Source organism: Tachysurus fulvidraco, chromosome 13 (genome assembly GCF_022655615.1).
Source record: "Tachysurus fulvidraco isolate hzauxx_2018 chromosome 13, HZAU_PFXX_2.0, whole genome shotgun sequence".
Classification (NCBI taxonomy): Eukaryota; Metazoa; Chordata; class Actinopteri; order Siluriformes; family Bagridae; genus Tachysurus; species Tachysurus fulvidraco.
Genome location: NC_062530.1, coordinates 12,391,351 through 12,968,066, shown reverse-complemented (window position 1 = coordinate 12,968,066; position 576,716 = coordinate 12,391,351). Strand labels below are relative to the sequence as shown.

The window sequence follows — 576,716 nt, the reverse complement described above, 5'->3', positions numbered from 1 at the left end:
ATTAACTGTCAATGAAAGTCTGTTTTAGCAATCAAATCAAATCTCTTTATCTCTATGTAGAGCTACACATGCTACTCCCAAGCACCCAGTGTTCTGAGTTCCCAGTGTGGCCGTTTATTCAATCTGATGCCCTACCTCTGGTTGGAGTCTTGAAACTTGTTAGTGCATAGTGCTGATGTTGCAGTGGTTAGTTTTGCCCTCATCAGTGAACATTTGAGGACTTCACACTATAAAGTCTATAATGAACACAGAAATATTGATGATATAAGGTGCTCAGGAGCTCTTGGTTGCACAATTCTACTTGATTATAATCAGTTGTAGAAAGTACATTATTTATACTCTTATTCTACAGTGTCATCCAAATGAGGATGGGTTCTCTTTTGGCTATGGTACCTCTCAAGATTTCTTACTCATTTCATCTCAGGGAATTTTTCCTTGCAACTGTTGCCTCAGGCTTACTTTCTGGGGATAAATTTTGATCTTTCTCAATTTTGTTCTGTATTTCTATAATTCTACAAAGCTGCTTTGAGACAATGTGCATTGTTAAAATCTTTATTCAAACAAAACATAAAATGAATTTTAATTGTATGGTCTACACTGCTGTGTTTTAACTGCACATGAATAATGAACCATTTCAATCTAGAATCTTAATAATACTAATACTAATAATTAATAATAATAAAATCGATCGAATCGTCCGCGGTGAGTGACGTATCCAAGATGTCTCCAGCTTTCACCCACGAGAGCTCTTCCAAACTGAATCCCTCCCAGTCAGCTAGGTACTCCAAACGGCCCCCTCGGCGCCTGGAGTCGAGTAGTTCGCGAACTTGATATATTTCCTCGCCGTCAACAAGCAGTGGTGGGGGGTGGGGGGTGATGAAGGTGTCAGGATCCTCTCTCGGTTCCTCTGTGGGTTTCAGAAGAGAAACATGGAAAGTGGGTGAGATGCGGTAGGTGGCTGGCAGGGCGAGACGGTAGGAGACGGGGCTGACCTGCCTGATGATTCAGAATGGGGCCACGTACCTAGGCCTCTGGCCGGGTTGGTACTCGGGGTGTTCCTTGCGGTGTCAATCAGCTTGAGTTTTCTGTGTCCTGACGGCACTCCGTAGCTGTCAGTGCGCTGCGTCCCACATTTCCTTGCTCCGGCGAAACAACTCATCGATGGCCGGCAGGTCGGTGGGTGTGTCGGACCAGGGGAATAAGGGAGGCTGGTAGCCCAGGACACACTGAAAGGGCGTCAGGCCGCTGGCAGGTTTAATTATGGAATTCTGGGCATATTCAGCCCACATCAGGTACTTGCTCCATTCGTCCTGCTTGTGCTGACAGTACGTACGAAGGAAACGGATGATTTCTTGGTTGAGGCGTTCTGTCTGGCCGTTGGATTGTGGGTGGTACCCTGAAGTGAGTTGACATTCGTTGACATTCAACCGCTCAAATAAGGCTTTCCTAACCCACGAGGTGAACTGGGGACCTCAGTCTGAGATGATGTCTTCGGGCAGACAATAGTAGCGAAAGAAATGGGTACAAAGCATTTATGCTGTCTCGAAGGCGGTAGGGAGCTTGGGTAGTGGAATCAGCCAGCAGGCTTTAGAGAACCGGTCGATGACAGTCAGAATGGTAGTGTAATTGTTGGAACGAGGCAGATCAGTGACAAAGTCCAGGGCGATGTGAGACCATGTGATCAGTGACAAAGTCCAGTGTGATGTGGTGGCACTGGGAGTGGTAGTAACAGGCCTGCTGGTCATTGGTGCGAGGCTTTGGAGGTTAGGCATGCCGTGCAGCTTCGGACGTATTCGTTGGTGTCTGTGACCAGAGTTGGCTACCAGAACTTATTTTGGACCAGGTGGGTCGTGGCTGTAATCCCAGGGTACGAAGTACGCAGGTGTTCAGGCACGTACGTTTTGCTGATCGGGCACTCGTCTGGTGGCGGCATTAGAACGTTGGCTTGGGCGGTCTTGGTCTTGATATCCCACTGAATGGATGCAATGATCCGCCTCTCGGGGATGATGGGCTTGGTGGGCGTGTGTTGGTCCGACTCCCGATACACCGGGCTTGGCGTGGGTTCATGTGTCGGGCCTTGCGCAGGTACTCCAGGTTGCGGTGGTCTGTGAGAACAGTGAAGGGATGCCGCGCTCCTTCTAACCAGTGCCGCCACTCCTCGGACGCTGCTTTCAAGGCCAGCAGCTCGCGGTCTCCCATGTTGTAGTTTCGCTTCGTCTGAGACAGTTTGTGGGAAAAGTAGGTGCACAGGAACATCTCATCGGCAGGTCCCTGTTGTTGGGACAGTATGGCTCCTACTCCTGTGTTTGGATACATCCACTTCGACTATGAAGGGTCGGTCCGGATCAGGGTGGTGGAGAATAGGTGCTGAGGTGAAGCTCTCCTTGAGCTGGCTGAAAGCAGAGTGTGCCTCTGGTGACCAGATGAGGTGGGTTGGTGCATTTCTCATCATTGAGGTGAAGCCACGAATAAAGCGGCGGTAGAAATTAGCAAAGCCTAAGAAGCATTGTAGCTCTTTGAGGGTCTGTGGTTTGGGCCACTGTAACACTGCCTGCACCTTGGTGTCATCCATGGCTACCCCCTCAGCTGAAATAACGTACTCCAGAAAGGCTGTTACAGTCTGATGAAACTCACATTTCTCCGCTTTGGCACCTGATGCCGGATGAGGTGTTGTACCTCTGAAGACACAGAGGGGCGGATGAACCATGGAAGTCCGAGAATGAGGGCGTGTTGTGGAGAGTGAATGGGGTGGAAGGAGAGACACTACTGATGCTGGTCCCCCACCTGCAGGCTGAGATCTCTGGTGAGGTGTGTGATGCGTCCCTCTGTTAGTGGCCTTCTGTCTATTGCCTCCACTGCTATAGGAGACACACATGGTATTACTGGAACATCATGAGTTCGAATGAAGCTCCACAACATGAAATTTCCAGCTGCGCCCGGGTCAATAATTACATAGAGGGTTGGGTCGCCCTCGCGGTAGTCTGGTCGGGCAGGTCGGTAGACGGTGTCCAGCTATACCGCAGTAGAGGCAGAGACGAAGGCGGAAGTGGCGCTCTCGTTCCTCCGGTGTGAGGTGCGTATAGTCGATTTGCATCAGCTCACCACAGTGAACATCTTATCGGCACGTGTGGGTATCTTTATCTCTAATCTTAGAATTCGTTCAGTTTTCACAGGCTTTTGCATACAGAATTGAAGACTATCAATGTATTTAGAATCCACTCGCTTCCAAAAATATTGGCACCCTGTCTGTTCAAATGCCTCATATAGTATTAGCACTTGATCTATCCAGTTACAATCAAAAGTTTTGGCCCACTTTCTGATAACTGTCCTCCAAAAGTGCTGGCACCACTTTTGACCACTCGCCTCCAAAAATATTCACACCCTTTTTGACCACACGACTTCAAAGATATTGGTGCCCTTTCTGACCGCTCACCTCCAAAAGTATTGCCACCAATTTGACCAATTATCTTCAAAATATTTGCCACCCTTTCTAACCACTCACCTCTAAAAGTACTGGTAACCCTTTTTGACGACTTGCCTCCAGAAGTATTGGCACTCTTTTTGACTAAAAAAAAATTGCACTGTTTCTGACCACTGGTCTCCAAAATTATTGCCACCCACTTTGAGCACTCGCATCCAAAATTATTGCCACCCTTTCTGCCACACTTTACTATTCACCTTCAAAAGTATTGGCCCCCACATTGTGTCCACTCAGGGACAAGTTTTGCACATGGCAATCACCATACATGTCTAGTTATTATTATTATTATTATGTTGGCTTTGTAGAAGCCAACATTCTGATTTCCGTTATAAGCTTATTATTATTATTATTATTATTATTATTATTATTATTAGACAAAAATTTATTTAAAAAATGCGGCCCAGGGCATTCGAGCCACATGCACCAAATTCGGATATGTCATAGACCCTGGTCTGAAGTTTATTGCTTCTATTTTTCTAAGCGATCGGAATTCCGGCATTCCCGGTACGGAAGCTCAAAGTGGCCTTTTTTCCCATAGACTTCCATTGTAAACTTTTGAGGTTTATAACTCGGCAAGTTTTCGAGCGATTTACACCGAACTCGGACAGGTTCTTTAGGACCTTACTCCGGACGAAGTTTTTATTCCGGAGTTCCAACGGACTTTGATGGGGAATTCCGAAAATTCCTCTAAGCTCTCACACACAGCATGCACAGAGCTCAGGCACGGCTTCTCTCTCTGTGATCCACGCAGTATAATAATAGAATCCCATAATGACTGCAGTACTGACATGAAATGTCCAAACCCTCAGTAGCCACTTTTTTCCAAAAGTATTGGCACCCCACGGGTAGTATGGTCTCGTCACGTGACGTTACGTGATGTCACATGTAGCCCCGCCCCAAAAACAAGCAAAATTAAAAATTTGCACAACATGGACATGTGACATATCAAAACACTCAGCACAATGAGGGGAACTGCCCCACGGGTATTCTGGTCACGTCAGGTGACGTCACGTGAGGTCACATGTAGCCCCGCCCCCAAAACAAACGAAATCAAAAATTTGCACAACATGGACATGTGACATATCAAAACACTCAGCACATTGAGGGTAACTGCCCCGCGGGTATTCTGGTCACGTCACGTGACGTCACGTGTAGCCCCGCCCCCAAAACAAGCGAAATCAAAAATTTGCCCAACATGAACATGTGACATATCAAAACACTCAGCACATTGAGGGGAACTGCCCCACGGTTATTCTGGTCACGTCACGTGACGTCACGTGTCACCCCGCCCCCAAAACAAGCTAAATTAAAAATTTGCACAACATGGACATGTGACATATCAAAACACTCAGCACAATGAAGGGAACTGCCCCACGGGTATTCGGATAACGTCACATGCACATTGCCGATCACCTCCAAAAGTATTGGCACCCTAGCGGTTCAGTAGCTTTCACAATCTTTCTGTCCACTCGCCTCCAAAATGCACCGGCCTTTGCGAATACTTGCAGCGTCAAAGCCAACATCAAAGTTTGTCGCGACGAACTTTACAAACCTAGATATTATTATTATTATTATTATTATTATTATTATTATTATGTTGGCTTTGTAGAAGCCAACATTCTGATTTCCGTTATAAGCTTCTTCTTATTATTATTATTATTATTATTATTATTATTATTATTATTATTATTATTATTATGTTGGCTTTGTAGAAGCCAACATTCTGATTTCTGTTTTAAGTTTATGTTTTTCCACATGCACCAAATTCGGATATGTCGTAGACCCTGGTCTGAAGTTTGTTGCTTCTATTTTTCTAAGCGATCGGAATTCCGGCATTCCCGGTACGGAAGCTCAAAATGGCCTTTTTTCCCATAGACTTCCATTATAAACTTTTGAGGTTCATAACTCGGCAAGTTTTCGAGCGATTTACACCGAACTTCTACAGGTTCTTTAGGACTTTACTCCGGACGAAGTTTTTATTTCGGAGTTCCGACGGAATTTTCGGTTTTCCCGTAGTCGACGATCGAACATCCCATAGACTTGAATAGGGAATTCCGAAAAGTCCTCTATGCTCTCACACACACAATACATCTAACATTAAGAATTGCATGTATTGTTCTATGTAGTATAATAAGTAGAATCCCATAATGACTGCAGTATTGACATGAAATGTCCAAACCCTCAGTAGCCAATTTTTGCCAAAAGTATTGGCACCCCACCGGGTATTCTTGTGACGTCACTCGACGTCACGTGACGTCACGTGTAGCCCCGCCCCCAAAACAAGCGAAATCAAAAATTTGCACAACATGGACATGTGACATATCAAAACACTTAGCACAATGAGGGGAACTGCCCCACGGGTATTCTGGTCACGTTACGTGACGTCACGTGAGGTCACGTGAGGTCACATGAGATCAAGTGAAAATTAAAAATTTGCACAACATGGACATGTGACATATCAAAACACTCAGCACAATGAGGCGGAACTGCCCCACGGGTATTCTGGTCACGTCACGTGACGTCACGTGTAGCCCCGCCCCCAAAACAAGCGAAATCAAAAATTTGCACAACATGAACATGTGACATATCAAAACACTCAGCACATTGAGGGGAACTGCCCCACGGTTATTCTGGTCATGTCACGTGACGTCACGTGTCACCCCGCCCCCAAAACAAGCTAAATTAAAAATTTGCACAACATGGACATGTGACATATCAAAACACTCAGCACAATGAAGGGAACTGCCCCACGGGTATTCGGATAACGTCACATGCTCATTGACAATCACCTCCAAAAGTATTGGCACCCTAGCGGTCCAGTAGCTTTCACAATCTTTCTGTCCACTCGCCTCCAAAACGCACCGGCCTTTGCGAATACTTGCAGCGTCAAAGCCAACATCAAAGTTTGTCGCGACGAACTTTACAAATCTAGATATTATTATTATTATTATTATTATTATTATTATTATTATTATTATTATTATTATTATTATGTTGGCTTTGTAGAAGCCAACATTCTGATTTCCGTTATAAGCTTATTATTATTATTATTATTATTATTATTATTATTATTATTATTATTATTATTATTATTATTATTATGTTGGCTTTGTAGAAGCCAACATTCTGATTTCCGTTATAAGCTTATTATTATTATTATTATTATTATTATTATTATTATTATTATTATTATTATTATTATTATTATTATGTTGGCTTTGTAGAGGCGGATATGTCGTAGACCCTGGTCTGAAGTTTGTTGCTTCTATTTTTCTAAGCGATCGGAATTCCGGCATTCCCGGTATGGAAGCTCAAAGTTGCCTTTTTTCCCATAGACTTCCATTATAAACTTTTGAGGTTTATAACTCGGCAAGTTTTCGAGTGATTTTTCCCCGAACTCGGACAGGTTCTTTAGGACCTTACTCCAGACTAAGTGGTTTTCCCATAGTCGACGGTCAAACATCCCATAGACTTGAATAGGGAATTCCGAAAAGTCCTCTAATGCCCCTTTTCCACCGAGGCAGTTGGAGTGCTGGTTCGGCACCAGAGGCTAATTTAGAGCCAGTTCTTTCTTTTTCGACCGCCAAAGCACCGGTTCTGAACCAGGAAAAGTGGTTCTTAAAAAGCACCAAAACGTTGCTGGTCTAGACTTAAGAACCGCTTGCGTCAAGAGCTGTGGGCGGGGCTACTGTTAGCGCATTTGATAATGTACCTTAAGTATACTAATGTTTAATACATTTTTACTTTACCGCGATATGATACATAATCGGCACACATGATAGTAGGTAGCTACATGCTAAGGCAAATTTTTTTCTGTTCTAACGATAAAATAATGTTATGTACTTTATCAATTCCAACCTCTGTTTATACAGATTACATGGAGCTGCACATACACGTTTTATTCGCCGCGTTTGTATACCAATGTAGGTTCTCAAAGCCATGAGCATTAACAGTAAAGCAACATCCGCCATTGTTGTTGTGTTTGTGTTTGCCGCTGCTGCGCTAACATTGCTGGGACACGTGACACGTATACAGTGACGTCACACTCGGCGCTGTGATGGCTCTCTAGCCGGTGGAAAGGCAAACCAGTTTTTAGTAGGTTCACCACTTTGAACCAGCATTAGCGCTAGCTCTGAACCAGCAGCCGGTTCTTTCCGGTTGAAAAGAGGCATAAGCTCTCACACACACAATACATCCAACATTAAGAATTGTATGTACTGTTCTATGCAGTATAATAAGTAGAATCCCAGAATGACTGCAGTATTGACATGAAATTAAAAATTTGCACAACATGGACATGTGACATATCAAAACACTCAGCAGAATGAGGGGAACTGCCCCATGGGCATTATGGTCATGTCACTAGATGTCACGTGATGTCACGTGAAAATTAAAAAATTGCACAACATGGATATGTGACATATCAAAACATTCAGCACAATGAGGGGAACTGCCCCACGGGTATTCGGATCACGTCACATGCTCGTGTCCACTCACCTCCAAAAGTATTGGCACCCTAGCGGTCCAGTAGCTTTCACAATCTTTCTGTCCACTCGCCTCCAAAATGCACCGGCCTTTGCGAATACTGGCACCTTCAAAGCCAACATGAAAGTTTGTCGCTATGAACTTTACAAATCTAGTTATTATTATTATCATTATTATCCATCCATCCATCCATTATTATTATTATTATTATTATTATTATTATTATTATTATTATTATTATTATTATTATTCCTTCCATGTAGAATTTTTTAGAGACCTAGCGTTCAGAGCAGGGGCCAGGGCAACCCTAAGAACAGCAAGGGCCAAACTGTCCCGATCCATTAGAGAAGCAAAGTACACACATGCCCAGACAATCCACAGCCACTTCCAGGACACCGGAGACACTGGGCCAAAGTGTCAGGGCATATAGGCAATCACAAACTACAAGACAGCTTCACCAGCCTGTGATAGTGATGACTCCATTTCAGATGCGCTGAATGGCCTCTACGTTCGGTTTCAGGTGCAGAATAACATAGTGGCAAGGAAGACCATCCCTCCCCAATGACCAGGTACTCTGTTTATCCACTACTGACATGAGGAGAAATCTATGTAGAGTTAACCCACGGAAGGCTGCTGGACCAGACAACATTCCTGTCAGTGTATTCAGAGAATGTGCAGAACAGCTAGCGTATGTCTTTAACGACATCTTCAACATTTTCCTGAGCAGCGCTGTTGTTCCCATATGCCTAACGACAACCACCATCATCGCCATGCCAAAGAAGTCTACAGTGTCATGCCTTAATAATTATCATCCCATTGCACTTATACCCATTGTAATGAAGTGCTTTGAGAAGCTCGCCATGACAGCACATCAAGAACCAATTTCCACCCTCACTGGACCCCCTGAAGTTCGTGAATCCAAACCGTGTCCAAACCGCTCCACAGACTTTGCCACAGACTTTCATTTAGCCCTTACCCACCTGGACAATAAAGACACTTATGTATGAATGCTGTTCATAGACTTTAGTTCAGCATTTCACACAATCATCCCTCAGTGCCTGTTTGAGAAACTGAGGCTCCTGGGACTGAACACCTCGCTACCGAAGCATTCGGGCCCTCACAACCAGACTGAGTAACAGTTTCTCTCCACAAGCCATTAGACTCCGCAATAACTGAACTAAACTTTACCGAGCACAATACACACACACACACTCAATTGTATATACTGCACTGACCCACATCAAATACACACTTTTCTAATATACATCCATGTATGCATCACCATCCATATCAAATTGCTGTTACAAAACTGCCCATGCTATCTTGCACATTTGTCAATTGCTGTTTTCCAAAATACATTCTAATATCTCATATAACTGCTGCTACTATACTAAGTGTTTATTCCAATATTTCTGCATGTACTATTGAATATATATTAATTACACTTTCCGGCGCTGCATCTGTGTATTGTCTTTTAGTGCAATGTTTTGTATTGTTTGTTTGCACTGTCTTTTATCTTGCACCAGGTTTTGCCCAGATGTGGCTAGGACTACCTTACTTAAGTCCTTAGCTCTGCCATTTTCTATGTAGCACAAAGGTCCTGAAGAAACATCTCATTTTATTGTGTACTGCATCAGCTATATATGGGTGAAATAAAATAAAATTCAATAAAAGCTTCTTGAATTGACTCATGATTTGACTAGATCAACTCACATCCAAAAGTACAGCTTAGATCCAAAAGTATTGGGACCCATTATAAACCACATATCTACTTGCATCTAAAAGTATTGGCAGCTTTATTGACCACTCACATCCAAAAGTATTGGCACCCTTTCTGACCAATCATGCCCAAAATTATTGGCACCCTTTCTGACTACTTGCCTCCAAAAGAATTTGCACCATTTATATCCACAAGCATCCAAAAGTATTTGAACCATTATATCGACCCAGATCCAAAAGTATTGGCACCCTTTCCTATCACTCACTTCAAAAAGTATTTGCACACTTTTGACCATTTAGATCCAAAGGTTTTGGCACCACCCAGCCAACATGTATACAGTATGTTGACCCCACATTGGTAAGGCAGCTGGTAAACCTGGTGAAATGCTTTGGTACACGACTGGTCCCACTGATTGCCAAATGGCTCTGATTCTTTGTAATACACGATGTGCTTTTTTTTTTGTTAGTCCTCTTTGCTTATTGCATGGGGGCATAGCCCTTCTTAAGCTTTGTCAATGGACAGATAATGGATGCATAGTTTGTAATGAATTGACGATAGTAACTGCAGAATCCAAGGGAAACCAATACATGGCCTATTCCTCTCAACTTAACTGAAATGGGCCCTGGGGGTGTGTAATCATGATCTATCCTTTTAAAATTCATCTACAGATGCTATCTGCTCCCTCATGCCAGAAACCTTTGGTATGAAATAAACACCACAACAGATTTGAGTTTACAGGAATTGTGCCCAATTTAATTGAAATAAATATGAAAACAAAATAATTTTATTTGTAAACAAATATATATAATTGGATGTCTATGACCCTTAAACACTTTTACAAACAGAGTTCACTATTTTCAGTTGATGAGCACGTTGTTTTTAATTGTTCCGCTAGTTCATTTAGCTTACATGGAACACACGTGCGCTCTCGGTTTTGCTCACCTTTTAAATGAATTCTGAAACTAGAATGATGCAGAATCTTCAAAGCCTCACAGTCACTTTTACAATTCTTTGTTAGCTCTCTTGTCGACAACTTACAAATATTTGAGTTACTGTACACTGAGATGAGGCTGACTCTATGACATCTACAGATATACCAGTGCCAGTTGGACTCTGATACCAAGAGGAGATCTGAAATCCATGTGATCTTTACACCAATTTAACACTTGTTTGACTATATATTTGTAATCACACCCCCAGTGTCACCCACATGAGGATGGGTTCCCCTTTGAGTCTGGTTCCTCTCAAGGTTTCTTCCTTACCAATTTAAGGGAGTTTTTCCTTGCCACTGCTGCCTGAGTCACCTCAGACCTGCTCATTGGGGATAAATAAATAAATACATACATACATACATACATACATACATACATACATACATACATACATACACACTGTGAACTATACATATATCTTAATTTTTTACTATATTAATTCTTCTTTCTCCTTATGTTTAACTTCTGTTCTATGTTTATGTTCTGTAAAGCTGCTTTGAGACGAAGCCCATTGTAAAAAGCGCTATACAAATAAACTTGAATTGAATTGAATTATTTTTTTAATTACCTAAATCAAAGACTGTCAAAATTCTACCACCATTCCTTTCTTCTCCCACATACTCCCCACCCCCTCTCCATCTCTTTCACCAATCATGACCTTTCACACCAGGTCATGTGTTAAATTAACACTTCACATGCATTAAATTATTTTTTAACATTTTTATATACAACTATATGCATACACCATAACCTAAAATAAAAGTAAAATGAAATTACATGAAATAAAACAAAATCTGAAGGAATATGTTCAAATTCCGGACTATATAAACACACACACGCACACACAGGTTACATGAAATAATATAAAGTCATCATAATTCACCAACTCCACAGAATGCAGACAGTGACTGAAGACTGCTAAGTTAGTCAAGCATAAAAGTGTCCCTTTCCTCACTAAGGTTGAGCATTGGGTAGACATGGGCAATCAGAACCCTCTACAAAATATTGATATGATTATAAACGGTTTGAATTAAATATAAGGAATGAGCAGGTGGACTCACCTTGGCAGACTCAATTTTGTTAATGAAGTGAAGTCTATTTGGAGAGTGCAATATAAGTTATTCATTAATTACAGTTTATGAATTTGTGTCCATTTTAACTCTAATCCATAAATGTTCATTTTGCACATTAAGAGAAACTTAATAGAGTTTTGTACAGATTAACTTTGTCAATCATAAAAAAATAAAAAATGTTACATTTTTTTTAGTAATTTTTGCTACTATAAAATGTTTTTTAAATATATAAAATTCAAAGATCAAGAAAATCTTTCTCAGACACACACAAATACACACACTTTCTTTCTTTTCTTTCGCTTGAACAAAGAATCAAATACAGAAACAAACTGACTGTCTGATTAGGTGAATGTGAGAGAGAGAGAGAGAGAGAGAGAGAGAGAGAGAGAGAGAGAGAGAGAGAGAGAGAGAGAGAGAGAGAGAGAGAGAGAGAGAGAGAACCTTGCTTGATATGTCTGTCCAAAGTGTGTTTCTGTGGGGATCTGTAACCAGAGCCATTTTATGTTTGGAAAATGAAGCAACAGGACTAGAGCAGTGGCCAAGTATGTTGACTCTAGAAGAGAGCTGAGGGTAGTGAGTGGCAGTATCATCTGAAAGGGGCTGCCCTAATTAAGGTTGAATGCTGCTTTTAGGCAGGTCACTGTCCACTGACCTGATCCCCTCCACTATCCCTGTATAAACTGTAACTTATGTATTTGTCTAGAAGGAACTATCATGACTGGTTCATCCCTTTGGTCATCTGGATGATATTTGTCCCAGTCTTAGGAAAAGGTTTTGCCACTGATCAATGTCTGTGTATGACACTGATTATAACTCTCCTTTTGAGTGTCCTAGCAAGTGGCTTTGGAACAGTGCCTAGATTCATAAAATGTGATGTGCTCAAGCACCTATTTTTAGGCCTGCTATAAATAGGGCTCTTCTGGCACCACATGCTCAGCCATGATTGACAATTGCAGAGCTTTGGTCCAGCGAAAGCTGCCTCTAAACAACTAGAAAAACACCCGAATGGTAAGAATTTGAAAATGTTAGAATGTATTCTTTTACAGCAAAGTTAATTTAAAGTGGATGTTTACCTATTCAAACATCTATAACTGCACACAACATTAAAAGTAGCTTACAGATTCTATTAATAACTTTTTTTTTAAATAAAGTACTCTGTCTGAATAAACTAGGTTGTTCAGATTTTCTTATTCAGTTTTATGAATCATCTGATTAATTCATCTGATTAAGTTAATTTTATCAACATTATTATTATTGTTTAAAGAAGTCTAAAATTCCATAAACTTTGTTTATGTTTTTTATTTCCTTTCAGCAGCCCCAGACTCAGTAGAGTGGAGTATTTTTTGGAGTAGATTTTTGGATAGCAGAGACTGTTTATTTCCAAACAACAGAACTATTCTACAGCAAGACACTGTATTCATTTGGATTATATAAACCACAGTATTTTTTGACAATGACATCACGGAGGCCAATGGCCAATTCATATTCAGGCAATGGGAGATATGGCAGTCAAAATGGGGATGATGGCCTTTCACCACGTTTAGATAGCCGGAGCTACCTCTCCAATGTCCGGCCTGAAAACAGGTAAGAAAGACTGCCTTGTCCAGTGTGGCACAGCATAAACTGAATTTCTTGATGTTTAGGAGTCAAATATCATCTGATAAACATGTGATCAGATTGGGTGGTCACTCATCACAAGTGTGTACCATAATGTAATGTACAAGTATGTTATGATACAGTAACATACTTGTAACAATTATTATGCAAATGTATTCCTCTGCACTACACATTAAAACATAAATTCATATCTAGAATTTAAACTATGGTCTGGTTTAATCATTGCCCTGTTCCTATTTAATTATTATTTTAATACTAAAAAAGCATAATAAATATGTTTAATTATGTTTAAAAAAATATGATACTGCTGCTACTTTACAGATACAATACTAATACAATGCTGAAAAAGATTTATATGGACTGTGCTTTAAGAAAATGTCTCTAAGGTACATCAGGAGCAACATTTAAAATGAACACAGGCTGATGATGTTGCAAAATAATAACTATAGATATTTGGAGATACCTATGTTTTATTAATTCTTTTGTATGCCATTTACTAAATAGGTACTCAATTCACGGGTATTCAAACTACAAACCAATGAGGTAAACTATGCTTTAAAACAGATTTTTTTTTACTAATGGCATCTAACAAAATATAACTATTCCAGTATTAAGACCCTTCTATTTCATTAAACAAAAAACAGACAATTTAATTTGAGATTCATATATTGTACACATGGTTGTTATATTTTACTTACAAAAAAAAATAATGTTTCTCATTTCTTACATACAATGAAAGTATTTAATAATGCAACTTCAGTTACTGAATTCACTTCTCTCTTCCCGAAGTCATAGCAATGTAAAATCACTGACAACTCCTCATATCCCATCCCCTTATCCTTTAATTTTTAAACTGTATATTTAGTCATGATTGGTTGTCGCAAAAATAAATGTACACTGAAATCACTGATACCTTGTGAATTAAAGATGAATTTACTAGATATAGATGTTCTTTCATGTTCAGGAGTACATTTTGTACTGTCATGTCTCAACTGACAGAAGAAACTCAGCCATGTTTTGAGACTACCATTAAGTCCAAGGCAGTATCAGAGGCCTGCAATGTGAAATTCACCTGTGTGGTAACAGGTAGGCAATTCTGTTATACTACTAAATGTGAATATAAACTTTGAAAAAAAATTTTTATTTTTAATATTGAAAAACTGTAACTTTTGTTCAGATAATTTGAAATGCAAACCAAAATGATTTATATTTGTAAATAAGGAGAATACATATTGTATTTTTAACATTTGTCATGAAAAAAAACGGATTACTGAGATTTTGCAGTCTTTCATATTCTCTCTAACTTTTAAATGTGTAAATAGGAAATCAAAATCAAAGAAGAACTGTTATCATAAATCACTGTGGTTAAGATGTTGTTCAAATTTTAAGGCTCTGAGTTGCTACTCAAATGTTCAAATTATACTATACTTTGAGACCCTCTCTATGAATATGGGCATCTTGCTAGGATACAGTATTTCTAGAAAGTATTCCTAGTGATTATTTCTTTGTGTTGCAGCATCAAATTTAAGTACATTAAAATTAATATTCTTATCCTCTTTATTATTATTATTATTATTATTATTATTATTATTATTATTAGTAGTAGTAGTAGTAGTAGTAGTAGTATCATTATTGTTATTATTATTATTATTGATTATTTTTGTTCCTTTAAGATTGACTGTCTATACAAAATGTCTCAAAATTATTTTAAAAGCTAAACACAGGTTAAATTCCATTTTCTATTTAGCACTGGCATGACGTATGGAGCCAGCCAAAAATAAAAATAATCGCAATTCCCTTTGCATTTGCATTTCCAACGTCTGCACGTAAACCTGTCAATCACTGTTGGGGGGTGAGATTATATTATGGAATATGTTTGCATCTGGAAGTGACGTCATTCACAATTGACCGTCGGCACGATCAGAATATGTGCAATCGCACCGGTTTTTATTTACTCTTTAACACAGTGTAATGGCAACCTATTCTGAATTTCTGTCTAAATATAGTATTCCAGCTTCTCCTAAAGACTATGAAAAAAAAACTGCTGAGAGAGGCTAGTGCAGATCTGGAAGAGATGTCTCAGAATACAGGCAGAAAACCTTTCATTCACTTCACTGATTTTGGCGAAAACAACCGATTTAATGTTGCTTCAGAACAGCGTAACAGAGATTGCGTCATCGGGCAGGCGTGGCCTAATTGATAATCTAACCCTAACCCTAACCGTATTTTTTGCTTGATTATTTGTTTAAAATAGCATAACTGTAAGATAATAAAGCATAATAGATATAAAATATAAAATGATCATATATAGGTAGGTATAGTAGGTATGCTCTTCTTATTTTTTTTGAAAGAGGGCGTTTTTCCAAAACCTCCAGAAACACGCCCACTTTACGTCGTGGTAACGACAACCCCTGGAACTTAGTGAATGCCGTTCAAAAAAAAAAAAAAAAAAAAACAGACAGCGAGGCGCTCAACACGGCGGTCGACTATGAATGACGTCACATCCAGATACAAACACGCCCAATAATATAATCACCCCCAACAATGATTGACAGGGAACGCAAATGCAAAGGGAATTGAGATTTGGCAGGCTCCGTACGTGATGCCAAAGGAAGTGAAATAGCAAATGGGGAATTGCTATTGAGATTCAAATATGGCAGGGTCGTAATTCAGGGAATTCAATTGCAGATGGACTTTGAAATTTGCCATACATTGTTCATACGCATAAAAGGAAATGCAAACGGTTTTATTTTTAAATTACGAGCACCACTGATTTTTTTTTTTCTTCATATAGTCTCTAGCACTTTGCCTCAAGTTCATCTCTAAGCTTCATGGGCACTAATTTAGTCCTCATGAGAGTAGGACTATTCCGTATGCAAATACTAACAAAGGTGCATTTGAAATCAACACAGTTGTACCTTGTTTATCATATCTAGTTTGCGCACCCAATTAAATAATACTATATATATATATATATATATATATATATATATATATATATATATATATATATATATATATATATTATTAAATTTTTTTTAAAGATGTTTTTTTTTCTTTTTATTTAAAATAAATCTGAGCACCTTATTTTATTTCCTTTTTTATTAATTAAATTAAAAGGAGCAGAACAATTTTTTTCATTAAAAAAAATCCATTCTAATATCCTTGCATTTAATGTCATGATTCATTTTCAAGTTACTGTATGTGAAGAAAGGAAATTCATTGTACTGTACATCTATAACTTTAATGGCAGTAAATATTTTCTTACACATTTGTGATACACTGTAGCAAGTAATGTTTTAATTATCATTCTGAGGTTTATTAATTTCAAAATCATTAATATAAATATGCTTTACATTTGGTTGCAATTTTGTATTTACTGTATTCTACTGCTGTACTTTAGGATAATAAACAGAATGATAATGACTGAAGCTTAAGAAACTGCAATGTTAAAAAACACTGAATAACCACCTTTATCTATTACCTTTCATGCTGCAAAATTAACAGACATTAAAACTAACTAACAAACAAACATTTTATTGAAAAAGTTTCCTTTTTATTAGTTCACACTGTTTTGGTTTTAAATTGTTCAAGAGTTTACTACACTCTATTACATAAATATTAATGACACTGTAAAAAACAAAACCAAGAACAGCATTTGCATTTTACATTTAAGTCTTCATGAAACAATTTATTTGATTGTTTTTCTATTCATAGGATACCCAGTTCCTGAACTGACTTGGTATAAAGATGATATGGAATTAGACAGATATTGTGGTCTTCCCAAATATGAAATTTTTTGCAATGGCAAAATCCATACGCTTCATATATACAAGTATGTTGAGCAGAACTGACTTTCTCTAATTTTCTGGTAGATGGGAATACTTACATAGCTTATTGAATATCTTATTTCAAAAATGATTAATCAAATACCTTTTCATTGTTTGATCTTAATATTTATACAAGCTCATTAATTTAACTGGATTTTGTTCAGTGGTTTCAAATAATTCCATGGTAGATAAATGTTACTTAATGTATATATAAATAAATAGTAATTGTCAATTTCTTTTTAGCTGCACAGTGGATGATGCAGCCATCTATCAGGTCTCAGCCAGGAACAGCAAGGGTATTGTCTCTTGTTCTGGGGTATTAGAAGTGGGTACCATGAGTGAATACAAAATCCACCAGAGGTTCTTTGCCAAACTCAAGCAGAAGGCTGAGCTAAAACGAAGAGAGTTAGAGCACAGTTACTGCCAAGAGAAAGACAACATTCACCAAGAACACCTGAGCAGAAGCCAGAATAATGTCAGGTGGTTTGATCATCTAGTATATCAATCTGTCCAGGTTGGAGAGGATAATGAAGCAACAGGCGAGGAAATAACTGAGGAGCAGCCAGAAGCTTCTAATGAGGAGTTGAATAAAATGTCAGTGAAAGTTAACAGATATCCAATGAGATCTGATAGAAGTCAAGAAAATGACAGGCAGCATATGAGCTCAGATGGTGGCCAAAAGAATGGCAATCAACAGCTTATCTATGGTTCTGAGAAGACAGACACTGGTGGTACCACTACTTTCACCAAAGAGAAAGAAATCAGAAATAATATCACATTATCTAATGGATTTGATGAGGCTTTTACCACTCAGTCTAACCAAGTTATAGTTGGAGGGAAGGATACACATGAAGGAATGAGCCTGGCAAAAATTTTGCTAGAGTCCTTGCAAATAAAACTGTGTGAAGAACATCAAAAGAGTACGCTTCAGTCACAGGAGCTTACAAGTAATAAAGCCAGCACCATTCATGAAAGGGACAGAGAGAAGAAGGTGGATCAAGATTGGGAAAATAACTGGAAAGGAGAACAAGCAGGGTCATTGGAAAAAGATCTAGATTTTAAACAACTTGAGCCTGAACCTAGACCTGCAGATGTTTCTGAAGCAAAGATGACTGTATACAAAGAACCAGAGTATCAGCATAAGTCAGCACTGAGCTCAGTGTTTCATTCCCTAAAGGATATATTCTTTGGCAAAAATAAAAAATCACCTGAGAACACAGACTACTCTATGAAAGTAAATGACCTAAATATTGAAAAAGATATTTTGGCTGTTAATACAGAAGCATATTGCCATCTCCCACAAACACTGCCACAACAATATAACACATCAGGTGTCTGTGGTACCATGCCTGATCAGCTTGCACCTGTGTCAGGAGATCAGCAAAATCCTTCATTACATACAAAAAACAAAATGGAAAGTCTAAATTTGGATAATCACATTCATGGGTTTACTACAAATTATATCAAAGATATTTCCCAAGTTTCAAAGATTCATCATGAGAGTGTAGAAAAGGAAAAGGAATCTGGTCCAGAAGCACTTCAGAGGAACACCTTGTTGACAGCTCATGAGGTGAGTTTATTCCAACTCAAAGTAAACAGAGCTAGTAAAATGTGGTAATAAAAAATGGTAATTTCCTGTATTAATACATTTTAAAGTTTTAGTATCCCAAAATGTTAAGCACTGTGCACCAATGACTACTAACTTAAATAAAAGGACAGGCATGTATAAAAATAGATCATGGTTTTGAAATGTTTAATTTTATTATACTGAACTATTTAGTATGTAAACTATACAATTAACTATGATTTAACTGTTTTTTTCTACCCATCATATATATTTCCTTGTTACCTTGTTTACACACTGTTTGATGACAAAAATTTTGGTCTTGTGATGTCTCTTATACTGGGTCATATTACTGCAATAATTCTGTCAATCAGTACCAAGCTGAAACATTTGCACTGAGATAGAAAAAGCTCAAAGTTAATATGCAGATAGATAATTTATTACTTAAATGATGACATGCGGGTTTTGTTGACATCACTATTTTGAAATGCTTGTAATTATACAAAATTATACCATATTAACATCTGACAAAAAGATCTAACACTGAAGTAGCAGATTGTAAATATTGTTATTTGTGTCATTTTGAAAACTTTTGGCCATGGCTGTACATACTTATATTGTTTTCCCCTTTGTTTTGTCCATGTATTTGATCCCATGTGTGTCATTTCTTTGGCCTGTAGTATCTATGTTGAATCTTCACAATTACCTGTACTGAGCCCTGTTTCCTAGTTCACAGACGCTCATTTATCCATAGCCATTGCCTATTTGACTGTTCATGTTCATGACCTCTGAATTTGTTCCTTGATTTCTGTGTTTTGGTCTGTTTATTTCATTCACTAGTAAATTCAGTTCATTTGAATAGCACTTTCCACAATTGGTATTGTCTCAAAGCAGCTTTACAGAGCATAGAAACAGAATAAAAATGTTAATATTTATCACCAACATATATCTCTAATGAGATAGCCTGAGGTGACTGGCAAAAAAACACTTGCTGAGATGATATGAGGAGGAAACCTTGAGAGGAGCCAAGGCTCAGAGGGGAACTCATACTCAATTGCGTGACAGTTGACAGTTAATAAGGTAAAGGTAAATAATGTCCTTTTTACAACAGTTTATAGTCGAGTGGAATTGTGCAACCAAGAGCTCCTGAGAAATTAATAGGTCAGGGTAAATTCTGAATTCATTATAACACTAATTTGTTCCTGCTGATGTCTTCAAATGTTCACAGATGAAGCCCTAAGCTCAAAGTTGACCAATGCAATGTCAGCTCAAAGACAGTATGACAGTCTCCAAGTTGGGCTGTCCATATAAATCTATCCCCAGCAGAGAGCACCACCAAGGGCCAAGACACTAACCAGGTGTAGGGTGTTATGATGGATTTGGTACTGTAGGTCCGGAAAGAAGAACAAGTCAGAAAAGTGAGTCTGACTGTAGCTGATAGATCTCTAGATGCCTAAGGATTCGCTGAGTCAGCCTCATCTCAGTGGAGGTCCAAAATCTTCATAGCACGGAAGACGATTGGAGCTGGTACAGTTTCTGGATGCCACAGGATGGGTAGAACGAGAGAAGCAGTGGAGAGTGATTAACATATCTGCTGTTCATAATATTTGCAAGTCTGATATAATAGTGCACAGTATTATGGGATGTATTATGTGTATGCCTGACTTTAGAGATGAGTTTTTAATCTACATTTGGGACTGGGAAAGTGTGTCTGAGTCAGGAAGGCTATCCGGAAGACTATTCCAAAGTTTGGGAGCTAAATATGAAAACATTCTACCACATTTAGTAGACTTTGATATTCTTGGAACTACCAGAAGTCCTGAGTTTTGTGATCGCAGAGAGCATGAAGGATTGTAACGTGTTAAAAGACTAGTTAGATACTGGGAGCTAAACCATTAAGAGCCTTATACGTGAGTAGCAGCAGTTTGTAATCAATTCTAAACTTAACAGGTAGCCAGTGTAGAGATGATAAAATTGGGGTTATATGATCATATTTTCTTTTCCTAGTGAGAACTCTGGCAGCTGCATTTTGAACTAACTGTAGCCTATTTATTAAAGATGCAGGACAACCACCTAGTAATGCATTACAGTAGTCCAATCTAGAGGTCATGAATGCATGAATTAGCTTCTCAGCATCAGATACACACAGGATGTTTTTCAGCTTGGCAATATTTCTAAGGTGGAAGAAGGCTGTTTTTGTAGTATGGGCAATATGATTTTCTAGTCATGTTTCTGCCCCTGCCTTTTCAAAAAGTTGCAAGATAAGAAATATGATGTAACTACATGATGCAGAAACTCCATCCACCCATCCATCTTCTACCACTTATCCAGGTCCGGGTCGCGAGGGCAGCAGTCTAAGCAGGGACACCAAGACTTCCCTCTCCCCAGACACTTCCTCCAGCTGTTCCGGGGGAATACCGAGGCATTCCAAGGCCAGCTGAGAGACATAGTCACTCCAGGCAATTATGATTTTCAAAAGACAAGTTGCTGTCTAATATAACACCCAGGTCTTTCACTGTCGAGCTACTAGTAACAGTACATCCCTCTAAATTGAAGTTGAATTGTGAGAGTTTCTGTGTACTGGTAAATGTGGGTCTCTGAGAGAAAAAGCTCTTCCCCCTGCTGTAGTCAGTTCAGTGCTGTAATGTAGTTCACATTCAGTGCTTCATAGGCAAGTAATAGTATTTTATAATTCAATTTGATGACTCAAAGCAGTGTGGATAAGAGTGATATCTTCTGGATCTAGTAAGAACTCTAGCTCCTGTATTCTTAACTTACTAGAGTTTGTTTAGTCTCCTACTGGAACATCCAAACAGTGAAACATTATAATAGTCTAACCTTGCTTTAACAAAAGCATGAACTAGAGTTTCTGCATGACTGGGGTGGTGGTCCCTCTGTTTAAGCTGTATTCCAACTACAAGGGGATCACACTCCTCAGCCTCCCCGGAAAAGTCTATGCCAGGGTACTGGAGAGGAGAATTCGGCCGATAGTCGAACCTCAGATTCAGGAGGAACAATGCAGGTTTCGTCCCGGTCGTGGAACACTGGACCATCGCTATACCCTTGCCAGATTGCTGGAGGGTTCATGGGAGTTTGCCCAACAATTTCACATGTGGTTTGTGGATCTGGAGAAGGCATTCGACTGTGTCCCTCGTGGTATCCTGTGGGGGGTGCTCTGGGAGTATGGGGTCCGAGGCCCGCTGTTAAGGGCTGTCCGGGCCCTATATGACCGGAGCAGGAGTTTGGTTCACATTTCCGTCAGTAAGTCAGACTTGTTCCCAGTGCATGTTGGACTCTGGCAGGGTTGCCCTTTGTCACCGGTCCTGTTCATTATTTATATGGACAGGATTTCTAGACACAGTCTGGGGCCAGAGGGAGTCCAGTTTGGGGAGCACAGGATTTTGTCTCTGCTTTTTGCAGATGATGTTGTCCTGTTGGCTTCCACAAATCAGGACCTTCAGCATACATTAGGACGGTTTGCAGCCGAGTGTGAAGTGGCGGTGATGAGAATCAGCACCTCCAAGTCCGAGGCCATGGTTCTCAGCCGGAAAAGGGTGGCTTGCCCCCATCAAGTTGGTGGAGAGCTCCTGCCTCAAGTGGAGGAGTTTAAGTACTGATCGGAAGGTCATGGGTTCAAACCCCAGGTCCACCATGCTGCCACTGCTGGGCCCCTGAGCAAGGCCCTTAACCCTCAGTTGCTCAGTTGTAAGTCACTCTGGATAAGGGTGTCTGCTAAATGCCGTAAATGTAAATTTAATGTAAATGTCTCGTTCACGAGTGAGGGAAGGATGGAGTGGGAGATCGACAGGCGGATCAGTGTATCTTCTGCAGTGATGCGGTCGATATACCGGTCTGTTGTGCTGAAGAAAGTGCTGAGCCGCAAGGCGAAGCTCTCTATTTACCAGTCGATCTACAATCTACAGAGCTTTGGGTCATGACCGAAAGGACAAGATCCCGTATACAGGCGGCTGAAATGAGTTTCCTCCGCAGGGTGGCTGGGTGCTCCCTTAGAGATAGGGTGAGGAGCTCGGTCACTTGGGAGGAGCTCAGAGTAGAGCCGCTGCTCCTCCACATCGAGAGGAGTCAGCTGAGGTGGCTCAGGCATCTGTTCTGGATGCCTCCTGGACACCTCCCTGGGGTGGTGTTCCGGGCATGTCCAACCGGGAGGAGGCACCGGGGAAGACCTAGGACATGCTGGAGGGACTATGTCTCTCGGCTGGCCTTGGAACGCCTCGGTATTCCCCCGGAACAGCTGGAGGAAGTGTCTGGGGAGAGGGAAGTCTGGGTGTCCCTGCTTAGACTGCTGCCCTCGTGACCCGGACCTGGATAAGCGGCAGAAGATGGATGGGTGGATGGAGTTTCTGCATCATGTAGTTACATCATATTTCTTATCTTTGCAACTTTTTGAAAAGGCAGGGGCAGATACATGACTAGAATCAAAATATAATGCACATGGAATGTGAAAAAAAAACTAACAAAAAATAAATAAATCACAGAGTTAGTTTAGTTAGTCTCAAAGAGATTTGTGGTAGTTTCGTACCAAGGTTGCTGTGGTGTGGGTAGCTGCATGACTTTACCCTATTGTCACTGTACATGTAGTGCCAAGACAAGATAAATCTATGGATGTTGGTTATTATGTAAGGCCACCATTACTTACCTTCAAAAGGTGACTTGTTCTTTGTGTTCCATGATGCTTTGTACCTGAATTTTTGTGTGCCCTTGTGATGAGCTTGCTTCTAAAGATGGAGTGACATAAAGTTTTTATCTGGTGGGCAAGAAGAGAGTTGCATGCAGCCGATTATATGGTATGAAGCAGTGATTGATGTAACAATTGGTGATTCTAAAGGCCTGTAGGTTTCCTGGTGGAATTGGTTGTAGTAGTGGACCAGTTTTTCATGAGAAGGTCACTGTGTGTGTGATTGAGTACAAGTGTACATCATTAAAACTTATGTGAGTGTGAATGTGTCTTTGGAATGTGTTGTGCATGGTCATTGTGAGCCAATGGGTTGTTTGTCATTTAACAAGAGCACATGCTTCTTGTTTTGTATTGGTGCAAACTTTCCATGAAATATTTCAGTCATTACTTGTTATTTTGTTATTTTGTTTTGTTCACCTGGGCAATTAGAATTTCCATATATAGCAAAAACTGGCATATTTACTAGGCAGTGTGACACTTTTCACAGAGAGAATCAGTGTTTGTGTAGGGTATCAAAATGGTGCACAGCAAAGTGCACATGAAAAAAAGATAAAAAAAAAAAAAAAAGCTGTAGATTTAAAAAACAGTGAGAGTTTTTTTCATTTACTTATTAATTTGTATAGCTGTTTTGTATTTGCTTCATTATGTATGCATATGTATATGGCTGCACACGGTCCCAGTACATTATAATAATTTGTTTTCCGGTTTAAATTTATATTATATTAATTTTATACTTAATAGCAGATGTTGAAGCAGTGAAATACACATACCTACTGTAAAAGTTTTCCAAGCAATTCTATTACCTTTCCAAACATGTAAAAGACTCTGAATGTAGCTAAGAGATGCTTGTGTCAATATATTTAATTGTTTTGATAATAAAGTAAATTAATTTGTAATAAAGGGGAGTACGGCGGCTTAGTGGATAGCATGTTCGCCTCACACCTCCAGGGTTGGGGGTTCGATTCCTGCCTCCGCCTTGTGTGTGTGGAGTTTGTATTTTCTCCCCGTGCCTCGGGGGTTTCCTCCGCTCCAGGTACTCCGGTTTCCTACGCTGGTCCAAAAACATGCATGGTAGGTTGATTGGCATCTCTGGAATATTGCCCGTAGTGTGTGAGTGTGTGAGTGAATGAGAGTGTGTGTGTGCCCTGCGATGGGTTGGCACTCCGTCCAGGGTGTATCCTGCCTTGATGCCCAATGACGCCTGAGATAATACTTCCCGTGACCCGAGAAGTTAGGCGGTAGAAAATGAATGAATGAATGAATGAATTTGTAATAATATATTTCCACATTTTAATAAGTGGATCTACTTAGTACCACCTATCAAGATTCAGAACATTTTATCTTAAACGTATTATAAAATGCTGATCATGTCTTCTAACAGATAACATGCTGTAAACTAAGCATGTTTTCAAAAATATATATTTTAATCATTTTCATCAATTTACAAAATGCATATTAATATTACAAAATATTTATGCTGTACTGGGTAGACCAAGCACTGGAAAATCTGGGGCACATTATGTTTGATTATCTTTTTAAATATGTTCTTATCTAACTAAGAATAATTAAAGGATTAGCTCAGTTAGGGTTTTGGTCCACAACAAGATGCCTCTCCCCTCCTGCTTTCAATACTAGATATAAAGGAGAGTTTATTTTTATAATATTTTTTTTTATTTAAATCCTAAAGATGGGAAAAGTATTTGAAAAGTAGTTACTGCAACTGCATATATGCAATTGTTTGCCTAAAGTGCACAATACTGTTAGCATATAGAGTACTATTTGTTGAGAACAGTGTGTTAGGCCATATTTGATGAATTTACTTGTAAACACTATTTCTACTACTTTATACAATTTATTAATAATTATGTATTTTAATGTAAAAGATGATATTATAATATTTCACACTATTTTTCATGATAAAGATGTGGAAAATGTTCCTGAAAAGTGCTTCATACACCTGCACATATGCATTAGAAAGACAGCTTTCCCTAAGCTTCAAGTGCACTGAAACTCTTTTAAAGAGTGTTAGCAAATACAAGTCTTTAAAGAACACAATGTGTTAGGGCATATTTGATGAAAAAAATACTTTGGAAACAACTCTAGCTGTTCTCCAAAAATGATAAAGAATGATGGAAACTGCAAGTGCTTCACAAGGCTTCTCATCCTTGATATTTCGAGAATGTAGCTGAAAGTAAAATAAGTGATATTTATATTTTCATTTTGGAAATAATTTTTGGTCTGGGTAAGTAAACATTCTGTGGTACATTTATTCTTGGTTTTGGTCCAATACTAAAATTTATTATATATCATTAACAATAATTAAATGTATAGAACAAGAATATTGTACATCGCATATTCCTAATATGCCATCCTAATGACTACAGTTTCTTTTTGTAAATTTACAAATTTACAAAAGAATTTCTTGAAGTAAATGAAAACTAATTGTACAGCTTATGAATGGTGGCACCAGTTGTCAATTTAAGATTGCATTTAAAGATTTTACATTAAAGATGCAGAGTATCAACTTAAAGTTATACTAATTTTTTTTAACTTATTATTGACTTCTTCCTTTTGTTCCCCAGCAAGCAATGTTTCAGCAACTTCTCACATAGGTTTTTATAGAAATTTTGCTAAACCTATTATTTAGGACCATCAATTTGCATACTTTCTGTAAAATAATGATCCAGCATTCTGGTTAACCTTTTATATTTAATTTTATCTAATTGTTCTCGGTACAAAATTTTGAAGTTTAGTTAATTCACAGATTTATTTTGATTAATGCCATAGTCTCTAAACACATTTGAAAGAAATGCCTTCTAAATTTTCATTTAGAACTTTGGTTGGCTGTATTACATTTATTGGGCCACCAAGAGCCAAAATTGAAAACCTCTGGTTTAGAGTGCATTTGAGGGTTTGAAGTTGCTATGACCAACTCTGTCTTTATTCCTCAAGGCTTCAGATGACCATACAGTTCCCAATAATGATGTGCCTAACATGGATCAAGAAATGCAAGCTGTAAAGCAAGAAGATTATGCAGTATTCAGTCTGATGTCAACAGCCTCTATGCCACAGCCAAACAGGTCAAACCAAGTCAGCCGAGCAACTCTCTTGGTGCCCAAAAATTGTGTGCAAAAGGATGGTATTAGTGAGGATGAGAAAAAAGCAGAATGTCACTACATCACAGAAACTAACAAGATTGATGTGGCAATAGCAGAATCAGCAGATTTCAGAAATAAGTCTGAGGCAGACACTGCTGACGAGAGGGACAAATGCAGTGCCATTTCTCAAGATAAATCAACCATAGTACTTGACACAAATCATGGAGAATCAGATATGATGGAGACCATGATTACAAAAAATAGAAGTTCTATTCTGTTTCTTAATAGTTTTATGGAACATGTTCAAGAGTTTACATCAAAAAATGTTAGACATGATAATCTTAAGTTAGAATCAGTAAGCAGCATTGCACAGAACGATAATAACACTGAAGCAATAAAGGTTGATAGTATTGAAAGACTGAAGAAGAAGAAGCAAGATCAAAGTAAAGAAAAAATGATGGGTAATGAAAACATGCAGAGAGTTGATAGCAAAGGTGAAAGCACAGATTTTATCTCTGAGCAAGGTACAGGAATTTCTCATTTTCAAAAGCAACCAGAATTGGAGGGTTTAGAGATTCATTTAAATTTAAAAGTAGAAAAAACAAAGATAGATTCAAAAGTAATACCAGATAAGCACACAGTTGAGTCTAGGGACCAATTTGTTGTTTCTCCTATTGTAATTCTTCCTGACACACGAGAAACAGTCATCAAAAATATGGCAAAGATGAGAGCTGTGCCATTTACACCAGAAATCAAGGTTACGGTCCCAGAAAAAATCAAACAAGAGGAGCCATTCAGTGTTCCTAGAATAGATGTTCTGTTATCAGAACATGAGAGAGTTAGCCATCCAGTAGTTCATGACATTACACTTATGCATAGAGATAATGAACCTTTTTATGAGGAGACAATGGGTACTGCCTTAGGAGCGCCAAAGAAAAAAAACAGAGATGACAGAGTGGAATTATTTGCAGAACCTGTAGATGTTATGCCTCCTCAGCATGAAAAGAATGCTGACTGGTTTCAATCAGATCAGAGAACCACAGAGGTTAAAACAGAATATGTAGAGACTCAAATTGGGGATTGTGAAAAACCATCTAAAGTCATAAATGAGTTAAGCAGAGGAAATGACAGCAATAGTATCCCTATAATCAGCATAGCATGTGCCGATGATTTTAAACCCATTCAAGAGCAGGAGAATAAATATGGAAAACTTGTCTTTCAAGATACAGTTCATCAAGACATTGCAGTCCCTAACATTCAAACCCATCCATCCTCATTTATCCCCAAAACACATGTAGAAAACAGTACAGAAAACATTATAAAAAAGGAAATAGTAGCAGAGTCTTTGACTATCATTAGAGAGGTGGTGGGTGATTTTGAAAGTGGATCTAGTTATAACAAAAATCAAGAAGTTGAGAAAGCTGCATTGCAAAAACAAGCAACAGAGAGAAGAAACTTGTTGGAGACTCAACTGAGCTCTGATGTTTCCTCAGCATTACCACCAATTCAAAATACCACTGCTTCTACCACTGATGTATGTCCAGAAAAAGAAGCAAAAGTAGAAGTAGATACTGATAGGTGTCAAAGAGATAAACCTGCTATGGAAAAACTTGGCCTGACAACCCCTGTTGGACCAACACTTCCCCCACTTAGCCCAGCTAGTTTGCGTAAGCTTATGGCAAAGAATAACCCAAACTTGGAAAGTCAGGGTTCTACTGTGACCCCAATAGTTGATGGAAGTGAGAAAAATGGCGATGATAGTGGAGGCAGCACACCTACATCCACTCTATCCTGTGAGAGCAGCCCCAAGATGAAACGACGAGACAGTCTTACTCTTATCCCCTCTGCTACCCCAGAGGAACTGGCATCTGGGGCTCGCAGAAAAATTTACTTAGCCAAAACAAAATCTGAAGACGATGGCTCAGACATCCTAAACAAGAGAGACAGCCCATACATGTCACCCAGCCAGGCACGCAGGGCTGCTTTTTTGCAACTTCAGAGTGGACAACAAGCACAGCACATGGAAAAACGTTCACCTATGTTAGGTCGCCGAAAAACCATGGTGGAGGTGCAAAAACCAAAGGAGGAGCATTCAGAGGAGACTAACTTGTCAAACACAGAGAGCAAACCAACACAAAAGGCAATGCTAGACCCCTACAAAGGTAATAATTTAACTTTTTAACAAACATAAAACATTACAAATTTTTGGGGGGTAAGGATTGCAATATAGTAAAAATAAGTTCTTACCAAAAATATCTTGTATTTCAGCTATATAATCAGAATTTAGTTTTAGTGGCTAGCTTCCCCCAGAGTTCCCCTAGAGTATCCTTGTTCTTGATCAGGCATTTGTCATTATCCTTGGGTCAAATTTACATTTCACAATTTGTTTTACTTTCATACAACTGTAAAATATCTGTTATATAGAGAATGGCCTGTGGTATCAAGGAACAAAGAATGCTGGCTAGGAAATTAATATTTGTTTAATGGAATACAACAATGTAACCAAATCCAGGGATTTTATAAAATTTAAATAATAATATTTAATATATTGTTATATTAATTTATATCACAGTGCTCAGAGTCAACAGTAACGGGGCTGCCTTCAGAGTGAGCCGTTGAAATTCTTGGTGGCAAGTCAACTGTGATGGGGCTACCTGCAGAGGTAGCCATTGAATATTGAGCAGTGTATGCAATCAAAATTCACTTCCTCATTTATGTACATTTAAGCTCACTTATTGTGAGTAATGCATAGTATTTTCAGTACTTTGCGTACCAAGCCTTAACGTTGTCTGTTGTAGTTAGATATTTTGACCCTATTCTCCCAGTTTCTTGTATTACATTTACGGTTTCTGTTCTGGATTTGTTTGCATCACTAAATGCCTTATTGTGATTTGACCTCTGCCAGTTTTTGTGTGTTGTTTCTTGTTTCTCATCCTGGATTGTTTTCTGGTTCTAAATAAACTATGAATATGGATTCTAATCTGCCTACAACTGCAAAATCATTGCAGAATACTTTGCCTAAAACTAATCTAGCGTGGATTATGCAGCTACAGGCTATCATTATGCATCAAGGTGAAATGTTCAAGATCTATTATGAACAACTTACAATGCTGCACACTCTCGTACAGTTTATCTAAGGCCTCCCAACATTTTTCATGTTTCAGCTTTTGTAAATTCCTGAGCCACTGTCAATGTCATTCACCAGCTGGACCAAGACTTCTATCTGCCCAATGTCCCCTACTCACCAGCAATAATAATTATATCAGCAGACAACCAACTCATAGGTGATGACTTGACTCAGGCCATGGACACATAAGAGGCAGTGACCTCAGGGTTCATCCATCCTATCACCTCTTCAGCCATGGCATGCTTCTTCTTTGTTAATAAGAAGTATGGGGGTCATATCATTTTGTATTGACTACAAAGAGCCTGAATTTTTACCAAGTATGACCTGAGAAAGTGCCTAGTGTCTAATTCAAAATAGGGATGAGGATGAATAGAAACTGCCTTCATCAGTCGAGAAACTTTAGAGATTTCCTGGACGTTGTCAGTTTTTGTCGTCGGTACATCCATGACTACAGCGCCAAAGTGTTGTCTCTGACCTTACTGTTAAAGGTCCCAAAAGGATTTGCTGGAATGGGATAGCTCAAGCAGCCTTTGACTGAAAAACAGATTTACCACACTTCCCATTCTGAAACACCCTGAACCTGACTCGCCATTCATTGTAGAAGTTTACAGCAATTCTCCAGACCCTGAGCCTATACTGCCTCCCTGAAGGATCCTTGCTTAATGGAGGAAATTCAAAGAGTCACCATTAGCCAAATGTCTGTTGACAAGCAATTGGTAACACAATCCCACTAACAAAGAACTGTGCAGTGGGTGCATAACTCCTTGGGCATCCAGGGATTCAGCAGACCATAGCTTTTTTGCAGAATGCCTTTTGGATTCCACCCTTAGCTGAGATTTAAGGGAATTTGTAAATTCATGTCAGGTCTGTGCACAATATAAGATGCCTGGGCAAGTATCTCTCAATAAATACAATAATACAGGTCTGGATCACTAGGTTACAGACTTAGGATACATCAACTTAAATCTGTGTTCCGTTTTTTTTGTTTGTTTGTTTGTTTAAGAAAAAGTAGGTCTTCACCTGTCATTTGAACAAAAAAACATTAACTGTTTGAACATCTGGGGACATCATGGACATCCTTGAAACCTCGCTAATGGCAGAGTTCCACTATTTCTTGTTTCTCGTCCGTTATTATTTGCTTGAAAATAAACTACAGCATTTGGATTCTCATGTGCCTCCAACTGTGGAATCATTACAACAAACTACACTTTTTGTCAGGACTCTCTACCTGAATATTGGGGGGCATTCTGGCAGTGTTTTGGATGCACATGTGTTGTTCATCTTTACTCAACTGTTCCTAATCATCTTAATTACCATGCATATTTTTTCCCTCTGCATTGCAAATAGTTTCACAGAGTCCTCATCTTTTCATTCTTGTTGTTGCTTTATGCACTCTGTTTCTTTGTTGGTATTTTCAGTGTTTGGCCGTATAATGTTCCTAGTTCTTGTGTTTTTTCCCCTGTCAATGTCTCACCCCTTTTTAATAGACGGTGTTTATTTGGTTATCCTGCATCTGGTTTTATCCTTGCTGTGGCCACTGCCATGCTTGACAGAAAAACTCCACCATTTGCAGCCCCAGCGGGATAACGGCAATCTGAGGACGTTGCTAGGTGCTACTGCTTGGCTGTGGATGATGCTCGGCTCTCAGCTCGGTGGTTGACGTTGCTCGGGACACTTTGCCCTTGCCGTTGTATTCCTCACTCCCCAAAATGTTTTTTTTTTAAATCGAAGAAACAACTTTACATATTAAAGAACAATAAAAATAAATAAAATTTAAACAGGTGGAAATTTTAACGTGATATTATTAGCATTATAAACTAGGTGGAAAATATGTCATATTCTGGCTACTTATAAAACAAAAAAGAACCATTTATTAATTTGTTTGCTGACTTTTACAGATTATAAAATAAAAACATTTTTATTTCAGTTTATTTCAGTAGCAGTCCATGACTTGAGTCTAATGTGAGTTACTTCAATCAAAACATACTTAAGTAAAAGTAAAATTACAAATTTTAAACAATATTTTACAAAATAGAAGTACACAAAAAATTACTCAATTACAGTAACGTGACTAAATTTAATTTGTTACGTTCCACCTCTGTTAATTACCATGCTTAATTATTTCCTCAGTGTTGCATGTGGCTTTTAAGAAAAGAGTCTTTTCTTTGTCAGTGTTGTTTTATGAAATCTTTAGTTGCTATTTTCAGTGTTTGTTTGCTATATTATGTTCCTAGTTCTCGTGATTTTTCCTTGTGTATGATTCACGTTTTTGTTTATAACCGTGTTTGTTTTGTTATCTCTGCTTTTGGGTATGGTTTTATCCTCGCCGTGGAAACTGACACTCCTGAAAATCTTATTCATTTCAAACAAGACAGGCTATGAGGGAAAGGCATTTCATAGCAGTTGTAAGTTAGGTCATAGCAGGACTTTTATTAATAATGTCTTACATCAGTTCACGTAACTGTAAACAGTTAAAAAGCCCAATGAAATATTTATAAATAATTTAAAAAAGTAACCCTAGGTAAATTGTTTCTCATTGGGTCATATCATACTACCCTGGCATTCTTTATTTTCTTTGTATAACTGCAAAATTAGTTGTGTGTTAATCCTTACTTATATATCTCATGACTACTAATGCTGACTAGATTGTCAGCTGACTGATATTGCATATTCCGTCCTGTTTAGAATGGAGTGAAAATCTTTAAAATGAGAAAATGTTTATCTTCAACCAATTTTTTCTCCCTTCAGCTCCTCAGGTAATCCGCAAGATCAGGGGAGAACCCTTTTTAGATGCCTTGCACCACTTAAAGTTGTGGTGTCAATTCTTTAATATACTCAGTGACTCCACAATCAAGTGGTTCAAAGATGATATAGAGATTGCAGAAATTAAAAGAAGGTAACTTTGTTTCATTACATTATGTAATCACATCCTGTCTCCAATTGAGACTGTAGATTGCATATAAAAGAATAATATTAATTTTAGATTAAAGATATAAAATACCATTGAAATGCAATGTATGCTCATGAATACCATGTGGGCTGTAAATTTGTCCCTTAATTGTTTTATATGACATGAAATTTTACCTGTCTTAGTGCTGGAGATGAAAGTCAAGTGGCACTAGCCATTGTTCAAGCATCAAACAGAGACTGTGGAGTATATGGCTGCACAATCAAGAATGACTATGGCACTGACACAACTGACTACGTACTCAGCTCAGACAGTAATTAGCATTTTACATTTAATTAATCAGTGAAAATATCTGATGTAATAATGAAAAGTATTTAGAATTTGAGCAAGTCCTCAATCTGTACTTATTCTTTGGCAGTACTGGCTGAGTTCTTCATACAAGATGGTTCAGAAGGTATGGGTATTTTTAAGAAGACATTTTACAATTTGGCATACGACAATTGATTGTTTTAGGAGTATATATCCTCTACATGTCTTGATATGCATTCTCTTCAGTGGGAGAGGAGATTGAGATGACACCCTTGCTGTTCAACAAAGGCCTGGTGGACCCCGGCTATTGGGGTAATAAGCTATTTGGTCGCATTATGATGGAAGAACTGCAAATTGGGCAAGGAATTGCACACAAAATCAGCAGAGCCAAGGTCATCTACGGTCTGGATCCTATCTTTGATTCAGGAACCACCTGCATTGTCAAAGTCAGAAACCAAATTGTGTATGGGACCAAAGAAGAAAACTGCTTAGCTGAGATCAATTTAGAGATCACCAAAAAGGTGAGTGATTTCATAGATTTCACTGAATGCATAACCAAGAGTAAATAGCAGTTATATGACAATTATGGGAAGTACTATTCTTATTCATTAAAATGAATTATTAATTTTATATTGTTTATAAATGAATGCAGTTATAAACCATTTTTCACCTCATATTTTATGAACCATTTTATTTTGCACACTCTGTCTGTATTATTTATTCAATACAAAAACATTTTAGATTTCCTAATAGTACATTTCAGACAAAATTGTACTTTTCAAGACAGTAAAATATTTCAAAATACATGTTTCAAAAACATTAAGCACACACACACAGTTAGGATTTTTCATTCCTAATTCATTAAAATTATTTATTCATTTTACATTGTTTAAAAATTAATGCAATTATAAGCCATATTTTGTTTTTTCTTTCACTGTTATCATATTTGGAGTACTGAAGAAAGGTTTAGAAGTATATTTTGTCCATTTCTTTTTCCATAGGAATGTAAAATCCAAAACATTGTCCGGGAATACTGCAAAATCTTTGCTGCTGAAACAAGAGTGATTGATAAATTTGGTTTCGCACTAGAGTAAGTCTCTCTCTCTCTCTCTCTCTCTCTCTCTCTCTCTCACACACACACACACACACACACACACACACACACACACACTGTTTCTTTCTCTTTCTGTATTATTGAATTGAATTGAATTTATTTGTATAGCGAATTTATCAATGTCCCATTGTCTCAAAGTGAATCAGTGCAAAAACATTTTAGATTTTCAAATATTACTTTTCACACAAAGATGAAATTTTACAAAAAATTGATATCAAGAAATGTTTTTAAAAAGATTTTAAAAATCATGAAGCACACACACATATACACACGCAGCCACACACACAAACAATATCTGAAAATATGCTTAAGAATTAAGATTATGTTGCACATGATATCATTTTGCACATGATATGATATAATATGATATTGTACATGGTATGAAATTAATGTACATATTGTATTGTGTGTGCATATTAATACAGTGATGAGGTCAGTGTTAATTGTGTAATCTCAGCTCTTTACTAAAAGTGTAGGAGTTATAGAGATTGATGGCCAATGGTAAGAATGACAGTTATAATATAATAATAAATAATTTTAAGTCAGGCAAGCCTTAAAAGAAGAAACACATTACAAAAAGGGTTATAAGAATGAGAACCTTAGAGTACCTTATCTTGGGTTTTATTAGTAAAAGGAATGTCTCATTGTGGTGTGTGTGTGTGTGTGTGTGTGTGTGTGTGTGTGTGTGTGTGTGTGTGTGTGTGTGTGTGTGTGTGTGCGTGTGTGTGTGTGTGTGTGCGTGTGTGTGTGTGTGTGTGTGAGTTCTGTTTTCGGGCCCCAATGAGCCGCATGGGGTTATCTGGTCTTTGTGGAGACTCCAGACATTCTGGAGCCAGGTGTGGGTGTAAAACTGGGTTGCTCATCGGTTAATTGAGGAGTAGATTTTTTTTTTCTAATTGTTGAAATTTAGGGTGCCTGGGACATGAAATCTAAAATGACTGGTACAAGACGCTACAGTTTATTTGTTTATTTCTTTTAACAATTCACATTGTCTCAAAGCAGCTTTACAGAAGTATAGAAACAGAAAAAAAATACATTCACACATATATTATATAAAAATATAATAAATAAATTAATTTAAAGTTTATCATTCATTTACTATATATCTAGCTAACATATATCCCAACTGAGCAAGCTGGAGACAACTGGTGGGTAAAAACTCCCTGAGATGATATAAGAAAGAAACTCTCAAAGGGAAACCCATCCTCTCCGGGTGGCCCCATCCATGAGTCACTGGCTGTCTATGCAGAGCAATCCCCAGCAGAGTGCACAATGGGCGACAAGACTCCAACCAGGGGTATGGCATCAGGATGTAGTAGGTCCGGCAGTAGGTCCGGAAGAAGAGGTAATGAACTGATTATGATCAGTCAAATAAGTGTTGAGCCAGGAAAGGGCTGTCCGTTTAACATTAACAACATGTTCTAGCCTATCACGTAATATAACATGGTCAGTGGTTTCAAAAGCTGCACTAAGATCAAGTGACACCAGCAAAAAAAACACAACCCTGATAAGAGACTAGTCACAGGTCTTTTAATCAGTGCTGTCTCTGTGAAATAATGAGGCCTAAATCCTGACTGATACATTTCATGAATATTATTCCTATACACATGGACAAAATTGTTGGTACCCTTCGGTCAATGAAAGAAAAACTCACAATGGTCACAGAAAAAACTTTAATCTGACAAAAGTAATAAATAAAAATTCTATGAATATTAAGCAATGAAAGTCAGACATTGCTATTCAACCATAAAGGAATTCTTTAAAAAATAAACTCATGGAACAGGCCTAGACAAAAATTATGGTACCCCTAACTTAATATTTTGTAGCACAACTTTTTGAGGCAATCACTGCAATCAGACAATTCCTGTAACTGGCAAGGAGACTTCTGCACCTCTCAGCAGGTATTTTGGCCCACTCCTCATGAGCAAAGTGCTCCAGTTGTTACCGGTTTGTAGGGTGTCTTTTCCAGACGGCATGTTTCAGCTCCTTCCAAAGATGCTCAATAGGATTGTGGTCAGGGCTCATAGAAGGCCACTTTAGAATAGTCCAATGTTTTCCTTTTAGCCATTCTTGGGTGTTTTTAGCTGCGTGTTTTGGGTCATTGTCCTGTTGAAAGACCCATGACCTGCGACTGAGACCACACATTGACACTGGCCAGCACATTTCTCTCAGAATCCTTTGACAATCTTCAGATTTCATTGTACCCTGCACAGTTCAATACACCCTGTGCCAGATGCAGCAAAGCAGCCCCAGAACACAACAGAGCCTTCTCCATGTTTCACAGTAGGGACAGTGTTCTTTTCTTGATATGCTTCATTTTTCCATCTGTGAACATAGCAAAAAGTTCCATTTTCGTCTCATCTGTCCGTAGGACATTCTCCCAGAATTTTTGTGGCTTGTCAACATGTAGTTTGGCATATTCCAGTCTAGCTTTTTTATGATTTGTTTTCAACAATGGTGTCCTCCTTCGTCGTCTCCCATGTAGTCCACTTTGGCTCAAACAACGATGGATGGTGCGATCTGACACTGATGTTCCTTGAACATGAAGTTCACCTTGGATCTCTTTAGAAGTCTTTCTGGGCTCTTTTGTTACCATTCGGATTATCCGTCTCTTTGGTTTTGTCATCAAATTGTCTTATAGCCTTTACCTTTATCATGCTTGTCTATAATTTTCTTTCTAATCTCCTCAGACAACTTTTTCCTTCGCTTCCTCTGGTCCATGTTGAGTCAGGAGTCATTGGGGACAGATAATGAACTGGGGGAGGGATTGCAGGGGAGGTGTTTTTAGGTATATGGTGGTATAATTGAGGGGGAGAAGGGTAGTGTTGCATGGAGGAAGAGGGGGGTTGTCGTGGTGGGATGGATGTGAGTCACAAGAGAAGCTAAGGTTTGGTTGGGCAGGAACAACATGATCAAAACTGTTTTTCTATAGCCAGTGTTGGTTTAATACCATACTAAAGGCAGACTTCTTGTTTAATGGTGCCTTGATGTCCTTGGTCACCCACGGTTTGCTGTTTGGAAAGAAATGTATAGTGTCAATGTCTTGGGAGGCTTACAGCAGGTAAAAGATGTTTTGAACACCACCATTTTTCTCAGTAAATATATTTCTAAAGGGCCTCCTGAAATGAACTTTTACCAGATGTCAATAACAACCCAAGTAATACATACATACAAAAAATATAAACTAAATCATTTCAGAAATGAAGTTAAGTGTAATAAAATAGTTACTGACATGGGGTAAAAGTTTCATGTCAACAGCAATTCTAGAACTTTATTTAAGAAAAATGATGACATGTTTGATACTCACTTTACCTGCTGTACATTGTGTATGCAGAATTTCTGTCTACATTCTGTGTTCACGTATCTGCCCCGCTCTTGTCTACGCCCCGCCTCTGCACACCTGTTCCTTATGTGTACATTGTTTTTTTGGACTTTTCTTTCTGGCCTGTTTTAACCTGGACTTTTGTTTTATTTTTCTTTTGTTATTTGTGTGACATCTGTGGACATTGCTCGGCCCTCTCTGGCTGCGCCTCCATATGCCTTGCTCCCCCCTGCCTCGCGATGTGCCTTGCTCCCCCGACCTGCCTCACTGTGGATGCCTCACTCCTCCCTCCTGTATCTCGCCGGGATCATGGTTCCCTTGGATATGTTGACTGAAACAGGATTGGTGCATCGGGAGCCACACCCTGGGGGTTTGGGGGGGTACTATGAGGATTTAGCCCGGACTTTGGCAATGTGCTTTTTTGTTTACTTTCTGTGTTCACGTGTCTGCCCCGCCTTTGTCTATTCCTCCCTGCCTCTGCACACCTGTTCCTTGTTAATTGTCTTGAGTATTTAGCCATACCGCATTGCCTAGTTTCAGAGTTGATGATGTTAGCATCCCGGAACACATCGGCTGTAGGAGGAATGTAATCAGTGATTATTATGGTATGGGAAAACTCTTTTGGCAAATAATATGGACAAAGATTTTCTGCTAACAATTAAATGTCAGGGCTGCACACAATTTCCTTCACTGTATATGTCCAAGATTGCATCATATGTTCTCAATCAAATCGAGAACTCCCTCTCCCTTCTTCTTGGTGCTCACTGTTCAATTCCTCTCTGCCTGCACTAACTGAAAGCCAGCTAAACCACAATAGATTCTGGTATGTTATCAGACAGCCATGTTTCAATAAAGCACATAACAAATGCTTGGTAAAACATGCCTTTGCTCTTTTAAAATGATGTTGTTATCCACTGTGTTAGCCAGTGATCTTATGTTTCCCATAATGATAGAAGGAAGGGAGGGTTTGTTTCTCCTCTTGCTTTGTTCTCTTCTTTTGCCTGCTCTTCAGCTCTGGTATTTCATCTGTAGATCCTTTGGGGATTTCAGGTCTTTGTCTAAGCATGCTTTTTTTTGAAGGCTCATTGGCTGATCCCTGGTGTAAACAATGGAGCACAAGCATTTCTCCACCAGGACAGGAATCCAGCATGATAAGTAGAATCATCTGTCTGTAAATAATATAATTCAATTAATTTCATTTCCTTTTAATCTGTATAACAATTTGTACAGCAGATTTATTAAATTATAAAAATAAAAGGCTTTACAATTTGAAGATGTCCCTGCATCCATGCTATTTGATGTACTACCAATTTAGTTTGTTTGAAGTGGTGCCAGTATGACACTATACCTGGGTACTTACAGTATAGTGGTGTGAACGTGTTTGCCCCCTTCTGGATTTTTTCTCTTTTTTTTGCACATTTGTCACACTTTAATGTTTTAGATAATCAAACAAATTTAAATATTAGTCAAAGATAACACAAGTGAAAACAACATTCTGATAGCCCAGGACACATTGAAAAGGCAAGGTTAGAGAGTTTTGGGCATATTCGGCCCAGGTGAGGAACTGTTGCTCATGGATACAGCAAGTTCTGAGATACAGTGCCTTGCGAAAGTATTCGGCCCCCTTGAACTTTGTGACCTTTTGCCACATTTCAGGCTTCAAACATAATGATATGAAACTAATTTTTTGTGAAGAATCAACAACAAGTGGGACATAATCATGAAGTGGAACGAAATTTATTGGATATTTCAAACTTTTTTAACAAATCAAAAACTGAAAAATTGGGTGTGCAAAATTATTCGGTCCCCTTAAGTTAATACTTTGTAGCACCACCTTTTGCTGCGATTACAGCTGTAAGTCGCTTGGGGTATGTCTCTATCAGTTTTGCACATCGAGAGACTGAAATTTTTGCCCATTCCTCCTTGCAGAACAGCTCAAGCTCGTGAGGTTGGATGGAGAGCGTTTGTGAACAGCAGTTTTCAGTTCTTTCCACAGATTCTTGATTGGGTTTAGGTCTGGACTTTGACTTGGCCATTCTAACACCTGGATATGTTTATTTTTGAACCATTCCATTGTAGATTTTGCTTTATGTTTTGGATCATTGTCTTGTTGGAAGACAAATCTCCATCCCAGTCTCAGGTCTTTTGCAGACTCCATCAGGGTTTCTTCCAGAATGGTCCTGTATTTGGCTCCATCCATCTTCCCATCAATTTTAACAATCTTCCCTGTCCCTGCTGAAGAAAAGCAGGCCCAAACCATGATGCTGCCACCACCATGTTTAACAGTGGGGATTGTGTGTTCAGGGTGATGAGCTGTGTTGCTTTTACACCAAACATAACGTTTTGCATTGTTGCCAAAAAGTTCAATTTTGGTTTCATCTGACCAGAGCACATGTTTGGTGTGTCTCCCAGATGGCTTGTGGCAAACTTTAAACGACACTTTTTATGGATATCTTTAAGAAATGGCTTTCTTCTTGCCACTCTTCCATAAAGGCCAGATTTGTGCAGTATTCGACTGATTGTTGTCCTATGGACAGAGTCTCCCACCTCAGCTATAGATCTCTGCAGTTCATCCAGAGTGATCATGGGCCTCTTGGCTGCATCTCTGATCAGTCTTCTCCTTGTATGAGCTGAAAGTTTAGAGGGACGGCCAGGTCTTGGTAGATTTGCAGGGGTCTGATACTCCTTCCATTTCAATATTATCGCTTGCACAGTGCTCCTTGGGATGTTTAAAGCTTGGGAAATCTTTTTGTATCCAAATCCGGCTTTAAACTTCTCCACAACAGTATCTCGGACCTGCCTGGTGTGTTCCTTGTTCTTCATGATGCTCTCTGCGCTTTAAACGGACCTCTGAGACTATCACAGTGCAGGTGCATTTATACGGAGACTGGATTACACACAGGTGCATTCTATTTATCATCATTAGTCATTTAGGTCAACATTGGATCATTCAGAGATCCTCACTGATCTTTTTCAGTGCAGAGTTTGCTGCACTGAAAGTAAAGGGGCCGAATAATTTTGCACGCCCAATTTTTCAGTTTTTGATTTGTTAAAAAAGTTTGAAATATCCAATAAATTTCGTTCCACTTCATGATTGTGTCCCACTTGTTGTTGATTATTCACAAAAAAATACAGTTTCATATCATTATGTTTGAAGCCTGAAATGTGGCAAAAGGTCGCAAAGTTAAAGGGGGCCGAATACTTTCGCAAGGCACTGCATCTGCTTAGTTCCTGATAGAGGCACTTGACCATTGCTTGCCATGACAAATGTGGTTGCTGTAGAAAATCTCTGTTTTAATTGATTAATGGCCTATTGAGCAGAGTGGTCCTTAGTAGTTTTCAGGGTATTTCACATAGAAGAGCTGTGAGGGGAGCCACTAGGATCTTCAACTCCTCTCCTTACTCTCCAACTCTCATATACAAATGAGGATGTATGCACCCCTGAGTTCCAATTCGGTAAGAATGCAAGCTACCTGAAGTTGCTCTAGGGTTGGCGGAACCATTGGTAGTTCATATAAATATGACAGTGATGGCAGTTTGAGGCAAGGCAATTTGCTAAAAATCATCGGCAGGTCATGGTATTCTTTAGAAATGTGGACCTCTTGGTCTGAGTCTAGACTATCAATGGATGTAGTCATGGATGTGTCATGGTTATCAAGACAATGTGGTGACCATTGGGTAATTTCCGTGATCTGCTATGACAACTGTGGATCATGTTTGCTTAGCCAGTGCAGTGGGAACCATCTGGTGAGTAATATAGCCAGGCCCAATAGGTTGATTGTCCACAACTGAGATCCTTGGGGTGCAGCATAAGGCTCAGTAAGTAGATAAAGTTCCTCAACCAGTTGTCAGAGAATGTGAGTTGCCTGATGAACTGGTGATGAACTGGGACAGTGCAAAGTTCTCAGCTTTGCAGACCATCTATGTCTGGAGCATGGGGTTAAGTCCCTCTGCAAAATATGGAAATACAAAAAACAGAGAAGCAAAATAGGGAAAACAATTAAATGGCTCGGTATCTAGAAAAATCGCTGCCAATACTTTGCATTGTAATGCGGCATGAGTGCAGTTTAAATGTCCGCAAACCCTGGAAGTGGCCGGAAAGTACTCAGTATTCAGGTGAGGTTCCCTCTGGTGGTTTGGAGGAGGAATTGCAGTTAAGACTGTAACAGATATTCAATAAAACTGTACAGTAGGTGATGTAATTATATGTTTAATACTGTTGCAAAGTGCATATATTATAATTAATATATACATTACATTTAGAAGAAACAAATGAAATTTGTTATTATATTTTTGTATTTAATTCAAAATAAATATTATATGGCCTAATAATACTGTATTTGCCTACAGAAACAACCAGTCCAGGGAGTCTGTAAATACTAATTAGTGTTAATGAATGAGTAGATTTATACTTTAATTTTTAATTATTTATGCCATGTTTTGATAAAGAACTACAAATTAGTTACTTTCATGTTCATATTTTTGTTTAACATCTAGAATATCATTACAAATACCTGCAATCCCTCCTTTATTACTAGTTTAAAGAAGCTGCTACATCCAGGAAGATAGTATCATTTTAGTACTACATTAAGAATAATTCATATTTCTTGTAATTGCAATACATTAAATTCCTGACCAGTTATGGTTTCATTTTAAAAAGTGATTTGTAAGAGATCTAACATTTAGCAGTCTTAGCTTCAAATAAAAAGTATTGTCTGTGCAACAATTTTGATATAATTTTATGTTCATTAGTGTAGTAAACAATTTTTTGCTAGTAAGAAAAAAATTGTTTGCTTGAGGAACAGACACATATCAGTATGGTGAATCCTAAGTAATGACTCAAGTCAGCAATTGGCTTGCCTTACTGGTCAGCTACCTGACCTCACCTCTGGATCATCACCAAATAAGTAGGCCAAATAAATAGGCATGGTCTTTTTCCAATCTGCCTGCAGAGCTGCTCACTGGATGTAATGTTTTTTCATACCTTTCTGTGAATACTTTAGAGATTGTTGTTTATGAAAATCTCAGCATATCAGCAGTTTCTGAAAAAAACAAAAAACCATATTTTTTCCATCAACCTTGACACACACACAAAAAATTTTTTACTCCTATTGTGTTCTCTGATATGAAAATTTCCTAAAGCTCTTGACTTGTAACTTAAGGATTTTTTGCACTACACTGTTGCCACACAACTGACAAATTTGCCAACTGTGTGAATATACTGTGGTACATATGTTCCTATCTCAGTGACCAGTATGCTATATACGTCTGAGTTCAAATCAGTAAATGCACTGATTTTATGTTTTTGTCCTAAAAAAAAAAAACAGAGTGATTCCATTATATTTGATCTACCGGCCTGCCAACAACATCCCATATGCAACAATAGAGGCTGAATTAAAGGGGGTGTACCTGACATACTGCACAGTGGATAAGACTGGAAGACTGGTCACTCAATATACATCTGAAGTGGAGCAGAAATGCTGTACATTTCAGCACTGGATCTACCAGTGGACAAATGGCAATCTGCTGGTCACCCAGCTAAAAGGTTAGATATCTCCTACAATTCAACCTATCATAAACATGGAGATCTACTTTCCAGCAGACTATAGTTCCAAACAAATACTTTGCCCTAATATTCATATGAATAATCTTATTGGTTGCATGTGGTATGCAAGGGCTATGTGGGACTCCAAATTTTGCTGGAGCACAGACAAATAATCCACACATGTCTAGAAATAGATTGTTGGATCACTGTTTTAAAACTGCTAAAATAAAACATTATTTGTTTTATTTCAGGTGTAGACACAAAGATCACAAATGTTAAGATTGTCACCAGGTCCAAAGGGTTTGTCTATATGTTCTACTGTACTATATTTTCATATTTTACAATACGTTGTGGATGTATTATGTTAATTCATATTTTATCATGTGTGTACTAAAGGTATCAGTGTCTCACAGATGATGGTTCCCCAAAGATATTGGAAGAATTTGTCATCCAACATCAGTGCAATTACTACTGTGGGCTGCTAGGATTGAGGGTCCTGACAACTATGGATTCTTTGCAGCAGTCAAAGATAAAAACATCTAGGAGTCCTATGCTGGCTCGTAGGGTGGGTCTTGCTGATTCATCCAGCCCGCAGTTTCAGAGGAAAGTCTCAAGCAACCCTCAACTGGCCAAGAGTCCCAAGGTAGCCAAAAAGACTGATAAAGATGGGGAGAACAACCCTGCTCCCAAACATAAAACAATGGAACCAAATCTGTAAAAATGAGGTAAAAACAATTTTTTTTGTTAAAAATAAAGAAGTCATCAGAGCATTTTCTTTTAAATTTTCACTTTAAGTCATTTTTCTCAGTTACCTTGTGATCTAAATTAGAATTTGGATGGCTAAAAATGTACACTTTGTTTATATGAAGCCTGCTAGCTTAAAATAATGGCCCTTGTTCATCAATGTTGGTCAAACCTGATTGTAAAGTAAGCATACATAAATAAATGAATAGAGTTTCCTAACCATCAATTTTGTCTTTGATGTGTCCATACAATCAATCTCTTGTGTGGTCAGTGTGTGGAGATTTCCTAGTAACCAAAACTTAATGCTTAATTTCCAGTTTGGGGTTTTTTGGGTAATGTTCGCATCAAAACCTCAAAATGGGGAAAAATGTCGCAGGTGGACAGGCTTTCCTAGTTCCCAAATCTTATGTGGTCCAGCTTAGTGATTCAAAGTTTTTTTTTAATTCTAGGGATTGACATTTTGGTTAATTTGAAAGAAATGTATTTCGAATGAACTATATTAGAATAAAAAAAAACGATATTAGTAAATGGCAGTATTTGACAAGACTATTTTCACTAATTTCATTACTGATGTACGTACACTTCTAGAACAAACAAACCAAAATCTATACCCAGATGTATTCAAATACTAACATGATTTAAATACTAGTCCAATGGTGGGTAAAATGGGTATCGAACACCTCAATTTTTCTCAGTAAATATATTTCTAAAGGTGCTGTTTACATGACTTTCAACAGATGTTGGTAACAACCCAAGTATTGAACACATGAAGAAAAGGAGGTGGAAAATGGTATGGAATGCCAAGACACTACCTGAAATCTATCAGTAATTAGAAGCCAATCCTGCCCCTTATCAGTGGAAATTAATATCAGCTTGTTCAGTCCCAACTGATGGCCTATTAAAAGGTGTCTCATTACCAAGGTGTCACACAAGAAACACTTCATGATGGGTAAAAGCAAAGAGCTCTCTGAAAACCTGCACAACCATACAGTACATGTTTGTGTACGTGTGTGTGTACACTCTTAACCCGAATTAGTTGACATTACCAGAAATTTTTGAGGAAACCTGTTGCACTAAACCATTTTAGTTTTTACACAGGATAAAACTAAACAAGTTAAGTTGTTTGAACATAGAATCTCAAGTCATGCTATAGATAAATCACGTTTACATTAGTAGTCTTTACTGAAATTCATTAGTTCACATTACTAATGTGTTTGAGCATATGTTTTATAAAATAAGTTAAACAAATGATTTTAGGTAGAAATAAATGTTATATTTAAGCAATGTCTTATAATTTAAATTATATTCCTTAAATGAGATTTTTATAAGTTTTATAAATTTAATAAGAAATTAAACCATAACACCATTTAATTTTTCTTATTGTTGACAAAAAACAGATAACACTACAATGTACTCAAGTTCACAATGTTAACAATACGGTGTTTAGAGACAGGAAAATACATTATTCAACAATAAAGCATTAAACTGGATAAAAATAAAGGGAAAAGGGCACATACACACACTCCTGCATGCACTGGTGACAACTTTTGAGTTGATAGCTGTTAACTCATATCAAAAGAGCAACAATATGCTAACCCTATGCATTATAGAGCAACAATATGCTAACCATAACCTATAACGTTTTAATAGGTAACCTCGTTTGTCACATATAAATTCACAAAACTTCCACTTCCACTGCTTCTTCAAAAGAGCCTGTGAAAGAGCATAAGAAAACATTTATTAGCAATATGCTAACCGTAACCTATAATGTTATTAGGTAATCTCGTTTTTCACATAAATTCACAAAACTTCCACTTCCACTGCATCTTCAAAAGAACCTGTGAAAACGGAGCAAAGTTTTACATCACTTTCACTGTAAAACGTTAATGAACATCTGCTAATGACTACATCTTTTAAAAAGTTTAAGTTGCTAGAAACACGTTTTTGAACGGTTATTTTAATACACCAGAGACATATGCGTGTAACGTACATGCATAATTTACACAGGTTATATGAACCGACAAAAAATACACCTAAGCTACCATTAGCGACAAGCACATGTACATGCATACACACTTACAGTACATGAACCAAGGTTACCAGCCTTTATGACTGATAATGCAAAATAATTTATTATTTTTGGATAGTGGTCATGTGAAATCAATAACTATCAAAAAATAAAACAATGATAACTGAAATCACCTAAACAACCCTGATCAAAGGTTTACATATCCTTGAATGTTTGGCCACATTATAAACACACAGGTTGACACATAGGTTTAAATGGCTAATAAAAGGAAGTTTTCACACCTGTGACTCATTGTACAGTAATTGTAATTAGTGTCTGTGCATAAATAATCAGTGAGTTTCTCAACTCATGAGGTGATGCACTGACTTGGCTGGATACTGCATCATAGAGAAAAGAACTGATAATGGACCTGCAAAATATGGTAGTTGAACTTTATAAAGCAGGAAAAGATTTCAGCACTTGAAAATGCCAGCCAGTACTGTTCAAACTCTGACAAGGAGGGGGAAAATTAAAGGTTGTGTTGATACTAAACCATGGCCAGGTAGACCAAGAAAGACTTCATCCATTACTGCCAAAATAACTGGATGCAAAGAAAAACCTACAATAATTTTGAGAGTAATACAGACTTTTCTGGAAAAATGTGGTGGTGGTGTTTCATGGAGTGTAATAAGGAGGTACTTACAGCTTCTGGAGCCAGAGTCATTTGGAGTGATAAGACCTATATATAGTTAGGAAGTTTGCCTCTACAAAAAAACTCTCTAATATCTCTGATACACAATAGATAAATGAAACTTGAAACAGTTAATGGAATACCCACCCTCACCTGGTTTAAATCACTAGATTCAATTGTCACTAAATTCTATTGGAAAAATAAGACCACAAGAATTAAATTGACTACACTACAGAAACCACAAGGAGGACTGGAAGCACCTCATTTCTACCACTACTTTTTGGCCAATCAGCTCCAAAACATATATAAATGGATTCATCCTAACCCATCAGAAAGCACATGGCTAGATGTTGAACAGTCAATTTGTAAAGAGATTAACATTTCAGAATTACCTTTCTATAGTCAGACAATCAAAAAGCATCACTATTTTAAATCACCAACAATAGCCACAGCTCTGACAGCCTGGTGTAAATTATCAAATCACAAACACCTCTCTTGCATCATCTAAATACACCCCGTTCTGGAATAACCCAGATTTTATAGTAAATAAGAAGCCACTCAACCTACGCACATGGGTAGATAAGGGAATCACACAACTTCAACACATCCTCCTTAATAACAACTTGGTACCATTTTCCCACTTTTTGGAATATTTACAAATAAAATCATCTATTCAATCAAAAATCGACACTCAGACAATTAATCTAGACCTTTCGCCTCCAATTTCAGAACTAATTAATATAACCTCCCCAAAAAAACTACTCTTCAAAATCTATAAAATAATATCCAAATCAGACAATACATTAAGCCTACCCAATGCTAAATGGGAATCAGACTTATCCATTGCTCCCAATGCCGCTTTCTGGAAACAAATCTGCAAAAATATCTATATTCATGTTCATGTCAAAAAACGCCAACTTACAACTTATACAGTATAAAGTACTTTATAGATTCCACCTAACTGGACAAAAATGATTTAAATTGGGTTTTACTGTACTTCAGAAACATGCTCACATTGCACACAAAACACCCCAGACACCTATTTACACGCATTGCACATTGGCATTGCACCTCAGCTAAAAAAATCCTGGGAAAAACGTTACTGACTCACTATCCAACCTTATGGGTTGTCACATCCCACTGTCTCCCTCCCTCTGTATATTACGTGACATATCCATAATCAATTTAAACAGTACAAACAGTCAATTACTTCTAGTGGCTCTAACTATCGCCAAGAAAACTATCCTCATGAACTGGTAATCAAGGAACACCATACACATTACAACTTGGAAAAATTTACTAATAGAGTACATCTCCATGGAAGACTTGTCTACCTCCACTCAAAATAATACATCAGAATTACACCATTCTTGGTCATCTCTCTTTAACTTCAAACAGTCATGAATCCACTGACCTTCTTTTTCTGAAGCCATCCTCAATGATACACTATCAATAATCACACATGATTGGGAGGAGGGGGGGTCAGGAACAGGCAGCAACACAGACGAATATCAAATAAAAATAAAATACTTAAGATTATTTTTAAATCTTTCTCTCTCTTTCCCTTTTTCGCTGCTTCTGGACCCTGGTTGGATGTGGCATACTAGTCCCTGCCATGTGCAGTTCCGATTAGTTGTGGGTGGGTGTGATGTGGGGCCGGGGGCATTGGGCTTTCTCCCTCCAGCTTGTATTTTGGCCCAGCACTTGTCTCGCTGTTTTAAATGCATCACATTAGATGAGGTGCACACATTCATTTGGAGCATAATAAATAAATAAATAAATAAATAAATAAATAAATAAATATCATGCACGTGAAACAGGTTAGATCCAAATGCTGGTTTATTAGGCGATATCCAAACCAGGCAAGGTTCAAACATCAGGCAAACATCAAAGGACATCCAAAAACAGTAGTCAATAATCCAGGCGTAGGTCAGGTAGCAAACATTCATAAACACGAACAGCATGCAAGGTCAAAACAAGGCAATAGATGGAACCAATAATACCCTCAGAATGCAGACAAGCTAACAATACTTCACGCCATTAGAGAGTTCCGAGTGAGCTTAAATAGACCAGGTGACTACAAACAGGAAACAGGTGTGCTGAGTTGGTGGTGCAATGAATTGTGGGAAATGGAGTCCTGATGATAAAGTGCAGCAAATCCAAAAGACCAGCAGAGGGAGCCCTCATGGCTCTCATAACAATATATACACATTATATATATATATATATATATATATATATATATATATATATATATATATATATATATATATATATACACATTATATATATATATATATATATATATATATATATATATATATATATATATATATATATATATATATATATAAAAGCACACACATAGGGTAAGTGTGGCGTGGGCGTGGCGGCCTGGGCTTTGCACTGGGCTGGTTCCATGCTACACGCCATGCTTTTGTAATGCATTATACACTAGTTGACATAAACATCATATCATGAGTATAACAATGAAAGCAGCCATATTTATTCAAAAAAATAAAAAGCTCACACACAAAAATACAGGGTAAGCATGGCATGTGTGGGACGGCTGGGTATGGGTATGGATTTTGGGACCCTGGACTCTGCAGCACCTCACCTTGATAGCCTGTTGTAATATGACGCTGGCAGGAGTCTATCCTATGCCATAGCCATGAGGGGTATCAGAGGCAGCTTTATAATACCTTATCATTAATGGCTGTATCAATATTACCATTATTATTATTATTATTATTATTATTATTATTATTATTATTATTATTATTATTGCTATTATAACTACTACTATTATCATTACTATTAATGGCTGTATCAGTATTATTATTGCTATTACTACTACTATTTCTGTTTGCCCTCTTCCTGATCCTTTAACCTCCCCTTCATTCCGGATAGAATTAGTATATTTGTAAATATGTTTATCATTACTACTACTGCTAATACTATTATTATCATTTGTCATTTTGTAATGAGTCTGTCTGTGATTTGCCCTGTTTCTGTCTGCTGGTTTGCCCTGCTGTTAATTGATTGCCCCGCCCACTTGTTTGTTGCTATAGACACTCATTGAACTCATTCTTTTCGTCTTGTGTGTTGTCATAGTTACTGATTGTCTCTGCTTTGTGATTGGTTCCTGTATGTTATATCTACACTGTTTGTTCACTTCCCTGGTGCTAGTCGTTGTTTAAAGTTTCCCGTTAGCTCTGTGTTCTGCGTAGTTTTGCCTGCCTGTCTGTTTACCTGTTTCTTGTTTTTGATTAATAAATATTAAAACTGCAATTGGATCCTCACTCGCCTTGCCGCATCGTGGCAGAACGACTAGCCAACCATGGATCCAGGAGAAATCTTTTGTTTACGTCAAGAGGATTCCCCAATCGAGGAATATGCTGTTGTTAAACTCTGATAAGACAGAAATACTACTTATAGGTCCAAAAACCAGTACACGGAAACTCTCACAATTTAACTTCCATTTAGAGGCATGTACTGTTACTAGTAGCTCAACAGTGAAAGACCTGGGTGTTATATTAGACAGCAACTTGTCTTTTGAAAATCATATCGCCCATACCACAAAAACAGTCTTCTTCCACCTTAGAAACATTGCCAAGCTGAGAAACATCCTGTCTGTATCTGATGCTGAGAAGCTAGTTCATGCATTCATGACCTCTAGACTGGCCTATTCTAATGCGTTACTAGGTGGTTATCCTGCATCTAATAAATAGGTTACAGTTAGTCCAAAATGCAGCTGCCAGAGTTCTCACTAGGACAAGAAAGTATGATCGTATAACCCCAATTTTATCATCTCTACACTGGCTACTGCACATGTACTGGTTAATTTTAGAATTGATTACAAACTGCTGCTACTTACGTACAAGGCTCTTAATGGTTTAGCTCCCATGTATCTAACTAGTCTTCTAACACGTAACAATCCTTCACGCTCTCTGAGATCACAAAACTCAGGACTTCTGGTAGTTCCCAGAATATCTAAGTCTATTAAAGGTGGTAGAGTGTTTTCTTATTTAGCTCCCAAACTTTGGAATAGTCTTCCTGATAGTGTTCGGGGCTCAGACTCACTTTTCCAGTTTAAATGTAGATTAAAAACTCATCTCTTTAGTCAGGCATACACACACATACACACACATAATACATCCCATAAAATTATGCACCATTACATCAGACTTGCACATTTTCATGAACAGCAGATATGTTAATCCCTCTACACTGCTTTTCTCTTTCACACCCATCCCGAGGCATCCAGACATTGTACCAGCTCCGATCATCTTCCGTGCGATGAAGATTTTGGACCTCCACTGAGATGAGGCTGACATTCTCAGATCCTGAGACATCTACAGATCTACAAGCGCCAGTTGGACTCTATGATACCAAGAGGAGATCTGAACTCCATGTGACCTTTACACCAATTCAACATTTGTTTGACTGTATATTTGTAATCACACCATCTAGTGTCACCCATATGAGGATGGGTTCCCCTTTGAGTCTGGTTCCTCTCAAGGTTTCTTCCTTAACAATTTAAGGGAGTTTTTCCTTGCCACTGCTGCCTGAGTCACCTCAGACTTGCTCATTGGGGATAAATACATATACATACATACATACATACATACATACATACATACACGCTGAACTATATACTGTATATCTTGAATTTTTACTATATTAATTCTCTATATTTCTATATATGTATATGTTTACCTTCTGTTCTATGTTTATGTTCTGTAAAGCTGCTTTGACACAAAGCCCATTTTAAGAAGCGCTATACAAATAAACTTGAATTGAATTGAATTGAATTCATGTGTTTGTGGACCTGTGTAACCAGGTGGACTTCGGGGAAAAGGTACTTAAGGACATGTTTAGGTATGGATTAGAGGACAATGTACGCTATTTGATGCCTTTTGGCCGAAACATGGGGTCTTTCACAGACTTTCGTTGTTCTTGGGTGGGTCCTCTCTAACCGTGAGCAGGGTAGAGATGGATGCCGGTCTTAAATATTTTTTGGGGGGGCAGTAGGCATCGGGGTACGTGGGATACGGAGCCAAATCAGCCACGGACGCCCGAATGCACTACATTAACTCTGTCCAGTCCTTTGTACGCCTGTTACTGAGCCTGTTTACAAGATGGCTGCCGCCAGTCCCGAGTGAATTCACAAGATGGCGGCTATACCGGTAAGCCCAGTTGAGGCCTGTGTGAACCGGTTAGTCTCAAGCCTGGCGGATACCCCGATGGTGTCAGTTCGGGCGGCCGGCATTTCTAAACCATCTGCTTCACCAGCCGGTCCAATCGGGTCAATGGAGCCAGCCGTACCGATCGGTCAACGGAGCCAGTTGGAGCAACCGGGTCTTTGGAGCCTCCCGGATCGATCGCGTCGGCCGGGTCAACCGGAATGACGGAGTCAGCCGGTTTGACCAATTTCCTAAATTCAATGAGTTTAATGAGTCAACCAAGTCAAGTGATTCAAAAAAGTTCAGAGAGTCAACCGAGTCAAGTGAGTCACCTGGTTTGTCCGACTCACACGATTCTTCTGAATTACCTGAGCCACCTGCACTTTCCATCATGGCTGAGAAGTTTTCATTTGAGTCCCCTGAGCTTTTTGTTTTGACCAAGTTAGCTGAACCTGAACTTTTTGAATCTGTTATCCTGGATCTTAAGCCTGTTTTTGAATTCCCGGAATTTCCTGTGTCATGTATTTCAGCTAATATGGTTATGCCCAAGCTCCATAGACTCCCTGCACTTGCCAAGATGGCTTTGCCTGACTCTCATAACCTTACTGCCCTGCCTGAAAAGGTTAATCCGGAACTCTCTGCCCTGTTTAAGATGGATGACACTGAACTCTTTTCCTTGTCAAAGATGGATAACTATGAACTCTATGCCTGGTCGAAAATGATTATATTTGATCTACCCAGCCTATCTGCTCTGTCTGTCTTTAGTTTGGTCTCCCTGGCTTGGTCATCCTCTCTCTCTCCTGTCCCTATTAACAGGCCCAGAGGGGGGGTGTTCCGTAATGTGTCTGTCTGTGTTTTGCCCTGTTTCTGTCTATCGTTAATTGATTGCCGGACCCACTTGTTGTTTGCTGTGGACACTCATTGAACTCATTCTTTCCCTTTTGTGTGTTGTCATAGTTACTGATTGTCTCTGCTTTGTGATTGGTTCCTGTCTGTTATATCTACACTGTTTGTTCACTTCCCTGGTGCTAGTCATTGTTTAATGTTTCCTGTTAGCTCTGTGTTCTGCCTAGTTTTGCTTTTCGCCCTTGCCGAATCGTGACACATTTTTATTAATTGGATTTTTCATTATTATTATTATTAATGTGCTTGCAAAGCACATTCTTATTCTCTTGCATAGTTATTAATGTGCTTGCAAAGCACATTCTTATTCTCTTGCATACTTATTATTATTATTATTATTATTATTATTAATGTGCTTGCTAAAGCACATTCTTATTCTCTTGCATACTTCTTCTTCTTCTTCTTCTTCTGGACACTTTTTGGCGTGTACCTTGACCTGCAGCTTTTGTCCTAGACCCATAAATGAGGTGTCAAATCGACCGGCTCATTGAGGAGAGGTGTGCTATCTATTTTGTAAGCAATCAGAATTCCAGAATTCCCAGTATGGCAGTTCAAAGGGGTGTTTTTTCCCCATAGACTTGAATGGGGAATCTCTCTGTAGATGTGCTAACATCCAAAAGAGGGCAGCAGACACCAGTGAATCTGTCAGATCACACGACGTTGGAAGTACAGAACTAGGACGGAAGTACATTTTTCGGTCAGAAACGCGTTTTGGATTAAAGCGTTTTGGTGTGCGTGTGTGCATGTGTGTATCGTTCGGTGCTGAACTGTTGAATATGCTGTGTGCTGTGTTAGTTATGTCTGTTAATTAGTCTGATGGCCTGAGGGAAAAAGCTATCCCTCAGTCGACTAGTGCGGGATCGGATGCTGCGGAGACATCTTCCTGAGGGGAGCAGAGAGAGTAGTCTGTGGGATGGGTGGCTGGAGTCAATAATGATCCTCCGAGCTTTCCTTATGCACCGCCTGTTGTAGATGTCCTGGAGGGAGGGAAGCTCACCTCCAACAATGTGGCTGGCAGTACGCACGACCCTTTCCAGAGGCTTACGGTTGCCAACGGTGCTGTTTCCAAACCAAGCGGTGATGCAGCCCGTCGGGATGCTCTCTATAGTGCAGGTGTAGAATGTTCTGATGATGCTGGGGCTCATTCCAAACTTCCTCAGCCGTCTCAGGAAGAAGAGGCATTGGTGTGCCTTCTTCAGCACTGTGTCGGTGTGTGTGAACCAGGTGAGATCCTCACTGATGTTAACACCCAGAAACTTAAAGCTGCTCACACGCTCCACAGGTGTCTTGTCGATGGAGATGGGTCTGTGTTCTCTGCTCTGTCTCCTGAAATCAACCACCAGCTCCTTGGTCTTGTCGATGTTTAGTGAGAGGTGGTTCTTCTGACACCATTTGGTCAGGGTGCTCACCTCTTCTCTGTAGGCCGTCTCATCGTTGTCGGTGATCAGGCCTATCACCGTTGTATCATCAGCAAATTTGACGATGACGTTGGAGCTGTGTGTAGCTGTACAGTCGTGTGTATACAGGGAATACAGGAGTGGGCTGAGGACACAGCCCTGAGGAGCACCGGTGTTGAGGATCAGCGGGGATGAAGTATTGCTGCCCATTCTCACCACCTGACTTCTGCCTGTCAGGAAGTCCAGAATCCAGTTGCACAGAGATCTGTTTAGTCCCAGAGTCTGGAGCTTCGCTACAAGTGTGGCAGGCACTATTGTGTTAAATGCTGAGCTGTAGTCCACAAAGAGCATTCTCACATAGGTGTTCCTATTTTCCAGGTGGGAGAGAGCAGTGTGTAGGGTGAAAGCAATAGCATCGTCTGTGGAACGGTTGCTGCGGTATGCAAACTGTAGCGGATCAAGTGAGGCAGGCAGCACAGAGCAGATGTATTCTCTGATGAGTCTCTCAAAGCACTTACTGAAGATGGGTGTGAGAGCAACTGGCCTCCAGTCATTTAGGCATGTGATTTAATTTTTCTTTGGTATGGGTACAATGGTGGATTTTTTGAAACATGATGGAACCACAGACAGACACAGGGAGAGGTTGAAAATGTCTGTGAACACACCGGCCAGTTGGGATACGCATGCTTGGAGCACACGGCCTGGGATGCCCTCAGGACCCGCAGCCTTGCGGATGTTTACTTGTCGGAAGGATCGGGTTACATCCGCTACAGAGAACTCACATCTTCTGCAGCAGCCGCGGGAGTGCTCTCTGTGTGGGCGGGGTTGTGAGCCTCGAAACGAGCATAAAAGTTCAACACCAACAACGCAAGAAGCATGTGGCAGGGCATCAACAACATCACGGACTAACACAGATTAACAATGTGTTAACATTACTTAATATACTGTGAACTAACATGAACAAATAATAAACTTTATTTTAACAATAATTACTAAATACAATAATTTATTGCTCATGGTTAGTAAATGTTAGTTAATACATTAGATTTGAACTAATGATCCTTATTGTAATGTGATTATATTTTTTCCCAGTAGTTAATATACTGTGAACTAACATGAACAAAGAATAAACTTTATTTTAACAAAGATTACTAAAACAATAATTTATTGCTCATGGTTAGTAAATGTTAGTTAATACATTACATTTGAACTAATGATCCTTATTGTAACGTGATTATATTTTTTCCCAGTAAAATCACTGATTGATGCTTTAGTTCAAGATCTTCATGGCGCTTGTTTCAGGAAAAGATAAATGGATTTTCAGGTGTGCTCTTTTGTTGCAGGTGAGAAACTAGTCTGCAAATATAACCATAGTAACTGTGCAGCCATACCCTAGCAACCATGTAGTGCACCTTACGAACCATATTGCAATATAAAGAAGCCATATCTCAGTTACACAACATAAAACACTCAGCACGATGAGGGGAACTGACGTCACGTGTAGCCCCGTCCCCAAAATAAGCAAAATCAAAAATTTAGCACAACATGGACATGTCATATATCAAAACACTCAGCACGATGAAGGGAACTGATGTCACGTGCAAGCACATTCACATTTTCTTTAGGAAATGTCCCATTCTAGTTATTATTCTTCTTCTTCCGGACACTTTTTAGGCACGTAACTTGTCCCGCAGCTTTTTTCCTAGACTCATAAATGAGGTGTCAAATCGACCGGCTCATTGAGGAGAGGTGTGCTATCTATTTTGTAAGCGATCAGAATTCCAGAATTCCCAGTATGGAAGTTCAAAGGGGTGTTTTTTCCCCATAGACTTGAATGGGGAATCTCTCTGTAGATGTGCTAACATCCAAAAGAGGGCAGCAGACACCAGTGAATCTGTCAGATCACACAACGTTGGAAGAAAAAGATCAAGGACGGAAGTACATTTTTTGGTCAGAAACGCCCCAGATAGCAATTACAGTGAGAAACACGAACTTGTGGTAAACCTTTGGCTTATATGTGGAAAAACACAGGAATCCTGAAATCAAGTGCGGCAGACATCCTCCGTCCCACACCTCATGTTGCTATGCATCTTCCCTCCTATTGGTGGAGTGAGACTATGGTGGGAATGTGACTGCAGTGGGCAGTGGGCTGCATTTCTGCTTTCCTCACGACTGTGTAAGCTACGTTCAGGTAAGTGATTAGCACTTTACAGTCATATAATTGAAATATGCAGCATTATGTGTCAATATTGCATGTTATTAAGCCTTTAGTTATTAGTTTAATTGAGGAAGGGGTCAAATTAGCTAATATTTTTCTCAGTTTAACAATACAGTTTAATGTACGCTAGGGCTCCGCTGGTTTGGCGTTTTAAATTCCGATGTTTTTGACTATAAATCAACAGTACTTAAGTAAAGTTGGCCGCATATTCACATATTGGAGTTTCCCAAGTCAATAACTCCTGAGCTAAATGTTGTTACTACACAAATAACACCTCTTTTCTATCGTAGTAATGTAGAGAGGCAGCTACAACCCAGTTTTCCTCAAAATCAGCTTTCCTCCGTGGTGGACAAAATACATGTCTCTATGTGCGAACCAAGGGACCGTCTGCAAAGTGCAGACGGTCCCTTGTTTTTTTTGGTTTTATATGTTTTTTTATGTATATGAAAATATTTTTTTTTTATGTTGTTTTTTTTATATGAAAATATTTCCTCCACGTAAGTGTTGTAGTATAACTATCGGGACATCAGTGATGTTTGAGCTGAATTTGGTGACAGTACAGTGTTCGCTTTTTGGGATTTGCACTTTGCAGACGGTCCCTTGGAATCTCTCTTATGCACTGAAAGTCATGCATGTCTTTTTTATAGCAGAATACATCCAGTGTAAATTTTAACCAGTTGGTGAAAAAGTATTCTAAAAATATATTCTAAAAACAAAATCTAAATAATTTGTCATAAGAAATTATGGTATTATTATGGCCAACATATTGAAAAATACAATTTGCAATTCCTTTCGAAAATATACTGGGAAAAAAGTTTTTTGGTCAATCAGAGGTGGTTAATTTTGTAAGCGATCAGAATTCCAGAATTCCCACTATGGAAGTTCAAAGGGGTGTTTTTTCCCCATAGACTTGAATGGGGAATCTCTCTGTAGATGTGCTAACATCCAAAAGAGGGCAGCAGACACCAGTGATTCTGTCAGATCACACAACATTGGAAGAAAAAGATCAAGGACGGAAGTACATTTTTCGGTCAGAGACGCCCCAGATAGCAATAACATTTGGGCCACATGTGGGTATTATCTGGCACATATGGCCTAGATGTGGCTTGGCTATACAGATATGGGCCAAATTGTGGCCATATTTGTTTTGCCATAACGTTAAAATCGGCGGGAAATGCTCTCTTGGTATTTGTCTCATGTTTGGTGGAGTTATGGCTCTGCTTTGGTTCAGTTTTGGCAAAGGAGATGTGGGCCATATCTGGGCCGACAAACACAAACTTATCTGGGCCACAGCTCAGCTGTTTATCTGGCCCAAATCTGGGCCAAAGGAAATTTGCTGACTGGGGAGGTGTGCCATATTTGGGCCACATAAAAGTACATTTGGCTCATGTTTAGTGGACTTGTGGCACTGCTTTGGTTCAGTTTTGGCAAAGAAGAGGTGTGCCATATTTGGGCCACATAAATTACATTTGGCTCATGCTTGGTAAACTTATGGCACTGCTTTGGTTCAGTTTTGGCAAAGAAGAGGTGTGCCATATTTGGGCCACATAAATTACATTTGGCTCATGCTTGGTAAACTTATGGCACTGCTTTGGTTCAGTTTTGTCAAAAAAGAGGTGTGCCATATTTGGGCCACATAAATTACATTTGGCTCATGCTTGGTAAACTTATGGCTCTGCTTTGGTTCAGTTTTGGCAAAGGAGATGTGGGCCATATCTGGGCCGACAAACACAAACTAATCTGGGCCACAGCTCAGCTGTTTATCTGGCCCATATCTGGGCCAAAGGAAATTTGCTGACTGGGGAGGTGTGCCATATTTGGGCCACATAAAAGTACATTTGGCTCATGTTTAGTGGACTTGTGGCACTGCTTTGGTTCAGTTTTGGCAAAGAAGAGGTGTGCCATATTTGGGCCACATAAATTACATTTGGCTCATGCTTGGTAAACTTATGGCACTGCTTTGGTTCAGTTTTGGCAAAGAAGAGGTGTGCCATATTTGGGCCACATAAATTACATTTGGCTCATGCTTGGTAAACTTATGGCACTGCTTTGGTTCAGTTTTGGCAAAGAAGAGGTGTGCCATATTTGGGCCACATAAATTACATTTGGCTCATGCTTGGTAAACTTATGGCTCTGCTTTGGTTCAGTTTTGGCAAAGGAGATGTGGGCCATATCTGGGCCGACAAACACAAACTAATCTGGGCCACAGCTCAGCTGTTTATCTGGCCCAAATCTGGGCCAAAGGAAATTTGCTGACTGGGGCGTTTTGGATTAAAGCGTTTTGGATTAAAAGGCTTACATATTCCAGTTCCTTAGACTCTTGGATATTTTTTGCAAGCATTTGTTTTGGAAAATAAAGTGAGAGCCGAAAACAAAGGACGGAAGTGGATTGTTTTTTACACATTTCGGTCAAAAACGCGTTTTGGATTAAAGCGTTTTGGATTAAAAGGCTTACATATTCCAGTTCCTTAGACTCTTGGAGATTTTTTACAAGCATTTGTTTTGGAAAATATTACCCCAGTGACGAAAGGTAAGCGCCGCCTATTTCCGATGACTATCAACTTGGATTAAATTAGTGTGATGGCTATAAATCATATTATGCTTTGTGTGTGGGCTTAATAAAATCCCGGGAATCTAAGCTTTCAAACAATATAACATTTAACCGTGTATTTAATGCTTAAACCTAGTGGTTCGCGTTGTTCATGTTAATTTCAACATTTACTAATACATTAGCACCGTGTTAACATTACTTAATATACTGTGAACTAACATGAACAAAGAATAAACTTTATTTTAACAAAGGTTACTAAATACAATAATTTATTGCTCACGGTTAGTAAATGTTAGTTAATACATTACATTTGAACTAATGATCCTTATTGTAACGTGATTATATTTTTTCCCAGTAAAATCACTGATTAGTTCAAGATCTTCATGACGCTTGTTTCAGGAAAAGATAAATGGATTTTCAGGTGTGCTCTTTTGTTGCAGGTGAGAAACTAGTCTGCAAATATAACCATAGTAACTGTGCAGCCATACCCTAGCAACCATGTAGTGCACCTTACGAACCATATTGCAATATAAAGAAGCCATATCTCAGTTACACAACATAAAACACTCAGCACGATGAGGGGAACTGATGTCACGTGTAGCCTCGCCCCCAAAATAAGCGAAATCAAAAATTTAGCACAACATGGACATGTCATATGTCAAAACACTCAGCATGATGAGGTGAACTGACATTACGTGCAAGCACTTTCACATTTTCTTTAGGAAATGTACCGTTCTAGTTGTTAATAAAATACTGTAGCTCTCTAGGGCCATCAGAAAGAAGATTGTCGATGCTTATGAATCTGGTAAGGGATATAAAAAAAATTAAGAATTCAGCCATTCCACTGTTTGAGCATCAATTACAAGTGCAGACCATTTTGAAACAACTGCCAACATTGCCAGGTCAGGCCATCTAAGCAATTTCACCCCAAGAACAGACTGAAAGATGCTTAACTCAAAGTGCATGAATCCACAATCACTTTAACTGAAACCTTTCTGTCTATGAAAATCATGAGGGCAAGACTGAAGCTTGCGAAAAAACAAGGAAACAAGTGTCTAGACTTCTGGAATAATGTGCTTTGGATGGATGAGTCTAAAATTTAAAATTTGGAGACCATAAAAGAGGGCATGTTTGGCATAAATCAAATACAGCATTTCTGCACAAGAACCAAATCCAGCATAAACCAGCATGAATTCCATGCTAGTCTAGGCTGGTTTTTACTGGTTCATGCTGGTATAGTGCTGGTATAATGCTGGTCAGTGATGGTATAGTGCTGGTATAATGCTGTTATAGATAGGTGGCCAGCATAGTCATGGTGTTATCAAGCAAAACGGGGCTGGTGTAGCTGGTTAACCAGTATGATCTCGCTGGAATGAGCTTTATGGGAACAACCTTTATTTTTGCTTGTGTATGTTTCTATGTAACACATTAATATAAGATTAAAACACAATATATTGGAATATATTTCATTATAAGTGTGTTTTTTTTTGCTCCCTCTTTTGAATTAAGAACTGAAATAACAAAGCTCAAAAAAGCTTTGAATAACAAAGAATAAAAACATCGTTTTTAAAAATCGTTCGTTATCGATTAAAGTGTCTCCACAAATTAAATATAGTAATACCAACAAATGTTGACTTCCCGGGCTCCATGAGGGAAGCAGCATATAAATCATAGAGAATGATGGCTTTTGAAATATATATATATATTATCCATTTGTCTCAATTAAGAAGTAGTTAAGTTGTTTGTCTGTTTTTTTAGTAAAGCGTGAAGAGATTACCCAGCATCAGCGTTGCTATGCAACCTTTAAAGCAACTATGTTCACAAAGGTAAATGTAGTTCCTGCACTTTTCAAAAATAAATCTCGCAATGTTTTCGAGTACATTATATACCTTACAGTGTTTATCGAAATTAGTGTTAGTGCATGTGTTCCAGATCATCATGTTTTTGCCACCGTAATTAGGATTTTGTTTTGGGGTAAATAAAAAGCTTCCGCTTCTTCACGACGGATCAGCTGATCACTGCGAATCAGAATGTTTGCATACGTATGGTACCTGGATAACGGCTGCACGGCAGTTGTGTTAACTAGCGAAATTAAGGATTTTTAACTATGACATGTTTGACCAAACTCAGGTTTATTGGGTACGATGGAAGCAAGACTTCTTCAGGGCACAAATACTAATGCTTAAAGGTATGTAACTTAAGCAGTAGCTGTTTTATCGTAACTCGTTCACTGCACAATATAAACAAATGAGTGAGATATATTTTTTTCTTATTTTGTTTCTATAATTTTTCAGAGAATAAAGAAGACATATAGAGCAGAAGTCATCTAAAGGCAAACGACTCCGGGTAGCACCTCTTAAAAAAAACATGGTCATCGCCATCACATACTACTTGCTACTCGATAAAAGAGAGAGCGGAAGCTAACACCAAAAATGTGTGTTGTAAAGATTACATTGTGTAATGTTATTTGTGCACGTGTGTATATTACAGTGTGATGGCAAATGGCATTGTCCAATAAATATTTTAAACAAACTTATACATATATAATGTGTGTGTATATATATATATATATATATATATATATATATATATATATATATATATATATATATGTCACGATGTGACACGGTGAAACAAAAGGCAAGAGAGGATCCAAATGCAGATAGGACTTTACTGGACAAAAGCAAGAAACAAACATACAGGCAGGCAAAACAGATCAGGACACGGGTTCGTGTAGTGGTGGCCCGGGCGGAGCCGGCAGAGCAGGAGGCCAGGGCGGAGCCGGCAGAGCAGGAGGCCAGGGCGGAGCCGGCAGAGCAGGGGGCCAGGGCGGAGCCGGCAGAGCAGGGGGCCAGGGCAGAGCCGGCAGAGCAGGGGGCCAGGGCGGAGCCGGGAACCAGGGTGGTGCTGGAGGCGGAGCCAGAGACCAGAGCAGGACCGGAGACCAGGGTGGTGCTGGAGGCGGAGCCAGAGACCAGAGCAGGACCGGGGACCAGGGTGGTGCTGGAGGCGGAGCCAGAGACCAGAGCAGGACCGGAGACCAGGGTGGTGCTGGAGGCGGAGCCAGAGACCAGAGCAGGACCGGGGACCAGGGTGGTGCTGGAGGCGGAGCCAGAGACCAGAGCAGGACCGGAGACCAGGGTGGTGCTTTGGGCCTATGAACAGGGACAGGAGGTAGAAGGGCTGGCAAGTCCAGCGAAGCAAAACACAGGAAAACAGAAACATGCATAGGTTCAGGCCAGGCAGAGAGTTCAGGTAGTTTGGGTGTCATGATGTCGACCGCGTTCTCTGACTCAGTCATTTCGGTCGACCCGGCTGAGTCGGCTGGTCCCGTCAGCTCGGCCGGTTCCTTCGACCCGGTCGGTTCCGTCGACCCGGTCGGTTCGGCAGGTTCCTTCGACCCGGTCGGTTCGGCAGGTTCCGTCGACCCGGTCGGTTCCCCAGGTTCCATCGACCCGGTCGGTTCCCCAGGTTCCATTGACCTGGTCGGTTCCGTCGACCCGGTCGGTTCGGCGGGTTCCATCGACCCGGTCGGTTCGGCAGGTTCCATCGACCCGGTCGGTTCCCCAGGTTGCATCGACCTGGTCGGTTCCGTCGACCCGGTCGGTTCGGCAGGTTCCATCGACCCGGTCGGTTCGGCAGGTTCCATCGACCCGGTCGGTTCCGTCGACCCGGTCGGTTCGGCAGGTTCCGTCGACCCAGTCGGTTCCGTCGACCCGGTCGGTTCGGCAGGTTCCGTCGACCCGGTCGGCTCGGCAGTTTCCGTCGACCCGGTCGGCTCGGCAGGTTCCGTCGACCTGGTCGGCTCGGCAGGTTCCGTCGACCCGGTCGGTTCCGGTGACCCGGCTGGTTCCGGCGACCCGGCTGGTCCAGCTGGCGGCTTATGGATGCCGGCCGCCCGAGCCGACCTCATCGGGGTATCCGCCAGTTTGGAGACCAGCCGGTTAGCACGGACCTCAGCCGAGCTCGCCGGTACGGTAGCCATGGGAACTGGCTCAATCACGGGTGTGCACAGGACTGGTCTGGGCGGAGGCAATGTGGAGCATTCGGGCGTCTGTGGCTGATTCCACTCTGTGGCCCACGGATCCCGATGCTTGCTGCCCCCCCCCAAAAAATACTTACGGCCGGCTTCCGTCTCTACAGTGCTCACGCTCAGCGTGGACCCGTCCAGGAGCAACGCCAAGTTGACGAACTCTGAGAATGTTTTTATCTCTCGAGTAGACGGCATCAGATACCGCAGGATGTCCCTTAGTCCGTACTTAAAGATATCCTTGAGCGCCTTCTCGCCAAAATTGACCTCGTTGCACAGGTCCAAGAATACCTCCGTGTATTCCTCAACTGGGGCGTCCTCCTGACGTAGACAGAACAGGATTTCTGCTGGATCCATGTGGTTGGTCGTTCTGTCACGATGTGACACGGTGAAACAAAAGGCAAGAGAGGATCCAAATGCAGATAGGACTTTACTGGACAAAAGCAAGAAACAAACATACAGGCAGGCAAAACAGATCAGGACACGGAACAGGAACAGAGAGCAACATGAACCAAACACCTACAACGACCAACACCAGGGAAGTGAACAGACAGAGTAGATATAGTGGACAGGAGCCAATAACAAAGCAGAGACGATTAGAGACAAAGACAAGACACCTGGGGAAGAGATGGAATGTGATTAGTGTCCATGGTGAGCAATGAGTGGGCGGAGCAAAACAATTAACATCAGGGAGAGATGGCAGACAGAAACAAGGGGAAAACACAGACAGACACATTACTATATATATATATATATATATATATATATATATATATATATATATATATATGATGCCATGTACATGATAGGAATATCCATAATGTTTTTCTTTATTAAAAACTGATTTGCAATTCTCTAGAAAATTGTCTTGGTCTTTATTTAACTATGAATATGCACTAAGAAATGTGATATGTAACAAATGGGTTTTGTTGTGGTCTTGCTGCGATTATACTAGCATCATAGACAGCATACGTTGACCAGCACACCAGCATCCCAGGCTGGTCGGCCAGCACACCAGCAACCAGCACCTAATGCTGGACCAGCATACCACCATCCCAAGCTGGTCCGAGCATGCAAAACATACCTTATGCTGGACCAACAATGCTGTTTTTTTTAGCAAGGTTATACCAACTGTGAAACATGGAGGTGGAATTGTTACCTTTTGGGGATGCTTTGCTGCAACATTGACATGTTGGCATTTCTTAATAAAAAACTTACTATTTAATGTGTTGTCCTAATTTCTTCATGACAATGTATATTTAAATATTTATTTATAAAATGGCTACCACTGAGCTGATCATTTTATGTATGACAAATCTTGGAATTTGGCAGCTGTTTGTGCTTTATTGTTGTTGGATGGAATCTAGGATGGAAAGTCTAAAATCTGCACTTCTATGAAAAAGATAAAACACAGGTCAGCATACATCACTAGGAATTTCACTCATACTCACTTGTATGTGATTGCTATGTCCTTTTAGTGCCACCCTCATCCCCCCTGGTTTTTGCAGGAGGGTTAAAAGTGTGCTTCTGCTGCTTCTTTGACCATTACTCTTTGCTATGCTATGGGTTCTTGTACTACTGGGTTACATCCTATTATTTATCTCTGGCTCTGGGCAGAATTTCACTGCAGTCTGAATGTAGCCTGAATGCTGGAAGGCCAATGGCTGAGGGAAATCCTGGAGGGACTTCATCAGAGCCAGTCACTCGATTTAAGTGCCTTCATAAAATGTAAGAGTTCTACCTACAGTATGTGTTATTTTTATATAGACTTTTTTTTGTGATTTTCCATTTATATTACTTTAGGTTGGGTTTTTCCATTAGTCCCAACAGATTCATATGGTAATATCTGTCTATTGGAGCCTCCAGAACCCAACAGAACCACAGACAGTTGTAAGTAGCCTACTCAATACACCATAAATTATATAATGGTATTATAAAGTGTAATTTATGGAATGCTCATCTTTACAGGATGATGGGGGATGATGAAGAAACAATTTTTGCTGCCACAGAGAGGCCTACAGAGGTAATGTTAAAATTATGTGTCTACACATCAAACAATCTACACATTCACATTTCTTTACATTTTTATGTAGAGTAGCCTATATAATCTAAGTTTATATCTATAAATGGTCATTCTTTCTTTCCAGAGTGTGGAGGAACAGCAGGAGTTAGGTCCCTCAACTTCAGGTGCACAGATGAACACAGTTCAGTGATTTACAGTAAATGCCACAGTTTAATTCTGTAGAATTTTAGAACTACATTATGTAACTCTAATCTACTGTATTTTCAGTTGCCAGTTATTAAAAAGATAGAAAAAAACAGCAAAGAACTAGACCAGCTCCCGACCAGGTTAGGTTCACAGAGTAAGTTACTATGGTAACTGATTTGGAGTATAAGTTACCTCTCTTTCAGAAACAGGCTTAACTTAATGTTTCATATATTACCTTTATTTAAGGAGAGCAGGCAAAACAAACTTTAATTTTTATACTGAATAGTGGAATAAATGTTTATGGTGGTGGCAAACTGAACCTACTATGTTGGAATGTGTGTGGGCTTAACAGTCCTATCAAAAGAGGGAAGGTCTATACACGTCTTAAGAAACTGGGAGCAGAGGTAATATTCCTTCAGGAAACGCATATCAAAAATACAGTGAAGTTCAGCATCAAAACTCCTTGGATGTCTCAAGTCAATCAATCAAACTTCTCTTGTAAAGCTAGAGGAGTAGCAATAATTATTAAAAAATCTGTCCCCTTTATACATAATCAATCAAGGATAAAAATGGTAGATACTTAGTTGTGTGTGGAGAGATAAATGCAGTATCCATCACTTTAATAAATGTTTATGGTCCTTACTTTGATGATCCTATATTGTTTGAGAATATTTTTAAAAATGGTCATCATTGCAGGCGACTACAATTGTGTTTTAAATGCAAAGTTAGACACACACCCCTGTCGGACCACAAAAAGCAAATCAACAAGTGTGCTAACCAACTATACGCAAAAATTAAACAATAGATAGCTGGAGAGCCTTGCACCCCACAGATAAAGATTATTCACTTTACTCTTCAGTTCATAAAGCATACTCAAGAATTGGCTTCTTTCTAATAGATTCAAGACTACTGCAACATGTTGTTTCAACACAGTATCATAATAGATTGTTATCCGACCATGCCACAACCTCTCTTAATTTAAAAATAAATCCTCGCAGAGGAAATTATGTCTGGAAATTAGATAAAATGCTGCTAAACTATGTCAAATTCTGTGAATATCTCTACAATAAGTTTGCATGGTTTTTAGAAAACAATGATAAAGGAGATGTTTCTGACACTGAAGTCAGAGTTATGAGAGGCGATATTATTGCATACCAAACAGCTAAAAATAAAGAAAATGAAGCCAAATTAAATGAAATTGACAAACAGCTAACAGATTTAGAGACAAACTACAGATCTACCAACAGCGAGACCATACTTAAGAAAATAGTAGCGATGCAAAGTGAATACAATTTGACTCTTTCTAAGAAAGTATCAAGACAACATATGCAAATCAGGCAAAAGCAATTTGAAATAGGCGATAAGCCCCAAAAATTACTTGCACGCCAATTGAAACAGGCTCCAGCATCGCTTTTTGCTGATTTCTACACAGATGTCTATGAATCAAAGTGCGATATGACTTCAGAGTCAATAGAGAATTTATTTTCTGTTTGAATCTTCCTACTCTCAGTACCAAAGGAAAACAATTCCAAGATAAAGATGGCCTTAGTGCTGAATTTGACAAAAAATTTAGACACAACCTTGTACCTATGATTCAAAGATTGATTAAAGGTGTAATAACACATAATAAATATCCACCAACTATGTATCAAGCGAATATAATGCTAATTCTGAAACCGGGACGTGATAGGCAGCAAATGTCTTCATACCATCCAATCTCAATCTCATTTCCATTGAATCCAAGATTATAAACAAAATTCTTGCAAATGTCTTCATACCATCCAATCTCTCTCATTTCCATTGAATCCAAGATTATAAACAAAATTCTTGCAAACTGTCACAGCCAGAGGAGGAAGGAGACAGACCCGTATGCAGGATAGCTTCAAATGAAAGGGGTTTAATAAATAATGAAGACAAAGACCTAAAAGACGATAACTGACACAATACAAATGACGACACTTAACAACGACTAGACATGACGAAGGGGTAAACATAACTAACTTGGCAACGCGGCTCACTTAAATACAAAAGACACGATGACACAATAAGGATCAGGTGTGGAGACAGGGAGGGGCAGACCAAGGCGGGGCAGACACGTGACGAGGAAAATAAACAAGAGGCACGTGGGCAAAAGTCCGGGCTGAGTCCTGACAGTATCCCCCCTCGAGGCGCGGCTCCCGAAGCGCCAAACCCCGACAAGGTCCGGGGGGGGGAGCACACAGCGAAGGCAGATGGGGAGAGCAAGGAACACGGCGAAGGCAGATGGGGGAGCAAGGAACACGGCAAAGGCAGATGGCGGGAGCGAGGAACACGGCGAAGGCAGATGGGGGAGCAAGGTCCACGGCGAGGCCGGTGGGGGGAGCAAGGCACACAGCGAGGCTGGTGGGGGGAGCAAGGCACACGGCGATGTAGGTGGGGGGAGTAAGGCACACAGCGGCACAGCCAACGAGGACCGAGCGACATCCACAGCCGAGCAGAGGGGCCAAACGACATCCACAGCCGAGCAGAAGGGCCAAGCGACGTCCACAGTCGAGCAGAAGAGCCACGCGACTTCCATAGCTGAGCTGAAGGGCCGAGCGACATCCACAGCCGAGCTGAAGGGCCGAGCGACGTCTACAGCCGAGCTGAAGGGCCGAGCGACATCCACAGCCGAGCTGAATGGCCGCACATAACCCCCAACGCACCGCTACCAGATCCACGTCCTGATGACCAGAATAGAAGGGTGGGAGGGTGGGAAAGATCCTTCGCCCTGGGCCTGCAGCACCCCCCGCGGAAGAAGTGAAGCGACGTCCTCCTCGGAACGGAACCGGAAGTGGAGCTACGTCCTTCACCAAAAAAAATGCGGGGCGATGCAGGGCACCAAAAAAAAAAAAAGGGGCAAAAATGGTATGGTGACATCCTCCGCGAAGGAAGTGAGGCGACGACCGCTTCGGACGAAACCGAAAGTGGAGCGGCCCTCACCAGAAAAGATGCGGAGCGATGTCACCGAAAAAAGAAAAAACGGTCAGAAGGACTGCAGGAACAGTCCAGGGGAAGATGAAAAAAAGGCCGGTCCGAGCTGGAAACTATCCTGCTGGGTCTCAGTTCTTAGGCGAAATCATTCTGTCGCAGCCAGAGGAGGAAGGAAACAGACCCGTATGTAGGATAGCTTCAAATGAAAGGGGTTTAATAAATAATGAAGACAAAGACCTAAAAGACGATAACTGAAACAATACAAATGACGACAGTTAACAACGACTAGACATGACAAAGGGGTAAACGTAACTAATGATTCCGCGCTGCACTCGGCAACGCGGCTCACTTAAATACAAAAGACACGATGACACAATAAGGATCAGGTGTGGAGACAGGGAGGGGCAGACGAAGGGGGGGCAGACACGTGACGAGGAAAATAAACAAAAGGCACGTGGCCAAAAGTCCGGGCTGAGTCCTGACACAAACAGATTGAAAACATATATTTGTTCAATAATTCATCAAGACCAAACTGGGTTCATGCCCAACAGACATATTTACTTTAACTTGAGATGCCTGTTTAATATAATCTATCATAAGAACGAGCTTTTGACCAATTAGAATGGAAATATATGATTGCGGCTCTAAAGAAATTTGGTTTTGGTACAGAATTTATTAAATGGATTGAAATAATGTATGCACATCCAGTCGCGTCTGTTATTACCAATCAAGACAACTCAATGTCATTTAAAATTTCACGTGGCACACGACAGGGGTGTCCCCTGCCTCCCATTTTATTTGCCATATCGATGGAACTGTTGGCAGCTAGTATTAGACAACATCTCAGTATAGAGCCTATAACAATAATGGGCAGACCCCAATATCTGTCATTATATGCAGAGGATATTCTCTTGTATATTTCTAATCCTGCAAAATCCCTTCCAACACTACTCAAGCTTATTGAAGAATTCGGCAGTTTCTCTGGATTCACAATTAATTGGAAAAAAGTAAACTAATGTCAATCTCTGATGACCTTGATCAAGAACTCCTAGCCAAATTTAAAATTGCAAATCAGCATTTCAAATATTTAGGTATAATAATTACTAAAAAGTCCAACATGCTTTTAAAAACAAACTGGAAAAAGCAAAGTGATCAATTGATCACTTAAAGACAAAGTAACCTTTTGGAAAAAACTCTCCATTTCCATGGTAGGCAAAATAAACGCTATAAAAATGGTTGTATTTCCAAGATTTCTATATATATTTCAAGTTATCCCTTTTTCTATTCCCCTTTATCTCTTTAAACAGCTAGAATCGATTATAACAAACTTTATTTGTGCCAATAAGACAGCAAAGATTAATAAAAAACATCTTAACAAATGATCAAGGAGGGTTTGGGCTTTTTTATTATTATTGGGCAGCTAACCTAAACACTTTAGTGTGGTGGAGAAAGATCATTTTAATGGAGCCAGACAAACCAGAATGGTTAGGAGTAGAGGAAGCTTCTTGTAATAAGACTTCATTAATTATGCTGCTTAACAGTCCCATTAAAATAGACTTAAAGTGTTATAATGGAAATGCAGTTATTTCTAATTCAATTAAAGTATGGAAACAAATCAAGAAATATTTGGAAATTCCAGATATATATCGGGATACTCTGATTTGCCATAATCATGCTTCCCCCAGGACTATACGATAAGTTCCTTTGTCAAAGGAAACAAATAGGTATAACCACAATTAAAGACCTATACAATGAAGGCAAATTTAGCTCCTTTTACCAGCTAAAGCAGCACCATGCCCTTGCCTCTGCAAGTTTTTTCCGCTATTTGCAGGTTAGAGATTTCGTCAGAAAGAACATTCCAGATTTTGAAGTCTTGAAGTTAAATCCCAATTTAGAGAACATCATAAAGGTACATCCTGGTATAAGCGGTGGTGTGTCTCGTTTCTACAATTTACTGCTAGAAAAAGTTAACACCAACACAGAGAAAATAAATCTTGACTGGGAGGAGGAAATGGGTTTTAACATCCATGAAGATTTGTGGGAGGAATGCTTGAGAAACATACATACATGCCCTGTGAATGATAGACATAGTTTGATTCAATTCAAGGTAATTCATAGGCTCCATTATTCAAAATCAAAACTTAATAAAATATATCCTACAGTACCTCCACTCTGCAATAAATGTAAAACTGTAGATGGCACGTTTTCCATTCTTTATGGTCATGCTCCAAACTCCAGCTATTTTGGAAATATATATTTAAATTTCTTTCTGAAGCACATTCTATCAATCTGTAGCCTGAACCCAGTATTGGCATTCTAGGAGCAAATAGTGCTTTTTGCAATAGATATCAGACACAATCCATTATGTTCTGTATGATGTTAGCAAAAAAAACTATTCTACAGATGTGGAAAGCAGATACTATCCCAACCATTGAACTGGGTAATATGTTGCATTTGGAAGAATTGAGATACTAAACGAGAAACTATCCACTTTTAAGAAGATTTGGTATCCAATCAAATTATTCTTACAGGAGGACTTAAATGGCTTTTATATTTCTGCGTTATTTTCTATTCCATGCTGTCCAGTTTCACTTTATTTTATTTTTGCTATTGCTGTCCACCAATTTTTAATTGTATTTGTTTATTTACTTATTTGTTTAGGCTGCTACTCAAATATAGTCTGCTTTGGTTTATAGAACATTTAAAAGAAACCTTATAAAATTGATCTAATAGTGAAGGGTTGGGGTGGGGGTATTTTGTTATAGAAATGTTGTAAAATCAGTCAAGCATGTGTATAATGGTTCTATTAGAAAATTCCTGTTCTGTAAATTTTCTGTGTTTGTAACCATTGTGTAGATATTTGTCTTCAATAAATAAATAAATAATTAAAAAAAAAAGAAACAGAAGCAATGAACCAGGAAATGGAAACAAAAAAGAAAACACAAAACGAAGCAGAAAAAAAGGAAGGCAGAAAGAGAGCAGAAAGAAGTCAGAAAAAAGGAGGCAACACCATCATCCAGCCAACAAATACTGCCTAGCCCATGTGCAGCTTCCAAGCGCAAGGCAAGAGAATTTGACTCAGAGAACAACAAACCAGAGAGACGCCACGTGCATCAGCGCAGAGCAATTAAGCTTGCATGTTTTTATTCGCACAGAAATGATACACTTTAGCCTCAACACCTGGACCAATTCAATGAGTCAAGTGATATTGCACCACTAACACAGCCTAACTCCCCCGGAAGGGATGTAAAATGGTAGGAATTCTCTTTTTCTGGCTAACCATAGCTGCTGTAACATACCATATGCTACCATGTACATCGGTGTACCCACCTACTTAGCTAATTGCTTTATTAGAAACACAAGGTGGAGAAATAAAACAGTCACCTGCTACATTCTACCCCCCACGTTAGCATCGTTGCCCCAACGAGATATCACCACCAGTGCATTACCACAACCTATCGCCAAGGTCGAAAGATTGAAGATTCAAAGGATTTATTGTCATATACCCAGTGAGGAAAGCAGGATTCCCTGAGCAATGAAATTCTTACTTTGAAATCCACAAAGAATGCCAGGACTGTACATACATACACAAATTGTACACTATATAATGCAATATAATATTTGCAAGTGAGTGCAAATATACTATAACAATAGCAGGAATAATAAAGGTATTTAAAGCAGCAATAACTGCTTTAAATAAAAATTTGCAAAATTGAGATGGAGTGCAAATATTAATATAATATTGCAAGGAAGTGCAAAGAATATAACAGTGGCAGCAATAACATTAACAGATGTGCAAAAATAAGATGGGGCTACATTAATAATATTAGCAGTAAATAATGGTGGTGGTAAAAGCAGCAATATAATCTAGAACGGTACATTTCCTAAAGAAAATGTGAATGTGCTTGCACGTGACGTCCTCATCGTGCACGAGTTCCCTTCATCGTGCTGAGTGTTTTGATATATGACATGTCCATGTTGTGCTAAATTTTTGATTTCGCTTATTTTGGGGGCGGGGCTACACGTGACGTCAGTTCCCCTCATCGTGCTGAGTGTTTTATGTTGTGTAACTGAGATATGGCTTCTTTATATTGCAATATGGTTCGTAAGGTACACTACATGGTTGCTAGGGTATGGCTGCACAGTTACTATGGTTATATTTGCAGACTAGTTTCTCACCTGCAACAAAACAAAAATTTTACTGGGAAAAAATATAATCACGTTACAATAAGGATCATTAGTTCAAATGTAATATATTAACTAACATTTACTAACCATGAGCAATACATTATTGTATGTAGTAATCTTTGTTAAAATAAAGTTTATTCTTTGTTCATGTTAGTTCACAGTATATTAAGTAATGTTAGCACGGTGTTAATAATGTATTAGTAAATGTTGAAATTAACATGAACAAAATGAATAAATGCTGTAGAAGTGCAGTTCATTATTAGTTCATGTTAAGTAATGTGGTAACTAATGTCAACTAATGAACCTTTATTATAAAGTTTTAGAAAAAAAAAAACTGTCCAAGGGTGGATTCGAACCCCGAATCTCTGCAGGCTAAACGGATTCGCTATCCACTAGGTCATCCAGGAACACAAGAAAGACTTTGCGGTTTTATGTATTAATTCACTAATGTGAAGAATGGCACGTCTAACAATACCCAAGCTTTATTATATTAAAGTCATTCTCATCATACTTTGTGATATACGTGTCATATATTTAAAAAATAATTATGTAATGTGAGGAGACAAAGAAAAAATGCGCTTAATTTTAATTAATGGGTGGCTCTTAAAAGAGCCGTTGCTGTTCTTAAAAGAACATTAGTTTAAAGTGAAAAAAAAAAATTATAAAAACTACACTGATAGTTGAAATCAACAAAACGTTATACAAATGGCAGAAACAACAACATATGTGACCGCCGTGCTGTCCAAGGCACGCCACCACTAGTTTTAAGCATTAAATACACGGTTAAATGTTATATTGTTTGAAAGCTTAGACTCCCGGGATTTTATTAAGCCCACACACAAAGCATAATATGATTTATAGCCATCATACTAATTTAATCCAAGTTGATAGTCACCGGAAATAGGCGGCGCTTACCTTTCGTCACTGGGGTAATATTTTCCAAAACAAATGCTTGTAAAAAAATCCCCAAGAGTCTAAGGAACTGGAATATGTAAGCCTTTTAATCCAAAACGCTTTAATCCAAAACTCGTTTCTGACGGAAATGTGTAAACAACAATCCACTTCCGTCCTTTGTTTTCGGCTCTCACTTTATTTTCCAAAACAAATGCTTGTAAAAAATCCCCAAGAGTCTAAGGAACTGGAATATGTAAGCCTTTTAATCCAAAACGCTTTAATCCAAAATGTGTTTCTGACCGAAACACACAGCACTTCCGTCCTTTGTTTTCGGCTCTCACTTGTCCTAGGAGGCTTAAAAAAATACACTGAGCCATCAGATTTGTAGTCCAGGGCCTAATGAATCAAACGAAAATCATGAAAATAGGGGGCGATCCCACAGTATATATATATATGAAATGAAACTGAAGCTCACTGTGAAATATAGCAACAAGCTTTTACAAAGATTCACTGGTGTCTGCTGCCCTCTTTTGGATGTTAGCACATCTACAGAGAGATTCCCCATTCAAGTCTATGGGGAAAAAACACCCCTTTGAGCTTCCATACTGGGAATTCTGGAATTCTAATCGCTTATAAAATCCATAGCACACCTCTCCTCAATGAGCCGGTCGATGTGACACCTCATTTATGGGTCTAGGACAAAAGCTGCAGGACAAGTTACGTGCCGAAAAAGTGTCCGGAAGAAACAGAAGAAGAAGCAGAATAATAATAAGTATGCAAAAGAATAAGAATGTGCTTTGCAAGCACATTAATAATTATAACTATAATGGTACATTTCCTAAAGAACATGTGAATGTGCTTGCACGTGACGTCAGTTCCCTTCATCGTGCTGAGTGTTTTGATATATGACATGTCCATGTTGTGCTAAATTTTTGATTTCGTTTATTTTGGGGGCGGGGCTACACATGACGTCAGTTCCCCTCATCGTGCTGAGTGTTTTATGTTGTGTAATTGAGATATGGCTTCTTTATATTGCAATATGGTTCCTAAGGTACACTACATGGTTGCTAGGGTATGGCTGCACAGTTACTATGGTTATATTTGCAGACTAGTTTCTCACCTGCAACAAAAGAGCACACCTGAAAATCCATTTATCTTTTCCTGAAACAAGCGCCATGAAGATCTTGAACTAAAGCATCAATCAGTGATTTTACTGGGAAAAAATATAATCACGTTACAATAAGGATCATAAGTTCAAATGTAATGTATTAACTAACATTTACTAACCATGAGCAATAAATTATTGTATTTAGTAATCTTTGTTAAAATAAAGTTTATTCTTTGTTCATGTTAGTTCACAGTATATTAAGTAATGTTAACACAGTGTTAATAATGTATTAGTAAATGTTGAAATTAACATGAACAAAATGAATAAATGCTGTAGAAGTGCAGTTCATTATTAGTTCATGTTAAGTAATGTGGTAACTAATGTCAACTAATGAACCTTTATTAGAAAGTTTTATTTAAAAAAAAAACTTTCCAAGGGTGGATTCGAACCCCGAATCTCTGCATGCTAAACGGATTCGCTATCCACAAGTTACGCGCCGAAAAAGTGTCCGGAAGAAGAAGTATAATAATAATCAGAATAATAAGTATGCAAGAGAATAGGAATGTGCTTTGCAAGCACATTAATAAGTATGCAAGAGAATAGGAATGTGCTTTGCAAGCACATTAATAAGTATGCAAGAGAATAAGAATGTGCTTTGCAAGCACATTAATAAGTATGCAAGAGAATAGGAATGTGCTTTGCAAGCACATTAATAAGTATGCAAGAGAATAAGAATGTGCTTTGCAAGCACATTAATTACAATGTTCAAATGAGGTGAAAAGTTGGACTGACTATTCACTGAGATGGGTGGCTGTTTAAGAGTCTAATAGCTGAGGGGAAGAAGCAGTTCTTTAGTGTGGTTGTCCTACACTTTACACTCCTGTACATCAGTCCTGAGGGTAGGAGTGTGAACAGTCCGTGTTGTGGGTGGGTGGGAACTTTAACAATGGATGCAGCTCTTCTTTGGACACTGGGATGGTAAATGGTCTGCAGAGAGGGCAGTGGAGTCTTGAAGAGAGAGGGAAATATGAAGGGCAGCAGCAATGGCATCTGAGGTGGACCTGTTGGTCCGGTACGCATAATGGATTAGGTCCAATATGGCCGGCACACTGCTCTAAATATGGACCAACTCTTTCGAAGCACTTCATTATGATTGGAGTGAGTGCTACTGGCCTGTACTCTTTCAGACACGATGGTGGGCTCTTCTTGGGCAGGGGGGTGATGGTTGTGGTCTTAAAGCAGGTGGGGATGATGAAAATGAAGAAGGTTGAAGATGGAAGGGCCTGACTCTGAGGTGGACCTGTTGGTCCGGTACGCATAATGGATTAGGTCCAATATGGCCGGCACACTGCTCTAAATATGGACCAACTCTCTCGAAGCACTTCATTATGATTGGAGTGAGTGCTACTGGCCTGTACTCTTTCAGACACGATGGTGGGCTCTTCTTGGGCAGGGGGGTGATGGTTGTGGTCTTAAAGCAGGTGGGGATGATGAAAATGAAGAAGGTTGAAGATGGAAGGGCCTGCCCAGGGATGTTGCCTGGTCCTGCTGTTTTGTGGGGGTTGATTTTCCTCAATGCTTTGTGTACCTCAGCTGATAAGAAAGTAGGAGGTGGGGAGGGGGGTTGGGTTTTCTGAGTGTGTGTGTGCCCCTCCTCTCTGTGTCAGTGCTATAGGTTTCGAAGTGGGCGTAAAAGGTAGGCTGTCTGAGGAGTTGAAATTAGTGTTCGCGGTGGTCCTGTAGTCTGTGATGTGCTGCATGTCTTGCCACATGTGCCCGGCATCAGCATTAGCATAGAAACTGTCCAGTTTCATTCTGTACTGTCTCTTGGCCCCTGTAATGGCTTTTCTCAGTCCATACTTACCAGTTTTACCAGTACTCTGTCTCATTGCCTGATGTAAATGCCAGTGATCGAGCATGTAGCATGTGGCGTACCTGACTGTTTATCCAGGGCTTCCCATTGGGGATCTTCCTGATTTGTATGGTGGGAACAGTGTTATCAACACACAGATGCACTGTGAACACTGTAGCGCATGCCCTGCAGCACCTTCTTAATGCACAGGATGATTGTATGGGTGACTCTGATCATGATTGCCTTACTGAAATAGTCAATGCCACTAGCATTCGCCCTGACCTCTCCTCCATTCCCCTACAGACAGGTGATGTCCTCTTTGTAGATGGCTCTTGCTCCAAAACTAGTGATGGTGTTTATCTTTGTGGCTATGCTGTTTGTCGGTTACCTAACACTGTCCTTGAATCTTTTTCTCTCCCTTTCTCCTCTGCGCAGGCAGCTGAACTCTTCGCTCTCATTCGTGCCTGTGGTCTCGCTGAGGACACTGATGTCACTATTTACACTGACTCTCATTATGCCTTCGGAGTAGCTCATGATTTTGGCCGCATCTGGCAATCTTGTGGGTTCACTACAGCTGACGGCAAGCCTATCTCCCATGCCTCGTTAGTGCAGGATTTAATCACTGCCTGTCATCTGCCTCGTTCTGTGGCCATTGTTAAAACTAGGGCGCATTCCTCTGGTGACACCGATGAAGTGAGAGGGAACAGTTTCGCTGACCGAATGGCTAAACAGGCTGTGGCTTCACACCCACTTCCCCCAAATCTATCTCCAGCCATGGTCTCTGTTAACACCATGATCAGTGCTGTTCTACATGACATGGATCTCCCTTCGCTGCAGGCTTCAGCTTCGCCTGCTGACCGTGAATTTTGGACTAGTCAGGGTGCGACTGATTCCTATGTTATTCTAGATGACAAGGGCCGTGTCTGTCTACCACGACATTGTACTCCTTTTCTCGTCCGCGAGTTTCATGGCCCCACTCATCGCGGACGAAGAGGGGTGTTACAGGACTTATCTGAGGTTTTTTGTATTTTCCGCTTACACTCAGACGTGAATAGAATATTAGATGGATGTTTAATATGCGCACAGAACAACATCAAAATCAGGTGCCACACATCAACACCTTCCCATGCCTGACACTCCCTTTCAAGAATGGCAGATCGATTTCACACACATGCCTAGGCAGGGTCCTTTCAGATACCTTTTGGTAATGGTTGATAAGTTCTCCAGATGGGTAGAAGCCTTCCCATGTAGTAAGGAAAATGCTAGAGTGGTGGTACAGAAGCTAACTACTGAAATAATTCCTAGATATGGCATCCCTGTAGGAATTGATTCTGACAAGGGAACTCCATTTATATCTAAAGTCACTCAGCTTCTGTGTAAAGAGTTAAAGATCAATTGGCATTTCCACATTCCTTACCATCCACAGTCATCAGGTATGGTGGAGCGAGCCAATCGCACAATAAAAGACAAAATTCGTAAAGCAATGCACACGTCCGTTTCCAAAAATTGGCTACACGCACTGCCACTCGTCTTAGCAGATATGAGAATGACGGCACAAGTGGCTTTGGATCACCTGTCTCCCTATGAGCTTGTGATGGGGCCTGCAGACAAACTTACTAACATACTTTCCAGCAGGATGTTACACACACACAGATGTGCACAAAGGAATGCAGCTCTCAGAAGTGTGAGACAAGATGATCCTCTTTCCAACACACTCAGGGAACATGATCTTTTTACTTTCCGGTAAAAATGGACATGACAAAAATCTCCATGTGTAGACAAGAGGACGATGAAACCAGATATCTTGCACTATTGACAGTAGTACATGATGCACAAGGTGGCCTTGAATGCCCTGGTAACATGGCTGAAGCTGCTGACCTCACTTTGTATGAGGCACATCTGAGGAACAGTTCCATAAATGTATTAGAGAGGACGTTGCAAGAAACATCAAGTAAACTTGCATCACCTGGGACACTGAAAAACTGTCTATGATTGAACAGCATTTCATCCATGCAGAAAAGCTGCTAAAGGCCGAGAGACAAAAAAGAAAAAGACGAAAGTTTAAAAATGAAACACCATCTCAACATGGTTCAGTTGTATTAGGTCCGAGGAGATTCCATCAGAGGAAGAGGACAGAACAGATGTGGATTTCAGAATGGATGTTTTATATGTGGAAGTGCAGATCACTGGGTGTGGTATTGTCCTAAGAAATGTCGAGGGGAAATCAAGAGGCCTGAGGTTTGAACAGGTCTGGGATGGGTGAGCACCCAGTGATGGGTAAGTCTGACACTTTTATGTAATGCGAGGAAAAAAGCTTAAGCTAACTGTCCTTTTCCACCTGTTACTAATTCAATGTCTAGCAAAGAATCAGTTTTTTTTTTATTATATCTGCGAATGAAAGTTATGCTAAATATAAATAGCCCAGTTTTAAATCTTTGGCTCTCAACGAAGGCGGTCGCATTTTCTCTCCCTCTCCTCCCCTTACTTTCCCTGCTTTGCTTCTTTCGTCTCGTCTACTGTCTTATACTTTGAGAGACTCTCTCCGCACTACTCTCCAAACTAAAATATCATGGATTTGATAAACTGGCCTCTCAACGCAATTGACACCATCTTCTCGACGAGAAGCTTGGGTTCGGGGGAACCTGACTGCCCTCCCGGAACGTTCGCAGCTGGCTATATGATGGACGCGTGGGAGAGGTGGCGGGTCGTGTGTCTGGCGCCTCTTTCCGTGGAGGACATTGAAGATATCTACCTATTCGGAACCATGATAACAGGAGTTCTGCTGATTGGATTAGGCATTGCCCTGGATTATCGACGAAATCAGAAAACGGTAACAGCTTTTCAAAATCTCCCAAGGCTGCCTGTCATGATTGATGCAGTGGGCAGAGCGGTCAGCACTGAGGCTGGGACTAATAACCGCAATATGGATAACATCACGGTAAAGCTCACTGCTTTGGATACTGCTTTGTTAGACATCAGAGAGAAACTCACTGCTTTGGAAAGAAAAATGGAGACCAGAATGGATTAAGAGAGTAGTCGTGTAAATTGGAATGCGTCTACTCGCCCCAAGACCAAACAATCCCAATCTTATCTGCTTTCGGCTCCCCTCAACCAGCACTGGCCTTGGCCAAGGCTGCTGTTGGAACAACAACTCCCCCGGCAGAGCACTGCAGCGGCACTCTCTTGCGTTCCTTCCCCCACTTCCACAGACACCTGCTGATTGTTGACTCTCTCTAGGACCTAATCAAGGTTGTGTCCATGGCAATTTGCTGTGTATCGCTATGACAATCTTGCGGACTGAGGCACCAAGATTGGATGCTGGGAGCGACGACTCTCCAGGCCTACACTTACACACACACACACACACACACACACACACATATAAAGATATGCACTCACCCCCCCCCCCCCCACGCCCACCCCACACCTTCGCCGCTTCGTACCGCCAGTCTGACAAGCGGGTCTGTGACCAGCACCGTAGATAAAGGCTGCAGGACCTGATGGCTGCTTGCCTGTGCTGGATGACCTCCACCCCCCACTCCCCTCCCCTGTTGCAAGTCGTGTGTTTATGGCGTACTGTTTATGTGCTTATGTTGCTGAGGTGTTTTTCCTGTTCCCACACTGTACTTCCTCTGGAGTATAGTCTGGGGGTTGGTTTTTTCTCCGCCTTTCCCTCATGTTATGCTGTATTTCTTTTCAAATTCCCTGTCTTCCTGTCCTGGCCCCCCCTTGTCATATTGTATGTATTGTATGTTGGACAGGTTGATGGCTAATTGCACGGTACTTGTGACCAGTGACAACAAAGGCTACTACTACTAAAGAAATGCATGTGATTACTTTACTAGTCAAACAAATACCGATACAGTTTTTAGTTGACTCAGGAGCAGAGTATTCTGTGATATGATTGTGTGAACTTTCTGTTTCACTTAAAATGAGCAATCACTCCCTGTTTACTGCGTGAGCATCATGAATGTCAGTCAATGAGACATTCTCAGTGCCCTTAAGGTGCGAAACCGTAATGACACAGAAACAATTTGGATTTTTCTTTTTGGTTTCTGAGTATTGCCCAATAAATCTGTTGAGTCGAGATTTGATGTGCAAATTAAGTTTATATCTAATCAGCACATCATTAGACCTTAAGATAGAATGCGGAGATGACTCCTGCTTTGTAAAACAGTATTCCAGATCTCTGCTCTATGATACAAATGGAAACTGTGTGATTTTTCTTTTACTGATGACACACACACACTTGTGGAAAGGAAAAAAAATCTCACCTCTTCTTCTCACACAGACTACATAATAAACTTTACATTGCACTGCACACATACACAGATGTGAATCGGATGAGAGCTTTTAGAAAGAGTGGTATAGGAAATTAGATAAGACAGATGTACTGATGTTGAAACTTTGATATGGAGTGAGCACATCTGCCAATGATGAGTGGAAAAGCTTGGGAATATGGATGTTACAGGTTGCTCAGACTCATTAGTGGAAGCAAACCGAGCAGCCAGCTGTCTTTTACAGCTCAAAATTGAATTTACATAGTACACCACTAAATTGGATGGTTGCGGCAGAAAGAGATGTAAAGATCCGTCCTGATGACTGATCAGATCTTAACCCTCTCTCTCACTCACTCACTCTCACTCATTTTCTACCGCTTATCCGAACTACTTTATTCTTTACACTCTTTATTAAGTCTTTATTATTCAATTTACTCATTGTTATTGTTGTGTTTTGGTTCTGTTATTTCATTGCCAATTTAAAAGTGACTGAATTCAAAGAGTAACCAATCAGAACATTAAACCATATTCTTTTCATTATTGGCTATTTTTTATCTATATTTTAGTTTATTCCGTGATTTATTGATTACTGACGATTTCTAGATTACACTATTATATGTATTACTTACCTTTGCTCCAGTGAGATGATCTTCATCTTCTGATTCTGGTCCAAAAGCATCCTCAGTGATTTCACAAGTGTGTTATACAGTGATCTAGAATTTTTTTAGATAGAATTTATAGAGTTTTACACAATAGTAGGACCCTGTTACATACGCCTGACTAATGAGATGAGTTTTTAATCTACATTTAAACTGGGAACAGGTGTCTGAGCACCAAACACTATCAGGAAGATTATTCCAAAGTTTGGGAGCTAAATATGAAAACGCTTTAGTGCCTTTAGTAGACTAAGATATTCTGGGAACTACCAGAAGTCCTGAGTTTTGTGATCTCAGAGAGCGTGAAGGATTGTACATACTAGAAGACTAGTTAGATACATGGGAGCTAAACAATTAAGGGCCTTGTAGGTACAGTAAGTAGCAGCAGTTTATAATTCTAAACTTAACAGGTAGCCAGTGTAGAGATTATAAATTTGGGGATATATGATCATACTTTCTTGTCCTGGTGAGAATTCTGGCAGCTGCATTCAGGACTAACTGTAGCCTATTAATTAAAGATGCAGGACAACCATATAGTAATGCATTACAATAGTCTAGTCTTGAGGTCATGAATGCATGAACTAGCTTCTCCACATCAGATTCAGACAGGATGCTTCTTGGTAATATTTCTAAGGTGGAAGAAGGCTGTTTTTGTAGTATGGGCGATTGATTTTCAAAAGACAAGTTGCCATGTAGTATAAAACCCAGGTCTTTCACTGTCGAGCTACTAGTAACAGTACATCCCTCTAAATGTAAGTTGAATTTTGAGAGCTTCTGTGTACTGGTTTTTGGACTGATAAGTAGTATTTCTGTCGGAGTTTAACAACAGAAAATTACAGCTCATCCAGTCTTTTATCTCTCTAAGGCACTGAGTTAATTTGGACAATTTAGCTATTTCATCTGGTTTTAATGAGAGATATAACTATGTATCGTCAGCATAACAGTGGAAATTACTCCAATGTCTTGTAATAATGTTCCCTAATGGAAGCATGTATATCGAGAAAAGCAGGGGTCCAAGTACTGATCCTTTAGGGACCCCATAATTAACTGGCGATAAACTGGAGGATTCATTGGACAGGTAGGATCTAAACCAACTTAAAGCCTGTCCATGAATACCTGTGTAATTTTGTAAGCGATCTAGAAGAATGTTGTGATCATAGGGTCATACAGTCTTGGTCCGAAGCTAGGAACAAGTCGTTTGTAACTTTGACAAGTGTAAGTGTAACTTTGACTTTGACTGTGCTATGATGGGCCTGAAACGTGACTGAAACTCTTCAAAGATATTGTTCTCCTGTAAGAAGGAGCTCAGTTGAACAGACACAACCTTTTCTAATATTTTAGACATAAACAAAAGATGTGAAATAGGTCTATAATTTGATAGTTCATTAAGTATCTAGATTAGGTTTTTTAATAAGTGGCTTAATAACTGACAACTTGAAAGATTTAGGGACATAACCCAAAGATAGTGAGGAGTTAATAATATTTAGAAGAGGCTCACCAGCTTTATGTATCACTTCTTTCAGTATTTTAGTTGGAATGGGGTCTATTGAACAAGTTGATTGTTGATTTAGCTGTAGTAATAAGCTTATCTAACTCTTCCTGTCCTGTACTTGTAAAGCACTGTAGTTGTGAGTGTAGAGCTTTAGGTGAGACTGGATCACAAGGTGCTCTCACATGTTGAACATTACCTATTTTGTTCCTGATGCTTTTAATTTTATCAGTTAAGAATCTCATAAAATCCTCACTACAGAACTGTGACGAAAGTGTGTTCAGATTTCTGTTTTTTTTTTTTTTGGTAATCTAGACACTGTGCTGATTAAAAACCTGGGATAGTTCTGGTTATTTTCTATGAGTGTCAGGACTCAGCCTGGACTGTTGGCCATGTGCCTTTGTTTACATTCCTCGCCATGTGTCTGCCCCGCCTTTGTCTACCCCTCCCTGTCTCTACACCTGTTCCTAATCGTGTCTCATTGTCTTTTGTATTTAACTGTGCCGCGTTGCCTTGTGCAGCACGGAATCAACTGTTGCCTTTGTCTGGTCTAGTCTGTGTTATGGTTCATGTTTTTCGTTATTAAACCCTGTTATATTTGCCATCCTGCATTTGGGTCCGCTTTTATCCTGCGTTCATGACAATGAGTTGCTCAGGTGCTCAGCCCTAGCAGCTTTTAGAGCTTGTCTATAGCTGGACATACTGTCCTTATACGCAATTCTCAAAACCTCTAATTTAGTTTTTCTCCACTTTTGCACAAGGTTACGGGTTTCTCTCTCGAGGGTGTGAATATGACTATTATACCATTGTGCAGGTGTTTTGTCTCTTTACTCGGATGGGGCAACAGTGTCTAATGTGCGAGTGAATATAGCGCCTATGCTGTTAGTCATTACATCTAGATCATTTGTTTTTAAGGGTACAGTAAGAAGAACAGACAGATCAGGCATGTTATTTATGAATCTTTCTTTAGTGCTCGGAATTATAGTTCTACCGAATCGATAACATGGTGAGACACAGTCTAGAGTAGGTCTGTGATGTCATCACTTTTAAGTATGATATCTATATCAGTGACATCTATTCTGTGTGATATTATTAAATCTAGTGTATGATTAAGATGATGAGTTGCTCTAGTGATGTTTTGTTTGAGCCCAAATGAGTTTAGTAGGTCCATAAATGTGAGTCCTAAAGCATCATTTGTATCGTCAACATGAATGTTAAAGTCTCCTACAATTAACGCTTTATCAGAGTTAACCAATAGGTCCGGAAGAAAATCTGCAAAGTCTCTAAGAAAATCAGTGTAAGGCCCCGGGGGGTCTATACACAGTTACTATAGCAAAAGACATCAGGGATTTTTTTGTGTGTGCATGTGCAAGAATGTAACGAAGAACTCTGAGTACCAGTAAGGAAATCACTAAAGATAGTGGCAACACCACCATCCACAACCAGTCTGACAAGGCTCATGCTTATAGATGTATCCTGATGGTGTAGACTCATTTAGACCAATGTATTCATTTGGTTTAATCCAAGTTTCAGTAAGGCAGAGTGCAGTAAGTCTATTGTCTGAGATGATCATTTGCAATAAGTGCTTTGGGTGCAAGTAATGTTCAGAAGCCCAAACTTTCGGAACTTCTGGCATTTTTCTGGTCTAATTACAGTAAGATTATTTCGAGAACTTCTCATGCATTTACTTTTTGATCTCACTACTCGGGGAATAGAGACAGTTTATATAGGATGAGCTATGTGTGCATATGTGATGAGGTGATGGATGGCTATAAAAATTTAAATTTAAATCGTAGTTTACTGGTCAGAAGGTGTGCAGCGTTCTGGAGATGTGGTCCGAGAGGATCTCCGCTCCTACTCTGCTGAGGTGCAGGCCATCAGCTCGGAACAGCCTAGGAATCTCCCAGAAAACATTCCAGTTATCAATAGAGTAAATTCTGAGCCTGACACCATGATTGTAACCATTCATTTAAAGCAAAAAGTCTACTGAACCTTTTGATTCCTCGCTGGTACGGGGGAAGAGGTCCAGACACGATGATACTCACATAATTTACATTTGATAGAATTAACTAACTTATCCGACATATTTAACTTAATCTTGCCAAATTTTTTGTGACTTTGACACTTACCTCAATGTGTTTGCAAGTTAGATGAGGAGTTGTGAAATGCGGATATTTCCACATTCTTTGGAAGACTGAGCTTGCAGCTCATCATGATGCTTTGCCCCTTTCTGCTTTGGTAGCTGAATATTCGAGAAATATGAGGCTAGGGATGCTCATCACCGCCATCATCATCATCACCACCACCACGACGGGAGCTGTCGGCCTCATCTGCAGCCATAGCCATTTCGCTGTATTTTCACTGAATCCAAGCAAAGTGACACCAGATCGCTCGTTTATTTTGAAAAAATTCACCTTGTCATTGGCTAGCACATTTATTGGCTCATGAATCTTACAGCACGTTAGTTTTGAAACATACACGGATGATTTTTTTTTTACTTTGTACTTTCGGGGGAAAATGAATGTAGCAAAATTTAATACATCCTTTTTAAATGACTCAAGTAAAAGTAAAAATAAAAAAGTACAAGTACTATAATGAAAGTATTTGTAACTAGTTACTTTAGTTTACTTTTTGGGTGTCATATACTATAGACTTTTGATTTTTGGCAAAAATAACAGGGTTTAATAACGAAAAACATGAACCATAACACAGAGGTCCCATCCTAGGAGCCATAGAATAGTAGTGGAAATCTGAGATACTAAGTCAAAAAAGACCAAGGAGACTAAGAATAAATAAAAACAGCAAGTAACTTTATTCTCTGCAGAGAGGTATCTTTCACACACACAAGCGGGCATGTGAAAGAGGTACTTCCTCCTCTTACAGCCTTATTATATGCTGAAATTTTGAGACATCTGCATGGCCACACCTGAACTGAAGTTTCTGTTCTTGAGAAAAAAAAATCTTTTTCTGGTGATACCTTCGAGGGCTGACCTTTCTGTGGTTAGGGAGTGTGTGTCTGTTAGAAATAAGAAGCATTTTCAGTCACATACACATTGTTAGTTACACAGGTCATATAATGTTACAGGTTCAAAATTTTCCACTACACCTTACAAATGGACTCTTCTTTTTTCTTGGCAGTTCTAATATCTTTTGTACTGATCTTTGGTGTGCTGTTATGCATTGAGATCCCTTTCGAGGGAACTCGATGCTGCATCAGGGCTGATGCTATGGGAACACTTCTGTGAGGAAGTTGTGTCTGAAGCTCTGTGTGCAAACACACAATTTAATGGCTCAGGAAGGACACATGACGAAGTGATTATGCGCCAATAAGTCCATATAAAGGCATCTACGTCACATTACTCCAGCTAAGAGATGCATGCATCTGTGCCCCCCGCTTTATCACAGAGGACGACACGCACTCTCTTTGCATTGTTTGTTTGGGAGAGGAGCATGCCCGGTCGGCATTGTGAGGGATTCCCTCTGCGTACTCTCCGATCCCGCCTGGCGATATTTTCAGCTTTGGCTGCGCCTCGTAGTTCGGGTCCCACGTCCACTGAGGCGGCATGGCGGCTTCCATCATGGGGTTCGCAGGTTGAGTTAGTGGAAGCGGCGAAAGAGACGGGTATTTCCCTCTCTCTTGCCATCTCCCCTGACTCCGTTTGCTTGGTTACCGTTTCCGGAGCTCGTGCTCGCAGGAAAGCGGCATGCTCTCTTCCGGGTTGGGAGAAATTGCATTTCTCCCAACCCGGAAGAGAGCATGCCGCTTTCCGCTTCGGACTCTGAGGAGCTCGATGCGGGTGGCGAGGGGCTTTCCCCCTTTGAACAGCCAAAACAATCAGTGGCGTATGAGGAGCTCCTCAAGGCAGTGACATGCGCTGTGTCTATGTTAAAATTAAATTGGCCTGAAGAGGGCATTAATGTTGTCCATTCTAAGCTAGATGACCCCTTTCTAACTTCAGGCCACTGCATTCCATCCAAGCCTTTTAGGACTACTTCAGCCCTTGTGGGTACACTGCAAAAAATGCACCTCTTGAAACAAGCAAGATATGCTTAAATCTAGTTAATGTGTACTAGAATCAAGTAAAAAAATCTGCCAATGGGGTAAGCAAAATTGACTTGATAAGAATTCTTGAAAATAGCATAAATATCTAGTCACTAATAAATGTAATTAGATCTTAAAACTAGACAAAAATGCTTAAAGCTGTGCAGTTTTTTCTTTTTATAAGAATTGAATAATACATACATTTATTGCAAATTGCATAAGAATATTTTATCTAAAATCTAGTCACTACAAATACTGTTAGGTCTTGAAACTAGACAATCATGCTTATAATTATGCAATTTTCACTTTTTATAAGCTCTGAATAATAAGTAATTTTAGTGCAGAATGCATTAAAACTAGAATATTTAACCTTGTTTTTTTCAAGATGAAGAATAACCTGAAAATAGATAATTTCTTTAAACACCCCAATAATGGAACATAATAATGTACTAAATGAGTAAACAAACAACTTAAGTTTTGCTGAACATTTATTGAACCACCTCCTCTTAAACAAATTCAGCATGATGAACTGATTCCAAGGCTAACTTCACTCACACATACATGCACACACACATACATTTTATATACAATGTGTAAAATATACAATTTACAATAATGTAACCTTCAACAAAATATTACATTCAATAACAAAATAAATATGGTTCAGAATTTTTTTAAACAAATAATTTTCTCTCTTAAACTCAACAGTATGATCACAACATGAGGTGAAAATGCACAAGTCCATTAATTGATTCAATTGAACAAAGTACATGGAACAAAGGACTCAGTTAGCCAAAGTTCGTGAATCAAATGAATCAGTTTAAAGAGTTGTTGAACTCTTTCGATCAGTTCAAGTTCAAAAATAATCTCTCCTTTTTGGTAGCAAAAAAATATAGAATGAGTTTGACGAACAAGTGTCTTTTTGTGTCCAAAAACAAGAAAAATTGGAATCCTCTTACCATGATGATTTCTTATTACAGTGTAACGAACGATGAATCAGATTTGTGCACATTTAATCACATATGATACCAGACGATTCCTCTCCAGAAGAGTTAAATATGGCACATATATCCCAACAAGCTCATTTCAATATTCCAATTCTCCGTTGGATTGCATCAGCTTCTCTTTCAAATAATCACTTATCATTTTCTCTCTCCGATGACAATTTCATATCACTGTAATCCTTCAAGAAATGTGATTTTTTTTGCATTCAATCATTCTCTTCTCATGTGGAAATGTTCTTGAATACCACTTTGTATAGCAGCTTCGTTTGAATTTCCCCCCTCTTACTCCGCCTCTCACACTGAGTGTTAGCTGTGCCATCTTGTCTCTCCTCCTCCTTCTCTCTCTTTTAGTCCTTTAAAGATCCATTTGCTGCAGGTTCAACATCATATAAACAGGACAGTGTCATAAAAGAAAAATTCAATTTTGTGGAAGCAGAAGAGGTTTCGGTCGGATTAGCAGTGTGTTGTCAGAAAAGAGAAAAACGAAGAGACCTTGTATAATGTTTCCATTATATACCCCCGATAAAGAGTTTAGAACAATTATTGTCTCATCCAAAAATCTTTGCCATGATAAATGTTGGATCTCAAAAATGCAGCAGTGGATATTTTTATGACATCATATATGTCATAAAACTTTAATTTTAAACTTTAATACTCATGTTAAGTGCTGTCTGTTTTGACAGCCCCAGGAATAAATAAATATGTTACTGTTGTTGATGATGAGACATATAATAAATCAGAATAAAACCACTTTTTGACCAAGTGTTTATATTCACACAAGCAATTTATATTATGATTTTTCAGATACATGAACAGACACAAACAAAAATCACAAACAAACACCATTGCAGTTTTGCAGGCCTACCAGGCTGACCTGCTGACAGAGCTTGACAGTGGCCAGGGGTTGGGACCTCAGGTGGTATCTGAGCTCCACCGAGCCACTGATATTGTGCTCCGTGCCACAAAACAGACGGCCCGCTCCATAGGCCGTGCAATGGCTGTCCTGGTTGCCACAGAGAGGCACCTTTGGCACAATTATCTGATATTACAGTAAAGATAAGGATAGGTCCTCTCTCCTGGATACCCCGGTGTCACCTCAGGGCTTGTTTGGCGACACAGTGAGTACCGTCATCGACAGGCACGAGGAGGTAAAATGCCAGTCAGTGGCATTCAAGTGGTTTCCCCATCGTCGCGGCGAGCAGCCTGGGTCATCTTCCTGACCCAGTTGAAGGCTATGGCGGGCAGTCATGTGTTCTTGCCCATATATGAGGTCTTTTGGCCTCAGGTTGAACACAGAAAAGTGTGTGCTTTCTCCTTCTCAGCGAACCACCTTTCTGGGGGGTAGTTTGGGACTCCACCACAGATGCGAGCACATCTGTCTCCTGCTCAGGTGGCTTCCTGGCTTTGGGTCCCACTCTAGGGGCGTGTCACCATCGCAGGACTCTTTCGACGGATGCCTCACTTTCGGGCTGGGGAGTGGCCTTGGATTGCCGTCCTGCCCAGGGTCTATGGGAAGGCCCCTATCTCTCATGGCACATAAACTGCCTGGAGATGAGGGCTGTGTTTCTAGCATTGAAACACTTTCTTCCACACCTCAGGTACTGCCATGTCTTATGTAAGAAAAAAAGTGTGTAGTGTAAAAATAAGACGATGTTGAAGATCTTAATAAAGAACAAGAAGTTTATTCCAGCATAGCAGTGACAAAATACATGGCGTACTTTGGGCTCGTCGGAGTCTGAAAGAACACTAACCCAGAGCAAATTCTGCTCAAACCTTATATACAGTTTTCCCTTTTGGTAATTTAAATGAAGTTTCGCTTTGAATGTGTATTGAGGGTAAGAATGGAATGTCTCCCAAATGGCTGGGCTACACCTTGTTGACTAGCTGATGTCTTTAAATGTTAATCATGTTCATGTACACCTTGTCTTGGTATTGTTACAATTGCTAGCACCCAAGTGGTCACTTTAAATGGTAATTGTGGTCACGTAGACCCTTTGTTCGTAGTGATCCCTAATGTCCTGCCGCCGTCCCCATATTTATAATTGAATCACATTTATACGTTTAGAGTCCTAAACGTATTACCTTATGATACTTCTTAGGAATGAGCTCTTTTTAGATGTGTACCTTGGAGTGGAATTTGGGTGCAATTTCTGTAATTTCTTACACTTAGTACAGACAAACAGCACTGCGGTGGTTCCCTATATTAATCATCAAGGCGGTCTGCGTTTGCACCCCCTTTTCAGGTTGGCACAGAAGATTCTGCTCTAGGCAGAGACCAGGTTCCTTTAACTGAGAGAGATTTTCATTCCAGGGCATGTAAATTGGGAGGCAGACTTCCTGGCAGGTGCTGAGGCCCGGCGAGTGATGTCTCCACCCCCACGTGGTGGAGCCAATTTGGCAGATTCAGTCAGGCAAAAGTCGATCTGTTTGCCTCCAAGGAGTCGACCCACTGTCGCCGTGGCTTTCCCTCTCTCATCCGGCCCCTTTGGGTCTGTATGCCTTGGTATGGAGATGCTGCATTGCTGGCCACGCCCCAGGCATCCTCTCGCTCTTCCTTCAGGCAAGTACAAGTTGGAGTAGATGTAGAATGTGACGTAGATACCCTTATATGGACTTGCTGGCACATAATCACTTCCTTCCCGAGCCATTAAATTGGCGTGTTTGCACTGTAGCGTCTGGTATGGGTCATTTAGGTTTCATGTCCCAGGCACCCTAAACTTCGGCAGCTAATCTTCAATCAACCAATGAGCAACCCAGTTTTACACACACAACTGGCTCTAGAATGACTGGAGCCTACACAAAGAGCAGATAACCCCATGCCACTTCTCTGATTGAACTCATAGGGGCCCTCAACCAGAACACACACACACAGACACACACACTACACAATGAGACATTCCTTTTACTAATAAAACAAGTAGATAAGATACTCTAAGATTCTTATAACCCTGTTGTAATGTGTTTCTTCTGTTAAGGCTTGCCTGACTTAAAATTGTTTGCTCCTTACTTTCCTGACAGGGGCGTATTTTATTCATGTGTCAGAACACAACACTATATTAACATCAGTTACTCTTTGATTACTGATCTGTGTATGTAATGTACTGCTGCCTTTATACCGTCATTCCCTTTCATGTTTAGTATCCAAATGACCACAAAATTATCGGTTACTCATTTTTCAAACAATGGTGTATTTTATTTGAGCACAAAAGGCACCATACCGTCTTAATACACCTTGGATAAAACTTTAAAGTCATCTAAAAGTTTTATAGCTAAACCACGCCCACAGACACCTGAAACAAAGGGAGTTTTTCCCTCCGAAATCTCAGGCCGTAGTATTGGCCATCACCCCAAAGATGGTTGGAGTTCGCAACCTTTAAATTGTCACAAACACCACCGATCCGTGGTCAGACTTTTGGAACAGCTTGGAGACGACTCCATCTTCCTTCAAAGAAGTTCCAGCAAGCTTCACTTCCAAGAACAACAACTGCTCTGATCTTCAGGAGAACTTGGAAGAACGTCTGACCCCACCCTAACTGACTCTTCAGAGATTTCTCTGTTGCATCCGGACTCTTGTGCAGTAAGCCAATGCAAGTAACCGTCTCCTTTACCAACCAATTTAGATGCGTATTTTAAGTATGAACCTTGTATTGTGTCTTAAGGTGAATTTAAGTTTCCGGTGATGATATCCCAGTTAGGGTGTGATTAATTTGAAGTTTAAGCTTGCCATTTCTTTCCTTCTTTTCTCTAATTTCTTCTTTCCAGTCTCTTCCTCCCTTTCCCCGATTTTAATTTCTTTTGTGTTATTTTATTTTCATCATTGTTTTCCCTATTTCTTTTGTTTGTTTGTGTAGTTAGTTTTATGTTGTGTTTGTCTCATTCATTAAATGCCATATTTTTGTGCCACAAGTGATTGTCTCTGAGTATTGCTCACAAACTTAAGGTACCTGCAACATCTGGTCTGAACTACATGCTCTATTAAGTTAATTTAATTTAAATTACGGTATAAAGTAAAAGGGAAGTGAATCTTTCTTGGCCGGGAAGATACCTCCTTCATAGAATTAATAAAGATCACACGGTCTGTTCAGTGGACGAATTCCATTACCATCCATTTCAGCTTAGGTTAAAATATTTAGGAGTCACTATAACATGTTATAATTACTTATAAATATTTACCTTGCTTTGCAAGCCAAAATCACTACAGCACACACAGCTTCAGACACAACTTCCTCACAGAAGCGTTCCCATAGCATCAGCCCTGACACAGCATCTCATTCCCTTCTCAGGGAACCAGTAACCTGGTGTAGTTTTCATTACTTGAATTTACCTGGGGGACTGCCACCAATGGCAAATCATTGTTTCTGCAAGCTTTTTCACCTTGTAATATGGCAGACATTATATTGGAAGCGATTGTCTAAGAGTATTTGCTGATGCAGTTCTGAAGTTTAACAGGACATCGTGATAGTGTCAGCATCTATATTTATCTTATTGGGCAGGTTATTGATGGTACAATGGAAGCTCAGCCATTCAGATGTGTCCAACAGCATTTTATTCGGCTCTGCTCAAAACATAAGTAACAGGGTTTTTGTCCATGAATAAAGTGAATATTGTCCATGAATATTTTTTTCGGTTTCTTAACTTCTGTAAAAGCTTGTAAATTATAATATACATTAAGTACTAGGTCAGAATGAGAGAAGATGGAACACAACAAAAAAAATCCACCTGACAGTTTTACAATTTAGAGAGTAATCTTTTTTGGATTCATGCAGTTATGACCTAAAACTTCAAGCCATGTTTGATCAATAAAGTTATTATTTAGATCACTCCCAGCATGTTGAGCTGTAGCCATGATTCCAAATTTGTTTCAAATCTGTGCAGAGCACTATGAAATCTCAAGTAAAACACACTTTGGGCATTCCCTGTCATCACAAGCATTCAACTTCCCTCATTATTTCTTGGTTACAAATAGAAACATATTTATAGTTACAATCTAACCCCCTGCATGCCAGGGATAATTTCTAGGCAGGCAGTGGCAACTGACAGGGCCTGATAATGTTCATCACACTTTAAAAAGCCTCCAGCTTAAAGCCTCGCAGAGCCTCAGCCAAGTCTGTACCAGGAAAAATACCATAGTGGACAGTGTGTTGACTCCTTGGAGGCAAACAGATCCACTTATGCCCTGCCAAAAAAACTGCTAAATGCACTCCTCCACCTAGGGGTGTAGATGCCACTCCCTGGGTCTTAGTACCTGCTGCAACAGGCAGCCTGCATCCTGATTTACATGCCCATTACAGGATGAAAATATTTCATAGCAAAAGAAATCTGCTGTGCTTCTGGAGGGTAAATGCCTCAGCGACGCTTCTGACGAGTCTGAGACTGAGTTTTTCCATCCTGGCTTGCACTCAGTCCCAGCAGAGCTAACCTTGGTGCTGAAGTTTGGGGAGCTGCTTTCAACGCCACTGGCCATGGTGCTGCACCGCTGCTATCTTCTCCTAAGAGCCGGCTTTTCAAAGACAAGGGGTCGCACCATGGATGCATGAGACCGCGATTTCACTGAAGGGGGAAGGATGGCCAGCCGTGCCAGCGTGATCCTGCTCCCAGAAATGAAGAGTGCAGGCACGTGTTGGTAATTCAACTCCACTGTGAGTCGTGATAAAAACGTTTGTGATTGGCTGTCTGATTTGCTGCTATTTGTCAGCCTGGGCAATTTTAATACCATTTTGATTGATCCCCAACCTTATTTATTATTATTATTATTATTATTATTATTATTATTATTATTATTGTTGTTGTTGTTGTTGTTGTTGCTACTACTACTACTACTACTAATAATAATAATAATAATAGTAATAATAATAATAATAAACAAAAATGCTTCATATTATAATCGTCAAGTTATAACAATAAAAATGAAATGACAAATAAATGAATTAGACATCCAGGAGAGACATGTTGATAAAATGTGGGAGCTTTATTAATACTGTACAGCATAGAAAAAAACACCAGCAAGTTAGTTTCAAAGGCTTAGTAGACCCATTCCAGGTGTGAGATAGCAAAGACAGCCCTACCTCAGCTACATTTATCAACCAGGTTCTATGGTTTTGGATGGGGCATACTGTAACATTTTGTTTGTTTTTTGTTTTTTTGGTTCCTTTTTCTCTCATTATATGACCAGTTTAATTTGTGGAAGCAATTTTGGGATTGTGCAGCTGCCTCTTCCTATTTAACTCCTTGGGTAGCTGTTAGACTCACATTGAGTCAGTCATTCTTCCAGAGATTATCTCTTGTTGACTGAATTCCTGGGAAATGTTGACAGCGAACTCCTTTAACTTTAAGCTTCTCCACTAGAACATGGTATGTCTTCTGCAGATGTCCTGATGACTTACTTGTTTGGTGACACCAAACAAGAACAAATACCTGAAAAGAAAACAAAAGCAGCTAAAACAATGACACAGTAAGACTTGATTATTGCAGTACCTGAACTAAAAGAGCTCCACAGTCATGGAGGAGATGAACCTGAGACCTTACATGGTGAGGACAGAGGTTTGTCAAATCCTAAGGAGGAATCTGAGGAGTTTGTTGAAATCTCAGGAGGCAGCACTAGTGGATACTTCTACAGAGGATACAGACTGTGCAGTATCACCAAAAATATCTGAAATGCCTACAGTACTGGATGACATGGAATCAGCTAAAGAAATGCATTCATCTGTATTGAGAAGATCAAAAAGTTCAGAAAAGCCCCCTGATAGACTTAACCTGTAAATAGTGCTTAAGTATAATGTAAGCATTTCAGTTCAAAAATAATAAGAGGAGAAGTAATCTGTTAATTATTACTGTGCAATGTTAATATATCTTGACACTGTTTAACACTTTAAGTATGTATAATGTGCACAGTGATTGATGATTGGTTATTCAGTTTATAAGTTACAGCAAATGCAAGTTACATTTTTTTTGGAATAAATTGTTGTTTAAATCTAAATGGATATTGGATGAAGTGATAGAATGTATCTATGTGTGCAAGTACTAGAACTTCCCACTAGGTGTCAGTAATGTGCCAGACTTTCCAATTAAGTATGCAGTTCACGAAGTAGTAGAAAAGCGTGTTGCTGTTGCATGTGTGGTCCTAAAAGGAATAAATATAAGTACAAATATACGTTTGTTATAAACATGTTTCTTTGCTGAATTTAAGAAACATTACTTAAACTTTTGGCAATGATGACTTTACAGATGTAGCGGCTCAAAATTGTTCTTTTTCTTCACCTGACAGGCGTTAGTCAGGCATTCATCACACGTTTAACACACAGTTATCAGGCGGCTGTCATGAGCCCCCCTCTACAGGCAATCAAGGACGTGTGAATATTCTAATGTAGCCACCCCCATTTTTAGCTGTTGTAATGCAATTCCAGGGAACAACCAGAAGATGGGGCTTTGCTCACAAACACTTTCTGACACTGACTATACAACATTTTTTTAAGAGTATAGAAGCAGTTTTCTCTTTCACCTTTTACCTGTCCAGCAGGAAGATAGTAGGAAGGACCTGAAACGTTAATGTCATCAACACACACTGGAGAGAGACGGAGAGACGGATGGATGTTGTATTTGGTCACACTGTGGGTTTTGAACTTGTGCAAATTAAAGTCAGATTTTATTATACATATATATATATATATATATATATATATATATATATATATATATATATATACGTATATATATATATATATATATACGTATATATATATATATATATATATATATATATATATATATATATATATATATATATATAGTGAATATATGATTGTGAAACACATTGAGAGAGATGTCAATGGACTCACTCACTCACTCAGATGTCAATGGACTCACTCACTCACTCACTCAGAGATGTGAGCCTGGACTTTTGGCCATGTGCTTTTGTTTTTGTTCTTTGTAATGTGTCTGCCCCGCCCTTGTTTACTCCTCCCCGTCTCTGCACACCTGTTCCTCATGTGTTCATTGTCTATTTAACTGTGCCACGGTGCCTTGAGCAGTGCGGAATCCTCTGGTGTCTTCTGTTGTTGTCGTCTCATGTCCGATCTGGTTGTCTGTATCCCTGTTTCATGTTTTTATTTCATTAAAACCTGTTTATTTCTGCGCAATCCTGCATTTGGGTCTGATTTTACCCCCGTGCTCCTGACAGAAGGATTCCGCCAGGCCACGACCCAGCAGGATAGCTGCAGCTAGGACCGGCTGATTGGGAGGTTTTTTTGTTTTATTTTGACAGATTGTTTTTCCCACTAGACTTTGCGGTTTTGGTGACATCGGTCCACATTTTTCCGGTGAGGGACGCTGCTCGACTTCTGGTTTCTCAATATATGCAATTTTAGTATGGTTGAGTTCTGTTAAAATTTATTGGCCCATATGTGCCACACATGCAGCTGACAGTATGTAAAAGTCTTATTAACTTAAAGGCAAATGAAACACTCAACAACAAATGTACTCAAAACAATTTACTTCAAAACAAGTGTTTAAATAATTACAGCTTTAAGAGTAAACATAAGAATACATTTAAGAATGTATTCAACTCAGAGTAATAAAAATCACAGAAAAAAATACAAAAAATCAGATTAACTTGTACAGAGAACTTAAATTGAGAAATTGAGTTTTGATGTGCCTAATGAGGGTCGGCAGTGTTTTGTTGGGCCTCGCTCCCTCCTACCCCCTCTCGGTCTCTGCAATAAAGATGAATTTAAATAATGCTAGCAGCAATACAATATGGAAGTTAGAGCTGGAGGATAATGGGGGAAAAATCATTTAATATAAATTTCCTCCTTTAATATTTTAATTGCAATAATTAACCCCCTCTGATTGACCAAAAAAATGTCCAGTATATTTTCGAAAGGAATTGCAAATATATTTTTTCATATGTGGGCCATAATAATACCATAATTTCTTATGACAAATTATTTAGATTTTGTTTTTAGAATACTTTTTCACCAACTGGTTAAAATTTACACTGGATATTTTCTACTTTAAAAAAAGACATGCATGACTTTCAGTGCATGAGAGAGGTTCCAAGGGACCTTCTGCAAAGTGCACTGATGTCCTGATAGTTATACTACAACACTTACTTGGGGGAAATGTGTTTTACTTTTGTGGGAAATATTTTCATATAAAAAAAAAAACATAAAAATTATACAAAAAGACATTTCTCCCAAGTCTGTTTTTAGTATTCGCTTTTCGGGTTTTGTACTTTGCAGACGGTCCCTTGGTTTGCACATAGAGACATGTATTTTGTCCACCGCGGAGGAAAGCTGATTTTGAGGAAAATTGGGTTATAGCTGCCTCTCTACATTACTACGATAGAAAAGAGGTGTTATTTGTGTAGTAACAGCATTTAGCTCAGGAGTTATTGACTTGGGAAACTCCAATCTATGAATATGCGACCAACTTTACTTAAGTACTGTTGATTTATAGCCAAAAACATCGGAATTTAAAACGCCAAACCAGCGGAGCCCTAGCGTACATTAAACTGTATTGTTAAATTGAGGAAAATATTAGCTAATTTGACCCCTTCCTAAATTAAATTAATAAATAAATGCTTAATAACATGCAATATCGACACATAATGCTGCATATTTCAATTATATGACTATAAAGTGGCAATCACTTACCTGAGCTTACACAGTCGTGAGGAAAGCAGAAATGCCACCCACTGCCCGAGTCTCAGTCACATTCGCGCCGTAGTCTCACTCCAACAATAGGAGGGAAGATGCATAGCAACCTGAGGTGTGGGGCAGAGGATGTCTGCCGCACTTGATTTCAGGATTTCTGTGTTTTTCCACGTATAAGCCAAAAGTTTACCACAAGTCCATGTTTCTCACTGTGTGCCATAGCTCAACCACATATGGTTCTCATGTGTTCGTTGTTATCTGGGCCATATACCTCAAAATGTGTTGTGAACCAAGAGAGCATTTCCCGCCGATTTTAAAGTTATGGAAAAACAAATATGGCCACAATTTGGCCCATATCTCTATAGCCACGCCACATCTAGGCCATAAGTGCCAAATAATACCCACATGTGGCCCAAACGTAATTGCTATCTGGGGAAAAGCGTATCATCAGGGCTTCATGGCCGAAGAGAGTCGACCATTAACAGCCTTTGTGACACTGTCAGGCTTGTATGAGTGTTCTCGCATTTCCTGACTTCTCACAGCTGTTCGTACTTCATACTGACGCATCAAATCAGGGACTTGGAGCAGTTTTGTATCAAAAACAAGACGGAAAGCTTAGTCATCGTACACGGGTCCCGAACATTGACAGCTGCGAAAAAAAAGTACCAACTCCACTCAGGCAAACTGGAGTTTCTGGCCCTAAAGTGGGCTGTCACCAAAAAATTTGAAGGTTATTGTACTATGCAATTCACTGTGTTTAGTGATAATAATCCGCTCACCTATGTTTTGACGAGTGCAAAGTTAAATGCAACGGGATGTAGATGGGTGGCAAAACTAGCGGATTTTTATTTTAACATCGAATACAGGCCAGGCAAAGAAAACGTGGATGCAGACAGCCTATCCAGAATGCCCCTAAACATTGAGACAATAATGAAAATGTGTACAGAGGAATTACCACCTGACTGTGTTGAAGTGACCATTCAAGCAGTAGAGGCGCCGCATTCCAACCTCTTCTGGACTGCCATGTTTTCTTTTGATGACAGCCAGACATCGGATAAGACAAGCACTGCGAAATGATGACCACATTGGACCCGTTTTACAGTTTAAGTTGTCTGACAAAAAGCCAACGTGTCAGCGCACTCATCCGAAGCTCACCTTCGCGGCGCACTCTTGTGACGTCATTCCCTGTCGCATGACTTTTATACTCGGCAGCGCTATTTAAGCATGCCGTTCATGCTAGATTCTCACCAGATGATCTCTCGTCACTACGTCGCTTTGTGAGTCACTCCTGCCAGCCTCCGGTCCGAGTGTTATCTGTGCCTCGCGTTTTTTATTCCATGTGGATTTTCCCGTCTCGGATTACCTTTTTCCCCGTGATTCCTCACGTGAGTTTTTTCTTTCTCTTTCATTCTCTGCTGCCAGTTGTTTTGTTTCCATTTTTTGCGCTCCGGTTATTGACTATTCGGATTACCCTTTTCCTGTGTGGATTACTTCTTTTTTTCTGATTGGATTATTTTTTGCTCGTGCTTGGATTACTTCCTTTTTTTCCCCTGTGTGGATTACTTTTTTTTTTCTCGTCGAATCGAACTTCCGGTTTCTAGACTGTTACGCCCGTGGCGTCAGACTAATCCCTCAGCCACTGCGTTCTGTAGGGGGTTCAGCCCAAGACTTTGCCTCGTTACATCATCTGTGCATTTATGCATTTATATATAGACATTTATTACTATCCTTTACTTTAATAAATTCTCTTTTTTTGGACCCTGGCCTGCATTTGGGTTCTCCTTCCCAGCACCCTCATCTGTTTCGCTGATAGTATCATCTGGCCAATGATGAACCCAGCAGGATCTCAGGAGATGCAGTCCCAGCTCGACTCCTTGTCCAAATACCATGCTGCTGAATACCATGATCTGGGACAAGTGTTCAGTAGAGCTCGTGCCAATTCCCTACCACCGCACAGACCTTATGACTGTGCTATCAACCTCCTGCCAGGCACCTGTACCACCTATCCAAGCCTGAAAGGGAGCCATGACCCAGTATATACAGGAGTCCTTGGAGTCAGGCATTATTCGCCCATCTTCATCCCCAGCCTCCGCTTTTGAGCTCCTCCAGGGGGCCACCATTTTCTCCAAGCTGGACCTTCGGAATGCCTATCACCTAGTCCGCATCCGTGAGGGCGACGAATGGAAGACCGCATTCAACACTACCACTGGCCATTACGAGTACCAGGTGATGCCGTTTGGCCTCACCAATGCCCCAGCAGTATTCCAAGCACTGGTTAACGACGTTTTACGGGACATGTTAAACCTATTTGTGTTTGTTTACTTGGACGACATCCTCATTTTCTCCCGCACACCTGAGGAACACACCCGTCACGTCCGTGCAGTGCTCCAGAGGCTTTTGCAGAACCAGTTATATGTGAAGGCTGAGAAATGTGATTTCCATGTCACGAAAACCACCTTCTTGGGCTTCATTCTGGCAGCAGGGAGTGTTCGGATGGATCCTGACAGAATCAAGGCTGTTAGGGACTGGCCCTGTCCTGGAACACGTAAGCAGCTCCAGCAGTTCTTGGGATTCGCTAATTTCTATCGGCGATTCATCCGGGGCTACAGCTCGGTTGCTGCACCCTTGCACCAGCTCACTTCTCCTCTTCAACCTTATTCTTGGGGGCCTCAATCCGAGCAAGCCTTCAAAAACCTGAAGCAGCTTTTTACCTCTGCCCCCATCCTCTCCTTGCCGGATTCCACGCGACAATTTGTGGTTGAGGTTGATACATCTGATACCGGAGTTGGGGCCGTTTTGTCTCAAAGGGACGTCAAGGACAATAAACTTCACCCGTGTGCTTTCTTTTCACGCCGTCTCTCCTCGTCTGAACGTAACTACACTATCGGCGAACGTGAGCTACTGGCACTCAAACTCGCCCTGGAGGAATGGCGGCACTGGCTGGAGGGTGCGGAACTACCGTTTCTGGTCTGGACTGACCATAAGAATCTTGAATATCTCCGGACTGCCAAGAGACTGAAACCCTGACAGGCTCGTTGGGCACTCTTTTTCGGCAGGTTTAACTTTGTGCTGTCTTATCGGCCGGGAATGAAGAATGGGAAGCCAGATGCTCTCTCTCGTCAGTTCTCCCCCGATCCCGTCGAGGTCGTTGCTGAACACATTCTTCCCCCCTCTGTCACTGTTCGGGCGCTTCGACTCGGGATAGAGAGAAGGGTTCAGCAAGCCGTGTCTAACCTGCCGGACCCTACCGACTGCCCTGAAGGCAAACTTTATGTCCCTGGCCAGCTCCATTCCCAAGTTCTTCAGTGGTGTCACAACTCTCGGCTTTTCTGTCACCCCGGTTTCCCTCGGACCCTATCAGTTCTCCAGCGTCGTTTCTGGTGGCCTTCGCTCAGACGTGACGCACGGGAATTTGTCACAGCCTGCCCAGTATGTGCGCAACACAAGAGCTCCCAATCTCGCCCAGCCGGCCTCCTGCGGCCCCTGCCGATCCCTTACAGACCTTGGTCTCACATCTCACTTGATTTCGTCACCGGCCTCCCTCTTTCTGATGGCTACTCCGCTATCCTCTCTGTGGTCGATCGCTTTTCTAAGCTCATCCATTTTGTCCCCCTGACCAAACTCCCTTCAGCCAAGGAATCGGCGTTGCTCCTCCTCCAACACGTTTTCCGGCTCCACGGCATTCCCCGGAACATAGTCTCGGACAGAGGACCCCAGTTCACCTCCAATTTTTGGAAGAAATTCTGCCAGCTCTTAGGCGTCTCCATTAGCCTCTCATCTGGGTTTCACCCCCAGTCCAATGGGCAGACGGAATGGCTCAACCAGGAGCTGGAGACGGGGCTCCGCCTCCTCTGTGCCGAGGATCATTCGTCCTGGGCCTCCAACCTTGTTTGGGTCGAGTATGCCCATAACTCTCTGCCAACTGCTGCCATGGGTCTTTCCCCTTTTCAGGCTGCCTATGGCTATCAACCCCCATTATTATCCACACAGGAGCTAGAAGCCTCGGTTCCCTCAGCCTTGGCCCTCGTGAGGCGCTGTCGTCGAGTCTGGAGAAGAGCCCGCCTCGCCTTGCTGAGATCTTCCCAGAGCTATGCTCGCTGGGCCAACCGCAGACGCCGGCCCGCTCCCCCTTACCGTGTCGGGCAATGGGTGTGGCTTTCCACCAAAGACCTCCTGTTGAAGATAACATGCAGGAAGCTGGCTCCCCGTTTCGTTGGACCGTTCCCTATATCTAAGGTTATCAATCCAGCTGTGGTCCGGCTCAAGCTGCCCAGAGTGTTGCGCATCCACCCCACCTTTCACGTTTCCAGGCTGAAACCTGTCCAGGCCTGTGCACTGGTTAATAAATACTTTTACTTTATACTTACTTCAATACTTCACTTTACTTTAATAAATTCTCTTTTTTTGGACCCTGGCCTGCGTTTGGGTTCTCCTTCCCAGCACCCTCATCTGTTTCGCTGATACAACGGGACATCTATTTAAGACCTTGAGGGCACATAGTAAATGTTTACTGCGCAGCTCGGACAAACTTTTCTTGGGAGACGATGCCCGAACACAACTGATTTTACCTGCGAAGTATAAGCAACATTTGCTGAGAGAATTACATGACAACATGGGTCATCAAGGCCTAGATTGGACAAAGTCATTAATCAGAGATAGGTTCTATTGGCCACGAATGAACTATGATTCTGATCATTATGTGACCAAAAGTTGTGCTTGCCTGAAACAAAAGAAACCATGCAAAGAGACCAGAGCACCTGTCCAAAATATTGTCACTACTCAATTAATTTCAATTAATTTAAATGGGGAAAATTGCTTTGAGATGCAAAAAATTTGAGATATGAGCAAGGTCACAAAACAAATAACTTGTAAGTTAATTTATAAATATAACGTGTTTTTCTTTTGATAATTAATACAACAGTTATAAGTTGTAATTGACTGGGGTTTAAAAGATGTCACAAAGATTCACAAAATGAGTAATGTGTTTGTACTGACAAAAAAGTGTTAGATACATCAAAAGTTTATCAGGCGATGAGGGTATTACACTGGCACTTCACCTCCTGGTGCCTGTCAATGACAGAACTCACTGCATCATAGAAGAGACCCTTAGGTGAAATTGGGGCATCCAGGAGAAAGAACCTATCTTATTCTTTGATCACTGTTAAGAGTGCCCCTCCATGGCATATAGAAAAGCCATTGAATAGCTGTCTGTTTTGTGGCACGGAGCACAGTGGTGCTCATATATCCCCTCACAACAGTCGTGTTTTTTTAAGCAGGTCATCCTGGTAGCCCTGCAAGAGCCTTAAACACAAGGGCTGCGTTGGCTCTACATGGCTTTGAATGAAGCAAAGGCTTTCTCCATGTGGGCAACGTAGGGGGGAGATAGCATGCAAGTTTCTGCTCAACCCTAGGCATAGCTGCTTGAATTTCAAAAATTAGAAGTTTTTTGGGAAAAGGAACGGGCCAAATTGCAATTACAATAGCGACCCTATAGCCATTGCAGTACACAGTTAAATGAGACAACATTACTCCAGGACCATGGTGCTACATAAAACAAAGATAGAGCTAAGGATTTAGTAAGTAGTTATAGCCACATAAAGTGCATCTGTGCAATCTGGTGCAAACAGTGCAAAACAAGCAACAAAAAAGTCAGTGTAGGACAAAAGACAATACACAAATCAGCACCGACCAGTGTAAATACTGTATGTTCAATATTGCATGTGCAGAAATACTCGAATGAACACATCATATTTTATATAATATAGCAGCAGTTTCATGATCTATTGTAAAGTATTGTGCAAAACAGCAATAGACATGTTTACATGCTGTCTTGCACACTGTTTTTGCTCTTTGCACATGCTGTCTCAAATTTCAGTTTGATATGATGGTGTTGTATACATGGATGTAAATTTGAAGAGTGTGTATTTGGTGTGGGTCATTGCAGTCCATACAGTTGATTGTGCATTTGTGTGTATTGAGCTCTATACAGTTCAGTTCAGTTATTGAAGAGTCTGATGGCTTGTGGATAGAAACTGTTATGCAGTTTCTGAATATAGGAACTCTGAATATCCACAGTTTCTATACACATTGTTCTTGCTGATAAGACCCACCATCGTCATGTCATCGGCGGACTTGATTATGCATTGCTGCACAGTTGTGAGTCAGCAAAGTGAACAGCAGTGGGCTGTTGACCTGATGTTCTCCAGTATTCAGTGCGGTGGTGCTGATGATGATGTTCTCGATCCGGACTGACTGAGCTTCATGACGAGCTTCTCGAAGCACTTCATTACAATGGGCGTGAGTGCGACGTGACGATAATCATTGAGGCAGGAAACTGTAGACTTCTTTGGGATGGGGATGATGGTGGTTGTCTTGAGGCACTTAGGAACAACAGCGCTGCTCAGGAAAATGTTGAAGATGTCAGTGAAGACATCCGCTAGCTGTTCTGAGCATTCCCTGAGCAGCCTGCCATGATTGTTGTCTAGCTGCAGCCTGAAGATGTTCCAGTCAGTGCACTCAAAGCAGTCCTGAAGAGCAAAGGTGGCTCCTGCGGGCCAGGATTTCATCTGCTTCAGAACACACAGCTGCCTTTGGTGTCCATATACCAGCAATAGTCAGGCTAAAAGACGTAACTGCCATGCCACCATCTTGGATCAATAAAGCGTCCCAACACTCCAGAGTCTGCAAACCTGAGCGACATGTGAGTGTGGTAAGCTGTCAGCATTCAGACATCTTAATTGCCCATGTATGTACACTGTATGCCCATGAACCCTCTGTATGCCCATGAACCCTCCTGTATGCCCATGAAACACTGTATGCCCATGAACCCTCCAGATATGCTCCTTTACCTATGAAAAGCTATTCATAAATAAGCTAGACTAAACAAATGTGATTTTTAGACTGGATTAAAACACTGAGACTGTTTCTGAGTCTGGAACACTCTGTAAGAAAAATCTAGCCATAGGGGTCACAGTCCAGTGACTTCTGTGCCGGTCCCAAACCCAGATAAATAGAGAGGGCTGCGTCAGGATGGGCATCCGGCGTAAAACACTGCCAAATTTAACCATGCGAATCGTCAGTACGAATTTCATACCGGATCAGTCAAGGCCCGGGTTAACAATGACTGCCATCGGTGCCGTTGAACTACAGGGCACCTGGAAATTGGGCTACTGTTGGTCAAAGGAGTAGAGGAGGGAGGAGAGTGCACAGACAGAGAGAGAAGAGAAAAGGTAAGTGTAGGGCTGAGAATAGGAAGTCTGAATGTTAGTACTATGGCATTGAAAGGTAGAGAGCTGGCTGATATGATGGAGAGAAGGAAGGTGTAAATACTGTGTGTACAGGAGAGCAAGTGGAAGGGTACCAAGGCTCGTAGTATAGGAACAGGATTTAAGCTGTTTTATTATGGTGTGGATAGTAAGAGAAATGGGGTAGGTGTGGTCCTGAAGGAGGAGTTTGTGAGGAATGTTCTGGATGTGAAGAGAGTGTCAGAAAGGGTGATGAGTCTGAAGTTAGAGATTGAAGGGGTGATGTTGAATGTTGTTAGTCATTATGCCCCACAGGTAGGTTGTGAGTTAGAGGAGAAAGAGAGATTCTGGAGTGAATTAGATGAGGTGATGGAGAGTATTCCCACAGGTGAGAGAGTGGTGATAGGAGCAGATTTTAATGGACATTTTGGTGAGGGGAACACAGGTGATGAGGATGTGATGGGCAAGTTTGGAGTTAAGGAAAGGAACCTTGAAGGACAGATGATAGTGGACTTTGCTAAGAGGATGGACATGGCTGTGGTTAACACTTATTTTCAGAAGAGGGGGGAACATAGAGTGACTTACAAGAGTGGAGGTAGGAGAACACAGGTAAACTACATCCTATGTAGAAGAGGCAGTCTGAAAGAGATTAGTGACTGTAAAGTGGTAGTGGGAGAGAGTGTAGCCAGACAGCATAGGATGGTGGTCTGTAAGATGAAGAGGTCAAAGATAGAGAAAAACCAAGTGGTGGAAGCTGAAAAAGGAGGAATGTTGTGAGGAATTTAGACAGAAGTTGAGGCAGGCTCTGGGTGGTCAGGTATTGCTGCCAGATGACTGGGAAACTACAGCAGAAGTGATCAGGGAGACAGGGAGAAAGAAGATAAGGAGACTTGGTGGTGGAATGAGAAAGTTCAGGATAGTATCCAGAGGAAGAGATTAGCCAAGAAGAAGTGGGACATGGACAGGACTGAAGAGAATAGACAGGATTACAAGGAGTTACACTAGGTTAGACACTAGAGAAGGAGAGAAGGACTTGTACTTGTTAGCTAAGCAGAGGGATTGAGATGGGAGGGATGTGGAGCAAGTGAGAACTATTAAGGATAGAGATGAAGGGGTGTTCACAAGTGAGGAGAGTGTACAGAGGAGATGAAAGGAATATTTTGAGGAGATGATGAATGAGGAAAATGAAAGGGAAAAAAGAGTAGAAGGGGTGAATTCTGTGGAACATAAAGTAGATAAGATTAGAAAAGATGAAGACAGGAAGGCTTTGAAGAGGATGAAAAGTGGAAAGGCAGTTGGCCCTCCCGGTAGAGGTCTGGGAGTGTCTAGAAGAGGCAGCAGTGGAGTTTTTAACTAGTTTGTTCAACAGGGTTTTAGAGAGTGAGAGGATGCCTGAGGAATGGAAAAGAAGTGTGTTAGTACCAATCTTTAAGAATAAGGGTGATGTGCAATGTTGCAGCAACTATAGGGGGATAAAGTTGATAAGCCATACAATGAAGCTGTGGGAAAGAGTAGTGGAAGCTAGGTTAAGGAAGGTAGTGGAAATTTGTGAGCAGCAGTATGGCTTCATTCATTCATCACTGAAGAAGAGACAGGAGTCAGAGCTAGAGGTAGCCGAGCTGAAGATGTTGAGGTTCTCTTTGAGTGACAAGGTTGGACAGGATTAGGAATGAGTACATTAGAGGGACAGCTCATGTTGGATGTTTGGGGGACAAAGTTAGGGAGGCCAGATTAAGATGGTTTGGACATGTTCAGAGGACAAAGAGTGAGTATATTGGTATGAGAATGTTGGACATGGAGCTGCCAGGCAGGAGGCAAAGAGGAAGGCCAAAGAGGAACTACATGCATGTAATTAATGAGGATATTAAGCTAGTGGGTGCAAGTGTTGAGGATGCAGAAGATAGGGATAGGTGGAGAGAGATGATTCCCTGTGGCAACCCCTGAAGGGAAAAGCCGAAAGAAGAACACTCTGTAAGAAAAAGCTCTGCCCCCTTCTGTAGCCTTTTGTACTTGAGGTACTACCAATTAGCCTGAAACTTTTGATTGAATTAAGTGTGACAGATCATATTCAATTAAAATTTATTTGTATAGCACTTTTAACAATTTCCCATTGTCTCAAAGCAGCTTTACAGAAGTAAGGAAACAGAAGAGAGAGTAAAATAAAAAAAATATATTATAACAATAAAAATAAATAAGTGAATATATACAATTAAACTTTAAAATGAATTTAAAAAAGATGAACTTAACTTAAAATACTATATATCTATCCCTATCATAAAAAAAAAAAAAAAACAATAGATCACTCAGGGCTCTAGCTGCTGCATTCTGGACTAACTGGAGCTTGTTTATGCTCCTACTGAAGCATAAAAACAGTGAAGCATTACAATAATCCAACCTAGAGGTGACAAATGCATGAACTAGTGTTTCTGATATTTAATGACATCATATTTTTTATCTTGGCAATATTTCAGAGATAAAAGAAGGCTACCCATGTGATAATATTTATGTGAACTTCAAATGAGATACTGGTATCAATAATCACACCAGTGTCTTTTACTGCTGCATGCTGATGATGAAATAAACATCCAGAGTCACTCTGTAATCAGAACGCTTACTTCAGTTTGCCTGTGGTCCTAGTAAAAGCATGTCTGTCTTGTCAGAGTTAAGCAAAAGGGAATTAGTCAGCATCCACAGATTGATGTCCTTTACATAATCTTCAAACTTACTAAGCTGGTGACTCACATCTGTTTTAGCTCAAACATATAACTGCATGTCATGAGCATAACAATGGAAGCTAATACCATGTTTACGAATAATTGAACCAAGGGGCAGCATATATAGGGAGAAAAGCAACGGGCCTAAAACAGAACCTTGTGGAACACAGAACAGAGTAGTCACCATTTAGATCTATGAACTGATAGCGATCAGTCAAATCAGACCTGAGCCAGGAGAGGGCTGTCCTTTTGACATCAACAACATGTTCTATCTAACATTTTATCAAGTTAAATAGCATGGTCAATGGTATCAAAAGCTGAACTAAGAACAAGCAACACCAGCAAAGAAACACAACCCTGATCAGAGGCCATTACTCAATTTCAGTGTGGCATGGAAGCTGCAGTTCATCTGTGGCATGGCCTTACCATCACTCCAGGACTTTTACAACACCAGGGTCATCAGGAGGGCTCATAATATCATCAGGGACTATTCACACTCACAAGCACTTCACCCTTCTGCCATCTGGGAGTCACTATAGGAGTCAAGAACAAAAGGCCTCACAAACAACTTCTGTTCAAGACTAACACCACCTTAACCACCCAAGGCAAGATTAGCGCAAAGTCCCTGAGGTCTGCTGTCAGGACATTGAGGATGAAGTCAGCCAAATGTTCAGAGATGGAGCCATAAAAGTGTCTGCCACCCCTTGGTCCAGTGTCATTGTCATTGATACCATGCCTAAGACTAAGAGAAGTCCACGGCTGTCAGGACTAAGCCCGGGCTTTGGCCACGTGCTTTTGTTTGTTTGGTGTCACATGTCTGCCCTGCCCTTGTCTTTTCCTCCCCGCCTCTGCAAACCTGTTCCTTATGTGTCTGATTGTTATTAGTATTTAGTTGAGCCGCGTTGCCTTGAGCAGCGTGGAATCCGCTGTTGTTTGTCATTCTGTCAGCGGCGCAGGGATAAACACAGACCCAAATGCAGGATAGCTAAAATAAACAGGTTTAATGACTAAAAAACCCAAAACAGGGACAGACTAGACATAGGACAACAAGGATTCCGCACTGCTATAGGCAACACCACATGGCTAAATAGACATGACAATTAACACATGAGGAACAGGTGTGCAGAGGCAGGGGGAAGAGACAAGGGCGGGGCAGACACGTGACCTAGAACAAAAACAAAAGCACGTGGCCAAAGTCAAGGCTGGATCCTGACACCTTTGTCTTTTCCTTTTTGTCTTTCGGTCTTTTGCAATTGATGGCATGCTGTTCAATCAACGATAATTTTCTAGTGTCCCAGGTAATGCATATTCACTTGCAATGTCCTCTCTCAATTAATTTATGAAACTGTTTGAGATGTGCCTCGTATGGTGTGAGGTTAGCTATTGCTGTCATGTACTTCTGTCACTAGTGCAAGATAACTGGTTTCATTGTCTTAATGCCTACATATGGAGTATTTCCTTCTGGCCAGTCAAAGCACAGCTTTGAGTATTTGTCAATGCTGAGTTTTCTCATCATGAACTGTTACAGTTTATGAGCCATGGGTCTGAATTCTATGTAAAATTGCAAAATACCTTGAGCATTGGCATTTGTGTGACGCAGGGTAAATGTTCTTTTGGTAGACTCAGAGTTCTTTACCGCCTGGGTAAAGTAGTGAGATGTGCCCAAAATCTGGATCAGTTTCATCATTGTGTTCACCAAGTGGGCTGGAAAGAGGATCATCTGGTCTCACCCCTTTTGAGAGCTGCATTCTTTTGTGTGTACCTGCATGTATATTATCCCCCTAGGGAGTAAACTTTCTGTTTGGTGGGTGCAGAAGCCGCAGCAGTGTTACCAGGTGGTGGTTGGCTATTATTCAGCTGTGGGGTGCCTGAGCTGGCGGTCTGGGCCATTACAAGAGATATAAAATAGTAGAGGATTATTATATAGTTTCTATGTTTGTTTTGCATGCTCTGGTTTGTACCTCAGTTTCTCACATATTATATGCAACCCAATTTACTGCCAGTCTCTTTTTCCATTGAAGCCTCATGCTCTGCAACTTTTCTAACTGCCTTTTTCTAAAACTACCTTTTTTTCTGGAAATCCACAGTCCATAACCCACAAACGATATACCGATACAGAACCAGGTCCAAAATTAGCTATCATAAATTGAACATTAGGATGTTTACGTGCCCTTGAACAATCGTTACCCTTATATTTGCTTCCTCTACCACCCATGTCTGTAACTGTTTCTTTGTCCTCTCGACAATTGATCAACAGACAAACCGCTTTTAGTTTGATTTTGTGCAGGGTTTCCTGTGCAGCTGTGCTCATCAGCATGCAGTGGTGGCTTTCCTCAAAGCTCGCTGAAAGTAGTTACATGATTAAAGCCTACATGTTGCAATACAGTCTATTCATGCAAATTTACCAGTTCCTGGAACCATTGGCCAGATTCCAAACTTAAATTTTGCCATTCAGATTGTCTGAAGATGGAAATATTGAAAATTACCTTGGGATCCCGTCGTTGGGACAGCCCTGTGATCTCTCCCCATTAGTAGTCAATTGTATGGTCTGTCTTCGGGTTAGTCCAGATTAGACCGGTCAGGGATAAACCCCAAGACTGGCACACAGAAGAGGGATCTCTTCTGTGTAACCTCCAAAAATGTGGTGGCAGTTTTGACCTAGATGTATAAAATACATTCACACTCAGAGGTGGTATTAAAAGCAAAGAAGTAAAGAAAGAATTTTATTTTGCTGCAGCAAATGGCTTTTTCCATACTGTGCAATGTCTACACAGTGAAGATACCCATTCTGGAGTTTCAGCTCTCCCTTTTGTACCCTTTGTGTGTGTGTGTTCACACATTCTCCCTGGTTACTGAATATGTTTTATTTTGAGTTATCACCACAGCAGCGCCACATTACATTTTCAGTTCTTATCGAGCACATGCACACATACTCCCATAAATTTCCCATCATTCTAGCAGCTACAAAGGAGCTACAACTGGAACAAAGGCCTCTTGTACTTTCTCCCTAGTCTAACACACAATTTACAGTAAGAGCAAATGACAATTAAATAAAAACACTCATTATAATTTAAAATTTTCTCTACACAATGACACTAGCTGTATCACATTCCTTTGAAGACTGACACACATATATAATTTGTGTGTCTCAGATGTTATCTCCAATAATATTGACCACAAAAACAATCCCTACATGATCTAATCCATATCATTTTATTAACTATTAAATATTGTATGCAATACATTTATTCTCCCTTTTTAACTTTCGGCCATTATCTTCTCTGCTAAAGAAACTCTTAAGCTTCTTAAAATTCCTCCTCACTACTCCTAACACCTTTTGACCTTAAGAGATCTTTAAGTGGTTAAGATACTTGAATTAATAACTTATTATTATTACTAGTACCTTCTATTTAATTTTAAGGGGAAATGCCTACATTTCTAAGAATTCTCTTAGAATTACATCACTAGGAGCAACACTTTGCACTAAAAACCTTTAGAAATAGGGGTCCCGGTCTTTAAGAAGGTAAGCCAGATAGGCCTGCATTACTACTATAGTGTGTAGAGCTGCAGCATCCTGGCCTGCTGCCATGTACGCTTTGTTTAAAGATGTTGATGTAGCCCTGGGTAGCACAGCATACCCATGCTCACTGAGGGATACTGTATGATGGCTGAATAATTAAAGGAGACCGGGGTAACAAGCAAGAAGAATATAGTTTTTTCCTCAGTGTGGAGGTCAGGAAAGAATGGGTGTTTTCAGATAGCTCATGTCAGATAGCAATTGTCAAGTTTAGAGCAGACGACAGTAGCCTGCTCATCAGGCCAATCTAAACTAAGTTACCTATAACATATATAATGTTTGTGTAGGATTTCTCCTCTGTTGACTCCAGTGCACCCAAAGTGTTTCATATTTTGTCACTGCTACGCTGTAATAAACTTTTTCTTCATTAAGATCTTTAACACCCTCAACATTTTATTTTCCTATACCTTAGTGGTTAAAGTATTTTGAGCACTATTCAGATAAAGATATAAGTAATAGTATTGTGTTACACCCCTACAACATAACATACTTAAAATGGAATACTATTTAAAAGATTTACAAATACTTCAAATTAATATGTTTATGGCACAGCGTGACCTCCATAAATTTGTACATTAGTAGCACGTAACTAGCTACCTGCCACTGGCTAACTATTTTTCTTAACTACCTCTCAACCTATAAATCAAAACAAAATTAGCTTTCTTGAACATAATCTATATATATATATATATATATATATATATATATATATATATATATATATATATATATAATAGCAGTGTCTGAATATGAATGTGTATGGGGAAGGTATCTTAACCAACCCATGCAGGTTAAGTTTTTGAATGACATTCATTTGTGTCCCCTCACCCCCAACTCTTACTCTTACCCAAAAAGGTAGTAAGAGTCAGGCATTTTTATGTTACTAATTGGCATGTGCAAGCCATAACAGCTGATATACACCCTGAGGCATCAACTCCCTTTTCTCTCCAGACCCCCACACCCCATATTTTACTTTGATATGTGCTGTCAAATGTATAGCCTCCTTGTTCAAATTAGAGCCCAGTGAATGACGAGGTGACACACATAGCCCCTCCTCCCTATCCCTGTCTCCTCTTCCCTGGAATCTCTTAACCCTTTTGTGTCTTTTCTGCCTGGTTTGGCATGCAGCCTTGTTAAAAAAAGATGGGCAGTAGTTATGTTGGTGGAATTAGAGGGGGAGGGGACTTAGAGGAAAATTTGATCAGCATTTTATATTTTTTATAAATGGATTACTGCACTCCTACATTGGTTGTCTCACTCAGTTTTACTTGTTTTAAAGTTTACCCCTCAAATTGTGTTCATATTTAAAAGCTTTTGTGTCTTTGTTTTGTGTTTACACTCCTTTCTATACCAAGCTGTTTTTGTTTTGTGTAACATTTCTCTGGTTATTGATCTTGTTGTATGCTGATCTCCTTATCTGTTTCCTGTTCATGGTTTGATTGATAATAAATATTTTAAACTGCAACTGCATCCAGCAAGAGGGGTACAACACCAGAGTGACCATGGTCCTACTGGTTCAACCTGGTCCATTTTTTAGTGGACTTGTTGATATCGCTTAGAACTCATATAAACCATCCAGAGAATGATGAAATGGCCTCCCAAGCCCTGCCCCATGATAAAGCCAACATTGTGGGCTCCCATGCCCTTCTCCCTGGTGTCATGATTCTCTCCCTTGCACTGCTTGCTGTGAGACAAGATTCTCTGTGTGTTTGTTTTATTTACATCAGCACATGTGTTTTGTTTTGGTTCACATCACCACCCTTGTATTTTAACCCTGACTGAGAAAGGGTTTCATTTCATAGAAAGAATTTCTCATTTCCAAACATCGGGATTTCTAGTTTTCTTCCTCTTGTCAGCTCAAGGCTTGCTCATCAGATATAAAGTTAAATAAAATTTTATTTTCAGATTTCTGCTTGGCAACAATGTACAAATTTAAAAGCACCTGTTCTTGCAAAAACTTTGAAGGTTAACTATATAATCATGATTCTATTAATGTTGGATAACCACCAGTTTTCACAAGCACTTAAAACAAAAACTAATCTTGTATGAACTATCTACAAGTAGGGAAGTATGTAATCTGTGGTTTCATTCGTAGAATTGTTACAATTATGTAAGTTTCATGCAAACAGTGTCACTATAATGCAAAGCAAGTGAGGCATAACTATTTTAAAGCTAAATGGATAGTGTTCCTAAATTTTAATTCATTTTTATGTGTATTTTTAATTATAAACTATATCTTGATATAGTTTTTACTACTATGATTGTATTTACTACATTAAATGATGTAAATGATAAAGTACTAAATATGCCATCAAATTAATAGTCAGGACATGAACAGAAGGAGAGGTTTGGAGAGATCAGATGGAAAACAGAACAGAATCAAATAAAGAGCAGGAGAGGAGGAAGGGGAAATCATGCATACAGGCATAAAGATGCATGAGAAATGTGTCTGAAAGAAAGAGGGAAGGAAAAGAGTCCTGTCAGACTGTTGGGAGGAGGGGAAGACAAAATGGAAGAATGGAGGGAGGTGCAATTCTGGGTAGGAATATGGACAAAGCCAGATGGGGGTTACAGAAGTAGAAAGAAAAATACATAAAACGATTTCTTGTAGAGGGTTGAAAAATGTAAACAACATTCAGATAACAGAAGGGGACAAAAATTTGTCTAAAAAGAATGTCTCTGAGAGTGTGCAGCACGTGCTTGGCTGTTGCTGAAAAAGGAGGGAGGGATATAAAGCGAGGGAGGGAGAATGGGTGGGAGGAAAGAAAAAGTGAGGGAGGGGTTGGTATTTAAGTGCTTGAGCAGGACAGCACAGGCATGCTCTGAACTCCCTGAGAGTGAAGGGATGAGAGAGAAGAAAATGTAAAAAAAATAATAATAATAATAATAATAATTAAAAAAGGAACAGGGCAATTTAACCAGCTATACAAACACTCACCAGCACACATGAATACACATGGTTGACACTGCCAGACTGCTTGACCTCTGGACTGTATCCTTCTTAGAGGACTGAGCATCCCTTTGCATACATCCCTCTCCCTCTCTTTCTTACACGCACTTGTTCTCTCCCTAACTTCTACTAAACAAAGTGGTTATGGGGCAGGCCTCATTCAGAGGTGCCTTGAGCTGTGCCCTTCTAGCCTTTATGTTGGGGGGAAGTGTAGATCTGGGGGCTTTGCCAGTCGGATTTTATCCCCGCTTCACACCTTTTTTCTTCCTGTGCACCCATCGTGGAGAAGTGGAGCAAACCGGGCTAGCTGAGGGTGGGGGAGAGATGCTGCTTACCTTACAGATTTCCAACAACCCAACAGCCTACATCCCGGGACAAGAGTATCAAGGTGAGTGTACACCATTGGTGTGTGTGTGTGTGTGTGTGTGTGTGTGTGTGTGTGTGTGTGTGTGTGTGTGTGTGTGTGTGTGTGTGTTTTGCTTCGAGAACCGCAATGCAAAGGTTAAGACTTTGCACAAAACATATTTAGATGTCGATATATGTCATCTATGTAAAATTAATGTTCAAGTTAAAATATAAGCAAATTTGTTACATTTTAAGCAAAATTAATGTTAGAAACATATTAGTATATGTTTCATATAATTTGGTAACAACAACACTGTATTTGAGAAAGTAACATTTATTTACTAATAATCAGACAAAATAAATGATAAATTTTCAAACTCTCTTTGTATGTAATTGTAACTGTAATCAATTTATTAATTATTATTATTCAGTGCTCAGTATATATTATAGCCACTTCTATTAACGATTTAGTAAAGATAACTGACAAGTCAAGGTTTATAATTAAAGGAAGGTGGGAACTGTCCAAACTCACTGACATGGTCTATAGAGAATAAGGGGTTTAAAAAAATGTTAATACAGTAAACAATTCTGTCAAAACTCTGTGAGTTTTTTTTTCACTATTAATATATCAGCATGCTGCTATGTGTGCATTCATATATGTGTAGATCTTGTGTTTTGAAAGTGAAATGTTTTAGTATTTTGTGTTTTATGTGTGCCTTTATGTAACTGTATAAGCACTGGTGCAAAGTGGAACTGGCTGCTTTTAGTTCTTTACTGTGTGATCCCGCTGCTCTATGTGTAGGTGGTTTATCCTGAGGACAAAACCGACAGATGTCTGTTACTCCTTCTTTCTCTTAGATTCACACACACACACACAACACACACACACACACACACACACACACACACACACACACACACACACACACACACACACACACACAGTACCTGATGTTAGAAAACTGTCTGAACTGCTAGTTGCAGATAGATAGATAGATAGATAGATAGATAGATAGATAGACAGACAGACAGACAGACAGACAGACAGACATACAGACAGATGGTGGTCAGAAGGCCCACATTATGATGCAGGTTTGTTTCCCACCATAATCGTCAGAAGCTAAGAAGAACCATTTTGAACAACATATTAGAGACACAGTGATATGCAGGGCACTCACCCAGAGTATGGATTAAGTGAATGAGTAAGTGAGAGTGAGGGAGTGGGTGGAAGGGAGGGTAAGAGGGAGCAAGATGGACAAACAAAAGCAGAATAGGGACTGAATGGCTGTGAGATTACTTTTATTATACCTACAGAGCTTATTTGGATTACTGGGCTAACTGTAAACAAGTGTTCTTAATGCAATCATGAAAATAACTTAAAAAAGCATATAAGTGATACATATTGTATACCTTGCATTGTTACTATTTTTTTTTTACCTCTTTTTCAGCCTATTCCTCACTAATGAAAGGTTTTTTCAGCCCATTACAAACACAAGGCCACATGCTCTTAGAAGGTTTAGGGTACTGGCATGGAAAGGCCAGTGTGGTACTGGCCTTTATTATGCATTAGAGAAAAGAGGGCCAGCTGGCCCTGCCTGAGTAGTCATAGCTTAGAGGAGGTGGTCTATGCTCTCCTGCTGTGTTCCCACTCTGTGCTATGCTATGCTATGCTTCTACATCCCTTCAACCTTCTGTTTGATATTTCTCCAACTGCTGTGTTATTTTTTTTTGTTTTTGTTTTTTTTTACAAGCATTTAATATTTAAAGTCAAAATTTCAGCCTTTCACTTGCTATTTTCTTTGCCTGTGTATTTTGCATTATAGGTATGGTATCAGTGGACTTATTTGGCTCTAGCCACCTAGTTGTTATCCACTATACAACAGAGCAAGTGTGAGTGCAATGAATGGATGATATAAAACAAATCTTATTTCAAATGTGTAGATATAAGTATGAACGTAATTTACTTTGAAATCCCAAAGATTACGGGTGTTAAGCCATTATCATCCCCATGTATTTCAACACAGTTAAAAGGTCGCACAAATCCAAAACTAGACATTCAAAACAGTTTTATTTAATTTTTCATTATGCCTATTTGTGTTAGGTTATAAAGAAAAATATATCCCACAAGATTCATAAAATTTTAGACAATTTTAGACCTACAAACGTGAATCAACTCCCCCTTAACCAACCACAATCCCCACCCCCACCCAAAACATTCACTCCCTCTCCCTCTCTCTCTCGCTCTCTCTCTCAAACGCACATACACATTATATTCACCACTACAACCTATTGGGCCCTGCTTTTTGAGAGCCTGATATTTATGATTAACACAGAGAAGCCTCAAATATGAAACCCAATGCCTTGATTTTTTTTATCAGCTTAATTCTCACTTCTGTTTCTTATAGATACATTAAGTAGATTAAAAAATTATATTAATTATATCATTACATTTACATTTACGGCATATTGGCAAACACCCTTACTTAGAGGAGCTTACGTTTATCTTATTTATACAACTGAGCATTTGAGGGTTAGGGCCTTAGGGTCAACTTGGCTGTGGTGGGATTTAACTCATTACCTTTCATTCAGTTGTCTTACTTATTAATTAAATAGTAATAATTATGAACAAATTCTTCTATTAAACATATTTAATTAAAACAATGCTAAAATTGCTAAAAAAAAATCTAAAAATGTAGTTCATGTGTATAGAGCAAAACCTAGCTAACACAATTAAATAGACCTTAGAAAAGGAGAATTTACAGACTTGATTAATTTAGTAATTTATTATAAGGGCATTTTTACCTTAAAACAGATTAAAAACTATCCTGTAAGGGATGCACTTATTTCCAGGGGTTTCAGAACAGTGTAACAGATAGGGAAGGCATGGACTATTTGATAATCTAACCCTAACCGTAGTTTTTGGTTGTTTATTTGTTTTTGAAAATAGCTTAACTGTAACATAATAAAGCATAATAGATATAAAATCTACCTATATGACTGTTTTGTCCTTCATTATCCATCGTAGGTATGCTCTTTTTTTTTTTTTTGAAAGAGGGCATTTTTCCAAGACCTCCAGAAATATGCCCACTTTATGTTGTGGTAACAAAACCCCTGGAATTTAGTGGATGCCTATCCTGTAATATACAGTGTATAGTTTGACTTTGACAACAATTGTAAACTTTAGATACAGTTGGGCTGATGGGTCTTCGCCCATTATTATTAATGGTATCCTCTTGACTAGTGGCATTCTTGCAATAACCTGGCAGCTTACTGGCAGTAGGCTAATGTCTATAGCACTCAAAAAGGTACTTTTTACTTTCATCACCAGGAATTATATTTGTAGTCCAAATGCCTTGATTTTGTGCCAACAGCAATGCAGCTCTGTGCGGTGAGGCTCGTGGTTGTGGGATGTGTGTTTACATCAACATGGAATGGTGTGAGAATTCTGTGCTTGTTTCTAGGTACTGATCATCCTTAGTGGAGTTTGTAATTGTTAGATGCAGGCCATTTTATTTACTTACTATGGAAATTAAATATGGTTTTCATTGTATTAATGGTATTCAACGTTAATGAAGCACATGCATGTGCACGCAACCTATCAACCTAATCATGACATCATGATTCAGGTCTACCAACCAAAATTAAGTAATTTTAAAAGGTACAGTACCCATTCTGTTATCAGGAAATGCATGAACAATCAATCAACATTTTTACAATTTTGGAAAAATAGCATTTTACATGAATTGTCTTCAACATATCACACTCTCCTCTACAGGATGTCTTCTCGACATCCAACAATGTCTCTATAAACTTCTCTTGTTTTCTTTTAGGAAACCCTTTTTGCACATTTGCATATTCAGTCACACACTCTATAACATTAGTTCTGTCAGGACCACTTTGTCACAAGGGAATTAGATGATATGCATACAGTTAGTGTTGGCGGTATGGTTCTGTTCTGGGCAAGAATCCACGTGGGAGAGCAGTGACTAGGAAATAGAATAGACTCCCCCCTATTGATAAGCTCACTTACACGATTTTGGAAAGTAATAAATGAATGTGGGGGGACACGGTGGCTCAGTGGTTAGCACGTTCGCCTCACACCTCCAGGGTTGGGGGTTTGATTCCAGCCCCTGCCTTGTGTGTGTGGAGTTTGCATGTTCTCCCCGTGCCTCGGGGGTTTCCTCCGGGTACTCCGGTTTCCTCCCCCAGTCCAAAGACATGCATGGTAGGTTGATTGCCATCTCTGGAAAATTGTCCGTAGTGTGTGAGGGTGTGTGTGAATGAGAGTGTGTGTGTGCCCTGTGATGGGTTGGCACTCCGTCCAGGGTGTATCCTGCCTCGACGCCCAATGACGCCTGAGATAGGCACAGGCTCCCCGTGACCCGAGAAGTTCGGATGAGCGGTAGAAAATGAATGAATAAATGAATGGATAGATAGATAATCAAATAATTAGAGAAAGAGAGAGAGAGAGAGAGAGAAAAAATATGTGGAGATTTAAGACTGGTACAGCGAACACGGGTTCCGGCGTGGTGGAGTCGGGGTTGGAGGAGGGAGTTTAGATCGCGGCACCAGCGAAGCGCTGAACGGCCCTATGAATGGGAATTTAAATGGTCGGGTAATACGGATGTCGTAACCGGATTGGTGCACGTCATGATGCATGCTTGACGACGTGGCCTGCCAGAACTAACGCGATGCTTTTTTTTTACACAGTCCCGGTCAAATTGGTAACAGTCTTTCCACTAGATTATGCCCATCTTAATAAAAACAAACAAAAAAAAGATTTTAATTCCAGAGTCCATATTCTTTGCCCAAAACAACAGAAACTATGAAAACAGTCACTTTCAGTGTACAAAACACTTTTAAGTCTCAGGCCACTGCCATGTAGAAAAACTGTGAAAAGCATGAATCAGTCTCTGCAAAAAGTCAAACTTTGGCCAATAAATAGTGCTATACATGTGGAATGTAAAAAGTTCAGTTTTACACCAGGTTCTTTTACAGTCTTTAGAAATAATATGTACATATGTTATTGCACTTTTAGTTCCTGTTCATTGTTTCATAACAAACAGAGTGTGGTCTCGGGTAGGTGAACACCGTTGGCACCCGAGTTGTTACAGCAGGTAGGTGCACCTAGACTATCATATGTGAATTTTCTTGGTGGTCGTCATTGCCTCACTGAATAGCGAGTAATGTATCTCCCCAGGCCGGTCACATGACACCACCGTTTTGACTGGTTTCTCAGCAGGTACATTGGTAGCTATTGGAAGATCTTGTTCTGCCTCTGCTGAAGGTAACTGTTCTGGTTCAAACTCTAGTGATGTAGAATTATCTAATGCATTTTGATGAACAATCATCTCAGAGGGGACATGTTGTATTTCTACTTCCTCTTGTCTCCCCTTGTCTGGCCTGGCTGAACTGGTACATAAAACTCAGAACCACTACCATTTTCCAACACATCCATTCCATTTACAGGTATGCTGAATTTCTCCTGTGTCCTTTTGTTTTTGGACATTGGTTTAGATCGACTGCAAAAGGCAAGTGATCACATGGCATCAGAAGATTTCGGTGTACTACATGTGACCTCCCTCTCCCTTGTTCAGACTTGATCTCATAGATCAGTGCATCCTCTGCAACTTTACGTATAACAACATGGATTCGCTCTTCCCAATAGTTCCAAAGTTTACCTGGTAATCCTCTTGGGGCCAGATTCCTCACAAGGACTTTCCTGCCTGAGTCAATATTGGTGTACCTAACTTTCTGGTCAGAATTCTTTTTTTGTTCACTTGCTTTTTTTCCCCCACATTCCTCTTGTGCTTCTTGCATCCCTCTTTTCCATGCTTCTAGGTACTCGCTTTCGCTCATAAATAGGCTGCCTTTGTTAAGCCCGAAGAGGGCTTAACAAAGGCATGGGAAGTTTCAATGGGAAGTTTTGGAGAGCGACCAAATAAGAGATGAAATAGAGAGAATCCAGTCACTTCCCTTTTTCTACAGTTTGTTCAATGAGGCTTTCCAATTTGATTTCTGCATTTCAGTAAGAGTTTACTACATTTGCAACAGTGTTCAATTGAACCTCTCAACTTGTCCATTTCCAGCGATTCCACTGTACTTCTGCAGTTGTGCCTACAGCTAGTTTTCAAACTCTCCCCCCTGATCATGGTGTAATTTCAGTGGAAATCCAAACTTTAGGGCAATGTCATTAAAGATTTTGTCTGCCACAGTCTTGCAGGACTTTGATGTTGTTGCATATGCATGCGCAAATCTCATAAAGTGGTCAACTATGACAAGGATATACTCATATCCTCCTCTAATTTTTTTGGGATGTACCAGCTGAGTTCTTTGTGCAGTCTTTCTTTGCAAGACACCGTTCTCATCCAACATCAACTTGTTCCAGCCCCTGACAAGTCCTGGGAGGGTGGGGCCTGCTGACCTCCACTGATTTGCAGGAGGTTTTATCCCAGACTGTGATCCCAGATTTATCCCACCATGGTCCTGAAGAAACGTTGCCTCATTTCACTGCATACTGCAACAGCTATATACAGCTGAAATGACAATAAAAGCTTCTTGACTTGACCTAACAGTTTCTACTGACACCGATGTCAACCTGGACAATGCATCAGCGTCAATGTTTTTCTTTCCTGGGCGATAGCAAATGGTGAAATGGAAATTTGTGAGCTCTGCTACTCTTCTGCTTCCTGTTAAGTTCAATTTGGCAGAGGTCAGAACAGGATTGTTGCTGTATACAGTAAAATTCAGGGCATAGTAAAGGTAGTCCCTGAATTATTCTGTGATAGCTCATTTGAGAGCTAGGAATTCAAATTTTCTGCTGTGTAAACGATAATTTTGCTCTGCTGCTGTCAATGTCCTCAACCCATATGCAATCACTCTGTTTTCCATCATGGTGCTGATATAGGACAGCTCTCAGTGCTGCATGAATGCTTTGGTAAAGTCCAGGAACCCCAGGACAGGTGGCTTGACTAAACAGTTAACCAGTTTCTCAGTTGTTTTTGGTGTTGCTCTGCCCACTCTATCAAATGACTTGATGGAACCACGTGACTCTTGAGGTAAGTCCCTCTTTTCCCTCTATCTTTTGTTTGTGCTTTGTGATTGTCATGTTTCAGCAGGGCAAGCAATCCTCTAGAAGTCCTTGATGTAAGAGCGGTAGTAGCTCAACAAACCTAATACCTTCTTAAACTCTTCTATTGTGGTCGGCCTCTTGTCTTTCAGTGCAGTCATGGCTATGGTGTCTGCAGGGTCAATTTGGCTACCTTCTTTAAAAACTATCCTCCCCAAATAGAGAACCTACTCCTTGAACAACTCACATTTCTTGGGCTCTATTTCACTCCATAGGACTGCAGCCGCTGCAAGAATTTCTTCAACATGCTCATTAAAGGATTTAGTGAACACCAAGATATTATCCAGGTAAGGTACACAAATGTTGTCTTGCAGTCCTTCCAAGCATCCTTCCATAAATCACTGAAATGCAGCAGGTGCATTCATGAGCCCAAAAGGGATACAGACTTTAAAGGCTGTCAATGGTCTACTTTCTGGTGCCATAAACCCTTGATGGTATGGCTTCCCTTGGTTTAGCAAAGAAAGCCATCTACTGTATTTCCTCCCAAGCAATACAGTATGTACTGTATTCTTGGAATCGGTTGGCAGTCTGCCACAGTCTTCCAATTGAGGTCCCTGTAATCAATACACAACCTCAGGCTTCTGTCTTTTTTCCTGACGCACACAATTGGGGATGCATAAGGTGAATGAGATTTTTCAATTCACTCCTGGGCGAACAAATTTTGAAGGTAGTCTTTAATTTTTTGGTACAACGATTTTGGGATAGATGTACATTTGCACAACAGGTGTCTGGTCTGTAAAATTGATGTTTAACTGTATTTTTTCAAAACTTGTTGGTTTTGCACTTTTATTAACTCAGGTTGTCACTACACAAGATGATGCTGTTGCTGGTAACACTGATTTTATAGTTCCCAGCTCAGTCTTTCCCACCAGGAGGATGTCATGGTCAGTTACATTCTGGACACCAATTTGAATCACAGGTCAGCCCCCTTTTTTAAAAATCAAGAGTGTTTCGAGGAGTTCCAGTCTGTCAGGAAACTGTATATTGACAGACGGTTCAAACAACACAGTGTTATCCTATTTCACATGTATTGAACCATGTTTCAGCACATTAACATGGTCTTTTGCCATCTTAATTAAATACTCATACTTAATTGAACTCATCACCAGGTTAATGAATTTTTTGGACTTTACTGCTCCTCAGACTTGGAAAGGCATATCTAACAGTCTTGTTCAAGAGCTCTTTGCTTTCATCACCCCACCCACTCACTTCACTTTGTTTCATCACCTGCTCAATCACATTGTAACCAATGGTTGGTCTGGACAATTGCTGAACTTTTTGAATGAGCACAGGAATGACTATTTCTTTTAGTTTATGTGCAGGATGAGCCAAACTGAATGTGATTTCTACCCCCCCCCCCCTTCATAGAGCATGTTGGAACCGCTGGCTGTGACAAGATTCAAGTTGTCTGAGGCTTCTGCTGCCTCTGAAACATCCCTTATCTTTACTCTAAGTATGTACTGATCCTTCCACTGTTGGTCTACAATGCACACTTGGATCCTGTGTCCCACAATGACTCTGTTCTGTGTCAGTTCAAGTAACAAGTCACTAAACATTGTTTACTGACCAGGGCAGTCACAGGCAAATGGTTGTTGATTTGACACTCTGAAATTAAATTGCACTCAAAGGGAATGATTTCTAGTGCAGCAAATTCACCATGCTGATTTGGAAGGGACAGTTTCACTTGCTGGGTCACTCCCTCTCCCATGGTAGCAACCTTCCTCTGTTTAACTGAACCCTAATCTGGGATCAGACACCTCTCTTTTTAAAACCCACTAGGAAGTGTTCTTTGCACAAATCCATCATTCCCACTTGTTGAAAAGGAAAGCACTGTCTTGCCCTTGAGGGACGCAGTTGTCGGTGTGGCTTAAAATGTGGTGACTGTGGTGTTGTGGCATAGAACTGTGGCTTTTTGTGAAACTGTTGTGGATTGAGGCCCTACACTGCATATGGTTGGCTGAAAATACTGTGCTGACACCATTGGCCAGTCCAAGCTAAAGACATCCTGCTGGGTCTCGGAAATAAACAAGGTTTAATAACAAAAGAACACTAACCATGTTATACGGTTATATAAACAGGGTATTGACAATGGGAAACAGGTGTGTGGAAATGGAAGGAGCAGACAAGGGCGGGGCAGACACGTGACAAAGAACATAAACACATGCATGTGGCCAAAGTACGGGCTGAGTCCTGACAGCACCACTCTCCTGCCACATGTTTTCCAGAGCCTGTTACAATGTGTATGTTCAAGTCTGTCTTTAAAGCACTGGTAAAATTCTTCAAAAGTGTGTACAGACAGATTGTGGCTCTAACTTGATATAATTACTCTTCTCATAGGTACTTAAAGAGTTGCAAATTAGCTATCAGGAATTGATCCATCTTGAGCCAAAGTGGCCATCAAACATTTAAGAACATGACGCCCATGTATTGTATGGAAACTGGGACTGACAGTGTTTTTTTGTCTGCAGAGGGTACTGCACCTCCTTCTTAATACTTCCCAGAGATAGATGGTCTACATCTTGTGTATCTTGTTTTCATCTAACTAACTCTGAAGTGCTGCAAAGAAATTAGCAATTCTGTCTGTGTCACTTCAGGAAGACATAAAAGCACTGATTACAAAGTTCCTTGGTCTGTTTGCATATCTCACACAACACTAATAGAGCATGGCATCGGCATTTGTGTTCATGCGTCTACAGTGAGTATCTGTATAAAGCAGGAACTGTTAAGCAATTATAAAGCAAGAGACAGAGTACCTACCTAAAAATGTAGTAGCTTTCCATAGTGTCTGAATTTTGTACTCTCAAAAAGTGAATGCTGTCACAAAACCTGACTCCTTTCCTCCTCCTAGAATGGAAGATTGCATAGATTGTGTTGGCATAGACAGATTTACTAGCAAGCTGGACCTTTTAAAAGTGCAATCCCCCCAAAAAATCAGCTTTTGCTACCCAAGACATCTTTCTCCAGTTTATGATTGTGGCTTTTAGCTGCTGTGACTCACTACTGGGTAACAAAATTCAAATTCATTGTTCAAAATCAGAAGGAAGGGACAAAAGTGCACCTTTTATTGCTATATTTTAGCTTTTATAGAGTGTTAGAGGTAAATTATATGCATTTGAAAATAACATGTCCCTGTAGAATTTTTAAATATTCTGTTGATATTTTCTCTTATTGTTTGCATATACTTATAGTTTACTTTAAATACTTGTTTCTTTGCACCTTGGTAATGTTTGTCTTGTAAATACCTTTCTCTGAGCTCAAGTTCCTCAGTTAATTTACTTAAAAATGTATTTACTTGGTCTTGTTGTTTGTGCCCCTTTCTTTTGCACTTTTGTATTAATAATAATAATAATAATAATAATAATAATAATAATAATAATAATAAATTAATTTAATCCGTCTTAAACAAGATGTAGGGGAAGTTCAAACTGTTGAGTTTTAAGTGATCATGGAGTCCAAGACATACCTGATATAAAATCAGTAATCTATCATGACTTCTGAACTTTGCAACATCAGCTTTATAGCTCCATTGCTTTAATCCTCTGAAGACAACCCATCAGGTGTTCTACAGTGAGAATCAATAAATATTAATCTACCGGTATAACAGAATGCAAGCATAACCAATAAATAGCATTGCATTTGTTACAACATCCAATGTCTCTATCCAATTTCTTCTAAACCAGGATGTGGGAGCTTTCTCAAGAAACCAAATTTTGGGTTGTGTTGCAGTACTCTAACAATTTGAGTTGATTTGATAAGTTAAATGTTGATTTGTTTGTTGCTCTGTTGCTTACCTTTTCTGCCTTATGCTATTTTGTTGATTGGTACCTTGTTCCTTTCTTTGGCATGGTACAATGTAAAAATGTTTAAGATGAATGATATAAGTAAGACGGAATTTTTTATTTTTTTGGGGGGGGGGGCAGTAAGCATCGGGGTCCATGGGCTATGGAGCCAAACCAGCTACGGACACCCGAATGCCCTACAGTGACTCCATCCAGCCCAGTCCTGTGCACACCTGTGACCGAGCCGGTTCACATGGCTACCATACCGGCAAGCTCTGCTGAGGCCCGTGCAAACCGGCTGATCTCCAACCTGGTGGATACTCCGATGATGTCGGTTCGGCGGCCGGCATCCCTAAGCCGTCGGCCGAACCGACCAGGTCGTCGGAACCAGATGGGCCGACCGAGTCCTGGCCCCATGCTCTGCTGGCTCCGCCCTGGCCCCATGCTCTGCCGGCTCCGCCCTGGCCACCTGCTTGGCTGGCTCCACCCTGGCCACCTGCTCGGCCGGCTCCGCCCTGGCCACCTGCTCTGCCGGCGCCGCCTTGGCCTCCTGCTCGTCTGGCGCCGCCATTACACGAACTTGACCCGCCCTCCCACCCTGGTTGCACCTTCACTACACCCTCCTGGACTGGTTTCTGCAGCCTTGGGAGCGTCTGGAAGCCGCTCGTGGGGGGGGTGTTCTGTAATGAGTCTGTCTGTGTTTTGCTTTGTTTCTGTCTGCTGTCATTCCCTGCTGTAAATTGTTGGCCCCGCCCACTCATTTGTTACCATGGACACTAATTGCAATCAATCTCTTCCCCCGGTGTTTTGCCTTTGTCTCTGATTGTCTCCGCTTTGTGATTGGTTCCTGTTTACTATATCTACTCTGTTTGTTCACTTCCCGGGTGTTAGTCATTGTTGGTATGTTGTGTGTTTATGTCTCTGTTCCTGGTCCCTGACTGAGTCGATGGAACCGGCCAGACCGATCGGGTCGATGGAACCGACCGGGTCGACGGAACCAGTTGAGCCGACCGGGTCATCGGAACCAGATGGGCCGTTCGGGTCGACGGAACCAGCCAGACCGTTCGGGTCGACGGAACCAGCCAGACCGTTCGGGTCGACGGATCCAGCCGGGTCGACAGAACCAGCCAGACCGATCGGGTCGACGGAACCAACCGGGTCGACGGAACCAGCCGGGTCGACGGAACCAGCTGGACAGGCTGGGTTGACGGAACCAGCTGGGTCGACGGAACCAGCCGAACCGACCGGGTCGGATAACACAGTTGACATGGTTACACCCACGCTCCCTGAACTCTCTGCCTGGCCTGAACCAAACAATTTTCCTGTGTTATCTGTCCTGTGTTTTGTTTCACTGGATTTGCCAGCCCCTCTACCTCCTGTCCTTGTTTACAGGCTCAGAGCACCCCCAGCACCCCCATGGGTTGCAATCACAGCCAGCTTACTGAGCGCATCGGCAGCCCTGCCCTGGTCTCCGGCCCTGCTCTGGTCTCTGGCTCTGCCTGCGGCACCACCCTGGCCGTTAACTCTGCTGTGGTTTCTGGCCTCACCCACAGCTCCGCCCTGGCCTCCTGCTCTGCCGGCTCCGCCCTGGTCTCCTGCTCAGCTGGCGCCGGCACTACACAAACTCGACCCGCCCTCCCACTCTGGTTGCACCTTCGCTCCACCCTCCTGGACTGGTTTCTGCGGCCTTGGGAGCGTTTGGGGGGGGGGGGGTGTTCTGTAATGAGTCTGTCTGTGTTTTGCTTTGTTTTGTCTGCTGTCATTCCCTGCTGTTGATTGTTGGCCCCGCCCACTCATGTATTACCATGGACACTAATTGCACTCAATCTCTTCCCCAGGTGTTGTGTCTTTGTCTCTGAATGTCTCCGCTTTGTGATTGGTTCCTGTTTACTATATCTACTCTGTTTGTTCACTTCCCGGGTGTTAGTTGTTGTTGGTATGTTGTGTGTTTATGTCTCTGTTCTTGGTCCCTGTTTTGCTTAGTGTTCTGCCCTGTTTTGCCTGCTTATCTGTGTGATTGTTTCTTGTCTTTTATCAATAAAAGTTGGAACTGCATTTGGATCCTCACTCGCCTTTGTCTCATCAAGACAATAACACTGTAAATATTCAGGAATGTTAAGCAAATCCATACTCTGACAGGGTAAAATATTGCTGCACAAACAAATATAACTATGATTAACTTAACTAACAAACATAAAATACAGAACTATGCAAATATTCTTTATCTAAAATGGTTGTAGATTGTAACCAAACTGCAAAACATTAATCAATAATAATGAATCATTTTGAAAACACAGTATAAAATATATAGTCTCCAGATCACTGGCAGACTTAAGAAGAAAATTTACTAAGAAAGAAACATTGGGAAACATTTAAATTATTCTGTGAGGTTTTGCATTTAAAATATGTATATATAATAATATATACAGTTTTTCTATGTTAAATTTAAGTATGAATTCATTCAATTCTTTATATAAGCTTTTGCTTTGTAGTTTTGTATTAGTTTCAGTTTCAAATATTGTTGTTTGTAAAGAGTTTTTGTAAAAGGGGCATAATGTTTAGCAGTTTTGATTAGAGAAAAATGAAAAATGAATAGAAAGTGACAGGACAGTTCAATAAGAGAATGCAAAACAAAGAGAGAATACTTGTTTCAATGCCTGAAGAAAAATATTAATTAAAAATATCAATTAAAGAGTAGTATTGATTCAGAATTTTTACAAAAAGTGTTTGTGTTATTACTCTTGCTCTTCTATAAGCATTAATACTAACAAGAAAAAGCAGGTAAATAATGTATAATTAATTTTATATAGTGCATTTTCTATAACTCCATAGGACATTTTTTGTGTCATAGGGTTTTTGTCAAAAACTTTATGTAGAGATGAAGTTGCAGTATGCAAGTGCAGTAAAAGTTGATTTAAAGGCACACTAACAATTTCAAAAAGTGGGTCAATATTCAATATTTGAAAATGAGAAACAGCAGGGGCCTGTTTCAGAAAGGGGGTTAAGTGAATACTCTGAGTATGTCAACCCTGAAATGAGGGAAATTCTGGGTTTTCCATTTCATAAAGGAAGGTATGTTAAACCTGAGAAAGCAGGTTAAGTTAAGCCCATTTCTGAAACATAGGTAACTTATCCTCAGAGTCAGTTACCATAGTACCTGTGTGTACATGTGAACCTAACCTGGATGGGAGCAGGTTTTCTTCTGTAAACCCAGAGTTTCTTTCAGTCTCCTCCCCTTTTTTTAAAGAGGAAGCGATGTTTGAACACCTCATTCATTGCACACATTTCAGTTACACAGAGAGCATCAAGGGGAATAAAATGTCCTTTCATGGACGATCCTGTCGAAGAAGAGTCTGTGTAGCGGCCCCTTGGATTTATTAATCAAGAAGAAGCAGAGAGTTCCAAATAGGTGTCGGTTTATTTCTTCCTCTCAATGAGCACCATGCACCATAAGCACCATGAACACCGTGAAAACTACAGCCGAAAAGAGCAAAAATACAAAATGCTTCTATGTAGTTTCACAAATAATTAGCACATAAATCATGTTCACACCAAATGCAAATCATTTTAACATTTTAACTAATAATCAATATAGAATGAACAATGTTTTTAAACTGTTATGACAGAAAAATATCCCATGCTTCTTGAAATATAATACAATACAATGAAATACAATATATTACAATTGTTCAAAGAAAGAATATATTGCTTTTAAACAAATCTCTTCTGATAATAATACACACTCCACATTTTTGAGATTCATACCTCATTCTACTCTCCAAGGGCGCTAATTAAAGAGTTTCCGCTATCAGCTAACATTCTCTCTAGCTCGACACACCCTCACAGTTCAAGGCTCTTAGAAATAACAGGTACGAACTATACAAAAATAATAAAGTAAATCACAATGTAAACTCTTTCCTTACAGGATTCAAATGGATGAACATGATAAACAACTAATGTGTTTAAGTTTTTTACCATACTTCCGATGATGCGTGAGCACCACGTTGTGAAGCGAGTGTAACCAGAAGTTTAGCACCACAAAAACAACAGAAGAAGAAAATGGCGCTTTTCAAAATAAAAGCAGAACAGACAACTAGGTGGCACTGTAGAACTACAATGTCTTTCATTCATTCATTCATTCAATCATCTTCTACTGCTTATCCGAACTTCTCGGGTCACGGGGAGCCTCGGTCATCGGGCATCGAGGCAGGATAGACCCTGGACGGAGTGCCAACCCATCACAGGGCACACACACACTCTCATTCACTCACACACTCACACTACGGACAATTTTCCAGAGATACTACAATGTCTTATTAACACATAAATATAATACTGTGTAGGAGAATATTAATGCAATTTATCGGACATTTACAGTCTGTATTAATTTGTAGGGAGTTACATTTACATATGGAGAGGACTTTGAGACCCAGAGTGGATGTTTTGTCATATCCCTATGCATTTTTATTTGAGGGGTACCGTTTTTCTTTACAATCAGAAAGATACATCCATAATCTCATCCATCCTTACATCAGAAACATCAGCCATCGCGGCTGTACTCTTACATCTGAGCTGATGCTTTGCCTTACATTTCTTTGCAAATTGTAGTTTTGTGTATAACATTGGGGATGCAGAACATATTAGTAAGGCTACTGTTTTTAGAGCGGGCAGGAAAGTGCGACTCAGTCTTAAGCGCTTTCTGACAAATTTTGTGTTGTTTCCTGATAAAATACAATACTGTTCTTCCGGTTTCACCTCTGATATTATAACAGTTGGGAATTTACTCTAAAATAGTTCTTAATTACTAACTGCACTTCTGATGCTTTCAAATAAACAATATACAATTGCATGAATTATCCTTTAATTGAACAAAGTGTGTAACTAGAGGGAGAAGTTTACATTAAAAAATATACCTTTTAAAGGTATATAGAGTTTAAGTTTTTATAAAGTTTTTTTTTTTTTTTTTTAAATACGTGTTCAAATTCTCCATATGCTTGCATAAGCACTTCCAGTTTTGCTGGTGAGAAATATGCAAACTCATTTCAGCCGTTCTGTAACGGAAAACTCAGCGTTTCCCATCTCAGGGTTTGTCAATTAAGAGATCAAGTTTAAACTCAGAGTTGTTTGAACCTCCTTTCTGAAACAGGCCCCAGGTGAGGTGATGCATACATCAGTAGCAAAGATAATCACAGGATTGACATAACAAAGAAGATACCAGAATAGCGAAACAGAGCAAAATGCCTTGGTGATCAGGTGGTAAAGCACTAAAAAGTACTTTGCCCTGACCTCAGAAACAAAAGGAATTAAATACACAGTCTAATCAAAGGACAAATTGAAAACATAAAACAAACAGTTTTGGCAGCACTGAAAAAGTGATGTTTGAAGTATAGATGTATATTAAATATGAGTGTGTGTGTGTGTGTGTGTGTGTGTGTGTGTGTGTGTGTGTGTGTGTGTGTGTGTGTGTGTGTGTGTGTGTGTCTGTGTGTGTCTGTGTGTGTGTTCACATCAGTCTAGTTATGGCTACTGAGCAGTCTGATGGCTTGAGGAAAGAAATGGTTTCTGTCAGAGACCAGACCCAAATGCAGGATAAAGCAACAGGGGGAATAATTAACAAAGACAACAGACAAACAAAATAAAGTAAAAACTAGATGTGAAATTAAATGACAGAAAATATATCCAACCGGTCAACAACCTTCACTTTTGTTTTTTCAATGTTCAGAGACAAGTTGTTGGCTCTACAGCTGGATGCAACTGGGCCAACTAGGCCCATTTTTTTACCCTGTTTAATGTTACAGTTATGTATTGCCCTGGCCCCAAGAACTGTAAAGCTGGCACCCTTTCATACTGGCATGACCCCACACAGAATCCTCTTATTGCTGAATCTATCCTCTCACACACCATCATTGTTACACTGGTAATGCAATACTATAGAAGAGATTCAGAGTGAACAGCAATCTAAAGCTCAAACCCATCAGTGCCCTCTCACCAAACAAAAGGTACCAACCAGGATACAACAGAAAACCATACAATGGGTCGGACCTCACCTATCCCTGGCCCTCCCAGTATCCAAACAGTAACATTAATCTAGTCCAAAATGTTGGTTTGATATGTTCATATTATGTCAAGCCCTGTTCTGTATGTACCCAATCCAAGACACCAAATATCTGTACTTTTTACTTCTTACATTTTCAAAACGGACTTGTTACTTTTAGTATTATTTCTTCTCATTGAGCGCTGTTTCCAGCCTATCATCCTATCATTGTGTGGCTTTTTCACCATGTGACTGGTGTACTGTATTATTTACCGGCTATCAGACATAGACTAAGGATAGCGGAGCTAACAATGAGCAGCACGCCTACAAAAGGAATGGCTAATGTTAATTCAGAGGGAGTCACTGATGTAAAAATAACTAACAACGAGGACATTCCTGAACACACATGGCCATATATGAGGGAGATGTTTGTAATAATCGGCATCAAAAAGGATTCCTGGCCAATGCGTTGCGAATTGTGTCAACCAGGGGCGGTTCTAGCCCTTTTTTAACAAGAAGAATGTGATTTCTCTCACTTACAGAACCACTTTTATAGGGTAATTTAGGATTCAACCACAAAGCAGGCACAACTGCCTTCTGAATGTATGAATTTAATCCTCACTGCTATGAACAGCATCAGGCTAGGTCAAGACTTATCTGTCCTCCAGCTTAGAGGTTATATTAGTTCTCATGATAGCAGCAGTCAATGTTATCCCTCTGGGTCTCCTGCACATTCAATACAGTTGCAAAAGTAAGGGCTGGGCAGCCATTGAAACATCATATTAAAGAGGTCCAGCTGTAAATTTTTTCAGGAGTTATCCTGTCTTGTAAACCCTCACACCTCCAGCTCCTCTTGGAACAGATGCCATGGTGCAGAAGTGGCCAAGGCCTCGTCCCAAAGGTTAATAGCTCTGTGCTGGCACATCCATATTGAGTTCTTAGACCTAATGTCTCTCTTTGATGGCACTCTTTCGGAGATTCCTGTCCGGCGGGGCCTCCTGTCTCAGCCTCATTTATACCCGGACAAAAATTTGGAACCCTTGTTTGTGGCCTGAGAGTACTAGCACATAGATTCAGGCCTCTTGAACGAGGTTGTGGAGAACATATTGAATTCTTGGGCTCCCTCATTTAAGAAACTGTATGCCCTTAAATAGAGGCTCATCCTATCATGATGCAAACAGCACCACTTCAAAATCTGTACATTGCTAGAGTTCCTCCACACCTTAAGTGTATTGTGCAATCCTCTGTTAAATTACGGTGCAGCTGGCAGCTAATTCTGAGTTACTAGTATTCCTAGATGTTGCAAACATGCTTTTAATTCTCTGTGGCCAACAATTCTCAATTCAATTCAAGTTTATTTGTATAGTGCTTTTGACAATTGACATTGTCTCAAAGCAGCTTTACAGAACATAAACATAGAACACAATGTTAATATAAAGAACAATATAATAGAATGCAAAAATTCAAGATTAATATTAGATAGATTTACTTCACAATGTGTATGGATTTATCCCCCAATGAGCAAGTCTGAGGTGACTCAGGCAGCAGTGGCAAGGAAAAACTCCCTTAGAGGGTAAAGTAAGAAACATTGAGAGGAACCAGACTCAAAGGGAAACCCATCATCATATGGGTGACACTGGAGGGTGTGATTATAAAAATACACTCAAACAAATATTGTGTAGATTCAAAAGATCACATGGAGTTCATATCTCCTCTTTAGTATCGCAGAGTCTGACTGGAGCTGGTAAATCTCTAGATGCCTCAGGATTCTCAGAGTCAGCCTCATCTCAGTGGAGGTCCAAAATCTTCATCGCACGGAAGACGATCGGAGCTGGTACAGTGTCTGGATGCCTCGGGATGGGTAGAAAGAGAAAAGCAGTGGAGAGGGATTAACATTTCTGCTGTTCATAAAATGTGCAAGTCTTTTATAATAGTGCACAATATTATGGGATGTATTATGTGTACACCTGACTAAAGAGATGAGTTTTTAATCTACATTTAAACTGGGAAAGTGTGTCTGAGCCCCGAGCACTATCAGGAAGTTTATTCCAAAGTTTGGGAGCTAAATATGAAAACGCTCTACCACCTTTAGTAGCCTCTTAGATGCTTAATTCAATAAAACTATAACACAATTGTAGTTTCATTTCCCTGGTGATGCAATGAAAAAGGTGTCCTTCTTGTTAGGTAGATGTAATGTTAGACATGTGTAAATGGCAATGACTCAAGCACTGAGGCAGGAATCTCAGAAAGTAGAACTAAAATGGAATAGTGACAAACTGCAAAAGTCTTTCATTCATCAAATAGTGTTTCCTTTTGACTCTCCTGTTAATGGAGACTCTCCTTTTAATAGAGTTTGTGACTGTTAAATATAGGCCATTTTACCATGGGAATTCACCACAGTTTTCATTGTCAGAGTTTACGTTCCCCCCAGCACTGATGCTAAAGAGGCGCTAAGTGAGTTATAAGGGGTTCTTAGCAATCTGCAGAATGTTCACCCCGACAGACTGTTTATCATCGCCGGAGATTTCAATCATGCAAATCTTGTCAGTGCCCCCTAAATTCCACCAGTATGTTGACTTTGTTTGTTAACTGTTTGAGTTCTAACATTTTCCGTCACTCTATAAACTGAGTGGAGCTGGTCGCAAACATCGCATTCTCACTGGCGAACAGCGGATGGTTTTCGTACATTGCAGATTATGCTAACAAAGCTTAACTACACGAGCTAATTACACGAGCTTGCGCATTGCGCTGAACACGGATTGTGAGCCACATTTGGTGAGCTGGAGTTTCACGGCTAAAGGATACTACGAGACATCGCTTCGGCCGTGATGCACATTTTGTGAAGCAGAGGATCGGAAAGTAGTGAGTGAGAAGCTAAATAATAGCTATTGAACTCTTCAACTTGGTGAGTTGTGTAACGTGCACCAACGTCCCCAACAACAAGCACTTTGAGTACTATTAAGTTTGTTGTTTTATTGATATCCAAAAGCATTGTTTTACACGTTCTTTTATTTTATATGAAGGCCTTACAGATGATAAGTTTGATGTTCAGGTGTTATATTTCAGAATCAGAATCAGAATCAGCTTTATTGCCAGGCATGTTTTCACATGCGAGGAATTTGTTTTAGTGACATAATCTCCACAGTGTAACAGAATGACATATGTAGTATAGATTAAATTGTATGTACACATATACAGGTGTGAAATGTGCAGTTAAAATAAGCATATGAGATATATATATGCAAATAAGTATACAATATATACAATTTGTATGTACACGTGCAAATGTGAAATGTGCAGTTGAAGTAAAACATTCAGACAATATGTATGCATGTATGTACAGAGTGCAAGTATGTAATGTGCAAATTGAGGTATACATAGTGCAAATATGTGTTGTGTGTTCCATGGTGTTAATTGTTCATCAGGTGGATTGCTTGAGGGAAGAAACTGTTCTATGTCTGGTCGTTTTGGAGCTCAGGGCTCTGTAGCGCCGACCAGATGGCAACAGTTCAAAGAGGGAGTGTGCTGGATGTGAGGTGTCCAGGGTGATTTTCTTTGCTCTTTTGCACACTCTGGAGGAGTACAGGTCTTGAAGAGTGGGGAGAGTTGTGCCAATGATTCGCTCAGCAGTCCGGACTACCCTCTGTAGTCTTCTGAGTTCGAATTTGGTGGCTGAGCCGAACCAAACAGTTACCGAGGTGCAGAGGATGGATTCAATGATGGCAGTGTAAAACTGTTTCAGCAAATCCTGTGGCAGGTTGAACTTCTTCAGCTGGCGAAGGAAGTACAACCTCTGCTGAGCCTTTTTCACAATGGAGTCAATGTGAATGTCCCACTTCAGGTCCTGAGAGATTGTGGTTCCCAGGAATCTGAATGACTCCACTGCTGTGACAATGCTGTCCATGATGGTTAGTGGGGGAAGAGCAGGGGGGTTTCTCCTGAAGTCCACTATCAACTCCACTGTCTTGAGCGTGTTCAGCTCCAGGTTGTTAAGGCTGCACCAGACAGCCAGCCGCTCAACCTCCAGTCTGTAAGCAGACTCGTCACCGTCCTGGATGAGGCTGATCAGTGTGGTGTCGTCTGCAAACTTCAGGAGCTTGACAGATGGGTCATTAGAGGTGCAGTCATTCGTGTACAGGGAGAAGAGTAGTGGGGAGAGAACACAGCCCTGGGGGGGCGCCAGTGCTGATGGTGCGGGTGCTTGATTTGAGTTTCCCCAGTTGCACTAGCTGCTGCCTGTCTGTCAGAAAGCTGGTGATCCACTGACAGACAGAGGAGGGTACGGAGAGCTGGGTTCATTTGGGCTGCAGGAGTGATGGGATGATGGTGTTGAAAGCAGAGCTGAAGTCCACAAACAGGATCCTCACTTAAGTCCCTGGTCTGTCCAGATGCTGCAGAACATAATGCAGTCCCATATTGACTGCATCATTCACAGACCTGTTTGCTCTGTAGGCAAAATGCAGGGGGTCCAGTAAGGGTCCAAAACCAGTCTTTCAAATGATTTCATGACCACAGATGTTAGAGCCACAGGTCTGTAGTCATTAAGTCCGGTGATTTTGGGTTTCTTTGGAACGGGGATGATGGTGGAGCTTTTGAAGCATGAGGGTACTTCACACAGCTCCAGTGACGTGTTGAATATCCGTGTGAAGATGGGGGCCAGCTGATCAGCACAGGCTTTCAGACAGGCTGGTAATTCTGGAAATTTGCCTTGAATCTGCAGTCTATTTCCTATTGCAGGAAATAATTAATACATTCTTATTTTGTTTCTATGTTGTTATAACTGGGTATAGTGGCAACTCATTCACACACACCCACACCCACACACACATACACACACCAAGTTTAGGACATTGTACTTGTGGCAAAGGGGGGAGGGGAGAGCCATGCAGGTTATCACACACAAACCCAAGTTTATCTAATTGTAGAAAATTCGACTACGCCACCTGGGAGGGTTACACCCAGGTAATAGAAATAAACTCCAGAGTTTGTTATTAGATCACACAAGTTCGATTCTTTTATAAAGAAGTGTAGGCAGGAAACGTGGGGATAATATAAAAATAAAAAGTTTATACAAAACTTGAATGCAAGAAAGAAAATCTCTTAAAATAGGCTCAATACTATGGTGCCATTCATAGCAGCTCTCGCTCCAGTGACAGTGCAACACAATTTACTCAAATCAAAATTACAAAAGCAAACTTAACAAAAAGAAAACGTCCTCACTGGTAAAAAGCTGCAGTTACAGACAATTACACAAACACAAATAACAAATAACCAATCAGATGAAAGAAATGTTAAATAACAAAATAAACAAAACAAAATATTATAATTAATTACAGGGCTGGGGTTACCCACAGGAGTGATCACCAGCAATAGTTATCCAAAAGCACACTTCCACACACACCTCATCCTGAACTCAGTTCACACACTGAGTGTTGCACGGCAAACGTTGAAGTAGCACCACCACCAAAGATCTTTCACTCGTGGGACCCCAGCTCCTGAAAGAAATCAAAAACAAAATAAATATCTAAAACCGAAATGAATGAAAAGCAAATTGAAGTCACAATTCCACCGTAACACGATGGCCAGCCCCAAAAATTGCACGATCCTCCACCCACAAGTAGCCCAGAAAACGTCAGTTAAAACTATCACAGAAACCAAACAGCAGCAGCAGAAGTCCCTTTAAATAGTTGTAAGCCGATATTGTTCGCTCGGCACGCAGCGGGGGGGAAATAAGTAATAAAGTATGAGTAACTGCAGTAATAAAAGAGAATCCTATAACAAATATAAAGGATGCAAACACAAACAGGATTACTATTACTATTACTATTAATTTCATGTGCCGAAATTCCCCCAAACAAACTTACCAAATGCGGATTGATGAGTTCATGAGAATCAGTTCACCGCTCAGGATACGAAGCCTTCAAATAACCCGCTGTAAAACTGAAGTACAAGGACTGCACATTACTCACGCCACCTGACCCGCATTGAAGCTAAACATTGTTTGCAATACAACTTCCTCATACCTGGTGCCTGTTTCAGAAGAGGTTAAGTGAAAACTCTGAGTATGTTAACCCTGAAAGGGAGGTATGTTAAACCCAAGAAAGCAGGTTAAGTAAAGCCCGTTTCTGAAAGGGAGGTAACTTATACTCAGAGTGAAAAACCATACTGACTTACTCTGTGTACCTAACCTGGTTGAGAGCAGGTTCCCTTTCGAGGGAACTCGACGCTGCGTCAGTGCTGACGCTATGGGAATGCTTCTTTGAGGAAGTTGTGTCTGAAGCTCTGTGTGCACACACGCCATTTAATGGCTCGGAAAGGACACGTGACGGAGTTAATTACTCGCCAGTAAGTCCATATAAGGGCATCTACGTCACGCTGCTCCAGCTTTCTTTGTCTTCAGGAAGCGCTCTGTGTATGTGTGTCGTTTGTCTGTCCGTCAAGTGCAGGGAAAGAAAAAAAAATAGGGAAAGACTAGGCAAAATGTTGCAGTCTAAGCACTTTAAGAGATGCGTGCATCCTTGCCCCCGCTTTATCACGGCGGACGACGCGCATTCTCTTTGTGTGGTGTGTTTGGGAGAGGAGCATGCCCGGTCGGCTCTCGAGGGAGCCGGCTGCGTGCATTGTGAGGGATTCCCTTTCCGCACGCTCCGATCCCGCCTGGCTGTGTTTTCAGCTTCGGCTGCGCCTCGTGGTTCGGGTCCTGCGTCTGCCGAGGCAGCGCGGCGGCTTCAATCATGGGGTTCCCAGGTTGAGATAGCGGAGGCGGAGCAAGAGACGGGTGTTCCCCTTTCTCTTGCCCTCTCCCCTGACTCCGATCGCTCGGTTTCGCGTTCGGGAGCTCGCGCTGCGATTTCTCCCAACCCGGAAGAGAGCATGCTGCTTTCCGCATCCGGCTCTGAGGAGCTCGATGTCGAAGGGGAGGGGCTTTCCACCTCAGAACGGCCGACGCAATCAGTCGCGTTCGAGGAGCTCCTCGAGGTAATAACTCGGGCTGTTGAGAAGCTGAATTTAGATTGGCCTGAGGAGGTAGTTGGTGTCGCCCATTCTAAGCTGGACGACCGCTTTCTCACTTCAGGCCGTCAGCCACCTGCACGCAGGTGTCTGCCATTTCTTCCAGACCTCCATACTGAGGTATCGAGGTCTTGGAAAAATCCCTTTTCGGCGCGTGTATTTTCTCCAGCCATGTCAGACTATTCAGCCATTAATGGGCTTGAAGACCATGGGTATAGGACGATGCCGAGGGTTGAAGAGACGCTAGCCAGTTATCTCTCCCCTGCATCGCCCGCATGGAGAAAACCTGCCCTTCCATCCAAGCCATGTAGGACCACTTCGGCCATTGTGGGTAAGGCCTATGAGGCAGCGGGTCAAGCGGGTGCAGCGCTGCACACCATGGCGGTCTTGCAGGCCTACCAGGCTGATCTGCTAGCAGAGCTGGATGGCGGTGAAGGGCTGGGACCTCAGGCGGTGTCCGAGCTCCGCCGCGCCACTGATCTCGCGCTCCGTGCCACGAAGCAGACGGCCCGCTCTATAGGCCGTACTATGGCTGCGCTGGTTGCCGCGGAGAGGCACTTGTGGCTTAATTTGACAGGCATAAGGGAGAAGGATAAGTCCTTTCTCCTGGACGCCCCAGTTTCACCTCAGGGCTTGTTCGGCGACGCAGTTAGTACTGTCGTCGACAGGCATCAGGAGGTGAAACGCCAGTCAGCGGCGTTCAAGGAGTTTCTCCCTCGCCGCGGGGAGCAGCCTGGGCCATCATCTAGCCGCCCCCCCCCCTTCTAGCTCACTCAGGGCAGTGAGAAGAGCTAGTGTGGCGGCCCGAGCCCCCCCGTCTAAAACTAGGGAGGCCGGTTCACATGCCCGGACCCGGACCCGTCCGGTGAGAGAGGACCTTAGGTCTGTCCTCTCAGCCAAGCGGGCCATGAAGGAGTCCTGATGCCCGAGGGCAGGGGCTCCTGGGAGCACCCTATTCAGAGACGCTCCCCCTACTGCCAGCCCCGCCGCCTTTGTCGTTTCGGGGGGCAGTGGGGCCTGTGTCGGCTCCCCTTTCTTGTGCAGATCTTCCCGGGTTCGCGCCTGCCGGTGCGCTGTTTCAGGGCGCCCGGGAGGTCTGCACAAGTTTGACGCCACTGTCAGGCAGCCTGGCAGCGTGGAAACTTCTGCCAGGGGTGTCTCAGTGGGTCCTGAATACTGTGGAAAGAGGGTACAGGATCCAGTTTTCCTCACGTCCTCCGTGTTTCCAGGGTGTGTTGCCCACAAATGTGGGCGGGCACCAGGCGGCGTTCCTCCGGGAGGAACTCCTCTCACTTCTGGAGAAAGGGGCCATAGAGCATGTTCCCCTCCCAGAGCGGGACTCCGGCTTTTACAGCCGATATTTTGTTGTTCCCAAGAAGGACGGGGGGCTGCGTCTGATTCTGGACCTGCGGGCTCTGAACTGTACTCTGAAGACTTACAAGTTCAAGATGCTCACGCTCAAGATGATCGTGTCCCAGATCAGATCCGAGGACTGGTTTGTCACGATCGACCTCAAGGATGCTTATTTCCACATAAGCATTCTGCCGGAGCACAGGAAGTTCCTCAGGTTCGCTTTCGGGGGCGAAGCGTACCAGTATCGTGTCCTTCCTTTTGGCCTAGCCCTTTCACCACGCACGTTCACGAAGTGCATAGATGCTGCCCTGGCACCATTGCGTCTCCAGGGCATCCGTGTACTGAACTACCTGGACGACTGGCTCATTCTTGCCCAGTCGGAGGCTATGGCAGCCAGGCATCGAGATGCTGTGCTTGCCCACATGAGGTCCTTAGGACTCAGGCTGAACCCAGGAAAGTGTGTGCTTTCTCCTTCTCAGAGAACCACCTTTCTGGGGGTGGTTTGGGACTCCACCACGATGCGGGCACATCTGTCTCCCACCCGGGTGGCCTCCATCTTGTCGGCGGTGAAAGCTATTCGGCTAGGCCGCAGCCTCTCTGTTGCCGAGGCACAGAGGGTGCTCGGACTCATGTCAGCAGCAGCCAACGTTATTCCTTTGGGTCTGCTTCACATGAGGCCATTCCAGCTCTGGCTCAAGGGGGCGGGCTTTCATCCTCGCAGGCATCCCCTCAGGGTTATACGGGTTACGCGCCGTGGGCTTCGTACCCTCCTTATGTGGAAAAGACCCCGGTTCTTGGCCTTGGGTCCCATTCTAGGGGCGTGTCACCGTCGCAGGACTCTTTCGACGGACGCCTCGCTTTCGGGCTGGGGCGCAGCCTTAGATGGCCGCCCGGCCCAGGGTCTATGGGAGAGCCCCTGTCTCTCATGGCACATAAATTGCCTGGAGATGAGGGCTGTGTTCCTAGCGTTGCAACACTTTCTCCCGCACCTGGAGGGCTGTCATGTCCTAGTGCGAACAGACAGCACCGCGGTGGTGTCCTATATCAACCATCAGGGCGGTCTGCGTTCACGCCCCCTGTTCAGGTTGGCGTGGCAGATTCTGCTCTGGGCAGAGACCAGGTTTCTTTCGCTAAGAGCGGTTTTTATCCCAGGGCGTGTAAATCGGGAGGCAGACTTCCTGTCGAGGCAGGTGCTAAGGCCCGGGGAGTGGCGTCTTCACCCTCACGTGGTGAAGCAAATCTGGCAGATTTTCGGCCGGGCGGAAGTGGATTTGTTCGCCTCAGAGGAGTCGACCCACTGTCCGCTGTGGTTCTCCCTCTCTCACCCGGCCCCGTTGGGCCTGGATGCCCTGGTATGGACGTGGCCGAGGCTCCGTCTGTACGCCTTTCCCCCGGTAGCTCTGCTCCCGCAAGTCCTAGCCAGAGTGCGCCACGACCGGGTCAACCTTCTCCTAGTTGCCCCCCGTTGGCCCTCTCGGGTTTGGTTCACGGACCTAGTCTCCCTCCTTTACGGCACTCCATGGGAGGTTCCCGTCAGGAGGGATCTCCTCTCTCAGGCGCAGGGGGCAATTCATCACCCCCGCCCCGAGATGTGGAAGCTTTGGGTCTGGCCCCTGAGGGGGACCAGCTCCTAGACGCAGGCCTCTCAACTGAGGTGACAGAGACTCTGCTGAATGCTAGGGCTCCCTCCACTAGGAAATTGTATGCTCTAAAGTGGAGGCTTTTCCGCCTCTGGTGTGACGAGCACTCTCAGGATCCAGTTCACTGCCCGGTTGGTACAGTGCTGGAGTTCCTGCAGTCTTGCTTTTCTCAGGGCCTGTCCCCTTCTACTCTAAAGGTGTACGTGGCCGCAGTTGCCGCGAACCACGAACCTGTCCTTGGGGCCTCCTTGGGTAGGCACCCTTTGGTCTCTCGCTTTCTGCGTGGTGTCAGGCGGCTGAGGCCTTCCTCTAGGCCACGCCTTCCTTCCTGGGACCTCTCCGTGGTCCTGGAGGGGCTGTTGGAAGCCCCCTTTGAGCCCTTGGAGTCAGCCTCTGAGAAGTTTCTGACCCTGAAGTCTGCCCTGCTTCTTGCCTTGGCCTCTCTCAGGAGAGTCGGGGATTTGCAGGCTTTGTCGATCGCCCCCGCCTGCCTAGAGTTTGCCCCCGGTATGTCCAAGGCTATCCTGCACCCCAGGCCAGGATATGTCCCTAAGGTGCCCAGGATGGCGGGATGTCCAATCATCCTGCAAGCCTACTGTCCCCCGCCCCATGAGTCAGCGGGGCAGGAGAGGCTGCACTTGCTTTGCCCGGTAAGGGCCCTGAGGACTTACGTCCACCGCTCTAGCTCGTGGCGTAACTCCTCTGCCCTTTTTGTCTGTTTTGGGGGCCGGAATAGGGGTAATCCAGTTTCCAAACAGCGCCTGGCACACTGGGTGGTGGAGGCCATTACTCAGGCCTATGAGGTGCGCGGTCATGCCTCACCTCTTGGCATCAGGGCCCACTCCACTAGGGGTATCGCCTCATCCAGTGCCTTGGCCAGGGGTGTCCCCATTGAAGATATTTGTGCTGCGGCAGGATGGTCCTCTCCGCACACCTTTATCAGATTCTATGACCTGGACTTGGACCCCACTCCAGGGTCCCAGGTACTGCGGGGCCTATGATGTGCTGTTCCCAGTCTGCTCGTGCTCTCTCACGGCCTCTGGCGCAGTCATCGACTGGTGCGTGGCGGCGTGGGTATTGGCATTCCCATAGCGTCAGCACTGACGCAGCGTCGAGTTCCCTCGAAAGGGAACTACACCAGGTTACGTATGTAACCCGGTTCCCTGAGAGGGGAACGAGACGCTGCGTTGCTGGCCACGCCCCAGGCATCCGTTCGCGCTTCCTTCAGACAAAGAGAGCTGGAGCAGCGTGACGTAGATGCCCTTATATGGACTTACTGGCGAGTAATTAACTCCGTCACGTGTCCTTTCCGAGCCATTAAATGGCGTGTGTGCACACAGAGCTTCAGACACAACTTCCTCAAAGAAGCATTCCCATAGCGTCAACACTGACGCAGCGTCTCGTTCCCCTCTCAGGGAACCGGGTTACATACGTAACCTGGTGTAGTTTTCTTCCGTAAACCCAGAGTTTCTGTCGGTCTCCCCTTTTTAAAGAGAAAGCGACGTTTTAAACACCTCATTCATTCCACATATTTCAGTTACGCGGAGAGCAGCAAAGGGATTGTGGGATGTGGTAGCTCAGGGGTTAAGGTGTTGGACTACTGATCAGAATGTCATGGGTTCAAATCCCATGTCCACCAAGCTTTTGTTGAAACAAAATATAAGTCACTCAGTAAGGGGTAAGGGGGTCTGCTAAATGCTGTAAATGTAAAATGAATTAAATGGCGTGTCCTTTTATGGATGATCCTGTTGATGAAGAGTCTGTATTAATTAATTTGAGCCCAGAGTGGATTTTTGTCACATCCCTATGCATTTTTATTTGAGCGGTAGCGTTTTTCTTTACAGTCAATAAGATCCATCGCGGCCGTGCTCTTACATCCGAGCAGATGCTTTGCGTTGCCTTATGTTTCCATGCAAATTGTAGTTTTGCGTATAACATCAGGGATGCAGAACATATTAGTAAAGCTACTGTTTGCAGAGCGGTCAGGAAATTGTACCTCGCTCTTAATCACTTTCTGACAATTTTTGTGTTGTTTGCTAATAAAATAAAATACTGTTCTTCCGGTTTCACTTCTGATATTATAACAGTTGGGAATTTACTCTAAAATAGTTCTTAATTACTAACTACAAATTACATCTTCAACAAGTCTAATTAGATTAATGTAATAATTACTATCTCTAGAGAGTATTGGTCTACTTTCTAATTTGGTCTACTTACTTATTATTTGCTTTCTAAATCCCAAATCAACCTCAACCACCTGAACATTAAGGAGAGACAAGAAACTGCACTTCTAATGCTTTCAAATAAACAAAATACAATTGAATGAATGAAAATTAATTATCCTTGAATTGAACAAAGTGTGTAACTGTAGGGAAAAGTTTACATTAAATATTATTATTTTTATATATATATATTTTTGTTTTTAAATACACCTTTTAAAATTTGATGTTAAATCCACTATTTTGTTTTTTTTTTATACAGCAGTGTTGCTTTTTTTTTTTTTTTTTTTTTTAAATACATGTTCAAATTCTCCATATGCTTCCATAAGCACTTCCAGTTCTGCTGGTGAGAAATATGCAGACATTTCTTTTGTCTGATGCTGTTGTCATGGAGACTCATATCTGTGCTCCATTGATAATGGCTTTTTTTAGTTGTGGTGCACACGCTTAAGACTTAGTCAATTAAGAGTTGATAAAACTAACTAATTTTAGCTGTTCTATAACCGAAAACTCAGAGTTTCCCATCTCAGGGTTTGTCAACTCAGATTTCAAGTTTAAACTCAGAGTTGGGTGAACCACCTTTCTGAAACAGGCCCCTGAAAGGAGGGCAGTAAACAGATCCAAAACAGCATCCGACAGGAACACACACACTAATGAAAAGACAGGTTACTGAATATTGCTCAAGTTTTTTTGTTAGCCATCTCACATACTATTTCCAGGTTGTATTGAAATTCTACTTAAGTACAGGGAGATCAGCCAGTTCACCATTCCACCGCTGAGAATCCAGGATCCTGCTGCGCCATTGTGATACATATTGTAGTTTAACCCTAAATTACTAGCTAGTCAGGTGGTATTAGCTGCGGGCCATTGTTGTCTGTTTTAGGTGACGCTCACGGGTGAAAAAGGGGTTACATTTTGGAGGCACCACTGGGATTTTTTTTCCATAGTACTTAAAACAAGTAGGCAATTCACCTGTGATTAGTGTTATTTGTGTTTTGGCTATTTCCATCTGCATAGAGACCTCAATTAATATGGACCTCAATCAGGCTGTTGAGTGGAGTCGGGAGGAGAATGTGGTCTTGTCACACAGTGTTATACTTAGCAAGGTACCACTGGATGTTACTAATGACACGGTGAGTCACGTACTTGATTCAGTTAAAGTTCCGGGTCTAACTTGGATACGTGGTCGGTGACAAGCCAACTTGTGGTGACAAGATGGGTAAGCACTTATTCATACTAGTGGAGACTGGTGTAGAGCTTGACCCTAGTTCTGTACCCCCAGAGGTAGGCATCGTAGGTGAAGTAGGGCCCTGGCCTGTTCATCTGGTGAGCCACCTGCTGACTGCAAGTCCTGCCCCTGAAGGGGAGGGTTTTGATGGCATTGTTACAGCAAGAGGGGAAGTCTATGGAAGATGTGAGGGATGTTGCTATGGGTGCACAGCCTCCTCAATTAGATGTTCATTTAGAATTAGTTAATGCTTTAGGTAAGCTGGTGGATCGCTGCACCCAGCCGATTGTTGATGTGCCCAGCTACAGGAAGCTGAGGGTGTTCTCGGGCATAAACCCTGTCCCTCCAGGTGAAGAGGAGTATGAGGTTTGGATGGAGCAGGCTACACAACTGATTATGTAGTGGCAGTGCAATGATGCTGCTAAGAGGCAGCGCATTGTAGAAAGTCTGCAGGGGCCTGCTGCAGATATTATTAGGTTCTTAAAGGTTAGTAATTTCAGTGATATGGCTACTGATTACTTAGCTGCCCTTGACACTACTTATGATTCTACTTAGAGTGGTGCTGATCTTATGGCCTCATTTTGTCATACCTTCCAGCAGGAGGGGGAAAGCTGTCTGTTTTTCTTTATCGCTTGGATAAACTTCTCCACCATGCTCTTCTGAGAGGGGGAGTGGATGCCACTGGTTTGGATCAGGCTCGCCTGGAGCAGCTGTTCAAGGGCACACTCACCAATAACCTTTGTTCTGTGGCTTTGCGTGTACAAATGATGTACACTTTGAGAGATCCCCCGTCCTTTTCTCAACTCATGTGGGAGGTGAGAGAGGAAGAGCACTGGGTGAGTGTTAGAGAGAGTGCAAAAGCCTCTGTTGCTACTGCAGCTGTTTCACAGGTGCCTGTGACTGCTGCTGTTGGGGGTTCCCAGGCAGCAGTGACTCCGGTAACATCTGAGGTATACAGTTTAAGGCAAAAGGTTAAGGAGTTGACAACTCTAGTGTTGAAATTTCGAGCACTGCTATGGGGACTCCTGCGGCAGTCACACAGAATGCTGTGGGCCCCATTATAGAAAACCCTGCTACAGCTGTCTTTTCAGAGGCTATTACCCTTGACAGGGCTAGGTCTTCTGTTCATTCTTTGGTATCTGTCATTTTATTTTATTTATTTTTATTTTAGTTATTTTATATTGTAGCTTTTACAATACTTAATTGAAGTATTGCACTTACCTTTACAGAAAATGGACAGTCTTGAAATATGGGGTTTGATCTCCCTCAAATACCCCTACAATGGATATCTTTCACTAAGACTTGAACTGCAGCCCTCATGGGTATTCCCAAAGTTGTAGACACTTTAGCTCTCGGGTGTCCTGACCTTCTGACAAAAGAGGGGATTGCCATTTTGGTTGGCAGTAACACTCATTTAGTAAGGAAACTGTTCCAGTCTTGTTAAGAGCAGGCAGGAGATGCATTTCTTAGCACTCTAACCATATATCCTGTAATGTCTTTGAATCCATTAAACACACTGCTGTCTCGCAAGACGAGGTGAATAAGCATTGTTCTGTATGGTTTGTTGATCGTAAGCCTGTTGTTCTGCAGCCTGGGCAGGTATTACGCTTGCCCGGGTTGGTAAAGTTTCCGGGCAAACTGGATGAATCTTTGGCACTTGGGGACCAGGCTGTTAATACGATAAATGGTTTCACTACATCGGCACTTGAGATCAGACCTGAAGTTCATCGAATGTCTGATGTGACTTCTAATCGTTTCAGGGTGACAGTGAGAAACATCTCTTCTAGGGAAGTGCAGGTAAAGAGAGGTGGTTCCCTAGCTCACATATTTCCTGTAGAGGCAATACCACCGATAATGTCTCTGGAAGGGCTGGGGAATAATGTGTTTTCTCCCTCCTCTTTTGAGGAGGGAGAGGCAAAGAGGCAAAACAACGTTTATGTTAGAAAATGATACAGCGGAGAGAGGTTTTTTCTTGTCATGAGTGGGAGGTTGGCTGTGCAAAAAGCTACGCATGAGATTCGACTAATGGACTCGCGGCCTTTCCGAGAAAGATCTTGCCATTTAGCCCCAGCTGATATAGAAGATGTGTGTAAACATCTGTGGGAACTTCATAAAACTGGCATTATCTCTGATTCTAGGAGCCCATATGCATCACCCATTGTGGTAAGAAAAAATCTGGTAAGGTGAGAATGTGCGTTGACTACCGAACACTTAACCAGTCCCCGACCAGTATTCCGTTCCTTGGATTATAGACGCTCTCCATTGTCCTGCCTGTTAGCAAATGGTTCTCTGTGTTAGACTTGAGGAGTGGTTACTATCAAATTCACATGAGGGAGACTGATAAAGAGAAAACTGCATTCATGTGTTTTATCAGTTTGAACTGATGCCTCAGGGGATCTTTTCTGCCCCTGCCACCTTTCAGAGAGTCATGGATCAGATTGTCAGGGACATAAATCTGCTGGAGGTACTAGTGTATTTGGATGACTTGATTATTTTTGGTCGCACGCTTGAAGAGCATGAGGAATGGCTCCTAAAGGTTTTTGATCGCTTGAGAGAGGAAGGTCTCAAAGTGTCACTGGATAAGTGTCAGTTTGGTAGGGTGTCTGTAAACTATGTTGGTCACATTGTTTCACAGGATGGTATAGCCATGGACCCATCTAAAATTGAGGCGGTTGTTTCTTGGCCATGACCACAAATGGTGACAGAGTTGAGGTCCTTTCTGGGTTTTTGTGGCTATTATCGTCGTTTTGTGAAGGGGTTTTCAACACTGTGTGGACCTCGGAATGAACTGTTGAAAGGTTGTCTGCTGGTTAAGAAGCATACCTCGCAGTTACGGGTGAACCCAAGACATGTTTTCTGCCCATCAGAGCCTTTGGCCCCAGATGGAGTGACCAGTGTGAGTGTGCTTTCCAGGAACTGAAGTTGAGGCTCACTCAGGCTCCAGTATTGGTTTTTGTAGACCCCCAAAAGCCATACGTGTTGCATGTGTATGAAAGCATGGATGGTCTTGGTGTTTTGTATTAAGAGCACCCAGATAGGTTGCGCCCTGTAGTATTCATCAGTTTCAGTCTTTCCCCATCAGATAGAAATTATCCAGCCCACAAACGTGAGTTTTTAGCTTTGAAGTAGGCTATTGTGGATAAGCTGCACAATTACTTTTATGAGGTTGATTTTGAGATCAGAACTGGCAACAATCCCCTGAATTATATAACTAAGTCTGCAAAGCTGGATGCTACGGGTCATTGTTGGTTGTCAGCATTGTCCACCTACAACTTCAACTTGAAGTACAGGCCGGGGCAAAGGAACCTGGATGCTGATGCACTGTCACAGCACCCTCACACAAGCCTGACACTTGATGATGTGTGGCAGTAGATTCCAGCTCATAGTGTTCGAGCTATGTGTCAGATTTTGTCCGCAAAGAGAGCAGCCCGATTCTTCCCTTTGTGCCTTGTTGATCAGATGGGAAGTCACATATCTGCTATTCCAAAGGCATATTGTCAGGCTACAGGAGTGGCTCCTGACCCTCTGCCCTCTGTCAGTCTACTGCCCCTTTTCCACCAAGGCAGCTTGAGTGTTGGTTCGGAGCCAGAGCCTAATTTAGAACCAGTTCTTTCTGTTTCGACAGCCAAAGCACCGGCTCTGAACCAGGAAAAGTGGTTCTTAAGTAGCACCAAAATGTTGCTGGGCTAGACTTAAAAACCGCTTGTGTTAGGGGCTACATTTGATAATGTACCTAAAGTTTACTAATGTTTAATATACTTTTACTTTACCGCAATATAATCACTTATCAGCACACATGATAGAAGGTAGCTACATGCTAAGGCTAACTTTTTTCTGTGTTAATGATGAAATAATGTTATGTACTTTCTCGATTACAACCTCTGTTTATACAAATTACACGGGGCTGCACGTACACGTTGGGTTCACTGCGTTTGGATGCCAATGTAGGTTCACAAAGCCATGAGCATTAACAATAAAGCAACATCCGCCATTGTTGTTGTTGAGTTTGTGTTTGCTGCGGCTGCGCTAAAATTGCTGCGCTGGGAAACGTGAGACATATACAGTGACGTCAGACTCGGCTCTTTTTGGTGGAAAAGGGGCATAAGTGAACTTCAAGAAGCCCAGAAGAGTGATACATTTATAGGAGAAGTATGGCAGGCTATTAGCCTTAACCCTTCTGCAGACCTGGGGTCTATTTGACCCATCTGGAAAGTTTAATGTGTCATAACTTGGTTTTCCTTCACATATTTGCCTGAAATTTACCAGGATTGTTCCAAATTATGAACTTTGCAAGTAAAATTAATTATGTCTACTTTGTGTAACTATGTGTTCGTAAAATAAATACTTTCGTCCTCAATCATCCCGAGTCAATTTGACTCGGCCACATTTAGTGGGGCAATAGGTCACACTTTTGCCCTTTTCAGCGCAATGAACATACATACATACAATTGGGCATTGCATTTCATTAGGCCTTCAGAAAAAAAAGCCACACATTTGTAAATATTTCACACTGTTGATATGCCTTTGCCTAGCAGAGGGCAGAAAATGATCTACAGAAACGATGCTACACACACGCACACACACACACACACACACACACACACACACAGTCAAACACTATAGCATTGGGCATTGCATTTCAGTTGGCCTCCAGACAAAAAGAGAGCTACACATTTGTAAACATTTGTACACACAGACTGATTAGATTTTGTATTAGACTGATGTAAAACAATTTGTACACACACAAATTGGGCATTGCATTTCATTACTTTTTTTTCGAAGTACCTTTGATCTTTCTTAAATCTTCTCTCAATACATTTCAGGCGGTGTATTGCACATGTTTTGTTATTAGGAAGTTTGGGGTTTTCCCTTTTGAATGGTAATGGCATTTCATAATGACCATTGCTCTTTAGTGAGATGTTTTCTCTTAAAATTGTCAAGAACTTGAGATCCTCTTGAGATACAGGATCGCCCATTCTGGTTCTTTCTGAGAAGTCTGATTCAAGGACCTGACCTTATCTCTGAAGGACTCATTTCTTTAACTTTAATTCGGCTTACATAGTGTACCCACGTTTTGTTAACAGAAGATTCCATAATTGGTGTCACTTGCCTTACTACAATACGATGACTGGTTCCGATAGAGTCTCCATAGTCTACATAAGGATTCCCATGACCAATAATACTCCATCCAAGGTCTTTACGCTGTGCATAAGGCTGATGTTCTTGGCTAGAAACTATTTCTCTTGGAAGTAGGGCTTGTGAGCAGTTGTACCCAATTAGCAAACCTACTTCACAATTCTGTAAAGGTGCTATTTCATCTTGAAGATGCTCCAGATGCAACCAAGCCTTTGCCGTTTCATTAATTGGTATGTGAGTTCTATTGGCTGGAATAAACTCCCGAGTGTAGACTGGTGGTAAAGAAATCCTTTTACCAGAATTAAAGCCTCTGACTTGTAGGTCCTTTACTCTTTCAGAGTTTACCACAGTGGTTCTTGAATTCATGGTAGAGAGCTTGAGCTTAACTTGTTGTTTAGCTACTTCACACAAAAAGTTGTATCACTCTGAGAATCTAAGAGGGCACAGCTTCTTAGCTTGAACAAATTCGGTTTGGAATTGATTTTTCCATGAGTTTCCTGCATTTGTGCAAAGCATGGCCAGTCTTTAGGCAGAAAATGCATGTTATGATGGACCTCTCACTGGAATTTATGGCCAGTGTTTTTGCTCCGAAGCTTTGGCGTTTTGGCTTTTCAGCTTCACCTAGTTTAAGTGCCTGCAATGATGTGACAGGGTTACAAGCAATTTTGAACTCCCTTGTCAGAAATTTAACAAACTGGCAGAAGGAGGGAAACTGATTGCTCTCCTCTTCGACTTCAATAACCTTCCGGTTCCATCTCACCGCAAGCCAATCTGGTAACTTTGAAAGAATCTTTCGATTTTCATTACAGTCATTCAAGATTTCCAATGCTTTGATATGAACCATAGCAGTCTCACAACTCCACAGAAAGTCAACAAACTCTCTAAGCTCGAAGCTGTCTCTAGAGCCCATCTCCTGGAGCTTGTCTCTGTATGATTTTGCAATTGTAAATGGGTTTCCGTATCTCTCTTCTAAAATCTCCCATGCAGCAGCATTGGCAGATTCAGTTCGAAGTAGGAAATATCCTTCAAGTGCTTTCTTCGCTTGTCCACTTACATACCTACGGAGGTAGTATATTTTTTCCTTATCTTGAATGTTCTTTTGGTCGATCAATGTTTCAAAAGAGAGTCTCCAGTCATTTTACTTCAGTGGATCCCCAATAAATACTGAAGATTCAGGAACAGGAATTCTGTTTACATTTAAAACATCTACCAGCACCTTTACAAGTTCTGCTGTACTTTCATTTGAAGAAGCAATTACAGCTTGTGGCACAGTAGATATTTCTGAGAAGTCCTTATGATCTTTATGACCTTCTTGTCATTGTACACCTTCTATTTTGCTTGTGCTGCATTTAAAACTTTCATTGCTTCCAAATGTTGTATCTTTCTCCGTTTTTCTTCAAGAGCATTTTGTAGAGCTACATGTTCTTCTTCCAACTGAGCATTAATTTTAGCTTCCTCTTCCTTTCTTTTTATTCTTCTTCTCAACTCTTCTGCTTCTTGCTCAAAATGACACTTTGCAGCTGCTGCCTCTTGATCAGCTAACTTCCTTTTAACTTGTGCTTCCAGCAGCTGTATTTCCAGTTTTTCTTTATTTCGTTCTTGTAACACTTCAAGAACAGCTTCACTTGCAGCAGCTTCAGCCGCCGCTTCTTGTCGTTTTACAGAAGACCTACTTGAATGTTCTGAAGCTCCATTCAAGATAGAGGAGAATGAACCTGATTTACAAGTACTTGAATTGAAGAGGGAGCCTGCTTCAGGCCAGTCTTGCTCTTCTCCTTCTGGAATATTTCCCTTCAGTCGACTTGAGGCTCTGGATACAACAGACTTAGAAATCTCTACACACAAATTCACTCTTCGATGTATGTCTTTATCTGGAGTTACGATTTTGCGTAGGTCATCATAAACACACTGGATATCTGAGGAAAGACCTCTGACATCACCAATGACATCATTCAGTAAATCATCTGATAAAGCCTCTGCTGATTGTGATAATGTCCGCTTAGAAGATTTAACATGCGTTTTCCATTTGTCATAGATATAGTTAAACCTCTGTTGAAGTGACTTAATTTTTTTAGCTTGCATCTCTCTACCTTTCTCTGTTAGAGTTCTAGTTCTTTTACTACTTCATAACTGCTGTGCCTTTTTTCTTGTGCATCAGCACCGTCCACTTGACGTTCTTCAGATTGGTCTTGTGAATTATCACTGTCCCTTACCTGAACTGTATTCTTACTAGACATTTTGAATCATTGCCTTAAGTTGACACAATTTGTTAGTAGAAAATATGGACAGATAACAACTAACCCTCTAAATAAACCTTAAACACTTCAAATGTAATGTAAATGTAAATATTGTACCCTTAAACAAAGCAAAAGTTGGTTTTCAGTAGCAATACTTTACAGGAAATTAAATTGTGCAAACAGCTTATTTCACTTTGAGAATTACCTTTCAAAATCTATAACACTTCAAAACAACTGGTTAACTCTGATATGAATTGTTATAAAAGCTTTCCTTAATATTTACAAAGTATTTTAAATCAAAATGAAATGGGTCAATCAACAGTAAACTTCAGTTAAAGTCAGAACATTCACAACAAACACAATAACTTATTTGATTTACAGCAAAAACCTTTAGGAAAACTGAAAAAGTTCTTTATGACTTAATCTGTCACTTCTTATAACTGTATGTTGCTTCTTATGTGTGTGTAATGCTCATCTGTTAATCCTTCGGTTATCTTTCACATGCTGCGAACATGCTGCGACAAGCCTGCTGCTCCTAGAAACTTGCTGTATCATGCGGTTCTCCAAAAACTGATTTATTTGAAGACTGGTCTCCAAATCCACCATGAAAACTAAACAATATTAACAACAAAATAAAGTAATCACATTCACTTGACAAAAAGTGAAATCAAATGCAAAGTAACATCTTACAAACATATAATACAGAAAATAAAGCAAATACCTTGTTGGCTGCATGCTATGAGAAAGAGAAAGCGTCTTTAATTCTTCCTCATGACCATTCAAGTCCTTTTTGACTGGAACAAACTTTTCATCAGAGCATACAAAATGTCCATCTTCTTCTTCTTCTTTTTCGAGTTTAATGGCGGTTGGCAACTCAATTTAAAGGTGCATTACCGCCACCTACTAGACTGGAGTGTGGGCAATAGAATGACTTCAAAGGATGGGGGGGGGGGGGGTTTAAAAAAAAAAACACCTTATATTCTTATTCTTTCACATAACCCAGTCTTTTTCAGAAACAAAATTACTAGCTTGTGTATTCTCGTAGCCATTTTACCTAATAGATGCTCAAGCGTCATGCTTTGTCCATCGATGCGTGCCTTTAACTCTGCCCTATCTTCTTTATATTTCCCACAGTCTAACAGTATGTGCTGTACCGTCTCTTGTACATTACAATCAGTGCATAATCCAGTGGGATGTTTTCCTATTCTGCACAGTGTTGCATTTAAACCAGTGTGACCCATTCTAAGCTGTGAGATTAGCATCTCTTCCCTTGGGCTTCGACCCTTCCTCATGCTTGTGGCTACTTGATTTTGTGTACCGTATAAGTGACGTCCTGTTTCCGCTGTGTTCCAATATTCCTGCCATATTTTAAGTGAGTGTTGTTTTATGATAGTCTTGACCTCTGTTCTACTTATTGGTATGTGCACATCAACTGTTTCCTGCTTTGTAGAGTTTTTCACTAGTGTATCAATTTCATTTCCTTCCACCCCTACATAGGCAGGGCAAAATGCCCGTCCTTGCCGCTAGCCCTTAATGACTAGAAGTCTCGCATCAATTAAGCGTTTGATCACACTCTTGAAACGAGGTGTCAAAATAGAAGTCCCACAACATACAATAAATTAAATAATACATAAAAGTCTAAACAAACACAGCTTATATTCACAGTGAAATTGTTATCAAAAGGTAAACAAATAAAATTACATTATAGCAGCAGTTACACATCCAGAAAAAAAAGCTAAACATTTGATATACCTTTGCCTAGCAGAGGGCAAAATATGATCTACCGAAATATGATCTACCGAAGCACACACACAAGCATTGGGCATTGCAATTCAATGGGCCTACAAAAAAAGCAAAAACGAACATTTGTAAATATTTCACACTTGTTATATGCATTTGTCCAGCTGAGGACAATATCTTCTCTTCTTCTTCTACCAACAAGCTTTACACACACACAAAGAGACACCCGTTGTGTTTTCATATTCAAATCATATTTGTTTTATCTCTCTTTTTTATGAATTTAGTTGCATCAGTCAGCTTTGACCTGGGGATATTTGACACACCAGCCAGTGGTTATCCAAAATAATATTTAATAATTTCTGCTTATTTTACCAATTTAACTTTAATACGTTTTTGGGTGATCAGATGGCATCTGGTAGTGTAAAATGTTCCCAAATGTAAGCTGATCACACAGAATGATGATAATTGTATAATGTTTGATTTATAAGCATTCAAGTCAATTTGACCTTGAAAAATATTTACTGACATTAAAAATGGTCAAAATGGTTTCAAAACAATCTCCTGGCTTTGAAATATACCAGCCTGTAATTGTGCATTAACTTTTGTGCCTCTATAGTGAAAATAATTTAAAAATTCTGGGGGTTTTTTTTACCAGAAAATGAGGCATATTTGTATATTAATGAGGTTTATTATACCAAATATTACAATTTTTGTAAAATATGTTAATATGTTGTAAACAAGTTAGACAAAAAAGGTGAAAAAAAGGCTTTCATATATACTTCATTTTTTATAAGCAGTCAAAACAAACAAGGACAACTTGACTCCTAATTTGCATAGGAATGCAGACGAGGTGTGCAGAAGGGTTAAGAAGCCTGTTGGTAACGTTCAGACCAAACACCCAGATATTTAAGCCTTTAAAAAGGTTTGGAAAAAGGCTGTCAGTTGGCAACAGACTGCTGAATAGGACTTTTGAGTAGGGCGACCGCTGTGTTAAGCAGTTAGTGCTACCTAAACAGTTCCACAGCCTTGTGTTCAAATTGTTGCATGATGACATCGGACACTTGGCGCTTGATAAATCTTACAGATTGGTGCATGATAGGTTTTACTGGCTGCGTATGAGGATTGATGCCGAGAAATACTGCAGAAGTTGTGAATGTTGCATCAAGAGGAAAACCGTGCTTCAGTGGGCTGCTCCTCTTTTCCACATACATAGTCTGGGTCCTATGGATCTGGTGTGCATTGACTTTCTGTTGATTAAGCCTGATTCTCAAAATGTCTGTAATGTGTTGGTTGTCACTGACCATTTTACTGGTAATGCACAAGCCTTTCCCACTAGGGACCAGACAGCAGTCACGGTTGCCAAGACTCTATGGGAGAAAAATTTCATCCTTATGGCTTGCCAAATCATATCCACTCAGACAAGGGCAGGGATTTTGAGAGTAGGTTGGTGGCTGTAGGTTGGTGGCTGAGACGTTGGCCATGTTAGGGATGAAAAGGTCCAGGACGTCTCCTTAACACCCACAGGGTGACCCTCAACCTGAGGGGTTCAATAGGAGCTTGTTAGACATGTTGTATATATGTATGTATATATATACATGTATGTGTAATATATATATATATTACTGTATATTACTGTATATACAATCTAGGACTCTAGAAGTTTGTTCTAGTGATTGCTTTCTGGCAATTGCTAAAATCAGTAATATGATGAACAGTTCTGTGAACTGTTCACAGAAAAATAAACAGTTTGTTTTACTTAAAAAAATAAAAGGAAGAAAGAGGGAAAGAACATGACATTGAAAGCCCAATACTCCTGTGTTTTACCATTTTTTAATCCTGTTACCTACCTGTTGAACTAGATTGGTTGCCTCCAAGTTATCCAGTAAACCAACTTCAATTCAATATTAAAATTAAAACAAGTCATGATTTTATATAATGGCATATATGGCTGTGTTAACTAGCTTTCCCTTTTCATTACACAGTAATAGCTAATCCTGTCAGAATCCATACCTACACAAAATTAATACATCCTCTATAATGACTCTAAGAAATGATTTAACAACCAGTTGTCTTTTCCTTTACCTGGCAATCACTTGTTGCTACCTTGCCATGAAAATGCTATGGATTGTTCCAACTGAACAGGTTAAAACTTCCACCCTATGCCCCATCTATCCCCAGTTCTCACTTATTGTTTCGTTATATAATTTACCTTGGATACTATTGATTTAAACAAAAAACCTATAGAGAATTTAATGGATAAATGTTTTACATTTTAGTATATATTTGTATAAGAGTAATGACCATAATTGTACCTAGTGTCATCTAGCAGGAATGGGTTCCTTGTCTGAGTCTTGTTCCTCTCAAAGTTTCTTCCTCATGTCAATCCAGAAAATTAAACACTGTCATAGAAAAACTCACTGAGATGACACTGAAGAAATTTTGAAAGAAACCAGACACAAATAGGAAACCATTCTCTTCTGGCTGACAACAGATTCATTCTCATCCATAGCTGTAGACTATTGAACAAATAGTATGGAGTGTGTTGACTAAATGTTCAGTCATATGTTTATCATAAAGTATGAAGTATCCAAGGAAAGTTATTCACTGGAAAAAATGAATGAGACTTGAACATATACTATTCTGCCCTTGCTACATGTATCATATATGCAAACTCAAAAGATTAAGAGCTTAATAGAAATAACCATGAAAGTCAGGATGGGTTAAGTACCAGTAGGGTATCACCAAGGTGAGCAATTCAGTTGTAGCAAATGGATAAGACCCTTAATATTCCAACATTATTTAACCCAGGTAAATTGATAAATATTAGTTTTAAGTGCATTTATTGATAAGTAGTTAATTGATTACATGTTAATAAAAATAGTAAAAATTACAATTTAATGTGCAGCAAATGGAATTGGAAGCAGAACAGGTGAGCTGTCATTGTCATTGTAGGACCTGTGCTTTGATAAGTATCATGCATCCAGTTAGGGGTTCAACCTGGACACTCAGTGTACCATTAGTTTCAGTGTGTTTTCAACCAACTTCATCTTAAAAGGTACTGTTTTTCATTTTTGTTGCTGATGGAAAAAAAAACTCACTCCAATGGCCTGGCCATTGGATTTTGAAGGATAGCTTGATGTTAGAGTGATGTTTATTCTCAAAGTTTTACAAAATGCTCTACAGACACTGGACATAAATTGGACTCCCTGATTGGATACAATGTTCTTGGGAAGGCCATAGCTGCAAAAGGCTTGGTCGAAGAGGGGTTTTTCAGTTTCCATGGCCGTGGTTAGGCCTTTAAAGGGCATGAGTTTACAGGCTTTTGAGAAGTGATTAATAGCCACATGAAAAGTTGGGTAACCATGTGAGCAAGGTAGGACCATAATAAAGTTGATTGCAACGTGTGAACAGGGTTGCTGGGGCACTGGAAGGAGCTCCAGAAGGCCTGAAGGTAGTTGCCATGGCATTATGGATTGCATGCAAATGCAAAAAGCTGCAACGTTTGCCTTGACATTGTCAGTCAAAGATGGCCACCAAAAGTCTTTTTGGACCAGTCTTGAAGTTCATCGAACAACTGAGTGTCCAGAGCTGAGTGCACAGTGGACCCACTGAATGGTGCGCTGACAAAGACTAGCAGGACTAAACGGATATGTGAGAGGGCACTCAGGAAGTTGAGTCTCTTTAAGTGTGGCCTTTTGAATGTCTTCCATAAGGTCCCACTGGATGGTTGCATTGATTAGGGCTGGAGGGAGAATGGACACTGCATCTAAGTTACGGTACACGGGATTATGGTGGTGGGAGAGTGCATCTGCTTTACCATTCTTGGTGTGAAGTGAACTTGAACCTGGTGAAGAACAATGCCTATCTAGCTTGATAAGTATTGAAATTTTAACAGTTTTGATGTATTCTAAATTTTTGTGATTTGGCACCTTCCTGTGTGGGATTAGTATCGTCCCTTCCTAACTGGCCATTATTGCTTTCAAAACATTTAAAGCTCTGATTTCAGAGCACCACTTGGACATCTAGCATTTGATTGACTTGCTGTAAGATACATTGCCACACCATATTGGGGCTGGGCCATAGCATACTACTACATTGAACATTTGTTAAGTTACACACCTCCACAATCTCAGTAACCTCTGATTAATGAAAGCGTATATCATTAGCTCCTATGTGTATTACTAAACATCTTTTGAAATCAAATGCTTGAATTAGACACTAAAATTTCTTGCTATGCTATGTATGAGCTTGCTAGCTCCTGGTATACACCATAAAGGACTAGCTAATTTTATGTGCCCTACTGTGCAGTCTCCTATAACCACAGCTTTTTCAAGTCTCTCAGCATCTGCTTACTGAAATTAGACACATGAAGCAGGTGCTCCCATTGGTGAGCTTTAGTGCTACCTGGGTTCTGGGATTTACAGGGCTGATGGTGCTCCCAGCATGTTCATGCCCTTTTACGGATTCCGGGGGCAGACATCTCCCAGTGTGTGGTGGCATTGGTCTTATACCTTATTTTATTTATTTTATTACTTATTACTTATTTTATTTATTTTATTATTCAAATAATATTTTCTTTTATTTCATTTACTTTCTTTTACAGTATATTTTAAATATTTTTAACAATAATTTATGTGTTATGAATGAAGCACCTGCCTCGCCACCAGACCGCCACCAGAGGGAACCTTCGCCGGAGTTCTAGCGACTTCCGAACTACATCTCCCACAAACGGAAAACCCCTGCAAATGGATCCTCTGTCTCACGACCTGTCATTACAGAAGACTTCGCCACCAAATGATCGAGCCGCTGCCTCACAGCTCTTCTACCAGGTTCAGCCAGTCAGCGGTTACTCCCGTCAGACCACACAACGACGGAGTACGTTAGTGAGTGTGGCCAGTTTCAGAACTCAGACTAGTGCCCAATTTGCCATGCGCCTGAACATACCAGGCAGAAGTATTGAATTGGAAGCTCTCATTGATTCCGGCGCTGCTGGAAATTTCATCTCAGAGGAGTGTGTCAAAGCCAACGCTATCCCAGTAACAGAGTGTGAGGTCCCTGAACCCGTTGAAGCAATAGACGGTCGACCCGTCGGAGAGGGATGGATAAGATTAGTCACCGACGAGATCGAGCTACTACCTCTCCTGTCATTCTCTGATCCTGGGGTTATCCTGGCTAAAGCTCTACAATCCGGTCATTTCCTGGAGAGAACCATGGATTATAGCCTGGGATAAAACCTGCACTCCACATAACCAAACCTCCGAGGCTCTACTTCCGCTATACTCCGCAACCACTGCACCGACCATTCCCGTCAACCCCGATCTCCCTGCTGAATATCACGACCTAGTAGAGGCATTTAGCAAGGTCAAGGCCACCAAGCTACCTCCTCATCATTGCGGCGATTGCAGCATCGAGCTCCTACCCAACGCCACGCCCCCAAAAGGCAGAATTTTCCCGCTGTCACAGCCGGAGACCGAGGCTATGAATGCATATATCGAGGAGGAATTAAAAAAGGGGTTTATTCGGCATTCTGTGTCGCCAGCATCATCCGGCTTCTTTTTTGTAAAGACTATCAAGCTCTGAACGTAAAATTTTGCTACCCTCTCCCCCTGGTCCCCTCAGCCCTGGAACAGCTGCGCAAAGCCATGTTCTTATCCAAATTGGATTTACGCAGTGCTTATAACCTGATCCGCATCAGAGAGGGGGACGAATGGAAGACCGCCTTCTCCACACAGTCCGGCCATTATTAATAGTTTGTCATGCTGTTCGGCCTAGCTAACAGTCCTTCAGTGTTCCAGTCATTCATCAATGACGTGTTCCGAGACATGCTGGATCGATGGGTAATCGTCTACATTGACGACAAATTAATATATTCTGAAACCATGGAGGCTCACGTCCAGCACGTACATGTACTGCTGAAAAGACTGATACAACATCAGCTCAATGCTAAAGCCGAAAAATGTGAATTCCACACAATCTCTACGTCATTCCTGGGTTATGTCATTTCCGCCGGTGGGATCGCCATGTACGAGTCCAAGGTAAAGGCAGTGTTAAAGTGGCCCCAGCCCCAGACTGTCAAAGAATTACAACGCTTTCTCGGCTTCACAAATTTCTTTCGCCGCTTCATTCGTGGGTTCAGCACGGTTGCGGCACCACTCACTTCACTGGCGAAGAAAACACTCGTCCCGTCTATCGTGGTCACCTGAATCTATCCATGCTTTTCACCTGCTGACGGAGCGCTTCACAACAGCTCTCATTCTGCACCACCCTGATCCAGTGGACGCCTCCAGTACCGGCATCAGAGTGGTTCTTTCCCAACGACAAGGTCCGGCTAACAAGTTGTTTCCGTGTGCTTACTACTCAAAGAAACTATCTGCTGCTGAACGTAATTACGATGTGGGGGACCGTGAGCTACTGGCCATGAAGGCAGCCTTCGAGGAGTGGCGACACTGGCTAGAGGGCACTCAGCAGCCGTTCACGGTTATCACAGACCATACAAACCTCGAGTACCTATGCTCTGCCAAGCGGATGAATCCCCGTCAAGCATGATAGGCCATGTTTTTCACACGATTCCACTTCACAGTAACCTACCGACCCGGTTCAAAGAATATCAAAGCCGACACACTTTCCTGTCTGAGCAATGAACCTGACCAGCCCTCTGACAGAGCCCATCATTCCCGAGGCTCAAGTTATCACTCCCATCCAATGGGACATCGTGACCCAGATTTCCCAGGCCAATGCGCACACTCCACGTCCAAATGACTGTCCCGCTACCAAGACCTACATGCCCGAGAACTTACGTTCTCCCCTGCTACAACTGCTGCATGCTTCATCCAGCTCTGGTCATCCCGGCATCTCGGCCACGATCCGTCTGGCACAGAACACTTTCTGGTGGCCCTCTCTGTCCCAGGACACCCAAGAGTTCATGAAGAAGTGTGCCGTTTGCAACACATCCAAATCTTCACATCAGCTCCCGGCAGGCTTGCTGCAACCACTACCTATCCCTCAGCACCCCTGGTCCCACATCGAAATCGATTTCATTACTGATCTGCCCAAGTCCGATAACTGCACCGACATCCTCACAGTCGTGGACCGGTTCTCCAAAGCGTGCCACCTGATAGCCCTACCCAAGCTACCCACGGCATTGGAGACAGCAGAAACCTTGGGCCGTTATGTGTTCTGTTTCTATGGCATCCCTGAGGACATCGTCTCAGACAGGGGCCGCAGTTCACCTCCCGAGTGTGGGCAGCTTTCTTCAAATACTAAATATCAACGTCAGCCTTACCTCGGGATACCACCCACAATCTAATGGTCTAACCGAGCGTCTCAACCAAGAACTCACTTGTTTTCTCCATTCCTACTGCCAAGATAACCAGACCGACTGGAGCAAGTATCTAATGTGGGTGGAGTATGCACAGAACTCGCTCATCAAACCAGCCACCGGTATCACGCCCTTTCAATGTGTCCTCGGATACCAACCACCCCTGTTCCCGTGGTCCGGTGAACCCTCTGATCTGCCTGCAGTGGATGACTGGTTCCACAAGAGCGGGGAGACCTGGAGTGTGGTGCACCGCCAACTACAGAGAGCCATCCACCACCAGAAATTCCAAGCCGACAGGCGTCATAGACCGCACCCAAACTATCAGCCGGGACATGGGTATGGCTCTCCAGCCGCGACATGCGACTCCATCTCCCCTGCAAGAAACTCATCCCCAGGTTCGTGGGTCCATTCAAGGTTCTCAGACAAGTGAATCCTGTGTCATACCGCTTGGCGCTACCAACATGTAGTACTTCTTACACTTCTGCTTAGATTATGATTTTGTTCCCCATTATTTGTTTGTGTATATGGTCACATGTTTTTATTTTGATTCATGTCCTGTCATTTCCGGTTTCCTCGTGTCTCATATATAAGTTCACCCATGGGAAGGATAACAGGTTATCTTTCAGCATTGGGCTATCCACAGAAGCCAATAAGGTGGGTGTAGTAAATGTGATGCTATAGACAAAGTTGTCCAGTAGAGAGTGTGTTTCTGGGAGTCAGTCTGATGACACTGAGCAAGGTGTGGAGATGCAGGTTGACCGCTCTGCACATATAAATAAAGGTTCTTGTTAATCTACCTCCATGTGTCATATATATATATATATATATATATATATATATATATATATATATATATATATATGGTGACGAGGATAAAAAGACATTAAGGTACCAGGCTGAAAGAAGTACAGACCACGTGCAGAGAAGAGCAGACTGTTGAAAAACACGATGGCAGCATTGGTAGGAATGGTGAGCCCTTTTGACTGGGAGACACAATTGTGGGAGGAATACATTGAAGTGTTAGAATTTTTCTTTCAAGCAAACGAGATTGCCAATGGGGGCAAGAAGAAAGCTGTGCTATTAAGTGGGGTAGGGATAATTCACGCACACGGAAGAATGGAGAGACTGTTGCTGACTATGTGGTTGAGTTAAAAAAGTTAGCACAACATTGTGAATATGGGGTGACGCTTTCACAAATGCTGCGAGACAGACTGAAAGATGACAGGCTGCAGAGATGGCTATTGTCGGAAGTGGACTTAAACTTCGAGAAAGCACTTAATATCTGTCAAGCAATGGAGTTGGCAAACATAAATGTAAAATATTTGCAAGGAATGTTAACAGATGAGACAGCGTCAGCAACAAGGATGCCGAAAGGACTAACATCGGTGCATAGAATGTACTCAGTGGAAAAGAAAGGCAGGAAAAAAGACTTTGTGTGTTCCAGATGCAAAGGAAATCATGCTCCCGAGGAATGCAGATTTTTGAATGAACTCTGTTATAAATGTGGGAAGCGGGGACACACAAAAAGAGCATTTAAGGAAAAGCAAGTTGGGGCCATTTCACAGACAGCACTGTTTAAAGAACAAAGAGTGGAGAGAAAGGAAAAAGAGCAAGGTAGGAGGTCACATTTAGTCAAAGAGGAGGAAGTGAGTGCAGGGATGCAAGCAACATCAATACGATTTACAGTGTATCACAAAACCTACTTAGAGTGGCTCCTATCACACAAAAGTTAAAGGTGAATGGCATGAAAGTGGAGTTTAAGTGTACACAGGTTGTGGTGTTAAAATCATCAGCAAGGATCAATACTCCCAGCTATGGAAAAGAACTTACATGCCAGAGTGGAGATCATGCAATCTGAACTTGAAGACATATACATGTGCCTGGCTAAGAGACTTAGGGCTGCTGCCACAGCTAGTAAATAAAGTAACAACAACTCCAGCTCTAAAATTGTCAGATGTGTTAGAAAAGCACATTGAAGTGTTCAAGAAAGAGCTGAGACAGCTTAAAGGCACCACAGAGGTTCATGTTAACCCCGAAGCCCAGCCATGATTCTATAAGCCTCGACGTTTACCCTTCACAGTAAAACCCCTGGTGGAGGCAGAGCTTCAAAGTCTGGTGGAAGAGAAAATTATAGAACCAGTATAGTTTTCAGAATAGGCAGCACCTATTGTACCTGTGAAGAAGAACCTGTGTAAACTCAGTCAACAGAGCATCCATTCTGCAACAATATCCTATTCCTAAAGTGGACGATTTGTTTGCACACACTGTTTGCACAGCTGGAGGGCAGAAATTCTCGATGCTGGACATGAGCCATATCAGCATATCAGCAGAGCATGCTTGGTGAAAGTGCAAAGAGATATGTCACTATCAATACACACAATGACTGTACACTTACTGTAAACTACCATTTGAGTAGCCTGCCTAGTCTATCCACCTTGTTAGCACCATCACATGCACTGTTGAGGAAGGAGACAAAATGAACATGGGGCTCTGAACAAAAAGAAGCCTTTGAGAAGTCAAAAATTCTTCTGCAGTTGTCAGCACTACTTGTGCATTATGACATAAAGAAAACAACCATTCTGGCTTGTGATGCTTCCTCATACGGGGACGGAGCCATGTTGTCACACAGGATGGAGGACAGCATAAAGCGGCCGATCAGATTTGTGTCACAAACAATAAATGCAGCTGAGAAAAATGACACTCAATTAGAGAAGGGAGGTCTAGCTGTCATTTTTTTGTGTAAAGAAATCCCACACATACTTGTATGGGAGGCTGTTCACCATTGTAACAGATCACAAACCGTTGATTTCATTATTTAATGAACTGAGAGAAGTACAGAGATGGGCTATGACCTTGTGTGGATATAAATACACCATTGTTTCCAAAGCTGGAAAGGAACATCAAAATGCTGATGGACTAAGCAGACTGCCCTTAACAGAGAAAGGAGTACAGACTCAAGCAGAGGAAGAAAGAGTACTCCTACTTTAAGAAAATGATGTGCCCCTGGTCAAGAGTATGTGCTCAGGGGATGGCCAAAGACAGAGGACAAATCCGTTTTTGTGGCTTTAAGTTTTAGCCAACACAGGATACCTGAAATCGTAGTATCGGACATTGGCAGTAGTTTCACAAGTGCAGAGTTCCAAGAGTTCATGACCTGAAACGACATCAAAAACATCACCAGAGCACCGTGTCATGCAGCTCCTAATGGACTGGCTGAATGGGCGGTGCAAATGTTAAAAGGTCTAAAAAGAGACAGGTGACTGAAGATGACCCAGTGTACACTAAGAACTTTGGTTCAGGGCCTATCTGGATTCCTGTGACAGTGCAGAAACAGATGGGACCAATATCTTGTACTGTTGAACTTGGAAATGGCCAAATAGTGCGCCGGAACATAGATCAAGTGAGGAACAGGCATGTTGTGCATTCAGAGGAAACTCTGGAGTTGGAGAAAACATCCAGGTAAGAGGGAAGAGGGAGGTATAACATCAATTGCGGGTGCCACAGTCTCTAAAGACACTAATACGAAGCAGACAGAGGAAGCGACTAAGGAGGTGTTAAGGTCAGAAACTCCCTTGGTGAAAAACAATTTAGAGCTAAGGAGATCAACGAAACAGAGGAAGACTTTGAGTTACGGGACTATGATTAGTTAGAAGTGAGTTCCCCATCCACAGGGCAAGGATGCGTCTTGGAACTCACTCTGGCAGAGGTAGTCCACCCGAAGTCCCTAGTTAATGTTGTAAAGGCACAGATGTTATAGTTTTGTGTTGTTTTCTTACATATATTTTATGTCAAATTTCCAAATTTGTTATGACAACATGTGATATATGGGTAGATATCATAAGCTGTAAATTCCCATGAAAATGTTTTGCTACTACAGCAAGTAAAAAAAAAAAATGTTGTGAAGGGTAATGTAGATAACTATGTGAAGCTAGTGTTATCAGGAGGAAGGGGATGTAGTAAATGTGATGCTATAGACAAGGTTGTCTAGTAGAGAGTGTGTTTCCGGGAATCAGTCTGTTGTCACTGAGCTAGGTGTGGAGTTCATGTTAATCTATCTCCATATATATATATATATATATATATATATATATATATATATATATATATATATATATATATATATATATATATATATACAGGACAACTTAATAAACCTTTGCTCTCATTTATTCTTGTTGACAATAAAGCTGGATGCACAGTACACGGTTTCAAAGGATAAACGGAATGCTTAGAATACACATGATGGTAAAGATGGTTTTCTGGTCTCTACAAACAATACAACAACAAAGAAATCAGGCTCACAAATAATAATAAAGGTAAAAATCATACAACATCAAACAAAATGTCTATAAACCTACTAATGAAAAGTATACAACCCATCAAATTCAAGAAAACACTACAACAGAAAACTTACATATAGTAACTCATCTTATGGAAAAGATTCAAACACACATGGTTGAGTGCCCATCTTCAGGCCCACACCTCACCAATACAAAGGACTGACTGGGTAGAAGATGTACTACCCTGCCAACAGGCCATGATGCTCGTGGAAGTAGAGGATCGATAACTAAGACGGCAACAGAGTAATTTACAGTACATTTACAGCATTCGGCAGACGCCCTTATCCAGAGCGACATACATAGGTGCTTAAATCTCTAGCATTGAATACATTAATGCTGGCTCACTAGGTTACATATGCGACAAAGTGGTATAATGGAAGGAAAACACAATATGCAAACCCTAAATTTGAAAACTAACAGACTACGCCACCCTAGGACTTTCACCCAGGGAAATATGAATCACCTCACAATACTATAAGGATCACAAGTTCGTTCTACACATTAATGAATGAGCAGGAGACGTGGGTATGAAAATAAAATTTCATGTATTAACACAGCCAATAATATAAAATTTCAGAATGAGCAAAAAGAGAAATCAAGACTCGTGCAGGGCTGCAGCTGATCGGCACAAGACAGGCAGAAGTAGATTTAAGTATCCACACCATGCATGTGCTCAATCACACACACTCACTCAGTGCTCGGTGAAATTACTGTCGGTGGTCACACAGCACACGGTGCACAGAAATACACTTGAAAAGAGAAGGAAAGTCAGGCCTCTCGGCCTTTGGGCCTACAGTACAGAGAGTACACAAAACAAAAAGCAACAATATATGTTAAAATTGACCATGCTTAAACCGAGAAAACCAAATAAACAAGAAAAAAAAAGAATAAAGAATTACGAAATTCAGGAGAAAAGTATGAATCAATCTAAGAAAATATATAAATTAGATTTCAAGGTAGAACGATTAAAGGAAATAACAAAAGAATAACTAGTTTCCACACTCTGACATCAGCAAAAGGCTTCCAACCTCGAGGTAGGCCTTAAAGCAACAGTATCAGAGAGAAAGGGTAACAATGTTGATAAATAAAGAAACCACATGAAACCAAAAATAAACAATTACAAGACAAAGCAATTTAGCCAGGAGCAAAGCAATTTAACACGGAACAAAACAGTTTAGCACAGAACAAAACAGCAGCATTGTCCCAGGAACAGTGTGCAGCCTCAACTGCACATACAGCAGTAATCCCCTGGAACAGAAAATGTCACGCACAGTAAATAAGTGCAATTTAAAAGATATAAAACCACCCAAAAAAAACCTTAGATAAAATGCTATTGCATACCAGAGAAATACAGCCGTCCGCCACACAAAATCACAGATACAGTACTGGTTCGATAATAAACCGGATACAGATGGACATCGGGTAATGAAAGAACACTGACAGGGGGGATACAAAAAAAAATTAACACTACACCGCCTGGCATTTAATCTAGCGTCCCACATAAGATGGACAAACTCACATACCTGAGGATAGACAGTCTGTCGCAACAAAGGTTGTTTTGACCCTTTTTGTCCCTTTGCACTACAATAAAGCATACATGTGGCATTAACCTATTGTATGCCCACAACAAAAAATGCTTAGCCATGCTGCTAACAGCCTTTTACCTCCCAGGTAACTGAAGGTAACTGGAAACAAAGTTAGCCGCACCAATAACACCCAGCGGCCTCTGTTGAACATGGAACCGGAAACCGGAAGAGCACCTCAAAATGAGGCATGTTCAATGACCATGAACCTGACACAATCCCTTATATGCACCGGTGCTCTCCGATAGGCTATTACTACCTGATGTCACAACAAGCTCTATCCTGCCACACATACTTAAGATACCATGAGTTTAAAACATTTGTTCAAAGTTACAATGAAAAAGTGTCAAAGTTTTTTTTTTTTTTTTAATGCAAAAGATAGGGAAAGAAGTGCTAGTTGAAGTGTTTCCTGAATAAGTAGGTCTTCAACCGCCACTTGAAAATAGCCAGTGACTCAGCTGTCTGAAACTCTTGGGGAAGTTCATTCCACCACCTTGGTGTCAGAACAGAGAAAAGTCTTGTAGTATACTTGCCTCTTACCCTGAGAGATGGTGGAACCAGTCGAGCAGTGCTGGTAGATCAGAGGGTGCAGGGTGCAGTGCGAGGAGTGATGAGGGCTTTTAGGTAAGAGGGAGCTGGTCAGTTTTTGGCTTTGTAGGTCAGCATCAGTGTTTTGAATCTGATGCGTGCAGCTACCAGATCGCAGCAGTGGGGTGGTATGCGAGAACTTTGGCAGCCGGGCAGCTGCATTTTGGATCATTTGCAGAGGCCGGATTGCATTCATAGGTAGACCTGCCAGTAGTGCAGTAGTCCAGTCTAGAAATGACAAAAGACTGAACAAGTACCTGAGCAGTCTGTGTGGACAAAAATGGCTGAATCCTTCTAATCTTTTAGACAAGAAACCAACATGAGTGAGTCACATTAGCAGAATGAGAGGAAAAGGACAGTTGATTGTCCATGGTTACCCCAAGGTTGGGAGCTGTGGCTGAAGGGGAGATCAGATCATTGTGCAAGGATATAGCAAGGTCATGACCTGGGGTGACCTGGCATGAACAGCAGTTCAGTTTTGCTAAGATTGATCTTTAACTGATGAGCAGTCATCCATGATGAAACTTCCGCCAGACATGCTGAGATCTGATCAGAAGCTGTGGTATCTGAGGGTGGGAAAGAGAAGATAAGTTGTGTATCATCAGCATAGCAGTGGTAAGAGAACCCATGTGAGGAAATAACTTCAAGAGAGTGATTATATGGGGAGAAAAGAAGAGGACCACGTACTGAGCCCTGTGGGATGCCAGTGGAGAGTCTACTTAGAGCAGATGTCATTCCCCTACATGTAACCTGATATGAGCATCCTTCCAGGTAGGAAGCAAACCATTCTCAAGCTGATCCACAAATCCCAAAACTCCTGAGGGTGGATAAGAGAGTCTTGTGGTTGACCATATCAAACGCTGCTGAAAGGTCAAGGAGGATAAGGACGGATGAAAGTTTGGCTGATCTAGCAGCATGTAGTTTCTCAGAGACATCCAAAAGGGCTGTCTCTGTGGAATGAGCTGCTTTAAAGCCAGACTGGTTGGGATCTTGGAGGTTTTTCTGTGAGAGATAGACAGTTGATTATAGCCAATGCATTCAAGAATTTTTGAAAGAAACGAGAGAAGTTATACCGGTCTGAAGTTACTGATGTCTGATGGATCCAGAGCAGGTTTCTTTAGGATGAGAATAACCCTTGTTCTCTTGAAAGTAGTTGGTACTTGACCAGATGCTATGGATCTATTGATGATAGTGGTAATGAAGGGCAAAAGGTCTTGCGAGATGGTCTGGAGCATAGTGGAAAGGAGTGGATCCAATGGGCAGGTGGTAGGGTTGAAAGACTGGATGAGTTGTAAAATCTCTTCTGCTGCTACAGTTGAGAAATGTGACAACGAAGGTGTAGGGGAATCCATACTCTGAGATGTAAGTGCAGTTGGGGTTGAAGTGAAGGTCCGGCAGATTTCTTCAATCTTCAACTGGTAGAAAGAAGCAAAGTCTTCTGCAGTCAGGGAGGATGAAGGAGGAGGAGCCAGGGGGTTGAGCAGAGAAGAGATGATGTTGTGGAATTTCCGAGGGTCATGTGAGGAAGCTTCAAGCTTTTCCTTGTAGAAGGAAGTCTTGGCAGAGTCACATCTGAGGAGAACTTGGCAAGGAGTGTTCGGTAAGAATTAAGATCTGCATCAAGTTGTGATTTCTTCCACTTTCTCTCGGATGAGTCATTTAAATTAGGCTGTTCCCTATTCCATTTTTGACGAAGTTGGCAAATAATAGTGAATAAAGGATGTCCAAAACTGGTCAGCAAGAACTTGGCTGTGATGCCAAGATCTACGGCCTAGGAACTCTGTGTTGGCATGTTGGCTCACCTGTGGTAGAGAAGAGTCACGCCACCCCATGAGAATTAGATTTGGGGTGATGGGATCAAAATCTTAAATGTTAGATGAGTCGTAACCAAGTGGTTTTGAATTTAAAACCCCTTCAATTTCCTTCAGGACTGTTCGTAAGACTTCCTCTGATTTGGCTTGACTGCCAAGTACCACTCGCAGAGCGGTTTTAAATTGAATTTTAATTGATCTCTCTCTCCCAAGTTGTAATTTAGTTTTAAGGTTCTGAAAAACTTCCTTCAATTTTCTTGGAGGTTTAAATGGAGGTTTACACAATTGCAGCTTAGAGGAGGGGAGATCTGACATTTGAGGAATAGATGGTTTAGGTCTCCACTTCTTGCTGGTATGCAAGACCACTGATGTTTCTTTACAGCTTGTCTCCTTTAATTAAGTGTTTAGGGTCAAGAACAACTGGGTGAACAATTCGTGGTTCAATATTCTTTACTCGTCTTAGCCTGCCACTCAATACAATAAGTCCTGTTTCTTCATTCAGTTCTGGAGAAAGGGCAAGAAGGCGACTTTGAGATTCAACAGGTTTACCTTGCTTCAAGCACTTGTACTCTGAGGGAAAACTTTGTTGTTGTGCTTGTTTTAGAAGTAAGGTTTCAACAGAGGAAGTGTCAAAGGAGTCTAGATTGTGCTGTCAAAGGAGCTCAGTTGTTGCGGACTTCAATTCTGACCATGACTTAAAAAGACCTGGGTCTGAGAGCACAAGATCTTCTGACTGTATTAACCCACAAAAGAGTGGTTTGCGGAGCTCAGGATCAGGACTAACAGAACTGGATACTAGATTTGTTGGCCACTCACGCAATAGATGTTTCAGGAACATTGGACCTTGTTGCCATCTATGGTCAGGCTTGGCTAGCTCAACAAGTGTACTACCTCTAGTAATGTTGTCCGCTGGATTCTGCCAAGATGGAATATATCTCCAAGAGGAAAGATCTGGGAGTTCCAGAATTTCCGTAACTCTATTGGCTACAAAAACTTTCTATCAACAGGAGGAAGAATGCAGCCAGGACAAAACAATTGTCAAATATGACCATAAAACAGTACATGTCAAAGGGAGAGTCAGTTCGGTTTGCAGGAGTTTTGAAAGTTGGGCACCTGTTAGAGCAGCACAAAGTTCTAGGTGTTCTTTGCCTTTATGGGACAACTCGAGGTATTGCCATGATAAAGGAAGTTTGTACCACACCATCCGCAAATAGGCCACTGAGCCATATGCATTCTCTGAGGCATCAGAAAAAACATGTAACTCCCTGGACATGATTTGTTCTGAAGATAATATTGAATAACAATGGGGAAGTTGGATCAAAGACAAATCAGAAAGCTCTGTTTCCCAAGCCTTTCAGGCCTTTTGAATAGAGTCTGGCATAAGAGGTTGTCCCAGTCTCTGGGTTTCATCCAAAGTTGTTGTATAATGACTTTAGCTGTCATTGTGAAAGGAATTATGTAACCAAATGGATCATATTGACTTGAAAGAGCTTTGTAAACATTGCACATAATTATTGATTTGCATTCTACAGTTCTAGATCTATATCCTAATGAATCACAAGGGCAATGCCAACTCAGAGCAAAGGCTCCTTCTTTTGGGTTCAAACGATCATGATTGATCCATAGTTCAGCACTCTCAGCTCTAGCTTCAGATGGGAGGTGTCGGATCACATCAGGCTGGTTTACTTCTACAGTTAAATACTATTCATGGTTTTCCATTGTGCTACACAATATTATGGGGTAGATACCAGGATTCAGATGAGTCATGAGAAGATTCCACTTTTGAGATGTACCCAGACTTTTCCAACTTAGTATTTTCTTGATCATACATGAAGGCAGCTTTAGGGTTTCTTTCAAGATGCCTCTTCATTCATCGGAGAGAAGAAATAACTGCATTTGTTGAAGCTTGTAGCGTTACAGGAGAGGCAGCATGTAATAAAGGAGTGGCATATCTTTGCACACCATACACATCTTTTTAGATACACCATAGACTCTTTTTGTCTTAGAGGCCAACAAATCCATAGCTGCTTGGACTTGTTTAGATCTAGTAATGACTCTCACATTTTTAAAAGGGAGGATACCCACTTGCCATAATTTCTCCACATCATGGTGGAGTTCATCTAGAGGGTTAGTCATGGTAAAGAGACACTTCGTCTCATCCAATTTAGGAATCTATATTGGACCTTGATGTACCCAACCTAACCTAGTCTGAATCCCGGCTGGAGATTTAGGAAGTCCCAAATACTCCTTGTCAATTGGATTTATCAGACGCGGGTAATCTGCCCCAATAAGGATAAGTGGTTGAACATTGACAAATTCTGGAAGAGGCAAATCTCAAAGATCCCTGAATCATCTCTCTAAAGTGTCTACAGAGTATGACTCTTTAGAAAGACCTAATCTGCTGGCAGAAAAGGCATTGGAAATGGTATACCTCTTGTTTGGGTTGTCAACAGAGAATATTTCGAAGGTTGCAGAAAAGCCTTCAAGTGCGATAGTGTTTTGACGTACAGTTGTAATGACTAAGGATTCAGTTACCCCATCAAGGCCTAAGGCTTCAAATGCTTCAGACAATAACATAGTATGTTTGGACCCGTCATCTAGGATAGCATAAGTTTGTAAGGATCTACCTTTATAGTGGAGAAGCACTTCAACAACTTTTAGTAGTACCTTGCCAGGACCTCCAAGACAACTAAGATAGAATGTAACTTTATCCTGTTCATGACAGTTAACTCCATGAAGTATACTAAGATGTTTTCCATTACATTGTGGACAAGGTTTTTACATATCACAGTCAGCAGCTAGATGGTTAAGTCCACATCCCCAACATATTTTGTTTTCTCTTATCCATGCACTCTTGCCACTGACTTCCAAGGTTTTAATGGTAGGACATAGGCCAATGAAATGCTCATGGCTGGAACAATATGCACATAGATACTTGAAATTCTGTTCCCTCACTCTTAAATTCTGAAATTGCTCATAATGGATCTTCGTACAACTAGATTGCTGTTAGCTCCATACAAGACTGTTAGAGTGTTAATGTGGGTCTTTGGTTGAAGTTTCATTTGAGGTGGTTTTGGAAAAATACTGACTTGATAAGCCATTGATTGACATTCAGCCTCTTCTTGGAGCCAGGCAGAAAAGTTTTGGCTTGGTCTTGACCCAGAGATTGAAGCATGCCAACAAAAACTTGAACCTTTAGTGAAAAACTACTAAATGCTCTAGAGTTGTCTTGTTTCACCCTGGGAAGAACTAGAATGTCTTTCTAGAACTAGAATTTTTCTCAAAACTAATTGGTGAGGTTGTCCATATTTCTTCTGTAGTGCCCAGAGTGCCATACTATATGGTCGAAGGTCATTAGCATAAGCTAAAGCTAAATCACGAGCAGGGGAGAATTTTATGTGGTCTAGCAAAATATGGTACTTGTAATGTTCTGAATCATGAGGTGACAACAGATTTGTCAAAGCCAACTGCAGCATTGCAAATTCTTGTGGGTCATCATTAACCAAAAAGGTGAAGGAAGGCCCTTGAACACAAGAAGTAGGATAAGGAAGAACTGGATAAGGTGTATAATATGGCTGGGGATATGGAAAAGGGTAAGGTAATAAGGTAAGGTTTCCTCCTTTACCAATTTAAGGGAGTTTTTCCTTGCCACTGCTGCCTGAGTCACCTCAGACTTGCTCATAGGGGGATAAATACATACACATTGTGAACTATATATATATCTAATAATAATCTAGAATTTTATTCTGTTAATTCTTTTACTTTTATTATTTGTTATTTCCTTTATCATTAATTATGTTTACCTTCTGCTCTATGTTTATGTTCTGTAAAGCTGCTTTGAGACAATGTCTATTGTAAAAAGCGCTATACAAATAAACTTGAATTGAATAATAAAGCTGCATTTGATTTAGCAGTAAAGGCATTTGGTGGAATATAAGGAACAGTTTTCTGTACAGTGAAATTCCCTGATGGACTGACTGACTGAGGTTGAATATGAGAACTTATATTAACTGAGGATGGATTAGGGATTGGCAAAGTAGGGAATAATGGTCCTATTGGCTGTGAATACTGAGAAGCAGCATACTGAATTGGAGTAGGTAACTGTGCTGTTACTTGGGGAATTGAATGAGTATGAACTAACGACTGGGAGAAAGAGCTGCCTGGTACATGAGAAGTTTATTGTGGTGAACCACCATGATGTACCAGAGGAGTCTGCACTTGAGGGGATGGACAGTTAGAGATTTGGAACTATTATAGGCTGTATCATGCTACCTGATTCTGGTTGAGATGTTTTTCCAGCTGTGCTAAAAACACGCTCAGACTGGAAACTTGTCGGTGGACAACTGAGATGCTGCAGTGCAAAGTGTGCAAGATCGGGCCAGCACTGAAGCTTGCCTGACCAGTATTTCACTGGGTCATCGGTAAGGCTGATGTCCCCATCTGTCAGGTAGGCCTCCATATCACCTGATGGTAAATGTGTCCTCATTGGCATAGCCGATTTCTTTTTCTGCAGGAAAGACAAGACTGAATTGCTGCTGGTGGCAGGTGTCTCTTCTGTGTTTTTTGCAGGTGTAGCCACAGGGTCACAGAGCTCCATCCTGAGAAGTAATGTCCTCTTCAGTGCCTCCACATCAACATTGTTTTGAAAACAGCTGACCTTATATCTGGGGTCAAGAGATAGTGGAGTTTGCAAAAATTGGTTTGAAAGGCCATTCTAATTCTTTGCTCAGACTGGCTGCCAGTTTCCTTGCTGCTGTGCCTAACATTTCCCTGGACTCAGCTGCAACATCTTGGCCCAGCCCCACTGTGGCATCCTGATCATCATCACCAGCCATGAACTGATCAGATTCATCCTCAGATTCCTCACCAGCTGCAAGACCTCCCACATGCAGTGACCTGATGATGAAGCGGAGGCGATGCAGGAGGGGGATGACCTCAGAGATGGAGGCGCTGTGTTTTGAGACTAAAAGGACTAAGAACAGTGAGCATGTCTGATGCTAAACCCCACTCATTTGGATAGATGATTGTTGGAGCTCTACCCATGTTAGACTCCTGTGTCATAATCTGCACAGCTCTGCGTTGCTTCCCCAGCCACTGGAGCATGTAGAACGTATAGTTAGTGAACGTATATGTAGTCTGTTGCTGGCTTTGCTTGAGCGATGAACATGGCCAGATATACTCCTGGCTTTGGAGAGAAGGGATGTCACAACCCTGTTCTTCTCCAGTGCTTTGATCACCACCAAGTGAAGTGTATGGGACACGCAACAAATGTGCCCATATTCAGTTAAAGCTTTCACCATGTTGGCTGCATTATCTGAAACAACAAACCATATTGTGACAGACTGACCAACAGACTCTTCCCACTCTCTCATCTTTTCCTTAAGGCAGCACAGATTGTTGTTTGATGTGTGCTCAATGTACAGCACACCAACATTTACTGTAGCAGCCCTACTTCCCTCTGTACTGAAGCTTCCCCTACACGTTCACACCAGTCAGAGACATGCACATGCATTGTGATTACTGGTCCAGAGATCTGTAGTGAGGTTGATGACACGTCCTTCAGCTGCCTTAAGTGACTGGACCAACTCCCCTCTCATTGCCTCATACAGCTCAGGCACTACAGTTCGACTGAAATAGTGCCTCGATGGGATCTTTTACTTGGGCTCTAAAAAGCCAACAAGTTGCTTGAAGCCTCTCTTCTCCACCACAGAGAAAGGTTCAAGATCAGTGCAGATCATTTTACCAATCATCTCTGTAATTTGTTTTGACTGGGGATGGTTTGCTGAGAATGGCTGCTTTGCTGTAAATGCAGTGAGTATTGGTGAAGAGGAAGATGAATGTGGGCCCTTAGCAGCACCCAGCTGAACACCAGTGACCCGAGAAGGAAGAGGAGAGGAGGTGGCTGTTACAGTGGGCTTTCTCATGTGATGGACATATAGCAGATGGTTATGTTGAGATGTTGTGTTTGTTGTGTTGATGTTTTGCATCTCTGCCTCTGCTTAGCTTGGACTTGCAAAGCATACAAATGGCTTTGGAGGGATCATTTTCAGAAACAGTCAAAAACAGCTACTGCCACTGTTTTCATTGTCACTGATTTGACCCTCACTGTCCTGCAAGGTTAAGCAAACTCTGACAGGTGGTTCAGAGAGAGAGAAAGTGTGTTTGTTTGTGTGTGTAGCTTAATTTGTAATATTTTATATACCACTACTACCTTTATATTTTATGAAATACAGCAAAAAGTGTCAGACACTCAGTGTGTAAAGTAAAAAATAAACTGGTTAGAGCCAGCTGATGGTTAAAAAGAAAAAACTTAGATGACTGGCAGAGAGAGGAAGAGAGAGAGTGTGTGTAGCTTAATTAATTTGTAATATTTATAACACTAACTTTAACTTACTACCTTTATTTTTTTATGAAATACAGAAAAAAGTGTCAGACACTCAGTGCGGGAAGTAAAAAAAACTGGTTAGAGCCAGCTGACTTAAAAAAAAAACTCTGAAGACCAGCAGAGAGAGAGAGTGTGTGTATGTGTGTGTAGTTTAATAATTAATTTGTAATATTTATAACACTAGCTTACTACCTTTATGTTTTTATGAAAAACAGCAAAAACTCAGTGTCTGGTTACTGATTAGAGACAGCTGAAGGTTTAAAAAAGAAAAAAATCTCCGATAGGCAGAGACGCAATGCGAGTCACATTCTACCAAGCAAGCACCACGTCTGAATGAACCCACGTTTACCAGAACTCTACTGGTTAGTAAGTACGTATTATTAACATTACAACCCGAAGTAAAAAGCTGAAGAAATCCTAAACATTAATGGAAAAGACCCGCAAACCCGAATGACTGAGGGAGAGACAGAGAGCTGTTCTGTGTGTGACTGTGAGTGAGCAGAGCGAGACACAGCAACACAATACATCTGTATGTGTGTAGGGGAGGGGCGCTGTGACTAGCCTATCACAGAATGCTGACACAATCAGCTACCCAATGATGATTTTCATTCAATCCATGCACAGAGGCTCATCTCTAATGACAACTTCCAATACACAGAATATCTTAATCCCTTTGCTCTCATTTATTCTTGTTGATAATAAAGCTGGATGCACAGTACACTGGTTCCCTTTCAAGGGACACCGGTTGGCTCTTGAGGGAGCTGGCTGCGTGCATTGTGAGGGCTTCCCTCTGCGTACTCTCCGATCGCACCTGACTGTATTTTAAGCTTCAGCTGCTCCTCGTGGTTCAGGTCCTGTGTCCGCTCAGGCGGTGCGGCGGCTTCAATCATGGGGTTTGCAGGTTGACTTAGCAGAAACAGGGAAAGAGACAGGTATTTCCATTTCTCTTGCCTTCTCCCCTGACTCTGTTCGCACGGTTTCAGTTTCGGGAGCTTGCCCTGCGATTTCTCCCGACATGGAAGAGAGCATACAGCTTTCTGCGTCAGGCTCTGAGGAGCTTGATGTGGGTGGAGAGGGGCTTCCCCCCTTTGAACAGCTGACACAATCAGTGGCATTCAAGGAGCTCCTCGAGGCGATGCCATGCACTGTGTCTAGGTTAAAATTAGATTGGCCTGAAGAGGAAGTTAGTGTTGTCCGTTCTAAGCTAGACGACAGCTTTCTGACTTCAGGCCGCAGGCCACCTTAATGCAGGCAGCTGCCATTTCTCCCAGACCTCCATGCCGAGGTGTCAAGGTCATGAAAAAATCAATGTTCAGGGCGTATTTTTTCACTTGCCATGTTGCCATGTCTAATATTTGGCCATTATAGGGCTTGAAAGCCATGGGTATGGGGCGATGCCTGGGATTGAAGAGACGCTTGGTGTATCTCTCACCTACATTGACCACATGGAGGAAGCCAACCTTCCATCCAAGCCTTTTAAAAGTACCTCAGCCCTTGTGGGTAAGGCCTACACGGCAGAAGGCCAAGCAGGTGTGGCCTTGCACAACATGGTGGTTTTGCAGGCCTACCAGGCTGACCTGCTTACTGTACACAGCTCGATGGTGGTGAGGGGTTGGGACCTCCGGTTGGTATCTGAGCTCTGCCGAGCCACTAACTTTGCGCTCCGTGCCACATAGCAGACGCCCAATCCATAGGCTGTTCTATGGCTGTGCTGGTTGCCATGGAGAGGCATCTGTGGCTCACTTTAACTGATATTAAAGATAAGGATAAGTCCTTTCTTCTGGACACCCCAGTTTCACCTCAGGACTTGTTTGGCTACGCAGTGATTACTGTCGTCGACAGGCACCAGGAGGTAAAATGCCAGTGGGTAGCGTTCAGAGAGTTTCTCTCTCGCTGTGGCGAGCAGCCTGGGCCATCTTGCAGCCACTCCTAGTTCACTCAGGGCAGTGAAAAGGGTTAGTGTGGCTGCCCATGCCTCCCCCCGTCTAAGACTAGGGAGGCCGGTCGGCATACCCGGGCCCAGACCCGTCAGGTGAGAGGGGACCTTAGGTCCGTCATCTCACCCAGGTGGGCTACAAAGGAGTCCTGATGCCCGAGGGCTGGAGTTCCTAGGAGTGTCCTATTCAGGAAGGCTGGCCATGCCCCGGGCGTCCTCTCGCGCTTCCGTCAGACAAATAGAAGCTGGAGCAATGGGGGCCTTGATGGTTATTTTGTATTTGGAATTATGAGTCATGAAGTGCACTGAAAAAATGGTGATTCAGTCTGCATTGGATTGTAGGAAATGTAGTATAAAGGAAAAACAAGTCTAATTCACACACACACACACACACACACACACACACACACACACACACACACACATATTATATATATGTATATATCTGCACCTAAGGATTTACAGAACACTTCTTGTCAAGTTCTCCTCAGATGTGACTTCTGCCAAGACTTCCTTCTACAAGGAAAAAGCTTGAAGCTTCCTCACATGACCCTCGGAAATTCCACAACATCATCTCTTCTCTGCTCAACCCCCCGGCTCCACCTTCTTCATCCTCCCTGACTGCAGAAGACTTTGCTTCTTTCTACCAGGAGAAGATTGAGGAAATCTGCCGGACCTTCACTTCAGCCCCGACTGCACTTACATCTCAGAGTATGGATTCCCCTACACCTTCGTTGTCACATTTTTCAACTGTGTCAGCAGAAGAGATTTTACAACTCATCCAGTCCTGCAATCCTACCACCTGCCCACTGGATCCACTCCCTACCACTATGCTCCAGACCATCTCACAAGACCTCTTGCCCTTCATTTCCACTATCGTCAATAGATCCATAGCATCTGGTCAAGTACCAACTACTTTCAAGAGAGCAAGGGTTATTCCCATCCTAAAGAAACCTGCTCTGGATCCATCAGACATCAGTAACTACAGACCGGTATCACTTCTCTCATTTCTTTCAAAAATTCTTGAACGCATTGTCTATAATCAACTGTCTGTCTATCTCTCACAGAACAACCTCCAAGATCCCAAACAGTCTGGCTTTAAAGCAGCTCACTCTACAGAGACAGCCCTTTTGGATGTCTCTGAGAAGCTACATACTGCTAGATCAGCCAAACTATCATCCGTCCTTATCCTCCTTGACCTTTCAGCAGCGTTTGATACGGTCAACCACAAGACTCTCTTATCCTCCCTCAAGAGTCTTGGGATTTGCGGATCAGCTTGGGAATGGTTTGCCTCCTACCTGGAAGGACGCTCATATCAAGTAACATGGAGGGGAGTGACATCTGCTCCACGCAGACTCTCCACTGGCGTCCCACAGGGCTCAGTACTTGGTCCTCTTCTTTTCTCCTTGTATACTCACTCTCTTGGTGAAGTTATTTCATCACATGGGTTCTCTTACCACTGCTATGCTGATGATACACAACTTATCTTCTCTTTCCCACCCTCAGATGCCACAGCTTCTGACCGGATCTCAGCATGTCTGGCAGAAATTTCATCATGGATGACTGCTCATCAGTTAAAGCTCAATCCGAGCAAAACTGAACTGCTGTTCATCCCAGGTGATTCATCCCCAGGTCCCGATCTTGCTATATCCTTGCACAACGATCTGATCTCCCCTTCAGCCACAGCTCGCAACCTTGGGGTAACCATGGACAATCAACTGTCCTTTTCCTCTCATGTTGCAAATGTGACTCGCTCATGTCGGTTTCTTCTCTACAACATTAGAAGGATTCGGCCATTTTTGTCCACACAGACTGCCCAGGTACTTGTTCAGTCTCTTGTCATTTCTAGACTGGATTACTGCAATGCACTGCTGGCAGGTCTACCTATGAACGCAATCCGTCCTCTGCAAATGATCCAAAATGCAGCTGCCCGGCTTGTTTTCAACCTGCCAAAGTTCTCGCATACCACCCCGCTGCTGCGATCCCTCCACTGGCTTCCGGTAGCTGCACGCATCCGGTTCAAAACACTGATGCTGGCCTACAAAGCCAAAAATGGACCAGCCCCCTCTTAGCTCAAAGCCCTCATCATTCCTCGCACTGCACCCCGTAACCTCCGATCTACCAGCACTGCTCGACTGGTTCCACCATCTCTCAGGGTAAGAGGCAAGTATACTACAAGACTCTTCTCTGTACTGGCACCAAGGTGGTGGAATGAACTTCCCATAGAGGTCCGGACAGCCGAGTCACTGGCTATTTTCAAGCGGCGGTTGAAGACCTACTTATTCAGGAAGCACTTCAACTAGCACTTCTTTCCTTATCTTTTGCATTTAAAAAAAAAAAAAAAAAAAAAACACTTTCATTGTAACTTTGAACAAATGTTTTAAACTCATGGTATCTTAAGTATGTAACCTAGTGAACCAGCATTAATGTATTCAGTGTTAGAGATTTAAGCACTTATGTACGTCGCTCTGGATAAGGGCGTCTGCCAAATGCTGTAAATGTAAATGTAAATGTAAGGATATTACAGCGGTCTACCGAACAGAAGTCTTTCCAGAGGCCTGAGGGGTGGCCCACAATTAGAGCAAAGGCCTGCATTCAGCCTGGAGACATGGACTGTAGGGTTCATCTTCATGGACTGGGGGAGCTGCCGGTGATAATTCATGGGATTAATCTGTAAATTAATAATTGTAAAATTTTGAAAATTTACCTTAAAATTACAGGGCCTTGAAGGTTATTTTGTTTGAGCTATCTGTTGGATTAGTGGAAAATTTTTGGGGTGCAAATTCATCTTTGAAGATGTGTATATATAAATATGTATACATAGACACACAGACACGCACACAGACACACACATATATAAGTATAAAACATATATACAAAGGTCACATCTCTCAGCTAGCTCATGCAGATTTCTGATTTTGTCACGGTTGGTGCAAATGCCTCGCCTCCCAAACGTCAACATAGAGAAGCGTCTCCAGAATACTAGTCACTTACGGACTACACCTCCCATCATCCATCATGGAGACTGATTGCTCCACCACCTGTTACCTATCAGCTATTTTCTATATATACGAACTTGACTCCAGTGTGAATTCTCGATGTGCCATACCGATCATTCTGAGCATTTCTTATATGTTTCTAGTTTCAGTTTCTGATCTAGTTTCTGTATTCTGGTTTTCTGATTGTTTGCTGCCTGCCCTAACCTTCTGCCTGTCTTTCCGTTTTTGATTCCTGCCTGCCTTAGCCTGTCTGTTTGTTTGCGAGTTTGTTATTAAAAGCTGCAAATGGATCATCAGCCTTACAACTCCTCATTACAGAAGACTTCACCACCGAGCGATCCAGCAGCTGTCTACCAGCTCACGACACAACTCTCCGCCCAAGCGCAGCAGCTCGCTGGTCACCATCAGCAGCTGACGCGAGTTACCTCGCTCACTGAAGAAATCACTACGACGTTACAGAATTTGCGAGGAGTTACCACGGTGCCGAGCCCCCCACCACCTGCAGTGTCTCTTCCAGCCACCTCATATGCCGCTCCCGCGGTTGCTAGCCCTCGTCTCGCCTTCCCAGGGAAATTCAATGGAAATCCCGGAAAGTGCAAGGGCTTTTTAATGTAGTGCTCGCTCTTCGTAGCGCAGCAACCTGCTCTGTACCTGACCGAAGCCAGCCGCTTAGCCTTTGTGTGCATGCTCCTCACTGGCAACGCACTGGAATAGGCCACCGTGGTATGGAGAGAAGATGGCACCGCCTTCCCCACCTTTGAGCACTTCCTCGTGCAGTTCTGCACGTCTTTGACCACTCCGCTACAGTAGAGAGCATGGAGGAGCGCTTACTGGCCATATCACAGGGAGATCGCACTGCTGCAGACTACGCGCTGGTTTTCCGCACTCTCGCCAGCGAAGGCAGGCTGGGAGGAGAGGCCCCTGAAGCTGCTGTACCGCAAGGGCTTGAACTCGGATCTGCAAGCCGAGCTCTCCTGCCAGGACAAGGGGAGGAACCTGTCCGTGTTTATGGACCTCTTCATACAGATCGACAATCTGATGCAAACCTGCCGAGCTTCCGCATGCCCTCTTTGACCTGAGACCACACGCGCTTCCCGACCTGAGAACCCCGAACCCATGCAGCTCGATTTCACGCACCTCACGCCCGAAGAGCGAGCGAGGCGCTTCCGCCTCCAGCTTTGCATGTACTGCGGAGAATCTGGACACATGCTGTCTACCTGCCCCACCAGGCCGCCCAGCAGGCGGAACACTCCGGTGAGTTGGGATCTCTTCACACCTTGATCACTAAGCTGTGCACGGATCAGAGTACAACTCGAGATGCGAGGGGAGAAAATTAGTCTGGCCACTCCTGCCTCGCCTCCTCGTCAACATAGAGAAGTGTCTCCGGAATACTAGTCACTTCCGGGCTATACCTCCCATCATCCATCATGGAGACTGATTGCTCCACCATCTGTCAGCCATTTCCTATATATACCAACTTGAACTTGACTCCAGTGCGAAGTCTCGATCTCCATAGCAATCATTCTGAGCGTTTCTCATATGTTTCTAGTTCTGGTTTCTGATCTAGTTTCTGTATTCTGGTTTTCTGATTGTTTGCTGCCTGCTCTGATCTTCTGCCTGTATTTCCATTTTTGATTTCTGCCTGCCCTACCTTTTTGTGTTTGCCGGTCCTGACCCTGTCTGTTTGTTTGCGAGTTTGTTATTAAAAGCTGCTAATGGATCATCAGCCTTACGACTCCTCATTACAGATATACTCAATTGCTGCTTTAATTTTAACTACTTCAGTTAAAATGTCTCAAGCATATTAAGTAACTGGCAAATTCAATGAATAAAGGGCATTTCAGTTGTTTTCTTCACTGATTATTTTTGTTCTTAAATGTTCTGCTATTTTCAGTTAAGTCATTGTTAATATTTTCAGACGGACAAATAAACAATTATTTGAGGACAAATTCTATTTTTAATTTTTAAAATAAATATTAAAGATTAATTAAGACCATTGTATTTGTTCACCAACATACAGTATTAATGTGCATGCACTGGTCACTCATCTTTGCTGTGTCTTTGTTTGCAATCCAGCAAACTGCTCTCAGTGGCAACCTGAAAACTTTCAGTTGGTTTTGACGATCCAAAAAATGTGTATATATGGGATTTATGTTTTGCCTCTTTTACTTTTACTGATTCTGTGCATCTTTTTGCAGTGACAATCTCTACTAGTTCATTCTTCGATGGCTTGCTAGTCACTGGTCTTTACACCTCCACCACTGTCCAAGCAGTACATGTCGCTACTCCTGCTTCTCCTGGATTTGGTAAGTCTATAACTGGATAAGTGGTAATTGTATGTTTTGTTTTGTTTTATATATCACTTTGCTGCCAGGTTTGATTAATTGAATAGCTAAATGAATGGCCAAGTATATACAGCTGTACACAATTATATATATATATATATATATATATATATATATATATATATATATATATATATATATACATACACACACATTATGTTTATACAGCTATACAATTACACATTATACACATTATTGGGTTGTGGGTTTTTTCCCTTTGCCCTTCTGAAAGAGTCTGAGCTCTTGCCGAACAAAGCCAAATAAGTCTAGACAATACATGTTTACTACTTTCTTGTGGCAGGTTCATGTTCTTGGGATTTGAACTCATAACCTTGTGAACAGCAGTCCAACATCTTAACTGTAATTCTTTAACTGTCACAATCCCACTGGTGGAACACTTGGCACTTTTTTATATATTGCCGTTCTTCAGATCACATATTTTAGAAATCACCACAATTAGGTTCAGCCTGTGAAAACCATTTGAAATCAGATGTTGTGTTACAATGGAGATGGTACTTTAATTTCTTTTAGTGAGCTCCTACCATAGTGGGTGATGTCAGGTTTCAAATTACAATTTTAATATATTTTAGCTACATTATATTCAAATCTTTTTTCTAATCTTGACAAATCAAATATTGTTGGAAAGGTCTGAGTCTCACAGTTCCATATTTTCCAACTGTTTTGTGATAGAAGTGATTTTTGGACATTTATAAATAAGTAACAGAATGCATAAAAAATTCAATAGAATTGTGTCACACGGTGGCTATTTTTGGTACAGCTCCTAAACAAAATATCAAAGGAACTTTCACATTTTTGTGAAAGCTATATCAACTTCAAATTTGGAACGTAGCTATGATAGACATGTGGCTTTCATTTGATAGCAATTTTAATGTAAAATATACTTGATAAAATATACATTTTATATTAAATATATTCTTATTACATTACATTTAATTAACAGTAACTTTAAACTTACATAACTTTTTCATACTTACATTTTTTTCAATGATTTAAGTTTGGATTGGATTAATGTTTATTCTCAAAACTTGTGTGAAAGTTAGGGGTTAAGTAAAATGACCTGTTCTTACTTATGAGTAATAAGCCAAATGGCTTTGCGGTAAAGGAAGTGCTCAGGACCAGGAAAGAGATCTCGGATATCATCCCGTGAGAGAGTTGGTAAAATTTCTTCCCCAATGTTAGCAGCTATGTTAGTTGACATAGCTCTGGTGCATTATACTTTGTATGCATTTCAGATATTGTAAAAATGCATCCACTTTATTAGAGCTATTTAATATCAATTTACTGTACCGAAATAGAGACATTTTTGTTTTATAAAATGGTCCTAATAGGGCAGAAATATTAAAGCTATGAAATGGCTGAATAAAGTGAAATAAACAGGCAATAATGATCAAAGATTCTTAACACGTTACAAAAAGAATACTCATTAGCATCATTAAATGCATTAGGTATTGTGACAAATCAATAAACAGAGCACTTAATAGCATTGGGTAATGGTAGTACAACCTCATTGTATTGAGTGAAGCTTGTTAGTGGCAACTATCATCTGGACGGATCATTATGAATTCATTTGTAGTCTTCACCTGTGGATTAATTCTATTTCTTTTGACATTGGGTCTGAGTGTTGATGAGGTTACTGCTATTGCTATGGCCTCTTGGTGGCATTGAGGACAGCAGGCCTATGGACAGCATTCCAGTTTGCTTTGTCATGTCTTTGCAATGTGGAATTGTGGATCTAATAATTGCATCGGACTTGAGTATTGCTCTGGACTTTGAACTCTAAACATTATCATCTAAACACCATGAAGCAATGTTTTGTACTTAATTGATCTGAAGACTCATTATGTGATTCCTAGGTATTTGTTGTTTTCTTTGAATATGTTTGGGAGCATATGTGGGATAAATAAGATAAAAAGATTATTTAACAGTACAGCTCGATTATCTGTTGAATCCCCTCAGACTAACATCTATAATGAGAGTGCATTACAACATCATGCCACGATCCAAAGAAATTCAGAAACAAATGAGAAATATCTCAATTACTTTCTATCAGTTTCTAAAGCTTTGGAACTTTAGATGGGACAAAATTACCCCAAGAGCACAACGATAACTCATCCAAGATGTCACAAAAGACTCCACAAGAGTCCTCACTTTTCTCAGTTAAGGTCAGTGTTCATGACTCCACCATAAGAAAGAGACTAGGCAAAAATGGCCTGCATGGCAGAGTTCCAAGACGAAAAACCGCTGCTGAGCAAAAAGAACATAAAGGCATGGCTTGTCTCATTTTTTCCAGAAAACATCTTAATGATCCCGAGACTTTTGGGAAAATATTCTGTGGACTGATGAGACAAAAGTATTTCACTGTATTTCAGAAAAAGAACACCATACCAACAGTAAAATATGTTGGTGGACAGGAGCTGTTTTGCTTCTTCCGGGCCTCTCTGCCTGGAGCTAGTATACATTATTATACAGATGCAGCAGCTCAGAATTGCTGTTTGACTACTGCATGATCACTCTGTGATCACTGTGTGATTCTGCCAGACATCCACCAGGAGTGCTACAATGGTCTTGTTCCCCAGCTCTGACGTAGTTAATGAGTAGCTGCCTTATTCACGCCCCCTATGCGTGTCTGTTGCAATGATGCATTGATCCACCAGGTGGCGCAGTGATCAGTGTAACAGCTACTGGCATTAACCAATGAAACGTCTCTAAATTAAATGTAAACAAATTGCAGCAGAGAGAAAGAGAGACCAATCAGACCCCGCCTCGCATTGTCATGGATATAAATATCTATAAAATTCATATTTTTATGATGTATAAAATCCTTGCACGGTCTTTATTGCATTCCCTTGATTTTTCACTTTACACTTTACTTTTTGTAGTCATAACAGTACACTATAATCCCTCTGCTTGGTTTTGTAATATCCTTTATGGTCTTCGATCTTAGGGCTTTTTTACATTTCTATTGTCATCTACCATTTACTTGATGACTGTGTTTTCAATACTTATTTAATACTAACCCTGCGCCTCACACCTACTAGCACCCCTACAGCTCCATTGTTCTCCTGCTTTTGTTGTGCAAACACACCCATCACCTGTGAGGCCTGGCACATTTGCATTTGTTCACTCAGAGTAGCTCAGATCCAAGGCAGGAAAAACCTGTGTGTGACATGGAAACCTTCAGAAATTGCTGCCGTATCTATACAAAATAGTCTGTTTTATTTATAAAAAATTGTGTGAAAACAGAATGAAAAGTTGCTAATACAATTACATGAATAAAATGAAAACTTGCTAATACTTCAGTCTCCAATGTATGTTTGTACACAAATGTCATAAGGTGAGTGAAGTTATGGTCCACGGCTTTTGACATGTTCGTACACATACAGAATAAAATATGTCATTTCATTTTCATTGGCCATCAATGAATTATATCACCAAAAGTGAATTTTGAGACGGAACAAGAACCCAACATGCCTCCACAGAAGATGCACCGTGGTACTGGGAAGCCCTATCTGAGCAAGATGGCACTGTGTAGGTAGAGGAGGACATTGGAATGCCCAGTGCAGTAGCAAATCACGCCAGACTTTATTCACCGTGCCCAGTAGCGTTGTTTTGCGCTACAGCAGTCTATGCGACAGTGGCAGTGAAGTAAAGAAATTGACCGACGTGACATTTCTGCCATCATCCAAAAATGGCTCCATCAGATTCATGACCACGCTCTCTGCCGGCCTCTCTCCCTTCTGACGACTGGTGTCCTTTCCCAAGTAAGGAGATGCATTGCAGACATATTTGGTCTCCAAATCCGTGGCCATCCAGAACTTGATCCCAAATTTGTCTGGCTTGGTTGCGATATACTGTGTGAAAGGACAACAAACCTTGGTAGGGAACAGCTATTCATCTGTGGTCATGTGTTCTCCTGGAGTGAAACTCTCAGCACAGTTCTTGTTGAAGCGTGTCCAGATGTCGGAGACCGCAGCAAATTTGTCTGTTAGAAGGTGTTGCATAATTGAAATGAATCTATCTCGGGCATTGTCTCTTTGAAAGCCAGGAGATTGTTTTGAAACCATTTTGACCATTTTTAATGTCAGTAAATAATAAAACCTGTTTTTTTCCAGGTCAAATTGACTTGAATGCTTATAAATAAAAATTCTACAATGATCACCATTCTGTGTGATCAGCTTACATTTCTGAACATTTTACACTTGCTATGTCTATTTTGCCTACCAGATGCCATCTGATCACCCAAAAACGGGCAACACACACAAACCACTCAAAAACATGGCATAATTTATTGTGAATAAAACTTCCTTTACACCTCTTATGCTTTTTATTATATTTAATTTATAAACAATGAACTTCATGAAATTATGCAATTATTAAATATTATTTTGGATAACCACTGGCTGGTGTATGTCAAACATCCCCAGGTCAAAGCTGACTGAAGCAACTAAATTCATAAATAAGAGAGAGAAAACAAATATTTGAATATTTGAATACATTGTGTGTGTGTGTGTGTGTGTGTGTGTGTGTGTGTGTGTGTGTGTGTGTGTGTGTGTGGCATGATTTCGGTAGATCATAATTTGCCCTCTGAATTGAAGGTCTGGCAGATTTCCTCAATCTTCTCCTGGTAGAAACAAGCAAAGTCTTCTGCAGTCAGGGAGGATGAAGAAGGTGGAACCGGGGGGTTGAGCAGAGAAGAGATGATTTTGTGGAATTTCCGAGGGTCATGTGAGGTCATATGTCTACATCTGGAAGTCGTATTTTTTAGAGCATTTACTCTCCTGTCAGATGTTAAATGTTCTAAATATTCATTTAGAATATGTCTTTAAGATGTTTATGATTTAGAATATATGTAAAACAGACATTTTCCTGACAAATCATTTTCCATTTTACACAGCAGACATTTTCCTGACAAATCGCTCTTTAAAATATGTCTTGCAGATCTACGTTTTAATTTATTTTCCAATAAAAATGTGAGGTAACCAACTGTACAAACGTATCTAGCTTAGATAAGAATTAGCAAACTTTAGCAAACACTTGTACTGCAGTAAATTACTGCTAACAAGTTTCAAGATTCAAGATTTTTATTTGTCACATACACAATTATATAGAGCATATATAACCAGCAGTGAAATGTGAGTCAGGTCCCCTCCATGGACAGTGCAATTATTAAACAATACAACACAGATGAAAATATAGCTATGAAAGAGTGAAATAAAAGTAAACAATAAAAATCTAAGAATAAAATATAAAAGAAAGGGGGCACGGTGGCTTAGTGGTTAGCATGTTCGCCTCATACCTCCATGGTTGGGGGTTCGATTCCCCTCTCTGCCTTGTGTTTGTGGAGTTTGCATGTTCTCCCCATGCCTCAGGGGTTTCCTCTGGGTACTTCGGTTTCCTTCCCCAGTCCAAAGACATGCATGATAGGTTGATTGGCATCTCTGGAAAATTGTCCCTAATGTGTGATTGTGTGTGAGTGAATGAGAGCGTGTGTGCCCTGCGATGGGTTGGCACTCTGTCCAGGGTGTATCCTGCCTTGATGCCAGATGACACCTGAGATAGGCACGGGCTCCCCGTGACCCGAGTAGTTCGGATAAGTGATGAATGAATGATATTGTTAATGTTCTTAACTCAGAATTTAAAGGAATTTTAGCTGTGGGTATAACAATGTTTTACTGGCATTTTCTACAAAATATGCAAGGCACTTCAACAAAAACTCATAGATACAATTAAAATTAAAAGAATAGTAACCACTGTATCACAAAAAGATTATTACAACTGAATGTTTTGATGGTTACAGCTGTCAAAAATTTGTAGGAAGCTTAGTCCCTTGCTTTAAATGAATTCAGCACATCTGTAGTCACAGGGCATCAGTAATTTCTTACACTGTTCTGGTTCTGTCCTCTTCTAGTCTATTCCACAGTTCAGTAACTGAAAATGGATAGATAAATATAAACAAGCAAACAAACAAATACAGTAAATAAAAGGTAGACTAGTTTCTCTATGACTCACTCTGTCAGAAAACTACTTTGCCTATTTTTATAATTACACTTCATTTAAGACAAAACATATAATAAGTTTAATATAATTTCAAATAAAGTGAATTTCACTGCTTTTCATATTCATAATTTTTCTAGTTTGTTCCTTTCACTACTATATTTTCATCTGTTAGTGCTAAATAAAACTGCACATACATCTGCATGGATTTGTTACACTACATTTGTCACGCACTTGCCAACCCTGGTTCATTTTGGCAGCCATTGCACATTGGTATTGTAACGACTCATTGATTGAGTCAATAAGTGGGGTTTATTGACAGACAAATGCAAAACAACAAACAAGGCAGAGTGGTAAAACAGGCAGGAAAATCCAACAACCAGTACAGACAATCAACAGAGCAAACTAACCAAAAAAAATATTCAAAAATGGGAACACCAAAATAATGTAGCTGTCATGAACTACGAGCCGTCACCTGTGTGAGGTCTCGACTAGTCTCCGTACTGTCATTCTGAGCGGTTTCCTGTGTTCTGATTTCCTGGTATTATCCTGTTTCTTTTTTCTGGCTCTTCTGTCTGTTTTCTGCCTGCCCGACCTTTTGCCTGTTCTCGACTCTGATTTTTGCTTATCCTCTGATATTTGTACCTCTGCCCGTCCTGATTATTGCCTGTCTGACCACCCTTCTGATTGTCATTAAAATGTGTTTAAATGTGAAACACGGAAGTTATCTGTGGAATCGAAATTACTACAATTCTGGTGATGTCTTCCTCTGGCATCACAGAGGGGAAATGGCATGTGGTGTTGTAACAGTTATGCAACTGTAAGACAATTAAAGAACACTGTAATTTAATTTTACACTTACAATTACAGCATTATTCAGACACCCTTATCCAGAGCGATGTACATAATTTTAATATTAATTATGTCTTAAATGATTCACATCCTGGAAAAATATTATTGCAAGTACACAATTAATTAATTAACACTTAATGACCCTTTCCTAATTATCATTTTAATTTCAGAATGCTGCCACATATAGTTAGACAGTAATCCCTCGCCACTTTGCGGTTCAAGTTTCACGGTTCAAGTTTCGCAGCCTCAGTGCATCATTGATTTTTCAAAAATATTCATAGAAAAATAAAAATAAAAACTGTTTCCCAGGATTCCAGACAAAGAGAGAAACACTCTCAGAGGCTTTGTACATACCCACGGGCACTCAGACAAGGCACATGATTGGTTCCCGGTACGAGATCTGAGCTGATTGGCTGCGTATCATCGCATCCTCTCCCAGCTTCTTCCCTTGTTGTATCTCGCCACTCTCGTTCCAGCTGTCAACTGTGTCTCGCGTATTGTGTTCGAAATTAACTTTTCGTTAAGCCCTTACAATGCCTCCTAAGCGCCGTACCCCTGTGAAAGATTCCTTTAGTGAGCCCAAGAGGAAGAAGAAGATGATGACCATCAGTGAAAAGGTCAAACGTAGGGCCAATTCTGCTTCGCGGATTTTCACCTATTAACCGCGATAAACGAGGGATCACTGTACTATATAGTTATATTCAGACTACATGGACTCTGCTCTTCCTCCAAGAAGCTGTCGAAGCTTTCCTTTAAATAAAGTCCTAAAATATCTCTTATGTAATCTCTTATGATATTCTTTTTAAACATTATATCTGCTGGTTTGTATGAGGGTGCAATGGAGGAACATCTTAAGCAAAATGAAAACCACCTATGATAACCTTTTGTCCTCTGTCTTTTCCTTGTCCTTGCCATGCCCTTCCTCAACTTCTGCACCATAAAAAAGAGGAAAAAAGAAATAGTGTGTCACAGTAATAGATACTATCACAGATAGTGATACGTATGTTTGCCAAACCTCTTATTATGTGGCCAAGATTTCAACAGATTTCAAATTTCTTGATATCAAAATGCAAGAAATTACATCTAAATTCATAATCTAAACAACACTAACCAAAATTATGAGTCACTTTTACAAAACCATGGAAAAAATAATTCATTTTAGAAATTCCTTTTGATAAGATTTAAAAGGGTTAAAGATTTTAAAAGAGTTAATTTCCAGATCCAAATCTGAGTTTAAATTAAAATTTCAAGAGAATGATGACTACTATGTTTTAATGTAACTGAATAAAATTGTATACAATTAAGGCTTTAACCTCCCCAATATAAGCACTAAGAATCTGGAATGATCACAGGTGTTTGAATAATGAGAGTATAAGTAATGAGATAACAGGCCCCGACATACATGCATCCATGACATTAACTAAGAATATCCTATTTATGAGGTATGACCTAAACCAGCTCAATTCAATTTAAGTTTATTTGTATAGCACTTTTTACAATTAACATTGTCTCAAAGCAGCCTTACAGAACATAAACATAGTACAAAAGGTTAATATTAAGATTCATAGAATACAAAATTCAAGATTAATAATAATAATAATAATAATAATAACCTTTATTTTCTATAGCGCCTTTAAAGAACATCTCAAAGCACTTTACAAAAGCAAAATAAAAACAAGAAAAATACTGTACAGACATAATATAAAGATTAAAATTAAAACAACAAAATAGACTATAAAATAAGCACTATGTAAAATTACAAATTAGTCAAATTAAAAGCTACCCTAAAAAAATTAGTTTTAAGTTGAAATTTAAAAGTACCAAGAGATGTTGCTTGCCTTATCTCAGTTGGTAAAGAATTCCACAGTTTTGGAGCTAGTGAAGAGAAGGCCCTATCTCCCATCGATTTTAAATGAGTTAAAGGTACAGTTAAAAGACCAGTTTCAGAAGAACGAAGGTCGCGAGATGGAGTATAAGGCATTAAAAGCTCAGTCAGATATTGAGGAGCCAACCCATGTAAGGCCTTGTAGGTGAGCATCAGAATCTTAAAATCAACCCTAAACCTAACGGGGAGCCAATGCAAGGACTCCAGAACGGTTGTAATGTGATCTATTACCTTAGTTCTAGTGAGTATTCTAGCCGCTGAATTTTGCACTACCTGTAATTTGTTTAGGGTAGCTTTAGACATACCAGCCAACATGGCATTGCAGTAATCAATACGGGAAAAAAACGAAAGATTTGATCAGTCTCTCAGCAACAGAAAATGACAGCATTGGATGCAATCTAGCAATATTTCTGAGATGGAAGAATGCGGTTTTAACCGTATTTTGGATATGTGGCTCAAATGTTAAATTGGCATCAAAACCACCCATGGCAACAAACTGCTTCCGATCATTGAAGTAGGACTTAAACCAATCTAAAACGGTATCGGTGACACCAAAAACCGTTAAACCGTTTCAAGCCAAGTAATTAAAATTGTATGATTAACAGTGTCAAATGCGGCACTGAGATCAAGAAGGATCAAAACTGAAAGACAGCCTGAATCTGAAGCAGTTAACAAGTCATTGGTAACCCTGACCAGGGCAGTTTCTGTACTATGGAATTTATGAAAGCCCGATTGCAAAGGCTCAAAGAGATTGTTCTCAGTTAAATGAGGACTCTGGGATTTAGAAAACACACGCGCATGCTCTTTACATGTGAGCACAGACAAATTGTTATAGTTAATCCCAGCAGGGTTATACACCATCCTGTGGGGTTTTCAAAGGAATATAGGATAGAAAACAACATCAGATGATGAATGTGTAAAACTGCGCCTTGAGGAGCGATCGCCACAGTTAGCATAGGTATCCCACATCGCAGTACAATGAAACGAAATATTGTTCACTCTTCAGATGCTCCAAAACTGTTGTCTGATAATTAAAACAAACAAACAAACAAACAAGACTGGAGAAAGGAGCGGCAGCCAAAACGCCCCAGCGTACCCCTTCAACACGGAAGTGTGGATGCTGTGAACAGATTAATATTAGATATATTTAAATGTGTAAGTATTTATCCCCAATGAGCAAGTCTGAGGTGACTTAGGCAGCAGTGGCAAGGAAAAACTCCCTTAGATGGTAAGGAAAAAACCTTGAGAGGAACCAGACTCAATGGGAACCCATCCTCATATTGGTGACACTGGAGGGTGTGATTATAAGTATAATCTGACAAATGTTGTATTGATGCAAAAGATCAATTTACATGTCCTCTATAGTATCACAGAGTCCAACTGGAGCTGGTAGATCTCTAGATGCCTCAGAATTCTCAGAGTCTGCCTCATCTCAGTGGAGGTCCAAAATCTTCATTGCACGTAAGACGATCGGTGCTGGTACAATTTCTGGATGCCTCGGGATGGGTAGAAAGAGAGAAGCAGTGGAGAGGGATTAACATAGCTGTTGTTCATAATATTTGCAAGTGTGATGTAATAGTGCACAATATTTTGTGTATGACTGACTAATGAGATACGTTTTTAATCTACATTTAAACTGGAAAAGTGTGTCTGTGTCAGCAACGTGGGGATAAAAACAGACCCAAATACAGGATAGCGTAAAATATACAAATTTATTAAATTTAGAAACAGGTAACAGGGACAAGGATGCAGACGATACCAGACATGACAAGACGACATAGGACGAGAGATGACGTTGAGGATTCTGCGCCACCATAGGCAACGTGGCACAGCTAAATAGACCTGACAATTAAACACATGAGGAACAGGTTTGCAGAGGTGGGGAGGAAGAGACATGGGCGAGGCATACACGTGAACATAGAACATAAACAAAAGCACGTGGCCAAAGTCCGGGCATGATCCTGACAGTCTGAACGCCGAAAACTATCAGGAAAATATATTTTCTCGTAGGCCAACCATATTCTCAAAGCCTTAATGCAAGTGTTTGTGAGTAAATGGAGTGACTGAATAATTTCTCATTAATAAATAGGTCCTCTGAGCATATCTTTGGGTCCCTTTATTTTCTTCAACAATAATGCTATTGGTGCAGCAGGCAAATTATTGCCAAGAACATTGTTTCTATTGTTACAATACCTTACACTTGTTTAAGGCTTACTATTTTTGTTCTATGAGCTTTTTGTTCTTTCATGCTTATGCTGTTTTTTGTTGTCTTTCTCAGGAGTGATCTCAGAGCAGCAGTTTGGGACTCAATTTGTTTGTAGTGTGGTGGCATCTCATGTCAGTCTCCTGCCTACTACCAGTTTCAGATTTGTGTGGATCGCTCCACCACCTGGCACAGGCTGTATAAACTTCTTGTAAGTATGTTTGTTTTCCCCCATGTGTGTAAACTGGTTGAAATATAGTGACCATGAGGTAGTGAAGAGTGAATGGTGGTTTAACCCTGCTATTGTCCTCCTATACAAATTAGGAGCACTGAGTCAACTTGACCTTGTCTGTTTTGAATGCTTATAAAAAATGAAGTACCCTATATACGATAGCCATCTCCACAGTGTAACAGAATGACATATGTAGTATAGATGAAATTGCATGTACACATTTAAAGGTGTGAAATGTGCAGTTTAAATAAGCATGAAATATACATATGCAAATAGTATACAATATATACAATTTGTATGTACACATGTGCAATTGTGAAATGTGCAGTTGAAGTAAACATAAACATTCAGACAATATGTATGCATGTATGTACAGAGTGCAAGTATGAAATGTGCAATTGAGGTATACATAGTGCAAATATTATGTGTTGTGTGTTCCATGGTGTTAATTGTTCATCAGGTGGATTGCTTGAGGGAAGAAACTGTTCCTATGTCTGGTCGTTCTGGAGCTCAGGGCTCTGTAGCGCTGACCAGATGGCAACAGTTCAAAGAGGGAGTGTGCTGGATGTGAGGGGTCCAGGGTGATTTTCTTTGCTCTTTTGCACACTCTGGAGGAGTACAGGTCTTGAAGAGTGGGGAGAGTTGTGCCAGTGATTCGCTCAGCAGTCCGGACTACCCTCTGTAGTCTTCTGAGTTCGAATTTGGTGGCTGAACTGAACCAAACAGTTACCGAGGTGCAGAGGATGGATTCGATGATGGCAGTGTAAAACTGTTTCAGCAAATCCTGTGCCATACATACATATATATGTGTATATATATATATATATATACACACACATATATATATATATATTAGGGGTGGAGCCGAACCCGAATGCGGTATTCGGAAAGGCACAAATAGCGTGTTTTTTACGAATACTTATTTTGAACAAATACTTAAAAAAAATTTTATTCGGGAACAAGAAAAACTTTATATCAAAAAGCTGCGTTTTCTCATGAGACCGCAGTGCAGCCCGCATGAGTGAGTGAGTGACATTCAGGAGTTGGTGGTGGTGGGGGGTAAAAGAGGTGACTGACACAGGCTGCTCACACAGCAACAGAGATGTCTCTGCTGAGCGAAAAAATACTTCACTGCATCACTATTTTTGTTGAATAGATTTTTGTACCTTAACTGGGTTCCGGAGGCAGTTTAAACCTTTCGGGAAGCGGAGTTTGATCGGGAGATTATTTCATTACGCTGCATTATTGACGTCTGCATTCGGGTGCTCTTATGTTCGCTCTGTTTACGTACAGTAGCTATGTTATCTCGGTAATTTAGACAATAGGCTGTTGACAGAGTAACATTAACGTTCAGTCAAAAAGGATAAACAATGCTTGTGTAGTTGTGTCGAATTGTATGCATTTGTGGGAGTTATATGGTACGTTTAAGTTACTCGGTCTTTTGCAGACAGCAAGATGTAGGCTATAGGCTACATCTTGAAAAGAGGAAAAGAGTGTGGCTGCTGCTGAGCCATCTCTTGGTCCTCCATCAGCCAAAACAAAATTTGCTCAAGTTCTGTGTGGAAGCATTTATCTTCTTCCAAGTGAAATATGGTTAAGTTATGGTTAACATAAAACATTAAAAAAAAATTAACAACATAAAACATAAATAAAAAAAGAATTAAAAACATAAAACATAAAAAAAACCTTTGTGTCTGATTGATAAATGACTGATAAATGTGATAAACCACTGACTGATAAATGTCAGCATATCTCCAGGCCAAAGCTGACTGATGCAACTAAATTTATATATAAGAGAGAGGAAACAAATATGATTTGCAAAACACATGTATTTTATTTTTGAACTTCTTTATAGAAATATGAACGTGTGTTTGTGTGTGTTTGTGTGTGTGTGTGTGTGTGTGTGTGTGTGTGTGTTTGTGTGTGTGTGTGTGTGTGTGTGAAACCTTTACAAATGTGTAGCCTTTGTTTTGTCTAGAGGCCAACTGAAATGAAATGCCCAATTCTTTGAACAGTGTTTGACTGTGTGTGTGTGTGTGTGTGTGTGTGTGTGTGTGTGTGTGTGTGTGTGTGTGTGTGTGTGTGTGTGTAGCATCATTTCGGTAGATCATATTTTGCCCTCTGCTAGGCAAAGTGTGACCTATTGCCCCACTACATGTGGCCAAGTCAAAATGGCCCAGGAGGATCCAAAACACATAGTATATACTGGTCTGAACACATAGTTCAATGAAAATAGACAAAATGAATTTTACTTGCAAAGTTCATAATTTGGAACAATCCTGGTAAATTTCAGGCAAATATGTGAAAGAAAACCAAAGTTATGACACATTAAAACCTTCCAGCTGGGTGAAATAGACCCAGGGAAAATAGGAAGGTTAAAGAAAATTCATATACAGATAAATCATGTTGGATTTAAAAATATTTATGTTTATTACATCATTATATATAGTCTATTGTTGTTGACCATCAGCTGCTTCTTGTTTGGGGTCATCACAGTAAATCATCCAATGAGCATATTATTTTTTGCACAGGATTTACAGCAGATGCTCTTCCAGACACAACCCTCCCATGTTATCTGGGTTTGGGAATCAAAGTGGAGCATCCTGCCGCTGGACCACCAGGGATATTTTAAAATGAAACTGTTAAATATAAAATATTAACAAGTATTATAAATATAAATATAACAATTCTACTAAAATGGACCAAACAGTGACAACAACAAAAAATGAGAGATAAGCTGCAACGGCTCATCCCATGGTCTAAAATAGAATGTGATGATGTGGTAAAGTTCTGACTCTGGCATTATGGCAGAGGTGTGCATAAGAGGAGTGATTGGACAGGCATATAATTTTTTCAAGTTTTACAGGGACACAAAGAAGGATTTAGTGGTCTTACAGGCATATAGTTACATAGAATTAAGAATGAGTACTTTTGAGATAACTTTGAGTTTGCATACACTGGCATTGCACACACTGTCCCTAACATGGACTATATGTGTATATCTATACATACATACATACATACATATATATATATATATATATATATATATATATATGTATATATATATACATATATATATATATATATATATATATATAAAAACATAGGCCTAGGGTGTAAGAGGCTAGAGCCTAACCTCATATTTTACACCATGGAAAATTCTGATGATGATTACATGTTGTTAAAGCACTTTAGTAAGACTTCATACTGTCAACAGTCCTGTTTATTACTGGCTATGTATCATGGAAAACCCACAGCAGTGACGAGAACACAGAGAGATAACCATGGAGTCAGGGATCAGGCTTTTGGCCACACTGTCTTGCAGCCATGCTCAGACATGCTGTCCATAGTGCTTAAGCGCCACTGTTCCTTCATCCTTGCTTATTCAGAGGGGTGAAGAAAAACCTAAAAAGACATGCACCTGCTAATTTGTCATGAGCCATAGGTACTCCTTGACAGACAACCCAAAATACTGTGCTTCTGTCAGCCCCATGTGTCAGGAACCAGCCCGGACGTTTGCCCATGAGCTTTTGTTTCTATTCTGTTTCACGTCTCTGCCCCACCCTTGTTTATTCCTCCCCGCCTCTGCACACCCGTTCCCTAGGTGTTAATTGTCATGAGTATTTTGCAATGCCGCGTTGCCTATGATTGCGGCGGAATCCTACGTCCTTTGTCACATTATTTGTCATGTCTTTTGTCATGTCTTTGTTGTGGCTGTGTTCCTGTTTTGTGTGTTTTATTTAATAAATCAGTTTATTTCTGCGCTATCCTGCATTTTGGTCTTTTTTATCTATGATGACACCCCAGGATTTATGACGACAGAAGGATTCCGCCACTTCAAGACACAGCAGGATAGCTTCTAGCCTGGACTAGCTTACTGTAGGAGCATTTTTTTTGGACTGTTCTTTCTGCCCTGATTTTTCTTGACTTTTTTTTTTTTTCTTTTTTGTGTGACATCACTCAGCATTTGTTCTGATGCGAGACGCCACTCTGCTTCCTGTTTTCCCACGGAGGACCTGGACCAAACATCTTGGAGGATTAAGACTGTGGATTTAGGCTGTATCAAATCATTCTCTCTTCTCATGTAATCCCAGACATCATGATGTCGATTTTAGGGCTCTGTGGCAGCCATTATATGGACGTTTTTGCATGTGTTCCCGTCTTCACGTGTCCTATCTGAGCCATAAAATTGGTGTGTGCGCACACAGAACTTCAGACACAACTTTCTCAATGAAGCTATTCCATAGCATCAGCCATGATGCAGCATCCCTTCTGAGAGAACCATATTACATATGTAACCTGGTGTAGTCCTTAATGATATTGGCTGTATGTTTTGAGAGAGTTGTCCTAATGCAAAATACACTTGGGCCCAATCAGATGCCTCCCTGATAGCATATTGCCTTACAGAAAAGTATCTGCCTATATTTCTCAGCATTGCGGACACCATTAATTCTAAGCAAATAACACCTCACCTATGCTTCACTGTTGCCAGCAGACAGCCATTATTGTCTACCTTCTTTGTTTATTTTGTTTAAGTGAGCATCTTAACTTGAAAAAAAAAATATCTCTTGTTATTTTGCTGCTTATAACCTACATGTTTGTTTTTTAGCCCAAACATTTTAACTCTTACCTCCTATTGACCACACTAGTACAAACATATGATTCTTTACCCAACAATCTTACATTCTTCAATTAATTTTCATATTTCATGGTGTTATGAAAGAAGCACCTACCTCGTCTCCCGACCGCCAGAGGGAACCTTCGCTCGAGTTCTAGCAGCTTCCACACTACATATCCCACAAACCCCCGCTCCTGTCATGATTACACCACCACCTGCTTTCAATCACCTGCTTCCTATAAAGCATGAACTTGAACTCCCTTTCACTGCGAAGTCTCGATTTGCCTCTGCTATCGGTCTGAGTGTTTGTCTTCCTGTGTATTCCTGGTTTTCGACTCTGTTTTGATTTTGCTCTGTTCTATGATTGTCTACCGCCTGCAATGACCTCCTGCCTGTATTACCGTTTCTGATTTTTGCCTCACCTTCGACATTGTGTTTGCTGATTCTGACCTAAGCCTGTTGTACCTCGAGCTTGCATTAAAAAGCATGCAAATGGATCCTCCATCTCACGACCTGTCATTACAGAACACTTCGCCGTATGGAGAGAGGGCGGATCAGCGTTTCCCTCCTTCAACCACTTCCTTGACCAGTTGCGCAGCATATTCGATCAAATCACTGGAGGAAAGAGCGCAGAGGAGCGCCTCTTGAATAGTTCCCAGGGGAGGCGCAGTGCAGCGGAATGTGCATTAACGTTCCGCACCCTCGCAGCTCAGGCAGGTTGGGAGGAGAGGCCCCTCAAGCTCCTCTATCGTAAAGGTCTGAGCCATGAACTGCAAGCAGAACTCGCTTGTCGTGACGAAGGGAGAAATCTATCTGACTTTATGGAACTGTCTATCCGACTCAACAACCTGATCCGAGCCCGGCGATCACCCACACACTCCCGTCTTCTGTAGAGGCTGGGCCATTGCACCATGCTCACGCTCATCTCACTCCCGAGGAGAGAACACGTCGCATACATCACCGACTCTGTTTATACTGTGGTGCGCCCGAGCATCGTCTTCCGTCCTGTCCTGTCAGATCACACACCGAGCATAGTACGTTAGTGAGTGTGGCCAGTTTAACCTCACGAACTCAGACTTGCGCCCGGTTCGCAGAAATAATAATAAGAAAACTAACGATAACAATAGGTGTCTATGCCCCTTCGGGGCTTGACCCCTAATAATATTAGTAACAATAATAATAATAGATATAGCTGCAAGCAGAATGTCTGTGTGTCTGTGTGTGTCTGTGTCTGGGTGTGTGTGTGTGTGTGTGTGTGTGTGACTGTGGTGCTGATTCTGATTCTGATATTAGCACCCAAGACATATTGTGTGCCAACCTGCCCCCAAATTGTTTGGACTGGTGGAGCTAGAGGGTTTGAGCTAGACACACTACCTGGCAGAAATATTGAACTGGAGGCTCTCATTGATTCCGGCACAGCTGGAAATTTCATTTCGGAGGAGTGTGTCAGAGCGAACGCCATCTCACTAACAGAGTGTGTTGTCCCCGCAGCCGTAGAAGCGATAGACGGTCGACCACTCAGAGAGGGACGGATAAGTTTCGTTACCGAAGAGATCGAGCTAATGGTGGGTCCCTATCACAGCAAGACTATCCGGTTCTACGTCATTACCTCTCCTCGTCATTCTCTGATCCTGGGGTTTCCCTAGCTAACTAACGATAACAATAGGTGTCTACGCCCCTTCAGGGCTTGACCAGTAATAATATAAGAAAACTAACGATAACAATAGGTGTCTACGCCCCTTCGGGGCTTGACCCCTAATAATAATAATATTAATAACAATAATAATAATAAATATAGCTGCAAGCAGAATGTCTGTGTGTCTGTGTGTGTCTGTGTGTGACTGTGGTGCTGATTCTGATTCTGATATTAGCACCCAAGACATATTGTGTGCCAACCTGCCCCCAAATTGTTTGGACTGGTGGAGCTAGAGGGTTTGAGCTAGACACACTAAAGTTGCTATAGTAACTTATAACACTGGCCTCTGGATGGGTGATGGTTCTATGGGCTGCCATTGACTTCAATGGCAGAAAAGGAAGAATAATAAATATAGCTGCAAGCAGAGATTCCGAGGTCAAGCCGATCAGATGCGCTCAGAACATGTCGCTGATGAACCATACCAAGTTTCGTAGCGATATGGCATTAGATAGCAGCTATTACTAGTTATTGATGAGATGGAGAAGCATCCAGGACAGAAAATAATCACGGGAGACTTTAATGAAGACATTTTTTTACTTTATCGACAATTGTGAAATTAATGCAAGAACATGGATACAGTCAACACGTACAAACTCCAACTACAGAAAAGGGTACCTTAATAGACCATGTGTAGAAAAAAGACATTAAATGTATACACAAACCTTGCACAAACCTACTACAGCTTTCATTAGGCTATACTTATGTCAGTGCTGTAATAATAGATAGAAATACTCTGCTGGCTGGTTATTGGGGGTGGGGGGTTAGGGGGGAAACAATCACAGCGGCTCCCTGAGTATACGGTAGTGGACACTGGATAGGAGGTGACAGGGGTTGGTGTATAACAGTTATTTGACAACACTGTTTGCTTCAGAAATTATTTGCTTGTTTTTATATATTTATGTATTTATTTGTAATCTACTGTGAACTATGAACATTAATATTTCATCCATTACTCTATTGTTCGCATTGGCTTTAATAGTACTTATCTCAGTCATTTATTCATGTGTGGTGATGGAACAAGCATGTACATTCACACTTAGCCAGATAATCTATTTAAATATAAATTATCTGTAAAACTATGTATCTTGTATTAACTATTAAATATTTTATTGATAGTGTTTTTTCTTTGTGTTCTTCTTACCATTACTTTATATTTATTTGAGAACTCTTCTTCTAGACTAGTAAGTAATTAATAGGAATATTCAAAATGTCTGACAAAATAAACATTTCCAGAGTTATTAGGAACAGTTCTTTTACATATTATCCCACCACTAGGTGCCTCTTCTGACATTATGCACATACCCTCAATTATCTACAGTGAGGATTTATATGAAGTTTAATGGTGCGGTTTCCCGGAGTGTGTGTTTGTGTATGTGAGTGCATTTGTGTGTGTGTGTGTGTGTGTATGTGAGTGTACAGATGTAGCGGCTCAAAATTGTTATTTTCCTGCGCCTGACAGGCGCTAGTCAGGCATTCATCACACGTTTATCAGGCGATTGTCATGAGCCCCCCTCTCTACAGGCAATCAAGAACGTGTGAATATTCTAATGTAGCCACCCCCATTTTTAGCTGTTGTAATGCAATTCCAGTGCACAACCAGAAGATGGGGCTTTGCTCACAAACATTTTCTGACCCTGACTTTACAGGTCAGAGACAACATTTTTTAAGAGTATAGAAGCAGTTTTCTCTTTCACCTTGTACCTGTCCAGCAGGAAGATAGTAGGGAGGACCTGAAACTTTAATGTCATTATCACACACTGGAGAGAGACAGAGAGTCAGATGGATGTTGTATTTGGTGACACTGTGGGTTTTGAACTTGTGCAAATTAAATTAAGTTTTTAATCTTATATATATATATATATATATATATATATATATATATATATATATATATATATATATATATATATATATATATATAAGTATCTGTCTGTGAGATGTGAGGGAGAGAACACCCCTTTGTTATGCTTACTAGGGGAGCAGAGCTGGGTGTTATCAGCAATGTTCTCACCATCCTCCTTCTACTGTTCTGTCTTCTGGGAGAATGATGTGCCTTTCAGAAAACTTCACCTGGATGACTGAGAATATTCACAGACATATTATGCTTAAATTAAAAAAGAATGATCATTTATTACCATCAAGCTTTCTTAAAAATTTTATGCGTTTTTACTTATGCCAAGAGCATGATTTGAACAAGATATTTTCAGGATATGCATCTAGGACCTGTTCAGACTTTAACCCTCTTATTACAGCATGTTGCAGTTCAAATTGACCTACAAGTTTTAAAAAAATTAAACAAATAGTTAAAAGTATTTTTTCCGCTTAAAACTTCCTCAACATGTAAAATAAAATTGGTGAACATCACATATTTGCAACCCTCCCTACAGTCGTAGGGTTAGAGTACTGTAGGGTTAAATGTCATATACTGTAGGACTTTTTTGTTTGCAGCTGTGAGACATATTTACATCATATTTATCTCCTATATTGTCTTGACATCATCTACAAGGTGCAAAAATGCTGTTTTGTAATTTTTGATTGGAACAACATAACCTGTAACAATTTGTTCACAAACTACAACCTGGGCCAGGAGCTTCTAAAGAGAAAGTCCATGTTTGTCTTCACATACAGTACAGTGTTCAGTACATTCAGTACTGTTCAGAACAGCCTGTAACAACAATGTCTTGCTGACCCAACAAGGGAAAAACTTTATTCTCATGAGCACTTTGCACAAACATGCTGAAAGCAGCACATGAGAGAACCAGAAACTGAGGTTTGTTGAACGGAGAGGGCTGTTTCACCATGTAAATAAAAACACAACATCTGGACATTGAATAACACAACATTGAATATGAAAACACAACATCTGTGTGTGTGTGTGTGTGTGTGTGTGTGTGTGTGTGTGTGTGTGTGTGTGTGTGTGTGTGTGTTTCGGTAGATCATATTTTGCCCTCTGCTAGGCAAAGGCATTTCAAAAGTGTGAAATATTTACAAATGTGTAACTTATTTTTTCTGGAGGCTTAATGAGATGCAATGCCCGATTTGTGTATGTGTGTGTGTATGTGTGTGAGTGTGTGTTTTGGGTGCGTGTGTTAGTGGACATTTTATGTCTGCATTTTTGTGTCTGTATGTATGTTCCTTGCTGTGAAAAGGGCAAAAGTGTGACCTATTGCCCCACTAAATGTGGCCGGGTCAAATTGACTCAGGAGGACTTGAGGAGGAAAGTATTTATTTTACGAACAAATAGTTCAACGAAAATAGACAAAATTAATTTTACTTGCAAAGTTCATAATTTGGATCAATCCTGGTAAATTTCAGGCAAATATGTGAAAGGAAACCCAAGTTATGACACATTAAACTTTCCAGATTAGTCAAATAGACCCCAGGTCTGCACAAGGGTTATATAAATATGATATGTACTATGGCAATGACAAACCTTAGCACACATTTTTTAATATAAATAAAACAGACTATTTTGTATAGATAGGCCGTGAAGGTTTCTGTCACACACAGAGGTTTGGCCTGCCTTGGATCTGAGCTACTCTGAGTGAACAAATGCAAATGTGCCAGGCCTCACAGGTGATGGGGGTGTTTGCACAACAAAAGCAGGAGAACAATGGAGCTGTAGGGGTGCTATTAGGTGTGAAGTCCAGGGAATTTACTCAAATTTGTGCAGGGTTAGTAAATCTAGTGGCCCTTGGAATTTGTATATTGGCTCACAGTGGCTGCAAGATGTGTCTCTGTGCCCTGCGAAAGCTGGAATGCTGAATGAATGGAGGTGTCTGATACATTAAAACTATAGCTGTAAACACCTGAGATGAAATACAAGTAGAAATAATTAAAGAGTATAAAAAAAAGAGTAATTAAATAAATATTGAAAATGCAGTCACCAAGTAAAGGGTAGCCGACTTAATTCTAACAATAGAAATGTAAAAAAGAGATTAATTTGTCATTTGCAGTTCTTTATACCAATAAAAAATTACAGTGTTTACTCTGTAACAGTAAACAAGGTCTTTGCTCTAAAATTGTATTGAAAACTTTTTATTTTACATAATTATGTAATTATTTCATATAATTAAAATAACCTACCCCCAGAAAAAAGACAACATGAAATGTTTATGAAACAGAAAGAAAACATTTATTTCGAGGGGCGGGGCGGCGCTTCTTTGAGAGATGAACCACAGACTATGTACTACATTTAACAATTATTTATTTAACACTAAATATAAAATTTAAATAACATATAATAATAAATAAGAAAGTGCAAAACAACATTTAAAATTTTGTGGACACGCGTTTTATCAACTGGCTAGTTATCCTCTAGACAGTGACCAAACACTTTTTTCTCTCATTTCGGCCGTCTGGCGTGCGTTTCTCCGAGATGCACTTGACGTCCTTTTGTACAGCGGAATATTTTTTTTTTGGACGAGGCAGCACCATTACCCTGACAGTGTCTCTGCACCGGTACTGTAGATGTACCGATTGGCCCAAAGTATTCACTGCTCCCACATCCTTCCCCCAGTAACATGAAAAGTGTAAAGTGAAAAATCAAGGTAGTGCAATAGAGACCGTGCAAGGATTTTAAATATCATAAAAATATGAATTTTTATAGATATATGAATTTTTATAGATATTTATATCCATGACAATGCAAGCCGGTGTCTGATCGGCCTGTATCTCTCTCTGTATATCTCACCCAAGACCTATTGTGTGCCAAACTGCCCCCAATTTGTTTGGACTGGTGGAGGGTTTGAGCTAGACACGCCAAAGTTGCTATAGACTGGCCTCTACATGTGTGCCAAATTTCATAACTTTCCTACATACGGTTCTATGGGCTGCCATTGACTTCAATGGCAGAAGAGGAAGAATAATAATAAGAACACGAACGATAACAATAGGTGTCTATGCCCCTTCGGGGCTTGACGCCTAATAATAATAAGAAGAACACTAACGATAACAATAGGTGTCTACGCCCCTTCGGGGCTTGACCCCTAATAGTAATAATAATAAGAAGAACACTAACGATAACAATAGGTGTCTATGCCCCTTCGAGGCTTGACCCCTAATAATAATAATAAGAACACTAACGATAACAATAGGTGTCTACGCCCCTTAGGGGCTTGACCCCTAATAATAAATAATAAGAATAAGAACACTAACGATAACAATAGGTGTCTACGCCCCTTCGGGGCTTGACATGGATATATGACATCAAAACGCTCAGCACAACGAGGGGAACTGCCTCACATGTATTATGGCCATGTCATGTGACATCATGTGAAAATTCAAAATTTGCACAACATGGTCATCTCCATCCATCCATTTTCTACCGCTTATCCGGGGCCGGGTCGCGGGGGCAGCAGTCTAAGCAGGGATGCCCAGACTTCCCTCTCCCCAGACACTTCCTCCAGCTCTTCCGGGGGAATACCGAGGCGTTCCCAGGCCAGCCGAGAGACATAGTCCCTCCAGCTTGACCTAGGTCATCCCCGTTGCCTCCTCCCGGTTGGACATGCCCGGAACACCTCCCCAGGGAGGCGTCCAGGAGGCATCCGAAACAGATGCTCGAGTCACCTCAGCTGACCCCTCTCAATGTGGAGGAGCAGCGGCTCTACTCTGAGCTCCTCCCGAGTGACTGAGCTCCTCACCCTATCTCTAAGGGTGCGCCCAGCCACCCTGCAGAGGAAACTCATTTCGGCCGCCTGTATCCGGGATCTTGTCCTTTCGGTCATGACCCAAAGCTCATGACCATAGGTGAGGGTAGGAACGTAGATCGACTGGTAAATAGAGAGCTTCGCCTTGCGGCTCAGCTCTTTCTTCACCACAACAGATCGGTATATCGACCGCATCACTGCAGAAGATACACCGATCCGCCTGTTGATCTCCCGCTCCATCCTTCTCTCACTCGTGAACAGGACCCCAAGATACTTAAACTCCTCCACTTGAGGCAGGAACTCTCCACCAACCTGAAGAGGGCAAGCCACCCTTTTCCGGCTGAGAACCATGGCCTCGGACTTGGAGGTGCTGATTCTCATCCCCGCCGCTTCACACTCGGCTGCAAACCGTCCCAGTGCATGCTGAAGGTCCTGATTTGAAGAAGCCAACAGGACAACATCATCTGCAAAAAGCAGAGACGAAATCCTGTGGTCCCCAAACCGGACTCCCTCCGGCCCCCGACTGTGCCTAGAAATCCTGTCCATATAAATAATGAACAGAACCGGTGACAAAGGGCAGCCCTGCCGGAGTCCAACATGCACCGGGAACAAGTCTGACTTACTGCCGGCAGTGCGAACCAAACTCCTGCTCCGGTCATATAGTGACCGGACAGCCCTTAACAGAGGGCCCCAGAGCACCCCCCACAGGTCATCATGAGGGACACAGTCAAATGCCTTCTCCAGATCCACAAAACACATGTGGACTGGTTGGGCAAACTCCCATGAAACCTCCAGCAACCTGGTGAGGGTATAGAGATGGTCCAGTGTTCCACGACCAGGACGAAACCCGCATTGTTCCTCCTGAATCCAAGGTTCGACTATCGGCCGAATTCTCCTCTCCAGTACCCTGGCATAGACTTTTCCGGGGAGGCTGAGGAGTGTGATCCCCCTATAGTTGGAACACACCCTCCGGTCCCCCTTCTTAAACAGAGGGACCACCACCCCAGTCTGCCAGTCCAGAGGCACTGTCCCCAACCGCCATGCGATGTTGCAGAGGCATGTCAGCCAAGACAGCACCACAACAACCAGAGACTTAAGGTACTCAGGGCGGATCTCATCCACCCCCGCTGCCTTGCCACTGAGAAGCTTCTCAACTACCTCAGTGACCTCATCTTGGGGGATCGACGAGTCCACAACTGAGCCCTCCGCCTCTGCTTCCTCAATGGAAGACATGTTGGTGGGGTTGAGGAGATCCTCGAAGTACTCCTTCCACCGGATGTCACCAGTCAAAGTCAGCAGATTCCCACTCCCACTGTAAACAGTGTGAGCAGGGCACTGCTTCCCCCTCCTGAGGCGCCGGACGGTTTGCCAGAATTTCTTTGAGGCCAACCGATAGTCCTTCTCCATGGCCTCACCGAACTCCTCCCAGACCCGAGTTTTTGCCTCTGCAACCACCCGGGCTGAAGCTCGCTTGGCCCTCTGGTAACTATCAGCTGCCTTCGGAGTCCCCCGAGCCAACCAGGCTCGATAGGACTCCTTCTTCAGCTTGACGGCATCCCTTACTTCCGGGGTCCACCACCGGGTTTCGGGGATTGCCGCCACGACAGGCACCGGAGACCTTACGGCCACAGCTCCGTGCGGCTGCATCGACAATGGAGGTGGAGAACATGGTCCACTCGGACTCAACGTCTCCAACCTCCCTCGGGATCTGGTTGAAGCTCTGCCGGAGGTGAGAGTTGAAGATATCTCTGACAGGAGACTCTGCCAAACGTTCCCAGCGGACCCTCACAGTACGTTTGGGTCTTCCAAGTCTGTCCAACTTCCTCCCCTGCCATCGGACCCAACTCACCACCAGGTGGTGATCAGTTGACAGCTCCGCCCCTCTCTTTACCCGAGTGTCCAAGACATACGGCCGGAGGTTAGATGAAACAACCACAAAGTCGATCATCGACTTCCGACCTAGGGTGTCCTGGTGCCATGTGTACTGATGGACACCCTTATGCTTGAACATGGTGTTTGTTATGGACAAACTGTGACTAGCACAGAAGTCCAATAACAGAACACCACTCGGGTTTAGTTCGGGGGGGGGGGCGTTCATCCCAATCACGCCCCCTCCAGGTGTCACTGTCGCTGCCCACGTGAGCGTTGAAGTCCCCCAGTAGAACGACGGAGTCCCCAGTCGGGGCACTTTCTAGCACCCCTCCCAGAGACGCCAAGAAGGTCGGGTACTCTACACTGCCATTTGGCCCATAAGCACAAATAACAGTGAGAGACCTCTCCCCGACCCGAAGGCGCAGGGAAACGACCCTCTCGTTCACTGGGGTGAACTCCAACACATGGCTGCTGAGCTGGGGGGCTATGAGCAAGCCCACACCAGCCCGCCGCCTCTCACCGCGGGCAACTACAGAGTAGTAGAGAGTCCAGCCTCTCTCGAGGAGTTGGGTTCCAGAGCCCAAGCTGTGCGTGGAGGCGAGCCCAACTATCTCTAGTCGGTATCTCTCAACCTCCCGCACCAGCTCAGGCTCCTTCCCCCCCAGCGAGGTGACATTTCATGTCCCTAGGGTCAGATTCCGTGTCCGGAGATTGGGTCGCCGAGGCTCCCGCCTTCGACTGCCACCCAATCCACATTGCACCAGCCCCTTACGGTTTCTCCTGCAGGTGGTGGGCCCACAGGAGATCGGCCCACGTCGCTCCTTCGGGCTGAGCCCGGCCGGGCCCCGTGGGGTAAGACCCGGCCACCAGGCGCTCGCATGCGAGCCCCAACTCCGGGAACATGGTCATCTGACATATCAAAACACTCAGGCCAATGAGGGGAACTTCCTCAAGAGTATTCAGATGACGTCACATGCTTGTCTCCACTAGCCTCCAAATGTTTTGGCACCCTAGCTTTCTGTCCCCTTGCCTCCAATAGTAACACCCAAAACCCCTTAGCAACTGAGTGCCGAGATTAGCCACGTGCAAGCACCATTCAAATTTTCTTCAGGAAATGTACATTCTAGTTATTATGTTGGCTTTGTAGAAGCCATCATTCTGTTTTCCATTATATTCTTATTAGTATGTTGGCTTTGTAGAAGCCAACATTCTGATTTCTGTTATATGCTTATTATTATTATTATTATTATTATTAATGGTGCTTGCAAAGCATCATTATTGTTATTCTGCATACTTATTATGAATGGTGCTTGCAAAGCATCATTATTGTTATTCTGCATACTTATTATTATTAATGGTGCTTGCAAAGCATCATTATTGTTATTCTGCATACTTATTATTATTATTATTATTATTATTATTATTATTATTATTATTCCGGACACTTTTTCGGCGTGCAACTTGTCACGCAGCTTTTGTCCTAGACCCATAAATGAGGTGTCAAATCGACCGGCTCATTGAGGAGAGGTGTGCTATGGATTTTATAAGCGATCAGAATTCCAGAATTCCCAGTATGGAAGCTCAAAGGGGTGTTTTTTCCCCATAGACTTGAATGGGGAATCTCTCTGTAGATGTGCTAACATCCAAAAGAGGGCAGCAGACACCAGTGAATCTTTGTAAAGGTCTTTAATTAAAGCTTGTTGCTATATTTCACAGTGAGCTTCAGTTTCATTTCATATTGTGGGATCGCCCCCTATTTTCATGATTTTCGTTTGATTCGTTAGGCCCTGGACTACAAATCTGACGGCTCAGTGTATTTTTTTAAGCCTCCTAGGACAAGTGAGAGCCGAAAACAAAGGACGGAAGTGCTATGTGTTTCGGTCAGAAACGCATTTTGGATTAAAGCGTTTTGGATTAAAAGGCTTACAGTTCCTTAGACTCTTGGGGATTTTTTACAAGCATTTGTTTTGGAAAATAAAGTGAGAGCCGAAAACAAAGGACGGAAGTGGATTGTTGTTTACACATTTCGGTCAGAAACGCGTTTTGGATTAAAGCGTTTTGGATTAAAAGGCTTACATATTCCAGTTCCTTAGACTCTTGGGGATTTTTTACAAGCATTTGTTTTGGAAAATATTACCCCAGTGACGAAAGGTAAGTGCCGCCTATTTCCGGTGACTATCAACTTGGATTAAATTAGTATGATGGCTATAAATAATATTATGCTTTGTGTGTGTGGGCTTAATAAAATCCCGAGAGTCTAAGCTTTCAAACAATATAACATTTAACCGTGTATTTAATGCTTAAAACTAGTGGTCGCCTGCCTTGTACAGCACGGCGGTCACATATGTTGTTGTTTCTGCCATTTGTATAACTTTTTGTTGTTTTCAAATATCAGTGTAGTTTTTATAATTTTTTATTTCAGTTTAAACTAATGTCCTTTTAAGAGCAGCAACGGCTCTTTTAAGAGCCACCCATTAATTGCAGATGAATGCAGTTGAAGATTTAATGACAAAACAGAAAACAGATAAGCAGGCAAAACAGGCTATAACATAGAGTGGAACAGGAACAGGCCACATAACACACCAAACACCAACACCAACACCAACAACGACCAACAACAGGGAAGTGAACAGACAGAGTAAATATAGTAGACAGGAGCCAATCACAAAGCGGAGACGATTAGAGACAAAGACAAGACACCTGGGGAAGAGATGGAATGTAATTCGTGTCCATGGTGAGCAATGAGTGGGCGGAGCAAACAATTAACATCAGGGAGAGACGGCAGACAGAAACAAGGGGAAAACACAGACAGACACGTTACAGAGCCCCCCCTTACGAGCGGCTTCCAGACACTCCCAAGTCCACAACACCCAGTCCAGGAGGGTGGAGCGAAGGCGCAACCAGGGTGGGAGGGCGGGTCGGGTTCGTGTAGTGGTGGCACCAGCTGAGCAGGAGGCCGGGGTGGCGCCAGCAGAGCAGGAGGCCAGGGCGGCGCCGGCAGAGCACAAAGGCCAGGGCGGCACCGGCAGAGCAGGAAGGCCAGGGCGGCGCAGGCAGAGCAGGCAGAGCAGGAGGCCAGGGCGGCGCCGGGAGAACAGGAGGCCAGGGCGGAGCCGGCAGAGCAGGAGGCCAGGGCGGAGCCCAGGGTGATGCTGGAGGCGGAGCCAGAGACCAGAGCGGGACCAGAGACCAGGGTGGTGCTGGAGGCGGAGCCAGAGACCAGAGCGGGACCGGAGACCAGGGTGGTGCTGGAGGCGGAGCCAGAGACCAGAGCGGGACCGGAGACCAGGGTGGTGCTGGAGGCGGAGCCAGAGACCAGAGCGGGACCGGAGACCAGGGTTATGCTGGAGGCGGAGCCAGAGACCAGAGCGGGACCGGAGACCAGGGTGGTGCTGGAGGCGGAGCCAGAGACCAGAGCAGGACCGGAGACCAGGGTGGTGCTGGAGGCGGAGCCAGAGACCAGAGCAGGTCCGGAGACCAGGGTGCTGCTGGAGGCGGAGCCAGAGACCAGAGCAGGTCCGGAGACCAGGGTGATGCTGGAGGCGGAGCCAGAGACCAGAGCAGGACCAGAGACCAGGGTGGTGCTGGAGGCGGAGCCAGAGACCAGAGCAGGACCGGAGACCAGGGTGGTGTCGGAGGAGGAGCCAGAGACCAGAGCAGGACCGGAGACCAGGGTGGTGTCGGAGGAGGAGCCAGAGACCAGAAAGGAGTTGGCAGCCAGGGTGGTGCTCTGGGCCTGTGAACAGGGACAGGAGGTAGAAGGGCTGGCAAATCCAGCGAAACGAAACACAGGAAAACAGAAACATGCATCGGTTCAGGCCAGGCAGAGAGTTCAGGTAGTTTGGGGGTCATGATGTCGACCGCGTTCTCCGACTCAGTCATTTCGGTCGACCCGGCCGATTCGGCTGGTTCTGTCGGCTCGGCCGGTTCGGCATGTTCCGTCGACCCGGCAGGTTCCGTCGACCCGGCTGGACCCGGCGACCCGGCTGGTCCCGGCGACCCGGCTGGTCCAGCTGGCGGCTTAGGAATGCCGGCCGCCCGAGCCGACCTCATCGGGGTATCCGCCAGTTTGGAGACCAGCCGGTTAGCACGGACCTCAGCCGAGCTTGCCGGTACAGTAGCCATGGGAACTGGCTCAATCACGGGTGTGCACGGGACTGGTCTGGGCGGAGGCACTGTGGAGCATTTGGGCGTCCGTGGCTGATTCCACTATGTGGCCCACGGACCCCGATGCTTGCTGCCCCCCCCCCCCAAAAAAAATATTTACAGCCGGCTTCTATCTTTACACTGCTCAAGCTTAGCGCGGACCCGCCCAAGAGCAACGCCAAGTTGACGAAGTCTGAGAATGACTCTATCTCCCGGCTAGATGGCATTAAATGGCGTACCTTGCTCTCCAGTCCATGCCTGAAAATGTCTTTTAGGGCCTTCTCCCCAAAGTTGATCTCGTTGCACAGGTCCACGAATACCTCCATGTATTCCTCGACTGCGGCGTCCTCCTGACGTAGACAAAACAGGATTTCTGCTGGATCCATGTGGTTGGTCGTTCTGTCACGGTGTGACACGGTGAGACAAAGGCGAGAGGGATCCAAATGCAGTAAGTAATCCGTTTAATGAGCAAACACAGAAGACCAGGCAGACAAACACAAGGCAGAACACTCAACCGAGAACAGAGAGCAGAGAACTGAGAACAGAGAACCCAACACCAACACCAAACAACGACCAACACCAGGGAAGTGAACAGACAGAGTAAATATAGTAGACAGGAACCAATCACAATGCAGAGATAATCAGAGACAAAGACAAGACACCTGGGGAAGAGATGGAATGTAATTAGTGTCCATGGTGAGCAATGAGTGGGCGGAGCAAACAATTAACATCAGGGAGAGACGGCAGACAGAAACAAGGGGAAAACACAGACAGACACGTTACAATTACATAATTATTTTTTAAACATATGACACATGTACATCACAAAGAATGATAAGAATGACTGTAATATAATAAAGCTTGGGTACTGGTAGACGCGCCATTTTTCACAGTAGTGAATTAATACATAAAACTGCAAAGGCTTTCTTGTCTTCCTGAATGGTCTAGTGGATAGCGAATCTGTTTAGCATGCAGAGATTCGGGGTTTTTTTTTTATTTTTTTCTCTAAAACTTTATAATAAAGGTTCATTAGTTGACATTAGTTACCACATTACTTAACATGAACTAATAATGATCTGCACTACTACAGCATTTATTAATTTTGTTCATGTTAATTTCAACATTTACTAATACATTATTAACACCGTGTTAACATTACTTAATATACTGTGAACTAACATGAACAATGAATAAACTTTATTTTAACAAAGATTACTAAATACAATAATTTATTGCTCACGGTTAGTAAATGTTAGTTGATACATTACATTTGAGCTAATGATCCTTATTGTAACGTGATTATTTTTTCCCAGTAAAATCACTGATTGAAGCTTTAGTTCAAGATCTTCATGGCGCTTGTTTCAGGAAAAGATAAATGGATTTTCAGGTGTGCTCTTTTGTTGCAGGTGAGAAACTAGTCTGCAAACATAACCATAGTAACTGTGCAGCCATACCCTAGCAACCATGTAGTGCACCTTACGAACCATATTGCAATATAAAGAAGCCATATCTCAGTTACACAACATAAAACACTCAGCACGATGAGGTGGAACTGACGTGTAGCCCCGTCCCCAAAATAAGCGAAATCAAAAATTTAGCACAGCATGGACATGTCATATATCAAAACACTCAGCACGATGAGGGGAACTGGCGTGACATGCAAGCACATTCACATTTTCTTTAGGAAATGTACCATTCTAGTTATTATTATTATTATTATTATTGTGCTTGCTAAAGCACATTCTTATTCTCTTGCATACTTCTTCTTCTTCTACTTCCGGACAGTTTTTCGGCGCAGCTTTTGTCCTAGACCCATGCATGAGGTGTCAAATCGACCGGCTCATTGAGGAGAGGTGTGCTATGACTTTTATAAGCGATCCGACCAACGATGTTTGCACAGCGGACGAAAAAGTGGCCAAAAAAGTCCCATAGACATGAATGGGAAATTCCTAAAATCCAAGCGAAATCTAAAATTTAGTACAACACGGACATGTCATATATCAAAACACTCAGCACGATGATGGGAACTGACGTCAAATGTAGCCCCGCCCCCAAAATTATCGAAATAAAAAATTTAGCACAACAAGGACATGTGACATATCAAAACACTCAGCACCATGAGGGGAACTTGCCACGTGCAAGCACATTCACATTTTCTTTAGGAAATGTACCGTTCTAGTTATTCTTCTTCTTCCGGACACTTTTTCGGCGCGTAACGTCCTGCAGCTTTTGTCCTAGACCCATGAATGACATGTCAAATCGACCGGCTCATTGAGGAGAGGTGTGATATGACTTTTATAAGCGATCTGACCAACGATGTTCGCACAGCGCACGAAAAAGCGGTCAAAAAAGTCCCATAGAAATGAATGGGAAATTCCTAAAATTCAAGCGAAATCAAAAAAATTTAGCACAACATGGACATGTCATATATCAAAACACTCAGCAAGATGAGGTCACATCACGTGACGTCAAGATTAGGCTAACAAGTCACTTTAGAGAATTAAATGTATTTCACCTAAATGAGCAAGCCTGATGTCACAGATTTTTTATATAGATGTCACAAAGTTTCAGAGATGAAATGGGAAATTAACCTTCAGAGGAAACAGACTCAAAAATTAATCAATCCTGATGTGATTTGTGACAATGTCCATTCTTAAAGGTGCTGCAGAAATAAAATTAAATTTAATCTGAACCAAATTGAAGATGTTATAACTGAGCACTATATAGTCAAAAAGGCAACTGAATAAACAAGTTTTTATATGTTTATAAGATATTTATGAGTATGAGCATCAGAGTCATTTTGGGATTCATATTATGTTTAACTTGAACTGTGTTGAATGTACAGCTATCATGAGATTTTATCAGACAATTTCCTAATAAAATGTGACCGTGCCTAATTTTTTCTTGGATTGACTTTATTAATTCTTGCTGCTTACCACATTTGTAAATATTAAAAATACTTTAATCAGACCATTGCTTAAGAACATTTTTTTCCTCAGATTTTACACTATAATCATTCCAAATTGGAAATTTGAACTGAGAATTTATTTAATTGCAGGTTAAAACCTTAGCATAGATCTTGACGATACAAATTAGTGACATTGACTTATAATTGAAACAACAGAGAGGGCTCTAAACAAGCTGAGTTTATGGCAAAATGTATAGAGTCAAGAAGGTGTGGTCAATCCATTTTGCTGTCCAGGAATGAGATAAACCTCTTAAACCTCTTAACCTCTTGTTCCATTGTAGCAGGATATAGAAGGAAATACTCAATGCATAATGGTTGGAGACAATTCCTTTGTTCTGCCATGAATTTTTTTTGAGATGTGGCCGTGCTATGGAAGTTCAAAGTCAGCACCATAGTCACCAAGTAATTTTATCGTCAGTATGTTAGTATATTAGGTATGTTTGTGTATCATGTAAAGGTTTAAGGTACAAAGTATTGGAAAAGACACTGGCTTCCTAGAGCTGTAATTAGCTATTTGTTTCATGTGTATGTGTGGAAAACATGTTTGCGATACAAGTCAGTTTGGTTTATATTTTCATTGGCTTATAAGTGTTAAGACCCTCCCCCCAGGGAAATAAAGGGATGTCAGGGGTTAAGACGGTGATGGGAGTGAAAAGGAGACAGGTTAGCTAATCCATGCAATTGAGATCAGAGATTGCATTAAATACAATAATGGGTGAAGAGTATTAGAACGTGTATCTACTACGGTGGACTTTCTGCATTCTCCGTCTGTTTTTCTATTATTGTGTTTGTCATTCGCTAGTAAATAGTTCTGAAACAGACTGTGCTTAAAGCCGTCCTAAATAGGTCTAAAAACAACAAAAGGAGCCCGCACACTGACAAACTGCTCCAATAAATTTAATGGTGCAACGTTTCGACCATCAGGTCTTCGTCAGGCACAATATAAAAATGTGAACATCTCACATCTATAAATAGGAAACAGTTGTAGGCCTTAATTACACTTGAATTCAAAATAAGGCACACTATACACAAAGCATTAATCAACTCACATGTTACAAAAAAATTAAATAAACACTGTGTTGTCCTGTAAGGACTTTAATGTTTAAATATTTGCTTTGAATATTTTTAATATTCTTCTATATAAAATGTAAAGTTTATAATTACTTTATCTACTTAATTTGTAAAAATATGTTGTTCGTTTTATGCGATGTCACTTCCGGGTTTGCTACTTCCTGTTTCGTCACTTCCGGTTAGCGCTCCGTTCTCAATCTTGCAATGAAACCGGCATGGCTTGCTCTTTATAGTATCCATCGCATCCACTAAAAGCATCATAGAGGCAATGCCGTAAGTTAATTAATACAATATCTCACACGTTAAAGATTATTATATATATTAGAGAGTATTTGTTCTAAAAAGGCGATGTTTTATGAGCCGTTTAAATTGGTTGTAACCACCATGTTTTAGCGTTAGCTATGCTAAGAGCAAAAAGTTTGTTTGTTAATTTATAATGCAATGTTAGCCAAGACTCTGAATATTGTTGTTTTGTCTTATTACAGTTTTCCCCGTACAATGTAAATGAGAGAGTGACAGTAAATGGTAAATCTTACTACGACTCTGTCTTCATTGGCTACGGTTTAACTCTGTGTTTAGTCAGCGTTTCAACACTACAAACACAGAAAAATACAAAATAAAATAAAATTGTACAGTTCATATCAACTATACAAAGATAACCATTTAAAGATTTATAAAAATGGTTTAATGTCAAACTCATCATTGAGCCCTAGTGGTGACAAAGTATTCAAAGTATAAAACCAATACTCTCTTTGCAATAATTTTCTCTCATAATCACCTCGTATTGAGAGCTTTTTTACTTTCTCAATACCAATATATTGTAGAGCACTAATATTGTGACCAGCTTGTTTGAAATGAAGCGCTATCGGGCTCCGTGCAAAAGATCTAGGCGTTTTGCCGACATTTTGGCCCGTTCGCGGGTGATTGAAAGACTTACATTTATATGTAAAAGAACAATGAGTACTGCCACATTTATAATTCATCTCTCTCTCCAGTTATCATCACCATCGTTGTCATTGTCACCTGTCATCTGTGAAGTTGAGGAAAGTCTCTTTGTTATCTGTGACTGTCAGTTGTGTGTGTGTGTTTGAAGTTGCTCTCTATCATCCCTGTTATCTCTCTCTCTCTCGCCATTTGCCTGTTGATCACTGCATGTTATAATAAACACTTCTGGTTTCTACTCTATCATCTCCCTCTGTCTCCCATATAAGTTATTCAGCATCACTAAGAGCTGTGAGTATTCAGAGTAGTATTGTGATACTCAAAGTCATTTCTACATTTTATATCTGATTAATTAATTTTGTATGTTCCTCATACAGAAACTAGTTTCAGTCTCATTCTCAAATTCATTTTTTTTTAACTATTTCCGTCAGGACCACTTGTCAAATGAGAGTTGATTAGATGATAGCATACAGTTAGTGTTTGGCGGTATGGTTCTCTTCGGGGTAGGAATCCGCGCGCCTGTCCGTCCATGCACATGGACCCCCCCATGACAGAACCATTGATCATGCGTAGAGTTTTTTTTTCTCCAAAAATAAAAATAAATGGATAAATAAATAATTAAATAATTAGAGAGAGAGAGGGAGAGAGAAAATAAGTGGAGATTTAAGACGTAAACTGGTACAATGAACACGGGTTCCGGCATGGTGGAGTCGGGGTTGGAGAAGGGAGTTTAAGTCGCAGCAGCAGCGGCTCGCTAGAAAGTGGCTCAATGGATGGGAATTTAAATGGTCGGGTAATATGGATGATGTAACCGGATTGGTGCGCGTCGTGGACTGCTGATTAACAGCTGATTCACACTTGACGACGTGGCCTGCCAGAACTAATGCAAAGCTTAATTTCTGTCAGGACCACTTGTCAAATGATAGTAGAATAGATGATAGCATACAGTTAGTTTTTGCGTTATGGTTCTGTTCGGGGCAGGAATCCGCGCGCCTGTCTGTGCACATGCATGGACCGAACGGGGACAGCAGCAACTAGAAAATAGAATAGAAACAAAATCATGTGGCAAGGAAAAACCCCCAACATAACTGTTGCAGTAGAGCTGGTGTGTCCGGAACTGATCGAGATAGGAGTCATCCTGGCTGATCAAATGTCGGCATATTTGCGACGAGCACGTTGATGTAGTCAGTTGAAGTGAAGATGTGTGGTGTAAAGGGGGAAGCATACACCCCTGCAGCAGCAACATGCAACAAGCATGTTGTATATATGCTAGCTATAGCAATAACAGGTAGGGGAAGCATGTGCCCTGTAGAAGACTTAGGTATCTCATGAGCTTGATGTTCGAACATACTTTTGAAAGCTAGTACATCCACGGCTAATCACGATCAGGGGAAGCATCACCCTGGGTTGAGCAGATGGCGGCATATTTGCAACAAGCATTTTGCTGTAGTAAGTAGAGGCCCAGTGTGCCGCATAAAGGGGAAGGCGTAATACGCCCCGGCGGCAGCAGTATGCTACAGCATGTCACCCTGGGTTGGGCAGATGGCGGCATATTTGCAACGAGCATGTTGCTGAGTGAGTTGAGGCCAAGTGTGCAGCGTAGAGGGGGAAGCATAATATGCCCCTGCAGTGGCAATGTGACAACAAGCCTGTTGTACATCCACCAAACTATAGTGATACATGTAGGGGAAGCATGCGCCCTGTAGAAGACTGGTTGCTCGTGAAGCTTGATCTTGCTCACGTCGAGGAATGACAGATCGTGAGGAGATAGAATGGTTGAAGTTAAGTGCAGTATGTGGCATACCACGTTGTGGAAAAAGCTATATCTTATATTAGTTGAGACTGTTAATTAGTCTGAAAGCCTGAGGGAATCTAAGTGCGGGATCAGATGCTGCGGAGACATCTTCCCAAAAGAAGCGGACGCAGTCTGTGGGACGGGTTGGTGGAGTCTTTGAGATCCTCCGGGCTTTCCTAAACTCCGCCTGGTGCAGATGACCTGGAGGGAGGAAAGCTCGCCTCCGACGATGTGGCTGGCAGTACACGCAACCCTTTTCGGAGCTTTACAGATGCCACTGGTGTTGTTTCCAGACTGGGCACTGATGCAGCCCGTCGGGAAGCTCTCTATAGTGCATGTGTAGAACGTTCTGGCGATGCCGGGGCTCATTCCTGTCTCCTAGCAATCTTGGGAAGAAGCGTCGATGTGCCTTCTTCGGCACTGTGTCAGTGTGTAGGACCAGGTGAGATCCTCGCTGGTGTTAACGCCGAGAACTTAAAAGCTGCTCGCCCACTCTGCGGGTGTCTTGTCGATGTTGATGGGTTTGTGTACTCTGCTCTGTCTCCTAGAACTCTTTTTAGTGCTCTGTCGAGTCTATGATTAAAAGTTTCATGACATGGCAAAGCATAGCAAGCGAAGCTTGACCTATCGTGAAAAGCATAGCGTAACATAACGTGGCAGCATAACCTAGCATAACATCGCAAGGAATAACATACCTTAGCATGACAGTATAGCATGACAGTATAGCATAACCTAGCATAACATAGCGTGGCGTGGCCTAACATAGCGTGGCCTGGCCTAACGTAGCAGTGTGGCCTGGCCAAACGTAGCAGCATGGCCTGGCCGAACATAGCAGCGTGGCCTGGCCTAATGTAGCAGCGTGGCCTGGCCTAATGTAGCAGCGTGGCCTGGTCTAACGTAGCAGCCTGGCGTGGCCTAACGTAGCATTGTGGCCTAACATAGCATACCCCAACATAGCATAGCATAACATAGCATAACCTTGCCTTGCAAGGCATGGCATAACATAACATAGCCTCGCAAGGCATAGCCTAAATAACGTAACATAACATAGCCTAGTGAGGCATAGCATAACATAACGTAACATAACATAGCATGGCATGACGTAACATAACATAGCCCAGCAGGGCATGGCATAACCTGCCGTACTTTTACATAGCCTAGCAAGGCATAGGGTAAAATAACATAGCCTAGCAAGGTATAGAATAACATAATGTAACATAACATAGCCTCGCAGGGTGTAGCATAACGTAACATAACATAGCCTAGCAGGGTGTAGCATAACATAACGTAACATAATGTAGCCTAGCAAGGCATAGCATAACCTGGCATAACGTAATATAGCCTAGCAGGCATGGCATGACCTAGCATAACATAACGTAGCCTAGTGAGGCATAGTGTGACCTGGCATAACATAACTTGACATCAAAGCATAGTATAGTAAGCATAGCATTACATAGCATAGCATTACGCAGCATGGTGTAATTTACATTCAAAGCAATCAAAAGTATATCTTATCTTGTAACATAACATGACATAACCTAGCATAACGTAGCGTAGCAGGGTGTAGCATAACATAACGTAACATAAAGTAGCCTAGCAAGGCATAGCATAACAAAACGTAGCCTAGCGAGGCATAGCATGACCTAGCATAACATAACGTAGCCTAGTGAGGCATAGCCTGACCTGGCATAACATAACGTGACATCAAAGCATAGTATAATAAGCATAGTATTACATAGCATAGCATTACGCAGCATGGCGTAATTTACATTCAAAGCAATCAAAAGTATATCTTATAACATAGAGTAACATAACATGACATAACCTAGCATAACATAACGTAGCGTAGCATAGCATACGTAGCATAGCATAGCATAACAGACTGTACAACACGCCAGCCCTAAGGTCACATCCGACTCAAAACACACCGTTATACGCGACCATGCATGCCAAATTGATTAACCGTAAGTTTAAAGCATATTCAGACTTTCCTTTCGGCTCGAATCCATGGAGTATAATGGAGTTTAAATAGTGGGGCAGCAGCGATGGAGTTTAACTTGTTACCTGTCGCCCCCCCATTTTCATGATTTTCGCCTAGATGACATACCCACATAAAAAGTGGTACAGCTCCCATATACTTTGACACACAGCTTGATTCTAAGCCTTACTGACACAGAGTTATAGAGGCTAGAATGGTGAATTTTTATTTCCGTCTGAGTTGTTTACCTGATAAACTGATTACATACATTGCTGTATTTAATGATGGTTGGTAAACAACAACTGAGGGTCATAGCCACATGTCTTGGCTTTCACCAAAAAAAAAATGAAGTCAAAAGACTCAAAAATGGATTTTATATGAATATTTTTCTACGGACATGTCCGTCCGTTCAGGTTTTTCTTGTTTATTTTTTTACTGTATAACTTTGTATAAAAAGACTGCATGCTTAGTTCAAAAGTCCTATAACAAAGAGAACCCCTCTGCCTAGAATTCTGCTTTGAAAAAATGCCTGTAAACTGACACCCTGAGGTGTGAGAGTGTGAAACGTTCGAGAATTGCGCAATAAAGCTGAAAAAAATTAATATGCGCACGCTCATTGCACAGCCCGCCCTCACCAGATGTATCATGTTGCATCTCGTTGGAATTGTCTCCTTATTGGCTAAAGAGCTATGATGCTCGCGAAACATCAAATCGCTACTGGACGGAGCAAATGTCAGTCAATGGGAGGGTCACCCACATAGCATGGAGAGACCTCATTGGCTTCTTAGCTGCCTATCTCGGCCGCACAGGCAATGGTTGGCTCATGCGAGGGCTTGTTTGATTCGTCAGATCCTCGACTACAAATCTGACGTGTTTTGAAATTTTGGTATGTGTCCAATGAGACATAGGAGTCCAACAAAGGGCGGAAGTGAAGCGGTGTGTTCAGTTTCCGGTCAAACACATCATTCTTGTGAAGCTAGCAAAGCGTTTTGGATTAAAAGGATTACATTTTCAAGTTTTTTGGACTCTCTGGGATTTTTACAAGCATTTGTTTTGGAAAATACATTAACATTAGTGACAATGTGAAGAAAGGGAAATTTAAAGACCAGCGTTAAAGGTGAGTAAACAGATCGAACTAGCGCCACCTAGTTCAAATTTTCTATCAAATGTTTAAATTACTATAAATCATATTATGCTTTGTGTGTGCGCTTAATAAAATCCAGAGAGTCTAAGCTTTCAAACAGTATATAATTTAACCGTGTATTTGGAGGATTTAATGCTTAAAAGTTACAATGAAGTTACAATGAAGTTGATGCAGTCTCGCCTCCTAGCGGTAGTGGCTCGGTAACGAGACGTAGACATGTAACAGGTTAAGTTGCAGCAGCAGCAACATGCTAGAAAGAGGCTCAATGAATGGGAATTTAAATGGTCGGGTAATAGGATGACGTAACTGGATAGGTGCGTCTTGGACTGCTGATTAACAGCTGATGCACGCTTGACGACGTGGCCTGCCAGAACTAACGCGAAGCTTAATTTTGATACTTTAATTGAATTCAATTTGTGTGGTTACTCCTTGAAGTTCTATTATTTGAGTTGAGGGTTTGACAATTTAGGTTTGTGTGAGCAAAAGTGGAGTATTTACATTTAGCATTATCAGAGGGTCCTTAATACAATATCACTTAGGCATTAGTACATTGAACCTGGTGCTGCTCCTTACTAAGCTGTTGCAAAAGATGGTAAGGGGCTCTATAAACGCATCCAGAAAATATTCACAGCACTCACTTTTTCTACATTTTGTTATGTTACAGCCTTATTCCAAAATGGATACATAAGTATTGACATGTATTTGCCCAAGTAGAGCAGTGCCTGGATATGATGCTCGCTATTAAGGCCAAAGAGTTCAATCTTTATTTCATCAAACCAGAGAATTTTGTTTCTCATGGTCTGAGAGTCCTTCAGGTGCCTTTTGGCAAACTCCATACGGTGATGAGTAACTTATGTCTGGCCACTTTACCATACAGGCCTGATTGTGGTGTGCTGCAGAGATGGTTGTTCTTCTGGAAGGTTCTCCTCTCTTCACAGAGAAATGCTCTGTCAGAGTGACCATCTTGTTCCCGGTCACCTCCGTGACTAAGGCCCTTCTCCCTCGATTGCTCAGTTTGGCTGGGTTTCCCGCACAAAAATAGTTCTGGTGGCTCCAAACTTCTACTTACGGAAGATGGAGGCCACTGTGCTCATTGGGACCTCAATAAAATCCTGTCTTGGAGGTCTACAGACAATTCCTTGGACTTCATGGCTTTGATTGTGCTCTGACATGCACAGTTAACTATTTAACCTTCCTCTATCACATACATTTACACAACACACTGCATTCAAAAAGGCAAACAGCATTGTGGATGACCCCACACTCTTTAACCTCCTACCATCTGGAAAAGGGAACCGAAGCATTCGGGCCCTCATGGATAGACTTTGTAACAGTATCTTTCCAAAGGTTATCAGACTCCTCAGAAGCTGAACTGAACTGTACCAAGAACAACACACACACATACACACATACACACATACACACACACACACACACACACACACAATTCATGCAGAATTTCTTGGCCTTCCCTGCTAAAAAAAACAGCATTGCTGGTCCAGCATAAGGTATGTTTTGCATGCTGGGATCAGCTTGGGATAGTGGTATGCTGGTCCAGCATTAGGTGCTGGTTGGTGGTGTGCTGGCCGACCAGCCTGGGATGCTGGTATGCTGGTCCAGCATTAGGTTCTGCTGTTCTGCTGGCCGAACAGCCTGGGATGCTGGTGTGCTGGCCGAGCAGCTTGGGATTGTGGTATGCTGGTCCAGCATACCAGCCTGGGATGCTGGTATGCTGGTCCAGCATTAGGTGCTGCTGTTCTGCTGGCCGACCAGCCTGGGATGCTGGTGTGCTGGCCGAGCAGCTTGGGATTGTGGTATGCTGGTCCAGCATTAGGTGCTGGTTGCTGCTGTGCTAGCCGACCAGCCTGCGATGCTGTGTGCTGGCCGACCAGCCTGGAATGCTGGTGTGCGGGCCAACCAGCCTGGGATGCTGGTGTGCTGGTCAACATATGTTGTCTTTTGGATGCTAGTATAATCCCAGCAAGACCACAACAAAACCCATTTGTTACATATCACATTTCTTAGTGCATATTCATGGTTAAATAAAGACAAAGACAAATTTCTAGAGAATTGCAATTCACATTCTGGATATTCCTATCATTTACATGGCTTTCTTTATATATATATATATATATCACATCACACTGTAATATACACACATGCACAAATAACGTTACACAATATAACCTTTACAACACACATTTTTGTTCTTAGCTTCCGCTCTCTCTCTCAGCGAGTAACAAGTTGTATGTGGTGGCGATGACCATGTTTTTTTAAGAGGTGCTACCCGGAGTCATTTGCCTTTAAATAACTTCTTAATTGAGACAAATGGATTATATATATATATATATATATATATATATATATATATATATATATATATATATATATATATATAAAACATTTGTTGGTATTACTATATTTAATTTGTGGAGACACTTTAATCCCTAACGAACGATTTTCAAATGTTTTTATTCTTTGTTATTCAAAGCTTTTTGAGCTTTGTTATTTCAGTTCTTTATTCAAAAGAGGTAGCAAAAGAAATATCACACCTATAATTAAATATATTCCAATATATTGTTTTAATCTTATATTAATGTGTTACATAGAAACATACACAAGCAAAAATATAGGTTGTTCCCATAAAGCTCATTCCAGAAAGATCATACTGGTTAACCAGCTACACCAGCCTTGTTTTGCTTGATAAAACTATGCAACATGACTATGCTGGCCACTATACCAGCATTATACCAGCACTATACCAGCTTGAACCAGTAAAAACCAGTCTGGACCAGCATGGAATTCATGCTGGTTTATGCTGGACTTTTCATCAGGGTTGTGGAAGTGACTTGTGGAGCTGAATTTTAATATGATAATGGCAGTTAAATAAGTGGTGGAATACTACGAGTGGTAATAATTAAATTATGAGTTAGTTCCCCAAATATTTTCTGATTTGTATTCACATCCGCTCTGGTCTAAAAAGACAACGGCTTTTAATAATAAACTCTCTCTCTCTCTCTCTCTCTCTCTCTCTCTCTCTCTCTCTCTCTCTCTCTCTCTCTCTCTCTCAGGGCTACAGCTATGCATCGTGGACAGATAATGTTTAAGGACACTCTGGCCAAGCAGTTGTGTGAGCTGGAAGGTGAGAATGCTTTCATATGTATGAGTAGTCAGAGACTGATCAGTTCCAAGAAGGTCTGAGGTGAATTGTGTCTAGAGAAATTAGGCTGTGTTCTAGAGAAATTGTTGAAAAAATTGTTATAGCTGTTATATGCTTAAAAAAAAGATAAAATTTTCATGAAGTGTAATGAATAAATAGATGTTTTACATTTGATGCAGTTATTTACATATAATTATATGTTATAATTATATGGTATCATTCATTAAGAATTATGGGCTGATGATTAAATGATGAAGGGTGTTTATAAAATGAAGAAAATAAAATGAAACACCTTACATTAATAAAATCTGAAATGAAATTATATATATATATATATATATATATATATATATCCTGCTAAAAAAACACCAGCATTGCTGGTCCAGCATAAGGTATGTTTTGCATGCTGAGACCAGCTTGGTATGGTGGTATGCTGGTCCAGCATTAGGTACTGGTTGCTGGTGTGCTGGTCAACATATGTTGTCTATGATGTTAGTATAATACCAGCAAGACCACAACAAAACCCATTTGCAACATATCACATTTCTTAGTGCATATTCAAGTTAAATAAAGACCAAGACAATTTTCTAGAGAATTGCAATTCATTTTTTAATAAAGAAAAACATTCTGGATATTCCTATCATTTACATGGCTTTATATATATATATATATATATATATATATATATATATATATATATATATATATATATATATATATACACACACACACACATTATATGTATAAGTTTGTTTAAAATATTTATTGAACAATGACATTTGCCATCACACTGTAATTTACACACGTGCACAAATAACGTTACACAACATAACCTCTACAACACACATTTTTGGTCTTAGCTTCCGCTCTCTCTTTTAGCGAGTAACAAGTAGTATGTGGTGGCGATGACCATGTTTTTTAAGAGGTGCTACCTGGAGTCATTTGCCTTTAGACAACTCCTGCTCTATGTCTTCTTTATTCTCTGAAAAATTATAGAAACAAAATAAGAAACAAAACTATATATCACACATTTGTTTATATTGTGCAGTGAACAAGTTACGATAAAACAGCTACTGCTTAAGTTACATACCTTTAAGCATTAGTATTTGTGCCCTGAAGAAGTCTTGCTTCCATCGTAGCTACCCAATAAACCTGAGTTTGGTCAAACATGTCATAGTTAAAGTCCTTAAATTTGCTAGTTGAAACATCTGCCGTGCAGCCGTAATCCAGGTACCTCACGTACAGTATGCAAACATTCTCGAAGGTGGGCATCGATAGAGCCGCCAGCACAACTGCCAGATCCCAGACAGGCAGCACTCTGGGTCATGTTCCGGGCCTCAGCCTCCGGGCACCGCAGAGGAAACATGTAACCAATGGGTGCCTACCCAGGGACTGACCCACTGGCGGGGTGCTATATGCCATCCTGGGGGGAATTTCCCACAGAGGGCTCTCAAGTAGGGACACCAGATCCACAAACCATGGCTTGCCCAGCCATCAAGGTGCTACCAGGAGGAGACGGAACTCTAGGGAGCAGTGCGATCAGGTAAAAGGTGTACAGTCATAGCCTCGGCCACAACTGCAACATGGCATTTAGACCTAACGGGGCTGGTTGAGAGAGAGAGAACCAGAGGGGACAGTGCAAGGTCTCCCGGGTCGCAAACAGATCCACCTGGGCTCTGTAGAACCTCCGCCATATGAACTCCACCACCTCGGGGTGGAGATGCCATTCCCCAGGCCTCGGCCCCTGCCTCGACAGGGCATCTGCTCTGACATTCAACCGTCCCGAGATATAAATGGCTCTCAAACAGAAGAGTCTGTCCCGAGACCACAAGAGGACTGCTCGTGCTAGCTTGTACAAAGGACGAGATCATAGACCCCCTTGGTGGTTGATGTAGGAGACCACAGCATTATTGTCCATGCAGACCAATACATGGCGATCTCGCAGGTCCGGGAGGAAGTGTTTTAACCCCAAAAACACTGCCATCATCTCCAGGCAATTTATGTGCCTCGGAGACGTGGGCCGCTCCACAGACCCTGGGCGGAGTGGCCACTCATGACCGCACCCCAGCCCGTGAGGGAAGCGTCCGTCGTTAGCGTCACGCGAAGACATGGAGCCCCCAACACGGGGCCTTGGGACAGAAATGTTCGGTTTTTCCAAACATCCAAGGCTCGAAAGGCACGCCGCGAGACCTTGATGGAACGATATGGATTTCCCCTGAGACAAAACCTTCTGCCCCGGAGCCACCACTGGAGGGGCCTCATGTGCAGGAGGCCGAGCAGGGTTACGCTGTATGCCGCTGCCATGAGACCCAGCAGCCTCTGGAACTGCTTCACAGTGAGTGGCCAGCCTTCCCGCACTATCCTGACAGAGGTGAGGATGACTTCGACCCGAGCAGGTGACAACCGTGCCTGCATCGGAGTCCCATACCACGCCCAAAAAGGTGGTTCTCTGTGCTGGAGAAAGCACGGTTTTGCTGGCGTTTAGTCTAAACTCAAGCACCTTCATGTAGGCGAGGACGGCATCTCGATGCCGAATTGCCTGGTGCTCTGACTGAGCCAGAATCAACCAATCATCGATGTAATTTAGATTTGATAAATTGCTGATACCCTGGAGCTGCAGCGGGGTCAGTGCTGCATCGGCGCATTTCGTGAAGGTGCGGGGCAAGATGTGCTAGGCCGAACGGGAGGACACGATATTGGTAAGCTTCACCCCCGAAAGCAAACCTCAGGAACCTCCTGTGTGCAGGAAGGATGGAAACGTGAAAGTACGCATCTTCCAGATCTATTGTGACGAACCAGTCCCTGGACCTGATCTGAATCACGACATCCCTGAGGGTGAGCATCCTGAACCTGAGCCTCCTGAGAGAGCGGTTCAAGGAGCGTAGAAGCACATCTTGTGGCAGGGCTAACAGACCGGCCTCCATGACCCAAACAGCTGGAGCAACATACTGCGGCCGTTGACACCTCCTGAGAGGCGGCAGGTTTTCCCCATCCGTACCGAGACTTTGGGCGGAAGTGGAGGGAGGTGCCCGCTGGAGGGGGGGCGAGTTCTGAAGCACATCCTGTGGCAGAACCGATGGCCTGGCATCGCCTTGGGCCCTTAGGCCCTGCCTGCGGAGATCGGGTGGCCACACTCTGTTTCTGGGCTTCGTTGTGCCTGGAAGGACCAGGCTGGGGCAGCCGCCGAAACAGCCCCACGAGATCGCCAAGGGAGGTACTGCTGAAACACAGCTGACTGCTTTTTAGACTCTTGGAACTTGTTCACGACCACCATCACAGTGTCTCTAAACAGTCCAGGAGGAGCCATTGGTGCGTCCAACAGCACAGCTCGATCCTTGTCCGGGAGGTCGGACAAGGTGAGCCACAGATGCCTTTCAGTGGCCACCAGGGTCGCCATGGACCGACCAACGGCCCGCACGATGTGTTTCGTGACCCGAAGAGTCAAGTCGGCAGTCGACGCAACTTCTCAATATCAGAGGTCCCGGAGCTAAGTTCCTCATCCAAATCTCGTAGCATTCCCCACTAAGGCCGACGTAGCACGTGGCTGCTTAGTAGGGAACACCGGAGCCTTTAGCGATGATGCAACGCTAGGGGAGAGATAGCTAGCCAGCGTCTCTTCCACACGTCTCTTCCCCTGTAGCCGCATACCTTAGCCTCAACCACATTCACGTAGAGCGAGGAGTGACGAGGAGAAGTGCGTGCAGAGTACGGGGTTTCCCAGGATCTGCAAACCTCGGAAAAACACACTTATGGAAATTCTGTCTGCTAGCCATCACTCCATCAGATACTCCACAGTATCAGAAAAACAGCGCTTACCTGAACGAGCAGAAGCAAGCAGCCATTTGTAGCTTCCTTTTTACGTGACGTCACCCGCCGATGACGTCACATCCCAACACCTATTGGTCAGATTACACAAGTGGTTCAGAGCGTTTTTTCGACGCAGCTCGAGTTCCGAAAGGGAACAAACCTGTCACTTGAGTGAAGCATGAACTGTAAGAATTTGGTTTTGTTAAAACTAAAAATTAAACTAAAAACTAAAAATGTTAATTTTATCTGAATCGCTGTTTTTCTTAAGAACTATTCTCACAGCTGTTAATATAGTATAACATTACAAATTTTTGGCCATTGTTATTGTGTGTGTGTGTATATATATATATATATATATATATATATATATATATATATATATATATATATATATATATATATATATATATATAATTGTTATGAATATGAAACATCTGCCACATCTCCCGACCGCCAGGGAACCTTCACTTGAGTTTTAGCGACTTCCTGACTACATCCCCCACAATCCACCACTCCTGTCATGATTACACCACCAGCTGTTTCCCATTTCCCACACTATAAAAGCTGAACTTGAACCTTTCCCCAGTGCGAAGTCTCGACTAGTGTTTACTGTCATTCTGAGCGTTTTCTGGTTGTTATTCTGTTTTCCGGTTTTTGACTCTGTTTGATATTCTGATTCTCTGAGTGTTTGCCGCCTGCCTCGACCTGTTTTTCGTGTATACCGATTCTGATTATTTCCTCTCTACATTGTTGTGGTTGCCGGCTCTGACCCCCACCTGTTGTACTACGATCTCCTAATAAAGCGTGCATATGGATCCTCCGTTACAAAAGACTTTGCCACTAAGTGATCCAGCCGCTGCCCCGCCGAGTACAATGGAGCTCCTCACCAGGCTCACAAGAGAACTTGCTTCAGCCCTTCGAGATCTCTGACCAGTAGACCTCGTTTGCACGCTACTCACCGGAAGGGCTCTACAGTGGGCTACCATGGTGTAGAGGGAGGACGGCACCGCGTTTGCCTCCTTCAATCATTTCCTCGCCCAGTTCCGTAGCGTGTTTGAACATTCTGCCGGAGGAGAGAGTGCCGAAGAGCTCCTGCTGAGCATTTTCCAGGGCAGATGCAGCGCCGCGGAGTATGCGTTGGAATTTCGCACACTCGCAGCCCAGGCAGGCTGGGAGGAGAAATCTCTCAAGCTATTCTCTTGCAAGGGCCTGAATCACAATCTGCAAGCTGAACTCGCATGTCGTTCAGGGGAGAGACCTGTCAGAATTTATGAATCTGTCCATTCGAATAGATCAGCTGCTCGGATTGCCACCTGAGAAGCCTGGCCCCAGATGCCGCGCCTCCACTCATCTCACCGCTGAGGAGAGAGCGCACCATATACATCACCAGCTTTGCCTGTATTGCGGCAACCCCGGACACCGGCTGTCATCCTCCCGTGTCATGCCGCACAGGAAGCAAAGCACGCTCGTGAGTGTGACCATTCTTGCCGCTAATACTCAGAGCTGCACCCGGTTCGACGTACGCTTGATGGTGCGGGGTAAAAGCATCAAGCTGAACGCCATCCCGCTCACTGAATGCGTTTCCCCTTTAGCAGTGGAGGCGATCGACGGTCGACCCCTCGGAGAGGGACGAGTAAGATTCGTCACTGAAAAATTCAAACTACGAGTGGGCCCCTGGCATAGTGAGAGAATTGAGTTTTATGTCATCTCTTCTCCTCATCACTCCATGATCCTCTGTCTCCACAACCCGATCATCTCATGGAGAGAACCACGAATCATCACCTGGGACGAGACGTGCGCACGGCGATGTCAGTCCTCCAAAGCCCCTCTGCCACTATATGCCGCAACCGCCAGATGCAGCACTCCAGTCCCTCCCTAACTGCCGCCCGAATATCACAATCTCGCGGAAGTGTTCAGCAAGGTCAAGGCCTCCAAGCTGCCTCCTCATCGCGCCAGCGACTGCAGCATTGAACTGCTTCCCAATACCACGCCGCCCAAGGGCAGAATCTTTCCGTTGTCCCAGCCAGAAACTGAAGCCATCAACAAATACATCGAGGAGGAGCTAAACAAAGGATTCATCCGGCAGTCAGTGTCGCCAGCCTCATCCGGCTTTTTCTTCATAAAGAAGAAGGACGGGGGTCTCCGGCCATGTATTGATTATCGAGCGCTGAATGAGATCACTGTGAAATTTCGCTACCCGCTCCCACTCGTCCCCTCAGCCCTGGAACAGCTGCGAAAGGCCAAGTTCACAAAATTAGACTTACGCAACGCGTACAACTTGATCCATATATGAGAGGGGGACGAGTGGAAAACCGCCTTCTCCATGCAGTCTGGATATTATGAATATTTGGTCATGCCGTTTGGCCTGGCTAACAGTCCGTCCATATTTCAGTCTTTCATAAACGATGTCTTCCGAGATATGCTGGATCGGTTGGTCATTGTGTACATCGACGACATCCTCATCCACTCCGAGTCGTTCGAGGAACACATTCAGCACATGAGAGCTGTCCTAAAGCGCTTGATTCAACATCAGCTCTACGCTAAAGTTGAGAAATGTGAGTTCCACAAGACCTCCACGTCATTCCTGGGGTATGTCATCTCAGCCGGAGGGGTCGCCATGGATGACTCAAAAGTCGAGGCAGTGAGGCGATGGCCCCAACCCCAAACCGTTAAGGAGCTGCAACGGTTCCTCGGGTTCGCCAACTTCTACTGCCGCTTCATCCGTGGTTTCAGCACGATTGCAGGCCCTCTCACGTCTATGATAAAGAAACCATCGTCTCGTCTCGCGTGGTCACCGGAGGCAGTTAGAGCCTTTCATCTCTTAGCGCTTCACCACAGCGCCCATCCTGCACCACCCTGACCCAGCTCCCCATTGCATTTGAGACTGCAGAAACCCTCTGCAATTACGTATTCCGTTTCTATGGCCTTCCTGAAGACATTGTTTCAGACAGAGGACCACAGTTTACCTCCCGAGTATGGACAGCATTCCTCAAGTGATTAAACATCAATATCAGCCTCACCTCGGAATATCATCCACAATCCAATGGCCAAACAGAACGCTTGAATTAGGAGCTTACCCGCTTCCTACGATCTTACTGCCAGAACAACCAAGCGGACTGGAGCAAGTACCTGATGTGGGCAGAATATGCTCAGAATTCGCTCACAAACCAGCCACAGGCCTCATGCCTTTCCAGTGTGTCCTAGGGTATTAGCCGCCCCTGTTCCCGTGGGCTGGTGAGCCATCCGATCTGCCGGCGGTGAATGACTGGTTCTGGCGAAGCGAGGAGACTTGGAGTGCAGCTCACCACCAACTTCAAATGGCCATTAGACAACAGAAGCGCCACACCGACAGACATCGTAGACCACATCCCGAGTACCAACCTGAACAGTGGGTGTGGCTATCCACCAGTGACATTCGGCTCCGCCTCCCATGCAGGAAGCTCAGCCCCAAGTTCGTGGGTCCCTTTAAGATCGTCAAACAGATTAACCCCGTATCATACCGCTTGGCGCTGCCACCCACGTACCGTATCTCCCCGACGTTCCATGTTTCGCTGCTCAAGGCTGCAGACGGACCGAGAATGGAGCAGGAGGAGGCTGCCAACCCACCAGCACCACGACCTCTGCTGATCGGCGACGAGGAGGCGTACCAGGTCCGCAGCATTCTGGATGCCAGGCGCCGGGGCGGCCAGCTCGAATATCTGACCGACTGGGACGGGTACGGCCCGGAGGAACGCTCCTGGGTGAAGGCACGAGACATCCTAGACCCCTCGCGGACGGCCCAGATGGTGGGAGATGGCTCGCTTCAGGAGCCGCTCGGGGGGGTGGGTGTGGTGGGCGGGGGGTTATAAATGAAACATCTGCCACATCTCCCGATCGCCATCAGAGGGAACCTTCACTCGAGTTTTAGCGACTTCCTGACATGTATACATCCCCCACAATCCACCACTCCTGTCATGATTACACCACCAGCTGTTTCCCATTTCCCATGCTATAAAAGCTGAACTTGAACCTTTCCCCAGTGCGAAGTCTCAACTAGTGTTTACTGTCATTCTGAGCGTTTTCTGGTTGATATTCTGTTTTCCGGTTTTTGACTCTTTTTGATATTCTGATTCTCTGAGTGTTTGCCGCCTGCCCCGACCTGTTTTTCGTGTTTACCGATTCTGATTATTTGCTCTTTATTACTTCATAAGCATGTCCATTTACCTCAAAGGTTGCATGAATGTGAATGAATGAGCTAAGTCTGTCTGTCTGTCTAGGAGGGGAAAAAGGGGGGTTGGGCAGATATTAGAAAATAACGTAAGACTATGATTGGCTGGGCCAGGCCTGTCTGGAACACATGCACTTATCCTAATTTCGATAAACACTGTAAGGTATATAATGTAGTCGTAAACATTGCGAGATTCATTTTTGGAAAGTGAAGGAACTACATTTACCTAACAACGCTGATGTTGGGTAATATCTCTTCACATTACTGCTTTACTAAAAAAACTATCAAACAACTTAACTACCTCTTAATTGAGACAAATGGATTATATATATATATATATATATATATATATATATATATATATATATATATATATATATATATATCCCGGGAGCCCGGAAAGTTAACGTTTGTTGGTATTACTATATTTAATTTGTGTAGACACTTTAATCCCTAACGAACAATTTTGAAATGTTTTTATTCTTTGTTATTCAAAGCTTTTTGAGCTTTGTTATTTCAGTTCTTTATTCAAAAGAGGGAGCAAAATAAGTAACATAATTAAATATATTCCAATATATTGTGTTTTAATCTTATATTAATGTGTTACATAGAAACATACACAAGCAAAAATAAAGATTGTTCCCATAAAGCTTATTCCAGAAAGATCATACTGGTTAACCGGCTACACCAGCCCCGTTTTGCTTGATTACTACATGACTAAGCTGGTCACCTATCTATACCAGCACTATACCAGCACTGACCAGCATTATACCAGCACTATACCAGCATGAACCAGTAAAAAACAGCTTGGACCAGCATGGAATTCATGCTGGTTTATGCTGGATTTTTCAGCAGGGGAGTTGACCAAAATTCCACTACAGCACTGTAACAGACTCATGTTATCACAAACAAAGTTATCACAAATGCTTGATTGCAGTTCCTGCTGCTAAGGATGGCCCAACCAGTTATTAGGTTTACGAGGAGGCCATCTACTGGTCATCTACTCCTTTACTTCTTATGTGAGACCTGTGAGGGCCCTGTAAACACATTTGTCTGTTTCTGTGTGGTGGTTGGTTGTGGTGGCAAATTTATGTTTCTTAAACTCTAGAAAGACATCTGCATGTATTCTTTTCAGAGGTTTTGTTTTTTTCTGTTTGTTTTATAATTTTGAGTTTGGTTTGTTTTTATTCAAGTTGTTATAGTTTTAGGTCTGTGGTGTTGCATAGTTTGATTTTTACACCAAATGCTTTGCTAACATTGGGCTGAAAGTATGAAGCTAAATGCTAAACTAAAATTCCAGTTTGGATGAAGTTTTTACTTGGCCTTTAATAAAAAAAAAACTTAACTGCAAAGAACGTTCCATTTGATTTTGCTAAAAAATAAGAAAGTTAACCCTCTGGCGCGTTTTTGGCGCTTTTTTCCTCTTCAACGTGAAATGCACTTGCGAGAACAATAAAGAACAATAAAAAATAAATGTGTGCGCTGCAAGACAGTGCATGGTAAAAGACAGGACACACCTTGGAAATGCAAAACATGTAATGTTCCCTTGTGTGTTCAGTTAAATAGAAACTGTTTTGAACAATGGCATGACAACATTTAACAAATTTATATTTATATAAATATTTAATTTATATGTAAAGTATTTTTAGATGCACACCAAACTGTACATTTACAGCTGACATTTTGAATCATTGCATACAATTCTTGACTCTTGACTCTATTGTATTGTTCATGTTTTTTAACATTGGTAAAATAAAAGTCTTATTTTGTCAAGTACAGATATAAATAATATCTTAAGTCTTTTGTACTTCATTGTACACTATTTTATTACACTAAAAGCAAAAGATTTTCTCTTTAAGTCTCCCCACATTCATTCTTTTGTCAACACAATCCAGACTAAGCCATTAGGGAGTTGGGCCTCCTCAGGTGTGAATCATCAATATTCATGACCATTGACCCTCCCTTGCATATTGCCTTTACACAACAAAAACTGTCTTACAAAAGTTAAATCAATGTATTGTTTCATGTGAATGAGTGGGTAAAATGGTTTTCACATCTTTTTGTAGCAAATTATCAACTCTACAAGAGTAGAGAACTTTATTGTGTGTGAAAAAATGTTTAGTATGTGTTTCTTGGCCTTATTTCAGCATCTTTTTTTTTACTACCCATGCATAAACATCATTTACTTAAAAATACAAACATACATTTTACTTGCATAATATTGTAGCCCAGTTTGTGTTGAATACAATGTTATGTGATATTAACCATTAATATGTTTTGAAATAACTGAAAAAAGACCAAATGTAAGAGCATGTCAGAACCTCTGCCAGTGTCCCAAAATGGTCAAACCCCAGAGGGTTAAAGGTAAGTTGTAAGTTACTCACCTTCTCTCTAACAATTAGCCTGTTAGAAATGTTTGAACTATCTGGGCAAGTTTTGGACACCGAAAGCATGCATTGTTTTTCTCCTTTATGTCATCATATAGACATCTCAGAAAGTATTTTTATAGCTTTTGTAGGGTACAAAAATACAAATTGCTGAAGTATTTTGATATAAATAATAAGCATTTTTGATAATACATCATAGTTGTGTTTTTTTTTTTATTGTAACTGTATTTATGTATATTGCCTTGTACTTGTACATGTGTCTTCTTCTAATACTTTCAGCTTTTCCAGTTAGGGATTGCCAAAGTGAATCATTAGTTTTCACCTAGCTTTATCCTCGGCATCCTCTACTCTCAACAATAACTTCATATTCACTTTTAACACATCAATGAATCTCCTCTTTGGCCTTTCTCTTGACCTCTTTCCTGGCAGCCCAATCTCCAACATTCTTCTACCAGTATAACCACTCTCCTTCTTCTGCACATGTCCAACCATCTCAATCTTTCTTCTCTTCTCTACTTAACCCCCCGGCTACACCTGCTTCATCCTCCCTGACTGCAGAAGACTTCTTTTTACCACGAGAAGATGGAGAAAACCTGCATGACCTTCACTTCTGCCCCGACTGCACCTACATCCCACAGTCAGGATTCCCCTACTCTTTTGATTTCACATTTTTTAATCGTAGAGATTTTTCAACTCATCCGGTCTTGCAGTCCTACCACCTGCCCATTGAATCCAGTCACTTCTAATCATCAATGGATCCCTAACAGCTGGTCATGTACCAACTACCTTTGAGAGAGCAAGCATTATTTCAATCCTGAAGAAACTTGTTCTGTATCCATCAGACATCAGTATCTACAGACCAGTATCACTTCTCTTTTTTCTTTCGAAAATTTCTGAATACATTGTCTATAATCAACTGTCTGTCTATCTCTCACAGAACAACCTCCAAGATCCCAACCAGTCTGGATTTAAAGCAGCACATTCGACAGAGACAGATGTTTTGGATGTCTCTGAGAAACTACATGCTGTTAGATCACCCAAGTTGTCATCTGTCCTCATCTTCCTTGACCTTTCAGCAGCGTTTGATATGGCCAACCACAAGACACTATTGTCCACCCTTAGGAGTCTTGGAATTTGTGGATCAGCATGGGGATGGTATGCTTCCTACCTGGAAGGTCACTTATATAAGGTAACATGGAGCGGCGTGACATCTGCTCCAGACAGACTCTCCACTGGTGTTCCACAGGGCTCAGTACTTGGTGCTCTTCTTTTCTCCCTGTATACTCACGCTATACTCAAGTTATTTTCTCACACGGGTTCTCTTACCACTGCTATGCTGATGATACACAACTTATCTTCTCTTTGCTTCCCTCAGATAACACAGCTTCTGTTTGGATCTCAGCATGTCTGGCAGACATATTATCTTACCTCAAAGCCCTTATCACTTCTCGCACTGTACCTCACACCCTCAGAGCTACAGTACCAGCACTGCTTGACTGGTCCCACCATCTCTCAGGGTAAGAGGTAAGTATACAACACAACTCTTTTCTGTCTGGCACCGACAGTTGAACACTTTCTTCTTTATGAAATACTTGAACTAGGACTTTCTCCCCTGTTTGTTTGATGGGTGTATTTAAAAAATGTTGAACAGTGTTTTAGGCTTATGGTATCTTAAGTCTGTAACCTAGTAAACCAGAATTTAAGTATGCAATGACAGAGATTTAAAATCACTTTTGTACGTCTCTCTGGAAAGGGTGTCTGCCAAATGCTGTAAATGTAAATGCACTCAAAGCTGATCCTTGATGTAGCCCCACCTCCACCTTGAACTTCTCTACTCCTCTGTCTGACCTACAGCACATCTTTCTGCTGTCATATTCCTCTCATACATCCTGAACTATATTCTCTGCCACTCCTGACATCATTATACAATACTATAGCTCCTCTCTCGGCACACTGGCATACACTTTCTCTAAATCCACAACAACACAGTGCAGCTCCTTCTCACATACTGTCTACTTCTCTATTATCTATCTACTGTGTACTTCTCTATTATCTATCTATTAACTATCATCCGTCCTTATCCTCCTTGACCTTTCAGCAGCGTTTGATACGGTCAACCACAAGACTCTCTTATCCTCCCTCAAGAGTCTTGGGATTTGCGGATCAGCTTGGGAATGGTTTGCCTCCTACCTGGAAGGACGCTCATATCAAGTAACATGGAGGGGAGTGACATCTGCTCCACGCAGACTCTCCACTGGCGTCCCACAGGGCTCAGTACTTGGTCCTCTTCTTTTCTCCTTGTATACTCACTCTCTTGGTGAAGTTATTTCATCACATGGGTTCTCTTACCACTGCTATGCTGACGATACACAACTTATCTTCTCTTTCCCACCCTCAGATGCCACAGCTTCTGACCGGATCTCAGCATGTCTGGCAGAAATTTCATCATGGATGACTGCTCATCAGTTAAAGCTCAATCCTAGCAAAACTGAACTGCTGTTCATCCCAGGTGATTCATCCCCAGGTCACGATCTTGCTATATCCTTGCACAACGATCTGATCTCGCCTTCAGCCACAGCTCGCAACCTTGGGGTAACCATGGACAATCAACTGTCCTTTTCCTCTCATGTTGCAAATGTGACTCACTCATGTCGGTTTCTTCTCTACAACATTAGAAGGATTCGGCTATTTTTGTCCACACAGACTGCCCAGGTACTTGTTCAGTCTCTTGTCATTTCTAGACTGGATTACTGCAATGCACTGCTGGCAGGTCTACCTATGAACGCAATCCGTCCTCTGCAAATGATCCAAAATGCAGCTGCCCGGCTTGTTTTCAACCTGCCAAAGTTCTCGCATACCACCCCGCTGCGGCGATCCCTCCACTGGCTTCCGGTAGCTGCACGCATCCGGTTCAAAACACTGATGCTGGCCTACAAAGCCAAAAATGGACCAGCCCCCTCTTACCTCAAAGCCCTCATCATTCCTCGCACTGCACCCCGTAACCTCCGATCTACCAGCACTGCTCGACTGGTTCCACCATCTCTCAGGGTAAGAGGCAAGTATACTACAAGACTCTTCTCTGTACTGGCACCAAGGTGGTGGAATGAACTTCCCATAGAGGTCCGGACAGCCGAGTCACTGGCTATTTTCAAGCGGCAGTTGAAGACCTACTTATTCAGGAAGCACTTCAACTAGCACTCCTTTCCTTATCCTTTGCAAAAAAAAAAAAAAAAAAAAAAAAAAAAAAACCTTTGACACTTTTTCATTGTAACTTTGAACAAATGTTTTAAACTCGTGGTATCTTAAGTATGTAACCTAGTGAACCAGCATTAATGTATTCAGTGTTAGAGATTTAAGCACTTATGTACGTCGCTCTGGATAAGGGCGTCTGCCAAATGCTGTAAATGTAAATGTATTAACATTCACTTTTTATTTTAGTTAAATTTTATGACTCTTAAAGTAGCCATCTTTTTGCAGATATAACAACTTAACACACTTGTGGCATTCTTGCTACAATAGAAATAAAATATTGTTTGGAAAGTTTTTCCCAACACTGTTGCAGAAGTTCAAACAAATCTGTTGACTTGGTAGACTGGTTTACTTTCACCCTTCTGTCCAGTTCATCCCAAACCAGCACAACGAGGTTTAAGTCTGGAGACTGCTGGCCATTTACCTAAATTCCATGAATGAAACCTACCCTGCTGTTTTTTTCTTTGTACAAAGTTCTGACAAAGCCTGGAGATATGTTTTTGGGTCATTATCTTGCTATAGGATGAACCTCCGTGCAATTAGGCATATTACGGAGTGTATTGCATGGTGCTACAAAATGCTATGGTAGTACTTTTGAACAAGGTAACTGTTAAACCATTGTTAAACCATTTCTTCTTCCCTAAAAAAGCCTTTTTATATAACTCTGAAATGTACATTAGTACAATTTACAGTTAAATTGCCAGTGTGTATACACACACACACAGACACAAGGGGCAACACTAGGTAGCATATGCTTACAGACTCGTGACGTATTCTCCTGAGTGGTGTCATACTTCTTGACTCCAGCAAACCACAGTGAGAGCCATTATCCACAAATGGCAAAAACATGGAACAGTGGCTGACCAAAATTACCCCAAAAGTGCAGTGACTACTCATCCAAGATGTCACAAAAGACCCCACAACAACATCCAAAGAACTGCAGGCCTCACTGGCCTCAGTTAAGGTCAATGTTCATTACTCCATAAAGAAAGACAATGAGCAATAATGGCCTACATGGCAGGGTTCCAAGACAAAAACCGCTGCTGAGCAAAATGAACATAAAGGCTCATCTCAGATTTGCCAGAAAATATCTTGATCCCAAAGGCTTTTGAGAAAATACTCTGTGGACTGATGAGACGTGTTGAACTATTTGGAAGGTGTCCCCCACTTTACTTCTGGTGTAAAACTAACACTGCATTTCAGAAAAAGAACATCATACCAACAGTAAAATATGGTGCTGGTAGTGTGGTGGTCTGGGGCTGTTTTGCTGCTTCAGGACCTGGAAGAGCTCCTGTCTACCAAAAAATCCTGAAGGACAATGTGCGGCCATCTGTTTGTGACCTCAATCTGAAGCAAACTTTGGTTCTGCAGCAGAACAATGATCCAAAACACTCAAGTCCACCTCTAAATCGCTGAAGAAAAACATAATGATGACTTTGGAGTGGCCTGGTCAAGTCCTGACCTGAATCCTATTGAAATGCTGTGGCATAACCTTAAAAAGGTGGTTCAGGCTCAAAAACCCTCCAATGTGGCTAAATTACAACAATTTTGCAAAGATGAGTAGACCAAAATTACTCCACAGTGCTATATCAGAATAATTGAAAGTTATCACAAATGCTTGATTACAGTTCTTGCTGAAAAGGGTGGCCCAACTGCAAACAGTTTTTTTTCCCTTAATAATAAAAACCTTCATTTAAAAACTGCATGTTGTGTTTACTTGTTATTTTTGACTAATATTTAAATTCGTTTGATGATCCGAAACATTAAAGTGTGACAAACGTGCAAAAAAAAAAATCAAGAAGGGGCCAACACTTTTTCACATGACTGTAATTTCATTTCTTGTAGGCATCTACCAGCTCCCATTGACTGGAAAAAAGTTACCCCAACTCAATGCAGAATTATTTTAGCTGTCTGATGAAGGGTTTTTTGCATGTACTGTCCATTTCAATTCAACCCATAGGATCTAAATAGGATTTATATCTGAACTTTGACAAGGCCATTCCAGATTTCTCCATTTTTTTCTTTTCAGCCAGTCCATGTTGGATGTACTGGTATGTTTTAGGTCTGTAGCAAGATTGCTATAGGTCCCCTAATAATATTTTAGGGTTTTTGGAGGCTTCCTTAAGCATTTTGCAGTCTGCTCTTGGGGTAAATTTGCTTAAAATGCTTTAGCCCCACCCAATCAAATTTCCCATCACTTCTTAAATATGCAAACACATCTTTTGCAAAATACACTATTTCATATAAGATTATATTTGACAAATTCAAGATAATATAGTAGATGGTGGCATTGAAGCACCACAACACTAAAGACTTCAGCACATTGGGATTACATGAAGCACTACAACACTGAAGACTTCGGTACCTCCCAGCTCAGGGTATGTTAAGGGCAGACAGGATGATACTGTAGCAGGACCTCAGTTCGTCCATTAGCAATGAGTCTCTCTTCATCTGTTCCATATCAATCTCATTCTTTGCCCAGCAGCATGGGGGAACTGCAGCAAGGAAAAGGTATTAAATCAATAGTATTAAAATAGAACAAGTGACAGTTTCTGGTTATGAGGAGAAAGCTTATAGTTTTCAGACATTAGTGAGTACTGTATTCTCCTTTACTTATATGTTCATTTGTTTGCTCCAGGACCGCAACCAATGGAGTTATTTTTGTATGCACCAAGATTTTTGGTTATAGAGACATTAAGGGTAGAATTAGAAACTTTGTAGAGTGCTGAGGAAATTAAGATGTCTATACCAGCAATTAAAGAATCATAACAAAATTAATATGAAATAGCAAATCCTTTCTGTCACTCCCAGGAAACCAGTTTACCTTACAAAAATAGTTTTAGACTTTGGGTGAGTGATGGGTAAACAATGTGCAGACCATAGCATGGTGGCTCAATTTGTAATAGTGAACCCATCACTTCTTCCATTTAGCTGCAATTATATATTAGAAATCAAATCCCTACCTAGCAGATTTAGTAGGCAGAAACTGGACACTGGAAATCAATGCAGAGTTGTAAACTGTGTTGTAAATGGTACAACAGCACATTGTTCTAATTTCTTCAGAGATTATTTGATTTTGGTAATCTATTTTTTTTCTGATTGATTTTGTAAACAGTAAATTTGTGATTGTTTGTTCCCGTGAAGTGTGTATGGATAGATCCTCGAAAAATGGTGCATATCTCCACAATTAATACAGTCTCTGACAAGCTTCATGATAAGCATAAAGCCCTGGTTGTTCTTGGTGTTTACTACAAAAAATAAAATAAAATTTGAATGCCCTATATAAAGAAAGTTCTTTTCATTCTTTCAATCATTTTTTTCCTTTATTTTTGAGCAGGAATCATCTTGCAATGAATGGCATGTGACATAACTTCTCCCTATGGTTTCGCTTCTTATCCTTGACAATGTAGAATAACTTTCCACTTGACTTTGGGATTCCAGCCATTTAAAAAATGTTGCTATAACACTGTAGCGATTTTGGCCCCCAAAGCAAGGTAAATATTTATAAGTAATTATAATGTGTTATAGTGACTCCTAAATATTTTAACCCACGCCGAACAGGCCGTGTAACCTTTATTAATTCTATGAAGGCGGTATCTTTTCCTGGCCGAGAAAGACACACTTCCCTTTTACTTTATACCATAATGTAAAATAAATTAACTTAATAGAGCATGTAGTTCAGACCAGATGTTGCAGGTACCTTACATTTGTGAGCGATACTCTGAAAATATCTGGCGTTTAATGAATGAGACAAACACAACATAAAGCTAACTACACAAACAAACAAAAGAAATAGAGAAACAAAGATGAAAATAAAAATACACAAAAGAAATTAAAATTGGAGAAAGGGAGGAAGAGACTAGAAAGAAGAAAGTAGAGAAAGGAAGGAAAGGAATGGCAAGCTTAAACTTCAAAATTAATCACACCCTAACTGGGAAATCGTCACCGGAAACTTAAATTCACCTTAAGACTCAATACAAGGTTCATACTTAAAATACGCATCTAAATTGGTTGGTAAAGGAAACAGTTACCTGCATTGCCTTGCTACACAAGAGTCCGGATGCAACAGAGAAATCTCTGAAAAGTCAGTTAGGGTGGGGTCAGACGTTCTTCCAAGTTCTCCTGAAGATCAGAGCAGTTGTTGTTCTTGGAGGTGAAGCTTGCTGGAAGTTCTTTGAAGGAAGATGGAGTCGTCTCCTAGCTTTTCCGAAAGTCTGACCATGGATTGGTGGTGTTTGTGACAATTTAAAGGTCCCGAACTCCACCCATCTTTGGGGAGATGGCCAAAACTATGGCCTGAGATTTCGGGGGGAAAACTCCCTTTGTTTCAGGTGTCTGTGGGCATGGTTTAGCTATACAACTTTTAGATGACTGATGTTTTATCCAAGGTGTATTAAGACGGTATGGTGCCTTTCGTGCTCAAATAAAATACACCATTGTTTGAAAGATGAGTAACCGATAATTTTGTGGTAATTTGGATACTAAACATGAAGGGTAATGACGGTATAAAGGCAGCGGTACATTACATACTCAGATCAGTAACCAAAGTGTAACTGATGTTACTACAGTGTTGTGTTCTGACACATGAATAAAATACACCCTTGTCAGGAAAGTAAGGAGCAAATAATTTTAAGTCAGGGAAGCCTTAACAGAAGAAACACATTACAACAGGGTTATAAGAATAATAATCTTAGAGTACCTTATCTACTTGTTTTATTAGTAAAAGGAATGTCCCATTGTGTTGTGTGTGTGTTCCGGTTGAGGGCCCCTATGAGTTCAATCAGAGAAGTGGCATGGGGTTATCTGGTCTTTGTGTAGGCTCCAGGCATTCTGGAGCCAGTTGTGTGTGACACTGTGGAATGTAGCCCTCAATAAAATCGTAAAACTGGGTTGCTCATCGGTTGATTGAAGAGTAGATGCCGAAGTTTAGGGTGCCTTTGACATGAAATCTAAATGACGTGTACCAGACGCTACAACACTTATGTTTTGATTGCTCATTTTGATTTCCATAGAGCAATGTCTATGCATGGCCGGAGATGGTACAAATATTCAATGACCGTTACATTGTTTTGCTCCCTGGGCCCTTGCTCCAGTCAATAAATCATAGGAAAATATCTCAGGCATCATTGAGCATCAAGGCAGGATACACCCTGGACGTAGTGCCAACCCATCGCAGGGCACACACACACTCTCATTCACGCACACACTATGGATTATTCATTGGTTTAATGGAGTCAAGAGCACAGGACAAATCCTGCCCAAGCAGTTTATGCTGTTTTTCCACTTTAGTTAAAATGGGGTTTCACTTTAAGTGTTGAGCATGAGAACTGAGTGTCTCCCAAATGGCTGGATCACATGTTTTTAAATGTTAATCATGGTCAAGTATGTCCTGCTCCCGCTCCATACTAACAATCAAGGTTATTTATTTAGAGTTACGTAACATATACAGTGGCAAGAAAAGGTATGTGATCCTTTTGGAATTTCATGGTTTTCTGAATAAATTCGTCATAAAATATGATCTGATCTTCAAGTAAAGGGTACTGACAAACATTCATTCATTCATTCATTTTCTACCGCTTATCCGAACTACCTCGGGTCACGTGGAGCCTGTGCCTATCTCAGGCGTCATCGGGTATCAAGGCAGGATACACCCTGCACACTCTCATTCACACACACACACTCACACACTACAGACAATTTTCCAGAGATGCCAATCAACCTACCATGCATGTCTTTGGACCAGGGGAGGAAACCGGAGTACCCGGAGAAAACCCCAGAGGCACAGGGAGAACATGCAAACTCCACACACACAAGGCAGAGGCAGGATTCAAACCTCCAACCCTGGAGGTGTGAAGCAAACGTGCTAACCACTAAGCCACTGTGCCCCCCCTAGGAAAATATACTAAAGTAAATACTATCTAATATTTGGTTGCATTAAACTTCCTTGCAATAATTTTATCAAGCAGATGACCCTTATGATGTTTTTTTTAGGCTTGTACTGCATGACATTGCTGCCCACTACGTTTTATTATATTTTCACCATTTGTCCTATGGATGTCGTTGGCAATATCTCTGAATATTGTTTTGTTTTTTACTCACAGTGTTTCTATGATCAGTTGTTGATGTTTTCTGTGTGCAGCCTGTTTAATGTCTAGTTGTCAGAAGACTGGTTGTTGTATTGCCTATGCCCAGTGTTTGCCCTTTTTTCTTAGCTTTAATGTTTTCATCGGTTTAACCTCAATGCAAGCTTGAAGAAGCATCAAGAAAAAAGTATATATGCAACCAAATTTCAAATGTTATTTACATTTATTTTACTTTTCTATGCTGAATTGCACAGTTCATGTGCTGATTCTGCTTTCAGAGACAATTTGTAACTCTTTAGTCACTGATCAGCATAGGCATTTTTTTTTAATTCTATGTGCTTCAGGCTTTGGTGTCCCAAAGGTCTCTGGGCCTCTGTAAGGGCCTTTGTAAGGTCTCATGGTCGGTCAATTTGTGGCTGAGCTATTATTGCCAATTTCTTCTGTTTAATTTCTCATAGACAAATACATTTTAAAATAATAATAATTAAAAAAAAATTGATGTGGTAGATGTACCATTGCCGTTGTTTTACAAACTGAAAACAAGTTGCACTTTGGAGATTGGAGGCTTATAATACTGTACCTTCTTCTTCTTTTTTTTTTTTTTTTAGCTCCAACTGAACCTCCACTGCAGCCTAGTTTAGGTAAACTGCATTATAAATCTAAATACTCAAAATTGTTTAAGTGAAATTTTCTAATTTCCTCATCAGTTTAATCATGTTTGATCAGTTACACATGATCTTCTATTTTCCCCTGCACAGCTGAAATACATGGAATCCATGCAGTGCTTCGTGATGATTTTGACTCTAATCTACAAGGAGCACTAGATGGCAGAATCTGGTGGGTATATGGTAGACCACCTATACATTTGTTCTTCAAAATGATGGTAATTCTCTCTTGTTCTTTCTTAGGTCAAACTGTAGTAACTGTGTGGTGGGGGAGCAGTGTGGTGTGCTCTTGTATGGTAAAGCAGTCACTTTCTGTGAACCTTTTGGGGAAAGAGAACTGGTAAGACTAGATAAATAAATGCACAAAACCATATCGAATCATGACGAAAATGTATTTCACACATACTTTCATACACCAATATATATTTAGGCATTGACAGAGTTAATGTTATTTTATCTGTGCATTACAATATATTGAGTTTGAGTACAATTTATATAGTTTAATTTTGATAATAAATGTAATAGGATAGTGCAGATTTACTACCTTAATTTTGAAGGATTTTACATCCAAGGTGGGTGAAGAGGGTAGGAATTCGGCATTTTATATATGTGGTACCCCTTTCAAAGTTAATTGGACAATCATAAATCAAAAAGTGTGAAATGCAAATTGTTCCCAGTCAATGACAACTTAAACTCTGAAATTTTGCATGTTAGGAGGGTAAGGGACATTGTGAGCACAGAGACAAAGGAGCAGTCTTCAGTCAAAATTCCAAAGTGGGAGTGAAGCAACTGTAAGAAATAAAGTTATGAGGGTGAAGATCTTAGTGAATAAGTTGTTTATTCCAGCTTAGCAGTGAAAAAATACATTAAATATTTTGGGTTCATTGGAGTCAAGAACACAGAACAAATCCTGCCCAAGCAGATTATACTGTTTTTTCCAGTTTGGTTAAAATGGGGTTTCACTTTAAGTGTTGAGCATGAGAAATGAGTGTCTCCCAAATGGCTGGATCACATGTCTTTAAATGTTAATCATGGTCAAGTACCCTTTTTTTAGTGACGGTCCTTGATGTCCTGCTCCCACTCCATACTAACAATCAAGGTTATTTATTTAGAATTTTGGAATTTCATGGTTTTCTGAATAAATTTGTCATAAAATGTGATCCGATCTTCATCTAAGTAAAGGGTACTGACAAACATTCATTCATTTTCTACCGCTTATCCGACTACCTCTGGTCACATGGAGCCTGTGCCTATCTCAGGCATCATCGGGCATCAAGGCAGGATACACCCTGGACGGAGTGACAACCCATCGCAGGGCACACACACTCTCATTCACACACACTGACACACTACAGACAATTATCCAGAGATGCCAATCAACCTACCATGCATGTCTTTGGACCAGGGGAGGAAACCGGAGTACCCGGAGAAAACCCCAGAGGCACGGGGAGAACATGCAAACTTCACACACACACAAGGTGGAGGCCACTGCTTACCAAAAAGAACATTGCTGCATGCCTGAAATTGACAAAGAGCACATTGACACTCCACAGCTGTATTGGCAAATTTTTTTGGGGACTGATGAAACTTAGATTGAATTATTCGGAAAAAACCCACAGCTTTACATCTGGCGTAGAAAGTGTAAGGCATATCATCATGAAAACATCATCCCAACATTAAAGTATGGTGGAAACATCATGATTCGGGCCTTATTTGCTGCATCAGGGCCTGGCCAGCTTGCAATCATTGAGGGGGAAATTAATTCCCATGTATATCAGACAGTCCTTCAAGATAATGTGAGAATGTCTGTACATCAGCTGAATCTGTGTAGAAGGAGAAAGTCCACAACAGAATCAACAGAATGGTCAACCAGTTATGAATTCTAAGGGTTCACTTACTTTTTCCACTGCCATTTTGATTGCTGAATAAGTGTGTTAAATAAAGACATGAAAGACCAAATTCTTTTTGTGTAATTATTTTTAGACAAATTGTTTGTCAACCCTTGACTAAGATGAAGATCAGATCACATTCCAAAAGGTTTACATACTTTTTCTTGCCATTGTAAATATTAACATATTACCTTATGATGAAGCCCTTTTGGAAATGAGCTCTTTCTGGTGTGAATCTGTAATTTCCTAAGCAACCCACCCCTGATCATCTCTGTCCACTTAATGGACCTACCAACAAACATAACTATATTAAGGTACTCAACATTTAGTATTTCTGATGCAATATAATCTTTCTCACCTTTACATATGATATTTTTTGAGATTTGTTTTATCTAAACTCTAATATTTGACCCGAGAAGTTCGAATAAGCGGTAGAAAATGAATGAATGAATGAATGAAATAATATCCCAAAAGGCCAGAAAGAGTAGTAAAGAAAAAGTAGCTCCACAGATAGCTATCCCAGTGGGTCTGAGTCTGGCTGAGTCCTTCTTTCAGAACTAGTAACAGAGCTGTCTTAACAGATAATATACAGACCCAAAAGACTAAAAAGGGGTTTAATAGGAAAAATAACAAAGGTCTGAAAACACTAGGAACATGCAAACACAAAACACAGAAACAACAACAAACCACAAACACAAGGACTCCGCAAAAAACACACATAAGACAACTGGTATAAATAGGGAATGCAATTATTGAAAACACAAGGAACAAGTGTGCAGAGGTGGGAACGGATAAGGATAGGGTGAGGCTAGCACATGGCACAAGACAAAATGTCCCCTTAGACTTCAGGCAGGGAAGTCTAAGCTGTTCCTGTCAAAACAATTACAATAATCCATCATAGAGGTAACTAGTATTTCTGCACCCAGTTCTGTCATCAAATTTCTTCAATATTTCTTTCAATATTTCTGAGATGAAAACAGGCTACCCTAGTGATATCTACAGTAGAGGGTCACACCGGAGTGAATTTTCAAACCTTTCCCGTCCCACTCCCAAAAAAAAAAAATCCACGTCCGCACCCAATCTAGCAAAAAACAAAACAAAAAAAAAAAACAGGGGAAAATCCCATCTTCCAGTCCCAATCCCAGAAGAATGACTCCCATTCCCTCCCACTCCCGTGTTATTTATTTATTTATTTATTTATTTATTTATTTATTTATTTATTTATTTTCATTCATTTAACCAGACATACCAAAGCAAACAGATTATATTTTTTATTTATATCAAAGGTATATGTGTGTATTCCCTGTCCCGCACACTCCCACTGACATTTTTTCTGTCCCATTCCAGTCAGGTGATTAATAGTGATTTTGTTTTCCATTCTACGGGATTCTCGTGGAATTCCCGTGACCCGCGGGAATCCCAAAAAAATGTCAGCCTCTTATCTACAGATAATCATTAATCGCACAAAGGTATTTTACTGTTCAAACAATCAAACAGAATGGCCAACGAAAGTCACTCTGTAATCAGAAAGCTTACTTCTACCCATATGTGGTCCTAGTACAAGCACTACTTATTATAATTATGCAAAATGTTAGTAAGCATCCACTGTCTACTGTCACATTCTTCAATCATAATAAGCTGGAGATTTAATTCATCACCCATTATTGAAATTTTAATCAAAATATATCGAGAAAATTTGATTAACTTAGAAATATCTGACTGTGAAATATTACCTTCTGCCCTATGATTATTAATTAAAGGTAATGGGAATAATATACAAAAACTGTATGAAATAAACCACAGAATAAAAATAACTGCCATCCATAACTTCAAATCAAGAAATGAACAAGTCATCTTCATTAGGTGCTGACTGAGTTATTGAAAGAAGATGTTCTGTATTATGTCAGTAAAAAATGTTCTATATAACTGTTTAAATTATATGTATTTAAAGAAAATAAACAAACAAAGTGAGATTTCATGGTTTATTTCAATGATCATGCCAGTTCTTTAGACTTTACCTTGCTAAAAAAAAAACAGCATTGCAGGTCCAGCATAAGGTATGTTTTGCATTCTGGGACCAGCTTGGGTTGGTGGTATTCTGGTCCAGCATTAGGTGCTGGTTGCTGGTGTGCTGGCCGACCAGCCTGGGATGGTGGTATGCTGGTCCAGCATTAGGTGCTGGTTGCCGGTGTGCTGGCCGACCAGCCTGGATGCTGGTGTGCTGGTCAACATATGTTGTCTTTTGGATGCTAGTATAATCCCAACAAGGCCACAACAAAACCCATTTGTTACTGTCCATATCACATTTCTTAGTGCATATTCATAGTTAAATAAAGACCAAGACAATTTTCTAAAGAATTGCAATTCACTTTTTAATAAAGAAAAAACATTCTGGATATTCTGGGTATATGTTTAAAATATTTATTGGACAATGACATTTGCCATCACACTGTAATTTACACACGTGCACAAATAATGTTACACAATATAAACTTTACTACACACATTTTCGGTCTTAGCTTCCGCTCTCTCTTTTAGCGAGTAACAAGTAGTATGTGGTGGGGATGACCATGTTTTTTTAAGAGAGGCTTCCCGGAGTTGTTTGCCTTTAGACAACTCCTGCTCTATGTCTTCTCTAAAATTATCGAAACAAAATAAGAAACAAAACTATATATCACTCATTTGTTTATATTGTGCAGTGAATGAGTTATGATAAAACAGCTACTGCTTAAGTTACATACCTTTAAGCATTAGTATTTGTGCCCTGAAGAAGTCTTGCTTCCATCATAGCTACCCAATAAATCTGAGTTTGGTCAAACATGTCATAGTTAAAGTCCTTTATTTCGCTAGTTGAAACAACTGCCATGCAGCCGTCATCCAGGTACCTCACTTATGCAAACATTCTGATTCCCAGTGATCAGCAGATTCGTCGTGTAGAAGCAGAAGCAGAAGCTTTTTATATACCCCAAAACAAAATCCTAATTATGGTGGCAAAAACATGATGATCTGGAACACGTGCATTTATACTAATTTCGATAAACACTGTAAGATATATAATGTAGTCGAAAACAATTTGGAAAGTGCAGGAACTACATTTACCTTCATGAACAAAGTTGCTTTAAAGGTTGCATAGGTGATGCTGGGTAATATCTCTTCACATTACCGCTTTACTAAAAAAACAAACAAATAACTACTTATTAATTGAGACAAATGGATTTTATATATATATATATATATATATATATATATATATATATATATATATATATATATATATATATACGTATATATATATACGTATATATATATATGTATATATATATATATATACGTATATATATATATACGTATATATATATATACGTATATATATATATATATATATATATATATATATATATATATATACGTATATATATATACGTATATATATATATATATATATATATAATCCATTTGTCTCAATTAATAAGTATATTAATATAAATATAAATATATATAATAAATATAAATATTATATATATATATATATTTCAAAAACCATTCTGTGTGATTTGTATGCTGCTTCCCTCATGGAGCCTGGGAAGTCAACATTTGTTGGTATTACTATATTCAAAAGAGGGAGCAAAAGATATAACACACTAATAATTAAATTTATTCCAATATATTGTGTTTTAATGTTGTGTTGTAATAAAGGTTGTTCCCATAAAGCTCATTCCAGAAAGATCATACTGGTTAACCGGCTACAACCCGTTTTGCTTGATAACACCATGACTATGCTGGCCACCCATCTATACCAGCACTATACCAGCATTATACCAGCACTGATCATCATTATACCAGCACTCTACCAGCATGAAATAGTAAAAAAATAGCCTGGACCAGCATGGAATTCATGCTGGTTTATGCTGGATTTTTCACCAGGGATGTTTAGTTATCAGCATATTGATTTTACAATCCATAGAACAAACATTTTACACCTTGTTTACATGAACATTCACCATACTTACAAGGCTGTACCCTGCTCCCACCTGGGCTGCTTGGATCATTTTTCTGTTATGCAAAAACCTTTGTCTGTCTTCAGAAGTCTGAGTTCAAATTGAACTCATTGAAAGCTAATGGCTTGATCAGGGAATGGTTCTATAGTTCAAGCAGCTCTCTTGCCCTGCAGTTTGAAATATTTCCACCATGTCTAGCTGCTGACCTACCAAATTCTCTTTTGTTATCCTGATTCAGGATATAACATGGACATGTGCCTTTGCAGCAGCTTTGAGACACTGCTTCTGGAAATTGCATTGTGTAGTCCACTATAACCAACACAAAGCAATGCCATTGTGCAGTCTAATTTAATAGCTTAACAAGGTCCCAACCAATTCTTCTGAAAGGGATCAAATTTAATGTAAGGGGCTGCAACAGTGCCTTTGGAGTGGCTTGGGGATTCACTCTCATGCCACACACGGCTTGAGAACACTTCTGAAAATAAATGCACTATATGATTTTTTTGTAGAAATTTTATTTCTATAGAGATATAGAAATAAAAAATATTTCTTTCTAGTCATTTGCTTTTAAACAAGATTTGGCAGCTGCCGGAATTTTATTTAAGACAATAAATAAAAAAGTACAATGAAAAAACATTTTTGGTCTGCAGCTGAATGCTGAGATGGAGAAGGATCTTGCTGGATCAACACAGGGCTGAGGTGAATGGTTCTTCAGGTGTCAGAATGAAGGAATGACGAGGAGAATCTGGTGAAAAGTGTTGCCACATGAATAAAATTTCTGATGAAATATTAATAAAAATTAGCAAAGCTCAGCTGATCAGTTTGGGTCACTGTCCAACTGCCTGTATCTTACCAGGCTTGCACTTGAACTGTCTTCTCTCAAGTGTGTAGCCCAAGAAGGTGACAAAGTTGACCTTGAACCAGTAGACAGGTCAGATGTGGAGATTGGCATCCTTTGAAAAATTGAAGGGTAGACTACAGGCAGAAGGAATGGTGGGACTGTAGTTTATTATTTTCACTGCCATGAATGCCCCAGCAAGAAGATAGGATATTAGGTTTAGCGAAATGTACATGCAATGATTTCCAAAGAGAACCAGCACTCGTGGAGTGGTGTGTTGTGTAATATCAGAAAGAACATTTCCATCTAGAGTCACAGTGATGGGTGACTCCAATGGTTCAACCATTCAAGTACTCCAAACTATGAAGCTACCTTGATTTCCAGAAAACTATCATTTTTATTTGAATTTACCAAAATGATCAGAAAAAAAGAATATTGATTAAGACAAGGGTGTCTGTAATGCAGTCAAGGGTGTCTGTATGCAATTAAGGGGCAATGAATGGCAGCAGCCCCTCATCTACTGGTAACCCCCCCTCTTTGGCCAAAGTGGGAAAGTGGCAAGGAAATGACAGGTATATTCTCTCAACCTCTATCAATAGTAATCTGGGCCACTCTGTCACCAATTATAAAAGGCAGCAACATTAAACATTGCAGTTCTGTATGGTATCTTGAGAGTTTAGCTACTTGAGGGTTGACCTTACAGTTTCAGCGACATAGTATTTGAATTAAATGTTAAATGTGTCAATTCAGATGAAAATGTGACAATGATTCACTTTCAATGATGACATTCGGCAATTAGTGCCACGGTTTCCCGCAGCATTCTGCACTTCTGTTTGGGGGGGCTATCTTAGCAATCACCTCTATGTGTTTTGCTTCACAGAATATCCACCAGACACTCAAAGTTTTTTTAAGATTGTGTAATATGTTTATATTATTAATTTACATTTAAAAATTTTAGATTTTTTATTTTTCTTCACATTACATCAGAATTGTGAAAAAACATCCACAATAAAATATAATTATAAAGGCGTATGAAACACCGTTGGCTATGGGATTTTTTAAATTAACATTTGTTCTTCTTCTTATTATTATTATATGTTGCCTACATTTACTCAAATAATAGCAATGTAAAATATAAAGGAAATCACAGTTCAAGTTAGGCATAACATAATTGACATTAAGATATTTTATTAAGTTACTATAATCATTTATTTTAGAGATATTTATAGAAATATCTCTAAAATCATTTATTTGCATTGCCTTCTGTATTGCATTCATTTTGTACATATACAAGTGCACAAATACTGGCTAATTTTAATTTCATTAAGACACTGCTGTGTTCTGTATTGATCGATGTTCTGTAAATTTGTGCATAACAAGCCTAAACCATGTTATTCAATTTATTGTTATTTGTATAGGAATGAACAAATTACTGACTTATTTTAAATCAGACTTGAGACTCTGGCCTTACTGTCCATAAAGAAATGCTGAACATATTCAAAATTATAAAAATGCACTGACTAAAGCTAAATCCGATTACTACTCCAACATAATTGGAGTTAGCAATGGGAACTCTAGGTCTCTTTTCTTGGTGGTAAACAATATTCTGAAACCACCTGATTTGCCATCTGATATGTATTCTACTGACCTATGTGATCGCTTTTTGACTTTTTTTTATTTCTAAGGTTGAAAAATTGCATCGGCAATTACCTACTGGTACCCTTCACAATGATTATCCATTCAATTTTGAAAAATTTTGTCCTATTTCAAATTTACCATTTATCTCTAAGGTAGTTGAAAATTGTATTGCAACTCAAATTCATGAACATCTGTCCAACAATAACTTGTATGAAACATTCCAATCTGGTTTTTGTCCCCAGCACAGCACTGAGACTGCTCTTGTATAATAACCAATGATCTACTGTTGGCAGCTGACTCTGAGCTTTTAACTATACTTGTCCTTCTAGACTTGAGCGCTGCCTTTGATACTGTCTCACATAACATACTTATTGACAGATTAGTTTCTATTGGTATTACTGGCACTGTTCTGTCTTGGTTTAGGTCATAGCTATCTGGACGCAGTCAGAGTATTCAATTAAAAGGTTTTAGTTCAAGAACATCTACAGTCACCACTGGTGTTCCCCAGGGTTATGTCTTGGGCCCACTTCTTTTCATTATATATATATATGCTTCCTCTTGGTGATATTTTAAGGAAATATGGTATTAATTTTCACTGCTATGCAGATGACACCCAACTCTACCTGTCTGCCAAACCCACCGGTTCTTTTCCTCCACCATCTTTTTGTCAAGCTGTTTAGCTGAAATTAAAGACTGGCTCTCAGCGAACTTTTTGAAGGTAAATGGCAACAAAAACTGAGGTTCTGCTTGTTGGCACTAGATCTGTTGTGTCTAAATCTAATTGTTTCATTTTACATATTGACAATACTGCAATCTGTCCTGCCTCTCAGGTTAAAAGTTTGGGTGTCATCATGGATAGCACACTATCTTTTAAAGCTCAAATTAATGATATCACACGGATTGCATATTTCCATTTGCGCAACATATAATCGTCTCCGTCCCTTTCTTTCAAATAATAATACTGCAGTTCTCATTCACGCACTAGTCACCTCACATATAGACTACTGTGTCGGAACTTAGAGCTCGCCTCCAAGTGGACATATCACAGGGTGAATTGTACTTATAGGCTTTTTGGTCAAATACTAGCTATTTAAGTAAACTTAAATGATAACACTATAATTAATGCAAATAAAGCATTGAGAAGACTCCTTAGACCTGGATGGGAATGAGCAAACTTCTTTATTGTAGTCACTCAGCCAACAATTCCATTGAGCTCAAGGAAAAATCTCTAAGTCAAAAGCAATCAGATAGAAAACCCAAAGGAGCATCTGCATGCAACCCAAAAAGTTCTAACTTCCCCAAGAAATTCCCCCAATATATACCCTGGTGCCTCTAGGCGCCTCCTCTTTAATTTACATACTCTCAGGCAATTTCCCATTATTTCTCAAAGTGGTACTTGAAGCCCTGCCTAATCATTTACATGACTTCTCTGAATTCTTCTTATTTTCCAGAATTACTTCATACGATTTTTGAGTGTCCTAACATCCTGTCTTCTGATTTCCCCTTATTTCCCAGAATCAAAGCCGACCCTTACTCATATGCCCATATATGGATTTTCCTACCTATTTGATTTCCTATTATTTCTGACCTTTTTCGTCATTGTTATTAAAAAAATGTGCTCAAGAGAGCCTTACTTCCTTGTTCTTGTCACTTTTGTCACCGTCTTTCATGACAGACATGTCATGGATTAATCCTCTTTTCAGCCACAATGAGTAAGTTTTCTCATTTTTTTCTTACTATTTTCTACCATGTATGATTTCTACAGAGTATATGTTAACTTCATGAGTTTGACGTATTATGAAAGTTCTTACTTATATTGATTATACTGTATTGCTATTGTTGCTAAGCTTCTGCTGCTATAATGTTTCTTTGTATATATAAGTGGAGTTCTATGTTGACTCCATAAACTTGCCGAACTTGTGAACTTGTTGTGATCTCAGTCTGTCATTTCCCAGACTGGGCTTGCTCATGCATACTTTAAGCTTTAGTTCCTCTATTTCTGCTAAATGTTACTCTCTTTTCCCATTAGATCCTCAACCTCAGGGTCAGCCAATTCATCCAGGTCATACCATCTGGATCTCTCGCCCTTCTCCCTATAAGAGGCCTGTTCCTGTTCCTGTTCGTTGCTTTCATCTGTGTCATATCACCCATGAGCTCTCTACATTCCTAGAACACCTTTGTTCCCCTGAACTTCCTGAGATTCCTTTCATGCTCTCCCATATTGTGAAGAAGCCTCTGACTCGCACTTCCTCCACCCAAACTCCTTTGGCTGACCTTGTGGACCAGAGAACTCAAACTGAAGGCTGTCCTCATGCTGAACCCTGCTGCCCTGAACACGGAACTCCTGCTTCTCCTCCTCGTCCCTCATCTCCTCCTTTTGCCTATATCTGCCTCTCTCTCTCATTTTGGCATCTTCACCCTCTAATTCTGAGCCTGGATCTCCTGCCTATATTCCTTCTTCTCCTTCCCCGAGGCCTGGATCCCCAGATTACACCCCTACTTCTCCTAGGCCTGATAGCTCCTGGTCTCTTTATTTTACTAAATTCCCTTATTACAATAAACTCTTCTTTTCTTCTTTACCTTCTGACTTATGTGTGGTTATTCATATATTAGTCGTATATTACCTTAAAACTATTATAACAACTGGGGCCTATTCCCTTATGTCTTATGACACCTATTGTAAGATTCCTAAGGCATTATGCTTTTACTTCTGGGAGCATTCTTAAGTCAAATATTTTCACAACAACTGCAATGCTCTTCTTACAGGTATTCCCTCCAAATTAGAGTTCAATTCAAAATCTTGCTACTCACGTATAAGCCACTTCATAATCTTGCACCACAATACCTTACTCAACTTCTCCAGGTTTACACTCCTTCATGTGCACTCAGATCTTCATCTTCAATTTCTCTTGTGGTACCGCAGATTAAACTACTATGGGTGCCAGATCTTTTAGTTATGTTGCCTCCCACCTATGGAATTCTCTTCCCCTCAATGTTCGCAATAGCGAATGCTTGTTGACTTTTAAAATGAGTCTTAAGACTTATCTTTTTATACAGGCTTTCTTATAACATGTTTTATTGAGACTTATATTCACTTTATATGTATATGCTGTTTGTTGTATATGTGTTTTGTCTTATGCAGTGACCTGTATACTGCTTGTAAGGTGACCTTGGGTGTTCTGAAAGGTGCCATGAAATAAAATGCATTATTATTATTATTATTATAACTGTCCTTGGTGGCAGAAGAGTGGGTGGTGGTAGCTCTCCACATAGCTCTCCCCGCCACTCTCCCCTGCCGATTTTCATGGTGGCCAGGGCTGCTCCTCGGTGGGCAGGGTGTACAGGAAGTGGTTCATTGCCACCTGGTAGGCCATTGTCCCACAGGGATTGTTTCCCACCCAGTAGCTCCATCAGTGAAAGTTGGCTGAACCATAAGAATGGGTTCTTTCTCTGACATGTGTACCTGGCATCCGAATGTTGGTTCCCATCCTGGTTAGGTTTGTACACTTTAAGGGCTTTCTCCAAGAGAGAAACAGCAAAAATATTAATTATCTCTGGCTTAGTAGACAATGTTACATTCCTGTGGCCTAACTCAGCTCTTTCCTCTTCTGCTGGAGGGTGAGTGGTACCAGCAGCAGCTCTGATTGGTCCGTTGTCACTGCTACAGCTCTGCAGTAATAATAATTTGTATTAAATTTAATATTCTGTATGTGTTTGCATGTTGTATCTTGTTGACTAAGCTGTTATAACAATAAGAATTTACCTCATGGGATCAATTCATTGACTTCAGATAAATTACAATACAAATACATTTCTGAGTGGATTTTTTGATAATTTGAATAATGCCAAAAACCTAATTTTGCATCCTCTGATATTTAGATCTTAAATTATAAAATACTAAAATATTTTATTTTAGAATTTCCAGACCAACTCCAAAACAGTAGGCAAAGTCATAATTCTGAGAACAGGCAAGGGCCTTAAATAGGACAAGCATCAGAAAAACAGGAAATAAGACTGTAAACTGTAAGCCTCTGTATGCCAGAACAATCTATACTGAGGGATCCTTCACACTAACTGAGCCTAAACAGTTTACAGTATATAGTATGTGTAACAGTGTTCAGGTGTGTAACAATGTGAAAATGAATGTGTGCATTGGTAACTGTAATTCATGGAGGGTATGTGTGTAGGCCACAATTATTCTTGGGTGTCATAATAAGATCCTGATTTTGACACTGATGTGACCAAATATTAATTTGCACACTTAACATTAACATGTACACTAGGCTGCATAAAGACAAATAGAACACATACAAGTAAGACAATGCATTTGATCATTGCATAGAAAAATGTGAAGTTTGATATATGTTCTATTGTTGATTTAGATAACAGTGGCTCTTAATACAAGCACTGCTTCAGTACTTCATTTTTCACTGGGTAAGTAATAAATTATATCAAAACTCAACACATTACTAATGTATGTATGTTAAATACATTTCACTTTTGATTTAAATATGGGTCATATTCAGCATGAATTACATGCTAGAATCACCCCAATTATTATAATTTTCATGGATATCTCTTCATTATTTAAAATAATCCATGTTTTTGTCTCCAGCTCTAATTAATTTTTTCCATTTTTCCTCAGTTATATCCTTAGTCATCTTTCATAAAAGCTAATTTTTATAAAAATAAAGTAAAATGTCACAACGAGTCTGCCTCAGAATTTTCCTCATGTACCGCATACCCTAAAGCAACTAAGGTTCAACCATTGATTTCTGTAGCATGGCAGTGTTGAGGACATAAATTTTTCATGGCCAGAATGAGTGGGGAAGGCAGAGTACTCAGAATACCAATGGATTGCAACCATCCTATTCAAGGAGATGAAAATAATAAGAGGAAAATATTCTATGGCATGCAGCTTCTCTTGATGCTAATACAAAAACTATTCAGTTAGTCAGTTATGAGTGTTCTTGTCCTCTTCTTAGTTAAATATTTTGGCACATGTTAATTAACTTGTTTGTTTGTTTCTTTGGTTAGGTTCTGGATCCTGCCGTTTTAGTTATTCCGATCCCAGCATAACTGTCTCCTATAGACTGAGAAATTCAAGTGTCTGGACCACCTTGGAGAAGATCAGGTTTCTCAATAATCCTCTTTACACAAACATCCATCCCTAGTAACCCCTTAGATCTATTAGTTAATCTGCTGTAATGCATTTTTTTTCCTTGAGTTGTTTGAGATGTTTTTTTCTGTCAGCTGAGGTAATCTTTTTTTCTGTACTGGAAATGTACTAACTTTTAATATATAATGTAAAGTATAATAAATATATGGTAAATATAACTTTCATTTTGTAACACTCAACAAATCTAATAAAGTTCATCAAAGATTATTTGAAAAACATTAGTTCAAGTTTGTATTTAATGCTAATCAAATAAAGTATCTTTCAAACTCTCTCATTTCTAGAGCTCCCACAAATAGCAGCACAGTAGTACATCTACTTACAGTACCACCAAGTTTCAAGGAAGAGGCTGTGCACCTGAGGTGGTCCCAGGAGGCTGCATTGGGGCCTAATGGCTATGAATCTTGCTGGGGATTGGATAACATACTGCTGGCCAACATGGATGACAGACCCACACTACTGGAGGATAACCTTGATCCTCCTGATACTGCCAACTGGATATTTTTCCCTGGAGCAATTATAAAGGTTACATAGAAATAGTTTTGAAGGGTTTGTGAATGTAGAGAAGTGGTTCTTAAACATGTTTCTTGGGTATGTCTACGCTATTTGTTTTAGTGACTTACTTGCTCCCACATTCCCAGCGATTGTTATTTAGATCATTAATTCAATCATGTGAGATATTTTCATTTCAAATACAGCCACCATATAGCGCATCCGAAAAGTATTCACCCGTTGTTTGAAGATAGCCAGTGACTCAGCTGTTAGTCTCTGCCCAATACTTACCTCTTACCCGGAGAGCTGCTGGGACAGTCAAGCAGTGCTGGTAGCTTTGAGGGAGCAAGGTGGAGAGCAAGGAGTGATAAGAACTTTAGAGGGAGATTGTCCATTTATTTGTTATGTAAAAGCATTTTTCCAAAAACAGGCTAAATTCATTATTTTTCGCAAAATTCTACCATCAGTATTATAATAATAATTGAATAATTACAACATGAAATGAATTTGTTTGAAATCTTTAGAAATTTATCAAAAATAAGAAAGCAAATGCACCTTTATTTATATCACCTTTATGTGCAAATGGCACATCTATTTTTGGACAGTTTATCCCATTCTTCTTTGCAGGACAACTCAAGATCCATCATGCTGAATGAGGAGCATGAGTGCAAAGCCATGTAGCAGACACCCTTATGCAAAGACATTTACAATTTATTTCAATGTATACAACTGAGCAATTGACGGTTAAGGGCCTTGCTTAGGGGCCCAGCAGTGGCAGCTTGGTGGACCTGGGATTCAAACTCAGTAGTCCAACAAATTAACCACTATTCTACCACATCCCTCCTGGATGTTCAATCTGGTTTAAGTCTGGGCCCTGCCTGTGTCACTCAAAAACTTTCACAGGCTTGTCCCATAGCCACTCCTTTGTTATCTTGGCTGATAACCTTTAATGAACCATTTTCCCAGGCTGAGTTCCAGAGCACTCTGGAGCAGGTTTTCATCAAGGATGTGTCTGTACATTGCTGTATTCATCTTTCCCTCCATTTTGACTAGGCTCCCACTTCTTATTGCTGAAAAACATCCCCAAAGCATTACGCTGCCACCAACATCCTTTACTGTAAGGATGGTATTGGCCATGTGATGAGCAGTGCCTGGTTTCCTCAAGACATGATGCTTGCTATTCAGGCCAAAGAGATTAATACTTGTTTCATCAGACCAGAAATGTTTCTCATAGTCTGAGAGTCCTTCAGGTGACTTTTAACAAACTCCAGGCAGGCCATCATGTGTCTTTTACTCAGCAGTGGCTCCTGTCTGGCCACCCTACCATACAGGCCTGATTGCAAAAGTGTTGGATAAATGATTGTTCTTCTGGAACGTTCTTCTGGGCAATTCCTTGAATTCCATGGCTTGGTTTGTGCCCTGACATGCACCGGTAACTGTAGGACCTTATATAGACAGGTGTGTCTCTTCCAAATCATCTCAAGGATGATCATTAGAAACAGGATGCACCTATGCTCAATTTGAAGTGTCAAGTCAAGTCACCTTTATTGTCACATCGAGCTCCAGAAATTGCAGAATAGTACATAAATAGAACAATTTACAAACAGGTTACAAAAAATTTTCAAAAAGCTCAGTACCATTTGAAATGTGCAAATGCGGAAAATGTGGAAAGGATGCAATGTGCTCATACATAGTCAGTACACACAGTGTGCTACTAGACATATATATATATATATATATATATATATATATATATATATATATATATATATATATATATATATATACCCATACATATATGTATGTATAAGTATAAATATAAATATAGATATATATATAAATATATATATATATATATATATATATATATATATATATATATATATATATATATATATAAAACTATAAGTATTATATACATGTAATATATATGTATCATGTAAGGTGCAACAGACTGTACAGATACAGAAATGTCCTGTGGTACCGATAGCTTATTGTCAGATAGATTGTTATTTTAAATTAAATGCATTGTGTGTGTGTATAGTCCCGTGTGTATTGATGCAGTACGAATGCAGTGTGCGTGTGTGTGTATAGTCCAGTGTTGAACTGTTGAATATTGTGGAAGTATGCTGTGTGCTGTGTTAGTTATGGCTGTTAATTAGTCTGATGGCCTGAGGGAAAAAGCTATCCCTCAGTCGACTAGTGCGATATCGGATGCTGCGTAGACGTCTTCCTGAGGGAAGCAGAAAGAGCAGACTGTGGGACGGGTGGCTGGAGTCATTAGTGATCCTCCGAGCTTTCCTTATACACCGCCTGTTGTAGATGTCCTGGAGGGAGGGAAGCTCACCTCCAACAATGTGGCTGGCAGTTCGCACAACCCTTTTCAGAGCTTTACTGTTGCCAGGGGTGCTGTTTCCAAACCAGGCGGTGATGCAGCCCGTCAGGATGTTCTCTATAGTGCAGGTGTAAAATGTTCTGAGGATGCTGGGGCTCATTCCAAACTTCCTCAGCCGTCTCAGGAAGAAGAGGCGTTGGTGTGCCTTCTTCAGCACTGCATCAGTGTGTGTGGACCATGTGAGATCCTCACTGATGTTAACACCCAGAAACTTAACTTAGCTCCACAGGTGTCTTGTCGATGGTGATGGGTCTGTGTTCTCTGCTCTGTCTCCTGAAATCTACCACCAGCTCCTTGGTCTTGTCAATGTTTAGTGAGAGGTTGTTTTTATGGCACCATTTAATCAGGGTGCTCACCTCTTCTCTGTAGGCCATCTCATAGTTGTTGGTGATCAGGCCTATCACCGTTGTATCATCAGCGAATTTGACGATGACGTTGGAGCTGTGTGTGGCTGTACAGTCGTGTGTATACAGGGAATACAGGAGTGGGCTGAGGACACAGCCCTGAGGAGCACCGGTGTTGAGGATCAGCAGGGATGAAGTATTGCTGCCCATTCTCTCCACCTGACTTCTGCCTGTCAGGAAGTCCAGAATCCAGTTGCACAGAGATCTGTTTAGTCCCAGAGTCTGGAGCTTCTACAGAGTCTGGAGGCACTATTGTTTTAAATGCTGAGCTGTAGTCTACAAAGGTGTTCTTATTTTCCAGGTGGGAGAGATCAGTGTGTAGGGTGAAAGCGATAGCATTGTCTGTGGAACGGTTGCTGCGGTATGCAAACTGTAGCGGATCAATTGAGGCAGGCAGCACAGAGCAGATGTATTCTCTGATGAGTCTCTCAAAGCACTTACTGAAGATGGGTGTGAGAGCAACTGGCCTCCAGTCATTTAGGCATGTGATTTTATTTTTCTTTGGTATGGGCACAATGGTGGATTTTTTGAAACATGATGGAACCACAGACAGACACAGGGAGAGGTTGAAAATGTCTGTGAACACACCGGCCAGTTGGGATGCGCATGCTCGGAGCACACGGCCTGGGATGCCATCAGGACCCGCAGCCTTGCGGATGTTTACCTGTCGGAAGGATCGGGTTGCATCCGTGACAGAGACGGAGAGTGCACTCACATCTTCTGCAGCAGCCGCGGGAGCGCTCTCTGTGTGGGCGGGGTTGTGAGCCTCGAAACAAGCATAAAAGTTATTTAGCTCAGAGAGGCGGTAATGTTCACAGTCGCTGGTTTGTTCCCTTTAAAGTCCGTGATGTTGTTGATGCCCTGCCACGTGCTTCTTGCGTTGTTGGTGTTGAAATGTTCAACTTTGTTTTTGTATTGTCTTTTTGCGGCTTTGATTGTTTTCCTGAGATCGTAACTGGCTTGTTTGCGATCGTCATGGATTCCCGGAATTAAAAGCAGACGTCCGCGCTGACAAGGCTGCTCGAACATCGCTATTAATCCACGTTTTTTGGTTGGGGTACATGCGGATTGTTTTTGTCGACACAACATCTTCTACACACTTCCTGATGAAACATGTGACAGAATCTGAGTACGCCTCTATATCGTCATCAGACGCTGCCCAGAACATGTCCCAGTCTATGTGATCAAAACAGTCCTGTAGTATAGCATCTGATCGGTCCGACCAGCATTGGATTGTCCTGAGGGCGGGTGCTTCCCGTTTCAGTTTCCGCCTATAAGCAGGAGTGGTCCGATTTGCCGAGAGGTGGGCGGGGGAGGGATTTGTAAGCATCCCGGAAGGGAGAGTAGCAGTGGTCCAGTATACGGTCACCACGCGTGTTGATGGTGATGTGTTGGAGGTATTTTGGAGCTATTGTTCTGAAGTTGGCTTTGTTAAAGTCCCCTGTTACAAGAAACGCTGCATCTGGGTGCGCGGTTTCCTGCTCACTTATATTCCCATACAGTTCCTTGAGTGCCTGGTCTGTGTTAGCTTGAGGAGGAATATAAACAGCTGTGATAATGACCGCTGTAAATTCCCTCGGTAGCCAGAATGGTCGACACAGAAGCATAAGAAATTCCAGATCAGGGGAGCAGAAGGATTTAATAGAGTGTAGGTTCCTTTCATCACACCACGAGTTGTTGATAAAAAAAACAAACACCTCCGCCTCTGCTTTTCCCTGTGAGCTCTTTCGTCCTGTCCGAGAGGTGAATGGAGAACCCCGTGAGCTCGATGGCTGAGTCTGGAACCTCTGCAGACAACCAGGTTTCTGTGAGGCAAATAATGCAGCATCCCTCGTTTCTCGTTGGTAGGAGATACATGCCCGTAGTTCACAGAGTTTGTTGTCTAGTGACTGAACATTAGCCAGCAAAATGGTTGGGAGAGGAGGTCGGAGGGGACGACGTCTGAGTCTAACAAGGCTCTCTTCCCTCTTTTCCGGCGGCATTTCCTCGGTCAAATCCGTGCGGCCCAGACAAAGGGCTCCGATGCGGTGTTGGTAAACAAATCGCCAGCGTTCAAGAACTCAAAGTCCGGTTTGCGTTTCACGACATAGGAACCTATATTTAGAAGTGTGTGTCTGTTGTAGGCAGTTATGCAAACAACTTCCAACACGCAGGACAGCAGAATAACTAGTAAGATAAATGAAAACCTGCAAAGTTTCCTCGGAGCTCGCAACACGGCTGCCATGCTCGGTACCATCTTGGCAAAGGCAAAGGCAGTGAATACTTATGCAAATTATTTTTTTTTGTTTGTTTTTTTTATGTTTCAGTAAATTTGCCAAGATTTTAAACAAACTTCTTTAATGGGGTTAGGGTTAGACATTCATCTTCTGAAATTAAATTGGCTAATCTTAAAAAAATATGCACCCCCTTTTTTCTAATCACCAGCATGCCTGTCACTCAGATGGGAGCTCCATGTATTTCCATGGTAGAAAGGGAGTTGGGCATAGCTATGCCTCAACCAGGGACATTGATATTCACCGGGAAGAAGAACACCACTATTGGAAGGAGGACTTTGAGAGCCCACCTAAAGGGTGAGTTTTTTTTTTTTAATAAAATCATGTATAATAACAATTCACAGGAATTTCAGTATACAATCTGGATTAAAATTATGCCAGTTATCTATTGGCTCATTGAATTCAATGCTTTCTCATATGCTATTGAGGACCATGATTACTTAGTGTATTCATAACTGTGAAAGGACACATTGCTACTACTAAAATATACTGTATTATTTCTATGACAATAACATGCTGTAAAATGATGTAAAATTCAACAATATAGAGCTGTCAATAACCTTGGGAAAAAAATTATTATGGGGGATTTCGGTTCCGCTCTGAGGAGGGGGTACCAGTCTGCCCCATTATCCACTTGAGTAGTGGATAGGAAATCGGACAGGTGTCCGGAGCTGATAAAAAAACGTGTGTGGTTGGATAGGGAGTGATGACATGGTAGGTTTTAAATCAGTACAAATATAAATAGGGGAAAAGTGCAGGGGTTAGCTCGGATATATATATATATATATATATATATATATATATATATATATATATATATATATATATATATATATATATATATTACATATTCATATTTATATGTATTATATACATATTTATATGTAGCGATTTTGGCTCGCGAAGCAAGGTAAATATTTATAAGTAATTATAACGTGTTATAGTGACTCTTAAATATTTTAACCTAAGTTGAAATTAAAGGTAATGGAATTAACGTTACACTGTTTGTCTGGCGAACAGGCCGTGTAACCTTTATTAATTCTATGAAGGCGATATCTTCCCGGTCAAGAAAGACGCACTTCCCTTTTAATTTATACCATAATATAAATTAAATTAACTTAATAGAGCATGTAGTTCAGACCAGATGTTGCAGGTACCTTACATTTGTGAGCGATACTCAGAGACAATCACTTGTGGAACAAAAATATGGTGTTTAATGAATGAGACAAACACAACATAAAACTAACTACACAAACAAACAAAAGAAATACAGAAAACAAAGATGAAAATAAAATACACAAAAGAAATTGAAATTGGGGAAAGGGAGGAAGAGACTGGAAAAGAAGAAATTAGAAAGGAAGGAAAGGAATAGCAAGCTTAGACTAAAAAATGAATCACACCCTAAATGGGAAATCATCACAGAAACTTAAATTCACCTTAAGACTCAATAAAAGGTTCATACTTAAAATACGCATCTAAATTGGTTGGTAAAGGAAACGGTTACTTGCATTGGTTTGCTGCACAAGAGTCCGGATGCAACAGAGAAATTACTGAAGAGTCAGTTAGGGTGGGGTCAGACGTTCTTCCTGAGGATGGTTCTGGAAAGTGGAGCTTGCCGGAAGTTCTATGAAGGAAGATGGAGTCGTCTCTAAGCTGTTCCGAAAATCTGACCACGGATTGGTGGTGTTTTTGACATTTTAAAGGTCCCGAACTCCACCCATTTTTGGGGAGATGGCCAATATTACGGCTTGAAATTTCGGAGGGAAAAACTCCCTTTGTTTCAGGTGTCTGTGGGCATGGCTTAGCTATAAAACTTTTAGATGACTTTAAAGTTTTATCCAAGGTGTATTAAGACGGTATGGCACCTTTCGTGCTCAAATAAAATACACCAGTGCTTGAAAAATGAGTAACTGATAATTTTGTGGTCATTTGGATAATAAACATGGAGGGGAATGACGGTATAAAGCAATCACAGTGTAACTGATGTTACTACGATATTGTGTTCTGACACATGAATAAAATACACCCTCAGGAAAGTAAGGAGCAAATAATTTTAAGTCAGGCAAGCCTTAACAGAAGAAACACATTACAACAGGGTTATAAGAATACGAATCTCAGAGTATCTTATCTAGATGTTTTATTAGTAAAAGGAATGTCTCGTTTTGTGTGTGTGTGTGTGTGTGTGTGTGTGTGTGTGTGTGTGTGTGTGTGTGTGTGTTCTGGTTGAGGGCCCCTATGAGTTCAATCAGAGAAGCGGCATGGGGTTATCTGGTCTTTGTGTAGGCTCCAGTCATTCTGGAGCCAGTTGTGTGTATGTGTGACACTGTGGAATGTAGCCCTCAATAAAATCGTAATCGTTCACATGCTGTTGTGCAAATGGAATAGACAACAAGTGGAAATTATAGGCAATTAGCAAGACAGCCCCCAATAAAGGAGTGGTTCTGCAGGTGGTGACCACAGACCATTTCTCAGTTCCTATACATTCTGGCTGAAGTTTTGGTCACTTTTGAATGCTGCCGGTGCTTTCACTCTAGTGGTAGCATGAAACAGAGCCTACAACCCAAACAAGTGGCTCAGATAGTGCAGCTCATCCAGGATGGCACATCAATGTGAGCTGTGGCAAAAAGATTTGCTGTGTCTGTCAGCGTAGTGTCCAGAGCATGGAGGCACTACCAGGTGACAGGCCAGTACATCAGGAGACGTGGAGGAGGCCGTAGGAGGGCAACAACCCAACAGCATGACCACTACCTCTGCCTTTGTGCAAGGAGGAACAGGAGGAGCACTGCCAGAGCCCTGCAAAATTACCTCCAGGAGGCCACAAATGTGCATGTGTCTGCTCAAATGGTCAGAAACTCCACGAGGGTGGTATGACGGCCCTACGGCCACAAGTGGGGGTTGTGCTTACAGCCCAACACTGGGCAGGATATTTGGCATTTGCCAGAGAACACCAAGTTTGACAAATTCACCACTTCCACCCTGTGCTCTTCACAGATGAATGCAGGTTCACACTGAGCACATGTGACAGACGTGACAGAGTCTGGAGATGCCATGGAGAATGTTCAGCTGCCTGCAACATCCTCCAGCATGACCGGTTTGGCAGTGGGTCAGTAATGGGGTGGGGTGGCATTTCTTTTTTTGAGGGCCGCACAGCCCTCCATGTGCTCGCAAGAGGTAGCCTGACTGCCATTAGGTACTCAGATGAGATCCTCAGACCCCTTGCGAAACCATATGCTGGTGCGGTTGGCCCTGGGTTCCTCCTAATGCAAGACAATGCTAGACCTCATGTGGCTGGAGTGTGTCAGCAGTTCATGCAAGACGAAGGCATTGATGCTATGGACTGGCCTGCCCTTTCCCCAGACCTGAATCCAATTGAGAACGTCTGGGACATCATGTCTCGCTCCATCCACGTACGCAACATTGCACCACAGACTGTCCAGGAGTTGGCGGATGCTTTAGTCCAGGTCTGGAAGGAGATGCCTCAGAAGACCATCCGCCACCTCATTAGGAGCATGCCCAGGCATTGTAGGGAGGTCATACAGGCATGTGGAGGCCACACAAACTACTGAGCCTCATTTTGACTTGTTTTAAGAACATTACATCAAAGTTGGATCAGTCTGTAGTGTGTTTTTCCACTTCAATTTTGTGTGTGACTCCAAATCCATGGGTTAATAAATTTGATTTTCATTGATAATGTTTGTGTGATTTTGTTGTCAGCATATTCAACTATGTAAAGAACAAAGTATTTAATAAGACTATTTAATTCATTCAGATCTAGGATGTGTTGCTTAAATGTTCCTTTATTTATTTGAGCAGTGTATGGACAGAGCGGAGGGCCAAAGTGTTATGGGCATACTTGTCTGACCCAGGTTGATGGGTTGGAGGTAGCAAAGGAGGGAGTGAACAAAGTCCTGGTTAACCTCTCTGTCTGACCATTTGACTCAGGGTGAAACCCAGATGAGAGTCTGGCAGTGGCACCTATTAGGTGGAAGAAAGCCCCCAAAAACCAGCTAGTGAATTGGGGCCCCCTATCCGAGAGTCCGAGAGGAAGCTGTGTGTCCATACGACGTGTTGTAACACAAGTTCTGCCATCTCCCGGGCAGAGGTGAGCAGAGGAACAAATTTGCCTACCTTAGAGAGCTGGTGCACAACCACCAGAATCACAATCATTCCCTGGGTACGAGGCAGGCTGGTGATAAAGTCCAGGGAACAATGTGACCATGGGTGGGATGGAATAGGCAAGGGCCTGAACAACCCCTGTGGGTGCGTCCGAGTCTCTTTGTTTTGAGCGCACATCTGGCAGGCAGACACGAAAGCTCAAACATTTTGATCCATAGAAACTCTGCATCTTAAATAGAGGCCTGCACTTAAATGTCTCTTAAATGTATACCAGTGCACCACAATTTTGCAAACAGCTAATTAGCTCTATACTCATCTTCAGGAGCTGAAGGTGTCAAAGCCCATTCAAGAAATGGCAGCGTGAGATTAAACAGTTATAATTCCTAAATAATAGCAGTAAATGATATCAGCAAACACTAAATATTCCACTAAGTTAATATAATTTATTCTATGGTTCTGGATATTTTTGAGTCAAAGAAATTCATAATATTACAGGTTTCAGATTTATGTTTTATATTTTATGTTTATATCCATAAACTAGGTTAATATAAGGTTTATAGATAGCCATATAAGAACTTACACAGAATGTTCACTTATGGTTATTTGCAGGTTTTATTTCAGTTAATACAGAAATTCCTACAGGAGTTAATGTACATCATAAATCAACTATTAAATATTTATAAACACAAAATTGTGCTGCAATATACCAAATAAGAATATTGCTGCTGTGTACGCATCATTACAGAGATTTCAGGTAAAAAATGCTGAAAAATGACTTGTTTTCCTCTAATCCAGTGGAAACACATAGAAGTCAGTGGTAAAATGATGTACTTTTCAACCACATTTTTTATGTTCTCCTTTGTTCTCAGTTTATTTAATTTGCCATGTGTGTTTGTTTTGATTAATATCTTCATTATCTTCGTCTCCATCATGTCTTGTTATTGGTTGCTCCCCGAATGTGTCCTGATTATTCTCACATATTTTCCTATTGCTCAGTTATGGTATTTAAAACCTTGTTTGCCATGTCTTTGATGCCAAGTATTAATGTTGTTTCGGTGTAACTCGATCAAGCTGACATTGTATACTTTACAATATAAACCTTGTGCATGTTTGTTTATACTGTAGCACTTGTGGTTTCAGTTTTGATCTACATGTAAAAAATACATTCAGACTCAGAGGTGGTGGTAAAATCATAGTAAAGGAAGAATTTTATTTTGCTGCACTTTCTTTACTTCGATTTTACCACCACCTCTGACGCAAAAGGCGTCTTCCATACAGTGTAGAGTGCCATGTTTACACAGTGAAGATGCAAATTCTAGTGTTTTAATTTTCCCATTTGTACACCAGGTGTTGCTTGTGTGGCCTGGTATGTGTGTGTGTGCATATGTGTTTATGTGACTTCCCTGCCACCTCAGAAACATCAGATCTTATCAAGCACATGCACACACTCCCCTAATGTTCTCATCCTTTTAGCACATACATTGTTTTTGGCAGGAACAAGGGCCTCTTGTTCTCTCTCCCTAGTCTGACACACAATTTACTATGAAAACACATATAAACTCATGAAATTTAAAAATTGCCACTACACACTACAAGCGCTTGATGATCTACCGGATGGAAATGATGAGCAGTCTGCTAGAAATATTCAAAATGAACTTCAATCCTGATTGCTGTAATGAGTATCAGGAGATACTCATAAAATTAAAGGTTAAGAAACTTGGATGGACATACAGCAGAACGCCAAGATTGTGTTCATGAGTAGGGGGGCTCTGTGTGCGTCCTACTATTAGAGAGATACTCCCTACTCAAGGTGCCATATGCGGATACAAAATGAGCTTTTGCATAATTAAAAATAAGACAAATGACTGTTCTTGCCCGTAGCAAAAAAGGTATTGAGGCCTCAACTCAATTGTTCCCAGCCCCCAAAATTAGCTTCTCTAAACACAGTTGCTGCTAGCCTGAGTGGAGATTCAGAAAATAGGCAAATACCATTTTTTTGGCAACACAGTTTACAACACTGATTTACAACACAGTTTACTACTGATAACAACTGGAAGATTCCCAATCTCCGGTTTTCTTGTCTCCCACTATCAAGCATAATCTGGGATGGTTCAAGGGGCAAATTTGCCCATGAACGAAAGGCACTTGGTTTTTAATTTAATTTCCTAGATGTTCCCCTTATATAACAAACACTGACTGAAAGCAAATCAAAAATAGAGTTGATATGCTCTTAAACTCTCACTCAATCTCACTCATTTTCTAACACTTATCCGAACTACCTCGGGTCACAGGGAGCCTCTGCTCTTACACTTTTTCTTTAAATAAAATCATAAATTTAACATAATTTAGAATATTTAAAATATTTTGTTGTGTTTCCACACAACACTTTGTGCCTGCTAACCAATTCAGTAAAATCCCCGAACAGAAATGCAAACAAATGTGTGTTATACACAGCTGTTAATGTATAGCTGTAACTGTGGCTTGATAAAAACAATTTTTATCAAGCCACATCAAGCTCAAGTGTTGATTTTGTTGTTAATTTTCTGTTTCTTATGAATTTCTGTGAATTAGCTGATTTGTAACTGTTTATTACACATTGAGCAATTAAACAGCAGAATCAGCAACGAAAGCAGCCTAGAGACCCATATCTTAACACAGTAAAACCAGGACTGCATTTAAGCCTGAATCAAAGGCTGCTAAGCTGACTTGCATGAACAGCCATGCTCAAAATTTAGGAGAAGCTTGGTATAAAGCTGTTATTGAACTCTGCCTAGACTCATTGTGTTTGAGTAGTATCTTGTGGTGCCCCATCAGACACAGATTGTAACTGACACATCTCAGCATGTTCCAAATGAGAAACAATGATCAAAACATTTGTTTTCACAGTAGTACAATCATGGTACTCGACTGTCAGAGATGACAAATGAGAAAAAAAACAATACTTGACGTTATCTATATAGCTATGAATTAAGAATATTTACATTTTAAATAATATTAGATTAGATTCAACTTTATTGTCATTACACATGTACAAATACAAGGCAACGAAATGCAGTTTAGGTCTAGTGCAATAGTAGCAAGTGCAGGATATACAGTTTGTACAAGATTTAAATAAGTTAAGTAAGTGGTAATATGGAGTAATTTACAGTTGTGTGCATACTATGAACAATATACAGATTTACAGAAGGATATGTGCTGTAATAAAATATATGACTATTAATATATTATAGTAATATATATATATATATATATTAGATATAATATATCTAATATATCTATATAATATATATATATATATATATATATATATATATATATATATATATATATATATATATATTCAATGTTAGAGATTTAAGTACTCTTCAATGTTAGAGATTTAAGTATGTACGTCGCTCTGGATAAGGGCGTCTGCCAAATGCTGTAAATGTAAATATACACACACACACACACACACACACACACACACACACACACACATACTGTATATGTGCTATGAACATAATATACAGATGTGTATTACTATAAACTAAAATTTACAGAGGGTATGTGCTATAAACAAAATATATTGTTATTGCCATAAACCGAAATATACAGGAGGATATGTCCTATGGTCATAATATAATATATTGCTGTTATTATGAACAGAAATTAGGTGTGTATATAGAATGGTAAGTCAATGGTGAGCAGCAATGCAAAAAAGGAGAGCAAGTGTGCAAATGAGAATGATTTTATGTAACAGTCCATTAGTGCAATAACGAATTGTGGGGTGTGATTGAGCAAATGTACAAGTGATCAGAAGTTTTAGTTTAGACAGTCCATTAGCTCAATAGCACAGTGTGAGGTGTGTGTGTGTGTGGCAGTAGAGTGAAGGAAAGTAGGATCAGCAAGTGGCAGAGTTCAATAAAGAGACAGCTCTAGGAAAAAAGCTGTTCTTTAATCGGCTAGTCCTGGTCCGGAGGCACCTGAGACGCCTGCCGGAGGGCAGAAGTGAAAACAGTCTATGGGCAGGATGAGTCCTTAAGAATGCTGCGAGCTCGACACAGACAGCGTTTCTTGTGGATGTCATTCATGGCAGGAAGTGGAGTCCCTGTGATGCTCTGGGTGGTTTTCACCACCTGCTGCAATGCCCTGCAATCTGCAACAGAGCAGCTTCCATACCAGGGATATATCTGAGGAAAGCTGATTTTTCTTTAGTGTCCTCAGGAAAAAGAGGTGCTGATGAGCCTTCTTGACCAGGCTGGAGGTGTTGGTAGTCCAGGACAGGTCCGCCGAGATGTGGGTTCCCAGAGATGTGCTCAACAGCCATCCCATTGATGTAGATGTTGTCATGCGTGCCTCTTGTCTCTTTCCTGAAGTCCACAATGAGCTTCTTTGTTTTGGAGGTGTTAAGGAGCAAATTATTGTTATTGCACCATGTGGCTAGGTGCTTTATCTCCTCCCTGTAGGCAGTCTCATCATTGAGACCGATCACTGTAGTGTCATCTGCAAACTTGATGATGGAGTACAGGAAGGGGCTCAGCACACAGCCCTGTGGTACACCAGTGTTGTGTGTTATAGTGTTGGAGCAGATGGAGCCCGATCGAACCTGCTGGGGTCTGTTGGTCTGGAAGTCCATTATCCAGGTGCAAGTTGTGGTGTTAATGCCCAGATCTACTAATTTGGCTATCAACTTGGATGGAATGATGATGTTAAATGCTTAGCTGAAGTCAACAAACAGCATACGTGCATAGGTATTCTTATTGTCCAAATGTGTGAGCACAGAGTGCAGTGCCATGGAAACTGCATCTTCTGTGCTCCTATTGCTGTGGTAGGCAAACTGGTGAGAGTCCAATGGGATGGCAGAGAGTCCTTCAGCTGTGCCAGGACCAGCCGCTCAAAACACTTCATGACAATGGGTGTCGGTGCTTCAGGGCAGTAGTCATTTGGGCACGTTGGGCTGGAGTGTTTTGGCACTGGCAAAATGGAAGTGCATTTAAAGCAAGTAGGAACAGCTGCTTGGGCAAGAGACAGGTTGTCCGTGAAGAGCCCAGCAAGCTGCTCAGCACATGCCCTGAGTACACATCCAAGAATGTTGTCTGGTCCAGCGGCTCAGTGCGTTGCAGACATCTGTGGAGGAAAGTATGAATGGAGGGTGGTCAGCCGAGGGTTTGAGCTTGGTGTCAGTTTCTCTGTTGTCTCTCTCAAAGCTAGCATAAAAGTCGTTAAGCTCATTCAAGAAGAGGACATCAGTGGCAGCGGGGGTGGAGTGGGGGGATTTGTAATCATTGATGGGCTGGATTCCTTGCTACATGCGTCAAGGGTCAGAGTTGGAAAAATGCTCCTCAATCTTCCGCTTGTAGCAGTGCTTGGCCTCTTTGATGCCCTTCCTCAGGTTAGCCCTGGATGTGCTGTAGGTCTGTGCATCACCTGATCTGAAGGCAGTATTGCGTGCCTTCAACAGGAGGTGCACCTCCTTGTTCATCCATGGCTTCTGATTTGGGTATGTGATGATCTGTTTCTGAGTAGTAACACTGTCTTGTATGTAATCCAGTACAGAGGAGGTGTAACAGTCAATGTCCGTGTGAGTGTCGCTGGTGGCCTGAGATGCAAATGTACTCCAGTCTGTGTGTTGAAACCTTTCCTGGAGTGTGAATTCTGCTTCTGTGGGCCAGACCTTGATGGTTCTTACTGATGGCTTCACTCGATTGATGAGGGGTGCATATTTGGGGTGAGGAACAAAGAAAGGTGATCTGACTGTCCTAGGTGGGGGAGGGGGGTCAAAATGTAAGCCCCAGCCATGTTTATGTATACATGGTCTAAGGTTTTGTTCCCTCTGGTGTGACCGGAAACATGCTGTTGAATTTTGGGGAGCATTCCCTTTAAGTTTGAGTGATTAAAATCACCCTCAATAAACGCAGCTTCCGGATGAACAGTCTGTTGTTTATTGATGGCCACAAAGTTCTTTCTTAGCAAGCTTAGCATCAGCATAGGGGGGGAATGTAAGCTGCAGTTATAATGGTGGAAGTGAACTTCCGCGGTAGATAAAACGGTCTGCATTTAACCATGAGAAACTCCAGGTTAGCTGAACAATGTTTCCCAACAATAACAGAGTTCGTGCACCAAGCTTTGTTAACATAAATGCACAATCCACCGCCTCTGGTCCTATCCGCCCGGAGTGTGTGTTGTTCCGCTAGCTCGATAGCATTGTCCGGAATGCCGCTGTGCAACCATGTTTCTGTGAAAATCATCACATTGCATTTCAACAGTTTCATGTTGAGAGTGATGCTGAGTCGAATCTCCTCCATTTTGTTCACCAGTGACCGAACATTGGCGAGAAAGATGCTGGGTAAAGAGAGCCGGTGTGGTGTTAGCTTTAGCTTAGCTTTCACTCCACTGCGCTTCCCCTGCTTTTGTTTACGGTCTCCCGTCCAGGTAGAGTGAGCGGCCTCGGGTGTTCTGGCTATCTCAGGAAGGAGTTGAAGATTGTCAATAAAACTGTCGGAAAGTCGCAAACCAATATCCAAAAGCTCATGTCGAGTGTGCAATTGATGGATTTATCAGGGAGGTTGCCAAGTGTCCTACATAAATATTAGAAAAGCTAGTTAACCTACTGGGATGAATTTGGTGTGATTGCCATGCCACTGAGAAAAGGATTCTCTCCACTCCATTTTCAGATCTACTTACAAAATAATTTGAAGTGAGACCATCTATATGTTTTAGCTTGAAATTGCAAAAGGGAGATTAGAGGTGCTGCAACATATAAATCTCTGACTCAAATTTTCAGAGTTTTGCAAATATGTTATTATTCTTGAGTATTTTCAGAAGGATTATTCATAATTTGCATGTGTTTGCACTAAGAATTGTCAATGTGGATAGCCAGTTAGATGAATTAATTGAGAGAGATATATGTTGGCTTACTACAGTAAATATACCCGGAGAACATTAATGCAAAATATCTTAGAGTCAACATGTTTCAGTGTTAACTGTCTCTTTATCATCTGTATTCAGAATGGTCAGTGACTCAAAAATGATCTAAATTCATGATTTGTGCAAACTAGTTATCCTTTTTGCAGGATTATTGTTGGCCTAGAAATAGTTTGAACTGTAAGGCTAATCAAACTGGAAATTAGTATAGATCTATGTTCTCATTGGTAAGTGTTTTTGTTAATTGGACTAATGATGTGGTTTCTATCACAGAGTATATGGCAAAAAGGAAAAAGTGAGGAGTGCGCACAGAGTTGTGCATGTGAATGTTCATATTTGTGTTGTTAAATGCTGAAAAGCATTTAAAAATATAAAAACTTGTAACACCTTTGTTTTTTAGATGTTACTCTGAGGGGTTCAGATTTGACATGTACTGATATACACACCTTCACAAAACAAATGAGCTTTTACAACTATTTTATTTTCTCACAGCACACACACACAGGTGGTTTATTAGGACTTTTTCCCAAAATAAGTACCACACAGTTATGGGGACACACCTTTCCCATTGTCATAGAGATGACTACTCCTTATGGCATGGGCTAAAATTCTGACTGCTCAGAATTCAGTTTTAGTGAAACAGTCTGGAAATATTAAGACCTGATATTCTAAAGGACTGTGAGGACAGGGCGGGAGTATCCTGAATTAGTCATGACTTATGAGGACTTACTGTAGTTAATCTGGGCATCATCTAGTATACATCATTAACCATGAGAATCATAGTTTAAGTTACTGAGGGTTAAATACTTTACTGAATAGTTTGAGATTATGTTTTTATTGTAAGTAACAGGTATTTCAACAAAATACTGGTATTTCCCTGAACAGTATTAAAATAAATTTAGCTCAAGAATTATTATTAGTGTCTAAATGAGAACACACACACGTTATGAGGACAATCTGGGTTTAACTGGGTTTAAATGTTTACCCCATGCTTACACATCTAGCTAACCCAGAAAGCAGTTAGTTATGAGGACAACATGCAAGTTGTATGCAAGGCCATAAAACACATTTGTTTTCTAGATTCTTAAGAACAGGCCTTTCTTTAAAGATACTTTCAACGTATGCAAATTATTTTGCTTCAAATGTTGAAGAGAATATAGAATTTGAACTAGAGTCAAACTTTATACAATATTAAACCAAATCATTAGTGAAGAGATTTAAGGACACTGCTAGTGTGCTGCTACAAAATGTGAATTATGAAAATGAACCTTTTCGAACAAAGTCAAAAATGAGCAAGTTGTATACTTCAAAGTAGACCAATTGAAGTAACATTTCTCCAGGAGCATAGTGCTACAAAAAGCTTAAAAAGCTTAAGACTTAGCCACATGAAGTGAATGAAGATCTAGATCTAGACCACCCTTAGTTTCAGTTCACTGATGTGTGCCCTTAGGAATAAGATGCATCATTGAATGTGTGCTTTAAAACTACATCAACACCACAGTGGAAAGTACCAGTGGAAATAGAGCCAAAGTACCAGTGGAAATAGAGCCAAATTGCTGAACTGTCTATACAAAAAAAAAAAAAAATGCATTTATTTGTTTATCTGTAAATGTGTAAAACTACTAATAGTGTCAACTTGTGAATTCAATGGTTCAACAAAAAACAACAAAAGCCGTATACATTGATGGATTTTTCTTTTTAAACTGCAAACCTCGGTTCATCACGAAATCCCTCTGCAGTTTTGCACTGCTCACACTCTGCCTTTGTTGCGAGGCTGCCCTTTAAAATACATGCTTTGAAATACTTCATGACAGCATTCACTTCATTTAGGCTCCATGGCCTTTTAACAGTACTCCTTGATTTGGCCTCTGAACAAAAAATATGAATAAATAATTTAAAATGTATTTAAAATATAAATAAGAATATTATAAATAAACAATTATATACATACACAGATACACACAGCATTTTTTTTCTCTTGGAATGAACTTTTAATATGGTCAAATGTTTAAATACCTCTGGTGTGCTCCGCTTCATCCATTTTTTTTTTTTTTTTGCTGAGGTAAAAAGAAACAATTAAAATGTACTCTAAAATCCAAACTGTTTGAAATATCAGTAGATAGGACCTGAGGACGGCACACATGTACAATACTGTATACACAAATAAAATAAATATATATATCACATCACACACACACACACACACACATGTATATATACACATATATAAAATATTGTATACCGTTCGATCTTTCTGCCTCATCCTGAATCAACTCCATCCTTGTTTTGTTTCCTAAATGTAAAAAAAGTTTGTTACACAATTGGAACTTCAGAACCCAATGTAACAAAAGTGTTTAAAAACTCATTGCTCACCCTAGCTTTAAATGAAAATATGACAAAGCAATAGAATGGACAGTGAAAAGTTGAATCTTGAACATTACATTTTACCAGGTACTATTATGCATAAAAATAACTGAAGAAAATCTTGATTTGCTGAATGAAAAGACAATGCTATTCATACTGTACATCAGAATATTTGTAAAACTGAAAAGAAAAGAAAAAACAGATCAGTAATCAGTAGGTATGAGGCATCCCAATTTAGGCTAATTTAATATTTTTTTAAATAAATCTACATTGAATACAAAGAGACCACTTGCAAGCCTGCATGAAGAATAAAATCAGCCTCCAGTAGATAGACTATACCACTGATGCACACGAGATTCAAATTCCTTACATACCCCTTACTTCCTGGACAGGATCTGACTCATAACAACCACCACTTATTTCTTCCTTCACTTCCTTTTACTTATTTTAATTCATTGTTATTTATGAGTTATACATTTTTCACCCGAACGTCATTGCTTGAAATGTTGTACATTCCACAACAGTGAGGAAATAATATTAGCCAAGTAGTCAAAACAACTAATTCTAGTGCTCAGTGTGATGCATCGTTACATGGCTGTTGTACATATTTTCATCATCATCATCATCATCATCATTATATAAAATCATGCACATACCTTCAATTTCAACTTCATCAAGAGATTTTCCTTGGAAACTTGAGAGCTCCTTTCTCCATTGCTAAAAGCAGCTTTGAGATTTTTGCAATTTCTATAGTTGCATCTGGCAACCGGTAAAAGTCTCTATGGACCCGGATGTCATGACCCAAAAGGTTGGCTAGCTGATCCAGCTGATTATCCTTAAGCTTTAGAATCTGGGACATTGTTGCCACCTGCTTACTCAGCTGGGTAAACCCGAAGATATTCAGGGTTTTTTGCACCACACTGACCTGCAAAAAGCCTGATGCAGTCCTGTCCCCTATGGAAGCTGGTGGGTGAGCACTTTGGTCTTCCAAACAGGAAGGGGTTCACCCTATTTACTTCACAACTGTCTCTCTTACTCACAAGAAGTTTTATTGATCTGACAAGTTCAGGGTTTAATAAAATGGCAACTTTTCTCCACCTTTTACCAATTATTTCTACTCTACTGAAATGCATTTTTTGCTCAAATAGAGAGAGACCTACAGCTATGTCATCATGGAGCTCTGTGTGGTCTCTTTTCTCAAAACAATCAAGCATCAAATTTGACACCTCTCCTGCAGGACGCCTGTTGGATTATTACTTGTGCAAGGGTCACTTTGGTAACTTCTGCATACATTTGTGAAGACTCGAGTTTTCAGGCTTTCAAAAGCATCAACAGATTTCTTCTCTAGGTACTGTTGGAGAAGCTGCACATCTTGTGTGAATGTTATAGTGGATGGTTTGTTGAACTTTGTTTTGCTCAAAGTAGCAAGAGCAGCATGGGATACATGTTCTGCCCATTCACTTGAGCACAGTCTTTTGAATCTCTCTGTTGCTTTTGTCATAACATCATCCTCTGCTACGATGGCCCTGCTAAGAATAATGTCACCAATCTTGTTGAGTGAATGTCCTAACTTCAGTGCAAGACTTGGCGTCTTATACAAATGGCTCTTTTCATCAAAACCAGCAACGTCTTTCACAGCCTCAATGACTTTGTAAAAATGATTTGGTTTTATAGCATCTTCAAAACTAAATATGGAAAAATTGTTTCTCAAGCTTAGCAAGAGTCTGTCCAATTCCCTGACCTTCTGTCTGATGTATTCAGATTTTGTTGGATCGCTTCCATGTTTGTTTTAAAGAGATTGACTCATGAGTATGAGGAAGTCATTTCGAACTACAGATGAAATATCATCATTCTTAATATTTCCCAGGATCTTCCACACCTCTGGAGATATTGCTCGAGAAAACATTGATTCTGCAATATCAGCCAAAACTAAGACTTGTGCTTTACTTGTTGCTTCAGACGCTGAAGACATCTGTGATGGACATCTCCGTGTATGGCACCACAGCTCCTTGCACAGAAACAGGCCTTTACAGTACACACAGTGAACATATGATATGGCACTCAGTTTAACCTCTGATCTTCCTGGCCTTCTTCTAACTTTTAGTGGTCCCTTTTTAGTTTCCATAACCTCTTGATTATGTTCATAGTCGCCTCTGTTTCGTAGCTTCTCAAGTAACCTTCTCCTGTCCTGCAACTGTTTAGGGAGCAAGAATGCAGCAGCGATTTCTCTCACAGTCTTTATGCTTTTTGAAGTGACGGGCTATTTTAGACAGAGGTTTCTTGCAGGCAAAACAGTAATTTTTTTGGGTAGAAGGTTTTTTGGGGGATTTCTTTTCTGGCTCGACACATTGTCAATCTCTGGTTGTTTATCAGAAGACTTTGCTGGACTCCTCTGGAGTGTCTCAGTTGTGTATGTGGCACTATCATGATCATCACCACGTGCATAGTCACACATGAGGTCTTGGGCAGACCTGGATTTAGCACTCACCATGTCTATTAGCTCTATTAGCCCTCTTATAAGATGGTGTGGTCTTACGAGTTGGTGGTTTCTGTGTCTTGATAGACGGACTATTTTCACCATCACTATTATATTCAGAGTCCGGGACAAAGCCATCAGAAGATTCATTGAGCAAAGATTCAGAGCATGGAGAATACTGTTCATCAGAGCTGGTTTCTTCTAAACTTGAAAATTCAACCTCTGGCTAAAAAGATATCAGTAATAATAATTTTATTATTATTAAAAACCTAAGAAATACTGTACTTTGCTTATAGTTCAAAACAGTTTTCATGTAACAAACAAAAATGTTAACAGTTTATAAGTCATACAAAAGAAATTAACATACCATTTTCATATTCTTCAGGAAACAGCTTTTGTGCCATGATCTTGAACATACTGAAAAAAATCTGCTTGTGTTTAGTTTAGAATTAATCAGATCACTGCACAATTTTCTATTAATTGATTTTTATTTATTTAAAAACACCAAATAAAGAAACAAATTGATATGCCTGGAAAATGCAGTTTATAATTCAACTGGACAAAAAACTACCAATTTATTGGACAAATCTGTTTTGTTTTCTAAAGGTCAAGAACACAGATACAAAACATGTACATGTATACAACCGTATTTAAGGGACATATATACTTACATTTGCAAGTAAAACCAAGCCATTTTTGACTTGACACAGGACCAATACAATCTTCACAAGAATCAAAACTGGGGATAACTGCACTGTGAACTTGATGGTGGACACCTGGTCACTTCATGTGTTTTCTCTGATCCGATAGCTATCTGATTTGTTAAAAATATCAATCCGATCTTTCTACTCCCGCCCAAAATGGAAATATATTTTACCTCATTTCCGGGGTAATGGAACACGCTTTGGTGTATGCGGTTGCTACAAAAAACAGCATTTACTGTTTGCTGCATTTTCGCTGGCGGCAGCAGTGCATTTTAATTTGCAATGCATGACTCGTGAGTCACTTGCGAGTGAGGTACTTCCGTTTGGGAGGAGTATAGCGCTGATGTATGTGGCTTGAACAACCACATTCATTTACACCTGTCCAGTTTCATCTGAAATGCGTCTCAGACCACCTCCTGAAGTGGTTTGAGCGATCGGATTTATATCCGTTTTGAAAATGTTTCGGAGGGCATTTAGACCTGGTCTTTTTACCATCGGATAGCTATCCAATCACAGAAAACGCATGAAGTGACCAGGTGTAAAAAGCCCCTATAAAATACAATCCAATCGAATGCTTGCTTTGGTGCATTGTACGTTTTGGTACTATGCAGCAAAGTACGAGTATCTTGCTTTGGTGCAAAATATGCTGACTTGCGTTCTCTTTCTCTGGTGTGGATGTTTGCACACTGCATTTGCTCAATTCCACCGATGTCTCGTCATATAATTCTTGTAAACGTGAGAAAGAGAGGTACAACAGTGAGGAAATAATATTAGCCAAGTAGTCAAAACAACTAATTCTAGTGCTCAGTGTGATGCATCGTTACATGGCTGTTCACAAGCAGGCTAGGGTTATAGAAACGCAAGTAACTGAAAAAGACATGGATAGCAACTATGATTTGTATTGCAATCTATATGTTTTGGTACTATGCAGCAAAGTATGAGTATCTTGCATTGGTGCACGTTCTCTCAAGACGTCCCATAAAGATCACGTGTTGGGTCAATAGGCAGAGAGTAGCTGGTTTTTAGTGGCTGCTGGAATGCATTCGACTGCATGAGTGTTTACACTTTGAAATACAATCCAATCGAATGCGTTTTCCACTACCTCTGGAAGTGGTCAAAAGTAAACAGGCTTAAAGCATTTTAGACCTTGTGTACACCTGTATTTAGCTTTATCCACTGCTGATGAGACTGACAAAATGCATCTTAATACCAGGTGTAAACGAAGCTTAAAAACCCGCCACAACCAACCCAGCAGGATTTCATCAAGTGTGTAAAATGTGACGATCCTCATAATGTAAACTGTCCTTACATTTCATGTCAGTGTCACGCCCATCCCCAACACACAAGTGATGAAGTGAATGAACAGAGAGAGGTATATTTTACTCAAAGTGTGAGTCGTCACAACAAAGTCTTTAGAACAGCAGTCCAGGTAAAACAGTCTAGTATGATGCTCAACCCTCCCACATCCAACACTATCAGGGTCAAGAAGAAAAATATGCTGACTTACGTTCTTCTCTGCTGTGTATGTTTTCACTCCACCGATTCCACCGATGTCTCGTCACATATTTCCTGTAACATGAGAGAGAGAGGTACAACAGTGAGGGAATAATGTTAGCCAAGTAGTCAACACAACTCATTTTAGCATTCACAATAATAACCACAGTGTAAATATCTACTGCCATTAACAGCTTTGTGGTGTACACAGCATACATGTTGTTATCTGGTTCACTAAAAACTGAACAAATAAATTTAATGCATAACACTACAACATGGTTTATTTAAATGAAAAGTTATGTTAGAGCACACATACTCACCCTTGAATGCCATGTCCAAGAAGAATCCCCATAGTTGTGAGCTACCTCCTTACCTGGAAAGATATCCCTAATACTAAAAATGCATAGGTGTGGTGTTCCATTTACAATTATTAATGGTGCTTGCAAAGCATCATTATTGTTATTGTGCATACTTAATAATAATAATAATAATAATAATAATAATAATAATAATAAATTATTATTATTATTATTATTATTATTATTATTATTATTATTAGTCTAAGTCTAAGCAGGGATGCCCAGACTTCCCTCTCCCCAGACACTTCCTCCAGCTCTTCCGGGGAAATACCGAGGCGTTCCCAGGCCAGCCGAGAGACATAGTCCCTCCAGCGTGTCCTGGGTCTTCCCCGGGGTCTCCTCCCGGTTGGACATGCGTCCAAGGCGTCCAGGAGGCATCCGAAACAGATGCCCGAGCCACCTCAGCTGACTCCTCTCGATGTGGAGGAGCAGCGGCTCTACTCTGAGCTCCTCAAGAGTGACCGAGCTCCTCACCCTATCTCTAAGGGAGCGCCCAGCAACCCTGTGGAGGAAACTCGTATCGAGGAAATTTCGGCCGCCTGTATCCGGGATCTCGTCCTTTCGGTCATGACCCAAAGCTCATGACCATAGGTGAGGGTTGGAACGTAGATGACGGTAAATAGAGAGCTTTGCCTTGTGGCTCAGCTCTTTCTTCACCACAACAAATCGGTATATCGACCGCATCACTGCAGAAGATACACCAATCCGCCTGTCGATCTCCCGCTCCATCCTTCCCTCACTCGTAAACGAGACCCCAAGATACTTAAACTCCTCCACTTGAGGCAGGAGCTCTCCACCAACCTGAAGGGGGCAAGCCACCCTTTTCCGACCTAGAACCATGGCCTCAGACTTGGAGGTGCTGATTCTCATCCCCTCCACTTCACACTCGGCTGCAAACCGTCCCAGTGCACGCTGAAGGTCCTGGTGGAAGCCAGCAGGCCAGGAAGGAGGAATCCAGCAGGACAACATAAGCAAAAAGCAAAAAGCAGAGACGAAATCCTGTGGTCCCCAAACCTGACTCCCTCCGGCCCCATACTGCGCCTAGAAATCCTGTCCATATAAGTAATGAACAGGACCGGTGACAAAGGGCAGCCCTGCCGGAGTCCAACATGCACTGGGAACAAGTCTGACTTACTGCCGGAAATGCGAACCAAACTCCTGCTCCGGTCATATAGGGACCGGACAGCCCTTAACAGAGGGCCCTGGACCCCATACTCCCAGATCCCCCCCCCCACAGGTCACCACGAGGGACACAGTCGAAAGCCTTCTCCAGATCCACAAAACACATGTGAACTGATTGGGCAAACTCCCATGAATCCTCCAGCAACCTGGCGAGGGTATAGAGATTGTCCAGTGTTCCACGACCGGGACGAAACCCGCATTGTTCCTCCTGAATCCGAGGTTCGTCTATCGGCCGAATTCTCCTCTCCAGTACCCTGGCATAGACTTTTCCGGGGAGGCTGAGGAGTGTGATCCCCCTATAGTTGGAACACACTCTCCGGTCCCCCTTCTTAAACAGAGGGACCACAACCCCAGTCTGCCAGTCCAGAGGCACTGTCCCCAACCTCCACGCGATGTTGCAGAGGCGTGTCAACCAAGACAGCCCCACAACATCCAGAGACTTGAGGTACTCAGGGTGGATCTCATCCACCCCTGGTGCCTTGCCACTGAGGAGCTTCTAAACTACCTCAGTGACCTCAGCTTGGGGAATCGACGAGTCCACAACTGAGCCCTCGCCCTCTGTTTCCTCAGTGGAAGACATGTCGGTGGGGTTGAGGAGAACCTCGAAGTATTCCTTCCACCGTCCGAGGATGTCCCCAGTCAAAGTCAGCAGATTCCCACTCCCACTGTAAACAGTGTGAGCAGGGCACTGCTTCCCCCTCCTGAGGCGCCGGACGGTTTGCCAGAATTTCTTCGAGGCCAACCAATAGTCCTTCTCCATGGCCTCACCAAACTCCTCCCAGACCCGAGTTTTTGCCTCCGTAACCACCCGGGCTGAACCACCCTGGCCCTTCGGTACCTATCAGCTGCCTCCGGAGTCCCCAGAGCCAACCAGGCTCGATAGGACTCCTTCTTCAGCTTGACGGCATCCCTTACTTCCGGGGTCCACCACCGGGTTCGGGCATTGCCACCCCGACAGGCACCGGAGACCTTACGGCCACAGCTCCGAGCGTCCGCGTCGACAATGGAGGTGGAGAACATGGTCCACTCGGACTCAACGTCTCCAACCTCCCTCGGGATCTGGTTGAAGCTCTGACGGAGGTGGGAGTTGAAGATCTCTCTGACTGGAGAGACTGTCAAACGTTCCCAGAAGACCCTCACAGTACGTTTGGGTCTGCCAAGTCTGTCCAACTTCCTCCCCCGCCATCGGATCCAACTCATCACCAGGTGGTGATCAGTTGACAGCTCCGCCCCTCTCTTTACCCGAGTGTCCAAGACATACGGCCGGAGGTCAGATGAAACAACCACAAAGTCGATCGACTTCCGACCAAGGGTGTCCTGGTGCCATATGTACTGATGGACACCCTTATGCTTGAACATGGTGTTCGTTATGGACAAACTGTGACTAGCACAGGAGTCCAATAACGGAACACCACTCGGGTTCAGGTCGGGGGGCCATTCCTCCCAATCACGCCCCTCCAGGTGTCACTGTCACTGCCCACGTGAGTGTCCCCCAGTAGAACGACGGAGTACCCGGTCGGAGCACTTTCCAGCACCCCTTCCAGACACGCCAAGAAGGTCGGGTACTCTACACTGCCATTTGGCCCATAAGCACAAATAACCATGAGACCTATCCCCTATAGGGATGAGACCTATATCTAGTCGGTATCTCTCAACCTCCCGCACCAGCTCAGGCTCCTCCCCCCACAGCGAGGTGACATTCCATGTCCCTAGTGCCAGATTCCGTGTTGTGGGATAAGACCTGGCCACCAGGCGCTCGCATGCGAGCCCCAACCCAGGGCCTGGCTCCAGGGCGGGACCCCGGTTGCGCCTTACCGGGCAACGTCACGGACCTTGGTTTGACTTTACTGATGAGGGTTTTTTGAAAACCGCTCTTTGTTTGGCCTGTCACCCAGGACCTGTTTGCCTTGGGAGACCCTACCAGGGGCAAAAAGCCCCAGACAACATAGCTCCTAGGATCATTCAGGCACGCAATCCCCTCCACCACAATAAGGGGGCGGTTCAAGGAGGGGATTCTGCATACTTAATAATAATAATAATAATGATAATAATAATATTATTAATGTGCTTGCAAAGCACATTCTTATTCTCTTGCAGACTTCTTCTTCTTCTTCTTCCGAACACTTTTTCGGCACGTAACTTCTCCCGCAGCTTTTGTCCTAGACCCATAAATGAGGTGTCAAATCGACCGGCTCATTGAGGAGAGGTGTGCTATCTATTTTGTAAGCGATCAGAATTCAAGAATTCCCAGTATGGAAGCTCAAAGGGGTGTTTTTTCCCCATAGACTTGAATGTGGAATCTCTCTGTAGATGTGCTAACATCCAAAAGAGGGCAGCAGACACCAGTGCATCTATGTAAATGTCTTTATTAAAGCTTGTTGCTATATTTCACAGTGAGCTTCAGTTTCATTTTATATATATATATATATATATTGTGGGATCGCCCCCTATTTTCATGATTTCCGTTTGACGGCTCAGTGTAGTTTTTAAGCCTCCTAGGACAAGTGAGAGCCGAAACAAAGGACGGAAGTGCTGTGTGTTTCGGTCAGAAACGCATTTTGGATTAAAAAGTTTTGGATTAAAAGGCTTACACATTCCAGTTCCTTAGACTCTTGGGGATTTTTTACAAGCATTTGTTTTGGAAAATATTACCCCAGTGAAGAAAGGTAGGCGCCGCCTATTTCCGGTGACTATCAACTTGGATTAAATTAGTATGATGGCTATAAATAATATTATGCTTTGTGTGTGGGCTTAATAAAATCCCGAGAGTCTAAGCTTTCAAACAATATAACACTTAACCGTGTATTTAATGCTTAAAACGAGTTGGTGGCATGCCTTGGACAGCACGGCGGTCACATATGTTGTTGTTTCTCGGCGGTCACATATGTTGTTGTTTCTGCCATTTGTATAACTTTTTGTTGTTTTCAACTATCAGTGTAGTTTTTATATTTTTTTATTTCACTTTAAACTAATGTCCTTTTAAGAGCAGCAAAGGCTTTCTCGTGTTCCTAGATGGTGTAGTGGATAGCGAATCCGTTTAGCATGCAGAGATTCGGGGTTCGAATCCACCCTTGGACAGGTTTTTTTTTTCTAAAACTTTATAATAAAAGGTTCATTAGTTGACATTAGTAACAACATTACTTAACATGAACTAATAATGAACTGCACTTCTACAGCATTTATTCATTTTGTTCATGTTAATTTCAACATTTACTAATACATTATTAACACCGTGTTAACATTACTTAATATACTGTGAACTAACATGAACAAAGAATAAACTTTATTTTAACAAAGATTACTAAATACAATAATTTATTGCTCATGGTTAGTAAATGTTAGTTAATACATTACGTTTGAACTAATGATCCTTATTGTAATGTGATTATATTTTTTCCCAGTAGTTAATATACTGTGAACTAACATGAACAAAGAATAAACTTTATTTTAACAAAGATTACTAAATACAATAATTTATTGCTCACGGTTAGTAAATGTTAGTTAATACATTACATTTGAACTAATGATCCTTATTGTAACGTGATTATATTTTTTCCCAGTAAAATCACTGATTGATGCTTTAGTTCAAGATCTTCATGGCGCTTGTTTCAGGAAAAGATAAATGGATTTTCAGGTGTGCTCTTTTGTTGCAGGTGAGAAACTAGTCTGCAAATATAACCATAGTAACTGTGCAGCCATACCCTAGCAACCATGTAGTGCACCTTACGAACCATATTGCAGTATAAAGAAGCCATATCTCAGTTACACAGCATAAAACACTCAGCACGATGAGGGGAACTGACGTCACGTGTAGCCCCGCCCCCAAAATAAGCGAAATCAAAAATTTAGCACAACATGGACATGTCATATATCAAAACACTCAGCACGATGAGGGGAACTGACGTCACGTGCAAACACATTCACATTTTCTTTAGGAAATGTACCATTCTAGTTTTTATTCTTTTTCCGGACACTTTTTCGGCGCGTAACTTGTCCCGCAGCTTTTGTCCGAGACCCATGGATGAGGTGTCAAATCGACCGGCCCATTGAGGAGAGGTGTGCTATGGTTTTTATAAGCGATTGGAATTCCGGAATTCCCGGTACGGAAGCTCAAAGGGTGTTTTTTTCCCCATAGACTTGAACCCGCACCTTTTGTCTTACACCCATAAATGAGGTGTCAAATCGACCGGCTTATTGAGGAGAGGTGTGCTATCACTTTTATATGTGATCTGACCAACGATGTTCGCACAGCGGATGAAAAAGCAGCCAAAAAGGTCCTATAGAAATTAATGGGAAATTCCTAAAATTCAAGCGAAATAAAAAATTTAGCACAACATGGACATGTCATATATCAAAACACTCAGCACGATGAGGGGAACTTGCCACGTGCAAGCACATTCACATTTTCTTTAGGAAATGTACCGTTCTAGTTATTATTATCATTATTATTATTATTATTATTATTAATGGTGCTTGCTAGAGCAACATTCTTATTCTTTTGCATACTTAATAATAATAATAATAATAATAATAATAATAATAATATTATTCCGGACACTTTTTTGGCACATAACTTGTCCCGCAGCTTTTGTCCTAGACCCATAAATGATGTGTCAAATCGACCAGCTTATTGAGGAGAGGTGTGCTATGACTTTTATAAGCAATCCGACCAATGATGTTCACACAGCGGATGAAAAAGTGGCCAAAAAAGTCCCATAGAAATGAATGGGAAATTCCTAAAATTCAAGCGAAATCAAAAATTTAGCACAACATGGACGTGTCATATATCAAAACACTCAGCACGATGAGGGGAACTGACGTCACGTGGTGCCAAGTGCAAGCACCATTCACATTTTATTTTCTTAAGGAAATGTACAGTTCTAGTTAATGTGCTTGCAAAGCACACTCTTATTTTCTTGCATACTACTTCTTCTTCTTCCGGACACTTTTTCAGCACATAACTTGTCCCGCAGCTTTTGTCCTAGACCCATAAATGAGGTTTCAAATCGACCGGCTCATTGAGGAGAGGTGTGCTATGGATTTTATCAGCGATCAGAATTCCAGAATTCCTTGTTTCAGGAAAAGATAAATGGATTTTCAGGTGTGCTCTTTTGTTGCAGGTGAGAAACTAGTCTGCAAATATAACCATAGTAACTGTGCAGCCATACCCTAGCAACCATGTAGTGCACCTTATGAACCATATTGCAATATAAAGAAGCCATATCTCAGTTACACAACATAGAACACTCAGCACGATGAGGGGAACTGACGTCACGTGTAGCCACGGCCCAAAATAAGCGAAATCAAAAATTTAGCACAGCATGGACATGCGACATATCAAAACACTCAGCACGATGAGGGGAACTTGCCACGTGCAAGCACATTCACATTTTCTTTAGGAAATGTACCATTCTAGTTATTATTATACTTCTTCCAGACACTTTTTCTGCACGTAACTTGTCTCACAGCTTTTGTCCTAGACCCATGAATGAGGTGTCAAATCGACCGGATCATTGAGGACAGGTGTGCTATGACTTTTATAAGCGATCGGAATTCCCGGTACGGAAGCTCACACAGCCCCACCTCCAAAAAACTGTTCTATGCAGTATAATAATAAGTAGAATTCCATAATTACTGCAGTTTTGACATGAAATGTCAAAACACTTAGTGGTCACTTTTGTCTAAAAGTTTTGGCACCCCATCGGGTACTCACGTGACGCCCCAAAGTAAGCGAAATCAAAAAGTTAGCACGACATGGACATGTCATATATCAAAACACTCAGCCCGATGAGGGGAACTGCCTCACATGTGTTTTGGTCACGTCATGTGACGTCACGTGTAGCCCCGCCCACTAAATAAGCGAAATCATAAATTTTGCACAACATGGACATGTCATATGTCAAAACACTCAGCCCAATGAGGGGAAATGCCTCATGCATGTTTTGGTCACGTCATGTGACGTCACGTGTAGCCTCGCCCCCAAAGTAAGTGAGATCAAAAAGTTAGCACAACATGGACATGTCATATATCAAAACGCTCAGCACGATGAGGGGAGGTTGCCACGTGCAAGCACCATTCACATTTTCTTCAGGAAATGTACCGTTCTAGTTGTCTTTACTTTACAGTTTGGATTTCTGTGATCATCATTCACCAGTCATCCAAGTGTTCAGTCCTCTTTTGAAGCATCAATGCTGAGAGAAAAATTGTGCAGCGAACAAAAGATTAAAACAATATATTTTATATATAAAAATTAATTTAAATAGAACCCAAACAGCCGCCAACTTACCAATAAGATTTTCCATTCCATGTAAAGTCAAACAAGTTGTTGCTTTGAAAATCTTTAACATGTTTACTTTGCGAGAGAATCCCACAATATTCAACTACAAAGGTGGATGGTTTCCAGAGGAAACACACCCCTCCCTAACAATGCCAAAAAAAAAATCACGTTTACCTATTTGTTATACAATTAACCAACTTATTCTTTCAAATCCTGTAAAAGGATAGTTATGAGGTACAGTAAATGAGGATAAAAAACAGGGAATTGAAAAACAGTCAAGCATTCACCATTATTTTAACCCTATGGTTTTGGTTACACTATTCTCTGTAAACTATAAATTAAATACGAGAAATGATTTTGATTATTTTAACGTTTGACTCAACACGTATGCAAAATATGTGGCTCATCCTGGGGTAAGATGAATGTCAAAGTACTATTTGTGACACACAACTTACCTTTAAATGTGTCAATTTCTTGTCCCTTAATGAAGGCTTTGTCTTTGCATCCTGATCAGGTTTCACTCTCTTTTTTTCTTACCATTCTGACTGAAAAAAATCCAGTATGTGGTCTTTATAACTGCTAGTTATTAATTCATTTAATGTTTTTGTATAGCACTTTCCATACATATCATTTCAAAGACATTTTACAGAAAGAATTATGCTACTTCACAATTAAAGTAAAGGTTATCAGATGTTATGTCAAATTAATGTCCATATTTCAGGTAATAACGGTATTCAAGCAAGATGAACATGGTATCAGTATTTCAGCATCATATATCAGTACATTATTGTCAGACTTTAGAAGTCTGTTTCTCTAAATATACAATTTACAATGTAAAATATAGTTAATAATACAAATGTAACATTTTATGTCTCATATATATATATATATATATCACTGATTCTTGAAATAAGGGACAAAAGTACTTCTGAAAAGTGACAAAAAAAAATCGATCCTACATTAATTTGAATTGGATATCTTCATAAACATGGGTCTCATCTATCATACCATGAAAAGGAACAGGTTTTTTATAAACTTTTTTATAAAAATGTACATTTACTCAGTAAGTGGACATTTGTCAACTCCGTCTGACACATAAAAATATGTTTTTTTGTGTGTTTGATAAATTCAACAACACTGTAAAGTCTTTAAGTGTGCAGAAATGGTGTGCCTTAGTAAGGTTAAGTGATAAATTGTATTGTATACACTTTTAATATTATTTTACATTGTTTTGGAATTAGCCATTTTAAATTACCTCTCATTTAGTTTACTATTTTTTTCTTTTTTAATATATACAATCAATGGTTTTCTGCACACAAGACACTGATGCATGAAGATAAATTGGTGTTTTAATGTATGAACACACTCAATTGAACAAAAGAAACATACATTTTTTTATAAAAATAAAAAAATCTCCATCTTACGGTGTTGATACACAACTAACGGTGTTGACACAATTGACGGTGTTGACAAACTAATCGAGAATTAAACTGATTAAAGATTACTAGTTTTAACATGGAAAAGAGAGAGAGTATCAAGGGAAAGGGTATCAAACTTCAAACAACGAGTACCTTGTGACAGGATCTTTAAGGCACACATGATGTCAAAATGTTGAAGGTATCAAAAGAAAAAAGCAAATGTATCTGGAGCTCCTCTATTGCTCATCTTTATTCAAATTAAACTGTAAACTGTAAATCCTTTATATATTTTAAATATATTAATGTATTTTAAATATATTAAGATATTTTAAGTCAATCAACATGTATACTTAGATCATATCATGTTATGTAGCTACCATTCAAAAGTTTAGGGTCTCTCACTTGTTCTTTATTTATATTTTTTCCATATTACAGATAAATAATAAACTTGTCCAAACTACGGCATAACACGAATGTAACTGTAAGAATTATGTTGGGGATTAAAAGCATCCAAAATAAATCAAAACTCTTATATTTTATCATCTGAAGTGCAGTCACCCTTTGCCTAGAAATTGCAAAACCGTACACGTGTCATTTTTTCAAGAAGCTTCTTAAATTTTCAATTTAGGATAATTTTAAAGAGTACAGAAGGAGTTCATATTTAATCTGGGCTCTTATTGGCTGTTTTTTCTTCAATATTCACTGCAAGTCATCTATTTCAAAAATAATATTTTAAAATAAAATTTTAGTTTTTTAATAACAGAAATTAATCTGTTTGGCACAGGTATATTTTTGTCTACAAAAGTAATTTCAAGCAATTAACCATACACCTTCAGATTAAATGATTTTTAAGATCATAGTTAACATAGTCAAGTGACCCTAAACTTTTGAACGGTAGTGTACGTTACTTAAGTATTATGAGCACTTTTCCACTCCGTCAGCTTGCATGTCGACACCGTCAGACAAAATATCTGAGGGAGTTGACGTCTGATGGAGTTAACAAAACAATATATTTTTTCAATTTAATCATGTCTAATAAATGGTAGCCAATTTGATTTTCCTCAGTGGTCAGCTGCCACTAAACTAAACCAAAATACCAACTTTTATTTCAAAATTCTTGATTAAAATCATCCCTACTTTGAAGAGTGTTGACACATAAAAGCTGTGACCACAGGGATTTCAAATTGTTTGCTGAATATTTAAAAAAATGTCAAACTTACGAGGCCATGTGTTGGACTGCAGCATCCATCAACAGACAAAATTTAAAGGGGGTCCTCAGGGTTAAAGCTGACCAAAATATGACTAATTTATTTCGAATTTGAAAAATATCTGACGGAGTTGACATGAATTGATAACAGATTTTGAAAGGCTGTTGTTAATGTATAAAATAATGTAATGTTCACTTTAAGTATTTTGTGATATTTTATTAAGCCATGCAATTAAAACACTTTTTTTTGCAGTTTGATACTGTGACCTCTACAGAGGATGAGTTCATTTGCATGGGCTTTCATAGTACAGTGCTGGTATTTTATAAAATTACTATGAAATAACAAATATATACCAAACTAAGGGTCTAAACATACACAAGTCTTCCATATCCAACTTTTAAAGCCTTTTTAAATGAAACAATTTATTGTTAAAACAAACATGTTTTGTCCCTTATATATCACTGATTCTTGAGATAAGGGACAAAACATGTCCCACATCAAAATGTTACAATTTGTGTGATGCAACGTTTAAATTCCATGATCCACAGTGAGGGAGACAATTGCGGTCTTCCAGCTTTTTTTAAACTGGGCTTCAAGGTCTTCAATAAGTATTAAGTGCTCTCCTAATGAAGCCCATGAAGAGACAAGAAAAAGGAAAGTAATAAAGTCCTTTCTAGAAAAAAGCAAGTAACTAACATTAGTGACCTTTTTTAACAAACAAAACAGGAGAAATAATTGCAATCCATACTTAAAGTTGAGAAGAAACCCAGAAAGGACTTTAGACTAGAAAGGTAGCTTGAGTACAAACCACAAGGCTTCCCTCTACCAAACAAATTAACTACTACTACTTCTTCTTCTGACTTTTTATGGCGGATGGCAAACCAACTGTAGGTACATTTACCGCCACCAACTGGACTGGAGTGTGAAGCACTAGTAGGCATATGACTTATGCAGCAAAAAAAAGGGGGGGGGAATTAAATTCTATCAAAAATTCCAATTTCTTTAATGAATTTTGTTATATAACCATAGATGATACTTTGCTGTTCTTTTTAACTTCATTAATTAGTTTTAACCTTTCTCTTCCATATTTTTTTTTACATTTTATTAAAACATGTTCTATGGTTTCTGGCTGATTTCAATAAACACATAGGCCCGATTCATGTTTTCCTATTTTAAACAGATAATGATTTAATCATGTATGACTTATTCATATACGTGAAATAATTGTATCTTCTTTTCTGTTCCTGACACCATATCTTCCTTTTCCTACTTGCTGTTGAATATTATGCATAAACCGACCCTTGCTATCATCATTCCAAGCCTCTTGCCATTTGTTATTTATGAATTCTTTAATTTTCCCTTTAACTTCATTTTTGCTTAGACACACATGGATATCTATTTCCGAGTGTTTAAGAGCTTCCTTGGCTAGTTTATCTACCACTTCATTTGCCTCCACTCCCACATGAGCAGGAAACCACAAAAATGTTATCAAGCTTACTTTGCTGATTCTTAATAAACTTGCAAGTATCTCATATATAATGTCTTGTCTTGATGATTTTAGTCCACTTGTAAGACTCAATAATGCTGTGTAGGAATCAGAACAGATTACAACCAAGCTTGGTTGTACTTCCTCTATCCACTGGAGGGCTACCACCATAGCAATTAATTCTGTGGCATAGACAGATATATGATCAGCTATTCTTTTTTTAATACAGGTTTGAAATTATGGAATATATACTGCAGCAGCAGTTCTACCAGAGATAGGGTCTTTAGACCCATCTGTGTATATATGTAACCATGTTGAATAACTCTGGTCTACATACTGTTGCGCAATGATGTTCTTAGGGGTATCTTCCTCATTCTTCATTTTAACTTGTTTTTGAAAATCTACATTAGGCATTGGAAAAAATTCATGGTGGAATTTTGGATACTATCACAGTGAACTTATATAGCAGTCAGCAATACCAACTACTTCTGCTTCCCTTTTAGCAATCTATCCAAAGCTCTTAATAGTTTTATTTCCATGCTCCCAGCATTCTTCAGTCAGCCCCTTTACTGGATGAGACTCTTTATGTCCTTTCAAATTCACCCAATAGTTCATTCTCATCTTATACCTATGAAGGTGTAAAGGAGCTTCCCCTGCCTCTACCTGCATAGCTGCAATGGGAGATGTTTTAAAAGCCCCACAACATATTCTTAAAGCTTGATTCTGCATTGTTTCAATCTTTTTCAGAATAGATTCAGATGCGAATCCAAAAATAATACTTCCATAATCTAAACTTGGTCTGATTAATGTACAGTAAATTATTTTCATGGATAATCTTTGAATAGTCTTTGAATACTCGGTTCCTATCCTAACTTGAATTGTTCTTTCTATAAGAAAATCCATGATCCAGTTGTATAACTTTCCTCCAATTCCCATGCATTTAAGTTTGATCAAAAGTCCTTTCCAAAGCATATCATATGCCTTCTCGATATCAAATAAAACCCCTACCAATACTTCTTTATTTGCTTGAGCTTTTCTAATATCTGCTTCTAAACTTAAAACAGCATCCATAGTATTCCGACCTGCCCTAAACCCACTCTGATAAGGTGATAGGAGACCTTTTATTTCCAATATATAATTTAGCCTACATATATTTTTTTCCCATCAGCTTGCATAAATTAGAAGTCAAAGCAATTGGCCTATAATTATTTGGATTAGATTTATCCCTACCAGGTTTGCCAACTGGTACTATTATTCCATGCTTCCATGAAGAAGGTATCTTTCCTGCATTCCATATCTTATTGAATAGATTTAAAATCATATTTAAAGATCTATCTGATAGATGTTGAATCATGATATAACATATGTCATCTTTCCCAGGAGATGAATGTTTGAATCCCCCTAGTGCCATCTTCAATTCATACATAGTAGTTTCTGCATCGCAAAGTCTCACCAGAAGGATTTCATCATTAAATCTGGATATTTATTTTTGTTCTGGATTCTACACTTTTTAACATCCTCCGATAGATTATTATCACTATGGACCTTAACAAAAACTTTAGCTAACATTTCAGCTTTTTCATTATCTGTCACTGCTATACTTCCTTCCTCATTTTTCAAAACAGGTAAAGTTTGGTTTCTATAAATTCCCCCCATTTTCCTAATTGATCCCCATACTTCACTTACAACAATATCCTCTCCTATTGTTGTACACCAATCTCCCCAGTACTTCTTTTTAGCACCTCTTACTATTCTTCTTACTTCAGCTTGCGCTTTCTTATACTTAATAAAATCTTCAAATAATTTAGACTTTTTAATTTTTCTAAATGCTTAATTCCTATTGTGTATAGCCTCACTACACTGATCTGTCCACCAAGGAACTGCCTTCCTCTTTTTACATTATCCCTTTGTAGCGATTTTGGCTCGCGAAGCAAGGTAAATATTTATAAGTAACTATAACGTGTTATAGTGACTTCTAAATATTTTAACCTAAGTTGAAATTAACGGTACTGGAATTAAGGTTACGCTTATTTGGTCTGTTCGTCCGGCGAACAGGCCATGTACCTTTATTAATTCTATGAAGGCGGTATCTTCCCGGCCAAGAAAGATTCGCTTTCCTTTTACTGTATACCGTAATTTAAATTAAATTAACTCAATAGAGCATGTAGTTCAGACCCGATGTTGCAGGTACCTTAATTTGTGAGCGAGACTCAGAGACAAATCACCTGTGGCTCAAAATTATGACATTTAATGAATGAGACAAACACAACATAAAACTAACTACACAAACAAACAAAAGAAATAGGGAAAATGAAGATGAAAATAAAATAAAACAAAAGAAATTAAAATTGGGGAAAGGGAGGAAGAGACTGGAAAGAAAAACTAGAGAAAGGAAGGAAAGGAATGGCAAGCTTAGACTCAAAAATTAATCACACCCTAACTGGGAAATCGTCACAGAAACTTAAATTCACCTTAAGATTCAATGAAAGATTCCTACTTAAAATTACGCATCTAAATTGGTTGGTAAAGGAAACGGTTACTTGCATTGGCTTACTGAACAAGAGTCCGGATGCAACAGAGAGATCTCTGAAAAGTCAGTTAGGGTGGGGTCAGACGTTCTTCCAAGTTCTCCTGAAGATCAGAGCAGTTGTCGTTCTTGGAAGTGAAGCTTGCTGGAACTTCTTTGAAGGAAGATGGAGTCGTCTCCAAGCTGTTCTGAAAGTCTGACCACGGATTAGTGGTGTTTCTGACAATTTAAAGGTCGCGAACTCCACCCATCTTTGGGAAGATGACCAATACTTCGGTCAGGAATTTGAAGGGAAAACTCCCTTTGTTTCAGGTGTCTGTGGGCGTGGCTTAGCTATCAAACTTTTAGATGACTTTAAAGTTTGATCCAGGGTCTATTAAGATGGTATGGCACCTTTCGTGCTCAAATAAAATACACCAGTGCTTGAAAAATGAGTAACCAATAATTTTGTGGTCATTTGGATACTAAACATGAAGGGTAATGACGGTATGAAGGCAGCGGTACATTACATACATAGATCATTAATCAAGGCAAAGGAAAAGGCAAAGAAACAAATATGAAACATATACAAGATGCACGTTCATTAGGGAAGTAAAAAGAAAACGATAGCTTCGTATACATTCTGACATCAGACCTTAAAGGGGCATACGGCATTAGAACAGGTATACATTAACATGCCATGATCAGTAAGATATGATGATAGAGTATAACGGATTTTAAAATACAATGTTGTTTTCTGACACATGAATAAAATACACCCTTGTCAGGAAATTAAGGAGCAAATAATTTTAAGTCAGGCAAGCCTTAAAAGAAGAAACACATTACAAAAAGGGTTATAAGAATGAGAACCTTAGAGTACCTTATCTTGGGTTTTATTAGTAAGAGGAATGTCTCATTGTGTTGTGTGTTGTGTGTGTGTGTGTGTGAGTTCTGTTAGCAGGCCCCAATGAGCCGCATGGGGTTATCTGGTCTTTGTGTAGGCTCCAGTCATTCTGGAGCCAGGTGTGTGTGTAAAACTGGGTTGCTCATCGGTTAATTGAGGAGTAGATGTTGAAATTTAGGGTGCCTGGGACATGAAATCTAAAATGACCGGGAAAGACGCTACACCTTTTTCCCTACAACATTAACTTTATACAATACTCTACATATTTCTCCATTACATTCATCTATATCTTCCATCACATTCAGATCTAATGATGATAGTTCTACTTCACTTAGATATTTATTTGCTTCCAAATTTGCTTTACTGAATCTCCATCTTGGAGCTAAAATCACATTATGTTCTATTACACTTATCCCTACCTTACATACAACAATAAAGTGATCACTACCCATATTATTATCTTCCCAAACATCCCATACACATTTGCTAGCTATACTTTCAGAAACCAACGTCAAATCTATAGCTGACCCAATTCCAAGTACCAAGTCTATTCTTGTGTTCCTGCCATCATTAAGACAAACTAACCCGAACTAACCTATTACTATCTAATATTTCTTCAACAACATCCCCATTATGATCATTTTTACTACTTCCCCATAAAGTGCTATATGCATTAAAATCTCCACACCACATTATTTTATGATTCCCTGACCCCATAACCTTTCTAAATCTATACTCAATCTATTACAAGGATTATAATAGTTAAATATTCTAATATTATGTTTCTCGGCAAATATCTCTATAACGACCAATTCAAATTCTTCAGTCTCATTAAGAACTCTGTATTTTAATTCATTTATTATAAAAGTTGCCACTCCACCTCCATTACCTGCCTTTCTGTCTTTCCTAACAATTTGATACCCTTGCAGAACAAAGTTTAGTTTAGTTTAGTTTATTAGTTAGTTTATTAATTTATAAAGCGCATTTAAAAACAGTCGTTGCAGCCAAAGTGCTGTACATCGAGTAAAAACAAACAAGAACAGTACAAAAAAATAAAAATAAAAAAAACCGTCAAACAGAGTTAAAACATACAGAGTAAAAGTGGGTTTTAGAGCAGATTTAAACAATGAGACAGTGGTAGCAGATCTTAAAGAGGGAGATTGTTCCACAACTTTGGAGCTGCCGTAGCAAAAGCCTGATCACCCTTAGTTTTAAAATGTGCACGAGGTACCGAGAGAAGGAATTGATTAGAGGACCGAAGAGCTCTAGGGGTAGGGTACGGAGTGAGGAGGTCACAAATATACTGGGGAGCACAACCATGTAAAGCTTTAAAAACATAAAGTAAAATCTTAAAATCAATACGGAACTTAACCGGGAGCCAGTGTAATGAGGCAAGTACTGGGGTAATGTGCTCACGTTTTCTGGTGCCAGTCAGTAATCTCGCTGTACCAGTTGTAGACGGTCGAGAGATGATTTAGGCAAGCCAAAATTAAGAGAGTTACAGTAATCCAATCTCGAGGTTATAAAAGCATGAATTACAGTTTGTAGGTCCTTCATAGAAAGCATCTTCTTGATTTTAGCAATTGATCTTAGTTGAAAAAAGCTGCTTTTCACAACAGTGCTAATCTGTTTATCAAAAGACAGCATAGGATCAAAAACAACACCAAGGTTTCTAATACGATTACGTACATATGCAGACAAAGGGCCAAGCTGCTTTATAAGACCAGAAGACACAGTTGTTGGACCAAAAACTATTATTTCCGTTTTGTCATTATTTAACTGTAAAAAATTCAGATCCAGCCAGCACTTAATGTCCTGAAGACAATCAAGCAGAGTGGACATAGAGCAGTTATTGTTTTTAACAGGAAAATAGAATTGAGTTTAAGTTTGGTTTTAACCATGTTTCTTGTAGACAAATTATGCTCGGTTTCTCATCTAATTGATCTATAACCTTTTTAAATTCTGTTCCATTTGCATTAAGACTTCTGGCATTCCATTGAAGAATTGTTAAAACCATTATTGTTATTATGTACTTCCACATGCTGTTTGAGTACTTGATTGAGTCTTTAGCATGTCGTTTATTTTTTCCAATGTAACTCCTGTTACTTCCAGGTATCTCTCAGCTGCCCTTATTATGATTTTAATTCTCTCTGTTCTGCTTTCTGTTTGAGCAGAACAGTTTACCACTTCAGCCTTAAATGAAATAAATTCCAATTTCCCAATCACCAAAATATCCTCTTTTGTCTTACTATGATCACTAGTACTTCAAGACCATTCTTGAACTTTACTGTCTTTCTGAGTTTGCTCCTTTTGTTTTGCTTTTTGTGCTGCTTCAGCATAAGTTAACCCTTCAGATATTCTTACATTTTGAATTTTCACAGCCTGTTTGTGAGCAATACATCCCCCAATGCCAGCACTATGCTCACCTCCACAATTACAGCATTTTGCCTTTACTCCTTCACCACATTTACCATATTCATGATCACCCCCACATCTCGTACAACGTTGATTTCCTCTGCAAACAGCACTAACATGTCCATATTTCTGGCACTTGAAGCACCTAAGCAGAGGAGGCATGTAAGGTCTTACTGGATAACTAACGTATCCTATTTTTACCCTCTCTGGAATTCTTTCCTCATCAAACCGAAGCATTACTGATAGACTATCCTTCCTTTCTTTATTTTTCACATACTGAAGCCATTTTGCTCTTACTACCTTCCCTCCTTCAACACAACTTTTGATTTTATCTGTACACATATCAGTAGGAATTCCAGTTATTACTCCTCTAATCCAAGGTTTAAATTTCATCAATGTGCAAGACACCGAGAGTCCAAGCATGGAGGTTATACTTAAAGCCTTCTTTTGTTGTTTTTCATCTTTACACATAATAATCAGGTTACCATCTCTCAGAGTCTTTGCACTATGGACCACTCCTAAAGCTTAATTAAGCGATTTTGTCAGTTTAATTGGGTTTATCGTCTTACCTGCTTCTGCAAATTTCATCATGACTTTATATTCTTCTATGTTTTTCCTACTTACCTAATCCTCCTTACCACTATCCGTAAATTATCCTTGACTATTAGTTTTCTTCCTTTTCCGATTCACAACTTTCCACCGTTCATTCCCTCCTGCACTCCCGCTACACAATTCATCTTCCATTTCCGGATCACTCCCAGAGCTACCGTCATTTTCTGCCATCAGTGTTCCAGTCACAGTCCAGTGTTGCCAAAACCGCCTGGTCTTTGCCAATGCCTAGCCGGAAGCTAACCCCAAATTAACTTCTTCTATGGTAGCCCAGCTTATATGCTGGTTACCTCCAGGCACTAGCACCCTCAAGCTGCTCCTAGAGGTACTACAACTGTTTTGCAGCTACCCTTAAGAAATCACCAAACATAAGGGAGCAAAATAATACAATAAAACAGGTAACATCTTGTAAATACAATTGTACCAGCGACCATGCCACCCAACAACAAGCAGTTAAACCAGGATCAGCACATCCATGCAGTGCTGCAGACCCAAGCTGAAGATTGGCAGTTGCTCAGGAGCCTGCTTCAACATGAGGGAACTCCAGCTGTCATCCTGGTGGCCCAACCCACGCTCCTGATTATACATTATGTCTCCTATAATGACAATGAGACCTTTCTGGAGGTGTTTCAGTGAACAGCTACAGTACATAGGAGTGGCTGATATCTGAATGGGCAGTTCAACTATTGCTGCCTCTTTCCGGGGAGGTCCACCACATGGCACAACAGATTCTGTTGTAAATATGCCTCAAGCAGGCAATTCTAAAGCACATCGGCCAATAACACCGTCATCACAGAGATATCAGCCGACCCGATATCAGCTCTGAGACATCTGTTGAAAATGGCTGTTGGTTGAACAATGTCAGTTGGCAGAGGATCACTTGGCAGCATACCCAAAGGCAGACAAGTACCTGTCTTTCTCTCTTTCTTTCTCTCTCTCTCCCTCCCTTCTGCCCTTTCTGTTTTGCCCCACTCTTACCCAATTCCGAAAAATCGGAATTGGAGGCATATTACTCCAAACACAGCACTGTGAACTCGGATTTTCCCTTCCCCAACACCTATGTCTTCAGTGTCTCTCCCACAGGTGTGCAAGACAAGTCATCTGGAGGTAAGATTGAGGCCTGGGCTGACCTGGCCTGACCCGGGCCAACCTGTGGCATTTCGACAGAAATGCCATTTGATGAACATAGGGGCCCTGGTTCAGCATTAGTGTAACGAGTACCAGTTGAGTGTTACACCAAGCTACAGACCATGCCTTCCCTGCTGAAAAATCCAGTATAAACCAGCATGAATTCCATGCTGGTACAGGCTGGTTTTTACTGGTTCATGCTGGTATAGATGGGTGGCCAGCATAGTCATGGTGTTATCGAGTAAAACGGGGCTGGTGTAGCTGGTTAACCAGTATGATCTTTCTGGAATGAGCTTTATGGGAACAACATTTATTTTTTGCTCTGTATGTTTCTATACACATTAATATAAGATTAAAACACAATATATTGGAATATATTTAATTATAAATTACTTTTGCTCCCTATTTTGAATAAAGAACTGAAATAACAAAGCTCAAAAAGGTTTGAATAACAAAGAATAAATACATTTAAAAATCGTTAGGGATTAAAGTGTCTCTACAAATTAAATATAGTAATACCAACAAATGTTGACTTCCCGGGCTCCATGAGGGAAGCAGTATATAAATCATACAGAATGATGTTTTTTGAAAGCTAATAATATTAATATATATACACATTTGTTGCAATTAGGAAGTAGTTAAGTTGTTTGTTTGTTTTTTTATTAAAGCGTGAAGAGACATTACCCAGCATCAGCGTTTTTTTTTCTTTTTTTAATTAGATGCAAAAATACAAATACAAAGACCAACAGAACAAAACGTGTGTGTGTGTGTGTGTGTGTGTGTGTGTGTGTGTGTGTGTGTGTGTGTGTGTGTATACATATATATACACACATACATAAATCAAAGAGGAAAATATATTAATAATTATAATTATAATGACAATAATAACGATGAAGACAGTAATAGTATCACACAAGACAAAATGTAAATGTAAAATTGGGTATGAGGAAGGTGAAAATATCAACAGTAATAGCAATAATAATAATAATAATAATAATAATAATAATAATAATAATAATAATAATAATAATAATAATAATGAAAAATCCAATTAATAAGAAAGTAATAATAGTATTAGCAGTAGAAGTAATGATAAATATATTTACAAATATACTCATTTCATCCAGAATGAAGGGGAGGTTAAAGGATCAGAAAGAGGACCAATAGAACTAGTAGTAGTAATAGCAATAATAATGCTTCTACAGCCATTAATAGTAATGATAATAGTAGTACTTATAATAGCAATAATAATAATAATAATAATAATAATAATAATAATAATAATAATAATAATAATAATAATGGCAATATTGATACAACTATTAATGATAAGGTATTATAAAGCTGCCGCTGATAACCCTCATGGCCATGGCATAGCATAGACCAACGCCGGCATCATATTACAACGGGCTATCAAGGTGAAGTGCTGTGGGATCCATGGTCCCAAAATCCATACCCATCCCCAGCCGTCCCGCACATGCCACGCTTAACCTGTTTGTGTGTGTATACTTTTTTTTTGTTTGTTTGTTTGTTTTTTGTGGAATAAATATAGCTGCTTTGATTGTTATACTAATGATATGTTTGTCAACTAGTGTATAATGCATTAAAAAAGCATGGCGTGTAGCATGGAACCAGCCCAGTGCAAAGCCCAGGCCACCACGCCCGCGCCACCCTATGTATGTGCACACGACACACTTACTCTATGTATTTTTTTTTTTTAATATTATTATGCTCCAAATGAATGTGTGTGAACCTCATCTAATATGTGATGCATTAAAACAGCAGGACAAGTGCTGGGCCAGCCGGAGACAAAAAATATCAGACAGAAGTACAAGCTGGAGGGTGAAAGTCCAATGCCCCCGGCCCCACATCACACCAACCCACGACTAATCAAAACTGCACATGGCAGGGACTAGTATGCCACAGCCAATCAGGGTCCAGAAGCAGCGAAAAAGGGAAAGAGAGAGAGAGAGAGAGAGAGAGAGAGAGAGAGAGAGAGAGAGAGAGAGTTTTAAATATAAGTATTTAATTTATATTTATTAGTCTGTGTTGCTGCCTCTTCCTGACCCTCCCTCCTCCCAATCATGTGTGATTATTGATGTGATTATTGATGGTGTATCATTGAGGATGGCTTCAGACAAAGAAGGTCAGTGGATTCATGACTGTTTGAAGTTAAAGAGAGTTAACCAAGACGGGTGTAATTCTGATGTATTATTTTGAGTGGAGGTAGACAATTTTTCCATGGAGATGTACTCTATTAGTAAATTTTTCCAAGTTGTAATGTGTATGGTGTTCCTCGATTTCCAGTTCATGAGGATAGTTTTGTTGGTGATAGTTAGAGCCACTAGGAGTAATTGACTGTTTGTACTGTTTAAATTGATTATGGATATGTCACCTAATATACAGAGGGAGGGAGACAGCAGGATGTGACAACTCTTACATTTAAACGCTTCCCTTTCTTCACTGGGGTAATATTTTCCAAAACAAACATTTCACAAAAATCCCCAAAGGTCCAAGGAACTGGAATCTGTAAGCCTTAATCCAAAATGCTTTGGTCGCCTCGCAAATATTCCGTTTGTGATCCGACAACTGGAAACAGTAGTGCGCCACCATCTTGTTTTTCGGCTCTAACTTCTCATTGGGGGTTTCAAAAATTACACTGATGCATCATATTTATAGCCCAGTGCCTAACGAATCAAACAAGCCCTCACTTGAGCCAATCGGTGCTTGTACTGCAGAGATAGACGGCTGAGAAGCCAATGATGTCATGACTCAGGGTGTCAGGTTACAGGCCTTTTTTCACAGCAGACTTGTAGACAGAGAGGCTCTGTTTGTTTTAGGCCTTTTAAACTGAGCATGCAGTGTTTTAATTCAAAGTTATACAGTAAACAAGAACACATGACCGGACGGACATGTCCGTAGAAAAATATTTTTATTGAAGCCATTTTTGGGTCTTTTGACTTGATTTTGGCTATGACCCTCAGTTGTTATTTGGTTCCTAACATGTTCCAGAGAAATAAGATTAATCAGTTTATCAGGTAAACAACTCAGGCAGAAATCAAAACCATCCATTCTAGCCTCTGTAACTTTGTGCCAGTAAGGCCTAGAATCAATCTGACACTTTTATCTGAAACTACAGAATCTCTTCTTTCCAATGAGACTTTATGCTTATGAGGTTTATGCTGGATTTTTCAGCAGGGATCAAAGGGTTTCAAAGTGATTGGTCCAGCCCTGTTAGTCTTGCTGTCTCGAATTAGTCTTGAATTGGTCTGATTCTGTGTAATCAACAGTGTCTAAATTTAGTGCTTAATCAATGCTTTGAATTGACATGCTGATTAAGTAGGTATGGCCCATTTGTATTCAATGCTGCATTTAGCCAAGGAATTTTGACAGGTACCCTTGTCTACAGTGTCCAGCAAAATCGTCTGGAGACTCACTAACAATTCTTTTAGATTTTTCCCTTGTTCGAAGCCCCATCTATGTGGCAGACTATTTCATGCCAACAGTGTTGGTTGGGCGGGGGGGGGGCATGTTACACCCTAATTATTGAAAAAGATGAATAGGTTCACCAGGCATTTGCCAATAATTAATTTACTGTCACTGCAGTCTCAATCAAATTAAAAATTAATGAAAAGGTATTCATATATATATATGAGTACCATTATATATGAGCTGGAGTTCAAAAACTTTGTGGTACAAAATCCACCTGAGCTGAGTGTGTTGCATTGATTTAGTATATAAATAGATCTCTAATCCTCACTGAATTACAGAAAAAAATCACAGTTCCTTGATAAAATTAGACCTCCCAAGTACCATCTACTGACTATTATAAAAAATCTGACATCTCATGGATTCTGCATGTATGGTGTTTTTTTGGGGCACCAACCAATGACCTATCGAGACAAGACAAGTGTACCTTTTTAATGTCCCTCCTCACCGGCAAGGCTTTGGATTGGGCTGCAGTGGTGTGGGATAGTGACCCCCAGGTATGAGCCTCCTTTGCACACTTCAGACAATTGATAAGGACTTGTATGACACAAGAACCAGAAACTGGGCAGGGAAAATCACTCCTGACCCTTCACACCCTGGACACACCCTCTTTCAGCTCCTCCCTTCTGGCAAGCGCTACAGATCTCTGCTTACTAAAACTGCCAGACACAGGAACAGTTTCTTTCCACAGGCAATCACTCTGATCAACAACTCTCCATAATTATATTCACTGCTTCTTATTATAAGTTTATCATAAGTATTGCATTATCGGGACTGCACTCCCACACTTTATGTACATTACTGATTGTTCATATTCCATATTCATATTTTATATACTTTATTCATTCTATATCCTCATTTTATACTCATTCTGTCTACATTGTATCTCATCATCTGCATTGTTGAGAGTCACAAACTGCTGAAACCAAATTCCTTGTGTGTGTGTCAACACACTTGGCCAATAAATCTGATTCTGATTCTGATAAGTGACATTCAAGTATCCAGTGGGAGGATGGGAGGATGTAGTTACTCCAACTACAGGGCTGAGTTGGCATACTGTTACTGCATACATGATAAAGTTATGGACTCTAGCAGTTCAGAGTGTGTAAAACAACTCTTCATTACAAACCTTATTTTGCAAGGGAATGAACCTGACTCTAAAGGCCGAGCTGAATCCATGATGTTGTTAAAAGTATATCATGCTGGCTGTTCGGATTCCAGAAAAATCTGGAAAGCAAACTATTAAGTTGAGCCTTCATACTTGTCTCTACAGAGTAATTCTACCAGTATGTTTATTTCAGGCTAATCAAATCCATCATGTCGCAGCCCTAGTTGGCTCTAGATCTTTGGTAAAGCTAATTAACCATCACTTGGTTGAAGAATTACAGCCTCTGACCTTGAAGTGCCCTGCTACAAAAAACCAACCCATAGAAGACGGTAACAATAGTCAACAAACAGCTCCTGTTACACACCGTTTCACATGGAAAGCCTGGTCCTATTTGTGGTCACCTCCCCAGTGAACCTGATCATCCTTAGATACTGCACAAACCTTGTTTTACCATTTTGAAACAAAAGACTACCCAAAGATATTGTGTCAGTTTGAGGAACCCAGATACACCCAGAACTCACTTGTCCATTACTCTACCAGCCTCAATCCTTTCCAGAGTGTCCTGAGTTATCAAGCCCCATATTCCCATGGTCTGGAGAAACATCTGACATGGCTGTAGTTGACAAACGGTTCCAATATGGGAAAGTACCCAGATCTGCCTTCAGTGGGCGTAGCCTAGTCTTCAAATCAGATACACAATATCCACTAATTAGAATAGAGGGGAGGGGAAAACCTGAGTACCACTAAGTCTGGGTTAACAACCAACTGAAGTTCTAGCCATTAGTTAACAGCATATATATATATATATATATATATATATATATATATATATATATATATATATATATATATATATATATATATATATATATATATAAGATAAAAGAGAGAATAAAAAGACAAAACAGCTTACCTGTTATACTCTACTCAAAAAAAAAGACTCTTCAAGTAGCAGCTTGGAGAAATTAAGCCCATGTGTTCACAGCCACACAAGGAAGGTTATGAAACTGAATGCAGAGGGAAATGTGTAAATGCCTACCTCTTGGACAGTTTCTCACATTCATTTTTGCAGTACTTCTCAAGCTACATCATGTCAGCATGGGTGCACAGTCATTTTCAGAATTCTCCAGCGATGTTCAATCAGGTTCAAGTCTAGGCTCTTGCTGGGCCAGTCAAGAACATTCACATCAAAAACAGTTGTCCCATAACCATTCCCCAGTCTGTGGTCCAGAGCGCTCTGGAGCCAGGTTTTCATCAAGGATGACTATGTACCTAAATACAGAAATTCATAATTTCTTTGATCCTTACTAGTCTTTCAATTCCTGTTACTGGAAAACATCCCCACAGCATGATGCTTCATTGAAGCTATGGTATTGGACAGGTGATGAGCAGTGCCTGGTTTCCTCATGACATGATGACAGTCAACTGGATTTACCATATGTGGACTCCAATTAAGTTGTAGACACACCTCATAGATGATCAGTGGAAACAGGAGGCACCTGAGCTCAGTTTTTATTGTCATGGCAAAGGCTGTGAATACTTATGTCGTGATTTTTTTTTGTTTTTTATTTTTTATAAATTTGCAAAGATTTTTAACAAACTTCTTTGGGGTCAATTGTTATGGGGTGTTCATAATTTTATGAAAATAATGAATTCATATATATTTTTTTCAATTAGGCTGTAACATAATAAAATGTTGAAAATACTCTTTGGATGCACTGTACCATAGCACTGCTCCATATCTGGCAACTGGCAGTCAACATCGTGATCTAAGAATGGGGTGAAAAACCGGATACATAAATTGCTACATATAAATTAAATGTGATTTTTAGTGAAAATAAGATAATATATGCTTCAATGTTTGTGGCACCAGTCTGGCAACGGCTTGTATAGAGATTGGCTCTTAGATAGTCAGGTGTCATGCAATTATCTACACAAATATAACTACTGGCAGCAAGGTAATTGCAAAAATTCATGCACATACATCAAACATCATAATAAAAGAAAGTGTGATATCAGTTTGTCAAAAGGGTTTCTTTTATTATTTCAGAAACTGCTGATCTTCTGGGGGTTTGAAATACAACAACTCTAGATTTTACACAAAATACTATGGAAAAACAACACATATATTGTAAGGAACAGTTCTGTGAATGATAATGCTTTGTTGGTAGGAGGGACCAGAAAAGAATGGCATGATTGCATTGAGCTGCCAGTAAGTAAATTGTAACTAATTAAATCACTGTATATGTGTGATGAGATAAAATATCTGAATACCACATTGGATTCCATTTCTGTTAGCCAGGAATCTGAGTTTACTTGGTCTTTTTCCATTTTCTGAGTTTGTTCCCATTTTAGGCCAGTCTGTCATTCTCCTCTGACCTATCAAATGTGAATATATAAAGTGGGAATATAAATTGCAACAATGGCAGGTTTTTGTTGTGAAAAATTGAAACCAAGATAAATCATGTGATAACTATTCTACCCTTATTGACCCCATGTATAAAGTCAATCTTCTACATAACTTGATCTGTCATTTTTCTATGCAAAAGCATTCTAAACTCCAAAAATAAAAAAAAATAATGAAACATCTCCTGTGCACAGATGATTGATTCTGAACAGTTCCACATTTCCAATTATAAAAGGATGTGCACACTTATGCAACCAGGTTAATGTACATGTGTTAATTTTTTTTTTCTTATGGTTATTGACTTCATTATGTTCTGATATGATTTTTGCACAATAAGCAGCAGCAATTTTAACAGGGATGTAAAGATATATCCTATATCTTTGTATAACAAATTTACATATATTTTAAGCCACAGCAAGTCTGAATCAAAGCATACATTTATACTTTTCAACATAACCAATATTGAAAAATGGCAAGTAGAAGTGAATAAAGTTACTAGAATACGTGCATTAAATAAAATATGTTTTTTTAAGAATATAACATAGTCCATATGAATTATCCAAATAGTCCAATAACCTATCATAATTGAAAGTACATAAATCTAACTAAAATCTATTTTCTTAAGCTGGAACATTGCCGGAGCAGTTTATGGAACTCACTGTGGAGAAATTGAGTCAGGCTCTGCACTAGTATTCCTTGGGCTTGGAAAAAGAAAAGTGTGTACCCCATACCTGGACACAACCATTTATGGAAATTTGCGCTTCCACTTCACTATGGGTATGAATTTCTACTCTATATTCTCTATAAATATACTCTCTATAAATGTAAATATAATAATATAATTAAATTGTAGTTTTACATGGAATGCCTTTGTATGTGTGTGCACATGTGTGTAGGTGCTGGTGAATGCGATCCAGGGGAGTCACATGACAATGATGTTATCCTTTTTGGTCGGTCAGAAGGTGGAAGAGAACATGTTCTGTTAGACACACTTCCATTTTCAGCCTACAGGGTAAAGTTTTTTACTCACTCCTGCAACAAAAATACAGGTAACATAATTTGAAGTTCAGGTACAATAGGCTTTCAAATTCTTCTGTTAGAAAGTGCATGAATATATTTTACAAGGCTAGAGAACTTATAAAAACCTTATGCTAATGATGTGCATAAAGTAAACACATTAAAAACATTAGTAAAATTATGCTACATGAATTTTCAGATCCATATAAGTCAGGTCCTTAAAGGTATTCCCTCCAGATTCATGGGGTGGCAATTGGGTGCATGCAGGAGTTGACTTTGTCCTAACCTCCCCATTAAAATGACACAGCCACTGAAGTGGCACTTCATGCTCTTCCATCAAACTATTCTGCAGCTCCTTCCACTGCAGTTAATGCTAGGCCTGAGCCCTAGCTCCCTACTTCCGAGAAATTCATTCAAAATTTGTTTTTGAAAACTACCTTTTTCCTTAGAAAATGCTAAAGTGACTTTCAAGATGTCCCTGTTGATGGAAGGAGCACTGCCATATCTTTCCAGCTCACTAGACCAGCAGGGGTATGGTAAGACCCCCTTCTCCTCCTGAACAGGCAACTATGTGGAAGTAAATTCAAGGGTCTTTAACCACAGGTTTTTTCCACCCATCCAACTCTCCAGTGGGGATGGGGTTCTTCTTTGTGGTCTATGATCCCTGGTTTATGCAGGTCTATGCCCCTGCATAGACTATCAAGATCTCAATGACCTAAAATTAAGAACTTAGACTCATGTCCACTATGTATGAATTGCTTCAGAGAGAATAAGTTTTACTAAGTTGCATTTGTATATTGCTTACATGCAGCTGGGGGATAAATGGAAGAAAATTTCCATATTGAATACCTAGGCCAGTTGTGCAAATTCTAAAATTGTTAGTTGGAGTATTTCCTGTATGTCAAACTGAAATAGTCTGAGTCAATGTCTCTGTAGTGTTGTTCTAGGGTTTCATTATCTCAAAGGGGATGATAAGCATTTATTCAGCTCAGATCAGACCAAATTACTAGTTTAGCACTTGCTGGATTTTTCTAACTTCTTTTAGAAGATTTTCTGAAGCTTCAGCATGGTTGTGGCCCCTCTAACCACACTAAGATTGAGAGCCCCAGGTCCTCTCTGGTGGACCCTTGAGGCTCAAGATGCATTTGAAGAGCTCATGAAGATGCTAACAACTTCAGTGCATCCCTCTTTTTCATGTTTTGAGATTCCATTCTCCAGTCTCCATTCTCTTCAGGCATCATAGAAGACTCGGGGCTGTTATTCTATCCTAGTAATATTAACTAAAATTGTGGCAATAACTGTGCTACACATACTTACAATGCATAATGGCTGACATTATGGGAATGCTCCTTTTGGAAGATGTGTCTGAAGCTCTATGTGAAATCACGATTGTTCACAATCACAATTGATTACACAGGGCATGCTAGCAAGACCATAAAAGGGAATCTTTGTCACATCCCCCTAGATTCTTTTTCTTCAGGAAGACTCTGGGTGCAGTGCTTCACACAAGTCAAGTCACTTTTTATTGTCACATCACCACAACACATGTGCCTTGGTGAGTGAAATTCTTGGGAGCATGCTCCAGAAATTGCAGAACAATTTACATACAGTAATTAAGAAAATGCTCATTACCAGGTGAAATGTGCAAATGTGAAAAAGATGCACTTTTACAATGCACTACACATTATATACTATATATGTTAAGGTGCAACAGACTGTACAGAAATGTCCAGTGGTACAGACAGATTATTGTCATATAGATTATTATATTAAATTAAATGCGGTGTGTATGTATAGTCCAGTGTGTATAATGCTGTATGAATGCAGCTTGTGTGTGTATAGTCCAGTGTTGAACTGTTGAAGTTAAAGTGCAGTGTGTGGCATACCATATTGTGAAAGCATGCTGTAGGCTGCATTAGTTATGGCTGTTAATTAGTCTGATAGCCTGAGGGAAAAAGCTATCCCTCACTCGACTAGTGCAGGATTGGATGCCGACGGAGACGTCTTCCTGAGGAAAGCAGAGGAAGCAGTCTGTGGGACGGGTGGCTGGAGTCATTGGTGATCCTCTGAGCTGTTCTTATACACCGCCTTGTGTAGATATCCTGGAGGGAGGGAAGCTCACCTCCAACAATGTGGCTGGCAGTTTGCACGACCCTTTTCAGGGCTTTACGGTTGCCAGCGGTGCTGTTTAAAAACCAGGCAATGATGCAGCCTGCCAGGATGCTCTGAATAGTGCAGGCGTAGAATGTTCTGAGGATGCTGGGGCTCATTCCAGACTTCCTCAGCCGTCTCAGGAAGAAGAGGCGTTGATGTGCCTTCTTCAGTACTGCGTCAGTGTGTGTGGCCCAGGTGAGATCCTCACTGATGTTACCACCCAGAAACTTGAAGCTGCTCACCCGCTCCACAGGTGTCTTTATGATGGTGATGGGTCTGTGACCTAAGCTCTGTTTCCTGAAATCCACCTCCGGCTCCTTGGTTTTGTCAATGTTGAGTGAGAGGTGGTTCTCCTGGCACCATTTAGTCAGGGTGCTCACCTCTTCTCTGTCGTCTCATCAATGTTGGTGATCAGGCCTATCACCGTTGTATCATCAGCGGATTTGATGATGATGTTGAATCTGTGTGTGGCTGTACAGGAGTGGGCTGAGGACACAGCCCCGAGGAGCACCAGTGTTGAGGATCAGTGGGAATGAAGTATTGCTGCCCATACTTACCACCTGACTTCTGCCTGTCAGGAAGTCCAGAATACAGTTGTACAGAGAACTGTTTAGTCCCAGAGTCTGAAGCTTCGCAACAAGTGTGGCGGGCACTATGGTGTTAAGTGCTGAGCTGGAGTCCACAAACAGCATTCTCACATAGGTGTTCTTATTTTCCAGTTGGGAGAGAGCAGTGTATAGTGTGAGAGCAATAGTATCGTCTGTGGAACAGTTGCTGCGGTATGCAAACTGTAGCGGATCAAGTGAGGCAGGCAGCACAGGGCAGATGTATTCTCTGATGAGTCTCTCAAAGCACTTGCTAAAGATGGGTGTGAGAGCAATGGGCCTCCAGTCATTTCGGCATGCGATTCTGTTTTTCTTGCGTATGGGCACAATGATAAATTTTATGAAGCATGATGAAACCACAGACAGACAGAGGGAGAGGTTGAAAATGTTTTTGAAAACTCCAGCTAGTTGGGATGCGCATGCTCGGAGCACACAGCCTGGGATGTCATCAGGACCCGCAGCCTTGCGGATGTTTACCCGTTGGAAGGATCGGGTTACATCCGCGACAGAGACGGAGAGTGCACTCACAATGGGGACTTCATGCTTTCCAACATGTCAAGAAGTCAAGTCAAGAAACTTTAATTGTCATTTCAGCCATATAATGTTTCTCCAGGATCATGGTGCCACATAGAACAATGACAGAGCTACATGGAACAACACAGAGCTAAGGACTTAAAATAAGGTAGTCCTAGCCACATAAAGTGCATCTGTGCAACCAAGTGCAAACAGTGCAAGACAAAAGTCATTGCAAACAAACAATACAAAACACTACAAGACAATGAACAAAAGTCACTACACAAAAGCAGCACTGATCAGTGTTCATACTGTATGAGATCTGTACAGAATACTACATGTGCAAAAATACAGGAATGAACACTTCCCTAGGACTCAACCCAGTGAAGTGTGTGTTTTTATCTTCTCAGAAAACCATCTTCTTGGTAACACTTTGGTTTTCAGCCATGATGCTGGTGGAATTGCTGCTCTAAAGGACATCTGGATAAGCCAATGTCCCTCTGCTGTCCAGACACATAGTGTACTCTTATTATGTAGACAGATCTCAGTTTCTAACCTTGGGTCCCATTCTTAGGGCATGTAATCCTCACAAGACTCTTTTAACGGAAGAGACACAGAATGCCTCACTGAGAGCGATTTACACTCCAAGGCACATGATCAGGTAAGAGACTTTCTGCTAACGCTGGGGCTGAGGGCCAGGGAAAGGTGTCTCCCACAGGTGTCACCCACAGATGGAGGAATGCATTAGGCAACATTTAGCCAGATGAAAGTGTCTTTGCCTCCTGTGGCTTTCTCTTTTCACCAAACCCTCACCTAGCCGAAGCTCTGTCTATATGCTTTCCCCAGATACTTAGCTCTTCTCACAAGGGTCCAAACCAGGGAATGGTGACGCACTGCAGACACACTAGACTGCTGCAGACACACCACTTTCAGGGCCAATCACCCTCTACATTAAAATATACATGGCATCCAATTGCTGTGAGTCATGTGCCTGTTCTTGTGGCTTCCTTGGGGAGACACCCTCTGGTTCCTTGCTTTGGTAAAAGGAGGCAGGCTTGCGGTGGTGGCATGTGTGTTTACATCAACAAAGAATCGTGCAGGATCTGTGCTTTTTTCTAGTTACTGCACATCAGTAGTGGAGTTTCTTTCATCTTTAGATGCAGGACATTTTATTTACCATGGGAATTCACTAAGCAGGCATGTGAACTCTATTAGCGATTTGCAGATAGATCACCCTGATGGACTGTTTATTATCGGCAAAGATTTCAACCATGCAAATCTCAAGATTCAAGATTCAAAGCGTTTATTGTCATATACTCAGTGAAGAAACAGGTTTCCCCGAGCAATGAAATCAAATCAGTGCTCCCTAAATTCCATCAGTATATGGACCTTGCAGCAAGAGGAGTTTACACAAACATCCCTGGCATGTGCAGTCATGCCCTTACATTGGCAACTCAGAAGACATTTCTTTAATGCTATTTCCAGCATACATCCTGCTTGTCAGACAATCTAAACTAAGTGAAAACCTACAGGAGCCACCTCTGCTCTTTAGGACTGTTTTGAGTGCACTCCATCAACTTAAAGGAGGACATGTCCTAGGTTATCAGCTACATTAGCAAGTACATTGATGATATGACCGTCTCCAAGACCATCACCACCTGCTTCATCCAGAATCTGTGGATGGCAAAGGTGCATGAGCTCCTGAATTCTAGAGACTTAAGAGCAGGAGACAAGATGGCTTTAGGAATAGCAAGGGCCAACCTATCTCAAGCCATCGAGAGGCAAAGCAGGCGCATGACCAGAGAATCCACAGCCACTTCCTGGACATTTGGAGACACCCAGCACATGTGGCAGCACATCCAGGTGATCACAAACTAAAGAGACTCAGGAGACCATGCTTCACTGAACATGATGGATCCTTCGTTGAGCTTGGAAAAAGCATCAAATTCCTGGTTGTTCATCTTGCGGGACACTCGACTCCAGCTCCATCAGTAAGAAAGCACAGCAGCGTCCCAATTCATTTAAAGGCTTATGAAAGCCCAGCTCCCTACACTATCCTTAACCTGTTCTACAGAGGAACCTTTTGTAGCATCCTAAGCAGCTGCATCACTGTCTGGCTTGGAAATCGCACTGTCTTGGATCAAAAGACTCTGCATCAGAAATTATGAACAGCTGAGAAGATGACTGGAGTATATCTTCCCTCTATCATGGACAACACAACAGCATTGTGGATGACCTTACACATCCATCACACACATTATTTTCCTCAAGACTTCTCAACAACAAGACCTACACCAGACTCACACACACACACTCTCTCTCTCTCTCTCTCTGTCAGAAACAGGGGTGTTTTAAAGGATAAAACCAAGCATAAATGCAGGGATAACAAAAAACATGATGAGAAATACAGTGAAAATCACGTGGAAAAAAAACTGGGAATGGGCACAATAAAAACAAATACAGAAAATACAAACTGAGCTGAACAGGGAAGTGAAAGTGAAAAAGTGAAAGTAAAAGTGACGTGACATACAGCTAAGTATGGTGACCCATACTTAGAATTCGTTCTCTGCATTTAACCCATCTAAAGTGCACACTCACAGCAGTGAACACACACATCGTGAACACACACCCAGAGCAGTGGGCAGCCATTTATGCTGTGGCGCCCGGTGAGCAGTTGGAGGGGAAGGGCAACTCATGGGTCAAGGGCACCTCAGTCATGGCCGGCCCGAGACTTGACCCCACAACCTTCGGGTTAGGAGTCAAACTCTATAACCATTAGGCCATGACTGCCCCTTTTTTTTTTAATATCACAGGCTATAATGAGCCTGTGGTGAGAGAGCAGGGTCAGCCATCATGCGGCGGCCATGGAGCAGGTGAGGGTAAGGGCCTTGCTCAAGGACCTAACATAGATGTCTCAGCAGATTGTGGCCTTGAACCCTGACCTTCTGATTAGGAACCCAGCGCCTGGCCCGCTGGACCATCATGTCCTTACAAAAGGGTTTTCGCATATCCCAGGCTATTATGAGCCTGTGGTCAGACCGCAGGGTCAGCCATCGTGCGGTGCCCCTGGAGCAGGTGAGGTTAAGGGCTTTGCTCAAGGACCCAATGTAGATGTCTCAGCAGCTTGTGGCCTTGAACCCCGACCTTCTAATTAGGAACCAGTGCCTGGACCACTGGACCATCACGTCTTTAGTGACATTGCGTCCTTGGGGAAAAGACGTAAAAGAGCAAGGACTCCACACCCCAAAACACAGCGCAGAGGAAATAAAGGTTGTAAAGCTCCTGAAACCATCCGGTCAGGTGAGCTTGGTGTTATCCTGCTGGGTTTGTAAGTAGTGGAGTCCTTCTTTTGAAGAAGAAAAAAAAAAAAAAACACATGAAAACTCTGTAAAAGGCACATTAAAAACCAACAATCATTCAATATAAAGCAATTTACAACACCACCTATACTAAAACCATTGTAATTAAATTGTATTGTATTGTGTATGTTGTAATTATAATTATTTATTAGATAACAGTGACTGGATAATTTCTAAAAGGTAAATCATTTAATTTCTAAAATTAAGCAGAGGCACTGTCGTGGCTGTATATTTCTGAATTAGACATTTTCCATTATTTCAGTTTTCTTTTGGCATCCCAGCTGCTGGAACATTACCATTTTTTAAAAATGTTTTACATTGTCTTGACCTTGACTGAAAAGTATTTATTACTCTGTTTTTCTTTTTTACTAAGACTCCTAGTGTGGTGTCGGTTGCGTTGCCTACAGAGCTTCAGACTCCTGTGACTCAGTTCTGTCTGGAGCAGAGGTTTCATGCAGGAGCAAATCGTCATGTCTGGGCACTGGATTGCCTAGAGCTTCTGCCAGTGATGCCTGCTGCCTACACACACATGGCCCAGTTTTCTATTAATATTGGATGTGGCTCCTATCAGCTTACTAACAGGTGCTTTCTCATATGACCATGCACAGAGGTTGCCGATCAGTGGATGAAGGAGACTATTATTATTTATTATATCATTTGTTACATCTTTAGTAGAAAATCTAATAATTGATGCATGGAAAAAATCAACCAAAATCAAAGCAGGAAACCTAATCTGGTCCCATTTATCTACATCACTATTCACACAGTATGGTATTGTTTAGATTGCTATTACATGTATTTCCTACATTTTTTAATAACACAGCAATTAAAGAAAATATATAACATGATAAAATGGTGCGGATATAATTGAGCTAATATCTTAATTTTTCCAGCGTCTCATTGTCATTTATATGGCTACAATTATGTTTTTTAATGACAGCATCAACTTGGAGTTTTCAACCAATCATGGTCGATCCTGGTCTCTTTTGTACATGGAGTGTCTACCTGAGTTATGCTCTGGACCACATCATCCCCACAGCACAGTCTACTCATCTGAGAACTACAGTGGGTGTGTTCATGCATGTACTATTTAGTGTAAGAGTAATTAAAATGTTTAATAACTGTCATGACGCGGGACAGAAATGGACCCAGACGCAGGATAGCAAAACAAAACAGGGTTTAATAACAGAGAAACACTAAACACGACACACACTAGAGACAGGACAAAGACAACAGTAGATTCCGCTCTGCACAAGACAACGCGGCACAGTTAAATACACAAGACAATCAGATATAATTAGGAGCAGGCGTGGAAACAGGGAGGAACAGACGAGTGTGACGAGGAACATAAACAAACAAATGCACGTGGCCAAAGTCCGGGCTGAATCATGACAGTACCCCCCTCTGAGGCGCAGCTCCCCGAAGCGCCTAATCCTGATGAAGTCCGGGAGAGGGGGCGAGGCACACGGCGAAGCAGGTGGAGGGGCAAGGCAAACGGCGAGGCAGGTGGGGGGAGCAAGGCACACAGCGAGGCAGGTGGGGGGAGCAAGGCACACGGCGAAGGCAGGTGGGGGGAGCAAGGCACACGGCGAAGGCAGGTGAGGTGAGCAAGGCACACAGCGAAGGCAGGTGGGGGGAGCAAGGCACACGGCGAAGGCAGGTGGGGGGAGCAAGGCACACGGCGAAGGCAGGTGAGGTGAGCAAGGCACACAGCGAAGGCAGGTGGGGGGAGCAAGGCACACGGCGAAGGCAGGTGGGGGGAGCAAGGCACATGGCGGCACAGCCAGAAAGGAACAAGCGACATCCACAGCCGAGCAGGGGGAACGAGCGACGTCCACAGCCGAGCAGGGGGAACGAGCGATGTCCACAGCCGAGCAGGGGGGACGAGCGACGTCCACAGCCGAGCAGGGGGAACGAGCGAGGTCCACAGCCGAGCAGGGGGAATGAACGACGTCCACAGCTGAGCAGAGGGAACGAGCGACGTCCACAGCAGAGCCGACGGGCCGAGCACCACCCCCGGCTCACCACGGCCAGTCCCACCTCTCAGAAACCAGGAACAGGGAGGGAGGGCGGGGAAGAAAAAAAAAATTCTCCACAGAACAGAAAATCAATAAGGGTAAAATATATGGGCCTGCAACACCCCCCCACGAACAGGAAGTGGGGCGACGTCCTGCACGGAAACAAAATGTGAAGCGACGCCCCCCCACCGGACAAATGCGGGGCAATGTCACAGGACACCGAAAAAACAAAACAAAACTCGGGCTGGCGACATGGCCCACAACCCGGAAGTGAGGCGGCGCCCCCCGCGGAGAAACCGGATGTGGAGTGGCGTCCCTCATCGAAAAAATGCGGACCAATATCACCAAACTCGCGAAGTCCAGGGAAAAAAAAACAAAAATGATCCCACGATAAGCCGGTCCGAGCACTGCTATCCTGCTGGGTCCTGGTGCGGCAGTATCTTCTGTCATGAATGCGGGAATGATCTGACCCAAACGCAGGATAGCAAAGCAAACAGGGTTTAATAACAAAGGGAACACGAAACAGGACACGGAATGAAAACAGGACAGGACAACAGTAGATTCCGCGCTGCCATCGGCAATGCGGCTCACATTTATACACAAGACAATGATGACAATGAGGAGCAGGTGTGGTGACAGGGAGGAGCAGACAATGGCGGGGCAGACATGTGACGATAAACGTAAACAAACAAGTGCAAGTGGCCAAATGCCAGGCTGAGTCATGACAATAACAGTTCACAAATGAGCAGACAGAAAATATGTCTTTCTAAACCCATTTTAGTCCCCACTCCCTTACTCTACTAATACTGTAGTTTGTTAGCCTGGCTCAGTGTTATTGGTCCAATCATTGAAGAGGGGCACAAAGTTTTATTGTTTGAAGAAAAAAAATAAGAGATACGAATACCAATATACAAAAAATTCTGATTCTTTATTTGGACAGTTTTAATAACTTATCGAGCACTTAATAATGGATGGAATCACATAAAACCCTAAAAAAAACTGCCTACTACAACATTGCCCCTACACACTCTCAAATAATATACTTTATGTCAACCTGAGGCATGTAAACACTATTCAACCTCCAAGTTTTCCAATAAAAAATTAGTATTTCATAATTACTCACTCCAGCTCACTGACACAGCACATCCATGAAATCATGCACACTTACACAGCACACTGTGACAGAAACACCACCACAAAACAGGAGGAATGGCTAAAGACCTGCCCTGGGGACTCATTTCTATTAGTAATATTACCTCAGTTTCCACAGACAATTAAAGGTTTTTTTTAAAACATTTACCATGGAATAAGAGGATCATCCTTGCAAGCTTAAAATTAGGCAAACACGGATGAGCAGTACTTCTCAGGAAGTATAAACAGATAGTTTAATGGCATATGTGGCCATGAAATTGAAATAATTGAACAAATTTCCCTGTGATGTTGTACTTTGTTCTGTTTGTGTGCACAGAATCTTACAATAGAAAGATAAAAATCAATTTTTTTTATTTGTCACATACACATACATACAGGGTACGATTTGCAGTGAAATGCTTTATGCAACTGTCTGGTATGAGAATAAAGAATATCAAAAAAGTATAAAAGAGCAAAACAATAAAATGAGAATGAAATAGTAAGAACGTATAAACTATATAAAAACTATATAAAAATATGAAATATGTGGAGAATATGAAATAATGTATATACATATACATAAATATACATATACATAAAAGTGTATGGTTTTTAACGATTGTCCTTAAAGTGACCAGGTGCAGTATGGTGTGTAAATAGTGTATAAAGTGGCACTGTGCTGTGCAAGTCCAGAGTGAAAGTGTCCTTAGAATGTCCAGGTCCAAGACAGGTCCTGTGTGATGTGAACACCTAGGTACCGGAAACTGTCCACTCTCTCTACTGGGGTCCTGTTGATGTTTAGCGGTTGGTATACCCGCTCCTGCTTTGTGCTGAAATCCACTATCAACTCCTTAGTCTTGCTGACATTCAGGAGAAGATTGTTCTGCTCTCACCATCTCCCCAGGTTTTTAGTTTCCTATAGGTAGGCTGTCTCGTCATTGTTGAAGATCAGGCCCACCACAACAGTGTCATCAGAAAACTTGTTGATGGTGGTGGAGTTGGAAGTGGCCACACAGTCATAAGTGTACAGTGAGTACATCAGGGTTATCAGAACACAACCCTGGGGGGCTCCAGTGCTGAGAGTGAGGGTGGATGATGTGTGTTTACCCAGCCGTACAGCTTGTGGTCTGTCTGTCAGGAAGTTTGAGATCCACTGACACAGTGGCCGGCTAAGTCCCAGGACCTCCAAATTGGAGGTGAGTGTGGAGGGAATTATGGTGTTGAACGCTGAACTGTAGTCTACAAACAGCATTTTCACATAATTCTCTTTTCTGCAGTCCAGGTGGCTCATCGTGGTGTGGAGAAGATGAGCAATGGCATCCTCAGTAGAGCTGTTCTGGCAGTACGCGAACTGTGGTGGATCCAGTGTGTCTGGTTTTGATGCTGTGATGAAGTCTCTGACAAGTCTCTCGAAGCACTTCATAACTACTGAGGTCAGAGCTACAGGGCGGTAGTCGTTGAGGCAGGGATGGGGTTTCTTCGGGACAGGAACAATGGTGGTCTGCTTGAAGCATGAGGGGACAACAGACTGTTCCAGTGAGAGGTTGAATATCTCAGTGAACACGGATGCTAGCTGGTCATCGCAGGCTTTCAGAACCCGACCTGTGATGCCATCTGGTCCTACTGCCTTCCTGGTGTTCACTCTCCTGAATGCCCAACTCACGTCATGCTCTGAGATGGTGAACGTGTTTACATTTCCAGCTCTCTCAGCATGCATGCTGTTTGTGCCACTAGCACCACTAGCGTGGTTAGCTGCAGCCTCGAAGCAAGCATAAAAGGTGTTTAGCTTGTCAGCCAGAGAAGCGTTTGCATTCCCCATTCTAGAAGCAGGTGTTCAATAGTCCGTAATGTTCCTTAGTCCCTGCCACAGGCTCCGAGAGCCACCGTGTTGGAACTGTGACTCTAGTTTCTCCCCTAGTGCCGCTTTGCTTCCTTCACCGCTCTGCACACACTGTAGGACGCAGCCTTGTATTCGTCCATGTCCCCGATGGCGAGCCCCGTGTTGTAGGCAGCGGAGCGGGAAGTCACTTATCCACCCACGGCTTCTGGTTGGGAAAAATTCTGATGGTGTTTTTCTGCACTGTATCATCCGCTAGTTTCCCTACGAATCCCACAACCGCTTCTGTAAACATGTTGACGTCATCAGAGCTGCGCCTGAACATGTCCCAATTTGCGTCATCCAGAGCGTCCTGCAGAGCAGCCACTGATTGGTCAGGCCAGCGCGCGACTTCCCTCTGAACTGGAGCTTCCTGTTTCAGCCTTTGTTTGTAAACAGGCATGAGGAAGATGGCAGCATGGTCCGATTTCCCAAACGGGAAAAAAAACTGTTTTTAAATGGTGTGTAGCAGTGGTCCAGTGACCTTTCACCCCTGGTGGGGCAGGTGATGTGCTGCTGAAAGTTCGGTAGTGTGCGTTTGAGGTTGGTACTATTAAAGTCTCCGACCACAATGAGCGCAGCGTCCCGATGCTGTGTTTGGTGTAGCGTTAGTGTGTCGTGTTAGCCCCATACTGCAGTGTCCATGTCCGCTTGAGGTGGAATATAAACGGCACTGACTATGACCGAGCTAAATTCCCGAGGTAGATAGAAGGGCCGACATTTGATGGTCAGTAGCTCCAGATTTGGTGTGCAGGTGAATGATGCTCGCGCTGTTGCACCAGTGGTTGTTCACCATCAGACACACTCCACCACCCCTTGACTTCCCCAACTCCAGTGTTCTGTCCATGCAATGAAAAAAAATTGTCACTATAAATTGTGCGGTATATATACTCGTATATATTATATGTATTACTGCCCTGAATCTCAATCAAAACCTTTAACTCCTACTAGTATATATATTACCTCTCAGAGAGCTATGCGCTCTGATATGTGTTACCACGCTGAAACTCTGGCACAGACAAATGCTGAAACTCCCAGGTATGGGAGAAACAGGAATGGCCCCTGATGTTCCCATGCTCACTGCTTGGTCTTTCTGAAAGAACCTACCCAGCTTCGGGTCCAGGATGTGTCATGCAGGGACACAAGAGCGTTCCTCAGGACCGTAGCCCTCCCAATTAACGAAGTACTGAAGTCTGGAGGGCCGCCTTTGCCCTCTGCCAGGAGCTGTGGCACCGGGCCACCATTTGTTCTGCAGCTGGGACCCCTAATTATCCCTCCTTTTTGGCAAACATTCAAAAAGCGCCATGCCCAGGGCAGAGTTCCAAAGGGTGTTGTGGGCATACTAAGCACACATCAAGTGTCTGACTTAGGTTGTTGGGTTGGAGGCAGCCAGACAATGGAGGGAGTGAACCAGGTCCTGGTTTACACTCTCTGTCTGACTCAGGGTCTGATGAGAGATTGGCGGTAGCTCCTATTAGGTGGAATAACGCCCTCCAAATAGCAAATTGAGGGTTTTAAAAATGATTTCTGCCATCTCCAAGGCTGAGGCGAGTTTGGGCAGTGGGACCACTACCACCAGGATCACACTCATTCCCTGTGAGCAAGGCAGGCCACCAATAAATTCCAGGGAGAGGTTTGACCACGGGTGGGACGGTATAGGCAAGGACCGGAGCAAGCCCTGTGGGTGCATCCAGGGCTCTTTGTTTCAGGTGCACATCTGGCAGGCAGCCACAAATCCCAGATGTCTCCATTCATTGAGAGCCACCAGAATTGGAACCATAGGAACTCTAAGGTTCTCATGACTCCTGGGTGCCCTGCGTGATCGGAGCAGGGTTGCAACATACAGCCCATTTGGTGGAACGCCGCCCGAGTTAGCTCCTGTCGGATTGCTCAGGGGACTGCTTCCTCCAGGCCCCAACCTAAAGGTGCAACTATTCTAGAACTTGGAATTATTTGTTTGGGGCTTGGGGTCCTCTGCTGGCGTTCTTCAATCCAGGATTGACAGATAAAACAATCCAGGTGAATTACAGGGACCACCTGGCTTGTCTTGCTTTCAGTCTCTTTGCCAGGTTCTTGTGGTCTGTCTGGATAAGGAATGGATGCATGTTCCCATCCAGCACTAATTTAACAGCCAGGAGCTTGTGAACCCCTACAATATAATTCCTCTCTGTTGCCATCAGCTGGCAAGGGGTGCACAGGGGTACAGATCTTTCTTTCTACTGCTGGGCCCCTGAGCAAGGCCCTTAACCCTCAATTGCTCAGTTGTCTAAAAATGAGATAAAATGTAAGTTGCTCTGGATATGGGCATCTGCTAAATGCTGTAAATATAAATGACCGCTGATACAGGACGGCCCCTATTCCTATGTTGAATGCATCCACCTCCACTATAAACTGGGCCTCTGCATAAGGCACCCGAAGTACGGGCACGGAAAACATCCTCTGCTTCAAGGCCTGGAAGGCCTCCTGGGTCTTAGTTGTCCAATTTTCCCCTGAGGCTTCTTGATCAGGGCACAAAGTAGGCTGGCCAAGGTGCTAAAATTGCACACCAAGTACTGGAAGACATTAGACTGAGGAGGGCTGAGGCCATGCCCCCTGAGGCAGTTCTGTGTGCACTGAGAGCCCCAGATCATGAGTGACTGCATGGCCCAGTCTATTCACTGGTTATGCTGCTGCAACCAGGGGAAGCCCAAGATAAGGCATAGCTCAGAAGCCGAGTGACATATAGCATCAGACACTCTGTATGACAGCCGATGCATAAGGTGCCAGCGGGGCATGTCTAGGGCGTGAACCAGTAGGGGCTATAGAAGTGCTTCCAAACAAAGCTCCAAGCTGTGGGCCAAGCCCTCGAGTCGATGAAGGCCTGGAAGTTTACCTGTTTACCTCCCCATAGGAGAACTGTGAACTGTGAAGGGTCACATTTTGGATTAACCCATGCCCCTCTACCTGGGACTGGAGTAGGTGCTGGTGTCTCTGAATGGGAAGGGCCATTGTGCTGAGTTTGGCCCACAGAACCGAACGGCATGGGTTCTGAGAAACTCCCGGCTCTCAGGGAAAATTACAAATTAGCACCAGAAAGTCAATCAAATTCTTCCCTAAATTCTATAGAGTATAGAGCAGCCAGTATAGCAGTGTCCTGTGTGGATATCCAGTCTCAGTTAGAGCCAGAAAATCGAAGGAGTAGTGGGAGGTTAAAACCAGCATAAAATCAGCTTTCCTTATGACAAAATGTCAATTCCAGTCTGTAAGAAATTAAAATATGATTTAGGAAAACAACAGAACATCAAACTATTGTTCTACTAACTACTTTAGGCAATAATAAAAGAGCATTGGTCCCATTTATATGCATGGAGGCATGGAACAGTCAGGATGTTTACAGTATTACTAAAAGATGTGCTGTCATACATGCTGTCAACAGGCTCACTTGTTTTAAAATCTTGTTCAGTGTAAAACTCCCAGAAACATGTGCGCGAATCAGAATCAAGCTTGAAGCCATGAAGACATGTATTAAGGTATTAGTCCAACATGGTGCTGAGGCAGATTTGAGTACTGGGATGATCTTCTTGCCTCAAAACAGAACACTCATTTTTATCTGTATGAACCCTACCATTTGTCATATGTAATTGCATTGGCATATGAAATTAGATTTATATCAGTTACTGGAAGTGTTATTACAATTATAATTATTTTTATTTACCCAATAAAACTATAAGTCAGTGAGAAAAGAATATATGAAAAATATATTTAGGATATAAAATGTTGATTATATTTGATATATTAAATTGGCTATAGGTTTTTTTTTTATTACCTTTCTTCTGGAAAAATGCAGAGAAGCCCACAGAAAGGGTAGACCCTTGGTTCACTTCATAAGTAAGACATGAGAGCTTTACTGTAGTGGTAGGTATGAGAATGATGATGACTGTGACTCTTTGAATCCTTGTCACCATGGTACTTAATATAGTATAAAGTATATTTTAATATTATACCTTATTAAAGTATATTTTAATATTATATCTTATAAGTTTGCTGAGTGTAACACAAAATGTGCATTAGGTCAACTTACATAAATATAAAAGAAGAGCAAGATAAAAGCACAGTAATTTACAGTAATAAAAAACACAGGAATAAATTGTAGACACCAGTTTGCTTACATTTTATTCATACTCTTTAAAACAGCATTTGATAGCTAGGCATATAATCTAGTAATCTAGCTAAATTTTGGAAAAGTAATTCAAATATTCTTAACAATATACATTTAAAAGTTTCATATTTTTATAGTACATTTAGTGGATAATAAATAATAATAAATAATATACTTTGTCTAAAAGTCTAAAATTCCATAATTTCATTTTAAAATATTAAATCAAAAACTCTATTTGCTTATAAGTAGTAGACAAACCAAATTGGAGGCAGTTTTGATCCCGATGTATAAAACACACTCGGACAAAAAGCTGATGGTAAAATACAGTGAAGTAAAGAAAGAATTGTATTTTGCTTCAGAAAAAGGCGTCTTCCATACATTGCAGTCTACACGGTGAAGAGGCAAATTCTATTGTTTCAGCAATATCTTTTGTACCACTGGGGTGCTGGTATGTGTGTGTATGGGTGTGTGTGTGTGTATGTGTATGCATATAAAAATTATATAAAAACCATAATGATATTTAAAATTTCCACTACAATCTATACTCATATAAAAATATAATTTGTCAACAGCCTTCTACAATATATCCTATCCCAAAATGTATACAGATTTCTGTTTTACAACCATGATGACACTTAAATGCATGTGGTTTGTATAATATACTGTACATGATATATATAACTGCATGCAAAACATAAATTACTGATTACTGCTTGTTATACACAAACCAAAATATCCAAATTATTTTAGTTGATATTGTTTAAAACATAAACAAAATGAATAGAACAGAATAGAAAAATGTCTATCCATTAATTTCCATGAAATAAAACATCACAGTCAAGTGATAAGTAAGTGTGAGATATGTGAGGTTACTACTATGTGAGGAAAACTACATGAGGTTAAGTATGTCCTAACCAACAGGGTTTAGACGGGCTTGAAGGTTTCCACTGTACGGCCAATGTAGGGAAGAGTTTGCTCGCAAATGTGACTTTAACTCTAGGCCTTGAACAAAATTTAGAGAAGGACCCAAACTCCAACCAGTACGCTTTTCCTCTAAGAAACTTCCCAATCAGAAATTAACGACAACAAAGGAAATTAGGCAGGAATTGCTGGAAGTAAAACTTGCACTGAAAATGTTTCATCAATGGCTGTAAGGAGTGGCCAATCTGTTCATGATCAGGGACCAAAGAGCCTTCAGTACACAAATGTATAAATGCCAAAGGTATAAACTTTCAACTCCATTGCATTATGTACTGCGTGTGCTCAAGCAGTGGTAAATTGCATACTTCCACACACATGCCATTACCCACAACTCAATATCCTTGGTCTTACATAGGCAATCTGAAGGCAAGAGAGTAATTATGGTTGGCATTGACAGATTCTCTAAGTCCCTGTGTCTTGTTCCTTTGCATACCCTGCTAGTTTCCTTCAAAACTGAACTGCTATTTATCCAAGTGTTTTGTTATTTTTGGAATTGGCGCCCAATTCTCCACAAGTGTTAGCCATAACTTAATGGAAACCCTATGTTAACTTAGACTTATATCCAGCAACCACCCAAGTAGAACGAGCTATTCAAGAGATTGGGGGTTTTATGCAAGCCTTCTGTTCAGTGAACCAAAAAGATTGGCTCTAGTTTCATCCATAGAGGATGGTATGTGCAGAAATCTCTATGCCACTCAGCCACACAATTGACACTTTTCCAATGTGTTCTTGGTTACCAAACACCTCTTCCTTTTGGAAATTAATCCCGCAGAGGTACCATTAGTAGATAAATGATTTAGGGAAAGTGAGCAAGTGTGGGGAAGTGAGAACAACTGGCTCACCTCAATGAGAAATTTGCTGACAAACACTGAAAAGAAACCTCACAGTTTCAGGCAGGCATCTGTTTATGGCTCTCCACCTAATATCTGATAAATACTTAGAGATGTAAGAAGCTCATGATATGATGCATTGGCCTCTACAAAATTAAATCAGTCACCTGTCACAGTTGTATTTCACAGATCAAGCCCATCATCCATGTGATCCATCAGAACTTCCACCATTATACACAAATCACCCTGATCAACCAGATCCTTGTCAATGTTCAGCTCTATCAACGAGCTCTTTTGGGGAAGCATGGCACACTGTCATGCTAACACCAGAATTCACCAAGAAATTCACATCCCAGAAAACACTGTGACCTTCATCCAATGCCATCTCAAACTATAATCATTAATACCATTCTTGAGCACCTCACTTTACAGCACGTAAATGTAAAAGTAATGCTCAGGGTATGCTTGCCTGACTTAAAAAGCCTTTTTGTATATGTGCTTACTACTCAGGTTTTTGAGCTAGCCCTCACATCAGATTTCTTTTTGGATTTTGCCTGGAGTTGTTGTTTACTGATTGACTGGCATCTTGCCTGTTCCTGCTGAAGAGTTTGCTATGCTATTTGGATTTGTTTAACAGTTTTTATTAAAAAAACAAAAATAAAACAAAAAACTGCATTTGCATCTGTCTCTGACTTTATTGCATGGCAATTGTATAGAATGTTCTGCATCCATTGTCTTTAGGTTCACTAACCACAGGAATTAAATTTCCAACTGACATCTTCAGGTTTAGGACAATAAATAAACAGACACAAAATCTCTTTAGTATTCAGCAAGTGTATATTTAGTCATAATTTTTTAGGTGTTTTAACTAGCATTCAGTGAGCAATCAGAGGCAGCCTGTAGTAGTGTAGATGTTCCTGTACCTTCTGATGGATGGCAGAAAGGTAAAGTGTCTTTTTGGAGTTTAGTCTCATGGCCAAAGACTGCTGCAGAAGATTGAGAGTTTGCTGTATACTGTGGATCTTAAAAGGGCAGGTCCTGTGCATACAGGAGGAATTTTGAATTTTGTAGAATGAGGCTGGTGGATCTAAAATCAGTTTGGCATATAAAATAATAGTCTCCTGAAGAAAGCATTTTACTGCCAAACTGAGTTTCCATTGGTCTTAATTTGATCAATGGTACCATGTTTCAGTGTGATCTACTCTGACCTTTTAATATATGTTTTATATATTAATCATTCTTCCATAAATAATTTTACAGAAAACCTTCTAGTGGTTACGGTTCCAACTAATGTTATAGCAATTGATAGGGTCTAATTTGTCTCCAACTGGTGTATAGAACCTTGAGTCCAATTGTTAGAGAAATAACCTACTGTACACTTAAATAACCTATGCTAATTGAATCTTTTTTCTAATGTCTTGTGTATTTGTTAATCTAATTTTTTTAGATCAATGCCACATGGTCAATCTGCTTTGTTCAATTTCAGACTAGATAATCGTCCCTGTCTATTTGTCTCTATGTTTAATTCTCTAAGTGCCTCTATGTTTCTTATAGTTAAATGTGGTTTATGGGTGAATTATAACACACTTTTATTGGTTGTTAAATAGTAATTCAGTAGTACAATAGTAATGCAGTAGATAAAGTTGTCATAGAAATGTATAATGTAAATGTTTGCTAGTTAGCAACTACTTAACTTTTATTTGTAAATTTGTAAATGTGTGTAGATGGACAAGGATTTCCATCCCTCTTCCCAATGCTGCCCTCACAGAGAGCACTCAGTTTCGTTGGATACAGACTGGAAATGGAATTGGCAATATTTGGGCCATCGACAATGGTGAGGGACACATTCTTATTAAATATCAATAATCTTGTTATTTTAAAATGCAATGCTAAGATGCTAAAACATGCACATGCATACACACAAACACACACATGCACATTATACACACACAGTGCTGTGAAAAAGTTGGGTCGGACCCCTTCCTGATTTTTTATTTTTTTTTGCACTTTAATGTTTCAGATCAGACAAATTTAAATATTAGTCAAAGATAACACAAGTAAACATAACATGCAGTTTTTACATGAAGGTTTTTATTATTAAGGGAAATCAAAATCCAAACCCACATTGCCCTATGTGAAAAAGTGCTTGTCCCTTAAACCTAATAAGTGGTTGGGCCACACTTAGCAAGTATAAAAGTTTTTCTACACTGAACATAGCTAATTACATATATATGTTTGTTCATACAAAATCTAATAATTTGTGCAAGTGTACACATCTTCACATTTGCCTAAAACTTCTTACCAAAGCAGTCCTGCATTCAGTTTCTAGTGGATAAAATGCATCTACACATCCCTGTTACAATGACAAGTATTTGTGATGTAAACAATAAAACACAATATTTATTAGCCAGTTTTTTCTACTTTTAATGTGAAATAGCAGTAAACAAAATTCAGGTGAAAATCTAATTTAAATGTTTCAGTGAAAAAAAAAACTTTCTTCTGTTTGTGCTGATTCTGTTTATTTTTGTACCAGAGTGTGCTTGTGGGATGTGGGATGTGGTAGCTCAGTGGTTAAGGTGTTGGGCTACTGATCGGAAGGTCATGGGTTCGAACCCCAGGTCCACCAAGCTGCCACTACTGGGCCCCTGAGCAAGGCCCTTAACCCTCAGTTGCTCAGTTGTAAGTCACTCTGGATAAGGGTGTCTGCTAAATGCCGTAAATGTAAATGTAAATGCTTAATTTAAATTTGTCACCATTAAATAAGTGAAGAAATGTATGTAGGGAGGTAAATTGTCATATGCAATTCCTTTATCATGCAATGCTCGTTTTTTTTTTTTTTTTTTTTGGAAGCCTTTCAGTTTCCTTAATAGAATACATGATCACTCTTCTAACAGTTAAGGCATTGGCCTGGCTAAAGCCATTTGGTAGTGCCACTTAGGTGACCACTCCATGGTTGCCTCTTTCATTTGGGACAAGGGCCCTAACCTCCTCCGCATGTTCCCGATCTGGACTGACTGAGGTCTCCCAGTCAGGAAGTCCAGGACCCAGTTGCAGAGGGAGATGTTTAGTCCCAGCAGGCTCAGCTTCTCAATCAGGTATTGATGGATGGTTGTGTTGAATGCTGAACTAAAGTCTATGAACAGCATTCATATGTAAGTGTTTTATTGTCCAATTGGGTGAGATCTAAATGAAGGGCCAATGGCATTGTCCGTGGGGCAGTTTAGATTATACGTAAACTGTAGCGGGTACAGTGAGGGCGGTAACTGGGTCTTAATGTGCCTCATGAGGCATGAGGAATGTCTTGAGGCATGTAGGAACAACAGCACTGCTCAGGGAAATGTGGAAGATGTCAATGAATACATCTGTTAGCTGTTTTGCACATTCCCTGAGCACCCTACGAGGAAAGTTGTCTGGTCCATCAGCCTTTCGTGGGTTAACTCTGCATGGTGTTCTCCTCACGTTAGCCATGGATAAACAGAGTACCTGATCATTGGGGGAGGGATGGTCTTCCTTGCTGCTCTTCCTTGCTGCTACTACTACTTGTTCTGCACTTCAAACTGAGTGTAGAAGTCGTTCAGAGGATCTGTGAGGGAGGCAACACCATCACAGGCAGGTGAAGCTGTCTTGTAGTTCCTGATTGCCTGTATGCCCATGCACCACGTATCTCCGCTGTCCTGGAAGTGACTGTGGATTGTCTGGGCATGTGCGCATTGCTTCTCTGATGGCTCAAAACAGTTTGACTCTTGCTGTTCTAAGGGTCACCCTGATCCTTGTTCTGAAGTCTAGGTCTCTAGTCTTTAGCAGCACATGCACTTTAGCAGTTATCCATGGTTTTTAGTTGGAGCGTGGGGCAATGATCTTGGAGACAGACAGTTCATCAATGCACTTGCCAAACCAGCCATATTGTGCTTTTGCTGTGCCGCTATCATTGATCCACATTCATCTTGGTAACCTTGTGAGTGCCAATTCAGCTACTCCCCCAGAGGGAGGAGAGGGATCTAGGGGTCCCAGCTGTGGTCTAAAATGGCCCTCCAGACAGCTATGCAGAGGAGCACCTGCATGGCTAACTGCAATAGGAACCTACATTCTGCTCAAGTCAGGGATTCTGGCTGGCAACCAAAGATTTGCATTTGCAAGCGGAGTCCAAGAAATTGGCACCACAGTATATCGGACCCTTTAATACCTTGCGGTTGGAAAAATCCCATGCCATACCACCTGCAGTTTTCCTGGTTTATGAAAATCAACCCCACGTTCCATGTCTCTAGACTGAAGCCAGTTCTTTGTAACCCCTTAATGCCTCCTAACGACCAGACCCCACCCTCACCCTATCTCACCAACATAGCCTCGACTTTTACAGTACAGCAGATTCTGTACTCCCAACGACGCAAGGGGAGCATCTAGTATTTGGTCAACTGCTAAGGCTATGGTCATGGAAGAACAATCATAAAGCCAGTCACAGAGACTACCCGAGTAATGTATTCCAACCCGCTTCTGTGAGCTTCTTCCTAGCATTTTGCTTTCATATTTGCATAGTGTAATGGTAGTGCTTTGGACATTCAAAATCGGGACCATAACCTCCTCAGATGGAATCCTGCCTCTGACATTTCCATAAGCATAATTGTGACCAGCGGTTTAGAAACTAAATTCCTGTGTGTCAACTTATTATGTGGGGACAGCAAATTTACACTGTTATTCAAGCTGTACACTCATTACTTTACATTGTAGCAAAGTGTCTTTTTTTCAGTGTTTTTACATGAAAAGATATAATAAAATATTTACTGGACCCCTGTAACACTTGGTTTCATTTTTTACATCACAAAAACTTGGGCTACAGGTCTTTGTAGAATTATATACTGATAATGCTGTATAAAGCATTAAGGCAGTAAAGAAAACAAAAATCATTAAATGACTGGTCAGGATAATGCTGTTAAAATTATGTTAAGCAGTCAGGATAAACATAAAATTACATTTCTGTGTATTACTTTCTTTTTCTCTCTGTTTCTCTATACTTTGCAGTATATATCGGGCCAGCCTGTCTGCGTTTTTGCTCGGGGAGAGGACAATGCTCACGCAGTGGATGCAAGTATGCAACCTCCATGCAAATATGTTGATGTCTTCAAACAATACTGGCTTTTGTTGGTGGAAAGCTGTTTTGTGTTGCACAGTCTTTACATGGGGCATATGGGTTTATTATTACATAAATATTTTAATAATAGTGGTCCTTCCTGTTTTTACTATTCTCTCTTAGGTGTGACCCGGGTTTCAGTGGGCAATCTTGTGAGCTAACGACTCAGAACTTTCCTGCATTTCTGTCAGAGGGATTTTCAAATCCAAGACTCTCATCTTACCACAGCTTCTCCTCTCTGCATGGGGCAGAGGTCAGCTTTGCTTGTGGGGTTTTAGCCAGTGGGAAGGCCTTGGTTTTCAATAAAGACAGCAGGAGACATTTGGTTACTGCTCCACTTGATGGCTCTCAGGCCAGGTAGACCCATACACACATACACACTTCTAAATTTGTCTGAATTCTGTACCGAAATAAAATAAGTTAGATAGCATTTATTGCATTAAGTAAGAACAGTGACAGACTTCCAGTTCAGAGATATGAAAAGACAACCTTCTAAGTAGTAACCCACTGGAGATATTTTGTTGGTATATACACCAATCAGGCATAAAACTATGACCACCTTATTATTATCGTTTTGGTCCCCCTCTTGCTGCCAAAACAGCCCTAAGCCATTTGTTGTTAGCTAAGATGTTAGGAGCAGGTCCTTTAAGTCATGTAAGTTGTGAGGTGGGGTCTCAGACATGTTTGTTCAACACATGCTTGAATGGAATTATATCAGGGGAATTTGGAGGTCAAAACAACACCTGAAACATTTCTGCTTTGTGGCCTTGGCCATCAGGGAACACTATTTCAAGGAAAGTGTGTACAATGTTTCCTTACATAATACATGTCAATGTAACATCCACATGGATGGCAGGACCCAAGGTTTCCAATAAGAACATTGCCGAAAGCATCACACTGCCCCCACTTGCTTATCTTCTTCCCAAAGTGCATCTTGTTGCCATGTGTTCCCCAGGTGAATGAAGCACACACACCAGATCATCCATGTGATGTAATAGAAAGCATCATTCCTCAGACCAAACCACCGTTTTCCATTCAGTGAATGGAAACATGCAGTGAAATGCTTTTTGCATCTATCCAGTATTTAAGCATAAAAGGAATGCAATTAGGGATAAAAAATAAAACCTAAACCAAAAGGAGATAGATAAATAAAAAGTATAATCTATGTATAAGAACTATATAAAATATGAAAATATGAAAAATATATTTGAAATAATAATGTATATACATATACATAAACATATACATAAATGCATATGGTTTTTAATGATTGTCCTTAAAGTGTCTATGTGTAGTATGCTGCGTATAGAGTGTATAAAGTGCGAGACTCTAGAGTTAAAGTGACAGTCCAGAGTTAAAGTGTCATAGTGCAAAAAAGGTGTGCAGAGATACAGTGAAGATGGAGGGAGAGGTCCAGTACGAGATCCTGGGTGTTTTCTGGTTTAAACTCGGAATCACCTGCGGGAAGAAGCTTCTCCTCATTCTCTCTGTGTTTGCTTTTAAGGATCAGAAACATCTCCCTGAACACAACTAAGAAAAGAGCTAATTGTTGGGATGGCTGAGATCCTTTACAATCTTCCTGGCCCTGGTCCGGCACTGCATGCTGTAGATGTCCTGCAGGTCAGGGAGCTCGGTGTGAATGGTACGTTCAGCTGACTGCCCCACCCACTGGAGGGCTCACCTGTCCTGCATGGTGCTGTTCCCGAACCAGAAAGTGAGGCTATCCATCAGGACTCTCTCAATGGTGCAGGTGTAGAAAGTTTTTAGCACCTGAGAGGGTAGTTTGAAGTCCCCTAAGCGTATCAGATGCTGACAGACAACTGCCTGGCCTTCTTCACCAGGGTGTTGATGTGACAGGACCAAGACAGGTCCTGTGTGATGTGGACACCTAGGTACCAGAAACCGTCCTTTCTCTCCACATGGGTCCCAGTGTTTTTGACCCTTGATGTTTAGCAGTTGGTATGACATCTCCTGCTTTGTGCTGAAGTCCACTATCAACTCCTTAGTCTTGCTGACATTCAGGAGAAGATTGTTCCCCTGGCACCATCTCTCCAGGTTTTTAGTCTACTGTAGATAGGCCATCTCGTCGTTGTTGGAGATCAGGTCCACCACTACAGTGTTGGAAGTGGCCACACAGTCATGTGTGTACAGTGAGTACAGCAGGGGGCTCAGAACAGCACTGGGGAGCTCCAGTGCTGAGGGTGAGGGTGGACGATGTGTGTTTGCCCACCCATACGGTTTGTGGTCTGTCTGTCAGGAAGTTCGAGATCCATTTACACAGTGGCAGGCTGAGTCCCAGGACCTCCAACTTAGAGGTGAGCATGGAGGGAATTATGGAAACACTGAACTGTAGTCTGCAAACAACATTTTTGCATAATTCCCTTTTCTGCAGTCCAGGTGGCTCATTGTAGTGTGGAGAAGATGAGCAATGGCATCCTCAGTAGAGCGGTTCTGGCGGTACGCAAACTGTATTGGATCCAGTGTCTAGTAGTGATGCAGTGATGAAGTCTCTGACAAGTCTTTCAAAGCAATTTAAATTTATCCAGTATTGACAGCATTATCTCCAGCAATTTTAGCTACAGTAGCCAGCTCAAGCCTTCACTCTCCACTTGCATCACTGAACTTTGGCTGTCCATAACCCTGTCACTGGTTCACCACTGCTCCTTCCTTGGACCACTTTTAATATAAAATTACCACTGCAGACTGGGAACACCCCACAAGAGCTGCAGTTTTGGAGCTTCCCTGACCCAGTCATGAAATAGTGTTGGCCCCATTTCCTGATTTATTTTTCACACTTTAATGTTTTGGATCATCAAACAAATTTAAATATTAGTCAAAGATAACATAAGTAAACGCAACACACAGTTTTTAAATGAAGGTTTGTTTATTAAGGGAAAACAAAATCCAAACCCACATGGCCCTGTATGAAAAAATGTTAACTGTGGTTTATCACACCTGAGTTATATTTCTCTAACCACAGCTGGACCTGATTACTGCCACACCTGTTTGCAATCAAGAAATCACTTAAATAAGACATGACTGAAAATGTGATATAGACCAAAAGATTTCAAAAGCTACACATCATGCTGAGATCCAAAGAAATTCAGAAACTAATGTGTGGAAAAGGCCTCAGTTAAGGTCAGTTTTCATGACTCCATCATAAGAAATTGACTGAGCAAAAATGGCCTGCATGGCAGAGTTCCAAGTTTAAAACCACTCTTGAGCAAAAACAACATAAATGCTTATCTCAGATTTGCCAGAAAACATCTTGATGATCCCCAAGAATTTGGGAAAATGCTCTGTGGACTGATGAGAAGGTGTGTGTCCCATTACATCTGGCATGAAAGTAACACAGCATTTCAGAAAAAGAACATCATACCAACGGTAAAATATGGTGGTGGTAGTGTGAAGATCTGGGGCTGTTTTGCTGCTTCAGGACCTGGATGACTTCTTGTGATAAATGGAACCATGAATTCTGCTGTCTACCAAAAAATGTAGTACAATGTGTGGCCATCTGTTCATGACCTCAAGCTGAAGAAACTTGGGTTCTGCAGCAGGACAATGCAAGTCCACCAGCAAGTCCACCTCTGAATGGCTGAAGAAAAACAAAATGAAGACTTTGGAGCGGCCTAGTCAATGTCCTGACCTGAATCCTATTGAGATGCTGTGGCATGACCTTATAAAAGAGGTTCATGCTCGAAAACCCTCCAATGTGGCTGAATTAAAACAATTCTGCAACGATTAGTGTACCAAAATTCCTTTTCTTTGGGAGACACTTGTTTTGCCCCATCCCAATGCGACGTAGCGATGTAGTTTAAAGCAGGATATGGTCGCTGAAATGCTGGATGTCCAGGTGGTGCTCCGAAAACAATGCAGGCTTCTTCACTTTTGAGGGCAAGGCTGGCCTGTTAGGACAGCACGGTGTCCATCCCACATGGGAAGGTGCTGCTCTCATTTCTTGCACCATAGCACATAGTTTACGAACAGGCCAAATTAATCAGTAACAATCCTGAGCCAGGGCCAGGCAGCAGACAAGCAGGCTAATCCGACCATCTGCTAGCTGCATTGAGTCGTCACCCAGGGTTCACGATATTGAGACTGTGTCTGTTTCCCGAGCTAAATAAAAAACAATAAATACTCAGTACATTTGTTTTAGTAACTTTATTAGCATTAAATTAAATCATAGTGAATGCACAGCCAACACCTTCGATCTTAAGCTAGGACTGTTAAATATCATAATATTTAATTTATAAATTTAATTAATTTAATTTATTTAATTCAAATATAATTTAAGATCTCTTGCATCTAAAGCTCATGGCTAATGAAATGATTACTGATCAGAAGTTTAGTGTTCTGGGTTTAACAGAAACATGGATCAAACCAAATGAGTTTGTTGCATTTAACGAAGCTTGTCCATCCGGTTATAGTTATATACATCAGCCACACCTAACAGGCAGGGGAGGAGGTGTCGCAGTTATTCATGATGATAAGCTCGATGTCAGGCATAAATCTGGACAAATGTTTAACTCATTTGAAGTATTTTATACTAACATATACAGTCACCAGCCACTTTATTAGGTACACCTTATTAGTACCGGGTTGGACCCCCTTTTGCCTTCAGAACTGCCTTAATCCTTCGTGGCATAGATTCAACATGGTACTGTAAACATTCCTCAGAGATTTTGGTCCATATTGACATGATAGCATCACGCAGATTTTTCGGCTGCACATCCATGATGTGACTCTCCTGTTCGACCACATCCCAAAGGTGCTCTGCTGAGATCTGGTGACTGTGGAGGCCATTTGAGTACAGTGAACTCATTGTCATGTTCAAGAAACCAGTCTGAGATGATTCGCACTTTATGACAGAAGATGGGTACACTGTGGTCATAAAAGGGATGGACATGGTCAGCAACAATACTCAGGTAGGCTGTGGCATTGACACGATGCTCAATTGGTACTAATGGGCCAGAAAATATCCCCCACACCATTACACCACCACCAGCAGCCTGAACCGTTGATACAAGGCAGGAACCGTTGATACAAGGCAGGATGGATCCATGCTTTCATGTTGTTGATGCCAAATTCTGACCCTACCATCCGAATGTTGCAGCAGAAATCGAGACTCATCAGACCAGGAAACATTTTTCCAATCTTCTATTGTCCAATTTTGGTGAGCCTGTGTGAATTGTAGCCTCAGTTTCCTGTTCTTAGCTGTCAGGAGTGGCACCTGGTGTGGTCTTCAGCTGCTGTATCTTCAGCTGAGGTGGATGCTGCCCATCCACCTCAAGGTTTGACGTATTGTGCGTTCAGAGATGCTCTTCTGCATACCTCGGTTGTAACGGTTATTTGAGTTACTGTTGCCTTTCTACCAGCTCGAACCAGTCTGGCCATTCTCCTCTGACCTCTGGCATCAACAAGGTATTTGTGCCCACAGAACTGCCACTCACTGGATATTTTCTCTTTTTCAGACCATTCTCTGTAAACCCTAGAGATGGTTGTGTGTGAAAATCCCAGTAGATCAGCAGTTTCTGAAATGCTCAGACAAGCCCGTCTGGCACCAACAACCATGCCACGTTCAAAGTCACTTAAATTACCCTCTTCCCCATTCTGATGCTCGGTTTGAGCTGCAGCAGATTGTCTTGACCATGTCTACATGCCTAAATGCATCGAGTTGCTGCCATGTGATTGGCTGATTAGAAATTTGTGTTAACGAGCAGTTGGACAGGTGTACCTAATAAAGTGGCCGGTGAGTGTATGTAGCCACAAAAAAATAAGTCTACTGAGTCAGTTGCTCTTATTGTAATTTCAGACCTCCCAGACCGAATTCCTCTGTGAATTTGCAGATTTCATTGCAAACCTAGTTTGTTGTTTCCATCTTTAGTAGGGGTTAACCAGAATGTAATAGAACCCAATCATAATGGAGGTCACACTCTTGATCTCGTTCTAACCCTCAGATTAAATATAGAAAATATAGTCACAGTGTCTCAATCAGAAGCTATTACTGAGCACTATATCATTTCATTTAAATTGCATTTCGGGCACGGTATTTGCGAATTGCCACATCACCGTGTTAAACATGCATTTACATTCACTACTGCAGAGAGATTTACCAACAGTCTTCTAGAATTATCATCCATGAATGGATCGCCATCTCACCGACAGAACTTGATCAGGTGACTGACCATTTAGATTCAGTGTTTCACTACACCCTTGATATTGTAGCTGGACTTGAAAGGAAATGAGGGAATCAGAAAGAAACAACTTGCACCCTGGTACAACGACAACAATCTGCTAGGAAATTAGAACATAAATGTCATCAAACTAAATTATCAGTATTTCGTTTAGCATGGACGGAAAGCCTTCATAGCTACTAAAAAAAATCTTTGTGCTGCTAGATTGGTGTATCTCTCTAGCCTTATTGAACATAAAAATAATCCTAAATTTTTATTTAATACTGTAGCAAAATTAACTAGGAATAAAAACACTGTCAAACAGCACACACCATCTATTTGTAGAAGTAATGACATGAATTATTTCAATTGAAAAATTGATAACATCAAGCATAAAATTCAGACCATTATACCAAACAACTTGATAGATAATGCCATAGATAATATTTTTGTTTTTGATCAGTATATAGACCATTTTAATCCCATACAAGAGACTGACTTATTTCCCTGATTTCCTCTTCAAAATTAGCAACCTGCATATTGGATCCATTACCCAAGTGTTTCTTTAAACAGATACTACCAGTAGTTATCCAACCCATTCTAAAGATAATAAATTCTTCCCTTAGCACTGGCTATGTGCTGAAATCTTTTAAGCTAGAAGTTATCAAACCTTTGATAAATAATCCTGACCTTGACCCAACCCAGCTATCCAACTATAGGCCAGTCAAACCTCCTTTTTATCAAACCTCCAAGATCCTAGAAAAGGTTGTAGCTCAGCAGTTATGCTCATACCTAGATAGGATTAATATTAATGAAATGTTTCAGTCAGGATTTAGGCCTCATCATAGCACAGAGACAGCACTGGTTAAAGTTGTAAATTACCTGTTACTGGCCTCTGATCAGGGTTGTGACTCTTGCTAGTATTACTTGATCTTAGTGCAGCTTCTGATACCATTGACCATTCTATACTACTTGATAGGCTAGAACATATTGTTGGGGTTAAGGGACATCTCTCTTCTGAATCGGGTCTTGTTTGACAGATCGATATCAGTTCGTTGATCTAAATGGTGACCACTCTAAACAAACAAAGATAATGTTCGGTGTTCTGCAAGGTTCTCTTTTAGGCCCATTCATTTTCTCCCTATATGTGCTGCCCCTTGGTGCAATCATTCATAATCATGGTATTGGCTTCCAGTCAGGTGTGTGTCTCCAGCTTAATAAGATTGAAGATTGTTTGAAGGACATTAGCCTTACTAACTTCCTCCTGCTTAACTGACAAGACAGAAGTGCTTTTACTAGGTCCACAGGCAGCCAGAAGTAAGCTTTCTGATTACAGAGTAACAATGGATGGTCATTTTATTACATCATGTGCAGCAGTAAAAGACCTCAGTGTGATTATGGATACTGGTCTCTTATTTGAATCTCAGATAAATAATTCCACAAGAGTAGCCCTCTTTCATCTCAGAAATATTGCTAAGATAAGAAATATCATTGTCATTACATGATGCAGAAACCAGTGTTGTAATGTAACAGAGTACAAATACTTCGTTACTGAAATTTCACGTATCTGTACTTTACTTCGCTATTTAAAAATTGTCAACTTTCACTTTTACTCCACTACATTTCCTAGACAAAATGTATACTTTTACTCCGTTATATTTCCACTAAGCATCTTGGTTACTCGTTACTACGAAATAAAATCAGAAGAAATGTGTGTGACTGCAATAAGGGAGGTTTGGCGAATCACTCCTAGATTGCATTACGCACACTCTGCATGCTCTACAGAGAAGCACAGGCACATGCAGCATGCACGCGCAGTCAGAGCTGGAGGCATTTATCTATAACGTTAATTGGCTGAAAGCTGCAAATAGGGCAACCAAAAGCAGTGAAATTTCACTATTCTTATTTTGAGTTGATAGCACAAACAAAATATTAATGCAAATAATCCATTCACTCACTCACTCACTCACTCACTCATTTTCTACCGCTTATCCGAACTACCTCGGGTCACTAAATAAAAATAACATTTATTGATTTGGTTTTTGTCTTATGAATATTTTTTTATTAATAACTGCATTCATTGGTCACACTGTTTGTAGAGAATGCACACATATATGAACTGATTTGATTCAAGACTGGCATCATGCATAAAATTTTGGTGTCCACTTTTGCCATTTAATATTACCATAACTTTTGACTTACTATGTAGTCATATAATATATAATATAAAACTATTCTTGTTATAAATTCTCACTGAAGGCTAAAATCCCTAAAGATGAAATCCTAGAACTGCCCCTGCCTACTGAAAATCACTGAAATTGTACTTTTTACTTTTACTTCAAATACTTAAGTACATTAAATATCAGAAAATTACTTTTGATACTTAAGTACAGTATATATCAGATACTTTAAGACTTTTACTTGAGTAATATTCTAAAAGGTTACTTTCACCTCAACCAAAGTCTTTTTCTGGTACGATACTTGTACTTTTACTCAAGTATTGCTTTCTAGTACTTCATACAACACTGGCAGAAACACTAGTTCATGCATTTGTTACCTCTAGGTTGGATTATTGTAATGCTTTACTGTCTGGATGTTCCAGTATTAGAATTAACAAGCCCCAGTTAGTCCAGAAAGCAGCAGCTAGAGTCCTAACTAGAACCGGGAGATATGAACATATTAACCCTATCTTATCCTCATTGCATTGGCTTCCAGTGAAGTTTCACTTTGATTATAAAATAGTATTAACCTATAAAACACTTAGCAGTCTCGCGCTACAAAAAAAAAGGCAGGGGGCAGAGATTTTTCTCAAAGAGCTCCACAGTTATGGAACAGCCTTCCAATTAGTGTTTGGGACTCGGACACAGTCTCAGTATTTAAGTCTAAAAACACGTGTTTAGTCTAGCTTTTTATGAATAGCTTTTCTTAGGTAAAGGAGTAGATCTGGAGGGTTCATTGGCATTGAGTGTTTGGTGAACTGGGATGTCTGGATTCTGTTGGCTTACCACCCTCGCAAGCCACTCAGGTTTGCAGACTGTGGAGTGGTGGGATGCTTTACATCCCAGACAGCCCTCATGTCTGCATCACCTTCTGGCTCTAGCCATTTAGTTATGCTGTCATAGCTAGTCTTGCCGTCGTCCCTGTCTGCACTTTGTACATAATTTACATTGTCCATAACTTGAACACAGTCATACCTAACAATTTTTCTCTCTCTATGTCGAGCTATACATGCCACTCTGGAGCTGCCAGTGTTCCGACTTCCTAGCCTGATCTTCTCTTCTTTTGGAGCGATTTCATCAATCCTGATGTTCTACCACTGGCTAGAGTCCCGTAAACCTGGTTATCACCTTGCCAGGGATTGATCTGCATGGTCAGCCAGTGTCGCATGGGATTGCCACACAGAGACTGTCGTGCCTTCTTTTGAACCAATGTTGTGTCAGTCAGCTGTATGGCCTGGTCTTTATCAACAATTAGGTCTGTGCTGAACTCAGAGTTTACGATGACCCATTAGTTCCTCAGGAGCTCTTGGCTGCACTATTATAGACTTGTTGTAGAAATGACATTATTTACATTTATACTATTTACTGTACAGTGTCACCCAAATGAGGATGGGTTCCCTTCTGAGCCTGGTTCCTCTCAAGGTTCCTTCCTTTTATCATCTCGGAGTTTTTCCTTGCCGCCGTCAACTCCGGCTTGCTCATTAGGGATAGAGATAGATGTATTGTAATTTAAATTAAGTTAATCTTTTTTAAATTAATTTTAAACTTTAATTGTATATAATCACTTATTTATTTTTATTCTTATTTTTTTTCTTTTTCTTCTTGTTCTTCTTCTTCTTATTATTATTATTATTATTATATATTTCTTTTCTTTTCTCTCTCTTCTGTTTCCATACTTCTGCAAAGCTGCTTTGAAACAATGGAAAATTGTTAAAAGCGCTATACAAATAAATTTAATTGAATTGATTTTTTTGTCCATTGCATCATGCAGATGCTATTTCCCAGAGTGACATACAGAAATTAATTCCTGAAAGATAAATTGCTGTTGAAAAACAATGTAGATGATTTGCCAGCAGAACTTTTCCAACTTTTCTTTTTTTCCTATGGTGTACATCTCTCCACGTTTTATCCTTTAGCAACCCCACACAGGTATATATCCTTACAACTTACTTTCTCTAGCTCTGCTCTTCATTCACAGACTGGTGCTTGACCATGCCTCCACAGCTGCCAGTGGCCTTATCACTGGTATTAGGTTCAGTGCATCTGGAAAGTATTCATAGCGCTTAATTTTTTTCAACATTTTTACAGCCTTATTACAAAATTGATTAAACTCATTATTTTCCTAAACATTCTACAAACCCTATAATGACAGAAGCTTGTTTGAAATCTTTGCAAATTGATTAAAAATAAAAAACTAAAATGTCACATGTACATACGCATTCACAGCCTTATACCTTATTCTTATTTTCTACAAAGAAGAAGCTGGCACCCACTGGAGCTGTTGACGGGTGAATAAACCCTCTCTGAAACACTCTGAGATTGACGGGGTATACACTTTGCCTCAAGGCGGTGCTGTATTGGGTGAGGAGCTTGATTGAACAGTCCCACGGTCAGTGTGGTGGTAGTCAAGTGGCCATCTCTTAAACAACTTCTTGAGCATCTTATATTCTTTGGGAATATGAATGATCACTTGAGCCCTGGGACTTTCTAAGGAAATCAGCAAATTAATCAGACAGCTGAAACCAATGATGACGAGGTCTGTAGGGGATCATATCAAGTAGAGGGTTAATTATTGGGAGTGTAATAGTCTTGGAGTCCATTTGAAGGCTATAGGGTTGCTTTGGTGAGCGATTGCTGATCTGCTGATTGTTCATGGCTGTGATCCACAGCAGGGTGGTGCATGAGGTGAAGGTGCAAGTCCAATAGGGCTGGTACATTTTGATTAGCATAGCTTAAATGTGCATGCTATACCAGGCTTTGGAGACATGGGCTTGTGCTTATCTTACTGGAAGACAAAGACAATGGTCATAGACAGGCAAATTGATGAAATTAGAGGTCACCTCTTTATCAGGCTTGCCCACATCTATCTCTCTTCAATTACAACCTCCATCCAAACATTTCAATGACTGCCACAGTAGCAAAATCCAGACATATTCAAAATTGTGAGAGTCAGATTTTTTTTTCCTTTCTCAGAACCCTTTCTTTATTACAGGTACCTGCAATTTACTCTGAGGCTGGGCAGCCGTAGCATCTTAAGTTCCTGTCCTCCACCAGATCAGCCAGGGGAGGGATTGTTGCTCCATTATTCATTTGATAATGGCATCACCTGGAGCCTACTGCAACATTACTCTTATGAAGGCTTTCATGAGCCCAGGTATCCAAATCGTTCTTATTAGAATCTTGTATTTTAGCTCTAATTTTTAGCTACAGTTCATAATCTGAATGTAGCAAGTCTGTTTATGACAGTTTTTTTATTCTGTACTCTCCATGACTGTACTAAAATATGTTTTGTGTGTTTTGGTCTGCATTTGGTTTTCAGTAAAATTGAGTCCAAGCTACATAGAAACTGTTATGATGAATAAATGGATAGCACCTTGTCTCTGTTAGGATTGTGTCAGTAGAGCTCCCACCTGGTGCACAGAAGTTTGGGGTACAGTTCCGCTGGTGGCAGCCACACCACTCAGGCAGTGGGCAGGATGTTTGGGCACTAGATGAGATCAGCATGACATCGGTGCTCTTTAACACCATCAGTCTGGACTTCAGCAATGTGTTGGATGTCACACAAAATCTGGGGTTCTACTTGGGACGTGTGCAGCCCTACTGCAAGCATGATTGGACTCTCTGGTACAATAGCAAATGCAGACATGCATGCACACATTCACACATACAAGATTTACTACATTAACTGTTAAATCCAGAGTGATAAACAGAAGTGGTTTGAAGACTCTATCAGAGCCTACCAATTGATACATCAATAATGGTTCACTTGGATAACTCTGTAGGGAGGTTAAATAATACAGAGATAAAATATTGCTATCTATCTATCTATCTATCTATCTATCTATCTATCTATCTATCTATCTATCTATCTATCTATCTATGGAGCTGTGGAGAGAGCATTGCAATGGGGTGTTGTATGGGAAATTTGAAAGGTTGAAAGCTGCAGTTGCATTTGCATTTAATTGCAGTGGTTGAAATGCATTCAGAGGTAAACCTGCCAGCAGAGAGTTGCAACAGCCCAGTCTGAAAATGACAATAGACTTAAAAAGCCCATAAGCATCCTATGTGGTTTAAAATGGTCAAATTCTTCTGATTTTGTAAAGGAGAAACCAACATCAGAGTGTCAAATTAGCAATGTGAGAGGTAAAAGATACTTGTTTATCCATGTTTATTCCAAGGTTGTGAGAAGTGGCCAAAAGGAAGATCAGTAAGTAGTCCAAAAAGATCAGAAGATCCTGACTTGTGGATAAATCACCTGGGATGATAGAGTTCAATTTTGTAGGGATCGAGTTTCAGGTGATGAGCTGTTATCCATTATCATATGTCTGCCAGACATGCTGAAATCTGAACAGTAGACAAGTTAAGTATCATCAGCATAGCACTGATAAGAGAACCCATTAAAAGGCAGAAACTGAGTACTGAGCCTCAAAGGACAACAGTAGAGAGCCTGTGTGGAGCAGATCTTGATCCCCTCCCTGTTACCTGGTATGAACTGCCTTCCATTTAGAAAGCAAACCATTACCATGCTGCTCCACAAATTCCCAATTTGCTACGGTTGAACACAAGAGTCTCATTGACGATGTCAAATGCTGCCAAAAGATTGAGCAGGATGAGGATAGGTGACAGTTAGCTGAGATAGTGGTATGCAGTTTCTCAGTGACAGAAAAAAGGGCAGTATCTGTGAAATTTGTCACTGGTTGTAATCCTAGGGTGGCTAAGATGTGAGATGTTTGGAGCTTACAAGGATATTTTACATTTACTTGTAGAAGGCCTTGTAGTCAGCAGAAATCCTGTCCAAGGAGAAAGTGGACAGGAGCACATAGTAAGAGGCAATATCTCAAGTAGTGTTTTCTTGCACTTTCTGCTGATCTCAATTCTCTCCAAATGCTGCACAACAAATTTGACAGCCAAGGAAGAAGGACAATGAGTTAAGGAAAATTTCTCTGGAAAATGTCAGGAAGAGACAAAAGAGTGCAGAAAGTTACAGAAAATAGGATAAAGTGGAGGTTTCAAAAGGCTAGAGAGAAATGTTGGAAGTTGGCTTTAGGCAGAATAGGCAGAATGAAGGATACCAGGTGATGATAGGTAGTGTGGAGTGTGATGGATGTCATGTCAACAGATCACCAGATCCAGGACATTTCAAGGCAGCTGTTAAATGTAATGGAGATGAAATTCAAAAGAGGCAGAAGGCTCTATACTATATAGATTATTACTTCAGAGCATCTTCATAACATTAAGTCTTGTGGGTTTTTAGAAACAGGTATGTAGGAGGCTTATAACTATGTGAGAAACTGCCGAACTGCTTCTAAGGTGAGGTTGTGGAAGAAGGTTTTATATCACAGGTCATACAACATGGTAAGGGTTAGCACAGCAACAAGACACAAGGTACATTTACTGCATCAGCAAGGTCTCTCCTAGGCAAAAATGTCAAAGAAGACTGCTGTTTCATGATATGGTGGCCAAGCTATTTTTAAGAAACACAAAGAAATGAGCAATGTTGAGGGCCATAGGTGCAGTGGTCAGCCAAGTAAACTTAATGCAGCAGATGAAAGACACACCTTGGTTACTTCCTTTCAACTTCAAAAGATGTCCAGCAGTGGCATCAAACCAGTCTGACCCATGTATGTCAAACTGCTGTCTGTAGAAGTCTGGCCAGAAGTGGTCTTCATGGATGAATTGCACCCACAAAGCCATACCTCCAACATGGAAACAAGGCTAAGCAAGTTGAGTGTGCATGAAAACATAAGAAGTGTGCTGCAGAAAAATGGCAACAGGTGCTTTGAACTCATGACTCAAAAGTTTAAAATGTTTTTTTTGCTGTCACAGGAGGCAAGTACTGTAGTTTGACAAAGGGCTAAAGAGTGGTGCATTAATGAGTGTCTGCAAGCAACAGTGTGGCATGGTGAAGGTTCCTTGCAAATTTGGGACTTATTTTCTGCAAAAAAAAAGTTTGCTGTATGTATGTATGCATGTATTTATGTATGTATGTATTTCACAACTAACTAGTCTAACTATTCTCCTGTTTCCACCCATAGAACTGTGGAACACTATATGCAATACTCAAAACAACCATTCTAATATTTGATGTGAACAATTACTGAAGCTCTTGACTTGTCTCAATTTTCTGCTCTTCTACTCCAAGAATGTCTGATTTAAAAATTACATGAATGAGCAGGTCACTATAACAGCCTGTGATTCTTTATACTTATATATGTTTATTATGTATGTATGTATGTATGTATGTATGTATGTATGTATGTGAAATACATAATACTTATATTCTAAATAGTCTCTTATGCTCAAACCTCCACAGTTTCTCTGGGGAAACTACTCTTGGCTCCAGTATTCGCTATGTGGAGACTCAATCCATGCAGATTGGCGCCTCCTACACATTACAGTTCTCCCTGATAATGGGCTGTGGTCGCGATCCTTCCCCTCATATTGACACACAGGTCCGACTGGAGTTCTCTACCAATCACGGTTTAACCTGGCACCTAGTTAGAGAGGTGAGACAAATGGTCTTTAACCAAAACTCACACATAAAAAGCATGGATATAATTAATCTAAATTTAAGAAATTTTGTTAATATAATATTTTTAAAAACAAAAAAAATAAACAATATTCATCTCTGTTTCTGTGAAACTCAAAATTAGTTACAGTTTAATTCGGCTGTAATCAGAATTTATATTGTTTGTTAAATGCATGTTGAATAGATAAATGCATGTTGAATAGATAAAAAAAAAAGATGTGGCCATACACCAAAGTGTGACTTTCATTAATCTTGATTCTTTAGAGTTATCCTCCTTACTTAGTCACTGACCTTTGGTGTATTACCTGGTGTATGTCTAGAGTAATGTTCAATGTCCATTCAACATCCATACAACTAATAATAGAAACTTGAGGCTGGGGTGGAGGTTTACCATTTGAAAGGAAATTAACCCTAAACGTACAAAGTTCAAAACCAAGGATCAATAATCTGGAAGTTCAAACCTTAATCTTGTTGTGCATCTGTGAAACTTGAAACTTGTGTGTGAGCAATTCTGCTAAAAATAGGTAAAGGTATTGGAATTCAAATAAACAAATTGTATGTATGGGTAGTTGAAAAAGTACTTTTTTGGAAAGCATAACATTTTAAGAAAAAATACATATATTTGTGGAGTATGAAAACTGCAGTTTCAGAAAATAGTACTGGTCACTCATTTTGTCAATGACTTCACATATTTTTTTCACTTTTTCACTCAACAATACTGTAAATGTGTCCTATGGTGTGACATTTAAAAAGTACTAAGAAATTATATTAAATAACATAAAATAAATACTTGAGACAGAATTGTTCACATTATTAAAACATTATTTTCTTAAAGTGATATTTATTTTACATGAAAGTACTAATTAGAATCATTTTCACCATGAATAGATGAATGGTGTCACACCAAAGGACAAAAAAACTTAACAACTTCAGTGGTCTTAAAACATAGTTAAATATTTAAACAATTCTGAGAGAAATACTTACCATGTGCACTTCTCATGGCCTTCATAGGGGTCTTCAGTCACATAACCTTGAGTGGGGTCTTTCAATTAAATGTAGTTGTCCATGATATTGCCCAAATTAAAATTAGGTTTTTGCATAACACCAAAGGACATTTTTTTCTGTGACAAACTTTATGAAATTCCTACACTTTTAGAAATGTATGTATATGAAAAGTGATGGCCACTTAGTGAAATAGACACTTGCACAATTATGCCAGGGGTGTTCATTAAGATTTTTAAACATTATTTTCTTTATTTATAAAATGTAATATTTATGAAATAATGTTGTCTACTGTCACACCATAGGACAATTTTGAGATTTGGCTCAAAGTTCTAAAAAACTAACAATAACTTGGGTATTAAAACAACAAATTCATATAAAACAAGAAAATGTTTAACCATTTACAGTATTCTAAATTATGAAAATGTGAAATAAATTATGTTTTATCTTCTGTGACAGTGAAAAAGCCATGTCACGTCAACTACCCTTATACACTCCTAATTTAAACAACAAAGCAAACCACATAAATGCACTACATATTAATTTATCAATCTAATAAAATCAGATGTAATAGTGGTACTTTCTTGACACCCAAATTTGGACTTGCTAATTAATTAGATATTTGTGCATATATAAATCTACAGTTATCAATTATCTAATAATAAAATACTACAACATGTTACACTGTTGTTATTCATTTACAAAAAATCCTGTATACTATACTTAATTATGATTAGTTAAGGGTAAGTTATTTATTTTAATGTGTATCTCACAGGTATGTCTTCCAGGAATGCCTAGTTGTCCTGAGTTTACTGCACCTAGTGTCTACCATCCTTCTGAGTTCATTAATTGGAAAAGGATTACCATTCCTCTACATCAAAAAACATGGTAAGTATATGCAAGTATGTTTAATTAATTATGTCAATATTATATTGCCATTATTATTTCAATCCTCAGGAATATTACACATTTATTTATGTATTATTTTTATTAGTTATTTTCTTATTTAATATTTAGATTTATTATTATTGTACATATAAATTAAAAATGTATATACGCCATAAATATACCATATATACTGTATATATGAATGTTGACTTGCTTCCTAATATATCCCAGGTGCCACAATAAAGAGATAATCAGTGTTATTCACTTCACCTGTTAGTGAAGTGAAAAACTGATTATCTCTTTATTATGGCACCTGCTATTGGGTGTGATATATTAGGAAGCAAGTCAACATTTTGTCTTCAACGTTGATGTGTTAAAAGCAGGAACAATGGTGGTTTGACAAGTTCCGAATTGTGATAACTAGACAACTGGGTCAGTGCTTTTCAAAACTGCGGCTCTTTTGGAATATTCCCAGTCTGCAGTGGTCAGTATCTATCAAAAGTTCAACAATGGTGAACCAGCAACAGTGTCATGGGAGGCCAGGGCTCACTGATGCACATGTTGAACAAAGGCTGGCCCATGTGGTCTGATCCAACTGACGAGCTACTGAAGCTCAGATTGACGAAGAAGTTTATTGTATTTGGTTCTGCATAGCCGCAGACCATTTAGGGTGCCCATGCTGCCAACAATTCAAGTCGAACATCTGAGGGATGTGCTGAACAAACACGATCTATGAAGGCCCCACCTCACAATTTACAGGACTTAAAGGATCTGTTGTGTCCCCCATGGTCCCCATTAATCATGGTCAAATACACCATGGCTGGGTATTGTTACAGGTGTTATCACTCAAATGGTTGCTATAAAGGGTAACCATGCTCACTTATACCGTTTGTTTATTGACGGTCCTTAATGTCCTGCTGCAACTCCCATACTAACAATTTAATCAAGGTTATTCATTTAGTGTTTTTAACATATTACACCTTATGATACCTTTTTGGCATGAACACTTTCTGACATGTATCTTGGAGTGGAATCTGGGTGCATACAATCTTTCATTAAATACAGTGCCCCATTTGGCCATGAAGCACCACATCACTTCCTTTACACAGATTACAACTCCCGCCTTGGGCAGGTGCCCAGTGACCGTGAAGCCTAGTCTAGTTTGTCCTCCTTCGGCCCTCAGAAAATCTTACCCGTCATCGAAACCTCACATTATGAACACTGGTTATAGCTCCATTCCATGAGGCAAACTTATCACAGGTTTTCTTCTTAAAAATGTTTTTTATGTAAAATATTCCATCACAGCCAACAGAAACATTTAACATTGATCATGAATTATCTGCAATCTGACATCTCAATATGGAACATATATACAGTAGCATAACATAATGCACATAATGCACATAATGCACTGACAACAAATAAGAAAGATGTATACACAACAGCAGTTCTATATATTAAATCAGATCAGAATAGGCAATAACAGAGTCACCATTACGCATTTGTTTAGACCTTGTCTTTTCCTTCCAGACGTTGTTGAGCTTTGTTTTGTGTGGGTCTGTGCAGTCCATACAGATGATGTGTGTGTATGTTGTGTTTAGTACAGTTCAGTTCAGTTATTGAGAAGTCTGATTGCTTGTGGGAAGAAACTGTTACACAGTCTGGTCATGACAGCCCGAATGCTTCGGTACCTTTTTCCAGATGGCAGGAGGGTGACGAGTGTGTGTGAGTGGTGTGTGGGGTCATCCACAATGCTGTTGGCTTTGTGGATGCAGCGTGTGGTGTAAGTGTCCATGATAGAGGGAAGAGAGACCCCAATGATCTTCTCCACTGTCCTCACTATCCGCTGCAGGGTTTTGCGATCCGAGATCGTACAGTTCCCAAACCAGACAGTGATGCAGCTGCTCAGGATGCCCTCAATGGTCCCTCTGTAGAACATGGTCCGGATGGAGGGGAGGGAGATGTGCCTTTCTCAGCCTTCGAAGGAAGTAGAGATGCTGCTGGGCTTTCTTGGTGATGGCGCTGGTGTTGAGTGACCAGGTGAGGTTCTCCACTAGGTGAACACCAAGAAATTTGGTGCTCTTGACGATCTCTAGAGTGGTCACTCTGTGCTCTCCTGAAGTCCACAGCCATCTCTTTAGTTTTATCTACATTCAGAGAAAGGTTGTTGGCTCTACACCAGGCAGTTATTTGTTGCACCTCCTCCCTGTATGCTGACTCATCGTTCTTGTTGATGAGAACCACCACAGTCGTGTCGTCGGCGAACATGATAATATGATATGATCTGTGCATTACTGCACAGTCATGAGTCAGCAAGGTGAACAGCAGTGGACTGAGCATGCAGCCCTGAGGGGCTCCAGTGTTCAGTGTGGTGGTGCTGGAAATGCTGTTCCCGATCCAGACTGACTGAGGTCTCCCAGTCAGGAAGTTGAGGGATGATTTTATTGAATGCTGAACTAAAGTCTATGAACAGCATTCGTACATGTGTCAGCTGGGTGAGGGCTAAGTGGAGGGCTGTGGCAATGGCATCGTCTTCTGGAGCAGTTTGGACGATTCACTAACTGTAGGGGTCCAGTGAGGGTGGTAGCTGGGTCTTGATGTGCCTCATGACAAGCTTCTCGAAGCACTTCATAACTATGGGTTTGAGTGCAATGGGACGATAGTCATTGAGGCAGGACACTGTAGACTTCTTTGGGACAGGAACAATGGTGGTAGTTTTGAGGCATTTAGGAACAACGTTGCTGCTCAGGAAAATGTTGAAGATGTCAGTAAACACATCCACTAGCTGATCTGCACATTCCCTTAGCACCCTGCCAGGAATGCTATCTGGCTAACTCTGCATAGAGTTCTCCTCACATCGGCCGTGGATAGACAGAGTATCCGGTCGTCAGGGGGAGGGATAGTCTTCCTTGCCACTACGTTGTTCTGCACCTCAAACCAAGTGTAGAAGTTGTTCATCACATCTGGGAGGGAGGCGTCTCTATCACAAGCAGGTGAAGCCGTCTGAGATCGCCTGTATGCCCTGCCACATGTGCTGGGTGTCCCCGCTCTCTTGGAAGTGGCTATGGATTGTCTGGGCGTGTGCATGCTTTTCCTCTTTGATGGCTCAGGACAGTTTGGCCCTTGCTGTTCTTAGGGCCGCCCTGTAGTAAAGTAAATCCCCCTGGTAAATAAAATGGCCTGCATCTAACAGTCTAACAGTTTACTAACAGTTTACTAATAATTAGTAAATCCCCCTGGTAAATAAAATGGCCTGCATCTAACAGTCACAAACTCCACTGATGATGAGCAGTAAGTAGAAGTAAGCACAGAGTTCTTGCACCATTCCATGTTGATATAAACACACACACCACCACCGTGCGTCTTACTGCACAGAGCTGCATTTCTGTTGGCTCTAAATGAAGTTAGCCCGTCCAGCTGAATGGAAGCATCCGGAACTCTGTCGCTGAGCCACGTCTCTGTGAAAACAAATACGCAGCAGTTTCTAATCTCTCTCAGTGTAGATCGTTTGAGTCGGATGTAGTCCAGTTTATTGTCCAGGGAGCAAACATTGGCTAGTAGAATGGACGGGAGAGCCGGACGGCTAGGGTTTGTTTTTAGCCTAGCACGACATTCGCCCGCTTACCGCGCTTCCACTTCCTCGCGCACCGCTTTCGGCATCCCCTCCCGTTGTCTCCGGTATCAGGCGACACCAAGGACTGGAGGCCTGGTCTCTGCAGCAAGCCAGGGTCATGAAGCCTATCCAGTACATCATTGTGCAGGTTGGTTGTTGCACGATTTCTGTACTTTATTAGCTCCTGGTGGTTGTATACATGAACACCGCTGTCTCTGGTGTCCATGTACAAGCAGTAGTTGGGCTAAAAAGCAGAAATACAACCTAAAATACCGTAAATACACCATATTGAATCCAGAGTGGCCGCTGCATGCTACTGCCACGCACCATCTTGGATTTGTCTGTTTATCATTAACAAAAATAGAAAAGTGACCAAAAGTTGTGGTGACATTTTCTACTCTTTGAAACTATTACTCTTGTAAAATTATTGTGTACATGCATTTGGTTCATTTCACAAGCCTCATAGTTAGTGTGGGGTTTTCCACACAATAGTTGTATTTCTGAGGCATCATGCTCGCAAATAAAACCAAATGTAGGTATGTCAAAGCATTCTGTGTCCAGTCATTGCCATTCTACAGATTGTACTGATAAATGTGGGTAGGTGTTTCCTTTCGTATAACACATTCCTCTGTAATATTCCCAAATTGTCCATACTTGAAGTTGTGCTCTAAGGATATCCCTGGATGAATTGGTTGCAAATGCACCATGACACCTCAGGAATTCTGTTGTCAAGAAGACTTTACACATTCCTGTCCACTCTCTCTGGGGCACTGTTCATTTGGAGACCATGCTGTAAGGTTCACCAAAACTGGAACATGGATCCATTGCAGGTGGTTGATTAGCACTTTGGAATTGCATTGGGCACTCTTGTATCTTTAATGCTGTCAAGAGAGCTGCCATCCTAGTCCATCCCCACATCTTTAATTCTTTTTGATTATATCTGAAAAACACTTGAAAACATAATGAATTTATATGAATTTTTTTTTTTTTTTTTCAAAAACACAAACAGAAAACATTACAAACACATATGATTGCCCTTATTATTGCCATCAGATTTTTTATGATGGTAATTGATCTGTGGAACCATCTCTTACCAGGTTTTCCATTTTTAGTTTTGTGGCAGAGCTTGTGAACTGAATCTCTAATCACCCAGTGATTAGACCATGAACTGAATCTTTAATCACCCAGTGATTAGACCATGGGCCATCATGTTGGCATTTTTTTTTACCATGACTTCATCACTAATTTCAAATTTGTGATGGTGCACAACCTGCACAAAATGCATCATATTTTTCTAACTGTGCCAAATTTGCTGAGTGGCTTGGTGAAAAATAACATGCAAGCAGTTTAGTCCTCTTTTTTCCAGGAAACCTGGTGGGCTCTATTCTTATTGAGCTTTCTAACACTTACTACTGACACAGGATGGGGTCTCGTTGAGTTAGCATTACTGTTCCATTTTACCAATGATGTCATTATATTCAGAGAGATGGGTTACAAATATTGACACAGCAAAATGAGTGGGTCACATTTGTTAATCAAAGCAGATTTAAAACTGACATCATTTGGAGTGATGTCAAGATTGTTACTAAAAGTTTTAAATGTCTTGAATAATCGTTCCGAAAATGCAAAGTGTCAGGCAAACACACATTTAATGACACGCATACATCACTGTTTAAAAAAAAATATTAAAATAGAGCTTTTTGTGAATGCTAGTTTACTCTAAGAACTCTAGTGACAACAATAGAACATAATAGAACAATAGAACACAACTGTGATCGAAATGAGCTAGAATTGGTGGTGACATGAGAAGGTGTTTGAGTCTTTGACTAGACTGTTCACAACTTGCTGTCCAAGCTCAGGGGGTGTTTTTCTTTAGTAGCTGAGAATACTGAGGCAGGAACCTGAGATAGTAAGCAGTCATACCAAGGAATAATGCAAGCTGAACAGCTGAGGTTGGCACTGGAAGGTTGAGAATAGCCTCTAGGTTGGACTGCAATGGTGTGATACATGAGCTGGACACCCAAAACCCAACAAAGTCTAATGCTGGGATGGCAAACAAGCATTTTTCTGTGTTCAATGTCAGATTGTTTCTAGAAAGAGCAGAAACACATCTCATGCGTGGCCATGTCCTTTCCATGTACTACAATATCATCTATGTACACAGTTGTACCTGTGACAGAAGCCATGATTTTCTGAAAGCAACTAGGTGCTGAACTTAAGCCGAAAGGAATTCTCTTAAAACGAAACAACGCCATATGAGTCACGAAAGCAGTCAGGTTTCTGCTGTCCTCGTGCAGGGTTAACCTTGCTTAAGTCCAGCTTTCTGAACACTTAAGAGCCAGAGAAGAGCAGTGTGAGTTCCTCAATAGTTGGCTATGGGTATTTGTCTGGAACCACAGCCTTGCTAAGCCCCTGAAGGTCAAAACAAAGACGTATGCCCCAGAACATTTTTTGCACAATCACAAGATTTGAGACCCAAGGGGAAGCATTAATGGGCTCAATGAGGTCTGCAGCTAGCATGCCCTGTAGTTAGGTGGTGAACTTGTCATGCATGGTGAAAGGCATTCATCGCAATGACTGGGTCACCAGGGGTACATCTGAGTTAAGGAGAGGTATGTGTGGGAAAAGTAAAGAGGCAGCCTAAACCACTGAATAAATACACATACAGATGTATTTCTGGTGCTTGTCTCAGTTTTGGCATTTTTAATCAGAAATTGACAGGCAACCATTGATTCATCCAAATGTTTCTATGCATGAACTAAGCTAATGTTAGTTCTAGAGAGTGTAATGTCATTCTGCATCCTGAACGTCTTTCCAGAGTATTTTACTAGCCTGGTAATCTCTTTTAGAGATTATCCCATCATCTAGTCTAGTCTCCTCATTTTCAGCCTTTAATGCATCTAGTCTTCCTAGTGATTTAGTATGAGGCAAGAACAGATGCAATGTATTGGCAGTTTTTCCTTTTTTGTTCTTGGGCATTTGGGGGGATTTTCATATTTAGAATTAGCCCACTCAAGTTGCTTATAAAAAAAAATTCTCTATTCCATCAATCATTCCCTTAAGGACATGCTTAGCAATGTACTTAACAATCAGCTGTTCCATTTTTACAATCTTAAAACTTTTCTTAGGCTTCAGTGACTACAGGCTAGCTAGTTACTTTAAAATACCCGCCAGTCTCTTTATTCACAGTTCCAGTACTTCAGATGGAAATAAAATAAAACAAACACAATATATCAGACTTTTGAACTCTAAAACCTCATTGCTTCTTACGCAGCCACTCTCTGACAGGCCTAGGAGTTTGACTACAGTAACACTCTCAACTCACAAACAATAACAGTTTAAAATGTAACTCACAGAACGTCAGACAAAACCACATTAGGTCATTTTTCTTGTGTTATATTTTAAAACAAGTCTACTTCCCCAAAGTACATTGGACTTAAAACACTGTCACAGCACATCGAACAAAAACCACATGTTGATCTATTATTTGAAACTTTTTAGAGCTGCAGTGCATCGGGCCCTCTGCACTATCACCAGTTTTAGTTACTTCAGAAACTTTTTCGTTATAACTTGGCCACCACACTGTGTCGGGCTAATTCAGTTACTTTATAATCTTAACAGTATTACAACAACCATGAAATAAGTTTAATTTACTTTAAAAAACTATCAACTTAAACACTTTGCTATAGTTACTTTAGAAACAAATAAAACTCTGTCACCACACTGCATCAGGTTAATTCAGTTCCTGTAGAATCTTAAACAGAAATGTACACAATAGAATAACATTTCCTCCTGCTTCTGCTCAATAATCTATAAATCTATTTTACCCTTAAATTTTCTTTGCTATTTTTTTGTAAAATGAGGGGGTTCCTTGAATCAAAAGCAGCATAAAAGAACAAAAATCTATTTTTCTTACCTTTCCCTGCTTTTTTATTTTTTGGAAGTCCCTCGCTGGGTGGCTTACCAATGTAAGAAAAAAAGATGAGGGCAAAGATCTCAAAATGCATGAAGCACTTTGGGTTCATCTGAATCAAGAATAACACAGGACAAATACTGCTCAAACATTTTATATTTTTTTTTCCTCTTTCCTTTAAATGTCTATTGAGTGTAAGAACTGCGTATTTCCCAAATGGCTAGGTCACACATTGTCATCTAGCTGGATGTCTTTAAATGTTATTCATGGTCACATACACCTTTTGGATTGTTACAGGTGTTATCACCCAGATGGTCTATTTAAATGGTATGATGATTTAAATGGAATGCTCACGTATACCCTTTGGTTAGTGACAGTCCCTAATGTCCTGCTGTTGATCCCATACTAACAGTTTAATCAAGGCTATTCATTAAGAGTTTGAAACATTTCACTTTATGGTACTTAAACCAATTTTAGAAATGAACTCTTTCTGACATGGATCTTGGAGTGAAGAAAGACAAGCGAGAGAGTAGAACCTTTTCATTGTCAAATAACAGCACAGTGAAAAGTAAAATTTTCACAAAACTCACATATAGCAACTTTAAATGTTTGGGTCAGAGCACATGGTCAGCTATGATACTGCACCGCAGGAGCAGGGTGGGTTAAGGGCTTTGAGGCCAAATGCTAGTCACACCAATCATTAATTTTTCATCAGGGGCATGTTTCAGAAAGAAGGTTCAACCAACTCTGAGATTAAACTTGAACTCTGAGTTGACAAACCCTGAGATGGGAAACTCTAAGTTTTCGGTTACAGAACAGCTATATAAAAAGCCATTATCAATGGAGCACAGATATAATGATTCATCATGGCAACAGCGTCACACAAAAAAAGTCTGCATATTTCTCAACAGCAGAACTAGAGGTGCTTATGCAAGCATATGGAGAATTTGAACATGTATTTTAAAAAAAAAAAACAACAACAACACTGCTGTATAAAACAATAGTGGATTTAACATCAAATTTTAATGTGGTGTATTTAAAAAAAATATATATATATATATGTATATACATAAAAAATATTCGCTTATCCGAACTTCTCGGGTCACGGGGAGCCTGTATTCATGCAATTGTATATTGTTTATTTGAAAGCAGTAGACGTGCAGTTTCTTGTCTCTCCTTATTGTTCAAGTGGTTGAGGTTGATTTGGGATTTAGAAAGTAATTAATAAGTAAGTAGACCAAATTAATAAGTAGACCAATACTTTCTAGAGATAGTAATTATTACATTAATCTAATTAGACTGGTTGAAGATGTAATTTGTTGTTAGTAATTAAGAACTATTTTAGAGTAAATTCCAAACTGTTATAATATCAGAGGTGAAACCGGAAGCACAGTAATTTATTTTATCAGGAAACAACACAGAACGCGCTTAAGAGCAAGGCACACTTTCCTGACCGCTCTGCAAACAGTAGCCTTACTAATGTGTTCTGCATCCCTGATGTTATACACAAAACTACCATTTGTAAAGAAACGTAAGGCAACGCAAAGCATCTGCTCAGATGTAAGAGCACGGCCGCGATGGCTGATGTTTCTGATGTAAGGATGGATGAGATTATGAATGTATCTTATTGACTGTAAAGAAAAACGGTACCGAGGTTCCCCTTTGAGTCTGGTTCCTCTCAAGGTTTCTTCCTTCATCATCTAAGGGAGTTTTTCCTTGCCACTGCTGCCTGAGTCATCTCAGACTTGCTCATTGGGGAAAAAGCACTATACAAATAAACTTGAATTTAATTTTATTGAGCACTCAAATAAAAATGCGTAGGCATATGACAAAAAAATCCACTCCCTACCAATTAATACAGCCTCTTCATCAACAGGATTGTCCATAAAAGGACATTTTATTCCCTTAGATATTCTCGGTGTAACTGAAATGTGTGCAATGAATGAGGTGTTTATACATCGCTTCCTTTTTAAAAAAGGGGAGGAGACCGAAAGAAACTCTGGGTTTACTGAAGAAAACCTGCTCCCAACCAGGTTAGGTTCACAGAGTAAGTTACTATGGTAACTGACTCTGAGTATAAGTTACCCCTCTTTCAGAAATGGGCTTAACCTGCTTTCTTGGGTTTAACATACCTCCCTTTCTGAAACGGAAAACCCAGAGTTTCCCTCATTCAGTTTTCACACCTCCTTTCTGAAACAGGCCCCTGTTCACTCACTTTTTATTTTGTAAACTGATAAGAACAAACAAGAAAAATGTCACATGTTCTAGGTAAATTACTTGTAGTAGTGCCTGGACTGCAATATTCTGAATTTGCACTGATTTGACAATTTTGCACTATTGTTTTTCATTCGTTTAATATTTCACTTACATTTTCCATCACATGAATAATGCTTTTTTGTTTAAAAACAGCATGCAGAGGCCATCCATATCTGAGGTGCATCCAAACTACAGAAAGGGTTAGTGAGAGTTAGTTTGGATGCTTTGGGTGGAGTTAGCAATATCCTGAACTCCAGCATTAGAGCCCTCACAGCAGAGCAAATGGGTGATTGCAGTATAACTTTAAAGTCAAATTTAATGCAAAGGTTAACCAACAGGAGCACCACTCTTCTGTTCTTCACATGTCTCTGGTATGCTCTTTTTATTGAGGCAACTCTATTTTATGGGATCTGAAATAACCTTTAAGCTTTGAATAAATGTATTTTTTGTTGGGATTCAGACTCATGAGATAACACAGGAGAGTGATTCAAAGATATATCATGTCATGTTTACCAACTGAGATTTTCTCCTGCTGGTTTTGTGTCCCTTGCTTACAAAGGTTTTTTTGTTGTTGTTGTTCCTTTCTTTCTAAAGCAATCATTGTTATTGTCACGTTGTATTGTCTGTGAGCTGTTACATGAGCTGTTCTTTATGTTGCTCTGAACCAATTCTTTAGTTTTGTCAGTGTTCAGAGACAGTAGTTGGTTCTACACCAGGCAGTTAGCATTTGCACCTCCTCTCTGTATGCTGATTCATCGTTCTTGCTTATGAGACCCACCATGGTTGTGAAATTGCTGAACTCGGTGATGTGATTCGAACTGTGCATTGCTACAGTCTTGAGTCAGCAAAGCAAACAGCGGTGGACTGTGCTCAGTGCGGTAGTTCTGGAGATGCTGTTCCTGATCCAGATGTAGAGAGAAGTGTTCAGTAATCAGATGCTGAGTGAATATTGTGTTGAATGCTGAACTGAAATCTAAGAACAGCATTCATATGTATATGTCTTTATTGTCCAGGTGGGTGAGGTTCAGACAGAGGGTTGTGGCATTTGCATTGTCCATGTAGCAGTTTGGTAACTGCAGGGGGAGGTGAAGGTGGTAGCTGGGTCTTGATGAGCCTCTTGAAGCACTTTTTCTGTTTTTACTCATTTTGAGACTAGACAACTGCAAATGACTGTTGGCAAGTATATTTATGAATGCCCTGAAAGGTTTAATGAAAGTTTAATGTGTCATAACTTGGGTTTTCTTCCACATATTTGCCTGGAATTTACCAGGATTGTTCCAAAGTATGAACTTTGCAAGGAAAAATTAGTTTTGTCTATTTCCGTTGAACTATGTGTTCAGACCAGTATATACTATGCGTTTTGGATCCTTCTGGATCATTTTGATCCGGCCATATTTAGTGGGGCAATAGGCCACAATTTTGCCCTTTTCAGTGCATTGAGCATACATACAGACACAAAAATGCACACACAAAATGTCCACTAACACACATACCCAAAGCATACACTCACACACCACACACACACACACATGCACACACACACACACACACACACACACACACACACAAATTGGGCATTGCATTTCATTAGACCTCCAGAAAAAAAAGGCAAACATTTGTAAATATTTCACACTTTTGATATGCCTTTGCCTAGCAGAGGGCAAAATATGATCTACCGAAATGATGCTACACACATGCACGCACGCACACACACACACACACTGAAGCATTGGCCATTGCAATTCATTAGGCCTCCAGAAAAAATAAAAGCTACTCATTTGTAAATATTTCACACTTGTTATATGCATTTGTTCAACTGGGGGCAAAATCTGATCTACCAACAAGCTTCACACACACACACACACACACACACACACACACACACACACACACACACACACACATTCATATTTCTATAAAGAAGTTCAAAAATAAAATACATGTGTTTTGCAAATCAGATTTGTTTCCTCTCTTATTTATAAATTTAGTTGCATCATGACCCTGGATATATAATTTCTGCTTATTTTACTCAAAAACATGGCATAATTTCATTAGGTTTATCGTTTATAAATAAAGTATAATAAAAAAAACACATTACACACAGAATGGTAATCATTGTAGAATTTTTGATTTTTTGAGCATTCAAGTCAATTTGGCCCAGAAAAAAAACAGGTTTTATTATTTGCTGACATTAAAATTTGTCAAAATGGTTTGAAAACAATCTCCTGCCTTTGAAATATACCATCCTGTAATCGTGCATCAACTTTTGTGCCTCTATAGTGATAATTCTTTTTTTACAAAGAAATGAGGCATTTTTGTATATAAATAAGATTTATTATACCATATATATATATATATATATATATATATATATATATATATATATATATATATATATATATATATTTAGACTAAAAGGGTGAAAAAAATGGCTATCATATATACTTCATGTTTTATAAGCAGTCAAAACCGACAAGGTCAAGTTGACTAGGCGCTCCTAATTTGAATAGGAGGACAATAGGATGGTTAAACGAGAGGTGAAGACCTACCTCTTCCTTTGATAGTTAAACTAGCACTTATATCCTCTGTTTGTTTTCAGTGTATATTAAAAAAATACCTGAACAGAGTTTTAGGCTGATGGTATCCTAAGTCTAAAGGTATTCAGTGATAAAGACTTCATAGCAATTTTGCATGTCACTCTGCAAAAGGTCATCCTTCAAATGAAGTGTAAATGAGTTACCTCACAGAGCCTGGAAACTCTATGTCTCAAGCTTCAAACCCAAACAGAGCAGGCAAACACTGGTGTGGAAAGTGGCCACAAGCATGCAAGTGTTGAGACTGGCACCGGGAAGTCAAATTTTTTCCACATTTTGTTATGTTATAGCCTTATACCAAAATAGATTAAATTAGTTATTTTCCTCAAAATTCTACAAACAATACCCAATAATGTCAACATGAAAAATGTTTGTTTTAAATCTTTACAAATAAAAAAATAAAAAAACTTACAAAAAAAATCATGTACATAAGTGTTCATAGCCTTTGCTATAACACTCAAAATTGAACTCAGGTGCATCCTGTTTTCATTGATCATCCTTGAGAGGTTTCTACAATTTCATGGGAGTTTACCTGTGGTAAATTCAGTTTACTGGACATGATTTGGAAAGGCAGTGCATGTCAGAGCACAAACCAAGCATTGAAGTTCAAGAACTTGTCTGTAGACTGCCAAGACAGGATCGTATCGAGCCACAGATCTGGAAGAGGATTGTAAAATGAAAGTTTGAAATCACTTGAACTCTTCCTAGAGTGGGCTGTCCATTGAATTAAAAATTGTATTAAAAAAAGGCACCTGAACGATTCTCAGACCATGAAAAATAAATTCTCTGAGGAGTCTGAAACCTATGGCCTGACAAGTGTCATAACTGGAGGAAACCAGGCAGGGCTCATTACCTGGCCATTACCATCCCTACTGTGAAGCATGGTGATGGCAGCATCATGCTGTGAGGATGTTTTTCAGTAGCAGGAACTGGGAGACTAGTCAGGATTGAGAAAAAGACAAATGTAGCAATGCACAGAGACATCCTATATGAAAACCTACTTCAGAGCGCTCTGGAACTCAAACTGGGGAGAAGGATCATCTTCCAACAGGACAATGACCCTAAGTACATAGCCAAGATAATAAAGTCATGGCTATGGGACAACTCTGTGTATGTCCTTGAGTGGTCCAGCCAGAGCCTAGACTGTGCACCAACACTCCCCATCCAACCTGATGGTTCTTGAATGGTCCTGCAAAGAAGAATGGGATAAACTGCCCAGAAATGCAGTAAGTGTACAAAGTTTCTGGCATCATACTCTAAAAGAATCAAGGCTACAATTGCTGCCAAAGCTGCTTCAACAAAGTATTGAGCAATTACTGTGAATACTTCTGTAAATGTGATTTTTTTTTATTTAGCTTTTTTTTTTAATTAAATTTGAAAGATTTCAAAAAACTTATTTTACATTGTCATTATGGGGTACTGTTTGAAAATGATTAATTTAATCCCTTTTAGAATAAGGCTGTAACATAAATTGTGAAAAAGTTGAAGCACTGTAAATACAGTGTAAACTTTATGGATGCACTGTATTTAGAGATAATGTGGACAGTATCCTGGGAGCAACATCAAACAAATTTACAAACTGGAAACTGCAAATGACTCAATTATCATTATCAACTTTGCACTTGAAAGATTCAGCACTGTAGATAATTTTATAAATATCCTAACCACCACATATTAAGGTTTAAATACAAAAACTTTGCTGTACTAGACTGTTACAGCTTGAACAAAAAAAGGTGAATTCTGATGCAATTGATGAACAATGATGAAAAGACTATGCAAGAAATATGAGACCTCCAGTTATTTGTTCTGGTCATAGGATTTTAACACTTTCTGGTTAAACCAGTCATTAGAGGTTCTGAATGATCCCAAATACCCCCCTGATATACACTTCAAATAATTACACAGTCCTTGCTCATTTTGTGCAATGTGACTATGATAGGGACAACAATAAAAAAAATAAATAAACAAACAAACAAACAAATAAATATAGTGATTGAAGTAATAAGAGACAAAATAGCAGTACATGGAATTAATAATAAAGTGACAACGTAGTTATAAATTAGTTAATGTGTAAGTTTATAGTTCTAATATTGGCTGTAAAGAAACTGTTATGTAGACAAGTGTTTCACACCCTTAAGGACCTGTAATGCTTGCCAGAGGGCAAGGGATCAAACAGATGGTGACCTGGGTGTGATGTATCCTTGATGATTTTTTTGGCATTACTAAGGTAGCAGGAAGAAACATTGTCTTCCAGGAGAGTTAATTATCTTTTAAAGGGCTGTTCTGTCTAATGCAGTGCAGCCAACTTTCAATGATAGAGAAGTAAAAGGCCTCCATCTGTTGACTCCAGGTTGTATTTCCTCAGCGCACTCCTTTTTGTTGGTGTTGGTAGACCAGGAGAGGTCATCAAATATTTAGGCTCACAGGAATTTTAAGCTGTTACACCTTTCTGCACATTCCCTATTGATGTAGAATGGGGCCTGTAATACAGTGCTCCAAATTGAGTTCTTTTGTACTTGTGATGCTCAGTGCAAAGCTGTTGTTTAAGCATCACACTGCCAGTTTCTGGACCTCATCTCTGTACCTTCTGGACTGCATTGGTTGACTTATGACTTCCTGAGAGTCCAATCACTGTATTGTCATTCCAAAATTTGATGATGGTGTTGGTTGGATGGGCAGGCTTTGCACATCTATTTTTGGGCAGTTTCTCCTATTTTTCTTTGAAGGGCCTCTCCATTTCCATAAGTATGGATGGGGAGCAGGATAGGGTTTGTAGAATCTTGAGGAAAATAATGAATTTGATCCATTTTGGAATTTGTAACATAACAAAATGTAGAAATAGGGAAGCACTTTTTTCAGTCTTTCAGTCTTTTCTAAGGGTACCATAATTTTTGTCTAGGCCTGTTCCATGAATTTATTTTTATAAATAATTCTGTTGAAGCATGGTTGAAAAGCAATGTCTGACTTTCATTGGTTAACGTTCATAGAATTTTTATTTATTATAACTTTTGTCAGATTAAAGTTTTTCTTTCATTGACTGAAGGGTACCAACAATTTTGTCCGTGTGTATTTTCACTATAGAGGCACAAAAGTTAATGCACAATTACAGGCTGGTATATTTCAAAGCCAGGGGATTGTTTTTAAACCATTTTGACCATAATAAAACCTGTTTTTTCCAGGCCAAATTGACTTGAATGCTTATAAATCAAAATGCAATGCCCAATGCTTGCGTGTGTGTGTGTGTGTAGCATCATTTTGGTAGATCATATTTTGCCCTCTGATAGGCAAAGGCATATGAAAAGTGTGAAATATTTACAAATAGGTAGCTTTTTTCTGGAGGCCTAATGAAATGCAATGCCCTATTTGTGTGTGTGTTTGTGCATGTGTGTGTGGTGTGTGTGTCTTTTGGGTGCATGTGTTAGTGGACATTTTATGTGTGCATTTTTGTGTATGTATGTACAGTATATTCATTGTGCTGAAAATGGCAAAATTGTGACATATTGCCCCACTAAATGTGGCCGGGTCAAGTTGGCCCTGGATGACTTGAGGAGTTTTACAAACAGATAAGTTCAACAAAAATAGACAAAATTAATCTTACTTGCAAAGTTCATAATTTGGAACAATCCTGGAAATTTTCAGGCAAATATGTGGAAGGAAACCCGTTATGACACATTAAACTTTCCAGCGGGTCAGATTGACCCGAGGTCTGCAGAAGAATTAATCATCTGGGGAAGTATGAGAAGTACCAGGCTTTGGTGTTGCTATCCCAATATGGCTGATACCCAATCCAAAGCTTTTCCAGTGAGTAGCATCATCAAGAAAGCACACTTTGTTGTTTCATCCATGTAGGCCTCAGGCTGATGTGTAAAAAGTTTGCAATGTCTGAGTAATCATGCTTTTTCTATGGGATTTAGATCTACCTTTATAAATGAGACCCATTGCCCCACCAATTACAACTCAGTCCTCCAATTTGATATTTATTTTCTTTTTGAAAACATCATCTTGAAAATGGAGTCTTAAATCAGCAATTGTCTTCATTTATGTGGGTAGTTTTTTCATTTGGAAAGCAATTATCTAGCATTAAGTACTGGGTATGTTTAGCAGTTTATTGGTTGATACTATTGATTGTGATTAGAAATCACAACAATTTTGATTGATTAATTTTGTTGGCATTTGTGAAGTTCATTTTCTATGGGCAAGGGAGGTCTTACAACCAATAACACAGAACATAGCAGACCGGGGAGGAGCATTTCTCGATTTTATGTTCAAAATTCTTATAGAACATATGGCTGAAATGGATTAATTATTTTAATCAAATTATCTTAATATAATACATCATATTAATAGTTAGCACTTTTATATATTAGATGTGGTATTTTAAAGTAAAATAAATAATTAAAAAATAATCCTTTAAAAAAGGCCCAGTGGATCAGTCTATATTAAAAACCACAAAGAGCTTTAAACTACAGTAAAAGTTAATGTTCCATTTAATGCCATAGCTCTGACAAATTCAACAATATAGCAACTGCAATTTTATTTGCGACTCAGTGTTTTGTTTTTTGTTCGGCTCCAGGTCTAGCGCCACGCGATTTCGCTGGATCCAAAACTTCTATGGTGAGCAAGATGAGTGGGCCTTAGACAATATCTACATTGGGCAACAGTGTCCACTAATGTGCTATGGACATGGCTGGTGTGACCATGGTCACTGCAGGTCAGTCTTTGTATGATTTCTTAAGGTTATATATAGCCTAATAAACAATAAACACTGTTGCAATGGTTGTGAACACTTTTCCCACATGGGTGTGTCAGGGCATTTGAGATACTCTGACATCATATCAAACATTTATGGAGAACACAATTTAAATATATACAGTATCTCACAAAAGTGAGTACATCCCTCACATTTCAGCAACCATTTTAGCATATTTTTTCAAGAGACATTACTATAGAAATTAAACATAGATATATTTTAGAGTAGTCAATGTACTGTTTGTATAGTGGTATAGATTTATTGTCCTCTGAAAATTACTTAACGTACAGCCATCATTGTTAAAATAACTGCCAACAAAAGTGAGTACACCCTAAGTGATAACATTGTTTAACCATCCAAAGCAACATGTCCTATTCACCGTTTTCATATATTTTTCTGCCTAACAGGACCATACAAATTTGTGTATCTTGTATTAATTATTAACAATTCTATTTTTAAAGCATTCTTACTTTCCATAATTTACTCACACCTGCCTAAATCTTTTGATAGTTTTTGGGTGTGGTTTTGTGTGCTAAGAAGCTAGTTCCTACATTTATGACCTCCAGTCTGGACTATTGTAATGCATTACATTTTTATCATGTCTAATCTGGCTACCTGTTAAGTTTCAAATTGATTACAATCTGCTGCTGCTTACATATAAGGCTCCAAATGGTTTAGCTCCCATGTATCTAACACATGTATCCCATGTAGCTTCCATGTTTTCTAACATGCTACAATCTGTCACACTCTTTGAGATCACAAAACTCAGGACTTTGTAAGTGGTAATTCCCAGAATATCAAAGTCTACTAAAGGTGGTAGAGCATTTTTATATTTAGCTCCAAAGCTTTGGAATAACCTTCCTGACAATGTTCGAGGCTCAGACACACTTTCACTGTTTAAATGTAGATTAAAGACAAATAAGATATTAAAGATTTAGTTCGGCTGACGCATAATAATTCACATAATCTTGTGCTCTCATATATCTAATCAAATGCACACTAATTCTCCACTGCTCCACTGCTTCTCTTTTTTTCTGCCCATCCGGAGGCATCCAGAGATTGTACCTGCTGTAGTTTTATAGTGGAGATTTCAGACCTCTTCATTAAGAAGAGGCCAACCCTGAGAGAATCCTGAGGCATCTAGAGATATACAATCTGTTCAAGATGATCTTTAAGGACAACATCCTCTACAAAAATACACAATTGTCAGACTGTATATTTTATAGTCATATCCTGGGTTCCCTTTTGGAACTGTTTCTTCTCAAGGTTTCTTACTTACCATCTAAGGGAGTTTTTCCTTGCCTCAGTCACCTCAGGCTTGCTCATTAGGGATAAATACATACACATTTAAAGTCAAATATAATCTTGAATTTTATAATATTAAACATTTTATTATGCTTTATATGTTCTGTAAAGCTGCTGTCAGGACTCAGCCCGGACTTTGGCCACATGCATGTGTTTACATTCCTCGTCACGTGTCTGCCACACCTTCGTCTGCTCCTCCCTGTCTACACACCTGTTTCCTATTGTGATCACCTTGTCTATTTATCTGTGCCATGTTGCCTTGTGCAGCGCGGAATCTACTGTTGTCCTGTCCTGTCTTTAGTCTGTGTCGTGTTTAGTGTTTCCTTTGTTATTAAACCCTGTTTATTTGGCTATCCTGCATTTGGATCCGCTTCCTTCCCACGTTCATGACAGCTGCTTTGAGACAATGTCCATTGTGTAAAGCATAAAGTATAGAAACAATTTTGAATTGAACTGAATAAACAGTGCATATCAGAGCTCAAACCAAACCATAAAGATTAATTGTCTGTAGATTTCTGATACAAGTACATATCTATGGAAGGGTACAGGGTGCAGCATTGAAGGTCCCAATAAACACAGAGGCCTCCATCATCCATAAATGGAAGACTTTTAGAGCCACCAGTACTCTTCCTAGAGCTGATCACCCAGCAAACCGAGTGATTGGGGGAAATGAGCCTTAGTCAGGGAGATGACCAAGAACCCATTGGTCACTCTGACACAGCTCTACAATTTTTGTGGAGAAAGATAAATGCAGAAATGTACAGAGACATCTTAGATGACAACCTGCTCCACAGAACTCTGAAACTCTGAATGGGACAAATGTCCATCTTCCAACAGGACACAGATTCTAAGCACACAGCCAAAATAACAAAGGGGTGAATACAGTACAACTCTGTGAATGTTCTTCAGTGACCCAACCAGAGCTCAGTCTTAAACCCAATTGAACATCTCTATAGAGATCTGAAAATGGCTGTGCCCCGATGCTCCCCATCCATTCTTATGAAGCTTGACAGGTCCTGAAAAGAAGAATGGGAGAAACCGCGCAAAACCGTAGCATCGTATCCAAATGATGACACTTTTTGAGATCGCTTGTATTTCTGCAACAAAGCATTGACAAGTGCCTTTCAGAATTATTCAGACCTTTGACCAATTCTCTCATATTATCAAATTATAAAAAGCCTAGCTCTCCTTTGTGTGCTCTTTAGATCTTTCATGCAAACTGTGCTTTGTTTTAGACTATATGGCCAATGTTGATATCCCCTTAAAAGTCTTTTTATATAAACATCTGGTGTAATTTTAATTTGTATTTTCTATTTAAAAATTTCTCTACAGGTGTGATGATGGCTTTTTTGGTACAGAATGTCAGCCTACCTCAACACTGTCATCCAGTTTGTTGTCAGATTTTGAGTCCCTGTCAGCTCTAAGGACCACATGGCAGGAGGTTATTGGTGGGCAGGTGGTGACCCCTGACCAGGGTTGTGGTGTTGTGTCATCTGGATCTTCTTTGTATTTTAGCAAGGTGTGTTTGTATGAGTGTTTATATACACCTTGTAATAATCAGGCCAAATAAAAATATGTTGAATTTATTTATATATATATATATATATATATATATATATATATATATATATATATATATATATATATATATATATATATATATATATAATATAATGTTTTATGTACAATATATGTATATTTTATTTTGACATTGTACTTTGAACAGGCAGGACTGAGACAGCTAGTGAGCTTTAATCTGGACACAGAATGGGCAGAGTTTGTGCAATTCTACTTGCGTGTGGGTGGTGACAGGGTGGAGTGCAACCAACCTGACAGCAGGGAGGAGGGAGTGCTTCTACAGTATAGTAACAATGGTGGCATTAGCTGGGGTCTAATTGCAGAACTGTACTTCACTGACTTTACGAAGCCTCGGTGAGAATAGTGTTTACAGTGATTAAAAGTTCATTTTAATTCTCAGTTAGATTAATGTTCTTTTGCAGTAGTTAATTTTTTGTCTTTCTAACTTTCTGTGGTAACAGGTTTGTCCATTATGAGCTACCTCTGGCTGCTAAGACACCATGTACGCAGTTCCGCTGGTGGCAGCCTCTTCATTCGGGTGAGGGTTACGACCAATGGGCAATTGATGATGTCATCATTCTCTCTGAGAGGGAGAAGCATGTCATTCCAATTGCTAATCCTACTCTTCCACAGGTAAAAGAAAGGATAAAATAAAAGAAAGCTAAAGAAAATGTCTTTTTCTTTTCCTCATTAATCTACACTCAGTACCCTATAATAACATATATTCCAGCGTTCTAACCAGGACAAGAAAATATGATCAGATAACCCCAATTCTATCATCTTTACACTGGCTACCTGTTACGTTTGTAATTGATTACAAACTGCTGCCACTTCCATACAGGGCGTTTAATGGTTTAGCACCCATGTATCTAACTAGTCTTCTAAGATGTAATTCCCAGAACATCAAAGTCTACTACAGGTGGTAGGGTGATTTTGTATTTAGCTCCCAAACTTTGGAATACTGTAGTCTTCCTGATAGTGTTCCGGGCTCAGACACACTATCCCAGTTTAAATTTAGATTAAAACGTATCTCTTTACTCAGACATACACATAATACTGCCCATAATCTTTTTCTCTAGTACATGTACAATACCATCTAGTGTTTGCTAATATTATGAACAGCAGCTACGCTAATTCCTCTCTACTGCTTCTTTCTTTCTACCCATCCCAAGGCATTCAGAAATTGTACCAGCTCAGATTATCTTTCGTGCCATGAAGATTTTGAACCCTCTATCATTGATTCAACCTCTATCATTGAATTCATTAAATCATTCATTCGGTTACAGATTTAAGATACCATGAGCCTAAAACACTGTTCAAAGTTTCAAAAAAATTTTTTTAATAAATACACACATGCAAACAAACAGGGGAGAAAGTGCTAGTTCAAGTATAATGAAACATGAAGATGAAATGACAAGAGACTAGTAACTGAGCAGCCTGTGTGGACAAAAATGGCTGAATCCTTCTAATGTTGTAGAGGAGGAACTCACACGGGCGTGTCACATTAGAAACATGCAAGAAACACTTTCTCTCATATCATCTTAGCTCTCTTAGATTGTTGCGCAACACATCTGAAAGCCAAGGAGTGGAACAAGAAGTCTTCTTGGGTTTAGTGGACAAAGGGCAAGACAGAGTGGAGGTTGCAGCGGGTAAGAGAGAGACTGAAAGATAGTTTTAGGTAAGATAGTAAATAACAACTTACCACATTTTAAAGAAATGTTGCCTACATTCATGCCTACAAAGGCACAGGTAGCCTATCACAGCCAAGATAGAAAAGTGGGTTCTCTCCATGACACTGAAGATGAGTGGAAGAGATGGCACTTCTACACTTCTGCTCTGGATAAGGGTGTCTGCCATGCTGTAAATATAATTGTAATGCCATCACCTGGTCCTATATGGTGCATAGAATGGCATTTCATTTAAGTAGCATGCCCCATTCCACTAGGAGACATAGTGGATGAAATGAACACACTCCTTAGCATTGTCAAATCTGTCAAATCTGGTTTATTCCAAACAGCTGCTCAAAGGACTGAGCTACAGAACAGAATATATACGCAATGAAAATACAGTAAGCTATGGTGTATGAGATAAGGCGGAGGCCAAGTTTTGTCAACATAGATAGGGGTATGCTAGAATGCTGCTTCCTCACAACTCTTATCCAAGCATTGAAGGTCAGAAGGCCTGTACATGAGCAAAGAGAAACTGAGTGTCCTGTGAGTAATCTCACAAGCAGGTCAACCTATCTTGTCTTTTCATCCGGTCAAGACCACTAAAGGAACAGGATAGATTCAAATCAAGAACATTAAATCAGAAGAGGTGAAGATGACATATAACATATAACACAGAAATACATTTATACATGACAGAGAATCCTCGTTTTCTATTCCCATAAGATTATGGTTACGTTATCAGCAAGCCTTACCATCATGCTTATGTTTGCAGAAACACAGGGTACAAAAACAAGAAAACAAGAACACACTTGTCAGCATGACCAGAGTATGTGTGTGTGTGTGTGGGGGGGGGGGGGGACTCTGAAAAAGTCTGAAAAACTCAGATAAGTCCTGTAACACCCCTCTTCGTCCGCGATGAGTGGGGCCATGAAACTCGCGGACGAGAAAAGGAGTACAATGTCGTGGTAGGCAGACACGGCCCTTGTTATCTATAATAACATAGGAATCAGTCGCACCCTGACTAGTCCAAAATTCACGGTCAGCAGGCGAAGCTGAAGCCTGCAGCGAAGGGAGATCTATGTCAGGTAGAATAGCACTGATCATGGTGTTAACAGAGACCATTTCTGGAGATAGATTTGGGGGAAGTGGGCGTGAAGCCGCAGCCTGTTTAGCCATTTGGTCAGTGAAACTGTTCCCTCTCACTTCATTGGTGTCACCAGAGGAATGCGCCCTAGTTTTAACAATGGCCACAGAACGAGGCAGATGACAGGCGGTGATTAAATTCTGCACTAACGAGGCATGGGAGATAGGCTTGCCGTCAGCTGCAGTGAAGCCACGAGATTGCCAGATGCGGCAAAAATCATGAGCTACTCCGAAGGCATAACGATAGTCAGTGTAAATAGTGACGTCAGCGTCCTCAGCGAGAACACAGGCATGAGTGAGAGCGAAGAGTTCAGCTGCCTGCGCAGAGGAGAAAGGGAGAGAAAAAGATTCAAGGACAGTGTTAGGTAATCGACAAACAGCATAGCCACAAAGATAAACACCATCACTAGGTTTGGAGCAAGAGCCATCTACAAAGAGGACATCACCTGTCTGTAGGGAAACAGAGGAGAGGTCAGGGCGAATGCTAGTGGCATTGACTATTTCAGTAAGGCAATCATGATCAGAGTCACCCATACAATCATCCTGTGCATTAAGAAGGTGCTGCAGGGCATGCGCTACAGTGTCAAGAGAGGAGGATGGACGTACAGTTAAATGCTCAGTGGCCAATAACACGAACTCATATCCTGAACGACGCTGGGATGACATGTGCTGTGTATTTAAATTACGTAAAATTTGCGTTACCTGATGTGAGGTGTGTAAGATCAAAGGATGAGATAAAATGATCTTCTCAGCATCAGTTACCATCAGAGCACAGGCGGCAACAGCACGTAGACAGTCCGGCAAACCCTGAGCCACAGAGTCGAGGGATTTAGAAAGAAACGCACAAGGGATTTAGAAAGAAACCCCCCCCCCCCCCATGTTCCTGGGCCAGCACCCCAGAGGCTGTTCCTGGCTGAGTCACAACATACAGGTGGAAAGGGAGGCTGTAGTTGCGGAGTCCCAGAGTAGGAGCAGTACACAGGGCCCGTTTCAAGGCCTCAAAAGCAGCCTGCATTTTTGGAGTCCATGAGAGAGGTGCGGATGAATGATCAGAATGCTTCACCGCAGCACGCAGACATTTGTCATGCAGAGAGCAGTCTGGGATAGTCTGAGAGAGTTCAGAACCCAGGTAGCGGGCAGTGTCAGACAGGCTCTAAAAGCTGCTAGGGCTGAGCACCTGAGCAAACTCATAGAAAATAACCAGAACAATCCCAGGTTTTTATTTAGCACAGTGGCTAGTTTAACAAAAAATCAGAAATCTGAACACACTATTCCATCACATTTCAGTAGTGAGGACTTTATGAGATTCTTCACTGATAAAATCGAAAGTATCAGGAATAAAATAGGTGACGCTCAACATATGAGAGCAACCAGTGACACAATCTCACCTAAGGCTTTGCACAGCTTTACAAGTACAGGACAGGAAGAGTTAGATAAACTTATTACTACAGCTAAATCAACAACATGTTCACTAGACCCCATCCCAACTAAACTACTGAAAGAAGTGTTACATAAAGCTGGTGAGCCTCTTCTTAATATCATTAACTCCTCGTTATCTTTAGGTTACGTCCCGAAGTCTTTTAAGTTGGCAGTTATTAGGCCACTCATCAAAAAACCTAACTTAGACCCTAATGAACTATCAAATTACAGACCTATCTCACACCTCCCGTTTATGTCTAAAATACTTGAAAAGGTTGTGTCTGTTCAACTGAGCTCCTTCTTACAGGAGAGCAACATCCTTGAAGAGTTTCAGTCAGGTTTCAGGCCCCATCATAGCACAGAAACTGCACTTGTTAAAGTTACAAATGACTTGTTCTTAGCTTCGGACCAAGACTGTATGTCACTATTAGTTCTACTTGACCTTAGTGCTGCATTCGACACTATAGATCACAACATTCTTCTAGATCGCTTACAATATTACACAGGTATTCATGGTCAGGCTTTAAGCTGGTTTAGATCCTACCTGTCTGACCGATACCATTTTGTAGAATTAAATGGTGAATCCTCCAGTTTACTACCCGTTAATTATGGGGTCCCTCAAGGATCAGTTCTAGGACCTCTGCTTTTCTCTATATACATGCTTCCATTAGGGAACATTATTAGAAGACATGGGATTAGTTTCCATTGTTATGCTGATGACACACAATTATATATCTCATCAAAACCAGATGAAATAGCCACAGTGTCCAAATTAACTCAGTGCCTTAGAGAGATAAAAGACTGGATGAGCTGCAACTTTCTATTGTTAAACTCCGATAAGACAGAAAAACTACTCATAGGTCCAAAAACCAGTGCACATAAACTCTCACAACTTAACTCCCATTTAGAGGGATGTACTGTTACTAGTAGACAGTGAAAGACCTCGGTGTTATATTAGACAGTAACTTGTCTTTTAAAAATCATATCGCCCATACTACCAAAACAGCCTTCTTCCACCTTAGAAACATTGCCAAGCTGAGAAACATCCTGTCTGTATCTGATGCTGAGAAGCTAGTTCATGCGTTCATGACCTCTAGACTGGACTATTGTAATGCATTACTAGGTGGTTGTCCTGCATCTTTAATAAATAGGTTACAGTTAGTCCAAAATGCAGCTGCCAGAGTTCTCACTAGGACAAGAAAGTATGACCATATAACCCCAATTTTATCATCTCTACACTGGCTACCTGTTAAGTATAGAATTGACTACAAACTGCTGCTACTTACGTACAAGGCTCTTAATGGTTTAGCTCCCATGTATCTAACTAGTCTTCTAACACGTTACAATCCTTCACGCTCTCTGAGATCACAAAACTCAGGGCTTCTGGTAGTTCCCAGAATATCTAAGTCTACTAAAGGTGGTAGAGCATTTTCTTATTTAGCTCCCAAACTTTGGAATAGTCTTCCTGATAGTGTTCGGGGCGCAGACACACTTTCCCAGTTTAAATGTAGATTAAAAACTCATCTCTTTAGTCAGGCGTACAAATAATACATCCCATAATATCATGCACCAGTACATCAGACCTGCACATTTTTATGAACAGCAGATATGTTAATCCCTTTCCACTGCTTCTCTCTTTGTACCCATCCCGAGGCATCCAGACACTGTACCAGCTCCCAACGTCCTCTGTGGGACGAAGCCTTTGGACGTCCACTGAGCCGAGGCCGACTCTAAGAATCCTGAGACATCTCCAGTTAGACTCTGTGGTACTCAGGAGATCAGAAGTCCTTGAACCTCACACCAATACAACATTTAACTGACTGTATATTACAATCACACCCCCAGTGTCACCCATATGAGGATGGGTTCCCCCTTGAGTCCGGTTCCTCTCAAGGTTTCTTCCTTTACCAATTTAAGGGAGTTTTTCCTTGCCACTGCTGCCTGAGTCACCTCAGACTTGCTCATAGGGGAATAAATACATACACACTGTGAACTATATACATCTAATAATAATCTAGAATTTTTATTCTGTTAATTCTTATTTCTTTTATTATTTGTTAATTCCTTTATCATTAATTATGTTTACTTTCTGCTCTGTGTTTATGTTCTGTAAAGCTGCTTTGAGACAATGTCTATTGTAAAAAGCGCTATACAAATAAACTTGAATTGAATTGAATTGAACAGTGTTCTGGCAGAACTGGAGTTTTGACTTGGACACCTGAAAACCTTTCTCAGCCAGGTGTGTGAGTAGAGCCAGGGTCGCTGCTTGGCAGGTGTCATAATCGGCTGCAGCCACCATCTGCAGGTCATCTGCATATTGTAAGACCACTTAGTCCGGGGGAAGGCAGAGGCTTGACAGGGCGTTGTTGACCGTGGTCGCGAAGACCGCGGGGGAATCGATGTAACCCTGTGGCAACCTGGTCCACGTATACTGCTGTTCCCTGTGTGTGAAGGCAAAGAGTGGCTGTGTGTCCTTCCCTACAGGAACACTAAAGAAAGCAGAACATAGGTCAATCACAGAAAATACTCTATGTGTACATGGAATAGAGGCTATAATTGAGGATACATCAGGGACAATTGGAGCAACAGGAATAACAAGTTTGTTTATTTTACTCAGATCTTGGGTGAATCTCCAAGAGCCATCTGGTTTTGGAACAGGATTGACAGGAGTATTGTATGGGCTAACATGGCATCACCACCCCCTGCTGTAAAAGAGAATGAAGAATAACGTCAATTCCAGCGGCTTACTCATGAGACAGAGGATACTGTTTAATATACACAGGTGTAAGGTGTTTGATTCTGGCCTCATAAGGAGGACAGGAAACGCAGCCCATGTCATCCTTGTGTTCCGCCCACAAAGAAGGAACAGACTCTAGAGCGGGAGAGAGAGCAGGGAGAGAACAGATAGCGTTAACTGCAGCAGCGTTATGTGGAAGTACACAGTCAGAGAAAGCGAGAATATCTGGAACAGAGGTATCGAGAGTTTGTACAGTCATGTGGGAACCTCTAAAAGCTATAAATAGTCCCAGGATACTCACAAGATCACGGCCAAGGAGGTTAAAGCTCAAACACCATTCCTCCTAAATGTTGCCACACCTGGCTAAATCGAGTCCAAAACACGGAGGTGGACTCTCCCTTTTCCTGCTTACAGTTAGTAACCTGAGAGAGATCACGATTAGCATGTCTAATATTAAGCAGATATTTAGTGAGCTGCTGACACAATTGGTCTAAAGCATCTTTATTATCCTTACAAAAATACGTGGAAACAACTTGAGTTTGAGTTCTTTTTCTTCCTCCTTTTTTTTATATTTACTACTTCATCATTCTGAGGTTTTAACACAGGAACTTGTTCAATTAGTTTCTCTTCATCATACTGGTCTCCTAATTTATTCTGAAGAATAAATCGATAGTCTGCTCCTGTAAACTGACAGCTACGAGAACTCTTAATTAGCATATCAACAATGTAATCAAGGTTATCTGGCGAGGGCCGATTAAAGGCCAACGGGACCTTTTTTTTTCTTTTTCTTTAGAGTAAGGTGGCGGTTCAACACTCCCACTGTTAATCTCCTATACCTTCAAAAATCATGCGGTATGCAGAGGCTAAATAACCAGGATCAAAGGTACCATCACGTGGGTATGGTGGAATCTGAGGATTGGCCTCAGTCCAGCCAGCCAAATTCTCAACAAATGGTTGTGCATAATATCCTAAACCATATTGTGTCATCCAATCATACGGTGTTTCACCAGGCATAGGCTTGGGATACGAGTTCCCCATTATGAACAAACAAAATATTACAACAGACAAAGAAAAGAGGCGCGGATAAGTCAAGAGAGGAAATATATATATAGTGCACTCTGCTTAGTTTTTCCTGCCAAAACTAAGGATAACCCTCTTGGCTTTCTCAAACGAAACCAAGGATAACCTTCTTGGCCTTCTCAAACGAAGCCAAGGATAAATATCCCGTCAATATTGGGATAACTTCTTCCTAGTAATACTGCCGACCAGGTAGTCAATCAAACATGTCTTACCTGATCAAGAGTATCACGTCGGGGTCACCAAACTGTAAGAAAGATTCCTCCTCGCACTTGTCCGCGTCCCTTTAGCTCTGCAAAACAATAGGAGCACCGGAGCACTGAGAGAACAAACCACACGAGTGAAATCAAATCTGGTTTATTCCAAACAGCTGCTCAAAGGACTGAGCTACAGAACAGAATATATACGCAATGAAAATACAGTAAGCTATGGTGTATGAGATAAGGCGGAGGCCAAGTTTTGTCAACATAGATAGGGGTATGCTAGAATGCTGCTTCCTCACAACTCTTATCCAAGCATTGAAGGTCAGAAGGCCTGTACATGAGCAAAGAGAAACTGGGTGTCCTGCGAGTAATCTCACAAGCAGGTCAACCTATCTTGTCTTTTCATCCGGTCAAGACCACTAAAGGAACAGAATAGATTCAAATCAAGAACATTAAATCAGAAGAGGTGAAGATGACATATAACATATAACACAGAAATACATTTATACATGACAGAAAATCCTCGTTTTCTATTCCCATAAGATTATGGTTACGTTATCAGCAAGCCTTACCATCATGCTTATGTTTGCAGAAACACAGGGTACAAAAACAAGAAAACAAGAACACACTTATCACAGGTCAGCATGACCAGAGGGGGGGAGGGGGGGGCACATTCATTTCGACATAGAAAGAGAAATGTGGAAAGAAAATGAAATAAGCACAAAAATGAATTACCATAAAGAAAATTCATTTCAACACTGGATGTTTCCTGGTTTAAACTCCGAATTGCCTGCGGGAAGTAGTTCTCCTCATTCTCTCTGTGTTTGCTTTCAAGGAGCAGAAGTGTTTCCCTGAACGCAAAAAAAGAAAAGAGTCCATTGTTGGGATGGCTGAGATCCTTTACAATCTTCCTGGCCCTGGTCTGGCACCACGTGCTGTAGATGTCCAGCAGGTCAGGCAGCTTGGTGTGGATGGTACATTCAGCTGACCACACAACCCTCTGGAGGGCTCGCCTGTCCTGCATGGTGCTGTTCCCGAACCAGGAAGTGATGCTACCCGTCAGGAGGCTCTCAATGGTGCAGGTGTAGAAAGTCTTCAGAACCTGAGAGGGAAGTTTGAAGTCCCTTAAGCATCTCAGATGGTACAGATGCTGCCGGGCCTTCTTCACCAGGGTGTTGATGTGACAGGACCAAGACAGGTCCTGTGTGATGCGAACACCCAGGTATCAGAAATTGTCCACTCTCTACACTGGAGTCCTGTTGATGTTTAGCAGTTGGTATGACCACTCCTGCTTTGTGCTGGAATCCACTATCGACTCCTTAGCCTTGCTGACGTTCAGGAGAAGATTGTTCTCCTGGCACCATCTCTCCAGGTTTTTAGTCTCCTGTAGGTAGGCCTTCTCATCTTTGTTTATCAGGCCCACCACAACAGTCATATGTGTAGAGCATATGAGTACAGCAGGGGGCTCAGAACACGACCCTGGGGAGCTCCAGTGCTGAAGGTGAGGGTGGATGAGGTGTGTTTGCCCATCCGTACGGCTTGTGGTCTGTCTGTCAGGAAGTCGGAGATCCATTGACACAGCGGCAGGCTGAGTCCCAGGACCTCCAACTTAGAGGTGAGCATGGAGGGAATTATGGTGTTAAACACTGAACTGTAGTCCACAAACAGCATTTTTGCATAATTTTCTTTTCTGCAGTCCAGGTGGCTCATTGTAGTGTGGAGAAGATGAGCAATGGCATCCTCAGTAGAGCGGTTCTGGTGGTATGGTGAACTCTAGTGGATCTAGTGTTTCTGGTAGTGATGCAGTGATGAATTCTATGACCAGTCTTTCGAAGCACTTTATCACTACTGAGGTCAGGGTTGCAGTGCGGTAATTATTGAGGCAGGCGGGCTGGGGTTTATTCGGGACAGGAACAATAGTGGACTGTTTGAAGCATTAGGGGACAACAGACAGTTCCAGTGAGAGGTTAAATATCTCAGTAAACACTGGTGCTAGCTGGTCAGTGCAGGATTTCAGAACCCGACCTGTGATTATGTCTGGTCCTACTGCCTTCCTGGTGTTCACTCTCCTAAATGTCTTCCTCACTTCGTGCTCTGAGATGGTGAAAGTGTTTAGTTCTCCAGCTCTCTCAGCGTGCAGCTGTTTGTGGCACTAGTGCCAATAGCATGGTTAGCTGCAGCCTTGTAGATGTTTAGCAAAAGATGTTTAGCTCGTCTGCCAGAGAAGCGACCGCATTCCCCATTCTAAAAGCTGGTGTTCTATAGTCTGTGATGTTTCTTAGTCCCTGCCACAGGCTCCTAGAGTCACCATGTTGGAACTGTGACTCTAGTTTCCTCTCGTAGCGCTGTTTTGCTTACTTCACCACTCTGTGCACACTGTAAGATGCAGCCTTGTACTCATCCATGTCCCTGGTGGCTAGCCCCATGTTGTAGGCAGCGGCACAGGATCTCAGAGCGTCGCAGATGGTTTTATCCACCCTACGCTTCTGGTTGGGAAACATTCTGATGGTGGTTTTCTGTACAGTATCATCCTCTACTTTCCCAATGAATCCCCCAAACCTCTTCTGTAAACATGTTGACATCATCAGAGCTGTGCCTGAACATTTCCAAGTCTGCATCATCTAAGGCATCCTGCAGAGCAGCCACCGATTGGTCAGTCCAGCGTACGACCTCCCACTGAACCGAAGCTTCCTGTTTCAGCCTTCGTTTGTAAACAGGCCTGAGGAAGATGGCAGCATGGTCCGATTTCCCAAATGCTGGAGGTGATTGTGCCTTGTAGCTGTTCTTGAATGGTGTGTAGCAGTGGTCCAGTGTCCTTTTGCCCCTGTTGGGCGAAAGGACTCAATCCCCAGCAAAACCAAACTGCTGTTCATGCCAGGTGATTTATCCCCAGGTCAGGATCTTGTGATATCCATAGACATCTCTATCATTTTGAAGTAAAAATGGACAATTAGCTGTACTTTTCCTCACATATTGCTAATTTCACACTCTCATGTCAGTTTCTTCTTTTCAACATCAGAAGGATTTGGACATTTTTACACACACGTGTATGTTCAGTGTCTAGTAATTTTGAGACTAGTGTACTAATCTCTCTGCTGGCAGGTCTACTTCTGAGTGTATTTTGACCTCTGAAAATGATCCAAAATGAAGTTGGGCAACTTGTATTTAATTTCTCACACACAAGTGGCTTCCGCTAGCTGCATATATTACTGTAGATTCATAACACTGAAGCTTGTCTAAAAAGTCAAAAACCTGACCAATACCTTCTTAAATTGAAACATATATCACCCTTCCACTGTTAGACTGATCCCACCATCTCTCAGGGAACAAGGTAGGTATACATCAAGACTCAGGTAGTGGAATGCATTGTCAATCCATGGAGTCATGGATTGTCTTCAAACAATTTGTGAAAACCTGAAACACTTAAACTATTCCTTTTTTCTTCTTGTTTCTTGTTACTTTATGAGCACTAGATTTGCTAAACCTGCGCAAATTTGCGTAAAATCTTTCGACCTCACACCTAATAGCACCCCTACAGCTCCATTGTTCTCCTGCTTTTGTTGTGCAAAGTCCCCCATCACCTGTGGGGCCTGGCTCATTTGCATTTGTTCACTCAGAGTAGCTCAGATCCAAGGCAGGCCAAACCTCTGTGTGACATGGAATCCTTCACAGCCTATCTATACAAAATAGTCTGTTTTATTCATAAAAAAATTGTGTGCTAAGCTTTGTCATTGCCAAAGTACATATCATATTTATAAAACCCTTGTGCAGACCTGGGGTCTATTTGACTCATCTGGAAAGTTTAATGTGTCATAACTTGGGTTTCCTTCCACATATTTGCCTGAAATTTACCAGGATTGTTCCAAATTATGAACTTTGCAAGTAAAATTAATTTTGTCTATTTTTGTTGAACTATGTGTTCGTAAAATAAATACATTCTTCCTCAAGTTCCCCCGAGTCAATTTGACCCGGCCACATTTAGTGGGGCAATAGGTTACACTTTTGCCCTTTTCATGAACATACATACAGACACAAAAATGCACACATAATATGTCCACTAACACATGCACCCAAAACACACACACAAAAATTGGCCATTGCATTTGATTAGGCCTCCAGAAAAAAAAGGCCACACATTTGTAAATATTTCACACTTTTGATATGCCTTTGCCTAGCAGAGGAGTGTGTATGAGACATGAGGAGTGTGTTTGGAACAGTAAGAGTGTGTATGAGACATGAGGAGATGGCATCTGGTAGGCAAAATAGACATGACATAAGTGTAAAATGTTCACAAATATATGCTGATCACACAAAATGGTGATCATTGTAGAATTTTTTATTTATAAGCATTCAAGTCAATTTGACATGGAAAAAAAACAGGTTTTATTATTTTCTGACAATAAAAATGGTCAAAATGGTTTCAAAACAATCTCCTGGCTTTCAAAGAGACAATGCCAAGAGATAGATTAATTTCAATTATGCAACACCTTCTAACAGACAAATTTGCTGCGGTCTCCGACATCTGGACACGCTTCAACAAGAACTATGCTGAGAGTTTCACTCCAGCAGAACACATGACCATAGATGAACAGCTGTTCCCTAGCATGGTTTGTTGTCCATTCACACAGTATATTGCAACCAAGCCAGACAAATTTGGGATCAAGTTCTGGATGGCCATGGATTTGGAGACCAAATATGTCTGCAATGCATCTCCTTACTTGGGAAAGTACCCTATTCGCCCAGGGTCCAGCTTGCGCAGTGAAGCACGAGCGATTTTTTACTGCACTGGGCATTCCAATGCTTCTGTGGAGGCATGTTGGGTTCTTGTTCCGTCTCAAAATTCACTTTTGGTGTTATAATTCATTAATGGCCAATGAAAATGAAATTACATCATTTTATTCTGTATGTGTATGAACATGTCAAAAGCCATGGACCATAACTTCACTCAGCTTATGACATTTGTCTACAAACATACATTGGAGACTGAAGTGTTAGCAAGTTTTCATTTTATTCATGTATTAGCAACTTTTCATTCTTTCCCAAGTAAGGGATGTCTCATACACACTCCTCTTCATGTCTCATACACACTCCTCATGTCTCATACACACTCTTACTATTTCATGCACACTCCTCATGTCTCATACACACTCCTCATTTCTCATACACACTCTTACTGTTCCATACACACTCCTAATGTCTCATACACACTCCTCATATCTCTTACACACTCCTCATGTCTCATGCACACTCATACTGTTCCATACACACTCCTAATGTCTCATACACACTCCTCTGCTAGGCAAAGGCATATCAAAAGTGTGAAATGTTTACAAATGTGTAGCCTTTTTTTCCTGGAGGCCTAATGAAATGCAATGCCCAATTTGTGAGTGAGTATGTGTGTGTGTTACTGAACATTTTATGTGTGCATTTTTGTGTCTGTATGTATGTTCATTGCGCTGAAAAGGGCAAAAGTGTAACCTATTGCCCCACTAAATGTGGCCGGGTCAAATTGACTCGGGAGGACTTGAGGAGGAATGTATTTATTTTACAAACACATAGTTCAACGAAAATAGACAAAATAAATGTTCTTAATGCTTACATTTTCTACCGCTTATCTGAACTTCTCGGGTCACGGGGGGCCTGTGCCTATCTCAGGCATCATTGGGCATCAAGGCAGGATACACCCTGGACGGAGTGCCAACCCATCGCAGGGCCCAAACACGTTCTCTCATTCACTCACACACTATAGACAATTTTCTAGAGCTGCCAATCAACCTACCATGCACGTCTTTGGACCGTGGGAGGGAACCGGAGTACCCGGAGGAAACCCTCAAGGCCCGGGGAGAATATGCAAACTCCACACACACAAGGCAGAGGCGGGAATCGAACCCCCAACCCCAGAGGTGTGAGGCAAATATGCTAACCACTAAGCCACCGTGCCCCCCTTCTTGGAATAGATTTATGATATTTCTAAACATTTTTCTAGTGGAATTTTGTACATTCATCTAGAAGAATAGATTCTAGGTGCAAAGAGGTCCTAAATTTCCCACACATCCCCTGATATTCAAGTCAGGTGATTGAGCTGGCTATGGCAGATGTTGCAAAAAACTGTTTGGCTATGTGCATTGGCACATTATCATCTTGACAAATTGCATAACTGTTTGGAAACAGCATTTCAAATTAAAATTTATTTGTACAGAGCTTTTAACAATGGACATTGTCTCAAAGCAGCTTTACAGAACATAGTACAGAAAGCTTCTTATTTTATGAGAAGCCAGACTTTGATAACCCACTAAACCCACTATTACAACTCAACGGGAAATCAGAGAGTGCTGCACCCTGACTTTGACCGAGCCCTGGCTCTCAGACAGAGTCTCAGAGGACGCCATTCAGCTACAGACACTCTGTTCACCGAGGTGATCAAACGGCCGTGTCTGGTAAGGCTAAAGGGGAGGTGTGTGTGTTTGTCAACAACTCGTGGTGTGGAGATATACAGACGGTTGATTAACACTGTTCACCAGATGTGGAGTTTCTACTGCTGAAGTGCCGTCCTTATTATCTACCGAGGGAATTACTGCTGTGTTTTTGGCCGCGGTTTACACCCCCCCGTGAGCTAAGTAACTCCACGGCAGCACTCAGCAAACTACATAAGGTCATCAGCGCGTTAGAATTGGCTCATACTGACGCTGTTTTTATTGTTGCTGGCGACTTCAACCAGTGTATTTTACGGACTGTATTCCCCAAATACCACCAGCATGTGGACATTCCCACCCGTGATAAGAACACTCTGGAACATATTTACAGCAACATACATGGTGCATACAGGGCTGCACCCCGTCCCCACTTCGGACACTCAGACCACATCTCTTTGTTCCTGTACCCTGCTTACAGACAAAGACTGAAACAAGCACACCCTGTCACCAAACAGATTAAACTCTGGACCCCAGAGACTGTGAGCACCCTGCAGGATTGTTTTGCTCTGACAGACTGGGATGTGTTTAAAGCTGCAGCCACTCTGGAGGACTCTTCCATCAGCATACAGGACAGGTACATCAGCACTTGTGTCGATAAAATCATGCCCACCATACAAATCAAGTTTCCAAACCAGAAGCCCTGGATAAACACTCATGTACATCACATGCTGCATGCTTGCTCTCTTGCATTTAGATCAGGCAATGAGATCAAGTACAAATCTTCCGAAGTATGGACTGTGAAAAGCTATCACAGTGGCCAAGAGGCAGTACAGAGAGAAGCTGGACAGCTTCCATTCTACTGCTGACTCGGGGCGGATGTGGCAAGGCCTGCAGCACATCACAGACCACAGGATCACCACCAACATCACCTCAACAGACAGCCTGCTGGACGACCTCAACACATGCTACACCCGCTTTGAGGCCCCCAAACTACACTGCAGAGAGCGGGCTCACACACACCTGGACTACCCAACCCCCCTCCCCTCCCCTCCACCAACCATCTCAACAATGCAGGTACACAAAGCTCTGAGGAAGATCAACCCCCGCAAAGCAGCAGGACAAGACAGCATTACTGGGCAGGCCCTCAGAGCATGTGCCAACGAGCTGACTGATGTTCTCACCTCCATCTTCAACCTCTCCCTCAGCTAGTGAATCATTCCTTCGTGCTTTAAGACCACGACCATCGTCCCCCTGCCTAAGAAGAGCCCACCCACCTGCCTGAATGACTACAGGCCAGTGGCACTCACTCCAATCATCATGAAGTGTTTCGAGAGAGTGGTGCTGGCCCACATTCAGAGCAGCATACCAGACCCCACCTTGGATGCCATTGCTGCTGCCATCCACTATTCCCTCTCTCATCTGGAAAATATTCAATTCAATTCAATTCAAGTTTATTTGTATAGCGCTTTTTACAATAGACATTGTCTCAAAGCAGCTTTACAGAACATAAACATAGAGCAGAAGGTAAACATAATTAATGATAAAGGAAATAACGAATAATAAAAGAAATAAGAATTAACAGAATAAAAATTCTAGATTATTATTAGATGTATATAGTTCACAGTGTGTATGTATTTATTCCCCTATGAGCAAGTCTGAGATGACTCAGGCAGCAGTGGCAAGGAAAAACTCCCTTAAATTGGTAAAGGAAGAAACCTTGAGAGGAACCGGACTCAAGGGGGAACCCATCCTCATATGGGTGACACTGGGGGTGTGATTGTAATATACAGTCAAACAAATGTTGTATTGGTGTGAGGTTCAAGGACTTCTGATCTTCTGAGTACCACAGAGTCTAACTGGAGATGTCTCAGGATTCTTAGAGTCGGCCTCGGCTCAGTGGATGTCCAAAGGCTTCGTCCCACAGAGGACGATGGGAGCTGGTACAGTGTCTGGATGCCTCGGGATGGGTACAAAGAGAAAAGCAGTGGAAAGGGATTAACATATCTGCCGTTCATAAAAATGCGCATGGTCTGATGTACTGGTGCATGATATTATGGGATGTATTATGTGTACGCCTGACTGAAGAGATGAGTTTTTAATCTACATTTAAACTGGGAAAGTGTGTCTGAGCCCCGAACACTATCAGGAAGACTGTTCCAAAGTTTGGGAGCTAAATAAGAAAATGCTCTACCACCTTTAGTAGACTTAGATATTCTGGGAACTACCAGAAGCCCTGAGTTTTGTGATCTCAGAGAGCGTGAAGGATTGTAACGTGTTAGAAGACTAGTTAGATACATGGGAGCTAAACCATTAAGAGCCTTGTACGTAAGTAGCAGCAGTTTGTAGTCAATTCTATACCTAACAGGTAGCCAGTGTAGAGATGATAAAATTGGGGTTATATGGTCATACTTTCTTGTCCTAGTGAGAACTCTGGCAGCTGCATTTTGGACTAACTGTAACCTATTTATTAAAGATGCAGGACAACCACCTAGTAATGCATTGCAATAGTCCAGTCTAGAGGTCATGAACGCATGAACTAGCTTCTCAGCATCAGATACAGACAGGATGTTTCTCAGCTTGGCAATGTTTCTAAGGTGGAAGAAGGCTGTTTTGGTGGTATGGGCGATATGATTTTTAAAAGACAAGTTACTGTCTAATATAACACCGAGGTCTTTCACTGTCGAGCTACTTGTAATAGTACATCCCTCTAAATGGGAGTTAAGTTGTGAGAGTTTATGTGCACTGGTTTTTGGACCTATGAGTAGTATTTCAGTCTTATCGGAGTTTAACAATAGAAAGTTGCAGCTCATCCAGTCTTTTATCTCTCTAAGGCACTGAGTTAATTTGGACACTGTGGCTATTTCATCTGGTTTTGATGAGATATATAACTGTGTGTCATCAGCATAACAATAGGAAACTAATCCCATGTCTTCTAATAATGTTCCCTAATGGAAGCATGTATATAGAGAAAAGCAGAGGTCCTAGAACTGATCCTTGAGGGACCCCATAATTAACTGGTAGTAAACTGGAGGATTCACCATTTAATTCTACAAAATGGTATCGGTCAGACAGGTAGGATCTAAACCAGCTTAAAGCCTGACCATGAATACCTGTGTAATATTGTAAGTGATCTAGAAGAATGTTGTGATCTATAGTGTCGAATGCAGCACTAAGGTCAAGTAGAACTAATAGTGACATACAGTCTTGGTCCGAAGCTAAGAACAAGTCGTTTGTAACTTTAACAAGTGCAGTTTCTGTGCTATGATGGGGCCTGAAACCTGACTGAAACTCTTCAAGGATGTTGCTCTCCTGTAAGAAGGAGCTCAGTTGAACAGACACAACCTTTTCAAGTATTTTAGACATAAACGGGAGGTGTGAGATAGGTCTGTAATTTGATAGTTCATTAGGGTCTAAGTTAGGTTTTTTGATGAGTGGCCTAATAACTGCCAACTTAAAAGACTTCGGGACGTAACCTAAAGATAACGAGGAGTTAATGATATTAAGAAGAGGCTCACCAGCTTTATGTAACACTTCTTTCAGTAATTTAGTTGGGATGGGGTCTAGTGAAAATGTTGTTGATTTAGCTGTAGTAATAAGTTTATCTAACTCTTCCTGTCCTGTACTTGTAAAGCTGTGTAAAGCCTTAGGTGAGATTGTGTCACTGGTTGCTCTCATATGTTGGGCGTCACCTATTTTATTCCTGATACTTTCGATTTTATCAGTGAAGAATCTCATAAAGTCCTCACTACTGAAATGTGATGGAATAGTGTGTTCAGATTTCTGATTTTTTGTTAAACTAGCCACTGTGCTAAATAAAAACCTGGGATTGTTCTGGTTATTTTCTATGAGTTTGCTCAGGTGCTCAGCCCTAGCAGCTTTTAGAGCCTGTCTATAGCTGGACATACTGTCCTTATACGCAATTCTAAACACCTCTAATTTAGTTTTTCTCCATTTCCGTTCGAGGTTACGGGTTTCTCTCTTGAGGGTGTGAGTGTGACTATTATACCATGGTGCAAGTGTTTTATCTCTAACCTTCTGTAATCTGACTGGGGCAACAGTGTCTAATGTGCTAGTGAGTATAGCGTCTATGCTGTTAGTCATTGCATCTAGGTCGTTTGAGTTTGAGGGTACATTAAGAAGTCCAGACAGATCAGGCAGGTTATTTGTGAATCTGTCTTTGGTGGTCGAAATAATGGTTCTACCGAGTCGATAACGTGGTGAGACACAGTTAGTCTGTTCTACAGGTAGTGTGTACATTATAAGGTAATGGTCTGTGATGTCATCACTTTGGGGTATGATATCTATATCAGTGACTTCTATTCTGTGTGATATTATTAAATCTAGTGTGTGGTTACGTCGATGAGTTGCACTAGTGATGTTTTGTTTGAGCCCAAGTGAGTTTAGTAAGTCCATAAATGTGAGTCCTAAAGCGTCGTTTGTGTCGTCAACATGAATGTTAAAGTCTCCTACAATTAATGCTTTGTCAAAGTTAACTAATAGGTCTGAGAGAAAATCTGTGAATTCTCTAAGAAAAACTGTGTAGGGCCCTGGGGGTCTGTACACGGTCGCTAGAGCAAGAGACATAAGGGATTTCTTCGTGTGCACGTGCGATAGTGTAACATTAAGGACGAGCACTTCAAAAGAACTAAATCTATGCTGTGTTCTCTGGGTAACAGTGAGGTAATCACTAAGGATAGTGGCGACACCACCTCCACGACCAGTCAGACGAGGCTCGTGCTTATAGATATATCCTGATGGTGTAGACTCGTTTAGACTGATGTATTCATTTGGTTTAATCCACGTTTCGGTGAGGCAGAGTGCAGTAAGGCTATTATCTAAGATCATTTCATTTACAATAAGTGCTTTGGGTGCAAGAGATCTAATGTTCAGAAGTCCAAACTTTAAGAACTGTTTTTGTTTGTTTCTTTGGCATTTTTCTGGTCTAATTACAGTAAGATTATTTCGAGGACTTCTCATGTGTTTACTTTTGGATCTCACTGCTCGGGGAACAGACACAGTTTCTATAGGGTGAGCTATGTGTGCATTTTCTGTGTCAATGTGCTGAGGTGGAGGATGGCTATTAAGATTTAAATTTAAAGAGTAGTTTACCAGTCAGAAGGTGTTCAGCGCCCTGGAGATGTGGTCCGAGAGGATCTCCGCTCCAACTCTGCTGGGGTGCAGGCCGTGGCAGAGTTGGAGCGGAGATCCTCTAGAAAATAAGGACTCATACCTAAGGACACTCTTCATTGACTACAGCTCCACCTTCAACATGGTGATACCCCACAAACTGTCCACACTTGGTCTGCACCCCACCCTCTGTGACTGGCTCCTAGACTTCCTGACTGGCAGGCCTCAGTTTGTCAGGATTGGTAATAGGACTTTAGCCAGTATCATCATAAACATTGGCACTCCACAGGGTTGAGTACTCAGCCCCATACTCTACACCCTGTTCACCTACGACTGTGTCGCCTCCCACAAGGACAACATCATCCTGAATTTCATGGACGACATTGCGGTGATAGGACGCATCACTGGCGGTGACGAGGCAGCCTACAGGAGGGAGGTGGCCAGTCTGGTGTCATGGTGTGGAGGCCACAAACTCACACTCAACATGGACAAGACGAAGGAAATGATAGTGGACATGAGAAAGGAGAGGAGAACGCATCAGCCACTGTTCATCCGGGAGCTTGAAGTGGAGAGGGTGAGCAACTTTAAATACCTGGGTTTCCACATCAGTGAGGACCTCACTTTGAACACCTCACATCAAGAAGGCCCAACAGCGGCTGTATTTTCTGAGGAGGCTGAGGAAGTTTGGCATGTCGCCTAAGATCCTCAGCAACTTCTACAGCTGTGTCGAGAGTGTCCTGACCAACTGCATCACTGTGTGGTACTGCAGCACTACTGTCATGGATTGCAAACGCCTGTGGAGAGTGGTGAAGACTGCCCAGAAGATCACCAGGACTCCAGTGCCCTCTCTGCAGAGCATCTACCACCACAGAGTCCACAGGAGAGCTGCTTCCATTCTCAACGACTCCTTCCACCCCCAGCATGGACTGTTCACACTTCTACCCTCAGGATGGAGGTACAGAAGTGTGAAATGCTGTAACAGGTCTGGCCTGTTACTAGTTCTATTCCTTACCTCTAGGGGGCAACCTTGACGTTGAATGTTTATAAGGGGATAGACAAGGAAAAGAAAATGGCTGCCACCCGATGCAATGAGGGTAAAGTAAATGAGAGTTCATATAAATAACTCTAAGCAAAGAGATCGTTTTCTGGCTGCCTTATTTTAATGAGTGGTCTGGATCATCACTTATGTGAACCCCCCCCAATTCAGATATATAGCTAGCTTTGAGTTAAGTTTGATCAGAGAGGTTATATAATGGCGCCCGAACAGGGACACATTTGTGTATGAGAGATTGTTTGGACCACTGACTAAAGATGGCAAGCCAAGAGAATAGTGACGAGGAAGAGCAAGGTCCCAAACTTGACTTTACCTCTGAAGCTTTTCTGAGTAGACGAGAACCTATAAAAGAACTAATTAATACCTTTAGTGAGCTCTATGTTGAATCTGAAGAAGAAAATGAGAGGATTGAGGTTGAGCAAGGACCTGAGCAACAGGATAGTACAACTTTGCCTCCTGTACTTGTTAAAGAACAAGAAGTCCAAATACCTTTTTTTTTTTTTTTTTTTTTACAATATTAGAACAGCTAAATGACAGAGTTAACAAACTGGAGAGTCGTTTTGAGGAATAGATTCAGAAAGGCAATGAATGTGTTACCATGGCTGAATTGAAAACCCAGTGTATGACTATTGAAGAAAGGATGAATTATCGGTCTGAAAGAGAAAGTGAAAGAATTCAAAAGAAAACAGAGCTTGAACTGCAGGATTTGGGCAAAACAATTACGGATTGCTTAAAAAGGCGAGACGTCCAAGTTGAGCATAAATTGAAATCTCTTGCTTCTGTAATGCCTACCCCCATACAGCATCACACAAAATATTCAACGCCTGCTCCAAGATATGTAGCTGATAGGCAAACATACAGTGTTTCTAATGATCCTACGCAATGTTTAGAAGGTATGTCCAGCTTGCCTCTGCCTCCACCAGTGAAACTGGAGTTCCCAAGCTTTAGTAATGGTGAAGAAGATCCTGTTATTTTCTTAGAGAGGTGTGAAGAATATTTCGCTCTACGCCCTCTCTGTGATTATGAGATTCTTACTTCCCTTACCTCTGTGCTGAAAGGTACCGCTAAAGATTGGTGGCTGGCTGAAAAGAAGAATGTAAAATCTTGGCAGCAGTTCAAAGAAGTCTTCTTGCAGTCTTTCCTAACACTCGGGTAATGCAGCCTGTAAAGAGAGTTGATCAACCAGAAATGGTTACTCTCCCTATTATTCTCCGGGGCAGATTCTTTCAAGCAATGGTTGACACAGGTAGCACATTATCTCTTATTAAAGAAGCCTTCTGGAAACAGTTACGAGGGCAAGAACCTTGTAAAACCAGCAATGGTCAGTCATTTTTGTTAGCCAATGGTCATAGACAGGAGGTCATTGGCAAGGTGGTATGGGAGTGTGAATTACAAGAAAAGAAAATGGATGTCACATATAATGCGTGATACTAACTTGACTGTACCTCTTATCCTTGGAATGGATTTTCTATGGTCTTCTGGGATTGTTCTTGACTTTAGAAGATCCCAATATTGCTTAACAAGGTTAGAAGAGGGTGGTGATGAAGAGGTAACTTTTCCTTTGATGATACCTGAATCCTGTGCAAGCCTACACTTCTATCTTGCTATACCCTTGCCTGGGGTTTCAGAAGACACTCAACAATCTATACGTGATTTGGTAATAAAAACCAACACCAACCAACAGAATAAGAGTTTGTTAGAGGAGTTGATGCTTAACTGGCCTACAGTTTGCACAAATGAAATTGGTCGAACGAGTATAGTTAAACATCGCATTATTACCACAGACGAGGTCCCTATGAGAAAAAGACCATATAGACTGTCAAGATAAAAGCAACAATTTGTTGACAAAGAAATCCAAGAGTTATTGGATAAGAAAATTATATGGCCTTCTATTTCCCCATGGGCTTCCCCTGTAGTGATGGTACCAAAAAAGGATGGAGGATCAAGATTATGTATTGACTATCGAGGGCTAAACACAAAAACTCACCTAGATGCCTACCCAATGCCACAGATACAAGACATCTTGGAATCTTTACATGGTGCCTCAGTGTTTAGTACTCTTGACCTTAAGACTGGCTACTGGCTACTGGCAAATGGAGATGGAAGAAGACAGTATACAGAAGACAGCTTTTGTTACCTCTGCAGGATTATTTGAATTCTTACGTTTACCGTTTGGCCTTAAAAATGCTGCCGCATTGTTCCAGAGATTGATGGAGCATGTGCTCAGGGAACTAAGAGGAAAATGCTGCCTGATTTATATAGACGATGTGGTGATCTACTCTGAGAATGAGGAAAAACACCGACACCACCTCCTCCAAGTTTTTAGCTGCCTTTCTATTGCAGGGTTGACATTGAATTTGAAGAAGTGCAATTTTTTCCAGAGGTCACTAACATTTTTAGGTCATGTGATCTCAGGTGAAGGAGTAAAGACTGATCCGGCCAAAGTTTCAGCAGTCCGTGAATTTCCTGTTCCTCATCACTCCCAGATTTGCAACGTTTTCTAGGTTTGGCAGGGTGGTGTTGTGAAAAATCCCAGAACCCAGCAGTAAAAAACAGAGAGACATGCCTTAAGGCGATTATGATTGGAGTCATAAGACACATGGGGACAAACCCCAGATGTTGTAATAATCTTAAGGTAATATATAACTAGAGAATAAAATAACCAAATAACCACACTTGAGTCAGAGGGTGGATAGAAGGTGATTTATTATTATTATTAAGGTGTTTTTATTAGGCCTTAGTAAAGGGGAGTAGTAGGAGTGTAATCTGGAGATCCAGGAGTGTAATCTGGAGATCCAGGAGTGTAATCTGGAGATTCAGGAGTGTAATCTGGAGACGCAGGGTTAGAATAAGAGGGAGAAGATGGAAAGGTGGGAGAGAGGGGACGAACATAGGCATAAGGAGGGGGGGAGCCGGGAGTTCCAGGCTCACGGGTGCAAGGGTGAGCATGAGGACAGCCATCAGTTTGAGATCCCCTGTCCACGAGGTTTACCAGAGTGGTTTGAGAGGAGGACATGAGAACAGGAGGATTTCTCATAATAGGGGATGGCAGATAAGCATGCGCAGGCAGTTCAGGAGAAATGAGCTGTTCCAGAAGCGTAGTGAGCTCAGAGATGATATGACGCAGTTGGAAGCGGCGATAGCCGGCCATGGGGTCAGCAGGCGCAGGTCTTGGATAGGGAGAAGGACGAGGGTCCCGGCGGGTGTAGCCAGGCTGAATTGACCGACCTGGAGGTGAAGGATCTAAGGAGAGAAAAGAGTAACTGACTTAGTAGAGATAGAGGAAATGAAGCTTGAGATATGTATATGTTAGCAAGCCCAGCCAGGGGATAAAAAGACAGGCTGAGATCATAAACAATTAACAGGCTTGAGAAGTTAAAGAACTCCACTTGTACACAAGCAATATTACAGCAGCAATAGCTTAACAATAGTAATGTTATAGAATGACGAATAGGTAAGAGCCTTTTTACATAATATCATGTGACATAAAATAGACTCATAGAGTGAATATAATCAGAAAACATCATATACAGGAGAAGATAGCAAAAGGGAAACTTACTCATTTTAGTTGAATGCAGGTTCACTCCTCAGGGCAGATGTCTGTCGTAAAAGACTCAGAAGCAAATGGCAAATGTAACTTTGACGAGGGAATGGAGCCCCTTTTTGTGCACATTTGTAATAACAAATGTAAACTTGTTATGAAAAATGGGAAAGACAGTGGTTCTCAGACCTTGGCCCATAGCGATAACATGTTAGGCAGAATGGAAAAGACCATTGTTCCCAGACCGTAGCTCATGAATTGTTATGGAAAATGAAGAAGACCATGGGTCTCAGACCTTGGCCCATAGCAAAAACATGTTAGGTAGAATGGAAAAAAACAGGGGGCCACAGTCCTAGGCCCTGAGAACTAAAGGAAGGAAAATCCATAAATGGGCATTTGGTGCTCATAAACATGTTGTGCAGACTGAAGAAGGCCCAGGTGTTTAGTCTAAAGTTATGCGAAATAAGGGAAGGAAAATCCATAAATGGGCATATGGGTGAAAGGTAATGGGAAATCAGGGGAAATTGGGTCCGGGTGTTTAGAGAACATAGTGGGTAATGCCGATAAAAACAGGTGATATGGCACCTGGGACTCCAAAAAAATAGTGGGAAACGAAGCGGGGGCGAGGAGTGTTAGGATATATATATATCCGGGGCGAGCGGGCCAGTTGGGGGTTGTTTTTATTTTCGCAAGGACGTCGCGAGAGTTTTTGTTTCTTTCTTGATTGATTTGGCATGACATGCCCTTATGGGTTTTAATTTGTTACTTTGAATTTGGTAATTTGTTACTTTTAATTTGGCAATAATTTGTTACTATTAAATTTGGCAATTTGATAATTTGATACTTTGAATTTGGCAACTACAATTTGTTGGCTGATTGACCACAATAAAGAAGTTTGCTCATTCTCATCCAGGCCTGAGGAGTTTTCTCAGTTTCTTTTGTAGTAATTATAGAGTTAACAGTGAAATTTAACTAAAAGCCTAAGAGAAGAGGACACCCTGTGATGTGTCGACTTGGAGACCGGCTCTGAGTTCCGACATATCTAATGGCACCCCAGATGGGACTTCAAAGGGGCTAGCTTGACCTGTGTCCGGGACCAGGACCACTCTCTCTGAAGGGTCACAGAGGCCGGCCATAATAATAAGGTAAGCAGACGCCTGTTATATTCGAAGTCTGTGTGTAGTGAATCTGTGGCCTGAAAAGGGAGGGGTGGCCCTGGGAGGCGGACAGCTGCCCTTGAAGTCAAGAACTCTTAAGGGTGAAATACAGTATAATCAGTATAATAACTGGATGAGAAGGGCAATAGATAAAGTTGTTTTTTGTTTTGATTTGTGACTGTGTGAGTGGCAGGGTAAAATCTCATGGGCGGATTCTGTTGTGAGAGGCACACACACACTTAGACAGTGAGAGAGGTGTGAGTGTGTGACAGGCATAATCTCATGAGTGAGTTCTGTCGTGAGAGACACGCACACGGAGAAAGAGGGAGAGGTGTGTGTGTGTGGCAGAACAAAAATCTCATGGGTGCATTCTGTCGTGAGAGACACACACACGGAAAGAGCGAGCGAGAGACAGAGTGAGGGGTGTGTGTGTGTGTGACAGAAAAAACTCATGAGTGAATTCTGGTGTATACATTTTTACTTATTTATATTTGTGGTATTAAGGATTGAAAATTCCTGTGGCGTACCGCCGGTGTGTATATAACTCACAGCCGGGACTGAACGGGCAGGTGGAGAAAACGCGTTGGCCCTAGATAGGGTAGGGCTGGTGGGGGCCCCCTGGGGTACGGTAAAGTACCCCGTATTTATAAGTGTTATAAGTGTTTATATACGTGCACGTTATCATCATAAATATACGGCACATAAGTACACAGTCATAAATGGCACATAAGTACACAGTCATAAATATACGGTCATAAGTATATAAATAAGTGTACGCCATATATAAAATATTATAAGTGTACGCCATATAAGTATATAATAAATGATACGTGTACGGTGTGTATTGTGTATGAATTGTTCATGTGTTTATGTGCACGTGTGTATTTGTGTATTGTCAAACTGAATGACGATTCAGTTTGATGTGTGATAAAGTATAAACAAGCAATTGTGAAGTGTTTTATGGCACTTATAAGATCTTATAAAATGAGTTGCAACCTAGAGGCCTAAGTCGCACAAGCAGAACATAACATTTATTTAAGTTACACAAGCAGTCCATTATAACAGAGAACTGTATAAGACAGACACACTAAGTGAGGATGGGATTCACCTGATTCATCTGATTCACTTCACGTCATAGTTTAGTTTTCAATAAATGTTTTCCACATACCCCCAAGGTCCAACAAGTAGCATTTTAATCCGAATTGCTGTGCTCGCTTTGCGGTGATTTTTTTTTTTTTCTTCTTCTTCTTTTTCTCGAGGACTGTGCACGGAGTTTGCTCCCGTCCATTTTTTCCGACTCTCGCTTCCTAGTGATGAACTACAAATTCGGTGTCATGTTTGTAGTCCAGCTTTACATGAGCCAATAGTGCCTCATAGAGCAGAGATAGACAAGCTTAGAAGCCAATACCCGGTAACCGGTATTTGGTTGGCAGTTGGGCCAGCCAGTAACAAAGAGCGAGACTCTGACGTCCCCAATAATAAAATTTAGCCAATAAGGAGACGATTTTAACGAGGAGCGATAAGGGCCATCTGGCAAGGGGCCAGGTGTGCCCGCTACTGAAGAACACTGTGAAAACAAGATTGATTGTTATGACTTACATTCCAAAGCTGAACACACAGAACAGCTTTTCTGAGTCTTTTCTCTTTTCGTGAGCAGATACTAATGCTGAATGGGAAAACATTCATATAATAAATCATTTTAATTTTGTTAAAGAATTTAGACAAGTCTAGGGCCATTTGTGTTGACTTCATAGAAAATTAAATTTTGTGTTGGGGGAAAGTTTTAAGGTTAGTAGTGTTAAACCAGGTGTAGGTCATTTTGTTTTATCTTTATTTTTTGTATTTGTTTTATTATTAACCTTTGTTTTATTTTTGTTGTTGTTTGGTTATATGGATTCCATAAGCTGAAAATCTATACAATCAGCTAGTGTTCCTGGGTCCACACATATGCATAGTCATTCATACATACATAGATACATAGTGGTTTTAATTCATACCGGGACTGACATAAACTCCAATATGATTTATAATTACATTAATAACCTAATGGCCTAATGTAGTGTTTTTGTTTTTTGGGTTTTTTTTTACAGAAAGCATTTTAGCTTCTGTAACTTTGTGCCAGTGAGGCCTAGGATCACCCTGACATTTGTAGCACACACAGAGAGGTTGTTTTGGTTCCAATGAGATTGTTGTTTTCTCTCTCTCTCTCTCTCTCTTCTGAGTGTTAGAGGTTTTAGAAGCTGAAAACTTGGAGCATTATCTAACTGTGTATACATTATGTTATAAGTGGGTCGTTAGATGAGACCCAAGATTACCGACAAGTTAACAACAATTTAAATTTAAATGGTTTATTCTGTTCACTTTTATTTGTTAGTTTTTTGTTTTTCTTTCTCCTGTTTTGACAATGTAACAACGTTTACAACTCAACTCAACAGTTTGATTTGATTATTTATCTAAGTGGTTAAACTGGTTTGATTGATTGATTGATCGATGGAGGGTTTATTTGATCTTGTTTGATTTATTAGTGAGTTAACTATTTGAATAGGTTAATGCTTGGTTGAATATACAATTATATGAATGTGTAGTTGGTTGATTTTAATCAAGTTTAATTTTCAGTTTTATTTGAATTTCATAGAGTTATACTTATTGGACTTATACTCTGATTTTTTATCTGCTTTGTTTTTTGAGAGCCAGACTAGAATCCCCCAGCAACCCCGATTACCAGAAAAAGAATAAAAACGTCCAACTACAATAGTTACAGAACCACGTGATAGAGCCACAATGGTGAGACCGGAGTGCATGATGGACAGAGGGAAGAACTTAATAACTCCAGCTACAATTATAATAATAAAGCACAAGAAGGCTGAAAAAGAAATTAAGAAGTACATGAAAAAATGGCAAGACCGGACAAGGGGAGAATTGCAGTGGCCCGAAGGTGGAACATTCGATGAAGGGAAATGTAAGAAGATGAAGGAAAGGATAGAATGTTGGGGGGAAGCAAAAAAAGAGAGTATCGAGAAAACTATGAAGAAATGGGAGATAGTGGAGTGGTTTGAAGAGGAAGGAAAGAGAAGAAGGGAAGAGAAGCTAAAAGCGGAACCAAGCAAAGAACAGGGAAAAGAGAAGGCTACAGCCCCACCATCAGATGAATGGGGGGAACAGCTACAGCCCCCACCTTACAATCAACAATATAAGCCCAACCATCATGGCATATATCCCGTAATAAATACGGGGAAGGCGAGTGAAACACAAGAAATAGAACTGGAGATCATAGGAGGGCAAGTCAGAGGAGTCATCCGGCCGACAGCAGTAGAAAAAGAGCAAGAAGGCTGCCCTCCCATGGTAAAGGGCGGTATAAGAGGAGAAGAAGGAAAATACCCAGAATGCCCAGAAGGGGCTACAGGAGGAAGAGAGGAAGCGCTGGAAGATGATGAATACCGACGCCTGTACTGGGACAGGGAGGTGGAGAAAGCTAATGCCCGATGGGAGGAAGGGGACTCCCACTTATCGAGGCAACAAGCAGAGGAGCGTAATATGGAGTGGTTGACTGAATACACACACCCGCCAGGTTTAAAAAGACACAGCACACCAACAGCACATTGGGCAGGGGAACATATGGAGCCACAAATGGAAGATGTCTGCCAGTCGGGAAGGAGAGGATTAATAAAGACCGGGCAGGTGGAACATCATAAGAGCCTAAGCGAAGCCCAGGGGTCCCTAAGCAAACCAAACGACTGTGCAACAAAAAGGACCCTCATAGCGGTCCAGGAGGAGCAAGAAAAGAAACAGCAGACCAAGGCAGATGGGAATTTATCACCCAGTGGAAAGACAGAGGAGGGGCGGCAACGGCATCCACAGCTGATGGAAGGTACAGAGATGCCCGGCGAGGGAATAAAAAGACGGAGTAACCAAAAGTCCCTCACCCCAATGGAAATGGTGAGTGATGACGACATAAGCTCAAGGGCGGCCCCAGTGAATGTGGAGCCCCCGCACGATATAAGAGGAGTAAGAGTGAGACTGCAGGGAGAAGTGCAGCTGACCCCCCTGGAAACAGAAGGCGTGTGGCAGAACGAAGAGCAGGAAAGAGCAATAAGGGAAGCTCTGGAACGAAGCCAAAAAACAGATGTGACGATGGAGGAGTTACGAGGTCAAGCATCACGACTAGAAATGAAAGTGGAGGAATTGGAATTGGAATATAAATACTTGGAGGAGGAACAGAAACGAGCGGAGAAACAATTTAAAATTCTCCAAAGAACAAGAAAGACACGGAAGAAGTTAGACAAACAAAAATGGGGCGACATCCAAAGAAACAGACACATGCAGACCCGATCCCAGACGGGAAGAGGGAGAGGTGGGGAGACGCAGCAGGTGACCCCCGAAAGTGAGAGTTCCAGTGAAGAAGAGGAGGAGACAGAAGCACCAAGAGCAACACAGCTCCCCCTGATAGTTAAAGGAAAGCAAATGCATTATGTGCCATGGACATTTATGGATGTGACTGGATTGGTAAAAAGACTGCCAAGTGTGTGCGAAGGAGCACAAAGGTGGATCACAAAGTTTGAGGAACAAACAACTGGACAAAGTTTGGCTCTGGGAGATTTGAAGGCAATCCTATGCCAAACCATAGGAAAAGCAAAAATGATGGAAATATTCCACCTTGCTGGATTAGGAAGAGAGGCAGATGATCCAAGGGGAGATGGAATAACCTTCGGCCCATACAGGAATGACCTGTGGGATCAGTTAAGGACGGCCTACCCAACCAAGGCAGACCCAGGAAAAGTGGAAAAAATAAAGCTGGAAGATGGAGAAGGGGTGGCCGAATTTATACTGAAACTCCAGGAGTCCTGGAGAGAGGAGATGGGAGCAGCATGGGATGAGACACCCGCAAGTGAGACACTGTTTAAACTCATGTTAAAAAGGGCACTCCCTGAGGAAGTCCAAGACCAACTGGAAACAGTGGTGGGTCTAAACACCATGCCATGGGCCACCTTTGAAGCGAATGTAATACACTATACAGAGTTACACAGAAAAAGGAAGAAGGAGGAGAAAAAGGCTGCAGAAGATTTAGTAGTACAATTGCACAAGGCGCAGCTGGGAGAACTAGCAAGAAATAAACAAGAAAGCCATGAAAAGAAAAAGAAGGAAGATAAAGTCTATGCCCCAAAACAGGCGGCAGTCATGGTGGCTCCGACCGCTGCTGAAGCCGCGCCACCTCCAATTGGAGGAGTACCACAAGTGATGGTGACTCAGTCACAGCCACTGCCTCCAACCATGATGCAATACCCAATGCAACACCCAATGAGTTATCCCATGAATCCTCAGTATGCACCCCAACAGCGTGGATGGGGACCACCCAGAGGTCGGGGAAGAGGAGGACAGGGAAGACAACCTCCACAAAGACCGGCCTGGAGAACAGGAGGACAAGAGAGAAGAACCTGCTGGAATTGCAATCACCCAAGTCACCTGAAACAAGACTGTCCCTACCTACAATATGGGGCACTAGGAGGGGCCATGGGAAACCAAGGACAGACACAGATGCCTGCTCCAATGCTTCAACAAGGAGCAGGGCAGTCGGGAATGCAGCATGCACTCGCAGCAACACCACAAGGAGCTGGGAATTGGGCAGGCCAATGGCTGGGCCCAGGATTTCAAGGACGAGCCCCAGCACCACCTGGAGGGGGCCCATCGGGCCCAACTCCTGGAGGAATGTGAAGAGGCCCAGAGAAGCCAGAGGGGGAGCTGGTGCAGTGTACCACCTCACTGCACCCTGCACAGGAACCAACAATTATGGTGGGAATCGGAAATGAAGTGCAGGCCCCATTCCTGATTGACACAGGAGCAACATTTACAAGCATTGGGAAAGAAGGCACAAAGCTTCCCCTCACGCGTAGAGCAATAAAAACAGTGGGCTTCTCAGGAAAAACTCAGACTCTACGATTCACTGAGCCGCAATGGATTACTATAGAAGGAATAGTAGTGCAAGCACCCTTACTTTACTCCCCAGACACTCCAGCTAATCTTCTTGGGAGAGATGTGCTTTGCAAACTAGGAGCTAAAATACACTGTGGCCCAACAGGAGTGTGGATAACACTCCCAGAAATGTTAGCTCAACAATACCTAGTAGTAAGCCAAGAAGAAGAAATGACAGAACTGGACAAGGTGTATTGGATGGAAATCAAGGACAAAGATACATCAAACATATGGCAAGAATACTCAGAATGGAAACCATGGCTAAACTACATACGTCCAGACTGCCGTGAGGCCAGGGGACCATGGCATTGTACCCTGAAATATGATGAAGGGGGAAAAGATGAAGAATATGCATCATTATGGGAAGAACGACTAGAAGGAAGAAAATATCACATCAGCACGCACAGCATAATCCTTGGTCGGCAAGGAGTAGCTACATATGCTGTACTCCCTGAACTGATTCAAGAATGGTATCAAGTTGGAGACGCAGTCTCCCACATCTCCCTGATGATCGGGCAAGGGTATGAATCAAAAGACTTAGGGCCCATGATGAGAGAAGCAGGGAGGGTAGAGAAATGGAACCCGACAAGATATTCTAGGGTATGTGTGTCGGAAGACAAAACGTTCCTAAAGATAGATTATAAGGGGACAGAGCAAGTAGTAGCCACCACCATGCTAGTTAGTCAGCAGACAAAACTACAGGTGAGAGTAGAAGTGGAGGTACAGATGTCACAAGTAGAAGACGAAGAAGAGCTGACAGAGAAAGAAGTAGAAGAATCACTAAGTGAAGTCCCAGAGCAATTATGGACTAAACATGCAACAGATGTAGGACTAGTCAAATCAGCAGGATTAGCGAAAATACAAATCAGACCTAACGCTCCACTACCCTATCAAAGACAATATCCATTATCCAAAGAAGCGGAAGAAGGGATAGGGCCAACTATTAAAGGGTTATTAGAAGCAGGGGTTTTAATCCCCACTAGGAGTCAGTGCAATACTCCAATTTTTCCGGTCAGAAAGCCCAAATCAGATAAATGGAGACTGGTCCACGATTTGAGACCAGTCAATCAGATAGTGGTGGCAGAGACCCCAATAGTCCCAGATCCACACACTTTGTTATCAAATATTCCAGAGGGAACGAAATGGTACACAGTAATCGATCTATGTTCAGCATTTTTTAGTATCCCATTGCACCCGGACTCTCAGCACTTGTTTGCATTTACGTATCGTGGGCAACAGTATACTTATACGAGGCTGCCCCAAGGCTATTGCGAAAGTCCATCAATATTCAACCAAGTACTGACCAGAGATCTGGTGAATTTACAACTGGAAAGCCGGATGGTCCAATACGTGGACGACCTCCTGATTTGTAGCCAATCAAAAGAGCAATGTGTGCAGGATTCTATAACAGTACTGAAGGCCCTAGCAACCAATGGGCACAAGGTCAGTAAAGAGAAGCTACAATTCTGCCAGAGAAAGGTGGAATATCTAGGACGAGTTCTAGAAGGAACAACACGAAGAATATTGCCGGCTCATGTACAAGCTATACGGGATGCACCACGACCTCAAACCGTGCGCCAGATGTTGTCATTCCTGGGCATGGCAGGATTTAGCAGACCATGGATATGCGAATTTGCCTTAAAAGTACAACCACTTAGAAATATGATAAAAGCTGCTGATCAGGCTAAGCCCAACACACAGCTGACATGGACACCAGAAGCATCAGCAGCCTTCGAGATGTTGAAGGGCACACTAGCCTCAGCCCCAGCACTGGCTAGTCCGGATTACAGCAAACCATTTCACCTATACGTGTCAGAAAGACAGGGCTTTGCATCGGCAGTACTAATGCAGCAACAGCAAGGGGTAGGAAAACAACCTATTGCCTACTTCAGCACAGCATTGGACAACGTTGAGAAGGGCATACCGCCATGTTATCGTGCTCTATCAGCAGCAGCATTTGCATATCAAAAGGCTTCTACCATCACAATGGGTCACCCCGTGACCCTGTATACATCACATGCACTGCATGCATTATTGACAAGTCAAGCGTTTGTAATAACCAATGCGAGGCGCACAGGTTATGATGTGATACTGTCAGCACCGGAATTGACAATTGAAAGATGCAACACAGTTAACCCGGCCGAAAGGATGGTGCTGCCGAGTGAAGGGACTCCACACAATTGTACAGAAGAATCTGAAAAGTTCCTGAAAGCACGACCGGATTTAGAGTCCCAACCTCTTCTAGGGGCACAACAAACTTTCTTCGTGGATGGATCATGTTATCGTACCAATGAGGGAAACAAAGCGGGTTATGCAGTAGTAGAATATGACCTCATGAAGAATGTATATCGAACAATAAGCGGAGTGACTGTCCCACAACCATGCTCAGCTCAATTGGCAGAGATAAAAGCATTGACAGCAGCTTGTAAGCTAGGAGCAGGGAGAATGTGTACAATATACACTGACTCAGCATATGCGTATGGGGTATGCCACGTTTTTGGACCAATCTGGGCACAACGAGGGTTCCTGAGGGCTGATGGTTCAACTATCTCCCATGGACCAGCCATAGCAGAACTGCTGGCAGCGATACAGATGCCTAAAAAATTAGCTATTGTGAAGTGCAGAGCTCACAGAACAGATGGAACAACAATAACAAAAGGAAACACTGCAGCTGATGAAGCAGCTAAAAAGGCAGCAGTAGGGGATGGATGCATAATGGCACTCATGCAGGGAGAAGAGCCAGATGCAGGTCCAGGAGAGATGTCAATGGAAGATGTGAGGGATGCACAAAACACAGCCAATCCGGAAGAAGTAGAACAGTGGAGAAAACGAGGCGCATTCCAGGACAAAGAGACAGAAGTATGGAGAAGCGGAGAGGGGTTGTGGGTGGCACCCACAGCCCTTTTACCAATGCTGATAAAGGAAGCCCACGGGATAGATCACTGTAACAGAAGGGTGATATTAGACACTGTCAGGAAAAACTGGTGGTCTCCGTACCTAGCCAGCTACGTAGATAAAACACTAAGAACATGTGAGCTCTGTGCTAAAAGAAATGTCAGAAAGGGTTTCACGGCCCCAATAGGACACATTCCAGAACCTCGAGGGCCGTTTCGACACTTAATGATGGATTTTGTGGACATGGCAGAAAAGGCAGAGGGAAAGCGATACATTTTGGTAGTGATTGACATGTTTAGTAGATGGGTAGAAGCAGTGGCCTGTGCCAGGAATGATGCTAAGACAGTGGCAAAATTCTTGTGTAGAGAAGTAATCCCAAGGTTTGGTATTCCAGATCAGTTGAGTTCAGATAATGGACCTCATTTTGTGAATAAAGTAGTTGAATCCATTGCACAAGCGTTGTGCATTAATCATAAGATGGGATGTGTCTATCACCCAAGCTCACAGGGAAGAGTAGAAAGAGCCAACGGTGTGCTAAAAGAGAAAATTGCAAAGATATGCGCCAGCACAAGCCTGAATTGGGTACAGGCTTTGCCACTGGCTCTGATGAAAATGCGTTCACAGACAAATCGTACAACACACTTGACACCGCATGAAATGGTAACAGGCAGGCCGATGCCCGTGGCTTTTACGCGAGGACCCTATAAGGGCCCATCACTTGAACAGATGGAAGGTGAAATGTCAAGCTATGTGAAGCATTTAACCCATATCCATAGACTCTTGTGTTCGCAGGTGAGTCCGGCTACGCATGGCACAGAAGTGGAGGAACCACGTAACCAGGTAGAGCCAGGAGACTACGTGTACATCAGAACATTCAAGAGAAAACATTGGAGACAGCCAAGAAGAGAAGGACCCTTTAAAGTGGTGTTAGCTACCCCCACGGCAGTCAAGGTCGAAGGTAAGGAATACTGGTACCACCTTAATCATTGTTGTCGTGCGACAGCTGTAGCAAACACTGGGGAAGAATCTTCAACCTCAAAGACGAGGGCGCAGCCCCAAGAACAGCCACACGCCATAGAACAAAGAACCGGGAAACAGCCCTCCACGTCTGAGGCAGGACAACAGCGGGCAGGTCAGTCACCCGCCGACAAAAGGAAAGAAAAAGACTACAGGATTTCGTATTCTGAGGACCAGGATTATAGTGATCCCTATGGTCCTGACCTAGTGACAGGCCCGGCCGCTGGAACACGGGCCAAAGCTAGAGCACGCACACAGCAAATCCACCTGCCAGGGAACGTTGAGACATCAATCCCTGCCCCTGTAGGTGACATTGTTGAGGATAATCCAGGAGGTTACACAAGCTCAGCGAGGGATTAGATATTTAGATTAGATATTGTTGGAGACCTAAAGTTATAACAAATCGTTTGTGAATCATGGCTCAACTAGCCACTCCCCAAAAAGAGAACACAGACGAGAAACCACTAGATAAACTCGATGGAACTCATAAACAATATAAAGACAGACTAACTGTACAAATCTTTTATATGGCATGTGTAATAAGCATACTTCTGAATCTAGCAATCGCAGTAGGAATTTTTACAGTTAAAATTCGTGCCTATACCCTACATAATGACACTCATAATGACTCATTGCCCTATCACACCTCCGAATCAGGCTCACGGCTCAGACGTAGTATAGGCACAGGTTCCGCCACTATAGGGGGACGCACAGTGTTTCAGGGGAAAAGCTCCTATCCCATAATAGCGGGAGTTGACAGGACATCAGCCGAGACAGCTATTGAAAGTCACATAAAGTGTGCTCTAGGATTATTCACCCATGCTAGCAACCGCAGGAAAATAGGGAATGACACATGGTACTTCATGATGTATTCTTTTGACTACACTGGTCCCTTTTCGGCAGTAGTATCAGACCCGATACAGTGGGCGAAAAACCAGTCATCATCACACTACACCCTGACCCTAGAGATTCGAATTAAGCGACCAGGAGAGGCAACCCCAGATCCAACAACTAGCATTGTTATCAGTGGCCAACCTGCCAGAGGTGACGACGGCGGACATTGTAAGTTAATCCATGCCTTATGGTATTACAGTCTCCACGCGGACTCAGTTTATCCATCCTCATTGCAGAAAACGTTATTCCTTGAAACATATGAAGTCTATGTCTACGTCCCAGCCTGGAGTCCTGGCTTTCAGTTTCGTCAGGCAGGTATTGATTTTTGGGCTAAATGTGGCGGTTCAGGCAATAGTAAATGCGAAACACGCCACTCCAGGGTACGGGGGGAGTACGGGACACTTCAGAATTACGTTAAAGTGAACAGTATTAACCAATACAATACCACAGCTGACGGCATCGAGGGAAACCTCTATCGACAGTGGCTGACAGAAACTGCTCACCAGGTTGCTGCAAACAGTACCTGTGTAGTATGCCATGACCGGTCTAATCAAACTCCCTATGTAATGCCTACTAGAGGTGTGGATGAGTGTGATAAATCTCCATATAACGATACATATTTGTGTCCTGCACTGTGCCTGCTGGGGTCAGCAGCCAGAACCCATGGGCCGAAATGGATGGGCAACATAAGTAGATCATGTGCGTATCAGCCGGTAGCCTCGCCAATTCCTACAGATATGTCCGTTCAGATGCGGTCTAACCAGAAATTTCCACTATGTATTAAGTCCAGGGGATCAGTGTATGTCGGATTTATTCCTAAAACTGCCTGCATGGGAATATTAGATGCTCATCACCCTATAGTGAATGTGCTTCCACATTGTAAGACGACAGAATACGGATGTGAAAAGTCCGTTCCAGGTCTAATGACCGTCCCTAGTCTGAGATTTGGCACATTGCCACTGGCAGACATCTTCTGGTACTGTGGCGAGAGCACGGCGCTTCAGACCCTTCCTCGAATGTGGCATGGACTGTGTGCTCCAGTTGTGCTAGAGGGACATCTTACAGTGATGGCCTTAAATAACTCCCTCCTAGACCAACTCTTAACGCAAGCACACATCCATAACTCACGATCTATACGTGATATCTCAAAATATCTGCGACCCAGTAATGCGTCCGCGCTTCCTGCCTGGTCAGCAGACCCTGATATTTACATTGACTGGAGAGGAGAGCCTGTGGGTGTTCCAGAGGAGCATAGAGCCCTATCCGATGCAACCTCGATGGCATGGACCGTTTTGTTACCGCACGTGCAAGTACACAGAAATATGAAATGGATAAACTACATATGGTATAATCAGCAGCGCTTTATCAATCATACAATTGCGGCCTTAGGACTCATCTCAGAACAATTACATGCCACCACGCTGATGACAGTGGAGAACCGCTTTGCTATAGATCAAATGCGAGGGCCAGAACAGGGAGTGTGTGAAATGATCGGCACTGACTGTTGTGCCGTCATCCCCCTACATACGGGCCCTACAGGACCACTAACCACATTGCTTACCCAGATGAAAGCAGCCCGAGACCAGATGGTCCGGAACTCGGGCGCACCGGATCCAACCTGGTATAAGTGGTTACTTTCGGGAGATTGGATGGCAGGATTAATGCGTGTAGGCATGACAATTTTTACAGTATTAGTAGTCATAGCCTGTGTTGCGTGCTGCGGAATACCTCTTCTACGCGCGTTGATTGACAAAACAGTCCACTCTCTCTTTGGACAATATATGCAGATGCAGATGATGGAAATGGATCCAGACTCATTCCCGCTGCTGGACAAGAACATTAGTGATTCGGACTGGAACTAGCTGCACATATACAGGACTGTAACATATTGGTGTATGTCCATGTTTGTCTGTATCCCGTGTGTGTGTGTGTGTGTGTGTTTTTGTAAGTGTTGTGTACAGACTTATGGAGTGCATCCCATCCCGGCGTCCCCAGCGCCGCCAGCCAGTGCAACGACATCAGACGTGTGCCTGCCTTGAACCTGATTCTGAGGGTCTGGTGTACCGCTTTCATAGATATAATGACGATAACGCCCCACGCCTGGCCTGTTGCTCGTCTTGTAGAAGGTTAGGTAGGGAAGTATCCCTTTCGGCATACCGGTGGTGGTTATATCTTAGGCTTGAAAAGGAGCCCCAGCGGACTTGGCGATCGTATCCCCCCCTTAGATCGCACAGTCAGTGGATTACCCTGGAGGAGGACTCACGGCCTATCCCACTGATACTCTCACATGCAGACATCATGCTCGAAGAAGCGTCATGGGTGGTCATGCATCAACCTGACATGGACTACCAGCTTATGGATAGACTCATCCTGCGGGTTCACGCCTATGAACTCCGCCGGTGCATTTCCGTTGCATCACTGTATGGCCCTAAAACTAAGCATGCGTACCTCATATCACGCTATGTGCAGCAGCACGTTGTCCAGCAGTATTACTCTCTTTTCTTTTGTGGTTATCAACTGTGGACTACTCACACTAGTGGGGCACAAGCAGCCCTAGCGCGTCTACACCCGCAGCCAGCTTGGCTGGCTCAGTGCCTACAAACACGTAGAGACTCAGAAGTAGTAGTAATCCTTCCAAGAACATGTTACTCCCAAGCGTTCTCTGACATTTGGTATTCACTGAATAATAAACGGCGGATTAAAGCGCCATTGCCACGTTGGGTGTACGCGAGACACCACAATCATTATTGGTGGTGGCCCTAATTGTGACTGAATTCAGACTGTATACACACAAGCTTTGCTGTACATATGCTTAAGTAATGTGTTGGTATCTGTGTCTACTGGTCTATTGCCTGTTTTCTATATTGTATGTGAAGATTTGTTGCAGGCTATGTCGAACCCGCGGAGTAATCAGAGACAAGTCCAGCGTCCCCGCACGTGTGCCCGGTTAGAGGCGAGCCCACGGGGTATCGCTTGTCGACTCGACGACGCTCCCGGTTACTGCTATACGTGCATCGTACTGGACAACGAGGTAGACCTGTCTGACTTCATCTGGAGGGACTTCAACCTGGGTGTATCACCACATCGGACCTGGCTGACATACCCTTCCCCACCGACGGCTGACACTTGGTTCACGTTGCTTGAGGACACACGCCCCGTATCACTTATCCTTGCACATGCAGATCTAGTCCTCCCTGAAGGACTGTGGGTTCATTCGTGCCATGAGAATGATTATTCTCTGGACAGGGGATTGCTTTTGCGGGTACACACATACGAGATACGGCGTTCCTTCTGTGTGGCCTCGACGTATGGACGTGGACGTGGACGCGCACATGCGTATATTATTTCCCGCCATGTACGGCAGGCTGCCGTACGGCAGTACTGTACGGTATTCTTTTGTGGATATAAACTCTGGACATCGCACACCAAAGATGTGCAACAAGGTCTACAGGATATGCAAAGACCACCCACTTTCATGGACTCATGGGCAGGGGGTGATTCGGATGCGGTTGTTCCCATTACTCGAGCTTTTCACGCTTATTGCCACAAAGACATTTGGAGATCCCTGCGTGCAGGCCGTCACATCAGAGCCCCGTTGCCACAGTGGATTCAAACTATGCAGCGTAATCACCATTGGTGGTGGTCGTAGGGACAGCTAGTTTTCTTATGCCCTGCAACTGTTTTTTTTGTGTGTTTTTGTTTGTTTATTATGTTTACTATACCTTTAGTATGTTTATGCTGTATGTTTTGGTGACCCTGGTGACATTGCTTTCACTGTCGCGCTATAAACGCGGGCAGAGTGAGAATTTTCCCTCAAATCTGACTCCAAAGAGGTTTTTTCGCTCACTCCTGGCTCACCTTTTTTGATGTAGGGGAATAATGTTTTGTTTTATGTTTGTGTTATGTATGTTTTTTGATGTAGGGGAATAATGTTTTGTTTTATGTTTGTGTTATGTATGTTTTTTGATGTAGGGGAATAATGTTTTGTTTTATGTTTATGTTATGTTCGTTTTTGTTGAGGGGAAATAAGGTTTTGGTTTATGGTTTATTAGACGTTGGGGTGAAGGTCGTCGTGATTAGATAGATATATGGGTTAGTGGGTTTATATTGTCTAGAACACAGCGACATAGATTTTGTGAGACTGTACAGTCTCACAGGGGGGAATAATGTTGTGAAAAATCCCAGAACCCAGCAGTAAAAAACAGAGAGACATGCCTTAAGGCGATTATGATTGGAGTCATAAGACACATGGGGACAAACCCCAGATGTTGTAATAATCTTAAGGTAATATATAACTAGAGAATAAAATAACCAAATAACCACACTTGAGTCAGAGGGTGGATAGAAGGTGATTTATTATTATTATTAAGGTGTTTTTATTAGGCCTTAGTAAAGGGGAGTAGTAGGAGTGTAATCTGGAGATCCAGGAGTGTAATCTGGAGATCCAGGAGTGTAATCTGGAGATTCAGGAGTGTAATCTGGAGACGCAGGGTTAGAATAAGAGGGAGAAGATGGAAAGGTGGGAGAGAGGGGACGAACATAGGCATAAGGAGGGGGGGAGCCGGGAGTTCCAGGCTCACGGGTGCAAGGGTGAGCATGAGGACAGCCATCAGTTTGAGATCCCCTGTCCACGAGGTTTACCAGAGTGGTTTGAGAGGAGGACATGAGAACAGGAGGATTTCTCATAATAGGGGATGGCAGATAAGCATGCGCAGGCAGTTCAGGAGAAATGAGCTGTTCCAGAAGCGTAGTGAGCTCAGAGATGATATGACGCAGTTGGAAGCGGCGATAGCCGGCCATGGGGTCAGCAGGCGCAGGTCTTGGATAGGGAGAAGGACGAGGGTCCCGGCGGGTGTAGCCAGGCTGAATTGACCGACCTGGAGGTGAAGGATCTAAGGAGAGAAAAGAGTAACTGACTTAGTAGAGATAGAGGAAATGAAGCTTGAGATATGTATATGTTAGCAAGCCCAGCCAGGGGATAAAAAGACAGGCTGAGATCATAAACAATTAACAGGCTTGAGAAGTTAAAGAACTCCACTTGTACACAAGCAATATTACAGCAGCAATAGCTTAACAATAGTAATGTTATAGAATGACGAATAGGTAAGAGCCTTTTTACATAATATCATGTGACATAAAATAGACTCATAGAGTGAATATAATCAGAAAACATCATATACAGGAGAAGATAGCAAAAGGGAAACTTACTCATTTTAGTTGAATGCAGGTTCACTCCTCAGGGCAGATGTCTGTCGTAAAAGACTCAGAAGCAAATGGCAAATGTAACTTTGACGAGGGAATGGAGCCCCTTTTTGTGCACATTTGTAATAACAAATGTAAACTTGTTATGAAAAATGGGAAAGACAGTGGTTCTCAGACCTTGGCCCATAGCGATAACATGTTAGGCAGAATGGAAAAGACCATTGTTCCCAGACCGTAGCTCATGAATTGTTATGGAAAATGAAGAAGACCATGGGTCTCAGACCTTGGCCCATAGCAAAAACATGTTAGGTAGAATGGAAAAAAACAGGGGGCCACAGTCCTAGGCCCTGAGAACTAAAGGAAGGAAAATCCATAAATGGGCATTTGGTGCTCATAAACATGTTGTGCAGACTGAAGAAGGCCCAGGTGTTTAGTCTAAAGTTATGCGAAATAAGGGAAGGAAAATCCATAAATGGGCATATGGGTGAAAGGTAATGGGAAATCAGGGGAAATTGGGTCCGGGTGTTTAGAGAACATAGTGGGTAATGCCGATAAAAACAGGTGATATGGCACCTGGGACTCCAAAAAAATAGTGGGAAACGAAGCGGGGGGCGAGGAGTGTTAGTATATATATATATCCGGGGCGAGCGGGCCAGTTGGGGGTTGTTTTTATTTTCGCAAGGACGTCGCGAGAGTTTTTGTTTCTTTCTTGATTGATTTGGCATGACATGCCCTTATGGGTTTTAATTTGTTACTTTGAATTTGGTAATTTGTTACTTTTAATTTGGCAATAATTTGTTACTATTAAATTTGGCAATTTGATAATTTGATACTTTGAATTTGGCAACTACAATTTGTTGGCTGATTGACCACAATAAAGAAGTTTGCTCATTCTCATCCAGGCCTGAGGAGTTTTCTCAGTTTCTTTTGTAGTAATTATAGAGTTAACAGTGAAATTTAACTAAAAGCCTAAGAGAAGAGGACACCCTGTGATGTGTCGACTTGGAGACCGGCTCTGAGTTCCGACAGTGGTATTATAGATTTATCGCTAAGTTTTCTGAAAAGGCTGCTCCTCTCCATGCACTAAAACAACAGAATGCAACGTGGGCTTGGACAAATGAATGTCAGAAAGCATTTGAAACCATCAAGCACGACCTCACAAATGCCCCTGTACTTGTTCCCCCTGACTTGTCGAAATCTTTTAAAGTTCAGACGGATGCAAGTGAAATCGGCTTGGGAGCAGTGCTAAAGCAAGATGCTGAAGGAGAAGAACATGTTGTAGCATATGCCTCTCGGTTGTTGCGAGGACCAGAAAAAACCTATTCTGTCTTTGAAAAAGAATGTCTGGCAGTGATTTGGGCAGTGGAGAAATGGAGAACATATTTGGGGGGACGACCATTTGAAGTTGTTACGGATCACTCCGCATTGACCTGGGTGTTCCAACACCCCAAGCTATCCTCAAGACTTACGCGATGGACCATTCGGTTACAGGGCTTTCAATTTACGGTCAAGTACCGAAAAGGTCAAACCAACGTGGTACCAGATGTTCTGTCTAGAAGTATAGAACCATCAGGAATGTTGACAGTGCTTAAAGCTGTGAAGTCATCAATAAAACCAGCTAACTTACCAGTTGACCTTTCCCAACTTACTGACGCACAGAAGAATGACCCTGAAGTACAAGAAATGGAAAAGAAAGTCGATGCACAGGTTAAGGGAGACAATACACGGGTAAGCTACGTGTATGAGAATGGATTGCTGTTCCGCAGTGTCCCCAGCAGTCTTCAAGGGGAGAAACTACAATTAATTATTCCAACATCTCTCCGCCATGAATTCTTACAATACGCCCATGACAATCCTTTAAGTGGACATCTTGGGAGAATGAAGACACTTCTCAGGCTGTTACAAGTTGCATATTGGCCTAGTGTAAGAGCAGATGTATGGAAGTACTGTAAGAATTGTCAAGTCTGTCAAAAGTACAAACCTAACCTGTCTAAACTTTCAGGACATTTACAATCTACACCAGTGGTGGAGCCAGGTTATATGCTGGGAGTAGACCTGATGGGACCTTTTCCAAAGAGTGGAAAGCAGAATGAACATCTGTTGGTGGTGGTAGACTACTGTTCAAAGTGGGTTGAGTTATTTCCCTTACGTACAGCTAAAGCACCATCAATAGTTCGTATCTTAGTTGAAGAAATTTTTACTAGATGGGGAACTCCGGCTTACCTTGTATCCGACTGTGGAGCACAGTTTACATCGCAACTAATAAACCTAGTGTGCAAACAATGGGGAGTGGTCCAAAAATTAACAACTGCATACCACCCACAAACCAACCTCACTGAAAGGATTAATCGTACCATTAAAACCATGATCGCTTCTTATGTGGAAGAGCACCACAGACAATGGGACAGATGGTTGGCGGAGTTCAGATTTGCAATTAACACGGCATGGCATGAAAGTACTGGGTTTACACCTGCCGAGGTGGCCCTAGGAAGGAAACTAAAGGGGCCTCTGGAAAGGGCCATCCGTTATCCACCTGACCCAAGCAGCTCTACCTATGAAGTATTAGAAAGACAGCAAAACTTGATCCAATTGGTAAGGGAGAATGTAGGAAAAGCTCAGACTAAACAAAAACATTATTACAATCAGAAAAGAAAATCGACACACTTCCAAGTAGGTGATGTAGTTTGGGTCCGTGCTCACCCATCGTCCAAGTCAGAGGAAGGTTTTATGGCAAAACTTTCTGCTAAATGGAAAGGTCCAGCCAAAATTGAGAAGTGTTTGGGCCCTGTAAATTACGCAGTATCATTTCTTGATGATCCTGAAAATAGGGACACTTATCACGTACAGAATTTGAAAAGCTACCATGGGTATGTCCCAACTTTTTCTGACGGGAGGGGTATGTAACAGGTCTGGCCTGTTACTAGTTGTTCTATTCCTTACCTATAGGGGGCAACCTTGACGTTGAATGTTTATAAGGAGATAGACTAGTAAAGGAAAAGAAAATGGCTGCCACCCGAGTCTAGGTTTATCAGGGTTTGTGTTGGCTTCAGTGAAAGGCCTCTTAATGGGAAACAGTTGTTTCTATTGCCATTGTGAGTATATTTACTGCAATGTTTTGACTTTATATGAATGACTGTTATATCTCTGGCACTGTTTGTAGTGTACTCTTAATGAATGCAAACTTGTAATTGAGTTAATTTTGTATTTATAGAAGGGCCTCTTGTGTCACCCCCATTGCATACTTAAAAGTATAACATGGACAATGGATTAAAATGGTGACTGGAGAATGCAGCTACCTTATTTGAGGAGGTGGTGATGGATACGCCGTAAAGCACTCAGAAGACAACACAATATGGATAAGCTTAACAATTCCTTGCAAGAACCCTTTTGCTTTTGTCTTCAGTGTTGTGAGCCTCTTTAAAATTGGACATCTATCCTAGATAAGACTGCTTTTGTTTTACAGTTGGAATTTCTAAGATGTGTTGTTCAATGACTTGTGTCACATTGTAATGTGTACTGTGGTATCATATGCAATGAGGGTAAAGTAAATGAGAGTTCATATAAATAACTCTAAGCAAAGAGATCGTTTTCTGGCTGCCTTATTTCAATGAGTGGTCTGGATCATCACTTATGTGAACCCCCCCCCCTCCAATTCAGATATATAGCTAGCTTTGAGTTAAGTTTGATCAGAGAGGTTATAATGCAAGACCTCAAGACTGAAGAAATCTTTCTTCCCCTCTGCCATCAGACTCATAAAAAGATGACAGGAGTTTGCAACTGTCACGGTGTGACACGGTGAGACAGAGGCGATTGAGGATCCAAGTGCAGATAGGACTTTACTGGACAAAAACAAGAAACAAACATACAGGCAGGCAAAACAGATCAGGACACGGAACAGGAACAGAGAACAACATGAACCAAACACCTACAACGACCAACCCCAGGGAAGTGAACAGACAGAGTAGATATAGTGGACAGGAGCCAATAACAAAGCAGAGACGATTAGAGACAAAGACAAGACACCTGGGGAAGAGATGGAATGTGATTAGTGTCCATGGTGAGCAATGAGTGGGCGGAGCAAAACAATTAACATCAGGGAGAGACGGCAGACAGAAACAAGGGGAAAACACAGACAGACACATTACAGAGCCCCCCCCCTACGAGCGGCTTCCAGACGCTCCCAAGTCCACAAAACCCAGTTCAGGCGGGTGGAGCGAAGGCGCAACCAGGGTGGGAGGGCGGGTCGGGTTCGTGTAGTGGTGGCGCCCGCTGAGCAGGAGGCCGGGGTGGCGCCAGCCGAGCCGGAGGCCAGGGCGGCGCCGGCAGAGCAGGAGGCCAGGGCGGCGCCGACAAAGCAGGAGGCCAGGGCGGTGCCGACAAAGCAGGAGGCCAGGGCGGAGCCGGTAGAAAAGGAGGCCAGGGTGGTGCCGGAGGCAGAGCCAGAGACCAGAGCAGGACCGGGGACCAGGGTGGTGCTGGAGGCGGCGCCAGAGACCAGAACGGAGTTGGCAGCCAGGGTGGTGCTTTGGGCCTATGAACAGGGACAGGAGGTAGAAGGGTTGGCAAGTCCAGCGAAGCAAAACACAGGAAAACTGAAACATGCATAGGTTCAGGCCAGGCAGAGAGTTCAGGTAGTTTGGGTGTCATGATGTTGACCGCGTTCTCCGACTCGGTCATTTCGGTCGACCCGGCTGAGTCGGCTGGTTCCGTCAGCTCAGCCGGTTCCTTCGACCCGGTCGGTTCCGTCGACCCGGTCGGTTCCGTCGACCCGGTCGGTTCGGCAGGTTCCATCGACCCGGTCGGTTCCGTCGACCCGGTCGGTTCGGCAGGTTCCGTCGACCCGGTCGGTTCGGCAGGTTCCGTCGACCCGGTCGGTTCCGTCGACCCGGTCGGTTCGGCAGGTTCCGTCGACCCGGTCGGTTCGGCAGGTTCCGTCGACCCGGTCGGTTCCGTCGACCCGGTCGGTTCGGCAGGTTCCATCAACCCGGTCGGTTCGGCAGGTTCCGTCGACCCAGCAGGTTCCATCAACCCGGTCGGTTCGGCAGGTTCCGTCGACCCGGTCGGTTCGGCAGGTTCCGTCGACCCGGTCGGTTCCGTCGACCCGGTCGGTTCGGCAGGTTCCGTCAACCCGGTCGGTTCGGCAGGTTCCGTCGACCCGGCCGGTTCCGTCGACCCGGCTGGTCCAGCCGGCGGCTTAGGGATGCCGGCCGACCTCATCGGGGTATCCGCCAGTTTGGAGACCAGCCGGTCAGCACGGACCTCAGCCGAGCTCGCCGGTACGGTAGCCATGGGAACTGGCTCAATCACGGGTGTGCACGGGACTGGTCTGGGCGGAGGCACTGTGGAGCATTCGGGCGTCCGTGGCTGATTCCACTCTGTGGCCCACGGACCCCGATGCTTGCTGCCCCCCCCCAAAAAATACTTACGGCCGGCTTCCGTCTCTACACTGCTCACGCTCAGCGTGGACCCGTCCAGGAGCAACGCCAAGTTGACGAACTCTGAGAATGTTTTTATCTCTCGAGTAGACGGCATCAGATACCGCAGGATGTCCTTTAGTCCGTACTTAAAAATGTCCTTGAGAGCCTTCTCCCCAAAGTTGACCTCGTTGCACAGGTCCAAGAATACCTCCATGTATTCCTCAACTGGGGCGTCCTCCTGACGTAGACAAAACAGGATATCTGCTGGATCCATGTGGTTGGTCATTCTGTCACGGTGTGACACGGTGAGACAAAGGCGATTGAGGATCCAAGTGCAGATAGGACTTTACTGGACAAAAACAAGAAACAAACATACAGGCAGGCAAAACAGATCAGGACATGGAACAGGAACAGAGAACAACATGAACCAAACACCTACAACGACCAACCCCAGGGAAGTGAACAGACAGAGTAGATATAGTGGACAGGAGCCAATAACAAAGCAGAGACGATTAGAGACAAAGACAAGACACCTGGGGAAGAGATGAAATGTGATTAGTGTCCATGGTGAGCAATGAGTGGGCGGAGCAAAACAATTAACATCAGGGAGAGACGGCAGACAGAAACAAGGGGAAAACACAGACAGACACATTACAGCAACCATGGACATAACTGTTTACATTGAATTACATTTTTGCACATTCATTTTTTAAGAACTGGACTACCTCACCGAGAACTGCACTACCTCACTTTATTGTCTTATTCAGAACTGCACTACCTCACTTTTTATTGCCTTTATTAAGAGCTGTACTTCACCTTTACTGCCATTGTTGCTCTTATCTTTTTGTTCTTATTTTTTTATTCTATTTTATTTTACTGTATGACATTTAGTGTAGACAGCAAAGTAAGAATTTTATTGTGCAGGGAAACATGCTTTCTGTCTGTGCATATGACAATAAACACTTTGAATCTTTAATAATTTGCATATACTGGAGCACAAAATTATGTGAAGTATTATAGGTATAGGTATTTAATCTACATTTAAGCTGGGAAAGTGTGTCTGAGGCCCGGACTTTATCAGGAAGGCTGTTCCAAAGTTTGGGAGATAAATACAAAAATTCTCTACCACTTTTACTAGATTTTTATATGAGTTTGCTCAGGTGCTAAGCCCTAGCTGTAACGAACAGAAGACAATGAACGAACAGATGAAATCAAAACCAGTGTTTATTGATAGGTCAGGTCTGAGGTAAAGCTGCAAAGCTTGGAGACGTGGTGAAGGACGCTTCGGCCGTGCTCCGATAAACACACGCTCGAGAAGGAGTTGAATCTGGTAACGTGCAGAACAGGATCTGGAAACGCTACTGAGGAGAAGAAGAATGAGAGAGTCGAGTTAGTAAGCATAGCATATGAGACTGGACAGTGAATGAAGGTGAGAGCGTGGCTTAAATAGTCTGTGAGCAATTAGTGTTGAGTGACGCCAGGTGATGATTATCAGAACTCCAGCGATTGAGATCTGAAGGAAGTGTCGTGAGAACCTGGCGTATCCGTGACACTAGCAGCTTTTGAGCCTTCTATAGCTGGACATACTGTCCTTGAATGCAATTCTAAAAACCTCTAATTAATTTTTCTCTACTTTTGCACAATGTTACAGGTTGCTCTCTTGAGGGTTTGAATATGATTATTATACAATAATACAGGTGTCTTGTCTCTAGTCTTCTTTAATTGGATGGGGCAACAGTGTTTGATGTGCTAGTAAAGATGCTATGCTGTTAGTCATTACATCTAGATCATTTAAGTGTATAGTAAACAATTGAGACAGAACAGGCAGGTTATTTGTGAATCTGTCTTTAGTGGTCGGAATAATAGTCTAAGTCGATAACGTTTTCAGACACGGTTAGTCTGTTCTACAAGTAATGTGTACATTATGAGGTAATGTTCTGTGATGTCATCACTTTGAGGTATGATATCTATATCAGTGACATCTATTCTATGTGATATAATTAAATCTAGTATATGGTTAAGATGATGAGTTGGTCTAGTGATGTTTTGTTTAAGCCCAAATGAGTTAAGTAGGTCCATTAATGTGAGTCCTACAGCATCATTGTATTTTCAACATGAATGTTAAAATCTCCTACAATTAACGCTTCATCAAAATTAAACAATAGGTCTGAAAGAAAATCTGCAAATTCTCAGAGAAAATCCGGGGGTCTATACATGGTTCCTAGAGCAGAGAGTGCAACATTAAGAACAAGCACTTCAAAGGAATTAAATCTATATCGTGTTCTCTGAGTAACAGTGAGGAAATCACTAAAGATTGTGGCAACACCACCTCCACGACCAGTCTGACGAGGCTCAAGCTTATCCTGATGGGGTAAACTCATTTAGACCAATGCTTAAGCCAAGTTTCTGTAAGGGCAGAGTGCAGTAAAGCTATTTTTTTTTTATTAAAGACGAATATATATATATTATATATATTATATATATTTTTTATTTTTTTTATTAAAGCTATTTGAGATGATTTAATTTACAATACGTGCTTTGAGTGCAAGTGATCTATATATCAATATATAATATATTCCTACTAGTCTGTTTTGTCAGTGATATCACTTAGGTTACATATGTTACTGATCTTAGAGTAGTTCATTTGAAGTTTGTCCATGTCCATTTAAAGTTTTTGACAGCTCCTGGTCCACAGGCAGATAATACTTTAAGGTTTAAAGTATTAATTTATAAATAATAAATTATTAACTTAATAAATAATTCACAAAATAAATAATTTTCTTTCAGTTACATTATGTTCAGTAGTCTTTTGTGAGTTTATTGATTCCAGTATCTCATTGAAACACATGTAGGTAACATTTCTAAGACTTTTTTCTAGGAATCAACAAAAAGTGAAGTAAAATATTACTGAGAGAAAGTAGTTCATGCTTATATTTCCTCTAAGTTGAACTATTGTAATGCCTTGTAAATACCTTGGAAATTTCTGACTGAATATTCAACTTGGCTAAAGACCTGTATAGCACTGAATTGTATCAAATTAAATGTCTTAAGGAAATCCAGTATATTGTGATTTGCCACATATGCTAAGTTCTATGTAATCAAACTGAGTATATTCTTACTGCTAACGATTTTCCCTATAGAGTGCATATCAGTATCACACAAATTATCCACACATAAAGAAATTAACTTTTGTGGATTTCTGTCCTCAGAACTTTTATGAGAAGCCAGCCTTTGATTACCCACTAAACCAAATGAGTGTCTGGCTGATGCTGGGTAATGAAGGAATGGACAAGGAAAGAAATGGTAGTTTTTGTGCCCCCATACCTTCTGCCATGGTATTTGGAAAATCGGATGGGGATAGAGTTGCTGTGACCCGAGACATAGCCCTCAGACCTGGCTACACATTGCAGTTTAAGGTATTTTCAAAGCATTTAAGCCATTAAAGTTAGAAAGACTGAACTTATGCTTTGGCTAAACCTTAGCTTCCTTCTGTTATAGGGTTGTACATATATTTGAAATAGTCTTTGAATGTTTGAAAGTAGCCCTTTTACTCTAGCATACATACTACTTTTGTTACTTTTTATAGTTGAACATTGGCTGCAAATCAGAGTTCAGTGCAACGGCACCTGTAAAGCTCCAGTATTCCCATGATGCCGGGCGCACATGGGCTCTGGTCCAGGAGGGCTGTTTCCCAGGCTTCAATGGAATAGCAAGCTGTAAAGGCAGAGGCCTTGAGTTTACAGAGCCTACTGTGTTCAATACTGGAGACTATGAGCGTTGGACAAGAGTTACAGTTGTAATTCCACGCAATGTGGCTGCAAGGTACATTACATTAACAAAAAACAAACGTAAAATGCAGTGAATTCATGTCGGAATACATGGATGTTTAATGCATTACACTGTGTATGAATGGATACAACTTGAATTTGTTGAAATTTCATAAAGCCCTCAATAAATGTTTCTAGTTTGTTTGCTAAAGAGAAAAAAGCAAAAAACTTTCTGACATTTGTCTTCATACAGTATGTAGCTTATTTAACCCTATCTCTATTTTCTTTCTCATTCTATTCTTTAGTAAGACACGTTTTCGCTGGATCCAAGAAAGCAGTGTACACCAGGATGCTAGTGCATTTGCTCTAGACAGTGTTTACATTTCTGATCCTTGTCCTAATTATTGTGGGGGTCATGGGGACTGCATATCAGGAGTATGCTTCTGTGACATGGGGATGGAAGGTACCAATTTTAATTCATGTAAAGTCTGTTTTGTGTCCATGTCACAAATAAATTGTATCCTTTGTTAATTAGTGGAACAGGATAGCTGTGTGCCCTCTGTGCCAAGCCCTACTGAGCTAATCGAGGACTTTGAAGGAAAATTAAGTGATCTCTGGGAATTAATTAGAGGGGCTCAGATAGGGGATGGTTGTGGAACCATCAATGAGGGAAAGGCTCTATACTTTGGTGGTTCTGGGCGACGAGAGGCTCGCACTGTGCCAATGGACACCACCAGCACTCGGTTAGTGTTAAAACAACTTCTCATTAGTTTAGTACCAAATGTTAATTCCAGCAATTTCTGAATTTTTGTTGCCTTAATAAACATATTTTGGGACCGTTGCTGTAGGCTTGTTCAATTCTACATTCGGATTGGTGGGAAGAACATGGGCCCAGCATGCACTAAGCCTCACTCTTGGAATGAAGGTATTGTTTTTCTAATTTGTAGCTGCCATATCAGCTTTACTGACTATTTTAGATACATTTATAAAAAAGCAGTTAGGACCTATAACTCAACATTTATTTGGAATGTATTTCAGGGGTGATTGTGCAGTACTCCACTAATAATGGGGTACAGTGGGAATTCTTGCGTGAGTTAGAATTTGACTCATTTCTAGAACCACAATTGGTGACCATTGAACTACCTTCTCAAGCAAAGGCACCTTACACTGTGTTCCGCTGGTGGCAACCTGAGCAAGGTAAAAAAATATGTGACTGCTGATGTATTGAGAATATTTTAAATTTACATAAATACTACAATAATATACAATATTCTTCTATCAAAAATATCATGATAAAAATAATAATAAGCAAAATAATTTAATTATATTAAATTAGCAGATAGCAGAACAGAATTAAAAAGAATGGGATCACACTAGCATACATTATTTGGGTGTGTATATTGTCTTGCTTTTTTAATTGTTGCCTCTTCTTGCAGGAAAACACACAGCCCAGTGGGCTCTTGATGATGTACTGATTGGTATGAATGATAGTGCCAGAAGTGGCTTTCATGACAAGTTTGATGGTTCATCACCCTTAAGGCACAACTGGTTCAGGGTAGTTGGAGGACAGGTGACAGTTGATTGTCTGTCCATGGACACAGCCCTAATTTTCAACTCTGATTTAGAAAACAGTAAGTCAGCACTGATCACCAAATCTGATTTCATTTTGAATTCAATTTTGTATGCCATGGAAAACATTTTCTTTTAATTTTCTTTTAAAACTAATTCATGAAATCTGAGAAATGGACTATTTGCCTTTTAATTAATTAATTTTAAAATGATGCTTAAAAATCAATACTTTTAAAAATGCCTGTATTTGACTTTAACAATTAAAAATGTTGGTTCATCCCAAACAGACAAAAGATGCAAACCATTAAACAAATGCAAACTTTGCACTTTTCATGCAGTGAGAAAGTGCTAGTTATGTGAAAAAAACAATATAGCCAACACTTCGTCTCTAGGTTACATTCGAAACCCTAGTTCCCTGAGGAACAAGACGCTGCGTCGAAATGCTATGTGAGCTCAGACCCCGAGCGGTGCGGGGAGGCCAGAGGACCGACACAATCGAGCGGTGCGGGGAGGCCAGAGGACTGACACAATCGAGCGGTGCGGGGAGGCCAGGGGGCCGACACAATCGCATCCACTACCCATCTGTTCAATGTCTGCTTAGCGGCCAGGAAACCTTTCCTGTTAGGGCCGTAGCAGACGAGCAGCTGCTCCAACTTTCTCCACATACTCATCCTGCGGAGGTAAGTGACCAGTGCTCGCACTGGACACAGTTCTGTCACTCCTGTTTGTGGGCTGTAAACAGAGGAGGGCAGAATGCAACATGACAGGTCGTGATGGAGCTGAAGGCACCTTAGGAATGTACCCAGGTTTCGCATAGAGAAACAGTCTGGCCATGCCAGGGGCAAACTCCAGGTGAGACGGGGCCACGCACAGGGCCTGCAGATCTCGAATACTCTTCAGGGAGGAAATCGCCAAGAGGAAGGTGGTCTTAATAGACAGAAACCTAAGGGCCACTTCGGTCAATGGTCACCAATAGATGCCTACCCAGTGGCTGCCCCGCCGGCGGGGTGCTATATGCTGCAATTGTGGACACGTAACCTTCAGGGTCAAGGGGGTTGTGCGGCGTACGACCTCCTCTCTGGAGTGGAGAAGGGTCTCTACTACCACGGTAGAGAGATAAGCCGCTATGAACTGTGCCCCCTCAGGGGCCACAGCCACAGCCTCCACAGCACTAGGGTTCCGCCCGACTGTGAGAGGAGATCCCTCCTGGGGGGAATTTCCCAAGAGGGCCCTCGAGTAGGGACACCAGATCCGCAAACCATGGCTTGCCCGGCCATCAAGCTGCTACCAGGAGGAGATGAACTCCATCCTGGTGAACTCTCTCCAGAACTCCATGGTGCAGTGTGATTGGGGGAAAGGCGTACAGGCGTAGCCTCGGCCACGACTGCACCATGGCATCCAGACCTAATGGGGCTGGGTGAGAGAGAGAGGACCAGAGGGACAGTGTGTGGTCTCCCGGGTCGCAAACAGATCCACCTGGGCTCTGTAGAACCTCCGCCATATGAACTCCACCACCTCGGGGTGGAGACGCCATTCCCCAGGCCTCGGCCCCTGCCTCGACAAGGCATCTGCTCTGACCTTCAACCATCCCTGGATATAAATGACCCTCAAAGAGAGGAGTCTGTCCCAAGACCACAAGAGTACCTCTCATGCTAGCTTGTACAAAGGGTGATATCGTAGTCCCCCTTGGTGGTTGATGTAGGAGACCACCGCAGTGTTGTCCGTGCGGACCAAAACATGGTGATCTCGCAGGTCCACGAGGAAGTGTTTTAACCTCAAAAACACTGCCATTATCTCCAGGCAATTTCTGTGCCACGAGAGACGTGGGCCGCTCCACAGACCCTGGGCAGAGTGGCCACTCATGCCTGCACCTCACCCCATGAGGGAAGCATCCGTCGTTAGTGTCACGTGACAACATGGAGCCCCCAACATGGGCCCTTGGGACAGAAACGTTCGGTCTTTCCAAACGTCCAAGGCACGAAGGGCACGCCGCAAGACCTTGTTGGAATGATATGCGTTCCCCTGAGAGAGAGAGAATCTTCTGCCCCGGAGACACCTCTGGAGGGGCCTCATGTGCAGGAGGCTGAGCGGGATTACGCTGGCCGCCGCCGCCATGAGACCCAGCAGCCTCTGGAATTGCTTCACAGTTAGTGGCCGGCCTTCCCGCACTCTCCTGACAGAGGTGAGGATGACTTCGACCCGAGCAGGTGACAACCGTGCCTGCATCCTGGCCGAGTCCCATACCACGCCCAAAAAGGTGGTTCTTTTTGGTGGTTCACTGGAGAAAGCACACCTTTGCTGGCATTTAGTCAAAACCCAAGCCCCTTCACAATGTAGTTTAAAATACGGATGCCCTGGAGCCGCAGCGGGGTCAGTGCTGCGTCGACGCATTTCGTGAAAGTGCGAGGCGAGAGTGCTATGCTGAATGGGAGGACCCGATATTGGTAAGCTTTGCCCCAAAAGCAAACCTCAGGAACCTCCCGTGTGCAGGGAGGATGGAAACGTGAAAGTATGCGTCCTCCAGATCTATTGTGACGAACCAGTCCCTGGACCTGATCTGAGTCATGACCTCCTTGAGGGTGAGCATCCTGAACCTGAGTTTCCTGAGAGTGTGGTTCAAGGAGTGTAGATCTAGAATGGGACGCAACCTGCCATCTTTCTTTGGTACGACAAAGTACAGGCTGCAGAAGCCTGACTCTCGAGCTAAGGGGGGGAACCACCACGATGGCTCCTTTCCTCAGGAGTGTGCGCACTTCTCGTTCCAGGACCAGAGCCTGCTCAGGTCCCACCAGGGTGGGACACATCCCGTTGAAACGGGAGGAGAGGATGCAAACTGAACCATGTAACCGTCCTTTATAGTCCACAGGACCCACCAGAAGACTTCTGGCAGCCCCTCCCAAGCTGTCAGAAAGTTCCTCAGGGGAACCAGCCCCTCGGGGCTGGCCTCTGACCCACTCAGAGCATCTGGGGCCGAGCCCTGCAGCTGATGGCACCTTATGAGAGGCGGTGGACCCTCCCCCTCCACAATGAACCTTCGGGTGGAAAGGTGGGGAGCGAACCGCTGGAGGAAAGCTGCGCCCTGAGGCACATCTTGTGGCAGGGCTGGCAGACCGGCCTCCATGACCCGAACGGCTGGAGCAAAATACTGCGGCTGTTGACACCTCCTGAGAGGTGGCGGGTCTCCCCCATGCGTACCGAGACTTTGGGCGGAAGTGAAGGGAGGTGCCCACTGGCGGGGGCCATGCTCTGGAGCACATCTTGTGGCAGAGCCAATGGCCTGGCACCCCGGTGGTGCAGGGGAGGGATGGGCACCGTAACATGAGGTGTGCCCCATCCCCCCAACCGTAGACTGACAGGGTCTATGCACCACTGCCCATTTGTCGGAGGCGAGGGTGACCCTCAGGTCATCCTGGTCCTTCTTGGGCCTAGAGCATCGCCTTGGGCCCTTAGGCCCTGCCCGTGGAGATCGGGTGGGCAAGCTCTGTTTCTGGGCTTCGGGGTGCCCGGAAGGACCAGGCTGGGGCTGCCGCCGAACATCCCCACGAGATCGCCGAGGGAGGTACTGCTGAAATGCAGCCGACTGCTTCTTAGACTCCTGGAGCTTGTTCACGATCGCCGTCACAGCATCGCCACACAGTCCAGCTTGATCCTTGTCTGGGAGGTCAGATAAGGTGAGCCACAGATGCCTTTCTGTGGCCTCCAGGGCTGCCATGGACCGAGCAACCTGCTGCCTGGCCTGCTGCCGCATACGCCTTCCCTACAAAGGTGGATGTAGCACGTAGCTGCTTAGTCGGGAACACCAGGGCCTTTAGCAATGATGCTATGCTAGGGGAGAAATAGCTAGCTAGCATCTCTTCCACACGGCATTGCCCTGTAGCCGCACACCTTAGCCCAAACCACATTCGCATAGAGCGAGGAGTGACGAGGAGAAGTGGACACCTCCCAGGATCTGGACACCTCGGCGTGCAGATCGGGAAAAAATGGCAGGCTCCGGTGCCCAGGAAGTGACACAGGATGCAGGAAACGCTCATCCAGCTTACTGGGTGCGCGCTGCTTCTGCTGTTCCACCGGCCAATCTAAATCCAGGCTTGGCTATGGCTCGTGTCATGACCTCCAGGAGCTCCTTGTACAGCACAGCCTCCTCGTACGTACAGCCCACGGGCTCTCTAGCATCCATCAGCTCTCCTTCCTCGGAGGGAGAGACATGTAATGCTGCGCTGCTCGCGCCAGGAGAAGAAGCAGCCATCGGGCCTGCTTCTCCTCGAGAGCAGGAGCTCGATTCAGCAGACGAGGCATCAGAGGACTCAGCCGACTCCAATCCTGCTGCTAAATCAGCCTGCGAGCTCCACGAGCGCCGGCGGCGCTTTGCCTTGGCAAGAGCGGGACCGGAGCCGCGAGGGAGAGAGCTCTTCTCGAAGAGCGCTCTCCGAGAGCGAAGCGTGTACATAGCCATGCAACTACAATGCGAGCAATAGACTCCCTCGAGAGTCGATTGTGCATGCTCCACTCCAAAACAAACAACACAACGATCATGCAAATCCTTCCTGGTAATGAAACGAGGACACTGATAAACACATTTACGGAATCTCTGTCTGCTAACCATCACTCGATCAGAAAAACACAGTATCAGAAAAACTAGCACTTACCTGAATGAGCAGAAGCTAGCATCTTGTCCATCTCGCAGCCATTTGTAGCTTCCTGTTTACGCGATGTCACCCGCCGATGATGTCACATCCCAACGCCTATTGGTCAGATTACACCTGTAGCTCAGAGCACGGTCACGCAGGGGCATTCCTATAGCGTTTCGACACAGCTCAAGTTCCGAAAGGGAACTGATATATGCCCACACTTCACTGGCAAACAACATAAATAAATAAATTTGAAATTAATTAAACTGAAAGATTAATGTGATAATATATGAAGATGTGTGTATAATATGTGAAGATTAATGTGATAATATATGATAATATACATTTCATAACTGTTTATATTTACTAAATATATGCATAGTAAAGTTTTCCTATCCATGATTGTGTTCGAAGTGTTTGTGCTTTGATTTGAAACAGCCTCAACACCAGTTGGACGAAGGCAATATTTGATTACCATTTCTGTGTGCCTTTTAACAGAGCATCTCCGCTATGCTGAAAGTTGGGACTTTGAGGTGTCAGCTTCCTCATTTCTACAGTTTGATCTAAGTATGGGCTGCAGTAAAGCTGTGACACCAACCCATGGTGTCCACCTGGAATTTTCTACAGACTGTGGCCACCAATGGACATTGGTTACACCTGAGTGTGTACCACCTGCAGTTGGATGTGGTAGATATACTCAGAGCTCCATCTATAGTACTCCCCAGTACTCCCAGTGGAGGAGGGTCACTGTTTATCTGCCCAGTGCTGCCAAGTATGTCACATGCACCTTTCTTAACTTGTAAAAATCTGTACTTCTTTTATTTGTTCTTCTATTTATACTAATACTTTTTTTTTGAGTGTACATCATTGGGTGGTATCTAAATTCAGGGAGTAATTTAAAGATTGAATATTCATACCTGATTAAATATTAAGGCTTGCAAAATTTGTATTTGCATTTGTTGTGATGTAGTTCTCCTAGAACAAGGTTCCGCTGGATCCAGCCTCACTTCTCTCCTGGAGCAGATACCTGGGCTCTTGACAATGTAGTACTTGCATCTGGCTGCTCCTGGATGTGCTCAGGGCATGGCCTATGTGACAATGGACACTGCATGTACTTTGTTTTCATCTAGATAATTCTAATATACACATACACAAAGGGATTCACTTCATCAAAGGTAGCAGATGTTTTTGCATTCCAGTCTGTTTCTCTGTTTGACAAACAGATGTGACAGGGATTATGGTGGGATACACTGCGTGCCCATGGCTCCTCTTCCATTTGGCCTTAGGGAAGACTTCAATGAGAATCTGGATCCAGAGATTTGGCCTGAGCTGTATGGAGCAGAACGTGGCTTGTTGAGTGGAGAGCCTCTTAAATCAGGCACTGCTCTCATCTTTAAAGGGGTAAGCTACAGTAAATATGTACTGATCTATGATAATCCCCTTAAAGCAATTAAACCCATTATGGTCTTGGGTTGCTCTATATTTCTTTGGACAAAGTTACAAAAACATCTAGTGTCAGGAAACGTGGGTGTTTTCATGATAAAATTCAGACCCAAATGCAGGGATAGCTAAAAATCAAACAAAACCAAGAAACACCAAAAAAACAAAAAGAAAATTGAAATTCGACAGAACAATGAAACAGAGTACCTGAAGGCAATACAAAAGACAGACCATGATCTCAGCAAGATCCAGGAGGGGAGAGCAAGGCATACGGGAAGGCAGGTGGGGGGGAGCGAGGCAGTCGGTGAGGCAGATGTTTGGAGCGAGGCACATAGTGGGGCAGATGGGCTGATTAAGACACACAACCGGAAGCGGAGCGGCGTCCCCCATTGGAACAGAAACGGAGTGATGTTCAACGAACAAAACATTATATTGTAGCGATTTTGGCTCGTGAAGCAAGGTAAATATTTATAAGTAACTATAACGTGTTATAGTGACTTCTAAATATTTTAACCTAAATTAACGGTACTGGAATTAAGATTACGCTTATTTGGTCTGTTCGTCCGGCGAACAGGCCGTGTACCTTTATTAATTCTATGAAGGCGGTATCTTCCCGGCCAAGAAAGATTCGCTTTACTTTTACTGTATACCGTCATTTAAATTAAATTAACTCAATAGAGCATGTAGTTCAGACCCAATGTTGCAGGTACCTTAATTTGTGAGCGAGACTCAGAGACAAATCACCTGTGGCTCAAAATTATGACATTTAATGAATGAGACAAACACAACATAAAACTAACTACACAAACAAACAAAAGAAATAGGGAAAATGAAGATGAAAATAAAATAAAACAAAAGAAATTAAAATTGGGGAAAGGGAGGAAGAGACTGGAAAGAAAAACAAAAGAAAGGAAGGAAAGGAATGGCAAGCTTAGACTCAAAAATTAATCACACCCTAACTGGGAAATCGTCACATAAACTTAAATTCACCTTATGATTCAATGAAAGATTACTACTTCAAATTACGCATCTAAATTGGTTGGTAAAGGAAACGGTTACTTGCATTGGCTTACTGAACAAGAGTCCGGATGCAACAGAGAAATCTCTGAAAAGTCAGTTAGGGTGGGGTCAGACGTTCTTCCAAGTTCTCCTGAAGATCAGAGCAGTTGTCGTTCTTGGAAGTGAAGCTTGCTGGAACTTCTTTGAAGGAAGATGGTGTCATCTTGAAGCTGTTCTGGAAGTCTGACCACGGATTAGTGGTGTTTCTGACAATTTAAAGGTCGCGAACTCCACCCATCTTTGGGGAGATGGCCGATACTTCGGTCAAGGTTTTGGAGGGAAAAACTCCCCTTGTTTCAGGTGTCTGTGGGCATGGTTTAGCTATCAAACTTTTAGATGACTTTAAAGTTTGATCCAGGGTGTATTAAGATGGTATGGCGCCTTTCGTGCTCAAATAAAATACACCAGTGCTTGAAAAATGAGTAACCGATAATTTTGTGGTCATTTGGATACTAAACATGAAGGGTGATGACGGTATGAAGGCAGCGGTACATTACATACATAGATCATTAATCAAGGCAAAGATAAAGGCAAAGAAACAAAAATGAAACATAAAACAAGATGCACTTTCATTAGGGAAGTAAAAAGAAAACGATAGCTTCGTATACATTCTGACATCAGACTTTAAAGGGGCATACGGCATTAGAACAGGTATACATTAACATGCCATGATCAGTAAGATATGATGATAGAGTATAACGGATTTTAAAACGCAATGTTGTTTTCTGACACATGAATAAAATACACCCTTGTCAGGAAATTAAGGAGCAAATAATTTTAAGTCAGGCAAGCCTTAAAAGAAGAAACACATTACAAAAAAGGTTATAAAAATGAGAACCTTAGAGTACCTTATCTTGGGTTTTATTAGTAAAAGGAATGTCTCATTGTGTGTGTGTGTGTGTGTGTGTGTGTGTGTGTGTGTGTGTGTGTGTGTGTGTGTGTGAGTTCTGTTTGCGGGTCCCAATGAGCCACATGGGGTTATCTGGTCTTTGTGGAAACTCCAGACATTCTGGAGCCAGGTGTGGGTGTGTGACGCTGTGGAGTGTAGCCCCCAATAAAATCGTAAAATGGAGTGGTCATCGGTTAATTGAGGAGTAGATGTTGAAATTTAGGGTGCCTGGGACATGAAATCTAAAATGAACAGTGCCAGACGCTACAATATTTATAAAGCAGTTCAAAGCAACAGCAAATAATCCAAAACAGTAGCCAAATCGTTGTCACAAACACAGGCAGAAAGATCAGAAAACCCAGAAAAGCAGTCCATGTGGCTAACGAATCAACGAGAAATAGACAAACACAGAAACAGGCCATACACAGGAATAGCACCTCAGGAATAACACCTTGCAGCAAACACTCTACTTCATACTTCATGAAGTACTTCATATACTTCATGACACTACTCTTGTGAGCATGGCTGTTGAAGTCTTTGAACCCAGATGTGTGAACTGAGATCACATGGCTCAATATTCAGTTAGTAGTAGCTGTTTATTAGTAGTAATTGTTGATTGTTTTTGTTCTTTACATTCAGGAAGGATTGCGCATGCTGGTTTCACAGGATCTGGACTGCACCAGCAGTCTGTACATCCAGTTTTCATTTAAATTTATCGCAAAGGGTAAATGTGTGGAATTTTTTTTACAATTATCATAGTTATTTACTACTGTATTTGATTGAATGTATTTATTGTTGTGCACTTAGGAATCCCAGAACGTTCTCACTCCATCTTGCTGCAATATTCAGTGAATGGAGGAATTATCTGGCTACTGCTGCATGAGCTCTACTTTTCTTCCTCCACTGACACTGTACTTCTGCATCTGCCGCTTCCTTCAAGTGCCCAGACTAATGCTACACGCTTCAGATTGTGGCAGCCTTACAATAATGGTAAGAACAGATCGTGCATATATATTAATTTAAACACTATAATTCTGTTTACAAATAATGTTTGATAATGTTTACAAAAAATAAGACTAAGCACTTCAAATATCAATTTAAGTATAAGTTGCACTGATTGATGCAGGATACTCCAAACAGTGAAGAGATAACCACATCCTTTGTACTGCAGAGTCTTATGGTTTATGATAATCCCATGGGTAGGCATTTGAGGAAGAATAAAACACTAAACTGTCTCATGGGGTATTTTTACTGCCTAGACATTTTCTGTAGACAGTTCCAACAACTTCTGTACTAGGACTCCCGATAAGTAAAAAACCTAACAAGTACAATAGTGCTTCAACATGTTTGCATGGATGCATAAATAATAAGAAAAAAACTTGTAAAAATGACACAAAAGGGTTCCATCACCTTAAATACTTGGGTTGCCAGATATTTGACAAGAACAGTAAGGTTCTCTCTTGACTGCAAATAATACATATACAAACACAAATTATAGTTTTTGAGTGATTTGTTCTTTGACCCCTAATTATAATACAAGTAAAGATCTGTTTTGCAAAACTGCCCCATAATAAGTGTACTCTCCAGTGTGACATGTTGTCACATGTGTTGGAACACCTCTGTACTGTCTAAGGTTTCTCAGGGTGTATTTGTATAATTATGATACCAAAATAAAGGTAACAGAGATTGCTTCAGACGTGTTAAAAAAGTATATATTATCAAGTCAGAGTAAGAGAAGATGGAACTCAGCAAAAATAAAAAACCCTCAGATACAAAACAGATGAATTAAATTTAAAAGAGTTAATAGTGATATGTTATAAAATAGGTATCTTGAGTTTTCTATAAAAAACTATAACTTACTTTAGTTGATTTATATATAATTTTAGGTGTTCATTCCATACAAATATAAATATTTAGGGTTTGTTTTGGAATCTCCCCACTTCTACATACAGTAAATACAGTAACGTGAGTCATGCCACAGCTGATGCACAATTGAGATCCGAGAGCAAGCCAGTTCTTCCATGAATAAAAACAGTGATAACTTTGTAGCAAATAAACAAAACTAACCCATAATAAATGTGTGTTTATAAACCTTTGATCCGATATAAGGTATTCCTTTTTGCTATTCAGATATGCTGTGTTTTTTAAAAACTTTATCCACACTGTCTTTTGTTGATAAATTCAGCACTTCTTGTGTCGTATACACAGTGTTTTCCTTTTCCCAACTGTTTTCAATATTTTAAAAACAAAAACATGATTTAAGTTCTGTAGATACCTGTTTAATTTTAAGGTCTGGGACTTGCTCAAAATCTCCTTAGGATGCTTGACCTGCCTATGGAAAGGTTTCAACCAATTGAAGCAAAATCCAATAAGGCAAAAAAGTTAGCATGTGAGGGCTAATGGCCTTCAACTTCTTTGTATTGTAAGCCTTTCACAGACAGCATAGGCAGCAGCAAAAAGATTTATTTTAGTGACACAGACTTGGGATTACAAAAAATGAGTTGGTACCACTGCTAGGGAAAATCTCAGAGAGTAATCCCACTAAGGGTGGAATAGTGGAGTCTTACCTGCGTGCTGTGTCTCTCTAACTCAAAAATGATGCTCTAATTTATTATTTTGACTACAGAATTTAATAAATGCCTGGCACCATTATGACATTTATGCATTATCTGCACTACAGTCATGCATTTCCCGGTGCTTTGCATTGAGTCAGGCTTCGATGGCTGGCGTTCTAGTCACACTCTCAGTCAACCAAGGCCTGATGTGTACTCTTTTGTACACTCAATGACACATGAAATAGTCCTGTATACTTTGGAGAGGACTGCGGTACCTCACGGCTTCCCTGTGGATAGAAATTTGTGTCCATAACAAATCTGATCTGTGCTGCTGCTGCATTTTAACCAACATTGGAGGAAGATTGCTGAATAAGACTCAGAGATGCAACATTCAGAGAGCAAGTTCTTCTAAAGTTTAATACACACCAAGTATATTTAGCATACAAAAGAGGAAATGCAAGAAACTTTTAGATGTGATAGATGTGTTTTCCACTGTCTTTACATACATGCTATAGAATGCCATTAGCAGCTTGAAGTGAGTGTGAAAGGTGTTTAGCTCATCTGTCAGAGAAGCATCTGCATTCGCCATTCTGGAGATTGATGTTTTGTAGCCCTTTATAGTTCTTAGACACCATGCTGGAACTGTGACTCTAGTATCATCCTGTAGTGTTGCTTTGCCACTTTCACGGCTCTGGGCACTCTGTAGCATGAAGCTTCCACCATCTTCCCCATGGCAAGCCCTGTGTTGTAGGTAGTGGACCGGGATATCAGTGTCACGAATGGTTTTATCCCCCTATGGTTTCTGATTAGGAAACAATCTGATGGTGGTTTTGTGGTGGTTTCATTCGCCAATTTCCCAATACATCCCACAGCTGCTTCTATAAACATTTTGATGTCATCAGAGCTGCACCTGAACATGTCCCAATCTGCATCATCCAAATGACTTGCAGATGTTGAAATGTGTTTCTAGATCAGGGCAGCACATAATGCTGTTATGTCTGTACATCATTTATCTTTGACGTAAAAAAAAAAAGTCCCACCACTTCGTGTTCCCTGATAATTTGGCGACGTGATCTGCTCTACAGAATTAGGAGCAAATGTAACACGCGGTCTGGAATGGCTTCTTTAAGCCAGATTTCCATAAGGCACAATACAGCAGAGTTAAAAAGCCTTGTTTATGCTGGTGAGAAGTAATAGTTTGTCTGTTTTTTAGGAAGGTAGTGGAGGTTTGTCTGATAAACACTAGGAAGTGCAATTCTGAAGCCAAGCTGTCAGAAATTAACCAATGTGAGTGAGGTGTTAACTTTAAAATGGGATGCTCCAAGACTTTTCTATAAGGCCTGGTGTGTAAAGTATGGTAACTGTGTAGAAAATGACTCAGAAAATGGGTCTTCTTCTAGCTGATTCCACACTTGTGTCCATCTTCAATGCTGTTCTTAGTGCATTTATCTGGCGCCAGTTCTGTTAAGGTATCGTATATTCAATTCAATTCAATTCAAGTTTATTTGTATAGCGCTTTTTACAATAGACATTTTCTCAAAGCAGCTTTACAGAACATAAACACAGAGCAGAAGGTAAACATAATTAATGATAAAGGAAATAACGAATAATAAAAGAAATAAGAATTAACAGAATAAAAATTCTAGATTATTATTAGATGTATATAGTTCACAGTGTGTATGTATTTATTCCCCTATGAGCAAGTCTGAGATGACTCAGGCAGCAGTGGCAAGGAAAAACTCCCTTAAATTGGTAAAGGAAGAAACCTTGAGAGGAACCGGACTCAAGGGGGAACCCATCCTCATATGGGTGACACTGGGGGTGTGATTGTAATATACAGTCAGTTAAATGTTGTATTGGTGTGAGGTTCAAGGACTTCTGATCTCCTGAGTACCACAGAGTCTAACTGGAGATGTCTCAGGATTCTTAGAGTCGGCCTCGGCTCAGTGGACGTCCAAAGGCTTTGTCCCACAGAGGACGTTGAGAGCTGGTACAGTGTCTGGATGCCTCGGGATGGGTACAAAGAGAGAAGCAGTGGAAAGGGATTAACATATCTGCTGTTCATAAAAATGTGCTGGTCTGATGTACTGGTGCATGATATTATGGGATGTATTATGTGTACGCCTGACTGAAGAGATGAGTTTTTAATCTACATTTAAATTGGGAAAGTGTGTCTGCGCCCCGAACACTATCAGGAAAACTATTCCAAAGTTTGGGAGCTAAATAAGAAAATGCTCTACCACCTTTAGTAGACTTAGATATTCTGGGAACTACCAAAAGCCCTGAGTTTTGTGATCTCAGAGAGCGTGAAGGATTGTAACGTGTTAGAAGACTAGTTAGATACATGGGAGCTAAACCATTAAGAGCCTTGTACGTAAGTAGCAGCAGTTTGTAGTCAATTCTATACTTAACAGGTAGCCAGTGTAGAGTTGATAAAATTGGGGTTATATGGTCATACTTTCTTGTCCTAGTGAGAACTCTGGCAGCTGCATTTTGGACTAACTGTAACCTATTTATTAAAGATGCAGGACAACCACCTAGTAATGCATTACAATAGTCCAGTCTAGAGGTCATGAACGCATGAACTAGCTTCTCAGCATCAGATACAGACAGGATGTTTCTCAGCTTGGCAATGTTTCTAAGGTGGAAGAAGGCTGTTTTGGTAGTATGGGCGATATGATTTTTAAAAGACAAGTTACTGTCTAATATAACACCGAGGTCTTTCACTGTCGAGCTACTTGTAATAGTACATCCCTCTAAATGGGAGTTAAGTTGTGAGAGTTTATGTGCACTGGTTTTTGGACCTATGAGTAGTATTTCTGTCTTATCGGAGTTTAACAATAGAAAGTTGCAGCTCATCCAGTCTTTTATCTCTCTAAGGCACTGAGTTAATTTGGACACTGTGGCTATTTCATCTGGTTTTGATGAGATATATAACTGTGTGTCATCAGCATAACAATGGAAACTAATCCCATGTCTTCTAATAATGTTCCCTAATGGAAGCATGTATATAGAGAAAAGCAGAGGTCCTAGAACTGATCCTTGAGGGACCCCATAATTAACTGGTAGTAAACTGGAGGATTCACCATTTAATTCTACAAAATGGTATCGGTCAGACAGGTAGGATCTAAACCAGCTTAAAGCCTGACCATGAATACCTGTGTAATATTGTAAGCGATCTAGAAGAATGTTGTGATCTATAGTGTCGAATGCAGCACTAAGGTCAACTAGAACTAATAGTGGCATACAGTCTTGGTCCGAAGCTAAGAACAAGTCGTTTGTAACTTTAACAAGTGCAGTTTCTGTGCTATGGTGGGGCCTGAAACCTGACTGAAACTCTTCAAGGATGTTGCTCTCCTGTAAGAAGGAGCTCAGTTGAACAGACACAACCTTTTCAAGTATTTTAGACATAAACAGGAGGTGTGAGATAGGTCTGTAATTTGATAGTCATTAGGGTCTAAGTTAGGTTTTTTGATGAGTGGCCTAATAACTGCCAACTTAAAAGACTTCGGGACGTAACCTAAAGATAACGAGGAGTTAATGATATTAAGAAGAGGCTCACCAGCTTTATGTAACACTTCTTTCAGTAATTTAGTTGGGATGGGGTCTAGTGAACATGTTGTTGATTTAGCTGTAGTAATAAGTTTATCTAACTCTTCCTGTCCTGTACTTGTAAAGCTGTGTAAAGCCTTAGGTGAGATTGTGTCACTGGTTGCTCTCATATGTTGGGCGTCACCTATTTTATTCCTGATACTTTCGACTTTATCAGTGAAGAATCTCATAAAGTCCTCACTACTGAAATGTGATGGAATAGTGTGTTCAGATTTCTGATTTTTTGTTAAACTAGCCACTGTGCTAAATAAAAACCTGGGATTGTTCTGGTTATTTTCTATGAGTTTGCTCAGGTGCTCAGCCCTAGCAGCTTTTAGAGCCTGTCTATAGCTGGACATACTGTCCTTATACGCAATTCTAAACACCTCTAATTTAGTTTTTCTCCATTTCCGTTCGAGGTTACGGGTCTCCCTCTTGAGGGTGTGAGTATGACTATTATACCATGGTGCAAGTGTTTTATCTCTAACCTTCTGTAATCTGACTGGGGCAACAGTGTCTAATGTGCTAGTGAATATAGCGTCTATGCTGTTAGTCATTGCATCTAGGTCGTTTGAGTTTGAGGGTACATTAAGAAGTCCAGACAGATCAGGCAGGTTATTTGTGAATCTGTCTTTGGTGGTCGAAATAATGGTTCTACCGAGTCGATAACGTGGTGAGACACAGTTAGTCTGTTCTATAGGTAGTGTGTACATTATGAGGTAATGGTCTGTGATGTCATCACTTTGAGGTATGATATCTATATCAGTGACTTCTATTCTGTGTGATATTATTAAATCTAGTGTGTGGTTACGTCGATGAGTTGCACTAGTGATGTTTTGTTTGAGCCCAAGTGAGTTTAGTAAGTCCATAAATGTGAGTCCTAAAGCGTCGTTTGTGTCGTCAACATGAATGTTAACGTCTCCTACAATTAATGCTTTGTCAAAGTTAACTAATAGGTCTGAGAGAAAATCTGTGAATTCTCTAAGAAAAACTGTGTAGGGCCCTGGGGGTCTGTACACGGTCGCTAGAGCAAGAGACATCAGGGATTTCTTCGTGTGCTTGTGCGATAGTGTAACATTAAGGACGAGCACTTCAAAAGAACTAAATCTATGCTGTGTTCTATGGGTAACAGTGAGGTAATCACTAAGGATAGTGGCGACACCACCTCCACGACCAGTCAGACGAGGCTCGTGCTTATAGATATATCCTGATGGTGTAGACTCGTTTAGACTGATGTATTCATTTGGTTTAATCCACGTTTCGGTGAGGCAGAGTGCAGTAAGGCTATTATCTAAGATCATTTCATTTACAATAAGTGCTTTGGGTGCAAGAGATCTAATGTTCAGAAGTTGGTAAGTTGGAAGTGGTCCAGACACGATGATCCTTGTCGTGGGCGCTGTGCTGCGAACCGTCTCCACCAGGGTGTTGAAGTCCCTCTTCAGGATCTCCGACTGCCTCAGGCTGGTGTCATTCGAGCCGACATGAAGAACCACAGCTCTGGTGTTTCTGCTCATGACTCTAGGTACCTGTGCAGAGACATCAAGAACACGAGCACCAGGTAAGCAGTGAGTGCGAGCATTACCTTTAGCCACCGTAGCACGGACGTGGCGGACGATGGAGTCTCCGATGATCACGTTGTCGCAGTCCGTCTTGCAAAGGGGGGCAAAGCGGTTCCGGGTGGGGATCTCGAAGACCGGCGGTGGTGGAGGGGGAGAGGTCCTAGGCCGGGGACCGGCACGCGTCCTCCGCTGCTGCACCCAGGGCCTGCGGTGTCCTGGCGCCGGAGTGAACAGCTCCTGGGCAGGCCACTTCATCGGTGTGTTGGGCCTGGACAGAGAAACACGCGGGGTAGAGGTGGAGGGAGTGGTAATTACATCCTGGGAGTTTACCTGAGACAGGTGAGTGACCGACCGGGGAGCTTCCAGCGCGGCTTTCCGCTCCCGCAGCTCGGCCTGTTTCACCTGTAGTTCGCGGATATGCTTCTCCACAGCAACCAGCTGGAGTTCTACCAAGTGCAGCTCCAATGCGTCCTCACCTGCACTCAAAGGCAGAGACGTAACCGGCATGGTGTTACAGAGCAAGTACAACAGATTGTAGTAGCGGTAGCCGAGCTAATAGGCTAGTTGTGCTAGCCGGCTAGATGCGGACTATTTAACCTGTTTATTTATTTATTTATTTATTGTATATCACTTGATTCTAAAAGATGAGAAAGGACATGGAGGAGAGCAGGGTGGGAGCGAGCCACTGGACTGAGCAGGTCAACTCCCTGCCTCTCACTCCAGTCTATGAAATGAAAATGTGGAAGATGCGAGAGCTTGTACTAGCCGTAGCCGAGCTAACAAGCTAGTTATGCTCGCTGGCTAAAAGCTGACGCTGCGGGACAAGTAAATACTTTGTCAAGAATTAAAGTGTAGACTCAAGATAACTCGGAATTGAATAAAAAAATACTCAGCCAGGCATATAAATTGGAAGATGCGAGAGCTTGCTTCCTGTGTGCAGCTTGCTTCCTGTGTGCAGCTTGCTTCCTGTGTGCAGCAGTATATGTTGATTTCCGCGCTCCTTCTCTGTCGCGTTGCCTGATATGCACGTTTCTGAAATGCAGACTTGGGCCATAGCCATAAGGGTGTTGTCAAAAGTATAATTTTTTGGTGTCAGGGTGGTTTTTGTAGTAGACATTGGAAACACCTTACACATGTAACATGACTCATTAGTATGATACCTGGCCGTCCAGTTGGCAAATTTCCAGAATTAATTGTCATGTGCATGAGACGACACTGGGTTGCTCCATATGATCAGCAGCACTAACAGGTAATCTAGTGTATGTCACAAGTGTCCGTCGGTGGCGCAGGAACCTTCCGTGTGTGGCTTTGATGGATCCAGGACACTCGTCCATCAACCTTACATGCTGTCTGTGTGATCAGTAGGACTTGGAGTGGTCCTCTCCACCTCGGGAATGACCAGTTTCTCCTCTGGAAGTCCTTGACCAGAATCCACTAACCAGGTTTCAGCTTACTCTTGAGCTTGCCTTTCTCCTGTTCCTTGACAACCTGCTTAGCACGGCATAGCACTACTGCTGGCAGAATCTGGGGGTGTTATTTCCATGCTTGGGGGCCTGCCAAAAAGAATTTCAAATGATCTTAGGTTAGATCGTGTTCTGGTACGTGCTCTCATGTAATGTAACACCAATGGTAGTGCTTTGGGCCATGGCAATCCGGTCTCTTAACAGCATCTGGCCAGTTTGTTTTCTAGAGTGCCATTGTCACTACTGATGCACTCAGGGACTCCCCACCTAGGTATGATTTCTATAAGCAGTGCCTTTGCTACTGCCATGGAGTCTTGTTTTGCTTTTGGGAAAACCTCTACCCATTTAGAGAACATGTCGACTATTATTAGGCAATACCTTTTGCCTGTCCTAACCATGTGTCAACTTAGCATAAAAAGGAAACTAACTTTTTGGTAAAAAAAAAAAAAAAGGTTTCCCTGAGGACCGTACCAAACACCTTGTTTTTGGACACTTCCAATAATGAGTCCAAGCATCCTGTAACATTCATATTCCCAAGTTTTTCCACTCACCATTGGCAGATTTGACTAAAGAGAGATGTGGAGATGCATGGTTCATTTCGAATGGGTGTGGATAACCAGCTCAAGTTGAAACCCGAGATAAGTCTACCTCTACCGCACATCTGTGCTCACTCCATATCAAAGTTTCAACATCAGTACATCTGGCTTATCTTATTTCCTATACCACTCTTTCTCATAGCTCTCATCCGATTTGCATCTGTGTATGTGTGCAGTGCAATGTAAAGTTTTTTATGTAGTCTGTGTGAGAAGAAGAGGTGACATTTTTTTTTCTTTCCACAAGAGCGTGTGTCATCAGTAAAAGAAAAATCACACAGTTTCCATTTGTATCATAGAGCAGAGATCTGGAATACTGTTTTACAAAGCAGGAGTCATCTCCGCATTCTATCTTAAGGTCTAATGATGTGCTGATTAGATATAAACTTAATTTGCACATCAAATCTCGACTCAACAGATTTATTGGGCAATACTCAGAAATCAAAAAGAAAAATCCAAATTGCTTCTGTGTAGTTATGGTTTTGCACCTTAAGGGCACTGAGAATGTCTCAATGACTGACATTCCTGATGCTCACGTAGTAAACAGGGAGTGATTGCTCATTTTAGGTGAAATAGATAATTCACACGATCATATCACAGTGTCCTGCTCCTGAGTCAACTAAAAACTGTATCGGTATTTGTTCGACTAGTAATGTAATCACAGGCATTTCTTTAAACCTGGGCTCATTATATTTAGCATAACTTTCATTCACAGATATAATAAAAAAAAACTATGATTCTTTGCTAGACATTGAATTAGTAACAGGTGGAAATAGGACAGTTAGCTTAAGCTTTTCTTCCTTGCATTACATAAAAGTGTCAGATTTACCCATGGATTACCGTGCCCAGTGATTTTTTTTTTTTACCATGCCCATCCATTCTGAAATCCACATCTGTTCCTTCCTCTTCCTCTGATGGAATCTCATCAGACCTCAGACAACTGAACCATGTTGAGACAGTGTTTCATTTTAACCTTTCATCTTTTTCTTTTTGTCTTTTTGGATGAAATGCTATTCAATCATGGACAGTTTTTCAGTGTCCCAGGTGATGCAAGTTTACTTGATGTTTCTTGCAATGACCTCTCTTAATCCATTTATGAAACTGTTTCTCAGATGTGCCTCATACGGAGTGAAGTCAGCAGCTTCAGCCATGTTATCAGGGCATTCAAGGCCACTGTGAGCATCATGTACTACTGTCAATAGTGCAAGATATCTGGCGACTGTTACATTGTCCTCTTGTCTACACATGGAGATTTTTGTCAGGGCCATTTTTACCGGAAAGTAAAAAGATGATGTTCCCATGAGTGTGTTGGAAAGAGGATCATCTTGTCTCACACTTCTGAGAGCTGCCTTCCAACATCCAGCTGGAGAGTAAACTGTCCGTTGATTGGATGTCGAAGTAGTAGCAGTAGGAAGCAGTATAACAGCTGGTGGTTGGTTATTGCTCGTCTGCGGGGGTGCCTGAGGTGGCGGTCTGAGAGGGCAGCCATCCAGGTCTGGGTCTACAAAAGATTTAAAACACTGAAGAGAAAAAGATTGTGAATCAAACTTTGTGAAAGTTTGTGTGTGATTTGCATGCACTTTTAGTTCTTGTGTCTTGTCTTTGAAGCCTCATGCTCCTGCAATTTTTCTCTTAATTTTTCCCTCAATGCCTTTCATTATCACTACCTTTTTCTGGTAGCACATGATCGGAAACCCAGTTTCACTTTCACTATGTGTGCCAAAAACTGTACTTATGTCAATCGTCGTTTAAAAAACCCCTCTGGAGTCTGCTCGTTCATTCTCTCTGCAAGGTTCTTTTTCCCTATAGGATAGGAGAGTCGTCCCAGTCCCACACTGAATCCCACTGTCTTTTGGGTCAGAGAGGAGGTTGATAACTTGACGTGACTTCTGCAGCAGTCCGCCACCTCTCAGGTGGTCCTGTGGACGAACGAACCATCCCGGACGAGCCCCCAGAAAATGTGGTGGAAATTCTATTCTATTAATCAGAGAGTCCTGTGAAATATCAAACTTCCTTATTTAATACACTTGCAAGTATGAAGTCAGTCTGTCCCGAACTAAGTCTGAACAGAGTGAGTTACTTGGATGTAAGGCAGTTCTCCATTTATACATGGAGCTATGTGTGTGTCATCCACTGTGCGTGACTTCCTCTAATATTGTTGTTGCACAAGCAGTGCAACAGTCACTTCATTAGTCTCCTTTATTTCCACACACCTGCAGCCTGCAATGTTCTTGTCTCTTCAGCCTAGTATGCAACTGGAAACAGCTCAGTTCCCCATTGTTACTTTTTTGCTGTTCCTAGTTTTTGGTGTGTGAGCGTATTGGTACAGAATGTTCAATGTTCATTTTTGTTATTCACAACATTTTCTATTACAGTAAGGTAGCCATCATGAAGCTTAGAGTGGGTGACACTAACCTTTTTCTCAGGCCAATCTTTGGTAAGCATAGCCACAATGTGTGTAACCACCACCAGAAGCTCCTTGAATGCCACAGAATAAGGTGGCAATTTGACCGTTGCTTGCTCCTCATCACCTACATCGATGTTGTCAGAGCCCAATGTAAATATATCCTTGTCCAGGTTGGGAGACAGAAAGCTCCCAAAGCTGAAGTGGAGATATTTGTGGCAGGAGAGAGGACAGGAGAAAGAGAATCACCCGTCTTTTGTTCCGCCTCTGCTAACTCGACTTGTGAGCCCAATGACCTAAGTGCAGCTTGGGCTGAGAGTAAGAGAATAAAATTGGCCTGAAACACAATATTGGGAATTAAGCAGAAGGAATTACCACAGAAAGTGGTATTTACACTGGGTTTAGCACATGAACCATTTACAAATATGCGGACACTGTGAGGGAGTGATGCTATCCCTCTAGATTAACCTCTTACGGGCCCTGTGCCATACACGGCACGGAAGTAGAAGTGACCACTAGGGGATGACCCAGAAACAAGCTTCAATTCAACTTTAAAGCATCAAATCCTCCAAAAACACGAAAAAAACCTATTTACCTAGTAAAGTTTATACTCTCAATAATTTTTTAAGCCCACACACAAAGCACAATATGATTCGCAGCCTTCATACAATTAGAAAAAAATTTCGGACAAAACTGACCTAGGTGGCGCTAGACCGGTTTTTCCCTTACCTTTAGACGTGTCTCTTTCTTCTACACAAATAATCCACAAAAATCCACACAGGTCCAAGGAATTGAAATCTGTAAGCCTTTTAATCCAAAACGCTCTGGTCGCGCCGCAAATATTCCGTTAGTGTTCTGAAAACTGGAAACAGAAGTGCGCCATCATCTCGTTTTGCCGCTCTAACTCCTAATTGGGATATTCAAAAATTCAAAGTCTACGTCATATTTATAGCCCAGGTCCTAACAAATCAAATAAGCCCTCATTTGAGCCAATCGGTGCTTGTATGGCAGAGATAGACGGCTGGGAAGCCAATGGTGGCATGACCTCATTTTTTGGGAACCTGCTTTTGACTGACAATTACTCCTTCCAATAGCAATGAAATGGGCTGGGACCTATACAGCCGTTTAGCCAATAAGCAGACGATTTCAACGGTATATGACATGCCGTATGTTCTTTGCCTGTGTCTGTGTGAACTGGATGCGCAGAAGAATTCTTGCGTAATCCCTGACCTTTTGTCCCTCTCACAGCTCAGGGTGTCAAGTTACAGGCCTGTTTCACACCAGAGTGATAGAGAGAGAGTCTAGGCTTGTTTATGGCTTGTCAGACTGAGCCTGCAGCCTTTTATTTCAAAGTTATATAGTAAACAAGTACACAAAAACGCTGCACCCGACGACCAGGGCCGTAGAAAAATATTCATATAAAATACATTTTTGTGTCTTTTGACTTGAAATTTTTTTTGGTGAAAGCCAAGCCAAGTGGCTATGACTTTCAGTTGTTGGTTTGTCCCTAACATGTTCCAGAAAAATAAGATTAATCAGTTTATCAGAAAAACAACCCAGGCGGACAGGAAAATCTGCATTCAAACCCCTGTAACTTTGTGCCAGTAAGGCCTAGAATCAATCTGAAACCAGTTTCTGAAACTAGAGAATCTCTTCTTTCAAATGAGACCTCACCCCTGTGTGTCAAAGTATGTGGGAGCTGTACCACTTTTTGTTGGACAATGGATATAGGCGGAGGTCCATAAGAGGTTAAACTGGTTGAGGTGGCCAAGTATGAACAGGAATCCGGTTAGAGAATCAGACAGTGGAGGAGAGATTCTTCATACAGTAGCCTTTATTAACATCTTTGAGTTGTCACCTGCAACAATCATCTTATGGCAATGATGTCTATATGAATGTATGTGGTCTATTGGAACAATAAAGAAATACAATTATTGCTAAATTCAGAAACATTAACACCCTGACATGAGTACGGAATATACAACAAACAAATGGCACTTAACAGATACAAATAACCTGATGTTATCAGACAATGACGTGCTATTAATGAGGAGGAAGTCTGGTCCTGTACTCCACTGGTGGTGTCTTGCTAGCTGTGTCAGTGTTAGACATTTACATTTACAGCATTTGGCAGACGCCCTTATCCAGAGTGACGTACATAAGTGCTTAAATCTCTAACATTGAATACATTAATGCTGGTTCACTAGGTTACATACTTAAGATACCATGAGTTTAAAACATTTGTTCAAAGTTACAATGAAAAAGTGTCAAAGGTTTTTTTTTTTATGCAAAAGATAAGGAAAGAAGTGCTAGTTGAAGTGTTTCCTGAATAAGTAGGTCTTCAACCACCACTTGAAAATAGCCAGTGACTCAGCTGTCCGGACCTCTAGGGGAAGTTCATTCCACCACCTTGGAGCCAGAATAGAGAAGAGTCTTGTAGTATACTTGCTTCTTACCCTGAGAGATGGTGGAACCAGTCGAGCAGTGCTGGTAGATCGGAGGTTGTGGGGTGCAGTGCAAGGAATGATGAGGGCTTTGAGGTAAGAGGGAGCTGGTCCATTTTTGGCTTTGTAGGCCAGCATCAGTGTTTTGAATCGGATGCGTGCAGCTACCGGAAGCCAGTGGAGGGATCGCAGCAGCGGGGTGGTATGCGAGAGACTGAACAAGTACCTGAGCAGCCTGTGTGGACAAAAATTGTAGACCTCTCGTGATGTGGTCAGCAGGGTTGTGGGCTGAATCGACGTACCGCCATTCAGCCGTGTCTGTGAAGATCTGGATTTCTGCAACTAAAGTCCCAACAACTACCTTGTATCGACAGGACTCAGATGCCAGCCAGGTCAGCACAGTGGTCGAATCGGACCAGAGGGTAACTATACAGATTTTAATAGACAACCTCGTCTGAATGACCTTTGCTAACTTAGCACCAGTCAGGGCTGCGCTCAGTTTCAAACGAGGCATGGAGAGGCATTTTTTGGGAGTCACTCAAGATCTGGCCTTGATTATCAGTAGTGTGCAAATAGGCCATGGATCCATATGCTCTTTCCGATACATCACAGACGATGTGGAGGTCTCGGATGGCACTAGGGTGATCGGCACATGCTGATGTGTAAGGTCGAGAGAATTTTAGCTGAGCAAGATTAGAAATCTCTCTTAGCCAGGTTAGCCACTTCTCCTTTAGCGGTTGAGGGGTTATCGGCTTGTCCCAACCCAAATTCTGCTTCTAGAGGTCTTGGATGACAATTTTAGCTTGGGTAGTAAATGGAATGATATAACCTAATGGGTCGTACTGGCTGGCCAAGGTCTTGTACATGTTTCGCATGGTAGGCTCTAAGGGCTCGGCAGAGCGTTGATTATAGCCTAATGTGTCAGTGAGACAATTCCATCATAGGCCTAGAGTGAGTTCTTGTAGGTCTTGCTTTGGTCAACCACAATTCACTGTTAGAGGATTGGGCTTCTACAGGAAGATGCTCAATGACTGAGGGTACATTGCAGACCCAGTGTCTTAAGTCAAAGCCTCCCTCCGACAACAGCTTATGATGTACATTTACCACCTCCTTAGCTTCATCAGAGCTCGAAGAGCTGTGCAGGCAATTATCTACATAGAAGGAATTCTCAACAAGTTTAGCCAGATTACCATAATCGTCCTGGTATTCTTGGGCATGGGGCTGGAGGGCATAAATAGCGCAACAAGGATTGCAAGTCTTTCCAAATGGGAGCACCTGCCATTCATAATCTCAGGCTCCTTGTCAGGATCTCGTGCCCATCCTGCCCATGCAGGATCTCGTGCAAGCCCTTTCTGCACTAAGCATAGTCATAGGCATGCGTCGAAGCAAAGGCATAGCATACCTTTGAATGCCAGCCATGTTCACCCTGATGGTGTTGTCCTGGAGCATGGCAAGAGCATCTTTATCTTGCTAATAAAGTAGCCTTTATTAACGTCTTTGAGTTGTCACCTGCAACAATCATCTTATGGCAATGATATCTGTATGAATGTGTGTGGTCTATAGAAACAATAAAGAAATACAATTATTGCTATATTCAGAAACATTGCACTGCACTGAGTACTGAACATACAACAAAAAATGGCACTTAACAGATACAAATAGCTTGATCTTATCAGACAATGACATGCTATTAATGTAAACAAGTGCGATTCAGTATAATAATGCTGCCGATGCTAATGCTAATTAGCACATTTTCTCACAACAAATTACGGCCGCTACGGATCTCAACTTGTCAATATTAACCATAACAATCACGGAACATCAACAACACATGCAATGTACTCACATTAAGGCATAAACGCATAATACAGAGCATAAAACAAGCATGCAGGTATGAACTGATCCACTGCTATCTGCCATTGCGCAACACTGGTCCGTGTGGACACAAACATTTTCCGTATTTGGTTCCTAGGACAGGCTTTCGTACAGACACCATCCTCCAGTTGGTGTTAGGGGAGATCTGAATGCCAGGATGTTGACTGTATCTCATCCATACAGTCATGCTCCAACCAGCCATCGGGGCCTTCCTCCCCGTGCAGGAGCTCACAAAGTTGTGCAGTAAGACAGCAGGACTATTTTGAGTGGTAAGAGACTTAATGGTCAGATTCTGTATAGCCAACAGAATGGCTTTGTAACCAGAATGACACTTTGTAGTCATGTGTTGCATTTGGATGTTATTGAGAATGGTGACAACTTAGTGTGTAATATGAGTGGGTGTGAAATAATGACCTTTTCAGCATCTGAAACCAAAAGAGCAAAGGCAGCAACAGATCCCAAACATGTAGGTCTAAAGGACCATTAAATTTTGACAAATGTGCTATTGGACAAGAACCTCTGCCATGCTCTTGGGCCAGGACCCCCACAACAATGTCCCAATCCTCAATGACATAAAGATGGAATGGAGCATTGTAGTCAGGTAGGCCTAGAGCTGGGGCTGTGCCAAAAGACTAAGACAGCAGAAAGATTTAATTATCTTAGTCCATTCAGTATCAGTAGGCAGAGTTTTAAGGCAGCATGGTCTTAAACACTAATCAGTTATGTACTGGTGGCTGTAATTAGCAAGTCCCAGAATGCATACCTTCCTTGGTCTTTGGAGGTTGAACCTAAAGAATAACTCCCAAATTATCAAAGTTAAATCCCAAAAGATTAACAATGTACAGTGTGCAACAAAGTTCTGTAATAGAGTATGTGATTAGATATAAACTAGATTTGTAAAGTTTGTCGCGACAGACTTTGATGTTGGCTTGTTGGAGCAAGTATTCCAAAAGGCAGGTATGCTAGGGTGCCAATAATTTTGCTAGATATGAGTAGATACGAGCATGTGATGTCACCCATACCCTTGACACAATTCATCTCATTGTGCTGAGTGTTTTCATATATCATGGCAGTTTTGTGGTATTTTTTTTATTTTGGGAGCAGGGCTGCATGTCATCTGAATACCCGTGAGGAAGTTGTCATTGTTTTGATGTATCAATGTTGGGGAAAGTTTTTTGATATTGCATATTTTGTGGGTGGGGCTGCGGGAAAACCAAAAGGCCAGTTGGTACACCAATACTGTCCAGAGTACCAGCCTAAAGAAGCTGGCCACCTTTGGTGTAGATAGCTCAAAAGCTTGCTGAGATTTAAACCTCTAAATTTTATAAAGGGGGTCTATGCCAAAAAAGGCTACTTTGAGACCCGGTACCGTGAGTACCAGAACTCGGATCATACCAAACTTTAGTGCAAGGTCTACAACATATATGATTTTGGTTCATGTGGCTCGAAAGCCCTAGAAGGAGTTACTTTTGATACATAGTTGATAGGGTTGCGTATGCATGTGTGGGGCGGAGCTATCAAAACAGGGGTGACACCCATTTGGGTTAGGGGCATGTTTGTTTTGGTGATTTCAAATGTCAACATTGGCTTTCAAACATCGTGCACCCCGCCTTTAAGGCATTTAGCCTGCTGGAGATATTGGAGTCTTCTATGGTCCATTCATACCGTGAAGGAATGTTGAGCTCCTTCCAGAGTGAGTTTCATAGTGAGCAGCTCCCCTGTAAATGGCGATCACACACATATTAAACAACACATATTTGTTCTAAGCACATTCATTTAGCATTATGTGACATGGAAATACGTCAAAATATAATTCACAAGTAAACTTTCACTTAAAGGTGTGATACTTAAATATCAAACTCTGCATACGCTGCGTATGTTTTCAAAACAATCATACGTAATTTTAAAGCTTATTGTCCTTTCACTAGCTGATGCATTTTTTAAAAGATGGAATTTATGAAAGGTGGTGAAAACAGGGAAGACTTTGTGTGCCTGTGGTAAAAACAAATCGTTTCCTGGGTCTTTTCCTACCTTTTCATCCTAGCTTTTAAGAATTTGTGATTCTCAGCCTGGCAGTGGCACAGTATATGCCACTGGCCAGTGGCATAAATCGAGACATGGGGTTTCCTTGGACTTAGAGGTCATCCCATGGTCAGTTTTAATTAATTGTGTTTTATCTCTTCTTGTTCCTCTACCGACAAACGTGCATGCAACTAACAGAACAATACTAAATTAGACACTTAATATTAAAATTTATGTTTTTTAGCTTGTATTATAATAAATAATATGTATATCAATATCAGTACATAACCTAATCAGGTAAAACATCTACAGACAGATATTTCTGCCTCCAAGTCTTTTATAATAATTTTAAATGCATCCAATGAAATCAGCTCTGTAAGTTTCAGCTCATACTGCAAACTGTATGGTTCTAACCAATCAGACATAATTTTGCTTAATTTAGAGTGACATCAAAACAATCTTCTGATCCACATTTACGGACTCTGATATTGGATTATGGACTCGTGTTTTTTTCTTGCCCATCATATAATTCCAAGTTCCAATTACGCTGTGAAGTTGTTGAGTTTTCTCAATCTCAATTGAATCTCAAGGCACCTATTGTTCATTGCCAGAGAGTCATCACCTCCCTGCACTTGGGTCGTCAATTCTGTTTGTGTCCTTCTCTGCTGGCCCTGACAGTTTCACTGTGGAAATGGCGTCTCCAAATTATGTCTCTGTTTTGTTATTTGCTCTATGCTTCTGGTTTCTTGTATCATGTTTTGTATTTAGCTGCCCTACTGAAGTGTATCAATTCTAATATTTTATTATTTTTTTGGTTACCATGTATTCGGGTCTGATTTTTCCCCAACTAAGGCACCCCACTCTGCTGACAATATTTGTGACACCAAAAATTACTGATCAACCCAGAAGTGTTAATTCTTTGGCAAGGGCTCCCTCTGGTGGTACAGAGGGGAAGTTACTGATGGGGTTTGTCACACACAGCAGCAATTAATATACTGTATAGAAATTCCTATTCAAATCTAAAGCTGCAGTTGTAATGCCATTTAAGTGGCTTTAAAAGTATCAATTATATAATTTAGTGTAATAATGTCATTCTGTCAAAGTTCCTGTATGTTTTGTTTTTTTAGAGAACTTAAAAATCTTTACCACACTACAAACGCAGTACATGAAGAGTCAACAGAGGAGAAAAAAAAATCTCAAAATAACATGAGGAAACATAGAGAGGACTCAAACACCAAAGGGATCCTTTTCTGAATTACTCCAGACAATGGGATTATAGGCTAACATAACTTGGTAACTAAAGCTAGATCTTATAGCTATTTTCTGCAATTGAAATATCACATATTTGGGGATGTTTAACATATTTGAGGTGATACATACTAAGATTGACATTGAAATATCCAGCCAATCTACATCCAAAAAAACTTAAATAATACTTTGCACTGTTATTGCCTCCTCATCATTAATCTTCCTTATATATCCTTCCTTCCTAAATCCCTATTTACAAAAGCAATGAGCCTTACTATATGTAACTATAGAACCCACAGATCAGGAAAAAATCTCAGGATCTGATGAGTCCCATGTGAGTGTCATGTTTGGTGGAAAAAAGTGACAGAATGCCAAGAAATCTAGAGGTTAAAATGCCAAATTGGATCTTGGTGCAAGATGACCATACAGCATAACAGGAATAGGTTCAGGGTTGTTATTATCTCTAGTATCTAGGCCTAGTATTGTAAATTTAAAACTCCCAATGAAGTTTTACTTTGTTTTACTTGAAACTTTTTAAAAATAAAATAAATAAAAAAATTAGTTTTGCACTACAAATTTAATTTATTCTAAAAAAAACTAAAAGCCAATGTATTTAAGAAAATTAAATCTTTTTAAAAATGTTTAACATTTATTTTTTTAATTAACATTTATTTTCACTTCACAGGCAAAAAGGAGGAGGTGTGGGTCATTGATGATCTTATCATTGATGGCCACTCTTTGAACAGTTTTCCAGTTCTCTCAGAGAGTTTTGACATTGAGCCTCAGGATTCCAACTGGCTGTTCTACCCAGGGGGCAAAATTGACAGCTACTGTCTTTACCAGAAATTAGGACTGTAAGTATATTTGTAAAATGTATTCATAAGTGTAAAATCTTCACATTTTTCAATTTTGTTTCTAGTCTGATAATAACTTTCACTCTTTGTACAGAGAGGATGAACCATCCTTGGTATTTATGTCTAGTGAATTGGGAGAACATTCCATCACCACTAGAAATATTGATGTCAATGAGAACACTATTCTTCAGTTTGAGGTATAATTCACAGGTTTTCACAAGAATTACAAGCTTAAAACATTTTTCAAATAGGTATTTTTAAAATACTATTATATTAATTAACTCTTATAACCACACAGGGTATTTTGTGGGCTCTAAGAATTTGATTATTATAAATTGTCATATTATGATCAACAGATAAATGTGGGCTGTACAGCAATAAGCTCTTCATTAAATTCTGTGCGTCTGGAGTTCTCCCACAACTTTGGGGCCACATGGCACCTTTTAGTTCCTTTGTGCACAGGTAGTCCAATACCCAACAGTCTTTGCTCAAATGAGCTCCATCCAGCCAGCATATACTTCCCGGGCACACTTCAGGGCTGGAGGAGGGAAATGATTCATGTTGGTAAACTGCATCTATGTGGGTGAGTAAAACAAAATAAGAAAAAGAGCATTGTCCTATTTGTGTGCTACAGGGCCTAGAAAGTTCCACTCACTATCTTGCAGATCTATACAGTTTCGTTGGTACCAGGGATTCTATTTGGCTGGCATGACACCTCCAACCTGGGCTTTGGACAATGTTTATATTGGTCCTCCATGTCAAGATATGTGTAGCAGCCATGGGACATGTATGAAGGGCACTTACTGCAAGTGTGACAATGGTTACTCTGGCCCAAATTGCTCTGTTGCAGATGTACCAAATCCAGATTTCCTGAAAGCAGACTTTGAAGGTATAGAGGAGTACACATTTGTACAAAATGTCATGCATTGTTCCAGTGAGACACTTTCTAGTGGGATTGTACTGATTGCTGGTAAACTGGTAAAGCTTCATGTGTAGCATTATTGTTGAATTCCAAACATTTTTAATCATTTAATTTATACTGTTCTCTAATTATTTACTGAGACAGATATGTCTGAATAAAATTGCTGTGGTTAGAACCGTTCTTTAGAAAAGTATCACAGTGGGCAATACTGTACTGTGGAGTTTGAACATTTTTTTTTTCTTATTGTCAAAGATGATACTTCAGAAGCCAGGAATTTCAAACTGATTAGTGGCGGAAGGCCCTCTAGGAAATGTGGCATCATGGCTAGTGGAAACCACCTGTTTTTCAATGAGGATGGATTGCGCATGTTAGAAACCATAGACATGGATCTGTCTAAGGCCAGGTAGGTAAGACACATATTCACTAAAAGAAAAAAGAAATAATTAAACTGAAGACCAAAGATTGAAGACTTGGAAATGTAGGTACCTTGAAATCATAGTGGGTACACACTTATTAAACTATTTTTACAGCAACCATTAGTGTATAAGATGGGTATAAATTTATCAAACGGAATTCACCAGACTTTGTTTAGTCTCACTGGATCCAACTGGAAAAAAATATTTCTGTAAATTAGACAGTAAAGTTTTCTCTCACGTGTTGATTTCCATGCATAAGTAGGCATACTTTTTTTCTGACCACTGACCAGTGCCTGAGTGTTTGAGCCTAACATTGCTTATTGATTTGGATTTTTTCATAAAAGATGCCTCACATGCGTTATTTTCAAGTACTCACTCAACAGGTAATTTGTATTTCAATATGAAGTAGATACCAGCACTATTTATTAAATATTCATGCATTTGCATCAGCATTTCAATCTTAACAGTGTTATTTTCATGTACTCACTCAACAGGTAATTTGTATTTCAATATGAAGTAGATACCAGCACTATTTATTAAATATTGCCTAAATTATTATTTCTTCTCACTATACTCACAGGATATACTGTCAGTTTTAATGGATCAGACAAGGTTCTAGGCTGTTTCAACTGTGTTTTTTTACATAGGTTTGTACAGTTTTTTTTGCGTTTGGGCTGTGGAAAAGCTTCCCCTGACACACGTTCCCAGCCTGTGCTGCTGCAATTCTCAGTGAATGGGGGAATATCCTGGAACCTTCTACAGAAATTCTTCTACACTAATAGCAGCAATCAAGTTGAGCTTATTGCTCTAGAGATTCCACTGGAAGCCCGCACCACTGAAACTCGCCTACGTTGGTGGCAGCCATATGAAAATGATTACATCCACAGTCCCTGGGTCATTGATAAGGTATAGCGATTCCAAACCTTTACAAAGCACTTGTCTACTATGTACTTTTAGACTTCAAAAAAATCTCATTACATAGCTCATGTTGAACAGAAAAAAACAGCATATAAATGAAATACTTTAAAATAACAATAATGGAAGCACTATGAAAAAAAGCAACTGCAGTGAAAGTAACTGATATCATCTTACATTCTTGATTGTGTTGGTGTATTAAGGTGGTGGTAGGTGGCAGTGCTAGTGGCTGGGGCCCTCTAGAGGATAACTTCTCCACCACAGATGAACGTTTGTGGCTTCTTCATCCTGGTGGCACATGTATGCCTGTGTGTGGCTCCGATGGCAATGCCTTTGCTTTTATTGAAAAGTCTAACACTCGCTATGCTGTCACCACTGATATCAGTGTAGGTCAGGATGCCTTGATCCAATTTGATTTCTCTGCTTCCTGCTCGGTCACGTCCTCCTGCTATTGTAAGCCCAACAGTCAGGATTTATATACTATTTATATTCTATGCTATCTGTTTACTAACTTGCATACATGCTTATTTTTTCACAGCGGTTGAATTGGAGTACTCGCTTGATCTTGGACTTACTTGGAAACCTCTATTAAGAGACTGTTTACCCACACATCCAGACTGCTCCTCCTATACACTTCAAAGAATATTGGTGTCAGACACCTACAACAAATGGGGCAGAGTTACCCTACCCATCCCAGTCTATGCCAGGTAAAGTTATATTGTACTGCACTGCATCCACAATTTGCATTTTATGGTTACTTTCGAGTACCTCCTGTACAAAAAGACAGAATGTGTTTCTCAGGTCTCAAGCCACACGATTCCGATGGCGTCAGCAAGCTCCATTTGATAAGCAGCAAACTTGGGCTTTGGACAATGTCTACATTGGAGATGGCTGTCCTGAAATGTGCTCTGGTCATGGACACTGCAAGCAGAATTCCTGTGTGTGAGTAAACCCATTCAGATTAAAGCTTGTATTTAAATATTGCATATTTTATGTATTTTTCTTTTCCTCATTGAAAACAAATGATTTGCTATGTAATATAGCTATCTATATAGCTGTTTTCTCTTTATAAAAAACACCAGTAGATTGATTGGCTATGCTAAATTTTCCCCAGTTTTAAATACGTGTGCAAGGTGTTCTGCTATTATCATATTGTGTATCCAATCCTCATGTCAAGCATGCCATGACCAGGAGAAAGTTATAAATGTGATATTATTAAATTGATTTACAGCATTAATTGACTATAACAGTATTAAATTTAGTTAGTTCAAGAGTAGCATTGTTTACATTTATTATCCACTTTTTCATTTTCTACCTAAGTTAGTCTTGGTCCAGTTCCCAAAGCCGCTTTGGTCTACCTTATCATTCAACAATCAAGGAGAGTGATGGCTGTCATGTTTCCTCCAAAAACATAAGCAATTCAACTGTCAATTTTTTAACTGCTACTCATGCCATTCCATGAGATGTGATAACATACTCAGAGGAAATCCTTATGCCTTATGTCGTCATCATGAATGAGCTTAAAGTTGACCACAATTGGCTATTGTTACTGGGGTAAAAGAGCATGCTACACCTCCCAATTGATGCTATGAGTATGCACCTTGCGAAAGTTGTGTCTGAAGCTTTGTGTAAAATCGTGCCAAACTATTGTCTAAGGAGGTCATGTGATCAAATAATGCAGCTTTAACTTGTTTGTACGAAGTGCTAGTGGACATCCAGAGTATGGCAAGCCATGAAGAGGCTTGTTCTTTTCTAATGCACAAAATCAGGTTACCTAATAAACTTGAATCTGTTTTATGGCTGATGCTATGGAAACATCAATGAAATGTCTGTTCCGGAGGTTATGAAAGGCCATGAGCAAGTCTGGACCAGAGAAACACCAGCTCTGTAAGACCCAGACCAGGGGTGGGGTCCAGATCCAGGTACTTAAACCTGATAGGGGTGTACAGCCTGCCACAGCCCAAATATCCTGCTGGGGAAAGCCCCTAGCTAGAGTGCTGGACAATACCCCAAAAGTGAGTCTAGAGGCAAACCATCAACCTCATAGGCCTGGGAGACAGCCACCAGGAGGAAAAGGATTTACACCACATGCTAATGTGATGGGAATCATTGCAATTTATTGAGCCTAAATGAACACACCAGGTGCAGTCTCTCCTGCATTACTGCCTAATGGAACAGGGCAAAAGGCTTGCAGAAAGACCGAGGACCAGCCATAATGGGGCATTTCAGGAATGTATCTCACACTGAAAAACCATGTCAAGAGCAGACTCTAGGCAGTAGTGAGTGAGGACCTCAGGGTCTGACTCCATTGGCTTAAAGGGGGACTTGAGCAGCCCTTCCAGAACTGCTCAGGTCCAAAGAGGGGAAACCTAATATGCATGAAATCCGGGCACTAGTAGAAAGCCAGAGACCAAAGAACACATATGTCACAATACAGAGTTGAAATGCCCTTTGTCTGTAAAAGTCCCAAAGGACTTGCTTTGGCTGTTGTTTCCATGAGCTGAGCACCCTCAGGGTGGTAGAGATGCATTGGCCTAGCCAGATGTCAATTACAGCAAAATTGGTATAATCATCATTGTATCAAGTGTGAGACAGGCGTACCCACTCCATGGCTGAATCCAAAACTAACCCCCAGAAGGTGGTATAATCATCATTGTATCAAGTGTGAGACAGGCGTACCCACTCCATGGCTGAATCCAAAACTAACCCCCAGAAGGTGGTTCCCTTTCGAGGGAACTTGACGCTGCATCTGTGCTGATGCTATGGGAACGCTTCTGTGAGTAAGTTGTGTCTGAAGCTCTGTGTGCACACACGCCATTTTAATGGCTCGGGAAGGACATGTGACGGAGTGATTACGCACCAGCAAGTCCATATAAGGGCATCTATGTCACAATACTCCAGCTTCTTTGTCTTCAGGAAGCGCTCTGTGTATGTGTGTCAATTGTTTGTCCTGTCTGTCTAGTACAGGGAAAAATTATATATTCAATTCAATTCAAGTTTATTTGTATAGCGCTTTTTACGATAGACATTGTCTCAAAGCAGCTTTACAGAACATGAACATAGAGCAGAAGGTAAACATAATTAATGATAAAGGAAATAACGAATAATAAAAGAAATAAGAATTAACAGAATAAAAATTCTAGATTATTATTAGATATATACGTAGTTCACAATGTGTATGTATTTATTCCTCTATGAGCAAGTCTGAAGTGACTCAGGCAGCAGTGGCAAGGAAAAACTCCCTTAAATTGGTAAATGTAGAAACCTTCAGAGGAACCGGACTCAAGGGGGACCCATCCTCAAATGGGTGACAAATATAAATATAAATATATATATATATATATTTTAGGGCTGTAATTCTCAGCTGCAGCTGCGGGGTTCGCAGGTTGAGTTATCGGATGTGGAACAAGAGACGGGGTTTTTCCCTTTCTCCCCTAACTCCGTTCGCTCGATTTCGCTTTTGGGAGCTCGCGCTGCGATTTCTCCCAACCCGGGAGTGAGCATATTGCTTCTGCATCGGGGTCTGAGGAGCTCAATGTGGGCGGGGAGGGGCTTTCCACCCTCTGAACAGCCGACTGCGTGCATTGTGAGGGATTCCCTCTGCGCTCGCCTGGCTGTATTTTTTCCGGTTGAATTAGCGGATATGGAATAAGAGACTGGTTTTTCCACTTTCTCTTTCCCTTTTCCCTAATGCCGTTCGCTCGATTTCGGTTTCGGGAGCTCGCGCAGCGATTTCTCCCAACCAGGAAGAGAGCATGTTGCTTCCGCGTCACTAAAAGAGAAAAAATAAATAAATAAAAGAAGAGAAAAAAAGTGTTGTATTTAGCAGATATGGAGCAAGAGACGGGTTTTCCCTTTCTCTTTCTCTTTACATCTACCACAACACCGTTCGCTCGATTTCGGTTTCGGGTGCTCGCGCTGCGATTTCTCCCAACCCGGAAGTGAGCATACGGCTTTCCGCGGCGGGCTCTGAGGAGCTTGATGTGGGCAGGGAGGGGCTTCCCCCCTCTGAATAGCCGACACAATCAGCTGCGTTCGAGGCGCTCCTCATGACATGTCTAAGCTAAAATTAGATTGGCCTGAAGAGGAAGTAAGTGTCGTCCGTTAAAAGCTAGACGCACTTCTGACTTCAGGCCGCAAGCCACCTTCACGTGGGCGGCTGCCGTATTTCTCAGACCTCCAAGCCGAGGTGTCGAGGTCTTTTCTCCTGCCTTGTCGTATTAATCAGCCATTATAGGGCTTGAAGGCCATGGTATGGGGCGATGCCTAGAATTGAGGAGACGCTTACAGGCTATCTCTCACCTACATCGCCCGCACGGAGGAAACCTGCCTTCAGGTGGTATCTGAGCTCCACTGAGCCACTGACTTTGCGCTCTGTGCCACAAAGCAGACGGCCCGCTCCATGCAATGGCTGCACTGGTTGCCACGGAGAGGCGCCTGTGGCTCAGTTTGACTAATACTAAAGATGAGGATATGTCCTCTCTCCTGGATGCCTCAGTGTCACCTCAGGGCTTGTTCGGCGATGCAGTGAGTACTGTTGTTGACGGGCACCAGGAGGTAAAAATGCCAGTCGGCGACATTCAGGCTCCCCTACAGCCTGCCCTGCCGCCTCCGGCGTTTCACGGAGCAGTGGGGTCTGTGCCTGCTTCTCTTCCTTGCATGGGTCTCCCTGGGTTGGCACCTGCCAGTTTCAGGGACCCCGGAGGTCTGCGCAAGGTTGACACCACTATCAGGCAGCCAGGCAGCGTGGAGACTTCTGCCAGGGGTGTCTCAGTCGGTCCTGGATACCCCTCCCGTCCTCCGCGCTTCCAGGGTGTGCTGGATATGATTGTTGGCAGACACCAGGGGGCGTTCCTCCAAGAGGGACTCTCTCACTCCTGAGGAAAGGGGCCATAGATCATGTTCCCCTCCCAGAGCTCCAGCTTTACAACCGATATTTCATTGGTTCCTAAGAGGGACGGGGGCTGTGTCCGATTTCGGTCCTGTGGCTTCTGAACTGTACTCTGAAGACTTAAAGGTTCAAGATGCTCACGCTCAAGGTTACCGTGTCCCAGATCAGGTCCAAAGACTGATTTGTGACTATCGAACTTGAGGACGCTTATTTTCACATAGGCATTTTGCCAGAGCCCAGGAAGTTCCTCAGGTTCACTTTTGGTGGAGAAGTGTACCAGTATCGTGTTCTTCCTTTTGTCCTATCCCTTTCACCATGCATGTTTACAAAGTGCATAGACACTGCCTTGACACCACTGTGTCTCCAGGGCATCTGTGTACTGAATTACCTGGACGACTGGATCATTCTGTCCCAGTCAAAGGTTAGGGCAGCCAGTCATTGAGATGCTGTGCTTGCCCATACGAGGTCTCTAGGCCTCAGGTTGGACCCAGAAATGGGTGTGCTTTCTCCTTTTCAGAGAACCACCTTTTTGGGGCTAGTTTGGGCTTCACCTCGATGCGGGCACATCTGTCTCCAGCTTGGGTGGCTTCCATCTTGTCAGCGGTGAAAGCTATTCGGCTAGGGACTCTTTTGACGGACGCCTCGCTTTCAGGCTGGGGAGCGGCCTAGGATGGCCGCCCTGCCCAGGGTTTATGGGAGGGCCCCTATCTCTCATGGCACATAAACTGCCTAGAGATGAGGGCTGTATTTCTATCACTTTCTCCCATGCCTCAGGTTCCCCATATCAATCATCAGGGCGGTCTGCATTTGTGCCCCCATTTTAGGTTCACACAGCAGATTCTGCACTGGGCAGAGACCAGGTTCCTTTCGTTGAAAGCGATTTTCATCCCAGGGCATGTAAATAAGGAGGCAGACTTCCTGTCGAGGCAGGTGCAGAGGCCCGGGGAGTGGTGTAGATGCCGTAAAATGTCTCCACCCCCACGGGGTGGAGTGACATTGGTGTGGACGTGGCCGAGTCTCCGTCGGTGCGCCTTCCCCCCGGTAGCTCTGCTCCCACAAGCCCTAGCCAGAGTGCGCCACGACCGGGTCAACCTACTCCTAGTTGCCCTTCGTTGGCCTTCTTGAGTTGGTTCACGGTCCTCCCTCCTGAACGGCACTCCATGGAGATTCCTGTCAGGGAAGATCTCTTCTCTAACGGCACTCCATGGAGGTTCCCGTCAGGGAAGATCTCTTCTCTCGGGTGCAGGGGGCAATCCTACACCCTTGCCCCAAGATATGGAAGCTTCGGGTCTGGCCCCTGAGGGGGACCAGTTCCTAGAAGCAGGCCTCTGTCGGAACTCAGAGCCGGTCTCCAAGTCGACACATCGCAGGGTGATCTCCACACTTAGACTTTTTGGTTACTAAAGACTGTTTTAGTTAAACTTAACTGTTAACTCTATAATTACTACAAAAAATACTGAGAAAACTCCTCAAACCTGGATGAGAATGACTTCTTTATTGTGGTCAAACAGCCAACAAATTCTATCAGAAATTCCCAAATTAAAAGTAACAAAGTTACCAAATTAAAAGTAACAAATGAAAACCCCCAAAAGAGCATGTCATGCCAAATCAATCAAGAAAGAAACAAAAACTCTCGCAACGTCCTTGCGAAAATAAAAACACCCACCTTGACCCGCGGACACGGCCACGCGCCCGCACGCACGCCCCCACGCACTCACGCGCACACACCCGTTCACCCCCGAAGAACCAAAAAAAAGCTCAGATATCTTCTCAATATATACCCTGGTGCTCCTAGGAGCCCAGGTGCCATATCACCTTATTTACCGGCATTACCTCCTATGTTTTCTAAATACACTGACCAAATTTCCCCTTATTTCCCATTACCTTTCACCCATATGCCCATTTATGGATTTTCCTCCCCTTATTTTTCATGACCTCAGACTAAACACCTGGGCCTTCTTCAGTCTGCACAACAAGTTTATGAGCACCACATGCCCATTTATGGATTTTCCTCCCCTTATTTTTCAGGGCCTAGGTCGGTGGACCACTGTTTTTTTCATTCTACATAACATGTTATTGCTATGGACCAAGGTCTGAGAACCATGGTGTTCTTCATTTTCCATAACAATTTATGAGCTAAGGTCTGGGAACCAAGGTCTTTTCCCTTCTACATAACAAGTTGTTATTACAAATGTGCTCAGACTGACTAGGCCTGACAGCCCCGAATCTGGTTGCAATAAACATCTTTGGCCTACAACATCACCTTACATGTGTCTTATGACAGCAATTGTAATATTTTGCAAGGCCTAATACTTTACTTTGGTTATAGTATTGTAAGGAATAATATTTTAATTATTTCTACAAAGATTTTTTACAACACCTCTCATCTGAGGTGACCAAAGCTCTACTGAATGCTAGGGCTCCCTCCACTAGGAAGCTATTTGCTCTGAAGTGGAGGCTTTTTCGCCTCTGGTGTGATGAACACTGTCAGAATCCAGTTCACTGCCTGGTCAGTACAGTGCTGGAGTTCCTGCAGTCTCTCTTTTCTCGGGGCTTGTCCCCATCTACTTTAAAGGTGTACGTGGCCGCCATTGCTGCCAACCACGAACCTGTCCTCGGGGCCTCCTTGGGTAGGCACCCTCTGGTCTCTCGCTTCCTGCGTGGTGTCAGGTGGCTGAGACCTTCCTGCAGACCGTGTCTTTTCTCCTTGGACCTCTCTGTGGTCCTGGAGGGGCTGCTGGAAGCCCCCTTTGAGCCCATGGAGTCAGCCTCTGAGAAGTTTCTGACCCTGAAGTTGGCTCTGCTTCTTGCCTTGGCCTCTCTCAGGAGAGTCGGGGATTTGCAGGCTTTGTCGATCGCCCCCGCCTGCCTAGAATTTGCCCCCGGCATGTCCAAGGCTATCCTACACCCCAGGCCCTAAGGTGCCCAGGATGACGGGTTCTCCGATCATCCTGCAGGCCTACTGTCCCCCACCCCATGAGTCAGCGGAACAGGAGAGGCTGCACTTGCTTTGCCCGGTAAGGGCCCTGAGGACTTGCGTCCACCGCTCTAGCTCGTGGCGTAACTCCTCTGCCCTTTTTGTCTGTTTTGGTGGCAGGAATGGGGTAATCCGGTTTCCAAACAGCGCCTGGCGCACTGGGGGTGGAGGCCATTACTCAGGCCTATGAGGTGTGCGGTCATGCCTCACCTCTCGGCATCAGGGCCCACTCCACTAGGGGTATCGCCTCGTCCAGTGCCTTGGCCAGGGGTGTCCCCATTGAAGATATTTGTGCTGCGGCAGGATGGTCCTCTCTGCACACCTTTATCAGATTCTATGACCTGGACTTGGACCCCACTCCAGGGTACTGATGTGCTGCTCCCAGTCTGCTCATGCTCTCTCACGGCCTCTGGCGCAGTCATCGACCGGTGTGCGGCGGCGTGGGTATTGGCGTTCCCATAGCGTCAGCACTGATGCAGCATCGAGTTGAACTACACCAGGGAACTACACCAGGTTACGTATGTAACCCGGTTCCCTGAGAAGGGAACGAGACGCTGCATTGCTGGCCATGCCCTGGGCGTCCGTTCGCGCTTCCTTCAGACAAATAGAAGCTGGAGTATTGTGATGTAGATGCCCTTATATGGACTTGCTGGCACGTAATCACTCGTCACGTGTCCTTCCCGAGCCATTAAAATGGCGTGTGTGCACACAGAGCTTCAGACACAACTTCGTCACAGAAGCGTTCCCATAGCGTCAGCACTGATGCAGCGTCTCGTTCCCTTCTCAGGGAACCGGGTTACATACGTAACCTGGTGTAGTTTTCTGTGTGCACACTTCCCTGGGTTTGATGCTGGGCCTAGGGAGCTCATGTGAACAAATACAGCACCTCACTGCCCAGCTGCAATGTCCCTTGAACAAAGCAAAAATGAGCCAGTCATCTGGATATTTGAGTAGATGGATGCCATGGCATGCAATGAAACTGCACTTTGTGAGAGTGAGCGGTGATAAGACTATGCCAAAAGGAAAAAACTCAGTACAAATGTGACCCTGGGGAATCTCCTGCACTTTAAACATAGGCATCCTTCAGGATTATTCTCAGAAACCTGACCACAGACCTGGGGTCTCATTGATAAAACTGTGCATAGGATCCCTACTTACATGCGCCCAAAAGCCAAAAATAGCGTACACCAAAAAATATTCCGATTAAAAAAAACCCTTTAAAAATCACAGATCACCTGCAGATGTGCATATGTGAACCAGACTCATATCCTGCCCTGTACACGCCCACAACTGTGCGGGCATGAGAGTGGACCTCGTTATAATGAGTTTCCTCTGCGCTCTGCGGGTTTAAAAATGGGGTGAGGAGCCAGCGTCTCAGGGGGTAGCCACTGTCGCCTGCAGGTTATAATTATATTAAAAGCAATATTGTTATAATTATATTAAAAACAAAATTGTTACAGATTCTACTTTTTAATATTGTTAAACTCACCAAGAAGCCAGTGCCTGCATTTAGTCTGTTCCCTACACTGCTATGTGTCAAGATAAAGGAATCATGTGTTGAACCAGGCCAGCGTGCCACAATGTTTGTGAAGGTAATGTTGGAGTCACATATGATTTGCACATTAATAAAATGCACATGCTTTCTATTAACATAAGCAAATAAATTTTCAGATGGTGCCCTTATAACAACATGAGTATCAAACTGTTCGATCAAAGTGTTAGAGTTTCTGTAACCTTTCTCTCTGAGTTCTCTGGTTTCTTCATGCCTTCCTTGGCTATGCTAAACTTCTTTAAGGTCAATTGTGCCGATTACATTTGGGAAACCAGACATTACTGGAAAATGCCTTTTAATTTCGGCCTGTTCTCGCACAGTGTAGGGGAACCTGATGTATCGACTACCCATATTAAGTATACCATTCAAAACGGCATATTATGGCACTCAGGGATGGCTGTGATATACCAGACCTATAGGGTGAGATGATAGATTCCAATAGAATTATTTCATATACAAAAAGGTCTTAGAGACAAAGTTGAGGATTACTTATATTTTTTTATATATAAATAATTTACCTGTCTGCCAATTCCCACTGGAAACAGCCGGTTGCCAAGAACCCCAGAGTGGTGAGGACTTGTATTTGGACTGGGATGGCATGGTTCCGGCATGTTGCCCTCTCTAATACTGGACCCAATACAGCACATAGATCCAAGAGCACAGCTCTATGGAATCTAAATCAACTTATTAGCCAGTCATCATCATGGGCCAGGAAATCATCATGGTCCCTGAAAACTGGTTCTCTCCTTATTCTGCCATTGGCGTAATCCTCGAACTGTGCCAGCAGTGCCATCATGAAGCCGGGTCACCGGAGGATTTATATGTTTCTAGAAATTAGACTGATCGTTAACACCTTGACAAAATCACAGATGAACACTTGCTTCTTCATGACAGTTTTATAATGAACATCGTAACAGTTAGGACCGATGATGAGTAACGATTGTGCTTCATGACTGTATTTGCAGACTTTGACATTTTATGATATATGTACAGTAAGGAAAGTATTTTGTTTTTACACTGTGTTCCGCAGTTCTCTTATAAAAGGGTATTTCGTGCTATTCTGTATCACATGTAGTCGTGCCATCTCCCCCTGCACTCCCCTTGTGGACAATGTGACTGTAAAGCAGCACTGATTATTATTAGACAATAGTTTGGCACTGGTAATTTCAGAAAGCAGTCCCATCATGGAAGAACTGGAAGGACATGTGAGTACTGTGGTTTCCTCTTCCTCTACTGTGGTTTGCCTTTTTCGAATGAGATATTGAAACGTATTGTGGAGGAAACTGCTAAAGATGTTGAGTTGCAGAAGGTGATGGTTTTTCTTCAGCAAGGATGGAGAACAGGCAAGTGTCTGCAGTATTTTCCAATTAGGGCAGAACTTGGTGTATGTAGTGGCATGTTACGGCACAAAAATCGAATTGTCATTCCAATGTCCATGTGTCCAGATATGCTTCGTCGCATACATGAAGGGCATCTCGGCATTGAAAAATGCAAGCGAAGAGCAAGACAAGCTGTGTATTGGCCTGGAATTAGTAGGCACATTGAAGAATTGAGTCATCATTACAAACAAGCAAAAGAACCCATGCTGATAGCGGATGTGCCTATTCAAGCATGGGAAAAGGTTGGAACTGACTTGTTCCAGTTGAATGGCAAAGATTTCTTGGTGGTTATTGATTATTGTTCCAACTATCTGGAAACTGAACAGTTGCATTCTACAACAAAAACTGATGTGATTCATCACATGAAACAGATTTTTTCAAGACCTGGAATTCCCCTCATTGTTCATAGTGACAACAGTCCTCAGTACAGTAGTCTTGAATTCAGACTGTTTGCAGAGCAGTATGATTTCAAGCATACAACATCTAGCGCCCTGTATCCAAAGGCCAATGGAAAAGCAGAGAAGGGGGTGCAAATTGTAAAATGACTCTTGAAAAAAGCAGCGGCAAGCAATTCAGATGAGTGGTTGGCTTTGTTAAGTTGGTTGTGGATTGTCTCCTGCAGAATTACTTATGAACCGAAAACTGCGGGACACTTTGCCGAAAAGTTTGACAAGGACAGTAATACAACATCAGAAAACGAAACAGAAATCTTGAAGCTCAGCCTTCTGAACAGTATTCTGAACCTGATTCTTTGGATCGAAAGACTGACAGTCCCATTTTAAGGAGGTCTAATCATGTTTGAAAACCACCTGTTAGACTGGACTTGTGAGAAAAAAAATGTTGAAAAGAATGTTTTGTAAAAAAAAAATGTATGTTGAAAAGGATGAAATTGATTGTTTAGTTGTGGGATGGGTCTGATGTAAATTGTGTGAGGATCATTTGTCAAAGGAAGGGGGATGTATAATGAGTGGGATGTTTTTTGGTCCACTGGGTGGCAGTAATGGGTAGTATAATGTTGGGTGCATTGAGTGAAGAAGGGTTGGTAACTTGTATGTGATGGATGTCCCCGGTGGAATAAAGAAACCAGTTCCTGCAGTCTCGAGTTCCTCTTCTTTGTATGATGCCTGAATAATACAAGGTTCACACACTTTTTTTTTTGCCTCTGTCGCTCCATGTAGGCCAACATGAACCGACAGGTCTTCCATGCCGTGTGGTTAATAAAGGGGAGAGATAGCAAGCATCTCTTCAACCCTAGGCATACCCTTGCATACCTAGGGTTCATCTAGGCCAGGGGTTGGCAACCCGCATGCGGTAGGGCCCATAGTGGCTCCCTGGAGCCTTTTCAAAAATGTATGAAAATGGAATGGGGGGGGTTGTTATATTTTTTGCTTTAATATGGTTTCTGTAGGGGGACAAACATGACAAACATTCTTAACGTTTTCCAATGCTTTAAAAATGTGCATCATAAATATTAATTAATGTGGTAAAACATTGCACATATGAAACTGATATGAAACAGTAATAAAACACAACTTTCAGAATAAAAATAAATTTCAGAATAAAAATAAAAAGGTGTAATTCAATTTATTCATAACATTCTTCTTACCATTGTTCCTCCGGTACACCTGTCTTCTCTTTCCATGTTCTTCTTGTCTTACTATACTGTCCTTGGGGTCATCTCAAAATTTCCTGTTTATACCCCCAGTAATTAAATTTAATAAGTAAAATTTTCTGTTTATACCCCCAGTTATTAAAGTAAAATTTTTGTCGCTAAAATAAAGACTGTTTTTTAATTTGAACTACAGAGTCCTTTGCTGCTGAAGAGAGGTCTAGAACTCAAAAGTTTTATTATTTTGTTCTAGATTTTAATTTTAGAACAGTGCTGTTAAAGAAATATATTCTACTCATTAAGTCTTATCTTACATTTAATGATAAATCACTCAGAGCAATGTATGCACTTATTACCTACTTCAACGCGCACGATGGCCTCCCGCCAGACCACGGCAATTAAATTTCAACATTTCTATCAACAAAGATTTGCGTCATAGCCTGCGGCATACGTTTCGGCACGGAGCGGTGCCAGGCAGGTGGCCGTTGCAAACAAACCCGCGGGTGTGTCAGGGGCCATTGATCCCAAAGGGAAAAAGAGAAAGATAGCTAATGAGAACAGAGGATTCAAGGAAGAATGGACCGAATCATTTGCTTTCATTGCCAAGGATTACCTGCATGTTTGCTTTGTAATAAGAAGTTGTCAAATAACAAAAAGAGTAATTTGGAAAGACATTTCAAGGGAAGGCATGCTAAATTTGCAGCCGACCACCCAGTTGGGAGTGAGAGAAAAAAGTGCGATTGCAGTACTTCTGGAAAAATTAGAGGAGCGCAAAGATAAATTTAAGAAGTGGATTGCATCTCCAAACTCCACTACTGCTGCAAGTTTTGTTGTAACCCGAGAGACAACAAAAAGAGATCGTGAACAAGATAATTGCAAAAGCATTAAACCACCGTCAGTTTCAATTGAAGTTGACAGCAAATATTCTGATCTTTTGCTACACAACAAAGTCCACTGGCTGTCCAGGGGTGAGGTTTTGTGTCGCTTTGTTGCTTGTTTAGAACACGTAAAAACATTCCTGAAAAGCAAAGACCTGCAATACCCACAACTGGAAGACACCGAGTGGCTGGAAAAACTGCACTTTATGGTGGATATGACAAGTCACCTAAACATGCTCAGTAAAAGTCTTCAGGGGCAGGGAAACACTGCACTGCAAATGCTGGAATCTGTTTTGTCATTTGAGCACAAGCTGACTGTATTTGCCAGAGATGTACACCGAGGCACGCTCTCTCACTTCCCCTCCCTGAGAGAGTTCAAAGATGCCCATCACAATCACACACTCAACAGATATTATTTACAAAGTGCAATCGTTGATATGCAAGCTGTGTTTTTGAGCAGATTTAGTGAGTTCCGAAAGGAAAAAACGACACTATCTTTCCCTTTCACACCTCTGGAGATTGACCCATCCTTGTTGAACACATTCCCAGGATCAAATCAAGCTGACCTTAAAATGGAAATGGCCGACATGGTTGATAAAGATTTGTGGGTGTCAAAATTCAAAAGTCTGATAGCCGCGCCTGAAGACGTCACTCGTCAGAAAGCCTATGCTGCCAAATCCACAATTGGAGCGAAATTGAAACCCTTCCAACACCTGAGAAGCTTGTGTTTGAAACATGGAATGCTCTTCCTGACAGTTATAGGTGCATAAAGAAATATGCATTTGGAGTATTATCCATCTTTGGATTAACATACATGTGTGAGCAGATATTCTCAAAAATGAACTACACCAAATCCAAATACCGCACCAGCCTCACAGATGAGAGCTTGCAGTCCTGTGTGAAGATTAAAGTTTCATCTTACATGCCCGATGTTGAGAAGCTGTCCAGTGATGTCCGAAAACAGAAGTCACATTAAACGGGTGAGAACACAATCCTGTCATAGGCACATATTTAGTAACAAAGTGCCTGATTTATAAAGAGATTCCTGATTTTTGTCAGTGTTTGGAATGACAGAGTATTATTATTTTATAAGTAATATTATTGTGTTTTATTGCTCAGGTCCGAGGATTGCTGCGCTTATATTGTGTGTGTCTGTTGCTGAGATAAGAGGGAGAAAAGAGAAGAGGATGCTGCTGTGTTGTACCCTTGCACCGACTTACTTGGCATTTGCAGAAAAGAAAAGAGAAAAGGATAATGCACAGAAATTTAACTTAAACTGTCTTGTTTTAATTTTATGCTTTACATTTTCAAAAAGCTTTTTTTTAAGCAAGCTACCTTTAAATTGCAGGCTGTTTTATTACTCATTTCCAATTGTAGCCTATTCATTTGTGTCTGTTGCCACCATAAGGGGGAAAAGAGAAAACGATTGTTCTTCGTTTTATTCATTTGCACTGACTTAGGCTACTTAGGCAGATAACTAAAGAGAAGAGGATAATGCATAGAAATGCACTGAAATCAAAATTAAACTGGCTTATTTTCATTTTATATAGCCCACTTACCTTTTCAAACGGCTGCTGTTTTATTTTTATAATTGCAGGCTGCGTTTTAACTGCAGGCATTTTATTGCACTCTGTTTACCAGATAAGGGGAAAATGAGAAGAGGATTGTATTGTTATTAAGGTTTGAAGAGGACTGCATTTTATTTCCATGGGGAGGTCTGAAATAATAGGAGGCCTATTATGCACATTCCATTCTGTTTTTGTTTTTTTCGAATCCTCAAAATAAAAATGACACCAAAAATCTGATTCCTTTATTGTATTTCTATAATTTATAGAATCTATGCAACAAAACATAACACATTAATATTGTAATTAAACTTAATGCACCCAATATTGTACAGCAGAGTAGTCACATGGTGTGTCATTCTCTTTAGGATGCACTGTAGGGAAAATAAACATTTAATCACGAATGCTCATTATGTATTTGTAGTACATACTTCGTCATTTTGATAGTTAATATAGCTAATATACACTTACACCCTCTGTTGCCTTCCTATAAGGCTTAAATAAGGCTTTTAATTTTTTGCAGCTCCTGACAGATTTTTTTTGTTGTTTTTTTGGTCCAATATGGCTCTTTGAACATTTTGGGTTGCCGACCCCTGATCTAGGCTGACAAGGGCTGAGTAGTGACTGAGAAGAACAAAATGGCAGAATAAGCATTTTTCCACGACTTCTACATTTCAATGCGAGGGTCTGGAAAAAAGCAGAAATGCCTACATGGAGGTGGAACATGGCAGGATGTTGGATAGTGGTCATCAAGCTTAGAGCAGACAACACCTAATCTTTTCATCTGTCCAATTAATGTAAGCTTACCTACTCAAATGTAATCACCTCCATGAGCTCACAGAATGTGATGGCAATTTGACTGCTGTTTCTTCTCATAGCCCACATTAAGCTCCTCAGAGTCAGATGCAGACAATAATAATTCCTTGTTTGGGTAAGCAGAAATTGCAAAGTGAGATTCCAGAGCTGAAATAAAGGCATTAGAGTCAGTAAAGAAGAGGAAAGAATCGACTCATTCATTTCTCATTCCATTTCTGATAACTCAACCTGTGACTTCCATGAGTGAAGCCTTCATGGTGCTGTGACAGACACAGGAATTCATGCAGTGCAGGCACTTGGAATGCAGCCAAGCAAGAGCAGCGCTTGAGAGGAGGAAGATCTCAAAAAATCCCTTGAGAGCTGACTGCTTACCATGATAAGGAAGAAAAGATCATAGTCTTCATTTACCCTAGTCTCAGAAAATGACAGGCAATTGACAGCTCTTCCTGAAGACAAAACGCTGTAATAATGTGATTTAGATGCAGTTATATTTTTTGCTGGCTGGCTCCACTTCATCACATTATCTACTAATCCAATAGCTTAGCTGATTTCAGAATCAGGATCAGGTTTATTGGCTAAGTGAGTTGACACACACAAGGTCCAGCTGTTTGTGACTCTCAAAAGTACAGACATAAATAACACTATACTATACAAACTATACAAGACAATGCAGACGATGAGATACAATATAGACCGAATGAGTATTAAATATGAATATAGAATATGAACGATCAGTTATGTAGATAAAGTGTGGGAGTGCAAATAAAAATATTGTGCAATATTATGCTTTTTGTACAATATATAGCAGCGGTAGTGTGTGTAATACATACAGATGATTTGATGACTGACAGTCCTGATAATGCAATACTTATATGATACACAGAGTTTCAGACACCACTTTCACGATATAGCCCGAAGTTCCTCACAACAGGAAACTTATCAATTCTTTAGTTGTAATAAATTGTATCTAGACAACATAGTCAATTTTGTATTTACAATATTATGTATTAATGTTTCTCTTTCTTTCTCTTAGTTGTGACCCAGAATGGGATGGTGAGTATTGTGATGAAGCGATAGTGCCCCTCCTGTCTCAGGTAAAGGACAGCTTTAGCCATTCACCCTCCCCCAATCACTGGCGCCTATTAACTGGTGGAAAACTAAGTACAGTGTGTGGAGCTGTAGCATCAGGTAGAGCACTGCACTTTAGTGGGGTAAGAAAACCATTTTTTTATTGTTTGGTTCCTTGATTTTCAAGCATTTTAACTGGTTTGTTTATTTTGAATTTCTAGTTTTCTTATATAATTTAAATACAATTAATAAATATGATCGCTAATGCAATAAACTTAAATATTAATTGTAAAGTATTTACAAGCTCCATGTAACTCACCTGTTAGTCTGAACATAATAATCTTAGATGTAAATTCAGATGTAAGTAAAATCTCAGCAACTCACACTGATTCACTGCACAACAAGTTTTTGCTAATTTTGACAGGTACCTGGTGGGTATGCACATATATAGTTTTGGTTTTGCTGCATCCCATAGGAACTCTGAAAAATAGACAGTTAACTGTTTACCGGCAATAAAGTATTTAATCGCGTTTATGTTTCTAATAAATTATTAAGTTGAACATAATTAACAGTATTTTGCTCCTATTTTTTCTTTTGCATTAAATGTACAGTGTATCACCTTGCAGTGTCCAATTGTAGTCAGCAAGCAATGATGGATTCCAGTTGCCCTGATATCGTTTTAGTATGGTAACAAACATGTCCTGGTTAAACTTTTCAATGTGTTTGTCACTGAGCACAGAGATTTGCAGGGAAGAAGTCCAGTGGGGGAAATGAATCTTGAGTGAGATGTTGCACTTCATTGTTTATGTATGCTTTGAGAGGTTTGTCTACCAGCTGAATGTAATGTGGGGCTTTGTAATTGCCAAAAAATGTCAACAACATCTTTGAAAGCTTTCCCGGAAATCCTTTCTGGCCCAAATAACAGATCTTTGAACCGCTTGTCACGCATAACATGTCTGATTTGAGGGCCAAAAAAATGCCCTTTATGATCTTGCCCTCAGTTATTCTTAGGAACATTGTCTTAAATTAAGAAAACCTTCACCTTCTTTTTTCAATCCTTTCATGAACTTCATAAGTTCCAATTTTAAGTGAAGAAGAGTCGGAAATATCTTTGCTGGTCGACAAGTGGGTCATGTGCCACATTTTCTTTCCTGAAACTAACATTTTATGGAGTGGACAGCTCTGTCTACAATAATGTGACTCATGGGCATGACTGCCCCATTCACAAATTAAATAACAGTATTTTGTGTAGCCGAGCTGCAGTCCCATATCTCCACAGATATTCCAGTTGCTGTACTGCATGTGCTTCAGCAACATTTCCTGTTCTTCTAGGTTTTTTTATGTGTGCTGCATTGCCAACAGTTATTGAAGGGTGAACCTGGCCATTGTTGTGCAACAGAACAGCTTTCAGGCTTAACATTGATGAATAAATAAAGTGAAGCCACTATTGTGGGTCACACTCTTGCGGGTCATAGCCACAACCCAAAGCAGAGAACAATCCTTCGATGTCAACACAGAAACAGAGACTGTGAACCTGTGCAAAGAATTTGGTTTTATCATTTTAGTGGCTTTGAAATACAGAAATTGTCATGCCTGGTGACAGGAAAGACCATTTCTGCAGTCTCAAATTCAGCAATACTGCTTTTGCTTTTAACAAACCCAAATCTCTGCCCAGATTCATTCTGATTGTGTTATGAGATGCAGATTGCAGTTTCTTCATCTGGTTCTTCATCTGGTTCATCTAAGGTCCATTCCTCTGGGGGTTTCCGATGATTTCATGCCTGGACATGCCCAGACTTCACTGCATTGTTCAATTCAAATCAAATCAGTTCAATTCAAGTTTATTTGTTTAGCGCTTTTTACAAGTTACATTTCTCAAAGCAGCTTTACACAACATAAACATAGAACAAATTTTTATTTTAAAGAATAATATACAGATTAATAGAATGCAAAATTCAAGATTAATATTAGATAGATTTAGTTCACAATGTGTATGCATTTATACCCGATAAACAAGTCTGAGGTGGCTCAGGCAGCAGTGGCAAGGAAAAGCTCTCTTAGATGGTGAATGAAGAAACCTTGAGAGGAACCAGACTCAAAGGGGAACCCATCCTCATATGGGTTACACTGGAGGGTGTGATATAAATATACAGTCAAACAAATGTATAGATGCAAAAGATCACATCTCCTCTTTAGTATCGCAGAGTCTGACTGGAGCTGGTAAATCTCTAGATGCCTCAGGATTCTCAGAGTCGGCCTCATCTCAGTGGAGGTCTAAAATCTTCGCACGGAAGACGATCTGAGCTGGTACAATTTCTGGATGCCTCGGGATGTGTAGAAAGAGAGAAACAGTGGAGAGGGATTAACATATCTGCTGTTCATAAAATATGCAAGTCTGATATAATAGTGCACAATATTATGGGATGTATTATGTGTACGCTTGACTAAAGAGATGAGTGTTTTAATTTACATTTAAACTGGGAAAGTGTGTCTGAGCACCAAACATTATCAGGAAGATTATTCCAAAGTTTGGGAGCTAAATATGAAAACGCTCTACTGCCTTTAGTAGACTTAGATATTCTGGAAACTACCAGAAGTCCTGAGTTTTGAGATCACAAAAATGACGTGAAGGATTGTAACATGCTAGAAGACTAGTTAGATACATGGGAGCTAAACCATTAAGAGCCTTGTATGTCAGTAGCAGCAGTTTATAATCAACACTAAAGTTAACAGGTAGCCAGTGTAGAGATTATAAAATTGGGGTTATATGATCATACTTTCTTGTCCTAGTGAGAATTCTGGCAGCTGCATTCTGGACTAACTGTAGCCTATTTATCAAAGATGCATGACAACCACCTAGTAATGCATTATAATAGTCCAGTCTAGAGGTCATGAATGCATGAACAAGCTTCTCAGCATCAGATACAGACAGGATGTTTCTCAGCTTGGGAATATTTCTAAGGTGGAAGAAGGCTCTTTTTTGTAGTATGGGCGATATGATTTTTACTGTCTAATATAACACCCAACCCTCTTAATGGAAGTTGAATTGTGAGAGCTTCCGTGTACTCGTTTTTGGACTTATAAGTAGTTAGTCTGTTCTACAGGTAGTGTGTACATTATGAGGTAATGGTTTGTGATGTCATCAAGTCAAATCACGTCACGTTTATTGTTACATCACCACATCACATGTGCCTTGGTGAGTGAAATTCTTAGGAGCAAACTCCAGAAATTGCAGAACAGTTATACAGATAAAAATATAGATAATGAGTTGGCATGTGAAAATGTGCAATTTGCTCATACATATAGTCAGTGCAATATGTGTGTACAATATATACAACTAGAACGGTACATTTCCTAAAGAAAATATGAATGTGCTTGCACGTGACGTCAGTTCCCTTCATCGTGCTGAGTGTTTTGATATATGACATGTCCATGTTGTGCTAAATTTTTGATTTCTCTTATTTTGGGGGCGGGGCTACACGTGACGTCAGTTCCCCTCATCGTGCTGAGTGTTTTATGTTGTGTAACTGAAATATGGCTTCTTTATATTGCAATATGGTTCGTTAGGTGCACTACATGGTTGCTAGGGTATGGCTGCACAGTTACTATGGTTATATTTGCAGACTAGTTTCTCACCGGCAACAAAAGAGCACACCTGAAAATCCATTTATCTTTTACTGAAACAAGCGCCATGAAGATCTTGAACTAAAGCATCAATCAGTGATTTTACTGGTAAAAAATATAATCACATTACAATAAGGATCATTAGTTCAAATGTAATGTATTAACTAACATTTACTAACCATGAGCAATACATTATTGTATTTAGTAATCTTAAAATAAAGGTTATTCTTTGTTCATGTTAGTTCACAGTATATTAAGTAATGTTAACACGGTGTGAATAATGTATTAGTAAATGTTGAAATTAACATGAACAAAATGAATAAATGCTGTAGAAGTGCAGTTCATTATTAGTTCATGTTAAGTAATGTGGTAACTAATGTCAACTAATGAACCTTTATTATAAAGTTTTAGAAAATAAAAACTGCCCAAATCCGAACCCAAATCTCTGCATGCTAAACGGATTCGCTATCCACTAAGCCATCCAGGAACACGAGGACACGCCTTTGCGGTTTTATGTATTAATTCAGTAATGTGAAGAATGGCGCGTCTAACAATACCCAAGTTTTATTATATTAAAGTCATTCTTATCATTCTTTGTGATATATGTGTCATATCATGTCAAAAAAAAAATTATGTAATGTGAGGAGACAAAGAAAAAATGTGCTTAATTTTAATTAATGTGTGGCTCTTAAAAGAGCCGTTGCTGCTCTTAAAAGGACATTAGTTTAAACTGAAATAAAAAATTATAAAAACTACACTGATAGTTGAAAACAACAAAAAGTTATACAAATGGCAGAAACAACAACATATGTGACCGCCGTGCTGTCCAAGGCACGCGACCACTAGGTTTAAGCATTAAATACACGGTTAAATGTTATATTGTTTGAAAGCTTAGAAAGCTTCGGCTCTCACTTTATTTTCCAAAACAAATGCTTGTAAAAAATCCCCAAGAGTCTAAGGAACTGGAATATGTAAGCCTTTTAATCCAAGACGCTTTAATCCAAAATGCATTTCTGACTGAAATGTGTAAACAACAGTTCACTTCCGTCCTTTGTTTTCGGCTCTCACTTGTCCTAGGAGGCTACACAGAGCCGTCAGATTTGTAGTCCAGGGACTAACGAATCAAACGAAAATCATGAAAATAGGGGGCGATCCCACAATATATATATATATATGAAATGAAACTGAAGCTCACTGTGAAATATAGCAACAGGCTTTAATTAAAGACCTTTACACAGATTCACTGGTGTCTGCTGCCCTCTTTTGGATGTTAGCACATCTACAGATTCCCCATTCAAGTCTATGGGGAAAAAACACCCCTTTGAGCTTCCATACTGGGAATTCTGGAATTCCGATCACTTATAAAAACCATAGCACACCTCTCCTCAATGAGCCGGTCGATTTGACACCTCATTTATGGGTCTAGGACAAAAGCTGCGGGACAAGTTACGCACCCGAAAAAGTGTCCGGAATAATAATAATAATAATAATAATAATAATAATAATAATAATAATAATAAGTATGCAAGAGAATAAGAATGTGCTTTGCAAGCACATTAATAAGTATGCAAGAGAATAAGAATGTGCTTTGCAAACACATTAATAATAAGTATGCAAGAGAATAATAATGTGCTTTAGCAAACACATTATTAATAATAATAATAAAGTATGCAAGAGAATAAGAATGTGCTTTGCAAGCACATTAATAATAATAATAATAATAATAATAATAATAATAATAATAATAATAATAAGTATGCAAGAGAATAAGAATGTGCTTTGCAAGCACATTAATAATAATAATAATAATAATAATAATAATAATAATAATAATAATAATAATAATAATAAGTATGCAATAGAATAAGAATGTGCTTTAGCAAGCACATTAATTAACAAACATAATGAAATCAACGGTGAAATGTGCAGTATGCTCATACATATAGTCAGTACAATGCGTCTACAATATGTACAATTAACAAACAGATAATGAATCCAACAAGTGAACATGTGCAATATGCTCATACATATAGTCAGTACACACAGTGTACTGTTGGGCATCCTTACAGTAGCACTACACATTATATGCAATATGTACTTATATATGTATATGTGTAAATATATGTAAATATATTAAATATAAAATACTATAAGGTGCAACAGATTGTACAGGTACAGAAGTGACATGGATGTGCATCGGATGGTATCTAGTGGTAACAGATGGATTATGGTATTAAATGCAGTGTGTATGTATAGTCCAGTGTGTATAATGCACTGTGTATTTATAGTCCAGTGTGGATAGTCCGAAGTTAAGGTGCAGTGTGTGGCATACCATATTGTGAAATTATGCTGTAGGGTGTATTAGTTGTGACTGTTAATTAGTCTGATAGCCTGAGCAAAAAAGCTATCCCTCAGTCAACTGGTCCTGGATCGGATGCTGCGGAGACGTCTTCCTGAGAGAGCAGTCTGTGGGACGTGTGGCTGGAGACACTGATGATCCTCCGGGCTTTTTTTATACACCGCCTTGTGTAGATATCCTGGGGGGAGGGAAGCTCACCTCCAACAATGTGGCTGGCAGTTCGCACGAGCCTTTTCAGAGCTTTATGGTTGCCAGCAGTGCTGTTTCCAGACAAGGCAGTGATGCAGTCCGTCAGGATGCTCTCTATAGTGCAGGTGTAGAATGTTCTGAGGATGCTGGGGCCCATTCCAAACTTCCTCAGCTGTCTTAGGAGTGTTGATGTGCCTTCTTCAGTACTGCGTCAGTGTGTGTGGCCCAGGTGAGATCCTCGCTCATGTTAACGCCGAGAAACTAAAAGCTGCTCACCTGCTCCACAGGTGTCTTGTTGATGGTGATGGGTTTGTATTCACTCCTCTGTCTCCTGAAATCCACCACCAGCTCCTTGGTCTTGTCAATGTTGAGTAAGAGGTGGTTCTCCTGACTCCATGTAGTCAGGGTGCTCACCTCTTCTCTGTAGGCCATCTCATCGTTGTCTGTGATCAGGCCTATCACCATTGTGTCATCAGCAAATTTAACAATGACATTGGAGCTGTGTGTGGCTGCACAGTCGTGTTTGTACAGGGAGTACAGGAGTGGGCTGAGGACACAGCCCTGAGGAGCACCAATGTTGAGGGTCAGTGGGGAGGAAGTGTTGCTTCCCATTCTTACCACCTGACTTCTGGCTGTCACGAAGTCCAGAATCCAGCTGCACAGACATCTGTTTAGTCTCAGAGTCTGGAGCTTTGCAGCAAGTGTGGCAGGCACTATTGTGTTAAATGCTGAGCTGTAGTCCACAAACAGCATTCTCACATAGGTGTTCTTATTTTATAGGTGGGAGAGAGCAGTGTGTAGGGTGAAAGCGATAGCATGGTCTGTGGAACGGTTGCTACGATATGCAAATTGCAGCGGGTCCAGTGAGGCAGGCAGCACAGAACAGATGTAATCTCTGATGAGACTCTCAAAATACTTGCTGAAGATGGGTGTGAGAGCAACTGGTCTCCAGTCATTTAGGCATTTGATTTTATTTTTTTTTGGTATGGGCACAATGGTGGATTTTTTGAAACACGATGGAACCACAGACAGACAAAGGGAGAAGTTGAAAATGTCTGTGAAACCACCGCCTAGTTTGGATGCACATGCTCGTAGCACATGGACTGGGATGCCATCAGGACCCACAGCCTTGCGGATGTTTAACCGTCAGAAGTATCGGGTTACATCTGCGACAGAGACGGAGAGTGCACTCACATCTTCTGCAGCAGCCGCGGGAGCGCTCTCTGTGTGGGCAGGGTTGTGAGCCTCGAAACAAGCATAAAAGTTATTTAGCTCATCTGGTAGAGAGGTGGCAATGTTCACGGTAGCTGGTTTGTTCCCTTTAAAGTCCTTTTAAATCACTTTGAGGTATGATGTCTATATCAGTGACGTCTATTCCGTGTGATATTATTAAATCTAGTGTGTGATTAAGACAATGTGTTGCTCTAGTGATGTTTTGTTTAAGCCCAAATGAGTTTAGTAGGTCCATAAATGTGAGTCCTAAAGCAAAAGTCAAAAGTTCATAAGTATTAGACAAATGAAAATTTTTGGACACAAATATAATGATAAAACTGAAGATGTGATGGGCAATTTTAGCTGATTTTTGTGAGCTGCAGCCAAAAGTCTATAAGGAACACCCACCAGTGTTCAATAAGCAAAAACTTTATTGTACAGTGTTATTTTTTATATGAATAAATTAGTGGTTGATCTCGGGAAGTGAATTTAGGTATGTTACTTCTTTTTTTAACAGCTTTGCTCTCGTCAGCTGGTAACTGTGGATTTGAATTTGACCAGCGCTGAATTTGTACAGTTCTACTTCATGTATGGCTGCATGGCACCCCCTATCAACCGGAACCAAAGTGTTTTACTGGAGTTCAGCTTGACTGGAGGCATCAGCTGGAGTTTACTGACTGAGATAAACTATGATCAATACAGCAAGCCAGGGTATGACTTTCTAAATATATGCAGCTGATCATGTCTGGAAGGCCTTTATCATAATCATCATAGCCAGAATTGTTTATTGAAAATGTTTACTTCTTTATTTGTTCTTTAACTATCAACATTGTGATAACTTCCACAGGTTTGTAAATGTGCTGTTGCCTCCTAATGCCCAAGCAGTAGGAGTGCAGCTCCGCTGGTGGCAGCCACAGCACGATGGAGCAGACCGTGCAGACTGGGCAATAGACAATGTCCTAATTTCTGGCTCAGATACACATGTTCAGATTGCAGACACATTTGGTGCATTTGCACTGTCCAGTCATGAGAGATCTCCATCTGATGAAATGCTGTTTGACCACATTAGCACAGTAAGCCAAGATGAAATGAGCAGCAACAAAAGAGGTATGGGACAAATGCACATTTACAGACAAACATGCAATATTGCTCTCTGACTATGAATGTTGAATCAGTGCAATCTTTAATTTTTTTTTATTATTGTTATTTTTTAAAATATTGTTTTTAACTCAGAGCTACTGTAATTAGTGAATTTCCCCACTATGGGAAAAATAAAGATTACCTTCCCTTATCTAATCTTAAGGGTGAAAAAGCCACAATCTGCAAATACAGTAGAAAATGGAGAGTTTTCACAGATAAAATTCAGACCCATATGCAGGGATAACATAAAAAATGGTTTTATTAAGAAAAATAAATAAAGGCTGGGAACACAAATAACAACAATCCAAAGACAAGGAACAAAAGACAACAAACAAGAAACCGGAAAACAAAAACAAAAGGACTCAGCAAAAAAGACACACAAGACAACTGGTATAAATAGGCAAGGCAATTATTGAAAACACAAGGTGTGTAGGGTGGGAACGGATAAGGATAGGGCAGGGCTAACCCATGTGAACAAACACAAAAGTGGATGCACTTATTTTCAGGAATTGCGTCATTGGGCAGGCATGGTCTATTTGATAATCTAACCCTAACAGTAGTTTTTGTTTGTTTATTTGTTTTTGAAAATAGCTTAAGTGTAAGATAATAAAGCATAATATATATAATAATATAAAATCTACCTGTATGACTGTTTTGTCCTTCAATATCCATCATAGGTATGCCCTTTTTTTTGGAAAGAGGGCGTTTTTCCAAGACCTCCAGAAACATGCACACTTTACGTCATGGTAACGAAACCCCTGGAATTTAGTGAATGCCAAAACAAAAGCACATGGCACAAGACAAAACCGTCCCCCTAGTTTTCAGACAGAGAAGTCTAAGCTGTTCCTGACAGTAGATTTAAGATGTCTGCACATTCTTGTTAAAATTCCCTTGTTAAAATAGAAGGTTTTTGCAGTGTATAAAAAAGCACAAATTAAATTACAAAGGTATTAGTATCACTTAACAAAACAGAAAAAAACGAACAGGTACACTCCTAGGTACACTTGCACACAGTTTTTAAAAGATCTTGGTAGGTTCATTGTGCCAAACATCTTGGAGAATTACTACAGATCTGTTAGATCTAGACTGCCTCAAATCCTTCTGTATCTTCATGTAATCTCATACAGACTCGAAGATGATGAGATCAGAGCTCTCTCTCCATTTGTTTTACATCCTGCTCAGTATCTTAAAGGAATTTGGGGGGCAGGATTTTAATTCCAGGGTTGATAGCTCTGTAATTGTTAAAAGGGCTGAGCTGAGTCACTGCTTTGTTGAACCTACTGGTCAGAATCTTAAAGAAAATTGAGTGTCAGGGGGTTTTAACTCCAGGGACATGTGGAATTGCAAACAATAACTGTACCAGAATATATACAGATTTCCACTTGTGGCTGTATTTATTCTTCTTATAAGAGGTCCATGCATATAGTGCTGGAACACTATTGTTATTGTTAGATTTGTTGTTTTTCTTATTATTTTTATTGTTATAAATGCATTTGCTGTGTTTTATTAAAAAAATAAATAAAACAATAGCACAGCAAACAATTCAAGTTGATAGAGAAGATAAGAGAATGAAGGAATTGGCAGCTGCATCCATGTAAGTGTATTTCCCTGTGACTTGGGTATCTGGAAAAGAAAGTGGATAGATTCTGTTTTTTGGTGGTAAGGTGTTGGGTAACAGTTCTATAGTGCAGATTCATAAAATATGCGAGGGAAGCATAGCATACTGTTCTTTGCCGAACATCTCGCCTAGGTTGTGGAGTGCTGTGGGAATGTCAACGAAATTTGTGGCTTCCAGAATCTCAGATGAACATGCTTCAGCAGGGGAGGCTGAAGTTGAAAAATATTTGCTGGACTCATCTGTGTCTTTCATCTATTAATTTGTAGCAAATCACCAGATAGAGAGCCTGTGCAGCATTTTATTTAAAAAAACCCAAAACAAAACAAAAAAAAATAGAAGGTAGCATAGCAAAAATTAGATAGAGAGAACAAGCAAAAATAAAAACAAAAAACTGAAGAAACCATACAGCAATGCAAACAATCCAAACACACAATCCACATAGCACCACCTTAAGGAATAAAAAGTAACTTTTAAACATTAAAAAAGTAACTTAAGGTCTAAAAAATAAGTTGTGCAACACAGTGCAATTAGCGCAAGACAAAAGACAGACAATATAATACACAACAAGACAAATACATAAAATACTGTAAATACTCTACATTGACCATTGTTCAACTGAGAGGATTTGTAAAAAAAAAAAAAAAAAAATAGACCCTTTTGTTAACATGGTGATGGTGGACCCTTTAGACCCTTTTATTAACATGGTGAAGCAGCAGATGGTGACAGCATTGAATTGTGATGTGCAAAAACAGCATAGAAACAATGTTTATGTGAGTGGTGCCTTAATCACTGATGTAAAACCATAGCGTAGATCACAAACTTGGGGTAACCATGGACAATCAACTGTCCTTTTCCTCCCATGATACTAATGTGACACACTCATGTTGGTTCCTTCTCTATAACGTTAGAAGGATAATTTTGTACGTCGCTCTGGATAAGGGCTTCTGATATTTTTGTGAAAAAATATCTTAATATTCTGCTGGCCCCATCATTAGCTTACATGGTTATCTTACTGCCAACACGTATTTGGAAATTGGAGTGATAAGGTGCATCATATGTTCTAAATATTGTAATGAATGATGCCATTTTTCAAGATGATATTGTGCCCATACACACAGCAAAAACATCTGCCTTGGCTAGCTCAATCCTCTGACTTGAATATAATCGAAACAATGTGAGAAATTTTGGAGAGAAGCAGATTCTCTGCTGCAACCTCTCTGAAGCAACTAGAAGTTACTCTTCTAAATGAATGGTGCAAAATTCCAATGGATGATATATTCAGATGTTGATGTCTGAATCTACAGTATTTCAAGAAGGTTCCAGTAATAAATACAAATGGTAGTCCAGCACATTATTTATAAATAGTAGTTAAGTGACCGCCATGCCGTCCACGGCACACGACCACTAGGGGATGAGGCTGCATCAACTTCGTTGTAGCTTTTAAGCATTAAATCCTAAATATACATGGTTAAATTTTATATTGTTTGAAAGCTTAGACTCTCAGGATTTTATTAAGCCCACACACAAAGCATAATATGATTTATAGCCATCATACTAATTCAATCCAAGTTGATAGTGAACTGAACTAGGCAGGGCTAGACCAGTTGTTCGCTTACATTTAGACGCTTCCCTTTCTTCACTGGGGTAATATTTTCCAAAACAAATGCTAGAAAAAAATCCCCAAGAGTCCAAGGAACTGGAATATGTAAGCCTTTTAATCCAAAACGCTTTGCTCGCCTCACAAATATTACGTTTCTGACCGAAAACTGTAAACAGCAGTTCACTTCCGTCCTTTGTTTCGGCTCTCACTTCTCCCATGAGGCTTATAAAACTACACTGTTGCCTCAGATTTGTAGAAAGGGCTTAACAAATCAAACAAGCCCTCACATGCGCCAATCGGCACCAGTAGTGCAGAAATAGAAGGCTGAGAAGCCAATGATGTCTCTCCATCCTAGGTGGGACACCCTCCATTTGACTGACAATTGCTCCCTCCAGTAGCAATTTCATGATCCGGGACCTTTACAGCTCTTTAGCTAATAAGGAGACGATTCCAACGGTATGCAACATGACATGTCTATGAGGCCTGGGCTGTGCAGTAGAGGCTGCGCCATGGTTTTATTGCACACTTATTTATGTACACATTTATTTTCTCACACTCACGCCTCAGGGTGTCAGGTTACAGGCCTTTTTTCACAGCAGTCTTCTAGGCAGAGGGGTTCTCTTTGTTTTAGGCCTTTTAAACTGAGCATGCAGTCTTTAAATTCAAAGTTATACAGTAAACAAGTAAACAAGAAAAACATGAACGGACGGATATGTCCATAGAAAAATATTCATATAAAATCCATTTTTGAGTCTTTTGACTTGAAATTTTTTTGGTGAAAGCCAAGACATGTGGCTATGACCCTCAGCTAACATGTTTTACAGCAATACGATTCTAGCCTCTGTAACTTTGTGTCAGTAAGGCCTAGAATCACTTTGATACTTGTATCTGAAACTAGAGACTCTCTCTTTCCTATGAGACCAGGCTCACCCCTGTGTGTAAAAGTATGTGGGAGCTGTACCACTTTTTATGTGGGTAGGCCATGTAGGCGAAAATCACGAAAATAGGGGGCGATCCATAAGAGAGGTATTCCCTTTTTTAATTGTTTATTTTGCATATTGAATGTGTGTGTTTTGGTTCAGGTCAGATCAGTTTAGTTGTGGGTATTGAAGTGTCTGTTAGCTTGAGGAAAGAAACTTATACACAAGTCTGGTTGTGAACACTTTAATGCTTTGTTACATGTTTTTTCACATGGGAGTGTGAGGAGTGTGTGTCAGGGGAGTGTGGGTTCATACACAATGCTGTTGACTTTTTGAATGCAGTGAGTGGTATAGAGTGGTCCATTATAGAGGGAAGGGAGAGTCTAATGATCAAATCAACTAGAGGGTCTGGTGATCTGAGATTTAGAAATTTCTAAACCAGACCATGATGCAGCTGTTCAGGATGCTTTCAGTGGTCTGACTGTAGAACAGTGTCAGGATGAGGAAGGGGAATGGTCTTTCCTTAGCCTTGTTCAGTGGAAAGTGGTTTTTATGTATTTAATGTAAAAAGATCACTTTGATCTGGAAAAAAGGAAAAAGTATATTTATCTTTAATTATTTATTTTGCTGTCTGGGAAATGCACCAGTCGTCCACAGCCTTCACCCCGTTCAAACTCATGTCTGGACAGCGCCCTCGGGGCATGCTGGACGTAGCCCAGGAGGCCTGTGTGGAGCGTCAGTGGAAGGCCTGGTTGATTCCACCCTTGACCTGACAAAGGGCTACTGATCACTTTGGTCTGGAAAAAAGGAAAAAGTATATTTATTTTTAATAAAATAAAAAAGCTTTTATTTTATCCCATAATTGTTATGCAAAGATACAAGGAGCCACTACAAAACTGAAGGCCTTAAGGTGCATAACCTATTGAAAAAATAGCTACAGAAGCTGAGCAAATAAAATAATAAAATAAAAAACAAAAATACTATATTTTTAAGAAAATAAAAAAATAACACTAATTAAATAATATAACAGGATCTCAAAGATAATGGAAAAATAAGTGAGACATCACACATCTGCAGGCAATTGCAACATATTGTACATAATGTTCAAGTTTTCTATGTTTTGCAGTGAATAAAGCTAATATGGCTTTGGCATGAAATCTGTTCTTTAATCTGTTTATTCAGGTTTTCAGTGTCATATACTGTATACATTTGTGTAACAGTTCAAAGTGAAAATATCCTGGATAAGTTGGGTACCTGTGAATATATGAGTTTTTGTAAGGCAGCAATAACTGAGTAGATCTTCCAGAGAGGAAAGGGGACAACCAGTAGCATTCTAGGCTGTGGTGATGACCCTTAATTTTCTGCATTTGTGCACCTGGAGAACGACACACCAATGCAGTAGGTCAAAAGTAGGCAGCAGTAAAAGGACACCAACGGTTTTTGTGTAAGCTGCTTATTCCTGAGTATTCTCAGAAATTGCAGTCTCTTCTTGTTAATATGACTGGAGTCATATTAATAATCCAAGTCAGACTGTCCTCTGTGAGGATGCCCAAATATGTATTTACATATGTCACCTGGTTCCCTAAGTAGAGAACGAGACACTGTGTCAAGGTAGAACAAGTACCTGAACAGCCTGAGTGGACAAAAATGGCTGAATCCTTCTAATATTGTAAAGAAGGAACTGACATGAGCATGTCACATTAGCAACATGCGAGGAAAAGGACAGTTGCATGTCCATGGTTACCACAAAGTTGCAAGCTGTGACTGAAGGAGAGATCAGATCGCGACCTGGGGATGAATCAATTGGATTGAGCTTCAACTGATGAGCCATCATCCACAATGATATGTCTTCCTGACATGCTGAGATCCAAACAGACACTGTGGTTTCTGAGGTCAAGAAAGAAAAGATAAGTTGTGTATTATCAGCATAGCAGTGGTATGAGAACCTGTGTGAGGAAATAACTTCACCAAGAGAGTTAGTATACAGGGAGAAAAGGAGAGGACCAAGTACTGAGCCCTGTGGGTTACCAGTGGAGGGTCTGCGTGTAGCAGATGTCACTCCTCCCAATGTTACCTGATATGAGTGTCCTTCAAGGTAGGAAGCAAACATTCCAACATTGATCTGCAAATCCCAAGACTCCTGAGGATAGACAAGAGAATTGTGTGGATGACCATATCAAACGCTGCTGAAATTTCGAGGAGGATGAGGACAGATGACAGATTGACTGATCTAGCAGCATGTAGTTTTTTCCCAAAGGACTGTCTCTGTTGAATGTGCTGCTTTAAGCCAGACTGTTTGGGAGCTTGGAGGTTTTTCTGTGAGAGATGGACATACAGTTGATTATAGACAATGCATTTAAGAAAAGAGAGACGCGATACCGGTCTGTAGTTACTGATGTCTGGTGGATCTAGAACAGGTTTCTTCAGGTTATTAATAAACCTTGCTCTCTTTAAGGTAGTTGGTACATGACTAGATGATATGGATCCATTGATGATAGTTGTAATGAAGGGCAGAAGGTCTTGCCAGATGGTCTGGAGCATAGTGAAAGGGAGTGGATCCAATGTGCAGGTGGTAGGATTGCAAGACCGGATGAGTTTCTGCAGAGATTCTGCTGTTACAGTTGAGAAACATGACAAGGAAGGAGTAGGAGAATGAAAGTAGGATGAAAGAGTGTCAGAAGCTACAGAAGAAGGGGAAACAGAGTGCAGGTTGCGGCTGGTAAGAAAGAAGGAGTGAGAGTTAGTTTCAAGTAGGATAGGGAGAGTGATGGTGAAAGACACCAGGTGATGATCGGAGATGTGTAGCTTTCCTTAAAGCAGACTGGCAATACCAGAGCCCACCTACCAGCACTGTTTAGAGACTCACACAACAAAGGTGATTAGATGATGTTACTGAAAATGTGACCTCTGCTCTGTAGAAGAGAGCACCTATGACAGTAAAAGACTACAGAGATGGGTTTGAGGCACATATTTTCATATTTGGGTGTGACAAGCGACACAACGACTCATTCCCTTATCAGAGAACAGGCTTACATACATAAACTGGTGTAATGAGGGAACTTGAGGCTGTTTCAAATCTGACGCTATTGTCAGTACCCACTTCGCCACACACTGGTTGAAGATTGTGCCAGAGGCTATAAGAGAGCACGATCAGACTTGGAGGAGAACATAAAAAGCCCTCAACTACCTGGGACCCTGGAGTGGGTTCCAGGTCATAGATCCTGATAAAGGTGTGTGAAGAGGACCAGCCTGCCACAGCACAAATTTCCACAAGAAGAATACCCATGGCCAGGGCACTAGACAAGGAGACACCCCTAGTGGAGTGAGTTCTGATGCCTAATGGTGAAGCAATACCATGCAGGCAGAGCCTATATAGACATGCCTGCATCATAGTGGAATCCCAAACTACCACAGAAAGTTGGCTCTCTACTCTAAAAAGGAGAAAGCACACACTTCTCTGGGTTTAACCTGAGGCCTATAGACCTCATATGGGTAAATACTGCATCTCAATGACTGGCAGCCATAGCCTTCAACTGGGCCAGAAGGATCCAGTCATCCAGGTAATTCAGTATACAGATGCCCTAGAGATGCAGCATTACCATGCACATTGGAATTGTGCATGGAGGCAGGACTAGACCAAACAAAAGAACACAATACTGGTAAGATTCACTGCTAAAAGCAAATGGACTTCCTGTACTCTGTGAAAACAGTCATCTTTAAGGTCGTACTCTGCTCCTGCTCCACCTAGCCCACATGCACCCCTTAGGGGGCCATCTTGGACCCAAGAACATGCTAGAAAAGCTGCAGGATCGATTTACATGTCCGGGCATGAACGCAGAGGTCCTGGGCTTTTGCAGGGCCTGCGCCACATGCCAGTGGACCTCCTCCCAGAAGCCAGCACCGGCCTCCGTTATTCCCCTTCCTATCATTGGCTTCCCATTTGAAAGGCTTGGCATGGACCTCATCGGACCACTACCAAAGTCTGCCTGGGGCCATGAATACATCCTGGTTATAGTGAACTATGCCACCTGCTACTCTGAGGTGGTCCCACTTCGGGAAGCCACCTCCAAGAATGTGGCCAAAAAGCTGCTCTTGCTCTTCAGCAGAGCGGAGATCCCCAAGGACATCCTCAGTGACCAAGGTATGCCATTCATGTCAAAATTAATGATGGATCTGTGTCCTCCTGTTGAGGATGTCCGTCTACTACCCCCAGACAGATGGATTGGTAGAACATTTTAACCAAACCCTGAAGTGGATGCTATGAAAGGTGGTAGACCAGGAAGGACAGAATTGGGACCTCCTCCTTCCTTACGTCCTCTTTGCTGTCTGGGAAATGCACCATTCGTCCGCAACCTTCACCCCGTTCAAACTCATGTCTGGACAGCGCCCTCGGAGCATGCTGGACGTAGCCCAGGAGGCCTGTGAGGAGCAACTCTACCCCTTCCGCTCCGTTATCGACTTCGTCTGGGACATGCAGATCTCACACCAGCCCAGCCGCATGACTTTACAGAGCTCCTGGACCAGTTCATGGATGTCTTCCCATCCCATCCAGGACATACAGCGCTGGTGCGCCATGAAATTAAGACCACTCCTGGGATGGTGGAGAGTCTGCCAGCCCTTGGTCCAGCCCCATTATGGTGGTGCCTAAACCAGATAGGTCCATTCGCCTCTGTAATGACTTCTGTAGGCTCAACTAGATCTTGGATATTGACATCTATCCCCTCCTTCAAGTGTACGACCTGGTGGAGCATCAGTGGAAGGCCTGGTTGATTCCACCCTTGACCTGACAAAGGGCTACTGGCAGGTGGCCCTTGCGCTGGAGCCGAAGCCAAAGACGGCCTTCAGCACAGCAAATGGCCACTGGGAGTACCGGGTCCTTCCATGTGGCCTACATGTGGCTCCGGCCACCTTCCAGTGCCTCATGGACGTCGTCCACCAACCCCTCTGTGCTTTGGTCTGATTACCAGTTCCATTTGGGGGAGGTTCTGGGAGCCCTCCGGACACCTGGTCTTACGGCAAACCCCCATAAGTGCCACCTTGGCCTGTCCAAGGCCCAGTACCTGGGATATTGCATTGGTCGGGGGATGCTAAAGCCCCAGGAGAAAAAAGTCCAAACCATGGAGAATACCCCCGACCCACTTCAAAGAAACAGGTACAGGCCTTTTTGGGATTGCCGGGCTATTATAGACACTTTGTGCCTAACTTTTCCTCTTTAGCTGCTCCCCATTCCGATCTAACGAAGAAAGGTCAGCCGGACCGGGTGCACTGGACGGACGGCACAGAACGGGCATTTTGCCAGCTCAAGGAGGCCCTCACCACTCAGCCAGTACTGCGGAATCTCGATTCCAATTCAAGCTACAGACGGATGCATCTGTCCTTTCACAGGAGTTCGATGGGGAAGAGCACCCGGTCCTCTTTATCTCCCAGAAGCTGACCTCCGCTGAGAAAAACTACGCTGCAATGGAAATAGAAGCCCTGGCAGACAAGTGGGCCGTTGAGGACCTCCGGTACTACTTCTTCCATGTCCCATCTCTCTAAGAGCCCTACAATACATTCCCTGGGCATCAAGATTCCTTCTTAGCCAGACTGGCGGAGATGACAGACCTATCTCCAAGGTCCTTTCTTGGCTGACAGGTCTTGGCCTGGGCACATAGTGGGCAAGAGAAAGGGAAGGACCTATCTCTTGTGTCCTTTCTGCCAACTCAACCTGCAAACTCCACGATTGAAACCATCATGCCACTTCTGCAAATGTGGGACCTGAACCAGGAGGTGCAGATGCTTGGCTAGAAAATACAACAACGTGGGATCGGAGCTTATGCAAAGGAAACCTCACGCAATGCACGCAGCTGACTCCCTCAAGACTCAACCCAACTCAAACACACAAAGCAAATAAAGTGCATCGTCCTCACACATTAGCAGAGGCATCAATGCACATACCTCTTAAAATGCTTGCTCACCAATGTTTTTTTTCTTTAGCACTTTTATTTTTATATCCACTCCCTTTATTTTTATTTTGGCAACCCAGTGCTGGGTCAAAAAGGGACAAACCCAACGCTGGGTTATTTTAACCCAACTAGTTGGGTTATCATGTTTAACCCAGCATGCTGTGTTGTGATTTTAACCCAACTACTAGTTAGAAATGCCTACATTGCTGGGTTGAATTTAACCCAAAATGGGTCAGAAATGTAATGATTAAAATAATGAATACTTACTTACAGCAATACTTACTTTGGTAATCCAACCCCCCGCCCATGGGAAACACGTAAGTATGTGGAAGCAATTTAGGTGATCTAAATAAAATGTTGTCCTTAATAATACACGTTTTCTAAATTTTTGTAAAGGGTGTCTAGGCTAAAATAGCAAACCTTAAATCGAATATATATGTCTAATATACGGAGCTGATTTCGTCATAAACGCATATAAAATGCTTGCATTCTTTAAAAATGTATCAAGTATCACAGTAAATGCATCACTGACTTCAGTCAGAAAAATTTACTTTAAGAATACAAATGTAAAATATGAAAACATAACAAAAATCAATATCTGGAGATATAAGAATCATCAGTAAGAATCAATTGCAATGTAATTACAGTGTTGTATAAGAAAAATAGAAGAATTTAGAATAATGAACATGCATTAAACTGACTGCAGTCAGGAAAATTTACTTAGAATTAAATATGTATGAAATATAAAAACATTTCATGTAACAGTGTACAAGTTAAAGAACACAGAATCCAATGAAGCAGTCAGGACACAGTAAAAATAATAAAAAGTTTATTAACTATACACAGTTTAATTAATGAAAAAGTAAAATAAATAAGTTACAGTTTGTCTGCAAAAATTAATGCTCGCAGAACTCTTACTGCTGGTGTCACCTCCCCAGGAAGTCCATACACCACAGTCTGTAGAAACTGTCACACATTTTACATAGAATTACATAGAAAATATTAAGGTCAGCCAAAAGGCATTTTATCCAAGAATTGCTCCTAAATTATCCTAATTATCCTGGGTGTGTCACGAATAAAATGGTGGTCGAACATGTTTAGTTTCAAAACTTAACTTTATTTAGCCTGAGCGGACCTCAGACATTCCCGCTTGTTTCAAACTAACCATAGGCTGTAAAAGAGTATAGGAATTTAAATTTAATCCTGAAAAAAAAAACTATATTATGTAGTATGCTCATAGTGAATGAATCTCGTTTGCTGTTGAATGTAGCTTACAGCGGAGCAGGAAATTGTATGTCCTAACAAAATACGTTAAAGTAGATTTAACATGTACAAAAGTAATATTTATAAAAAACATTTACCCTATTCTTTCCAAGCTCTGATGAAGATGCCATGCATGCTCTCCTGTTCACTGATCTGTCACTTGGCCGTGAGGTAGTCTCAGTTTAACTGACTGAAAGCCTAAATTGCGCATATAACTTTAGTTTAGTAAAGCAGATTTTTTTTTGGCTATGAACATTGTTAAATACATATTGAATAACTGACATTTCAGACAGAATTTCACTCACTTTCATCTGAAGATGCAAAGAAAATGGTGGCTTCTTGCACTGATGTCGTCTGATTTTCACGTTGACGTGCATGCTCTCTTTCATGTCCATGTTCCCAACCCAGTGCCACTGGGTTATAGCTCAAGACAATTTTCAACCCAAACTTAAGTTAAAACAACCCAAAGTCATACTAAGCGGGCTCAACCCAGCAACCCAAACTTTTTAGAGTATACTGTAGGCCACTCCAAAATCTCCATTTTGTTTTTTTCAGCCATTCAGAGATGGACTTGCTGGCTTGTTTTGGATCATTGTCCTGCTGCAGAAACCAAGTTCACTTTAGCTTGAGGTCACGAACAAATATCCGCACATTGTCCTTCAGGACTTTTTGACAGCAGAATTCATGGTTCCATTTATCACAGCAACTCAGCCCCAGACCAATCACACTACCACCACCATATTTTACTGTTGGTATGATGTTCTTTTTCTGAAAGGCAGTGCTACTTTTACACCAGATGTAATGGGACACACACCTTCCAGAAAGTTAAACATTTGTCTCAACAGTCCACAGAGTACACTCGAAAAACCTGCTTGGATAAAAACAACCCGATTTGGGTTATTTTGGCAACCCAGCGCTGGATCAAAAAGGGTGGAACCCATAAACCTCAATATCTGAAGATAAGAATCATCAGTTCCAATGTAATTGCAGTGTTATATAAGAAAAAAAGAAGTTAGAATAATGAACATGCATCAAACTGACTGCAATCGGGAAAAATTACTTCCAATTAAATATGTATGTGAAATATGAAAACATTTCATCTACAGAATACAATGAAGCAGTCAAAACAGTAATAAAAGTTTAACTATACACAGTTTAATTATTAATAAATTCTTTTTATTTTCCCTTAATAATAAAAACCTTAAATTAAAAGCTGCAAATTGTGTGTGATCACACAAATTTAAATAACACAAGTAAGTGTTATATTTGACTAATATTTCAATTTGTTTGATGATCTAAAACATTAGTGTGACAAACGTGCAAAAAAAAAAAAATAGGAAGGGGCCAACACTTTCACACCAGTGTATGTATGTGTGAGATTTATATATATATATATATATATATATATATATATATATATATATATATATATATATATATATATATATATAATGGGACATGGAAGAAAAGGCACACAGAGAAAGGATTAAAAAGCAGCAAAAGGTCAGAAAAAGTAAATAGTTCCTTCCTCTAAGGGGCTGTAGGGGTGTTTGGGCAGAAGTCCAGGCTCCAAACCTATGCAGCAGGAGGGGGACGGCAATGTAAAGGTGAAGCAGTCCTCTCCAGGAGCGTAGTGAAGGTTCAGCCAGCAATATAAAGTCCTGGATCAGCTGGATGTGTCTGTAAAAGAGTATTAAAAATACAACAAGCATTAGTGCCCTCTCTAGCTGCTGAGCCTCGCTTCCTGCTGTGCTTTACTCCCGGAGGGTGAATGCTCCAGCAGCGCTCCTGATTGGCCATGGTTCTGAACTTCGGGAGCTCGCGCTTAGCCCCGCTTGCCAAAGTGCTGAACCTCCGCCAGCGGGCGAGGAGCTGCAAAATTTGCAGCGGTGCAAGTGCCGCCGTCACCATATATATATATATATATATATATATATATATATATATATATATATATATATATATAATATATATATATATATAATTGTGCTACAATATTAAAACCTGACAAGAATCAATTGTCTTATGTTTCTATGTAAACTAGAAAGAACTGGCAACTGGGAAGACTATTTGTAAAAGGTGATTGGATAGCCACCCAAGCATACAAGCATGATAGTCATCACTTTTGAAAACTAAGTTCTTGGGGCTTTAAAGCACATAATATTTTCAGGTGCCTTTGATGAAAATATAGTAATAAAACGTAATAAAAAGTAATTTCATTTTTCTTGATTCAATGAAATATGCCAAATGGTCTTGATATAATGATTTGTGATTTGCCAAAGAGAAAGTATTTAGAATTTTAACAAAAATATTCAATATTCTTTTCTACAGATTTTATCTATTGAATCATGAATGTGCAAAGATGAAACATGAAAAAAGTGTCCAAATGGGAACTGAAGGCAATCGTGTGATGTATTTTGATATTTTAGATATTTTATTAAAATCCCATAGGAAAATGCAATAATTCATATACAGTGCATACAGTGGTCTTTTTGAGTATGATGCTACAAGCTTGGCACACCAATTTTTGGATAGATTCTTCCATTCTATCAAACATGCAAAGTTCTGTGTAGTCAATAGTTATATACTCAATAGTTTGAAATTGTTCATGGAAGTAACATAGCACTCAGTACACTCTGCTTTTCTGCTTGGACTAATGCACTCTTGTGTTATGCTCTGTATTTTGCCTCACATTTAATTGCATATTGTGTCTATATGTTTATTTTACTCAGTAAAACACTGCATGTTTGTGCTCCTGCATTTGGATTTACTCTGTAAGATGCGATCGTCAGCCATTTGTGACAGATAGCCAGAAGTATCCTCTTGATGTTGAGTCAGATTTCTGTTTGTAGCTAAAACTTGATAATGACTTTGTTATTGAGTTTCTTTCTTTTACTATAACACCCTAATCAAAGGCACCCAAAAATGATATGCTCTGTATCACTCCCGAATTGACTACTCACAAGTTACACTTTTTATTAGAGAGTACTTAAGCAGTAGTTCTACATCATTGTCACATCCATATGTTTTTTCATATGTCATCTTGGTAAAGAGCACCTTGATATTTTCTGCAGATCACAAATTATACCAATCAGTAGACATGACATAAAAGTAAATATGAAATAAGTCACCATCTAAAAGTTCTCATCTTAGCGATTTTAAAATATTTTTGCATTTCTTTGTAGTCATGGGTATTCACACTGTTCCTAAAATCATCTTTAAAGAGATGGGTAAAATATTTCTATCATGTTTATAGAAATCTTCTTGGGTGTGGAATGAATATTTGCTGCACAAAAAAATCTCCTCAAGACAACAGATTTTATTATATATATATATATATATATATATATATATATATATATATATATATATATATATATATATAGTAAATATATATATATATATATATAAATATTATATACATTTTTAGAAAGCAAACATTTTGGAAAAGTATTGCTGTGACTGTCAGATGTTTTGTGTTAATTTTGTCCTGTTTGATTGTTTACACAGTAAACAGCTCTGAACAGATCTGGCTTTAGACAGTTTCATCTGTGAATAATTTATTTTGGTTAAAAAATTAAAATGATGAGAAAATAAGCCAACATGAAGGCCAGAAAACAGTCTATTCTGAGAGAAGAGGGAAAATTAATAACAAACACAGTACATAGAGGCTGTGGTAAAAGTCTGGAAAAGCATCACAAGATGAAATTATTGCAAGAAAGAGATTTGCAAATATCTATCTACCAAATAGTTTGTATATAAATGTTATCTAATTATTTACTTTAATACAAACAATACATTTTTATGTTGTTTAACAAATATGGATGTAAATACCAGGAAATAAAAGCTGAATTCATAAACTTTCATCACATATCAATCCTTTGACCTGAAACTAAAATGTCTTTGGTGTCAAGAATAAAAAATAAAAAATAAAAACATTTTTTGTTCTAATAAACTTTTTTTCATTCATGCAATTTAAATGACTACTGTATTAAACCTTTTGTAAACTGCTTCCACAGTAAGTGACTACTGGCTCTTCTCAGAAGATTGCAATGTACAACAATTCTGCCTCTTCCCAGATGAGGTAATGGTATGTGGCAAAGCAGATGGCCAAGAGGTATATGCTGTTACACATGACATCATCCCAGTCAAAGGCTGGGTCATGCAGTTTAAGGTCAGTGTATATCTTTTACTCAACATCAAACAGCAAACATCAAACATCTTTTACTCAACATCATCACTATTACAATGATTTCATATCTGGCTTCTTTTCCAAGTTTATTTAGGTATGGTTGTAGTATAGTGACATGGCTAGTTAGCATACAAAAGGTCAACCTTTGTTTTATAATATTTTATGAATATTCAGATGTCTTTAGCCACTGTTATACAGCACACCAGACAACACCAACAGCTAAAGTACAATTAAAACAATTAGAATACACTGCTTGGCTTTGTTGTAGTAAGTATTTTAAGCATATGAACACTTTGATTTTCAAATACAAGCTGCATAGTTAATACCCAAGAAAACTATTGGAAATGTATTAATTAACACTCAAACAAATTAAATCCATGTATCATTACAAATAAAAATGTTCTAGGGTGCGTGTTGTCTCGCAAGTTTGAGCATTGGGTGCATTGTGGTGTAGCAAACTCCCAACTCAATCCTGTGCCCAAATTACTGTTAGAATGTGGGTGAACTCCGGTTTGTATTGTTATTTCCTACCTCCCTCAAACATGTTGTTACGTCTGCTACAGCAAATTTATTTTCAGAGTTTTTGAATATGCATATTAATGGTACCTTACATTTGCATTCCATCCAGGGTATTTTTTCTGTCTTATGACCTGAGTATGCTCATGATCTACAATAATTCTTATCTACATAACATGATTTCTGATAAAACAGTAAATTTCTCGTAACTGTCAGCACACCTTTAGAATCACATCAATATAGTTGTTATAAATGTTTGTCTGTGTGGGATTCCTGGTTGGCCTTGGAAGCAAATGCTCCCTTTATCTGCATGGTTTTCTTTGAGGGCTTTACGCATATGATGATGGGGATTTATTTAAGGGTTAAAATCAGTGCTTGCTTGATGTCTTCAAGAAATAAGTCAAGTCAAGTCAAGAAGCTTTTATTGTCAATTCAACCATGTCTAGCTGTTGCAGTACATAGTGAAATGAGACAACGTTTCTCCAGGATCATGGTGCTACATAAAACAAAGACAGGGCTAGGACTTAGTAAGTAGTCCTAGCCACATAAAGTGCAACTGTGCAACCTGGTGCAAACAGTGCAAGACAAGACAGACAAGACAGTGCAGGACAATACAAACAAGACAGACAAGACAGTGCAGGACAAGACAGACAAGACAATACACAAAATACAAAAAAGACTACACAAAAGACCGTAAACAAAGAACAGCACCGACCGACCAGTGTCAATACTGTATGTAAATACTGTAAGTTCAGACAATATTGCATGCAGTAATACTAGAATGAACACAGTTTCTTAGCAGCAGGTCCCTGAGATAGTGTATAAGATTGTGCAAAAACAGCAACAACTGAAATATTGTACAGTATGAACAAAATGACTGAAATGTTAGACAGTGTGTGCAAAGAGCAAAAAAGTAAAAAAAAAAAAAAAGTGTGCAAAACAGCAAGCATGTAAACAGTTTGATGAATGTAAGCAGCATGTAAATAAGTTGATAGATGTATATTAGAAGTGTGTTAGATGTATATTAGAAGTGTGTTAGAAGTAACGAATGATTCGGTACCTTTTTCCAGATGGCAGGAGGGTGAAGAGTGTGTGTGAGGGGTGTGTGGAGTCATCCACAATGCTTTTAGCTTTGCGGATGCAGCGTGTGGTGTAATTGTCCATGATAGAGGGAAGAGAGACTCCAATGATCTTCTCAGCTGTCCTCACTATCCACTGCAGGGTCTTGCGATCCAAGATGGTGCAGTTCCCAAAGCAGACAGTGGTGCAGCTGCTCAGAATGCCCTCAATGGTATCTCTGTAGAACATGGTCTGGATGTGCCTTTCTCAGCCTTCATAGGAAGAAGAGACGATGCTGGGCTTTCTTGGTGATGGAGCTGGTGTTGAGTGACCAGGTGAGGTTCTCCGCTAGATGAACACCAAGAAATTTGGTGCTCTTGACGATCTCTACCGATCTGTCAATGTTCAGCAGAGAGTGGTCGCTCTGTGCTCTCCTGAAGTCAGCAACTATGTCTTTAGTTTTATCAACATTCAGAGGCAGGTTACTGGTTCTACACCAGGTAGTTAGTTGTTGCACCTCCTCCCTATATGCTGACTCGTTGTTCTTGCTGATGAGACCCACCACAGTCGTGTCATCGGCAAACTTGATGATATGGTTTGATCTGTGCATTGCTGCACAGTCATGAGTCAGCAGAGTGAACAGCAGTGGACTGAGCACACATCCTTGAGGAGCTCCAGTGTTCAGTGTGGTAGTGTTGGAGATGCTGTTCCCGATCCGAACTGACTGAGGTCTGGGTGCAGAAAGTCCAGGATCCAGTTGCAGAGGGAAGTGTTTAGTCCCAGCATGCTCAGCTTTCCAATCAGGTGCTGAGGGATGATTGTGTTGAATGCTGAACTAAAGTCTATGAACAGCATTCGTACATAAGTGTCTTTATTGTCCAGATGGGTGAGGGCTAAATGGAGGGCTGCGGCAATGGCATCATCTGTGGAGTGTTTTGGACAATACACGAACTGTAGGGGGTCCAGTGAGGGTGGTAACTGGGTCTTGATGTGCCTCATGGTGAGCTTCTCAAAGCATTTCATAACTATGGGTGTGAGTGTGACGGGACAATAGTCATAGAGGCAGGACACTGTACACTTCTTTGGAATGGGGACAATGGTGGTAGTCTTGAGGCATGTAGGAACAATGGTGGTGCTCAGGGAAATGTTGGAGACATCTGCTAGCTGTTCTGCACACTCTCTATGCACCCTGCCAGGAATGTTGTCTGGTCCAGCAGACGTCCGTGGGTTAACTCTGCATAGAGATCTCCTCACGTCAGCCATGGATAGACAGAGTACCTGGTCGTCGGTGGGAGGGATGGTTTCATTGGTGTTACGTTGTTTTGTACCTCGAACCGAGCGTAGAAGTCGTTCAGCGCCGGGTGTCTCCGCTGTCTTGGATGTGGCTGTGGAATGTGTAGGCGTGTGCGCGCTTTGCCTCTCTGATGGCTCGGAACAGTTTGGCCCTTGCTGTTCTTAGGGCCGCCCTGTCCCCTGTTCTGAAGGCTAAGTCTCTAGTCCTCAGCAGCTCACGCATGTTAGCAGTCATCCACGGCTTCTGATTGGAGCGTGTAGTGATGGTCTTGGAGACGGTCACATCATCAATGCACTTGCCGATGTAACTGGTCATGTGGACAACTGCTGATGTGTACTCCTCCAAGTTGAAAGAGTCACTGTTGGTTGCAGCCTCCCTGAAGATATTCCAGTCAGTGAACTCAAAGCAGTCCTGAAGAGCAGAGCTCTTGCTGGCCAGGTTTTAACCTGCTTCAGAACCGGGTTTGAGCATCTGACAAGTGGTCTGTATGCTGGAATTAGTTAGCTGAGGTGGGGGCAATTTTTTTTGTGTGCGGAGGATAGATGCTTATGTGGAAAAAAGCATCGCTCAGATCGATCGAGCAAAACCAATCGTTCCACTTTATCGAACGTATGAGAGAGCCGTGTGTTAACATTCTGAAGTTGTATTTCCGTAAATGTTTGTTCAACACTCTGAGATCCAGAATAGGACGGAGAGATCCGTCCTTCTTCGGGACCAGGAAATAACAAGAGTAAAACCCCTGATCGCTTAGATGCACGGGTACAACTCGAATCGCTCCCTTCTCGAGAAGAGATGAGATCTCGTCTTTCAGAATGTGAAAGAGGGCGACGGCGCCCTCAAGTGGCCAAACCAGAGAAGTTTTCATCATTTTTTGTGAAAAACTCGGACCGTAGCCTTTATTGAACATGTGAGAGGTGTGCGAAGGGGGGTGTTTGGTGACACTGCTTCTGCACTTGATCCCACGACCGTGCCTACTGGGACCGGGGAACGCACTCTGGGCGACACGGGGAACGGTGAAGCCTGTGCGGAACAAAGGATGGCCCTCGCCAGCGAGGGGGGGCTGACCTCGCCGAAGGAGACCCTCCGTCTCTTGGACGGGTGAGCCTAGAGGGTAGAATGGGTGTCCGGAGGGCTGGCCGCTCATGAACGCGGACTGAAGACCCCCAGAGGCGAACATCAGGTCGGCCGCTTACGTTTCGGAACAGAAGGAGCGGTGATAGGAGGCCTCCGAGCCACGTCTGCGGCGAAAGACGTCTTACCCCAGGGCCTATCGGGGGGGGGGGCCCGCCCTGCTTAGCCTGTGGCTTCCCACGGGGTTTGTTGGACCTGCCAGCGTAGTGGGACTGGCGCGGCGCCGGCTTTCTAGGAAGACACAGTTTGAAGGCTTCGTCCTCCTTCTTCTTATCTTACCAGAGATCGGGGGATGGCGACCCACTCTCCAGCCCTCGAGAAGGCCCGCCTCGGCCTCATCCCCGGAACCTGCCGGTCTTTCGGGGAAGCGGTCGTCGGCCGGTAGTAAATCCTCAAACGGGGAAGGACACATGTCGGCCCAGTCAGAGGAAGCCGTGCCGTGGGAGGCCCCCGGGAGCGCGGCGGCGCCGCCTTTTTCCCCCTCCGAGTCGGACAGCTCGCAGTCGACACACTGGGAAGTGGCTGTCTCGAGCCTGCGACGCAGGAGCTTTTTTGGGAGCGCCAGGCAATGGCTACAGTTCTCTGGCAGATCAATAGCTTCTTGCGCATGCTTGAGACCCGTGTAGACAATGCAGAAGGGATGGGAATCCCTCGCGGCGATAAGCACACCGCATGCGGCCGGGCAGGCTCGCGATAGGTCGTCCACCGGAGTAGCTGGAGCCGCTTTGGAGAGCGCCATAAGGAGGAAAAAAGGCAAAAAAGCAGGCGGGCAGGTTACGGAAAAAAGGGGGGTGCGAGCGTGGGCGGCTCGCGAAGCTAACCTGGCTGAGGACGAACACGTCCGGCGGAGGCTGATCAAGCGATATGTCCTCCTGAAGAGAGAAAGTGCAGTCCAAAAGGTAGGATCAGGAGTCGTGAGAAGCGAAAGTAAACTGAGGAAAGGCAGCGCGTGCAGGTGCATTATGCACTCGGGTAAGGGGCGTTACCTTACCTGCCTTTGGCACGCGCTCCTGTCTGTCAAGCCAGACTTGGTGCAATTGGATGCTTCTGTAGAGGTCAGGAACGGATGCCCTTCCCATAGGTGGATCTCGAACACGAGATGATGAAAGAGAACAACTGCCATGCAGCCGTCATCCTGGTACCTCACAAACATTCTGATTCCCTGTGATCAGCAGATTCGTCGTGTAGAAGCGGAAGCTTTTTATTTACCCCAAAACAAAATCCTAATTACGGTGGCAAAAACATGATGATCTGGAACACGTGCACTTACACTAATTTCGATAAACACTGTAAGATATATAATGTAGTCGAAAACATTGCGAGATTTATTTTTGGAAAGTGCAGGAACTACATTGTTTAATATCTCTTCACGCTTAACTACTTCTTAATTGAGACAAATGGAATTTATATATATATATATATATATATATATATATATATATATATATATATATATACACGTATATATATATACACGTGTATATATATATATATATATATATATATATATATATATACACGTATATATATATACGTGTGTATATATATATATATATATATATATATATATATATATATATATATATATATATATATATATATATACACGTATATATATATATTTCTCATGGAGCCCGGGAAGTCAACATTTGTTGGTATTGCTATATTTAATTTGTGGAGACACTTTAATCCCTAACGAATGATTTTTAAATGTTTTTATTATTTGTTATTCAAAGCTTTTTTGAGCTTTGTTATTTCAGTTCTTTATTCAAAAGAGGGAGCAAAAAAAAACACACTTATAATGAAATATATTCCAATATATTGTGTTTTAATCTTATATTAATGTGTTACATAGAAACCATACACAAGCAAAAATAAAGGTTGTTCCCATAAAGCTCATTCCAGCAAGATCATACTGGTTAACCAGCTACACCAGCCCCGTTTTGCTTGATAATACCATGACTATGCTGGCCACCAATCTATACCAGCATTATACCAGCACTATACTAGCATGAACCAGTAAAAACCAGCCTGGACCAGCATGGAATTCATGCTGGTTTATGCTGGATTTTTCAGCAGGGGTGTGAAGTGGCAATATGACCAAAAGTATCTGAGACTTTCAATTTTCTTATATTCTACACTATATTTGTGTATTTTTGCAGATTGCTGTTGGTTGTAATGTGCCAGAGAGACATGCTGAAAGGCATGTTCATGTCCAATATTCAGTAGACTTTGGAGTCTCATGGAAGTACCTGGTGCCACAGTGCCTTCCATCTGACCCTCACTGTGGAGGACAAGTGTCCCAGCCCTCTGTTTTCTTTCCTGCAAAAGGCTGGAAGAGAGCTGTTTATCCTCTGCCTGACAGCCTTACAGACATGTAAGTGCATGTTTTCAACTTGTCATTTTACCCACTTTGTACATAAATGACCATTCATGTTTCGTTTTTTTTTTATAAAAAATGATTTTCACAGAATTATATATATATCCTGTGCTGATAGATAGATAGATAGATAGATAGATAGATAGATAGATAGATAGATAGATAGATAGATAGATAGATAGATAGATAGATAGATAGATACAGCCAACTAATATAAATATTATATATTAATTGTGTGAACTGCTGGTAAGAAATACATCATCCTGACCTTGGGCCATAGGTCTCATTTATTCAATATACATCAGGTGTGTTAAATCAGTCCTGATAGAGTCAAATTTCCTCTCTGTCCTAAATCTGGCACTCAGGGATATGTTCCTATTTTGTCTCACAGCAAGTCATAATCACAAGCAGCAAATACACAGTACTGATATCAGACATGTTGTGTGTATGAAATTGAATACATTTTCATATTCCCTTCTATGAATGGCCACACATTTAATTTCATATCCAAACCATGATTGATACATTATAGAAAAGAATACAGCATATTAGATGCATTTTCCAGGTAGTCAGGGAGTGGAATGTCCAAATTCTCATACATAGCGATTTCCACATTTTCAGGGAATGGAAAAAAGCCAGGACCATTCATGTTAGTGTAATATGGGCCCTTTAAAATATACATCTGGTGCTGTGATATGATGAAACCAGTTGTCACATTGTATCCTGTAAGCATGAGCAAATACAGGGCGCCATGTGCACTAGTACCATGATTTACATTTACAGAATTTGGCAGCCCTTATCCAGAGCGACGTACAGAAGTGTTTAAGTCTCCATCAATGGATACATTAACTCTGGTTCACTAGGTTATGTAGCGTGTCTGGGATGGACACCTTTACCCACAAGAACCACACAACCACTCAGTGAAGTGAATTGACACTTTTAATCTGTTAATAGAGAGAAATCATCAGATCGAATGGGTTAGCAGTTCCTCCCACTCTGATACACACTAAAATTAGCATACAATGCTAATTAGTTAGAACCACAAACTACTGATTTACTCAAAATCACACATTAAACAGTACATTTTTGTTGCAGCTAACACTATTGAATGCTGAAACAACTCAATCACATTAATCCAGTGATAAATATACACATTCAAGCAAAAATATCAACATACCAGAATTGTCTATAGGGAGGCTACCAGCCTCGTGCAGTGAGACTACGCATTTTGCACGATGAGAAAGGGAGGCACTTATTTCCAGGGATTTCAGGGCAGCATAACAGATATTGCATCATCGGGGAGGCGTGGCCTATTTGATGATCTGCAGTGGTCAAAGATCATGTCCTGATCTCAGGTGTTTCATGTCAAATTACATTAACACAGTTATAACTTCAGATACCTGTCCCGATCTCAGGTGTTTTGTGTCAAATTACATTAACACAGTTATAACTTCAGATACCTGTCCTGATCTCAGGTGTTCCGTGTCAAATTACATTAATAGTGTTATGACTTCAGATACCTGTCCTGATCTCAGGTGTCTCGTTTCAAATTACATTAATAGTGTTATAACTTCAGATACCTGTCCTGATCTCAGGTGTCTCATTTCAAATTACATTAATAGTGTTATAATTTCAGATACCTGTCCTGAAACAGAAGATGCATATCCAGATATTCAAAGATGAATGATCAAGCCAAAGAAAAACAGTTCAATTCAATTCAAGTTTATTTGTATAGCGCTTTTTACAATTGATGTTGTCTCAAAGCAGCTTTACAGAACACAAACATAGAATAGGATAGTATAACAGCAAAAATAAGAAGACACTCACAACAACATGACAGATATCATCATATCTCTGAGTCATTGAGTCATAGCACTGTATGGTCTTGGATTTAAAATCAATTACCTGGTGGTTAGAAGCAATATAGGTGTCATGAGCAACGAACCAACGTGTCATGAGACGCGTCGCCCTAGAGACGCAATAAAAGATAAACAAGAAAAGAAAAAAGACAAAAATTAATGTCTTGAAGAATGGCAACTACCAGGCTAAAACACCCAGTTGACAAAATGCTTGTAAGTGTAAATAATACCTGTGCCTTTGACTCCTTTTGCCAATGCCTTTGCTCTGCTTTCTGTGACAATGGATCATTCTGCCATTATTTTGACAGAGAGCACAAGAAAACTGAAATATTTGATTTGGTGAAGAGCATCGTCACAAAAGGAGTTGGAAAATAAGCTTATGCAAAGGTAAAAAATGCTGCTTGAAATATTTCAATGTGTTCACCTAAAATCAGGTGTGAGGCAGGTGAATACAGATTGCAATGTCTCTAACATAATCACATCAACAATGAAACAAGTACCAAGCACAACAATTATGACTGAATGCTTCTCTCAACACTGCAGTTGAAATACAAAATCATCAAGGACCATCTCTCTCCTACCAGTCAAAGTAGTTCCCTTTCGGAACTCGAGCTGCGTCAAAACGCTATGGGAACGCCCTCTGCGTGACCGCGCTCTGAACCACGTGTGTAATCTGACCAATAGGCATTGGGACGTGACGTCATCGGCGGATGACGTTGCGTAAACAGGAAGCTACAAATGGCTGCGAGATGGACAAGACGCTAGCTTCTGCTCGTTCTGGTAAGCGCTGTTTTTCTGATACCGTGTTGCTGATCGAGTGATGACTGGCAGACAGAATTTCCGTAAATGTGTTTTTCCGTGTCCCCGTTTCATTACCGGGAAGGATTCGCATGATCGGTGTGTTGTTTGCTTGGGAGTGGAGCATGCACAATCGGCTCTCGAGGGAGTCGATTGCTCGCATTGCAGCTGCATGGCTATACGCACGCTTCGCTCCCGGAGAGCGCTCTTCGAGGAGAGCGCTCTCCCTCGCGGCTCCGGTCCCGCTCTTGCAAAGGCAAAGTGCCACGGGCGCTCGTGGGGCTCGCAGGTCGATTTAGCAGCGGGATTGGAGTCGGATGAGTCCTCTCCAGCCTCGTCTGCTGAATCGAGCTCCGGCTTTCGCGGAGAAGCAGGCCCGATGGCTGCTTCTTCTCCTGGCGCGAGCAGTGCGGCATTACATGTCTCTCCCTCCGAGGAAGGAGAGCTGATGGATGCTAGCGAGCCCGTGGGCTCCTCACAGCCTGTGCTGTATGAGGAGCTCCTCGAGGTTGTGACACGAGCTGTAGCCAAGATGGATTTAGATTGGCCGCTGGAGCAGCAGAAGCAACGCACACCCAGTAAGCTGGATGAGCGTTTCCTGCGCCCTGTGTGACTTCCTCGGTGCCGGAGCCTGCCATTTTTTCCCGATCTGCACGCCGAGGTGTCCAGATCCTGGAAAACCCCGTACTCTACGCGCACTTCTCCTAGTCACTTCTCGCTTTACGCGAATGTGGTTGGGGCTAAGGCGTGTGGCTACAGGGCAATGCCACGTGTGGAACAGACGCTGGCTAGCTATCTCTCCCCTAGCGTAGCATCATCGCTAAAGGCTCTGGTGTTCCCTACTAAGCCGCTACGTGCTACGCCGGCCTTAGTGGGGAAGGCTTACGCGGCAGCATGTCAAGCCGCGGGCTGCCTCCACACCATGGGTGTATTGCACGCATACCAGGCTGACCTGCTATGAGATTTGGGTGAGGAACTTAGCTCCGGGACCGCTGATATCGAGGAGTTGCGTCGCACTGCCGACTTGACTCTTCGGGCCACTGGTCGGTCCGTGGCGGCCCTGGTGGCCACTGAAAGGCATCTGTGGCTCACCTTCTTCGACCTCCCGGACAAGGATCGAGCTGTGCCGCTTGACGCACGGATGGCTTCTCCTGGACTGTTTTGCGACACTGTGAAAACGACGGTCGTGAACAAGTTCCAGGAGTCTAAAAAGCAGTCGGCTGCATTTCAGCATTACCTCCCTCGGAGATCTCATGGGGCTGTTTAGCGGCAGCCCCAGCCTAGTCCTTTCGGGCACCGCGAGGCCCAGAAACAGAGCGTGGCCAACCGATCTCCGCGGGCGGGGCCTAAGGGCCCAAGGCGACGCTCTGGGCCCAAGAAGGAGCAGGATGACCTGAGGGTCACCCTTGCCTCTGATAAATGGGCAGTGGTGCGTAGACCCTGTCAGACTACAGTTGGGGGGATGGGGCACACCTCACATTACGGTGCCCATCCCTCCCCTGCACCACCAGGGTGCTGGGCCGTTGGCTCTGCCACAAGATGTGCTCCAGAGCACGGCCCCCTGCCAGCAGGTACCTCCCTCCACTTCCGCCCGAAGTCTCGGTAGGGATGGGGGAGACCCGCCGCCTCTCAGGAGGTATCAGCGGCCGCAGTATGTTGCTCCGGCCGTTCAGGTCATGGAGGCCGGTCTGGCAGCCCTGCCACAGGATGTGCTTCAGGGTGCAGCTTCCCTCCAGCGGTTCGCTCCCCACCTTTCCACCCGAAGGTTCGTTGTGGAGGGGGAGGGTCCGCCGCCTCTCGCGAGGCGCCATCAGCTGTAGGGCTTGGCCCCAGCTGCTCTGAGTGGGTCAGAGGCCAGCCCCGAGGGGCTGGTTCCCCTGAGGAACTCTCTGACAGCTTGGGAGGAGCTGCCAGGAGTCTCCCTGTGGGTTCTGCGGATCATAGAGGACGGCTATACAGTTCAGTTTGCGTCCTCTCCTCCCCGTTTCAACGGGATGTGTCCCACCCTGGTGGGACCTGAGCAGGCTCTGGTCCTGGAATGGGAAGTGCGCACACTCCTGAGGAGAGGAACCATCGAGGTGCTTCTCCCCATGGTTCGGGAGTCAAGCTTCTTCAGCCCGTACTTTGTCATTCCGAAGACTGATGGCGGGTTGTGTCCCATTCTAGATCTACGCTCCTTGAACCATTCTCTCAAGAGGCTCAGGTTCAGGATGCTCACCCTTGAGGAGGTCGTGACTCAGATCAGGTCCGGGGACTGGTTCGTCACATTGAATCTGAAAGACGCATACTTTCACGTTTCCATCCTTCCTGCACACAGGAGGTTCCTGAGGTTTGCTTTCGGGGGCAAAGCTCACCAATATTGGTTCCTCCTGTTCGGCCTAACCTCGTTCAGGAGAGTGCAGGAAGGCCAGCCACTTACTGTGAAGCAGTTCCAGAGGCTGCTAGGGCTCATGGCAGTGGTGTCCAGCGTAATCCCGCTTGGCCTCATGCACATGAGTCCCCTCCAGTGGTGGCTCCGGGGCAGGGGTTTTTCTCTCAAGGGAAACCCATATCGTTCCATCAAGGTCTCGCGGCGTGCCCTTCGAGCCTTTGAGGTTTGGAAAGACCGACTATTTCTGTCCCAAGGCCCCATGTTGGGGGCTCCATGTCGTGGCGTGACGCTAACGATGGACGCTTCCCTCACGGGGTGGGGTGCGGTCATGAGTGGCCACTCCATCCAGGGTCTGTGGAGCGGCCCACGTCTCTCGTGGCACATAAATTGCCTGGAGATGATGGTGGTGTTTTTGGGGTTAAAACACTTCCTCCCGGATCTGAGAGATCGCCACGTATTGGTCCACTTGGACAATACTGTGGTGGTCTCCTACATCAACCACCAAGGGGGCCTCTGATCTTGCCCTTTGTACAGGCTAGCACGAGCGATCCTCTTGTGGTCTCGGGACAGACTCCTCTCTTTGAGGGCCATTTATATCCTGGGACGGCTGAATGTCAGTGCAGATGCCCTGTCGAGGCAGGGGCCAAGGCCTGGGGAATGGTGTCTCCACCCCGAGGTGGTGGAGTTCATATGGCGGAAGTTCTGCAGAGCCCAGGTGGATCTGTTTGCGACCCAGGAGACCTCGCACTGTCCCCTCTGGTTCTCCCTCTCTCACCCAGCCCCGTTAGGTCTGGATGCCATGGTGCAGTCGTGGCTGAGGCTATGCCTGTATACCTTCCCCCCGATCGCACTGCTCCCTGGAGTTCTGGAGAGAGTTCGCCGGGTTGGAGTCCGTCTCCTCCTTGTAGCACCCCGATGGCTGGGCAAGCCATGGTTTGCAGATCTGGTGACCCTACTCGGGGGCCCTCCGTGGGAAATTCCTCCCAGGAGGGATCTCCTCTCACAGGCAGGCGGAACCCTGGTGCACCCCCGCCCAGAGCTGTGGAGGTTGTGGCCCCTGAGGGAGAACAGTTCATAGCGGCTGGTCTCACTACCGAGGTAGTAGAGACCCTTCTCCACTCCAGAGCTTCCTCCACGAGGAGGTCGTACGCTGCACGATGGTGACTGTTTACGTCGTGGTGTGAGCACCATGGCCTGGAACCAGTTAACTGCCCAATCGGCTCAGATCTGGAGTTCTTACAGGAACAGTTTGCCTCTGGGTTAACCCCCTCGACCCTGAAGGTTTACGTGTCCGCAATCGCGGCATTTAGCACCCCGCCGGTGGGGCAGTCGCTGGGTAGGCACCCATTGGTGACACGTTTCCTCCGCGGCGCCCGGAGGCTGAGGCCCGGGATGCGACCCCGAGTGCCTGTCTGGGATCTGGCAGTTGTGTTGGTGGCTCTATCGGAGCCCCCCTTCGAGCCATTGACCGAAGTGGCCCTTAGGTTTCTGTCTATTAAGACCACCTTCCTCTTGGCGATTTCCTCCCTGAAGAGGATCGGGGATCTGCAGGCCCTGTCCGTGGCCCCATCTCGCCTGGAATTTGCCCCTGGCATGGCCAGAGTGTTTCTCTATCTGAAACCTGGGTACGTACCGAAGGTGCCTTCGGCCCCCTCACGACCTGTCGTGTTGCAGGCATTCTGCCCTCCTCCGTTTACAGTTCCCGAACAGGAATGACAGAACCGAATGTGTCCAGTGCAAGCACTGGTCACTTACCTCCGCAGGACGAGTCCGTGGAGAAAGTCGGAGCAGCTGCTCGAGTCATACGGCCCTAACAGGAAAGGTTTCCCGGCTGCTAAGCAGACATTGAGCAGATGGGTAGTGGATGCGATTGTGTTGGCTCACGAGTCCTCTGGCCTCCCCGCACCGTTCGGGGTCCGAGCTCACTCCACCCGGAGTGTGGCGGCCTCTACGTCGGCACTCCAAGACATCTGTGACGCAGTGGGTTTGTCCACCCCGCTGACTTTTGTCAGGTTCTATGACCTTGACCTCAGAGCCACCCCGAGCTCCTCTGTCCTACATGCAGGTGCCGAGGCCCTCACTCTCTAAGCAGGGTCTGGTCAGTGTGGCGTGATTGGACACTCGTTCCCATAGCGTTTCGACGCAGCTCGAATTCCGAAAGGGAACGTCTCTAGGTTACGACCGTAACCCTAGTTCCCTGAGGAACAAGACGCTGTGTCTCCGTGCCACACTCCCTGCATCCCTGCTGCGCGTACCTTCTCTCACAGGAGCTAGCGTCTTGTCCATCTCGCAGCCATTTGTAGCTTCCTGTTTATGCGACGTCATCCGCCGAGGACGTCACGTCCCAACGCCTATTGGTCAGATTACACACAGAGCGCGGTCACACAGAGGGCGTTCCCATAGCGTTGCCAAGCAGCACTGGAAGAAGCACTTCACCTCAACAGGTCCAAGTGTTTGAAGTAATTGAAATCACCCCAAGAGTGTCCAGATAGCTGGAAAACAAAAGATATTTCATTCATGAAATTCCTCTGCAATGGCTCAGTCAAACACAGCTCCATCACTGGACCACTACTGTGCATTGAAACAAGCTCAGATACAAACCATCCACTGTCCGAAATCCCTGTGACTATGGAGATGGACAACCATTTGTTCACTCTGAGAGGGGTCGTCGCATTCACTTCAGGACCTACAAGGGCATCTCTTGGACATTACTGCAGAAGAACCTCACTTGGCTGGGAGAAATATGATGACCTCTGTGATCATGTCACAACGGTCTCTGCAAAAACCAAAACACAACCCCATGTCATACTGTTCACAAAGGAGGACTAAAATCTTTGGATTATTATAATCTTGGACTGGTCTCTGAAGAAATTAGTTCATATTTTGAGAATAGTCCATAGCAAAAACATTCATTTCTCTTCACTGTATTCCCATTTTACCAGTTCCAAGATTTATTGAACTCAAGTTCCTTTCTTTAATAATTGTTATTTGTACATAATTATTTACAGGTTTTTTACATTCAGTAAACATTTTTTTCTAGTTGAACTGTTCTTTTATTGACATACTGTAATCAGTTTAAACACTTCAATTGTTCTTTGAAATTAATTAATTTTAATTTGTACATTCTCCACAGTAATTGTTCTGTTGTTCAGGTTATTATTTTTTCCTCTTTGCACTTAAAAAGAAACAAACATTTGAGAGATGTTTTCTGTTCTTTGTCCCATGTTTAAATAGTAACACTACCTTTTACTTGATACCTCCAATTTACAAATACGTAACTAGCAACATATTTTGACCTTAACACTTTTTCAGATTTTTTTCCGATTGGTATTGGTGTCTATATTTTTCTGTGTTCCCATGAACACAAAATGAGTTCATTTCAAAGAATGATTTTGTCCCCATAGTTTAAGTAAATAGAGACCAAAACATAGCTTGACTTTGGATCACTTTAATTTGTACTGTGTGGACATTCTTCAAAAAAATCTCATTTTGTGATGCTAGCAAAAAAGAAATTCACAGACATTTTAGGATGACATGAGGGGCAAGAATATAATGACAAATCTCATTGTTGGGTAAAACTGTTTCTTTAGCTGGTTTGCCATTATGATCTATGGTTGGCAAGGTCAATCATGCTAACAACAAACCAGCACACTATCAAGTCATCAGGTAATTAAAATAATTCTTCTATGTATTGTTTTAAAAATATTTTTAACAAAAAGACCCATCACCCGTCATTGCTTGCTTGCTTCACTGGTTATGCACCTTCTTCTGAGAAAAAATATGCGGTAGTTGTCTTAGTATCTTGCAGAATGCTCCGATTAGTTTTTATATTTGCTTTGTACCTGACAACTTTATAGGCTATCAATTGAGCAAAGTGATGTTAACGCAGTACCCTAAACTAGATTAATCCCTCATTTAAAGTTAAACTAAGAAAGAACAAAAGAAACGTGGATAATGATAACAAAGGATAATAACTTTTTTAGCGTTAAACCTCAACACAAGAAAATGATGAGCTATATTGAGTTGTAAAACACTGTGATGCACTATGTGAATAAATGTAATAACCCTCAACAAATAGTGACCTCCCTTGTTAGATTTTGAGCTTGATTAAGTCACAGAAAAAATTATTTGTCCAATGACAGCACCACGCAAGCAAAAAAGAGAGTGGCGTGTAGAGGAGATGGATGGAGGACGGTTTGCGTGACGTGAGTGCTCAAGTGATTTTATAATTTCTCACGAAGTGAGTTTTTAAATGTTTTTCCTACCACACAAATGGGCACAAATCGAGCACAAACAAACGCCACCAGTTTTGTCCGAATTGGAGAGTGAAGTCACAGTCCCGTATTGTATTTGTTATTTCTAAGGAAGGGAATAAGACTCAATGTTTATTTTAGTGGCGTGAACCGGCACAAACGAACGCCACCGGTTTGGAGAGATTTGGACAGCACGGGGTGGAGAGTGATGTCACAGCTCCAAATTGTTTTTGTTATTTCTAAGAAGGGGAAATATACTTGACGTTCATTTCAACGGCACAAACCGGCACAAATCGAGCACAAACGAATGACACCAGTTTTGTGTGATTTAGACAAACTGGGGTGGAGAGTGATTTCTCAGGAAGGAAAACAGGTATAGTGTTTGTGTAATGAGGAGTCATAAGGCTGAGGATCCATGTGCAGCAGTTTTATTAAATCCAAACTCAGAATCAGACAGGCAGGGTTGAGACCGGCAAACACAATATCAGAGGGCAGACAGAAATCAGAAACGGTGGGACAGGCAGTAGATCGGGGCAGGCAGCGAACAATCAGAGAAACCAGAATACAGAAACAGAATCAAAAACCAAATCAGGAACACATGGGAAATGCTCAGAATGATTGCTGGAACTAATCGAGACTTTCGAATAAGGTCAAGTTCAAGTTCGCCTTTTATGGAGTGGGAAATTGGCGACAGCTGGCGGCGTAATGAGTCCCGGTGCGAGGGTATGGGAACTGTATTCAAGAAGTGCTTTAATATTCCAGAGACACTTCTCTTCGGGAAGGCACGCCAGCCGTGACAGAGCCCCTTCTGCGAGCGGCTCCCGATGCAAGGACGCTTGCAACGTCGGGGTCGTCCTCGAGAACGGGGAGCTGGCTTGTCAGGATGTCACTGAGGAAAGTCGGCTGTGAGTGACAAATCCAGAATATCCCGTGCTTTTTCCCATGAGCGTTCTTCCGGGCCGTATCCCTCCCAGTCCACCAGATACTCCAGATGACCTCCCTGGCGCCTGGAGTCAAGCAGCTCGTGGACTTGATATGCCGCTTCACCGTCGACTAGTGGTGGTTCAGACTGAGCGGTGGTGCTTTCAGGGTCACTCCTCTGTTCGTCAGCAGGTTTCAGCAGCGAGGCATGAAAGGTAGGGGAGCTGAAGTATGACGGAGGCAGTGCAAGATGGTACAGAACCGGGTTGACCTGTCTGACGATTCAAAACAGTCCCACATACAGTACCTGGGGCTTAATTTTCGGCTGTCGCGGGTTGAGAGCCACACCGACTGGCCGGGTTGGTATTCAGGGTGCACCCTACGGCGCCTGTCAGCTCGGATCTTCTGTCTCCGGACTGCCCTCTGTAGTCGTTGATGTGCTGTGCCCCATGATTCTTTGATCTGGTGAAACCAGTCGTCGATGGTTGGCAGGTCGGTGGGTGTGTCGGACCACGGGAATAAGGGAGGCTGGAAACCCAGGATGCATTGAAAGGGAGTTAGGCCGGTGGCGGGTTTTTTGAGGGAGTTTTTGGCATACTCCACCCACAACTTATTCTGATTATTCTGGCAGTATGAGTGGAGGAAGCGGATGACTTCCTGATTCAAACGTTTGGTCTGCCCATTAGACTGTGGGTGGTACCCAGAGGTGAGACTGATCTTGATGTTTAGTCGCTCGAAGAAGGCTGTCCAGACTCGTGATGTGAACTGGGGGCATCTGTCCGATACAATGTCTTTGGGCAGACCGTAAAAGTGGAAAACATAGTTACATAGCGTTTCAGCTGTCTCATAGGCCATGGAGAGCTTGGGTAGAGGGATCAGGCAGCAGGCTTTGGAGAACCGGTCAATGACGGTTAAGATGACCATGTAGTTGTTTGATCGAGGCAGGTCGGTAATAAAATCTAGGGCGATGTGAGACCATGGTCATAGCGGAACGGGTAGAGGCTTTAACAAAGCCGCGGGGCATTAATGGGAGGCTTTGGAGGTGTTGCACACCGCACAGCTTCGGATGAATTCTCGTGTGTCCCTGGGTAGTGATGGCCACCAGAATTGATTCTGGGCCAAGTGGGTAGTTTCGGCAATGCCGGGGTGACCGAAACTGGGGCTGGCATGTAGAAGGTCTAAGGGGGCTGAACGCAGGTTCTCGGGCACATCGTTCTTTTTTGATGGACACTCCACTGGCCGTGGTGTTTGAGCGTTGGTTTGGGAAATCTCGGCCAGAATGTCCCACTGCATGGGAGCGAGGAATGCGGGTTTCGGGGATGATGGGCTCAGCTGGCGTGTTCTGATCTGTCTCTCGGTGCATGCACGACCGAGCATTCGCTTTGGTGTTCTTACTTCCGGGTCTATAGGTTACCGTGAAGTGAAAATGGGTAAAGAACATGGCTCACCGTGCTTGGCGTGGGTTCATGCATTTCGCAGTGCGCAGGTATTCAAGGTTACGGTGATCTGTGAGAACGACAAATGGGTGCTGCGTGCCCTTGAGCCAGTGCCACCACTCTTCAAACTCCACTTTCATATGAAATATGGAAACATCTTAGTGGCGAGACCTTGGGGTTGCGACAGGACGGCCCCAATTCCTGTGCTGGAAGCCTCCACTTCCACTACGAATGGCCGGTTCGGGTCTGGGTGATGCAGGATGGGCGCCGAGGTGAAGCTTTCTTTCTGATGCTGGAACGTGGCATCTGCATCTGGGGACCAGGTGAAACGAACTGGGGGTTTCTTAGTCATGGAGGTGAGGGGCGCCGCGATGGTGCTGAATCTGCGGATGAACCAGCGGTAAAAATTGGCAAATCCTTGGAAGCATTGCAGCTCTTTGAGGGTTCGCAGTCGAGGCCACTGTAGCACCACCTGTACCTTGGTGTCGTCCATGGTGACCCCCTTGGCTGGAAGGTTGTGGAGGTCTGGTGAAACTTGCACTTTTCTGCCTTGGCGTACAGACGGTGCTGAATTAGGTGCTGCAATACCGCCCTCACATGTTGGACATGCTCCGGCAGGTTCTCGGAATAAATGAGGATGTTGTCAATGTAGATGATAACCCAGCAGTCTAGCATGTCGCGGAATACGTCATTAGTGAAGGACTTGAAGACCGCCGAACTGTTAGAAAGGCCGAATGGCATGACCAAATATTCGTAGTGGCCAAACTAGGTTGAAAAGGCAGTCTTCCACTCATCTCCTTCTTGGATGCGGATCAAGTTGTAAGCGCAGTGGAGATCTAGTTTGGTGAAATACTGCGCCCGGCGGAGTTGTTCCAAGGCTGACGGCATGAGCGGGAGAGGATATCGAAACTTGACCGTCATGGTGTTTAGGGCTAGGTAATCGATGCACGGTCGGAGCCCCCCATCTTTCTCCTTTACAGAAAAGATCCCTGAAGATGCTGGGGATACGGAGGGCCAGATGAACCCCTTTTCCAACTCCTCCTTGATGTACGCGTTCATGACCGCTGACTCCGGCTGTGAGAGGGGGAATATTCTCCCTCTAGTTGGCGTGGCCCCTGGCAGGAGTTCGATGGCACAGTCGCGGGGCGGTGTGGTGGTAGTTCAGTAGCCTTGGTTTTGCTGAACGCCTCTGCGAGGTCCTGGTACTTGGTCGGAAGTTCGGGGATGTCAACGGCGGAAGACGTGGTGTTCATGGTGTTAAGTTGGAGCGGCCCCTCCGTAGGCCAGTGGTGTTGGGTACACGCACTGCCCCAATTCAGGATTTGTAGTTCAGGCCAGGAGATGACTGGGTTATGGAGTTTGAGCCAGGGCAGTCCGAGGATGATAGCATGTCGGGGAGAGTGGATAACGTGGAAGCTAATGCGCTCGTGATGGTCAAGTCAAGAAGTGGCTTGTGGGAAGAAACTGTTACGCAGTCTGGTCGTGAGGGCCCGAATGCTTTGGTACCTTTTTCCAGACGGCAGGAGGGTGAAGAGTGTGTGTGAGGGGTGTGTGGGGTCATTGACAATGCTGTTGGCTTTGCGGATGCAGCGTGTGGTGTAAGTGTCCATGATAGAGGGAAGAGAGACCCCGATGATCTTCTCCGCTGTCCTCACTCTCCGCTGCAGAGTTTTGCGATACGAGATCGTACAGTTCCCAAACCAGACAGTGATGCAGCTGCTCAGGATTCTCTCAATGGTCCCTCTGTAGAACATGGTCAGGATGGGGGGAGGGAGATGTGCCTTTCTCAGCCTTCGGAGGAAGTAGAGACGCTGCTGGGCTTTCTTGGTGATGGCGCTGGTGTTGAGTGAGCAGGTGAGGTTCTCTGCTAGATGAACACCAAGAAATTTTTCATCTCTACAGATGATCCGTCGATGTTCAGCAGAGAGTGTTTGCTCTGTGCTCTCCTGAAGTCCACAACCATCTCTTTAGTTTTGTCCACATTCAGAGAAAGGTTGTTGGCACTACACCAGGCAGTTAGTTTTTGCACCGCCTCCATGTATGCTGACTCGTCGTTCTTGTTGCTGAGACCCACCACGGTCGTGTCATCGGCGAACTTAATAATATGATTCGATCTGTGCATTGCTGCACAGTCGTGAGTCAGCAGAGTGAACAGCAGTGGACTGGGCACGCAGCCTTGAGGAGCTCCAGTGTTCAGTGTGGTGGTGCTGGAGATACAGTTCCCGATCCGGACTGACTGAGGTCTCCCAGTCAGGAAATCCAGGATCCAGTTGCAGAGGGAGGTGTTTAGTCCCAGCAGGCTCAGCTTATTGAATGCTGAACTAAAGTCTATGAACAGCATTTGTACATAAGTGTCTTTATTGTCCAGATGGGTGAGGGCTAAGTGGAGGGCTGTGGTAATGGCATTGTCTGTGGAGCCGTTTGGATGATACGTGAACTGTAGGGGGTCCAGTGAGGGTGGTAGCTGGGTCTTGATGTGCCTCATGACGAGCTTCTTGAAGCACTTCATAACTATGGGTGTGAGTGCAACGGGACAATAGTCATTGAGGCAGGACACTGTAGACTTCTTTGGGACAGGAACGATGGTGGTAGTTTTGAGGCACATAGGAACAACGGCACTGCTTAGGGAAATGTTGAAGATGTCCGTAAAGACATCCGCTAGCTGTTCTGCACATTCTCTGAGCACCCTGCCAGGAATGTTGTCTGGTCCAGCAGCCTTCCGTGGGTTAACTCTGCCAACGAGGGATGGTCTTCCTTGGCGTAACGTTGTTCTGTACCTCAAACCGAGCATAGAACTCGTTCAACGCGTCTGGGAGGGAGGCGTCGCTATCACAAGCAGGTGAAGCTGTCTTGTAGTTTGTTATTGCCTGTATGCCCTGCCTGGAAGTGGCTGTGCATTGTCTGGGCGTGTGCACGCTTTGCCTCTCTGATGGCTCGGGACAGTTTGGCCCTTGCTGTTCTTAGGGCCACCCTGTCCCCTGTTCTGAAGGCTAGGTCCCTAGTCCTCAGCAGAGTACGCACATTAGCAGTCATCCACAGCTTCTGATTGGAGCATGTAGTGATGGTCTTGGAGACGGTCGCGTCATCAATGCACTTGCCGATGTAACTGGTCACTGCTGACGTGTACTCCTCCAAGTTGACGGAGTCGCTGTTGGTTGCAGCCTCCCTGAAGATATTCCAGTCAGTGCACTCAAAGGAGTCCTGAAGAGCACAGGTGGCTCCTGCTGGCCAGGTTTTCACCTGCTTCAGAACCGGTTTTGAGCATCTGACAAGTGGTCTGTATGCTGGAATTAGCATAACAGTGATGTGGTCTGAGTAGCCGAGGTGGGGCGGGGCTCTGCACGGTACGCGCTGGGAATGTTTGTGTAAACAAGATCCAGCGTGTTTTCACCTCTCGTACCAAAGTCCACGTGCTGATGGAATTTAGGGAGCACTGACTTAAGATTTGCATGGTTGAAATCTCCGGCGATGATAAAAAGTCCGTCGGGATGAACATTCTGTAGGTCGCTAATAGCTCCGTATAGCTCACTTAGCGCCTCTTTAGCATTAGCACTAGGAGGAATGTAAACTCCGACAATGTAAACAGTAGTAAATTCCCGTGGTAAATAAAATGGTCTGCATCTAACAGTCACAAACTCCACTGACGATGAGCAGTAAGTATAAACAAGCACAGAGTGGCGGCGTCCGGAACTCTGTCGCTGAGCCACGTCTCCGTGAAAACAAACACACAGCAGTTTCTAACCTCTCTCCATGTAGAGCATTCGAGTCGGATGTAGTCCAGTTTAATGTCCAGGGAGCAAATGTTGGATAGTAGAATGGACGGGAGGGCCGGGTGGCTAGGGTTTTATTTTTAGCCTAGCACGGACACCCGCTCAGTTACCACGCTTCCGCTTCCTCATGCACCGCTTTCGGCGTCCCCTCTCCTGGTCTCTGGTATCAGGCGACACCGGGGACTGGAGGCCCGGTCTCCGCAGCAAGCCGAGGTCACAAAGCCTATCCAGTACATCATCGTGCAGGTTGGTCGTTACAAAATTTCTGTACTTTATTTGGTCCTGGTGGTTGTAAACATGAACACCGCTGCTTCTGGCATCCATGTAGAAGCAATGGTCGGGCTAAAAACCATAAATAAAAACTTAAAAAACGTAAATAGCACCATATTGAATCCGGAGAGGCCGCTGCGTGCTACTGCCGCGCTGCCATCTTGAATCAATGGTGGTCCCCCACTAGTAGTTTGAGAGCCCTGGTGACGTGTGTGATGCATCCTTCTCCGAGTGGCCGTCCATCTATCACCTCCACCGGCACTGGGGAAACACAGGGGATTACCGGGACGTTATGGGTCTGAGCGAACTTCCATGATATAAAATTCCCCGGTGCGCCCGAGTCGATAAGAGCGAGTAGATTGATATTTTCTCCTCCTAATCGAGACTTTGCAATGAGGTCAAGTTCAAGTTCGCCTTTTATGGCATGGGAAATTGGCAACAGCTGGTGGCGTAATTAGTCCCGGTGCGGGGGTATGGGAACTGTAGTCCGGAAGTGCTTTAATATTCCAGAGATGCTTCTCTTCACTGGTGTTCGGGAGGTGCGTGCGGTGCGCCGGCCGTGACAGATTATTTTAACGGCACAAATGGGCACAAACTGAGCACAAACAAATGGCATAGTTTTGGTGATTATTTCTTTTTATGGGGTGCCAACTTCACGGAGGTCATACAGTGACCTCCATAAGTATTGGTGCAGTAAAGACAAAATTGCTCTGTTAGCTGTGGTGTCAAGACATTTATAAATATGATTAAAATATTAATATGAGGAAGAAGTACAGAATGTCACATTTTATTATTGACTGTTTCAACACAAAATGTTTTACCAACTTTTAAAGTGTCAACCCACTGCCTAATGTGAGTATAAGTATTGGAACAGTCTAACAAAGTAAATGTAAAGGCTAATATTTTATTGTGAATCCCTTGCAATAAATTACAGGAGTGAGTCTGTGACCCATAGACATCACCAGACTCTTGCTTTGCCAGGCCTTTAATACAGCTAAATTCAACTGTGCTTGTCTGGGGAGTTTCTGCGTTAAGTCTCCTCTTCAACTGGTGAAATGCTTGTTCAATAGGATTTAAATCTAGAGATTGACTTGGAACGTACTAAAAAAGATAGAAACCACTGGCAAGCTTCAGCAACCCACAATGACCAGGTCAGCTGAGAAGATCAACAGCACTTGATGACAGACAAATGAAAAATAATTCTAAAATAACTGTCAGTAAAATCACATAAAACAAGCAACTGTTAAATTGTCACTATTAAAGCCCTGTAAAAGTGTGAAACAAAGAGGCTGGTGATGTCTAAGGGTCACAGACTCGATCCTGTGATTGCTTGCGAGGGATTTACAACTAAATATTAGATTTTACATTTACTTAAGCCATCCCAATACTTATGCTCACATTAGGCAGAGGGATGAAATTCTGATGGAAAGCGCTTAACGTGCTGTACTACTTAGTTGGTAAAGCAATTTGTGTTGAAACAGTCAATAATAAAATGTGACATTCTGTACTTCTGCCTCATAATAATATTGTATATGTCTTTGCACAACAGGTAACAGAACAAGTTTTTCTTTACTATTCCAATACTTATGAAGAGCACTGTATATAAATTCATTGAATGACTGCAGATGTTTTATGCTCAAATGGTACAAATTAGTTATGTAGACAAATATAAACTGTGCAAATATATGATTTTTTTTACATTTTAAAGGCAAACTATATATCTTTTTTTGCAACATTTATATAATGGTTTGGAAGAGGTGTTCATGGTGTACTCAACCATGTTTTTGTCTTTTGTCCTGAATCAGTATGGTACACCTGTAATCTTTTAAGTGTTTACGTATTCATATTATACTATTTAAGACCAAGTGAGACACCAATTGCTGTGGAGTAGCTCTAGCTGCAATGTTCTTCCGCTAGATGCATAAAATTTTATTATTACCCAATAGAGTGGCAAAAATTACATAGTGTACCTTTAAACATTTTTGCCACTAAAGGGGTACAGTTGAAATTTCTTTCATCTACTCACCCTCCGCATGGAATTCATCACAGAGAGTGGGACATATTCACAAGTCTGACTTACACCCGGCAATGCGAACCAAACTCCTGCTCCGGTCATATAGGGACCGGACAGCCCTTAACAGAGGGCCCCAGACCCCATACTCCCAGAGCACCCCCCACAGGCCATCACGAGGGACACAGTCAAATGCCTTCTCCAGATCCACAAAACACATGTGGACTGGTTTGGCAAACTCCCATGAAACCTCCAGCAACCTGGTGAGGGTATAGAGATGGTCCAGTGTTCCACGACCAGGACGAAACCCGCATTGTTCCTCCTGAATCCAAGGTTCGACTATCGGCCGAATTCTCCTCTCCAGTACCCTGGCATAGACTTTTCCGGGGAGGCTGAGGAGTGTGATCCCCCTATAGTTGGAACACACCCTCCGGTCCCCCTTCTTAAACAGAGGGACCACCACCCCAGTCTGCCAGTCCAGAGGCACTGTCCCAAACCGCCACGCGATGTTGCAGAGGCGTGTCAGCCAAGACAGCCCCACAACATCCAGAGACTTAAGGTACTCAGGGCGGATCTCATCCACCCCCGGTGCCTTGCCACTGAGGAGCTTCTCAACTACCTCAGTGACCTCAGCTTGGGGGATCGACGAGTCCACAACCGAGCCCTCCACCTCTGCTTCCTCAATGGAAGACATGTTGGTGGGGTTGAGGAGATCCTCGAAGTACTCCTTCCACCGTCCGAGGATGTCACCAGTCGAAGTCAGCAGATTCCCACTCCCACTGTAAACAGTGTGAGCAGGGCACTGCTTTCCCCTCCTGAGACGCCGGACGGTTTGCCAGAATTTCTTTGAGGCCAACCGATAGTCCTTCTCCATGGCCTCACCGAACTCCTCACAGACCCGAGTTTTTGCCTCTGCAACCACCCGGGCTGAAGCTTGCTTGGCCCTCCGGTAACTATCAGCTGCCTCCGGAGTCCCCCGAGCCAACCAGGCTAGATAGGACTCCTTCTTCAGCTTGACGGCATCCCTTACTTCCGGGGTCCACCAACGGGTTCGGGGATTGGCACCACGACAGGCACCGGAGGCCTTACGGCCACAGCTCCGTGCGGCTGCATCAACAATGGATGTGGAGAACATGGTCCACTCGGACTCAATGTCTCCAACCTCCCTCGGGATCTGGTTGAAGCTCTGCCGGAGGTGAGAGTTGAAGATCTCTCTGACAGGAGACTCTGCCAAACGTTCCCAATGGACCCTCACAGTACGTTTGGGTCTGCCAAGTCTGTCCAACTTCCTCCCCTGCCATCGGACCCAACTCACCACCAGGTGGTGGTCAGTTGACAGCTCCGCCCCTCTCTTTACCCGAGTGTCCAAGACATACGGCCGGAGGTCAGATGAAACAACCACAAAGTCGATCATCGACTTCCGACCTAGGGTGTCCTGGTGCCATGTGTACTGATGGACACCCTTATGCTTGAACATGTTGTTTGTTATGGATAAACTGTGACTAGCACAGAAGTCCAATAACAGAACATCACTCGGGTTCAGTTCGGGGGGCCGTTCCTCCCAATCACGCCCCTCCAGGTGTCACTGTCGCTGCCCACGTGAGCGTTGAAGTCCCCCAGTAGAACGACGGAGTCCCCAGTCGGGGCACTTTCTAGCACCCCTTCCAGAGACGCCAAGAAGGTCGGGTACTCTACACTGCCATTTGGCCCATAAGCACAAATAACAGTGAGAGACCTCTCCCCGACCCGAAGGCGCAGGGAAACGACCCTCTCGTTCACCGGGGTGAACTCCAACACATGGCTGCTGAGCTGGGGGGCTATGAGCAAGCCCACACCAGCCCGCCGCCTCTCACCGCGGGCAACTCCAGAGTAGTAGAGAATCCAGCCTCTCTCGAGGAGTTGGGTTCCAGAGCCCAAGCTGTGCGTGGAGGCGAGCCCAACTATCTCTAGTCGGTATCTCTCAACCTCCCGCACCAGCTCAGGCTCCTTCCCCCCCAGCGAGGTGACATTCCATGTCCCTAGAGTCAGATTCTGTGTCCGGAGATTGGGTCGCCGAGGCTCCCGCCTTCGACTGCCACCCAATCCACATTGCACCAGCCCCTTACGGTTTCTCCTGCAGGTGGTGGGCCCACAGGAGATCGGCCCCACGTCGCTCCTTCGGGCTGAGCCCGGCCGGGCCCCGTGGGGTAAAACCCGGCCACCAGGCGCTCGCATGCGAGCCCCAACCCCGGGCCTGGCTCCAGGGTGGGGCCCCGGTTGCGCCATACCGGGCGACGTCACAGACCTTGTTATTATTTTCTTCATAAAGGGTTTTTGAACCGCTCTTTGTCTGGCCTGTCACCTAGGACCTGTTTGCCTTGGGAGACCCTACCAGGGGCAGAAAGCCCCAGACAACATAGCTCCTAGGATCATTCAGGCACGCAAACCCCTCCACCACAATAAGGTGGCGGTTCAAGGAGGGGAAGTTATAACAATATTAATGTAATTTGACATGAAACACCTGAGATCAGGACAGGTATCTGAAGTTATAACACTATTAATGTAATTTGACACGAAACACCTGAGATCAGGACAGGTATCTGAAGTTGTAACAGTATTAATGTAATTTGACACAAAACACCTGAGATCAGGACAGGTATCTGAAGTTATAACAATATGAATGTAATTTGACACGTGAGATACATATTTTGAAATTTGTTGGGATCCAATCTGATAGAAACAAAGTATATTAATAAAGTATTAAAGTATAAAGAGGTTTATTACTTTGGGCTCCATGATGTTTTTTTAATATTCATTCAGTATAACTTAACTGTGGAAAGATGCATAGGCTATACAAAAATGTTTTTGGTTGTTTATTTGTTTTCGAAAATAGCTTAACTGTAAGATAATAAAGCATAATAGATATTAAGTATAAAATCTACCTGTATGACTGTTTTGTCCTTCATTATCCATCATAGCTTTGCTTTTATTTCTCCTTCATTATCCATCTAAGTTGATCCTGGGATTGGAAATGCCCGCGCAAATAAAACAGCATTCTGCGCATGACCGGTGACCTCTCTTTTTTTTTTTTTTTTTGAAAGAGTGCGTTTTCCAAGACCTCCGGAAACACGCCCACTTTCTGTCGTGGAACGAAACCCCTGGAATTTAGTGCTTGCCTGATGAAAAACCCCAGGTGTGCCCCGTTGATGACACTCCCTCCCCAAACAAGTACTCAAAAAAAAGTTCCTCTAACTTTTAGATAAAACAATTAAACAAAAATGTTTAGAAATGTTTTTTAGATTAACCAAAAATGATGAAACCAAAATTTTGTGAAGTACATCACTTCACCTTGAATATACAAAGTGTAACATTAATATAAAAAAATAAATTTGAGAAAAAGGGGAAAAACATCAATACAGAAACATATAAATAAGGAAAGGAAAACTCAAAACAAAAACCCAGCCAAAGCACTATTTATACCAGTTACATCCTCCCACCTGAACTTCACAAATTTTGACTACAGGGATAATACACACTGGACTCAGACCAACTGTTATTTAGAATTTTGTGCAACAAAATATGTTTCCCACTCACAGGGAAGGTAAGAACAGCAGGTTGATCAGGTCTACTGCAATCGCCCGCAAATTATGCCTTAAACACCATTCAATTGTAGATGACGCTTCATCTTGGATCCAAAAAAACAGTGTAAAGGTTTAAGTTTATGTCACACACACAAAAAAAAATCTAACAATGCACTCTTATGTTAATAGAGATCTTATAACTCCACCTGCCGGAAGGGTTTCAGGGTTCTGATGTGCTGGGTCATATTCTCAATCAACCTGTTGACAGGTTTCACTATCCTGCCCACTCTCGTCCTAAATCCAGCCATTCTTTGGTCTGTAGTTGTTTCACTAATACCAATGGGATTATCGTCATAGATAACCTCGGAAAACATACTGTTAGATTCACAAGTCAGACTTTCAGTTTCTGAAGCTTCAGAATTTTTGTCTCTCTCTATAGAGTCAGCCTTTGATGCTGAAGGGTCTTTTTCCAACACACCAGAGATTGTGTCCACCAACACAACACTACTACTTCTGCTAGGCAATCTCTGCTGAGGGCTCTCAAGCGCAGCACATTCTTCCACCCAACTGGCAAACCGGTTGGATACACGGGGCTCAATCCCGGAAACACAATCATTCGCCAGAGACGCTTTCACGCTCATAGACACAGACGTGCTACTAGCATTAGACAGTACATCAAGATCTTCTAGCGCCAACAGAAGAAAGTTAGCTTGCAACAATAAATTGCGATGAACAGTGTTCTCCTGGCTCGTTTTAGTGTTACGTATACGGTAAATATGGCACTGAGGGTTCAATCCAACTACCCTGTATGGTGTGAGCTCCCACCTATCTGCCAATTTCCTCTTCCCACGTTCACTTTTGTTGGCCGATAGAACCTGATCTCCCAACTCAATATCACAGCCCTTTGTTTTCCGGTTATACAATTCGGCCTGCCGCTGCTGGCTGGCACGATCAGTTCTCACCCTCTTTACATATTTGTCATAGTCAACGACATCAGTGTCACCCTCAAGGTTACCAAACATGACATCCAGGGGCAGCTTCGGAATTCTGTCAAACATTAGGTAAAACGGAGCATACCCAGTAGATTCATGCACGGTACAATTGTATGCAAAGGTCAATGTGTGAAGCATCTGAGGCCACTTATCCTTGGCCCTAGAAGGCAGTGCCCTGATCATATTGCCCAAGGTCCTATTGAACCTTTTAACAAGGCCATTGCCCATGGTATGGTAGGCGGTTGTTCGGGACTTTTTCACACCTGCAACCTTCAACAGCTCTCAAATCAACTGACTTTCAAGAATGGATCCGATCAGGGAAGCCATACACGCAGAAATATCTGTCCTACAAAAGTCTTGCCACCTTCCTCACTGACTGATTATGGCCTTGAAAAGCATGGGCCATCCGGGAAAAGTGGTCAGAAACAACTAACACATCTACGTTACGACCCTTGGAGCTTTCTGCGGTCCAAAAATCGATGCATACAAGCTCCATGAGCCTTGATGTTCTCACACTCTCTAGCGGGGCTCTGCCTTCAGGTTCGGCCGTTTTACTGACAACACAGCACTGGCAACATTTGACATACCTGCGAACATCAAGAACCTTTGTCTTGTCAGGTGCATAGTTCTACTTTGGCCCTGGTGCCCTGCTTCATCGAGGATGCCCGTCATCACCTGTGCAACTAAGGATGATGGAACAACATACTGTAGATGTTTCTTTCCCACCAGGTTGTCTTTCCTTAAACAATACAGAACACCATCAACCATCTTTAATTTATCCCACTGCTTCAAAAGCCTGAGAACTTTATGCATTTCTCTAGCATGCTCATGGCGTGAGGCTCTTTTGCCTCTATTGATGTAAAACAGGACCCGGGACAGGCAAGGATCATTTTGTTGTGCACCTCAAAGTTCATCCAATGAGAAAACTTGTAAACTGCTTTCCCAAACTGTTCTGCTTCCTTTAGGAATGAACTGAAAGGTTCTCTCAGCAATCTCTCACTGAGCCGGTTAGGAACAAAGGGTTGACGACTTAGAGCATCGGCTACCATGTTTTTTGGGCCAGATATGTATTTAATGCTGAAGCGGTAGGGCGTCAACTTGGAGACCCATCTCTGTTCACACGCATCGAGTTTAGGCTTTGTGAGCATATAAGTTAATGGACTGTTATCCGTCCAAATAACAAATTCACTGCCTTTCAGCCAGTGGCAGAATTTGTTGCAAACAGCCCATTTCAAAGCCAAAAAAGCGATGAGCAGAATACCTGGCTTGGGCACGGTTAAGAGCCGTACTAGCAAAAGCGATCGGCCGAGCTCTAGTCTCACCCTCTGTGACTTGTGACAGTACAGCACCTAGCCCATCAGTAGACGCATCAGTTGACAGAATAAATGGCTGGCTAAAGTCAGGATGCGTCAGCACCACAGAATTAATCAAAGCAGCTTTTAGTTGCTGGAAGGCACTGCTGTGCTCCTCCTTCCAATCACCAGGGCTTAATTTCCTGAATGCAGCAGCATGCTTACCTGGAGGCTTTCTACCTCTTGGTGCAGCTGTCAAGGCAAACAAAGGTTTTGCAATGGTGGAGCAATTCTGGATGAATTTCTGGTAATACAACACCATCCCAAGAAAAGATCTTATCTTCCCTTGAGACAAAGTTACTCCATCCTCCATCATCAAATCAGACTCTGTGTCACGGTCAGCACGCCGCATGTACCTCCTGAACACCAGCAAACAGAAGCGTCTCCAGAATATTAAAGCCCTTCCAGACTACACTCCCCAGAATCCTTTGCCACCACTGATTACACTGCCACCTGCTCCTCATCAACCACTTCCTACTTAAGATTAACTTGAACTCTACGCCGGTGCAAAGTCTCGATTTGTTTTGGCAATAATTCTGAGCATTTCTGTGTATTCCTAGTCTGGTTTCGATTCTGTTTCTGTGTACTGGTTTCTCTGATTGTTTGCAGCCTGCCCCGACCCTTTGCCTGTTTTGTCGTTACCGATTTCTGTCTGCTCTCTGATATTGTGTTTCGACCCTGCCTGTCTGATTTCGAGTGTGGATTCATTAAAACAGCTGCACATGGATCCTCAGCCTTATGACCCCTCATTACACTCTGACACCACCGCAATAGCACTGACCTTGTCTGGGTCAGTCGCTACCCCTGAGCTGTCAATAACGTGCCCCGGGAACCGCACGCTCCTCTGGAGGAAATGACACTTTTTAGCGGCTAATTTTAACCCATGTTCACGAAGCCTACCAAACACCATCTCAAGACATTTGATAGCCTCACCCTTGTCCGGGGCATACACAAGTAGATCATCCAGGTAACAAAGCAACATTAGGAAATTTTGGTTGCCAAAGATAGTCAACAAAGATAGTCACCCCTGTGGCAATCTGTTGAATTCAAATAGGCCCATTGGTGTTGTGAAGGCCGTGAGCTTCTTGTTCTCCTCCACCATGGCAACATTATAAAAGCAAGAGGTGAGATCCATCACGCTAAACATAGCATTCCCACCCAAGGCTGCCAAGTAGTCTGCTTGGTGAGGTAAGGGGTGAGTGTTAATGGTCCGAACATTAAGCCAGGGGTAATCGACACAAACGCGAAGTTCACTGCTCTTCTTCCATGCAAGGACCAGCGGGGATGCCCACTCTCTGCAAGACTTCCTAATGATGTCTTGCTCCTCCATCTCTGAGAGCACTCTCCTCAAGGTTTGATATTGGGCTGGTGGGACGCGCCTATATGTAAGTCTGAAAGGATGGTTGTCCGATAAATGAATTCTATGGACAAACTGGCTTTACCACAGTCTAGCCTGTGTTTAGAAAACACATCCTGATACTTCTGAATCAACTGTAAAAGCTGATCCTTCCAGTACAGAGTCACTTCGCAGGACCCTATATCAAGATCACTGAGACCGAGCTTCTGCAGTACACTATGCATATCAGAACGGGAACTGCGTATATCCACAGTAGAGGAGACAGACTGGCTCTGTACATTCACAGCTTCTCCGTGACTAAGTCCATGTTGTACATCCAAGTCTTCAACTACTAAAACTGGAGACACATCTGCTATTTTGGCATTACGTCTAAAAGTAATTTATTGGACGGGTTAATAACCTTAACTGGCACCCATCTGTCACCTGGTAGTGTGGCTATAACATGCCCAACAAGAACACCCTTCTTGTGAGCTTGAGCCTTAGGTGGTTCGACCAGCACAGCACTACCCACAGAAACAGAAGAACTGGCCAGGAGCCAGTTACATACTTAAGATTCCATGAGTCTAAAACATTGTTCAAAGTTTTTTTTTTTTTTTTGGTTTTTATATACATTTATGCAACCAGCAATATGCAAAGTCTTGGTCTTCAACCATCATTTGAAAATAGCCAGTGACTCAGCTGTATGGACCGGAAGTTCATTCTACTGACTTGGTGCCAGAACAGAAAAGAGTTTTGTAGTATACTTGCCTCTTACCCTGAGAGATGGTGGAAGCAGTCGAGCAGTGCTGGTAGATCTGAGGGTGCTGGGACTACCGTTTATACAAACGATGTTAAACAATGATATTAATTGATCCTATTTGCCTCTCCTCCCACATGGTCTATGTGTAAACCCTAAAAAATATTATTCATCAACTGAAATTGGGCACCCAATTGGCAAGAAATAAAATGTAATATCCTCACAGTTTACACACCCAGGATCTGTCAACTTAGCTATCTGCACCTGACAATGAAGAATTTAATGCTGTTTCCTTCAGTCCTGAGAAAAACTACACCAGGTTAGGTATGTAACTTGAAAAGGAAATGAGATGCTGCATTTGTGGCTGACACTATTGGAAGACTTACAGGTGCATCTATAAATTGGAATGTCATGGAAAAGTTCAAATATTTTAGTAATTCAACTCAAAAAGTGAAACTTGTGTGTTATATAAATTCAGTACACAGAGACTGACGTTTAAGCCTTTGGTTCTTTTAATTGTGACCATTTTAGCTCACATTTAACAAAAACCCACCAATTCACTATCTCAAAAAATTAGAATATGGTGACATGCCAATCAGCTCATCAACTCAATAGGTTTCCTAAGCCATCAAAATGGTCTCTCAATTTGGTTCACTAAGCTATACAATCATGGGTTAGACTGCTGTTCTGACAGTTGTCCAGAAGACCCCTCATTCATCATTGACACCGTTCACAAGAAGGGTAAGCAGTAGCCTAGTGGTTAATGTGGTTAGTGATTAAGCGGTAGCCTAGTGGTTAAGGGCATGTGGTAGCCTAGTGCTTACGGTGTTGGGCTACCAATCGGAGGTTTGTGAGTTCGACCAAGCTGCCACTATTGGGCCCCTGAGCAAGACCCTTAACCCTTAATTGCTCAGTTGTATAAAAAAAAAGAGATAATGTAAGTTGCTCTGGATAAGGGCATCTGCTAAATGTTGTAAATGTAAATGGGTAAGCCACAAAAATTCATTGCCAAAGAAGCTGGCTGTTCACAGAGTGCTGTATTCAAGCATGTTTCCAGAAAGTTGAGTATTAAATAAGTAAAACCTGTATTTACAGAAGTGTGTTTGAAGCTCTGTGTGAAATCACACCAATTTGTGGGATTGGTTGGGTCATGTGACAGGCAATGTGTCCATATAAAGAGATCTACATCACATTACTTTAGTTTTTACTTGTCTGAAAGAAGTGCATGTAAATTCTTGGAGTGTGGCACACGACACAGAGTTTTGTTCCATTCTCAGGGAAGCAGGTTGTGCTGATTCTATGGGAATTTCAATACCAATGCCACCACATGCCGGGAGTTGTCTGTCCCAAAAGTCCAGGCTTAAGGTCAAAGTCCAGTTTATAGAACCGAATAAAACATTTACATTTACAGCATTTGGCAGATGCCCTTATCCAGAGCGACGTACATAAGTGCTTAAATCTCTCTCATTGGATACATTAATGCTGGTTCACAAGGTTACATACTTAAGGTTACATACTTTTATACTATACACTAGGTTACATACTTTTATACTGATGAAAGTGTGCAGACAGGACCAACCCACTGTAGCATAAATATCCTTAAGAGGAACAGCCCTAGCCAGAGCACTGGAAAGAGCCTCCAATTCACAGCATACAATGTCCTGATGGAAGGAGCCCTAGCATTCAATATAATCTCCACAACCTTATTTGAGAGAACAGTGCTTAAGAGTTGGCCCCACTCAGTTCTAAATCTCAGCGCAATCAACCCGTGTCTGAGAGAGGAAATCCCAGACAGGAATCCCTGAACAGAGGTTAAGAAAGAAGACTGCCTTGACGGTTGTGGTAGAAGACCACCATAGAGTTGTCAGTGTGGCCCCTTAGCTGTGGAAAGAAGTCTTTTAATGCTAGAAAAGTCGACCTCATTTTCAGGCAATTTATGTGCCATGTAAGAGCAGGGCCCTCTCAGGTGCCCTGAATGGGATGGTGATACAGGGTCACTCCCCAGCATGAGAGGGAGGTATCCGTCAAAAGCACAAGAGTACTGTGACAATGACACACCCAAGGTGAGGGATGCATCCATGCACTTAGGGCTAAACCAAAAGGGAGAACACGGTACTGGTACACTTCACTCCAAAAACAAACAGTAGGACTTTCTTTTGCTCTGGCAAGATGCCTACATGAAAATATGTATCCTTCAGCTTAACTGTCATGGTCTTCAGGCCTGATCTGTGACATGATGGCCTTGAGCATTAGCTTTTTATAATTGAATGTTTTCAGCATAAATTTAGTTAAATGTAGCCTCAACCTTATATTTTTTTTATTTACCCATGAAAAACCTTCCTTATATTTTTTTTATTTACCCATGAAAAACCTTTGTCATTACAGGTTATTACATATTCATTCTTGACATCATGAAGTGAAAAATACTACTTTCTGACCTTAAATATAATTTAAACTCAAAATACACAGTTGACTTCAGAGTAATATTTTTATTGTTAAGTAGAAGAACTGTAATGACCAAGGTGTTACAGGGGTGAACAAAAATATAAGGTTCAGGCTACATTTAGCTCAGGGATTAGGGGAAAATGTGGTGAAATTGGCTGCACCAGTATGATATTTACTTGTTCCTTCCAGATATATATCAGTTATGGAGCTTTATTTGGGGAAAGTCCAGGATGAGAGGCTTTGATTCAGACATTCTAATATTTACAAATTAAAGGAAAGTCTTAGATGTCTGTGTTACCAGAAAATTTCTATGGAGCAGAAATTGGAGGGCTGAATGCATATGAAGGAGGGTTTTGAGAGAGTATTGACCTCAGTGTTGAGATCTCCCGTCAGCCATCCCTGAAACAAAAAACATGATTCAAATCTGGCTCTCAAAACAGTCATAGCTCAAACAGGACAAACTAGGCAAAACAAATTAATAAAAAAAAAAAAAAACACTGAAAAAATACTTGGGTAAGGCTAGTTGCTATGCACAAACCGAACAATACTTTACAATGATACTGTGAATGAGTGTCTTCTTTAAAGTGTTTGTGATCAGATTTCCACCAATTGAGAAAAGGTTAGCAGCATGGTATTCTGGAGTGTGTAGTTGAATGCAGCCATGTTTGTAGGCCACATTGTACTTTTGGAATTGGAATTTGTGGATTTCATTGGCCTGACACTAATATTACATTTCATATCACTTTGATAGTTGAACACTCTTTAGTGGCCTTCAATGCAAAACAATGTTTAACAGAAAATGTTTGACAAGAATGTTTGTGTTCTGTTGTATGGTACACCACAGACCTGTGCGGTTCCGGTTCTACCAACGACATTCAGACACACAATGGGCAGTAAGTAATATTTACATTGGACCTGCATGTGAGAACCACTGTGGAGGTCATGGTGACTGTCTAGATAGACGCTGCATCTGTGACCCAGGATTTTCTGGACAGAACTGCTATGCTAATTCAGTTTTTAAGGTAATAAATGTTTATTATATAGTTTACAATATACTATTTCTATATCCATCCAAACACATATGTAAAGGTTTGTATTTACACTTGTTTGTACTTTATTTAGGGAACCCTAAAGGAGCGTTTTGAATGGGAGGGATCCCATGGTTTACAGTGGCAAATTTTGGAGGGAGGTCATCCATGCACGGACTGCAGAGCACTGGTTGAGGGAAAAGCCCTGTATTTTAGTGGTGCTAATACTAGGCAGGCTGTTACCAGTGACCTTGATCTACGTGGAGCCAAGTCAGTACTGAAGTTATTTTTATAATGACAAATTTTATTTGTAATTGCAAGACAATGCAATATTAGGTTCAGAAAATCTGATACTTTTCCTAATGTTCTTATTTCATAATTTGGTGTCTCAGGTTTGTGGAGTACTGGATCAGAATTGGGAGTGAGGAAAATATGACTATATGCCATTATCGCTCTTGTAGAAAAGAGGTTGTACTATTGGATTATTCCTCTGATGGAGGTTTGTTTTTTTGTTTTATGCATTTTTTATCTTTAACCTAAATACAGAGCTGTTTATTTTCCAAATGTCAAAGAATGAATATTCATATATATATATATATATATATATATATATATATATATATATATATATATATAATGTGTGTGTGTGTGTGTGTGTGTGTGTATATGCAATTCAAAGGTATATCATGGACACTCCTTCATGAGATGGATTTTTTGAAGTATTTGACAATAAGGAGAGATTATGTCATGTTGCCTGAGGGAGCTCTGACCAATGCTACACGCCTGCGTTGGTGGCAACCATTTAAGGTGTCTTCAGCTTTGGTAACCCCCAATCTTGACCGTGCTCAGTGGGCCCTAGATAACATTCTGATTGGGGGCTCTGAAATCAACCCCAGCATGCTCCTGGATACCTTTGATGAAGGTATTAAGCATTTTGAGTTATGCATTGTTTACTTCATTTAGTGTTGTTAGTTGGTTTTATAATGTTTACTTTTCGTAAACATAAATTTGTAAACAACATTAGTCGATCTGGAAAGCCATGCTGTTAGCTATGAACATGAGTAGATGTATAGGCAGATGTATAACACCTACAATAGAAAAGTTTATGGCATTAGGATACAAAATGAATAAATACATAAAATAAATCTAAATTAGTTTTTTTGATCAGTATTATGTCATAAAATCATAAATAAATAGAAATTAAATTTATTTATTTATTTATTTGAAATATACCTTGTGTATAAGTGTATTAAATAACCCTATGTTTTTGTTTCCCTCTCTTTCTTAACAAATTTCAGATGGTATACCTCATGAAGAAAACTGGAGTTTCTATCCAAATGCTGTGCGAATAGCCGGGTTTTGTGGCAATCCTTCCTTCCACCTCTACTGGCCCAACAAAAAACAGGATGGAACCTTCAGCATCTTGTCAACTCGAGAGCTAATTGTCCAACCAGGATACATCTTGCAGTTCAAGGTTAGCACTGCATATTTTAATTAAATAATGCTTTTCTATGTAAAAGTACTTTTTAATGTTCATTTGTATTTATATATCACATTTAATATAGTTTTTTGCTTAGCAAAACCTACTTCAAATATAGCTAATTAGTAAATAGTAAAGTATAGCCATTTGTGGCAATAAACATAATGAACCTTTGCATTCTTTTGTTTATGTGTTTTTAAGCAATGCTAATGCATACTGTTGTGCAAAGTATTGAATGTTCTCTGGATACCAAGCCTTTCTTTGTTTGTTTGAATTTTAATAAGTATTAATCCTTCTTTACACGTTTTTCATTTTTTGGGTTTGTTTTCTGTTATAGATTTGTTTGCAAGATATATTCATTACAAGAATAATATTTTATTTTGAAGGATTCTGTGCTTTCTGATGTTGAACTCATAGATGCTATCATTCAATATATCTTAGTATTTGGGAGGGATATGACCAATAGACTTATTACAATATTTGTGCCATTTTATATGAATAGTGATCAATAATATTTTACTTATATACTCTAAGTTTAGAAATGTAAGAATAAAAAAAAAATAAATGACTGTGCATTTACAGGTCACCATCAGCATAAATGGAACATACAGTCGTATGCAAAAGTTTAGGAACCCCTGACAATTTCCATGATTTTCATTTATAAATATTTGGGTGTAGTTTCATTTTGATCTATCAAATAACTAAAGGGCATGTATTTCAGTAGTGAAATGAGGTTTATTGGATTAACAGAAAATGTGCAATATGCATAAAAATTAAATTAGACAGGTGCATAAATTTGGGCACACCAACAGAAAAATCACATTAATTTTTAGTAGAGCCTCCTTTAGCAGAAATAACAACCTCTAGATGCTTCCTATAGCCGGTAATGAGACTCTGGATTCTGAATGAAGGCATTTTCAAATAAAATCAAATCAAATTTTATTTGTCACATACACATACATACAGGGTACGGCATGCAGTGAAATGCTTTATGCAACTGTCTGGTATATAAGAATAAAAAGGAATGCAATTCATGCTAAAAAAAACAAAAGGAGATAGATAAATAATAAAAATATAAACTTTATAAGAAAACTATATAAAAAACTACATAAAATATGAAAATATAGGTGGAGAAATAATGTATATACTGTACATCAGAATCAGCTTTATTGCCAGGCATGTTTTCACATGTGAGGAATTTGTTTCAGTGCCAGAAGCTCCACAGTCTAACAGAATGACATATACAGTATAATTGTATGTACACATTTACAGATGTGAAATGTGCAGTTTAAATATAGATATGAAATATACATATACAAATATAGACAATTTGTATGTACAAATTTGGAAGTGTGAGAAATGTAGAGTTGACTAGATGGCAACAGTTCAAAGAGTGAGTGTGCTGGATGTGAGGGGACCAGAGTGATTGACTTTGCCCTTTTTCTCACTCTGGAGGAGTACAGGTCTTGGAGAGTGGGGAGATTTGTGCCAATGATTCGTTCAGAAGTCCAGACTACCCTCTGTAATCTCCTGAGGTCGAATTTGGTGGCTGAGCTGAACCAAACAGTCATTGAGGTGCAGAGGATAGATCCAATGATGGCAGTGTAGAACTGTTTCAGCAGATCCTGTGGCAGGTTGAACTTCTTCAGCTGACGAAGGAAGTACAACCTCTGCTGAGCCTTTTTCACAATGGAGTCAATGTGAATGTCCCACTTCATGTCCTGGGAGATTGTGGTTCCCAGGAATCTGAATGACTCCACTGCTGTGACAATGCTGTCCATGATGGTTAGTGGGGGGAGAGCAGGGGGGTTTCTCCTGAAGTCCACTATCTGAGCGTGTTCAGCTCCAGGTTGTTAAGGCTGCACCAGACAGCTCCAGGTTGTTAAGGCTGCACCATACAGACAGCCGCTCAACCTCCAGTCTGTAAGTAGACTCGTCACCATCCTGGATGAGGCCGATCAGTGTGGTGTTGTCTGCAAACTTCAGGAGCTTGACAGAGGGGTCATTAGAGGTGCAGTCATTCGTGAACAGTGAGAAGAGCAGTGGGGAGAGAACACAGCCCTGGGGGGCGCCAGTGCTGACGGTGCTAGATTTGAGTTTTCCCAGTCGCACTAGCTGCTGCCTGTCTGTCAGAAAGCTGGTGATCCACTGACAGACAGAGGAGGGCACGGAGAGCTGGGTTAATTTGGGGCTGTAGGAGTGATGGGATGATAGTGTTGAAAGCAGAGCTGAAGTCCACAAACAGGATCCTGTAGTGATTTTGGCTTGTGAAGCAAGGTAAATATTTATAAGTAATTATAACGTTATAGTGACTCCTAAATATTTTAACCTAAATTGAAATTAATGGTAATGGAATTAACGTTACACTTATTTGGTCTGTTAGTCCGGCGAACAGGCCGTGTAACCTTAATTAATTCTATGAATGCGGTATCTTCCCAGCCAAGAAAGATTCACTTCCCTTTTACTTTATACCGTAATTTAAATTAAATTAACTTAATAGAGCATGTAGTTCAGACCAGATGTTGCAGGTACCTTAAGTTTGTGAGCGATACTCAGAGACAATCACTTGTGGCACAAAAATATGGCATTTAATGAAAGAGACAAACACAACATAAAACTAACTACACAAACAAACAAAAGAAATTTGGAAAACGAAGATGAAAATAAAATAACACAAAAGAAATTAAAATTGGGGGAAAGGGAAGAAGAGACTGGAAAGAAGAAATTAGAGAAAGGAAGCAAAGGAATGGAAAGCTTAAACTTCAAAATTAATCACACCCTAACTGGGAATCGTCACCGGAAACTTAAATTCACCTTAAGCATGTCAGGTGGTACAGTTGCTGCCGAGCCTTCTTCACCAGGGTGTTGATATGACAGGACCAAGACAGGTCCTGTGTGATGTGAACACCTATGTACCAGAAAATGTCCACTCTCTCCACTGGGATCCTGTTGATGATTTACGGTTGGTATGACCGCTCCTGCTTTGTGCTGAAGTCCACTACCAACTCCTTAGTCTTGCTGATGTTCAGGAGAAGATTGTTCTCCTGGCACCAGCTCTCCGGGTTTTTAGTCTCCTGTAGGTAGGCCATCTTGTTGTTGTTGTTGTTGGAGATCAGGCCCACCACAACAGTGTCATCAGAAAACTTGATGATGGTAGTGGAGTTGGAAGTGGCCACACAGTCATGTGTGGGGCTGTAGGAGTTATGGGATGATGGTGTTGAAAGCAGAGCTGAAGTCCACAAACAGGATCCTGTAGTGATTTTGGCTTGTGAAGCAAGGTAAATATTTATAAGTAATTATAACATGTTATAGTGACTCCTAAATAATGGTTAGTGGGGGGAGCAGGGGACGTCCCACACAGACGCCGGTGCGGGTCGCGTCCTTTGTTCCCCCTCAGGATGTTGCTCGGCCAGCATGGGTCCGAGTTTAAAAACGGTGAAGGGTAATTGTATTTTACACCAATGGGTATAAGAGTGGCTCTGTCATATCCAATGATGTCCATCCTCTAAAAATAAAACTGTATGTATATAAATAAATATATAAAATAAAGTCAAAGTTTGACCGGAGCAGTCACGACGGCAGACAACCTCACCAGCGCCATCTTGGTATATCAAGGTAGTATATTTTGGACCATTCCTCCATACAAAACATCTCCAGCTCAGTTAGATTTGATGGTTGCCGAGCATGGACAGCCCGCATTAAATCATCCCACTGATGTTTAATGATATTCAAGTCTGGAGACTGGGATGGCCATTCAAGAACATGGTACTTGTTCCTCTGCATAAATGTCCGAGTAGATTTTGAGCAGTGTTTTGGGTCGTTGTGTTGTTGAAATATCCGGCCCCGGCGTAACTTTAACTTTGTGACTGACATTACTCAACATTATTCTCAAGAATCTGCTGATATAGAGTGGAATCCCTGTGACCCCTTAACTTTAACCAGATTCCCAGGACTGGAACTGGTCACACAGCCCCAGAGCATGATTGAACCGCCACCAAATTTTACTATGGATAGCAGGTGTTTTTCTTGGAATGCTGTGATCTTTTGCTGCCATGCATAACGCCCCTCGTTATGACCCAATAACTCAATCTTTATTTCATCACTCCACATCGCCTTATTCCAAAATGAAGCTGGCTTGTCCAAATGTGCGTTTGCATACCTCAAGCGACTCCATTTGTGGCACGTGTGCAGAAAAGGCTTCTTTTGCATTACTCTCCCATACAGCTTCACCTTGTGCAAAGTGCGCTGAATTGTTGAACGATGCACAGTGACACCATCTGCAGCAAGTTGATGTTGTAGGTCTTTGGAGGTGGTCTGTGGGCTGTTATTGACCGTTCTCACCATCCTTCGCCTTTGCCACTCCAATATTTTATGTGGCCTGCAACTTCTGGCCTTAACATGATCTGTGTCTGTGGTCTTCCATTTCCTAAATATGCTCCTCACAGTGGACACTCACAGCTTGTAAGAGGTTCCTAAACTTTTGCATACGACTATACAGTAAATTAAAGACATGAAGTAGAATGGTAAATAGAATTTATTTAAATTTAAGAATTTATCTAAATGAACAAGAGGGTTGCATTTTTTATGATTCCCAGTGGAGAAAAAGAAAACTCAAAACTTCAAATTTCATATGTATCAAATAATATATTGGAATATTTTATCTTTTTAGAGCAGGTGCCTAAAAAGGTGCCAGAAGATAGCAACCATTGTCTGGTAGAAGCTTTATTGAGAAAAACAAATTTAAGTCTATCTTGAAAAGGACTTCACATTTGCACTGCATGAACAATAATATGGATGCTGTTGAGGTAGGATGGACTGATGGACACTAGTCATGAGGGAAGTCAAGGTAAAGAAGGATGTTTTAGGAGTAATGCTTATGGAAGTTACATGTAACAAGTAGGGACAATAATCTGGATCTCCCTGGTAGTCAGCACCCCAAGTGCTCCTGACAGTACTCGTGATTCTGTTGACAGCAATAGGCTTCTATGATGGGCTACAGCAAAAACAGTTCCAGATGTTACGGGTGAAGATTGAACAGTCTATAGAAAAAGGGGTGTTGCCAAAAATGTTCAGGAATGTTCTGGCCTTCTCAACCTGTTAAAAGCATGAGCACCCATCAGGACAACTGGAAGGAAAATAAATGAAATAAAGATTGACCTTGTTTCTGTTTAGAATAGCAAAAATTGTGTGCAAAACAGCATGTAAACAGTTTGGTATGGGTTGTTTTCTGTACATGGACGTATATTAGAAGAGGGCGTATTTGGTGCAGAGCAGTGCAGACCATACAGTTGAGGGCATGTGTGTCTGTTGTGCTCCGTACAGTTCAGTTCAGTTATTAAGAAGTCTGGTGGCTTGTGGGAAACTGATACACAATCTGGTTGTGAGATACTTTTTTCCAGACAACAGGAGTGTGTGTGAGGGGTGTGTCTGGCCATCCACATTTCTGTTGGCCTTGCGGATGCAGCGTGTGATGTAAATGTCTGTGAAAGAGGGAAGAGACACTCAAATCATCTTCTCAGCTGTTTTCACTATCTGCTGCAAGGCCTTGCAATCTGAAATGTTTCAATTCCCAAAACAGACAGTGGTTCTCTTGACAAGCTCTACAGAGGATCTGTCAATGTTCATTGGAGAGTGGTTGCTTTGTGCTTGTCTGAAGTCAACAACCATCTCAGAATCAGAATCAGCTTTATTGCCAGGCATGTTTTCAAATGCGAGGAATTTGTAGTGACTTAATCTCCACAGTGTAACAGAATGACATATGTAGTATAGATGAAATTGTATGTACACATTTACAGGTGTGAAATGTGCAGTTAAATAAACATGAAATATACATATGCAAATAAGTATACAATATATACTATTTGTATGTACACATGTGCAATTGTGAAATGTGCAGTTGAAGTAGCCTTGGATGATGCACATGTTGTATCTTTCCACTACGTCAACCCTGGAGCTGGTCCAAGATAACACTGATTTGGTCAAATTTCAAAATGTGAATCCATGTCACATGAATTTCATGATTAGGTGAGATGCAAATTCCATTGACAGATTTATTTTTTTCCTTTTTTTATATTATGTTTCAGCAACTTCACAATGTTTTATCTAATAAACAGTACAATTTCTGCAAAAATGCAAAGTGTAGGGGCATTTATCTCGTAATATACAGTATACTGTACAGTATATAGTAGATTGGCAGAGGGAATGGGGATTTACTATATTTTCACTAAGAAAGAATATGTTTTGTTTGTTTTTTGTTTGTATTATCATATGATTGCATTTAAACTTATCAGGAGCTTTCTGGCAGGTTTTGTCTTTTTGTTTTTGTGCTTGAGTGTGTTAGCCCTGCCCTATCCTTAATCTGTTCCGCCTCTTCACACCTGTTCCTTGTGTTCCTATGATTCCCTCACCTATTTAATTATGTGATCTTGCGTCTGGTTTTTGCTGAGTTTTCGCCTCTGTGTCTGTTTTGTACGGTGGCCGAGAAGTACAAAACACAGTAACAAATCCGAAAACAAAACAACTAATCCGAATACACATTAACAAATCCGAATACACATTAACAAATCCAAATACACATTAAAAAATCTGAATACACATTAACAAATCCGAAAACACAGCGGCAAGTCAGACAACCCGGAAAAGGGAGGTATCGTTTGTGTATAGAATTCGGACAAGACACCTGTCATGATCGGTAAGTTTCCATTCACAAATGATACCTACCTTTTCCAGGTGGTCTGACTTGTCGTATATTCGGATTTGTTAATGTGTTTTCGGATTTGTTAATTTGTTTTCGGATTTGTTAATGTGCTCTCGTGTTTGTTGTTTTGTTTTCGGATTTGTTAATTTGTTTTGCACTTTTCGGGCAACATAGTGTTGGTTTCTGTGATTTGTTTAGTTCCAGCTTGATGACTTAGTGTTTATTCTATTTCTGTGTTTTGTGTTTCCATGTTCATAGTGTTTCCAGCCTTTTGTCATTTTCCCTAATAAACCCCCCTTTTGTGTTATCCCTGCATTTGGGTCTGGATTTTTAATCAACAAAAACACCCCTTCCCTGACAAGACTAGTTTTGTTTTAAGTTTAATTGTTAGGTATTTGGATTTACTACCTTGAGTCCTTTAGGTTTTGAAATTGTATTAAAGTTCTATTCACAAAGACCATTAATACATTTGTTTCTCAATTTTTACTGTCATGTACATTTTGTGTTACAGATTGTGGTAGGTTGTGAAACAGAAAGCTGTGAAGCTCATCATACAGTGCTTCTACAATACAGAAAAGATGCCAGGTGAGTGAAATAAAGTCACAGAGATAGACTGAAGATAGAGAGTAGATAGAGAGACTAATATAGAGAGATACGCCTATTCTTTTTTTTATTATTGATGATACCTGCTTTGGTGGTGGCTTTTGCTGTCTGACTCTGAGCAGGCATTATTATATCTTACTGGAAGGGATTTTTTTTAATTATTCAGAATTATAAATAGCAAGACCACTTCTGACATGAAAGTTTTTTTTTGTCAACCATATGACATTAACTATTGCAGACCAGCACCAGCCATGTCTGGACCATGGAAGTTTTTCTTAGGATGGAAAAGTACCTTTTTTAAAAAAACTATTCTATAATTTGCAGCATAAGTGATGAACAATATACAAAATTGTTCTCACATTTCTAAAAAAAAAAAAAAAAAAAAAAAAAAAAAAATTTGGGGGGATTTTTTTTTTGCTGTCTAATTGCTTATGGCTTTTCACTACAGGTCAGACCTTTGGCACTTGGTACAATCTGCCTGCCTCCCCTCTTCAATGAATAATGTGGGATGTTCCCCTTTTGAGTTCCATGAGTCCAGCATCTACAGCCCAGTTAACAGCTTAGTTTGGACCAGAGTTACTTTGCAGCTACCTGACCATGTCTCTTCTGGGTAAGGAATATTGTGACAGCTGTATTTCTGTGTGATAATGATTGAATTTATTTGTTAAAAAGAAAAGAAAAAAGAAGAAAAAACACATAATGCACAACTTTAAAAAATCATGCATTTTTTGCTATGTAGGTGTGGTTTTCTCGTGCAATGAATGTAATATATTTATCCATCTGTAGGTTACCTATGTGCATAATAAGAAGACATTTATTCAGCCACACAGAATTGACTCTAGCAAGCTCTAGCAAGTATTGAATCTGATTTAAAAAAGTACCTGTGAAAGAAAGAGAGGGAGCACAATAAATACAGGCAGAGAGAAGGGAGAGAGAGCAAACACACATAAATGCCAGCTTATATCCAGCAAAACATTAATGGGTGATCAAATCAAGAAACAGCAAGGACATCAGAGGTAAACAAGTGAGACACTTGGAAGGAAGAAAGGAATTCATATAGGGAGGAAATAATACAACAGTCAAAATCATTAGAATGGCTTAAGCAAACCAGTTAAGTCTGTACCAGCATAAAGATAAGCATAATCACTAATAATAAATAAAGTAGAGAGATAGTAGAGATAATGTCAGTGAGTTTATTTTACAGGGAATATTGTTTTATAGGGAAAGGTCTTAGCTCTGAGAATTTTAATTAATAATTAATTGGGGGAAATATGGTCAGAATTAAAAAGCTACAACGAAAGTGTCTCGGAGAGAGTGTACCTTAATTCTAAAAAACTATTATGTCCTTTGACAGTAGTAACTCATTGGGATGACAATAATATTTCCTAGCCAAATAAAAAGCAATTTTAGGGAATCATAAAATCACTGGACTACTTCACTTTGAATATAATCAAGACTGGTCCATTATCCAAATATCCTAGTCTATTTGGTAAAGAAAGTGTTAAGCAGTAACATGTTCATTGTACAGCGGTGTGAAAAAGTGTTGGCCCCTTCCAGATTTTTTATTTTTTTAAAGTTTGTCACACTTTAATATTTCAGATCATCAAACAAAATTAAATATTAGTAAAAGATAAAACAAACACAACATGCAGTTTTTAAATGGAAAGATTTTATGGGTAAACAAAATCAAAACCCACATGGCCCTGTGTGAAAGCACAACCCCCCCCCCCCCACACACACACACACACACACACACAAACACAAATAGCCCATAAAACATAACTGTGGTTTATCACACCAGAGTTTCATTTCTCTAGCCACACCCAGGCCTGATTACTGCCACACCAGTTCACAATCAAGTAATCACTTAAATAAGACATAACTGACAATGTGAAGTAGACCAAAAGATCCTCAAAAGCTACACATCATGCGGTGATTCAAAGAAATTCATCAACCACTGAGAACGAAAGTAATTGAGATCTGTCAGTCTGTAAAAGGTTATAAAGCCATTTCTAAAGCTTTGGGACTCCAGTGAACCACAGTGAGAGGTATTATCCACAAATAGCAAACACCTGGAACACTGGTGGACCTTCCCAGTAGTGGCTGGCCATTCAAAATTAACCCAAGGGCGCAGCGACGACTCATCCAAGATGTCACAAAAGACCTCACAACAACGTCCAAAGAACTGCAGGTCTCACTTGCCTCAGTTAAGGTCAATGTTCATGACTCCACCATAAAGAAAGAGACTGGGCAAAATGACTGCATGGCAGACATCAGTTATAAGACAAAAACAGCTGCTGAGCAAAAAGAACATAAAGGCTTGTCTCAGATTTGCCAGAAAACATCTTGATAACGAGTAATCACTCTTACTGCAGTCCTGGCCTGGGCCAGACCCTCAGTCATTTCTCAGATACTAAATACATACATTATCTGTTTACCTTGGATAGGAATAGGATAATACTCTGATACTCTGGGGATATGTTGATACCCAGAAATCATACGATGTAACATTGATTGAAGACATTGGAGAATACAAGGGCCACAAAGACACGATAAAAGCAAAATAACCAGTACAGGAACAATCATAGACAAATATGGAGTCCACTGACCAAACAAAATATACCACAATCCCCACCCAGTGCGATCTCCTTTCTCATCTTCTTTAATGGCCTCAGTCGTCTTACACATTTTCTTAACTGCCTGTCCTATCTCTCCATGGGCATCATCATGATCAGGTATAAATGTGCAACAGCTGTCACCTACAACAGCGCAGACACCTCCTTTTTCTGCAAGGAGCATGTCTAAGGCCATGCGGTTTTGTATGGCAGTCAAACGAAGAGCAGTGAGCTCTGAACTAACTCCCTCCACAGCCTGGAGTGTTTCATTAGCGAAAGTAGCTAAACGATAGTGAGTAATCTCGATCTGATTCCATAACTGGGTGACACCATATTGGGGAAAGATGGCATCCCAGAACTGAGCAACTTTAGTTTTTAATTGATGTTCAAGGGGTGGTAAGGCTGGATCATTTGGGGATTATTTGTAGTCCTTTTGTAACAAACATTATAGGTGCAATTACCCTTGACTATAAATAAGTGTGAAGCAAATTGCGTGACTGCACATGTTCCGGCCCAATCAAGAGTTAGGTTATTATATACAAGTTTTCCACACACCCAATACCAATCTAGAGGCAGTCCCAAAGAGGCGTGTCCCGGATGTAATATCGAACCGGTCAGATTTGCAGGTACAATTATCAGTGTATTCATAGAATGTATGATTACAAATTTCGGATTACAGATTACGGATTTCTTCCCAGAAAGTAAGAACCATTTCTAATAAAACAAAAGGAAATTGAAGCTTGGCAGGATGATAGCTCTGCATAGTAGTTCTAGACTGATATGGGGAAATATTCCATTCTTTAAGAAAGAATTTTAAACGCCAGCGAGAGTCCTCTTGCCATAAAGTGGAGCGATTACCCTTCCCCCTTGAGAGTGATTCATTATAATGTAACATCGTTGGTGAACATGTTGACGGATTAATGCACTGATTATTCATGCAAGCAAATGTATATACAAACAATAACACATAACAGGATTCATTAGTGTGTTGTTGTGCTGTCCAGTTAGCGAATTGCCAGAAGGCGTTGTCATGAGGATGCGCTTTGACGGGTAACCCTGTCCCATGGCAGATGATCAAGATGAGGAGGATGACAACCATACTGGTCACTGGTTGTGTGTCCTGTGCTCAACTGGAGGTGGTCATTCAGTTTTCTCCAGCCTTTTCTGTCACCTTCTGCAGTTTTAATGATGTCCGAAGAGCCGGCACTAAAGGGTCCGTGGGGTGACTGCTGAGCGTCGTGGAGTGATGATGGGAGAAGCCAGGAGGTTGAAGACACCTTGTAGAAAACTCATAGAAGGGTTAAAAGGCTGTATCTCTGTAACATAAAGAAAATGGTGTTACACAGAGAATACTTTTATGCATTCACAGCGGAGTCCACCTCTGGAGGACATCTCTTCACCCTGGTAGAATGGATCCACTGTGGAAAAAGATCAGTTAGTACACCTGTGCGTGTAGTCACAACTATTTCCGCTGGCCCATCATATTTATTTTTGCCCAATGGTTTAGGTTTTAATGATTTAATTAGGACCATCTGTCCCACTTGAAAGGGATGGGTCGGCGCCTTAGAAATGACAGGTATAATTTGTTCACAATGTTTTGATAAAGTGTCAATCAGGGCAGCGGAATACTCAGCGATGTGCACATCAAGATTAGTTGTACCTATAGCTGGTTTACCCTTCTTCCAGGGTGTGGGAAACAGACGACCAAAAATAATTTTGTGTGGTGATAAATGGACGTCTTTTCACGGTGTCATTCTCATTTCTGCTAGAACAGTGGGTAACAAGTCAACCCAATTTTTGCTACCCATCGCCTGCATAGTTTTAGTCAACTTATCCTTAATTGTTCAATTAGTTCCTTCCACTATCCCTGAGGATTGAGGATGCTAAGGAATATGAAAGCGCCATGACACAGACAGGTACTTACACAGATCTTGTGTTATCTTAGAAGTAAATGGCGTTCTTTTGTCTGAGTCAATAGCGTGTGGGACACCATACCTCGGCAAGATTTCTTTGGCCAGAATACGTGTAACAACCTTAGAATTTTCTCGCTGACAGGGGAAAGTCTCTACCCACCATGAGAACTTATCTACCATCACCAGGAGATATTTAAAAGGCCCCTGTGGTGGCATATGTGTAAAATCAATTTGCCATTCAGAAAATGGTGCAGTTGGTATTGGAAGATTTTCATGTTTAGCCTTTTAGTAGGATTATTTTGCAAGTCAGACATCTAGATAAGATTGAATCTATTGTACCTTTTTAAATTAGCTACACAAGAGAGTTTATTCATATCTTCCCATACCCCTTTTCGGGCGCGATGTGTAACATCGTGAAACTCACGCACGAGAAAGGGAAGGCAGTGAGACAAGAGACAAAGATGGCCATCAGAGCTGTACCATAGGCCATCAGAGGTAATGTACGGATTCTGCGTTTGCCAGTAGTCATTAGGTGTAGCATAAGTTGTACAGACAGGAGATCTAAGTCAGGAATGAGAGTGGAGGAGAGAAAGGAGGTGTTAATAGGAGTAGAGAGTGATGAAAAGGGCACTTGAGCTTGTGCCACTTATTTAGCTACCCGGTCCGCCAGAGAGTTACCTCTGGCTTCAATAGTATCATAACGTGTGTGTTCTTTAGTTTTGACAATAGCTAAGGTACGAGGGAGATGGCAGGCAGTGATGAGTTCCTGCACCAGTGAAGAGTGGGAAATCAGTTTCCCCTCGGCGGAGCGGAAACCACGTGTTTGCCAAATTTGTCCGAAATCATGGGCGACGCCATAAGCATAACGTGAATCAGTGTGAATTGTTACATCCTTACCCTCAGAAAAAATACATGCATGAGTTAGAGCAAAAAGTTCAGCTGCCTGTGCAGACATAAAAGGTAAAGAGTAAGCTTCAACAACAACATCAGGCAAAGCACACACAGAATATCCACAGAGAAAGTGACCATCATGTGGCTTTGAACAAGAGCCATCAACAAATAGCAAATCGCCTGTAGTTAATGGAGTGGATTCTTAATCAGGGTGAATGCTAGTAGAGTGAATGATTTCAGCACAGCAATCATGCAGTGTGGCATCCTGAGTCCTAAGTAGACGTGCAAGAGCGTGACCTAACATATCTAATGAGGAGGTGGCTTTAATTTCTAGATTACTGGTTGAACATAAAATAGTTTCATAACGTGACCTTCTTTGTGCAGTCATGAGTCTGTAAGTTCTGAAGGACCCGTTTTACCTTATGTGGTGAATGTAAGATCAGGGGATGAGACAGGACAATCTTCTCAGCATCTTGTACCATCACAGCACAGGCGGCCACCCCCCACCCCCCACCCATGCTCCTGGGCCAAGACAGCAGAGGCAGTGCCCTCATGCACGCAGGCATAGAGACGGAACTCTTTCGCATAGTTCAGGAGCCCCAGAGCAGGAGCAGAACATAGAGCCATCCGCAGAGCCTCATACGCTTTGAGCATTTCAGGAGTCCATGTTAACAGACGTTGCATTGGGTCCTTGTGGGAGATTGCAGACCGGAGGCATTTGTCATAGTAAGAACAGTCAGGTCCATTGACGGCAGTAGTTTATCAGCCCCAGGAAAGCCATGAGAGTGTGTTTTGTGTCAGGAAGCTGTGTGTTGAGGATTACCTGTATACGATCTTTAGAGAGTTTTTTTCTGCCTTGTGAGAGTTCAAACCCCAGGTACTTCACTGTAGGCAGACAGAACTGCAACTTGGGTTTTGAAACCTTGAAGCCTTTTGAAGCTAGATGGCGAAGGAGGCGGAGGGAGGCTTGTTCACAGAGTTTTTCAGAGGCTGCGGAGACTAAGAGATCATCTGCATACCGCAAGACAACAGAACCAGTGGGGAGAACAAGATCACATAATGCATCCCTTACATTGGCAGAAAACACTGCCGGAAAATCAATATACCCTTGTGGAAGGCGTGTCCACGTATACTGCCACCCCCTGTGTGTGAAGGCAAAGGCTGTGTCTGCTCTTCGACAGGAACACTGAAAAAGGCAGAACACAAGTCAATAACAGAAAAAGTATGTTCACATGGAATTGAGGTGAGAATTGAGGCCACATCTGGCACAACAGGTGCCACGGGGATGATGATGTCATTTATTTTCATCAAATCTTGTGTGAAGCGCCAGGAACCATCCGGTTTAGGGCCCGGATTGACAGGAGTGTTGTATGAACTTACACATGGTTTGACTACCCCTGTTTTTAAGAGATTGTAAAACTCCATCCATGCCCTGCAATTTAGCTTCAGACAAAGGATATTGTTTAACAAACACCGGGTCTAAATGTTTCAACTTAGCCTCGTAGGGTGTACACTGCACGAGACCCACGTCATTCTTATGATCAAGCCCATAATGAGGGTGGTAGAGTGTCTAGTAAAGCAAAAGATGGGGATGGTGATTTCTGTGTGGTAGAGAGAAAACAGTCATTAAACATCATATCAGATAAATGTGACAGTGGAGCAGACTCAGGGACAGAAACAACAAGAAGCCAGAGAAGCTAATAGAAACATGTAGCCTGCTCATGAGATCCCTCCCCAAAAGATTAAAAGGATATTCTGACATATAAACAAATCAGTGATGTAAAAAATGTTAGTATCAGAAGGACATTGGACATGGAGGGCTGGAGTAAAAGGCGTTTCTTTTGTGACCCCTTCTATTCCCACAGAGCTAACGGATCCCCCTGAGAGAGGACCCTCATATTGCTTCCCCATTACTTACATTGTAGCTCCTGTATCAAAGAGGAAAGAATATATTGTGCCACTTACACATAACTCAAGAAAAGGCATTTAATTTACCTGATGTGATTCATATGTACAATGTAGCATGGTCGGGGTCACGCTCGTGGGCATCCCTATGCATGATAGGGATTTGCCTGCATCCCTGTAAAAGGGCTCGGTGCAGCCTGGGGTGGTTGGGGAGGTGGTGCTGGAAGGGAACCTACGGGAACATCTCCCATCTCTCTAAGTCTTTTCCTACATTCATTAATCCAATGCCCATTCCTACCACAATAAAAACAGGCCCGGGGCTTCGGGAGTATGAATTACTACCGCCTCTTCCCCGGCCTCTCCCTCAGCCGCTCTCTCGGGCTCTCCCTCGGGCCGAGTCACAATTATATACATTTTTTTCAGCCACAGCGAGGCATACTACTTGTCTACTTTCTAAAATACCATCACCTTCCATGGTGCGCACTCTCTCCCCTAGAGTTTTAACTGTCAAATTGCTACGATCTGTGAGCTGATATTTAAGAACCCTTTGCACCTCAAATATACAATTATTCACGAAGGTTGGGAGGAACAAAGGATTAGCGGCATTTTAATCCAACTCCATTCCCCCCCAACCCTGCTAAAAAACCAGCATTGCTGGTCCTGCATAAGGTATGTTTTGCATGCTGGGACCAGCTTGGGATGGTGGTATGCTGGTCCAGCATTATGTGCTGGTTGCTGGTGTGCTGGCCAAACAGCCTGGGATGCTGGTGTCCTGGTCCAGCATAAGGTGCTGTTTGCTGGTGTGCTGGCCGATCAGCCTGGGATGGTGGTATGCTGGTCCAGCATAAGGTGCTGTTTGCTGGTGTGCTGACCGATCAGCCTGGGATGGTGGTATGCTGGTCCAGCATTAGGTGCAGGTTGCTGGTGTGCTGGCCGACCAGCCTGGGATGGTGGTGTGCTTGTCCAGCATTAGGTGCTGGTTGCTGGTGTGCTGGCCGACCAGCCTGGGATGCTGGTGTGCTGGCCGACCAGCCTGATATGCAGCCTGATATGCTGTTTGTTTAAAATATATACTGGACAATGACATTTGCCATCAAACTGTAATATACACACGCGCACAAATAACGTTACACAGTATAACCTTTACAACACACATTTTTGGTCTTAGCTTTCGCTCTCTCTATTGCTATAATAATATAGCTTTAGCGAGTAACAAGTAGTATGTGGTGGCGATGACCATGTTTTTTAAGAGGTGCTACCCAGAGTTGTTTGCCTTTAGACAACTCCTGCTCTATATCTTCTTTATTCTCTGAAAAATTATAGAAACTTCTTGCTTCCATCATAGCTACCAAATAAACCTGAGTTTGGTCAAACATGTCATAGTTAAAGTCGTTAATTTCGCTAGTTGAAACAACTGCCGTGCATCCGTCATCCAGGTACCTCACGTATGCAAACATTCTGATTCCCAGTGAACAGCAGATTCGTCATGTAGAAGCGGAAGCTTTTTATTTACCCCAAAACAAAATCCTAATTACGGTGGCAAAAACATGATGATCTGAAACACGTGCACTACTAATTTCGATAAACACTGTAAGGTATATAATGTAGTCGAAAACATTGTGAGATTTATTTTTGGAAAGTGCAGGAACTCGTGAACATAGTTGCTTTAACACTGATGCTGGGTAATATCTCTAATTGAGACAAATGGATGGATTTTATATATTTATATACATCATTTGGTATGATTTATATGCTGCTTCCCTCATGAAGCCCGGGAAGTCAACATTTGTTGGTATTACTATATTGAATTTGTGGAGACACTTTAATCCCTAACGAACAATTTTTAAATGTTTTTATTCTTTGTTATTCAAAGCTTTTTGAGCTTTGTTATTTCAGTTCTTTATTCAAAAGAGGGAGCAAAAGAAATAACACACTTATAAATATATTCCAATATATTGTGTTTTAATCTTATATTAATGTGTTACATAGAAACATAGACAAGCAAAAATAAAGGTTGTTCCCATAATGCTCATTCCAGAAAGATCATACTGGTTAACTGGCTACACCAGCCCCGTTTTGCTTGATAACACCATGACTATGCTGGCCACCCAGCTATACCAGCACTGACCAGCATTATACCAGCACTGACCAGCACTATACCAGCACTATACCAGCAATATACCAGCACTGACCAGCATTATACCAGCATGAACCAGTAAAAACCAGCCTGGACCAGCATGTAATTCATGCTGGTTTATGCTGGATTTTTCAGCAGGGAACAGCGTCCATGTCTCTTTAAACCGTGTTAAAAATTTGGAAGTCGGCTCATTCTTCTCCTGTTTGCAATTAGTTACTTGAGACAAATTAGCCTGCTGTCTTTCCAACAAATATTTAGTCAACTGCTCTTTTAAGGCTGGTAGGGCATCCGGAGTGGCCCAATACAAATGGTGTGTAGTCTTTTTTGTGGCTCCCTTCTTCTTTCCTGCCCCATCATGCTCCATTTCTGATTTAGTTTCTGTTTTTATTTCATCACTACTAGGGTCCAAGCAAGGTTCTCTGGCATTGAGATCAGTTTCATCATAATTATCTCCAAGACTCGCATGCAATATAAATCAATATAAATAAATTGATTATGACGGGTGGCCCTTAGTAACATGTCTACATAGCAAAGTGGTTTTGAAGGGGATGGGAGCATTTTAATGATGTCCCTTAAATCCCCTATTGACGGTGGATTGATAATCAGTCCCTTTGCAGACGTGGACCAGACGCATGCCGCATTAACAGCAGAACCAACAGTGGCATTAAAGAATGGGGGTTTTATATCTGACCCAGAATCAGATACAGCATCGCCATTATTATCTGTGTCTGTGTCTGCCTCGGCATTTCGTGGCGTATCTTGCAGCTTAGTGCGAGCGTCAGTATCTGGCTTAGAATCAAGTGAGTTTTTAGTTATTTCAATGGCGCAGCATGCAACCGGGGCCGATGAAGTAACAGAAGAATCAACGCTGCTTAAACTAGGATATAAAGTTGCAACAGTTGCCAACGGCCCCTTATCATTATACGGTGGGGGTTGGATGCATGAAGCAAATGGCGATTTCGGTGCAGTCTGGGGATTAAAGTGGGATCCACTTTCGAGTTTGGAATAGAGTGATATTTATCCCAGATTGGTTTCATTTCTAGCCATTTCTTAAAACCATCTGTCATATACTGATAATCCCAATCAGAGTCACCGAAGCAGTCACATATTTGAATGTAAGCAGACGCCAAATATTTAGATTTAAAAGTCCCACCGCAAGTATATCTCAAAAGCTGAGGTTGTGATTCAGTCCATCCTGCTAAATTATCTAGCCAAGGGATAGTATAACAACCTAGACCGCAACAGTTCATCCAGTCACGAGGAGTTTCCTTGTGGTCTGGCTTAGGATATTTCATTCCTGAATTACCTATGTCCTACAGTTACAACCAATATTACACACAAACAACACAACACAATTAACACAACACAAAGAACACAACACAATTGGAGACCAGCAACCGGGACAGAGAGGGCGTTCAAATAAATTTATAGCCTCTATCCTTAGAGACGTTGCGCACGCTTTTTCACTTGTTCAATAACCAGTGACGAATTCCCTTACACATCGTGCATACATTCGACAATATCAATTTAACTATACACGGATATGGATATCAGCACAGTGCCTACACTTTGAACGGTATGACTAGATACCAAATCAGCACTTACCTGAATACTGGTATCCCGGACAAGCCCCAAAACTGTAAGGAATTTTCATCTGTCGCCTGGACAGGGTAACTAAATTCAGCCTTCTCGACCTCTGCTCGGTTTCTGGTTCTCGGCGAGTATTCGGGGACGTCTCAATGAACACACTAGTCAAAGTCTTTCAGAGAGAAGTTCCAAAGTTTATTAAGTAAAACAGGAATATATAGTCATACTAGAGGAAGGATGGCGTAATGTGTGTGTGCAGAGCTTAATGCTAGTGTCAACAAAAGCAGCCTTGGCCGTTATCTCAATATAGGAACCTCCTAGCCAAAGTATTGTGTTTCTTACATCTGCGATACATGCAAAGCAGGGGGTTCCACTAAGGTGGGGAGGGGGTTAAACTAAGGTCAAGGCATCTGTGTGTGTGTGTAAGATAGAGAAGGAATGTTTATGTGTGGGTGTGGGGAAGAGTGTGTGTGTGAGAGAGAGAAAGAACAATGTACTGTACCCTATACAGAAAGTCTCCAACATTACCAGAAAAGATTGTTTTATACAAGTATTCTCACAGTTACCTGTCCAGGAATAATTTATTTGCCCTGGAGCAATATATGATAACAATTTCCACAATAGGATCTTTTTGATAATTCACTGTTGTTTAGTTTTTATGTTGTTCACCATGATCCAATGTAATGTAAACATGCTCCTCCTGACCTTCAGTGCAACACAATTTCGCTGGATTCAGAAAGAGGAAGCTGGTGACCGACATGGCTGGGGAGTTGATAATGTCTATATTGGTGAAGCTTGTCCAGGTCTTTGCAGTGGACATGGATACTGCACTACTGGAGCGACCTGCCTTTGTGATGAAGGGCACTATGGTTGGCACTTCTAATTTGAACTATACCACTTTATTATTTTGAAGGCCACATTGCCTACAGTTGTAACATTAATGTTAACAGTGTCTTGATTTTGATTATTTTTTTATTTTTATTTTTTTCTTGTTTCAGGAGATGACTGTGCCCTGTGGAGCAGTGATCTTCCTAATTCTATCAAGGACAATTTTGAGTCTGCATCTGAGGACAGCTGGAGTGTCATTCAGGGTGGAGCTGTTAGCAACGGCTGTGGCCAGCTTTTCCCACATGCCCATGGGGACTCCCTATATTTTAATGGCTGCAAAATGAGACAGGCCATATCCAAACCTTTGGACCTGTCCAGAGCCAGGTACTGTACATCACAATGTAGGCCTTATTCTCATGCTTTTGGAATTTGCTGATTGGAAAACAGATTGTTATCAATTATTAGTGCTTTAACCAGTGTCTGGAGCATAGCTATTGCTAGAACAGAGCTGACACTTTCTAGACGTCTCTCTCTATTTCTCTCTTTCTCCCTCTCTCTTTCAATGGCAGCAAGATCATGTTTGTGCTGCAGATTGGGAGCATGTCACAGACAGACAGCTGTAACTCAGCATTAAACCAGGCTGACACTGCTGACCGGGCTGTGCTGATCCAATATAGTGTCAACAGTGGAATCAAATGGCATATAATTGCCCAGCACCAGAATAAAGACTTCATCAAAGCCCAGAGAGTCTCCTATAATATCCCCCTGTAAGTCGTAAAGCATATGTGACATCAGTATTGATTATGTTTTTATATCTAAATAGATTTCTTGTATTTCTTTATTTTATAGTGAAGCCCGTGTGAAAGGAGTGCAGTTGCGATGGTGGCAGCCACGTCATGGGGGTACAGGGAAAGACCAATGGGCTTTGGACAATGTGGAAGTAGTTCTGTGAGTAGACTTGCACACTTTCAGATTGTTGTTTGATCCTCAATCTTCCATCTTTCTTTTTTTTATATATACAAAATGTTGGCCTTACTTGCAGTTATTGCATCTACCCCTTCCTCGTGTGGTGTGTCTTTCTTGTGTGCCTCTTTTGATCAGATTCTAAACATAGTCTTTTCTCTAACAACCCCTCTAATTTCTGCTCTTTGTATTCTGGATCTCTGGCCTCCTTTTTCTTGCTTGGTTTTGTCTTTCCCAGAATTTACTTCGTATATCTTTCCATGTGATCAGCAAGCTCCCTATGTTTCTATGTCTCTCCTGTATTGCACTCTAATTTTTGCCCTCTTATGTGTTTTGATGCCCCGCCCTCCTGGTACTGCAGAGTCAGGTAAGTCCTCCATCTTTTCAGAAATAAATACTTCTTCCCCATAGTATATCATGTGTTACATATACATACATCATTTGTTACTGAATTTCAATAGTTATAAATGTATTTACAACAATTCTGATAATTTATAAACCTACAGTCATACTCTGTTCATATTTAGTAATGTACATTGTACAAGGATAATAGCAAGAAATCAAAATAGAAATCAAGTATACTACTCCCCTTGACGTGTTCACAACTCAGTTACCACCAGTAGATTTCCAAGGATGTGTATGTGATTTTCATTTTGCTCATGTGTACTGGTTCCAGCAGAAAGTTTTGCTTTCTCAAATACTCTAAGGAATCTAAGTGTATCTTTGATTAAAGTCAACTCAATTATGGTTTATATAGTGTTTATGTTATGAACGAAACACCTGCCTCACCTCCCGACCGCCACCAGACGGAACCTTTGCCCGAGTTCTAGCGACTTCCGAACTACATCTCCCACAAACCACCACTCCTGTCATGATTACACCACCAGCTGCTTTCAATCACCGGCTTCCTATAAAGCATGAACTTGAACTTCCTTTCTCTGTGAAGTCACGATTTGCCTCTGCTATCGGTCTTAGCAGTTTTCTGTCCGTGTATTCCTGTTTTTTGATTCTGTTTTGATTTCTGTAATGACAGGTTCTATTCAGAACTTCTATTCAGAGTACAGTTCAGATCCCGCAGGTCTAAAATCGGACACAGCCCCTGTTTTTCTTGGAAACAATGAAATATCAGCTGTACACTACCCGGTAGTCTGAGAGTAGTGTTAACCTCATGCCAATCTCACTACTAAGAACCCCAGTCCTTGATGGCCCTAAGGTCTCCTCTCATATGTACAGTAGGTATGCCACAAATTATCAGCTGTAAAAGCCAGAGTTCTAAGAAAAGTGGCCATATAGGTTCTAAGGCCTCTTCCGCAGAATTGAGAGAAGTTCCATACCTAGTGCTTCACCTAGAAGCATGGGTCGTCATGGCTGAACCCTAAATCACATGAGGTGGTGGGGTAGACAGCAGTGGAAACTGCCCTAAAAGGGCATCCTTGGGAACCCTAGCCCTGAGGTATAAAGATTCTTTTACGACCGCAGATGAGCTCCTTTATCAGGTCAGCTTGGTACACCTGCAAAACTGCGATTGTTTGTAGCACTGCACCAGTGAAACCTACGGGATTGTAGGCCTTCCCAAAAGGCCAGCATTGCCCAACAGGGCCTCCAATAGGAGCACAGAATTTCTCTCTGCAGCCAAAAAGGGTAGAGATAGCTCGCAAGTGTCTCTTCAACCATAGGCATCACCGCATACCCATACCCACCTAAATACTAATTAGCAATGGCTAAGGAGTATAAACAAGCAGAATATGGGTCATTCCACAACCTCAAAACCACAGTGTGGAGGTCTGTGAAAAATGGGAGACGTATGGAGGTGGAATTTGGTGTGAATTCGGAGTGAAGTTAAGTAGATTGTCAAGCTCAGACTGGACAATGCTAACCTTTCATAAGTCCAGTCTAAGCATGAATGCCACTGGCTGTTTCAGGAAGCAATTTAGTGGCAGACTGCTCATCATCACCCGCATTGATCTCCTCAGAGTCTGATGCAAACAATTATAGTTCTTTGTTCAGATCGGGAGAAATTGCAAAGTGACTCCCAAAGTTGACGTGAAGACATTGAGAGCTGTCTCATTCAGCTGAGAAGATGAGAAAAAGCCATCTCTTGTTCCCTTTAGATTAACTCAACCTGCAACCTCCATGTCAAAGCAGCCTTTTCAGACATGGAACTCCAGCCTGGATTGGAGTTTGTGAAAAGCAATCGCACATAATTCATGCAATTGGCTCCCTCGAGAGCCGACCGCTCATTCTATAATAAAGAAGAAAAGACCCTAGTATTAAGACAGACAATAGACATACTGGTAATGGTATGGACATACTGTTACAGGGATGAGCTTAGTAGCTAGGTGTGTAATCTGGAGTGGAAAATGAGGGGAACAAGAAGCCAAGAAGCAACCTAAACTATGGTGAGAGTGGGTCACACACCAAAAAGTACCATGCTCAGTACTTCAATGCGCTAACTGCTACACTAAATAGCGGCATGTGCAGGTGTGATTACCTACACAGGACTAATGCTCTATAAATAAAAAAAAAAAACATGCAGGTGGTTGTGGTTTTGCTCTTTCTGTTTTCTCAGCAAGTTCAGTGAAAATGAGTGGTGCTCATGTTGGTGAGCCTTAGTGTTAGCACTGTTTCATCTTTCTTTCACCCCACTGCGAGGGGTTCAATGCCAGGCTTTCAGTCTTTCTCCTACAGATACTACACTGCTCTTGCTCTCACCAGCCCTCTCTAGTGCCTGGATTCACACATCTAAGGCATAATCCTCTTCTTCAGAGAGCTGACATAATTGTGTTTATGACATACCTTTGAAGATAAAGATTGGTTAAATATATGCTGAATGATACTGGTCTGTCTCTGATGTCTTTAGACAGAAAACAAAGAAAACAGAGTTCTTCGAAATTATTAACTTTGTCAGAAAAGTGACAGAAAAGTGAGAAATACAACAATTAAAAATGCCAGCACAAAATTATTGATGACACAGAATAATTAATTCTAATGAAGCTCACAAAAAATTATAATTATGATCATATTAAAATTATATTGGTCACATAATATGCAATAAAATGCATTTTTATAAATATACATATAAAACATCAACTAGAGGGTCAAAAAAGTGGAAAAGATTAAAAAAATATAAAAAAAAATTACAATAAAGTAAAATTAAATAAAATAAAATAAAAATAAATAAAATTATGGATTGACCAGAGAAAGATGAATAGGCAAAATATTAATATGTTTATAAAAAACAGCATATGAAATGGTACAGTGACAGCCAAAATACAGAGATATGAATAAAGTGCATATGTGTAACCGTGTGCAAAGAATAAGTTGAGGGAATCCTGCTATAGAAATGTTAGGGCATGATTAAAATTGATGTACTTGTTTTTCTCTTCAAATGCCCCAATATATAAGGAAGGTTCTGACCCCACTAGTTGTTAAATTCCATTTAATAATGAACTGATTCTAGTATTTGTTATCTTAGTTATGCGACTAAAAAAATTATACATTTACAGCATTTAGCAGACACCCATATCCAGAGTGACTGAAGGTTAAGGGCCTTGCAGCTCACTGCCCACTGCTCTGTGTGTTCACGGTGTGTGTGTGTGTGTTCACTACTCTGTGTGTGCACTTTGGATGTGTTAAATGCAGAGAACGAATTCTGAGTATGGGTCACCATACTTAGCCGTATGTCACTTCACTTCACTTCATTATATCTAACAGAACAACACAAACACATACAAGAACAAAAAGAGACTTTTTAATCAACTTTGTAAAGATTCTTTACTTTGTAAAAACTTTTACTACTGAACCTCTTAAAAGAAAAAAATAATTGTCATTCAATGACCAGTTCAGTAAAGGGGTTGGACACCATATATTGTATAGCAGGATGTAACCTACAACCTAGGGTGTGATTTGATGCCCAAGTCCACAAAAAACATATACCTCAAGCTTCTATGCCATAACTCCCAATAAAGACTTGAACTGTCAGCAATATACCACATATCCCATTCATCCTCCTAAAACCTGCTCTTGGTGTAGAGGAGGGCAGTTACAGTATCTAGTGATATGCCCCGTTGCCCATTTGGTTTAGTTCCCTCCACTGACTGTTTTCTTGGTTTATTAACTCTTTGCCTGTTTTATTGGATTTTGCTGTTAGTCTGCCAAGTTGTACTGCACTGATTTCTTTATTAAACTCCATTATGCTGCACATGGATCCTCTTGCTCATTTCTCACACATATATTCTTCACAAAACTATACTTTTTATATGTCAACAGGAAGTCTCAACCCAAGTGGTGCCAATATAATAACCTTATAATGATGAAAACTAATTTAAAGGCTAGTTATTGTGATGAATGGGAATGATGAAATAATGTTTTATAATGTATAAACAATTATTTATTAATTAAAATTATTCACCATGAATATTTTTTTCTATTTAATTTATATGTAAAGAGCTTTTACCAATTGATATTGTCTCAAAGCAGCTTTTCAGAAATATAGAAACAGAATAAAAATATTAAAGTTTAAGATTTTCCATCTCTAACGTTTAACCAAAATGAGCAAACCCGGGGCTAATGTGGCAAGGAAAAACTCCCTAAAATTATAGAAGGAAGAAACCTTGAGAGGAACCAGGCTCAGAAGGAAACCCACCTTCATTCGGGTAATACTGGACAGTACATAAAGTAAATTTAGATAATAACCTTCTACAACAGTCAAGTGTAACTGTGTAAAAAAAGAGTTCCTGAGAAACTACTAGGTCACTGAAATTATAGACTTAACAGCCGTTCCTGCAGGAGCTAATGCAGTGTGGATAAGTTAGGAGTGATGTGCTCAAATCTTCTGATTGAAATTGTTCTGATTGGACTCCAGCTGTGTTGTGGACTACCTGGAGCTTGTTTATGCTCCTACTCAAACATCCAGTCAGTAAAGCATTACAGTAAACACACCTAGAGTTAAGAAAATCATGAATTAGCCTTTCTGAATCATGTAGCAAAATCATATTTATCTTATAATAAGATTTCTTATAATTAGTATTATTTCTAATAATATTTATTATCTTATAATAATATTTCTGAGATAGAAAGAAAGCTACCCTAGTGATATCCACATGAAATTCAAATGAGAGTCAATAATCCCACCAAGGTGTTTTACTGCTACACATGATGAAACAAAGATAATCCAGAGTTACTCTGTAATCAGATAGCTTAGTTTTTCCTGCATGTGATCCACAAGCAGATTGCAAGCACTTCTGTCTTGTCAGAGTTAAGCAGGAGGAAGTTAGTAAGCATTTACTGTGTATTTCTAACATTTAACAGTCAGTTAAAAAGTTTTACAGTATATATTTATTGCCATATTTAGACTATAGACTATAGACTAGAAATGGCATAGAAATGGCTTAGACTATATGAATACACCTTTGCAAGGCCAACACAGAATCAGGGAAAGTCAATGCATCACTGCACACCATGGTAGTTCCACAGACCTTCCAGGTTGACCTGCTCAAAGAACCGGACTGGGGTGACAGACTAAGGCAGTGTCAGAGCTACACCAAGCCACAGACCTAGCTCTCCGCACTCCACTGCAGACGGCTCACAGCACCAGCCATTCAGTGGCTGCCATACTTGTTGCAGAGAGGTATTTTGTAGCTTAATCGCACTAAGGTTGTGGATAAGGCTTTTACAGCTGGAACTTTCTGGTAGGAGGATGTAGGCTGCATCCATATTTTAAATCTGCATTCTGAAACATATTCTAAAGACTTGCAGGTTCAAGATATACTCACATATTTTTATCTCTGTGGTGGCCTGCTCCTCTGCCAGGACCCATTTCACTGCTCTGAAGGTACAATGCTAGAGTTCTTTCTGTGGCACTTCTCTGAGGGCTTAATGCTCTCTACTTTGAAGGTTTATGTGGAAGCCATTACTGCCAGCCATGGGCCTATATTTGCATCCACCATAGGAATGCACCTTCTGGTCTCTCACTTCCTACATAGTGCCAGGTGGTTGAGGCCTTCTTGTAGACTGTGACTTTCTTCCTGGGACCTTTCCGGGGACCTGGAAGGCCTGTTAGATGCCTCAGAGAAATTTCTGACAATTTATGACTCTCCTTTTCACCTTCCTTTTTATGTCTGGAGTTCGCTCCAAGGATGGTCAAGGCTATCATGCACCCAAGGGCAGGTTACACCCCTATGCCCACATCAGCTGGTCATTTGGTCATCCTACAGGTCTTCTGCCTGCTACCTCACAAATCTGTGGCACAGGAGAGGCTGCTTCTGCTATGACCAAAGCAGGCCCTCAATGCTTCCCGGACACCACTCTATGTGTGGCATAAGTCCTTCTCCATCTTTGTTTGCATTGGTGGCCATAATCTAGGTAATCCAAGCAACTCCTTCTTTTCTCTGTAGTAGAGACCTACATGGCGTGTGGTATGTCTTCGTCCATAGGTGTTCATGCTCACTCTATTAGCCACTGCCCTAGCCAGTGCTGTCCCCTTCATAATATCTGTGCTGTGGTATAGTGGGTCTTCCCACACTCATTCTTAAGGTTTTATACCCTGTGTCTGTGGCAATGTTGGTATTGATATTATCCATAATATCAAGCCATAACTTCAAAATCCCTCAAAAGAGAATGTCTCCAGGTTACATACATATGCATCTTGTATGCATGTATACTTTTGCCTTCCTTCAGACAAGAAGCCGAATGAGTGTGATGTAGATGCCCTTTTATAGGCATTTGAATTAAATTATCATTCTTTTTTAAATAAAAAATTTTAGTTGTTTTTATTCTTTGTAAAGACAAAGGACAATGGTCATTATCACTTTCTCTATTCTTTTCCAGCTCCCGTAAACAAAACTACATGATGAACTCTGCCAAACAGTCTGGTCTACACCACTACTATAACCGGAAGAGGAGAGCATTACTACACTTCACCTACTAGACAGTAGTCACACGTTAAATGCTGAAACTTACATTCGCTGAATACACTAAAGCAAGTGCTGACATATTCAAAATAATTATTTACATTCCATGAGTGCACATGTTTTATAATTAATGGTATTGCAATGATATGGACAAGGCCTGTCTCAAGAAGAAGAATTTCACACACATCTGTTTCCATTTGTCAAAAAAAATGCACTTCTATCTTAAATCCTGTAGCATATAAAAGCTAATGCTATACCAGTTTTGCTTGACTCACTTGAACCAGGGACTATATATATAGATGCAAATGCCGATCTGATGGGTCCAAACTAATGGATTATATATATATAATATTTCAAAAGCCATCATTCTCTATGGTTTATATGTTGCTTCCCTCATGGAGCCCGGGAAGTCAACATTTGTTGGTATTACTATATTTAATTTGTGGAGACACTTTAATCCCTAACGAACGATTTTTAAACGGTTTTTACTCTTTGTTATTCAAAGATTTTTTGAGCTTTGTTATTTCAGTTCTTTATACAAAAGAGGGAGCAAAAAAAAACACACTTATAATGAAATATATTCCAATATATTGTGTTTTAATCTTATATTAATGTGTTACATAGAAACATACACAAGCAAAAATAAAGGTTGTTCCCATAAAGCTCATTCCAGCAAGATCATACTGGTTAACCCATTTAACACCCACTTCATAGACAAATGGTAGTCATGTTGTTTAGAAAAGTCAATTTTTTATACTTACTAAGGCTCATCAGGTTTGTGAAGACTGCCCAAGAATCCTAGGATTTGTTTATGAAGAAAATATGTACAATTTTATAAATAACAGCAACAAAGAAGTTGTCTAATCATGCAATCATAATATTCATTATGATTTTGCTAAATCACAATGCAAAAAACCTGCAAATATATGTTATTAAATGTTCACCATGGGGAAAATCAGAATGGTGAAAAATGTGATCCTAGTGAATTTAACCATGCCATGGTTGTTGGTACCAGATGCACCAGTTTGAATATTTCAGAAACTGCTAATTTGCTGGGATTTTCACATATACAATGAAATGGAATGGTGTAAAAAGAATGTTGCGAGAGAAAAAAATCAAGTGAGCTTGATCTGACGTATTCTGCACTCCAGAAAAAAAAGAAAGAAAATGAATTATTATAAATAATTGTATCAACTGTCCATTACCCTTCTCTATGTTCTGGAGATTTAAGCCTTTTTTTTACCAAGAATATTTGTTTTGTTTTTTGGCTAGAATTTAAAGTCTTTTATTTTTTAAACTATACTACTTATTGCATTCATTCCACTACCTACTGTAAGTAGTGGCTCGGACCCTCTTTTGTCCCGATCACCTCACTTCTATTTGAACATAAAGGGATTCATGTTAGCCATATATTTATCTACATAAATGCAAGCTGAAGGAGATAAACTGATTATTAAGTCAGCTGTGATTATTTATTTGTTTGTTTATTTATTTTGATGGGTAGTCAAAATGCAGGCTACATTAAATATGCTTCATGAGACAGGCCTCCTTGAGTCCTCACTCTTATTCATAAAACCTACTCAGAGGAATCAAAGAAGTAGAAGATGACAAGTTCTAGATAATGTCAATAAAGAATACAATAATAAGCAATGGAAACAAATTAATTAATTGAATGACACTCAGTAACGTAATTTCATGCCTTAAAATGACCATTTAAGTCGTTGTTAATAAAGTTGAGTAGAATCCTGTCTAGGCTAAAACAAAAAAATTTAGCATGTGATGCAAATGTGTACTAATGTTTTTGCTTAGGTTAATTCATTGTATAGTCATAATCACTGTTTTGTATTGGTAGATCTGTTATACAGTTAATTGGGCTAGGCACATGTCATCAGTGTATAAATATATATACTTTTAGTTAGAAGGACATCTCATTTGACAAATATGGTTGTGCCTGATTCCTCATGTCTTTGCTTCCTTTGCTACATACATTTTTTTCCTTAATTCCTCAGAGGGAGGATATTAGAAGCAAGAAAAAAGAAACATGAAGGTGCAATATCTAGTAATAAACTAAATTAATTCCATTAAGGTAATTATCACACTGTGATGTTCTACCTGATCAGTGATGGTCATTTGTGTTTATAATGGATGTAGTGGACTACAAGTGAGCCTATGCAGAGAGGACTATTAAATTAAGTAAATAATGATGCATAACAGTGATTATGACTTTGCTGTTTTGTGTTTATGGATTCTATTTGTGATGATTTGATGTGTGGTGCTCTGTTAAAGTGTTTTGTATCAATATTATAATAATTTTATTTTGTGATGTGTATTTGAATGTAAAGGAACAAAATTAGTCCATGAAACTCAGATATTTATTGTAAATGGTGCTCCATGTAACCTATATAAAATGCACACTGTAAGCAATGCATATCTATGGTATATTATTGTTTTATGAGAAAACTACCCTACCCACCATAACCCCTTGCGATGTCATCTCACTCTATAACTTCCGACTGAGAATCATATTTGGTCAGAACTGAGGATTAAGCAGCATTCACAAGGAACACTATTGTAAAAAAAAAAAAAAAAAAAGCACCACTACCATTAATTTTTGTGAGAATGATGCATTGAGAGACTGCTTCCATGAACACATACCACTGTGTAAAAAGTACACTCTGCATACAGTAGGAACAACAAAAAGTCAAATAATTCCAAAGGAATACTATTCATACATTATATCTGAACATGTTTTTGTGGGATAACAAAAAGTCCTAGTGAATGCATGGTCAATATTTGTGTGGGTGGCTTTGTATGAGGTGAGTAGATAGATAGATAGATAGATAGATAGATAGATAGATAGATAGATAGATAGATAGATAGATAGATTCCTCTATAAAATGAAAATAAAGAACCATCAAAACATTAAACAAAGTTTAATTTCATTTTGCATTCCTTTTTCAGAACTCATTTGATCATTATAACAAAGAATTTCACCACCTGAACCAATTTTAGTTTTTAAATAGTCCATAGCAGAGTAGAATTGCACATGGGGTTACCTAAATGCCATTTCAGATCTTAATCTGTCTTAATTTAAACAACCAGAGAAAACAGCCAGAGCGAAGACCATCATTTCAAGCATTCTATGGCTGAAGGTCAATTTTTGGCCTGAATTACAGTAATCATAATTACAGCAATTGTAAATTAAGGAGATGTTAGTCCCATAGATGATTTGATTACCTTTCTGTAGGCATTTGTCCTCTGGTATGCAGCCCTTGATATAAACTCCACTGTAATCTCCATAATGGCCATTTGCAGTGAAACACTGCTGTCCTGGTAGGCATTCAGTAAAAACATGATTGCATGGTTTGTTAACAAACTGAATTGGACAATAGTAACAACGCAGATTTCCACAGTGCAAACCAGGAAGGAAAATCAGACACAGACACAGTGCAAGACAGTTGTACTTCATAATAGATTGACTAAACAACCAAGCCTCTGACTGGTTCATTTTCTTCCAATCTACAAAAAAAAGGAGCCTACAAAAAAACGAGCCTAAAATGAGGCTCTTTGAAGATGCTTAAAAAAATATATGTGTTTTGTACCACATCACAAAAAGACATATCACCATGTGTTGTACCACAGCACTTTACAAACAATTACAATTGAAAGAACAATGGCAAGTCTCAGATTAGCCCTTAGGTTTAATTAGGAAAAAAGCACCACAGGTGCTGAAGTTGATATTTGTTTCTACAATGAGAAGACTAGGCCTGTTTGAATAGTTCCTAAGAATCACATTAATAGCTATAAATATAAACTATTCACAATATATAATTTTGCTATACAAGTTATATTAGTTCCAAAAAAAAGTAAAAAAAAAGTATACCAATTTAAATAAACCACGCTACATATAAACAGAATGATTTGTTCCATGTGCATTTATGCATCACATGACAAATATCAATTTATTTGATTCTTGAATGTCTGAAATATTTTTTATATGTTGAATTTTGAATGAACTCATGAATCTTCTTATTTACAGAACCAACTTTTGCTTAAGTCACATCCAGGGTCCCTTACAGTCTTTGAGTTTTAAATCAGACATTGAGTTTGAAAAAAAAAACCAACAACAACAACAAAAAAAAAACATTGAATCAATTTACATATACAGTTGTATGCAAAAGGTTGGGAACTCCTGACAATTTCCATGATTTTCATTTATAAATATTTTTGTGTGTGTTTGGTGTTTGGATCAGCAATTTCATTTTGATCTATCAAATAACCAAAAGACACAGTAATATTTCAGTAGTGAAATTAGGTTTATTAGATTAACAGAAAATGTGCAATATGCATCAAAATGAAATTAGACAGGTACAGGTATTAGACAGGGCACACTTGCCATTTTGTTGATTTGAATACCTGTAACTACTTAGCACTGATTAATTGGAACACACAATTGGTTTGGTGAGCTCATTAAGCCTTGAAGGTGCATCTAATCATGAGAAAATATATTTAGATAGATAGATAGATAGATAGATAGATAGATAGATAGATAGATAGATAGATAGATAGATATGAAAGTGTATACAGTAAATAAATATTACAGAATTCCAGAAATGTTTCTAAGGCTATGGCATTGAAGAGGAGTGTGTAGAGTGAAAGGTTACAAGATTATGGCATTTAAGGAGTTAGCAAGCTGAATAATCTTTATATATATATATATATATATATATATATATAATATACACACACACACGTTATATACACATAGATGAATGTGAAATGTTGGGCAGAATGTACGGTAATGATATAAAGATACAAAAATTAGTGCAGATGTAATGAGGAGTAAAAAAAAAAAGTCCTTGATGATGTTGTGAGCTCTGCACAGACATCTGCTGTGGTGAACGTATTCAATGGCAGGTAGCTGGGTGCCAGTGATGCGTTGGGCGGTTTTGACCACCCTTTATATTCAGGACCATTAAATTGATTTAATATGTATCACTCAAGTAGAATGGAGTACACAAGCCAAATAGAAAGTAATGTATAGAATAACCTTAAAGGTTTGAAACAATACTGACATTAGTTTGATCATTTACAATCGAATTCCTACATGATGAACTTGTATGCCATGTGAGCACAAGATGAAGTGCAGTGGACAAAAATTGGGGAAAGGGAGGAAGAGACTGGAAAGAAGAAATTAGAGAAAGGAAGGAAAGGAATGGCAAGCTTAAACTTCAAAATTAATCACACCCTAACTGGGAAATCGTCACCGGAAACTTAAATTCACCTTAAGACACAATACAAGGTTCATACTCAAAATATGCATCTAAATTGGTTGGTAAAGGAAACGGTTACTTGCAATGGCATACTGCACAAGAGTCCGGATGCAACAGAGAAATCTCTGAACAGTCAGTTAGGGTGGGGTCAGACGTTCTTCCAAGTTCTTCTGAAGATCAGAGCAGTTGTCGTTCTTGGAAGTGAAGCTTGCTGGAACTTCTTTGAAGGAAGATGGAGTCGTGTCCAAGCTGTTCCGAAAGTCTGACCATGGATTGGTGGTGTTTGTGACATTTTAAAGGTCGCGAACTCCACCCATCTTTGGGGAGATGGCCAATACTATGGACTGAGATTTTGGAGGGAAAAACTCCCTTTGTTTCAGGTGTCTGTGGGCGTGGTTTAGCTATAAAACTTTTAGATGACTTTGAAGTTTTATCCAAGGTGTATTAAGACGGTATGGCACCTTTCGTGCTCAAATAAAATACACCATTGTTAGAAAAATGATTAACCAATAATTTTATGGTCATTTGGAAGGACCACTTTGTTATAGATATATGCATGTGAGATGCTGATGTGTCAACACTTGTCCTCAACCTCGAACAGAAGGTTATGGGATGATGCAATAATGGATTGTCCACGACATATATGGTTCAAACGCTCTGATTTATTCTAGAAAATCCACTTGAATCATGTTCAGTTTCCATTTGGGTTTATGTGTTTGTCTGTGTGTGTATATATGTGTGTATGTGGTTTCTGAAATAAAACAAATAATAAATTCACTTAACAGGATTTTGCAAGTGGTAAAATAAAGTATACATTTAGACTAATTCAACAAACAGTGAAATAGAACATACTGTATACAGTAAACGGTAAATTATTCACCATTAGCCACTATATGGCGCTATTACGAAGGAAATAATTTTAACATCTAGCATAGGTAATCACGATAAATCTGATTAAGCTTTATAAATAATATATGTGTGTCGAAATTCTAATAGCTTAGCTTAACAACAAACATATACAAAGAATTAAATATTTTGCTACCAGTATGGGCGATTGCAAGAGCAAGCTAACCTTTGAACATGCTCATGCTATCATGACACGTGACCAAAAATTATTACAAACATAAATGTGATGCTCATAATTATTAATGCACATAAACAGTAGCATAACGTATCTCAACCATTAATAAATGTAACTTACAGTCTCAAGGATGCACATATCCAAATAAACAATAATCTGCCTCTTCCGTAGCGACTGAACTAGTTAGAACTTGTCCGAACTTGTCTGTGCAGGTCTATAACTCCGCCCACATATTACGTCACCAACGAAACAGCAGGGTATTTTATACAAGCCCAACCCCCATCTTATAACGAACATTACAAATCCGAGTACAACGGGATCCATCAATACAGTTGGGAGAAGGAAGCAAAGCACATGAAGTAGAACTGGAGATCACAAGCGGGCAAGTCAAAGGGTTAATACGACAGGTATCAACAGGAGAAAAAGACATGAAGAAAAGACACGAGGAGCCCATCTCCCCTCTCGGAGATGACTACAATAGCAAGTCAAAGGGAGGCAGGCACACTACATGCCTTGGAAATTCCTGGACATAACTGGATTAATACAAAGGTTGCCAAATGTGTGTGAGGGGGCACAAAGGTGGATTACCAGATTTGAAGAACAAACAACCGGACAACACTTGGCCATACTCGATCTGAAGGCAATCTTATGCCAGACTGTAGGAAAATCTAAAATGATGGAAATACTCAATAATGCCCTTGAAGAGAATGGCAGACAATCCAAGGGGAGACGGAATAGCTTCTGGTCCATACAGGAATATCCTATGGAATGTGCTAAGGAATATGTATTCAACTAAAGCCGACCCAGGAAAGGTGGAGAAGATAAAACTGACGAGGAAGAAGGAATTGCTCAATTCATATTGAAACTTCAGGACTCATGGAGAGAAGAAATGGGAGCACCCTGGAATGAGACACCGGCAAGCATGACACTTTTCAAACTCATGCGAAAACAGGCAATCCCAGTGGAAGTTCAGGATCAGCTGGAAACAGTAGTGGGCCTGAACACTATGCCATGGGCCACGTTCAAAGCCAACGTAATACATCACACAGAGCTACACAGGAAAAGGAAACGGGAGGCAAAGAAGGCTGCAGAAGATCTGCCTACATAAAGCCCAGCTGGGGGAGCTGGGGAGAAATAAACAAGAGAGTCAAGAGAAGATGGGAAAAGAAGACAAAAAGGAAACACCACAAAACAAGCAGCAGTTATGGTTGCACCAGTGGCAGGGCAGGCAGCACCGCCCCCAAGTGGTGGGATGCCATATCCAATGGGATATCCAATTAATCATCCCATGAACTTTCAATATGCTCCTCAACAGCGTGGCTGGGGCCCAGGCAGAGGTCGAGGAAGAGGAGGACAAGGGAGACAACCTCCACAAAGACCTACCTGGGGAACAGGAGGACAAGGAGTTGCTGGAATTGCAATGATTACTTAAAACACTTAAAACAAGATTGTCCCTACTTGCCATATGGAACGCCATGCGGAGCCGTGGATAATCAAGGAAATCAAGGAAGGCAACCCATGCCAGCCCCAATGCTTCAGCAAGGAATGTAGCCAGGAATGCAGCACAAGGTAACACCACAAGGAGCTGGAAATTGGGCAGGCCAATGGATGGGCCCAGGAATCCAAGGACAAGCCCCAGCTCTGCCAGGAGGGAGCCCAATAGGGCCAGCTCCAGGGGGAATGTGAGGAGGCCTAGAAAAGCTAGAGGGGGAGCTGGTGCAATGTACCACCTCATTGCATCCTGCACAAGAACCAACGATTATGGTGGGAATTGGAAATGAAGAACAGGATCCATTCCTGATTGACACAGGAGCCACATTTACAAGCATTGGCAAAGAAGGCTCAAAGCTTCCCCTCACACGTAGAGCAAATAAAGACAGTGGGTTTCCCAGGAAAAACTCAGACTCTACAATTTACCAAGCCTCAATGGATTACTGTAGAAGGAATAATAGTGCAAGCACCTTTATTATATTCCCCCGATACTCCAGCCAATCTTCTTGGAAGAGACGTGCTCTGCAAATTAGGAGCTAAAATACATTGTGGACCAACAGGAGTATGGATAACACTCCTGGAGATGTTAGCCCAACAATACTTAGTAGTAAGCGAAGAAGAAGAAATAATAGATCTGGACAAAGTGTTTTGGACGGAGATCAAAGGCAAAGATACATCACAAATATGGCAAGAATACTCTGAATGGAAACCGTGGTTAAACTACATACAGCCAGATTGCTGCGAAGCTAGAGGACCATGGCATTGTACCCTGAAATATGATGTAGGGGGAAAAGATGAAGAGTATGCATCACTATGGGAGGAATGGCTAGAAGGAAATATGATATCAACATGGACAGTATAATAATTGGCCAGCAAGGAGTGGCTGCATATGCCATACTCCCAGAAGAGATTCAAGGATGGTATCAAGTCGGCGATGCAGTCTCCCACATCTCCCTGATGATCGGGCAAGGTTTTGAATCCAAAGATTTAGGGCCTATGATGAACGAGGCAGAAAAGTTAGTGAAATGGAGTATAAAAAAATAAAAAAATAAAATAAATAAATCCTAGAGTACATATGTCAGAAGATAGGAAAGTCTTAAATATAGCTTATATAGGAACAGAGCAAGTAGTAGCAGCAACCATGTTAGTAAATCAGCAAACAAAAATATGTGTAAGAGTAGAAGCAGAGGTACAGATGCCCCTGGTGGCAGATGAAGAAAAAACAGAGAAAGAAGTAGAAGTAGCACTAAGATGTAGGACTACTGTCAGGGAGCTCTCTGACTCTGCTCCCGTGCGTGCCCCGCCCTGCTCGCCTGCTTACTGATTGCTCTCACCTGACTCTCATCTCACTCTCATCAGCCACCATATATAATCCCCTCTCTCACTCCCACTCACCGTCAGTTATTATCCATGGTTTCACTGAACATTTCTCGACACTCCCGTGTTCATGTTCAGCTTCGTGCTTCTCCCACGCGCTCCCGTGGTTAGTACACCGACTGCCTTTCATCCCCTACTCTCTGGACTTTGTGGGCCGCGCTTCCACCGTGCACCACTGGATTACACAGACTGCCTTGCTACTCTGGATCTTTGTGGGCCGCGCTTTTCCGTGCACCACCGGATTATTCTACTTCCGTGTTTTCACAATAAACTCTGTTTGCTTCCACTCCGGCTTCCTCCTCTGTGTCTCGCATAACAACTACTTAAGTCAGCAGGATTAGCGAAAATACAAGTTAGACCCAATGCACCATTACCTTATCAGATACAGTATCCATGGTCTAAACAAGGAAGGGATAGGACCAACTATTAAAGGGAGGGCTAGTGGAAGCGGGAGTTTTAATCCCCACAAAAAGTCAGTGCAACACTCCGATTTTTCAGATCAGAAAGCCAAACTCAGATAAATGGAGCTTGGTACCAGTCAATCAAATAGTGGTGGCAGAGACCCCAGTGGTCCCAGATCCACACACTTTCTTATCAAACATTCCAGAAGGGACAAAATGGTATACAGTAATTGTAATATATGTTCTGCATTTTTTAGTGGTCCAGTGCACCCTGACTCTCAGCACTTGTTTGCATTCACATATCAAGAACAAGGATACTGTGAAGCCCATCAATATTTAACCAAGTACTAATCAGAGATCGAGTAAATTTACAAATGGATAGCATCATGGTCATTTTGGGCACAGCAAGGTTTCCAGAGAGCAGATGGCTCAACTATTACACATATCAGAACTATTAGCAGCTATACAACTACCTAAGAAATTAGCCATAGTGAAGTATAGGTTGAGGATGAGTTGAGGCAGTAGCATGTGCAACAAATGAGGCTAAGACAGTAGCTAAGTTTTTGTGTAGAAAAGTAATCCCTAGATCTGGCATTCCAGATCAGTTGAGGTCAGACAACGGACCTTGTTTTGTAAATAAATTAATCAAGTGACTTGCACAAGTATTGTGCATCAAACACAAAATGGGATGTGTTCATCACCCAAGTTCTCAAGGAAGGGTAGAGAGAGCAAAAGGTGTGTTGAAAGAAAAAAATGCAAAAATATGTGCCAGCACAAGCCTGAATTGGATACAGGCTTTATCATTAGCACTGATGAAAATGCGCTGACAGACAAACCGTACAATGCACTTGACACCGCGTGAGATGGTGACAGGCAGGCCAATGCCTGTAGCATTTACGCAAGGACCCTATAAGGCCCGATCACTGGAACAAGTAGAAGGCGAAATGTCAAGTTATGTAACACGTTTAACCCATGTCCACAGACTCTTATATCCACAGGTGTTTCTGCAGTAGGAGAGCCACTTAACCAGGTAAAAATAGGAGACTACATGTACATCAGAACATTCAAGAGAAAACATTGGAGAGAACCAAGGAGAGAAGGACCTTTTAAAGTGGTGTTAGCTACTCCCATAGTAGTCAAGGTTGAAGGTAAGGAATATTGGTATCACCTTAATCACAGTTGTTGTGCGACAGCAGTAGCAAACACTGGGGAGGAGCCCTCAACCTTAAAGACAGAGCAAGGAGGTATCGACATCCACCGCCAGAAGACTTTGAGACACTTGACGCCTTATTTTAAAACTGAAACTGTAAAAGAGCACCTGTAAATCGTGGTGCAGGAGGCCTTGCCCCGAAAAAAGGGCAAAATAGATAAACCGATAGATAAATCCAATAAAACTGAAAACACAAAAGGAGGCAGATAGACTAACTGCCCAGATCTTTTTTATAGCATGTGTATTGATATTGAATCCAACAATCACAATAGGCTTTCTTACAGTAGAGATCCATACCGCTATTCCACAATCTCTACAATGGTACCTGTAATGCCCAGGTGCCTTCTGATGCTGTTAGAAGTGGGTCTCAGCCAAAACATAGTACAGGCACAGGGTTGTACTATGTTTATTAAGAATTGATTATTAATTATTATTAATTCCCACATTAACAGGAGGTACCAATTAAACGGCCCAACCAGCTATAGAAGGACACATGAAGTATGCCCTAGGTCTACTTGCCCATGCTAGCATGCAAAAGAAAATACAAAACAACACAAATTACTTTCTTGTGTACTCGTTCGATTACACAGGCACTTTTCCAAAGTCAGTTGTTTCCGACCCAGTGACTATAACGGGGCTATAAAATTGTAATTTGTAAAAAATATTGTCATATGTTCTGTGTCTACTGTCCCTCTTTGTGTACGTCTCCCCCGTTCGTATGTATACGTGTTGTGTGCAGATCCATGGAGACCTATCGTGTTCAAACGCTTCCACCCGGCTCAAAGGCGCCGCACATGTGCCTGCCTTGATCGCAGCCCTGAGTGCCCGGCGTATAGATTCTACGTGGAAGAGGGCATCTCGTACCCAGTACGCTGCACCACGTGTAAGCATTACACTAGAAACTGGACAATGGTTAACCTCATGGATATCCGAAGAAGATTATCCCCTAACCGACAGACTGGTTCTGCGGGTTCACACTTACAAACTACAACGCTACAACTGTCGCATCTCTCTATGGATCCAGAACAAGACATGTATTTCTCATTTCCTGCTACGTGCAGCAGCAGACTATTCGTCAATACTGTACTCTTTTATTTTGTGGCTATACACTGTGGACATCATTTATTGTTGGATCACGGAAGTTCTTAGCGAACTTGTCCCCACCTGGACTGGCTGACCGACCGCCCGTGAAACCATGATTCAGACGCAGTATTTGCTTTGTCAGGAACGTCCTATGCCCACACGTACTCCAGTGTTTGGCACGTGATGCAGACCAAAAGAAAAATAAGGGCTCCCTTGCCGAGGGGGATGTACTCAAGGCATCATAACCACTATTGGTGGTGGCTGTAACTAACATAGGACTCTGGTTATTCATGGACTCTATTTCTTATGTGTTTGTTGTATGGTTTTATGTTTGTTGTATGGTAACTATTACACTTGATGTCGTAGGACATATGGGGGTAGGCCAGATGTTGTAATAGTGTTGAGTTATATGAGTTATATGATTACAATATATAATACAATACAATACAATATATATATATATATATATATATATATATATATATATATATATATATATATATATATATATATAATATTGTTAGACACCTTGAGACAAGTGTTAACAGAGATAAGGTGGTTTATTGGGTTTATTGAAGTTATAAAACTCAGTACTCAGAACTCTGAGAATCTGAGAAAAAAACAAGAAAATGGGAACCTGTCCTTTAGGAGAGAACAGAGAAACTAAGGCTTAAAAATAAAAATGAATGTGCAGGCCCAGTCTGGACAAACAAGACAGACAGATCATAAGTCTAGCAAACTTAAGGAGTCAGCATAATCAGACCTCCACATATATGCAAAACAATATTATAAAATACAAAAGCTTAGCTTAGTAATAGTGCAGTACACTTATACTAATCAAACAAAACATAATCATAAGTCAAATACCACTAATATATGATCCAGTTGATTCTGAAGAAGGTTATTTTAATCAGAAGGTTATTTTAATCAAAACCCATAATCCTAACCTATGATCATAAACTTATGTCATAATCATACTCTAAATCAGAACTCCTATACCATAGGTGATAGAGTATCATCATTGATCATTTTATATGTAGAGATGTGATTAATGTAGGTATTAATATAGGTGGATATCTCATACATAGGTGTTTGTGTATGTCACAGTTGTCGTATTCATGTGTATGTGTATATGTATATGTGTAAATAGGCGTATGATCAGTGGAAATCACATACAGACAAAACATAGAAAAAGATAGAGAAAAACTCACTCATTGTAATTGTATAAAGGGAGATTGGGAGATTGGTCCACGGGACGTGTCTTCTGTGTGATACGTGACAGGGAAGCGTACAAGAAGTTCTCTGGAGCACATTTTAACAACAGTTTTGACAACGTAGCATGTTTTTCATAATAAGGCAGAAGTACTGCAACAGAAAAAAACAAAAGTCCAGACTTGATTTTCGGTAAAAGGCAGACTTGTTTTTGGGGAAATGAGGGGGGTCAGGGGGCGACTCTGTAGAGTCAGGGAAAAAACCCAGACAGTTCAGGTGGATTGATGTAAGAAGGTATAGACGCACCTAGAGGTGCCAGGGTATATATTGAGGAGATTCCTTTGGAGGGGGCGCTCTTGCTCCTGCTTGCTTGCTTTTTTGTGTTTGAACTCTTTTGGGTGGTATGGGGATGCGCTGTTTGGGTTTTTCTTTGATACTTTCGACTTAGAAGTTTTTTCCTCCTTGAGCTCAATGGAAGCAGAGGCTGATCAGCACCAATAAAGAGTTTTGCTCATTCTCATCCAGGTCTGGAAAGTCTTCTTATTATTCAAATTCAAATAGTATTAAGTAAAAAGTTTAAAGTGTGATTAATTAATTAGTATTAAATATTAATAAGTATTATTAATAATTAAGTATTATTTATTAGTATTAAGTATAATTAGTTTAGCATAAAGTATGAAAGACTATTATTGCTATTATTGACTATTAATTTGGCTGTAATTCACGCCTGGGATATGTCCACTTGGAGGGGGCTCTCCAAAAATTTCCGACAGTGGACTTCAGGACAACCCCCCCTGCTCTCCCCCACTCACCATCATGGACAGCATTGTTACAGCAGTGGAGTCATTCAGATTCCTGGGAACAACAATCTCCCATTACCTGAAGTGGGACATTCACGTTGACTCCATTGTGAAAAAGGCTCAGCAGAGGTTGTACTTCCTTTGCCAGCTGAGGAAGTTCAACTTGCCACAGGATCTGCTGAAACGATCTACAAGGATCTACACTGCCATCATCGAATCCATCCTCTGCACTTCAGTAACTGTTTGGTTCAGCTCAGCTACCCAATACGCACTTAGAAGACTACAGAGGGTAGTCCGGACTGCTGAGCAAATCGTTGGCACAACTCTCCCCACTCTCCACGATATGTACTTCTCCAGAGTGACCAAAAGGGCAAAGAAAATCACTCAGGATCTCTCACATCCACCACGCTCACTCTTTGAACTGTTTCCATCTGGTCGACGCTACAGACCCCTGAGCACTAGAACGACCAGACATAGGAACAGTTTCTACCCCCTGGCAATCCATCTGATGAACACTTAACATACATCTGATGAACACCTAACACACAGAACAAACCCTATTCTTATATTATTTACAGTACACATACTTATTTATATTTCAATTTGTATATTTATATTTCAATTTGCACATATATTTCCACTGTACACACAACTGTCTTTATTATATGTGTTCATTTCTTATCATTGCCATTCTGTTTACACTGTGGAGCTCCTGTACTAGAACAAATTCCTTGTATGTGAAAACATACTTGGCTATAAAGACCTTTCTGATTCTGATTCTGAAATGGAGGATGAAATGGAGGATAGTGGACGCAATGAAAGTAATGAATGGAAATTGGTAGAAAGAAAGAAAAATTGGGGACAAATCTCAGAAACAGACAGTGAAAATGGAAATCACCAGGCAAGAAGGAGGAAAGCGGAGTATTAAGTATTGCTGAAGTTTGCTACTGAGTCCATTAATAAACCCTTCATAAACCCTTTGAAATTAACAAAATCACTTAAAGAAACATTAGGAACAATTGAAAGTATCAAGACATTGAGCAATGGCAAATTGATATTGTTCTGTAAAGATGACAGACAACAAAAAATGGCCTTGGGAATAAAATCACTGATTGCACACAAAGTAGTATGCTCGATCACAGAATTGAAAAATTGGGTTAGAGGTTTGATAACAGAGATCCCAACTGATGTTTCAGCTGAGAAAATCATAAGAAACATAACTGGGGCAGCGGTAAAGGATGTCAGGTGGTTCAAGTGTATTACAAATAATGAAAAGACTGACAGCCTCTCAGTAATGTTAAACTTTGATGAGAATAAATTGCCTGAAAGAGTATATTTAGGTTTTGTGAGCTACAATTTCAGGCCATATGTTCCCCCGCTGCTAAGATGTTACAAATGCCAAGAATTTGGCCACGTAGCGGCAGTTTGTAAAGGGAAAAAGAGATGTGCGCGGTGTGGAGGTGAGCATAAATATGGCAAATTTGGGCAAGGTATTAATCCAAAATGCTGTAATTGTGGAGGAGAGCACAGTGCAGGATACGGAGGTTGTTTAGTAAGGAAGAATGCAGTGAAAGTACAAAATGTCAGAGTGGCAGAAGGAATATCATACACTGAGGCCATAAAGAAAGTAAAACAAGCACCCAAAGTAATTGAAACAAGGACAACAGCACCACAACAAACAGTGTTGAAGGAGCAAAGTAAAGAGAGTGAACTGATTGTTGATAAAGTATCATTCATAGCATTCATAGCAGAAGTAGTGAATTGTTCTGCCCAAACTGAAAGCAGAACAGAGAGAATTAAAATCATTATTAGGGCTGAAATAGAGAAAAGTACTTGGAGTTAGAGGATGTTACAGTAGATGTAAAAAATGAAAGGCTTAAGAAACAAACAGTAATCAGTCAGACAGAAAACAGTCAAAGATGTGGTGTTACATAATTGGTGATGTAGAAGTAATAGGTAAGAAGAAGGCTGGTATCAGGAAGAAAGCCGTCCCATGGTGGAATGAGGAGTGTAGTGAGGCAATTAGTAAAAGGAATAAAGCATTTAAGAGAGTTAGAAAATTATTTAATTATAATGAATTTATTAATTATAAAAAAAACACTGGCCATAATGAGGAGAGTAATACGGGCGTCTAAGAGAAATTGTTGGAGGGAATTTTTGCAACAATATTAGGGAAGATATTTAAATTAATGAAGTTTGGAGTATGATAAGGAAAATGTGAGGAAAGCAAAGCAGCATTCCTGTATTAGTATATAATGATAAACTAGTCATATCAGACAGCAAAAAAGTGGAGGTACTTGCAGAAACATTTACTAAAGTGCACAATAGGTCAAATTTGTCAGATAAAATGAGGAGGTATAGGTAACATATCCTGAATAAGTACCCTCAACTATTGGAAGAAAAAGGACCATCTGGATGTACTTTAGATTCAGAGTTTACTCTATATGAGCTGAAGAAAGCGCTTGCGGGGGTTAAACAAACTTCACCAGGAAGAGATGATATTTGTAATGAGATGGTAAAACATCTATCAGAGACATCATTAAGTATAATGTTAAGTTTTTTTTAATAAGGTGTGGGAGTCAGGGAAGTTACCAGCTGACTGGAAGCATGGTGTTATAGTACCAATGGCAAAACCAGGCAAGGAGCATACACACCCAAATAATTACAGGCCCATTGCATTAACTTCAAGCCTTTTCAAACTAATGGAATGTATGGTAATGAGCAGATTGGTGTATATCATTCAGAAGAATAAAATTTTCTCACCATATCAAAGTGGTTTCCGAAAAGGGCAAAACAAAATGGACTCTGTGCTCTGTTTGGAAGCTGAAATAAGAAAGGCCCAAGTAAACAAGGAAGTGTTAGTAGGAGTATTTTTAATGTTCAAAAAGCCTACGACATGATGTGGAAAGAGGGACTTTTAATAAAATTTGAAAAAATGGAAATAAAAGGAAGAATATATAATTGGATCAAAAATGTATTTTTGTAAAGAACTATACAAGTTAGGGTGGTTTCTGAATTGGCTCAGATAAATCAAAAAGAGAATGAAACACCTCAAGGAAGTGTTAGCAGTCCTATTCTGTTTAATCTAATGATCAATGATATTTTTAATCAGATAGACACAGGTATAGGAAGGTCTTTGTATGCAGATGATGGCGCGCTCTGGAAAAGGGGCCGCAATGTGGGGCATGTGGAGAAGTTTATGCAGAACACTGTTACAAAAGTAGAAAATTGGGCTAATGAATGGGGTTTCTCTGTAGCAAAAACTCAGGTGATCTGTTTTACAAAAAGAAAAATCAATCCAATAAATATAGCTGCAAGCAGCGATGGCGGGCCCTCACACTTTTTTATCACTATACGGTGCCTCCCAGCAAACAATGCACGGTCGGACAGTGCATCAAGTGGGTAAATATCAAGTGACTATTTTATGTTGTTACTGACACATTTGGGGACTGTAGGTAAATGAAACCCCACATTTTAGACAAACGGGGGGGGGGGCGCTAGTGAGCCACTTAAGAGACACACCTTTGTCTGACCTTTCTGTCCACACTTAACAGCCAACAAATGTGATGTATGTCGGCGTCATGTTCACCACTGTGGGATTCAATCGCATGAATCCTTTAGGAGGAGTATTTAAAAGTACATTGCATGCAACTGTGAAAAAATCCACCTTTGTGACTGACACACTTCCTGGGGCCTGTTGGTGGTGCTGAACCCGGGACTCACAATAAGCACATCGCTGCGATCGGAATTCTTGGCCGAACATACACACCGCGTGTCATCACAATAAGACATTTTTTGCCTTAGATAGAAGACACTTCCTGTTTCTCTGAATTCGCCATAACTTAGTCGCCTTGCCATGGCAGCACCGTTCGAGATATCAAAAATCCCTTCGTAATTTAGCAAGTGCAACTCTGCAACAATCTCCTTCCCCTCCAGAGTTGTTTATCATCAATTCTAAGTGACCTATAAAGAATTTACTCTATTCAAAGTTATTCTTCTGAATTACACCATTCATGGTTACCCATTAAAAAGACATAAAATGAAAAACTTGCTTTTCAGTCTTAAAAGAAAAATTAACAAACTATATTCTCATGTCTCGCAAATTTTATTTTTCAAGCTTATTTTGAAAAAATAACAATAATGAAAACAATGATTCTGATATGACAAACAGGATGAATTACATGTAACTATATGGTACAATAAACAAATCAGAATCACAACCATAAGACATCAGAATGTCAAGCAGTTTGTGGTGCAAAATATCCTTAACATCCAAAACAAAGGGTGCTTCTACGGTATGTGCAACTTTGTAAGCATGAATATGTTCAACTAAACAAACAGTTTTCAGTGCAGTTGTTATTAAAAGGACATGTTCATCTTTTACAACAAAATTCTGGATTACATGAATTACAGGCACGTCATTTTGTACCTGAACACAAACTGCTAACCCTGACCGATATATATTTCCACAGTACTTGACCAATTTCATATTTAGGACCTTAGTCCACATGGGCACAATAAGTTTCTCAGCCATCTCAGTGCCAACTTCCATTTTATTCAAGGGGACCATTTTCCCAGGACCTAATTTCATGTCATTTGGATCAAATGTTTGCCAAATGTATGCCATTTGGCACAGGTGTTTCTTTGCTAATGTTTTCGTTATGTTTTAAAGCTTTTCAGCTGCTTTTAAAAACGTTATGCTTTGCTTCGTAACGCATGCACCAACAATGTAGCAGTGGTCCAATTTTCTAGGGTAATGCACCATAAAATTATGCTTTGTCAACAATTTCTTATCAGGGAACAAATGCTTAAACAAACTGTGGTGCTCTGCAATCAGGTGTTTCAAATAAATGGTAATACCAGTGGATATAACCGAAGAAAACACTATACTGACTATCTGAAGCAATAAAATGAACATATACCAGTGCTAATCATTAGGACACACAATATCTCCAAATATAATGGGCAGATAATGCAGTAAACACCAGCTCTGAGTGGCATTTAAGCCCAAGTCATTGAAACCCTCTCTTAATTCTACACCAGGCGGTTTGTCGTTTTGTTCCTTGAAGCCATAGTTAAAAGTCTGAATTCTTCTGTGTACTTCTGCCAATGTGGTGTAATTGCCAATCAGATGCTGAATGAGTAATTTCATCTCATATTGTGCAACCCCCTCTAATATGTCATGCATAATATCAACTGAAAAATTTGCAGTGGTGTGAGAATATTGCAAAGAATTTAAAAGGCAAGACATTTTTACTCCCATTACATAAGGAAGACTGGGATTGCTCTGCATTATCTGGCAGTGTTCTGCATGAAGTTCTTTAGTTCGCAATGACATCCTTGGACTATC

At 41.3% G+C, this 576,716-nt stretch overlaps 4 protein-coding genes and 1 long non-coding RNA gene across 7 annotated transcripts; 2 read left to right on the top strand and 3 right to left on the bottom strand.

The window, feature by feature from the left end:
* Positions 1–12,659: 12,659 nt before the first annotated feature.
* On the top strand, positions 12,660–43,851 carry alpk3a (alpha-kinase 3a). Of its 3 annotated transcripts, none has more exons than XM_047822686.1 (15): positions 12,660–12,759; positions 13,064–13,335; positions 13,873–13,911; positions 14,333–14,454; positions 17,086–17,203; positions 17,442–18,768; positions 26,411–28,718; positions 32,432–32,579; positions 32,777–32,904; positions 33,010–33,045; positions 33,147–33,421; positions 33,902–33,990; positions 42,664–42,881; positions 43,133–43,181; positions 43,278–43,851. In XM_047822686.1, exons 2-15 carry the CDS (start codon positions 13,205–13,207, stop codon positions 43,597–43,599), a joined length of 5,310 nt encoding a protein of 1,769 aa, XP_047678642.1. In that variant the 5' UTR covers positions 12,660–12,759; positions 13,064–13,204; the 3' UTR covers positions 43,600–43,851. The 3 variants fall into 3 exon arrangements, with proteins under 3 accessions (XP_047678642.1, XP_027017040.1, XP_047678644.1); XM_047822688.1 differs by having other exon boundaries at positions 12,670–12,759; positions 13,067–13,335; XM_027161239.2 differs by lacking the exon at positions 13,873–13,911.
* A 69,454-nt stretch (positions 43,852–113,305) lies between these two features.
* reln (reelin) lies at positions 113,306–560,544 on the top strand. The gene is made up of 65 exons (XM_047822245.1): positions 113,306–113,806; positions 182,428–182,535; positions 193,605–193,740; positions 224,714–224,784; positions 245,144–245,176; positions 245,294–245,372; positions 245,444–245,540; positions 257,946–257,997; positions 258,601–258,697; positions 259,024–259,264; positions 264,455–264,600; positions 309,485–309,636; positions 309,756–309,871; positions 316,881–317,089; positions 317,448–317,576; positions 329,206–329,315; positions 332,498–332,564; positions 332,730–332,963; positions 343,991–344,152; positions 344,386–344,622; positions 347,312–347,504; positions 349,305–349,417; positions 366,367–366,504; positions 369,181–369,367; positions 369,575–369,780; positions 369,888–370,059; positions 419,569–419,775; positions 419,946–420,181; positions 420,432–420,589; positions 420,662–420,869; positions 420,975–421,051; positions 421,165–421,323; positions 421,563–421,757; positions 426,822–427,095; positions 427,294–427,434; positions 427,547–427,724; positions 430,351–430,435; positions 430,519–430,701; positions 450,151–450,319; positions 450,414–450,516; positions 450,676–450,902; positions 450,985–451,208; positions 451,494–451,644; positions 452,305–452,563; positions 452,776–453,025; positions 453,111–453,279; positions 453,374–453,514; positions 469,273–469,450; positions 477,209–477,402; positions 477,539–477,798; positions 493,197–493,351; positions 499,532–499,746; positions 528,725–528,902; positions 529,003–529,178; positions 529,301–529,407; positions 529,588–529,830; positions 530,207–530,382; positions 537,597–537,670; positions 538,137–538,298; positions 549,448–549,605; positions 549,735–549,948; positions 550,134–550,331; positions 550,414–550,512; positions 550,889–550,894; positions 557,356–560,544. Exons 1-65 carry the CDS (start codon positions 113,563–113,565, stop codon positions 557,453–557,455), a joined length of 10,416 nt encoding a protein of 3,471 aa, XP_047678201.1. The 5' UTR covers positions 113,306–113,562; the 3' UTR covers positions 557,456–560,544.
* Positions 165,501–166,763, bottom strand: LOC125146186. Its single transcript, XR_007144671.1, has 4 exons — positions 166,592–166,763; positions 166,451–166,508; positions 166,269–166,363; positions 165,501–166,175 (listed from the first exon to the last, which is right to left on the bottom strand). It is a non-coding gene; the product is annotated as an uncharacterized LOC125146186 (long non-coding RNA).
* Positions 392,876–394,054, bottom strand: LOC125146184 (DNA-directed RNA polymerase II subunit RPB1-like). The gene is made up of 2 exons (XM_047822246.1): positions 393,829–394,054; positions 392,876–393,512 (listed from the first exon to the last, which is right to left on the bottom strand). The coding sequence occupies exons 1-2, from the start codon at positions 393,830–393,832 to the stop codon at positions 393,007–393,009; spliced, it is 510 nt and encodes a 169-aa protein (XP_047678202.1). The 5' UTR covers positions 393,833–394,054; the 3' UTR covers positions 392,876–393,006.
* Positions 410,006–411,174, bottom strand: LOC125146185 (DNA-directed RNA polymerase II subunit RPB1-like). Its single transcript, XM_047822247.1, has 2 exons — positions 410,949–411,174; positions 410,006–410,632 (listed from the first exon to the last, which is right to left on the bottom strand). Exons 1-2 carry the CDS (start codon positions 410,950–410,952, stop codon positions 410,127–410,129), a joined length of 510 nt encoding a protein of 169 aa, XP_047678203.1. The 5' UTR covers positions 410,953–411,174; the 3' UTR covers positions 410,006–410,126.
* Positions 560,545–576,716: the final 16,172 nt, after the last annotated feature.

Coding starts and splice junctions, on each gene's coding strand:
- alpk3a (XM_047822686.1), top strand. CDS start 13,205: ATGACATCACGGAGGCCAATGGCCAATTCATATTCAGGCAATGGGAGA. Junction 28,719..32,431: donor AATGCTAGACCCCTACAAAG/GTAATAATTTAA, acceptor TTCTCCCTTCAG/CTCCTCAGGTAATCCGCAAG. Junction 42,882..43,132: donor GCTGGTCACCCAGCTAAAAG/GTTAGATATCTC, acceptor GTTTTATTTCAG/GTGTAGACACAAAGATCACA.
- reln (XM_047822245.1), top strand. CDS start 113,563: ATGGGGCAGGCCTCATTCAGAGGTGCCTTGAGCTGTGCCCTTCTAGCC. Junction 329,316..332,497: donor TATTTGGGCCATCGACAATG/GTGAGGGACACA, acceptor TATACTTTGCAG/TATATATCGGGCCAGCCTGT. Junction 421,052..421,164: donor GCCTCACTCTTGGAATGAAG/GTATTGTTTTTC, acceptor AATGTATTTCAG/GGGTGATTGTGCAGTACTCC.